At 40.3% G+C, this 422,928-nt stretch overlaps 3 protein-coding genes, 1 long non-coding RNA gene and 1 other non-coding gene across 15 annotated transcripts; 1 reads left to right on the forward strand and 4 right to left on the reverse strand.

Moving 5' to 3' along the window:
* Positions 1 to 19,724: 19,724 nt before the first annotated feature.
* On the forward strand, positions 19,725 to 257,389 carry AK5 (adenylate kinase 5). Of its 2 annotated transcripts, none has more exons than XM_072834127.1 (14): positions 19,725 to 19,891; positions 24,268 to 24,454; positions 29,740 to 29,907; positions 34,629 to 34,798; positions 34,899 to 35,012; positions 70,520 to 70,711; positions 143,887 to 143,977; positions 151,629 to 151,705; positions 195,716 to 195,758; positions 200,823 to 200,867; positions 226,674 to 226,837; positions 228,108 to 228,224; positions 238,377 to 238,565; positions 256,028 to 257,389. In XM_072834127.1, exons 1-14 carry the CDS (start codon positions 19,832 to 19,834, stop codon positions 256,094 to 256,096), a joined length of 1,686 nt encoding a protein of 561 aa, XP_072690228.1. In that variant the 5' UTR covers positions 19,725 to 19,831; the 3' UTR covers positions 256,097 to 257,389. The 2 variants fall into 2 exon arrangements, with proteins under 2 accessions (XP_072690228.1, XP_072690229.1); XM_072834128.1 differs by having other exon boundaries at positions 29,812 to 29,907.
* On the reverse strand, positions 182,133 to 189,744 carry LOC140637523 (uncharacterized). Its single transcript, XR_012034616.1, has 4 exons — positions 189,368 to 189,744; positions 188,659 to 188,826; positions 188,338 to 188,431; positions 182,133 to 183,034 (listed from the first exon to the last, which is right to left on the reverse strand). It is a non-coding gene; the product is annotated as an uncharacterized lncRNA (long non-coding RNA).
* On the reverse strand, positions 257,387 to 358,912 carry ZZZ3 (zinc finger ZZ-type containing 3). Of its 7 annotated transcripts, XM_072834121.1 has the most exons (15): positions 358,074 to 358,213; positions 322,689 to 322,823; positions 322,547 to 322,611; positions 320,944 to 321,098; positions 314,805 to 316,360; positions 280,335 to 280,473; positions 276,789 to 276,936; positions 276,589 to 276,704; positions 275,653 to 275,724; positions 274,337 to 274,438; positions 273,501 to 273,596; positions 270,609 to 270,761; positions 266,092 to 266,226; positions 263,227 to 263,327; positions 257,387 to 262,931 (listed from the first exon to the last, which is right to left on the reverse strand). In XM_072834121.1, exons 5-15 carry the CDS (start codon positions 316,307 to 316,309, stop codon positions 262,787 to 262,789), a joined length of 2,712 nt encoding a protein of 903 aa, XP_072690222.1. In that variant the 5' UTR covers positions 316,310 to 316,360; positions 320,944 to 321,098; positions 322,547 to 322,611; positions 322,689 to 322,823; positions 358,074 to 358,213; the 3' UTR covers positions 257,387 to 262,786. The 7 variants fall into 7 exon arrangements, with proteins under 7 accessions (XP_072690222.1, XP_072690223.1, XP_072690224.1 ...); XM_072834122.1 differs by lacking the exons at positions 322,547 to 322,611; positions 358,074 to 358,213 and adding an exon at positions 358,785 to 358,912; XM_072834123.1 differs by lacking the exon at positions 322,547 to 322,611 and having other exon boundaries at positions 276,589 to 276,701.
* LOC140639223 (U1 spliceosomal RNA) lies at positions 329,555 to 329,718 on the reverse strand. Its single transcript, XR_012036015.1, has one exon. It is a non-coding gene; the product is annotated as a U1 spliceosomal RNA (small nuclear RNA).
* An 8,986-nt stretch (positions 358,913 to 367,898) lies between the features above and the next one.
* On the reverse strand, positions 367,899 to 420,843 carry USP33 (ubiquitin specific peptidase 33). 4 transcript variants are annotated; one of them, XM_072834132.1, is made up of 24 exons: positions 420,687 to 420,843; positions 401,442 to 401,573; positions 401,198 to 401,251; positions 400,708 to 400,770; positions 397,125 to 397,277; positions 394,436 to 394,538; positions 393,746 to 393,815; positions 391,093 to 391,206; positions 389,841 to 389,919; positions 387,592 to 388,009; positions 385,667 to 385,807; positions 384,310 to 384,425; positions 383,054 to 383,226; positions 382,858 to 382,952; positions 381,989 to 382,022; positions 379,373 to 379,418; positions 378,734 to 378,914; positions 378,001 to 378,127; positions 377,214 to 377,383; positions 375,804 to 375,885; positions 374,949 to 375,057; positions 370,492 to 370,594; positions 369,401 to 369,469; positions 367,899 to 369,016 (listed from the first exon to the last, which is right to left on the reverse strand). In XM_072834132.1, the coding sequence occupies exons 2-24, from the start codon at positions 401,520 to 401,522 to the stop codon at positions 368,859 to 368,861; spliced, it is 2,739 nt and encodes a 912-aa protein (XP_072690233.1). In that variant the 5' UTR covers positions 401,523 to 401,573; positions 420,687 to 420,843; the 3' UTR covers positions 367,899 to 368,858. The 4 variants fall into 4 exon arrangements, with proteins under 4 accessions (XP_072690233.1, XP_072690230.1, XP_072690232.1 ...); XM_072834129.1 differs by having other exon boundaries at positions 382,858 to 382,928; positions 420,687 to 420,819; XM_072834131.1 differs by lacking the exon at positions 420,687 to 420,843 and adding an exon at positions 402,143 to 402,270 and having other exon boundaries at positions 382,858 to 382,928.
* Positions 420,844 to 422,928: the final 2,085 nt, after the last annotated feature.

Below are 422,928 nucleotides of genomic sequence, written 5' to 3' on the forward strand. Positions count from 1 at the left end.
ACTTTGTGGTTCAATTTCCTTATCTGTAAAATTAGGACGATGACAGGATCTCTCTGATAGGGTGGTTGTGAGATTTAAATTAATACACATAAAGTTCAACATGAGGCCACTATTATTTATTTCATAAATATTGATCAGTACTATGTACCAGGTACTGGAGATGCAAGAAAAAGAAGAACAAAATTATGTCGCATTCATGGAACATACTTTCTAATTGGAGAAAGACCATCAAATAGAAAATATGAAAAACTAACTGGTATATAGAAAAAAATAAGAGGAGAGAAGCAATAGAAAGTCATGTGGGAAAAAAAAAAAGAAAGTCATGTGGTATAGGGAACAGTAAGGGAAGGAGGTTTTAGAGTTCTAAATAAGATTGTCAGGAGATGCATGATTAAGAAGATGGTGGAGCAAAAGTATGAAAGAAGTGAGGGAACAATTCACATGGATAATTGAGGGAAGAGCCAGCCATCAGAAGTAGCATAAAGTCAAAGACCATGAGGAAAAACATATGTGGCAGGGTCTGGGAATCCAAAGGAGGCAGAATGAACAAGGCAGATCAGGGTGGGTATAGTAGAAGGAGTCATGAAGTCGGAGAAAAGGGTTGGAGGTGGTGTATATATATATATATATATATATATATATATATACAAAGGAAGATTTTGTAGAACAATTTAACCACTATAAAATTTTGGTTTTTTTTCTGAGTGTGATGGGAAGCCACTAGAGCAAGCAATGACATAATTCGACTTAATTTATAGTAGGATCGCTTTAGCTTCCGTGTTGGGAACAGAAGAGGGCCCCATGGCATGGAAGCAGAGACCATCAGCAGGCTACTGCAATAATGTGGGTGAGAAATGATGACACTTGGACCAGATTGGTTGTGATGAAAATGTAGAGAAGTGGTTGGATTCTCGATACATTGTAAAGCTACAGCAACAGGATGTAGGAGATGAAAGGAAGAGAAGAGTCAAGAGGGCCCCACGGTTTCTGACTTGAGCAACTAGGATTAAAATGGCCATGAACTGAAGTTGAGAGGACTCTGAGAGGGCAGGCCAAAGTGGAGGTGACCAGAAAGTTGGTTTTAGAATATCAAATTTGAGGTGTCAGTTAGAATTTAGAATGGAATCCATCAAATAGGCAATGGTAGGCAAGAATTCCTGTAATTCAAGGAACTATCTAGGCTGAGGATGTCAATTTGGGCAGACCAAGCTCACAGATGGCTTGGAAAACCACAAGACTGGATGAGCTTGGAAAGGGTCTGCAGAGAGAAGAAGGGTTCCAGCGCTGAATCCTCTCTGCAGTTCTCTGTAGATTGTACCCTCTACAATCCAGAGTTAGGAAGATAAAAGTGGAATCAATGGAAATAACAACAACAACAACAACAAAGAGTAGTTAATAAGGTAGGAGTTAAGCTGGGATGTGTTGTTCTGCTACCTCTGAGCTCAGGCTAATTTTAATATCAGACCTTTATATGATTCATATGTGGATAATATGAATCAACAACTAATTCTGGACTCCCATCTGATTGTTTTTCTGTCTGCCTTTAAGGGTTTGTAAAATCATCCTTTGCAAGGATGGCACAAAGATGAGGTGAGACAGCTGCCCAGAGGCAGGAGGTATTTTGGGGCTCATGGATCAGTGAGGGTGAGGGACCAATGGTACAGAATATTTGAATTTGCAAATATTCTTGCAATATTGCAAATATTGTCTCAGAACATCCGGGAGTAGTCCGACTGTTGTAGCTGTATCGTGCTGAAATAGAGTAGAGGGGAATTGTAATCACAGGGAGCAGAAACATGGGCACAATATTGAAATTGTGGTTATTGGGTTATTATAAGGCTTAGAAATGATACATGTAGAGTTCGATTATGATTGATTGTGAATTAATGATGATTCATCACAGAGATAAGAACAAAGGAATTCAGCCCAAAGCAAAAACATTTTATTTACAATAAAAGATACCGAGATTGTGAAAGTATCTGGATGCACTACCTCTTTTCTGTTTTCATCTCAATGGTTATAGTCATGTTATTACATACTCTGTGTCATTTTGAATTAGGTAGCTTGAGAGATGTTTTTGTTCCTGATTTGTTTTCAATGTACATTGTTAAACATCTTTTCAGCACACAGAAATGCTATGGATAAATAAGAAAAATACACAACCAGACAGAAAAGCTCGATACCTTTTGCCATTCAAGTATTTACAGAACAAGTAAACCATGCTGTTTTCTCCATACCTTCTTCATCATGACAGGTGACTATTTAGCTCTTTAAAGGGAATTAAAGTAATTTTTTGATATTTCGGGACAAAATGGTTCCTACCAGTTTGAAAGAGGAAGAACTCGTGGCCAAAAAACAGCCTACTTGGTTGCCTTTGAAGATCAAATAAAAATTTCTCAGCTCTCCATTTCCATTGTCTAAGAAACAAGTCTCAAGGGTTTCTTTCATTATCTTTTAACGTTAATTTTCACACTTTAGTTTCATTTTTTCCTAATTCATTGAGGAAATATATTTTAACCTAAGAGACTCTACCAAGTAATGTCAACAACAAATAGATTTTTATTTCCAGCGTGGTTTTTGGTAAACATAGGCTGACTGCAATATGTAGTTGGAGAATTGGCTATGGTGAAGGGATTTATTAAGCTTTATTCATCTGAAGAAACGAAGAAGGGCAGTGATTCTGACTTCCCTGTTCTAAAAAAAATAAAGTCACGACATACAGTAATCATATGAATGGTAAGCCCCAATGTTTTGCATCACTTGTATGCCAAAGACTGTATTTGAACTCTATATGTGTTATTCGTAAACCTTATAATAATCCAACAAGATAGCTACTATTTTATATTTTATAAAGATGGAGAAACTGAAGCAGGGAGATTAAGCAATGTGCCTAGGACACACCTAATAAGTGGCATAGCTGGGACATGAAGCTGTTCTAACTCATATCAAAATAGGTTTAATCAGGCTCCCTGCTGAGCAGGGAGCTTGCTTCTCCTTCTCCTGCTGCCCCTGCTTGTGTTCTCTCTCTCTCCCTGTCAAATAAATAAATGAAATCCTAAAATTTAAAAAAAAAAAAAAAGGTTTAAAAAAAACTTTGAACTAAACCTTGGTCATAGATTTTTTTTTCTGTATTACATTTCTTTTATGATACATTACTTTTACAAGAGAACCTAATTTTTTAGACTTTTGGTCATCCAATTATTTATTTAAGCCAATAATAGTATATAGGAGGGTCAGGAATCTAGACTTGAAAACTAAGATGTACAAAGTAAATGTTAATTCTTTATTTTGGCTAGTTATTTTAGCTTTTCCCTTGGCCCCCTCATCCACTAGTAAGTAGGAACAAAAGTCCAACATTTTTTATTTTATTTTTTTAAGATTCTATTTATTTACTCATGAGAGAGAGAGGCAGAGACACAGGCAGAGGGAGAAGCAGGCCCCATGCAGGGAGCCCGATGTGGGACTCCATCCCGGGACTCCAGGGTCATGCCTTGGGCTGAAGGCAGATGCTCAACCTCTGAGCCACCCAGGCGACCCAGTCCAACATATTTTAAAGCTTAGTATCACACAAACATTTTAGAAACCAATTTGGGAAGAATTCAGTATCTCTCTCTCTCTCTCTTTTTTTTTTTTTTTTTAAGATTTTATTTTTAAGTAAACTCTACACCCAGTGTAGGGCCTGCTTGAACTTACAACCCAGAGATGAAGAGTCCCATGCTCTACTGACTGAGCCAGCCGGGGAGCCCTTCAGTATCTCTTCTTAGATAAACATATATAGTATCTCAGAGAGCTTTTCCCTGCTTCTCTCCTAAAATGGCCTTCATGCGATGAGGACAGGGTGTGGCCTAGGTAGGGAGGGGCCAAGGAAGGGCTGGAGTCTTCAGACACCAGGTCCCTCTGCTTCCTCTGGTCCCTGGGTGATATCCTTTGTTCAGCTGCTGCTTGACTTTGAGCCGCTAGAACCCAAAGCCTTCTGAAGGTATAATCGTGATCCGAAACCTGTTGGCTTGGTCAGAGGCCAGTCCTTCTCCCTAAGCCTCATCTCAGGCAAGAGAGTCAGACAAATGTTTCCTTCTTTGACGACCCAGGGCTACTTGACTGATTTCCCCTTCCTCGGATGTGTAACCCTTCTTTCCTTTCAGGAAGACTTCCACCTTAGTGCGGCAGAGTGGTTGTCCCCTTGCTGTGGTTATCACCACTGATCTGACTTCCGATCCACTGTCTCAGTTTGGAATGACTGAGGGACACAGTGGACCTTCAATGAGAAACTCGATCCCTAGAACTCCCCTTGGACACTGGCCTATTCGTTGGAGGGGTCTATTAGTGTAGCATCCCGCCGCATCCCTTCTATGTGCGTGCCTCCTTGCCTCCTGCTAAAGCAGTCCCCAGCTAGCTCTGCCCCCTGCACGGACGCTCTGTGGCACAGGTGAGGCCCACCTACTCACAGGCACCTGCTGTATCTCTTGGAAAAGTTCCTGCTCCCAGGCCACCTGGCTCACTGTAGTCACATCACGTCTTCCCTGTATTCTCCTTCTTCCAATAGTCCCAGGGCGGGTCAGCAAGCCATGAATCAGCAGACAACCACAAGGCTTTGAGACGTCAGTCTGTCTACTAGCTATGCCACAAATTTTAGGGGGGATTCCCTTGAGCTTCCTTCCCTCAGCTTTGAGGAAAGAACTATCTGAGCACCTACCTCCCTTCCTTCCTCTGTGGGGAGAGGAGGAGATAACTCTGTCTCCCAACCTCCTCTTATCTGTCTCACTGGTAAAGTTTTTCCCTTTCACATGAAAACAAACCAGAAGTCTCCTGCCAAGAACCAGGCCTTTTTTAAACTCAGCATTAGACAAATGAGTAATTTAATCTCAAAAATATGTTATCTCTTTTGTAACCCCATGCACTATATGTAATCTTCTGGAGCCAGAAAAGATTTCCGTTACTACTTCACACTGCCTTGTTACTCATTCAAAAGGACGCCAAATATTTAGGATTAAAGACATTTCACGTATTTCACTCTAATTCTTAATGTAACTGTGTTTTTGTTTTGTGTTGTTTTTGTTGTTGTTGTTGTTGGTGGTGGTGGTGGTGGTGGTTAGCAAATTCCCTACTTTATTTCTCTCCATGTGGTGAGATTCCCATTATAGTCACAGAGGCTTTGAACACTTACCAAACGAACTCCTGGTAATCATTACTGGTATTATTATTTAATGGATGATATTGATCAGCTACTCTTTGTACATAATATATTTTCTCATTAAGCAAAAACAGAATCATAAAGTTCAGGCCTAAAAGGGATTTTAGACATTAACTCATATGAATCTCTTATTTTACAAACGAGAAAACTGGAACTCAGAATGGTTAAGTAATTTGGCTTGTGTTATATTGCTAGCTCATTAGCAGAGTTTTGTCAGGACTTGCTAGTCCTTTAAAGCACTTAAAAATATTGAAGTTGGAATTATCTGTGTAATTTTTTATAGTCTGACTTCTCTCAACCTCATCATACTAAATTAAGCTCTTTCAGAGCAGCAACTGTCTGCTTTATTCTCTTGCATTCCTAATGCTTAGCGCAAGCTAATGCACATAATAGGTACTCGACAAATATCCATTAAATAAAGGAATGAATGGATGGATGGATGGATTCAAAAGATATGTATACAGATTTTACTATGCTTGGTTTAGAAACTACAAAGATGAATAGGACAAGATCCAGAAAAGAGGCAGATACAGAAACCAAAGGCTATGGGAGTCCCAAGGAATAACTCACTGTAGGAAACTGTGTTTCTTCTTCTCCTGGATGGAGAAGGCAGCCCTGGGGAATATGGGCTGAGAGTCTCAGCCCTGGAGCCCTTCATTAGCTCCTGCAAGATCCAGGACATAGACCTGTACTCAAGAACTCGCACACTATTATGCTCCAGACAATTGCATATTACATTTTTGTTCTGTTTTATTCTAGAAGAGTGGCTCATAGTATGTTAAAAATACACCAGTGTGTCCATAATTTCAGCAGAACAGGTGACTCACAGTTCAAATCACATGAAGGGAAATGATTATAAGTCAGCTATGAACTTATTAGTTCCAGAATAACTCAGGGCAGTAGACTGCCTAGTTCAGTGAAGACACCGGTGGAATCTATTCTGTATGTGGTGCACAAATAGGTATAGAAATGATTTCCCAGTCTCTTTAGGATCCCTTGATGTTGCCATATACTGTTGCAGTCATAGAGAGGCTATGCAATTGTCAGATTGAATTCTTTTCTTTTCCATCAAGGAAAGTATCATGGGAGAAAGATGAGATTCCTTCTCCCAGTCCTCATGTTTAAATTTTCAGTCATGGGAAGGTCAGAGGCCATAAAAAAGGAAATGCATTTAGTTTATATAAACCACTCAACAAATTACTAGTGGCGTTTGTTCTCCTAACCACTAGTGAAAAGATGGTAAGTTCCACTAAAGAAGGCTGAACACTCTTCTAAGTAGCATTGGTTGTACCCTTCCATTACATCTACCTTCTCTCCTTCAAAAGGGTGTCCAGGCTGGAAGCTATACCAGATGGCCGAGGTAGAAGTGAGGATTCCACTGCTAGATGTAAATGGTTAAAAGAGAAGACAAACTTACATAATGATATCACCAGTCACCAACACTATCATGGATCAAATATTTCAAGATGAAATGTCTCATCTAGACATTCAGCAGTGGTCAGCGGCCATCAGTGGACCATTCATTAACCATGGGTCATCTGAATAATAGGACTTCCACATAGAGTAAAATAATTTGGAATTCTGGTTAAGTAAAGAGATCAGATAAACAACAACAACGACAAAAAAAAAACAGTCAAATCTTAAAGAACGTGAGAAACATGTAGCAGAGATATTCAATACGAAAATATTTGTTATTAACAAAGAAAAAAATTCTAGAGAACTTGGAAAGTAAAGAATAAAGTGTGTGGCAGCTTCAAGAAAACAGAAAGAGGGAATATTTATAGTATGCAGTCTTCAGCCCAGCTGACAGAGACAGATAAAATGATCAAGATTTTGAAACTTAATGTATAGAGATGCTAAATCAACAATATTTAAAAATTTCTAGCAACAGGGACGCCTGGGTGGCTCGGTGGTTGAGTGTCTGCCTTTGACTTAGGTCGTGATCCCAGCGTCCTGGGATTGAGTCCCATATCGGACTCCCTGTATGGAGCCTGCTTCTCCCTCTGCCTGTGTCTCTGCCTCTTTCTGTGTCTCTCATGAATAAATAAATAAAATCTTAAAAAAAATTTCTAGCAACAACCAAGGAAGAAACAATATAATGAAGCAAACAGAAAGAGCTCATTGGCTTCATTTCATGGAGTGTAAAAGTGTATCTGCAAATCAAGATTAATAGGGTAGAGTTGCTCACAGAGCTCTTTGAAGTCATTTGCACATATTCATACGTACATCATAATTCATACATATTCATAGTAATGGGAAAGTGAAGATGATGACCATTCCTGCAAAAGAAGGTACAACTGGCAGCATCGGGAGACTTCTAAAACTACCCAGGGTTGTTCCCTGGTTTGGTTCCAGCATCTTCTGGTCCTTGCCTGGTTGATGACTGCTACGAAAGTGGTGATAATTCACCTTCAAGTCATATGCACTTGTCAGAGAGGCTCAGAATTTGGTAAACATCCATGAACTTTACCAATATTTGCACAAACACAGAAGGTGAAGTCCCTTTGTCAAAGAAAAATTCATTATGGATTCTCAAACTTTAGAACAGCGGGTACCAAACTACTGCTATGGAAAATTTTTCTTACTTAAGAAGATTCAACATATTTATTGGTTGAGTGCTCCAATGGCATAGGAAGCAAATGAAATTATCAGTGGTGTCCATTCTTTCTTTCATAATTAAAACTTTGAAGCTCCAGAGATTCACATTTTTTCAAGCACTTTGGGAGACGGTTCAAGGAAAAATCAGCCAACAAACGCATATTTACCAAGAACCAGCATAACAACCAAAGCTTAAAAATGCTCACTTCAAAGTTGTTCATAAGGGTTTATATCAGCTGTTTTTTATGTTGGGTTCATTATCACTATCTCTATTTTACTCCAAGACATAGAAACAGGTTCCTGAAGACAGTAAGAAGAAAGTGAAACTTGTGGAGTGGGAAGAGGAAGGGCTGAAGGTTGGATATGGGGGAAAGTAGGCATCCTTGCCCCCCCCTTTTTTTTTAGATTTTATTTATTTAAGAGAGAGAGAGCACTGGCACAAGTGCACATGTGGGAGAGAGGAAAGCAGACTCCCCATGGAGTGGGGAGCCTGATGCAGGACTCGATCCCAGGACCCTGACATCATGACTTAAGCTGAAGTCTGATGTTTAACAGACAGAGCCACCTAGGTGCCCTGGGCATTCCTGTTCTAAAGTCCATTAGTTGCTTTTCATTTCAGAGTTAAGATTGTTCCACCAGCTTTTCCACGAGCTGCAATGACAAACTGTTGTCACAGTAACAACCTTTAAGTGCATGGGTATTAATTATCCTTCTCACCCCAGTACTTGATATGACTTGCCTTATAAAAGCATCATTGAAAAAGTTTGAACAAAATGCTGTACAATTTTTATGGCAAGCGGTTGTTTCATGCTGTGGGAACCTGGGAAAGCTTCATGAAAGAGATTGTATTGCATCAAGAGACCCTGAAGCAAGAAGCATTTAGATGTGCAGAATTAGAGGTATTCCAAGCAGAAAGAAGAACCCCAGCAAGGAGGGATCACACATTAAATGTATCCAAGGAACAAGAAGCAAATCAGTTTAATTTGCACTTACATTGTGAGAGAGAAAACAGTGGATAGTTAGGATCAGGGTCTCAAATAATAGAATGAAGAATTCAGTAAGCAATGAACTAGAATCTGGAGGCAAAGAATTAGGTTGTTTCAATTTTCCATTTACCAGCTCAGCTAACCCTCCCAATAACTCAGTGAGGTAAAGGTTAATATTCCCATTTGTATAAAAGAGAAAACTGAAGCTTAGACAGGTTAATACCTTGTGGATTCCAGACATCTGAGTAAGAAGGACCTAAGACTAGAAATCAGGACTCTTTCCCCTCTGCTATATTGTCCCCTGCTGCACTGCTATCTTTGGTTTAGCCTTTTCCTCTGCAGGGACCACGAGCATTTTGCCACACTGTCCATGTCTTTGTTTCCTAAAAACCCAGCACGGTGCTTGGCATATAATATGTGATCAATAGATGTCAGCTGAATGAAAGGATGAATATCTAGCAACTCGTTTTAGTGGCAGCACAGGAGAACGCCCCAGACTGGAGATATCTAGATATAGGAAGTCATCTGCTGAAGAGTTATTGCTGTAGCCATATGATATAGATGAGTTGAGGGGCACCTGGGTGGCTCAGTGGTTGAGCCTCTGCCTTTGGCTCAGGTCATGATCCCGGGGTCCTGGGATCCAGTCCCATGTCAGGCTCCCTGCAGGGAGCCCGCTTCTCCCTCTGCCTGTGTCTCTGCCTCTCTCCCTGTATCTCATGAATCAGTAAATAAAATCTTTAAAAAATGAGTTGAAGGTATTTATAATAAATTCAAAAACCATTTAATAAATACACTGACTTTAATAAATAGAGTGAGCATCAGAAGACTTTCTCTTTCCACTCTTATTCAAACTTGGTAGCTACCAAGTCCAAAGATATCAAGATGACTGTCTCTAAGAAGCCACCAATGCCATGTTTAAGAAACATCTTTTGCAAGCGGGTAGTCAGGATGACAGAGATAGACAAATACTTCCTCTGCTCCTTTCACAAAGGCAGTTCCAATGTTGGAGCTTCCAACACTTCATTAGCATGAAATTTTCACAAATCACACCTGCCAATTTCTGAAAATTACAAATGAGAATGCTGTGGAAGACAATTCAAAATTTCCTTAAAAAGAACATGCTGCGGTCTTCTGCGGTATTTTCTGGAGATGAGAAGAAGCGAGGACCTCTGGGAATCCATCTGGAGCTTATAATTTGTAAACAGATTAACTGATGTGACACTGCTTTGCTTTAAATAATGGAAGTGTAGCAATAACAACAGTTTTTTTAGAAAGGCACGAACAAGGTCATAGCAACCTCTTCCTGTCCTGTTGATTGTGATTCTGCAAAACTAAAGACCAGAGACAGCTGAATAAAAAGACACCTAGCACCAATTACCAGGGATTAGAAGGCACTCTCTTATTTGTTGGATTGATTTAAATTCCATCCTGTTTTCTAAACTACAGGCATGGGAGATAATAGCGAAAGTGATTGAAATGCTCAAGCACCAAATTACAGTCATAAGAAGAGAAACTTGGGTCTATAACTTGATTTAATTAGTCCCCTGCCCTCTGCATGCCCCCCCCCCCCATTTAGGCTAGTCCATGTCAATGGGTTTTGAAAATGATAATCCTAAAAAATAATAGAGCAAATAAATTTACAAATTCAAAGCATATCAAACAATGTGCCTGCAAACACTCACAAAGCAGAAGTAACATTTAAATTTATTATGAATTACTCAAATCATCATTTTAGAATATTCATTTTATACATGGCACAGTGATAAGCTGCACGGGGGTAGGTACAACTGTGAAGATATATTTTGGAGTCTGGAACAGATAGAAACAAATGTACATAAATAAGGTACAAGGTATGACAGAGATACAAGAACTATTTTAGAAAGCACAAAGGAAGAAATTACTTAAATCCATTAGGGCTGAATAGAGATGGCTTTTGTGAAGAAGGTGCGTCAAGCGAATCCTTACAAATAAGGGAATTTTTCAAGAAGTGAAAAAACAGAGAAAGCTCATTATGAGCTGAAAAAATCAAACAAGTAAGGGCTTAGAAATAAAAAAAGGATAGGGTTACATATGATCAGTAGAGTGGAAGATATAACTAGTAAGGTAAACTGGAATGAAATTACTGAGAGCATAGAACTCTATGCTAAAAAAAAAAAAACACACAGCAATTTATTCTCTATACCAGCACTTTCCACAGATTTTTATGTAATGATAGCAATGTTATATAGCTGCACACATGGCTATTTAGTACTTAAAATGTAGCAAGTTCAACTGAGAAACTGAAGTTTTAATTCTATTGTGTTCAGGTTAATATTAAACAATATATCAAATTTAAATAGCTCCTTGTGGCTAGTGTACCACACTGGACAGTGCAGACAATGTACCCACTAAAATTATTGTGCAAGAGAGTGACACGATTGGAGAAATGCTGCAGTGTTAGTTTTCTTTTGCACAATCCAAAATGTTAATTTATTTGGGGAAGGGACTTCTTTAAATTCATCGCTGCCCATGTAATCTCCGCTACATCTTTTGTTTTATGATTTCACCTAATTAGAAAAACAGTGTGAGTGTTCATTAATTCTGTTGCAGAAGAACAATTAATAGAGGAAACATGGGTAAAAGGAATAGATTAAAAAAAAAACACTAGCAGATGGTAAATTCTGGTAAGTTTTAAAAATTTCTAGCACACCAACATGAATGCCTTGTGACTGTGGAGAAATAACACATTTCATTCCTTGGGTGGAAAGATTATATCTTACTCATCCTAAGCTGATTAATGTATGTATTACTAATAGTTTGCTCATGAGACATATAGTAGAAACACAAGAATAAGCAATATAGACACTCATAAGGGCATACTGGTTCTGACACATATGTGCGATCAAGAAATTTTAGGCCTGTAGGCTCACAGAATTGCCATTTGTCTGTCAATAATGGTAAAAAAGAATAACAAAAACTCAGATGTGTTATCTGCATTCTGTGAGAACAAAAAAATTAATTGATGTCATATGTTTCTTTTTCTCTGGGACTTATACGAGACTTAAAAAAGTTTTTACTTCAAAAGCATATGTCAGAGTATTTATTTAAACCAAAACGAAAATACTTCTCTATGTATTTTAGCTATAGCTTTTAAATTTAGAAAACTTGGGAATTAAATTAAGAAAATTTAGAAATTAAATTTAGAAAAATAAGTCAGACTGAGAAAGACAAATACCATATGATTCCATTCATAAGTGGAATCTAAAAAAAGGAAAAAAAACAAAAATGAATAAACAAACAAAAAGCAGAATCAGAACTTTAAATACAGAAAACAAACTGATGTTTGCCAGAGGCAAGAGGGGAAGGAGAGTGGACAAAATTGGTGAAGGGGACTGGGAAATATTAACTTTCAGTTATGAAATAAATAAATCACGGGAATCAAAGGCATAGCATAAGGAATATAGTCAATAGTGGTATAACTGGACTAATGGTAGCTACACTCGTGGGGAAAATAACATAATGTGTAAATTTGTCAAATCACTAAGTGCTATGCCTGAAACAAATGTAACATGGTGTGTCAACTATACTCAAAAAAAATTAGAGTTTCCTTGGTATTCAAGGAACTTATTTATAGTTGTTGTAGCCAAGTTAGGTTGAGTGCTAAAGACGAGGTCTAATGGAATTACAGATTTCCTATTTGTAGGTAAAATATTTATGCAGATGAATGAACATTGAAATTCTAAAGCATTGAGTTCCAAGTACATCTCTGATATGAGTGGAAATCCCTCTCTTTTACTTGCACAAGAAGTTAACTTTGTGCAACATGCGTGTTACCGTAATGTGTAGGTCATCTTTGGAGCTAAGAAGGCCGTCATAGGCCAAAGGTACTGGGTGAAAACAGACAGGTGGTCAATAAGCAGTAGGGAGAAGTCACCCTATGCCAGACCCCTTCGCAGCCAGTCTGACTTCCTTTCTCTGTATTTGCTTTTGTACCTTAGTAAACTACTTGTGGCCAACTAGTTAATAGCCCCCTCCTCTCCTCCGGCCGGAAATCATGCAGTCATCCTTGATATTTTCTTTCTCTCACGCACCACAGTCAATCTGTCAAGAAATCCTGCTTGCTCTGTCTTCAAAATAGATCTAGAACCAGTCCTCATCGCCTTTACTGACTTCAGCTCTCATCTGAATCACATAGCCTCCCACTGTAGGCCCTGTTCCTGCCTTTGCTCCTTTCCACGTCATCAAAGAGAAGACGTTCCTTTTAAAATGTAAGGGGTGGGGGGGCCTGGGTGGCTCAGTCAGTTAAGCATCCGACTCCTGATTTCAGCTGGGGTCATGATTTCAGGGTCCTGAGACTGAGCCTCACATAGGGCTCTGCCCTCAGCAGAGAGTCTGCTTGAGGATTCTCTCTTCCCCTCCCTCTGCTCCCTCCATGCTCGCACTTGTTCTCTCTCTCTCTCTCTCTCTATCTCTCAAATAAAGTCTTTTAAAAAAAATACTATGTAGGTCAGATCACATTAGTCTTGGCTTAAAACCTTTCACGAATTTCCAGTTTCATTCAGAGAAAAAATCCAAGAACTTAACACAGTTTACAAGGTCCCATGTGTTTTGACCTCCTTCCCCTCTACCCCTCTTGTCCGTCACCCTGCTCCAGCCACACCAGCTCTCTTGCTGTTGCCAAACTTGTCAGGCATCCTCCCTCCCTAGGACATTTGAACTGGATGCTCCCCCAGAAATTGGCAGGGTTAATTCCTTCACTTTCTCAAATCTTTGCTGGAATGTCACCTTCTGCATGACACCTTTGTCGCTCTCTATTTAGAATTGTAACCAGCCTCTGGTCCTCCTTATTCTTCCCTACTTTTCTTTTCCCATGGCGTTTATCACCCTCTATTTTATTTATGACATATGTTGCTTATTGTTTCTCCCTCATCAATGTATGTTCCGTGCATTTGTTTTATTCATGTAAGTGCCTGATGGCAAAGCAGTGTCAGCAATGCCTGGCATATACTAGGTATGCAAGAAACAATTGACTGAATTATCATAAAAGAATATTTTCATTGTAATGTGTACAGCCTAATTGTATATTTATAAGCCATTATATTTCTAGATATTACAAAGACATTGCTTGAGCTTGATTTTCTCTGCACCTAAAGATACTCCCACGTGATAAGTGAGGAATCCCAAAAATGACATTAACTCTTTCAAGTCATCATGATGTAACTTTAAAAGGCTTCAACATGTTTGTTTTAAATATATATGTATTTAAATAATATATATTATATATTTCTAAAGTTTACTTTTTCCTGATAGGGTATCTTCTGAGATTTCTTTGGCTGAGTTTTATGCAATCTGTAGATATGGATATAGATGGTTCATCCCTGCATTCATGTATATCTATTTTAGGCCAGGCATTGTCCAAAGCACTGTGAAAATAAAGATTTCTAGGACATGGTCCCTGCTTATGAGGAGCCCAGAACTTCACAGTGGGAGAGACGAGGCTACAAATCATCACTTACAAACAACATAGAGTTTATAGCAGCAATTGGATTTGAATGCAATCTTAAAGGCCCAAGCAAAGGGCCATGGGTCACAAATTTACTTTTGATCTGCTATTATGTGACAAAATAGCATGGAACATTTAGAAAGGCATGGCATTTAAGAATGAGGTGATCTGGGATCTGAATCCCATACTTCATCATCTTACACTTTTTTAAATGTCTCTTTATTGAAGTTTAATATACATATAGGAAAGTGCATGTCTATTTGTGCAGGTGCATGAGTTTTCACAAGATGAGCATACCCACGTAAGCAAATCAAGGAGCAGCACATGAGCAAAATCCCCTGGGCCCTCGTTGAGCTCTCTCCCCTCTCACTTCACTCCCACCTGGGGAAGCACAGCCCTGGTTGCTAATGGCTAGGTTAGTTTTGTCTGTCTTTCTACTTTATATGAATAAAACCGTATAGTTTGTTATCTTCTCTGTCTGGTGCTTATTCAACATTCTGTTGGTGAGATCTGCCCATATTGTTACATGTTGCTATAGACTGTTGATTCTCATTGCTCATTGTATTCCATTTTGTGAATATAATTTATGTTTTACTGTTCATTAACAATGGAATAGTTTCCAGTTTGGGGCTATTTAGAATAATGCTTCTTGAAGATTCTAATACATAACTTTTGGTGAATGCACAAATACATATGTTCAGCTCTAGTAATTTTCTAACAATTTTCCGAATTTACATCTCTCCAACAGTGTGAGTTCACATTACCCTACAGCCTCATTACCGCTGATATTTACAGTCATTTTTTTTTCAATTTAACCATCCTTGTGGGTATATGATGATATCACATAGTTCAATTTGCATATAAGTATTTTTTAAGATTTTATTTAACTATTCATGAGAGACAGAGAGAGAGAGAGGCAGAGACACAGGCAGAGGGAGAAGCAGGCTCCACACAGGGAACCCAATGCAGAACTCGTTCCCCGGTCTCCAGGATCAGGCCCCGGGCTGAAGGCAGATGCTCCAATGAGCCACCCAGGCATCCCTAATTTGCGTATTTTTGATGACTAATGAAATTATTACTTTTCATATATTTATTGGTCATTTGAAGTTGGATTTGGAGAGCCTCTTTTGTGATATGTCTGCTCAAGTCTTCTGTCCATTTTTCTATTGGATTGTCTTTTTCTTGATTTGTAAAAGTTCTTTATATGTTTGAGTCCTTTACTGAATATATGCACGTAAATATATCTTCCTATTCAATAAAGTGCCTTTTGTTTTCATAATGGTGTCTTTGAGGAACAGACTTTCTTACTCTTGATGTAGTGTGATTCGTAATTCATTGTTTTAATAACATAAATTTTTTAACATAATTAACATAGGTTACTTATGTCAAAGATCCTCAACTCTTATAAAGCCATTTTAAAAGATCACTATATGGAGCATGGACATGTATCTAATTACAGTGATGACAATGCTTCCGAAAAGCTATGTATCTGGAAAAAATGGAAGAGAACACAGCTTAAAAACATTTTTTAAGAGTGGTGAAGAAACATTGAAAGAAAGCCTATTTTTAAAACTTTCTAAGTGCTTTTTACCAATACATGTTTCTATGAGTCATGTACCTTTGTGTCCCCATCATAACAATCTTCCTCCACATGTCTACTTCTATCACGTTGCTAAAACAAAGTATTACATTTATCTCTACTTAATTATTACCAGCCCATCTCTGTCTACTAGGACAGTGAACCCCCTGAATCTTGTTCTTTGTATTCCCAGCTCCAATCACAGGTCTGGAACATAAAAGGTTATTTTGTAATGTTTGACGCATGAATGCATTACTTGATGAATAGATAAATAAAAAGTATTTTTTCCCAAATCTTAGCTATTCTGTTTCTATATTTATATGCTTAAAATTTTCCTACTGCTTTCAGACATCATGGAAGAGTTTTTCAATCACTTACCTCTAACCTCCTCTAACTTGGGGGTTCCTAGCCACCTTCGAGATCCAGAATCCAAATGTCTAGCTCGGTTGCTGAGCCAGTGTAGGGAAAAGAAGTAGAGCATAGGGAAATTCTGCTTTGGCTAAAGAATTGTGTTACACACCATGACTTCAGCCTGCATTTACCCCAGATCTCCCAGATCAGTATGTATGAGCCACATTTACAAAAAAAGCAAAAGCCTCAGAAAGACCTTCTAAGAAGAATCCATGTAAACAAGAGGCACATTTCCTGGGACAATACACACACATATAGTAGGTCTTAAATATTTAGGGGATTTTTTTCTGGGTAAGTGAAATATTTACAAATGGCCCAGGATACACACATGGCCCAGATGCTTACTGTCCATCTGTACTTCTTACAGGCACTCTCCACTGGAATGGAAGTTCCTGGACAGCCGTAATCATGTCTGTCTTCTTCCCTGCTGTATCCGAAAATCTAGCACACTCTCCCACTGTGGGAACAGAAGAGATGCTATCTGGTGACACCAGGCATGCACTAATCATCTTGATTGGTAAGAGCTTGCAGGAATGCATCCCCAAGGAAACAAGGAGTAAAGAGCCATGAACCTTTCATATACTCATCCCTAGAATTTCATACCAGGCAATGACATGAAAGCTTTCCCATGGCAATCATGTATTTATTGATCCCTGTCCTTTCTCTTTCCCCCCTTCCAAACCATGAGCACTGTACTTCCCTCATACAGCCTTTCTCTACCTGGCCACAACTTCCTCTGCAAAAGTAATTCTGGATATCCTGCCTTTCATACATCTGAAACACTCTGAAAAGCACTGATTGCCAATGCATAAGTCTACTTGAAAACCTGCCATATTTCCAGTTATAGGCATACCTTGCTTTCTTGTGCTTTGCATATCTTGTGCTTTTTTACAAATTGAAAGTTTAATGACAACCCTGTGTCGAGCAAGTCTATTGGTGCCATTTTCCAACAGCACTTGCTCACTTCTTGTCTCTGTGTCATATTTTGGAAATTCTTGCAATATTTCAAGCTTTATTATTATTATATTTGTCATGGTGATCTGTGATCGGTGATTACAACTCACTGAAAGCTCAGATGATGGTTAGTATTTTTAGCAATAAAGTATTTTTTAATTAAGGTACATAGGTTATTTTTTAGACATCATGCTGTTGCACACCTTTTTTTTAGAGATTTTATTTATTTATTTATTCATGAGAGACAGAGAGTCAGAGACACAGGCAGAGGGAGAAGCAGACTCCCCGTGGAGAGCCTGATGAGGAACTGGATCCCAGGACCCCGGGATCATGGCCTGAGCCGAAGGCAGAGCCGAAGGCAGCCGCTCAACCGTTGAGCCACCCAGGTGCCCCCGTTGCACACTTTAATATGCATAAATATAACTTTAAATGCACTAGGAAAGCAAAAAGTTCATTTGACTTGCTTTATTGCAATATTCACTTTATTGAGTCAGTCTAGAACCAAACCAGCAATATCTCTGAGGTATGCCTGGACTAGGTTTTTCAGACTTTCTAGACTACTTAGTGCAATGTAGTCTTTCTTATCCACTCATCTTTGTGTAAGTTGCCACCCTTGCCTGGATACACTAAAGCGCATTTAGAATTACATATCCATTTAGGTTACATTCCTTTCCAGGAGAGAAGATGTGAGCTGTGCTCTGTCAGATTCTTGTCTGCTGTAAAGGGTGACCTTGAAAGGTCCTGCAGGAAGTGGCCTCTTGCTTCACTTCAGCTGTGCTTCCTCACAAAGCAGGCTTCACACCACAGAGACCCCGGCACTTTTCAACTATTGTTGCACAGGGAAGGGATAATGCTTAACTATGGCCATAACCTGCTCTCAAACAAGGTAAAGAATGTCAAAAGCTGCGATTTTAAGTTATATGGCATGTTTTGAAGGCAGAAATCAATTTCTATAGAACTGGAACACCTGCCTCATTTAATGCTACCATATGACACCTGGTTTCACAAGTGTTCAGAAAACTTTATTTACTTTACAAGACTCGATTAAATCTACAGTCCCCTCCCTTGGGTAATACAAAGCTGTAGCTATAGTTAGGGCTTCAGTAGCAGTTGCTTGTGTGACAAGAAATAGAATCAAGGAAAGATCTGGAAAGATGAACATGAGATGGACATTCAGACACTGGTTTTTGGGAAACCGTTGCAGTGCTGTTTCTCCCCTCGGCCGATGTCAGTGGCCATCAGGGCCACCTTTTCTCTCACACACCCTCCCACAGTGTCAGGCCTTGCACAGTTAGAGGTTATATTCTCAGGGTGGCATGGACCATCTTTCAAACAGGCAGGGAAAGACATCTTAATGGGGGAAATGAGTCATCTTGGGAGCCAGGAGGAGGATGGGTACACCTTGATGATGGCCTGCTTCACAGGAAGATTCTTTACTCTCAGGGCTGCCTTGGCGCACCATGCAGCCCCTGGGTGCTCCCATGGCTCAGGGCCCACTGACTGCACACCCTTTAGGTGGAATTAATGATGGCACCCACACCTCCTACCAAGCTCATTTCCAATACTCCGTCTCCTGCTCTCCACCACCACCCACTTGTCCCCTCCACCTTCCCTTTCCTCTCTGGGGGGTGGGGTGGGGGCAGCGGCTAGTTAACTAGTTGACTATTTACTAATCCTTCTATTAACGAAGATTTCAGTCTCCCTCTAAAGCCTTATCCTGAAATCCGTAGGGATCTGTGACCCTGACAAGGAAACAATTAGAAAGCAGCTAGCAAAAGTTTCCTGAAGGATAGACATACCCATACCCGAGATCTGAAAAATTCTCTTAAAAGGGTGGATTGCACACCGTGAATCCCCTTCCTTTTCTCCTTACCTCCAGCTCCCCGTGATGAAACATCGGTAACCTTAGGAATGAATGACAGATGCTGTAACATTTAGGTTTCTGCCCCCCGGGGGAGGGGGGGACGCGGGAGTAAGTCTGGGGTTGGGGGGAGGCGTGGAGGGAGGGGGCACGTTCCTAGAGCCCCCGACTCTCGCTCAGGGCACCTGCTGGCAGGTGGCCGCGCCCCCGGCGGTGGTGTGACCCGCAGGGTGTGACGGCGAGCCCCCCGCCCCCCCGACCCCCCCCCCCGCCCCCGCGCAGCGTGACTGGCCGCCGCCGCAGACCCGGCTCCGGGAGGCGCAGAGCGGGAGAGGCTCCGGGGCTGCTGCCTGGCGGCCGCCGCGCCTCCACCACCGCCTCCGCCGCCGCCGAGCCTCCACCTCCACCGCCGCCGCCGAGCCTCCACCGCCGCCGAGCCTCCACCTCCGCCGCCTCCGCCGCCTCCGCCGCCGCCGAGCCTCCACCGTCCCCGCTGCGCCGCCGCGCCGCCCGGGAGCCCCCCGGGAGCCCCCCGGGAGCCGCCGCTCCGAGCCCGCAGCTCCGCCAGGCGGGGGCGGCGGCAGCGCGGAGCGCACAGGCCCGGGAGCGGCGGAGGGGGCGGTGGCCTGGGCGCGCAGAGCCGCGCGGGGGAGCGTGTGCGCGTGAGCTCCGGCGCTGCACCGAGCTCGGCGGACCCCGCCAGCCGCAGCCCGGGGGCCGCAGCCCGGGAGCCTCCCCGCCGGGGCCCCGCGGCACGCGCGGCGCAGCCATGAACACCAACGATGCCAAGGAGTACCTGGCCCGGAGGGAAATCCCTCAGCTTTTCGAGGTAGGGGGCCGGGGCTGGCCGACGGCTGGGGGGGGGGGGAGGCACCCCGGGGCGCGGCGGGGCCCACCTCGGCGCCCCGGGCGCGGAGGCGGAGGCGCGTGCAGAAGCCCGCCCTGCCCGTTGGTGCGGGTCCCCGTCCGAAGGTGGGCTCCGAAGCCGCATCTCGCAGATCAAGTTTGAGCCTCCAGCAGGGCTCGGGCAGGAAGCAGGTTGCCCCCCGGCGAACCCCTCGCGCGTGGGGGCGGGGGGCTGCAGGCGGGCCAGGTGGGTGCGCGGGCGCTCAGGCCCCCCGGGGACTCGAAGCCCTGGGGTCGGGAGCCCGGGCCCCTCCGCGCGCCGAGGGTGAGGACCCCGCGGGGAGGGGACGTGGGGACGGAAGCAGCCGGAGCGGGGACAGCTCGGGGCACAGGGATGAGGGATGAAGATGCAAAAACCAAATCCAGACCCGTCGAGCGCAGCGGGTCGCCCGGGAGGGAGGTCCCCCGCGCCGCGCTGCGCTCTCGGTGAACCAACTCCTGAGCACGTTTCCCGTGGCCTTGGCAGGGACCGTCCTCCCTCGTCGCCCCCCGGCTGCAGCTTTGCCTGCCGCCCCCGACCCACCTGGACAGCGCGAGTCGGGGAGGGAGCGGCGAGGCGGGCGTGACTCCTGTTGCTCCGTCCTCGGATCCTCGGACCGCAGCGCGGCAGCGTCTACACCGGGGACCCGGGGGATGGGGAGCACTTCGGGGACGTGGGAGAGGCGGCTTGAGCCATGAACTGGGGGGAACCCTGTTCTAGACCAGAGCCGACGTCGCGGAGCCTTTTGCCTCTTTTCCTTCTCTTTCTATTTGAATTTCGAAAAATTACTGAATTCTATGTGCTTTGGGTTAGAAACAAAACAAAACAGGGAAGCGAGCCAAGCTTCATCGATGGAGCCCTGAAAGGTGAATTCCATTCACTGCAAACCTGCCCCCCCCCCCCCCCCGTTTCTGAAAGATAGTAGACTGTAGACTGATCCAGTAAAACCAGGGATCATGAATTGTTCTTTCTCGTGTTCTGCTAAAAGGAATTTTAAGACACCATCTGGGAAAAGAATTTGATGCCTCTTTTCCCAAATTATCTTTAAAATGGGCCATCATCATTGCAGATCTTCATTTTCTCTCACCTCTGTAAGCCACTGGTTTCGGGTTGGTCTGAAGCCAAGATTTCCAGGTAAACCACACTGAGCACAAGCCTGGTTTGTGAAACCCAAATCTAGCAAGTGTGTTACTCATGCTTGAAAAAAATGGGAGAGGTGTTGCATAAGGACAGGTCTTGGGATAGGTAGGATTCTTTTTTTTTTTTTTAATTTTTATTCATTTATGATAGTTACAGAGAGAGAGAGAGACAGAGACACAGGCAGGGGGAGAAGCAGGCTCCATGCACCAGGAGCCCGATGTGGGATTCAATCCCGGGTCTCCAGGATCGCGCCCTGGGCCAAAGGCAGGCGCCAAACCGCTGCGCCACCCAGGGATCCCGGATAGGTAGGATTCTTAAAGAGTTGTTTTTTTTTGTTTTTTTTTTTTTTTTTAATTTTCAAAAAGTGAATATGGAGCTGAAGAGCTGAAGGTTATGACATAAAAACTACTGCTGTGATCAATTTCATTTCTATACTTCTGGAAGAACAATTAGAAACATCTGCAGGAGTGTCACCTGATTACAAAGTGCTTCTTAATAGTATGACTGTTTTCTTTATAAATGTGGGCGCTGTTTTTCCTCCTTGGTAACCACAGAGATTTGTTTTTTAGTTTGTTCACGAAAATCTATACTGTGTATGCAAATAGATGATGGCAGGCATTGTTCAGGTAGTATGCATTTTGTTTTGTTTTGTTTTTCTGCATATGAATGGAACGTTTTAAAATAGTGGCACCCAGTAAAGGAAGTCCACTCCCTTAGGTAAAATGCAATAATACAATGTACTTAAATGCAATCCTGGACAATTAGAAGATGGAAAAAGACTGCTGGTGACCTCCAAAGGCTCCATCCTACCAGTGAGAATCTAGGCTTTATCCAGAACAAGACAGAAGTAAGACCTGCCAGTTCTCCATGGGATAAATATAGACAGTAAAACCAAATACTTTGCTTCCAAACTGAATTTCTTTCTGTCAAACCATAATAATGGTAGGCCAAGTTTCTAAGTATATGGAATTTATCAATCAGGTATCTATCAAACCAAAAATATTGTCCTCGCTGTAGATTTCAGACACCACGGTGGGCCAAGTAATTGATTATTGAATCTACATATTGTCAAACAACTAGATGTATCTAACTGACCTTTTCAGATTTTCTCCTGACTTGAGACATCATATGCATTAAATGGGATACCTCTGGTAGGTTCAAGTTTGAAACATGTTTCCATTTTTAGATTAAATGTTTAAAATAAAAACTACTTTCCCCTGATATTGTCAGGATTTCTTGACTCTAACCTCAGAGGGTATGTATTGATCTTACATTACTGTACCTTAGAGTAGAGATTTAGCAATTAATTTGAATTCTGGTGAAAGTCAAATTAGATTATTCAGGTTCTCAAAGGATTAACTCAGACTGAATAATAACATCAGCTGGTTGGCTATCTTGGATCCCTGATGGTGGCTGACTATTTGAAGGGTTAAAATTATCCATGAAGGAGTGGAACTCATTCCTTCTAAAATCAGTACACTTTGGGGAGCCAGATTTCTTTAAGGAAGCTGGAAATGTGTATTTTCCAGTTAAAAAAAAAATTCATTGAATATGATCACTCATTTTAGTTAATAATAGGAATTTAAAAAGAGAAAACTTGACTGATTCATATTGTAGTTGGATTATGTATGGGCACAGATAATCTGGCATTTTATTTTTATTCCATATCATACTTTTGCAAGATATGTAGAGAGGAATATGTGAGTTTTGGAATAAAAAAACATTGAGTTGAAATCCTGGGCCTCCAAGTTTCCAGCTCAATAACCTTGATCAACTCATTAACATCTCCGAGCCATGGTTTCCTAATCTATAAAATGGGGGTAATAATACTACATAGGACTGAAGAGTGCATTGGGTGAGCTAAGGCACAGAGTAAGCACTGCCACTGTTATTAATGTAGGAATGTGAGGAGTTAAACACAATGTGTGTGTGTGTCTGTGTGTGTATGTAACACAGGTCTTGACACACAAACTGAATGTGGATGCCCAGATTGGTTTTTTCCTCTCGCTCTGCTGTTGAACTCCTCTGAGCACTCCAGCCCACGCTATTTGGGATTTGAGAGAACAAATGCACCTAGAAAGAGCAAATTGCACAAGAATAATTTGAAAATAAAATACTGTATTTGACAAAGATGTCAGCCTTTAAAGGGTGTGTGTGTGTGTGTGTTGTACATTGATAATGTATGTTGGAGATAATAATCCTCTATGCTTTTTCCATGAAATACTGTAAAGGAAAATATTCTGCACATCACTCCAGTTCCCAGGAGTCACCATTTCCAAATTTGTAGCATTTTTAGAAATTAGTACATGTGACACATTGGACACCAGACTTTCCTCTGTAACCTCAATGGATATTGTGGACATTATATATCAAATAGCATTTTTTTTAAAGTCTCAGACTATGTTTTGAGTAAAAAATTTTTCCTAATTAGAAAATAGTCCAATATGCAACCTCCAATGTGCCAGGGACAATGTCAGGAGCTAGAGACTGAAAAATAAAAAAGACCCAAACTGTGTTGTTGAAGAGTTTACAGTTTAGAACATGAGGCCAATACATAAACTGATGGTTTCAGTTAAAATGACAGGCAAGATGGTTTTTTTCTGGGTAATGTGGAATGCAAAGGAAGAGGTCCACAAACCTACCTGGGAGCTTAGGGGAGGCCTCCTGATAATAATAATGTTACCAAAACCCACCAACATCTATTGCATATTTACTATGTGTCAGGCCCTCGATATGCACTTTACAAATATTACATTTTTAATCCTTAAAAAACTCTATGAGGAAGGTAAAACTTCATTTTGCCAATGAAGAAATTGAGGTATAGAGCCCATAAAAATGGGTGGGAATAAGATAAATAATGACTGGAGCATATTTACACGCTACACTTTATCCCACTTTGATAGGGCTCCTCCGTTTTAAGCTATGTAATCTGACTTGTTTAAAAGGCAGTGAGCTGGAAACTTATGGTCAAGAAGTCAGGGGTTATCTTAATTACTCAGCAGGTCATAATTTCAGTTGTTTATTTAAAAAACAAATGCAAAGAACAGAAACAACCCAGAATTTAAAGATAGGACATACAACCATTTTAACAAAGGTGGTTTTATTTATTTATTTTTTTTTTTTACAAAGGTGGTTTTAAAACCTATTTTATATGGGTGTATTTTGTTGTTGTATTTCAGAGCCTTTTGAATGGACTGATGTGTTCTAAGCCTGAAGACCCAGTGGAGTACTTGGAAAGTTGTTTACAGAAAGTCAAGGAATTAGGCGGCTGTGACAAGGTGAAATGGGACACATTTGTCAGCCAGGAAAAGAAGACCCTACCTCCACTCAATGGAGGGCAGTCGAGGAGATCCTTTCTAAGAAATGGTAATGTATATGTAGAATAATGGTTTATAGTTATAATGGTTTTCTTTAAAACACACCATGTAGACTATAGGCAGTTCTTTAATTTATTAGGTTTCCAAAAGCCTAGAAAGACATTGGCCCTGGAACATGATTAATCTCTCTGCTCTGAATTCTAATCACCTTTGTGATAAGACAAACAAAATCACATGCCGCTGTCCAGCATTTCCATAAAGGCTTAATGAAATTTTGTATTTCTGACTTCATTATTTTACAAAATGAATTGCATTAGCAAACTATGAATTTTTCTTAAAATTGCAAATAAGAATCTCCCAAATAAATGGATAGACCAAATAGCTGTTATGTAACAATTCACCATTTTTTTTATTAGCTGGGAAGAGTGTGGTATAATATATTTACAAACTCAAAGTCCATATTAATGCCTCTGCATAAATGCATGTAAAGTTTATACTAGCTTATCCAACGAGCATTTATTAATGCGGAATGCAACATATTAGATTGGGCGTTTAGATGCTATAGAAGTAGAAGACATGAACTTGTCTAGCAATTTTAAGAATAGTTTGGAACTAAGAATTAGAGTTCAGTAGAGGAGATTCGTGGTATATTCTGATAGCTTTCTGAATTACATGCTTATCCAAATTAGTGGTTCAACATCAGCCAAAGCCTTTTAGGCTCTGGTTGAAATTGACAAGAACAATAGTATGTGCAAAATGGAATCATTTTCAGTCAGGGGAAACTATATTTATTTTTTCCCAGTGGGCAAGATCATTATATTTTCAAAATTCACATCACTTTCAAAAATAGTACTATGAAAAGTTTTAGCTATACAGACAGAATTTGAAGTATTTATAATACAAGTATTACAAGTATTTGTACCAAATAAAGAGAGACATAAACTTCAGTTTAATTAGTATGCCCCACTTAGATTTTTTTTGAATGCAGCATGGAGAAAAGTCATGGTGTGTTAATTTTTAAGAAACACAAGCAGAAAGGATAAGCAGAACCAACATTTTCTCAGAAGCATCTCTGGAGAGTAGAATCCTTCCCTATCCATGTGGGAATCATCACTAGTTGATACAGGCCTGAATGCTCAAGTGCCAGTTACCTCTGAGACTCAGTCAATTTCTGCTTTGGTGAACCAAATGATGTCTTCATGGGCTTGAAGAGTTCATGTACCTTCCCCAAATGGCTAACTTACTTCCCTGGGTGTTGTCATACCGTTAGAATCTGGCTCGGGGTTAAATACAAATACCATGCCCTTGTTAAATCAAGTGAGATTAGTATGGGGAATACTTTCTAGACCTTAAGGCACTAACAAACCTTAGGTATTAATGAATCTCGTCTAAAATATTTTTACATTTTTAAGTTTAAATCTAAGAGGATATGATATTACCTTAGCCCAAAAGCTGCTGTCAGAGTGGGTATGAAAAGTGACTTTTGCAACAAAATAAAATCCAAATGCTTCCATTTCATACTATTACTTGGCTTGATTATACACAGAAGCCAGGCAGGCCAAGTATATAATAGACAACAGTGGGGACTGCGGTCAAATTAGAGAGAACAGTCATTGTCTAAAGGCAGTCATGTACAAATTTTAGAAACACACTGAGCTGAACAAAACACATCTCTGGGGCTATATTGGGCCTACAAATGACCAGTTTGGAACTCCTGATTTAGCAGGATAAGCTAAAACAGGAATGGAAAATGTAGGTCTAACTGTCATTAGAATTAAAACTGTTTGTTAATTTTAGAATCTCCATTCCATGTCTACTAATACTTTACCAGAATTCCTTCTCAGAGGTCTTCTAATTAATCTATGTACGAATAGAACCATTCAATATACAATGATGACTGTCTTATTACATGCTGAAAGATGGAAAATGGTTTTTAAATTGACTTTTCTGTAAAAATAACATTTTATGATATGCTTTACTTGTGCTTTGTAACTTTTAGCTATAATTTATGGAATAGATTATTAAATTAAAGAAAACTGATAACTTCCCAGTAACTTAAAGCATCATGATTATTTTTAGAAATAAAAAGTGATTCATACATATTTTGCTGAAATACTGGCATAGCTATGCTAATATGTAATTATCATGAAAAATTATTCTGTGAATTAAAACATTTTAATCATTTAGGCAAATCACTTTTATACATCATTTCATACATAAAAATATGATAAAAAGCAAGGATAAATTATTGACTGAAAGGATTTTACTATCAATGTGAGATAAGCATCCATATTTTTCTGTCATATGTATACAATTGAACAAATAGTTGCAGATAAGGGGTCTAATCCCATAGCTCCAAATGTCCATAAAGCTTCTGTTCTGTCATCGTATACTCAACATGTTTAAAAAGCAATCATAGCATATTTGCTTCAAAACCAGCACTCCTTTCTTTCCTTATTTTGATGAAGTCAGTCTATGAGTCAGTTGAGCATTATAATAACAATTTATTGAACACTGCTATTTGTCATTCTTTTAAGACTGAGGATATAGCCAGTGACAAAGAACAAACATGGTACCTGCCTTCATGGAGTGCTGTAGAGAATATTATGCTAAATAAAATAAGTCAGTTAGAGAAAGACAAATACTATATGATCTCATTCACATGTCGGATTTAAAACAAAGCAAATGAGCAAACAAACAAAAAACCAGAATCCTAAATACAGAAAATAAACTGAGGGTTGCCAGAGGGGAGATTGGGAGGGGGGAGGAACGAGTGAAGTAGACAAAGGAGATTAAGCATAACTTACCTTGATGGGCACTGAGAAGTGTATAGAATTATTGAGTCATTACATTGTACACCTGAAATTAATATAACACTATGTTAATTATACTTCAGTTAAAAATAAAATATTAAAAGAAATGCTTTGGAAATACTATAGGAGTGTAGAGAGTGGGCACCCTATACAGGTACAAAATATATGTATCATATATATATATATGATACATATATATACATAACAGTTTGGTATAGACTATAATGCTGAGGTTATTTTTAAAGAATTTGTGTAAGATGATGTTAATCAGGAATAATTGTTGAAACAAAAATAATGAAATTGGCAATCATTTTGATGATAGAATAAAAAACATTGGTCGTGAAAAAAAATATATATATATATAATTAAAAGCCCAGTCGGTGCTCTAGGAAATACCGTATGCTATAGGATCAACCATATAAACAGGGGAGTGGAACCAAGGTAGGCTGGGGTTCAAGGTAGGCTTCCTGGAAGAAGTGATATGCTAGTGCTTGGAGACAGAAAGCTAAGTGGGTGTTAGCTAGAGAAGGATGGAAGAGTTTGAGTATATACCAGGGAATAGAGAACAGGGGTTCCTGACGTTGAGGAAGAGGCTACGGTATAGATAGTAATAACAGAAGCCCACCATTTCTGGAGCAGAAGAGAGAAGGCAGGAAACTATATGAAATGCAGTGTGTTCCTTATTTATTTAAACTTGAAACCTGGTAATTGTTTTTGTAATGTCACCTCCTTTCATATCACAGATCCCAATCCTAACCGTGTTCTTCGTATCTCACCACTCATGTCCATTTCCTGTGCTACCCCTCTTAACTGAAGCCCTCATTTCTCACCTGTGCATTACAGTACCTGACTCCTAGCCGCTATTCTTTCTGCCCCCCCCATCTCCCAAATCAAATCCCTTCTAACCACCACCAGATTTATCTTCCTAAAAAACATATTTCATATTTAATTATGTTCCTACTTTACCCCTCTCCCCGCCAAAAAACTTCTCTGCTGACTTTCTACCAGGTTAATGCTAAACCCTTTACTCTGGTGGTTAAGTCCCTCCACCCTATAGCCACACCTGCCTACCCATCTTCTGGTTTTTCTCTATGGGAAACCATCTGTTCTCTGTTACCAATTCAACAAATATTTATTGGACACTACGTGCCAACCATAGTTCTAAATCCCAAGGATACAGTTCCAGATAAGTAAGGTCCCTGCTTCATGGAACTGAACATTCTAATGGGAGAGGACAGTGAATGGAGACCTTTCAAATTGTGAAGTAGTAGATGCTTTGTAGAGTGACTTAGAGTGATATCCTTGAAATTAGGTGACTACTCGAGATTAAAAAGTCAGTGAAGTCCCCTTATAGGAGGTTTCATGTGAGCTGAAGTGTGAAAGACAAGCAGAGTATTTCGGGCAGTGGATTGTGGGGACAAGATTGGAAGCAGGCAGATCAGTAAAGAGTCTGTTAAAGTTGTCCAGGTAAATGCTGGTGACTTGGGCAAGAGTAGTGATAGTGCAGTTGGAGAAAAGTTTGGGTATTTGGGATATGTTTTGGATATAAAATCTATGGCAATAAATGTGAAGACTAAGGGAAGAAAATAATTGAGGATAATGCCTTGAGTTTTGCCCTGTGTTAGGGGAAGCCATTTGATTTCAAGGCAGACCAGGATACTGTTGTCAGTGCCTTTCCTATCATAAACCCTTCCCATAGTTTTCTAAAGAATATCCACTATTATTGCAGACGACTCTACTCCTTTCTTGGAACTGAAGCGAGTCCAGTGGGTCAGTAGTTAATGAGCTCATCTATTGTGTCAACAGAGCATGAGAAGTTCTACCTATCAATATCCCAGAAAGAGATATGAGCACAATGACATGCTAAAATCCAGTAGTCCCCATAGCCAAGTCACTCATGGAAAGCCAAGTGGCCTCCTGTTTCTTTTATGCAGTGCCTGTTGGGTAGTTAGGGCTTCTCTTTGTCTCCTGGGATACTGACACATGGGTTGAGGACAGAAGGAGCCATGAACTACAAGAACCAAGGCTGAGCCTCGAACAACATGGGAATTAGCAGCTGTGTAAGGTTGGGAGAATTGTGAGGTTGTATATTATACAACTCCAGCGAGCACTGTTTGCAGAGATCAGGGTATATAAAAACTACCAAACAAGATTAAGCAGTACTTAAGCGGGTTCCTTCAGAACAGGGTTTGGCAAATTATAACCCACCTACTGAGTCTGGCTCCTTATCTGTTTTTATAAAGTTTTGTTAGAACACAAACTCATCCATTGTTTATATGTTGTCTCTGACCACTTTCCTGCTACATGACCAAGTTGGGTATGAGACTGTGCAAAGTTCAAAATACTAAATGGCCCATTAAGGAAAAGTTTGCAGATCACTTACAGGATGGAGTCTCCTTCCACTTGAAAAAAATCAAACTCATTTAGTTTGAAAAATTCCCTCCACTGATTGGCTAAGTACAAAAAATGTTTTATTATGCTTTTTTTTTTCCCGTTTCAAAGTTATCTTACTCTTTTGCAGTAATGCCTGAAAATTCCAACTTTCCATATCGGCGGTATGATCGGCTCCCTCCAATCCATCAATTCTCCATAGAAAGTGATACGGACCTCTCTGAGACTGCAGAGTTAATTGAGGAGTATGAGGTTTTTGATCCCACTAGACCTCGACCAAAAATCATTCTTGTCATAGGTATGAGGACAGAAAGCAAAATTCTTATAGTCTTGCTATCTTTGCTTGTATATTTACATTTCAAGAAATTATGTTAATTATGTGTATTTGCAAATACTAAGTTGGGTAAAGACAAACAATAGAAACAAAAGCTCAAGAGACAGTAGATATAAATATTTTAGCATAATTTTCAATAAAACAGAATTGTTATAATTATATAATGCCTATTGCACTTTTATAGAATCTCATTACAATGTCCTAGAAATTCTCTATCATGAATTGAAAGTATTAATTTCTTCAAGATTTATTGTCCTCTGGTTTTATCTGTTTAATTTTTAACATAGAAACTGAATCCATTAGAAGTTTTCTTTCTTTCTTTTTTTTTTTTTTAAGATTTTATTATTTATTTGACACAGAGAGAGAGAGCGTGCGAGACCAAGCAGGGGGAGCAGCAGGCAGAGGGAGAGGGAGCCTGATGTGTGTGGGGCTCTCTCCCAGGATTCTAGGATCATGACCTGAGCCAAAGGCAGATACTTAACCACTGAGCCACCCAGCTGCCTCCCATTTGAAGTTTTCTAAACATGATGTGTCTTTTTCCTTTCTAATTCAACAAAATGAATTTTTATTCACTATTAACTTTAGAGGGTAAGAATAATAATTATGATAATATGTTGGTAAAGACTCATAAATGAGTCTTCTGTATGGCAAACTGGCACTTAAAATAAAAAAGTTTGGTGTTTAAGACAAGCAAATCCCATAGAATAGTGTTTTATACATCACATAACATCTGAGTATTAGTCAAAATAAGAATAACAGTTGATCTTTAACATTGCTTACTATGAATGTGTATGGAAATACCAGTCTGATTTCAATTCACGAGGAATGGATATGGAAAATGTTGGAAGTCTTTTGGCAAAACGCATTGTTGACCATTCTCGCAACTTCCAACTTCCTCAAAATCTGTAAAAATCAATGAGGAGACCTGTGAACATGCAGTATGTTGTCATTGTCTCACGTTCCAGTTTGACTCAGCTTTCACAGAGATAACCAAAAGTGAAAATCGAGTGTGACGTGTTCAGGGCTCTTCTCGTCAGTAATGTTAACAGAGGGCAGATTGCATGCAGCCCCCATGCAAAGAAGTACTGTTTCTGGGAGATGCACTGATGACGGCAACTGGCAGAAAGGCAGGCAAATCAACACACCAAGCTGTAACAAGAATTTAAGTTCACCAGACTAGAAGAAGTGACATTGGTCCATCTCTCAGTGTAATGAAAATGAAATTGCAAAGATATTTGGCACTGAATTAAGGTAGTATCGTAGGTAGAAAATATAACAACTGGCTTTCTAAAAGTCATTATTCTTATGGCATATGGTAGCCACCATTATGCCGTAAATCTCTGTTCTTGAAAAGTGTGTGTGTGTGTGTGTGCACACTTAAAAGTTTGAGATTCGGGGCACCTGGGTGGCTCAGTGTTTGTGCATCTGCCTTCGGCTCAGGTCATGATCCCAGGGTCCTGGGATCAAATCCCGCATCAGGGTGCCCACAGGGAGCCTGCCTCTCCCTCTGCCTATGTCTGCCTCTCCCTCTGTGTCTCTTGTGAATAAACAAAATCTTAAAATGTTTTTAAAGTTAGAGATTATTACTTAGAAGATGAAGAAATGCTTTATTAAAACATAGAGCTACAGGTGAAGAAATTATTTCGCCGTTTTGGGATGAAATATTCTTTCATATTTCTGTTCTCAAATGTTGGTAATTATTAATAGGATGAACAAATGGAGGTGTGATTGTCCATGAAAAAGGCGGAATACCAAAATGCTCTTCTGTAAAACACATATATGAATTTTTTGTGCATTGTGAATTTTATATGAAAATGTCTAAAATATTTCAATAAACTAAGGTCTTTGGAGAAAATACAAATGCTTCAAAAAAGAACTCCACAGTTCTTTCTTACTCAGTAAAATCAATTGGCTTCCCAAGAGTGTGATTCTGGTTTTAGACTTACACACTATAAAATTGTATGTATTCCAAGAATAATGCAGAACCAATGAGTGTAAATAACTTTTAGATTTTAGAGCATTGAGATATGAGAAGAAAGGAAAAACCGAACCTTAGGTTATATGAGAGAATTGGGGCAATTTAATGACTTTTGAGGAATTATAATTGTACCCGAACCTTACAAATGTTTATTGGTATCAGGTAAAAAAGGAATGGAAGAGGTACAGATACCCACATGGTATTACATTCAAATAAAATTTCCTTTGTGGCGATGCAGAATTTTTTTAAAGCTAGACATCTTGTCACAGACATGAATATCTCTTATATTAATATAATTATAAAATCTAAGAGTTAGATGGATCCTAATATTTTTAAGTATTAGAGATAAATAAATGGAACCAAATTAAGCTCACTTTGGTTTCAGAGAGAAAATGTGAAACCAATTTGTTCATCAAACCCATGTAATAAATTAATACTATTCCTCCTTAATTGTGCTAATCATATGTTTGTGTTGTCTGCTATTTGCTTCTATTAGTTGACAAAAAAAATTTGTGTGCTATAACTTTCTTAGCATGCTTGATTTTTTTTTAATTCAGTGGGATTTATAATCTCTTATAAATGAAGTTTGATAGTTTGTGAGATAAAATGTGTCAATATAGTTTATGAAAGATAACTTTCATTCTTCAAGGATCAAATCTTCTTAAATTTGATGGGGATATTCATGTAATTTTTTACTTCAAGCCAACCCATGAACTGCATTATAGGTTAATAAGCCAGAAGCAGCTATTTAGAGCCAAAACTTACTTTTGATTTGCAAAGTAATGAATTTAATCAAGTAGTAGTTGATAATGTTAAATCTAATAGGGTAGGTTTAGAGTTTCTTAGAAAGAAAATGGTTAAAAATGTAAACAAATTCCTATCCTAAGTTTAATAAAGCAGTAAAAAAGGTGAAAGCCACATGTTATCAGGTTTATTATTTGGTATTGGGGTTAAGAAGTGATTCTCATTAGTTGATCTTAGAATTCTGAACTTTGAAATTTTTATATTTTATTTATTTTTTAAAGATTTGCTTATCTATTTAAGACACACAAGCACACACACACACACACAGCAGAGTGAGCAGAGGGAGAGGGAGAAGCAGACTCCTCGCTGAGCAGCGCGCCTGACATGGGACTTGATCGCAGGACCCTGAGATCATGACCTGAGTCAAAATCAACAGTCAGACACTTAACTGACTCAGCCACCCCAGCACCCCTGCGTTTGAACATTTTTAAAAAGGAAATAAGGCATGGCCAACTAAGTCTACCCATTCAGAACTCTTTTTAGAAAAAATAAGCAAAACACCTGTCTTTTTTACTTATATTATTTGCAAAAAATAATTGATAATTATATATAAAATGAATTGTACTCCCTCCCATATCTGATATATTGAAATAGTAGGGAGAACACCAACTCACTTTTCTATTGAATTTTTATTTTCAATATTGCTTAATAAATCATAAATATTTTCAGTGAATATTACCAAAACATTTCATTACTTATTAGACATCAACCTTTAAAAATATTTTGTCTACAGTCAATAATTTATGCTTAAGCATAAATTTCATCTTGGTAATTACTAAGAAGTCACAAATCAGGGCTCCTGGGTCTCTCAGTTGGTTAAGCATCTGACTTCAGCTTGAGTCATGAGCCTTGGGGTCCTGGGTTCGAGCCCTGAATCATTGGGTTCCCTGCCCTGCGGGGAGTCGGCTGGTCCCTCTCTCTCTCCCTCTGACCCTCCCCTTCCCCCTGCTCCTGCTCATGGTCTCTCTCATATGAATAGAGTCTTTAAAAAGAAAAAATAAGGAGTAACAAATCAAAATCAGACAGGGCTGATTGCTATTGCTTTATTTAGAAATTTGTTCAGACTTTAGATTCAAATTAGTCTAGGTTGTTTAGAAATATAAATTAAATCTAATATGATTGGAAATAAAATCTGAGGCATAGATTTTATAATTATTTTAGGACATAAGCTTCTAAAAAATAAATGGTAATTACCAACGATTAGTGTTGAGTAAGGTTGCGAAATGTTGATTACTTCATACGAATGTATCACAAAATTGAAATTATCTTGAGCTCTATGAATTTGTTCTGCTTTAAGCACCTATTCCATTCACTCTGTATTCGTGGCATAAAACTTCTTTGAAATTGAAAGGAGATGAGGCAAGTAGACCTGTGAACGGAGTTAAAAAAAAAAAAGATTTAAATAACCTGTGTCAATATTGATGTCCCTCTGAGTTTAAGAATAATTGTTGCATTTCACCAAATTGCACGGTAGCTCTTTGTTGGCATGGAACACATTTCTATTATTTTGATCATTGTCTCTTGTGGCCCATAGATTTTTCTTTGATCACAGGGAAAACGCAATTAGGTTTTACACAGAAGAACAAGACACAGTTTCTTTCAACTGCATTGTCCAATTTTCTTTTTTTTTTCTTCCAATTTTCTAAGTTAGTTATTTACTAAAATAGGTAAAGGAAAAAATGTCTCTTTCATCTAATAAAATTGATCGTAATTCTATCTTTTCCTTGGCTAAGTCTGTACTTGCTCTGCATTCAGAGGTAGAGCCGAGAATGGCACAGGTGTAAAGTTGGCTTCCCTGACAGTGGCGATCTAGACTGTATCTCAAGCTAGAGGTAGTAGCTGTGTAAAAAGGGGTTTCTTGTTGTTATCGGAAGGTCACAATTTTGCCTGTTTTAAATGACAGGTGGTCCAGGAAGTGGAAAGGGTACTCAAAGTTTGAAAATTGCAGAACGTTATGGATTCCAATACATTTCGGTGGGAGAATTATTAAGAAAGAAGATCCACAGTACCAGCAGCAATAGGAAATGGAGTCTTATTGCCAAAATAATTACAACTGGAGAATTGGCCCCACAGGTACTGCTGTGTTATTTGCTTCTAGTCTGCAAAAGATTCTTATGCCAATTGTGTCAGTCTAACTGTGGTTTCTCGACTTTCTTTTTTTTCTTTACAAAAGGAAACAACAATTACAGAGATAAAACAGAAATTGATGCAAATACCTGATGAAGAGGGCATTGTTATTGATGGCTTCCCAAGAGATGTTGCCCAGGCTCTATCTTTTGAGGACCAAGTAAGAATGTCTCTATATTTTAAATGACCTGTTTTTGCTTAAAACTTTGAGATTAAAAAAAAAAAAAAAGGTTTCTTGGAAGACTTACTGTTATTCTGAAAAAATTCTGGTCTGAAAGCAGGAAAGTACATCAGTATGGGTTGTCAAAAGGTCATTTCCTTGGCCTGTGTGCCTAAAAATTGGAGAATGTCTCTGTCAAAATAGAAAAAAAAAAGGACTAATAAGAGAATTTGTTATTTTTACTTAAAAAGGCAAACCTCTCTAAATTTTATTTCAAAACACTTTAAGATTATGTTTTTCATCTTTAATTACTTAAAACAAGCCTGCTCTATACTGCCCAGCCATAGAAAACATCACCCTGCACTTATATTGTAACCAAATTAGGAAGCCCCCTTAACTGGGGTGTAAAATACTAACAAACAAACCTATAACAAAGTAGGGTTCAGGTTGCCAAACTTCACTCAAATTTCAGTAGGCTCTGTATGCTCAGCACCTAATACATATATTTTTAAGGGAAAATGAATCAATTAAAATATTTTGTATATCTATTTAATCTTTGAAAATCAGGGTGAGTGGTTTTTCCTGTAAAAATTTTAATTACAAAAACAGCAATGTGGTCATAAAAATTTTAATCCAGTGTAAAAAATGAAAGTCTGCAAATACCCTTATTCCGTTCCACTGCCCTCTTCTTCTGAGAAACAGAAACACTGTTAAGCTTGTTATACATCCTTCTGGGCCATTTTCTATACATTGAACACACACACAGCCACGCATGCACACGTCTGCATGCTTATATGCAAGTGCCTTTTTAATTTTCATAGCTATTTCCAAATGGTCCCCCAGAAAGACTTGTCCAAGTTATAGTCCCATCAATACTGAATGAGTGTATTTATCCAGATTCTTTCCAAATGGATATAATTCATATTTAAGATTTTTGCCAAACTGAGCAGTAAAAAACAGTATTTCATCTCTTAAATGTGCATTTAACAAGAAACTAAGTTAGATATGCCTTCAGATACTTTGCTATTTGTATTTCTTTTTTTTTTTAATTTTTATTTATTTATGATAGTCACAGAGAGAGAGAGAGAGAGAGGCAGAGACACAAGCAGGCTCCATGCACCGGGAGCCCGATGTGGGATTCGATCCCGGGTCTCCAGGATCGCGCCCTGGGCCAAAGGCAGGCGCCAAACCGCTGCGCCAACCAGGGATCCCTGCTATTTGTATTTCTTATGTGAATTACCTGCTTTCCTTTGCTTATATTTCTATGGACCTGTTTATCTTTTTCTTATTTAAATAAGCTTTTAGCATATTACAGATATTATATCAGAGAGAACAAAGTCAAATAAGAGGTAAATTTATGTGTCGTGTAAAAGAAGTCTGGAGTTAGGCGGTTCAAGGCCAGAAGACGGCTTCTGAAAGCCTCTCTTTGTTCAGATTGACTCTCTGGGCGCACCTGTTGTGCTGGGGTGTCTGTCTCCTCCCCTCAGGTCTTCCTCTCCCACAGTAATCCAGAACCTCCGGTGCTTTCTCAGCTCGAGGGCTTGGTTCTAATTGCTCTGGCCTTGATGAGAGAAAAACTAGAAAAATCAATTTTTTGTTGTTGCTATTGTGTCATCTGGGTCGCTATTGAAAGTGGGTGCTATGGCAGCCGTGCTATGGGATTCTTGGCTATTGGCAGAAGCCTGATAGCCAGCGCAGGCATTCCCACTCAAACCCAGTCCACACTGTGTACTGAGTGACATGCATTTGGTGGGCGCACGCTGCATGAGCTTCTTGATTTTTTTCTCTGTTGCCTTTCCAACGTACTGTGAGTCTCCCTCTTCTCCCCTGAATAATAACTCAGGCAGATCTCATGGCTTTCCTGGTCACTTTAAAATATCAACAGCTAGGGGCGTCCAGTGTCTCGGTCACTTAAACATCTGGCTCTTGACCTGAGCTCAGGTCATGATCTCAGGGTCGTGGAATGGAGCCCCGTGTCATGCTCGGTGCTTAGCGGAGAGTCTGCTTGAGATTCTTTCTCTCTCCCTCTCCCACTTCCCCCCTCTCCAAAATAAGAAATAAACAAATCTTTAAAATATTAACAGATAGTCTCACTTCCCAGTATTAAAAGCTTAGTCCGCAATTGTATCTCAATAAAGCTGGGGGAAATTTTTTTAATTAAAAAAAAGTCCAATATAAAATAAAAACTTCAGTTTTTCATTCAGTTTCACATATAGTCTGCTTGGACCTGGTTCAGCCGCAGAAACCCGAAGTGATGTCTCAGACTCCTGAAATTCTTCTCAGCTGGCTTATGGTGGGGCGGGAAACGTATAACTCTCCAGCAACTCTCTGGATACCTGACCCATTTCCACCTTCTCTTATATAACCTGGACACGAGTGATGGGCCAAGGGTCATAATACCGGCTGGGGACACCTGTTAGCAAGTTCTGTATATGATGCTCTAGTATCTCTGTGTAGATTATGCAGTTATTTGCATTTTCTGTTCTTAGCCATTTTTCTGAGGCTAGAAAAGTCCTGGTTTAACATCTTAGGTTGGTATTGTAACAGCTTAGAGATTCTTGGCCACTTCGAGCAGAACAGTTGTGCTGAGGTTGATGCCACCATTGCCGAGCCACCAGAGGTCAGAGGGTGCAGAGGCACAGCTGAAGTGTCTATTTAAAGCAAAGTGGTAAGGTCAGCCCTGATAACTCCAGACCCTACGTAGGCTTATGCTCTCATGTATCTATTTTTCTGGTACCATTTCTGACACCAGATGCATGAGGGTTTTCCATTCCAGTTCTCTGATCCTCAATGCAAACAAGAAATCTGATCATTGAATTCAACTCTGACACTGAATAGCAAAGTTAGTATGGACCCTACAGGTTAAGGGCTCAGTCCCACAAGACCATCCCCACTTGAGCGGTCAGTCACGAGTTCCAGGGGCCCCTTATGCTTCTGTCCAATCACCCATAAATTCTAGGGTTCCCAAGACACCCTTATCAGTTTTGATAATTTGCTAGAATGACCCACAGAACTCAGGAAAATGCTTTACTTACATTTAGGGGATTATTACAAAGGTGCTACTCAGGGACAGCCAAATAGAGGAGATGTGTAAGGCATGGTGTGGGGGTGGGGATACAGAACTTCCATGTTCTCTCTGGGTGCACCACCCTCCCAGCACTTTGGCATGTTCACCGACCCAAAAGCTCCCCAAACTTCACTGCTGAGTTTTTCTTTCTTTTTTTTTTTTTTTTTTTTCTGCTGAGTTTTTCTAACTCAATCTGTAACCATCTACCATCTTCCTGCAGACCAGGGGGTAGGGCCAGAAGTTCCCACCTTCTAATCTCTCTCTGAGAGAGCAAATACAAACTCCCATCCTGACACTATTTGGGGCCCTGCATGAGTTATTTCATTAGCTTTGACTCAGATATGGTCAGAAGGTGTTCATTATGAACAACAAAAGACACTCCTATGACTCAGGAAATTCTGAAGGTTTTAGGAGCTCTGCGCCAGGAGTCAGAGACAATGACTAAATATATTTTTTCACTATACCACAACTCCTCAAGGTTTTTTCTTTAACCAGTCTTTTTGTGTGTCCTGTGGATACATATATACCTGCATGCAGAAATTTTCCCCAGGACGTCCACACAGGTCCAGGGTGTAAGAAGAGACGGATTTCTGCTATCGGCCATGTACTAGTGATGGTCTTGTCATTGTAACAAAAAGACCTAACAGTCAAGTGTCTTATAGGACAATGAAGTTGTTGTTGTTTTTTTTTTCTATTAGGGAATAGGATCAATGTGACCGGGGTGATTGATGAGACAGCTTTTCTCCCTGAGGTCATTTAGGGGCCCTGATTTTTTCCAGATTGTTGTTTTGCCATTTCCTGGGACACTCTCATCATCTGTATGGTTGAAGCAGAGCTTCCAACACGTATGTTTCCAGGTGGCATGTAAGGGAAACAGAACATGAACATCTGAAGGTCTGACGTCCCAGATCTGGATAGTGGCAGCTGTCATTTCTGCTCACATGGCATTGTTAAGGATTTTAGTCATGTCAAAATTGTGAGGCAGGCTGGGAAGTATAATCCAGCGAGGTGGCCACGTGCCTGCCTACAGTCCTGTTACTATGGAAGCATCAGAGAACTAACTCGCAGTTTCTACCCTAGTTTGCCTCCCTGGCCATCCAAATGTCGGCATGCTCCCTTCTTCCCTCACGGAGATTGTACTCATTCACTCCCCAAGGAAAACAACTGGAGTCCAGTCATCTAGATCAAAAGTCAAGAGTCTCTACTTGATGTATAATTAAATCCAGATTAGACTCTTCAGCCACCTACAAACTGAACATCAGGTTGTCTTCCCTCCCTGCCACCAATACACAGTGGAGGAACAAGACCCAGACAAGGGAAATTTATTTTTATCCCGAAAAAGGGAATTTGGGCAATGTATGTGGTGGTCACTGAACCATAACAAATAACAAATCCTTTTCCCAGCAATAGAGTGATTTCCTGGGTCAGTCCGTTCAACTCCTGGTTCTTTATTGTCTTCTGAAGCCCTTGACCTTCTGAAAAGTTCTTCTTGTCCATTATCCTGCATGACCACATCGAAGTGTTGTGTTGGAGACTATGCCTTCTTTGGGAGCTATTCTTAATTTGAAAAAAAAAACAAAAACAAAAACAAGCTTTTTCTGGCTGGGTTTTTGGTTACTTTGGTACTATTTCCACAAAAATTTGGTAAGCATCTGCTCTCTTTGCTTCCAGTTAGTTCCATGTGCCGGTAACTACACCCAAAGTTCTTTTCTAAATATAGTTATTAAGCTACTTTGTTTCTTTGTTTTCTCATTTTGATGGTAGTTACCTTGAAGCCATAGAAAACAGTAGGTAACATCCTTAATCTGGGTTTTGCCTCAGGGCCAAGTCCCTTTTTTTTTTTTTTAAAGCTGGGGAGGGTGTTAATTAACAGGAGTCCTTGGAGCAACAATAGCCTTGCCTTCTCTTTGGAGATATAGAGGCAATTGATTTTTCTGCTGGATAAGTCTAAAGTTACTGGACACTTCTTTTCTCTTTATCTGTTTGCAATTTGGCCAATTCTTCCAAAGGTTTATCTATTTCTTTTTGTATGTTACTCAAGGCAATAGAGAACAACATATGTGATCACTCTAGCCCTTTCTGGTCATTTCTTCTCTACCTGTGGGCCCCATGGGAACACAGTCTACATTCCAAGTTATCACAGGTAATAGCTGTACCAAATATTTTGCAATGGTATATCAAGTGTCATTAATTTTTCAGCCTAAAATTTCTTGCTTTTACTGCCCAAGCAAACCAATGCCACACACTTTACTGTTTGATATAGTAGTGCCCCACTTATATGACTATTGTCTGTATTATTTAGAGTAAATCCAGGATGCTGTGACATAACACAGGTTATTTCTCTCGTATGTAACAGCTGCACGGTGAATGAGAGCAGAGAACCTTCATCCCTCACCATCCTTCAGAGATACAGGTCATTGTTCCTCTAGCTCCTAGGGCAATGGTTCTCAAGTTTTTTTGGTCCCAAGACCCTTTTACACTTTTAAACATTATTAAAGACCTCAAAAAACTTTTATTACATGGGCTATATCTATTGATACTCATTGTATGAGAAATTGAAACAGAAATATAAAAATACTTATTAAGTCATAATAAAATAAAATAAAATAAAATAAAATAAAAACAATCAATCCATGCAGGTTAACATAACACAGTTTTGTGAAAAGTAACCATATTTTCCAGAACAATAACAACAGAAATGGTGGTAAGAGAAACATTACATTTTGCAAAGCCCCTTAATTTCTAACTTAGTAAAAAAACAGCTGGATTCTTATGTCTGTTCTTGCATTCCAGCTGCTGTGAGATCACACTTCATGTAGCCACTAGAAAACTCCATCGTGCACTTGTGAGAGGATGAGTGAATAAGGCATGCAATCTGTTAGTATAAAAATAGTTTTGACCTGCAGCCCCCCTGAAAGGGTCTCTGCAATCTCCAGGGGTCTCAAGAGCACAGTTGGAGAACCAAGCCCTGGGACATGTTTGACATTTGCACAGTGAAAGCGAGGTCAGCCATGCCGTGCCCTGTGGCCAGCTTCCAGCTGGTTGGAAAGGGACAAAAGTGCAGAAGGCACATGCTCACCTTTAGTCGCAGACCCCAAGGTGCACACATTAGTCTTCACAGTCCATTGATGAGAACTGAAGTCCCCTAGCTACATCCTAACTTCAAGGGCCATTGGACAATGGAGTCACGTGTTCAGGCATGGACCTGGCTACAGAACTGTTATTATTGAAGTTGGGAAAACAGATTTTGAGAGACAACCAGCACTTTCCACCAGGAGCAGCATGCTTTCTTTCCCGCCCTTACTTCTCAGCCTAACAGCTGAGCTCTCCCAGCCCTCCGCCTGCCATTGCCGGGGTCTCCTCCTTTGGTAGTAGTTCTTTACCATCCAAAAAATTTCTTCTCACCTTCCACCTGATTGTTGAAAAATAACAGATTAGTGAGGGCAAAGGAATCAAGATGGGTAAAACTGGGAAGTCTAAGATCTTTCCACCTCCAAGCAAATGTACTGCATGGCCAAGATTTTGCTAGATAGCCCAGAGTCGAAGGTGAAAACCTAAGCAAAGTGTTTTTTAAAGGTTGTAGAATTTCATAGGTCATGGGATGACCTCTGTACTAGATTTCTGTACTGAGGATTTATTGCAAACAGTAAAGTTGAAACCAGTAAGAACTCAAAGGTGCTATTTTTGAAAATGGAGAAGGAAAGTCTACACAAAATCTATTTAAATAAAAAATCTGACAGTAATTAACAGTATATTCAACTATCAGGCTCCAGCTAATTTTCCAATTTTGTGTATCTACCTCTGCATTCTACATGCTGGACTACTTCCTATTTCTCACAGTGACCTGCTCCAGCTATTTCCTCAGAGCTATTTATATCATCCCTTAAGTTGTTTTTTCTTTCCACTGTGCATTCTGTTTTTGAGCTCTGTGTTCATACAAATAAACTTAACTCATTCTTATAACTGCTTCATAATGTTACATTCTATAAATATAACATATTAGCAGGAGATCAAGTTGTTTTAAAATTTCTGTTTTAACTAACAATACTATGACTAACATCCTTGAACACATCTCCGGTTGCATATGTCAAGAAGATCTCTCAGGAATATTTCTAGAAATGAATTTTCTAACATGCAAGGAGTGTGTGTGTGTGTGTGTGTGTGTGTGTGTGTGTGTGTGGTTTTAAGTCTATATTTTAGATTTTTAAAAATATAATATTAAAAAGTGGTCCCATAAATTCATGATTACTTTTTTCCCATTTCTCCACAACTCACCAATATTTCTACTAATACTACTAAATCGATTTCAAATCTTTTTATTTTAGTTATCTGATGAATTAGAAATGTTTTGGCATTGCAATTTTATTTTATATTCTCTAAATCCCTAGTAAACTGAAATGTTTCTTAAATGTGTTTATTGGCTATTTGTATCTTCTTTTTTGAGAATTGCCAAATATAACCTTGGCACCTTTTTTTCTAGTGGATTGAGTTTTATTATTGATTTGGACATTCTAGGGATTAATTTTTTGCTATGTATTTTGATTATATTTATTTCCATTTATATTTTTCTAAATTAAGACAGAAATATACAGGATCATGTCCTGTCTTTTGTCTTACAGAAGTTTTAAATTTTAACATGGTAAATTATCAGTTGTTTTTTTTTTTACTTTTAGATCTTTTACTTACTTTTACTTAGATCTAAAGAAAATATTCCCTGCAGTCTCATGAAAATATTCTATATTTTTCTATGTATTTTTAATTTTATTTTGAGGGTTCAGTTATTTTTTTCTGTCTGCATTAATTGTTGTGCATACTATAAGATAGTGATAGAAATGTTATGGTATGTTTTAAGTGGAAATGAAAAATGTATCCAGTGGTCCAAAGATTATTTGTTGCCTAGTACATATGTTCCTCATTGAAATGCCTTATTCCTAAATAGACATGAGTCTGCTTTGTCTGTTTATATTTTTCTGCATCAATATCATGGTTCCAGTCAAAGAACTCTAAGTTCTATCCTGATGCCTGAAAAACAATCTCTTCTCCTTCTTCTTTTCTAAATTGGCTATGCCTATATATTTACTCTTCTTTATGAATTTTAGAATCAGTTTGTCAGACACATAAAAAAAACTGTTGAGATTTTATTTAAATTTCAATATAGATCATATTATATATAGATTAATCTTCAGAGAACTTACATCTTACCATCCATGAACATTGCCCTATCATTTCATTTACTCAGGTCCTGGTTTATTTTCTTCAGTAAGTCAAGGTTTATAGTTTTCCATGAAAAAGTCTTGTACGCTTTTGTTGGTTTTTTTTTTTTTTTTTTTTTTTTTATGATAGGCACACAGTGAGAGAGAGAGAGGCAAAGACACAGGCAGAGGGAGAAGCAGGCTCCATGCACCGGGAGCCCGACGTGGGATTCGATCCCGGGTCTCCAGGATCGCGCCCTGGGCCAAAGGCAGGCGCCAAACTGCTGCGCCACCCAGGGATCCCCTTTTGTTGGTTTTGATCCTGGGTTGCTGCTATTACAAATAAGCTACTTTTTTTCTAACCAATTCTCAAGTGATCTTTGTGGAATTTTTACTTGTGTTAGTAAGTGTGTCCGCCTGTTTCCCCCTCTAGAGGCTTCTGTTCTGTCCTTAGGGCAGAGCTGTCTGGCTCATGCTGTAAACGTACTTCCATTCTTGATACTTTCCCACCACCCCCACTCTCATGACCCCCGCACCTGCCCTGCCACCTTCACAGCATTCTTTACTACATTGGGTGCTAGTAAGAGTTTGTTGATTTGAAGTGGAAAACAAATATTAGCATCATGAATACCCAGAAAAGGGAAAGACTTAAAAGTGACTGCTTCAAAAGGGATCTTGAGTTCACTCTCTCAGATCCTCATCTAAATCAGTGGAGTTGGGATCCCTGGGTGGCGCAGCGGTTTGGCGCCTGCCTTTGGCCCAGGGCGCGATCCTGGAGACCCGGGATCGAATCCCACATCAGGCTCCCGATGCATGGAGCCTGCTTCTCCCTCTGCCTATGTCTCTGCCTCTCTCTCTCTCTGTGACTATCATAAATAAATAAAAATTAAAAAAAAAAAAAAGATTTAAAAAAAAAAAATAAATAAATCAGTGGAGTTGGTTATAATGTCAACACACCACAGTGGGGTTTGACTCTCACTTATTATGTGCTTTTGGCTGATTTACCAACCCTCTTGAGGCCTCAGTGTTTTCCTTTGAAGAATGAGGATAATAAGACCACACGGAATCACTGTGAAGATTAAATATGGTTATGTACCTATAGTTCTCAGCACCATGCGTGGCTCATAGTGACCGTTTAACGAAAGGAAGCGGTTATTATTTTTAGACTTGTTGAGGATAAATATTCCATAGATGTGTGGAGCGGAAGGGCCCTCACTAGCTCTCTTTTCCTGTTTGCCAGAAGCTCTGAAGGTAAAAGGACCCTCAAATTGATTGATAGAGCCCTCAGAGGCCACCTTGAGGGGTTAAGGCAGCCCAGAACAGCTCTCCTTTTATTTCCTGTTCTGAGGTTCCAGGTAAAACTCTGTTGAAAGAAATTTTTCTCCTGCTAAAAATGGCTAGAACCACTTTGGAAAGCTAGCTGTCAGCTAGAGTCCTGGGACGTTCACACTGTGGGGCAGAAGCACTGGGAAGTGCACTGATTAGTAGTGGTGTTCTCAGCACACATCTTGACTTCATGTGTTTCAGCAAAATTCCTCCCACGTGGGGAGTGATTTGTTGGGGACCCATGCAGCTGTGCAGAATTTCTTCGATGAAAGTGCTGGTTGGTTTTCTTCCAAGAATATATGCACAGGAGCATGTATATATGCTTCTGTGACCCAAATGTCCCAAAGATCGAGACATTTGCTTTCTATTGTATTTATTGATACCATTTGGTGTTCAGTCACCCTGATTTTTCCATTGTTCCTATATTTTTTATTTTGCTTTCGGTGCAAGCAAAGTATATTGTTCCTAGAAATGTGTACTTGAATATACATATTTTATAATTTATTTTTATAGTGTTATCCCTTTATTCCCCAACCTTAGCTGTTGTTATTTCCACTTTACACATTAGGAAACTGAAGCTCTGACAAGTTAAGTAACTTGCCTAAGGCCACCAGCAGGCAGACAGAGCTAGGATTCCCAAGGAGGAATACAGATATTCTAGATCACGAGCTCTCTGTAACCTTGAGGTCACAAACGCAAACTGACTGTGGGCATCAGACAATTTTTTTTAAGATTTTATTTATTTATTCATGAGAGACGCAGAGAGAGAGGCAGAGACACAGGCAGAGGGAGAAGCAAGTTCCATGCAGGAAACCCGATGTGGGACTCAATCCCAGAACCCTGGGATCACGCCCTCAGCTGAACACAGACGCTCAACTGCTAAGCCACCCAGGCATCCCCAGACAATTTTTTTTTAAATGTACTAAATTCTAAAATTAGGAGATTTCATGTGAAAAAAGCAAATTTCTGCCTTGTTTTCCAACAGTAGTGATTTAGCAGCTCCCAGTTCATGCAGACACACCTGAGTGGCACTGCTGCCATTAGACAGTGTAGGTGGTGACTGGTTCATGGCCATCCCCCACTCCCACCACTGCTGGTCTCTCACTGTCTCAGCACCAGCCTGGACCTTACCGGGTGCCGGAGTCCCTACTGTACAGTCCCACTTGTCCTCCCCTTGTCTCAGCCGTGTCTGATTTTAATTATTGGTTTATCACACAGACAAAAAAACCTCACAAAGATATGTACACCCTATCCTATAGGTGACATGACTGCCTGACACAGTAGGGCCACCCTGTCAGTCTAAATATTAACTATTGGGATCCCTGGGTGGCGCAGCGGTTTGGCGCCTGCCTTTGGCTCAGGGCGCGATCCTGGAGACCCGGGATCGAATCCCACATCGGGCTCCTGGTGCATGGAGCCTGCTTCTCCCTCTGCCTATGTCTCTGCCTCTCTCTCTCTCTCTCTCTCTCTCTCTCTCTGTGACTGTCATAAATAAATTAAAAAATTAAAAAAAAATTATTTATGAAGCTTGTTTCCCTTACTTCTCAAATTAAAAAAAAAAATTAAACAGAAGAGCTAGTATTTCTTCCTGCACTTCAGTACATCATCTTGAGCCATCCTGCTTGAGTGCCCACAGCCTACTAAAAGAATCATCCTTGAGGGGATGAAATATGTCTTGATTTGTAACACTCAGAGGTCATCTGGGGAGTAAGTTAAGTAATCGTTCAACGCAAATTTAAACTTGTTTAAATCAGCAGTCTACCATGGTTTGTTTTCTGGGGTGTGTTATTTGTGGTTTTGAAGTATGACCATCATGGTTGGTGTACTGATGCTTAGTGAGAGTGGGCACTAAGCATTTTTACTCAGGTTGTAGTAGAGTGGTCAGGTCGGGGAGGTAATGGAAAAGGGACTTTAAAATTCCCCCAATGCAAGGCACCTTACCATGCTTGGTAGTGTTTATTTTAAATGAAGCAATGGACCCAAGATTATCCCTTTAGTCACGCCACTCTTACTCATTTGCATTCCTTCAGGCTTTTAAAATTTTTTAAATTTTTAAAGAATTTATGTATTTATTCATGAAAGACACAGAGAGAGGCAGAGATCTGGGCAGAGGGAAAAGCAGGCTCCATGCAGGGAGCTCGATACAGGACTCAATCCCAGGACCTTGGGATCATGACCTGAGCCAAAGGCAGACGCTCAACCACTGAACCACCCAAGTACTCTGCTTCAGGCTTCTTGAGTGTGGGAATTTTGTGCTTCTGAGGGTTAGGGCCCATGAGTGCACACAGCCCTTTTGAAGTCATGCATTGTGAGATCAAAGAGAGTGAGACCTGCTGGAGCGCAGGTATATATAACTATTTGCATTTTTTTCTTTTCTGGTGGTGATTTCCTCTAGGATCTATAATTTAACCTCAACTTTGCCATCTAAAATGAGCCTAAAAATAGTTAAGTTCTGAGGTAGAATGAATGAAACTGGATATATGAAACATTCTCAACCAGATAAATAGAGGTTTAAAAAACAAAACAAAACACTTAGAGATAAAAGAAAACACATCCTCAGAGGACTGTCATCCTCCTTGCATAGTGAATTGATTTGACAGACATAATTTGATTTGCTGTTCCTAAGGGGGACAAATTTGATTTGCTCCTAAGGGGGAGTGATTTAATTTTAATTACACAAATTTTTTCTAAGCATTGGCACTTTTGTGCAAAATATTAAAGGAAATGTTGTTTTCCCCTGGAACTAATGACTTAGAAGTTTGCTTCTAATTATTTAATAATTAGATTTGAAATGGAGAATATATTACTAGATGATTACTTATTTTTATTTTGATGAGCGGTGACTACAAGACCCATCTAGATAAGAAGGCTGCTGAGGTTTTTATAACCACCCTCTATAAAGAGAAAAGACAAGTTCCAAATTTCACAGAAAGATAAAATCAGAGTCATCTTTGACTTTGCCCTGTAAACTAGATACTGTTGCTATATAACAAATCATCCAAAATGTACTTATTGGCTTAAAACAACAGTATTTTTAGTTTCATATGCTTTCCATGGATCGGGAAATCAAGAACTGCTCAGCTGGCTGGTTTTGACTCAAGATCGCTCATGACATTGTATTTAAATAGTGGTTGGAGGTAGACTTCTTTACTCACTTGTCCGATGCTTGGTTTGGGAAGATTCAAAAACAGCTGGGATGGGAACAGCTGGAGTTCCTCAGGCATCTCTTCCTGTGTCACCATCTGAAGGTCTCAGGGTGACTGGGTTTCCCAGCAGCTCAGAGCTCCATAGACACGTCACCCAAGAGAGCCAGAAGGAAACCCAATTGCCTTTTCTTTTCTTTTTTAAGATTTTATTTACTTATTCATAAGAGACACAGAGAGAGGCAGAGACACAGGCAGAGAGAGAAGCAGGCTCCCCTCAGAGAGCCCGATGTGGGACTTGATCCCAGGACCCCAGGATCACACCCTGAGCCAAAGGCAGACACTCAAGCACTGAGCCACCCAAGTGCCCCCTGATTGCCTTTTCTAATCCAGCTTCAAAACCCATACATCACTTCAACCACTTTCTGTTTTTTTATAGAAAATAGGAGAGGGGAATAAGAGTCCTGCTCATTCTTCGCTTTGTTCATATCTGTCTCTTCTCTTCATTTCCTTTCTTCCTAGCCTTTTCATGCCAGGTACTCATGTCCACTTATTTGGACTTTTAGAATCCACACTCTTCCACCTTCCTTGTCCTGATTCTCCCCACACCCAGTCTATCTTGTATCCTGTGGCCAGATTAACCTTCCTAAAAGACCACTGTCATTAATTTTTTCTTTGGGTTGAAAGTTTTTAATGCCAATTATTGTCCACAAGCATGTTTCTCCCTAGAAGATTTCTATCAGAGTCAGGTACATGCCTTGTTAAAAAAGTGTGGATTGGTCAGATCCCTTCACAGAATTACTGAATTAAAATTTCTTTTATGTAGGACCCAAGAATGCACAGTTTAACAAGTTAAAACCCTCTATCAAAGCTGATTCTTAAGCATACTAAAGTGCAAACTTCAACTTAGTGTTCAGTTGCACACAGCCAAGGCTCTCAGCCATAGCATGCTGCCATAGTTATGGAGCAAGCAGGCTGTTGCTAATATTAAGTACTGATGTTGGCGCACATCCACAGTTACCCTAATAATGTCATCTTCACTAGTCTTCACCCTTATTTTCTTGAGTGGGAGAGAAATTCCTCAGAATGGGAGCAGTTTCACATAAGATGTTTTCTCAATATTAACGTCATAAGGTTCTTGTGTCTTTGTTCAGATGTCCATGCAGTCTGATCTGAGCTGGACTTGGTTTGTGTTACCACCATCCCTTGAATACATTTTGTCCCTGTTCCCTTGCTATTTGTATCTCCTTGATGATAGTCGTTTTTTACTGCTCGTCAAATCTACCTTCTTCTGGACAATTTCCCTGAGGATCCCAAAGCCTTGGAGATTTCTCTTTACTCTCAGCTTGTTCAGCAAAATATGTAACTGTCTATAAGATTTATGTGGCACTTATCATATAGTACCTTAAATCGTTAATGGTTCATCAGATTGCTGCGTCGGTCAGATTCCAACAGGAAAGATGTGGCACATTCAGATAGGCTACCCAGAAGAGTGCTTGATAAAGGAACTACTGAAATGGTGTGCAAAGGACCTGGGACTACAAAGGATAGTTCAATATCATGAGGCTGGTAAAAGTGGGATCTGTTACCCTCCCTAGGCCTACAGATTCCAAAAAGGGGGAGCAGTTACTTGAACCCAAAAAAAGAAACAGATACATGAAAAAAGCTCCTTCCTAAGAGCCTTGACCTTCATTGAAGAGAGGTAGCCAGTCTCTGATGAGCCCCACAGGATGAGAGCTAGGGGAGTAAATATCCAGACTTTCCTCTCCTCCCTTCATCTGATCTTCTGCTGATGTTCACCATTGACCACAACCAACTGAAAGTTAGAGGGCAGAGGACCCCACTGACTTGTTCCAGAACAGCAACCATCCAGGGAACAGAGTTGGGGAGAGAATGGTGGAAGTTGGAGCTACAGAGGACTAAAGAAAATATACAGCACAGATAAAGATTTTTTGAGGTGGAGAGTCTTACAAACTACTTTTGTCTTTCTTACAGCCCTATGATGTGGTGCATATAGTAGTTAAGTAACTATGGCCTCCTTCTTTTTTGCCAGCATGCATTGGTTTCATTTCCCTGGAATGCTTGATAAGGATGAGTGACAAAAGGCTTTCCCAATGTTAACATTTTGCATTTTTTTGCACAGTGATTCACTCAAACATAAACTACTGTATTTCCTTCATTTCCAGGCCCAAGTCTCTTAATCTCTTTAATAGAAAAGGCCAGTTCCTTGAGAAAATGCAGATACAGTTATAATTTGAGTCTCCTAAGTAATTACCAAAAATATAAATTCAAATTAAGCTAGCTGTCATATATTTTGGAAGCCCAAGATACTATTCTCAGATCCTACCAATTTAGCCTCACTGACTATAAGCACATTACATTCTGTGAAGAGTAAATATGTGCACAAGGGTGCCCTGTGTTATGTGAAAATAATGTCAGAGATTCTGGATTTCTAAAATGAATAAACAGGATAATTATTTACACTGAAAAGGATTCCTACCTTTTCAGAAAGATTCAGCTGGGATTTCCATTATTTGGATAGAAACAAACATATTTTATTTTTATGAGAGATGCTTTCTAAAAATAATGACATAGGTTGAAAATAAAGAACAGATAAAGCTATACCATGCAAATACTGAACATAAGAAAGCTGAAGTTACTTGATTGTTATTACATAAAATAGACTTCAAGACAACAAATATTACCAAAGATAAATAAGAACATTTCCTAGTGATAAAAAAATCAATTCATCAGAATGACATAAAACTTTTGGATGTGTATATACCTAATAAATTTTCAAAATGCACAATTGACGTAATTAACAGAAATAAAGGGAGAAATAGACAAATCCATACTTATAATTGGAAATGTTAACAATCCTTTCCCTGTCTTTGATATAAAAACTAGACAAAATATCAGTAAGGACCTAGATTTGAGGAACAATAAGCATATCTAGAACATAGTATCCAAAAACTGCACAGTACACATTGTTTTCAAGTGCACTTGGAAATTTCATTAAGACAAACCATATATTAGGGCATAACGCAAGTCTTAATAAATTCTAAAAGCTTAAAATGTGATGGAGTTCGTTCTTTAACAACAATAGCCAAAAGGGTGTTTGACAACTGTCAACATCAATTCATTTAAAAAACTCAGCAAGTTGAGAATATAAAGGGAATTCTTTTAATCTGATATGAAAAACCTATAGCTAATATCATTCTTAAAGATTAATCATTGAGTGCTTTCTACCTAAGATTGGGAACTGCAAAGGTGTCTATTCTTATGACTTCTATTGAAAACTGTACTGGATGGTCTAAATAACATATTAAGATAAGAAAAGTAAATAAAAAGGCATAAATATGGCAAGGAAGAAGTAATGCTGTCTGTTCTTGTGGATATCATGATTATTTACAAAAAAAAAAAAAAATCCTGAGGACTCTACAAAATGACTACCCAAACTAATAAATCTAGCAGGGTCACAGAATATATGGTCAATGTTCAAATCAATTTTAGTCCTATATATTAGCAACAAATTTCTATGCATTATGAAAATATAGGGTGAGCCACCTCTGGCTTATTGTTTAATTTCACTTTCCATGATAATTCCTTATTAAAATATTGCCTTAGAAGGGTAGCATCTTTTAAAATAGCATTATTTGAATACATAGCCATTAGTACTTGTCTATATATGAGGATGGGATACATGGTAATGTGCTTATGTTTGCATCAGAAAAGTGGTAGTGACTAATGTTCTAATGTGATAAGTAGCCCCTGACTATTATTGTATTTAATCTGGTGTAGACCTCAGTTCTTTTTTTTTCTGCCATGAGTCATGACCAAAAAATAGCTTCCCATTCATGCTTGAAATAATGTCCTTCATGAGGACATAGATTCATAGAAGCACAAATTTGGGAGGGTACTTTATCCTAAATATCATAACTGATGGTCCCTGCCTTTGGGGTGGCTGAGTCATTACAGAGACAAATAAAACCAGGCAAAATTAGCATTTTCTCACTCAACTGACAGTGAAAGTACAGCTTTTACTATGTGGAAAATTTCTTAGGATTTGTTTTGAAAAACCTTTAAAAACAATCTTTGAATCAAAAAAGTTTGGTAGCTACTGATCTCAAAATGGAAGCCAGGGGAGGAGGTAAGTGACTGGCCGGATTTCACAAATCTAGTTAATGTGAGAGGAGGATTAAGTAACTCAAACCCCTGAGCTAGCATAAGCAGCCCATTATCCTGTGTCCAGTGCTCTTTCCACCCAACTGTATTGTCTTCCTGAGTACTAAAAATGGATGAATCTAGTCCCAAAGAACTGAGACGGACCATTTAAACAAATCTTTCTGTAGTTAGATCCAAAAGGCATTTGAACAGTAGACAGCATATAAAAATGAAATTTTAGTTTCCCAAATGGTCCATTTTTAAGAGAAAGCACATCTAGTTTTACAAGCTCTGATATGCTTACTTCAAATCACTGTTTGTCTTCATAACTGTTCTATAGGCACATCTAAGAATTTTATAAATAGTATACTATTTGGTTCTTCTCTACTGAGTAAATGTATTTGTATTTAAGAAAATAATTTTGGGGGCGCCTGGATGGCTCAGTCAGTTGAGTGTCCAACTGTTGGATTCAGCTCAGGTCATGACCTCAGGATTGTGAAATCAAACCCCACATTGGGCTCTATACTCAGCACACAGCCTGCTTGATCCTCTCTCTGTACCCCACCCCCTACTGGTACACTCACCCTCTTGCTCTGTCTCTCTCTCTAATAAATAAATAAAATCTTAAGAAAAAAGAAAATGATAATTTTGAGTTATATATGAGGAAAACCTCCTTAGAAGTGCCAACTGTTAAGCGTTAGAACAAATTATTAGAGCCAACCATTGATTTTTCTTGTCTAGAAATTTTTAGGAATTCTTAAAAAAAAAAAAAAGATTTTATTTATTAGAGAGAGAGAGTGAGAGAGAGAGAGGATGAGAGTTGGGGGAGGAGCAGAGAAAGAAGCAGAGTATCTGCTGAGTGGGGAGCCCACTGCGGGGCTTGTTCCCAGGACCCCAAAGTCGTGACTTGAGCTGAGGTTAGATACTTAACCCATTGAGCCACCCAGGTTTCCCAGGAATTCTTTTTTTTTTTTTTAATTTTTTTATTTATTTATGATAGTCACAGAGAGAGAGAGAGAGAGAGAGAGAGAGAGAGGCAGAGACACAGGCAGAGGGAGAAGCAGGCTCCATGCACCGGGAGCCCGATACGGGATTCGATCCCAGGTCTCCAGGATCACGCCCTGGGCCAAAGGCAGGCGCTAAACCGCTGCGCCACCCAGGGATCCCCCCAGGAATTCTTTAATATAATTTTTGTGTACATTAAACACTCAGTATTTTTTTTAAACAAATTTTTATTTATTTATGATAGTCACACACAGAGAGAGAGAGAGAGGCAAAGACACAGGCAGAGAGAGAAGCAGGCTCCATGCACCGAGAGCCCGATGTGGGATTCGATCCCGGGTCTCCAGGATCGCGCCCTGGGCCAAAGGCAGGCGCCAAACCGCTGCGCCACCCAGGGATCCCAAACACTCAGTATTTACTGAATGAATGAGGAAATAATAAAATGGATAATGTTTTGAAATCTCTGGTGAGCCTTTCCATATCCATGGTTCTTTGCTTTCTATAGAATTTAATAGTGAGGGCAGCCTGAGTGGGTCAGCGGGTTAGCACCGTCTTCAGCCCAGGGCGTGATCCTGGAGACCCAGGATCGAGTCCTATGTCGGGCTCCCTGCATGGAGCTTGCTTCTCCCTCTGCCTGCTTCTCCCTCTGCCTGTGTCTCTGCCTCTCTCTGTGTGTCTCATGAATAAATAAAATATATTTTTAAAATTTAACAATGAAAAAAATTTATAATGAACCTACTGAAAATTCATTCCAGTATGTTTTATTTGAGCTACCAAATATTCTAATAAATACTGTTTTTTAGGCAGTGCTTATGCATTTATGTATATGTATGTTACTATATACACAGTTATAGATAGGAAAACATAGAAAGAAATGCTTACACACATACATACACATACACATAGGAGAGAAATATTTGGAAAGGTTTTCCAGCTCAGATTTGTTTCTGCCCAAATCAGTCATACATTTCAAAGCACTAAATTAATAATCTAAAAATATCCTATTAGAATGATTATACTTCAGTGCTCTGGCTCCCTGTTCAAGCAGAAAGGCCAAGGTGAAGGCAGCTGATATTGTGGCCAAAGGAGACTCGAAAGTCTGGCTTCAACTCAATGGCACCAGCACAATTTGAAAAGACCCAATCTTACAATAGCTATTGTCTTCTACAGCGTTGGAAGATTACCCATTTACTAATTACCCATTTGACACTTAAAACACTGAGTAGAACTTTAAAAGTGGATGTCAGCAATTTTGGGAAGTAACTTCATTGGTTTTAATTTTTAAAAATCCCTCTTCTGTCCAACACTACTTACCACTGAAAATCCAGTTGAGTCTGTGTGTGTGTGTGCGTGTGTGTGTGTGTGTGTGTGTGTGTGTTATGGCTGTAGAATGAAACTGAAACTAAATTTTCTCATGACAAAAAGACTTCAATTGTGTATTTTATTCAAAGGTAATGACTCCCTGGCCTAGTATGTTGAAAGGGATTTTGGAGCTGAGTCCAGGGTCCTGTGACCCTTAGCAATGATGATTCTCTGTATATCCCCGATGGAAAGCCGCCAGGATGGGCCATACCTATGCACAGACTGAAGTCTTTAAGTCTTTGAATTCCGATTCAGGATTTTCTAGAACCCTGGATCTACCAAGCCATTTATTAGATCTTTACAGGAAAGAACCACAAAACCTTTACCCTCCTCATAGAAGTGGAGTTATATTTAAAGGAGCATGGCATGGGTGGAGTTACCCACAGAGATGGTCAGAAAAAGTCCAATTTCACATTTTCTGCTGACTACTTCATTAGATAGTCTCTGAACCTAATTTGCTACTCTGGATATGATGATGGCTATCAGGTGATCAACTTATAAAATGAACCTTGAATTCATCACATTGTTATACCTGAGTGCTTTGTAACTGGAGGCCAGATTATGAGCTACTTTTTTAAATACAACATGCAACTATTATGTTTCTGGTGCTTGGTAGCACTCACCTAAGTGAATGAGTGAGTGATAGAAGAATAATTTTATTATATTAAAATTAGAAATAATAGAAAAGATCCATTTTTGCCATAGATCCATTTTTGCTTACCAGACCATAGACTTGGACATAACTTCTTCATTCCTTCCTCTCCCTAAGTGCTTTTGCCAGTAGGAGCCCTGGAAAGTTTCAAGGGAAAGAAAACATCCCTTGTATTCATGGAGTATTCATTCACATGAGCCACACGTTTCCAGGACTTGAGGTTGTACCCTGCTGTGGCTTCCATTTTGGAAGTGTATTCCAATATGCTAGAATTTCCATACAATTTCACTGTGTTGAAATAACATTTTATGTGCCTACTTCCACTTTAGGTCAGGATATCCTTGTGGATAGGGACCATGTCTTGTCCATTTTACCTCTCTTTAGTATGGAAGTTGGCTCATAGTAGATGCTTAATTAATGTATGTTGAACTGGACACCTGTAAATGCACTTCCAGTATTTTTAGAACTCTGTTATTCAGAAAATTCTAAAAGAAGGAATGAAGAGTGACCTAGTTTAACCACCTGTAGGCACGTACTAACATAATAAATGCTTGTGAGAAGAATGAAGGGATGTTCCTTAGCGGTTCTTAGAATGTTCAAGAAAATCTTGAGAACAAAGTACTCTAAAGATATGTTCTCAAATTCTGGCTGGAATTTGTTTGGTTCTTACTTAGTTTCTCAAATGTCTGAGAATATGAGTTTAAAGTATTTTTCTTCATTATCAATGCGAATGAGAAGAGTTATTCTAAGATAAGCTAGGCAGAGAGATATAGTAATATCCAATGAATAAAGTGGATTACTATCTCTTCTCCAGCCATTAATAGCATAATAGTCTTTTCTGAATTTCCTTGGAGACAGTCTTTGTGTTTGAATGAATACTTAGCAATCAATGTAGATAAGTGTGAAATAGAACTGTATTAGGCATGTGTCTTCTTTTGAAGTGTTAGCTTCTTTGAGCCACACAAATCAAAATAACTTACACCTAAGAAAATGATATCAGTTTTTTTTTAGAATGACACTGAAGTTTTGGTAAAAAAGAATTTCCGTCTAAACTTCAAATGGAAATCTCAAATAATGGCATTTCATGGTGAATTATCAGCCTATTTTCCGTTCAGTAAGTCTGTGCATGGAGTATTAATGGAACTATTGGGTAATTTCTTGCCTATTTTATATTCTCATATACCAGTTAGCATTTAATATACCTTTGAATTTCATTTTCCTACAAGAAATGCTTTTAAAAGATTTGGAAATGTACTTCTTCCTATTAGAATTTCTAAACCGCTTTTCTAATACTTCCTTTGGTTGCTAAGCATAGCAGAAAATCAAGTTGTCTAAAATAGGTAGGTCAGGGAAAAACTGTACTGTTCTTGCTTTTTTAAGATATATCTTATCTTATTTGATGCAAATAGAAATATATATTATATTTAGCTTCAGTAATTTTTTCTAGAAAACTGATTGCTCTGCAGCAGATCAAATAGGGATTTGGACCGCATATTTAGCTCATCTCTATCTTCTTTGAATTCAGAACATGGTAGGCACTATGTCAGGTTTATGCCTGCATATCAATGACAGGATTTCATGGGTAACGCTTCCCATTCTCAATAATGAGGACTTAAATGTTAAATATTTGTGAAGAAGCAAGGTTCAGCGAGAGGACAGTTTGGAAGTTGGCTAACTCGTATGCTGAGATCTTTCACTTCTTCAACGTCTGTCCCTGTGATTTTCTTGGCTGGGTCTGGAAACATCACCTAATCATTTGCTTCTTAATAGACACTGTTTTCTGTGGTCTAGTCAGTCATGCATCACATGTACTAGTCATGAAGAGTCCAGAAACTGACCCTATGAATCAGGCAGGCTCATCCCCCAGGTGTGTAAATAGCTAATGTATTTTTGAACTCCATCCATTAAACTTCATCCCTCTCTCCCTTCCAATATCAAAGTCTTTTTGTTTTATTTCAGGCTATTTGCCTAATGCTGGCACTAATAGCTCCCCCTATTTTCTAAATGATCATTAATACTGAGCACATCAATAAAGAGAATGTTAAGAATAACAATCATGTTTTACATTATATTTATTTGACCTCTTTATTTGTAAGGGGCACTTCATTGTAGACAGTGCAGGATCATTAGCTCTTCCAGATGATCTAATTGCCTCCAGTCTCTCTCCCCATCCAGTCTGCCCCTGCACTACCATTGGCATTCATTCTAAGGCCTGAAATAAAATATAATATTTCTATGTTCATAAGATAAAACCCTAAGTGCTTAAGCATGGAAGACAATGCCAGCCCATCTAGTCTCAGCCTACCTTTCCAGAACTTCAACTTACGCTCGTGAAAGAATCTTAATACCTAGTAGATGAATGAATTAAACAAATGAAGAAGTAGATACCTACATAATAAAATTAGTGGCGTGGAAAAGACATCTTGGAAAGAATAGTGCTATAAATCTACATTCATTTCCATATTGTCAACCTGGTAGATATTAAATAAAACCGTAATCCTTTCCTCTTCATTAAATTCCTACATCTCAGCAACAAAATGTATCCCAATTGCTTTATCAAAATGAAGATTTGTACCATAAAAACCAAACCACTGAAAGGTATTTTTCATGAACTAATGATATCTTCTTAAAGCATTCATAATATACTCTGTTCAGCAGATGTGATTGATTTGGTTTGTGACAAGTTGGGGGAAAAAAGGGTAACCTAGATTACTACTTAATGAAAGTCATAGAAATGAACACATTGTGAGAGATGCCATAGGATCGTGGGAAAGGGTAGACTATAGCTTTTCTTTTCTTTTCTTTTCTTTTTTTTAAGACTATAGCTTTTCAACAAGACATGCCCAAACTGTAAAAAGTAAGATTTCCCATACTAGTTGTCTCCCTAAGTTAGTTTCTTTCTCTTTTGATTTAATCACATTAATTACTTCAGATTTTTATTTATATTTTAAAGACTCCTATAAGTTGAATAAGCTCCCATCCTGAGCATGCATTTCTAAATAGGGTTTCTTACAAAGCAGAGGTTAAACCACAGCTTCCAGGGTCCTGTGTCCAGAGATCCTGATTTAGTAGAACAGAGTGGAGCTCCTTGACTTGCATTTCTGGCAGCCTTCTAGAAGATGCCCTTGCAAGGACACCCAGTGCAAGGGTTGCTCTTTCAGTCCTCAGACTGTAAAGTCTCCATCACATTGTTATCAGAGTTTGCCTTGGTGAAATACATTTCATGTAACTCATGTAATTTCATGTCATTGTAACAACCTTGTGAAAAGGGATGGAATTTCTCTTGCAGAAAAGAGGACTAGGGAAAGTATGTTGACTCACATCAGCTCTTATAAGAATTGCCCAATGGAAGTGGCCCTCTTCTTTATTCTCATATTTGTTTAAACACCGTGCTAATCATATCGTGTTATAGTTCTCTCTTCACTCAACTATTAGACTACGAGCTCCTTAAGATCAGGAAAAATGTCTTACTCCTCTATCTGATCAGGGGCTAAAACTTACACTGATCATTGGAAATACGAGAGATTAAAATGATTTTTGGGGAGCAACAGACTGTCCCCAGTCTGTCAGTCCTCCAGCATGATCTCTAAATCAGAAACATCCAGGGACAGAAATTGACAGCAAGAAAAGAATTCTTTTATTATGAAATTTTGTCTCTAAATTCAGTGGGACCCAAGAGTACCATCCGAACTCCATGGAGAGTTCCTTGGGTGTCGGCTGCTGGTAGCCTAGTGCTCGGGACCAAAACAAGCCAGAACACCTCTTCCAACCCTGATTCCACTCCATCAGCCCCCAAGGCTCAGATTGTCCCATCACTGTCACAGAAATGTAAATCCAGAGAGGGACAGGAAGTAGAGCCAGAAAAGCATAAATTGGGCTGGCGCTTAGAGCAGCCCAATGCAGGCCTTCTGATAATTAAGTCCAGCAGGTCTCTCTAGCTACATAGAAAGAAGCAAGTTCAAAGAGAAAGGTGAACAGCAAAAAGAGAGATGGGTATTATTTCTCCAGCTTCTTGGAAATAAAAGAGAGGATCGTAGGTGAGAGAAACCACACCCCTACCTAGGACAACAGTATTAGGTACTGTACAGAAGGTACTATATAGTACCTAGTACTGTAGCTTAGTGAAAAGTCTTGATCTGACCAACTTTGGCCATACTTTTTCTCCTCAAAAGTGAAGAGAGGGGGATGGGAAAAAAATGGAAGAGGAGTCTTGAACTCACTTTTTTTTTTTAAGGTATTAACATTTTCCAATTTTTTTTTTTTTGTCCCTTTCTATAAACCCAAGGTTCTTAGTAGCTCAGGTCATAGAGTTTATAACCATAGAGCCATGCACAGCCCATGCATATTAGTTGGTAAAAGAGAGTGGACAAAACATGACAGAGCTCATCCGTTGCCAGGGTCCCACTTCATCTCTTCCAGTGTTTAGAATCTTCTATCTGTAAATGTTAAACTTAATTGGAGAAATTCCCAGCAAGACATTGGTTGCTTTCCCTCTCCTGGGGAAAAAATGCCTACCTGTTTAGGTGATCTTCTATGTAGGAAGATGATGTCTAAAAGATTCTCATCTTGTGAGCTGCAGACTTCGCATAAAATTTTGGTGTCACGTTCCTCTTAAGCCATGTGCCTGCTCCTCTCTGTGAATTTGTTGTCTTGGAAAGACCACTCTTCCTCTATTTTTCTCTGGTTATTCCTTCCTCATCTTCATGTCTTGGCTTAATTCTCATTTCCTCATAGGAGCCTTCCCTGACCTCCATGATAGGATTGGATTCCCCTAGTGTATGTCCTAATAGTAATAATGGTTCCACTTCTGTGTGGTGGTTATAGTCACAGTTTTATATTTGTTTGTGAGTTGTATTTTTTTATTATTATTACAATTTATCTCTGCCATTTGGCCACAAGCTCGATCAGGGCAAGAACATACCTGACTGTTGGTCCGTGGTGCATAGCATAGACTCTAGCATGGGGTAGATTCACAGAACATGAGTGTACTATTCTATGAGTTATCACAAACTTACTCCAGTTGTGTATGTTCTTGTTAATACTTGATATTGTTGGTCTTTTTTATTTTAGCCATTCTGGTGGATGTGTTGTTTCAATTTGCATTCTCTGGATTATTAAGATGTGGGCACCTCTTTACTTCATTTGTCATTTGGGTATCCTCTTTTGTAAAAATGACAATTTAAGTCTTTTACTCATTTTTAAATTTTTCTTATTGATTTGTAAGAATAATTTTTATATTTTCAAAACAAGCCCTTTGTGGATTGTATGTGTTGTAAATATCTTCTCCAACTGACATTTTCATTCTCCTCATAATGTATTTAATAAATAATTTTTTTATGTTAAACCCATTCAGTCATAAAACTTCTTTATGGTTAGGGAATTTTAGGTCCTATTTAAGAAATTCTTGTCGATCCTAAGGTCTAGAAGCTATTTTCTTATATGTTATCTCCTAAAATCTTTATCATTTTGCTTTTCACATTTAGATCTGAACATCCATATGAATGAGTTTTGCATATCATATCATATAGAGAGTCAAGAGTCATCGGTTTCTATAGTCCAATTGTCAAAGTTCCAATTGTCAAAGTTCCACTCGTTGAAAAGACTGCTTTTCCCACCGCATTGCAGAGCCACCTTTGTCATAAATCATATGCCCATATATTTGGGCGGTGGATCTGTTTCTGAGTCCTGTCTCTGTTGCGATGGTTCACTGGTCTTCCTTAAAACTCAGTACCTCACTGTCGTAATTACTGTGATTTGTAATGAATCATATTATCTGTCAATTAATTCTATCAATTTATTCTTTTTCTTTAAGATTTTCTTGAAGATTGCCTTGGCTATTCTTGGCCCTCTGCGTTTTTAAATAAATTTCAGTCCCCATGACATACAAAATTTTAGCAAAGCTGCTGATATTTAGAGAATACATTAAATCTGTAGATCAATTGGGAAGCATTGACTTATTTTAGGATATTAAGTGTTCCATTCATGAATATGCACATACTTCATTTTGTTTCTGCCAAGGTCTGTGTAGTATTCTTATATCATTTTTCATTAGATTTTTCCACTAGGTGATTAAATGAATCTTTGGTTCAGTAGTATTTTTATTTTTTTCAGTGAGATAGCATTTTAATTTTCATCATTTATATATAAACACAGACTAATAAAACACATAAAACAGTAAACTTTCATAGTTAATATTTATAGGTGCATAGTTTTTCATGCTCATATGTTTTTAAGTATTGTATATATTAACAAATTTCACAACATATCATTATTCTTAGAATCGTTAAAAGACACCTAGAAATCTCATAATGTATGAGAGTAAATCACAACTTCTCAACAACAGCAACAAAAAAATAATGCCCTTTGACCAACATCTCCTCGTTTCCCTCTCTGCGCCCCTGACAACCACAGTTCTACTCTTTGTTTTTGTGAGTTTGACTATTTTAGATTCCTCATATAAGTGAGATCATGCAGTATTTGTCTTTCTGTGTCTCGCTCATTACACTTAACATAATGGTCCTCCAGATTCATCCATGTTGTCACAATGGCAGGATCTCCCACTTTTAAAAGGCTAAATAATATCCCATTGTACCAATATTCCACATTTTCTTTATCCATTCTGCCGACAAACATTTAGGTTGTTTCCATATCTTGGCTGTTGAGAATAATGCTGCAATGATTACGGGAGTGTGGATATCTCCTTGAGATATTGATTTTGTTTCCTTTGACTATATACCTAGAAGTGATATTTCTGGATTAAAAGGAGTTCTATTTTTAATGTTTTTGAGGACTATCTATACCATATTCCATAGTGGCTGTACCAATTTATATTCCCACCAACAGTGCGCAAGTGTTCCCTTTTCTCCACATCCTTTCCAATGCTTGCTATCTTTTGTCTTTCGATAATAGCCACTCTAACAGGTGTGAGGTGGTATCTCTTGGTGGTTTTGATATGCATTTCCCTGATGATTAGTGATGCTAAATACCTTTTTATGTACCTACTGGCCATTTGTCTGTATTCTTTTAAGAAATATCTGTACATTTTGCCCATTTTTTTGGTAGAAAGTGGATTATTAGGAATTTATTTTCTCAGTGTTTAAAATTGAGATATAGGGATCCCTGGGTGGCGCAGCGGTTTGGCGCCTGCCTTTGGCCCAGGGCGCGATCCTGGAGATCCAGGATCGAATCCCACGTCAGGCTCCCGGTGCATGGAGCCTGCTTCTCCCTCTGCCTGTGTCTCTGCCTCTCTCTCTCTCTCTCTGTGACTATCATAAATAAATTAAAAAAAAAAAATTAAAATTGAGATATAATTGACATATCATTAGTTCGTTTCAGGTGTACAGCATAATGATTCCATATTTGCATATCCAAAATGATCACAAGAATTCCAGTTGATACCATCACCATACATAGTTACAAAAATTGTTTTTCTTATAATGAGAACTTTCAAAATCCACCCTTCTAGTTACTTTATTTTTTTCTCCTTAGCCCATCAAATATCAAACCAGGTCTGATATTCATGTAGTTTTATCACTTTTCTATTGGCTAATGTTTCCATTGTATATTTTTTCCATCTTTTTACTTTTAGCATTTCTCATCTTTCTATTTCAAGTGTACAGCTATATTAAGCACCTCTGGTGCCCTATCTTATATTCTCACAGCGCGCTATTTACTTGGCCATTGCTGCTGTGACTAGCTTCGTGCCATTGTAATGTGTGGCCACTCATTGGGTATATTTGGCTTCCTACCCAAGGAAATACCCATACACAGTGTGAAAGAATGGGGAATGAAATGTGTGGAGGTAACTCTTGACCAGTAGGGACAGGATCTGGTGGATGGAGGCTCCTTACATATGCCCCTCAGAATGTCCAGCAGCATGGAGGTACCAATCCCCAGTCACGGTGACCAGCTGGACACCACCTTTACATTGGCTTGCCTTCCCCCATTCCCCACCACCAGCTTTCTTGTTTATGGATGCTTTCATGCTACAAGACCATATGGCCTGAAAAGCCTAAACTATTTATCATCTGGCCCTTTACAGAAAAAAATTGCTGACTCCTGTTCTAGGGACGACAACATGCATCATTAACTTAATGTCTCATAGAATTCGGTATTTCTGCCACTTCCTGAACAAGTCCTTAAAACAGTTGAACTTCTCGCACTTGCCTCATGACTAATCTCTATTTTTAAATACCACAAAGTCCTTTTAGTGTTCTTTTATATGGTCAATATTCATTTAGGTTTACCCACATATTTACCATTTCATTGCTGTTCATTAGCTCCTCTGGGCCAATTTTCTATTTTGGATCATTTTTCTTCTACCTAAAGAATATTTTTTAATGTTTCCACTAGTGTAGAATTTCTGATGACAGATACTCTCAGTTTTTGTTTGTTTGAATACATCTGTATTTATTCTTAATTTTTGAAAGATATTTTTACTGCATATAGAAAACCTAGGTTGGCAATTATTTTTATTGGCCCTTTAAAGATACCATTTCATTGTTTTCTGGCTTTCATTGTCACTTTTGAAAATACAGCTATTTATTGTTGCTATTCTGAAAGTAATCTTTCATTTCTTTTCTTCTGGCAGCTTTAAAGATTTGTTTTGTTTTGGTCTTTTTGTCTGTCTAAACTTTTAGCAGTTTTATTATGATACACTTAGATCCGAGGTTTTCTGTTTATTCTTTTTGGTTTTTAGATTGCTTCTTGAATCTGAGACTTGATATTCTTTGTGAGTTTAGAAAATTCTTAGCTACTATATTGTCTAATACTGCTTCTTCATTTTCTGTCCTTTTTTCTAGAACTTTCTAAGCATTCTCTCATTGGTCTCTTTTGCTGTTTTCTGTAGTTTTCCTATCCCTGGCTCCTCCTTGTTTCATTCTGAATATTTTGTTCTGCTCTTTTAGTTCAGTAGTTCTCTTTTCAGATATTCCTGATTGGCTGTTAAATACATTTAATCACCTAACATAATGAGAATTTGGGGTGATTCTAAAGGGACTTAGTCCTGTGAGGTTGGTTCACATACTCTGATGGTGTGTAGCCTTGTAGCATCCAACCAAAAGGGGGCAGCAGTAGTAGTTTCTAGAGCTCCTTCTCCTAGTTTTTATCTCCTAGTCCCATAGCTGTTTAAAGTCTGCAATATTTTGTTATGTAACATATGTGCCAGTTGTAGGAAGAAATTATTTTAGCTAGATCACTAGTACTTGTACTCCATGCCTGAGTTGTACTATAAGCCATAAATGAGAAATCTCTTATTTTACTAGAATCTTCTGACACCAAATGACCTTCTCCTTTAAAAAAAAAATACACACAAAGATATTTGAGATCTTTCTGAATCTGCTTAAAATATATGGAAATTAAACTTCCAATGTTTTGCTTCATCAGCAAAACTTTAGAACCCATTAATAAATAACTACAGAAACTGAGCTCTATAAATCAAGACATTTGTCAAGTATAGCTGCTATTGCATGTCTGCCAGTGTCTGAATTAACTAAAAATTAAAGACAGTGGGGGGGGGGGGGGGGGGCGGAATTCTGCCCAGAAGTTATTCCATGTTAAATGATAGTAAAGTATAATTATCCTTTTTTTCCTTTTATGATCTAATCTAGCTTCTGTGGTAATGGTGTATGTTCAATAAATGTTTAATGGATGAAAGAAATAATTTAGTTTACATTTTCACTGTGGACAGAATAGGAAAGCAAATTTAAGCCCAATATTAGAAAGAACTTCCCAGTTATTAGAGTCTTCCAGTAACAAAAGGGGCCTGCTTTGTAAGTAATAGGTACCCATCCCAAGGAATGATTACCAGAACATTCAAGTTCATATGTTCAGCTTTAAAAATCACTTGTCAAGAGACTGTGGAGATAATTACAGGTTTGGCATTAATTTGGGTCAGATAACCTCTCAAGTTTTTTCCAGCCTTTAGTTTCTGGGATTTCAGTTTTTGTTCCAATTTAGTCTTCTTTCTCTCTTTGCTTCCTGGTTTCTGACAGTGTGATCTGAATTATGGAGTGTAGGCCTTGTGACACATCTTCATAAAGAATAGGCCAGTCAAAAATACTGACAGGAATAGGGAGTATTAAAACAAGCTCACTTGGCAGTCTGACATGGTGAATACGTCTTTGCTTATCAAAGGCAGTCATGGGTTCTTTCCAACAGAGTAATCATTCAGGTAAGAGACTTTAAGTCAATGGACACAGGAAGATTGACATGTCTGTATAATGACAGAAAAAAAATTGACATAGTTGAGTCATTAGGAGAAATGATATCAGCAGTTGAGACACTTACTTCCTTGTAGACAAAAGTGGTATCTAAAATTTGTTCTCATTTATGTTTTCACTCATTCATTGAATCAGCAAATATATTTTGAGAACCTAGAGTAAGAAAAGGTATGTCAAGGATCTACTTTGTTTGGTGATACTTCTCGACATTTCACAATTAATTTTCTGAAAACTTTCTAGGGACTTAATATCTTTTAGAATGGAATGGTGTCTGTTTCTATTTTGGGGGAAAAACATAAACAATTCAAATATTTTTTCTTTTAAAATGGAATACTGTTGGAGAAGATGAGGCCCTAAAGAGCAGACATATGTAGGGGCTACCAGAAATCAGACGAGCATACTAGTGGCTGTGAGCACTTTGCTGAACAGTCAGCCTGTTATCCCTAGCTGCCACAATCCTCACCTGTTCTGTATTTTAATCTTTTTTCTATTTCTAATTATATCGTGTGTAATTTATGCCAAAGAAAGATAGCAAGTTAATTACAATTATGAAATTAAATAACTTTTCAGATTCACTTACTTCAGAGTCATCTTTATGAAACCTAAAGTTGCACTCGATGATCAAAATTCTTAAATATTTCACTTAAGTTTTCTGTAAACCTAAAACTACTTTTTGTTTTGTTTTTGTTTGTTTTTAAAGATTTTATTTATTTATTCATGAGAGACACAGAGAGAGAGAGAGGCAGAGACGCAGGCAGAGGAAGAAGCAGGCTCCATGCAGGGAGTCTATGTGGGACTCGATCCGGGGTCTCTAGGATCAGGCCCTGGGCCGAAGGCGGCACTAAACCGCTGAACCACCCGGGCTCCCCCTAAAACTGCTTTTCTAAAGAGTCTTTTACATCTATTCTCGCTGGGAGATTTAGGAAAGTAGTGTTGGTACCATAAAATACCATAAAAGTAGAAAAAATTAAGCAAGAAAAGAATTTCACTTAGGGAAAAAGGTGTGGAGTTTGATTTTGGCCTTGCTAAGTCACAAGTAACATTAAGACTAACAGGTAGAGATGTTATATAAAGCATTTGAAAATACAGGACTTAGATTCTGTAGAAAGTTAGCGCTGAAAATGCAGATTTGAGATCTGTTGACTAAGGGTAGTGGTTGAAACCAGAACAGTAAAAAAACAATGAGAAGAGAATGAGAACCTGGAGAAATGACCTAAAAACAGTAACATGATCTAAGCCTAAAGGAAAGCCCCCACTTGTGAGCTTAAGGAGGAAAAAATGTGGGATCCCTGGGTGGCGCAGCGGTTTAGCGCCTGCCTTTGGCCCAGGGCGCAATCCTGGAGACCCGGGATCGAATCCCACGTCAGGCTCCCGGTGCATGGAGCCTGCTTCTCCCTCTGCCTGTGTCTCTGCCTCTCTCTCTCTCTCTCTCTCTGTGTGACTATCATAAATAAATTAAAAAAAAAAAAAAAATTTAAAAAAAAAAAAAAAAAAAAGGAGGAAAAAATGTGAGCCAAGAAAGTAAATAAATAAATAACATAAAGTTAAAGGAGGACCAAGACAATCTAGAATCATGAAAATCAAGAAATAATAAACATGACTAAAATTTTTTGAGCACTTACCTTGGATCAAATTTGTGCTATGTATTTCACATACATTAACTTATTTAATCTTTATAGTAACTCAAGTAGGTAGGTCTGTATATCTTTATTTATAGATGAAGGCACAAGGCTTTGCAAAATTAAGCCATATGCCTGTCACTCAGCTGGCAAGTCCTAGGGAAAAAACTGGAATGTATGTTCCAGGGTTCATTTTCCAACCATGGTCTCTAGAGTGTACAAGACAAACCGCTGTGGTATTGGAAGAATATGTTAAAATTGCAATTATTTTATCTCTTCCTTTTTATTTTCATTTTTAAAAGATTTTATTTATTTATTGATGAGAGACACAGAGAGGCAGAGACACAGACAGAGGGAGAAGCAGGTTCCATGCAGCGAGCCCAATGTGGGAATCGATCCTGGGACCCCAGGACTCAGGTTCGCACCCTGAGCCAAAGGCATATGCTCAACCACTGAGCCACCCAGGTGTCCCTCTCTTCTTCTTCTTCTTCTTCTTTTTTTTTTTATGATAGTCACAGAGAGAGAGAGAAAGAGAGGCAGAGACATAGGCAGAGGGAGAAGCAGGCTCCATGCACCGGGAGCCCGACGTGGGATTCAATCCCGGGTCTCCAGGATCGCACCCTGGGCCAAAGGCAGGCGCTAAACCACTGCGCCACCCAGGGATCCCCTTCTCTTCTTTTTTTAAATAGCATTTTTTGTGTATATTTTACAACATGCATCCTAATTACGTGCATATTTCCTAAATTAATAGGTACCTATTTATTGGGGTATATGCTCAAATAATTTACTAGCGTAAATTATTTTGGATGTAAAAAAATTGGGAATCATTTCTTTAAACTGCTATACAAAACTGCCTTTTTATCTTGTCCCATCTTCAACAAGAGACTACATTTACTTTCTATGACCATGATGTCTTTGAAATGCAGTATTAGTTCTAATTGAGCTAAGAAAGTTTATTTCATCTGTTCTTTTCAAGTCATTCCTTGTTATTTTCAGACATTTGTGAAAGCTTTTGGGTTAATTGGTTCTTTGTAATAGTAAAAGGAACACAGGCCTTAGACCAGACAGACCTAGGTTCTAATATCAGCTTTGATGTTTGACCATCCAACCTCAGACAAGTACCTCATTTCTCAGAGCCTCAGTTTATTCATCTGGAGATAATATGTACCTTGTAGAGTATTGCAAATTTTACCAATATCATAAGAAAATAACTTAGCACTGGGCCTGGCAAATAGTAGATACATTTATTTATTTATTTATTTATTTATTTATTTATTTATTTATTTACTTACTTACTTATTTACTTATTTATTTGAGAGAGAGAGGGTTTCATCTGGTGGGGGAAGGAAAGGAAGGGCAGTGAGAGAGGAAGAAAGAGCATCCTAAGCAGGCTCTGCACTACTCAGCCCCATGCAGGGCTCCATCTCATGACCCTGAGATCATGACCTGAGCCTAAATCAAGAGTTGAACACTTAGCGGACAGAACTATCCAGGTCCCCCTATAACTGACAGTTTTAAAAGGACAGCAAAAAGTAATAATAGGAGCAGTACTTGTTTACTGCAGAGATTAGTTATAGTCCGTTCATCAAGTCCTCTCTAAAATCTGGTCACATATAGCTTTGAAAAAGTTTTGTCTCTACTGTTCTTAATTCAACCTGGAAACTTGTTTGAACATGAACAAAAAGTATTTTCCAGAAATATAGAAGGCACTGCATGTAGCTGTGCAGGTTGGGGAATGCCATTTACATGAGCTACAGGCAGACCTCATAGATTTTGTGGTTCAGGTGCAATAGTGAATATCACGATAGAGTAAGTCAGATGAAGTTTTTGGTTTCCCGGTGCGTATAAAAGTTATGCTTATACTATACTGTAGTCTATTAAGTGTGCAATGGCATTACGCCTAAAAAACTCAGCATACATACCTTATTAGTTTAAAAATATTCTATTGTTAAAAAAAAAAAGGTCTAACCATCATCTGAGCTTTTAGAGAGGTTTAATCTTTTTGCTGGTGGAGGGTCTTGCCTTGATGTTGATGGCTGTTGACTGATCAGGGCGGTGGTTGCTGAAGCTTGGGGAGGCTGCAGCAATTTCTTAAAATAAGACAATGAAGTTTGCCCCCCTAGTCAACTCTCCTTTTCATAGATAATTTCTCTGTGCTGTCTGATAGCACTTTACCCACAGTAGAACTTCTTTCAGAATTGGAGTTAATCTTCTGAAGCTCTCCTGTGCTTTATCAACCAAGTTTATGTAACATTCTGAATCCTCTGTTTTCATTTCAACAATCTCCACAACATCTTCACCAGGAGCAGATTCCATCTCAAGAAACCACTTGCTTTGCTCATCCATAAGAAGCGACTACATAAAGTTTTATCACGAGATGCAGCAATTCAATCACATCTTCAGGCTCTACTTCCAATTCTCGTTCTCTTGCTAGTCCTCTCACATCCGCAGCTACTTCCTCCACTGAAGTTTTGAACCCCTTGAAGTCCCCCATAAGGGTTGGAATCAGCTTCCAAATTCCTATTAATTTTGATATTTTGAGCTCTTATCGTGAATCACAAACGTTCTTAATGGCAGCTAGAATGGTGAATCCTTTCCAAAAGGTTTCTCAGTTGACTTTGCCCAGATCCACTTAAGGAATCACTACCTATGGCAGCTATGTATTTCTTGAATAATATGTATTAACACAAAATGTGTTTCTTAAATAATAAGACTTGAAAGTTGAGATTACTCCCTGGTCCATGGGCTGCAGAACCAGTGTTGTTCTGTAGCAGGAATGAAAGCAATGTTAATATCACTGTACATTTCTATCCGAGCTCTTGGGTAATCAGGTGCATTGTTAATGAGCGATAATATTTTGAAAGCCATCTTTTTTTCTGAGCGATGGGTCTCAACAGTAGGCTTAAAATACTCCATAAACCATGTTTTAAACAGATGTGCCATCATCCAGGCTTTGTTGTTCCATTTATAGAACACAGACAGAGTAGATTTAGCATAATTCTCAAGGGCCCTAGAATTTTCAGTACAGTAAATGAGCATTGGCTTCAACTTAGAAGTCACCAGGTGCATTAGCTCCTAACAATAGAGTCAGCTTGTCCTTTGAAGCTTTGAAGCCAGGCCTTGATTTCCTCTGTAGCTAAGACCTACATGGCATCTTCTTCCAGGATAAGACTGAAAATCTGCTGTTCCGTGTGAGCAACCTGCATGAATTATCTTAGCTAAATAACTTGCTAGATAACTTGCTGTAGCTTCTCTCTCAGCACCTGCTACTTCACCTTGCATTTCTACAATATGGAGAAGGCTTCTTTCCTTAAGCCCCACGAACCCCTCTCTGCTAGCTTCAGGCTTTCCTTCTGCAGCTTCCTCACCTCACAGCCTTCACAGAATTGAAGAGAGTTAGGGCCTTGCTCTGGATTAGGCTTTGGCTTTAGCTTAAGGGAATGCTGTGCTCTTTTGATCTTCTATCCATGACTCTCTCCATATCAGCAATAAGCCTGTATCACTTCCACTTCCTTATCATTTCTGTGTTCACTGGAGTAGCACTTTTAATTTCTTTCAAGAACTTCAAGGTGTACCTTTATAATAGCAATGACTCCTCCTGTTCCTGTATGGAGCAATAGCCCTAGAAATGTGCTGGCAAAGACCCAGGGGGCCAAAGATATAGCATCCTCAACAGAACTAAAAGAGCTGAATGCCACTGCCCACACTTGCATTGGCTGGTGTGTTGAATGCTTGTCTACTTGTTTGGTGTTCTTCGCAGATCTGTACTCCCGACTTGGTGGTGTTCTTGGCTTGTGCCAATCAGAGGCTCAAAGAAAGATTACTGAAGCGCGCAGAGCAACAGGGGCGGCCTGATGACAATCTGAAAGCTACCCAAAGGAGACTAATGAACTTCAAGCAGAACGCTGCTCCATTGGTCAAATACTTCCAGGAGAAGGGGCTCATCATGACAGTAAGTTAGCTAGATTTTTACATGTCCGTTGTAAGAACCATCTTTTAGGTTTCTAATTAACCTGTTCGCATTTGGAAACCCTCTTTACCTTAAAAAAAAAAGTGGCTTTTCATGGGTTTTAGATACAATGGGAAAAAATGATAATTTTTACCTGCTTTGCCTTTATTAAGTCAGTATGATAAAAAATACTTTCACTTGAGTTTGATTTCACAAAAAAAGATAAATTTTAACCTTGGCTAGAATTCTGTAGCCCCCAAAGAAAAAAAAAGAAACGATGTTTAAATAATTATTTGGATGATTTAAAGTAGTATTTACCCAATTTCTCAACTCTTATGTCTTTGGAAACCTAATAATATTGATAGACTTAAAAACACATACTTGATATAGTGTTACTAGACTTAAGTTGTTAAGTCAGGTTTTATCACGATGTACCACATAAGAAAGTGAGATCCTGATGGCACAAAAAAGTCGCCTAAATGTTTGACTTGCTTTAAAGAAGTATTTCTATCTGAAAATGGAAGGCATTGATCTTTCTGTTCCATTAACGCAATGCTAATATTAATGTTTTTATAATTAGTTTGTTTTGTGGTTAATGATACTCAATGTACCAATGAAAGATGAGGCTAAATCATTATTTCATGCAGTTATTAGAATACGAGAAGTTAGAGGTGAAGATTCAGCTAAATTATGATCCCATAACATCAGAAATTCAAGTAGTAAAACAGAGGAGACAAAGGAATCATTGGCCATCTGAAGAAAACTTTTTATGGAAGAGGACCCTAACCTCAGGGCAGCTCCATGATAGTTGGATGGTGGCAGAGCTCAACAGAACCCTCCCCACAACCCTTGAGTTTTTCTTACCAGACCAGAGATTCTTGTCTAGGGAGATTACAATGCCTGGTAGACAATCTAATGAAAATAATGCATGCCTTTCTTAATAAAATGCATGTAAGGTTTTTTTGTTGTTGTTTTTTGTTTTTTGTTTTTTACAAATTTTAGGTAAATCTACTGAAGCTCATCCACAGGGCCCCTATGACCTAGCAATTACTGGATACAAAAATCTCATTAGACTAAGATGCCCTTAGATCTGAGACAGTCACAACACTTGAATAATAATCTCTTTGCAGTCTTTCTAGCACTATAAAGAAATATTTATTTGAGTCAAAGTTGTCATGTCAGGGAATTGTAAATCTGATCTGAAAATTGTTCACAGTGCTAGAGTTCACTTCATGGTCTTCAAGAGACATTGAAAATAGGAAAGATTCAAGAAAATCAGAGCGGATGTTTCTCTGGCTATTTTTGTTGAGATTGTTCTCTGTTTCTCTTGCAAATTACCAATGCTGACTTCGGCATTGTGTCATGAAAAAAGAAATTTACCCTCCAGACCAAACCCCCAACTGCAAGTGCAGAGCCAGAGTTTTAATTGATGTTTGCAAGGCTAAAAGGTATTACCAGAATGTCTCTGATTACTCCCTGCCTGTCACATTCGTCATCACAAGCAGAGCAGATTTCCCAAATGAATGCAGAGTGGAGATTGTTAATTTACTAATATTTTGCATGGAGGTGAAATGCCATTGCCTGTAATTGAGGGAGTCAATAACAATGTGGATGACAGCCTGTAACCTCACTGCTAAAACCAAATAAGCTTTAGGATAAATGCCTCTAATTACTGAGAGACTTGCCTTGGAAAGTCACCTTTGGAAAAGTGGTGAACACAAACACAGGCGAGGCTCTGGGGAATCGAATTAGAAAATTTTGTCTGTCAAAGGAGCAAGTACGGCATCCTGAGTCACATGTCCTCCTTCAGAACGTGGATCATAGTTTGGTTTTGGAATTAAAATATATTTCATAGCATTTCTGCTTTTAACAGTGAGTTAAGTAATAAAAAAAAGATCATCTTTATTAATCACAACCATATTAAGATTTTAATTTTAAAAACCGGGAGTTAATAGATCAAACCCAAATATTTCCTTTTCTCTGTAGTTTTTTTCTGTTGCTCCTCCCTGACCCTCTTAATTGATTCATTTATTCATTTAGTAAATATTTATTGAGAACCATGGGGTGCCAGACACTCTGCTAGGTGCTAGGGATGCAAAGCTAAATAAGCAAAAGGTAAGGATCTTTTTTTTTTATTCCCTGACGTACTGCAAATTCCTAGAACAGTACCACCTACCTGGTTCATAATGTGCTCTCAGTAAATGAACAAAGCGTACAATCTATGGGGAAAGAGATTACTAAACAATGAATTATTTAATGTGATGACTGTCGCAAAGGAAAGTGTACAAGGAAGGCATCCTCATGTGTGTCACGTACTGTGTTAGGAATTGAGTCCTACCCACAAGTCAGATTAATCATTGGTCTGGGTGTGAAGTTCTTAAAGGCCACGTCCCTCAGTCCATCTGAGAAACTTAATTTTGGTGCTTCTCTTCCCTTGTTCTTTGGTTTCTGAAACTCTCACTTGAAATCTTATGCTCCAATGCCATGTAATAAATTCATGATGCTCCAGGACTCGGTCTACATCCGTAAATTGGAGATGACATCACCCACCATGTAATGTTCTTTGGGTGAATCTCTACGACTCAGATGCCCGACCTGTGAAATGGGTATAATCATCCATCCTATCTCAGCGTAATTGTTAGGGAGTAAATGGATGGATATCAAGTGTTTAGAACTGCCTGGAACGTTGTAAGGACAGTTTAAGTGATTAATACTGTTCTGTTATTCTTGTGTTTCTTCCTCTCTCATCCTTCCCCTTCTCATCCCATCTTTCGGAACCTACAATTACCACTAACAATGCTCTGCTCTTTGAGGACCCTCTGTTGCCCTTTCTCCCATAGATAGTATTGAAGAAATCCAAAATAAAGAATCTAGGTTTTAAAATTTTCATGCCAAATTCATTTTTTTCCTTAAAAATATCTGTTATCAGTTTTTAAATTGTCCCAGTGTTTTTTTTTTAAACTTCTATATTGTCTGTCTAATCAAACCATATAATGGCTGTGTCTGAGTAGTGCAGTTGGGTTGTGGCAAGCATCAGCTCATTGCTTTTTCTTTTTTACTTCATCATTGACTATACCTATTGGCAGATTTGACTAAAAAACAAACCCAGTGTGACTGAAGAGAAAACCTAATCAAAACAGGAAAATATGCTGTTATCTGAGTACTGTATCTTATTGACAGGGTTCACATTACATGGGTCTTTTCATTTTTATTCTTTTTTAAAAAGACGTATTTATTTATGAAAGTGAGAGAAAGTGAGAGAGCGAGTGAGCCCTCAAGCAGGGAAGGGGCAGAGGGAGAAGCAGACCCTGCTGAGCAGGGAGCCCAATGTGGGGCTCAATCCCAGGACCCCGAGATCATGAACTGAGCCAAAGGCAGCTGCTAATCAACTGAGCCACCCGGGTACCCCAGTTTTTATTCTTTCGTTATACTTGCCCATATACAGCCACTGTGCTATGGAATCACAAGGCTCGGATATTCGGGACTTCATAGAATCTTCTCAAATTTATATGTTGCTTTTTAACTTACTGTAGAGTTGGATGTAATGCTCATCATGTCTTTTACAGCTTGATGCTTCTAAGTTAGGTGCCATGAGTTCCCCCAAGTGTGTTAAGAGTTTTGTTCTGAAGTCTGAGTATTACTGGGACCAAGAAAGCTGCATCTGTATTCTTACTGAGTAAGCTCTGTTTCACGACATTTAGAAGCATTTGGACTGGATGCAGCTATGTAACTCTTGAACAAAAATTTCCCTTCTTTAGGTTTTTCAGGTCTCAATAGCATGTATGTGTCATGATCATTTTTTTATCTTAATTTTTAAAGCTTAAAAGAACCCTAGTCTATTTTAATCATCCTCGCTAAGTTGGATGAAACTTATTGAAGAAATAGTATTAGTGAAGACAGGTCAAGTCTCTGTAAGTTTGATGAACTCTTTAAAAAATATCCACGGTTTCGTTCATTGTTTTAAGGGTCTTCTAAGATGGTTGAAAAATAATAGGGTAAGATGTAAACGTTTATGTTGTTTATTTTCCAGAAGGCACTGTGCTGTCCATATTCTTTGCAGCCAGGGAAAGAGTTACACACTTGTGTGTATTGTGTGTATTCCTTTTTTTTTTTTTTTTTTGATTGATGCTTTTATTTTCTTTTGGTAAATACCCAGTAGTGGAATTTTTGGGTCATATGGTATTTCTATTTTTCATCTTTTGGGGGAATCTCCACACTGTTTTCCATAATGGCTGTACCAATTTACATTTCCATCATTAGTGCATGAAGGTTCCTTTTTTCCACATCCTTACCAACACTTCTTATTTCTTGCCTTTTTTATTTTAGCTATCCTGATGGGTGGTACCTCATTGTGGTTTTGATTTGTATTTCCCTGATGATGAGCATCTTTTCATATGTCTGTTGGCCATCTGTATGTCTTCTTTGGAGAAATATCTGGGGGGGTTTTTTGTATATTTTTTATTGGAGTTCGATTTGCCAACATATAGTATAACACCCAGTGCTCTTCCCGCCAAGTGCCCCCCTCAGTGCCCATCACCCAGTCACCCCCACCCCCCACCCACCTCCCTTTCCACCACCCCTTGTTCATTTCCCAGAGTTAGGAGTCTCTCATGTTCTGTCTCCCTCACTGATATTTTCCACTCATTTTCTCTCCTTTCCCCTTTATCCCTTTCACTATTTTTTATATTCCCCAAATGAATGAGACCATATAGTGTTTGTCCTTCTCCGATTGACTTACTTCACTCAGTGTAATGCCCTCCAGTTCCATCCAGGTTGAAGCAAATGGTGGGTATTTGTCGTTTCTAATGGCTGAGGAATATTCCATTGTATACATAAACCACATCTTCTTTATCCATTCATCTGTCAAAGGATATTGTGGCTTCTTCCATAATTTGGCTATTGTGGACATTGCTGCTATAAACATCGGGGTGAAAAAAAAATAATAAAAAAATAAATAAATAAATAAATAAATAAATAAACATCGGGGTGCAGGTGTCCTGGCATTTCACTGCATCTGTATCTTTAGGGTAAATCTCCAACAGTGCAATTGCTGGGTCATAGGGCAGATCTATTTTTAACTCTTTGAGGAACCTCCACACAGTTTTCCGGAGTGGCTGCACCAGTTCACATTCCCACCAACAGTGCAAGAGGGTTCCCCTTTCTCCACATCCTCTCCAACATTTGTGGTTTCCTGTCTTGTTAATTTTCCCCATTCTCACTGGTGTGAGGTGGGATCTCATTGTGGTTTTGATTTGTATTTCCCTGACGGCAAGTGATGCGGAGCATTTTCTCATGTGGTGGTGGCCAAGTGTATGTCTTCCTTGGAGAAATGTCTGTTCATATCTCCTGCCCATTTCATGACAGGATTGTTTGTTTCTTGGGTGTTGAGTTTGATCAGTTCTTCATAGATCTTGGATCCTAGCTCTTTATCTGATAGGTCATTTGCAAATATCTTCTCCCATTCTGTAGGTTGTCTTTTAGTTTTGTTGACTGTTTCTTTTGCTGGGCAGAAGGTTTTTATCTTGATGAAGTCCCAATAGTTCATTTTTGTTTTTGTTTCCCTTGCCTTCATAGATGTATCTTGCAAGAAGTTGCTGTGGCCAAGTTCAAAAAGGGTGTTGCCTGTGTTCTCCTCTAGGATTTTGATGGAATCTTGTCTCACATTTAGATCTTTCATCCATTTTGAGTTTATCTTTGTGTCTGGTGTCAGAGAATGGTCTAGTTTCATTCTTCTGCACGTGGCTGTCCAATTTTCCCAGCACCATTTATTGAAGAGACCGTCCTTTTTCCAGTGGATATTCTTTCCTATTTTGTTGAATATTAGTTGACCATAGAGTTGAGGGCCCATTTCTGGGTTCTCTATTCTGTTCCATGGATCTATGTGTCTGTTTTTGTGCCAGTACCACACTCTCCTGATGATCACAGCTTTGTAGTACAACCTGAAATCCGGCATTGTGATGCCCCTGGTGCTGGTTTTCTTTTTCAATATTCCCCTAGCTATTCGGGGTCTTTTCTGATTCCACAGAAATCTTAAGATGATTTGTTTCAACTCTCTGAAGAAAGTCCATGGTATTTTGATACGGATTGCATTGAATGTGTAAATTGCCCTGGGTAACATTGACACTTTCACAGTACTGATTCTTCTAATCCATGAGCATGGAATATTTTTCCATCTCTTTGTGTCTTCCTCAATTTCTTTCAGAAGTGTTCTGTAGTTTTTAGGGTATAGATCCTTTACCTCTTTGGTTAGGTTTATTCCTAGGTGCTTTTGGGTGTAATTATAAATGGGATTGACTCCTTAATTTCCCTTTATTCAGTCTCATTGTTAGTGTATAGAAATGCCACTGACTTCTGGGCATTGATTTTGTATCCTGCCACACTGCCGAATTGCTTTTTGAGTTCTAGCAATCTTGGGGTGGAGTCTTTTGTTTTTTTTATGTACAGTATCATGTCATCTGCAAAGAGGGAGAGTTTGAATTCTTCTTTGCCAATTTGCATGCCTTTTATTACTTTTTGTTGCCTGATTGCTGAGGCTAGGACTTCTAGTACTGTGTTGAATAGCAGTGGTGAGAGTGGACATCCCTGTCGTGTTCCTGATCTTAGGGGAAAGGCTCTCAGTGTTTCCCCATTGAGAATGATATTTGCTGTGGGCTTTTCGTAGATGGCTTTTAAGATGCTGAGGAATGTTCCCTCTATCCTTATACTCTGAAGAGTTTTGATCAGGAATGGATGCTGTATTTTGTCAAATGCTTTCTCTGCATCTATTGAGAGGATCATATGGTTCTTATTTTTTCTCTTGTTGATATGATCAATCACATTGATTGTTTTACGAGTGTTGAACCAGCCTTGTGTCCCGGGGATAAATCCCACTTGGTCATGTTGAATAATCTTCTTAATGTACTATTGGATCCTATTGGCTAGTATCTTGTTGAGAATTTTTGCATCAGTGTTCATCAGGGATATTGGTCTAAATTCTCCTTTTTTGGTGGGGTCTTTGTCTGGTTTTGGAATTAAGGTGATGCTGGCCTCATAAAACAAGTTTGGAAGTATTCCATCCTTTCTATCTTTCAGAACAGCTTTAGTAGAATAGGTATTGTTTCTTCTTTAAATGTTTGATAAAAATCCCCTGGGAAGCCATCTGGCTCTGGACTTTTGTGTCTTGGGAGGTTTTGGATGACTGCTTCAATTTCCTCCCTGGTTATTGGCCTGTTCAGGTTTTCTAATTCTTCCTGTTCCAGTTTTGGTAGTTTGTGGTTTTCCAGAAATGTGTCCATTTCTTCTAGATTGCCTAATTTATTGGTGTATAGCTGCTCATAATATGTTTTTAAAATCGTTCGTATTTCCTTGGTATTGGTTGTGATCTCTCCTTTTTCATTCGTGATTAATTTGAGTCTTTTCTCTCTTCTTTTTAATAAGGCTGGCTAATGGTTTATCTATCTTATTAATTCTTTCAAAGAACCAACTCCTGATTTTGTTGATCTGTTCTACAGTTCTTCTGGTCTCTATTTCATTGAGTTATGCTCGAATCTTTATTATCTCTCTTCTTCTGTTTGGTGTAGGTTTTACTTGCTGTTCTTTCTCCAGTTCCTTTAGGTGCAAGGTTAGCTTGTGTATTTGAGTTTTTTTCCAATTTTTTGAGGGAGGCCTTTATTGCGATGTATTTCCCTCTTAGAACTGCTTTTGCTGTATCCCAAAGATTTTGAACGGTTGTATCTTCATTTTCATTAGTTTCCATTACTCTTTTTAATTCTTCTCTAGTTTCCTGGTTGACCCTTTCATCTTTTAGCAGGATGCTCTTTAACCTCCATGTGTTTGAATTTCTTCCAAATTTCTTCTTGTGATTGAGTTCAAGTTTCAAAGCATTATGGTCTGAAAATATGCAGGGGACAATTCCAGTCTTTTGGTATTGGTTGAGACCTGATTTGTGACCCAGTATGTGGTCTATTCTGGAGAAAGTTCCATGTGCACTTGAGAAGAATGTGTATTCAGTTGCGTTTGGATGGAAAGTTCTATATATATCTGTGAAATCCGTCTGGTCCAGTGTATCGTTTAAAGCCCTTGTTTCTTTGGTGATGTTGTGCTTAGAATATCTGTCATTTGCAGAAAGTGCTGTGTTGAAGTCTCTTACTATTAATTATTACTATCTAAGTATGTCTTTAGTTTGGTTATTAATTGATATACTTGGCAGCTCCCACATTAGGGGCATAAATATTCATGATTGTTAGGTCTTCTTGTTGGATAGATCTGTTAAGTATGATATAGTGCCCCTCTTCATCTGTTACTACAGTCTTTGGGATAAACTTTAATTTATCTGATATGAGAATTGCTACCCTAGCTTTCTTTTGAGGACTATTTGAATGGTAAATGGTTCTCCAACCTTTCATTTTCAGGCTGGAGGTGTCCTTAGGTCTAAAATGATTCTCTTGTAGACAGCAAATAGACGGGTCTTGCTTTTTTATCTGGTCTGAAACCCTGCACCTTTTGATGGGATAATTAAGCCCATTCATGTTCAGAGTTACTATTGAAAGATATGAATTTAGTGTCATCATAATACCTATTCAACCCCTGTTTTTGTGGATTATTTCTTTGGGCTTCCTCTTTCTTTTACAGGGTCCCCCTTAATATTTCTTGCAGAGCTGGTTTGGTGGTCACATATTCTTTCAGTTTCTGCCTATCTTGGAAGCTCTTTATCTCTCCTTCTATTCTGAATGAGAGCCTTGCTGGATAGAGTATTCTTGGCTGCATGTTCTTCTCATTTAGGACCCTGAATATATCCTGCCAGCCCTTTCTGGCCTGCCAGGTCTCTGTGGAGAGGTCTGCTGTTATCCTAATACTTCTCCCCATAAAAGTTAGGAATCTCTTGTCTCTTGCTGCTTTAAGGATTTTCTCTTTATCTTTGGAATTTGCAGTTTCAGTATTAAATGTAGAGGTGTTGAATGGTTTTTATTGATTTTAGGGGGACCTCTCTATCTCCTGGATCTGAATGCCTGTTTCCCTCTCCAAATTAGGGAAGTTCTCAGCTATGATTTTTTTCAACTATGCTTTCTGGTCCTCCGTCCCTGTCAGCATCCTCTGGAACTCCAATTATATGTAGATTTTTCCTTCTGAGGCTATTTATTTTCCTTAACCTTTCCTCGTGGTCTTTTCATTGTTTTTCTCTTTTTTCCTCAGTTTCCTTCCTTGCCATCAATTTGTCTTCTATGTCACTCAGTCTTTCTTCTACCTCCTTAACCCTCATCATTAGGACCTCCGGTTTGGATTGCATGTCATTTAATTGATTTTTAATTTCAGCCTGATTAGATCTAAATTCTGCAGGCATGAAGTCTCTTGAATCTTTTTTACTTTTTTCCAGAGCCACCAGTAGCTTTATAATTGTGCTTCTGAATTGGCTTTCTGACATCGATTTGTAATGCAAGTTCTGTAACTCTGTGGCAGAGAGTACTGTTTCTGATTCTTTCTTTTGTGGTGAGTTCTTTCTAGTCATTTTGCTCAGTGCAGAGTGGCTAAAAATGAGTTGTACTGGAAAAAGGAAGAAAGAAAAGAAAAAGGAGGGGTATCCCCTGGTTCTATATACTGTAGATCCCATGACTTCCCCTGGAGCTTTCCAGCGCTGCTTGGCCAAGAACTTGCTCTTCCCCTGTCCTTCCAGCTGGTCTTCTGGGGGAGGCGCTGATGTGCTCTCAGGTGTGTGCACCTGGGGGAACTACCCAGCCCCCTGCCAGGTGCACGGCTCAGCGGGAGCTTTTTACCCTTGAGGCCCCTGTGCCCTGGGGGCCCCACTCTGTCCCAGGCACAGGATGACACCAGGAAGACCAACCCCACTGGCGGTGGTCTGCTCTCCAGCCCCGGAGTCAGCTCCCCCGGTAACTACCGCAGTCTCCCAGTCCACGCTGGCCTGGATGCTCCAGGGGGTGGGGGCGCTGACCTGCACAGCACAGGGGCGCCCAGCAGCAGGAGTGTCCCCGCTGTCCTGGGCCCTCCCCGCCTCCTCCCCGACCCAGGGGCGCCCAGCAGCAGGAGAGTCCCTGCCAACTTGTGCCCTCCCCCCCACCCTCCCTCACTCCTCCTTACCCCCCACCTGGGGGCCCCACTGCCCCCCCCCAGTCCTGCCTGGTTTCCCTGCTGAGCGCCTTTCCCTCCAGGAAGAATCGGGTGGATCTTTAAGGTTCCTGCTTCTCCGGGGCTCTCCTGTCCTGGGGCTTCTGACCCCTTAGCCCGGCTCCTCGTGGGGACCCCCGCCCCCACTGGATTCTTTTTTATTTTATTTCTTTTCCGCCTTCCTACCTTGTCAGACGCGAAACCCTTCCCTCTGTAGCCTGCCAGCTATTCTCTTTTTAAATCTCAGGTCTAGTTCGCAGGTGTTCAGGATGGTTTCAAAGTTGTCCAGGTGAGCTGGTGGGGCCAGGTGACCCGGGGAGTGTGTATTCTGTGTGTATTCCGTCCTCCCCCTTCTCCGCAGCCCCCCCACCTGGCTGCTGGACACCGGTGAGCTTTCTGCTCGGGCTGTAGCGTTGCCATAATAATATCCCATTACCTGAAAATACCACAGTTTAGCCATTCGCCTGACCGGCATCATGGTTGCTTCCAAGTTTGGGGAATTATGAGTCGATTTACTATAAATACGTGCAGGGTTTTTTGTGGGCACAAGTTTTCAGTTTGGATCAATGCCAAGGAACATGATTGCCAGGTCGGATGGTAAGAGTATGTTTAGTTTTGCAAGAAACCGCCAAACTGTCTTCCAAAGTGGCTGCACTATTTCGCATTCCCACCAGCTATGACTTGGCCTTCTTGTTGCTCCACGTCTTCACCAGCATTTGCATTTAGTATCATCGGTGTCCCGGATTTGGGCCATTTTTATGGGTATGTGAGTGGTATCTTGTTTCAATTTGCATTTCCTGAGTAGCTTTTTTATTTTACAAGTGAGGACATTGTTGGGGGGAGTGGGGGGTGGGGGGAGGGAATATTATTACAGTTGTTTGAAAGGCATTTTTTGGGCACATGCACGACAAATCAGGAATCACGTGATTACAAATAAAGTCTCTAAATCCATTTGGCTTTAAGGAAAGCTCTCGAAATTTGCCTTGCTTTTCTCATTTTGCTATGGATTAGGGAATACTTCATCGCAAAGTGGGGAACCACTGGCGAAGAGAACACATGCTCATCAAAACCACACTGTTGGGACGCCTGGGGTGGCTCATTTGGTTAAGTGTTTGCCGTCAGCTCAGGTCTGATCCCAGGGCCCTGGGGTTGAGTACCAAGCATTGTGTCCAGCTCCCTACCCAGTAGGGAGTCTGCTTCTCCCTCTGCTCCTCCCCATTGCTTGTGATCTCTCTCTCTCTCAAATGAATAAATAAAATCTTAAAACGAAAAAATCCCACAGTGTTGTTTATTCACCAGATATTGTCCCTGAGCCCCCGGGTAACCCCATTTGCCCCCTATTACTATCTTCAAATTAGAGAATCCCTCTATATTTTAAATTCACCTTGACACTATGTAATTCCCATCCCACCAGACACTTGTAGCCAAAGGGAAAGTAAACAGGAATAGTAAAAGTTAATTTAGACAGAACTGCTGAATAATTATTTGTTAAGTAAATTAGTCTCCTAGGACTCAACACTAGCATTTAAACACACATGCACTTATATCCCTGACTGCCCGAGCATAGCCCTTGGTTAATTATCATCATCTCCACTAGCACTGCTGCACCGGGTGATAGAAAAGAAATCTGAACAGCACAACCCTCAGCAGATTCACCTAAATATGAGAAAGGCACTGAAGATACTTCATGACGGTTCTCCCAGACAAATCCGTTCTCCTAAAATCACTAAGAGGAAAATTCTATCACTGCTTTTCAATACTTGAGGTTGATGAATTTGTAAATAGGTAACCCAGTGAAGCTGTATTTCCTTCAAATACCAGCACTTACTGTATCCTGTTTAAATATTCATTGTCATATAACCAAAAGGCCCATTAATTCCTGTTTGGTGGGCTTAGCAACTAAGAATATGGTCAAGGAGAAGTTTTCAAAGGTTAATAAAGGCTATGAAGGTGTTTTGGCAAATACTTGGGTGACAGTGGTGTATATATGTGCTGGATACATGGCCTTCTGAATTGTTTTAATTTTTTTAAGATTTTATTTATTTATTTATGAGAGACGTGGAGAGAGACAGGCAGAGACACAGGCAGAAGGAGAAGCAGGCTCCATGCGGGGAGCCCAATGTGGGACTCGATCTCAGGATCCCCGGGTCACGACCTGAACCAAAGTCAGACGCTCAACCGCTAAGCCACCCAGGTGTCCCTCTCTGAATTGTTTTAAATTCAATTAAAAAAGAAAAAAAACTAAACAGAGCCGCCTGATACTGATAGAACCTCAGTGGAAAGAGCCCAGAGGAAACATGAGAAATTGAATAAAGGGCAGCGGGTGAGGAATCACACTGTGTGGGCATCGGGCACTTAGAGAAGCCTACTGTGTGCGGAAGCGGCAGGAGCGCTGCCCCGGAGAAAGTCCTGCTGCTTCCTTTCGGACAGTAGCATCGGTGGATTCACGGGACACGTGCCATTTACCTGTTAACATAGATATTTGTAATCCTGGGTTGAAACTACCCGAAACTAAATTAAAAAGTGAATCTGATTACTTGCATTATTATTTTTTTTAATGATTTATCTATTCATTTGGGAAGCGGGGGAGCCTAAGCGGTGGGGAAGGACAGAGGCCGAGGCCAGTCGCAGCCCCTCCCAGTGAGCGCAGAGATGACACGGGGCTCGGCCCCACGACCCTGAGATCATGACCTGAGCCGCTGTCACCAGTCGGACGCTTAACCTACTGAGCCACCCGGGCGCCCCCCGATTCCTTTCATTACTGCGGCCTCTCAAAACGAAAACACGTGCTGTGATTCCAGTTTCCTTCTCTGATCTTTGGCATAGAAAGGAAAATAGCAGCCCTGAGAGAGAAAACTATCTGCTCACGACGTGCAGGCCGCACGTAGCAAAGCAGCATCCGCCGTCCTGGGAGCAAATCAGGCTGCTTTGGGACTGGCCTCAGGATGCTGGGGGGGGGGGTGGGGGCAGGCGGCTCCGGATCTGCAGCGGCTTCTGGGGCTCCGGCCCCCCGACAGGCCAGCAGCAGCTCGGCCCTTCTCCGCTCCCGAAGCTTGCTCAGGGCCAGTGTCGTTCACACGCTGCACACAGAGAGCAGACCACAGGGGCTCAGTGGCCGCGTCTCCTCGCAAAGTGGGAAATGAGGCCAATTATGCGACAAGTCCAGTGTCAGCGCCTGGCGACAGGGAGTGCTCACACCGCTCCGGGCACTATGCTCGCTGTGCTGCTTCATGCGGGTGTTTACGGGGAAAATGAGGATGAACGTGCTTCCTCCTCCAAAAGAATATAAAATATTTTTCTGGTGAGTGTATTGCTTCAGACACCACGAAAGAGAGTCCAGAAACCCCCACTGCACGACTTTTAAATCATCTCAAGTAGGGCCTGACATGATAACCGGGAACTGAGTGATGCGGGCAAAATCGAGATAATAATCGAGGGAACACATCTGAAAGATTCACACGAAGAAAATTCCAATTCCAAGAACCACGATGGGCACATCTATCTAAGATTATTTTAGTTAAGGCTTGTGCTGCTTTTATGGGATGGGCTTTCACGACAGCTTTGTCATTTTTAAATTTAAAAAATTTTTAAATTTATTTTATTTATTTTTTAAACATTTTATTTATTTATTCATGAGAGACTCAGAGAGAGAGGAAGAGACACAGGCAGAGGGAGAAGCAGGCCACATGCAGGGAGCCCGATGTGGGACTCGATCCCAGAACCCCGGGATCACTCCCTGAGCCAAAGGCAGACACTCAACCGCTGAGCCACCCAGGCATCCCTTTGTCATTTTTTTAAAGTAAAATGAAACTAAGAGATAGTTGGTAGCTACATTCCGTGTCATACTAACAGCTTCCTATAAACTCTTGCTTTAACCCTATAGTTCATGACAGGAAAATATACAACACACACATACACATTTTCAGCTGGTCATGTTTCCAGGAGACACTGGGGTCAGAAAAATACTTTTGACAAGTGTCAGTGAACGTTCCACACTTCTAGAATTAGGTCTTAATTTACTTTAATATGTTATATTGAGACTTACTGGGACACTGGGTAAGAAAATCATGGTTTTGGTTAGGTTCTGGACTAAATTTTTTGTGTGTTTAAGACCATACTAGTTGGAATTGATCAATATCTTTAAAGAGAGATGGCAGTGTAGTTAAATTAAGTGACTGAAAAGGACGAAGAGGAAGAAGAAGGCAGAGGGAGGAGGAGGAGGAGGACGGAGGAGGGAGGAGGAGGGAGGAGAAGGAGGAGGAGGGAGGGAGGAGGAAGGCATGAGGAAGAGGAAGGAAGAGGAGGGGGAGAAAAGAGAAGGAGGGAAGGATGACAAAAGAGAAAGGACAGGTGTGAGAAACTTGCCGGTCAAGAAAATACAACAAGGGACGCCTGGGTGGTTCAGCGGTTGAGCGTCTGCCTTCAGCTCTGGGCGTGATCCCGGGGTCCTGGGATCAAGTCCCGCATTGGGCTCCCAGCATGGAGCCTGCTTCTCCCTCTGCCTATGTCTCTTCCTCTCTCTGGGTCTCTCATGAATAAATAAATAACATCTTTTAATAAAATACAAGAAAATACTATGAATAGATGGTGTCTTCAAAACTATGGCTAGTAATTGCTGAGTGCTAAGTATATGCTGGGTGCTCCTCAAAGTCCTTCACGTGTTTGAGGTCATTGATCTTCACTAAGCCCCCAGGAGGCAGGCACAGACCACCTGTTTTTATTGTGCTTCACAGCGCGTTTTCTACAAAGTGAAGGTGTGTGGCAGCCGTGCATCAGGCAAAGCTGTCGGGGCCGGTCTCCCAACAGCATTTGCTTACGTTGCGTCTCTGTGTCACATTTTGGGGATTCTCACAGTATCACAGGTGTTTTCTTTATTACTTACGATGGTGATGGGCGATCAGTGATCAGGACTCACTGAAAGCTTATATGATGCTTAAAATTTTTTAGCAAGAAAGTGTGTTCAATGAAGGTCTATAGCCTTTTTTAGACATAATGCTCTTGCCCACTTAATAGACTACTGTCAGTGTAAACATGACTATTATATGCACTGGGAAACCAAATAAACCCATCTGATGGACTTGATGTGCAACATTTGCTTTCTTGTGGCGGTCTGGAGTCAAACCTGCAGTATCTCCGAGCTATGCCTACGTTATTGTCACGTCCAGTTTGTAAATGAGAAAACAGAAACACATGAAAAGTGTCGCTGGCCCAGGATCCTGCAAGAGCAGTGCAGCTTTAGCCCAAAGCCAGGACAGCGGCCCCAGAGGAAGCATTTGGGATGACTGTCTTGTCCCTTCATTAAACCAGGACATGTGCATTCTAGATGCTGAAGACAAAGCCCGCTACTGCTTTCTCCAGGTATTTATTGTTTGATAAGCACCTCTATTCTGCTGTAATCTCTTCATTTCTGCTTCTCAGAAAAGAGTAAGAAAATGAACTCTGATGGTGCGTTACATGGAAAGGTTGTAAAAAAAAAACCTGTAATTTTACTAGGTAACAGATGTAAAATAATTAAGATAATTCATAAAAGTGATCCATCTGAGCACATATACAAAAGGAAGTTTTACCACGAACGGCCAGTTGTTGATGGTACTTTTGTTTTTCTCTCCACTACGCATCATCTTCTTAGATTGCTGAGAAGCTGCAAGATGAAATGTAAAGACATGGCTGCAGTTTTGCTGCAGGAAAACCCTGTCCTTATCTCCTTAGAGCCTTATTATTCATCTTATCCATTATGACCGTTCTTTTATAGTCATCCATTCAGACATTTCTGTCCGGGGCCTGTCGCATGCCAGACGTTAGCACTTTCCCAAGTATGAGGGCCCATGTAGCGCACTTTGGGGAATCCAAAGATGATGTGGAGATAAGTCTGCCTTCGTGGAGTTGGTTGTGCAGGCTGCGATGTAAACATAAATAACCTGATAACAGCCCAGGAAGGGGTAAGTGCCACTCACAGAGGTATAATAAGCTGGAAGGAGTCAGGGATGGGGGGTGATTTCCTCCTGGAAAGGTTAGGAAAAGCTTTACTAGAAACGTGGGCCCTTGAGGAGCGGGTGAGAGTTGGACCCCAGAAATAGGAAGGAAGGGCATTCTCAGCGGACAGATGTGCCCATGAGGCCTGTAGGGGATACAGTGGAGTTGTGAGAATTAGGAGGGTGGGGGACAGGTGTGCCAGGTCGAACTGAGGGACTGCAGTGCCAGGCTAAGGAGGACAGGCTGCTTGGTGGGCGGGCTGGGCTGTACAGGCCCCGAGCCCAGGAATGACCTAAGGAGAAATAGAAGCTGGCGGTTGTGTGCAAAACACTGAACAGAGGAAGCGTTCGGAAGGAATCCGACAAGGGCCTATGCAGGGATGGTGGCTGTGTGTGACCCAAGGGTTTACTCCTCCTTAGGGCAGGACCTACAAGCAACTGGAGCTGGCTGCAAACATCGGGGTAAGGGAAAAAGTGCTTGAAGAAAATGAGCACGCATCAACCACTGGCACACGAGGTGTAACTGTGTTGATCTCCCATTTGGGTAGCGTTCATGGCAGAAAGGAAATGGAATAGGGGAGGAAAGGTTGCATATTAACGGCTGTGATTTGCTAAAGGGCTGTGAAGCGACCTTAAAATCCAAGCAAAGAGACAACGAGGTCACTTGAATCACCAATTGGTCTTCCCACAAATAATTATTTCAACATAACTCACTGAGTGAATAAGTTAATGAATTAAATAAAAAGTTACAGGTATACCTGGAACCATTTATTTTCATGGCAGACAGCCCTACGGATCTCATAGATATGAGGACATAGTACCATTAAAGCGCTTCACAGTAATGGGTTATTATCAGAAATCAAAAGTTTAGGGATGGGGATGCCTGGGTGGCACAGTTGGTAGGTGTCCGACTCTTGGTTTCAGCTCAGGTCACGAGCTGAAAGGTAAGATCCAGCCCCGTGTTAGGCTCCCTGCTCGGTGCAGAGTCTGCTTGAGATTCTCACTCCTCTCCCTCTACTCCTCCCACTCATGCTCTCTCTCTTTCTCTCTCTCTCTCTCTCTAATGAATCTTTTTAAAGAAGTTTGAAGGCACCTGGGTGGCTCACTCGGTTAAACATCTGACTCTCGGTTATGGCTCAGGTCATGATCTCAGGGTTGTGAGATCCAGCTCCATATTGGGCTCCACACTCAGCAGGGAGTCGTCATAAGATTCTGTCCATTTTCCTTCTGTCCCTCCCCCCACCCACACACCCTCTCTCTAATACATAATTATATATATATATATATATATGTTATATGTATATATATATTTTTTAGAGTTTATGTCTGTTAAGGATGTGTGTGATTACAAGAACTGGAATGGGTGAATAGCTATGGCTTAAACAAACAGGTTTACTTGATATGTGTAAAAATAAGTAGAGAGGGATGATCCAGGGCCAGTACAGTGACTTAATGGTGTCACCAAGGAACCACACTTCTTCTGTCTTTCTGTTCCACCCTCTTTAATATATTTCCTCATTATGACAAAATGGCTGCTGCTGCTCTAGTCATCAAATCCATATTCCAAATAGGACCAAGGATTTAGAGCAAGAGCTGGCAACCTCACTCATCTGGTATACTTCTTTAGGAAAGAAAAGCTTTCCCATAAACCCCTCTCCCTCCCTCACTGACTTGCACTTAGGTGCCATGGCTCAGAACTCAGTCTGTTGCCCTCAAGGGAAGTTGAGGAATGAATCATTTAACTTCCCAGCCTCTGACATGGAGGAAAGCAAAGCAAAAAGGGATTTGAACAAAGACTGAGTGAGCCCACATACAATAACCACTACAAGGTAAAATAGTAAGAAGAATTCCATTTTCTCCGTTTAAAAAGATAAGGGAAGGGGCAGCCCGGGTGGCTCAGTGGTTTGGCACCACCTTCAGCTCAGGTCGTGACCTTGGAGACCCGGGATCGAGCCCCACGTCGGGCTCCCGGTGCATGGAGCCTGCTTCTCCCTCTGCCTGTGTCTCTGCCTCTCTCTATCTCTCTCTGTGTCTCTCATGAATAAATAAACAAAATTTTTAAAATTAAAAATAAAAAAATAAAATAAAAAGATAGGGGGACAGAGGAGAGTCTAAGTGTCCTTGCCCCAAATTTAAAAAGAAAAGAAAAAAAGAAGAAAAGGAAAGAAAGAAAAGAAAGAAAAGAAAAGGAAAGAAAAGAGAAAAGAAAGAAAAGAAAGGAAAAAAAAGGAAAAGAAAAGAAAAGAAAAAAGAAAAGAAAAGAAAAAAGAAAAGAAAAGAAAGAAGAGAAGAAAAGATACGGGGAAATACATTTGCTAGTGATTCTGTTCAAAATGGTTGAGGTAGCAGGTGTCCGTCTGGTGTCAGTGGTGTCCTCAGCAAGCTCTCTCACGTTCCAGGCCTCCATTCACTCCACGTCTAATCCTCACAACGGTCCTTAAAGTTTGACGAGGGACACAGCCCCAGAGAGGAACACCTGTAAGCGCCGGAGCCGCTGAATAAGGGGGTTTGAAATCGGTTGTGTGTCGCGGAGTCCCCTGGGTCAGGAGCAAGGTCTGAGCCACACTTAGCGCCTGGCGGGGAGTTAGGCGCCTCCCAGCACAGCCGTGAGGGCCCCGGGCAGTGCCGTCGGGGTGCGCCCCCCGGATGTTCTGGACCGAGAGGGGGACCGAGAGGGGGACCGAGAGGGGGACCGAGAAGCACAGGTAGGCCCCGGCTGGCCCGCCGCTCCGCGCTCGGCCGTGCTGGGGTCCGGGGGGCCTGCCACGGGCCGGCCGTCTCACCTAAACCGTCTCGCTCAGGGAGGGCCGGGGGTCCGCTGTCCTCTCACATAAAGCCTCGCCCCGCAGCCTGGCCTCCCGCTCTGCGTCCCAGGGCCACCGCCCCTCCTCTGTCCGCCCCCTTGCCCTTGGGGCCCGGTGCCCGCCGTGTGTCTCTCCCGCCTGTCGTCCTGCCCGCCACCCGCCGCCCTCCCAGGGCCCCCACCCGGGCCCGCCCCACGCTTGCTGCGTCCCGTCTACCCGGACCCAGCAGGTGCGGCGCGACGCTGACCTGCCCTGGTTGGAAGGAGGCCGCGTGCCGAGGGGAGGGAAGGCGACAAATGAGTAGCCTCCAGGTGCAAAGGGCGACAAGACGGAGCAAATTCCCTCGGCCTTCCCCGTGCTCAACGTGCGGGTCCGGGGAGGTCACTCGGCGCATCCAGAGGGGTCGCCCGCTGCTGGAGATTACCCAAGGGGGCCCTGAGCATCCCCGGCTTCGGGACTGGAAGCAGGAACAGGTGGGCAGGAAAGACGGAGTGGGAAGATACGGGAATGTTACTGCGGCCATCCTCACTTCTTGCTGAGCCCCGCCTCCCGAATTTAGAGCTTTCGTGGAGCGCAGAATAAAAGAAACTTGGGTGCACTTGCTCATCAGTTACCTTTTAGGCAACTATTTTGAGATTTCTAGCTAATACGAGGTACTTAAGGAACACATTGGTTTTTGGCTTTCCAATCTCCTACAGGAAGTAACAAAACAACCCTAAATGTCAAAGGATATCTGTAGAAGAGAAATCTGGATGTGTGTAAGTCGTAGCACCACGTAGGCTGTCTTCAGTAACAAACTTGGCGGGGACTGTGCAGCGAGAACAGTACCAGACCCATAGAGAATATTTTTTTAAAGATTTTATTTATTTATTCATCAGAGAGAGGCAGAGACACAGGCAGAAGGAGAAGCAAGCTCCCTGCGGCGGGGGGCCCGATGCGGGACTCGATCCCGGGACCCCAGGACGCCCTGAGCCAAAGGCAGATGCTCAACCGCTGAGCCACCCAGGTGCCCCGCCCCATAGAGAATATTTAAGAATATTTGTTTAATTAGGGGCTCCTGAGTGGCTCATTTGGTTAAACATCTGACTCTTGGTCTCAGCTCAGGTCTTGATCTCAAGGTCGTGAGTTCAAGCCCGGCATTGGGCATGGCGCCTACTTGAAAAATGTATTTATATATGTTTAATTAATGTATAGACCAATGAGTTGGACTATATGAATTAGTTGGACTAGAATGAATTAGTTCTAATAAGTTAAGCATGAATAAGACCTGGTTGAACTTCATTTATTTGGGTTGGATAGGTACTTTTCAGTAGTGTTTTAGACTCAGGCTTTCAAAAATTCATTCCTTCCCCCATGATCTGGCCTCTAACCATTGCCAACTCACAGGTTATTTGAAGGTGTCAACAACCATGAGAGATTTCTCAGAAAATACCACAGAGTGCACTTCAAACGGTTTCTACAATTGCTGTCAAATTTGGGACCAAGGAAGAAAAAAAGAAACAATGGAGATATATATATATATATATATATATTTTTAAAGAATCTTGTTTCTTACCTGAAATTTTTATCTGAAAATATCAAGACTGTTGTGCAATGTGAGATATGGTTTCTTCTCTATTCCTTAACTTCTGCTTAAAGATCTGAGTACTGACACCATCACTTGACATATACTTGATATGTTTATTTTTAGCTTTTCTTCCAAGGCTTTTGGAGTTCATGTGTTCATGACAAACTAATTCTGACAGAAGTCCAAACAGATGGCTTGGTTCCCACAACTGAATTCAGCAGGAACTCCAGTGAAACCCTGTCTATCTCAGAAGATCTTAAAGTCTCAGGTGAAACCCTTTTGGCTCCGTTAGCAGTGTTGGGTGACTGCGGCTAACTTTTGGGTGCCTGTCCATTTCATCAATTCTATCTGAATTCCTAAAACGCTGAAATCTGACATAGACAATATCAATTCATTAATGTCCTAAAACTGCATGGGCCGGCAATTCCATAATGGCACCGCTCTTCTCCATGGTCTGTACATTGATAGTTCTACTTTACAATTGGAAGAGAAGAAACTTGGGAAACTTCAACTGGCTCACATCATCTCCTATTACTTGTGTTGCTCACAGACAGCCTTCTCTTCAGCAAGGGGCTGTTGCCCAAAAATCCCCCCCCCAAAGTGTAATTAATGTACAATGTTATATTAGCTTCAGGTATACAATATAGTGACTCAGCAATTCTGTACATGACTCAGAGCTCATCATGTTAAGTATGCTCTTAATCCCCTTCACCTATTTTACTCATCTCCCCCACCCACCTCCCCTCTGGAAACTGTCAGTTCTCTAGAGTTAAGAGTCTGGGTTTTTTTGTTTGTCTCCTTTTTTCTTCATTTTTTAAAAATTTCATATATGAGTGAAATTATATGGCATTTATCTTTTTTTTTAATATTTTGTTTGTTTATTCCTGAGAGACACACAGAGAGAGAAGCAGAGACAGAGGCAGAGGGAGAAGCAGGCTCCATGCAAGGAGCCCAATGTGGGACTTGAACCCAGGAATCCAGGATCATGCCCTGAGCCAAAGGCAGGCACTAAACCACTGAGCCACCCAGGCATCCTGGCATTTATCTTCCTGACTGACTTATTTTACTTGCATTATACCTGCTTGATCCATCCATGTTGTTGCAAATGGCAAGATTTCATTCTTTTTATGGTTGAATAATATTCTTGTGTGTGTGTGTGTGTGTGTGTGTGTAATTTCTTCTTTATTTATCTATCGATAGACACCTGGGATGCTTCCTGTCTTGGCTATTATAAATAACACTGCAGTAAACATAGGGGTACATCTATCTTTTCAAATTCGTGTTTTCATTTTCTTTGGGTAAATACCCAGGAGTGATGTTAGTGCATCATATGGTAGTCCTATTATTAAATTTTTTGAGGAATCTCCAATACTGTTTTCCAGTGTGGCTGCACCAGTTTGCATTCCCACCAACAGGTCAAGGGGATTCCCTTTTCTCACATCTTTACCAACACTTGTTATTTCTTGTGTTTTTCATTCTAGCTGTCCTGACAGGTGTGAGGCAATAGCTCATTGCTGTTTTGGTTTGCACTTCCCTGATGATTAGCGATGCTGAGCATCTGTTCATGTGTCCGCTGGCCATCTATACATGTTCTTTGGAAAAACTGTTCATGTTGTCTGCCCATTTTTTATTTTATTTTATTTTATTTTTTTTCTGCCCATTTTTTAAATTGAATTATTTGCCTTTTTGGTGTTGAGTTGTATAAGGGTTTTCTTTTTTGTATATTTTCGATATTAACCTCTTTTTGGATATATTATTTGCAAATATCTTCTCCCATTCAGTAGGTTGCCTTTTTGTCTTTCTGATGATTTCCTTCACTATTAAAAAGCTTTTTATTTTGGTGTAGTTCTAATAGTTTAATTTTGCTTTTGATTCTCTTGCCAGAGGAGATTTATCTAGAAAAATGTTGCTACAGCTGATGTCAGAGAAATTACTGTCTTTGTTTTCTTCTAGAAATTTTATGGCTTCGGGTCTGATATTTAGATCTTTAATCTATTTTCAGTTTATTTTTGTATATGGTGTAGGAAAGTGGTCTGGTTTCATTCTTTTGCATGTAGCTGTCCAGTTTTCCTAACACCAATTGTTGAAGACACTGTCTTTTTTCCTTGCATATTCTTGCCTCCTTTGTCATAGATTAATTGGCCTTATTATCATGGGTTTACTTCTGGGCTCTATATTCTGTTCCATTGATCCATGTGTCTATTTTGGTGCCAGTACCATACTGTTTTGATTACTAAAGCTTTGTAGTGTATCTTGAAATCTGAGATTGTGACACTTCTAGTTCTAGTCCTCTTTTTCAAGATTTATTTGGCTATTTGGAGTCTCTTGTGGTTCCAAACAAATTTTAGAATTATTTGTTCTAGTTCTGTGAAAAATGCTGTTGGTAGCTTGATAGGGGTTGCAGTAAATCTGTAGATTGCTTTGGGTAGAATGGAGGTTTTAACAATATTGATTCCTTCAGTACATAAGTGTGGAATACCTTTCCATTTGTGTCGTCTTCAATCTCTTTCATCAGTGTTTTGTAGTTTTCGGAGAATAGATCTTTTACTTCCTTGATTAGGTTCATCCTGAGGTATTTTATTCTTCTTGGTGCAATGGTAAATGGGACTGTTTTCTTAATTTCCCTTTCTGCTATTTCATCATTAGGGTATAGAAATGCAATGGATTTCTGTATGTTAATTTTGTATCCTGCAACTTTACTAAATTTATTTATAAGCTCTAGTAGGTTTTCAGTGCAGTCTTTAGGATTTCTATATATAGTATCACATCATCTGTAAATAGTGAAAGCTTTCCTTTTCCTTACCAATTTGGATGCCTTTTATTTCTTTTCTTTGGTTGCTGCAGGTAGGATTTCTATTGTGATATTGAGTAAAGATAATGAGAATGAACATCCTTGTCTTGTTCCTGATCTTAGAGAAAGAGCTCTCAGTTCTCCCCTATTGAGTATGATGTTAATATGGGTTTTACATATGTGTTGAGGTATGTTCACGCTAAACTTACTTTGTTGAGGATTTTTACCATGAATGGATGTCATACTTTGTCAAATTTTTTTTCTGCATATACTGAGATGATCATATATTTTTTATCCTTTCTCCTGTTAATTTGTTAATTTCATGTATCACATTGATTGATTTGTGAATGTTGAACCACGCGTGCAACCCAGAAATAAATCCCACTTGACTGTCTTGAATGATTTTTTAAATGTATTATGGGATTCAGTTTGCTAATATTTTGTTGAGGACTTTTGCATCTACGTTCATCAAAGATAATGGACTGTAGTGTTCTTTTTTTGTAGTGTCTTTATCTGGTTTTGATTTCAGGGTAACGGTGGCCTCAGAGAATGAACTTGGAAGTTTTCCTTCCTTTTCTATTTTTTGGAATAGTTTGAGAAGGTTAAGTATTAACTCTTCTTTAAATGTTTGGTTGAATTCACCTGTAAAGCCATCTGGTCCTCGACTTTTGTCTGTTGGGAGTTTTTTGATTCATTTCCATTGCTGGTAATCAGTCTGTTTAAATTTTCTGTGCCTTCCAGATACAGTTTTGGAAGATTATATGTTTCTAGGAACTTATCCATTTTTTTCTAGATTGTCCAATTTGTTGGCATATAATTTTTCATAATATTTTCTTATAATCCTTTGTAGTTCCTTGGTGTCAGTTGTTATTTCTCTTCTTTCTGATTTTGTTTATTTGAGCCCTTTCCTTTTTTTTTTTTTTTTAATGAGTCTGGCTAAAGGTTTACCAACTTTATGGATCTTCTCAAAGAACCAGCTCTTGGTTTCAGTGATCTGTTCTATTGGATTGTGTTGTTGTTGTTGTTGTTTGGTAGTTTCTGTTTTGTTTATTTCTGTTCGGATCTTTATGATTTCCTTCCTTCTATTTTGGGTTTTGTTTGTATTTTCTTCTAGCTCCTGTAAGTGTAAGTTTAGGTTGTTTGTTTGAAACTTTTCTTGCTTCTTGAATTAGGCCTGTATTGATGTAAACTTTCCTCTTAGAATAGCTTTTGCTGCATCCCAAAAGTTTAGGACTCTTGTGTTTTCATTTTCATTTGTCTCTATGTATTTTTTATTTCCACTTTATTTTCTTGCTTGACCCATTCATTGTTTAGTAGCATGTTATTTAACCTCCATGTATTTGTGTTCTTTCCAGGTTTTTTTTTTATGTGGTTGACTTCTGAGTTCATAGTATTGCGGTCAGAAAAGATGCATGAGATGACTTCCATCTTTTTGAGTTTGTTGAAATGCTTTGTTTTCCTTTTAAATGTTAGATTTCTGTTTAAGTTATAAAACTAAACATCAAATTTTTATTCTCTTTCCACACTTTCATAAGGCAAATCAATATTCTTCAAAGAATGGAAATTTCAGAAATAATGTGCATCTTATTGAAGCAAAAAACTCTGTGGAAGAAAGTATTTTACTGATATCTTTACTACTGTCTCCCAAACTCTCAAAACACTGTCTGGCATATAGTAGGTGCTCAGTAAATATTTACTTAAAGAAACATAGATTTAAACCAACACCCTAATCACATCCTGGATTTGGAGACTTAAAGAGGAAGTTACATGGCCAGATAATTGAAAGCAGCACTATTTATCAAAGGAGAAAAACAGGGCCAGTATTTAAAAACTAAGCAAGGTAAAAAATAAAAATAAAAAAAAACCTAAGTGAGGCAAACTGACCATGGATTAGCTCTTGACCTTGCACAAGTTACTGAAACTCTCAGGGCCTACCTATGACATTTGAAAACTAAATCTCCTAATACCTACCTCTTAGATAGGTTGTGGAAATAGAATGAGAAAAGGAAACTGAGACATTGAACAAAATGCCCAGAACAGAGGAAGTACTACTCAGACAACACTATTGTTATTATTATTTTGATGATGTTGCCTTCTGAACTGACCAGAAGTATTATTAGTCCTAATGCAACCATATGTGCCATGCTACTTTCTCATCCTGATTCTTTTATTATATTGGATTTGTGACAGGAGAGAAATCCCTATATTCCTGTGGTGTGTTTAAAGTCTCAGGAATGTGGCTGCAGCAGTTCTTGTGAAATGATGAACAAAAAATTGAACACAGTTTAACAGTCTAAATGAAGCCTTGCCAAACCTGTCACCAGCTATAAAAGGCCTTCAGAAGCTATTTTATAGGTTCTTGGTGTTGAATTTTCTCTCTTCTCTTTTGATCTTCCAATTTCGCTTTCATTGTCTTCATTGATTTCTCCCCCTTTCCCCTCTCTGAGGATAGTCTCAGTAGACACCAAGAACATTGGGTGGGGCTGCCACTATCATACATTTGTTCACATCTGTGTCATTGAGTTTCTAAATATATTTAAAGATACCCCATGCTAGGGAAGAGATGCAAGGGACTCAATGATAAATAAAACATCAAGCAAAACATAGTGTGGTGTGGTGGGTCAAAGGCTGGCTTTGAAGTCACAAAGACCAGGGTTTGAATCCTGGCAAGTTTCTTAACCTCTCTAAGCCAAAGTATCTTCATTTATAAAATGTGGATGGGATTAACGGACTTGTAAGATTAATTAGGGATGAGAAATAAAATGAATAAAGCCCTCTTATCACATGGCTGGTTAAATAAGTATAGTCATTAATATAATCTATAGTCCTTGTCCCAAAACCCTTAGAGACATATCTAGCCAAAATATGTGCTAAGTAATAATAATGAATCATAGCTTACATTTGTTGAGCATTTCATTATGCCGAACATCATGCAAATATTTGGAAGATGATGTGTGCCCAGTGATGACTTCTCTTATATCACATGCTCAATCATGTCTAAGGTATACTCATTCAAAGTGATGGGTTCCATGGGAAAGCTAAAATCCACTTCTGAAAGCTACTCATTACTTTTCAAAATGACTAAACTAGGAGACAACACCAACAGCTACTTATCTTAATGGAGACATTTTTTCAGAAGAAATGTCAACCACAAATCTGTCTTGGCAGATGCATGCTGTGTTATTTTCTATCATTTTACTTCTCAACATTGGCGAGCAGAGCTGTCTGAAGGATGGGCCGCTTTTAAGTTTTATCAAGAGGAAGAGAAATGGAGTCTATTTACTTTTGTTTTTCATTCTTTTTATGTAAAAATCTTATGCTTCCTTTTTGAAACAAGTAATATTTATGGAGAGATTATGTGTACGTATCTGTGTGTGTGTGTTTGCATGCGCCCCTAGGCGTGGGTGAGTGTTGGGGTGAGGGATGCAAACAACTATAAGAAGAAAATAAAAGTCATCCATTATTCTGAAACCCAGAAATAACCACTATTAACATTTTGGGTCTTTTCCATGTAGTGTATTTCTATGATATTTTGACAGTGTGCTAGCTAAAATCATATTGCAGCCTGCTTTTAAAATGTTTTTAACTTGAAATTATATCATAAGCATGTTTGCAAGACATTTGTTGAGCAGTTTACCCTCTCAGAACCTACTAGTAACGACCTAGTGTTTCTACTTTACAGAATTGACATGAAGCTCAAATTAGAAAAGATGTGAGTGTCCTTTGTAAGTTACTTCTAGAGCACACAAGTGAAATTATTTGTTTAGCTAGCTAAACAAATCTAGCTACTGAGGAGTCAAAAGGCACATTTTTAGTAAAATCTACAGAGCACCTTGTAGATCACTATGAGGATCCAGAAAAGACCCAAGACAACTCCTGATCTTGGATAGTTTATATTCTGTTCTCAGAGATGAAGCAAAACCATGCTTTTAGAGAAAAGCAGAGAGGGAAACTCTCCTTTTGACTAAAAGTGGAACTTTGTCTTAATTATTTAAAAAGGGTTCTCAGATCTTGAATATCTTCTATCCTTGGCTCTTTCCATTTTAAAATGAGTCATGCTTCAGAGAATTATTTTTTCTTACCTCAGACATAATTATAATTTTACTCATAATAATGTAATTTGCCAGTTGAATAGTAAATTTGCAACCCCCCTTAAAAAAATAAAGGAGAGAAAAAGCCTATTTTTATAAACTCAGATCATTTATAATGATTGGTTTAAATTAAAACCATTATTTTTATGGAAGAAGAAAATACCCTGGACTCAAGAAAAGAAAGTTTAAAAGGAAGAATCATAAAATCAGAGGGCTCCTAAAGATTCTGTTAATTTATGTTATAGAAAAAAATTTAAACTATTTCTTTTGCCACAAGCATAGAAGGGATATTTTTTGCATAATTATCATGTTGCCATGGAAAATTCGTATGTGTTTGGTTATGTCTGAAAGGTGGAATTAAATAATTTTTAACTATTTTTCTCTTTTACTACAAATTTCCCTACTATAATGTATACTCTGTCGATAACCAAAAAAATTATTAAAAACTTCATATGCTTGATGATTTAAAATAACAGTAAGTCAGCAAGTTCAAATAAATAAGAAGTGGGAGAAATCAGCTAAAATAAACAAAACGGCAACAGGATACTTACAGGAAACCAATGAAATATTTTCCATTGGAAAAGTACATACTGAGCTTACTTGAACTCTGTGTAAAACCTCCCCAGATGATCCACTAGCTTCGCTTCACATTATTTATTTGGTTTCATAGTATGTCAAACAACTGTCAAATATAGTGGCAGTGTTTTTTTCTCCCTCCATGAAGTCTGCCGGGAATTAATGGATCAAAAGTTGTCCAAACTAAATAGCCTTCAGAACCAGGAATTGAATTAACTGACCACGGGGTGGATCTTGGGTTAGCTAAGGTTCAGGGAGAAATTGGTAATGGGACCAAGTGCAGAGTGTAGCCAGATTTAGAGGAAGATGCAAGAATAGCATTGGAAAAGGGTCCAGTGAAGATGCAAGAAATGAATTTTCTTAGGGCCCAGCTCCTGGGAGCTCCTTGTCCGGCCCAGTGTCCGGCCCAGCTCCTTGTCCGGTCACTAATTTAGAAAGTATACATTGCCACCGGTGAATAGATTGTGATTGAATAATACTGCGTGAAGAGCAGTAGAGTCGAGTAAGAACAACATCTTAAAGCTGGTAGAGGACAATGAAGCAGGGGAGGGAAGGCAAAGTTGCCAAAGGTGTGGGTTAAAGGGGAATCGGGTGTCACAGATGCTAAAGTAATAGTGCTCCAGGGAGAGAGGAGCCAACTGTCCAATGTGGCTTCTATGAGAAGTCAAGCAAGATGGGGACTGGAAAAGGACTGTTTGTTGTAACAGTCGAAGGTATTCATGAATGGCACCGTCTGTTGCTGGTTAGGTGGATTGACAGAGAGGGAGAGACACCAGATTGGCAGAGGCGTTCGTGGGAGGTGAAAAAGTGGAGCTGGGTGGGCGGGTGTTGAAAACTCAAGACATTTGACTGTGAAGGAAAGAAAAAAAAGGAACAGAGAAAGCAAGTAGGTGAGGAAGGAATTTTTGGTTTGTTTGTGTGTTTGCTGGCCTCTGGTTTTATGTCACACCGCTTTTGTTTTAGGGAGGGGAGACGAGCGTGCTCCCGTGCCCGTGGAAGGGACGCACTTGAAAGCAAGACAGGCTCTGAATCTGGGTAGAAAGAGCCTGATCTAGAAGTCTAGAATGGATCGAAACCAGCAATTCAACTGATTTCTACAAGGATATGTTAAGTCCTTAGAGGCCAGAGATTGAAAATGAGCAAGATAAATTCTCTTTTGAGTTTGATAGAAACTCACTCAGAGGAAGAGTGTTCAGGGCAAGAAACAGGAGGCCGTGTAATTACTGTCAAAACAAAGTCCAGAAGAAAATTAGCAGAAAAGTAAGGAAGAGCCATGTGAGCCCACAAGCCAGCAGAACTCTCTGGTAGCCCGGGCTCCTCCTTCATGGTCCCGGACGTTCCATTCCAGCTCACCCCTCCAGCTCTGCTCCTCATGCTGACCCTGCCCTGCGTCTTCCAGTCTTCCTTCCAGGTCCTCCCTGTTGTCCATCATCAGCTCACCTCTTTCCCCACACTATCCCACCTGTATCCCTCTCCTCTGTTTCTGAATTCCTTCGCTCCTAAAACCCAACACTTGTACCACACGTTTCCCCTCTCAACTCTTTCCCAGGGGGAGGTGATGCGGTGGGAGGGGAAGGAAACGACTTCGGTTTCAAAGGGACCTGGGTCAGATCCCATGTCTGTCACTTCCCGTAGGACCTGAGCAAGTCCTGGATCTTGTTTGGCCCTCTCCAGAAATACATCTGCCTCTGAAGGTTGCTATCGAGAGCAAGTGAAGTAATGTGTGTAAAGAAACTGAGACCGAGTTTTGGGCTGTTGATCCAGACCCTATGTTTGACTCTGGGTTTGGCTGTACCATCGGGGCAGAGTTACTTACCCTATCTGTGGAGCAGGCTCCTCTTCTAGAGAAAGTTGCCCCTAACTGGTACGTGCTTCTCAGGGAAAGCGTTAAAACAGCACCAGGCATGTAGTAAGTACTGTGTAAATGTTTATCATTACTATTATTTTCTTTGCTGTCGTGTATTATTAGAGTAAAAAAAATAGTTTGCCTAAACTGTTGGCTATGTACCCTCTAGCAATTCAACAATATTTCTGGTTTGCAGATAATTCTCCTTCAGCGAGCACAGCGTTTTAATTTTTTGAAACTTCTTTTGCATTGTTTTGATTTTTTTTTTCATTACGTGTTCTTAAAAATGGATGGAATTCTGTATGCTTCCCCCTTTGTAGTTCAATACTTTAAATATTTAAAGCTGCTAAAAGCTCTGGATCCGATTCCAACATGCAGGGAGTGGGACGGGAGTTTCCCACAGCGATAGGCAGTGCTCTGATACCAGCTGGGTGTCCTATAATTCAACTCAATTTTGACACTGTCTACCCGGAGGTAGCATCAGATTCCTCAGATTAGGGGTTCAGCCTCACAAGACTGTTCATTGAACCCTCCACTTCAGACGCTAGTCCCAAACCCACCTGTGCTGCTGTTTTTTTAAAAAGATTTTTTGTTTTTGTTTTTGTTTTCGTTTTTGACAGAGAGAGACAGAGAAAGCACAAGCAGGGGGAGGGGGCAGGCAGAGGGAGAGGAAGAAGCAGGGTCCCCGCCTAGCAGGGAGCCTGATGTGGGATCATGACCTGGTAGCCAAAGGCAGAGGCTTTAACCCAATGAGCCCCACGGGCACACCCACCTGTGATTCTAACCCACTGGCTCAAATTGGAGGTTTCAACGTCCTCCACCTTCAGTTTGATTAATTTGCTAGAAAGGGTCACAGAACTCAGAGAAACATTTTACCCACTAGACTCCTGGCTTCTTATAAAAGGATATAACTCAGGAACAGCCAGATGGAAGAAATGCGAGAGCCAAGGTATGGGCAAAGGATGCAGTGCCTCAGTGCCCTCTCTGAGCTCACCATTCTCCCCAAATCTCCATGTATTCACCAAACTAGAAGCTTTCCAAACCTTCTCCTTTTGGGTTTTGATGAAGGCTTCGTAACCTAGGTATAATTGATTAAATCATTGGCCATTGATGATTGAACTTAATATCCAGCCCCTCTCCCCTCCCTGTCCCCCTCCCTGGAGGTTGGTGGGTGGGAATGGAAGTTCCAATCCTCTGGCCACATGGTTGGTTCCCCTGGTGGTCCAGGAGCCACCTCATTGACATACCATATCCTTCCCATCACTTAGGAAATTCCAAGGGTTTTAGGAGCGCTCTTCCAGAACAGATGACAACCACATGTGTATTTCTTTTTCTTTTTCTTTTTCTTTTTCTTTTTCAGTAGATTCCATGAGCCATACTCAGGGCTTGACCTCAAAACCCTGAGATCAAGACCTGAGTGAGATCAGGAGTGGGAATGCTTAACCAACTGAGCCACCCAGGCGCCCCCACATATGTATTTCTTATCATAAGTTATAATACCACAGGTGCCAAAAACTGCCCCTGCATATAAAATGACCTAGAATATCACAGCTCATGAGTTGCTGAAAGATCACTATGGCATCAATCTGATTCCTCCTCTTAGCTTGTACTTCTTTATCTTATACATTACAAAAAGGATGATAAATGATTGAAATAATAAAACTGTAAATTATGAAAATTATGAATTTTCTTAAAAGCACTCCAACAGAAAACTTATGTAGGCGGGTTGTTACCAGCCAATGCACAGGGGAAAAAAAAATCATCCGCAAACGCATTATAAAACGTTTTTACTTCATTAGTTATCAGAAAAATCCAATCAATACTAAGAGTCCATTTTTATATGTCAAATTAAAAGAGATTATTTAATGTGTAATATTCAGTGTTGGCTGGTATATAAATTGTTGCCACTTTGAAAAGCAATTTGGCAATATGTATTGAGAGCCTTGGCAATGTGCGTGCCTTCTGACCCAATACTTTACTCCTAGAAATCTTTCCTGATGAAAAGAGCATAGATAAGGATAAGTGTTTATGAATAAGAATATTCATCAAAGATATATACACTTCCTTGGTGATGTCATCCAGCCTCATGTCTATAAATTCTCTGTGCACTGATGACTCCCAGATTTATATCTCCAAATTCAACCTCTTCCTTGAACTCTGGACTCCAAAACCTGACTGCCCACTTGACATCTCCATTTGGGTGTCTGAAAGGCATCTCAGATTTAACGTGTACAGGCTCCTGCTTCCTGATTCTGCACCACGAACACATCCTCAACCTTGCTCTACGCCAGCCTTCTCCATTTCGGCTGATGGCGCCTCTATCTCTCCATAGTAGTCCAAGTCAGAAACTTTGCGATCTTTGACTCCTCTCGAGTCTCGCACTGCACACCCAGCCTGACAACAAATCCTATTGGCTCTTCCTTCAAAATATATCAAAAGCCTCCTGCTTCTCAGAACCTCTGCCACCCTAGTTCAAGCCACATCATCTCTCTCCTGGATGATCACAGTAGCCTCCTAACTGGCCCCCTTGTTTCCAAACTTGTCCCCTACAGACAAATCACAGAGCAACACAAGGAATATTTGTTTTTGTTTTTGTTTTTAAGATTTATTTATTTATTTTAGAGAGAGAGAGAGAAAATGAGTGAGTGGAGAGAGGGGCAGAGGGAGAGGGAGAAGCAGACTCTCTGCTGAGCATGGGGCCTGAAGCAGGTCTTGATCTCATGACCCTGAGATCATGACCTGGGCTTAACCACCAACTGAACCATCCAGATGCCCCCAAGGAAACATTTTTAAAAGTTAATAGATTAGGTCGTTCCCTGTTCGTCATTCAATAATATCTCCCAGAGTCTTCACCTTGCCCCACAAGCCCTGTGTCTGCTGTGGTGTCCTGTCATCTCTCTGCCCTCATCCCTCCTCCACGCACAGCTCCTACCACAGGGCCTTGCTTTGGCCATTCCTGGCATGCGCCTCCCTGATAACCACATGCTTTGCTTCTTGTCCCCTTCGAGTCTTTGCTCAGATGTTACCTTCTCTTTCTCTCTTTTTTAAAAAATATTTTGTTTATGGGGGATCCCTGGGTGGCGCAGCGGTTTGGCGCCTGCCTTTGGCCCAGGGCGCGATCCTGGAGACCCGGGATCGAATCCCACATCGGGCTCCCGGTGCATGGAGCCTGCTTCTCCCTCTGCCTGTGTCTCTGCCTCTCTCTCTCTCACTGTGTGCCTATCATAAATAAATAAAAAAAAAAAATTAAAAAAAATATTTTGTTTATTTATTCATGAGAGACACAGAGAGAGAGAGGCAGAGACATAAGACAGAGGGAGAAGCAGGCTCCATGCAGGGAGCCCGATATGGGACTTGATCCCAATACCCGGGGATCAGGCCCTGAGCCGAAGTCAGACGCTCAACCGCTGAGCCCCCTTGGCATCCCCAGATGTTACCTTCTCATTGAGATCTTACTTGACCCACTGTTCAAAATTGCAACTCCCTTTCACTGCACCCTCTCTCCCTTTTACCTGTGTTGCTTTTCTCCAGGACCTTTTACATGTATTACCTTTTACTATACCACTTAGTTTATTTTTAAATTCTTATTTATAATTTATTAAATTATTTTATCATTGTCTACTTCTCCCCATTAGATAGTAAGCTCCATGAAGACAGGGATGGATTTTTTTGTTTTTTTGGTCTGTTTTGTTCATATGCCTAATCCCAACGCCTGGAATGGTACATGGTAAGCATTCAGTAAATATTTGTGAAATATGAGTGAATCAATAAACTCACAAGAGCAAAAAAAAACAAAAAACAAAAAAAAAAGAAAAAGAAAGTCTCACAATAGGAAAACTATTAACTACATTATGTAAATTTAAACAGTGAGATGTTTATAAACATTGAGTTATGATTTAATACTAGACACATGTTCAAAATTAAAACCTATCATAACTTTAACTTTATTTTTAATCTGGAAGGAAATATAGCAAAATCTTAATTCTGGTTATTTCTAGGTGATAATAGTACAAGATATTTCTTTCATCTTTTACGTCACTCTCTTTTATTGCCAAATATTGCGTAGAAACATTACTTTTATAAAGTCTTCTACGAAAACCATGTAATGGAAATATGATCACTACCATCATAGCTACTATTCTTCAAGGGTGTCAGAGGCTATATGTACAGGTGCTGAGTCTTTTCTCTTTGGAAGGAGACCACATAACCCAGTTTTGGAGTCAGACAGGCTCAGATCCTACTTAGTCTCCTTTTGTTTCCCCATAAACTAGGGTGACAATATCTCCAGAGAATTTTTCTACAGATTAAATGTATGTAAAACACATGGCCCAGTACCTAGACCAGTGTAAGCCCTCAATAATTTGAAGATACTACGGCTATTTTTGTTTTGGTTGTCATTATTTTCCCTCATCTGTTTGACAACCTCTAACTGCAATATGGATAAGATAAGACAAATTACCTTAATAGAGGGTAGGAGTTTGCCCAAGTTCACGTAGCAAGTGAATGGCGGAGCCAAAATTCCCGCTCTGTCTCCCTGTCTGCAAAGCCCATGCTCTTTCTCCCCCCTAATTCTACCTCTACCCCAGAAAGATTACCAACTTCTATTTTCACTGCGAGTGCCCAAAAGCATGGTATCACGTAATCTGTACTCAGCTGCTTTGTTTTTGACGCTGTTCCGGATGAATGTGTGAACATAAACAATACGTATTAGAGTTAAATTATCGAGGAAGAATGTGTGGTTTTAAGTTGTGGACAATTTTGGGTTTAAAATCTCTCTACTCTAGGGATCCCTGGGTGGCGCAGCGGTTTGGCGCCTGCCTTTGGCCCAGGGCGCGATCCTGGAGACCCGGGATCGAATCCCACATCAGGCTCCCTGCATGGAGCCCGCTTCTCTCTCTGCCTGTGTCTCTGCCTCTCTCTCTCTCTCTCTCTCTCTCTCTGTGACTATCATGAATAAATAAATAAAATCTTTAAAAAAAAAAAAAAAAAAAAAAAAAATCTCTCTACTCTAAATAAATAAATAAATAAATAAATAAATAAATAAACTAAACAAAACAAAACAAAACAAAATAAAATAAAATAAAATCTCTCTACTCTTCAGTGAGGTCAAGTCATAATGACAAGGAACTGTCACTGGACTAAAACACTGGTAAATTACTCAGTGATTTAAAATTGGCTTTTAGCTTATATATTCTCTCACCAGAAAACGTGGTGTTCTTTAAAACTTCTTGAATAATTGTAACCAATGCATGTTAATCTTTACCATCATTGTTAAATGTCAATGATCTGTCTATGAGCAGCATCATAAGAAATGCCAAGACTCTGCGGTTACTTTTTGTTGGCCCGTAGTTCCAAAATTAATGATTCTCAAGAGAACTTGTGAGGTATATTGTAGAGGGCTCTTTTTTCTTCCAACTGAATTGTGATAATAGCTGAATAGTTGTACTGAGTCAAAGACAAATATATGTAATCTTAATTTCACAATTCAGTTCCATTTAATAATCAAAAGTGTCCTGCTTCACTCCATCAACCTATCTATTTCCTGTCATATCAGAGTACCAAATGTTTGTTTTTTTAAAGTAATCGCTCTGGGGACACCTGGGTGGCTCAGTGGTTGAGCATCTGTCTTTGGCTCAAGGCGTGATCCCAGGGTCCCAGGGTGGAGTCCTGCATCGGGCTCCCTGCAAGGAGCCTGCTTCTGCCTCTGCCTGTGTCTCTGCCTCACTCTCTGTGTGTCTCTCATGAATAAATAAAATCCTAAAAAAAATCAATAAAGTACTCTCTCTGCCCAATGTGGGGCCTGAACTCACAACCCCAAGATCAAGAGTCACATGCTCCGACTGAGCCAGCCAGATGCCCCTATTTGTTTCATTGAAGTGATGCCCATATTCATCCTTATCCAAAGGTGGTCCTGTTATCCAACTTACAGATGAGAAAGCGGAGGCTCAGTTAAATAGCCTTTCTCAAATCACATCTGTACATAATAAAACTGGATTTCAAACCAAGATCTAATTCTAAAACATGTTTTGCTGGTACACAGCTCTAGATTTATTCAAAATATGCATTTTAGCCAGATCTATTTTAAAAAAGCAATCTAAATTTTGGAGTGAGTATTTTATTAGCATACTGTTTTTTTTTTCAATGAAAACAGATGCTACTTTCATTTTCTGTAATTTTCTTCTTCAAATAAGTAATATATATACATCTCTCCTTTAGTGTCATAGACTTTTTCAAAGTATTGAAGTTAATGCGATCTACCGTTATTATCTGAGTCAGTGGCCCCACATATCATCATCGTATCTCCTGTATCAGTTAAACTGGAGAATCAAAAAGAGAGAGAGAGAGGATCATATCAGTTTTTCTCCATCTATATGATCTGAGGACAAAATGGCACCACACTGCCTTTCGTATACTATGCAGTATATGAAAATAGTAAATGTGGGCAGCCCTGGTGGCCCAGCGGTTTAGTGCCGCCTTCAGCCCAGGGCCTGATCCTGGAGACCCGGGATCGAGTCCCACGTAGGGCTCCGTGCATGGAGCCTGCTTCTCCCTCAGCCTGTGTCTCTGCCTCTGTGTGTGTGTGTGTGTGTGTGTGTGTGTGTGTCTGTCATGAATAAATAAATAAAATCTTTTTAAAAAAAGAAAATAGTAAATGTGAATTGGTTAAAATAAGAATCTATAATATCAGAATTACTCGTACAGCAAGAAAATAATACTTCACTTCAGAAGTAATCGTTACTTGCAGAAAGTCCTTAACATTTAAGTAGCATTCAGGATAAATTCAGCAATAATTATTGCAGGAAAAGAGACAGGTTTTGGAGTTTAGAGTACAGCCATGCTGTCCCAAAGACGAGAGCAGAGCCAGCCCTTAAAGCCACGGCCAGCCCATGCCATTCGCAGCGCGCTATTTACTGTCGCTGCCAGATAGCGGTTCTATCTGCTGCGATAGGCCACATGCCCCCCCACTTTCCTTGTCTTCCCAAACCGCATCCCATACCCGGGGGGGCGGGGGGGGCTTCCCCGCCTTGGCCCTCCCAGGCTGAGGCTGGCGAGCGGGGCCGCGGGCTCTGGTCCCACCTGCGGTCCTCACCTGCTCGCCCCCGTCCCCAGCGCCGGGTCCCCCGCTCTCGCCTCCACGCCTCGCCTCAGCCCTGCGGAGAATTCCAGCAGGGAGCTTGGCTGCTGACCCTTGCCCCAGGAGACCCTGAGAGTGCTTAGGCCCCAAATCTCAAAGCCGAAAGGAAGCAGATGGTCCCCACTCGTCTCTCACACGCCCCCTGCTGCCTCGCGCCCCGCAGGCTCGGCCGCACTCGCTGTCACACCACGCGGAGGAAATCGCGGACAGACCACGTGGGGGGTTTGGATGACAATGTATGTTCCCTGTAAATAGTCGAGTATGTCTTAGCGGTTGGGATTTTAAAACCTCAGTGATGGATCGAGATTGGCAGGAGGGACGACAGAACGGGGTACCGGGCGACGGTCCTCCTCCTGGCCATCCTCCCGTTGAGGGTCGTTTCCTGTGCCAAGTGGCGTGGGCCGTTGGGGGACAGGTGGAGGGACAGGAGCCTTTCACCACCCCCCCTTGTGCGAGGGGTGAGACACCGGACTCCAGCCCCGGCCCGTGGGCCGCTGCAGCAGGTGGGCCGCTCTGGGCCCCAGGCCTTTCCCTCCCAGCTGGGCACTGCTGGGGAGCAGCCCAGTGCCCCCCCAACCCCGCCCGTGCTCTGGGGGTCATTCGGCTGTCAGCCACTGGCCCACAGGTAACAGCGACTGCTGCACTTTGTTCTATGACTCCTTTCTCAAGTCTTCCTTTGTCAGTTCTGCTTTGTATCCTTTCTTTTCCGTAGTCACCTCTGTGTGGCTGGATGTCACTTTGCGCGCTAATTTCCATCCTGCGCTCAGCAAGAGGGGGTGCAGGCATGGAGAGGTCAGACACATCTGCACGCTCTCCCATTCACATGTCTTCACACAGTCGCGTGGCTTCCCTCTTGCTGTCGGAATACTGCTTACGCTCTGATTTGTGATCGTGGGCTTTTACTCCTAACTATAGTTCTCATGACCCAGAGCCCTTCTTGGCATTATTTAGAACCTTCCAAGAACATCTTTACATGACTTACCTTGAAGGAACGGTCTTTGTTAACCAGGAGCTGGCTCTCTAGTCTGTCTAGATAGGCGAGATGGAGCAGGGGCCCAACCTCGTGGTAATCCCTGAACCCAGAGACCTCTAGATGGAAAGAATATTTTAGAGCCCTGGAGTGGTATTTGGAAAGGGGATTTCAAAGGAGGTAGCATGAGCAGTAAGTTTGGGAGACCTGGGATCGAGTCCCATGTAGGGCACTTTTAGGCCTGCTAGTAAGTCCCTCGCTGCCTGGGGTCCCCTGATCTGGTTTATTTTTATTCCCACTGTTGCCTATCCTTCAAGCATTTAAGAATCTACTCTGACGCTTGGGTGCAAAGAATATGGGCCTCTACGCCAGGCAGTGCTGTGTTCTGATGGTGGCTCTGTCCCACTCACATGACATTGGAGCACCTCGTTTTCCTTTGGGGTCAGTTTGCTTTTCTATGAAATAGAAATAATAACTCTTCCACAGGGTTGTTAGGAAGATTTTAAAAGATACCTAGTGTAAGGAGCGCTGCGTTTAATAAATGTTCACTACGTGAAAGCCCCCGTTATTTCACTGCTCTATAGTTAGTGTACAAAGTAGAGGATAATGGAAGGAAAGGAGAAAATTTCTTAGTTATCAAGTTCTGATACTTATTAGACGCTTTGGGGAGATCTATCCTAGGAGAAGGAAGAGGGACCAAAGTGACAGGTGACTGGATTAGTCACATCCAGGCTGCTTGACCCTCTCAGAAAGGACCTGGGGGAGGGACACATGCACTCCTCCAAGAAAGCATGCCCTCATCTGAACCTTTGGGTCTCTCGCATCTGCTTTCGATGTATTTTATTGTTCCTATTCCTAATCCTTACCAGTGCAGCATGCACTGTTAGCATTTGCTTGTCTTTGATAAATCACAAATAATAACCCACTCTCTTCATACATTTTTAGCAACTGACACTTACCAGATCTTGAATTCTACCAGTAGATTTAAAAAAAAAAAAAAAGATGTTTCCTTTGAAATTGTGCAGTGAAATTTAGAAAAGTGCTTTCAAAAATTCTAAGAACAAAAATGGCACAACGCAGAGAGAAATGTATGCCATTTCCTCCTTCGCAGTAATGGTGGTGAAAATGCAGGGACTTAGCCCGATCAAGCACAGAAATGCTTCTGTTAGGAGCACTTGAACACCAGAATTTAACTGAAAATAAAATAAAAACATAGGGATGTGTGGTTGCCTTGGTGGTTTAGCACCTGCCTTCGGCCCAGAGCATGATCCTGGAGACCCAGAATCGAGTCCCACATCGGGCTCCCTGCATGGAGCCTGCTTCTCCCTCCGCCTGTGTCTCTGCCTCTCTCTGTGTGTGTTTCTCATGAATAAATAAATAAAATCTTTTTAAAAATAAATAAATAAATAAATAAATAAAAACATAAAATTAAACACCAAAACGTAGACATCGAAGGACTTCTTCTTTTCTCCTATCTTCTTCATGGAAAAAAAAAATTGTTAAATTTCAGCACACTGGGGAATAAAGATAAAAGGGAATCTTTAGCAAAACTGGGCTTGTGATAAACTCTCTACACTTAATATTCTAAAACAGAAGTATGACATCCTTAGTACATTTAACTTACGGATGTCAAAACCCCAATGTTTTAGAATGAGTTTCTGAACCCCATTCTCTCTCTGATTAAAAAGAAAAAAAAAAGATGTATCTACCAAATCTCTTTGGATATATAAGGAATCAGATTTACTAACGCAAGAAGGGTAGAAGGAACGTTGGGAAGGCTCCTTGCCACCAGAATGCCACCTACATAAAAATCCTTGGCCTGAGTTTTTAAACATGCTTACATTCTTTTTTGTAAATAAAATGTAAGTAGTTAAATATAGTGTGTGTATACCTTCAAGATGAAAGCATTTATATATGATTGCCCAATTTTCATTCTTAGAACTTCAGCGTGAGCACCTACCAATTGAAAATGCCACATAAATACTATTTTAAGGTTGCCTTGTCCTCTATTATAGAGATATAATTTGCTGCCGTTTTTTTAATTCTTTGATTTTAGATTTCTACGTTTTTACCTTCATAAAGATATAACAAGCCCTTTTTTTTTACTCATGCCCACACCTTTAATTATTTTTTCAGAATTGATTCCAAGAAGTAAAATTTCTGGTTCTTCCTTCAGAAGACTTCTATTTTACTGGTCAGTTATGATGTCCACCTAACGTACAGTGACAGATAATATTTGTTGAGTTAAAAAGTAAATGAATAAACATACGATTTGATTAGACATCTCTTAGATCATTATTCATGATTTGTATACTCTTTGAAGTAAACCAAATGCTTTTAGTGAAGCAAATATATTCTTTATTTTAAAAGTAACTTCCAGGGACACCTGGGTGGCTCAGTGGTTGAGCATCCGCCTTTGGCTCAGATCGTGATCCTGGGGTCCTGGGATCGAGTCCCGCATCAGGCTCTTCCCTCTCTGCCTATGTCTCTTTCTGCCTCTCTCTCTGTGTCTCCAATGAATAAATAAATAAATCTTTAAAAGTAATTTGTGGATCTTAAACATTATACATTATACTATAATGGGGAAATCAGAAAAGTCTATTTAAAAATATTATTCTAAATAACATCAATAATTGCCAAAGTGGGGCACCTGAGTGGTGCAGTTGATTAAGTGTCTGAGTCTTGGTTTCAGCTCAGGTCATGATCACAGTCAGGGTTGTGAGATCGAGTCCTGAGTTGGAGTCTGCTTCACATTCTCTCTCTTTTTCCTTCTGCCCCTCGTGCTTGTGTGCACACACTCTCTCTCTCTAAAATAAATAAAATCTTTTTAAAAATTGCCCAAGAAAAAATATGTGTCTCAGACCATTAAAAACATATATTGGGTAAATGTGTCATTCCTGAGATTTCCATTGAGAACACTGTCATTTTCCAACTGAATGAATTCTAACTTAGAGTCTGTAAACACCCGCAATTAGATTGGTATTTCAGTTTCTTTATCAAAGCAGGAGACTAAAATATGGAATTTAGTTTAAGCCTCTTGTCTGTCTACCATTCTCAGTACTATTTCATAATAATTCAAAGTGGGTATGCAAATTATGCAAATCTCTTTTAAAACCCAGACCACTCCAGGAAAGCTGTGGGAGCTTGTCCTTGCACAGCTCCCAGCTTTGTTTTCCGAGCCAAACAGAATGGCTTTTGGCTTACTTTTATTCTTTCTCTTTCTCTTTGCTTGATAATAAAGTGAGCCAATCAATTCTCCAAGTAGTTACCATAAAATCCTCCCAAATAAGAATTTTCTTTTGGGTTAAAGCTTTCTGTCACATTTCAGTTCAGTTCCTTTATGCCAGTTAAGGCAGTGTATTTGTGTGTGTTTAAGAATCGAGTGAAGGAAGCCCAAAGGTCAGTTTTAGCAATATCCCTTCCACATATATTTATTCCTGAGACTCATTTTCCATAAGGGCAGCTTTGTTTTAAGGAGCTGATATATAACCAATACCTAAAAGCTATCATTGAAAAAGCAGTTAAGATATTATTTTAATGTTCAGTAAATTTATCTGATTCCTCAGTTTTATATTAGCAAATGCATCCTTCTCAAACTCAAAAATCAGTGACTCTTCCTCTTGACATGGTTCTTCTATATCAGTAACAAGGTCACTACTTACTCTGTGCTTATCGTGTGCCAAGCAGTGAGCTAAGGGACTCCTACTTATTATCTCATTTAGTCCTCCCAGTCACACTGTACTTTGAGGTATTGTTAGCCTCATTTCACAGATGAGGAAACCAAGGCTATAGAAACTTGAAAGTCCATGGCCAAGGTCATGCAGCTAAAGAGCAAGGGCAGCGTGCTTCAAGCCAGGTCAGAACCGTGTGCTTGTGGTGCTGCAATGGAGCACAGCAGTTAAGATCATCGACCTCAAGTAGGAATGCCAACAGATTTCATCTGCCATGTGAAACTTGATCAGTAGTCAACCTAAATGCTGTGCCAAGGCAGGAGAGCAGTTTGAGCTCTATCAGAAAGAGTAGAGGTGTTTTTTTTTTTTTTTTAAAGATTTTGTTTATTAATGAGAGAGTGAGAGAGCAGGGAGAGGAAGAGAAACAAGCAGATTCCACGCTGAGTGTGCAGCCCAATGTGGGACTCAATCTCAGGACCCTGAGATCATGACCTGAGCCGAAATAGAGAGTTGGACGCTTAACCCACTGAGCCACTCAGGCGCCCCCAGAAAGAGTGTTTTGGTCAACTGCTAATGTCTGTGTCGATGCAGGAAAGAGAGGTGACAGCTTGCATGCTGGGGATCTGCCATCTGAGACCTAAAAGAAATAATAGAGGAACAAGTGGAAATAGGAGCTAACAGCATTAGAGCTGTACTTCCCTGGAGTGTTGGTGCTCTATGCTCCATCCACATTCTCCTCACGTTTTGTTCAATGTGAGAAGTTTTTTTTTTCCTACAATCTCTGTGGGTCCCAGTATTTTTGATGGACTGAATTTTCAGCTGTTCTTTAGGGCTGCTTCTTGGGTTTCTGTCTGGGGGTATCATGCAGCGTATCATCTATACAGCTGGTAGACTGGGTCCCACTGGGTCATCTTACTGCTGCACTAGCCACTTTTTCCCCCTGCCCACACGCTAGAACACAACTATTTAGTGAGGCTGCAGTAATTAAACAGATCCAAAGTGTTGGTTCCATAAGGGAAATGGTGTCATGTAAGAAAAAGATCACAGTTAGGAATTTGCAATCCTGGGATTGACTCTCACTCTGCCACTTGCTGCATGTGTGACCTAATGTCTTAGCTTTTGCACCTCTGATTTCTCATCTTTGGAAATAGAGAAATCATTCATACCCATTTCACTAGTTTGCTGTGATGCTCCAATGAGAGAACATAGCACAAATGTAAACACCTAAGAGCTGTGTGTTTTAGTTATCACAGGCATGTATAATAGCTAATGGTCCATTTTATTAAATGTTTCACAGTTTCTTATTAAAAAAACAGCAGTAAAGGTCATGCTTCAGTGTTGAATGCATTCACTGTGGCCTCAGATTTCTGATGCTGCATAAAAACTCAAAGAGAGCACCACTGCTTTATGTCACTTGAGACTCCAGTTACTAAACAATAATTAGGGAACATGGCAATAATTTGATTTAGAGTCTATAGGCACATGGTTCAGGCTCCATCCTTCTCTCTTCATACTCAGCACAAATCAAGAGGGAGGGCAAAGGAGTAGTTGGAGGCAGGCTCTGATGGTGCTCATTTACTAGTGACTGGGGGAGCCTACGGCGTCTACAACCAATGCAAAACCAATATAAAACGTGGAAACTTCAGAACATTCAATGCCAGAAAAAATCTTGTCTTTTTTTTTTATTATTATTATTACTCACTTGATCAGTGGTGCATGTAGCTATTTCTATGGGTTTTCTCTTTGATTTTTTTTTTTTCTCTTTGATTTTCAGAAAGAACCATTGGCATTTTGGTGTTGTAGTTGCTGGAGAGGTTGTACAGTAAAAGGGATATGGATAAAATGAGAAATACACAGAAGTTTCACTTTCATTAAGTGACACATTAAAGAATGTTGTTCTGTAGTAAAGATGAAATAAACAATTACATCTCTCAACTTGAGCGTTCAGGGTAATGTGACAATCACTTGCTCCAAAAGTATGAAGGATGTCCTCTCCTCATCTTTTGTGGGCTCTGTTTCTCCTCTCAGATTTTGTGTTGTCATTCTTGGTTTCTCTCTTCACCCACCTCTCTTCTCATACTCTCTGTGGGAGCTCAAAATCGATAAATCAGACTCTCTGAGAGTGGGATCCTTTCTACTCGGGTGTCCCACAGACAGTTGAACACAACCTGTCCAAGACTGAATTCACAATTTCTACCCTTTCTTAAACCTCATTAAAGATTCCTCACCTCACTAAATGGCACACCACCTCTAAGGAGCTCAGTGTCAAAAACCTCAGTTATTCTTGACCAACCTCTCTGCATACCCTCATGTCCAATCAGGGCTCAAGTTCTTGTCTTCCTAACTTTTAGAGATCTCCTCAGGTTGGGCCCTCCTGCTGCTACAATTTTCACCTAACCTGTCTGCCCTGCCATTTCTTTACTGGCATTGCTACGATAACTCACTGCTTTCCTTTCCTCCAGTCTAGTTCCTTCCAGAAATATCTGCATCCTTCATGGGTAAGATGTGTGAGCACATCACTCAAATGCTTAAAGTCCTTCGTTGCTTCCCTGTTACCTCTTGAATAATGTGAGAATTTCTTAGCATAAACGTAGGGTTATTCTACATATTTTTTTCTGACTCTACTGAAATACCAGTGGTAGTTAAGTGAGAGATACAGACACAGAGTGATTTCATACCTTTGTTCTTTGGTAAAGATGTTACTTTGCATACCTTTTGCCCTTGGCAGCTTTTAAGACTTAACTTGAATGTCACAATGTTTATGAAATCTTCCTCCTTGTGTTCCTATAGCAACTTGTAAATACCTCCTTGATAGCATTTACCATGCTGTTTTATGATGTTCTTTTTCTAAAAATCATGAAATAGTTTTATTCAACACCACCAAAGAATCAGAGAATTTCAAGACAGGTCAATAGAAATGACTCAAACTGAGGCACTTGGCTGGTTCAGCCAGAAGAACATGAGATTCTTGATTTTGGGGTCATGAATTTTACCCCCATGTTGAGCGTAGAGATTACTTATAAATAAACAAATAAACCTTTTTTTTTTTAAGTGCCCAAGCTGAAACATGGGGGCAGGGATGGGGGAATGAAATAGAAAAATATATATATATTGAGCATGCTAAATGATCTAACATACATGTTATTTAAATCCTGGAATGGTACTGGATGACGGGCACTGAGGGGGGCACTTGATGGGATGAACACTGGGTGTTATGCTATATGTTGGCAAGTTGAACTCCAATTTAAAAAAATATGTAAATTAATTAATTAATTAATTAATTAATTTTAAAAAATAACTAAATCCTGGAATGGAAGGAGAGAGAAAATGGCAGAAGAATTTAATTTAAATTTAAATTTAAATTTAAATTTAAGAAACAATTTCCAAAAATTAATGATGGACACCGAACCTCAGATATAAGAAGCTCAGAGAATACCAAAGAGTAAGTTCAAAAACAAACAAAACATGTAAGCATTATAATAACCAAGCTTCAAAAAAAAAAAAATAACCAAGCTTCTACAAATGGGAGACAAAGAAAAAAATCTTGAAGTCAGAGGGGAAACAAACACATTATATGCAGAGGAAGAAAGATAAGAATCATAGAACACTTCTCATCCGAAGACTCGCAAGCCAGAAGACAGTAAGGTGCGGACATGAAGAGAGTCAACAAGGAATCTTGCACCCCAAGAAAATGCCTTTCAAAAACGAAGAAATCAAGACTTCCTCAGACAGATAAAAACCAAGAAAATTCAGTGCCAGCAGACCTACAATTCAAGAAATATTAAAGAAAAACTCATTTTGGGGGCTACTGGGTGGCTAGTGGTTGAGTGTCTGCCTTTGGCTCAGATCATGATCCCAGGTCCTGGGATGGAGTCCCACATCAGGTTCCCTGCAGGGAGCTTGCATCTCCCTCTGCCTATGTCTCTGCCTCTCTCTGTGTCTCTCATGAGTAAATAAATAGAATCTTTAAAAAAAAAAAAAAAAAGAAAAGAAAACTTATTTTTTCTTATTTTTAATTGCTCAAAAAGAAAACTGTCTAAAGGAGACTGTGGGTGGCTCAGTTGGTTAAGCATCTGCCTTTGGCTCAGGTCGTGATCTACAGGTCCTGGGATCAAGCCCCTTGTCAGATTCCCTGTTTGTTGGGGAGTCTGCTTCTCCTGCTTCCTCTACGTCCCCCAAATACCTCTCCCTCTGCTCATGCTCTCTTTCTCTCTCTCAAATAAATAAAACCTTCAAAAAGAATTAATTACTTTTTTAAAAAGAAAGAAAACTGTCTAAAGCACAATCAATAGGCAAGTATTTTGTGTTTATAGCATATGTAAAAGTAAAATGTATGACAATATAAACTGTAAAATTTTTTAAAATATACAGTGCAAAAAAAATAAAAAATAAAAATAATAAAAATAAATAAATAAAATAAAATAAAATAAAATATACAGTGCATGAGCACAAAGGAAGAGAGGCACGATGTGGGAACATACCGTTGTGAGGTCCTTACCCCACAGGAGAAGGAGTGTACTGTTTGAAGGGAGAGCCGGATTAGTTGAAGACATATTGATGCAGCTGGAGAGAATTCCTCGCTTGAACTGCACGGAGGGTGGTGGAAAAAGCCTAGAAATCCGAGGAAGCTCTCCAGGGAAAGTGGTGGCATTATGGAGGCAACATGGATGAGGGTTGATGCAATTGAAGTGTAAGAAGTGAGTGGAATCTGTAGGCTGAGGCGAGTTCAGGCGCCCTGCGACAGCACACTGCCATAGATTTGAACAGAGAAGAGGTACAGTAAACGGTATTAGAGGTGCATTATTGTTCTAGATGCTCTGAAAGGACGTGCTTTCCCAGTCTTGGGAGGTCTGGCCAAGAACACAGCCCAGCAGGCAGAGGAGAGAATATACCATGTTCCTACTTTGCAGAAACCGTGTTTCTTACTTTTACTCTCCAATCCCAGCCACCAGGGCACCATTACCCCCAAGTCTTGTGTTCTGAATGTATCACGTGCCCCTTGAACTTGACCTGTCTAGGATGATCCAGGAGGAGAAGGACTAGTGATCAAATAGGTAAGAATAGTATGTTGCAGAGATCCCTAGCTCTGGGCGAGCCCTTGCAGAAAGCTCCAGATGGCTACCTACCTCCAACACGGATAAGGGCCCCCTTGCTATGGATGCAGTTGGCATCTTCAACGCCCCTTCTGGACACTTGACCATTGTGGTTTGCAGAGGGCCTTAATCGTCCTTATTATCACAAGCCCCCAAATGGTGAGGCTCCAGGTTTCTTGCTTCCTTTCTCTGCTGACAACAGGTGACAGCAGAATTATTTGTTTGTATTTAGGGGCCTTAAAGATTAGCATCAGAGAGTCCCCCAAGGGACATAGACTCAAAGGACCACCGAGTGTCACATTTAGGTCCTTTGTTCCTAGTGATCCAAGTAATCTTTGTGATGGCAGTAGGAGACCCTAAAAATGTAGTGTACTTGAGGATGGAGGAGTGTGTTCTGTGTCATGAATTTATTATTTGATTAATGCCTTTTAATTAAACTAAGATTTTGGGGTTTAAACGGGACATATCTCTCTGAATGTGCAAGGTGCATAGACAAGGTGTCCATGTTGAAATTTGAAAACAAAATAACTGTGGAAGATAGAAACAAAAAATACAAGTCGACCTTCTTAGAGCTGTTTGATCTCCGGGTTTGCATTGCATGACATTTCTCAGATTGTAATTTGTATACGTCATGCACCTAAAAACCATGAATAACTGATCTGGGTCAGTGGTTAAAGTATGCATTTCACACAGGCCTTGAAAGCCAATGGAGGCTCAAACTTTTTTTTTTTTTTTTTTTTTGAGGCTCAAACATTTTTGACTATTCCTGTGGGAAGACTGGGTTTTTCCTCTCTGTTTCTGTAGCATGTCAACAGCTTGCAGGGTTCCAAGGAACTAATAATTATTGATGACAGCATCCTGAAGTTTCCTATTGAGCCCACAGAGTAAAGAGTGTTTGAGACTGCTGAGAAAGGCGCACACTGCACAAGCCAGCTGAACCGTGATGGCTGCAGGTACGGCCCCTGTTTGGCACCCTCCCTCTCAGGGCTGGGATGGCCGAGAGGGGGCTGCTCAGTACACCACCCCGCAGCCCTGGAGGCAGGAAGGCGAGTGCAGTAACAGGCACAACCGAAGCCTCGCACGCTCAGTGCTTCACTTTGTGATAATAAGAGCTCACATTTAAAAGCACTTGCAGGCCACTTGGGTGGCTCAGTGGTTGAGCATCTGCCTTTGGCTCAGGTCCTGATCCTGGGGTCCCAGGATCGAATTCCACATCGGGCTCCCTGCAGGGAGCTTGCATCTCCCTCTGCCTATGTCTCTGCCTCTCTCTCTGGGTCTCTCATGAATAAATAAGTAAAATATCTTTTTAAAATAATAAAAAATAAAAACACTTGCAGAGAAGTAGAAATCATGCCAAACACTTTCTAGCCAGCTCTCCCAAGCCACCGTGTCACTGTTGGCACTACTGCTATCCCGTTTTTACAGACTAGATGTGGGGGGGATGGGGGTACATTACCTACTCAAGGTTACACAACCAGTAGGTGGTAGAGCCAGGGCTGGAGATCAGTGACCGGCTCTGGAGCCTGCATTTCCAGCCCGTTGTACTGTGCCACCTCCCATATGCCTATATCTGGAGGATGTTCCTCAGCTCTTCATGTATTTGCTATGCACAAAACATGGTGGGAAGCCCCAGTGGAAAATTGTGAGTGTACTTCTTCACTTGGTGTCAGCAACAAGCATTTCCTGAGCACCTCCCCTGTACCAGGCATGATGCTGAGTACATGGGCACGAACATGGTTAAGACCACCTTCAAGGGGTCCCTGGGGGGCTCAGTCAGTTAAGCGTCTGCCTTCAGCTCAGGTCATGGTCTCAGGGTTCTGGGATCGAGCCCTGTGTCAGGCTTCCTGCTCCCTGGGGAGCCTGCTTCTCCCTCTCCCTCTGCCTATCCCCCTACCTGTGCTTGTGCATTCTCTGTCTCCCCCACCCCAATAAATAAATTAAATCTTTTTTTTAAAAAAGATCACCTTCAAGAAAAGTACCCACTGGTGGTGTGGATGAAAAGATAACAGTACCAAGCACCCAGTGCTGTCAAGGTAGAGGTGTGCTGCAGAGAGAGTCTCATCGAAGTAGGTCAGGGAAAGTCTCCAGGAGCAGGTGGCCTTGAATCAAGTTATAAAGGAAAAACAGGAATTAGCTGGAGGAAGTGTGGAGACCAAGAGGCTCTAGCCAGAGAGAGCATGGAGGTAAAAACTTGGCATGGCCAGGAAACAACAGATTTATCATGGCTGGTGTTTAGACTGAGGAAGGGACATGGAAGAGATGAGACTTATAAACCTTAACTCCACTTTTTGACTGAGTCCTGTTAATGCTTTAAGGTTCTCTCAAGAACATTAATAAAAGAAGCTCTCTGTGTCTTAAGCAAAAGATGCAGGTTAGCCTAGACTCCAGTCATCCATTCATTTCTTCAACAAGTATTTAATTCTGAGCAACTTTGTAGAAGACGCCATGCTTGGCACCAAAGGTTGTGAGGAGCAAACCTTTGGACTCTGCTTTCAAAGAAGTCATGCACGGGAGGCTGAGACAGATGCTCACACAGGCAGTTACTAAATGGGTCTCTCTGGAGAAGCTGACGGGCCCCAGCGAAGTACATTCTGACATTTGAGAGGTCTCCTGGCAAAATGGCCTCATTCATAAATATGCCCGGTTGGCCAAAAAGACTTTTAAGGGAAGCTTTCAGCATGAAAGAGGATACAGTACAAACAACAGAAAACAATGAACCTGAAATAAATGGAGATGAGAGAAAACATTAATACCATTCTAGTTACATCTTCTGAGCAGTAGGAGAAAACAGTGGCAGCAGAGAACAGGGGCAAGATGCGAAAGAGCATTAATTATTTAACAGAAAATTGTGGTATCATATTATTGGCGGATCATAGCAATAGGAGGTAGAAGGGGGTGTAAGTGATAGATTCTAAAATTGGGAGCTGAAGAAATAGCAGTGAAAGTATATCATTTATAATCAGAATAACTTCCAGAAGAAACAGCTCACATAAAAATGTGTTTTGCCTGCAAGAGAAAGACTTATTTTTCTTTCTTTTTTTTTTTTAGACTGTTATTTTTCATTAAGCCTTTCAATAACATACTCTTTTTTCTTTCCAACTCTGTGGTTGTATTGCTTTGATTTAATTATTTTTGGATTTAAAAAAAAGACTTGGAATAGTCATAACCTTGCTTAAAGTAATAGCTGTGCTCCTGGCAATATGCTTAGATTAAGTATTATAAATCAATCAATATTAATTATCTCTGAGCCCTTTTAGTAAGCTCAATAATTATTTTAAGCTCTGTGAAGGAATATAAAGAATTGCAAGACGGTCCATCCCTTCCATGAGTCTATAGTTTATTTGGGAAAACGGTGTTATAAGGCAGCGTATTCCAAGTCCTAGTAAGGGCAACCTCCTGGGATGTCTCAGGACTTCAGAGAGGTGATGATGTGACATGGGTTTCAGTTCGCAGAGAAGAGATATTGCACATTGAGAAGAAGTGCGTGGTTAAGTGGAGGGCTGGAGAAGACTTTCCCGCAGAGATAGCAGGAAGCACAAGGGAGCAAAGGTAAGCAGCTCAGACGTGATTACAAGACGGATAGTATATTAATTTGCTCGGGCTGCCAAAACAAACTAACACAGACTGGGAAGCTTAAACAGAAATATATTTTCTCACAATTCTGGAGGCCAGAAGTCCAACATCACGATGTCAGCAGGTTTGGTTTCTCCTGAGACCTCTCTCTCTCTCTCTCAGCTTGCAGATGGCCACCTTCTTCCTTTGCTCTCACATGGTCTTCCCTCTGCCTGTCTTGTCAGTGTTTTAATCTCCTTTCTTATAAGGACATCAGTTATTTTGGATTAGAGCCTGCCCTCATGACCCCATTTTTGCTTAATAACCTCTTGAAAGGCCCTATCTCCCCATATAGTCCCATTCTAAGGTATTGGGTGCTAGGGCTTGAACAAATGAATTGCAGGTGGGGGGGTGGAGAGGAGACACAATTCAGCCCTTACCAGGTAGTAAACCATCTTCTGCAGCAGCAGATTTACATTGAAAATGGTGGGGTGGAGTGGAAATAATTACAAAACGGCAGTCTAGAGGGGCCATGCCAGTGTGGACTTTATCTCATAGGAAATAACAATCCCTGCACATTTTCGACTAAGACATAGACAAGATCAGCCTGGTGGAAGGTAGTATGTGGGATGTTGCGATCGGGAGACCAGGCCAGGGGTTGGCAAAGAGTCAAGCAGTTACCGCAATATTCCAGCCGGGAGAGGAGAATGATTCTAACTGTAACAATGGCAGTGGCAATGCAGAGGAAGGATATGAGAACATTACAGATGGGAAAACTCCGGACTCACAATATTTTCACCGCCAAGGAACTTAAAAAATTATTTTATCCTAATTGTCATTGGAAATTTCTGGAATCAGAACCTTTGATTAGCATGAGCTAATCACTGTTACTGTATCAAGTGGACAAAGGCAAGCACTCAGGTGCTGGTTGGTTTTCAGAGCATCCTTGTGACTAAAAGTACAATTTCCATTAAGCATTCTGAAACTCACAATACTTAGAAAAGACTTATGGATGCTTATCACCGCTTTCTGAAATCCCAGGGAGACTCCCAAGCTGGAAACCACTAACTGAACCCAGAAAGTCTCCATTTATAGGTGAAGAAACTTAGACACATCCCAAATCGCTTTTTGGGCTTCCTGCACCTTGTTCAAACTTCGTTTTGTTCTGCTGAGAATTAACAGGACCTGCTGTCTGACTAGTAGCACTTTGAGGGAAAAACTAAGTCACTTAAAAAGCAAATAATGATCCCCTCATTTATCTTGTGCATAGGACTGGATTTTCCATTATTAAAGGCTTGCTGAAAGCAAGATAAGCCATTATTTCTGGGTTAAAATTGGCTGGTAAAAGCACCACCTGGATACTTTTTCTAACATTGATTTCTCAGGGCCTTAATTGCCTGTTATCCTGCCATTTTAAACACGAGCAAGTTTACTGTTTCTTGATACACTCTGACATAATGGCACATTAACAATCACATTGTTTAAAAGTTCCATTGTCATATACACAAATAAATGGGGCCTTAACTCAAGGCTTGAATTCCACTTATTCCACTCCATGACATCATTTTTTTTCTCCCATAACTCTGCAAACAGAATATCACAAGTGTTGGGCATGTTAATTGGTTACTCAGACCAACCACAAGAGTCTCCATAGTGATATCCATACTGAATGGTGTAAGTCAAGTTGCAGATGGTTGTCGTTCGAGGGAAGGAAAAGTAAAACAGCAGTCACAGTTCTGCCCCTGTTAATGCGACATGGAGGGAGCAAATTAATCTTCGTATTCTCTTCTGAATTATCACTCCAGTCATGCATGCCCTGTCAGTAAGCTGTTCTCAGCATTCAGGTAGAGCCTCTCCTGCCAAATCTTTAGCATCTCAGTAACCCAAAATCCATGTAAAATATTCTGGATCTTATCTTTCCTTTTTCACATTAAGCATTCCTCGTGTATGGGAAACGAGGATAATTGAGAATGAAATGTGGGAGAAATACTTTTAAAATCTTGTCAGCTGCATGAAACCTGACAGTGAAGAGAACTGTTATGCACTACTGAAAACAAAGTGTGGGAAGGATGAGATCTATTTAGAAAAAAAGAAGAAGAAGAAGATTGATTACAACCCAGAACTTTCTCCCCTTGGCCACAAGGAGAATGTAAAGTGAAGAGGCCTTTTTGGCAGGGCAGCTCTTAGGAACTGCTATTCCAGTGGGCCGGCTGTCACAGACCACAAATTAAGGAAGCAAATACAGAATATCAGGGACTATTTAAAAAAAAAAAAAAGAATATCAGGGACTGAGGGAGAACTAGAAGAGACGAGCTGGAAGCTGGATGGAAGATGAGCTTGCTCATGGAATGAGAACTATCCCATCTAGAAAATAGGAGGCTTAGGGATAACCAAATAGCATAAATAAGGATCTATTTGGAGGCCCTGAAATATTCAAACTAGATAGCCCACAGTCGATTTTCTGATGTTCCCAGAAGGACATTGTGGAATTACTTTGAAGTGAAACACCATTGGTGAAAGTCAAGACCGCATCTGCCTGAGAGAAGAAAACTTGGAGAGGGAAGTGTAGCATTCACTTCTACAACATATAGAAAAGACCTTCACAAATTCTGGTTCCGAATGCCAGGAAAGAAAGTGGATGAATCTTTGGCTACCACAGGAAGAGTTTCTGGGCCCCGTTGGTAGGAAAGAAGAAAGGAGAAAAGTGGTGTTGTCCGGGGGCACAAAGGTGGCCTAGCACAGCCGAATTGCTGAATTACTTAAGTACAGAAAGGTGACAGGACAAAGTCCTGCAAAGGGAGAAGACTGCAGAACAAAAGATAGACAAAGTGAATACAGTTTTAGCTCTTTAAAGAAGATGACAGCTGATTACTAAGGAATTTGTGGAACTGGGGAGGTAAAATAATCACAAATTATTACTATTTAAACAAATTGTATTATTACTTTGCAACCACAGTTTTCTAAAATTCTTTTTTAAAAGAGTGTGGCCCACATGGCAGGTGGACCTCAACCCTTGGTCTTTGTGAATTCAGGAGTGAGAAGAGGGCCTCAGCTGGACGAGTGAGGTCCAATTTAATCCTGTGATTCTGTGGTTTAGGGAAAGATCACAGCAATGAAGGATAATTAGCCATCTGATAGGTCACACAGAGTATTAAGAAGTTCCTTCTGGGGGCACCTGGGTGGCTCAGTGGTTGAGCATCTGCCTTTGGCTCAGGGCCGAAGGTCCTGATCCCGGGGTTCTGGGATCAAGCCCCATATCGGGCTCCCCATGAGGAGCCTGCTTCTCCTTCTGCCTGTGTCTCTGCCTCTCTCTGTGTCTCTCATGAACAAATAAATAAATCTTAAAAAAGAAGTTCATTCTGTTTTTGTCAGACTATCATACTCAGTTATAGTTATGCTTAGTTTCATTTAAAAAGCTACGTTGACGTAGCATGAGCTCTAATGGCGTGAAATGCCTATACCAAACACTCATCAGTAACTATTCATAATTGCATTATTTGTCATGGTTTATGAAACAAATATGTGAGGTTTTGCCCGAGAAGATATTTTCATTACGTGAACCCTCTATTATGCTAGATTGCTGTCTTGGATGGGCTCATTACCAGTATCAGAAAATGGTTGATGAAAATGTAATACTGGGCACTCAGGTGCAGGTGTAGAAACCCATTTCAGCTCCGTGTGTGAAACCAACAGCCTACTGCTATTCAGAATGACAAACCCAGACCACTTTTAATGTGTAAAGGAAAAAAAAGCAAGAAACACAGGGCCAGGGAGATGATCAAAATCACCAATCCATCCAAAAACGAAGGTTCTTATTTCAGTTTTGAAAGAACATAGAAACTAAAAATAAATCCCAAAAGGGCTTTTTAAAGTTCTTAAATAAGATTTCTGTTCTACTTACTTTACATCCATTATGTAGCATGATTTCTTAGCTTTAGAGGTGAGGAAATTCTAAAGAAACAGGATAATAAACTCCAGAGTGAAGTCTTAATAAGAACATTTTAAAAGTATACGTTTAATCACTTTAGAAAAACAATAGACTATTTTTATTTATGTATTCTGTATGTTAGAGAAATTTGTGATTAGTTATTATTATTGATGTATTTACTTGAAAGCTACGTTAACATTTTTACCGGAACGATTCATGGGCACATTTTGTCTTGGGTTGGATTCTGTAGCAACAGAGCCTCCAAGGGCTCGTTGAAGGAGCGCTCTCAGAGACACCTGTCATTGAGTAAGGGGAGCAGAAGAGAGCAGGGAAAGGAAGCAGAAACAAATAAATGGTTTCAAGAGCAGTCAAGCCTCAGCCTCCCCTCATCAGCAGCTCTGGAGGGTGAATTGCGTAGAGACAGCCCAGGGGAGCGGCTCTCACCAGAGCATTCCAGGAATGTCCTGTTAGCCCCCAACACTCACAACACGGATGGGTGTACCAACACGGCACGTAGGTATGTAGGTATTTTCTCCCTCAGTCCCTTCTTCGTGTAAAAACAACCTCAGGCTATTGACGTTGCAGTGTCTGTGCATAGCAGGTGTTCAGTTAATAGCTCATGGTTGAATAAACAAATGGATAAATGCTACAGAAAAGATACTGGGGAACTAGGTCATAAGACAGCAATAATAATAATAATAATAACAACTAGCAATTATAAAACATTTGCCATGTGTCAAATCTATGCATGGATTATTTTTATCAGGCAGGAATTTTTATTACCCCTGTTTTTATACCTGCAGAAACTGAAATGGATGTGTTTTCCAGGGCCACATAGCTGGTGTGATATGAGAGCCCACACTCTTAAACTCATTCTACCAAATGCTCAGAAATGAGAAAAGTGAAATAAATAAATACTGAAAACCTCTGGGGTCATCTGTAGCTTTCTGGAGGGGTTTTTCCTCCCTTTTTTAAAAAAAATGGAATTAATAGCTTCATCTCTCTCCTTCTAAAAGGCCAGGAATGTTGACTTCAAGGTAATCCTAGAATAAAAATCAGAAATTCTAGAATCCTTGGATCATGCAGAGTGGTTGAAATACCTGCAAGATTCTCAGTCTTTTTGTCTCTGCTGAGTGATAGGTTAACCATTGAATGTGCACATATATCATTATGCTTTTAAATTTGGTTATTTATATGTAGACCTGGCTGTAGTTCAAAATATGCTACAAATATTATTGGAAGGCATGAGATTAAAATGGATGTTAATTATTTTTCACCATTCCCCCAAGGCGCAAGTTTTCAGACTCAAAATCTCATGAATCTTTTGGGGAAAAGCCTTTAACACATGTAGGGCCTTTCTAACGAGTTGCTTCGCTCCTCGGTGTGATTATTGGTTTGCTCTGTGCCACATATGAGATGAGGGACTTAAAGTTTAAGCCATTTCCCTCTGTAATTCGCTTGATATATTAGAGGGAAAAAAATTACAATAACACATTTTAAATGAATACTAATATTTCCATAAAACGAGGTAAGCATCTGGCTACTTGCAAATCTTTTAAAATTATGCATCTGAATTTTAAAAAGAGAGCCTACATGGGTTTCTTTTCCATGTGCGCTCATGAGATTATGCTTAACCCCCTCGCCCATCTCCCAGCTGTGTTCCTTGTGACCGAGCATATGCAGAACCAGAATCTGCACATTTATAATAGAAATCCTGCCTCCCCTGACAAGACAGCTAAGTAGGTCATGATTTTATGCCAAAAGGAAATGGCCTTTTGGTGGCCAAAGGACTGTTTTTTTTTTTTTTTTTTAATACTCCTTGGAAACCTGTTATGGTGATCTAGTATTAGCGTCATCACTGTCGTTTCTCCTGCCAGGTTCTTCACTTTGCCCACCATCTCCCAACCTGCCTTTCCAGCCAGGAAATTGTGGTGGGATTTCTTTTTAAATATTTTAAAGTTCAGGAAGGCATTTTATGATACCACAGTTATGACCAGCTTTCAGGGTAAGCACAGAAATCTAGCTTACTTCTTAGAGCATGAATTTTGTAATACCTTATGCTTGTTTTTGAGACAGAACCGTTGAAGTGATTCATTTATTTATCCATTTAGTCACTTGCAGAGCACCTCCTCTAGGTTAGCAACAGTGCTTGGTACAAATGAGATTGCAGGAAGGTAAGGGTGAGGCAAAATTGGAGTGATTTGTTGCTGTTGTGCCTTATATTTCCTCTATCAACTTATGATGGTATTTATAAGATAATTTAAACCAGGGGTTTGTTTTTTTTTTTAAAGCAGAAGCAATGATAAGACCTACAAAGTTGTCAGATATGTAAATCACTTTGGACTTGAAAGAATTTATTCCACTTTTTTTTTAGGATTTTTATTTATTTATTTGACGGGGGCGGGGAGAGAGCAAGCAAGCACAAGCAGGGGGAGAAGGAGAGGGAGAGGGAGAGGCAGGCTCCCCACTTAGCAGAGAGCCCCATGTGGGGCTCGGTCCTAGGACCTTGGGATCATGACCTGAGCTGAAGGCAGATGCTTAACCAACTGGGCCACCCAGGCACCCCAATTTAACCCACTTTAAATGCTTCCAGAAAATGTGATTCTATCAGACAACCATTTGCCACTCCCCTAATACAGGAACACTGGACACTTTTTTGAGATCTGTGTGCCAAGCTCTACGATAATAATGGATTGTCTTACTTAACCTTTCGGTGATCCACAACCACGTGGCAGAGGCACAATGCTTATCACCTTTTTATGGATGAGGAAAGAGGCTTGGAGGATCAGTAACTCCTCCACAATTACACAATGAATAATGGTACCGCTAGCATGTGAATCCAGATGGTCTAGCCTGAAAGTCTCTATACCTTATCACTTCCCTTGTTATCTGCAGTCAAAGCAAAACAATGAATTATTATTGACATTATTGAGAAACTTAATTCTCTAATCAGACAAAAAAAATGCAGATCCGGCTGTGTGTTTTCTGATTCATAACTTGTTGTCAGATAAAGGAGACTATTTTCATTAGACCTGATGGGGCAGCCATAAATCCAGACAAGGACATTTATGGGTCCTGAATATTTGAGGGTCAAATGCCCTCTCTCCTATGATCCTTAATTCCACCCATGCTACACACCCTTCTTAACGCCCCTTCTCTCTCTGAGACCAATTAATTCTCCTTTCCCCTCTGATCTCCCACTGCACATTTCCGTATAGGTTTGTGACAGCCCCTACTCTGTATGAATGTTAGGGTTCAAGTGAATGCCTCCTCACTAGACTGTGAACTCGTGAGGTGTCCTACTTACTGAACACCGAACCTCCAGTTCATGGCAATTAGGTGCACAGTAAGTGGGGTTTTTTAAATGAATGCATTATTAAAGGTTTCCACAAATTCAATAGTGTCGCTTTTTCATGTACCTTTAATGGAGAGGACATTCATAGGCGCTGAAAACAGAATCCTCTCTATTCTGTTTGACACAAGGAGCCAAAGATCTTTGCATTCTATACCCACAACAAACATTAGGTACTCAATAAATATTTGTTGAGTAAATGAAAACCAACCATAAGAACTTTCCAGTGAACTTGCAAGGGGCCCTGTGGGATGTGATAAATTTTCCAGATGTCCCACAAAGTCACTTTGTCATTTTATAAAAGTTGACCTACTGCTTTTGCTTTTGTGTAATCAAAGCTGCCTCATCCTGTGAGCCTGGAGGTTGCATTTGAAATTGCCATTAATTTTTTTTTCTTAGGCTCAGCTTTGTACCCTGAGACTCCTAACAGATTCTCATTGGCTTTGGTATCCACTGACATGTCCCATGTGTACCAAGTGGAAAGTTGTCTATAAAACCTTGAAGGAGCCTGTTACACTGCAAATACTATGCACCCTTTATACCTTATGTGAGGTTACCAATCCCAAACCCCCTTAGGAGGAAATTCACCATGTCTAGGAGGTAGAGATAAAAATAAAAAGAAGCAGACTCAGCTTGAGGCAGCATGCAGGTTGATTGGCTTTTCAGATGCTGTATTTACTTTGTCTTTGAATGAAGTCAGTCTTTGTAGAACAGAATCTCTCATTGCTGGTGTCTTTGGGAATCTAAGAAGGATTTCCTCTTGGGTCTCAGGCATGTTTGAAAAGAAAATGATAGAGGAATAGTTAAATAAAAATACCCTTAACAGACAAAACAAAACAGTGATGAAGAAGGTAGAGCTGGGATGGGATGAGATAGAGCCATATTCTATAGCCGTACCCTTGACTTATTCATCTTCCTCCCCTCTAACTTCTTCATCAACTACTTCCTGAAGGACCTAAATACCACATTTACTCAACAGAATCAACCCAGCACTACCCAGGAATCGAATTTGCTGAGTGCACAGTTGGTTGAGCGGTATGTGACCAATAGAATTCTTTTTCTAGATGATCCACTTCAAAATTCAACTAATAAAATCTAGATATTGCTTATGACATGCAATCTTTTTTTTCTACAGATTGCTTCTAGTCAGGAGTTAATCATTTTAGCAGAGAAATAAGAGTAACTGTCCTTTTAGTTGAGTCAGCTAAATGCACATAAGGTCTTAGCATCAGTAGCATCTATAGGGATGTTTTATCCATTGGCATATTAATTTTCCTCCTCTGTCCGTGGACCTAAATATAAATCCCATTATTACAAATCTGATTTCCATTCTCATAATTTTCTTTTTCTCTCTTGCCTGATTTACTTTTTTTTCCCTAAAACTTGGAGCAAAACTGCTGAATTATCCAAAGGGTCCAATGGCTATTAAGTTGTTAAACAACCCTCCATTTGTTTCCCCTCTTTAGTTACTTTTTATTATCAAGACTGTCCCAGCCATCTTGCTAATAAGTTAATTATTCTGAAACAAAGACCAGTTTGAGGTTTTTTTGGGAACTTGGTACACACAATATTATCACAAAGTAGTAGACCGGGGGTTAGTGAGTAAAGGGAAAAATGAGAGTTGTTTAAATGGCTCTGAATTTGGAAATGACCTTAAAGCTAAAAATAGGACAAAAGAAACGAGAGTGGGATAACTAAGAACGTAGAGTTTGTTCTTCCCAGAGCCAAAATAGCTTAGTTTTTAAGGGCACAGGCATTGTGGTTAAGACTGACCTGAGATCATGCCTCAGTCCTGGTCTTCACCAGTTATATGGCCATAAGTAAGTACTTGCCTTTCCCAGCAGCTCTTTCCTTGGGAGAGTGATCCCCAGGGTAGCTCGGGGGGTTAATTGAGATGTTTGCAAAGTGCTTTGCCTGTTGTGTAGCAGAGAGCAAGGGCTCAATAGATGGTAAGGACTGTCCTGAACATGAGCTCAGCCATCACGTTCCTGGGTACACAGCACCCCACACACTTACCACATGTCCATGTCCAGGGATTTCTGGTCGAGGAAACAGCTACCAGACCCCAGAACACAAGAGGGCCTCCAAATAACTTCAGGAAACAAAAAAGAAACCCTCTCAGAAGGTGCATCCCAAGATCTCAAGACTGATGTCACCCTCATTTTCTTCAAAGAAATTATGCCTTTAATCCTTTTCCACTGCTGTTCCCTGTCCTTGGAATGCCATTCCCTTCCTCTCTTCATTTTACCTAGGCTCACCTGTTCAGACCTTGACTCCTGACTCAGGCTCCTCAACCCCCACACTGCCCACTTGCCCAGGGCACCCTGCGTGCGCCCCCATCACAGCCCTTCCCAAATGGAACTGTCATTAATTATTTACTTATCATATTCTCAATGTAGACCTTGCTCTCCATGAGGGCAGAGACTGCCATATTTGACTGAATTTAATTATTTTCCCCAAGTCACACTTACTTCATGCGCACATCTCCAGCAAGGGGTAATGTTAGCAGGATTCTTCTAAGAGCTATGTGATGGTTCACGATGACTGTTGACTATTCCCCCAAAATATGTTTCTGTAAATGTTAAGTGTAATTCCAAAGAAATTTGTAAAGAGAAAGACAGTCTCTCCATATTGGTAACATAGAACATGTGTTACCACATGTTTATATCAAAAGAACTTGATATAAAATTTTAACTTCTTTCCTACTTGTAAGCGATGTGTTTCATCATAATGTCCTGTGCTTATGACACAAGATGCATTTCCCTCCGCTTTTCATTTTCTAAGCTGAACCAATTTGATGCCATTTGGCCTCCTCCTGTGTGTCCCACACCATTATGAACTGATCATATTTGGCCTTGGAAGTTAAGGTCAACACTACTAGAGAGAAAATTTGGAAAAATAAAAGAACGAAGAATCTCAAGAAGAAGAAAGGAAGGAAAGAAAAATAAGTAAATATAAGAAATCAGAGTGAGTCTGATCTTCCCAGGGCCCAAATTAGCTCCTAGTCACACATCTGGCGCTCAGGCATGAGCACAGTGGTTTTTTCAGGCTCCCAGGGTACCACTTAGGACTCGGTAGCAGGAGACACTTGAGCTCTGGGGAGAATGGAGTCTGTAATTAGGAAAGGTACCAAATGTTACAGGAGGCTGAAACTTGACTTCTGAGACTCCTAACCGGCTTCTTTAGTTTGGAAGCTTTCTTGGCAGAGGTTTAAATCTCTATCCCACCACCTTGTAGTTTGATAAAATCTCGGATTGCTGGAATGTTGGGAGGAGAGAGAAAGAAGAGAGAACAGGAAGGGAAAGGGTATTTTAATCATTGAATTTTCTGGATAATTCAGTTTGACGAGTATTTGCTGCCTAACTGCCGGGCTCAGAGCCTCGCAAGGCGCAGTGGAGAAAAATTAGCAGCTGCACGATAGGAGTCTGGTCTACAATGAGTGTGTCTTGTCTATTTTCCATTGTATTCATCTTTCTATAACAGGTTTTTCTCATAGGATTTTGCTCCTTATTGGTGCCTTAATAATTACAGGAAAGCTAACATGATCTATTTTTTCCCTCCATGCATCTTCAGTGCCCAGCACATACCTGGCACGAAGTAGGTACTCAATAGATCTTTATTGAATTGAATTACATCATGTGTGCAGTGTAAGAGATTGGACAGGATCCCTATTCATTCCAATATATGCTCTAAAGCTTTGCTTATGTGACAAAATCCCTTAAATCAACCTATTTTCGGGGCTGTAGATCTGTATCTTAGGTTTTGAGTGAGAAACAATGTTTTATTGTATATACAGCAAACAATATATTTGCACCAATAAGGAGCAAAATCCTATGAGAAAAACCTGTTGTAGAAAGATGAATACAATGGAAAATAGACAAGACACACTCATTGTAGACCAGACTCATATCGTGCAGCTATGTGCAGTAGACAAAGAGGACTGTGGAGCAGGAGCCGGTTTCTTTGTGAACAAACAATGGATTTGTTGTATATAGCTGTTATGTGCTTTCGTCAGCAACTCAATTTTATTTTACTTTTTTTTCTAGCTTGAGCTGTCATTGACATATAACATTGTGTAAGTTTCAAGAATATAATGTGATGATTTGATACATGTGTATGTTGTGAAATAATTTCCACGATCAGATTAGTTAACACATCCATCATTTCACATAATTACCATCTGTGCATGTGTGTGTAGTGAGAACGCCAAAGATCTACTCTTAACAACTTTCATGTATATAATACAGTATTGTTAACTGTGATCACCATCCTGAATATTAGATCCCCAGAACTCATTCATCTTCTACCTGGGAGTCTGTACCCTTTGACTGACATCCCCCCATTGCCCCTGCCCCTCAGGCCCTGGCAACCACAATTCTCCTCTCTGTTTCTATGAGTTCGGCTTTTTTTTTTTTTTTTTAGATGCCACATGCAGCAACTTAATTTTAAAAGTGTCCCATCATAGTATGTATAGGTCAATGAGGAGGATCTTGGCATTTGTTATCTATTTATGATTTGGACATTGGTCAGTCTGCTCTGAGTTCTATCTGAGCCTACAAAATTTAATAATTAGCTACTACAGCCACACACCCTTTAGCTCAAAAATTGTTCCAGACCCAGTTCCCACCACTGACTTGGATTCCTCATGCTTGGGCGTCCTCTCTCATCAGCAACCTCCTGCATGACTGAAGGCTTAGCCTCTCCCCTCTTATTATGAGTGATATGGACTTGTCCATCATCCCCTGATAAGACAGCCAGAGCAAGGAGCTCTAGGAAAGTAGTCTGGAAAGCTGCCTGTCAGTCAGAGGCAGAGCTGAAGCCCTGGACGGGATGTGGGGAGGAGGGGCTGAGCCAGGCCAGGCCCGGGGTACTGGTCAATGGAGCCCTGGAGCAGAAGTAGAGTGTCTTCTCCCAACACACCAGACCAGACATGGACCCATGTCAGAAATCTCTCCAACCCCAAAGAGGCTCTTAGAAGAAGGGTAGGCATACTCTTTAGGGAGGACTTGATTTGGGATGAAAAGAGACACAGAATACATGCTAGATGAGTTAAGGCAGGGCTGTTTGCAGAAAGACATTTTAGAAGGCTGCTATAGGGATCCCTGGGTGGCGCAGTGGTTTGGCGCCTGCCTTTGGCCCAGGGCGCGATCCTGGAGACCCGGGATCGAATCCCACATCGGGCTCTCGGTGCATGGAGCCTGCTTCTCTCTCTGCCTGTATCTCTGCCTCTCTCTCTCTCTCTCTCTCTCTGTGACTATCATAAATAAATAAAAAAATTAAAAAAAATTTTTTTAGAAGGCTGCTATAGAGGATGCAGTTGGAGTCAACAGTAGACAAAGAGGACTGTGGAGCAGTAGCCGGTTTCTCTGTGAAATTGTTAGGTGGAAGTTAAGGGTCCCCCAGGAGAGCTCTTTTAGGAGCTGGATAGGCATCTATCTGTTGCAGTCAACTCTGGCTGTCCTTGCTCCTTCCAGTGCTCCTGGCCAGCCTGCATGTCCTCCTGCCAACAGCTACAGCCACCTGGTAGGGTAGACCCATCATTCAGACAAGTAAAACCACCAAGAATGGTCTGAAAATAGGGAATAAGATCAAGAATGCTTGAGTATATTGGCTCTGGACCTGGCTTGGCTTGGCTTCTGCAGATTCCTAGAGGCCTGTCCTAAGAATCCCTCTAAAGGCTTTGATTTGTTCTGCAAATGCCCAGCTAAGGTTAAGTCTGCCCACGGAGCAGAGAGCTGATCCTCACAGCCTTGGTGTGTGGTGGGGCTCATAGTTTGATATAGACAGATGTGGATTCAGAGCCTGGCTCTACCACCTGCGTGACCTTGGACAAGTTGTTTAATCTCCCTGAGACCTAGTTTTCGAATATGGAGATAATGATACCCCTTTAGGTAACTGGGTGATGGACATTAAGGAGGCCACATGATATAATGAGCGCTGGGTATTATGGAAGACTGATGAGGGGGGGCACCTGGGTGGCTCAGTGGTTGAGCATCCGCCCTCGGCTCAGGGCGTGATCCCATGGTCCTGGGATCAAGTCCCGCATCAAGCTCCCCGGTGGGAGCCTGCTTCTCCCTCTGCCTATGTCTCTGACTCTGTGTGTCTCTCACGAATAAATAAATAAAATCTTTCAAAAAAAAAAAAAAAGACTGATGAATCACTGACCTCTCCCTCTGAAACTAATCATATACTGCATGTTCATTAATTGAATATAAATAAAAAATGATAGCCCTTTTATAATAATACTGTAGGGACTGAATGACAAACATGTACTTAAAAAGCTCTAACAGTGAATGGCACATAGTAAATGCTCAAAAAATGGTAACTGTACCTGGGCCTTTGTAGATTGGTTGTTGAGTGCTGATGCAGATTCTAAAAATAATCCCTGAGCTTCAAGTGTAATAAGAGTAATCAAAATTCTTAGTCTCCTTTTCTAAGTCTCTATTATAGCAGGACAAGTCAGTCATTATTTCATTAAGATTTCAAGTTTGGGAAGAAGCTTCTTTTTAAAACACTTCATAAATATTGCAACAGTCTTCTCTGGAATCTCTTTATTGTGTTGACTTATTCCCATCAAAATTTTCCAGATGCTGCCTATGATCTGAATATCCAGTGAATTGAAGATTCTATACAAAAAGCTGAGAAGAGTCTTTTTCTCAGATATCCACAGCTTTCCAGTATTCTACACTCATCACTTTGCATACCAATCATGTCCGTTTTTAGATCTATCTTCTCACGTTTCCCCCCTTATTTCATTCTGTTAAGAAATAGGTTCTACACATCCCGGTTCAGCAGGGCCATACCACCGAGTTCTTTCTGGTCATCAAAATGGGACTGATCTGGCTTTCTCAGACAGAATATTGTCCTACCCGCACCCCCCCACCCCCACACAATGTAGGGTACTTTCTTTCAGATTCTGTGATTAATTATGAAGCTTTAGCAACACAGTTCTGCAGAGTAATATAAACTGTCATCACTCCATCACTGATAACTACAGATTTCACTCCAGTTACCACAGGTCTTTAAATTATTATTATTTTAATGCAATATCCCATTTTTGTTGGAGAAAAACACAATCACTGTGAGGAGGACGCCACCCAATCAATCATGTAGAAGGAAGTCTCAAAACACAATACAAGAGAAGATGTGAAGGGCCAGTTATCTGCATGTTGGGGGATCTCCAGCAGCAAATGACAAAAACCATTGGTGAAGACCATGCTTAATTGAAATCCCTTGCAGGAAACCAAGGAGAAGTGAATAATTCGGGAAGCCAGCTTGATGCACAGAGAATGACACTTATGAGATATATAAAACCGAGATAATACTAATAACAGACCCCATTTATTTCCTCCTCAAACTTAAGCAGAGAAAGAGTAGGAGATGGATCTAAACTTAATAAAGGTGCAACTGGGAAAGAGAAATTGAGCTGGTGTTCTCCCGTTGAGTCCATTTAGAGACATTTTGTAAACATAACATTCCTACCTAGCAGAGCGGAGAAATGAGGAAGGCCCTGTCTCCATGGAGAAGATTTGGGCAGCCCGTTGCAGCCTGGAAATCAGAGCCCAAAGGAAACAAAACCAAAAACTCACGTCTGCCATCAAAAGGGCAAACCATCACTGCCACTTTCTCCTCACACGGCACTGCTTCTCCTTCCCCTGCCATAACTTCCTCTCCTAATTCGGCTAGGTTTTATACAATTTTCTTTCTTTTTTTTTTTTAAGATTTTATTTATTTATTTATGAGAGACACAGAGAGAGAGAGAGAGGCAGAGACACAGGCAGAGGGAAAAGCAGGCTCCATGCAGGGAGCCTGATGTGAGACTCGATCCCAGGTCTCCAGGATCAGGCCCTGAGCTGACGGCAGCGCTAAACCGCTGAGCCACCCAGGCTGCCCTTTTTTTTTTTTTTAATACTTTATTTATTTATTTATGAGAGGTTTTGCACAATTTTCAAAGTGGTTCCAACAGTCGTTATTCAAATTAAAACATGCGTTGCGAGTGAACTGGGCAATTTGGTAAGCATTTCATTTTGAAGCCTCCAGTTGACCTTCCCAGCCCTCTGACATTAAGTGACCTTAAACAGATGATGCAGACCATGTCCCGGGTAAGTCCTTTCCCTCAGATTAAGAACAGAGTTTTGTTAAGATTGCCAGACCGGGTATCAGTCACAGGAAAGATAAAGTTGCCCATCTCATCACAGACTTGCAGAGCCAGGAGCAACCTTGGACAGCACCTGCTCTAGAGCTGCGTGACTCCGGCTGCCCAGGGATGCTTGTGTCTGACCTGGGGGATGGAAATGAACTTTCCTTCCTAGAGCTTCCATCGCCCTCTCACTACTGCCCCTGCAGCATCGTCACTTCTGCTATGCTTTGCATTTTGAAGTTAACAGCCCGGGTTCTTGCAGCTCAAAACCTTTTTCCTTAAAAAGGAGGGGAAAAAAAAAAAAAAAGAAAAATCATCACTACCTGAGTTTCAGAATACTTGTTTAGAAACCCAAAAGCTGAGAATAGCCAGGTGAAGTTATGGTTTCTCAGCTTTGGCACTACCGACATTCGGACTGGATAGTGCTGTGTTGGGAAGGGGCTGTCCTGGCCTCCCTGGCCAGCTGTGTCTCCCCTGCCTGTTGCGACAACCAAAAACATCTCCCAACGTTGCCTCTTGTTGGGGTGGGGGACGGAGGGGATGGGACAAAATTTCTTCTGGTTGAGAACCATTAATGTCTGTGCAAAATCAAGTAAGTAAAAGATTTGATGATTTAAAAGTCGGCTCTCCTCTTCCCACACCCACAACCTCTCCAACACTGACTGTTACCATTTTGCAGAAATCTTGGCCAATTAGGTTGGATTGTTCTGATGGGACCAAATCACAATGCCCTCCAAGGTCTTTATGCTGCATTGTTGGCTCAAAGAATGTAGAGGCGGGTCTCAGGCTGGTCCGGGCATCGTACAAGTGCGGGGTTACAGAAAATAAAGCAGTCTGGGTTCAATTTTGTGATGCTAATGCAGGAGTAAATGGGCTTCAGCAGCATCTGCAAAATCCAGAGCAGAGCTGGTTATGCGGGTGTCATCTTCCTTCCTCACTCACGGTCCGTGTTCATCATCCAAACCCTTAGCAGATGGGGTCCGCCCAGCGTGTCGTATTTACTCAGCAAGTATTTGTTGAATGTTTTTGTGAGTGGTGTTTTACGTTTTGCAGTTTGCCTTCTGGCTTGGACAATCAGGTCCTTTAAGTCTGTGCTAGAACCAAACATACCTTGTTCAAATCAGACAATAGAGTATCTCCTAGAAAGCCTCAAAATCTCTTGTATTCCTTATTCCACAATCCCCAAGTTAAAAAAAAAAGCATGTGTCTGTGTATGTGTGTGTGTCTCCAAAATACAGAAGCAATCAAAGATCTAGGAGTTATACTCCCTCAGACCTAGGTAGTCACAGAGGGAGAAAAAAGAAGGACTGTACTTTATGCTGGGCTCTGTGCTGTGTGTTAAATATATACCATCTCCTCAGTCCGTGCAGCAATCGTGTTGTGTAGGTGCTAAGACGGGGGGAATAAGTTGCTCAAAGCCAGACAGCGACTACACAGGGAAGCAGAAGCTCAAACCAAGTTCCAGTGGCGTTTTAAGCTGAGCCCAGTTTTAAGCCTCCTGGACTCATATATGTGCCAGGCCTTGGCTGCTTATCAAACAGAGAGCCCTGTCCACCACTGCCCTGGAGGTCCAACATTGCTGACAGCCGAGCAGCCCCTTCAGGGCTGAAGGCTGGGCTTCATCATCCCCACCACAGTGGAGGTCTTCACAGAGACAGCACCCAGGCCCAACCAGACCAGGCCTACAGCTGCTCTGGCTCCTTTCAGCACTTCTAGATTCAGATACTGTGCTGCTCCCCATGGTAGGGGGGATGAGGAGGGTGAGGGGGTGCTTAGGCTTCTCCATGTCCTCTCCAAGGGCTAGACAGCACAACCCAGAATTAGAGGGTATTTAACTCCTCCAAGGTAAAGCCTGGGCCAGTGAAAGACAGGAAGCAGCCTGGGTGGCTCAGTAGGTTAAACATCTGCCTTTAGCTCAGGTCATGACCCCAGGGCCCTGGAATCAAGCCCCAAGTCCGGCTCCACGCTCAGCAGAGAGTCGGCTTCTCCCTCTGCCTCGTCCCCTCCCCCTTCTCATGCTCCTACATTCTCGTTTGCACTCTCTCTCTCTAAGAAAGAAAGGAAAGAAGGAAGGAAGGAAGGAAGGAAGGAAGGAAGGAAGGAAGGAAGGAAGGAAGGAAGGAAGGAAGGAAGGAAGGAAGGAAAGAAGGAAACTGAAAGGAACCGGAATATAAATACCTCTCCTGTCCTCCCCCATCAGACTGTTCTGAGATGTAGAGTGTCCATTTAGTCTTTCTTTTTTTTTTTTAAGATTTTATTTATTTATTCATGAGAGACACAGAGAGAGAGAGAGAGAGGCAGAGACACAGGCAGAGGGAGAAGCAGGCTCCATGCAGGGAGCCCGATGTGGGTCTCAATCCCGGGTCTCCAGGGTCATGCCCTGGGCCAAAGGCAGCACTAAACTGCTGAGCCACCCGGGCTGCCCATATTTAGCCTTTCTAGAGACCAAGCTACCAGCTGTATTTTCTTGTGACACTGCAGCCAATCCAGGAATTACTACCTTGCATTTGTTTTTCTTTATTCTTTGCCTTTTCTTTTTTCCTCACATTTACTGCCCTGGGATTACACACACACACACACACACACACACACACACACTCCAGTAAACTGCTAACCTATGCTTTTGCCTCAGGCTCTGTTTTCTAGGGATCCCAAGCTAAAACATACACTTGTGCTCTTTTATTTATGAAATGACAGGGCTGCCACCCATATCCCAAAGTGCAAGAAAAAAATGAAGATGACAGCTAATAAATATTTTGAGAGAAAAAAAGCCCAGCCACAGTATACGTGGGTGTGAGGAACAGCGCACCGAGATGACTCCGTGGCCTTCTTGGTCTCCTTGTAGCGGCCCTAAGTCTCGTCTTGCTTTTAGATGCAAAGGGCTGTGTTTACACCCATTTGAGCAGAAGGGCTATATTGGTCTTACTGTGATGGTATCTGCAGGATGCAAAGTGTCAGTCACCCTAAGTTCAAATCCCAGCGCTGCTTACTAGCTGTTTGACTCGAGAAAGTCATGACATCGCTAAGTAGATCCTTCCTCACCTGTGAAATAGAAGAAAACTGTCTGCCTCACCTTTCCTTCCCATGGGCCGGTGACACGGTGAAAGCACTTTGAAGCACAGTTCAGATGTGCTTTAGCGCTAAGAGGAGCTAAAGAAATAACTTTCTAATTTAGGCTTCCACGATTTCCCTCACCAAGAAGGGTGAAATGCTTCAGTAGGAGAATATGAAGGAATAAATCGTGTAAATCTTCTTAAATACCTTCAAGATAGTAATTAAGATTCAAAGCTAAAGAATTGAGACTTCTGACCCAGATGGAATAAAGGAGACTGGATTTTCTTCCCCTCCCATGGGAAACAAACAAAAGAAAAAGAAAAGAGACATATTTTTAAAGATTTTATTTATTTATTTGAAAGAGAGACAAAGAGAGTGTGAGAGAGAGATCATAAGCAGAGAGGAGGTGCAGGGGGAGAAGCAGGCTCCCCCCTTGAGCAGGAAGCCCAATGCAGGGGCGGGATCATGACCTGAGCCGAAGGCAGATGCTTAACCCACTGGGCCACCCAAGTGCCCCCCAAAGAAAATATTTTAAAAAACAATTTTCCAGACACCTTCCCTCAAGCAATAAGGTGATTCCCTAAGAAACAAATGCAGCGTGCCTGGGGAGTTCCCAGGTATGGAGCAAAAAGAAGGAAGCCTCGTGGAAATTTGGGGACCCCCTGGGTTGAGCAGACACAGCTGAGAGTCTAAGATCCCAAGGTGACTGGAGGGCAGAGGACAGAGCAGAGATGTGGGCTCCCCTCCAGTAGTCAGCCCGGTGCTAAGCAATGCATGCATGTAAGCAAACTACCCAAATCTGAGAGGAAACCACCCGAAAAGATTAGCTAGTGCTACACCAGGCTTGAAATAGTGCTTTTTTTTTTTCTACCAACCGAACTAGAAAACTACTTAATTCACCAGGTACTAGGTACAGTACTTTGAAGAGTCTTGCCTCCACTGTGGGGAATGATTGGCTGTATACTTAACAATGCTCTGGTCCAACTCAACAAGTCTTTTTTTTTTTTTTTTCAATTTTTTAATTTAAATTCCAGTTAGTTAACGTACAGTGCAACACTAGTTCAGGTGGAGAATTTAGTGACTCATCACTCACATACATCACTCGGTTCTCATCACAACAAGCGTGCACTCCATTAAGGAGCGCACCTGTCCCTTATCTCCCCCATCCCCCTCCCCCTCCCCTCTGGTAATCATCAGTTTGTTCTCTATAGTTAAGAGTCTGATTCTTTTTATCCCACCCCCCACGTGTTCATTTGTTTTGTTTCTTAAATTCCTCAGAGGAGTGAAATCAAGTGGTATTTGTCTCTTACTGACTTACTCCACTTGGCATGATACCCTCTAGTTCTAACCATGCCGTTGCAAATGGCAAGATTGCATTCTTTTTTATGGCTGAGTAATATTCCATTATATATATAAATATATATACATATATATGTGTGTGTGTGTGTCTATATACGCACACCACGTCTTTTTTTAAAGATTTTATTTATTTGAGAGAGAGAGAGAATATGAGCAAGGAGAGGAGCAGAGGAAGAGGGAGAAGCAGGGAGCCCCAATGCGGGGCTCAATCCTTTGAGATCATGACCTGAGCTGAAGGCAGATGTTTAACTGACTGAGCCACCCAAGCACCCCAGTACCACATCTTTGTTATCCATTCATCAGTTGATGGACACTTGGGCTCTTTCCATAACTTGGCTATTGTTGATAATGCTGCTATAAACATTGAGGTGCATATACCCCTTCAAATCTGTATTTTTGTATCTTTCAGCTGAATAGCTAGTAGTACAATTGCTGGATCATAGGGTAGATCTATTTTTAACTTTTTTGAGGACCCTCCATACTGTTCTCCAAAGGGGCTGCACCAGTTTGCATTGCCACCAACAGTGTAATAGGATTCCTCTTTCTCCGCATCCTTGCCAACACCTGTGGCCTTCTGTGTTGTTAATTTTAGTCATTCTGACTGGTGTAATATCTCACTGTAGTTTTGATTTCTATTTCCCTGATGATGAGTGATGATGAGCATCTTTGAGTAGGTCTGTTAGTCATCTGAATGTCCTTGGAAAAAATGTCTATTCATCTCTTCTTCCCAATTCTTAACTGGATTATTTGTTTTGTGGGTATTGAGTTTGATGTTCTTTATATATTTGGGGTGCTAATCCTATATCATATATGTCATTTGTAAATATCTTCTCCCATTCTGTAGGTTGCCTTTTAGTTGTATTGATTGCTTCCCTCACTGTGCAGAAGTTTTTACTTTGATGAAGTCCCAATAGTTTATTTTTGCTTTTGTTCTCCTTGCCTCCGGAGACCCATCTAGTAAGAAGTTGCTACAGTTGATGTCAAAGAGGTTACTGCCTGTGTTGCCCCCTAGGATTTTGATGGTTTCGTCTCACATTTAGGTCTTTCATACATTTTGAATTTATTCTTATTAATGGTGTAAGAAAGTGGTCCAGTTTTATTCTTCTGCATGTCACTCAACAATTTTCCCAACACCATTTGTTGAAGAGGCTTTTATCCATTAGATACTCTTTCCTACTTTGTTGAAGATTAATTACCCATATACTTGTGGGTTCATTTCTGGATTTCCTATTCTATTCCATTGATCTATGTGTCTGTATTTGTGCCAGTACCATTACCATCTTGGTCACTATGGCTTTGTAATAGTGAACTCTGGAATCATGATGCCTCCAACTTTGCTTTGCTTTTTTCAAGATTGCTTTGGCTATTCAGAGTCTTTTGTGGTTCCATACAAACTTTAGGATTATTCTAGCTCTGTGAAAAATGCTGATATTTTGATAGGGATTGCATTAAATTTATTGAGTGCTTTGGATAATATAAACATTTTAATAATATTTGTTCTTCCAATCCATGAGCATGGAATGTTTTTTTCACTTCTTTGTGTCATCTCTAATGATGACATTTCTTTCATCAGTATTTTACAGTTTTCAGAGTACAGATCTTTTACCTATTTGGTTAGGTTTATTCCTAGGTATCTTGTGATTCTTTATGCAGTTGTAAATGGGATTGATTCCTTGATTTTTCTTCCTTGATGTATAGAAATTGCAACAGATGTATATTGATGTATAGAAATGCAACAGATTTCTGCATGTTTATTTTGCATCCTGCAACTTTACTAAATTTGTGTATCAGTTTTAGCAATTTTTTGGTCAGCCCAACAAGTCTTAAAACCAAAATCTGAAAGGATCGAGTTGTTTCCAAGTAACTGAACTGCATTCTAGAACAAAGCACAAGAATATTTATAGGGCTACAAAAATATCTAACACCCAACACAGTCAAAATGATGATGCCTGGCATCCAATAAAAACTACCGAACATGCAAAGAAACACCAGATGTTAGAATTAGCAAAGGACATTAAAAGTTATAATTGTATTTCAGATATTCAAAACCTTAAATAGAGACATAGATTTTTTTAAAGACTCAAATCAGACATCTAGAGATGAAAATTATAATGTCTGAGCTGAAAGACAGACATTATAAACTCAGGATGAATTTAACAGTATATGCATACAGGAGAATACTACTCAGCAATGAAAAGGGATGAATGATGGATACAACATTGATGACTCTCAGAATAACTGAGCTGGGTGAAAGAATCCAGACTAAAAAATTTAATGCTATATAAATCCTTGCATCTGAAATTCTAGAGAATGCAAAATAATCTATAGTTAGAGAAATGTAGGATCAATGGTTACCAGGTAAAGGGGCAGGAGAAAGGGATTCATTCTCAGGGGCACAAGGAAACCTTTGAGGGTGATAGTTACGTTCACTATTTTGATTTTTATGATGGTTTCACGAGTATACAGATGAAGACGTCAAAACGTACCAACTTGTACACTTTAAGTATATACAATTTATTATATGTTTATTATAATTCAGCAAAGCTCTTTTTAAAAACTAAAGAGATAAACATGTATTTTTTAAAAACCACCGCACAACCTGGGACATACAGGACTTACAAATATAACCACTTTGTTTAATATTTAAATTTTTGTAAATTTTAAAGAATGGTAAAATGTTTAAATCTATAATTTACATCAAGTCTAATGTCTACAGACTACATCTATCATATAGTATTTATAGTATCTAGTGAAGCAACTAAAATTTGGTTTGGGGGCTCCTTCTCTTTTTAACAGTACATTAGAAAATCCCCTCCTATTGTTTAGAACTATGTATTTTCATGGTTCTTTTAATTAAAAACAAAACTCTAAGAGCCAGAAGGCACAAGGTAAATTTCAATTATCATTTTTTTCTAAAGCTTGCTTTATAAAGTAAGAGAATTCTACCCATTTTTCTTAAGCATAAGTGATTGACTGTACACTTATTCCCCAATATCCTTCTCTGATATGTGATCTAGGCTGAAAAACTCTCTAAGTGTCTGTTGAAGATTCAAGGGCTTTAATTCCTGTTGACCTGCTTCATTAGCAATACAATGGTGTGATGCATGCTCTTTATATTTGGGAATGAACTAATTTCTGTCTTCTCTTGTTCCCAACTTGTTTGTCCTGATTTCGCCCAGTTTGACGCTGACCGAGACGAAGATGAGGTGTTCTATGACATCAGCATGGCAGTTGACAGCAAGTTATTCCCAAACAAAGAAGCTGCAGCAGGTAAGTCACTGTGTCCTTCAGGCAACAGTATGGCCTGACCACCTGCCAAGTGTCTGGAGCTTGACTGTCTGCTATAAGGTTTTAAGGATGACACCGTCCGAGCTTTACACTTTCTGGTTTACAAATAAAGATACAAAACAGAAAAGAAAGAATATCCATCTGGCCTTTAGAGTTAATGCTTTTCTTCCAGTCCCTGCACAAGTAGATTAGCAGGCGTCAATGTCGCACAGGACCTATGTTACTATAATTGAAAAAATCTAATCTAGCTCATTCTTTGTGCAGCAATGAAAAGTTACAGTCCCCCCAGGACCCCCAACTCATACTTGTCTTTGCTGCACCCCATTGGAAAAGTCTCCCCTTCTGCCTGGTAGCTACTCCCATCCCAACCCACAGCTCCCGTTTTGTCTTTGTGCCTTCCCTTCCTAAGAACTCACACCTAGAAATTTGATGCTGGGGAGCAGCGCAGGGCCATCACACTCCCTATCTAGGCGGTCCCTGATCCTTCTCTCACTCTCTTTTGCTTTCTGACTCTGATCAACCCATTGTCCCTCACGGTCTCATCTCTCCATTCCAATGTGGATGACTCTCTTTCTCTTTTTTTTTTTTTTTTTTTTAAGATTTATTTACTTATTCATGAGAGACACACAGAGAGGCAGAGACACAGGCAGAGAGAAAAGCAGGCTCCCTGCAGGGAGCCCGATGTGGGACTCTGTCCCGGATCCCAGGATCAGACCCTGAGCCAAAGGCAGACGCTCAACCTCTGAGCCTCTCAGGTGTCCAATGACTCTCAAATCTTTGTCCCAGTCCTGTCCTTTCTTCTTGGTAATGACCTCAGTGGATAAAGGCAAAAAAAAAAAAGAAAAGAAAAGAAAAGGCTAAACACTTAAAACACTTGACCATATTTGATTTGAAGCACCTTAAGGGTAGCTTCAAAGAAAGGCAGAATGAAAAGAAAGGCAAAGCAGTGGTCTCTCTGGGCAGCTCCACCGAGCACGGGGAACAATGTAACCCCACCTGGCTGGTTTTCCAACCACAGCTACAATAAGGTGGCCTATTGCAGGGAAAGATGGGACACTGAGAAGCATGTAGGAGCATATAGACCAGTGTGTGCTGCTCTGGAAACTGCTGTGTTATCTGTGCTTTAAGTCCATCTTTTATTTAGAACATTTACTTAGATCTCTAACAACAAATATCTAACTGCTCAGTATCCTCGGTTTGCTAAGACAGTGGAGTGAAGGAGCTGATTTTTTTTTAATTTATTTATTTTAATTTTAGTTCCAGTATAGTTAAGATACAGTGTTATATTAGCATCAGTGTATGATAGAGTGATTCAACAGTTCTGTACCCTACTCAGTGCGGATCACGGTGGGTGTACTCTCCCCATCCTTCACCTCTTTCATCCATTTCCCCACCCACTCCCCCTCTGGTAACCATGAGCTTATTATAGCTAAGACCCTATTTTTTGTTTCTTAAATTCCACATGTGAGTGAAATTGTATGTTTGTCTTTCCTCTGACTGATTTCAGGTAGCATTTTACTCTTTAGACCCACCCATGTTGTTGCAAATGGCAAGATTTCATTCTTTTTTGTGGCTGCATAATGTTCCATGGCACATATATACCATGTCTTCTTTATTCATTCGTCTCTCAGTGGGCCCGGGGCTGCTTACCTAATTTGGTTATTGTACATAATGCTGCAATAAACACAGGGGTGCATATGACTTTTAAAATGAGCATTTTTGTATTCTTTGGGTAAATACCCAGTAAGAGAATTACTGGATGATATAGTAGGTCCCTTTTCTTAATTTTTTGAGGAACTTCCATGCTGTTTTCCACAGTGGCTGCACCACTTTGCTTTCCCACCAATAATGTGAGTGTTTCTTTTTCTCCACGTCCTCTAAGCTGCCTTCTTTAGAATACCTGACACTTTGTGGCTCTCTAGGGGCATTTCTCCAAAGTGGCCTCAGCCTGTAGGGCTGAGCTGTGCCAGCTTCCGTGCTAGCAGTAAACAGCCTGAGAGCAGGTGCTGTGTCCTCAGAGTGCACAGCACCTGCCCCATAGCAGAAGTTTCCAGGGACCTCATCTTTCCTCTCTATATTCCAAGACTTCTGAACAGAGGAGTCTGCTCACAGCCTCAACTCCCACAAGTTCCCCTACAAGCTGAGTCCTCTCCAGCCTTAAAATAAGCCTGTTCTATGTATAGCAGCCCTTGGTGATGCAGTGAGCGAGGGGGGGATGTGGTAAACTGGAAACTCACGATGTCTCCCCTACAGGAGGCAGCCACTCCGAAGCCTTATGGTATGGTTGCCATTAAGGAATGGGCCCGTTGTTGATGGGTGTTTCTCTCTTTCAAGAGAAAACAGAAGCCTGCATCTGTAGGGGAACTCTCCAGGCTTGTAAATGCTGCTGACTCACCCAGTTAAATGGGCCATGTCTATGGCCACTGCTCCGTGGATTGTCAGCCCCTGGGGCTTTGTCCCTCTAGTCTTCCCTTCTCTTCTCTCTGGACACTGTCTTTGCAGAATCTCAGCTGCCCCACAGCTCCCATATCACTTCCATGGGAATGGCTTTCTATTAAGTTTTTTAAATAAAATTTCCATATATCTAAGAGGTGCACCATGGTGACTTGGCATGCACGTACATGGAGAAATGACTACTGACTGGCATCTCTTCTCATAGTCACCATTTTTCTGTGTGTGATGAGAGCCCCCGGAATCTATGCTTTCAGCAACTTTCCAGTACTTAATACGGTGTTATTAACTATCATCACCAGGCTGTGTATTGCATCCCTAGACTTATTCATCCTACGGGACCGTAACCTTGCACCGTTTGGCCAACAGCTCCCCATTTTCCCCATCCACATGCCATGGCAACCACCGCCCTACTCTCTGCTTCAGTGTACTTGTTTTAGATTCCACATATGAGTGAGATCATGCAGCTTCTCTCTATGAAGAAGGGAGTCAGGCAAAGAAATGTCCCACGGTCTCACAGCCCACACCAATCATCATTCCTCAGGGACACCTTGGGAGTCCTGTTCTTTATCCCCGCTGCACCTGCCAGGGCTCTGTCATTCTTTGCCAGCCTCTTCCTTCCCCCCTGGCCTCTCCCATCTGCTCAATCCTGTTGCTGCGGTGGGGAACCTCACCAAATGCAGCTCTGACCACCCTGCCTCCCCAGCAAAATACAACCAGGCATCCCCTCGACAGTCTCACCCCCAACCCCTCCTTCACTGGATCCCATTTTGTATCTCAGTTTGAATGTGATTTGCCCCAGGAGGCGTGCGCAGCCCCCAGCCCAGAAGAGATCAGACCCCAGCAGAGTCCCCTGTACTTTTCCTCCGGGTGTGGATCACAGTTGTGATGATATCACCAGGTAGAGGGCTGTTTGTTAAAAATCTCTGGCCTTTATTAGCATGCAGGACTTCACGAGGATGGAGGGTATGTGTGGGTGTTTGAGACACAGTGTGAATCTCGTAGGAGACACCGCCGAAGCCCTCTCCACCCAGCTGGTCACCTCAACTGGGCCACTTGTCTGAGCACGTGGCCTCACAGCCTCTCCTCCTCTCTTCCTCTCTCTTTGCCTTCTCTCTTTTCCTTCCTGCCCCTGCCCTGCCATGGAGTAACTGCAAAATCACTCCTGCTCATCTCTCCCAGAACTGTCCCAACACCAGCTCCCTTAAGGAGCTCACCTTCTAGGCCCAACTACCGTCCAGATATTTTCCCGAAGAAACACAATGCTCTTTCCAAAGGAATTCCAATGCAGACTGTTACTAAGACTTTCCCTGCCTCCCGGAATGGGAGCGGGGTTCTCTGCGCCTCACAGCAGAGGCACTTAGGAGGGATGTGATGTTTGCGAAGAGAATGGAGAAGGTCAAGATGTGCAAAAGCAAAATGTCAATGTCCCTTTAATGCGTCTTTCAGTTATTCAGCATATGTGTAGCAAATGGATTAAACTTCTAAGCTTTGCTCTTGTATGTAGAGATGAAATACAATATGCCACCTAAAGCTGCTCACAGTTTAGCAGAAGGGACAGGACGAGGGAGAGACTGCTTTCCTCAGGGGGGCAGGTGATGCCTTAGAGGAGCTTTATCTGCAGACCCTTCCCTGCCCAGGAAGCCCTGCCTTGCAGGTGTGCTTCTTTATCTGGGACTCGAAGTGCAAGGAGGACCTTCCTAAACCTTCCGATTGAAGAGCCACTAGGAGGACAAAAGTCTGTAACGTTGTCCCAGAAGGCAACATGGTTAGCCTCCCAGTACCTCGAGAGTGAATTTGTACCATCTTCCCACTTAGACTTTTTTTTTAAAGATTTTATTTATTTATTCATGAGAGACACTGAGAGAGAGGCAGAGACACAGGCAGAGAGAGAAGCAGGCCCCATGCAGGGAGCCCGACGTGGGTCAATCCTGGGTCTCTAGGATCACGCCCTGGGCTGAAGGCAGACGCTCAACCACTGAGCCACCCAGGCGTCCCATCTTCCCACTTAAACTTGAGGAGACAACCTGAAAATAATCTTTCTGAAGACCATTCTACATCTGAAACTGGTGACACTGAGTGCTCCCTGGGGGATTCTATTTCAGCTCTGTATCTATAGAAGGAATATTTTTAAATCTGAAAGAAATTGAGAAATTCAAAATAGGGGGAAGTGAAAGCCATACTATCACTTTTCCAGAATGCCCTAAATTTGCTGTCCTTTTTGAGTAAAGAGATCATCCCAGGTGTTTTATGTGTTAAATTGTTCAATGAAAGAAGGCAAAAATGTGTACATATATCTATATTTACCTCCCTCTTTTGTATGTCAAACCTTAGATGGTTATTAACGGCCCCATTTTCAGCAAACCAAGCAACCGATGCTAAAAGAAAATGAAAGCCATTCAATCACTCTCTGAGCTGATAATGATATCCATTGTCTGTGGCTTCCTCTGATTTATTAGTACTGTTGCCAAGAGCAACAACGTGTCAAGAAATTCCATCCTTTAATGATACAATAAAATTTCTGTTAAAAGTTTTTTATTAGGAAAGCCAGTCTCTTCTTCTCTGTAAGCAGGAGTTGTTTTTTTTAAGAGGTCTTTTTTTTTCTTCTTCCTTAAACAAAGATCTCTTATTTCTACCATTGCTGATAGATAGTTTTCTAGCCATCTTGCTCCAGTTTCAAATATTAATGCATAATATCTGTTAACCAGGTTGAGAGCCCTTCAAAATTTGTACTTTTTTAAAAATGGTTTCTAATTGAACAAAGTAAGTAGGACACAGGAACTATAAAAGTGGCCGTAGGTTTAATAAGCATTTGTGTTCAGATCACATTGCTCATTCCACATGAATCACTCCAAGCACAGCTGTATCGTTTGAATCCAGGTACCTGTCACCATTTTTACAAGTCAGTGGTGGGTAATATCCATATTAGGGAAATAATGAAAGCTCAATAAAATTTGCATTACCTTTACTGATGCTGTCAATAGCAACCACCCAGAAAGGAGCATCGATTGACCCTCCTTGATTCCACATCTGGTTCTTCCATTCCCGCAGCCACCTGGTGACACGCCTCATCATCCACTGTTACTCACTTTCTCAGAATGTGGACGAGATGGCAAATTCCTCCAACTCCTGTCCTGTAGGGTATTGTAATGAACGATCATATTCATAAAGCTGTTTGGGTTGCTCTCGTTTCGAATTTGGAGTGGGCAGGATTAGGATGTGTTGGGAGAAATGGGAGTTATGACTTCTGTCTTTGATCTCACTTACTTCCTGTAGGATCTAGCCCAGGTTGTTTGACTTCTGCAAAACTCATTTTCTTCTTTTCTAAAATGAGGAGGCGGTATTCTGTGAAATACGGGTTCTAAAACCTCCATGGGCCTATAATGGAAAAATACACGTTTACTTCTGACATCTGGACTGCCCTAAGTGCAAACTGATCCCAAAATGAGCTTCAAGACAATCAAATATTTTGGCCCTCCCATAAACCTTATACAATTTCTTATTTGAAAAACAGAAAAAGCACAAAGATAGAAAAATTGCATATGGTGCCACTACTTTTTTAAATTATATATAAAATTTAAGTTTGCAAGTGACCCCTCTAGTCTCACCTTGTTGATAGCATGTGGTGCACTGTCTTCCCCACTGCTTTCTGCCAACTACCTTATTGACAATGGACTTGGCAAGCGCTGCTGCTCTCGTGACATGATGGCATCACCCAGTTGTGCTCTGCACACCTATGCAACCATATGTGGCAACTGCACAGTTAGTTACTTTTTCAAGTTTCTTTGATGGGTCAAGTGTCTCCATTCTGAAAAATTTTATCACCCTTTACAAAAATTATAAAGATACACAAAAACAAGGGTGTCACTGCTTAGTACTTAGTATGACAGTGGGCTAGTCCTTAGTTGATTTGATATACAGTAGGGGTAATGATGAGTAGAAAAAAAAAGAAGAGAAGAGATGAGAAAAGACTGTGTGAGGACACACCTTGAATCTCTCTTTGAAAGAAAGTCTGAAAGCAGCCTCTCTGGGGGAGGTCTGTATCTGAGAAGCATGTGAGATGCTTGACATTTTTGTAAAAATCTGCCTTCAGTGGGACACCTGGGTGGCTCAGTGGTTGAGCATCTGCCTTTGGCTCAGGGCATGATCCCAGGGTCCTGGGATTGAGTCCCACATCAGGCTCCCCACAGGGAGCCTGCTTCTCCCTCCGCCTATGTCTCTGCCTCTCTCTCTGTCTCTCTCATGAATAAATAAAATCTTTTTTAAAAAATCCGCCTTCATTAAACATTACTCATTGTGTCTTCTGACCAAGAATTCTTTGGCAGAGACAAGTCTACGTACAATGAAACGCCGAGTGGTTTGTTTCTTCACAGGGATGTATGGCATTTTATGAGCAGCACTGAATTGTCTTTCTGGCTAGTTAGGCGGTATGTATTTCCCAGGAGGAAAGAGTCATTAAACAAGGGTGATACATCAGGTGTGCTGCAGGAGCCCCATTATGAAAATTACCGGTTTAAGTTTGAGCCTGGAGGATTAATGGATAAGCAAATTAATGTAACCTGTAGTACGAGGTGGGGGGGTTGGGGGGGTGAGCTCTCTATTAATACATTAAGTTAACCAGATTCTTCATATCATCAGGGACTAAAGTGGCCCAAAGGCTGGAGGAAAAAATTGTCAGTTTTCATGGAGTGAGCAAACTCGGCCCCACTTATTTCTGGAACTTCCTTGCTCCTCTCCTACTACTCCATACTTAGCTCACAGTGTTCCTTCTATCTCATTTACTACTACACCCCTAAACCACTGCTCCTCCTGGACCATCCATCCTTACTCACCCTCAAACTCAGGCTCATCGATGCATCCCTTGTGCTTAATTCTTAATGCCATCATCACTCCCACTACTAGTCAGAATTAGTAGCTCTTTATTTTGGTTTCTGAAACTTGCTGTTGACAAATCAGTCTCCTCCACAAGGCTGTCTTCTTCTTAAGGCCGGACACTGTCTAGAGTATCTGTGTTTTCTATCTGGGAGCCCAAACATGGTGCCCAGCAGAAGAGAAGAATCTAAAGACATTTGTGAATTAAATGTAACCCTCAGAACAATACGGGAATCTAATGGGAGGTAGTTTGCTTTAGAAACATATACACACCACCTTCCCCAGGTAATCTTTTCTTTTCTAATCTTAGGTTCCAGTGACCTTGATCCTTCAATGATGTTGGATACTGGAGAGACCATTGATACAGGCTCTGATTATGAAGATCAGGTAACTAAAATCTAGAAATGTCTCTCTATTTAAATGCTTTTCATTTTAGCCTTTGTAAATGTTGTATGAAAATTAGAATTATAAATCATTTTTGAGGCATTTACAGGTAACAGCATATTCCCTGATAGATCACACTGGCCTATAGCCTTTATTCACTGACTTTTGCCCTTCAGCCCCATCTTCCCCACAGTTCCAAAACAGCAATTAATTAAAGAAAGGTTTGTGGTTTAAGTTACATGAGAAGGAAATGGAGTAATATGAGGTTCTCTTGTCCAAGAATTTGCCTGCGTCTCTCTATCCCTTTCTGAAAATGAATCAACAGTATTTACAGAGTACCAGTTACAGATCCAGAATTCTGCTTTTCTATTTCTGAAAAGGACTAATGGCCAATGACAACACAGTCAAGAAGTCAAATATATTTTCTATTTTAATAAAACTAGGGAAATTTATCTAGGCCATTTTCCTGTCAGAAGAACTCTCCCTCCTGCTGTATTTTAATAATCCAAAGTAGTTGGCAAATGATCCAACTTCTAATTAGGCTTTTTGTCGAAAAAGAGGATAATGTCTGAAACTTCCTTCTACTGCTCATCAGTGCTCCTCTGTGAGTGCTGAAAGCCAAGTCAGCGTGTTCTTGAGGGTTTTGTCCCCCCATCTTCAACTAACATATGCCACAAATAAAGCCGAGAGATCTAACCAATGTCCAAATGTAATGGCTGGCTATCCATTTCATAGTCATATTCAGAAGCTATTTTCCAGGGGTACCTGGATGGCTCAGTCGGTTAAGCGTCTGCCTTGGGCTCAGGTCATGATCCCAGGATCCTGGGATCGAGCTCCAAGTGGGGCTCTGCACCCAGTGAGGAACCTGCTTCTCCCTCCCCCTCTGCCCCTCCACACTGCTGATGCTCTCTTACATGCAAGCTCTCTCATGCTCTCTCTCTCAAATAAATAAATAAATAAAATCGTGTAAAACAATAAGGAAGCTATTTTCCTGAGCATTAAGTTTCTTCTTTTATATTAAAAAACAAGCCTGTGTGGTTCAGTGGTTGGGCATCTGCCTTGGGCTCAGGATGTGTCGATCCTGGGGTCCCGGAATCGAGTCCCGCATCAGGCTCCCCATGGGGAGCCTGCTTCTCCCTCTGCCTGTGTCTCTGTCTCTCTCCCTGTGTCTCTCATGAATAAATAAATAAAATCTTTAAAAAAAAATTTTTTTAAAAAGCAAGGAGAAAATATTGACAAGTGATATAATAGGTCCTATGTATTTATAATATTTTTAGCATTTATTAACACTTAATACATACTGAACATTGTGCCAAGTTCCTTAGTTTTATTCTCTCGCTAATTCCTTACAACATCTCTAGGAAATAAGAATTGTGATCTTTATTTTATAGATAAGAATATAAAGACACAAAGAGTAATTTGCCCACAGTTGCAAAAATAAGTTCACAGTGGGGAGGAGAACTTAAGGCACATTTCCTCACATCTGCACCATACTGCCTCCTAACTCAGCCTCCAAAGACGGGCCATTCAGTGATACATTTTAGGAGCCTTTTCAGTTGCTAACTCCCAAGACCCTAGAAAAGGCAAATTCCAAACACTTTCAGTTGAAGGGGAGCTCATGATCCAAAATTACAGACTGCATGAAGAAATGAACCATTACTAGATATCCAGCTAATTTAAAAATGGAAGGTTTCACACCCCAAGAACTAGAGAGAACAGGAAAGCCTGAAAGAAATTTCAGTATAGGAATACTTAAAATATTCAAGAAGATAAAGTGAAGATAAGAAGAAACCATGAAACAAGCACAGGAAAGAATGGGAAGGAAGAGGCAGGAAGGAAAAGGAAAGACATAGAAATTCTAGGCACAAAAAATATTGTCATTGAAATAGAAATTCCATTAACAGTTTGAACAGTAGGCTAGACACAGCTGAAAAGAGACTAAAATGACAGAGCTGAGGAAATTGCCTTAGAATAAACCAGAAAGCTTAAACAGTTGTCAAATGTAAGAAATAACTCGGGAGTCACTGAGGATAGGTTGACTGGGCTGACATATTCAAAAAAATTCAAAAAAGAGTTCCGGGAGAGGGGCACCTGGGTGGCTCAGCAGTTGAGCATCTGCCTTTGGCTCAGGTCATGATCCCAAGGTCCTGGGATCGAGTCCCACATCGGGCTCCTAACAGGGAGCTCCTTCTCCCTCTGCCTGTGTGTCTCTGCCTCTCTCTGTGTGTGTCTCATGAATAAATAAATAAAATCTTAAAAAAAAAAAAAAGTTCCGGGAGAAAATAGGGGGATAGAGCAGAGGCTCCCTTTGATTTATTACTTGATTTATTTTATTATTTCAACAGATAATAGTTGAGAATTTTACAGAGATGAGAAATAACACAAATCCCCCATTGGAAGGAGCACATCCAGTCCTGAGCAGGATAAAAACAACAACAAAAACAAAATTCTTCACTTATTCTTTTTTTTTCATTTAGTCATTCAGCAACTACTAATTGAGCCCCTACTGTATGCCAGGTACTGTTTAGGTACTGAAAATATGTTAAAAAAAAAAAAAAGTAGCCAAGAAGCTTACATTCTAGTAGAGAAGATAGACACTAAACAATCAACATAGTAAATTAATGAATTCTCTAGATGTGAGAGATGGTAAGTTCTATGAGAAAAGGAAAAGTAGAATAAGGTGAGAGGGTTAGAGTGCTGGGGTTGGAAACAGGTTTGTGTCTGTCTCTGGCAGAGATTTGGCACATAATGTAAAACATCAGAGCACGGAAGGCAAAAATATTAAAAGTAAAAAGGCACTACCCATAAAGGAACAATAATTTTGGGGACAGCAGATTAGATGCCGCAGGAGCTTGCATTTATTGAGCACCTGTTATAAACCAGACACTGTGTTTTATGGTTTACGTGCATTATTGCTAATCCTTACAGAAACTTAAGAAGGTAGCTCCGTTTACCCCAGTTGACAGCAGACGACATTGAAGCTCATGGAAGTTAAGACACTTCCCAAGACTGCACTGCTAGCAAGCTGCGGAGTCAGGAAAAAACACTTTGATGAGCCTGGCAACCAAAATCTAGTTTCTAATTTACCATTCCAAAAAAAGCCATTATCCAGGTCACTGGGGATCTATTGCCAATTCCAGTTAACACTTTTTAGTTATCCTTCTTGACCTCTGTGCATTTTATTCAACACATTTTTACTATAAAGGGTCATGTGGTGACTACCTCAGGCTCTGTGAGCCATATGGTCTCTGTGACAATTGTTGTGCAAAAGCAGCCATAACAATACACGAACAAATGAGTCTGGCTGTGTTCCAGTGCAGCTTTATTTATTGATCCTGAAACTGAATTCTGTATAATTCTCATGTGATTTAGTTCAACTATTTAAAAATCTAGAACCCCTCTTAAACTGAAAAGCTGTCCACAAACAGCAGTGCGGTTTGCTGTCTGTAGGCTGCAGCTGTAGTTGGCTGACTCCAGCTATAAACTATCCTCCCATTCTTAACATTCTCCTCTCCCATAGAGTCTAACATTTCTAAATTATTTATTCTGTCCTAAATACTTCACACTTGTTTCCTCATTTTACCTTCAATTATATGAGATAGATATTATTAACACATTATTGTTATATTTTATTAAAATATCTTTTACTTAACATATTTTATTGCTATTTATTCTATTATTATGTATATTATTATTATTATTATTATTATTATATTATTCCAATAAGGAAACTGAAGTACGGAGAAATTAAGCAATTCATTCAAGGTTACACAGCTAGCAAGAGCTGTAGATAAAATTCAAACACAGCCATCTGACTCCAGAGCCAGGGTCAAGAAAAGTGGGCGAGGCTCTGCTGTAGTAACAAATAAAACTCAAAATCGGAGTGCTTTCCTTCCAGAGGTTTCTTTTACATGCAACCTCCAAAGGGGTCATAAATGGGAAGGCAAAGAACCTGAGGAAGATGGACTGGCTCTTAAAGATGGACTTGCACGTTACCTCCTCCCGCATTCATTTGGCAGCCCTGGTCACTGGTCTGTCCTCCCCTCCCCCTCCCCCCCCCCACCACCATGCAGAAAGGCTGGGAAATGGAGCTTGCTCATGCATCCAGGAATGCGGGGGGATGAGTTTGGTGACCACTGAGCCAGCCTTAGCCACAGATCTCTTGGCCTGCTCTGTGTTCACTCCCTTGGTGCTCCTCCTACTTATCATTCCACTCGTTCTTGGGGTCCTGGCTGAGCTGCTCTCTGTTGGTTCCTTATTCAAATGTGAATGTTTCGGAGCTTCTGTGGCTTCTTCAATCCTCACTGCACACATTCCCCTTAAAAAACTCATCCACAGCCATGACTTCCGCTTTGCTCAGAGCTCCCAGGTGAGCTCCTGTTACATATGTCTGCCTGCCCAATAGTGCTGGTTGGATTTCCCATATGCATCTCAAACTCAACACGTCCAGAACCAAAATCACCATCTTCCCCCACAAAATCTGCTCGTCCTTCTGTTTTCCCTATTTCTGTTAATGATACCTCCAGCCTGCCAGCTGCCCAAGCCAGAGACGAGACATCTTCATAGCCTCCTTCCTTTCTGTCCCTCCTTACATCAGTTTGGTTCAAGAAGCCAGTCGGTTGTCCTGTGCAGAAATTGCTCCTTCTCACTCTGGTTCCACAGCCACAGCCCTGGTTGGCACCCTCTGTCTTCCTCCCTGGGATCACAGAGACAGTCTCCTAACCAGGCTCCCTGCCCTAGCCTCCTTTCCTATCGTAATTATCTTGTTGAAAAGCAAAGCCAGTCGTGGCATTCTCATTGATATCAGAATGGAACAGGAACCTCTTCTTATAATATGTGCAAAACCTTCAAATCAGAATCTGACCCCCTACCTCCCGCCCAAACTCATCCCTTGCCAATCACCAAAGAATACTCCATGCTCCAGCTGTACCAAACTATTTCAATTCCATTTCAATTCAATTCAGTTTCAAGTGGCTTGTGATTTGCACAGTCCCTTCCCTCTATATGGAAGCTTCCACAAACCTGTCATGCTCATCCCAGATAACCCTACTCCTGTGCCATCAGGACCACGCTTCTTCTCAAGGAAGCCTTTGTATTGTTACATGTTCAGTTCACCTTCTCGGGGGTGGCCCAGGAGACCCTAAGTTGTAATATCCTGGCATTGCAGGGATTGTGTTCTGTTCTAGTTGAACTCAATGTCTGCCACACAGCCTGGCGTGCAGCATAGGCTCAATAAAAGCCCACTTTTGAAAGCCCATAAAATGACTTCAGTTCTTCTTCAAATGTAATTTTCCATAATTTGTTAACTCTTGCTAACTCTTTTGGCTTGGGTTTCCTCTTCTAAAAAATGATGATGATAACCTCACTGGAAGTACTGTTGGGAGAGGTACACAGTGCAGGGATCACTGTCCAGAACAAACACTCTGTGAATGTAAACCCTTCTCTTCCCTCCCCCAGACCCAACTTAGACTGAACTTTTCAGAAATCGCTGCCTGTCTCTATCTGACAGAGGCCCCCATTTCCTCAGCTAAGGGGATGCTAATTGAGCGCTTCTGGGTTTCAGTCTGGAATGTAGGAGCTTCTTTGTAACCAGTGTTTCCTAACACAAGTAAGAAGCTGAACGAACTGAAATTCAGCAGTTCTCATTTCTCTCAGAGAAGTGAGGTCACAGGGCAAACCACTGCACCAAAATTGGGGGGGGGGGGGCAAATTCAAAAAATCAGAGTTTACCAGAGTAGAAACCCACAAGTAAGAACCTCACCAGGAACCAGTCAGGGTAGGAAAACCTAGATGGTAACTGGCAAATCGCAGGAGGCTCAGTAGGGCAAGCATGAGAGTTAAAAGCTCTAGGGGGAGCCAGTCCAAGGGGTCCCCAAACTTTTGTGAGTTTTAACTCCAGGAGTTCTATCGGGTCCTCACAGTGAATATCAGAGAAAAATCATTTAGTGCTTCTGGCGAGGGGGAGGAGAAAAGGAACCATTTTGACATATATACACCACAGTCTTCTGTTTTTGACAAGGCCCACTCTCAGGAGAAACTATTTTATCAGAACCTAACTTGCTGGGATTTTATCAGAGCCTACCCTACGTGGGAGAATGGAAATACCCAACTCCAGCCCTCCCACTGCCCCTGCCCAGCTATCCTGTCCCACCTAAAAGGGGAGGGGGGCTAAGATACACTGCTGAAGTTCACAGTCCAGGGGCTAACCAGAAGACTAAGATGTAATCATAGGATTATATGTGTTTCATAGAATGCTTCCTTACCACTACATTACTAAAAGTTTATTTATCACAGTTCTTTTACCTAGTACATCGTGTCCACTTTTCAACAAAAAATTATAAGGCATACTAAAAGGCAAAAACACATTTGAAAAGCATGAAAATAAGAGTAATACATATAAGGCAGGATTACTGGACTTAACAGAACAGGATTTTTTTTTTAAGATTTTATTTATTTATTCATGAGAGACAGAGAGAGAGAGACAGAGAGAGAGGCAAAGACACAGGAAGAGGGAGAAGCAGGTTCTTTGCAGGGAGCCCGATGCGGGATTTGATCCCTGGTCTCCAGGGTCATGCCCTGGGTGGAAGGCAGGTGCTAAACCGCTGAGCCATCCAGGGATCCCCCAGAACAGGATTTTATTTTTTTTATTTTTTTTTTCAGAACAGGATTTTAAAAATATATATATATGATTAATATGTTAAGAGCTTAAGTAGACAACATGCAAAAACAGATAACATGCATAGTAATATAAGCAGAGAGATGGAAATCCTAAGAAAAAACAAAAAGAAATCCCAGAGATCAAAAATACTATAACAGAAATGAAGAATGCCCTTGATAGGTAAGCTATTAGTAAACTGGACATGGCTGAGGACAAAATATCTGATCTTGAGAATATGACAACAAGAACTTCCAAAACTGAAAGGCAAAGAGATAGAAGACAGAAAACAAAACAAAAACAAAAACAAAAAGAGAACATTCCAGATCTATGAGATGATTACAAAAGATGAAATATGCAAATATGTTCAAACTGCAAAAAATTTTGAAAAGAGCATGAGAAAAAATATGCCTTACTTATAGAAAAGCAAAGATAAGAAAGACATTCAACTTCTCAAAAAACACACAAGCAAAAAGAGAGTGGAGTGAAATACCTAATGGGTGAAGGAAAACATATTTTTAACCTGGAATTCTGTATCCTACAAAATTATGCTTCAAAAATGAAGGAGCAAAAGACTTTCTCAAACAAAAGTTGAGGGAATGTGTTGCCAATAGGCCTGCCTTGCAAGAAATGTTGAAAGGAGTTCTCTAAAAAGAAGGGAAGTGATAGATTAGGAATTGGTATCTACGTAATATAGAAAGGAAGACTAATAGAGAATGAATAAATGAAGGTAAAATGAAAAATTTTATTTTTCTTAATTTTAATTGATCTAACAGATAATCATTTGTTCAAAACAATAGCAATGATGTATTCAATTATGCAGGCATATGTGTAAGTGAAATGAGTGACAGCAATGATACAAGAGATGGGAGGAAAAATTAGGAATATTTTGTTATTATAAGCCATTCTCACTGCCCACTTACTTGAAAATAGACTTGGATTCTTTTCAATATATATTGCAAACTCTAGAGCAGCCACTAAAAAAAAAAAAAGTTTAAAAAGAAGTATAATTGATATGCTGAAAAAAGGAGAAAAAATAGAATCATTTAAAACCTCCATTAAATGATTTAAAACTCAGTTAAAACCATGCAGGCATAAAAAGGGTTGGAAGCCAAAAATAGGAACAAAGAAAATGGGCAACAAATAGGAAACAGTAATAAATATAGTAGATATTAATCCAACTGTATCAACAAACACTTTAAATGTCAGTGATCTGGGGGCGCCTGACTGGCTCAGTTAGAAGAGCATGCAACTCTTGATCATCTTGGTCATGAGCTCGAGCCCCACGTTGAGTGTAGAGATTACTAAAAAAATAAATGAACAAACAAAAAAAAATGTCAGCAATCTAAATATATCAAGTGAAAGACAGGGATTTTCAGAGTGGAATCAAAAAGCAAGACCCAAATATATGTTGTCTATGAGAAACCTACTTTAAATACAAAGACACATGTAAATTAATGTAACCGGGTGGAGAAAGATATACTGTGCTACCACTAACCAAAAGAAAACAAGAGCAGCTCTGTTAACTTCAGACAGAGTAAACTTAAGAGCAAAGAAATTTATCAGGGATGAAGAAGGGCATTACATAATGATAATATTATGTCGATATTCCAAGAAAAATATCACAACCCTTATTGGATATGTACCTAACAACAGAGTGGGTCCAGGCTCACTGTCCACCCCACGTCCTTGATCCCACCCCTTTCCTCTCCTTAGGACCTTGTTCCATTAACTGGTGTTGCTTCACCCTTCTCAAGGCTCTCATCCTCAAAGTGGCTTTCTTTTTCTCTAACAACCCAACATCCCGACTTTGAAGAACATGGTCAGCAGCACCAAGTGTCCCAGGAAGGCCAAGTGGGATATTGTCTTCTCCCCTTCCTTTCAACACCAAATTTGGTGAAAGAGGAGTCAGCTCCCCAGCTTCCATGACTTCACCTCCCAGTCTCCCCCATAAACCAGCCTCTGCCTTACCTGGTTTCTCTAAGAGACTACTAAAAACCATCTCATACCTGCCAAGTCAGGAAGACATTTCCAATGTATGGGGTCCAGCACACTGATCACACTTTCTGCTCCCTTAGAGCTCTTGGGTCCTTGGCTTATGCCACCTCTATGGCCTCATTTCTTTATCTCCTCCGCCCCCCCACCCCCACCCCGCATTATGGTCTGTGATATGAGAGGAGCCTGGAGAGCGTGCTTTGTAGAGCAGGTTTGGTGTTTTAACTTTATTCTAAGAGCAGTGGGAAGCCTTAAAGAGTTGTGTTTTGTTTATGGCATGAGTATATGAAGGGGCAGGACATAACAGTTATATTTATGTTTAAAAAAAAGATTGCTCTTGCTGCAGTGTGGAGAACACATTCGAGGAAGGCAAGAATGGGTGTAGAGAGACTTCAGTGGTCCTGAAAAGAGATGACGGATGATGGTACCTAGCGCTGGAGTGATGAAGGAGGTGGACAGAAAGGGATATATTTAAGAGGTACTTGTGAGGCAAAGTCAATAGGACTTCATGTTAAAATGGATATGAGAACCAAAGGGGAGTGAACTTTGGAAAAACAAATGCTTGGGTTTTTAACTTGTACAGCTGGGTAGATGGTAGTGGCATTCACTGAGAAAGAACACTAAGAAAACACCAGTTCTGAAAGGAAAAGAGCATGAGTGTAATTTTAGACCTGTGAGTTCAAAATGCCTTACTGTATCCAAGTAGAGAATTCAAGTGAACAATTGAATATACAAATCTGGTGCTCAGAGGAAAAATCTGGGCTGGAAATAGATATTTGTGAGCTTCTGAATATAGGTAGAACATGAAGCTGCGTGTGGAGATGATACTTAAAGAGAACAGATTTGAGAAGAGTCTGCCACTGAGCAATGAGGAAATAAATTTAAAGACCAGGGAGAGGAAGATAGCGCAGGAAAAAAGATGCAGAAGGAGCCGTTAGAGAGACAGGAGGGAAATGAGCAGAATGTGACGTCCCAGAAACCAAAGAAAACAGTATTTCGAGAAGCAGAGAGGGTCAAATGCTGACGAGAAGATGAAGAGGGAGAACGGAAATTGGCCACCGTGTATAGAAACACGGAGGAAATTGTTGACCTTACAAAGGGCTACTGGGGAAGTGGTTTGATTAGTTTGTAATGGAAGACAATTGAGCATGTTTAAAAACTCACAGGAAGGATCCACTCATTAGGAAGAAGGAGAGTATACAAGACAGAGGAAGGTTCCTCTGAATGCAGGAGGCCTGGGTTCTAAGGTCAGGTGTGCAATGTGGGAAGTTAATATGTTTCCGTCAGATGACTTCCAGGGGCAGAGCCATCTGTTGAGAGTCTGAGATTTGAAGCAGGTACAGGACTGATTTGTGGATCCGGGGGGGGGCGGGGGGAGAGAGAACTAAGGAGACCCAGGAGGACTGGCAGGCAGTCAGGGAGTCCATTTGATGTTAATGTCTAGAAATTTATTTTGACCAATCTATCCATCTCCTTTTTGTTTTTTTTCCATTCAATTAGCAAATGTTTTATTGGCTACCTCATAGGTGCCAGACACTCTTCTAGACAGTAATGACACAGAGTGCTGTGGAATTTCCCATGGGGCACAGAGACGGTTGGTAGTTCCCTTCACGCAGTGATGGAGTTTGATCAATACAAGGTGCAAACAGAGCAGAGCGTCAGCAGAGTGAGTGATGGTGGGCCCAGAACAGGAAGGAAAGTGGACAGAGGACAGTTAGGGGGAAAGTCGAGCAGAGCCAGAAGCACATTTGACTTCTTTAAAAATAGAACTCTGTGTCACAAATATGAGCTCTAACTCTTTATTAAAAAGAATATTTGATCCTGCAGTCCCGGCAATCCTGCAAGGATCTCAAATCCTCCTTCTTCTTCCTTGAGATCTTCTCTAATGATCAGAGTAAACATTCATTTCTTTCCTGCCCCACTGAACACGCAGAACCCTTGAGGTTTATACCCTGAGGTTTAGCACTTGATTATATTTAATCTTGTAGTTCATTATATACTGACTCCTATCACTGCATCATTGTCTCCTACACGTATCCATCATGAAAAAGGGCATAGACTGTGGAGCCAGAGAGACTTATTTGATTTAGAGCTGGTGTCACGCTTATGAGTTCCAAGTTACTGCACCTCTGCAAGGCTGAGTTTCTTCACCTGTAAAAATGGATGTAATTCCTTGCTCCTTGCAAGGACAGGGGGCACCTGGTTGGCTTAGTTGGCTAAGGGTCCGACTCTTTTTTTTTTTAACATTTTTATTTATTTATTCATGAGAGACACAGAGAGAGAGAGAGAGAGGCAGAGACACGGGCAGAGGGCTCCATGCAGGGAGCCCGACATGGGACTCGATCCCGGGTCTCCAGGATCACGCCCTGGGCTGAAGGCGGCGTTAAACTGCTGAGCTACCCAGGCTGCCCTAAGGGTCCAACTCTTGATTTCAGCTCAGGTCACCATCTCCCTATAATGGTCAAGGGATGGAGCCCCGTGTCAGGCTTCACTCTCTGCTTAGAATTCTTTCCCCTTCCCTCTTCCTCCCTCTGTGCTCTTTTCCCCACTCTTGTGCTCTCTCCCTAAAATAAATAAAATCTTAAAAAAAAAAAAAACACAGATTAACTGAGTATCTATGTAAAGGTGTCTGCCACGTAGACCATCCAGTAAATATTTCCTCTTCATTCTTTGTTTCTCAGAAAAGAGGACCCTATGATGTACTTGTTTGGCGTCCACTACACCGGGACAGGGGACACCGTCACAATTCGAATAGACTTAATAAATAAAATCATAATGCCACATGCCTTTGCCAGAGCAGATAACAGAGTTTACGTGTGTGTGTGTTAACTGAATTTCCGTAGTGATATTTACCTTCCAAATCAAGAAAAACTACATCTAGCCAAAGCATGTGTTGGGTTGTATTTGTAAGGCTGACTCAAACACGGCCATTCCCAAAGCAGTATATTTGAGTAACACGGCACTGATCATAATTTGGGCACTTACTGACTTGTAGCCCACATGCTGCGTCCTGCTCTAATGGGCAAATGGGGTTTCTCTGGCAGGTCCCACAAGGCCTAGCTGAGGCTGGGAAAATAGGATGGCCAGGTTTACCTCTCAGCTCTGCAGGAAGCGCTCCTTCTTGGTAGTGAAAACTGTTGGTGGCCCAATGGAATGATAAAAGCAGGGACATTGGAGAGGGACCAAAATCCGAGAAACTTGTAAATCAAGCTTTTCCCAAACACTGACGCAAAAACACCTGCTGCGGGTTGAGGCGGCCAGCTCTCCCTGGCTGGCTTCATCGGCCGTGGGGAGTTGGAACTAAGTGGTGCTGTAAGAAGGAAAACAAGTCCCATTTTTAAATGTCAGAAGTTAATCAGGGTGTATTTCCACTATTCTTGCCTGCAAAGTCAGGGACGTCCTTCGTGTTTTAAGGATAGATATTAAATATTAAACAGCAATGTTAGATCACTGAGGTTGCCGGTTTGGGGCAGAGTTCAGTATATTTCCACACTCTGAATATGTAAAATGCCTCATCGCTATGCACGTCTAACAAGCTCCAGCACAGGAATATAGGACAAATCTCTGCGGAAGGTAAATGAGAAGGAATAGAATTCTTCATTTCCGAGCGGTGGGATAGACTCCAGGGGTAAAAACCCATGAAGGGCCGATCAGTAGAGACCGGTTGTTTTCCTCCTTTCAAAAACCCTATTATTCTTGTCAGACGGGTTCTGTAATTAATCTCATGGGCTCCTGCGCCATCCTATTAACTAGCGTGATCTTGAATGCCTTGTCACTTTGAAGGCAAAATGAAAATATGTGTGATAACACAATAGTATCACTGCCTAATAGAGGGAAGGAAATAGAACTACGTGTGACCTGTCACCTGATGTGCCTCGGAGCCTCAAAAACAGGAAACTGTTGTTAATGGGAAACCAAATAAGCTTCTGGGATTGTGATGTATTTACAGAAGTGAGGGTGGGGAGAGAGTGCGAAACGCTGAGAGCCTGATCTAAAAGCAAACAGAGGCTTGCCCAGACCTCAGGGTGAGCAGCAGGGGAGGGATGTGATGACGGTGCCCTTTGCTCTTTGGCGTTGGTTACCAAGGAGCAGCATTACTATCATCCACCTGCTGACGATCTTCCTCTTCCTGTGGGATGTCGGGTCACAGTGTATATCCTCATTTCAATTTTCCTATGGAATCCATATTTTTATGAGGGATAGCGGTTGTGGCTACAGCCAGGGAGGACCCCAGGCCTACTTACTGTCCTGAATGGCTCTGAATTCTGGTTCTGCCATTTCCTGGCTTTGTGATGTTGGCACATCCACTTAACTGCTCCGAGCCTGTTTCCAGACCTATAAAATAAAGAAAATCATGTAAAGATGAAAGAGCCGGATTCTATCGAGCCATCCTGCCAAATGTAAGACGCTATCTACACAGTTCGACAGACATAGAGTCTTAACATGATTATTTCCTCTAAGTTTCTCATGTCCTCTTTCGAATGTGGATAGAAAACATGTTAGGGAACAGTCGTTTTAACCACTTAGAATTTTTAAAGGACCCCAAGAAAATAATAAAATAGTGAAAACAAAGAATTTACTCGGAACTCCAGTATCCATCCTAGAAGTTTCAGGCGGACTTTCCTAACTTGGACCAGCGCTCGTTCCTATTTGTAGCATAGCCCTTGTCACACGGAATGTGGCTATTTGTATACATGTCTTTCTCCTCCAGTAGACTATACCCAGGGCACAATGTCTACTTTACTATAATGTCTTAATTCTTTGCGTAACTCTTGACACAACATAGGAGGGCAATTCAGAAATATTTTCTCCATAAGCAGAAAGAAGAATTTCAAAGGGAAGTGTGAGGAGGAAACCTGACATTCTTACACTGTGAACAGAGAGACCAGGGGACCAGGGAGTCAAACAAATGCACGATGATGCGATGCAATTGCAAATGGTGATGATGAAAACATTGTTTTAATTTGTATTTTTGAAGGAGGGTAGCAAGGATGTTGAGAGGTCCAAAAACTATCATGCAAGAAGCGGTTGGAAGCTCTGGAAATATCTAAGTGAAGAATTACCTCCTCCTAAAAGCACGATGGCTGAGCAAGCTCTTGCTGGCCTGTTCAATCCATGGTGGGCAGGGTTTGTGGTCTTGTTCACATCTCTGTCCCTGAAGCCTTGCACCGCACCTGAGTGATGCTCAATAACTAACTGTCCAGTGAAGAAATTCCATTATCTATAAGAGACTATGTCATTTTAGAAGAGGGAGTTAGACTTTACCTTATGAGAGAGAACTGAGCCCTAGAAATAGAAACGACAAAGAGGTGGAATTCAGATCAGTGTAGGAGTTTTCTAACTAGTGTTCGGGGCCAGTTGGCTATCTCATTGAAGATATTCAAATTCTAGATGACCATTCCTCATGGACCTTTTTTCAAAAATGATCTGTATTAGTGATGGGGAGGGGGATTGCGTGCCTCCTAGGGTCCTTTTCATCTCTGAGTCTATTTGTATACAAACAAGCCAGTGTGTGTGTGTTTGTGTGTGTGTGTGTGTTCACACACGTGCATCCCAGAAATATCTAAATATTGTCCCCACTAGCCTGCTTCAATGCCTGAAGTCCCATCACCAGGGAGTTTAAGGGAGAGGAGAAACTTGATACTTTGCCACTAGAAGGTCTCACTCAATTTTCCATCATGAACTTATTTAATCAAATGTAACCAGCCGCACCGAATAAAATTGTCATCATTTTAGAACATTGTCAATTGTGCGATCCCTTTCAGCTTTAAATTCAGACCAGTAAAAGTCATGGTATTCTCAAATATCAAAGATCATAGGAGTGTTCTCTAGAAAGGCAACCCTGTTAGGAGTAGAAGCATATGAAGCCACTGTCAGTCACGGACCCTGAAGTGGGGATGAATTCCTCACGTTAACCAGAGGTGGTGCGGTCCAGTGTTACAACCAGTGATGCGCAGTGCTTACAAGCATAGGCTGAGGGGTCAGACTGCCTGGCTTTGAGTTCTGTTTCTGCCAATTACTAACCATGTGGCCTTGAACTTCTTTATGTAAAGTTTCCTCACTTGCAGAGATAATATAACAATGCACCCAGAACAATAACAGGGGCACCTAGAGGCTCAGTGGTTGAGCATCTGTGTTCAGCTCAGGGCGTGATCCCGGGGTCCTGGGATCGAGTCTCACATCAGGCTCCCCATAGGCAGGCTTCTCGCTCTGCCTGTGTCTCTGCCTCTCTCTCTCTCTCTCTCTCTCTCTCTCTCTCTCTCTCTCTCTGTGTGTCTCTCCTGAATAAATAAATAAAATCTTTAATAAAAACCAATAATAATACCTAAAACGTAGTAAGTACCTACTCCGAATCAGACATAATGCTAAGCATTATTCAGTTACCTTAACAACCCTCCATCTGGCCCCAAGTTTCAGTCAAGACAGAGGTGTTACGTCACCTAGCCCAGGTCATCCAGCTAGAGAGTGGGAGAGCTGCAACGCAGCCCCACTCTATCCAGGGCCAAAACCTGTGCCCCTGACCTCCTCAGCCTCCTTGCTGAAAATGTTGCTTTCTAGCCTTGCATTTGTGAGGGGTTTTCAGGGTAAGAACCTAGAGGAAGAGTAATAATAATAATAAAAATAATAATAGCTAAAATTTCTGGAGTGCTTTCTATGTTTCAGGCACTATGCAAAGCACTTCACATACAGTAAGCCTCATCACAGCCTTACAAAGTTCTGTAATTATTGCCATTTTACAGATCTAGAACTGAGGACCAGAGAGGTTAAGTAACATGGCAAAAATTCACCCAGACAGTCGGCCGTCACTGAGACTAAGTCTTAACCACCACACTATGATTCTGCTTTAGGATAGCCCTCAGCGGGGCGGGGCAGGGGACTTGGGGACACCAGGAAACCATAGCAGCTCCATGATCCAAAAGAAGACAGCTGTTGAGGTGAAAAAGAGACAGAGACAGTTGGAACCCATTTACCTTTTTGGTGATTTTGCTAGAGCTTCCCCCAACGTTGGGAATGGGAATGGGCCCAGAGACAAACAGATGGGATGGACTTTTGAGGCACACCATGTGGTGGTAGGTATGGGGCTTTTGGTTTGCTTGTCTTTAATTTAGAAGCTTGATGACTCAGGAGGAACACACTTGGATAAATGCAACAACACCCTTCTTAGTAGTCCATCGCCTTAACCACTCGGCCACCTCGTCACCTAACAACACCCTTTTTAAAATCACTTTGCTTTTTAATTAATCTTATTTAGGGGAAACCGCAGAGAACCCAACATGAAACTTCCAGGTTTTTTTTTTTTACTGCATATATTCATAACCTTGAAGAAAATTCAGAGCCAGCAGCTTTTATTAAGTGCCTGCCCACTGCCAAGAGCTCTGGAGATTGGTTTAATCCTCACTCAACCCTGGGAAGAAGGTATCATTATCCCCAAGGTCACAAAACTAATAATGTCTCCACTCCAGGTTCATCTCTTCTCAGTAAGCAGTGCTGCTGCCCTAGAATCTATAATAATGACCCCAGCAGCAACTGTCTTCCAAAAAAAAACCCACAAAAACAAACAATCAAAAACCTAGCTTGTATTTTATCCCAGTATTTACAGTCATAGGAGTTCATCTCTTCACAGGCTTATAAAATGAGCAAGCCATATAAGCAGATGTTTAAGCTTCTAAGAAATGTCAAGTCTGTGATTGCTTCTCTTTCGATGCATAATAATCTCTCATTTCCTTATCATTTACTTAAATTTAATAACTTCTCATTTATAAAAGCAAAACTAAATGCTGCAGAAATTTTGGAAAACTATGATAAGTATGAAAAAGAAAGCTAACATTAACATCTTGGAGTATTTTAATAGATATACAGATATATAATAGATTAATAGATATACAGATTAATAGATACAAAGATTAATTGATATATAGACAGATTGGTTAATAGATATACAGATATATAATAAAGTTATGATCAATGTTTTCATTTAATAATATAGCATTTCTCATGTCATCAAATAACTTCTGTAAACACTTCCTCAATGACAGTGTAAAATATAATTTTGCACGTATACTAGATTTATTTTCATCATTCCCTTACTCCAGGCATTTATTTTTCATCTTTTCCCTATTATAAATAATGCTGCCCTGGATGTCATTGCACATAAACTTTGCCCACATTTCTGATTATTACCTAGGAAAGATTCCTAATAATGAGATTATTAGCCCGCAGGGTCCAAAACGTAGTATTGCTATATTTCTACTTCTTTCTAATCGGGTATACTTCAGTGATAAAGTGAGGATTCTTGACGGGACATAAGGATTCTAAAAAGGAAGATTTTTAGATAAAAAATTATCACCTAAATCTAAATTTCGTTCATCTAAATTATTTGAAATAGGAGCTGTCAAATTGGGTCCAATTTCATTCATCGGAGCTAAATTAATTATTTGAAATAGGAGCTGTCAAATTGGGTCCGATTTAGTCCCACATGACTCTGGATGCAGGAGTGCACATTAAATGTTGAAAATATCTGCAGTCCATTGATCAATAAGGTAGTCACCCATGATGCCTGTCACCCAGGGGGCCAGGCTAGCTTAGGACTCTGGGACTTGAGGCAGAGCCACTTGAGACGTTCTTTTCCTTGGAAACAAGCTAAATCCAGTCCTTTATTTCAGCAGGCAGCTACCGAGCTTCCTTGGGCCCAGCTGTGTGCTGGTGCTTCCATGCCTTCTCCCTTTCCCTGGAAACAGTACCCTTCAAAACAGCCAAGAGTTCCTGCTCTTTCCAAACTCACAGGATCCCTTAAATACTTGCAGCTAGTTCCCAGAACATCTCCATGAATTTCCTTATGTCTCATTTGACCTTCCTGTTACCTACGGAGGAAAACGTGTTTCTACAGGAAGAAAAGACATTTGTAGAGGCAAAACCAGAAAACAAAAAGTAAATCGATTCTCCTAAGAAATATCACACAGACTAGAAGCCATAGAGAATGATACGACGAACACCCTTTATCCACTTCCCAGCTTAAGAAATGAAACATTGCAAATAATTGAAGCCCTCTGTGCACCACCTCCCCGTCACCTTCCCCTGGCCCTCCCCACAGGTGTCCACGGCTCTGCATTCAGTGTTTATCATCCCAACGTCTTTCTTTTTATTTCTACTCTATGTGTGGCTGTGTCACTAGAATGTAGGTTCTGGGAAAGCAGGCACTTTGTTTCACTGCTACATCGTGGCACCTCGGACAGCGTCTGACATACGGTAGTCAGTAAGCAGCTATTGTAGGGAATATAGATAATGTATTCCTAAGCAGAGTAGGAGTTTTTCATGTTTTTAACCCCTAATAAACTGTCCCATAATGTACACATCCTTCTAAGTCCGTGCTGGTAATTCAACCCTGCCTCGCTCATTTTTACTGCCGTGTAGCATTCCCAGAAAAGACTACAGCACAATTTTGTCATCTGTTCTTCTAGCAATCAGCATTTAGGTTGTTTCCAATTTTTAATATTGTAAATTTGGCACAGTGAACATCTGGGAACGACCTCCGTTTCAATTACATGGGGTTTGTCTATAACAAAGAGCAGGGGAGAAGGTGCACAGGGTCTGGCCCTTGGCTCTGCTATCTCTCACCCTCTTCTAAATCTCCACTAGGGTGAATGGGAAGTCGAGAAATCAGTTCAGCCCTCTGGCCATCAGCTTCTTCACAAGTAAAATGAGGCCAGTTGGCCACGCAGTCTCTCACTGGGTTTGGGTATCTTCAGCTTAATTACGCATTTCCAAATTGCTCTCGATGAACTGATCCTAAATGTTTAAACGTAATAATTGTATACCCAAGGTAATTGGATTTATGCAGCCTTATCACTTCATGCAATTCCAGAACTTTACACAATTCCATCAGTAAAAACATGTAGAAGTACAGTCATACTATATTTGAAATATGTGTCAACTCCAAATTAGAAACATTTAGAACAACCTTACAGTAGTTAGGTAAGGACTACAGACTGCCTCCATGTAACACTACTATGTTTTTCTAAATCAGCTTGCTTCCAACACCCTATCCTTGTAGGCAATGGAAGTTCCATTCTCAGTTACGGCATAGGGAGCCCCTTCTTCTGCTCCTCTGGAGTCTTACTAGAGTCTGGGAAGACTTACCCGGTCCAAAAAGTTTGAAGAAGGGGTTTCTGGTCTTCAAATATTTATAGTCACCATGAGGTTCATATTGTTTGAGGCTTTGTGATCCACTCAAAAGTGGGCTGCTCCACGCATAGAATCCATGCTGCTGGGTCAGCTGGGACCACAAGGCAGTGGAGACCCAGCCATCCACCTACCAAACTCTCCCACAGGCCTCGGAGTTTCCTAGAACTACTGGCATGAGAGTGGCTCAGCTCTCGTCCATCCACACACTACCAAGCCCCTCTCTGTGCTGGGTAATCCCAATCCCCTGGTTGGGGAAGGCAGTATTGGTCCACTCTCCTCTCTTCAGATCACCTTGTGCAGCATTGCTCCATCTGCCCTAAGAGGCTAGACATTTGCATTCTCTCTCTCTCTTTATCACTGTGTGTGTGTGTGTGTGTGTGTGTGTGTGTGTGTGTGTGAAAGGAACCAACAGCAGAAAATAAGATGTGGTTACTTTTTCATCACATATCCGGCTAGCTTTATTTCTAGAAATTTTAATCACTTTTATTTTTATCAGCTTTTATTTACTCTGAAGATGACTGCATTCAAATAATGTATTTAAATTCTGAAGACCAGACAGTAGCTATCTTGTTGACTTTATGTTTTCCAAAGGGATTTAACAGATTTGCTAAAAGCAAAAATTAATATTTATCACCAAGAAAAAAAAATCATTGTCAGGCAAAGTCAAGTTGAATGAATAGCAGTTGTACCTGCAGCTCTTCACTGGGGCAAGTTTTAACTAATTCAATCTGGCACACAACTAATTGAACAACATTAATTTTACACACTTGCTTGAGTAGGTCTAGGCTACTATTTAAATGGAGATGTTCTTTCTCAAGCTTTTTTTTTTCCTTTTGAGGAATTTAATTTACAGACTACAATCTTTACGAAGGGTTAAGATCTCAAGTTTCATCTTTTCTCTGGACAAAGATCTTGAACAAGTTGGTTAATCATGTCCTTTCTTTAGCTCTTCGGTAGAAAGCTTTTTCTACTGTCCAAGCAGTGATGACCAGCTCCCTCTTGCTGAGCGCTCAGTAGGAGTCAGGCTTTAAGTTAAGTGTTTTGCATATTTTATCCATACCTTAACCCCATCTGGTCAGCATTATCAAGCCCACTTCAGAGATAGGAAACCAAGACTGAGTGTTACATGACTGTTACGTGACTTTGCAAGGTAAAATACCTAGTGTGTTGCTGGAGTAGGACTTGAACCAAGCCTCTTTGATCCCAAACCAGTGCTCTGAATCCAGTAGCCATTGCCCTTGCTGGACGTTAGAATCACCTGGTGAGTTGGTAAATCTGCCCCAGCCCCAAAGATTCTGATTTTTTTTTTTAATCTGGGAGAGAAACCTGGGCAAAACTATGTTTTAAAAACTCTTGGGTTTGGGGAATCCCTGGGTGGCTCAGTGGTTTAGTGCCTGCCTTTGGCCCAGGGTGTGATCCTGGAGTCCTGGGATCAAGTCCCACATCAGGCTTCCTACATGGAGCCTGCTTCTTCTTCTGCCTATGTCTTTGCCTCTCTCTCTCTCTCTCTCTCTCTCTCTCTATCTGTGACTCTCATGAATAAATAAATAAAATCTTTTAAAAAATTATGTAACTATTAAAAAAAAAACTCGGGTATTTCCCTGATGGCAAGTGTTGCGGAGCATTTTCTCATGTGCTTGTAGGGGGGCACTTGATGGGATGAGCACTGGGTGTTATTCTATATGTTGGCAAATTGAACACCAATAAAAAATAAATTTATTTAAAAATAATAATAAATAAATAAATAAATAAATAAATAAAATAAAAACTCTCAGGTGATTCTAATGTGCAGCTGGCCTGAGAGCCACTGCCCTTAGCTAAGAAGGCTGATGGCTAAAAGGGATCAAGTGTGCAAAAACTAGGAGAGCAGATCAAAAGCACTAGATGTAAGAAAACAGGATCTTCTCAGATTAGCTTAAATCTGAAGAAAACATGCCAATCCATGATGGTGACCCTAAGTCAGAGTAAATGTAACTGAGGTGCCTGGGATTTTTCAAGTTCCAGATTGTTCTTTCCCCACAGTGGCAGGATTTGTCAGGTGGAGACAAGCACCAGGGGAAGACCCCAACTCAGCAAAGAATTCCTCAGTGAGTGAGGAAGGAAGTGTGAGATTGAACAGTTCTTTAGAGAACAGTGAAGAGAAGACTCTCCCCTCTGATCTTGCAGGAAAATAGAAGTAGCCCCCCCCCCCACAACCATGCAGGGAGGGGTCTCATTCAGCATTGGCTCCAACAGAGACTCCTTTTTTTTTTTAAGATTTTATTTATTTATTCATAGAGACACAGCTAGAGAGAGAGAGAGGCAGAGACACAGGCAGAGGGAGGAGCAGGCCCCATGCAGGGAGCCTGATGTGGGATTCGATCCTGGGTCTCCAGGATCACGCCCTGAGCTGCAGGTGGCGCTAAACCGCTGCGCCACCGGGGCTGCCCAACAGAGACTCCTAAAGAGGTTAAAAGACCGCATTCTGGTGCCAGAGAAGAGAGCCACCTGGACATGGGTGTACTTCTCCATCTCCAAACTGAAACCGGGGCTTGGAGGGCGAGGAGCAGGTGACCGAGTAGGGAACGTGTGTGTCAGAAAGAGAACAAGGCAAAGGCACCGACATGAAGGAGCACGCAGCAGCCACCGTGCCAAGTAGGATGACCAAGTGTCCCGGCTGGCCTAGAGCTGTCCTGCTTTTAAAGCCCAAAGACCCGCATGCTGGAGGCCCCTAAGTTCTGGGCCAGCAGAGATGGATCGTTGGCACCTGGTCCCAAGAGCTGCTTGGCCCCTGCCCTGGGCCGCGTTCCCGAAGGCCAGTCGGCTGCCTCCGTATCTTCCTCTCAATGTATCACTTCCTTTTGCTAGAGCACATCCTGGAGTAGTGTCCTAAAAAATAGTCGGTGGAAGAGAAATATTTTTAAGTCTTCCTTTACTGAATGGTGTTATTCTTTCCTCATTTTCTGATGGGTTAACACAAGGATTTACCTAAGGGCGGTGAGCAGTTTTCCTCGAAATCTGGAAGGCACCCCTTCCGAGCACACTGCCTTCTACTTTGCCATATTGCAGTCTGCTGTCATTCTGATTTTTCATCCTCTCTTATTGTGACACGTGCCCTCCCCGCAGTGCTCAGATCCCTGGAAAATTTTTAAGGATCCTCCATTTATGCCTCATTTTCTGAAGTGTCACTGTGATGTGCCTTGGTGTGAATCTTCGTGTCCTTCCCAGAGCTGAGCATTTGGTGTGTGACCTTCCAATACGGCGACTCAGGCCCTCCAACCCTGGGACAGTTTCTATTATTTGTTTTCCTTTACTCTTTTTCTACCCTCTGCTATTTGTTTCTGCTTTTTAGATTCAGCTGTTAGATTTCCTAAATTGAACTTCTCATTCTTTTCTCTCATTTTCTGCCTCTTAGCTTTTCTAGTATGTTCTGCTTTCTGAGAAATTCCTTAACGTCACCTTCCAACTGTTCTACTGATTGATTTCAGCTCTCATGTTTCTAATTTTCAGGAGCTTTTTCGTTTTCTCTACCGTTCCTTTCTTACTTTTATGGTCGTAATATCATCTCATAGCGTTCTATAACATTTAGATTGGTGTCTGAATTCTCTTTGCTTCTTACATTATTTTTATTTCCTTTGGATGTATTTGTTTGTACCTCTTTCTTTCATATTTAAAAGTTTCCTCCTAAGTTTTGATATCCTTGGCATTGATTTCTATGAAAATGAGGCCGGTGGTGCCGGGGTGGCTCAATGAGCTGAGCATCTGACTCTCAATTTCAGCTCAGGTCATGAACTCAGGGTCAGGAGATTGAGCCCAGTGGGTGGCCTTGCACTCCATGCTCAGCGGGGAGTCAGCTCAAGATTCTCTCTCTCTCTCTCTCTCTCTCTCTGTCCCTCTCCCCCACCCAACACTACACACACATGCACACACACATGCTCTGTCTCTAAAACAAATAAATAAATCTAAAAAAAAAAAAGCATGAGGCAGGCTAGCATAATGAGGCAATGTATTAGTTTCCTGTTGCTGCTGTAAAAAATTACTACAAACTTAGTTAAAACAGCACAAACTTATCATCTTAAGTTCTAGAGGTTAAAAGTCCTTAAGACATCAGCAGAGCTGCCTTCCTTCTCTGGGAGAGGCTCTAGGGGAGAATCTGTTTCCTTGCCTTTTCTGGCTTCTAGAAGCTGCCCACATTCCTTAGCTTGTGGTCCCTTCACGCATCCTCAAGGCCAGGAGCTGGCCTCTTCCTGGCCATCCAGTCCCCTGTGTCCTCCCTCGCTCTGACTACTGCTTTTTGTGCCTCGCATTCTGACTCTGACCTCCAACCTCTAAGAATTCTTGTGATTACAAGGCCCCACCCTCACCTGTTCATCAGGAAAATCTCCCTATCCCGAGATGTCTAAACGTAATCACCTCTGCAAAATCCCGTTTACCATGGGTGGGATCTGAGGATTAGGACATGGGTTGATTTGGGGTAGGAGTTTGGAACATTACCTATTAGAGGCAGGGACTGGGCATTTTCCTGTGGACCTCCAATGCCAGAATATGGAAATTTTGCTATCGTTTTCCAAACAAGTAACTACTGGTGTCTTGCCAGGGAACAGGATCCTGGCTGTTAGTTTACTCACTGAGAGGGGACTTAGTAGTCCAGATGTCCCATCTCATTTTCAGCCTCTGGCCTCTTTTCTGGGTCCCAGGACCTAGGTCCTTTGTCTTTAACACTTACCCTATCTCTTTTCTCCAAAGAACCCAAGTCATCTTATCAAAACTGATCTAATTTTATCACTGTCCTTAAAAACTTCTTAATGCATCTCACTATTCTCAAGATTAATTTCGAACTCCTTTCATGGATGGCAAGTTCATAAATGGTTAGACTTCTGCTTGCTTCTCTAGCCAGTAAAAGTTCTCCAAGTATCCTATCCTTGCCCTGTCACGGCAAGTTTGGGAGTATGTCATTGCCTATTGATTCCTCTGAGTGGCCCCCACCACCCCAGGAGCCTGGATGAGCCACAGAGACAGACACCGAAACTGTCTCTCTTCATTGATTTGACCAAATGGCTCTCACACTTTAAGGAGAATGAGAATCATCTGGAGCACTAGTTAAAACACAGTTGCCATGCCCCACTCCTACAGTTTCTGATTTAGTAGGTCTGAGGGAAAGTCTGAGAATCTGCATTTCTTACAAGTTCCCAGGTAATGGTGATGCTTCTGGTCCAGCGACCACACTTGGAGAACTACAGATTTAAAGGCTACCTGTTGAGCATTGTCTTGTTCACCTCTACATCCCCACAAGCTAGCATAGTATTTGGCATAAGGTAGGGCCTTAATAAGTGGTAGCTATTGTTATTATCATTACTGATGGAAGCAATTGGAAAAGGAAATTTATCTCGAGTATCTTGAACTAGGACTAGAACAATTATTTAATTATTATTAAATATCTGTGACTTCTGAATCATTAAAATACATTTTATACTATTTTAAAGACATAGAGCTTGGGGATCCCTGGATGGCTCAGTGGTTTAGCGTCTGACTTTGGCCCAGGGTGTGATCCTGGAGTCCCGGGATCGAGTCCCACGTCGGGCTCCTGACATGGAGCCTGCTTCTCCCTCCTCCTATGTCTCTGCCTCTCTCTCTCTCTATGTCTATCATAAATAAATAAGTCTTTAAAAATAAATAAATAAAGACATAGAACTTAACAATCTTTCATCTGGTCCAAGTACCAAGAGAACACTGACATTTAAAGAAATCCGTGCAGGCTCTAAATTTTATGTGCTTACTATCAGCAGAGTGATCACTTTAGGCTTAAGGGACATCTCATATCTCAGAATTATGACAGAATTCTAGATCTTGACCAAGAATATAAATTTCATTAGTAAAAGAATCATTAAGACAAAAACGAAGAACATTTTCAAATGTAGTGACTGTGTCCAATGCATGCTGATAAACTGATTAACCCTGATTTTTAAAAAAGACCTTATAGAATGGGTCACTGTACAGACAAAATAACCAAAGGTGTAGGCAAGGGATTATATCATTGCTAGTTACATTTCAAAAGAGGAATCCAATGAGAAGCATTTAAAAATAGTAGCAAATGTCACAAGAAATATACAAAGCAAGTCAAAGAATGAATATTTGTATACATAGACCCACTCTGCCCTTTCAACACGGATTTGTTGCCAAACTCAGATAAAGATTAGAATTTGTTGGGCAGCCCCGGTGGCCCAGTGGTTTAGCACCGCCTTCAGCCCAGGGCATGATCCTGGAGTCCCGGGATCGAGTCCCACATCAGGCTCCCTGCATGGAGCCTGCTTCTCCCTCTGCCTGTATCTCTGCTTCTCTCAGTGTGTCTCTCATGAATAAAATCTTAGAAAAGAAAGAAAGAAAGAAAGAAAGAAAGAAAGAAAGAAAGAAAGAAAGAAAGAAAGAAAGAAAGAAAGAAAGAAAGAAAATACCCAGTGTTATCTGTAAATTAAATTGCCCATCTTAAAATTGCTCTACATTTCAGCTTGGTTTAAAATGATCCAGAGAGGCCATCAAAATATTCTAGAAACATTATTTGATTAATAGAAAGTTTTCTTTATAGGAGGACAAACAGTAGTCTTTGGAAAAGCATTTCTAACTCTCTACTTTCTAAGACTATTTTCTGCTTTTCCAAGGCCCACAAGCTCTTATGCTATTCATAAGGACAAGAAAGCGGATGGTCTGTATGACCCACATCATAAACTTTACCATTACAGCTTTAGCACAAGAAAATGAACAAGCCAAGGATCCCTTTCACTACCTTGGTCTGGCCCATTGTAGGTGCTTAACAAATAATTGCTGAATAACTGGATGGGTGGATGGACAGATGGACAGACAGACAAATGAATGGATGAGTTATATATGAGTCCTGAAGTTTCTGTTTAAAAAAATTCTTGAGCAATACTTGTTTATTTCATAGAAGTTATAAAATATAGATATTTAAAAGGAAAAGCACCTGTAAACATACATTCAAATTTAAGGTGTTTAACATGTTAATACTTTAATTTTTATTATAAATTTTTGCATGAACATATATACATATTTATGAAAACAGGGATCACAGTATACCTACTATTTAGTTACCTATTAACAATAATGTGTTGTTAGTTTCTTTCAATATTAATAAATATGCTTCCTCACCATATTTTAAATAGCTGCAGAAAAGCAGAAAAAGCACAATAATTTGGGAATTTTGCAGATTTGACTAGGCTGAATTTCAGAATCATATTCAATAAATAAGTGGCATTTTTCTCTATGCCTTAAAATAATAAAACTGGGTTTGTTGAAAGTATTCTTCAGATAGGCTAGGAAGATTATTATTGATAACCTGAACTCTGTTTTAATGGAGAAAAGTAATTTGTATCAATTTTCAGCAAACTAAAAGCTCTGCAATGCTTAAGGTTATCTTAAAAAATGTATTATTTTGACTAATCTAATCGTGGTCCTGCTGTCTTACTTGCAGTTTAGTATCAAATCTTGTTTCTATGGCACGCAAAGAATTCAGATCCTAATAGGATTGTGATAAATATGGATTAGTTGGGTATGGATTAGTGAAGCATTTCAAATAAGTTATAGGAGAATATTGGAGGGAGGAACCTTCTTTGCTCCTGATGTGTAAAGACTACCTGTTTAAAGACTACCTGTTGAGCATTGAGGGGGCCCAATAACTAGCACTCCCCCTTTCTACCTAACTTTTAAATAATAATTGAGAAGTCCCCAAACAGTCCCCTTTTTCCTCTGGACAGTAAGGGAACAGAGCTCAACACAGCGAGTCTGATAATAATAAGTGAGGTTCACATTGGTTTAGTGCTTTTGGAGTTTCATCCATCATCTCCTCTGAGGCAAGAAAATGTCAATATGTCAATTCAACAACTACATATTGAATAACTGTGTACTAAATGTCAGGCAAGATGCCAGATTCTGGGGTGACAAAACTTAATTAAGATTCACTTAGTGCTTGCCTTCAGAGATCTCAGTCTCTTGGGAAAGACAAGCATGTTACAAAAACAAAGCCTCACTGTGTGTCTTACTTAAAGATTGTGTGGTTGCAAGTCACAGGAACCTGTTTAATCTAGCTTCCACGAAAAGGGAAATTGCTTCTTAAACTTTGGGGACCTCTCACAAATCCAAGGAAGAATGTACCTGACCATTAGGAACACTGCAGAACTAGGAGCTGATAGAGTATTAGGAATCTCCTGGGGGGCTCAGCAGTCGAGCGTCTGCCTTCAGCCAAGGGTGTGATCCTGGAGTCCCAGGATCAAGTCCTACATCGGGCTCCCTGCAGGGAGCCCGCTTCTCCCTCTGCCTGTGTCTCTGCCTCTCTCTCAATATGTGTCTCTTATTAATAGATAAATAAAATCTTTTTAGAAATTTAAATTTAAATTAAAAAAATAAATAAATAAAGGAATCTCGGGCAGCCTGGGTGGCACAGTGGTTTAGCGCCGCCTTCAGCCCAGGGCCTGATCCTGGAGACCTGGGATCGAGTCCCATGTCGGGCTCCCTGCATGGAGCCTGCCTGTGTCTCTGCCTCTCTCTCTCTCTCTGTGTCTTTCATGAAAAAATAAATAAAATCTTTAAAAAAAAATTTTTTTTTAAAAGAAGCTCCCTTCATTTTATGTCTGTACCCCTGTCTGCATCTTCTGCTGGTCTCCTTTACATGGCGGTAGAGTGTTCACCAACTGGGCCAGCCAACAGAGAGGCCACTGTTCCTCAGCGTACATTCCCAGTAAAGGATACTGATTGTCGGAGCTCCGTGTAGGTGCAGTCCTGATCCGATCCCCTTTGGCCACCAGTACATTCTAGGGGCGGGATGGGTGCTGGGTAGTGAGTGCAACAGATGCTGACTATGTTGAGAAATTCTCCAAGTGTTACGGGTTGGTGAGGCGGGCGTCACCTGCTGCGTCTCCTAGGCTGCAAGCACGGTGGAAGATGAAGAGATGAACACGATCCACCACCAACTGGAGCACAGGCCGGAGTGTGAAGCGGTGGGCACCACCAGAGACCCAGCGTGCAGTGAGCACACTGCAGAGGGAGAGGATTCTGGGTGCGGGGGGTGGGAGGGAGACCCTTGAGTCCTACCTTAAAACAGGTCTTTTAATAAGAGGAGTCTAGGGAGCTAAAGCAGGTCGCTGAAGGAAAGATTATGGGCTGAATATAGAGGCTGGGAAAGGCAGTGCACATGGGGGGCCACCCTGGGGGGGCTTGTGGGAACAGGCGGGAACGCTGGAGGGCTGGCCTTGGCCAGGAGGGGGCTTTTTCAGGGCTGCAGTGGTCCAAACTCCTTGTCATCCTTGGACCAGGAAGACACACCATCAGATCTGCATTTTAGAAATATTCTATGGACTGAGAGGAAATAGGGACTAAGTGGAGAGACTGTTTGCAGACAGGCTATTAGGAGGTTGTTTTAATAATTCAGGCAAAGAGAGATGAGGGGCTGGGGTCAGAGCAGAAGCAAAGGGAATGAGATCTAGGTCGAGGGAGGGAGGATCTGCAGGACCTTTCATCCAATTCTGGGTCTCAGCTGTGAAAATTGGGCCTGGGAGCTCTTTGCCAAGAAGTGGGGACGCTTGTTTTGCAGTGTGCTCCTGGAAAGAGGGAGCCGCCTCTTCTGTTTGCCCCCCCCTCACTCTACACACACCGTGATGATCGATGTTTGAGGGTTGACTGGGCTGGCAAGCCTGAATTCGCGTGAAATTTCTAAATCCTCCCTCCCCATGACATAGTTTTCTCATTCATGAAAGCGAAGAGGCTCCCACTCCAGGTCCTGTGGAGAGAGAATACTGATAGCAGGCCAGGAAGAAAGAGCGACAGCTCCACATTACCTTTTTTTATTTTTTTTAAAGCTCGCTGCAACTTTCAGTAGATGAAAAATGTGTATCTGCAATTCATTGAAGGCAATGAGTAGTCTGTTCTTGAGTTGCCATGGCAACTGCTCAATTAAGGGGAGAAAAAAGAAAAAAACCAATGTACTGTAGTTGCTCTTGAGCTCAGCATTCTTTAAAAAAAAAAGGAAAAAAAAGAAAGTAATATGTGTGGTATTATTTTCCCCAAGGCTTTCCTAAGACTGCATTTTTTGCTTTGCCTTCCCACCAGCACGTCCTGTTCACCCCTCCACGCCAAGCTAGATGCCAGGCTTGCTGTCATCCGTGGTTAGCAACACATGAGCCTCAGATTTCACCTCTGGATGTTCTGTGGTGACATTTGCTCACATCCAGCTTCCACCAAAGGCCGCTGGGATAGATTTCTGTTTTTAAGGGTCATAGAGTAGGGCCTATATTGGAAGAGTAGGTGGGAATCATGGGTGGGTTCTAGCACCAGGTCTGAACCCAGATTTATTTTATGGCCTTACGTAAGAGATGGGACTTTTCTGAAGACATGAAAAATTACCCTTGCTTTGATAATACTAAGAAACAAAGAATACAATAATTATAACATCTAACACACACCAACTGGCTGTTGATGAAATACTTTCAACAGTCTCATTCTCTCTTGGCCCCCGCTCTCGGGGGGCCACCGTTCTTCCCTCTTGGGACAGAGTGATCTTTATAAAAAATGCTGAAGTAATCTTGTCACTTTCCAGTGTACAGCTTTCAATGCCTTTCCTCTCCTTGCTCACGAGATAAAACCTGAACTCTCTCTGGGACTCCCTGGGGCCTTGCCACCAGCCCCCCTGGCTGTCTTCACCCAGCCTCACTGGCTGGGGCACAGGCTGCTCCCCCTTTGGGCCTTTGCATCAGCTGAGGGCTCTTCCTGAGACAGGTTCTCTCTCCCCACCTCCATTCCCCTCCCTTCCCCCATTTGGCCAACTTAGGGCCCATTCTCCAACCCTGATCCACAACAGAGCTCCCGGAATCTTGTATTTTATATACATTCATATTTAATATACATTTACTTATGTGATTATTCAATTAATATCGGTCTTTCCAAGTAGACGCAAATCTCAGGAGCTCAGGGACCATGTCTAATTCTTTAATTTTAGGGCAGCCCGGGTGGCTCAGTGGTTTAGCGCCGCCTTCAGTCCAGGGTCTGATCCTGGAGACCAGGGATTGAGGCCCACGTTGGGCTCCCTGTGTGGAGCCTGCTTCTCCCTCTGCCTGTGTCTCTGCCTCTCTCTCTCTCTCTCTCTCTCTCTCTCGCGCGCACGCGCGCGCGCGAATAAATAAAGTATTTTTAAAAAATTCTTTAATTTTAGTACATATGCAGGAAAGACATGACGAGCCATTGAAGAAAGGGATTTATTCCAGCATTTAGAGCATTCCCATTATCGTTTCAAGGTTTATGTCTTACAACTTCAGGGAAGGAGACCGCTCTGAGCTCCTAAGATGTGTCCAAGGAGACCGGTCCTGTCCCTCTCCCAAGGTAAAGTGGATTCATAAACAGAAAGCACACTCCGTATTTATACCCTGCCTTTGGGGATCCCTGGGTGGCGCAGCGGTTTAGCGCCTGCCTTTGGCCTGGGGCGTGATCCTGGAGACCCGGGATCGAATCCCACATTGGGCTCCCGGTGCATGGAGCCTGCTTCTCCTTCTGCCTGTGCCTCTGCCCCTCTCTCTCTCTCTCTCTCTCTGACTATCATAAATAAATAAGAATTAAAAAAAAAAATACCCTGCCTTTTCTCTTCAGACCTCATCCATTTCTCCAAACGGCAGCATTGTGAAAGAGGAAGGGAGTGGTGGTTCCTGGGATTGTGTCAGTGGGGCTGGAGGACCAGGCCAAGGCCAAGTTGGCGCAACAAGTGCCAGACTTAGAAGCAGAGTGTATGTTGACTTGGATGAGTAGCTCGGGGGGAGGAGCTGAGGGAAATCGGATTGCTAGCATGGAAGGTGGCATTTGCAAGAACCACAAAACTCTCATTTCCTTTTCCCCCTGTAACTCTGTCTTTTTTTTTTCTATTCTGAATATGTAATGGAGAAAAAAATGATCAAGCTTCCCCTCAAGGCAAGCAACTACTAGCCCATGGATGGCCTTTGTGCAAATAGAAAAAAAAGAGCCTCCTCTAGGCACACACATCCTTAGGGACACACAGGTTGGTGAGTAGATTCAGTTTCTACTCAGCTCCCCAACCAAGACGATTTGCACAGTGCACAACTGCACAACTGTGCGTGAAGCCATGCCTCAGAGGCAGGCTGCCTCCAGATTCCAGCAGCAGGGAAAGGGCTCCTTCTCTCAGAAGCAGGAGTCCAGCCCTCCATCGAGAATGTCCCAGCTTTTAAGAGTTCACTTCTCATCTAGGTTCGTCTTTCCTGAGCTTCTTTTATTTCTGCTTTTGGCAGTCGTTCCTCTTTTTCTGCATGGCATTCTGTATGGAGACTTTGAGGAGTAGAAAAGAGCAGGCTGGTTTCCTTGGTTGCTGCATCTGTGTGTTTCTTGGTAGTGGGTTGAATGTGTGTCTTTCCCATATGATGTCATCGTGCCTTTTAAATATTCCCCAAATATTCTTTGCCAAAGGCTCTTCAAAAGATAGTAAAGTAATTCTCTTCTACCTCCCGGGGAACGTTGTCCTAAGATTTTAAAACAAAGAGGAGATTAAAAAAAGAAAAGAGAAAGGCTGGCCTTTGAGTACAACGTATTGCAGGAGGCACACAGCTAGGTCATGCTAGGAAACAGCCCGTTAGCTAAGACAGCATGGTCTTGGCAAAATTATAGGAGACAGCCAAGAGGGAAAGGGCAGTCCCTGGGGGAAAGGATTTTCAAATATTGTTTCAGGATAAGAGGTGCTGGGTATCAGGTAACTATTGCAGCAAAACTGTGTAGAACTCAGTGGCTTAAGGGGCGCCTGGGGGTGCTCAGTGGTTGAGTATCTGGCTTTGGCTCAGGGCGTGATCCTGGGGTCCTGGGATCGAGCCCCCAGTGGGGCTCCCTGCAGGGAGCCTGCTTCACCCTCTGCTGTGTCTCTGCCTCTCTCTGTGTCTCTCATGAATAAATAAATAAAATCTTTAAAAAAAAAAAAAAAAGAACTTAGTGGCTTAGAACCACATCGACTTATTATTTCTCTTGAGATCCTGGGCTTGGCTAAGCAGGTCCACTGAGAGAAGCTGGGCTCACTCACACCCCCACAGGCTAACGTCCCTTTTGCGTATTACCTTGGCTACGCTATGGGTCCCAGTTAATTTAAACCAATCCTGGTGTTGCTGTGAAAGTATATTGTAGATAATAGGGTTAACATCCACAGTCAGTTGCCCTCAGGTCAAGGAGAATATCTTTTTAAATTTTATTTATTTTTTTTTAAGATTTGATTTCTTTATTCATGAAACACACAGAGAGAGGCAGAGACACAGGCAGAGGGAGAAGCAGGCTCCCTGCAGGAGCCCGACGTGGGGCTCAATCTCGGAATTCCGGGGCCACATCCAGGGCAAAGGCGGATGCTCAACCACAGAGCCACCCAGGTGTCCCAAAAATATCTTTTTTTTTTTTTATTGAGAGATGATTGACATGTAACTCTGTACTCATTGGAGGTGTACAAAATAACAGTTCAATATGTGTATATATTGCAGAATGATCACCACAATAAGTCTAGCTGACATCTATCCCCACACAGTTACAGATACTACATGTGCCTGATAACTTTTAAGATTTTCTCTCTCAGCCTCTGGTAAAGATACAATTCAGTATTGTTGACTATAGTTACCATGCCCTACATCACATCCCTAGGACTTATTTATCTTAGAACTGGAAGTGTGTACCCTTGGCTGCCTTCACCCCCTGTGCCCGGCCCCCACCCCCTGCCTCTGTCAACCACCAATCTGCTCTCTGTATCTATGTGTTTGGATTTTTTAAAATTTTAGATTCCACATATAAGTGATGTCATATAGTATTTATGTTTCTCCGTCTGATTTATTTCGCTTAGCATAAAGCCCTGAAGGTCCACCCATGTTATTGCAAATAGCAGGAGTTCCTCCCTTTTTTTAAAGATTTTATTTATTTATTCATGAGAGACACAGAGAGAGGCAGAGACACAGGAGGAGGGAGAAGCAGGCTCCATGCAGGGAGCCCGATGTGGGACTCGATCCCAGGACCTGAGCTGAAGGCAGACGCTTAACCACACTGAGCCACCCAGGCGTCCCAGGGTTTCCCTTTCTTATGGTGAGATAATATTCCAGTGTGCCTGTGTGTGACATTTTCTTTACCCATTCATCTGTCAGTGGACACTTAGGTCTCTCCACACCTGGGCTATCGTGAACATCCTGCAGTGAATGTGGGAGTGCGGGTATCTTCGTGAGACCGTAGTTCCTTTTGCTCTGCAGGAGTACCCCTAAGTGGAATTGCTAGGCCATAGAAGAGTTCTATTTTTAATTTTTTTGAAAACCTCTACACCGCTTTTTCTATAGTGGTTGCACCAGTTTACATTCCCACCAACAGTGAGATAATCCTGGATAACACGGAGGGACTCATCCAATCAGCTCAAGGGCCTGGAGAACAAAACTGAGGTTTCCCTGAGGAAGAAGAAATCCTGCCTGTGGTCTGCAGTGTTACCTCCGGTCCTAGGGTTTCTAGCCTGCCAGCCTACCTTATGGATTTCGGACTTGCCCAAGCAGCCCCCACGCTCGTGTAAGCCAATTCCTTGCAATGAATCTCTCCTAGAGATAGAGATATGTAGATAGAGGTAGATCTTTCTGGTTCTGTTTCTTTGGCCCAACTCTGCCTGGGTCTGACTCAGCTGCTGAGTCGGCCAGAGCCTGGTCAGTGTAGGAAGGCCTCGCAGGGATGAGTGGAACTCTGCTCCACATGGTGTCTCATCCTTAAGCGGCTGGCCTGGGTTTGTCCTCATGGCAGTAGCAGGGGACCAAGGGAGGCCATGGCAGCTTGCAAGCTCCTTGAAGCATAACCTGAGAGCTGACATCCCGTTTCCTCCTCCTCATTCCCATGGCTAAAGCAAGCCATGAAACTGACCCAGCTTCAAAGGTGGGAGAAAAGCCACCTCTTGATGAAGACATCTATAAAGTGACCTTGCAAGAGGCATGAATGCAAAGAAGAGTGAAAATTTCAGGCCAGAGTCGCCATTAATCTCTTACAGACTATTTGAGACAATAGTGCAGAAAAGGACAAACATCAAGCCTTTTTTTCTAACCACCAGTGTGCCTTCCCCCCCAGCCCCCCCCTTTCCAGCAGGTAAAACCATAAAACATTCAGAGCTCTTCATATTCTTATAAGCGGGCGACTATAAAACCTCCCTCCTGGAGTTTGCATGAGAATAATGAGATGTCTGTGAAAGCAGTGGTTGTAGTGCTTGGAAGGAGCTCAGCAAATGATCCTTCCCTCTGCCAGCAACCCTTGAGCACCAGCTGCATACAAGAGAAAGAAGGCAACGCATATTTGAAGCACAGGACTGGAAATTTAATTCAACTCTTTTTGTAGGGTCAATGCGCATAGGCAAAAATTATTCTCAACACAAAATAATTACTTGACAAATGTCTTAGTCCCTATGTGGTAATTCAAAAATGGTTCTTGGGTTTGCAGCAGCAAGAACCACCTCGTGGATACAAACACAATCCAATCCCCATAACTTCTCATGATTTTGAATTTTCGTATTTAATGGCAGATTTTCAAGCTATGTTTTTTTTAAGTCGATGCTCAGGTTTTGGAATCAAACAGACCTGAATTCGAATCCCAGCTCGCACACATTCTTTAGCTCCGATACTCAGGCAGATTTCCATAATCCCTAACACAGAGCCTTAAATACGTGTAATGGGGATGATAGCATCTCCTTCAGTAGGCTGCTAGTGAACAAATTAAGTGAGATGATACCCAATAAATGTAGTTGTTATTGTGATGGCCAATATAATAAGTGATAGAAATAGTTTCAGGGCTTAGAATGACCTGAAATGCCTTTTTTTTAATTCTCTCAGCTGCCTGCTTACTTCACCTGTTAACACTTTCCCCCCCCCAACCCCCAAAAATGACTAGGACAGCGCCAACCCTCATTGCACCAGCTCAGTGGGGTGTGGAGAGACTTACCTTCTGACGCTGGAGTGGCCCAGAGGCTCCTCTGTGAACTGTCAAACTTGTACATCTAATAGTCTATCCCCAGAGACCGTCAGTGCAAATAAGTATCACCACACAGGCGAGCATTAAGTGAAATAACCACAGCAAATTAAATCAGTAATAATGAAGATAAAGTGATCATAGTTTATAATGAAAAATAAGAACAGCAAGAAAGCATCCTTCCTGAAAACTCTTAGGATTGCCAGTTTTAGCACGTGCCACACTCTGTGGGAGCACCATTCCAGGGCCCTTGTACAGCAGCCAGATTCTTAGAAAACTCAACTCTAGTCCTCCGAGAGCTCTCACAACACACTGATTTTAGGTTTGGATTCCAAATACTCTTAACCTTTAATAATTCATTTGCTGGAATACTAGTAAGTGCCTTCAAGTATGAGCTAAAAAAATATGAAATTCTATATACTGGAGCCATTATTTATTCAAGAAAGGGTTTTGCAACTGTGGTAGGATTCAGTGAGTTGCTTGCACCGGCTAGTAACCTAACTGAAACTGGTTTTAACAATTTAGAATGTTGTTTTCTCCCTTCACCTCAGCCTAGAGGTGGATAATTCCAGGGTTGGACCAGCAGTAGTCACATGGGGCCAGGCTGTTCCCCCTTCCCCATCTGCCCTTCCTGGTGTGTGAGCATTGCCTCCTTTCAAGTCTCAAGGTGGCAAGGGCCGCTCCAAACATCTTGTCCTCACATTACCGTTTGCAAAAATAGAATGGATGAGTGAGGCTGATCCCCATGTTGGTCCCTCTCTCTTTTTAGTAGGGAGGAAATCTGTCCTTTCCTTGTCTTTCACATCCTGTTAGCCCAGATTTGGTCACAGGCCTATGCCTATAATGCAGAGTGGAAAAGCAAGGGTCTGGCATCTTCAGCCACCTCCAAGACGGAGGTGGCTCTGCCTGCAGGAAGGTGGGCTGTTGAGTAGGCACCTAAGAGTGTCTGCCAGTGAGGGTTAGGGAGGAGGGCAGGGGGCTGGCCCTGGAAAGGTTCTGGAATCACCTATTCCATCTCCACCCACAGGAGCTCCATTCTTCTCTGTTGGCAATATTGGGCTTCCATATGAGATTTTGTCTGAATGAAAGCTTCCATGATAAAAATCATTTACAACCTTGTGTTTTAGCACATGCTCAAATACTTCATACACTCCGTGAGTCAAAACTGTTTGCTCACTGTTACGTTCCCAGCATCCAGAACCATTCCTAGCATATAGTAAGAGCTTGTGTTAATTCCCTGTTGCTGCTCTAACAGATGACCACAAATATGGTGGATAAAAATGCCACGAATTGATGATCTCACAGTTCTGGAGGTCAGAAATCCAAAATGGATTTCACTCAACTCAAATCAGTGTTCCGGCAAGATCTCATTCCCCATCGACTCAGGTCTACACATTGTTTCTAGTGGGAAGAACACGTTTTTTGACCTGCCTCTGATTCACAGCTCCAACCTGGATGTCGTCGTTCGTTCCTCCTTGCTGTATGTCCCACAGTCACCAGCTAACCCTTTTCCACTCCCCATCCAGTTTGTACCTTCTAGAACCTCAGGGAGTTGGACACGGACATTCAGTTTGGGGAATCAAGAAAATGAAAGATGTAGGGCAAGGTTGGAGCTAGACTTTAGATTTAGGGGTGGTCCTTGGGAAGCCGTTTGTTGCATCTGTCATGGCGATAATCAAGAAGTGCTTCAGAATGCAGAGAAGGAAAAAAAAAGAATGCAGAGAAGGTATTGGGGGTTCTCCAGTGATAGGCGAAGAGCTCAGAAGGCAGAGGGATCAGGGAGGAGTTGTCAAGGAGTCCTTTGAACCCTCCACTTACTCACTTCATCCCACCTGCCTCCTCCTAGTCTTCCTTCCTTTTTAAAGAAAGATGGTGGGAGGGACAAAGGATGACTCCTCTGGACAACATTTTTCTCCCTGGAAAACACATGAACACATATATAATAGGTGTAATTCTAATAGTTAACCTGATTTTCCATTTTGCTGAGAGTAACTCATAAGGCGAGTTCTCAAAAGCACCTAACAGAGGGCTCGAGACAAGCCAACGTGCTTTGGGTTCCCAGCAGCTGAAGCTAAGCTTTGCCATTTCACCTCCATTTTTATAAAGAATAAGAAAGCAAAGAGGTAAAGGCCAAATAACTCACCTCGGTATGGCTCGAGTCAGATGTGACTTATGGCCAACATTAACTTTGAATGAGAGGAAATCAGAATGGGAACTTTGCTCCTCCCTTATAGCCTGACCAAGCCCTGCTTGACAACGGTGCTCCATTTGGCATGTGAAGACACGATCCAAGTGTGCCCTACACGGTCTTCTAGCAGTGAGGTGAAAACAGGAAGTTGTCAGAAAGCCTTTTCCCTTAAAATTTTTATTAGAGACACCGACATTTCAACTTATACATAAAAGAAGAAAAAACACCATTCCTCCTAGAGAATAGATCTGTAAACCACTATTTAAAGTAGTTCATGTAGAGAACCAGCAATTTAATAAGACTGGAAAAAAGGTTAGCCTAGCATCCCCTATATTTTTTTTTATCCCTGTTTACTCAATTATACAAGTACTTCCACAGCAAGCAGACCTCTAATTGTGTATACTTCGGTGAAAGAGAAATGAGACTCGCCGTAAAATAAATTCTTGGGTGTAACTAAATTACACACCACTTCCCATACTTTTTTTTTTCCTCCCAAATTGCCCATTACTTTAAATGAAAACATGCTTTAGAAAAGAACTGTAAACACTCCAAACATTGCTAAAGGACCAGTCTCCCTTCTTCCTGCTGATAAAATGCAGCTATGGGTCTATTCGCCAATATTCCCGGGCCAAGGAGTCCAAGGAATTTTGAAAACGTCACTCACGGCTGCCCAGGGAAGTAGACAATGTCACTTTCAAATCCCTTGGTGAGCACGATCCAGCTTCAGTCCCTCCTTTAGCAGATGAATCCCTCCTCCTTCCTACTCGGGTGCCACCACGAGGGCTCCCGTCCCCCGTGTCGTGTCACTCCGTGCTCCTGCACTTTGTGCGCGGCCGGGGCACCACGCTCCCTGGGGGCAGCAGGACAGGCTCGAGAACCAGGAAACCCCACTCGCGGGGCAGCCCTCGCAGTCACAGATGCTCGCTGAGCCTGAATTCCCTCATCTGAACCCTGGGAGCTTTCAGACGTGCCCACCTCCTGGTGTTTTTCTGAGAATCCATGAGATCACGCACATTAAGAACACTGCAGATACTACCAAGGAGCAGGATCTACACTGCAGATACTACCAAGGAGCAGGATCTACACTGCAGATACTACCAAGGAGCAGGATCTACACTGCAGATACTACCAAGGAGCAAGTCCAATAACCGTTCTTAAAATGGTTTTCTCACGAGGTGTTTTTGTTTTTGTCTTCTAACAAGAAAGATTCCAAATTTTTTTCATTTCCAGGTTGCAAGTCAGGGAAATAGCCTGGTATTGTTTGGGTTGTTCTTGTTTTAATTATTATTTCTTCCTGTTAAGAGTCTGCTTCTCAGTGAAGATGAGCCCTTCTGCGAACTGCAGAACATTTTGTGCCTCAACCCCATCCCCACCTTCCTGCTGGTGTCTCTTGGAATCAGTGGTGGAGGCCTTAGATCAGTTTAAAAAGAAACCTAGGAAAATCCTAATATTGCTGGTGTTTCCTGGTCCATGAGTCTTCCAGAATTTGGGTCATCTGCTTAATACTAGTTGAAGTAAGAAAAAATTAGAAAAGACTGCTCCCTGCATTTGTTTCAGAAACTAGAGGATCTCTTCAAAATCTGTTTTTTTGAGTCTTGAAGTTGATATTTGTGCACAGTGTCAGAGGAAGAAAAGAGTCTTTGCTTTGCAGCTTTTGTGAATTTTAGGGCAAGAAATTCATCGTAGCTGTGACATTCTGTTGTTGTTAAATAAAGCCTCTCTCTCATAATCCCATTTGAAGCTATATACATTTTTATACCATGAAACACACACACACACACACACACACACTATTTAATACAAACGAGAACTAGGAAGATAACCCCAAAATGACCTACTACTTCTCCTTCCTTCCCTGGAGAGCTTTAATTTCATGATCCCTACAAGGATTTTTTTTTAAAGAGTTTATTTATTTAAGAGAAAGAGAGAGAGAGAGAAAGAATGAACAGGTGAGGGGCAGAGGCTGAAGCAGACTCCCCGCTGAGTGGGGAGCCCCATGTGGGGCTCAGTCCCAGGACCTCAAGACCACGACCCAAACCGAAGTCAGATGCTTAACCAACTGAGCCATCCAGGCGCACCCCCCAAAAGGATTTTTCAACATCAACACTATCGACCTAAAGAGGGGCTGTAAGAATATCTGACTATGTGATCTCCCGTCTGACACCAGACAGAGGATGCTGATAAGGAAACCCCGGCTGGTGTCAGGGCACTGAGGGAGGAGTGGAGGCTCAAGCACATCCCCATCCAGGGCACACAGAACCTCAGTTACATCATGCCTCACGCACGGGGTCGCAGCAAGGATCCGGCGAGATGGTATCTGCAGAAACCCTTCCAGAGCTGGAAGGCCCTCTTTCAGTGTCAGCTTCCTGGTATGACCTGATCTGCTTGTGACAATGCCCCCCAGAACTGGTCCTGCACCCAGGAGCACGCAGCGTGCTGCGATCAAAGCAGACTGAAGGATGTAATTTGTTAGGACAGGTGACCCCACTTGGGAGGCTGTGTTGCTCTATTGAGGGTGACAGACATCCGTATCCCGAGGCGGTGATAATAGGAGCTCTGACCCTAAAGGAAAACACATACACACACCAACTAGCTGCTCTTCCAACCAATAATCCCAGGACCTTAGGCTTGCAAAAGGGGCTCCTTACCTACACATCCACGCAGGGAAATTAAGTTGAATGCAAATCGCTTTGGGGCTTGAGTGGAGAATGAGAGATCTAGACCAAAACGAATCCATAGTCCAAACTCAGTTTCCCATAAAGCCACAGATCCTGTCTTGAGAGGTCCTAGCTGTGTGCCTCCAACAGGTGCTTGACTTCTCCCCTTCAGTTAGCAAGGTGCTATCATAGATACAGCACTAGAAGAGGTGGCGACCTGAACTTTTCTTTCCTTCTTTTTTTTAGATTTTATTTTTTTATGAGAGGGGGTGGGGGGCAGAAACACAGGCAGAGGGAGAAACAGGCTCCATGCAGGGAGCCCGATGCAGGACTCGATCTCGGGACTCCAGGATCACGGCCTGAGCCCAAGGCAGACGCTCAGCCGCAGAGCCCCCCAGGCACCCCTGAACTTGTTTCCGCGAGTGAGTGGTTCTGCTGCAGCTCTCCCCATCTTCCCCAACAGTAATCGCATCATCGCAAGGCTGCGTCTTGGCTCCACGGGTGTGAGTCATAATTGACACTTACATAAAAATCTGTGCCAAGATTAGCACTATTTCTGTCCATTTGTTCAGATTTGGCATTCCGCGCTGTGCGCCCCAAAACTTAGTGTAATACTGGGAGAGTCACCTTTGTACCCACAAAGCCCAGCCTCCCCATTCAGACCCGCAGGTGACAGGAGGAGGCCTAGACGGAGTGCACACGGCGAGAGGCTTGTGTAACAGAAGGAAGCGTGTGGGCCCCGGGCCGGAGCTTGGTAGTTAACGGGGTGTGTGTCTCCAGGTGTGCCTCCCCCAAGAGGCGGCTCCAGTGCCCGGGCAGAGAAGCACCTTACAGGTATTTCTCAAATAAGCTTATAGAGCATTTTGCTTCTTATAGAACTGACATCCTGAAGCAATGCCTTTCAAGCAGAACACACCTAGGATTTTGAAAAGAAAGAGAAGACGTAGGGCCTCCAGGGTCTGTGTGGCATCTTTTTCACCAAAACCAGAAGTGTTTGCCTTTCATTAGCGGTTGGTGTTGTGTGTGTGTGTGTGTGTGTGTGTGTGTGTGTGCACGTTTAAGATGCCAGATGAAGTTTATTTGCAAAACAGTCACATAGGAGGGGCGCCTGGGTGGCTAAGTGGCTGAGCATCTGCCTTCAGCTCAGGTCATGATCCCAGGGTCCCGGGATCTAGTCCGGCATTGGGCTCCCTGTATGGAGCCTGCTTCTCCCTCTGCCTGTGACTCTCTCTGTTTCTCTCTGTCTCTCATGAATAAACAAATAAACTCTTTAAAAAAAAAAAAAGAGTCACAGAGGAATCGTGAGGTTTATGGAACATCACTGGAAGATAACACGCCCCAGTCAAACCTCCCATTTACCTGGGCTATCATGCCAGTGAATGCAGTGTGCCCCATTCCTGGCTGCACTCGGCTCCAAAAATCTGTTCACTATCAGTGTTTTCATAGCAAGAATCTGGGGCTCATTTGAAGCATTTGGACAAATAGACTAGACGTAGGCTATAAATAAGAATTGGGGTAAGAAGAAGTCAGACTCAAGAAGCCAAATAGAGGTAAGATAGGCCCCTTTATAACACGGTGTGTTGTTCTATGAATTCAGATTACTCTTCATCAGTCTCCTAAATCATGACAGCCAAATATAAGAAGTATCTGATGGGGCAGCCCCGGTGGCTCAGGGGTTCAGCGCTGCTTTCAGCCTAGGGTGTGATCCTAGAGACCCGGGATCGAGTCCCACGTCAGGCTCTCTCCATGGAGCCTGCGTCTCCCTGTGTCTGTGCCTCTCTCTCTGTGTGTGTCTCTCATGAATGAATGAATGAATGAATAAATAAATAAAAAAAAAATAAGCATCTGATGCAGTTTAGCCTGCAAGACGGGTCTAAGTCTGATAATTCAATAGTAATATTAAAAATCGAGGGAGAGAACTGCCTAACGCTACCTGGATATGTTCCGTGGCTCTTTGACAAGCAACAAGCAGAATCTGATTCCAACAGTGCTTTTCCCGCAAAGGCTACTGAGCCTCTATGTAGCTGCATCTTAGGCAAACATATAACTGCTTCACAAGATCCCTGTCCCAGGTGGGCTTCCCTAGAAGCAAAACCTGAAAGAGGGGCTCTCTGCAAGTGGGGTATTAGGGAGTGCTCTTAGGAGAGGGGGAGAGATGCAGGGTAGGGCACAGGGGTCCTTGTGAGCAAGGGTGGGATCCCAGCTGGATATTTGCTTCAGGCTAATCTCGAGGGGAATACTAGGGCACAACTTGACAAAGAGTCCTCCCACTTTGAGGGCAGAGCCAGACTTCCGTGAGCCCTTAGCAACGGCGGAGGGATGGGTGCACCAGCCAGGTAGTGGTGGCCGCTGAGCTGAATGGGAGTAAAGCTCTAGGAGCCATGCTGTGTGGTAGGAGATGCAGTTCTCATCCTAACTCTGACTTCACTAAAGACATGATGACATGGCCACGGGCCCCTCAAATGACCTCTGTGACCATCAATTTCCTCATCCGTAAAATGGGAGAGGGGGATGGCAGGGTTGGATAAGATGCTCTCTATAACTCCCAGCTCCGAAATGCAGTTAGGCCAAAAACAGAAGTAAGGGTAGGCTCACTGAGGCATAATTGACATTTTTCCTATTCATGGAAGGAAGTTAATTAATGTAAATGTGTCCCTGAATGACCACTCCATTAAAAACTCTTCTCTCACCTGGAATAGCTCTGGATACACAGGCAAATCTAAGAAGACAAGCAGTAAGGTTGCCCTGAAGGCGTATGTTCTGAAAAGGGATGGCAAGGCTCTGCTTTCAAACAACTCCTCTCACAACAGTTACCTCAAGGGAACATTAATGCAGCCTGGCAACCTCATTTGACGGACTCCTACATCAAAGCAAATCAGAAGCAAGAGGCTGGAGTGAAGCGTGAGCCACAGGCTGTCCCCACAAAATGGCACAACCTCCACCGAGAGCAGTTGGGCAAAATCTATCAGTCATAAATACATTTCCTCCAAGACCACACGACACAGCCCCTTCTCCGGGAATTTATCCTGCAGGTGTATGTGTATGAAATGACCTTTCCCCGAGCTTAATCGCTCTGCTACCTTTTCCAAAATAATCCAAGATTGGAAACAACTCAGCGGTCTGTCAATAAAAGATGAGTTAAAAACAACTGTGGAACCTTCCCTACGATAGAATACTGTACAACCGAGAACATTCTGCATTCTGTATGGGTCGTGGGAAGTCCTCCAGGGTACATCGATAAGTGAAAAAGCAAGAGGAAGAACAATATCATTACAGATCACTATGAGTATTATGAGCACACGTGCGCATGTAATAGAAGTGCGCTTCTTTCTGTGCATGAAATGGAGGTAACAAGATTAAATATTTATATTCAGATGTATCCAGAGGTATCTGTAAGTTGCTTTTTGTGTATCTGGGAAAAGATGCGAAGAAAACTTCTATGACTGGTTACCCATAAGGAATGAGGGAGTGGGAAAATGAGATGGATGGAGACCTAAGTAGAAAGTAGAACTCTCACCAGATGTCTTTTTATACATTTTCATCCTAGATTCCCCCCCCCCCAAAAAAAACTACCACTGGTTCTTCTGTAAGGAAAATGCCGCAACTGCTTGATTAAAAAAATAAAATAAAAAGAATTTAAATGCAGGCATCAGCCAAAGCTGGTCATTCCGACTTCCCTTGTTCCATACTTTAGTTCTCGGGATTGGCCAGTGATTAACCATGGGACTCCCAATGCTGCAAATACTTCCTATCTGGCCCTCTACAGAAAGGGTGCCACATCCAGCTTTAAACCCTGGAGTTGTTGGTAAAACCGCTGTGACTACACCCATCAGTGAGCTTTGGGTATGGAAGAGTGTTGTCTTCTTCAGATCCGCCTTTCTGATCACAGAGAGGTCATGCACCAGGAAGTCGAGGTGCAATATGGTACCAAGTGGTACAGCAACAACAGCAGGATCTGAGCTTTGTCCCTCACCGCTACGTGATCTTGGGCAACTTCTCAAACTCTCAGTTTCTTCATCTCCCTTTTTTTTTTAAGGTTTTATTTATTTATTCATGATAGAAATAGAGAGAGAGAGAGGCAGAGACACAGGCAGAGGGAGAAGCAGGCTTCATGCCAGGAGCCTGACGCGGGACTGGATCCCGGGACTCCAGGATCACGCCCTGGGCCAAAGGCAGGCGCCAAACCACTGAGCAACCCAGGGATCCCCAATTTCTTCATCTCTTAATGGCGGATAGTAATAGTGCTTCCTTCAGAGGGTTGTTAGGCAGGTTAGGTATGTCAATGTACGTTGGCGAGAAACTTAGCACAATACCTGTTGGTCCTGTTATCTAATATTTTGATTTTTTATGTACAGGGTGATGACCAGTTAAATGTATTTGGAGAGGACACCATGGGAGGTGAGTTTCCTTTACTGATCAGACCAAAGTTGTGTTTTAGTACCTTCGAGCATGTCTTTTTTATTAAACACCAACTGAAGAGACATAAACTCCCGATAGCATGCACTTTTCCCTTAGCCAGGCTACATGGTTCAGCTGGAGCTCTTTGGGTCTTTCCCACCCTTGGTCCACACAAAGAACCAAAGGAACACTTTACTTAGAGATACCTATCCTGACTACCCAGAGAACATGACCCTCGATGTGCTCAGCGAAAATAGAATGTTCTGGTAAAATAAGTTTGAGGAACACTGAACACCCAATCCCCTTTGGAAGAGGCACACGTAACAGCATAGCAAGACTCCCACCAGTCCTGCAGGACAGGCAGCTGGCTAACTTTAACATTCTTCAAATTTATCGGAATTCAAAAATCTGTTACCTGTATAGTAGTTCCTAATCTGCCGCGTGCTGTTGGGCTGCAACCTAAGAAACACCCAAATTATCCTGCTTTGTAACTGTTGTCATGTTAAAAGCCTTGCAACAACTAAAACATCCAGCCTTAACTAGCTACACGTAGAACTGAAAATAGATAAAATTATGTGAATTTGAGATGGCCCAAAAGAGATAAGGTTCATGATTGCCCAAGTAAAGTACCTTCTAACGTTTCCACTCGGTAATAAATGTTGCTGTAATTATGGTTCATGAAAATATGTTCGTATTGACTGTGAGCACATACACGTAAGTGATCTGGCTTTCCAAATAACCCTCTAATCCTACGCTGATCCATGAGCCTGAGGTGATAGATAAAGTGCCATCTGATGATAATGGCTATAGCAGTATATGAAAATCTCAGTCGCCAAATGACATCATGGTGATTCATGGGGAAAGGCACATAAACATGAGCCAAGTGCAAATAATCAACCCGGTCCCAACTGGGTAGGGATTGACTGATTGCCTAATAAAGTTTCCCTCTTTCCTGGTTATAAGATTAACATGTGTTCATTGTGGAAATTTTTTTGAGGTAGGAAATAAGAGCCATCTAAAACCTTACGACCTCTAAATAATCATGGTTAACATTCTAGGGTATTTTATTTCATGTGTTTGCTATATACCTATTTTTACACAGTTGAGAATACGTGTGTATATGTAAATATTATCTCCATTCTTTATGTGTACCGTAACACAAGCACGTTGCCATGTCATTACAAACTCTCTATAACCTTAGCTTACACCCTATAAATGTTTCATCGTAGGTACAACAGTACCTAATAATAACCACAGACACTTTCCTAGATTGCAAATACATTAAAAGTTGCTCAGCTCCATATAGAATTCTTGAGTCACTACATGGTACACCTGAAACTGACATATGGGAAACAAACTAGTATATGGGAATTAAAAAAAAAAAAAAATCATTGCTCAGCTTCAAAAAAGGAAGCTGGAAGTCTACAGAACATGAAATGGCCATCTGGTCCACAAGTAATAAGCACCAATGTATATGCTTTTAATAGAAAGTTCCAGATAACATAGGATTTTTCCAGTCACTCTGGGCTATTCCATAAAGAGACTGCAGCATCTCTTTGATTAGAAAGAACAAAAGATGTCATTCCTCATTCTGAAAACCAGATGTTTCCAAAAACCCCAAATTCAAATCTTTCCTCTGATTGTAGCTTCCCTGTCTCCTTCCCTTCTTGCTCCCAATCCAATTCCTCATGCCCCATTCTCTCTCTGGAATTGGGTCTTTCCCTCAGCTAAGAGTGGATTCCCGGCAAGAAGGTGGCATTGTGTGTATCAATGAGGCATCCCAATTCTACTGAAAAGCAAGTGTGATTACTGTCAGAGGAGTGAGCTAGCTTCCAAAAGTACTTACCATCTACATAAAACATGAAGTGGAAGTCAGAGTCCTAGCAGTTCTTTTTAAGTATAAAAACTGCAATTTTGTCACCAAGATGGGAAATAAAAACCTTGTACTATCTCTCCCGGTAAATCGCGTTCCATCTGTCATTTTAGTCAACTCACACCCATAGGATGAGCAAAAGCAGCTGCTTCCAGAACCAGGAAAAGAGCCCAGAGCTCCAGCTAGCCTGAGAACTCAGGGCTGGCTCCATCCAGTCTGCCCCCCTCCGGCCCCAGGTCTCACCACTAAGGGGGCTGCTCCACAGCCCAGGGGTGGAAATGCTCAGGGGCCCAGGGGCCTAACAAAAGCACCAAACACCTTCAAACTCTAGAATCTTTACTTTAAAACCTCATGCATATTTTCTTGAAGTGAAAAGTCCTGGTATCCCACATCCTAATACATTATTGTCCATTCAGTGTATATTGCAGTTTGAGAAGCATGTCCCTTAGCATGGGGGTTAGCAAGAATAATACAGCATTCAAAATTATCTTCAGTTACTCCATCTGCAGTCAGATCCGTCCAGATGCGGGAAGCATCTAGTCTCAGATCTATTTTGTTGGTCCCCGTACAGTGCTCTAAAAACTTGACTTCAAGTGTTAGTTCTTGTTAGCCACAGTTCACAGCGCTGCAGGCCCATCCACCTCCCCTGGTTGAAACTCTTTGCCTGGCCTTTGCCTAAGCACATCAGAAAAACTCTCCTGAAGTTCTTTGTGGACTCAGCCCACCACCCCCATCCCTACCCCCACCTCTGTGGGTATTAAACTGAGCTTCTCAGAAATTAGCCAGTCCAAGGATGGACTTGAACCTGGGGACATCCTCTGAGCCTCCCAGAGCCTGCTGCTTCAGTTTTTCACCATTTGCTCGGGATGGCCTCTAGGTTACTGGCTTGTGCAGATTCCCTCTAGGAACTTGAGAGCATCCTGAACTAACCTACTCCTGTGCTGGTGGCCTGCCCCCAAACTCTGTGACCCTGCCCTGGCACAGCTGCATAGGTAGCCTAATGTCCTCAACTAAAGCCCTGTGGCCTTAAAGCCAGGGAGAATTTTTGTTCCTGCTCTTCTCTGAAACATTCTTGGGTAGGACTGCTGTTTCTTCTGTCCTCTCAGGCCCTCACTCTAACCACTTTTTTTATTTTAGTTTGAGGATCCCCTGCTTCCAGGCTCAAGCAGTAACCATGGGCACTTTCTGAGGCCAGAGACCCTGGGCTCACAGAGTCATTCCCAATACAAGCTTGAGGCGTGGTCATCTTCTCAAGTAAACTTCCTCTTACCCAAGGTCTCTTAGAATTTTGGTTTTTAGAGATCTTAAACATGGAGGGCACCTGGGTGGCTCAGTCGATTAAATGTTGGACTCTTGATTTCCGCCTAGGTCATGATCTCTGGGCTGTGAGATGGAGCCCACTGTTGGGCTCCACACTGGGAGTGGAGCTTGCTTAAGATTCTCTCACTCCCTCTCTCTCTCTGCCCTTCCCCACTCTCTTAAAAGAAAAAAAAAAGCCTTAAACATGCAACAATAATTGCATCATAATTTTGGTCAAGAGACAAATGGGACTATTTCCTCCTGTGGTCCATTCATTTGCAGGAACCACAAAATCACAGGTATTTGAATCAAAAGAGACAATAAGGTCACTGGGTCCAACACCTTTACGGATGGAGAAACTGAACCCCAAGAAGAGAAACTCACTGGCCTAGGTCTAATCAGTGAGAACAGGACCAAAAGTATAGCTATTGTCTACCCATCCTTCATGGCCACCTACTACCCATGACAATAGGAAATCTTTCAGAGCTCCATAAACTCTGGAGGGTTTTGCACTTTGCCAAAAATTCCTAATCATTCCCTCGCTTTGAAATAGTAGTTCCCCCTCTTACACTGCTGGTGGTAATGCAAACTGGTGCAGCACTCTGGAAAATAGTAAGGAGGTTCATCAGAAACTTAAAAATAGAGCTACCCTATGACCCAGCAATTGCACTACTAGATATTTACCCAAAGGATACAGAAATACAAATTCAAAGGGCTACATGCACCCCAATGTTTATAGCAGCATTATCAACTATAGCCAGATTATGGAAAAAACTCAAATGTCCAGTGACTGGTGAATGGATTGAGGAAGATACACACACACACACACACACACACACACACACACACACACACAATGGAATATTCCTCAGCCATCAAAAAGAATGAAATCTTGCCATTTGCAATGACATGGATGGAGCTAGAGAGTATAATGCTAAATGAAATAAGTCAGAGAAAGACAAATACCAAATGACTTCACTCATATGTGGAATTTAAGAAACAAAACAAACATGGGGGGATAGAAAAAGAGAGACACACCCAGAAACAGACTCTTCACTATAGAGAACAAACTGATGGCTACCAGAAGGGAGGTGGGGGGAGATGAGTGAAACGGGTGATGGGGATTAAGGAGGCCACTTATTAGATGATGAGCACGGGACATTGTATGTAAGTGATGAATCACTAAATTCTACACCTGAAACGAATATTACACTGCATGTTAACTAACTGGAATTTAAATTAAAAACTTGAGAAAATAAAAAATAAAGTAGCGGTTCCCAAAATCCAGTCCTCACTCTCACCATCTTTGTGATGTTTGCTTCATCTCTATACATATACAACCTATACTAGGTATTATTAATATTTTTCTCTACATTGGCTCACTGTTATTATTTACATATACATTTATTTTAGAAGGAACTTTATATCACTACCTTAAGTGGAAAATAGTATTATTTTCTGTAAATAGGAACTGTATTTAAAATTTTGTCTTCCAGACTCCCCATTTGTGCTTTAACCCCTCTTTAGTAAGAGATCACCAAATGTTAAGGGAAAACAAAATGTAAAGTAATGCAAAACCAAGATACTTAAGAACATTTTAAAATAATTTTAAAAATTATCTTTCTTTGTAATCCATGCTGGTTAATGGCTTCATCAGTTTTACCACCTAAAATTGATCATTTGCGTTAAAATGAAAATATGTTACCTGGGTCTGGAAATAAGGGTGAAATGGTCATTGGTGCCTATTAATTATGACCTATTATCACATTTACTCAACTTGAGCTTGTTCCCAAATAAAACTACAAGATTTTGGTTTTTATACAACATGAGTAATTATCAGGGTTTTAAAACAGTTTTCCTTGCCAGTAACTTAAATTATTCTTACTTTAAAGGTTTCATGGAAGATTTGAGAAAGTGTAAAATTATTTTCATGATTGGTGAGTAACAGCCCTCAAGTTTTCTAATGCAACTGCTAATAATAAACAACTTGGTAGTGAAAAAAGACAGTTCATTTCTCCCTTTGCTTTGAGGTCTTGTCCCCTTTATTGGTTAGGATAATACCCCCAAGGCTTCTGGATTGTTGCCTTTGTTTATGCAGTTTTATATGTCTTTGTATCCGTACAGCATAGACAAAGTAGGCCTCTAAGGAGTGTCAGACGCCTCAGGTTAGCTCTACCATAATAAAATACATTATAATCCCATGAGTATGACGACCTCGGACATCAGAATCTAGCACACATTTTCTGTTTGAGCAATGAGCCCCTGCTCCCTACACTAAATGCATCAGCAACCACATATGCAAATGTACTTCGGTAACCATACCCTGCATTCCTTTTAGCTAATGACAAAAACAATTTCCCTTATTTGATGCCTCCTACTATGAGAGTCACTGGTAAAGTATGGGATGAAGTTCACTTGGAGTTCACCAGCATTTTCTTAGCACCTACTGTGTTTCAGATCATCTCATTTAATCCTTCCACGATCCTATAGGTTGGTGATTTATCCCTATTACATATCTATTACACAGATAAGGAAACTGAGACTCAAGAAGGTTGAGGAACTGGTCCAGGGTCACATAGCTAATGAGTGTGAGAGCCGGATGGCCAGTTTTCCCTATGGAAACCAGCGGAACTATTTGAGCAACAGTTATCATTGCACAGAATAGCACAAAATATTGCCAGAGCATCTCCCAAAACTTAATACTTTTCCCTCTAATTATTCAAGTCTGTAGAAAAGCTAATACACCTACCTGTGCGCTTTTCGAAAAATGTCAGGAATAATGAAAAGGCACACACATCCTCAATGAGTAGGAAAAAAAGAAGGGTTATCAGCACCCAGGAAATATAATTGGATAAACTGAGAATCTGTACCCTAAAGTCGGGATGTTGCCTTGGAAATGTCTCACTAAATTTCCCTCGTCCGATGAGGAAACTGAGCCCCAGAGAATTTAAGAGGTGTGATGAAGGTCATTCATCCAAGTGGTGGCAGAGAGCAGACCAGGGCTGCACTTCCCCACCCCAGGGCTCTCTCCACTGCACCACCCCGTTGTGGGGGTAGTTTCCCCCAGACTGTTTCCCACACTCAGTCATCCACCAGTACCTGCTGAGTACTGGACCCATGCTGGGCCATGAGCAGGGAACACAGAGCTTCCGTCCTCGGTGGAAAGAAGAAATCATCGAATTATTATCACACATTTAGGAAGGAAACAAAGAGCTAAAACAGAACAACTCCCTACAGAAGTGATGTTTAGACAGAGAAGTGACAGAGGGGGACGGAGGTGGGGGGTGCTGGGGCACCAGAGGGATTAACAGAGGGGAGAGGAGGAAGGGTTCCCACCAAAGACAACAGGGAGAGTTCTGGAGCCCAACCCGAGTCTTGCTTCTGACCTGCTTGCCTCTTGTTGACCTTAACTATGGAAATGACTGAAGTCTTGCGCTACTTTCTACATTCTTTTTAGAAAGTTAAATAAGTTATTTCTACTCCTTAACTGAAAAGAAAATCCTCGCCGAAATAGCAAAGGAAAGTCCCCTTTCCACATGAACTTGAATCACTCTCCTTGGCATCCGGGCCACGCGCAATGGATTACGCTTTCTGTTCAGCTTTTATCTCAGGGGCCAAATTAGGAAGAGGAGAGACTTTTTAAACCTGAGGTTCAGGATCCAAAGAATGAGCCTTTATTATCGTATGGAAATCTGTGTTTTTAATAATGTGATTCCAAAACAAAAAAGCTTCTAAAAATAGTACAGCATGTTTTGTGGCAGTTATTTTCTCTAACAATAATATTATTTCAGATTTAGCCGTTTAGCGCTCACAGTTAAATTTTGAAATGTGGTTTCAAATATCACTTCTGTCTCCGTAAAACTGAAGACCTTGGCTCGCCGGTGACTAAAACCTGTGCCCTTCACAAAGTCAAATAACATGATATAAAATCTTTGGCATCAGACAAAGCTTGAGACCCCCCACTCCCCGCAAAGGTCCACACACTACACTCCAAGAAGCTCCCAATAAAGATTTTTCTTATATTAACCAAACTCTCCTGTATTTTAACTTATTGGCCAGTAACTATTCTAGTAAAGATCTCCGCTTACTGTTTGGGCAGTAGAAGGTACAAAACCAGTGCGATATGAGGAAAAAGGATTGTTCTTCTAGGGTGCTTACTGGACTCTGCTTGAATATTAAGGCCTTAGTTCTAAACACTTCCTTGACAGATGGCAGAGGGGTATTTGGGGGCTGTATTATTGCAGGTCAATTTGAAGCTCGTAAAAATACTTGGCGTGTCATAGACACACCCACAGCAGTTTTGATGAGTCCTAATAAACAGGAGCCCATTGATTTCAGTGGAACAAGTGTGATGTTGCCTGTATAAGATGATGGTTGAACTTTTCACTTTTCAAATTACTGTCTTGACCTCTACCAAGGCACATGGCGTTGTGGCATCCGCCAGAAACCAGGTTGCCATCCTTGGTCGTGAGCCTGAAGCTAAAAATCAATATTCCTAAAGCACTGTCCGTGTGCTTTAAAGTATCCGAGTTCCATTTTGTCTGCACAAAGTTGCAAAGCCCTTAGACCAACCCTCAAAGGGTTCTCCCCACTGGCCTCCATGGGCCTTCCCATTTCCCACTCCGGCCCCACCTGCATTGTCATTATCTCTTGAATTCCCCTCACTTTCACCAGTCCTGTCACTTGAAATGTCTTCCCCTCTGGTTAATGAGGCCCCCAGGTCAGGTGGAAGGTCTAGCTCCCCGTGAGTCTTCTCTAATCGCTAGCCTTCTCCTGTGTGCTCCTCCATCGCTGGTGTCTGCATCACCCACTTAGATACCCCATTATGACTTAGAAAAACAAATATTTGTTGGGATAATGAATTCTTTAGGAAGCAGTGTGGTCAGTTTCCATAACAACCGAAATAGCAAGTGGAATCCTTGGACTGGAACTGACAGGCAGGTTGCTGCTGCTTCTAGCTGCTTCTGGCAGGACTGTTTCCAGATTAATTATGAGCCTAATCACAGCCTCCCGACTCCATTGTCGCTGCTCCCCTCGCCCCAAGAACAGCAACACCAGCTTACCCCACTCCCCCAAAGCCAGTGCAATTTCTTGCTCATTGGCAAGGTAGTCTTAATTCGCGGTTAATAGCACTGACCACCATCTGAGTGGAAAACATGTTCCAGGAAGTGTAGTGTCTGGACCGAAAGGAAAAGTGGCAAGGATGGATCTCGTTAGCCCTTTGGATGTGGTGTGAATATTACCTCGTTCATGAATAAGGCAGCTCAGTAGCTGTTCATAGAGAAATACTTTCCACGGCATAGATATGGGACAGAGAAGGGATCTCACAGGATCGGGCCAGGGATCAAAAGGATTGAAAAGGGTTCTCTGGCCTTTGGTAGTTCACACACCAGATATAAGGACTGTGCTAATATCCAAGACTGGGGCTCACTCATTGCGAAAATGGAAAATTATTTGGATAGTGTAAAAATGTCCTTTAAAGAGCCTCATTATGTCCCACTAACAGGCTCCTACAGTTTTCACAACCTTTTCTGGTACATTTCTTTCCCTTCTCTCTCTCTCTCTCTCTCCTCTCTCTTTTAAATCTCTTGATCGTTATCTTGCTATTACCCAACCTATTTTGGCTTCTTTTTCCCTTCTGTGCTTTTCATAGCCTGCCTATGCCCAAAGTGCGGCATAACCTGAATTCCCATTAATTCCTATCCAGAGCCTTGATAGAAGTGCTTCAATTTGGAAAATCATCTGACTTTACAGATGAGGTGTGATACTAATGGCATTATGGTCAGGACATCATTCTGTGACTGTAACTTTCAGGATGTCAGGGACACAGATGGCTTTGTATATCTCAGCATTAGTACTGATAAACTGCTTTTAAGTAGTAAGCTTCGGGAGGCACATTTACAATATTCTGTGTTATTCTGTGTATTTTTAACCCAGTGCAAACTAGTCCTTAATTTATTTCCTTGGAGAAAACTGTAGAAATAAGAATTTTTGCTTAAAGCTCAAGATTTTTTTTTAAAGATTTTATTTATCTGAGAGAGAGAGCACAATAAGGAGGAGGGGCACAGGGAGAGACAGAGGGAGAAACAGACTCCTCACTGACCCAGGAGTGTGACATGGAGCCCTATACCGGGACCCTGGGATCAAGACCTGAGCCCAAGGCAGACTCTTAATTGACTGAGCCACCCAGGTGCCCCTAAAACTCAGTATTTTAATGCCTGCTATTGTTTCACTATAGCCTTGATGTCATTTCATTGCTGCCCTGTTATCAAAGAACTATGAATTAATTTGATTTTAGGGAATATTTACTTGGGGCCCAGATTAAACATTTTTCACTGATGCACATACTTGATTAAAAATGAAAAACAAAGATGGCTGTTTTAATTTGAGGTAGTTGTAATAGAAACCAGCATTCATTGAGCACGTAACACACACTAAACACTGCATAAATAATGTTATTTTATTTAATGCTTGTATCCACCTTCTGCGGTAAGGACCATCCCCATCCTGACTTTTCAAGTCAGATGTTAGAGAGTTAAACAATTTGCTAATAGGTGATGGATCTGGGGCTTGAAAGCTTGGATTTTATCACTGGCAACAAATGCTGCCAGTTGTCTTTGAAGTGATGGGCTTACTTTATTTCTTTTTTAAGAAAATGCTAGATATTCAAGTCTGAAAATCCATAGTTTATCTGTTAGTCCATCTTTCAGAAGGTACAAATGGTGTTAGGTAGAAAAAGCAACTGTTAAGCAACTCAAACAATCACATAGCATTTTTCCTCGAGAAAACCATTAACCTAGGTGTGCTAAAGCTCCTTGTGCATACTTCACACAAAAATTTTAAAATGACGTATGCTTCAGGGCTGAAATTAAATAAAATTAATCTTTTATACTGCTTCAGCAAGGGCATTCATAAGTAACACTGCCATTTTTCTTCTTTTTGTTTTACTATGACTTCATGGTGATGAATACATCGAGTAGAATTGGATGCAGCTGTCTTTATTCACACTGTGGTTTTATGACAATTGCTTCTGTACTATTAGTGAAAGGCAATAACCTCTAAGTGTTGTAATGAAAATAGGGGCCTGCCCAAAAATACAAAAACACAGGGCACCCAAGTGACACAGTTGGTTGAGCACCTGCCTCTTGGTTTCAGTTCAGGTCGTGATCTTGGGGTCTTGAGATCAAGCCTCTCACTTTGGGATCCATACTCAGCACTAAGTCTGCTTGAGATTCTCTTTCTCTGCCTTCCCCACTCCTTCTCTCTCTCTTTCTTTCTCAAAAAAATAAATCATTTTTTGTTGTTAAAGATTTTATTTATTTATTCATGAGAGACACACAGAGAGAGAGGCAGAGACATAGGCAGAGGGAGAAGCAGGCTCCATGCAGGAAGCCCCATGCGGGACTCAATCCCAGAACTCCGGGATCACGCCAAGAACCAAAGGCGGATCAAAGTGTTGAAAGATTTATTTAGGGACCAACTTCTGGGCCCAACTTCTGGGCCACCCAGAGGTCCCTAAATAAATCTTTCAACACTAAGTCAAAGAGTTACGTGCACCCCTATGTTTATTACAGCATTATGTATAGTGGCCAAATTATGGAAGCAGCCCAAGTCTCCATCAATAGATGAATGGATAAAGAAGATGTAGTGTGTATATATACACATTTACACACACACACACACACCATAGAATATTATTCAGCCACACAAAAGAATGAGATCTTGCCATTTACTACAACATGAATGGAGCTAGAGAGTATCATGCTGAGCAATATAAGTCAGAGAAAAACAAATGCCATATGATTTCACTCATGTGTGGAATTTAAGAAACAAAACAAACTATCAAAGGGGAAAAAAAGAGACAGGCAAACCAGGAAACAGACTCTTTAACTATAGAGAACAAACTGATAGTTACCAGAGGGTCATCCACCCTCTGGATGAACTAGGTGATGGCGATTAAAGAGGGTACTTGCTGTGATGAGCCCTGGGTGATGTATGGAAGCGTTGAATCACTATATTGTTCACCTGAAACTAATATAACATGGTATGCTAACTATTCTGGAATTAAATTTTTTTAAGAAGAAAGAAAAAGATAGAGGAACCCACCCCATCTCCAGTGTCTGTGGGCCACACGTTGAGAACCACCACTCTAGGATTAATTGAGGTAGGGGTATGTTAAGCAAGTGTATAAAACCCTATACTTAGCATTTGGGAAATCTTGGATAAAATAGTCCCCTGTGCCTTATTTTCACTTGTCCTTTCAAAAGCAAATAGCCTTGGGCAGCCCTGGTGGCTCAGCAGTTTAGCGCCAGCCTTCAGTCCAGGGTATGATCCTGGAGATGCAGGATCGAGTCCCACGTTGGGTTCCCTGCATGGAGCCTGCTTCTTCCTCGCCTCTCTCTTTCTGTGTGTGTGTGTGCGTCTCATGAATAAATTTTAAAAAAGAAAGCAAATAGCCTCACAAATGTGAGCAAGGTATCAGGGCTAAAGAGTGCATTTTTCTGGGCTGCTGTAGGCCTGGAAAAGTTCTGAATGTTTCTTGTACTCACTGGCAAGAGGGAAGCCTGAAAGGAAAGCCTGGGTACCAGTTAGAGGTGGGCAAAGAGAACTGCATCAGGAGGACCCACAGGAGATGGAGGGAGTGGGGGCAGTGGTGGGGGGCTAGATGGAGGTGGAGGGGACAGACCTCAGGGATGAATAGCGCTGGAAAAACCAGGACTGGAGGAAGGGTGAAGAAAACCATCCAGGTGGGAGCATAGCCCTGTCGTGGAGACTGAACTTTGAGCTTGAATTAGTCCCATCAGGCTGCTATAACAAAATGCCATAGCCTGGGTGGCTTATAAACAGCAAAAACTCATTTCTCACCGTTCTGGAGGCTGGGAAGTCCAAGATCAAGACACTGGAGGGTTTGATGGCTGAGGGAGACCTACCACCTGATTCAGAGACAGCTATCTTTTCCCTGTAACCTTACGTGGTGGAAGGGATGAAAGAGCTCTCTGAGGCCTCTTTTAAAAAGCTCTTTGAGGCCTCCTAATCATTAATCACTGGGCTCCACACTCATGACCTAATCACCTTCCAAAGCCCCACACCCTAATACCATCACATTGGGCTTTTGGAGTTAACATATGGATTTGGAGGAGGTGCCAAAATTTAGTTTATAGCAGAAAATGGACTATCATGGTTATCAGAAATTATTGGATTAGACTAAGAAAACTCAGACTAGACTTGACTGAGTTTCTACTCTAAAATGAAAACCAGTAGCTCATCAGCTAGACTGGGTTCACATAAAGGAATGTGTTTCCATCTTACTGCCAAACCTGTGGCCTGCCCTACCTGAAACATCACCTCTGCCCTGGACACAGACACACGACTGCCTCTGCTCCTTCTCCATGAAGGCAGACAGTTATGAAGGACCCTCTTGGCACTCTCCCAGCCCGACATCTGTATTTTCAAAGTCGAAGCCATTCAGGATGGGAGAGTAAAGGAAGAGAGACATTGGCTCACTTTCCATGAGAGCTTCAAATGCATTTACCCACCACCAGGACATCTTTCTAATGTTGGGGAAATGCAGGCATTGTGTGCTGACACTGAACCTACTTAATTTACATAAACCTTTTCGGTGCAAAAAGGCTCAAGTCACATCGAACTAGAACAAAACGCTTTCTCCATTTATCAGACCAAATTAATAAAATGTTATCAAGGGCTTACTATGCTTAGAGAACTCTGAGGTTCGAAAAGACATTAAATAGTCCTTGGAACACTGCATGATTTGGCAGAAGCACAGGGTTTTTTCCATATTTTTTTTAAGTTATTTCCTCAAGAAAGGAAGGTTGCTGAGTCAATTGAGTCATCCAGGAGGGCAAACCACTGCTAAAAAGTAAAGCACACAAGTGAATGAGTTTAACCAAGTTAAAGGGTTTGGGGACCTCACGCCATCATACTCATTGTCCCCCTGTTCATGTCTTAAAATCTTTTTGGAAGCACCATTAACTTACCAAGAGAGTCACCTGGTGAAGATTTAGTTAGTCTGTTCACTCAGCCAAGGCCACGTCTCTGAAAGCTTCTTTAGCTTGTTCTGAGACCCATTAAGAATGATCAACCTCCAGAAGGACCCAGCACTGAAAATAAGAGAACACTCAAAATCTTATGTTTATATCTAACCTCTGTGTGTCCTTCGGCCAATCCCTTAGCCTCTCTGGATTTCTTTTAAAATGGCAAAATAATATTTGTTTTCTGTCCACTCCAAATTTGGGCAGCCAATGAGTTGACACAGTGCTAACTATTGTCTTAATCGGAAACATGGGCAACACAGACACAGCCCCAAGGAAGTAAAATGTAAAGGCAATTGAATAAGTCAAAGTCCTCATCTTCTGCCTCCCAAGTATTTATTTTAATTACCTAATAATACTATTAAAACTAACATATGCCGATGACTTATGTTCTAGATACTGTGCTCCCCTTTTACATATTATCTTATTTATCTCTCACACCAATCATCAGTACTGATGTTCTTTCCCACTTTACAGATGAAGAAATACAGGCTCAGGTTAAGGAGCTTTCCCAAGGTTCTATAGTTAATAAGTGACAGAACTGGGACTTATATCCCACCTTCCCAGACTTCAAAGCCATGCTTTAAAACTGTCTATAGATATGTTGTAAGGAGAGATTATGGGATGAAGTGAGTGGGCGAAGAGTTTGCTGTAACTATGTGAATAAATAACCCAATTTTCTATTTGACTTTATTCCTATATCCCTAGCTATTGATGTCTGAAAGCAAAGACAAAATAATAAGACAACAAATGAATATAAGTGAAATAGACCTCTGCCTCAGCCACGTTTTTGCCAATTCTTTGGAATTCCATAATAACTTCAGAAAACAATTTGAAGCCATAAATGAATCTGAACTGTCCCAAACCCCACCCCACCATACCCCCAACCCACTCAAAACTCATTGATTTTGGAATACACATTCTGCATCTATTAGTAGGAAGGCATATCACAGGTATCTTTTTTTAAAAAAATACCTAAAGTATTTCAAAGAGCCAAGGGCAACAATGAGCAAGTGTTTGAGAATGTGATGCTGGGTACATCTGAAGGAACCTGGCGCTTCTGAGATTTTCTTTGTGGGTTGGATAGGGTACTTTGACCACATATTGATTTCAAACAATGGCTTAGTTTCGAGGTGGACGGAAAAAAATAGCCTAGGCCAGGGGATATACAGACTTCAGGCGGGCTGTGTAACTCCCTAAGGATAAAAATATTTTCTCGCTGCTGTTAAATTCTCCCTGTATGTTCCTTTGGGTGACTTTCATCAATTCATTTGATACATTTCTTGAATTTCTACCATGTATCAGCAAAGTGATAGGCCTAATCTTACAAAGATGAAAGGGCTCAAGGAGCTCATGGTGTAGGGAGAGAGCAAATAACTCACACAGCTTGGCACATTTAATGGCAGTGGCGTGGGTAATAGAAAGACTGAAGTGGGCATGCGGGGGTGGAGGGGGGAGTCAGCTGAGGCCTGAGAAAGAAAAGGAATTGGTCGTGTTTTAAGTGGGAAGAAAGTTGGCGTGGGTCCATGGGAAGGAGAGGGAACAAGCATGTGAGAGCCTCGCGGGTGAGGGGGTGGGAAGTGGTGAGAGGCAAAGCTGGAGACAGACGCAGGGTCCAGGGCATGAAAGGCTGAGAACACCAGGCTAACAAATATACACTTCAGCCTGCAGCAACGGGGAGCTGCCAAGGCTTTTACTCTGTCACGTGTCGCCAGATTTGGGTTTCAGAAAGCGGACTCTGGAAGCAGTGAGAGGGAGCCTAGGCTGCAGCAGGAGGCCAGCCAGGAAGTCAGATGGTTGGACGGTCATACAGGTGAGGAACAAGAAGGCAATTGAAGTGGAAAAGGGGAAACGGATCCAAAAGATTTCAGGAATCAATAGGACATAAAGATCCACTGTGTTTGGGTGAATGAGAGGAATGAGCATGACTCACAAGTGGCCAGTTTGGATGACCAGGTGAACAGAGATGTCATTCGAGGAGATAAGGCATGTGGCGAAAAAATGGGTTTTGAGAGAGTGATGAAGAGTTTAGTTTTATTTTTTTAAGATGCTATTTATTTATTTATGAGAGAGAGAGAGAGGCAGAGACACAGGCAGAGGGAGAAGCAGGCTCCATGCAGGAAGCCCGACGTGGGACTCCATCCTGGGACCCCAGGATCATGCCCTGGGCTGAAGGCTGGTGCTAAACTGCTGAGCCACCCAGGGATTCCCCCCGAGTTTAGTTTTCAGCATTTAAAGACTGAGATGTTTGTGGGACATCCATCAGGTAATATCCACTAAACAAGAGGTTTTTGAAATCCAGGATCCAGAATAACAAGTCCTGGCTGTAGTCACGGACACGGAATTCACCAGGATATCAATGGCGGTGAAACCCCACGTGTGCGGGGGTCACCCAGGGAGCTTAGGGACAGTGGGCTGGAGGAAGCCTGAGACCTAGAGTCTAGGAAACACCCATGCCAGAGCCCGAGGAGAAGACCGAGAGGAAAGCAGAATATCAAGAGCAAATGGTGTCCTCAAAGGCCAGGGAGGAGAGAGTTTCCATGTGGGCAAGGTTAAATAAAACATAATGAGAATTGTCTGTTGGGTTTGGCAACCGCAGAATTACTGATGCCTTTGGTGAGAGTAGTACCAGTGGGACAGAAAGGAGTAGAGCCAGCTGGCTGAGGGGCGCTTGGTAGGAAAGGAAATGAGGATGCGTACAGACTACACTCGGCTCTGGGAGAGGCCGACTTAGGGGCAGGATCTAAAGGGAAAGAAGGTCAAAAGTGGAAATGAGAGTCAAGCACATTTGTACAAAGAGAGAGGTAGTGCAGGGGCAGCTGGGTGGCTCAGTCAGTTATTCATCCAACTCTTGATTTCGGCTCAGGTCATGATCTCAGAGCGGTGGGATCCAGCCCCACATCGTGCTCCTCGTTGCGCATGGAGCCTGCTTGAGATTCTCTCTCACCAGCTCCCTCTGCCTCTATCCCTACCCCCTGTGCTCTCTCAATCTCTCTCTCTCTCTCTAAAATAAATAATCTTAAAAAAAAAATGAGAGAGAGAGAGAGAGAAGAAGCACGAAATCTAGTTAAGAGCATGACCTACTTGAGTTCACATGCCAGCTCTCCTCTGTCCTGGCCAGTTGACCTTGGGCAACATCCTTATACCCACTCTTCCTCATTTTTCTCACCTGTAATGATTTTATCTGGGTCATAGCGTTGATATGAAGATGAAATGAGATAACACATGTCACAGCGCTCCCAATATATATTCAAAACCATTAACTATTATTACAACTATTATATGGTGAGTGAAGGGGGACAGCCAATGAGAAGAAGAGGATCCTGAGAAAGGGGAGGATAGGACGAGATCGGGAGTGAATTGGAAAGAGGTAAGGACACCTACAGGATGGGGGAGCCCTGACAGGTTAAAAGGTTGGGTAAGTTCATCTGTTTCTGGTGTCATTTGTGAAAAGTAAGTACTCTGTATGGGACTGATCTGTTCCATGGTGTTTTACCTGGAGCATCTGGGGTCCCTGGGATCATGGAAGTTGAAGTGGGAAAGTATCTTCTTAAGCCCTGGGTTTATACCTGCCTTTTGGCTGCCATTTCCCCCTCGTAGACACATTACTGCAGTTGTTTACAACACGACACAGATTTTATTGTAGGAGGCCGTGTTTAGCCTTGAGGACTAAAGCAGAGTAACAAGCCAGTGATTAAGGGGCCACTAACTATTTTGGCCTCCCCAAATGTAACATTCCCAAAGTATTTCCCTCTCATTTTGCTCCAGACTCCAGAACCAAGAGTCTCAGAGCATCTTTTTAATTGTAAATGAAACATATTTAAACCAACCCTCAGGTAGTCAAGGCAATGAAAGACTCTCTCCTCTTGTGAGTGCAGTTATTTTGTGTTAACAGGACATAGTCCTGTGACCCAGTTGATTTATTTTGCCATATTGTCTGGGGCACTGACTCTGAAGGTTGTGTTCCTCGTGGTTCTACGATGCTTTGAGGAAAGTGGATCACCGTGTCAGTACCACACACCTGCCCATCCACAGCAGCCAAATGACCTCAATTTAAAGTGGAAGGAACTTCTTTGGTCCCTTACTTATTTTCCTGCACACACTAACTCTTATAGTAAGTGCGTGGAGAGTTGGCACGGACAGAGCAGCAAGCAGAACACAGTCTTATTTTTCTTGGAAGTCCTCAACTTGGTCTGGGTGGAGCTGCTGAGACAGGCTCTGAGATGGCCCCTCATTCCAACATTTGTTGAGAAAGGAGAATATTAAGTAGTGACAAACCTGGCTGGGCCCAACCTAGACTCTACTCTGGGAGCCTCCTTCCACTGACTGCTTGCTTGAAGGCAATGATGGCCATTGATTAGAGAGTGGTTTTTACTAAATCTCCTAGAAAACAAAGACCATACTCTTTCTTTTTCTTTTCCCCCATCCTTTCGGCAGCATGTATCAGGATATCTGCCACTTAGTAGGCATTTAATACATATCTTTACAAATAATGAATTAAAATGGAATGGAAGATATAAAGACTTCATTGACAGAAGTAAATATATTAATTTGTTTTCTATCGATAACCTTCTCAGAGTCAGTCATAATGACACGAGCAGAGGTCTCAAGTAAAACTACAGGGGTTGGTCATTCTTAAGAACCAACCGTAACTAAGACTTTTCCTCTGGATGGGATCCGAAAGATCAATATGGAATCTTTATAATGTCTTCCTGGCCCCTTCCCAGAGAAAATCAAAAAGTTCATGCCTTTGGTGAATTTTGCCGAGTGAAGTTGCATGTGGTTTCTTTAACGGAATCAAGTTCCCATCCAGCACTATGTAACTGGCATAGATGCCAGGAAGCAAAATACAGAACAAATATCTGCAAAATATTGACCTTGATGGTACTGATTCCATCATTCAAAGAAGGGAATGTAGACTAGAGTTGATATAATGTTAAACTGTCATTGAAGATAGGAGAGCAAGAAAAGGAGAATTTTTTTTTAATTTTTTGAAAGATTTGATTTACTTATTTGGTAGAGAGGGAGAGAGAGCACAAGCAGGGAGAGTGGCAGAGGGAGAGGGAGAAGCAGGCTCTCCCCTGAGCAGGGAGCCTGACGTGGGGCTCGTTACCTGAGGCTGAAGGCAGACACTTAACTGACTGAGCCACCTAGGCTCTCCTAATTGTTTTTAATGTTCCCATCCCTCAAGGAGCTTATAATCTATTTGATGAAGCAAGAATGGATGTTTATGAAAACTTTAGAACTAGGGGATCCCTAGGTGACTCAGCGGTTTGGCGCCTGCCTTCGGCCCAGGGCCTGATCCTAGAGTCCTGGGATCGAGTCCCAGGATCAAGTCCCGCGTCGGGCTCCCTGCGTGGAGCCTGCTTCTCCCTCTGCCTGTTTCTCATTCTCTCTCTCTCTCTCTCTCTCTCTCTCTGTGTCTCTCATGAGTAGATGAATAAAATCTTAAAAAGGAAAAAAAACTTTAGAACTAATACAGGACAGTGTAGAGTTAACTAACAGAAACTATTTAGTGAGCATTAGCAGGGATGGGAACAAAGAAAGCACAGTGGCTCCATGGTTGGGAGCCCCTTCCTGGGGAGGCTGAGAGCCAAAAGGGGAGCCTCAGAGAATGGAAAGGATCCCCTACACTTGAGAGATGGCTGAGGAGAAAAGACTTCCCAAAAAGGGAGATTTTAAGTAAGGAACAAATTAGAGGAATAGGAATATGCCCTTCATGGCCCAGGAACAGGAGATGGACCAAATCATGGAAACCCTGGATGCTGAGAAATAATGTGATGTTGATCAAGGGTGAGTCCAGGGCTGGTGAACAGGCAAGGAAGCACCAGAACGGAAAAACTGCCCTTGATGAATTTGCTCTACTTTTATCATTTCCCATTCCCTCATTTCTCTTTAGACATGTGTCCAAATGCAGCCAAAGTCTCTCCTAAAACAGACTATAAGATTCTTTTTTTAATTTAAGGACGTTTTTCTTTTTAAAAATAATACATCTTTATCCTAGAAAACAGGTACCAGCAATAACAAATCACCCAAAATCCCAAAGCTTAGAGATGAATACTATTAAGATCTTGATTTATAGCTCTCTTAATTTTTCTATGTATATATTTTTAAATATACATTTTTCCTCAAAATGAGATCATGCAACTTTAAATCCCACTTATTATACTTAACAAAATATCTTAGAGGCCTTTCCAAGATTGTAACCCTGAATATACTATGTCATATCTTTGAGGTTTTCTTGCAATTAAACTGAAATAGAAAAACAGAAAAACACTCAAATCATGAGTGTTTAGCTTGATAAATTTTCCTTAACCGGACACATTCATCTTACCAACATGCAGATCAAGAAATTGAACATGACCAACATCCCAGAAGGTTCCTTGTGCCCCCTCCTATTCACTCCTCCCAGCAAGGAATACCATTGATATTTTTTAACTTTATATAAATGGAATCATACTATATGTATTTGTTGGCATCTGTTCTCTTTCAATATGTCATTTTAATGACTGCACACTATTTCTTTGAATTGCTATATTTTATTCAGTTTATTCCTATTGTCATGCATTTTTCACCAATTTTTTGCTTTCATTAAAAAATCTGTAATGAATATCTATGTAACTAAACAGTGATTTTTTTCCTTATGATAAATCCACTGACATAAAAAAAACTTTTAAGACTTTTGACATGTACCAGAGTGCCCTTCTGAAAGATTGTACCAATTTTATATTCCCATCATAGCATATAAGACTTCTAATTTCTGTGGTATGACCCAAAATTGAACACAAAACCCCAGATGTAATCCAACTAACATCCACCACAAATGTCCCTACCGGTCTTAAATATCCTCACTTCCTTTTACAGTACATAAATAGACTGCAAGTACAAATATTCTCTAAGTTCTCTGACAAAGACAAAAATATAGAGTTGGTAGTGCTGGAAATGACCTTGAAATTTATCTAGTCCGACAAGCTTATTTTCAGACAAGAATACATAAGCCCAAAGAGGATAAATGTCAGCACAGATTCCCAGTGAAAACCAAACCAGACCATGTGTTAAAAAAAAGTTGCAAAGAAGTAAAACAAAATGTATTTCTGGCAATTACCTTTGGGAAGTAGGATTATGGGAAGTTTTTCTTCTGTTTACTTTTCTGATTTACTTAAGTCTTCAGTAAGGAGCATATATTTCTTTGACACTCGAGAGAAAACTATTTTCTTTACAAGAAGGAAAACATAGAAAGGAGAGGCTAAGTTTGTAAATTATCTACTATATTTATTTAATGCACACCTAAGATCATAATATAAAGTGGGCTACAAAATAAGAAAAAAGGTGGCTTGATAAGATGAATTTGGAAGAGGTAGAAAACTCTAGAATAATGAATTATGATTTAGGATGGAGATGGGGCTAGCAGGGAGATGGGGCTGAAATGGAAATGGGATATGATGGAAGATAGATGGGGCTGAGATGAGATGGAGATGGGGTGGGATGGAAGAGGGATGGGAGAGAGGTGGGGCTGAGATGGAGATGGGACTAGCATTGAGATGGAGATGGGATGAGACAGATATGGGGTAGAATGAGGGTGGGATGGAATGGAGATGGGGTCAGAAAAGAGATGGATTTGGGTTTGGTTTAGAGATGGATATGGGATGGAGATTTTTTTTTTAAGGATTTTATTTATTTATCTATTCATGAGAGACACAGAGAGAGAAAGAGAGAGACAGAGACATAGAGGCAGAGACACAGGCAGAGAGAGAAGCCGGCTCCATGCAGGGAGCCCAACGTGGGACTCAGTCCTGGGTCTCCAGGATCAGGCCCTGGGCTGAAGGCAGCGCTAAACCACTGAGCCACCCAGGCTGCCCTTGGAGATGGGATTAGATGGGGATATGGTTGGGATGGAGATGGGATTGGAATGGAAGTGGATTTAGGATGGAGAGTAGTTTGTACTGAGAGCTATAGGAGTTCACAGCATCATGTGGTAGAAACGTTTAGGAATCACTGCCTTGGTGCATGACATTTCCTCTCACCCAAGACCTGAACCTTCTTTGTCTGGTCTCTGTGTCAGAGCTGAAGTCATGGAATCCAATTCCAGAGTCTTGTCTTAATTAGACGTTTCACATGTCTTTCTGTGCCCATGATAGATTCTGTAAATGGCAGAAATCATTGTCACAACAGAGATGGAATCATGTCCCTAAAGTCCCCAGGTTAGGATGCAGTGGGGCCGATAGGGTTGCTAGTGTTAACAAATAAAAATGCAAGACAGCTAGTTAAATTCAAATTTCAGATAAACAGTGATGGGGTTTAGTGTAAGCGTTATTAATTAATTGGATGTCAACTGGCAGCCCTAGGAGGCCATCATGAAAGCCTGGCTTCTGGTTGATTGACGGCTGTGCAGTGCATTTCTGAATGGCACGTATACCTAATTTCCAGAATGGCCTTACTGTGGGAGCCTAAAGAGCTCAGCAGTTACCAGGGCATAGGTGGCCCTTGGACACAGATCTTTAACCTGCACAGTAGGGTTCCAAATAGCACTTACTTTATTTAAATAGTTACTGTAAGGATTAAATGGCTCTAGCTCTTGCATAGAGATAAGACCAGGAAGGTTCAGGTCTTGAGTGAAAGGACATGACAATGCACCAAGGCAGTGATCCATTAAAAAAAAAAAAAAAAACCTGATAAAACGGAAACTTAATTAAATCAAATATCAAGCCAAAGCACTCTGAACCAGACACCTTTATCTGAAAGGCTTGAAATGACTTCCCAAACATGTCTGTCTCTGAACCATTTCATTGGTACCAAATAGGCCACAGTCCCCCTTCTATTCTCTCAGGCTTGATGCTGAGAAAACAAAAAGGCCTCCTCATCTGCAAGAGAGAGGGTAGCCCTGCTATTGATACGGATGAGGATTTTTTGTTAACGATTAAAACAAGTATTCATTCACAATAGAACCATTATCTCAGCATTATTATACCATAAATATTAAAGGAAAGATCAACAGAGACTCCCTGCAGTGAACACTGGGGAGTTCACAGCACATTGCATTCTTTAAAATTATCTCATCTAGAAGTTCCAAATTGGGTTAATTATCAGAATCATCTGGGGAATTTTTTTAAAGATCATCTGATCGTCTTTTTTTATTATGAAAATATTTCAAGCATTCAGCAAAGCTGAAAGAATTTTACAGTGAACACTTGAAAGCCATCACCTAATTTCTACCATTAACATTTTGCTAAAACTTGTCTTACCACATCTGTCCTTCTATCCATCCCTTTATCCAGCCATCAATAATTCTTTTTTTTTTTCCTTACACATGTCAAAGCAAAATGCAGATATCTGTATACTTTCCCTAGGGAGCTCTCTAAACCTGTACTTTGCCAGGCTTCAACCCCAGTGGTTCACAGATCTACTGATTCAGGAATGTTTTCAATACCCTAGGTGATTCTGCTACACAGTCACGTTGGGGAAAGTATCGGTCAGAAGAAGCTAGGTTATGCTGTAGTAACAAACTCACCTAAAAATCTCTGTAGTGTAAAACAACAAAGATGTTTCTTCTTCTTTCTCCTCTTCCTTTTTTTGTTCTTGTTCTGGACTAATGCTACATGTTCATCAACAGTTGACTAGGCTTCATGCTGGTAACCATGCTGATGGAGCCCCTACTATCTGAAACATTGCTAGTTTCATGGTGAAGGGACAAGAGACATTCGTTATAAAAACCTCTGCCTAAATGTGACACACATCCACTTCTGCCCACATTTTATTGACCAAAGCTCTTGGGAACTCTTAAGTTAAAAAAAAAAAAAATAGGGACAAATAATCCTTCCTCAGGGAGGAGCTGTATGGAAGGGAAGCTCGAATATTTAGGAAGAGTAATAAAACACACACACATAAACACAGAGAGAGAGAAGGAGAAAGAGAAAACCACTAATTCAATCCAGATTCTTCAATTCACAGACAAGGAAGGCAAAATCTCTTTTGAGATTGTCCAAGCTCTCCCAGGATCACTCAGCTACTTCAATGCAGGAATGGCCTAGAACCAAAGTCTGCTAACTTGCAATGTCAGGTACCGGGCTACCTCCCTCTCTCTGAAGCTCCCGGTTGTTTACCATCCATTTATTCATTCATTCACTGATCTAACAACTATTGAGTGCCCCAGACACTGATACATAAGGCACAGAGCCTGCCATCAAAGTTCATGGTCACATGTGAAGTTTTTCCACATAAGCTGCAGCTGACCCTGCCACTGGCATATTTTACCCTGTTCACCAAATAACCTGAAGCAGCAGTGCATGTCAGAACTAATAGAGATGTCTTTGAGGATAAAGATCTATTTTTCTTAGTTGTTTCCGGTCAGACAGTCAGTTCTCAGCAACAGCTTCTGAAACTCAGCATGGTGCTATAGCTCATCCCAGATACAGAATGTTGAAAATGACTCACAGGCCTACAGTGGTTGGGGATCATTCCTAGGGCATGGTCAGTTCATGATCTGATGGAATAATAGCTTTTCTCTGAAAGGAATCATTCAGACACAGAAACCTAAACCCAACCTTAGAGCACATTTTCATTTAGGGAGAAAAAAATATTTCAAGAGGTAGAAATCGAATAGATTTTTAAACAACTCTGATGGCTTTATAAAAATAAGATAGTGTGATTTCCAAAAGATATTTGGTACCTCCACAAGCTGTAACTGTGAAGACTAGCCATCTTTAATGATGTTAAAATAGTATCACAATATAAAAGTGCTGTTCCCTAATTTGTAATTAAAGAGATTGAAGCTCAAAGAGGATAAGTGGCTTGACCAGAGTCCTCTAACTAGATATAGGTTATGGAACTTGAGTCCTTTGGTCCAATGTTCCTCTGACATGAAAGGAAAGAGTTGTCAGTGTTGTGGGGCCACAAGATTCCTAGACATTGACCCTATTTAACAGTTGCCTGTGACACCATGCAAGGTTCTGTGGGGATAACAACACAAGTAAAGCAGCTTCTACTCTCCGTGAGCTTCAGCCTGCCAAAAGAAGGAAGAGAATGTGGGCAAATTATGTGTCCAGGGGAAGAGAGAACTCCAAGATGTTCATCGATGGTTGTTAAATGCCACTAAAAGGTCAAAAATGGTAAAGACTGGAAGAAGATCATTAAATTAGATGACAATTACGCAATCACTCTTCAACTAGAAAAGATCAGCCTCAGAGAGTGATGAGAGGACAGGCTGGCAAGGCGACAGGGACTCAATAAAAGAGAGGGAAATGGAAACAAGACAGTTTGAGGGTACTGAAAAAATAGGAAAGACTATAAGAATAACTAGAGGATGAAGACAATGGTAGAGATATTTTCTTTTGAGTTAGGAAGAAACCGGCCTATTGTTACACAGAAGAGCGATGAGATGGTGCCAGCTGAGGGGAGTACATGTAATGTGGACAAGAAAGCAGAGCACGTTTTTTTGGCAGGAAGGAGGAGAGGATCCCTTCGTCATTAGGAATTTATTCTTGGGGAGGATGGTGGGATAGGTGATGGGGACTAAGGAGTGCTCTTATAGTGACAAGCACTGGGTCCTGTGTGGAAGTGTTGAGTCACTATATTGTACACCTGAAACCAACATAACACTCTGTGCTAATTACACTGGAATCAAAATAATAAAGTAAAAATAATTTATTTCAGCTACGATTATGAAGTGACTGTGTGTTTCAGGTGCGTGTGGGCACCAGAGGGAGCAAAGCACACCCATAGCCTTTGCTCATGAACCACAGAGTCTAATGTGGAAGACAGACCTTAAGTAGATAGTAGAGAGACAAGGGAGAGAGGGTCATTGTACTGTGAAAAGTGCTGTCAAGGAAAATGCCACGGTGCTAAAGTGAGCGCCAAAGCAGAGAAATTAGCCTTCAGCTGAAGAGTTGTATAAAATAGTCTGGCAAACTAAAGAAAGGAAGGATGGAAGACAAAAGATGAAGACCCGTGTGATTTGAAAATGTTGAGGAAAAAAGAGAATCTTCACCTTCCTAATGAAGAGGAGGATTAAAAATACTTGTAAGAGTAAGAATATGTTTGAATGTGTTGGAAGAATATGTTGGAAGATTTGAGGACAATGAGGAAACATTAGAATCCATCCATGGACATCCAATTTGGTAACAGCAAAAGAGGAATATATTTACCCAGAAGCATTAAAAGCTATTATGAAGTTAGATAGCATGACCCCAGGGATGCCTGGGGGGCTCAGAGGTTGAGCCTCTGCCTTTGGCTCAGGGCCTGATCCCGGAGTCCTGGGATCAAGTCCCACATCGGGCTCCCCGTGGGGAGCCTGCTTCTCCCTCTGTTTATGTCCCTGCCTCTCTTTGTGTCACTCATGAATAAATAAGTAAAATCTTAAAAAAAAAAAAAAAAAAAAAAAGATAGCATGACCCAGTTGGCTTGGTTTTCTGACTTCCTCAAGGAATCCTTAGCAACCCAGAGTGGATGCGCATAAAGTAAATAGGCTGGGCAGAGAGCAGTCGGTGGTTCTCATGGCAGCCACAACAGGATGCAAAGGGAGCAAAGGATTCACAGTTATTGGAAAGGGCCTGGTGTGCAGCTGGCTAGGGAGGTAAGTGGTCCAAAGGGAATGGATCAACTCAAGGAGGTCACCAAGAGCACAGAGAAGAAGTTGAGAAGTGAGGTCAGGGGATGGGAAAAAGGGGGAGAAAAACACGAGCAGAGTGCAAGGATAGACCCACACCTTAAGGAACTCTCAGTTGCTGCTGGATCAGTAGGGAGCTAAAAGTGGGTCAGTGGTACAGGTCGTTGGTGCTGAAGAGGCTTAAGGAATGCCGAGGCTGGGGTGGGATGGGAATGCAGGCCTGGAAAACTCTGCCCGTGACAATTAGAACCCAGAGAATGCTGTCCCCTCTGCTGTGCCTCGCAGAAAATAAACTTCATGAGTTTTCTAAATCAGATATGGGGGGAGGTGGGGGCAGAGAGATGGGACAAGGGAAGGTTTTAATGAGATTTGGGAAAAAGGGACAGATTTCAGAGACTTTTCAAACATAGACTCTTTGCAAAGCTGCTCAACAACCGGTCAGGTGTGGGAGACAAGGAGGAGGGCGAGTCCCAGGTGGAATGAGGCGGACAGTTGGTTCTCATGTCTCCTCATTTTACAGATGGGGAAACTAAGGCTCAGAGAAATGTGCCCTCCCCTGTGGCCACACGACTCAGAAACGACAGAGCCGGGTCTCATTGCCACGTCCACCTGCCCTGCACCCGTCCTGCCCTCCTCCCCTTCCTGCCATGCTCGCTCCCACTCAAAGCACCCTACTAAAGACACCAGGCTCACCCTTAATGCTCTCCTTTCCCACACTTCCCTGGTCGGTGAAGGCCAGGGTGCTGCCTCACGAAATCCCCCCCGTGTTGGTGGAATCGTGCTTACAGACCCAGCTCGCTCGCCTGCCTCGCTGCTGCAATGCTGGGCTCACCTGCCGGCCCCCCATGACCTGTGAACCCCCTATGGGGAGGACCAGGCCTCCGAGTCCTTTTATTCTCCGTGCTTAGCAGCCATCGGAGCTCAACGAGGGGCCCAGCAGACGGGCCCAGCAGACGTTAGTCAGGTGGGGAGCTGGATTAATAGGCTTAATTCCAGGTGGCACCCTCCAGGGAACAAGGCACAGGAAGATGTGGACAAAGGCCATCATAACCCGCCCCGTGCCATTACTGTTTGAAATATTTAAACATGAGAAGGTGCTAGAAATTTAACATACTTGTATTTGTTTGGATTGGGGGTTCAGCTCCTTAGGTACCTGACAGGGTGCCTTGTTTGGTCTCTTCTTTCTGAGCATGGGAGGCGCCCCACCCAGCTTTGCCACCCGTCCTGACGCCAGGCCCCCCAGCAACAGTGGCTTTGGGGGCAGGTCTTCCCTTGCAGGCCCGGCCCGTGAATCCAGGAGCGGCCTCCTGGGAGAGCATGCCCTGAGAAATAAAGAACATGCTGGAAGAGGAGGTCCAGGCGGGCATGTGGAGGCCCCGCAGCTGATTTCGTTTCCACCTCAAAGAACAACTCCCACCCCCCACCCCCCCATGACCAGTCCTGCAGGGCCTCCCTCCGTAGGGCAGACAAGGCCTGGGCTGTGAAGGGAGAGTTCCCAGCACTTCCACTTGCACAATATCACACCTGAGGCTTCACATGGAAGGGTTTTTAAATCGTATTGAAGGTTGAGAATAAAGCTTTCTCAACTCTTTTTTTCTCTTTTCTTTAATTTTCAATTTTTTATTATTATTTTTTTGACGTTCGATTTGCCAACATATAGTGTAACACCCAGTGCTCATCGCATCAAGTTCAGCTCTTTTTTTCTTTTGAATTGTCGACGACCCCTTCGAGGTGGAATCTCGCATTGCACACTCCCCGTGAAGGGCCCCACGCGCTTTTGTGGATAGGTTGGACCCGGGGGTTGGAGCCTTGAGGGATGATCTACCAACAAGTCGGTGGGATGACAGCAAATGTTACAGCTCCTCGTCTGCTATGATCATCCTGTCACCAGGGAACACAGCCCACTCACTCCGACATGCGGCACCTCAAAAGATTGTTTTTTTCTGTTACAACAAATTATCCCGGAGGGGTATTAGGGCCCCGTTGTTTTTTGTTTTTTGTTTTTTGTTTTTTGTTTTTTGTTTTTTGTTTTTTTATGTAAAAGTCATAAGGCCTCAAAGACATGCAGGTGACATTATATGAAAATTCATTATCTCTACTAGCAGTTTTTGTGCCTTCACGGCAGTGATAAAAATCGTTTTGTTCTCCAGTTTGGAGCCTTGGGAAGAATCAAGGCATTGTGTAGATTACTTAAAATTCCACTGTGCCTGCACCATTTGGCCAAAGAATGCTGAGAATTTGCAGCTGTTGCTCTGCAAAAGGTTCCTAACTGGGGCACTGGCTGCCGTTGAACACGCAGCTGTTGTTAATTTGAGCTGAGGCTTTCTAATTGCTTTTGTGTCAAAATTTATTAAATAACATTTTGGAGGAACAAAAACTGTAATAGTCGTATTAGTGGGATGCTGAAGGAAGAAAGTCACTGGAACGCAGCGGTTTTGCGTTGTAAGCCGAGTCTGAAAATACCTTTTCCACATGACTGGCTGCCAGCCACCCCAAGAAGAGGGTTTCCAGGTAAATCCGGCCATGGGAGCCCTGGAGGCTCCTGCAGGAGCTCAGCCCCTTGTTGTCCTTGCTCTTCTTATCTGGAAGCACTTCTTGCCTGAGTGGCCTTCTCTCGCTCCCATACTTTCCATCCGTTTCTGTCATCTTAGGGGATGAGTCCCTCAGAGCAAGTGCAGCCCCCTGAGTGCTCTGCATTCTTCCTGTGAGCCTCTGTAATTGGGTTTTCCTGTTACATCTCACCCATCCGTGACAATACCCTGAGGTGTCAGCAGCCGTGGGGGTGAGAAGTGAGAAACCGTGGACCTTTCCTTTATTCTCTGCCAAGGCAAAGGACAGCGAAGGCAAGACCCTTCTGCTAACAAGGAACAGCAGCTACGTTTCCCTCAAGAAGAAGTTGCTAGTTCTCCTGAGAAAGGGGTTTTGGATATGCAGAGAGGCAAACCAGTGCAATTGCAGGATTTGTCATCAATCCTCACTACCATGTTGACATCTCAATCACGTTTTGCATTTTTTTTTTAAGATTTCATTTATGTATTCATGAGGGACACAGAGAGAGAGAGATTGAGAGTCAGAGACACAGGCAGAGGGAGAAGCAGGCTCCATCCAGGGAGCCCGATGTGGGACTCGATCCCGGGTCTCCAGGATTAGGCCCTGGGTCGAAGGCAGGCGCTAAACCACTGAGCCACCCAGGGATTCCACGTTTTGCATTTTAATCTTTAATATTCCCTCTAGGGATCCCTGGGTGGCTCAGCGGTTTGGCGCCTGCCTTTGGCCCAGGGCGCGATCCTGGAGACCCGGGATCGAATCCCACGTCGGGCTCCCGGTGCATGGAGCCTGCTTCTCCCTCTGCCTGTGTCTCTGCCTCTCTCTCTCTCTCTCTCTCTCTGTGACTATCATAAATAAATAAAAATTTTAAAAAAATTTAATATTCCCTCTAACAGGAAAAACTTCGGTTCATCAGGCACTTATGGAGCACCTCCTGTATGCAGGGTGCTATACTAGTGAGGGACCTGGAGGCCAAGGGGTAGACAGGCCGCGGGCGCCCACGTGCTGTTGAAACCACTCACTCCCACAGACGTGAGGGTGAGAGGTCTGATCCCTGGTGGAGGGCCAAGCATTTGCTGGAGGCCTAGGAGATGAAGAAAGAGCCTCCCAGGGTGAGGAAGACCTGGGGGAGGTAAAGCACAGTGGCCTGGAGAAGTATGCCGTGCGGCAGGGATGATAGGTGGCCAGACGTGACAGTGTTGGACGAGGATAAGAAACAGACAGAAAAGGTTAAACCAGATTCTGGAAGGTTGAAGTGCCACTCCGAGGAGTTTGGATCTTATCCTGTGGGGAGCGGGAAGCCGCTGAAGGCTGTGGAGCTTGGAAGTGTCAGTGCTTTTCAGGCAGATCATCCTGCTAGCAGAGCTGCTGGACCCCAAAGCCTGGTCCCCTGGCTCCTGCAGAGGCAGAGTGACGGCCACAGGCCAAGGGCAGGAGGACCTGCTCCTACTACAGGGGCACCTGGCTAGCAGGGAAGTGACGAGGAAATGCATCTGAGAGCCACAGCCCAGGCTTCACAACCTTGGCCTGCTTCCCACTAGCCATGCAGCCATGGCAAGTGAGGTCATCCTGCTTCCCCATCTGTAACATGGGGGTAATAGGGCCTGCCTCTTAAGGTTATTTAAACATTTTTTTAAGATTTTATTTATTTATTCATGAGAGAGACAGAGAGAGAGAGAGAGGCAGAAACACAGGCAGAGGGAGAAGCAGGCTCCTTGCAGGGAGCCCAATGTGGGACTCGATCCTGGGACTCCAGGATTAAGACCTGAGCCGAAGGCAGATGCTCAACCGCTGGGTACCCAGGTGTCCCGATTATTTTAAATTAATACATATATAATGTTTACAACAGTGAGTGGTAGAATAAGCTCCCGACAAAGGTTAGCTGTTGTTTTCAGATGCAAAATCTTACAGTTTAGCAACTGGTTGAACTTAGGGTGGAGGGAAGGCAAGGGAAAGAGTCAAAGACCATGACGGGGACAAAACCCCTTGAAATCTGAGTGGGTCCTGAAGATGTAATTATGTAGAAGGATACACGTGGCTCCTTGTCTGGAGGCCATAAAACCGAAGTGCTCTGTAGTGACGAGACCCGGAGTTGACAACTTATTCCCAGATGTTTCAGAAAGTTCTTTATTCTGTCCTGGTAACTCTTGTGTACATTTGGGGCTGTTTGAAAATGAAAACAACGTACCTTAAAAATTAACAGCTAGCATTTGTTGGGCACCCACTGTGCACCAGGCACTGTGGTCAGTTGCTTTGCACAGGAGTGTGTTCAATTCCCCAGGAAACTTGTCTTTCGTCTCTGCCCTGTGCCCCTGCAGCAGTGTGAACTCTCCCCACTAGTTACCTACAGTCACTGCCCACCCCGCTCCCCCGCAGGCTCTTTGAGGGCAAGGACTGTACCCCCTTCTCCACTCTATCCACAGCTCCTAACAGAGCTCCCTGTAAAGGATGAGTACTTAATCAGTCCGTGCTTGGTGAATGAAGTGCTTAGGCTTGCTCACTGCAGCGACTTGGGACAGGTGTCTGATACGTGACTTCTTTTCTAGGTGGCCCGGGCTCCGGCAAAGGCACACAGTGTGAAAAGCTGGTGGAAAAATATGGATTTACACACCTTTCAACTGGCGAGCTCCTGCGTAATGAGCTGTCATCAGAATCTGAAAGAAGCAAGTTGATCAGAGACATCATGGACCGTGGAGACCCAGTGCCCTCAGTAAGCAACAGCGGGTGGAAGATGGTGGGGGGAAGATGGTTGGGAGTGTTGCATTAATCTAAGCTACTGGGAAAAAAAATAAGAAGCCCCCAAAGACAATAGCTGCATATATGTCATATATTCCAGTGGCTTCGAATGAAATCCAGAGTCCTTCCCGTGGCTCTGGACGCCAGCCACCTCTCCAACACCATTTACACCTGCCACTGGCCTAGTCGTCCCATAGGCCCGGCTGTTCCTGCTTAGGGCCTTTGCACTTGCTGTTTCCGCAGCCTGAGTGCTCTTCCTTCATATATTCACGTAGTTTGCTCCTTTACTTCATCCAGATATCTACTTAAATATCACAGTTTATCAAAGAGGCCCTCCCTGGCCACCTTATCTAAATAGCACCTCCAGAATTCTCTCTTTGTCTTGCTTGAATGTTGTCCCTAGCAATTCTCTCTAGCTGATTATTTATTCTTTATTTCATTGTTCGCATACTATCTATCTTTCTCACGAGAGCATAAACTTCACGAGGAGTGAATTCACTATTTATCTGGGCATAATTTCTTACCCGCCCTGGTGATGGCTGTATTCCCCAAGCCCATGCCAAAAATTAGAGGATGCCAGAGGGTCAGAGAACAAACAGGGCGATTCCTCCCATTCTGGCAGCTGGTTGCACTTTTCCTACATCCACTCCCAAGATCCCATGTATCTCTTCTCTCCTATTTCTCATAAGCACAGGTTAAATCAAAATGTTTAGCAGAGAGAGTGACATTGCTAGAAAAATGCTACTTCATATTTACGGAGAGTCTTCTCAAGTCAGTGGATGTCAAATTTGATAAAATATTTCCTGGAAAAAAAAAATCAACAGAGAAGCACATTTTAGACCATGCATTGCCTGCTTTTAAGCTACCATTATGCCTAATTTATGGAGTGTTACCATATGAAATACAGCCTCTGTATTTCATCTATTCTAAGATGCTATTTTCAGACACCCCAGTAAAATATCACTGATAAACTAGCCCATATGTCACGATAGCAGCACAAACAAAAACACTGTTAAACTATGATTGATCGCAAAATACTTGACCAGTTTCGCAGCTGATAAAACGTGGGGGAAGGTGAGAGTATGAATGGATGAAATATGACATATTGCTGTGGGCTGTTAATCTCACCCAAACCTTTCTTGCTCCCACAATGGGACGTCTAGAGGAGACGGGGGATGTGCTAGTGCTGTCCTATGAAGAGCTCAGCACAGGAGGATCCTGACCACTCCCTCTCTCTGCTCCAGGGCATCATTCTGGAGCTGCTGAAGGAGGCCATGGGGGCCAGCCTCAGTGACACCAAGGGCTTCCTGATTGACGGCTATCCCCAGGAAGTGAAGCAAGGGGAAGAGTTCGGCCGCAGGGTGAGCTGTTGTCAAGGGGATCTCCCCAGAAGGAAAATGAGGGACATTGTTGAGTTTGGGGGATAAATTCAAATTCTATCCCTTTCCTAAAGACATGAATCAGACTGTCAGTCACAAATAGCAAGAACTCAACACAAACTGACCCAAAAAAAAGAGGAGGATGGGTCGGTGATGGTGGTGGATTTATTGGCTCAAGTAACTAAAATGTCCAGGAGGGGTTTGCACTCGGTTGGATCCATGTATTCAAATTTGTTCACCAGTTGTGCTACTTTCTCCATCTCTTGGATTCCAGGCTTATATTTCACCATGTAAGTGATCTCACAGAAAGGGTTTCTCTTTTCCAACGGGGATAGCAGAAGACCCAGGGTTGTGTTTCGTTACCCTGGATTAGGTCGTGAGCGCACCGCTGAACCAATCAGTGTGGCCAAGGGGAAGATGGGAGGGCGTTTAATGGCATATCCAGGAAGACCAGGCTGGAGATGAGGAGGCAGGAGGGAGCACCGTACCGGATGCACACAGGCCGAGGAAGGGAAGGGAAATGACCCAAGAAAGAATAGGGGAGCTCTTGGAAGCCGGCAAGGGAACTGATGCTGGACAGGCAGAGGCAAATGTGCGCCCAGCTCCAACCTCCCACCGTCCCGCCTCCCCGAGGCCCTGGTCTCCCAGTGAAGCAGGTGGGGCAGGGCCACTCCCAGGGGAACTGTGGTAAGTAAAATGCCTCAGAACTGTCCTTTTTTTTTTTTTTAAGATTTTATTTATTTATTCATAAGAGACACAGAAAGAGAGAGAGTCAGAGTCAGAGACACAGGCAGAGGGAGAAGCAGGCTCCATGCAGGGAGCCCGACGTGGGACTCGATCCCGGGTCTCCAGGATCACACCCTGGGCCAAAGGCGGCGCTAAACCGCTACGCCACCCGGGCTGCCCCAGAACTGTCCTTGATCGAACCTGCTCTGGGCTCACTCCTGCCTGGGCTACACGATGTACACGCATTTATCTCCCAAGTCCAAGCAAGCGGGAGACGACTGTCCCCACTTACTAAACAAAGACTCCAGAGCTTACAAGAATTAAAATTTACCTAGCTGTCTCTTTAGTTCTAAAACATTTTTGTATTTCATTTCATATATATTTAATAACCTTTTTTAGACAGAGAGAGGAGGTATTTTCTTCCTCCTGTTAGAGCCGGTGGATTCAGCCCACAGAGATTACATGACTTGCCCACAGTCGCGGGGCTGGAAAGTGACAACTGCTGGTAGGACGAAGATTTGGGGTCCCGACTCCATCCGACTCTAACACGGCAGTGTTGATCAAAGTGAGTGGGACTTGTGTGTCTCCTGGGGGTTAGTCTGACCTTCAGAGCCTGTTCGACTGAACTTCCTTAAGCTAGTACCTGACCACCCAAAGGCCGATTGCTCACCTTCCCCTGCATTTCCCACTAGCAACCAGAGTCAGAGAAAAGAAAGCCTGGCCTAGTTGGCAAGAGTGGGATGAGCCCACGGGGCGCTTCCTCAGCCCCAGAGCCTCCATCAGCAAGGTGGGAGGGGCAGAGCCTGTGACTGGTGGTTCCAGGCAGTTCTGGGTGGGGGGCACGCACAGCCAGTATTCTAATGAGCTTTCTCCCACAAAACAAACCACTTTAAGAGCTCAGACTTGAGTTTGATATAAATCAACGACTGTTTTCAGAAAATGGAATTGGGAAGATTGTTACACTTTTTTGAAAAAAATATCATGATAAATAAAATACATGTAACATAAAAGCTAACATCTTAACCACTTTTAAGTGCTCAGTTCAAGAGGGTTAAGTGTGTTCACATTGTGGTGCAACCAGTCTGAAGAAGTCTTCTTCCTGCAAAACTGAAACTCGACTCCCGTTAAACAACTCCCTGTCTCTCTCTCCCCTCGGCCCTCGGCCCTCGGCCCTCAGCAAACACCATTCTACTTTATGTCCCTTTGAGTTTGACTACTCTAGGCACCTCTTATATGTGGATTTAGATGGATTTGTCCTTTTGTGGCTGGCCTACTCCACTTAGCATCATGTCCTCAAGGATCATTCGTGTTGTAGCATGTGTTACAATTTCCTTCCCTTTTGAGGTTAAATAATATTTTGTTTATCCATTCATCCATGAACACTTACTTGGGTTGCTTCCACTCTTCGGCTATTGTAAATAATGCTGTGAACGTGGTTGTACAAATATCTCCTCAGGACTCTGCTTTCGACTCCTTCGGGCGTATGTACAGACGTGAAATTCCTGGAGCATCTGGTAATTCTATCACACACCACCTACCATAGCCACTGCGCCATTGTACATTCCCACCAGCAGTGCACAAGGGTTCCAGTTTCTCTACATCTTCACCTGCTATTTGGGGGGGGAGGGGTTGACAGTAACCACCCTAATGGGCATGAGGTGACTTTTCATGGTGGTTTTGGTTTGCATTCTCCCAAAGATAAATGATGTGGAGCAACTGTTGTTGGGCATTTATATATCTTCTTTTAAGAAGAGATGTCTATTCACATCCCTTGCCCATTTTTGAATGAGGTTGTTTGGTTTCCTGTTGAGCTGTAGAAGTTATTTATATATTCTGGATATTAAACCCTTATCAGATATATGATTTGCTAATATTTTCTCCCTTTCTATATGTTGCCTTCTCATTCTGTCGATTGTGTCCTTTGATGCAGAGAATTTTTTTTACGATTTTATTTTTTAGGGATGCCTGGGTGGCTCAGTGGTTGAGCGTCTGCCTTTGGCTCAGGGTGTGATCCTGGGGTCCTGGGACCGAGTCTCACATCGGGCTCCCTGCATGGAGCCCACTTCTCCCTCTGCCTGTGTCTCTGCCTCTCCCTCTCTGTGTCTCTTGTGAATAAATAAATAAAATCTTTAAAAAATAAAAAAAAATTTTTTTTAAGATCTTTTAAATAAAAGATCTTAAATGCCCTCCCATCTTCCCCTCGGCCACAGTGATTGGTTCAGCGGTGGGCTCATGACCTAATCCAGGATAATGAAACACAACCCTGGGTCTTTTGCTAACCCTGTTGGAAAAGAGAAACACTTTCTGTGAGATCACTTACATGGTGAAGTATAAGCCTGGAATCCAAGAGATGGAGAAAGTCACACAACCGGTGAACAAATTTGAATACATGGATCCAACCTAGTGCAATCTTTTGTCTAAAAGATCTTTTTTAAGGTCTTTTAAATAAAAAGATTTTATTTTTTAGTGATCTCCACACTCACCATAGGGCTTGAACTCATACCGTGAAATCAAGAGTCGCATGCTCCACCGACTGAGCCAGACAGGCACTCCGATGCACAGAAGTTTTTTATTGTGATATAGTCTGATTTATCTGTTTTTGCTTTTGTTCCCTGTGTTTTAACATCATGTCCAAAAAGCCATTGCCAAATCCAATATCGTGAAGCTTTTCTCGTACGTTTTCTTTAAGGATTTTATCGTTTTAGTTCTTACATTTATGTCTTTAATTCATCTTGGCCAATTTTTGCATATGGTGCAAAGTTAGGGTCCAGTTTCATCCTTTTGCATGTGGATATCTGGTTTTCCCAACACCCATTTGTTGAAAAGATGTTTTTTCCCAGTTGTATGGTCTTCACATCCTTGTCAAAAATCATTTGACTACATATATGAGTTTATTTCGGGCTCTGTATTCTATTCCGTTGGTCTGTATGTCTGTCTTTATGCCAGTACCACACTGTTTCTATCACTGCGACTTTGTAATAAGTTTTTAAATGAGGAAGTGTGAGACCTCTGACTTTGTTTTACCTCTTCAGGATCTTTGAGATTCCATGTGAAATTCAGGAAGGGCATCTCTATTTCTGTGACCTTGGAGGATGCTAATGTCCCTTACTTAGGCCTTATGCAAGGAAACACATCTCACCTTCCAAAGCAAGCACTTGCTTTAAAACTGACCAGAAGAACAAAGATGCTACAAGTACACAGAATGAGCCACTCTTGATTCATTTATGCCCCTGCAGGGACCCCATCGTTTGTAGAGCCCCTTCCAAATTACAGGCGAGTAATTAATTTCAAATTTGGCCAAGACAAATACAGACATCCGATTTTCTCCAGAGATGTAGAGCCACCAGCCAGGTTGGAAGCATAGCGAGTATTTCTCGTACACTAATCAGGCCCACAACTGTTTGAAGCCCATTCAGGCCTGAGAATGGTTTTAACCGGCCTTTCTGTGTCACAGAGACCAAAGTGCCTGAGGCACGGGACCATCTGCTGCAGAAAAACTCAGTTCAGTTCCTGAGGCTGACTTTCCTGCATACCTCTGGTTGAGTCCTCTGAGATGCAGGGTCTGTAAGGATTTGCTTGACTCCTGTGCATGACGTCACCAAAGACCACACTCAAACTAGTGTCCACAGCTTAAGAGTATGTCTGTGTGCAATTTCTCCGTTGCCATCCTATCTTCTATTCCCAGTGCTGGTTTAGGCCTCATAGAATTCATGATCTGTGCCTTCAAATCCAACGTGGTATATTGGGAGGATGGAAGGGTGTGTGTGTCTGTGTGTATGCACGCACGCTCGTGTGTTGGTGTGTGGAATATGAAGATGCAGTTGGAGTTTCTTTTTTTGTTAAGATTTTATTTATTTATTCATGAGAGACACAGGGAGGCAGAGACATAGGCAGAGGGAGAAGCAGGCTCCCTGAGGGGAGCCCGATGGGGGACTTGATGCTGGGACTCCGGGATCGTGGCCTCAGCCAAAGGCAGATGCTCAACCACTGAGCCCCTCAGGTGCCCCTGAGTTGAGGATTCTGACCATCATCTCCATTTCTCACTCCAGATGTGAACCACTGGGCACAGTGACTGGGTGTTAGCAGGCCTGTAGTCAAAGCTCTGCTGCACAACTCACTGGCAAGTCATTTAACTTTACATATGTCAGCTTCTTCCTCTACAAAACCGAGATTGAAAATGTCTACAGCAGTGCCTCTTGGGAAGACTGGATGGGGTCCTTGAAGAGAACCTGACACATTTACAAGCCTATATATATATATATATGATGTTCAATAAATTGTTACAGTCTTTTCCAAAATTATTCCTTTATTCTGACTATAGAAATAAAAATTATATAGCTATGAGACAATACAGAAAAGTATAGGGGCACCTGGGTGACTCAGTGGTTGAGCGTCTGCCATTGGCTCAGGGCGTGATCCTCATGGCCCCAGGATCAAGTCTTGCATCGGGCTCCCTGCATGGAGCCTGCTTCTCCCTCTGCCTGTATCTCTGCCTCTCTCTGTCTTTCATAAATAAATAAATAAAATCTTTTTAAAAAAATACAGGAAAGTATAAAACAAAGACTAATCACCCGGAGGTAGCCCGTATTAACATTGTGCTGTATATCCTTCCAGTCTTTGCTCCACCCTCTTTTATACAGATAATATCATACGGAATACATAAGTAACAGAATAATCACTGTTATTTTTTGAGCCCTTAAAATATGCCGGGAGTTGAACTCGATGCCTTACCTATGTCATTTTATTAATCTTCATAATCCTATTCAGTAGGTACTGTTGTTTCCCTTTCGTAGGGTTATCATCATCTCCAGGAGGGCTGCGTGCCCAGCCTCGCTCTCTAGTGTGAAACTGAAGTGCTTTCCTGTTTTAACCCAACCTTTTGCTCCCACAACAGCCAAACTAAACAGATATTAACAGAAACAAAATGCATGCGCTTGCTCTTGGCTTTGCCCTCTCAGGAGGCTCTTAGCTGAAATTGTGCCCTTAGCCTGATTATGCAGATAATTTTCCTGGCCGTGTGAATGGTGCCATTCCGTCCCTCGGCCTACTCTTACCTACCTCGCAACACCTCCATCTACAGAATAAGTGATTCTGATTTTTCAGAATGAGCTCTTAGCAAAAAAAAAAATAATAATAAGTTATGAATCTGACCAGAGGACTTCCTCGTGGGTGTGATCCAGTTGCCTGGAATCGTGAGGAGCCTTGGGGACCACCTTGGGATTCTCCTCTTGACATCTTCTGCCCTCTTCATCTGACATCCAGTTTGTTGTAGAGCTTCGAGCCGTGTCATGTCAGCATAGGGGCAAAAGTTACGGTGGCAGCGGGGTGGTCATAGTATGATTAGGGCTGTATGTTCAAGAATGCGGGGATGACCCCGATACCCCTCCTCTAGTGAGGTGCCCTGAGGGGATATATCTCCAGGGTGAGAGCAAATGGGAACTAGGCAAGCCTCTGTATTGTCGACCAGGACCCCTTAGCTCCCAGTGCAGGGGAACCAGGAAACAGCTGGAGCGTGTGTCCTAGGCTAAAAGCCTGGGTGGGGCCTCTGGCTCTTCCTAAACCCCAATCTGACCAACAGAGGCTTTTACAATTCAAAGGGATGAGCAGATTGCCAGGCTCACATCTATGTAGTGCTTAAAAGGGGCCAGGCACTTGACATCTATTAACTCATTTTATCCTGGCAATCGTCCTATTGAGGTAGAAACTATTGTTAGCCTCATTTTGAAATGAGGGGAATGAGGCACGCAGGAAGAACAAGACAGCTCTTCTTCTCAACAAAAGAGAGTTTCTGGGTGGCATGCCCCTGCCCACTGGTAAACAGGGCCTAACCGGTCTTAACCAGAAGAAAACTAAGGTGGAGGTCAGAGGTGAGCAGGGCAAGCTCCTCCTCCCGCTCCACCTGCTAAAACCACTAAGCAGAGCCCTTACCACATTCCCTCTCCGCTGGGCTGAGTGCTCCTCCCAGTTAGAGCCCAACAGGTGGTGTTGGGCTGAGTGCTCCTCCCAGTTAGAGCCCAACAGGTGGTGTTGGGCTGAGTGTTCCTCCCAGTTAGAGCCCAACAGGTGGCGTTGGGCTGAGTGCTCCTCCCAGTTAGAGCCCAACAGGTGGCGTTGGGCTGAGTGCTCCTCCCAGTTAGAGCCCAACAGGTGGTGTTGGGCTGAGTGCTCCTCCCAGTTAGAGCCCAACAGGTGGCGCTGGGCTGAGTGTTCCTCCCAGTTAGAGCCCAACAGGTGGTGTTGGGCTGAGTGCTCCTCCCAGTTAGAGCCCAACAGGTGGTGTTGGGCTGAGTGCTCCTCCCAGTTAGAGCCCAACAGGTGGTGTTGGGCTGAGTGTTCCTCCCAGTTAGAGCCCAACAGGTGGCGCTGGGCTGAGTGTTCCTCCCAGTTAGAGCCCAACAGGTGGTGTTGGGCTGAGTGCTCCTCCCAGTTAGAGCCCAACAGGTGGCAAGGGCCAGCCTCCTCGAAATGCAATGGCCTCTGACCCCACCCATGGTCTTGCCCTCCCCTCCTGGCCCCGTTTGGCCCAGCAGGCATCTGGCCTGAGCCCCATTCTGAGGGAGAAGTCCACGAGGGTGAAGTCACCGGGCTTTGGAGCCACACACAGCTGGCTCAGGACTGTCATTAACTAGTCCTCCGTGGCTTTGGGCGGGTTAACCTCCCTGAGCCTCCACTTCCTCCTACCCAGAGGAGACTTAATACCCCACCCCCGCAGAGGGCTCAAAGGGTTAAAGGGGTGGCCTCCTGAAATGTTGTTTGCTTGCGGAACCAGCCACCCCTACGGGGCCCTTGTGCCCGAAGGCTATGAAGACCCCAGCTCCCAGTGGGAGAATGCCAGGGACACCGGCAGGGTGATGCTGGGGGCAAGGGGTGGCGCCCAGGTCTCTGATTCACTCAGATGAGGGCAGGGTGCCCTTCGGGTCACGTGGTGTTGAAGGTTAACCACAGTCTAACGAAAAAGCGGCAGAGCTGGCACGGAGAGCCACTCCTAGGACTTCCTATTTTCTTTTCTTTTCTTTTTTTTAAGATTTTTTATTTATTTACTTAAGGGAGAGACAGCACAAGCAGGCAGAGGGACAGAGGGAGAAGGCGGGTCTCCCTGGGCCAGGAGCCCCGTGTGGGGCTCGATCCCAGGACCCGGAGGTCATGACCTGAGTCGAAGGCAGCCCCAGGGCGCCCCTCCAGAGGACTTCCTAAGGCCGGAAATCTAGACCAAGGTGTTTCTGGAAAACGATCAAATAGTATTTCATTCAGAGAGCTCAAAGAATCTTGGGGACTAGGAGCACGGTGCAGGCCACTTCCGGCGGGACTGCCTGGCGGCTGGTCACAGTTTAGGCGCGAGGGAGCGGGCGAGGCAGGAGGCCAAACCCCCTCGTGTGGGAAGTGGCTGCACAGAGCAGCTGTTCAAACTCTGAGCCCGTGAATAAGTGCCCGGGGGGCTTCTTCCGGGCGGGCCAGGCCCGGGCCTGAAGCGGCCTTCGGCACCTCTGGGCACCTCAGCCTCCGGAGGCGCCGGGCCTGCCCTTACGTCGGGCCGGGGCTCCTGACCTGCTCCTGCTCGGGACCGTCCCCTCCGTCTGTACCTGAAGGCGTCCCTTCAGGCCCCCACAGTGGCCTCAGGACTCCCGGGAGGAGGGAGGTGGCTGGAGTCGCGGCGCAGGCCCGCTCCCCGGAGCCAGCCGCTCCCGAGCCCGCCCTCTGCTGGCGGGCGCCGGTCAGCCTCCTCCAGACCCGGCCTGCCGGGAGCCTTCTGACTCCAGAGGTTTAGCTCACGCTAACAGATTTTGGAGAATCTTCTCTTTTTCTTTTTTTAAGATTTTATTCATCTATTCATGAGAGACACAGAGAGAGAGAGAGAGAGAGGGAGGCAGAGACACAGGCAGAGGGAGAAGCAGGCTCCATGCAGGGAGCCTGAGGAGGGACTCGATCCGGGGACCCCGGGGTCACGCCCTGGGCCGAAGGGAGGCGCTCAACCACTGAGCCACCCGGGCGTCCCTGGGGAATTGTTTCCACCGTGTGCCTTCAAGTACATCCCGTAAAGGGGGTAGATGGATGTTTGATCCACACTTCCTAGCAACTTACTGTCCTGTGTGGCCTACTACATGCAAGACTTGGGGCCAGGAATCCTGTACCCCCCGAACCCTGCACGAATTGCAGCCTCCTAGGAGAAATAGGCCTAGGAGTTAATACCGACTGAGTACCATGTGCCGAGCAACGTCCTTACATTGTTTTATTTCATTTTATTTAATCCTTACAGCGATCTGTGATCATCCTCATTGTACAAATGAGAAAATTAGGGACACCTGACTGGCTCAGCTGGTAGAGCATGAGACACAGCCTCAGGGGTGTGAGCTCAAGCCCCACATTGGGCACGAAGACTACTTTAAAAAAAAAAAAAGAAAGAAAATTGGGCTGCAGAGAAATTGAGTGATACTTTCCGTTAATGGTGGCGTCAGGTAGCTTAAAATTACAATTTGTTATTTTCTCTGATAAGGCTCTGGGGTCTGATGGGCTTGGCTGGCTGGTTCTCGCTTGAAGTCCGTTGTATAGTTGCCTTTATACAGTCAGAGAGTGGCTCAGGCTAGTGCACGTATCCAGAGCCCGGGGTTGGGGTGTCTAAAACAGTCAAGAGCTGGCCCGGCATCTCTGTTTGCGAGGCCTCTCCGCGTGGCTTGGGCTTCTTCCTCTTGGCTCCATGGTCAGAAGAGTCGGACATCTTCGATGACAGTCGACCAGGCCCAAACTGCAAAATTTCTTACGATCTTGCTTCTAAAAGCATACGGCGTCGTTTCCATTATATTCTTTGTACCCAAGTGGTTACAGGTCAGCTCAGGTTCCAGGAGGTGGAGCTATGGGCCCTGTGTCTCAGCGGGGCAAGACCTTGAAGTCCACCAAGGGCAGGAATTGATGGAGACCACCTTAGAGAGAAGTCACCACACCTTAAGCAGCCTGACTCCGAGCCCTGAGCATTCAACCCTTATGCTTCACTGACCCCACATCACACAGACACGGTCACCCCGGGCTCCTAGTGGTTGTGCAGGATAGAACCGGTACAAAGAAGGAAGTGATCAGCTCTGCCTCAGTAGGTAGGGGAGGTTTCCCAGAGGAGACACACCTACGCGTACACACAGCTATGTCCCCTTAGTATGGAGGACAGATTGTGACTGCCCTGGGTAGCATACTCTGTGATCCCTACACATTGTGAGGTGACCAAAGCTGAGGCAGCACGTGGAAAGCCACTGATGTGGAAAACAGGAGCCGTGAAATCCAGTCTCGACCCTGCCACAGTGTAGTTTGAGGACCTTGAGAGGAACCAGAAGGCCAGGAAAGGAGAGAACTAGGGGTCCCAGGTTTCTCCAGACCATCATGGGGTGGAATTTCTGACCATATTGTACTCCTCCGCACCCCTAGATTGGAGACCCGCACTTGGTGATCTGTATGGACTGCTCAGCAGACACCATGACCAACCGCCTTCTCCAGAGGAGCCAGGGCAGCCCTTCTGTGGAAGACACCACCACCATCGCCAAGCGCCTTGAAACCTACTACCGAGCGTCCATCCCTGTGATTGCCTATTACGAGACGAAAACACAGCTACATAAGGTGAAACTTTTCATTTCCCTCCTCCAAAATGAGACAGTTACCCTTTTATTTTCCCAGAAAAGAGGGAGGGAAAAATGGGAATTTTGGGTCAAGGGATCTGGGAATTAGAGCTGCATACAGCTGCACAGTTTCACCTTTGTATAAATCAAAATTAAATACCCGTCATCATATAGACCATAGAAAGTTGGTCACAGAATTTTCACAGAGTCTGATATAGTTGCTTAAAACAATTCCTTTTGCCAAAATAGAGACGGCGGGGGGCGGGGGGAGGGAAAGAGGGAGGCACGGATAAGGCTGAAGTTCTGCCTTCTAGGCCTTTGCTGAACAGGATGACTCAGAAGCCCCTGCTAGATTTGAGGTTCAGTGACTTGAACTTCTAGATTTTTTACGTAGTTCGTAACGGGCACTTGGATTTCTGACAGTAACTGTTAGTGGGAAGAGCAGCACGCAGGGCCAGGAGCGCAGGTTGGTCGGTGCAGCAGTGAAGAGGCTGTGGGGAAACAGGCGGCGTCAACCTAAGGATCACCCGTGAGATTCCCTGATGAATCACCATTAATTTCATGGATTTGGGGAGCCCATGTCCCAGTCCCGCCCAACCATTCATCTAATCAACATGAATGAAGCCCCTCCGGTGGGCCATCCCCTGCCCTAGTAGTGTAGATGCGGATCCTAGATGCGGTTCTTGCCTCCTGGAACTTCAGGTTTGGGGCGGGGAGGTAGACAAAGCTCTGATGGCTGTGTGGGGTCCAAGCAAGCAGAGAGTGAGCTCCAGGGGCCCTTTAGCCAGTCTGAGGTGGGGAGGAAAAGCATTGGGAAGGCCACTGGTCGACAACCAAGCTGAGCCTCAGAGGGAATTGATGGAAAGAGTCAGGAGGAACAAGGAACTCAGCTCGGCTAGGACGCCAGGTGCCCAGGAAAAGAGGGACAAGGGCTGGGGATGGAGGGGGAGGCACAGACCAGATCGAGATGGACCTGATGCAGAAGCAAGGTTGATGGGCGGGAGGGGAGAGGGGCAGGCAGTCAGGGGTGAAGGAGGAGTGCTCAGGCCATCAGCCTTTGGGGAATGGACCCCAGAAGGCTAGGCTGGGAGAGCACTCCCTGGGGACTGGGCCCCAAAGCGCAGGGGAGAGCATTAGCCCCTCCTGTCTGCGGGTCCCAGGCAGTGGAGACGAGGCCTCGATCAGTACATAACAAACTTGTCTCCGGGCAGCTACATCATCCATTCCTTGGCAGAGGCCACGGATGATGAATGCTCTGCTTCTACACCTGTTAGTGGTCCATTTTCCCAGAATCCCAAGAACTTAGCCCTGGGAGTTGGAGTCTGAAAGGTGCCCCTTGACTTAACGCAGGGCCATCAAGGTCATGGCCCGAGAGCCACAGTCTCCCTGCCCAGGGCAGGCGTCACGGATCCGCTCTGTCCTGCGGCCTCTGAGCAAATGACAGGACTTGGCCTGCAAGAGGAAACCCATGTGCTGCACCTTGTGTCACGTATGGTTGCCACATAAAACAAAAACTTACATTCAAGACAAGGCAAAAAAAAGAAAGAAAGAAAAAAGAAAAAAGGACATGATGTAAGAGCAGGGTCTTAAGACTCCAGGGCAGCAAAAGCCTGTATAAGATTAGCGATTTCCACCCTCTGTGCAGCCCGGACCGCATAGGAAAACCACCCGGCTAGGAGGGATCCCTTCCACTTTCGACTCCTAGAGGTGAAAAAGTCCCTGAGTAATTCAGAGTTTAACCACTTGGAGAGTCAGAAAAATCCCTTTCCTCTCCGTCAGGTGTCATTCCAGCCGAAGTTCCCCATACTCATGTGGACACAGGACTGATGGAGTCCTCAGATCAATCTGAGTTCTGGAATCCTCCTTAGAGATTCCTGAATGAGTGGAAGATGAAGTTTCCAGTTCCATTCGACTCCTCTTGTCAGCTCTCCCTGCGTGTCGGAGATGCTGGCAGCTGGGTCCGTGTGAGGGAGTATTTAGGATCTGCTGAGCAAGTATGCAAGAGGGCCCTGGCCCTGACTCTGGAGCAGGGTGGCTCCAGCCCCCAGGACTCCCAGGGGGAAGTGCCTCTGCCCCTACAGGATGGACGGGATGGACGAGCTCCCTCCCCAGCCCTGCTGCAGACAGCAAGGGCCCTCTGAGGACTGGGTGCAGGGCGGTGAGACCCGCTTGCAGGTGCCCGGCAGGGTTTGCCAGCAGCTGGGCTACAGAGGTGGGGACTGCAGGAGGAGCAGGGGAAGGCGACAGGTTGGGTTTTTTCCACTGGGGAAGGGGAAAGGCTCTGTCCCTATCCGCTCCCTGGCCTCTGGGCTCCTGTCCCATCTTCCTGCAACAGCTTAATCTCCCCCCTGGATTCTAAGTGACAGTCTGTGGCTTGTCCCTGCGATGCTTTTTGGGTTGTTAGCACCTCCTCCCCGTCTGGTTGGCTTACTGAGCCCACGGCAGGCCTGTGTGCCATCCAGGTGGGCCCCTGGAGCGTTCAAGGAGTTTTCTTACAACGAGGTCGGGGTGGTGAGTGCACTCCCAAGATGCAAGCAAGACAAATCCATAGCTCAGCAAGATTTAGGTAGGAGTTAGAGCCACATCATGGCCCAGCCCAGAAGAGAGCACCCTGCACAAGCGCTTCCTTCAGGCCTCAGGGCTGCCCAGTCAGCTAACACCCCTGCCTAGTGACAGGCAGCCCTTCTGGCCGCCAGCTAGCCAAAACTGTGCAATGAAACTTCAAACAAGGTAACAGAAGAGCAAAGCGGAACGGATACAGCCCCCACCTTAATCTTTGTGCCCTAATTATGCCATCATTATACAAAACAGAACCTCTTATAAACCATGGGAGAGAGGCGTATGTGATACAAATGGATCCCCTGACTTTCCTACTGTCTTCCCTCCCTCATAAAGGCAGCTTTGCTCTGCATCTGAGAAAGCGCTAGGACAGAACTCTTCTTCATTCCACTCTCTTCCCGCCCTGTGCTCAGGGCAGACATCATTAATCAACCGTGGCCCTGCTCTCCTACCCCGTCTGGACAGCTGCCTCGGAAACTTTCCCAACGTGGCAGTGTGATACCCATACCCAGCTCACTACCATCCACCCCTAGAAGGAAGCTTTTTTGCATCTTGAGTGAGAGAATTCTTTTTTTTTTTTTTTTTTTTTTACTGAAATGTAGTGTTTCAGGGTAAAAAGCATAGTAACTGGCCAAAGACCCCTGGCAGAGAAAACACTGTCGTGGGGACCAGGACACCTGAGGCATAGTGGTGTGAAGGAGCTTTATGAATCTGGGTGGGTGACTTCACTGTGTGACCTCTCCCTTCATCATCCTAAACCAAGATGGGTGGACAAAGATCTCCTGGAATCCTCCAGGTCATCGCTATGATTGTTTGTTTTTTGTTTTTTTTTTTTACAGATTTTATTTATTTGAGAGACAGAGAACATGAGCAGGGAGGAGGGGCAGAGGGAGGGGGAGAAGTAGACACTCCGCTGAGCAGGGAGTCTGATGCGGGGGGCTCTGTCCCAGGACCCCAGAATCGTGAGCTGAGCCCAAGGTAGATGCTTAACTGACTGAGCCACCCAGGTGCCCCATGTAACTATGATTCTTGGGGAAAAAAAAAATGTATATTATTTTCTAATCATAAAAGTAACATTATTTTAGAAAATACAGAAAGCTAGGCTCTTATGAGGTCTCATTACCACTCAGAGACACACGTTCTGGGGTATTTCCTCCAGAGCCCTAATCAATATAGGTAAGAGGCATCAACTCCAGCTGACCTAACGCGAAACACAAAACCTAATTATACGGCTGTGCGACCCACAGCAGGCCCAGGAAGGCCAGCAGGCCCACCAGGTCCCTCTTGCTTTGCACACATGCCTTCTTTTCTCATCCAGAATTTTCTTTCTCTGGCCCAGAAGCCAGAAGATGGCCACTTTGCAAATTCCACATCCACATGGAATTTAGAACAGCTCCAAATTCCAGACAGAAATGTTCTGACTGGCCTTGCTTTTTGCTCAGGATCTTGTCGCTGGTTCTGTCAACTCTGGCGGGGCACGTGGGGTCCCATGGGACTTTTTCATTTGTTCCGTGGGAGAAACCCCAGAAATAGCTACCTCAAGTGGTGTATAGAGAATTGTATAAATTAATAATTCAAGCTTCACTCTTTGCCAGGTATAAAAGTAAAGAAAAAGACACAAACTAGAAAATTTATGAGTATAAAGATAAGAATCTTCCACCCAAATTACTAATGAACGTCTTTGTTATATTTTCTTACGTTTGTTTTTTCCACCTGTCATACACTTCTTTATTCATGGTGTAATCAGCCCAGAAATGCCCCAGGCCATAGATGAAGGGGGCCTGGTGACAGATGGTAAACTCTCCCTGGGTTATTTATTAGTCTTAATTAATTTAAGAGAGAGAGAGAGAGGCCATTGACTCAGTAAACTCGCATTTCACAGATGCAGGAAGTCAAGTTCTGGGGCAACTCTGTTTGCTGTTGCAGAGGAGAAGGCGGTTTTGTTCGGCCATTCTTCCGCTGCAGTGTCCCAACTTCATAAATAGTTTAGCCATTTTTAGTAAGTTCTGAAATAGAGCAACACTCATTGTTGTTCTGGGTAGTCATCCAACCTGGCAGGAGACTTCCTGTGAACTGAGGGCGAAGGAAGGAGAAAGGCAGCCGCGGGCACTGCCAGGAAGGGAGTGGAAGCAGAAGGCCCCAGAGGGACAGACCTCACCCCTTGACCCCCCTTGGTGGGCTGGAGTCTAACACAAGTGAGGGAGAAGCTCAGATTGCCGTTATACCTTGAATGATCCATTCTGGATTCTTGACTTTGACTCTTCTTTCAGTTGACTAAAATAACTCCAACTAACTTTTAGTTGGGTTCTTCTGTGAGTTTCTGAAAATGCTGCTATCGTTGCTTTACACGCAAGTGACAGCTTCACTGGGTATCACATTTAGGTCATAACGGTTTTCGATCAGCATTCAGAAGACATTGCTCCGCTGCTTTGAAACATTTAGTGTTGGAAAAGACAGAGACACATTGGGAAGCCCACTTTTTTCAGCTGGTATCTTTAAAGATTTGGGGTTTGTTTTTGGTTTTTTGGTTGTTTTTTTTCCCCCCAATGTTTTCATGTCCTTCAAAACTTGTGTCCAGGTATTAGTCTGCTTTCACTGACTTGCACCTTTTTTTTTTTTTATTTTTTTAACTCAGGAGCGTTTTCTGTAATTGTTCTTTGATTGTTTTTTTAAGTACTTCTCTTCCTGTTTCTCTTCAGAATTCCTCAAAAAACATAAAATTCTTAGATCTCACTCTGTTCCTTGTTTTTTTTATTTTTAAGATTTTATTTATTTGAGAGAGAGAGAGAGAGCACAAGCAGGGGGAAGGAGCAGAGGGAGAGGGAGAAGCAGGCTCCCCACTGAGCAGGGAGCCCAGCCAACCAGGGCTCGATCCCAGGACCCCGAGATCGTGACCTGAGCCAAAGGCTTATGCGTAACTGACTAAGCCACCCAGGCTCCCCTCACCCTGTTCCTTCTATACTGCCTCTGTACAGAAGAGATATAAATGCAACCCAATATGTAATTTTAAGTTTTCTAGTAGCCACATTTTTAAAAAGTCGAAAGAAATGGGTAACACTGATTTTCCCAAGTCTTTGAAATCCGGGGCATTTTTCATGCCAACAGCACATCTCAGCTCAAGAGCAACATGTGGCAGCGAGGTCTGCACTGGAGGGCACAGTTCTGTATCTGTCACCCACTCCATGATTTTCACTTCTGTGCTCTTGACTTTCTAGGAAAAATCCCCAAATTTGCTCCTTTCTGGTTCAGTCTTTACACTGTTGCTCCTGCTCCCTAGCTACCAGCACCGATCTTGAACTCTCCTGTGTATTTTCTGTTGGCCCCAGTTCATTCTTTCCTTCGCACGCTGTTGCCTTTTTAGCAGGCCTGCTCTCATGTCATGACTGCCTGTTCTTGCTTCACAGCAACCACGTCTTCTTACATACGTACGGCTTAAACTAGCCATAGCAGACATTAGTCGTCCCTCCCGTGTGCTTTTAGAGCACCGTTTCATTCTCCATCTTTCTATTTGTCGTGCTTTATTAAAATGACTTCTGCACATTTCTGTGGCTACCAAGAGAAGGAAATTCTTTTTTGTTGTTGTTTTAAGATTTTTTATTTATTTACTCATGAAAGACACAGAGAGAGGCAGAGACTTAGGCAGGGGGAGAAGCAGGCTCCCTAGGGGAGCCCAACCTGAGCCACCCCGGCATCCCTGGGAAAGTGAATTCTGTAGTGGAAAGAATTATGTCCGTCTTGTTCACAGCCCATCCCCAGCATGTAACACAATGCCTGGCACAAGAAAAAAAAAAGTGCTCAATAAATATTTTTTGTTGAGTAGTCAAAAAATTATATTTAAAATTTTTCTAGTTTCTGTGTGGTATGAGCATCAGAGATCTTCTTGCCTTCTGAATCCCTGTGGCGGTGCCCTGCCCTTTGCCTGTTTCTGTAGTTGTGTTTTCCCCAGAAGCCTGTTCTCTTAAGTTGACGCATCCTCTGTTCTGGTTGCCTACTGCTGTGTGACGAACTCCTCCAACACTTAGTGGCATAAATCGACAGCTGTGACTTGGTGGTCGTGGCTCCTGTGCTCCAGGGGCTTGGAGAGATCATGGTGGGGTTGGAGGATCTGGGGCCTCTGCTGGCGTGACTCAGAGCGCCGGGGTCACCCGGCCAGGGCCGCGGTGTCCACAGAGGCGGTCCCCAGCCACACGTCTGGTGCCTGAGCCGGGCTGGCTTGGCTGCACCTCCCAAGCAGAGCACCCAGGGCAGCCTCTCCAGGTTGGCCTGCGCCTTCTCCTGCTTAGTTCCTGGGTTCAGAGGTAGTGCCCCAACGGGAGCCTCCAGGGAGCCACTGTTCCCGGTCACCAGGGCAGGCGCCCCAAGGCGTCTTCTGGCGGAGCCAGGAAACCACAGGGCATCCCTCCTGTCACCTGCTGCTGGGGCCACAACTGTCCCTCGGGCAGCCCAGGGTCAAGGAGAAGGAGAGTGTATTTCGCCTCTTGATGCGTGAGTAGCAAGGCCATATTCAGAAGAGGATGTGGGGTGGGAGATGCTGCTTCATCTCTCTTTGGAAACTGTAACCTGCTACATCCTTGGATTTAGGGTGGAGTGGAAGGGAATCCGCCGACCCCCAGGACGGGCAGGTGATCTTTATCCCCACTTTGTGTGCTCGAGCACTGGTGGCGCCCAGGACTGGGCCTTTTCTGGCGCTGGAAGGCCTGCTGGGGTGCATCTGGGAGGCTCCTGCCCAATGTGGGGGCTCAGGACTGAGGCGAGCTGAGCAGGGACCCCTGAGAGGCACTTGCTCCCGTGGCTTTTTCTGCTTCCCCTCCTGTGCCAGGATCAGTCCTTCCAGGTTGGGATGTGTTGCTCCCCCGCCCCCCACCTCCCAAGTCGTTCATTTGGTATAAGGTCTTTACTTAGAGTTAGAAAAGGATGGCCTAGTGGGGCTTAGAGACGAGCCAGCAGGATCGCTGCTAGCTTTCCTGGTTCTTTTCCTTTCTTTTCTTTTCTTTTCTTTTCTTTTCTTTTCTTTTCTTTTTTCTTTTCTTTCTTTTTTAAGATTTTATTTATTTATTCATGAGAAACAGAGAGAGGTAGAGACACACAGGAGGAGGGAGAAGCAGGATCCTTGCAGGGAGCCCGATGCGGGAGTCAATCCTGGGTCTCAGGATCACACCCTGAGCCAAAGGCAGATGCCCAACCACTGAGCCCCCTCGGGCTGCCCTTCCTGGTCCTTTTCTAAATCAGGAGTAGATTATGGAATCTAATCCCCCTGCCAATAGGTAGCAATCCAATTTTTCAGAATTCCTGTGACCATTCACCTTTTTCTGGGTCTCCATGGGTATTTTGGTGGGAGGCTGGGTGAGACCTTATGAAGGGACCTCATATCCTGGCCAGGTCCCAGCCCCAGGGGGCAGGGGCGGCAGGGGGGACAGTGTCTCTCCAGATGCTCTGGAGATCAGATGGGCAAAGGAGTAAAATGCATTAGTGGGTGATTCCGTGATCCTAGCTGTGTAAAAACTGTCAAGTGGTCATGTTGGTGGCTGGGATTAGATTTATTTCAAAGTTTTTTTTTTTTTGTTAGTAATGTGCCCATTCTAATAAGCAAAGAGTAAATGTATCTATATGTATGTGTGTGTATAAAACTATTAGCAGTGCTCACCTCCAGCCTCGCTTCCCTCCAATAACCAGTGTGAACAGTTTATTGTGTATCTTTCTACCTCCTCCCCCCACCCTCTTCCCTCTCCTGTCTCTTCCCCTCCTTTCTCGCACCTTCTCTTGCTCTCGCTCTTCCTCTTGACCAGTCCACCCTGTATAAACACACACAGAAGGAAGGTTCTGACTCCATGAAGATCCTACTATCCTATACACAGTTCTCTGGCCGTCAGTACACATCACAGTGATGCTTTCCTTTTCCCTTTCTCTTTATTTAAAAAAATATATTTTATTTATTTACTAATGAGAGACACAGAGAGAGAGAGAGAGAGGCAGAGACACAGGCAGAAGGAGAAGCAGGCCTCTCACAAGGAGCCTGATGTGGGATTCGATCCCAGGACTCGGGGTCACGCCCTGGGCCGAAGCCAGCCGCTCAACCACTGAGCCACCCAGGCGCCCAGAAGTCTTTCAAATTCAGAAGAGCTCGGGGATTTCCCAGTTCCTGGCTGCTGGGCCTCGCCTGTCACTGCCCCTCGCCGGCGGGTCTCGCTCCTCAGTGGGCGGGTGAAGCCTCCCCAGACTCAGCCCGAGCTGCCTGGGCCTGGAGGGGCCTGGAGGGGCCAGGAGGGACCTGGAGGGGCCTGGAGGGGCCTGGAGGGGCCTGGAGGGGACCTGGAGGGACCTGGAGGGGCCTGGAGGGGACTGGAGGGGCCAGGAGGGACCTGGAGGGGCCTGAAGGGACCTGGAGGTGACTGGAGGTGACTGGAGTTGCCTGGAGGGGCCAGGAGGGACCTGGAGGGGACTGGAGGGGCCTGGAGGGGACTGGAGGGACCTGGAGGGGCCTGGAGGGGCCTGGAGGGACCTGGAGGGACCTAGAGTCCGTCCTCCCCGCTGCAGCCCAGGAAGAAGCAAGGTGCCTGAAGGGGCAGGGCACATAAGGCGCCCTCGGCTTTGGGCCTCTCACTTGACAAATGAGGGGTGAGTCTTCCATCTGCCTCGGAGAGGCTTCAAGGACCCCCTTCTTTATGCCTCGCGCGAGGGGTCTTGCCGCCAGCACCGCGCCCTTCCTGGCGGTCAGGCCTGCCCCCAGATTCCCGCCAGGAGCTCCAGATCGCGGAGGACAGTCTTGCTCCCCCGTGGGCCTGTCGCGAGGAGTCGAGCTCACTGCGGGGGTGCTGTCCCAGAGCAGCAGGCCGGGAGGACTCGGGCCCTGGGGCTGGTCCTAGCGGCTGCTCTGGCTGCTCTGCTCCCGCCCGGGTCGCCCCTGCGCCGCTCAGGGCCCCAGGGCTTCCCTGCGCCTCACTCACCGCGGGGACCTGGCGGCAACAAAGTGGCGCTCTGTCCGCTGAGGCCCTCGACGCGGCAGATTTATGGGGCACCTGTAAGGTCCAAGCATGGTGCTTTCTTTTTTTTTTTTTTTTTTTAAGGTTTTATTTATTTATTCATGAGAGACACAGAGGGAGGCAGAGACACAGGCAGAGGGAGAAGCAGGCTCCACGCAGGGAGCCCGATGTGGGACTCGATCCCAGGACCCCGGGATCACGCCCTGAGCCAAAGGCAGATGCTCAACCGCTGAGCCGCTCAGGCATCCCAGCGTGGTGCTTTCAATGGCAGGAACCCCAAGAGGCGGGAGACCCATGGACTGCAGCACGCAAGGCGGTAAACACAGTAGTAAACACACAGACTGTTCTGGCCTCCCGGAGCCGGGGCCCTGGAAAGGGAGGTAAAGACTTCAGAGAAAAAGAGGGTATTGGAGCGGGTCCTAAAGGGGGGGGGGTATGGTTCATGGCAGGTGGAAGAGAGGGGGACAAGGGCATGACATGTGGAAGCGCCCAGTCACGTAACACACGGTGCCAAGCCGCGGCTAGAGCGGAGAGCAAGGTGGAGGCAAGACTGCAGGACCGAGTCCGCTCGTTCATCCCTCCCCCCATCAGCAAACCTGCTGGAGCAGCGTGTTCCGACAGAAATGGAACGTGGGCCACGCACATATAATTAAATATGTCCTAGGAGTTGCATTAACAAGAAAAAAGCAAAAAGAAACAAATGAATTTAATACTATATTTTCTTGAACCCAATGTGTCCTAAGTGTTAGGATGTCAACATGTCATCAATATAAAAATCATGAGATACTTGGAAGTATATTTTTGATATGTCTTCAATATCTGGTACATAAGCCTAACTCAATTCAGATGGTAAATTTTCATCAGAAATAGGACATTGGGGACGTCTGGGTGGCTCAGTGTTGAGCATCTGCCTTTGGCTCAGGGCATGACCCCGGGGTCCCAGGATCGAGTCCTGCGTCGGGCTCCCTGCATGGAGCCTGCTTCTCCCTCTGCCTGGGTGTCTCTGCCTCTCTCTGTGTGTTTATCATGAATAAACAAAATCTTTAAAAGGAAATAAGCGATTGTATTTAGTAAAATTTCTGGTTAAAACGTAGATTTCACAGACCCAGGTTGTTCCGTTCTATTTTTCAATTTTCCAATAACTGAGTCAAGTACCTGTTTTAAAAGTTGGATTGATTTTAATTACATAACTTTAAAGATTCAGTTCCTCAGTGCTAGCCACTTTTCAGGTGTTCGGAAGGCCCCTGTGGCTCCTGCACTGGATGAAACAGTTCTCGACTATCCTAGAAAGTTCCAAGTAAACAAGGAAAATGATCAGATGTGTCTTAGAATTTTTTTGATACCTAGAAAAGCTGTCTGATGTTACACTTCAGACGAAATTTGGAGGAAGAGAAAAAAGGAGTAAAGACTTTATCATTTTTTATTTTATTTTATTTTTAAGATTTTGTTTATTCATGAGAGACACAGAGAGAGGAGGAGGCAGAGACACAGGCAGAGGGAGAAGCAGGCTCCTCGCAGGGAGCCCGATGCGGAATTCGATCCCAGGACCCTAGGATCACACCCCGAGCTGAAGGCAGAGGCTCAACCACACTGAGCCACCCAGGTGTCCCAATTTTATCATTTTTTAAAAGATTGTATTTATTCATTTGAGAGGCAGCAGTGGGAGGGGCAGAGGGAGAAGCAGACTCCCCAGTGAGCACAGAGCCCGATGCGGGACTTGATCCCAGGACCCTGAGACCACGAATCTGAGCCCAAGGCAGACGCCGAACCCACCGGGCCACCCAGGTGTCCCCAGAAGGCAAAGTTTTATTTTTTTATTTTTTTAAAGACTTATTTATTTATTTATTTATTTATTTATTTATTTATTTATTTATGATAGAGAGAGAGGGAGGCAGAGACACAGGCAGAGTGAGGAGCAGGCTCCATGCAGGGAGCCCGACGTGGAACTCGATCCCGGGTCCCCAGGATCACACCCTGGGGCAAAGGCAGGCGCCAAACCACTGAGGAAGGCAAAGTTTTCAATGTGACTTTGTAAATAGACAGTCTGCACTTTGGAAAATTCTGCGTGCAGGGAGGTGGTCAACATGCAGATGGTGCCTCACCCTAAAATTGTCGCCACGGCAGCGGGTCTTTAAAGCTGTACAGGGTAAAGGGGGGCCTGGCCCCTGCCCCCCGCGGCCTTGACAGAGAGGAGGACTCTGTGGCCTGAGCGGAGGGCTCCCCGGAGGCATCGTTTGCATGACCCTGACTTCTGAGGACAGCGGCCCGCAGGTGCCACAGGTGCCGCAGGTTCTGCAGGTGAGGGCAGTGGCGCGGCCCGGCAGGGAGACTCTGCGGGGCCCTCAGAGGAAGGGGCGGCCCTGCCTCCCCCGCCCCGTGGCCGCTCAGGGGGAGTCGCAGGAGCCCCAGGACGTGGAGCCCGAGAGACTGAACTAAGTCAAGCCGGTTTCTCACGGCGGGGGGCGCAGGAGGAACAGCCCCGCGGGCATCGGGGAACACGATGCCCCGCTTAGGTCTGCAGATCCGCAGAAGCCAGAGGAGGAACAGACGCGGCGCGCACTTCCCAGGGCAGGGCGAGCACCGCCCTGATGCAGCGTGTGACCCGCCGGCTGCCCTCCCCTGAGACGCAGGTGCAAACCCGAGATTCAGTGGTATTTCCTGTTCACTTGCCCTTAGCTTTTTGAGGGGAAAAAAAAGATATTTTTCTATATGGATCACTTACTGCAAGATTTTAGATCAAGTCTCAGACCAAAAAAAGATAGGTTTTTTTTTTTTTTTTTGAGATTTTACTCATTTATTCATGAGAGACACAGAGAGAGAGGAAGAGACCCAGGCAGAGGGAGAAGCAGGCTCCCGGTAGGGAGCCTGATGTGGGACTCGATCTTGGGACCCCAGGACTCCAGGGTCCCATCCTGGGCCGAAGGCAGGCGCCAAACTGCTCAGCCCCCCAGGGATCCCCGAAAGATAGGCTCGTAAAGTCAGAAGCAAACCCACTGAGCTAGCTTTCAGTTAAATGCACTAAGATGACCTGGTCCCTTCCGACTTGGCTGGCCCAGGGCTGGCGGCGCTGGGGGAGGGACAGCGGGGAGCTTGTGCCAACCGCCCCGGGCACGGAGAGTGCACGAGCGCTGCCCACGGAGCGAAAGCTCGAGGACGTCTGATTCCAGGCTTTGCACGACCACCGAGGAAGTCCCCCTCACGCAGGACAAGCGGCCCCCGGGCCCGGCCCGGTTCCCTAGGATCGGGTCCCTAGGGGGTCAACGCCAGCGCCCTGTTGCTGCTCTGTGCGCCCGCGTGGTCCGCGGCTCCAGAGGCACTCGGCAAGTTGGCTCTTCCCCATGTCCTCTGAGTCACGCACTGATACACGAAAATACAAAAGTCACTCAACGTTCCCTTAAAATATTCTCCGTGTGGGAATGTGCCGAGCACGGGGGACCCGAGACCTGCGTGTCCGCCACTGCCGAGGTCAAGGACAGTGTGAACGGCAGCGGAGCAGCCGAGCGGCCGTGATCTCTTACCTTCTCCCTCCCTCGCCCCCAGCCGGGGAGGGAACCGGGGCCGAGGTAGGGACCTGCGTTAAACACCCTTTCCCTCCTTCCAGGGTTTGATCACCAAGGGCAAGGGCAGGTTCCGCGGGGCAGAGGGCAGAGGGCAGAGGGCAGTGGCAGGCTTGCTGAAAAGGGGTGGAAGGGAGGGCGGGCATGCCCTCCAAGGGTCATCTTGGACGCTCAGGTTCAAAGTCACGAGTCACCCTGGGCCACAAAGGCGAAGGGAGGAGGTACAGGACCCACTAAACCATGGGCGAGCCTGGAAAATACAGTGCTTGGGGTGGGGGGGAGGCACCAAAAACTACCTTTACTGTGCGATCCCATTTATGGGAGATGCCCGCGGCAGGCCGACCCCAGCCCGCCTGGTTTCCAGCCCCGGGCCTCCTTCCGCAGCCCGAGCAGCACGTGCTCCCCAAGCGGCGTCCCGGACAACCCCGCCTGCTTTCCCATCTCGCCCTTTGCACACGCGGGTCTCTCCCCAGAGAGGCTCTCGGGCCTCAGGATCCGCAGCCCCCCGCTGGCCTGGCGACACCGGAGCTGCCCCATGCCCCTGCCCCTGGCGGGCACCGCATCCCCACGGGACGTGCCGGCTCTGGGAAGGCAGAGAGCGCGGGAGCTCGAGCCCGGTCATGGCCCGCGTGACATCAGCCCCTTTATAGAGGGGGAAACTGAGGCCCCCAGGGGACGAATGAAGCTCCCCCCGAGGTGGCACCAGGTAGCGTGGCTCGTCACACAGTGCTCTTTGCCTTACCTTCACCCCCCTGGCAGTTGTCTGATCAACGACTTTGACTTTTACGTCACCTGGGGTTGGAGCCCTACTTTAAAGACCCTTAGGTGGGGCTCCCCGGGGGCTTTAGCTCAGGGCGTGATCCCGGGGTCCGCATCGGGCGCCCCCCGCAGGAGCCTGCTTCTCCCTCTGTCTCTCTCATGAATAAATAAAATCTTAAAAAAAAAAATAAAGAACACCCCCTAGGTAATCCCCGGTTATCGTCACTAACAGCCTCTCCACGATCCACAAGGGCTCAGCATTTGCGGCCTCACCCTGGGGACGGAATGTCACGTCGTGGGCAAGTGCGGGGACCGCGGGGTCAGGGAGCTGGGTTCTGGGCAGCCCCGGGCACTCAGCCGGGCGACCCTGGGAATCCAACTGCTCCCGCGGGGCCTCCGTTAGCCGCAGGAAAGGGGGATGGCAGCAGGGGGCTCCGAGGGCGGCGTCAGTTACCTGCTGGTTCACAGGCACTGATGCTGGGGTTGGGGGAGCAGGTGTCCGGGAGGGGCTGGAGGCCTTGGGGACAGGATGGGAGAGAAGAAGGGGCCAGCAAGCAAAGGCCCATGGGAAGCCAGGGCAGGCCTGAAAACGTTTCATTAAAGATACATTTATTAATTGAAAAATAATTATTTTTCTCTGGGTGGCTCAGCGGGTTAGCACCGTCTTTGGCCCAGGGCCTGATCCTGGCGTCCCGGGATCGAGTCCCACGTCGGGCTCCCTGCATGGACCCTGCTTCTCCCTCTGCCTGTGTCTCTGCCTTTCTCTCTATCATGAATAAATAAATATTTTAAAAAATAATTTAAAATAAATAAAAGCACGCTTCATGAGTGGTAAAGTCTGTCATGTTAGATGGTGGTGATGACGCCGACGAGGAGTTTCCTGGGGAAGCTTCCCCGCCCTCCCGACGTGGGGAAGGTGCTCCTGTACTTCCCGCAGGCCAGCGCGGATGCCCGTTCATTCTGCGTCTCCCCCGTCGTCGCGGGGCTGGAGCTCCCGAGATGGGGTGCCTTCGTCCTGTTCAGCTTGCTGTCCCCAGCACACGAGGCGCTGTTAGCAGCCCGGAGAGGTTTGTTGATTGAAAGGAAAAGGAAGGAGAGGGCCACCTCGGGGGCTCAGGGCGTGACCCCGGGGTCCCGCGTCGGGCTCCCTGCTTCTCCCTCTGCCTGGGTCTCTGCCTCTCTGTCTCTCATGAACAAATAAAATCTTAAAAAAAAAAAGTGGAGGGGGCGGGGAGAGGAGAGGTAAATAGAGCAAGGTGCTGTGAGGGACCCACGCACCACAAAGCCTCCAGATGGGGAGCCTGACTCTCCCGGAGGGACCGGATGCCACCCATTCACGGGGGAAGGGCCACTTAAATCCTTTTCCATTTCGGGGTTTTCCGTGTCGCGAGGTAGGTCACACACAGGGATGCAGGAGCAGTGTGCACAGTTTGGAGAACTCTAAAACGAACACCGTGTGACCACCCCCCAGGCCAGAAGCAGGAGAGGTGGACAGAAGCTTCCAGGCTCTCACCTCTTCCCTCCTCCCTCCAAGTGGCCACTATCTTGACGTTTATGATAATCTTCTCACTTCTCCTTAGAGTTTACCATTCGTGTCTGCATCCCTAACCGACGGTTTAGCTTTGCGCATTCTTGGATTTTGTAGGACGTGAATCACCCTGGGTGTGTGTCCTTTGGAGACTTGCTTCCTCCCCCCACCCCCAGCTTTGGGACATGAACCCTCGTTGCTGAGTGTTTCTCCCATGATGCGACGAGGCCACCAATTTACTCATCCATCTACTGCTGATGGACTTTAGTGAGTTTTCCAGTTTGGGGCTGTTACAAACAAAATGCTTCTAGAAACATTGTTGCTCTGCCTTGTGGGATGTTTAAATGTGGTGGGTTTGGAGGCCTGGGCAGCCAGGTGGAGGGAGGTTGAGAATCATTCTGCCTTCAGGGTCTGTGAAGTCCCTAGTGTTGTGAAATCGAAACTAGTTTGCACGGAGGTAGCCGAGAGTGGAAGAAATCCGTGTTTTTCCGAGTGTGGCCCCAAATCACCTGGACAGCGTGTGAAAGATGCAGGTTAGAAGGCCCAGCTGGACTCTAGCAAAGGAGAGCGTGGAGATGACGCCTGAACAGGTTGCAGCCGGCTGGCTGGCGGCCCACCCCTCCCAGGAGTCCTGGGGCTGTCTGTCCCAGGGGTGGTGGGACACACCTCGAAAGCCAGTAAAACGTTAGGATATTTTGAGAGGACTGGGGTAGGGTGCCTTTGTCCCCAGGAGGCCCACCCCCTCCCTTCCGGCCGCCTCTGCTGTGGGGGGGCCCTACTGACGCTTGCTTCTCTACAGTCCACCCCCTGGGCCCTATTCCTGTCCTGCTCCAAATGCTCCAGAACACTCAGAAGTCTCCTTTGAACTGTATCGTCTTTCCACGAGCCTCAGCTTTACCTCAACAAGGCACCTAGTTTTTGTTTTTTTAAGAGATCTAAAAATTCACAGAATTGAACATAAAGTAGAATTCTCATGCCCTTATCCCCACACTCAACGTCCCACACGAGCACAGTTCATCACAGTCGATGAACCTACATCAACACATCGTTCTCACCACAAGTCCAGTTAGATTAGGGTTCACTCGGTGTCCACACTCGATGGATTTTGACAAATACGTGACATGTAGGCACCATTTTCACTACCATAAAAATCCTTTTCGTCACCCATTCATTCTGCTCTCCCCTCCTCAACTCTTGTCTTTTTATGGTCTCCATAGTTTTGCTTTTTCCATCGTGTCATGTGGTATGTAGCCTTCTCAGATGGGCTTCTTTCACTTAGTAATATGAATTTGAAGTTTCCCCTCAAGTCTTTTCATGGCTTCGTAACTCATTTCCTTTGAGTGGTAAGTAATATTCCATTGTCTGGACACCACAGTTCATCCACTCACGTAATGAAATCTTAGTTGCTCCTAAGTTTGGCGATGATGAATAAAGCCCCTATAAACACCCGTGTGCAAGTGTTTGCGTGGACATAAACCAAGACGTGCAACTCCTGGACTATATGGCTGAGAATGTTTAATTTTGTAAGAAGGTGCCAAACTGTCTTCCAAAGTGGCTGTATTCCCGTCAGCAAAAAATGAGCACTCCCTCTGCATCACAACTTCACCAGCATTCGGTGGCATGTTTTGGATTCTGGCCATTCTAAAAGATGTGTAGCGGTATCTCATTGAGGTTGTAATTTAGGCAAACAAACAACTACTCACTTTTTTCTCTGTGGTTTTGGGGTCTCATATTTTAAAAATTTGCACAGCAAGTTATGAGGCAGGTGATTTTTTTTTTTTAAATTAGTCTTATTTACAAATACTTACAAACATTTCTTAAGACTAATTTTGTAGGGGCACCTGGGGTGGCTCAGTTGGTTAAAGGCTCTGACTCTTGATTTCAGCTCAGGTCATGATCTCAGGGTCGTGGGATCAAGGCCAGGGTAGGGCTCTGTGCTCAGCGCAGAGTTGGTTTCAGATTCCCTCTTCCTCTCCCTCGCCTCCCTATGCTAGGGATCACTCTCTAAATAAATAGATATCTTAAAAAAAAAAAAAAAAAAAAAAAAGGCTAACTTTTTTTTCCCCCCTCTTAAATATAGGTAAATGCAGAGGGGACGCCAGAGGAAGTTTTTCTTCAACTCTGCACAGCTATTGACTCTATTTTCTGAAGACAAAAAAGCATGTACGTTAAGGAGAGTGGAGACAGGAAAAAATACGAAAAGGTTCATCCCTTAACACAATATGTTTCAAGTTAACCCTTTTGTGTCGTTTCTGCGCCCCCTCCCCCTCCCCAAGGCCCAATCCTGACGTTGCTGTTTGCTTCCCAACTTGACCTGAGAGGTGTCTGGAAACCATGCATGAATATTTGGTATTCTCCAACCTTTTCTCCCTAATTCAGACAGCTGTCCGCCCCCAGCACGCACACTTATCTATCCTATAGGTTGCGCCTCAGAGCTGCTAGTATGTGAACAGCAGTGCAGTGCCAGTCTGTGTCAGCTGTGACCGCAGGACTTGGGAGTCTGACCGTTTGGTTTCTAGCAAACAGGGGGTGAGCACCCAATTCCCCATCACATTCTCCTTTCTCACCCCGAGATTTACATGCTGTTGCCTGAAGGGCCTTAATAGGAGGGGCAGGCCTGGGCATCGCAACTAGTGGCTATGTCCTCAAGTCTCATCCACTAGCAGTAGCTCGGAGCCAGAGACTGGGTTGAGAACTGTTGATAAACTTGCTTAAATGTGAAAACTTGGTAAGAAATAATACAATGTGAAGTTGTATAGCTTTTTCCAAGACAGTAAAACTCAGACTAGTCGCCAATGACACTTGTCCATTCATTTTTAGGAAGCTGGCTACTTGGAATACTGTCATAATGGCTAAGAAAACAAATTGGATAAACTGTCTAACCTAATCCCTTCAGTACCTGGTGGTGCATTTCAGCAACTGCACTTGAACACTAAGGACCAAAAGTAACTGAAAGCATGAGGTGATTTCTTACTGCATCCACCAGACTAATGTCAACTTAGTTTTGATTTGACATGATCACCCATTTACTTATTATTACTGTCGAGCAAGTAAGACATAAAGCAACAGTAACCGAACTAATGAGGGTAGGAGAGGCAGGTCAGTCCCTGGCGTTGAACAGATCCCAGGCCTTTAATGGGGTCGTGCAAACCTTGTCTGTATGTAAAACTGTATTTTCCTTGCTTCAAACCAGTGAAGTCTGGGTTCTCTTTTGTGCTATCAGTTGCCAAAACAGAGCTTCTTATATATTCTACTGGAATAACTGCATCTTCCATTCAGTCACTACAAAAGCCCATAGTTTCAGTTTGCATGACTTTCTCCCCCCCCCCCCCTTCAATGGTTGTGTTGATAAGGATCCAATTCTGGGACAGAATTGTTATTTTTAAAGTCATTTTTTTTTGAAATGGATATGTACAAATAAAATAAATGGAACACAACATAACTCTTTTTCTATTTATTTGTAACTCACATCATTCTGGAAAGCACTTGAAGCCTTATTCCAAACAGAATTAGAAGCAAACACAGTAATAGTTGAGATTTAGGATATGCTCATATGGTTTTAATCTTGGCCAGAGATCAGTTTTGAGCTATTACAGAGAGAATTCTCAGTGTACTCATGATACATGGTAATTTTTGTATTTCCTTTTGCTCTAGCAGTCATTCTTAAACAGAAATGTCAGTGTTTGCTAAAGAAGAAATTAAACTTCTTTGGTTACAATTATGCCTCTAGTACCAAAAAGGGGCATGTTCCTACAACTCACACAGTTGTCAAAATACTTCATTACCACCCCAGTTGTCACACTCTCTATGTGGGGCGGGGGAGGGACAAGGAGCATTTCAGCAAATTAAAGAGACTTAGAAGATGAAAATTACCAGTTATGCCAAAAACACAAAATGACTCTTTGTAGGGATTAACATTCTTTAAACACATACCACATATTGGCAAACACAGTCCAGGCCTACCACAGCTCTAACAGCTTGAGTAAGGGAAATGAGATAGTAGGGCAGCCCACAGGGGAAGGAAAAAAAGAAAAAGAAAAACCAGCTGGGAGTAGATGGCTTTGCCCCTAAAGAGTATCCAGAGATGCAACAGACTGCTAAAACTCGTTACTGATGTGGGTAGCGTGAAATGACATCGCTACCTTAAAAGTCACAAGATTTTAAAACCAGGAAAGGATCTTAGAGGGATCTGCCTAACAAAAGCCCTTGTGTGAATGTAAATAAGACATCAGAACAGGATCTAAACTCCTTCACAATGGTCCACATTCACCTGCTCTGGCCCCGCACCCCGTATCACCCCATCAACTACACTCTCCTCTTGCTCATTTGGCTCAAGCTACACTGGCCTCTTACTGCTGCCTAAACAAGCCACGCTCTTCACTTGCTCTCCTTTTGCCTCTTCCTCCAGGTTATTCACAAGCTGATTCCTTCATTCTGTCCAGGTCTCTGTTCAAATTTACACTTGTCATCAAGACATTCTTTTATTATTCCATCTGAAATGACAGACAGGTCCCCACTCCTCTATCATTTTTCTTCAGGCGCTATTTCTTCATGGCATTTATCTCTGCCTAACTTTACAACATATTTTATATGTACTTGTTCACGGCTATTCTTCTACATTAGACGATAAGCTCTATAAGGCCAAAGCGTTATATCCTCAGTTCCACACATGGCATTATTATTGAGAGCTAACGTTTAAATCCTCTGAACCTTAGTTACTTCACCTGTACGGTAGAGATCACCATAATAAGCACCCTCATAGAGGTGTGGTGAGAATTAAATCAGTTAATAATACATCTGAATCATTAACTAGTTCCTAAAGTTCGATAAAACGTGGTTTTTAGTCAACATTTATTTACTGAGTGCCTCACTGACAATTGGGACTGGGACCCAGAATTTCTACTCTAGTGCCCTTTCACTCTAAAAACATGGCAGAGAACCAAGATACATGGCCTAGCTGGGGACCCAGAGAGAAGCCTAATCTTCTCAGCCACCCAGGGTTGAACTACATCTTCCAGATAAAATAGGATGAATTCTTCAGTCCTCTCAGGGCCCTGGAAAGATCTGAGGCAGGCCTCTAAGGGCCCCCATAGGCACTTACAGACACATTCAGACATTAAGTGGTGTCTCCTACTTTCCTGGAGAAAAAAATATAACTCATCAAAACATGGATCATACTACCAATAAATATCTACTGAAAATCTACTAAGAGCCAAGCAGGCCATAGGGATACAGGTCGACATGGATGGTCTCTGTCCTCATGGTGCTAAATGTGATACTACTCTCAAAAATCCATTTAATCGGCTACATGAAAAGTTAAAAAAAAAAAAAGTCATATTTTGGGGGAGGGATCGTATCAACAGAAGTGTATTTTCATAAGGTTAGGAAATAAAAACATTTCATAGCCTAAAAAAGACAATACCTCCATAATCGTCGTGAGAAAAAAAAAACCTACTTGTTATTTGGGGACTTCCAATTCTATCCACTACACCTAGAACAACAGCTTTCAAACTGTTATTCACATTAAGAAATAGTTTATATAGCATGCCACAGTTACAACTAAAAAGGGAATTTCACAAAAGAGTATTTATCCTTACTACCTGTGAAATACTATTTTCTTTAAAAAAGAAAAAAAAGTTCTTCATATCTCAGTATATAATTGTGTTCTGTAATGTAATTTAAACAAAAGGGAAAAAGGGAGAAGACTGGATAAGGCATACTGTTAAGTGAGAGGCACCAAGCAAGCAAGGAAACTCTGTCTCAGGCAGGAGGCTTTGCCTAAAGCCTCATGATTACATGTCAAATCAAATTAGAATATGTAAATTCTATGCACTTGTGGTTTTGTAACTCCCGAGGCAGACTATTTCCCCATCTGCAGATCTGCCTCTATATTCTGTGCTGTGAACCCGGGCCTGTACGAAGGTTTGTAACTCCAGGAACCACACCACACCAGAAAAACAAGACTGAAAAGCAACCCTGCACACTTCCGCCTCCACCACCTTAGTGACGCCTGACACAAAGGGGAATATTCTTGCTCCAGAAAGTGAGTAGTGACTCTGGAGCAGTCTGTCTAGGTTAAACTTTACTAACTCTATGACCTTATTAAGCAAGTCATTTAACCTGTCTGGCTAGATCTCCTCATATGAAAACAGGATAATCAACGCACCTTTCTCCTAAGGCTGGGAGAATTAAATCTGCTACTATATGCTTGCTTGGCACATAGTAAGCACTTAATTAGTATTTGCTATTATTATTAGTGCACATGACACCAATCAAAACTTCCTCTGCCTAAACCTTAGAGCAGTGGTTTTAGGTGTCATTCAAAGTTCCTTCAGTTCTTAGCAAATAACTTGAACACATCTCAGGAAATACAGTTGACCTACTGAATACCACTCAATACACAATGCTTTAACAAGTCTGTCTGTGTTGTCTCTTAAAGCCAATACTTCTTTGTAGGAGATGCAAGGACTACTTGCAAAAGACAGCCTTGCCCCTTCCTGCAGTCTGCAAATTAGAATGACAACACGTTACTACTACTACTACTATTACTACTACTACTACTATTACTAACTCTAGAGCCTTTTAAAGCCAAGACTATATGCTTGGAGCTGAAAAATGCAAAATAAACACATCTTTACTCAAGCAGAAAATAATCTTCTTTGCCACTTAAGTTTCTCAAAATCTCTGCCCTTGAAAAATATATTTAAGTGGATTTATTTAGTGTATTGTTTACATCAGAATTGTATCACACACAGTCCTCTTCCAAAGCTTCCAAGCTTCCAAAGCTTATTATACTTTATGGGATTTTTTTAATGGACCTGAACGGTTCTCCAAAACTAATCATAGTATTATCTCTGTCTTGCTCATAGTAGCTGTCCTGCTACAAGTTGAAGGTAGATTTCCTGGCATAGTCACTTAACATTTAATATCAAAATGCCCAAATGTTAATGATTCCCTCTTCTCCCAACTAATTAATTCCAGGGTGAGAGGTTAAGCTCAAGTCCATTTCCTGTTATTCCTGATGTAATATATTTTATCAACATCATCAGTAATCTTTAATCAATATATTACTTTAAAATCTTCATATTTCTATATTTAAAATTATATTACTTTTTTCAATTAAAAAAATTCAAGGTATGATTTTAGTACCTCACAACATACTGAAGAACTAGTAAATAATGTTCCCTTGATTTAAAATTGGAAAAAACTCTAAAAATTAGCTGAGTATTAATATTAATCTTAGAATATTTATATCATCTCTTTCAACAGTTAATGATTGCCAGTGAATACAGTGATCTTCAAAAACCATCTGCTTAATTAACACGTGGAGGGGGGCTTACTTTCATCAAAAAAGAATAAGAGTAAAAAAAAAAAAAAAAAAAAAAAGAGTAAGAGTAAGAGTAAAATTTTTCAACCTTAAGTTTTCCCATCCGGACATTAACAGTGGCCTCTTTAACCATGGTGTGTGTTCTTCTTGTAATCTAACTTAATTTAGTGTCTCAGCACACACTGAGTAAAAATATAACCATCTTTTCAGAGAGCTTCTCACGTTCAACCCATTTCCATAATACTAGTCCTTACTCTTTTTAAAGGACAGAAAGGTAAAGCAACCCCTTAAAAAAAAATTTTTTTTTGGTTTTAACACTAGTAAAAAAAATCCAAAATCTAACCAAAAGGAAGTCACAACAAGCATTCTATAATATAAACAGACAGTATCCACATAGTTTATTTCTCACAGTTCTCCTGACAAATGAACATTATTCAAGAACATACTGTATACACAGATAAGAAGAAACATACAAAATGTTTTAAATGATGCACAACAAAATCCAGCAGTATAAAAGAATGCATGTGAACTCTTGCTCACTGCGCAGACTAAATTTAATCACTTGTTTAAATAGTAATAAAAATACAATCTTTTATGGATCTTGTGCAGACTACAAAAGAGGGAAATTATTACCATATATATGATTTTTATATTAGGCAGTTTTCTTTGATGAGTTGCACTGACAACTCCAAATACAGAGGCAGAAGGCTGTGTATTTTAAAGGAATTAATGTTGTGAATTAGAGACTTTACACAGTTACTACCACTGGCACTTTTCACCATAGTTTGTACACATCACATGATCATCTTATATAACATTACATTTAAAAAATATATCTGAGTGACAATTTTATAACATTCACACACCATGAGCTGGTTAAGGAAGCAATGCCACAGTTGCCTCCTGTAGTGCTTCGCTGTTGGTAATAAGGACAGTTCATTGTGGTTAAAAGAAATTAGACATCAATATGGTTAAGCAGCTCCGATTTACTAAAGGCCATCAGCGGCCACCACTGGGACAGTGAGTTCTTTTAAAGTGTATATCCTAGAAGCAAATACCATCATTGGTTAAAACTTTGTCTAAGAAGTCAGCTTCTGTGCCGAAAACTATTTTCACAAAACTGAAAGCTACTAAACTGTTTTAATATAAATACTTTGTCTTCTCATTATCCTATTTATGACCGAGTTCTTTGAAACCTTTGGAATTTACTCTCTCTTTAATGTGTGCTCTCGTTTCCATCTCACCCATTTAAGATCACCACCTGAAAGGCTTTAGGGTGGTGATGAGAAATTCACCAGGGAAACCCTTTGCTCACCAGGAATGTTCAGCTGCTGAACAGTGATCTAGAGTCACAACGGTGCAGAGCTGGACTTGACGAGAACACTCAGGAAGCTGTCATGCTGTGAGTGTCATTCAGGGAAAGCAGAGAATCTTTCCAAACTGTGCACATAATTCACAATGATACCATTGCTATGTGTTGAAGAGGACTAGTATATGATGTTCTCTTCCATGTCATCTGTTTGCTGGAAAGTAGTTTGGGTCAAGGTAATTATAACTGGTGCCCTGGGACACACAGTAGTCTCTGTCTAAGAATGTCTCTGACCTATAAACAGGTTCTAATTGGTGATCTTCCTTGTGAATATCTGTTTCATGTAGGCTGCAGAGAAAACACACACACACATCATTACATGACACTGGATGCATTTTTGTCTAGACATTACAAAACTTCCTCATAGCTCTACCTATTTAAATCCATTAATCTAGCAAAATCTCTAATGGAAAGTTATTCAAGATGTGATATAATTAAAGAAAATTTCTTAATTGCCTCGAACAACACAGTTTAATCCACCAAACGTGATCCTTTTCTAAGTAGTTTAGAAATCAAATTCACCAGTGGCTGAGAAGCTCTTTACTGGTTAAAATGTGGCACCTACAGTGAAGAAAACACTTACCAGTCTGAACAAGAATCACAGAAATCCAAAGACATTTCTGGAGGACAATCCTGGCAGTGCCACCGAACGCCCTGGATAGGTTCTATGCCACAGTTATCACACTATGGAAGTTTCAGAGAGAAAAAATATTAAACAACATTGTTACAAAACCTTTTTTTCCTGCTGGGAAACACAAACACAAAATGTGCACAGAAACATCCTCTCCTCCCTCCCCATGCACTAGACAGCAGAACATAAAAACTTGTCAGTTAAACACAATTTCTAGCAACCTAGCAGAAATTCCATCCATTCAAGATACAAGTACAGGTGGGTGAGAGAGACATTCTAATAACTGAGGGATAACCTTCAATATGCTTTAATTTATTTTTTAAATTCTTAAAGTTTAAAATTTTTTTTTAAATTCTTAAAGTTTTTATTTTAATTCCAGTACAGTTAACACACACTATTCTATTAGTTTCAGACATATAATATAGTGATGCAACAATTCTATACATGACTCAGTGCTCATCCTGAGAGGTATACTTTTTTTTAAGTTGATTATTTTTTTAAAGACTATTTATTTATTTATTTATTTATTTATTTATTTATTTGAGACACAGAGATGTAGGCAGAGGGAGAAGCAGGCTCCCTACAAGAAGCCCACTGTGGGACTCGATCCCAGATCCTGGGATCACGCCCTGAGCAAGGCAGAGGCTCAACCGTCGAGCCACCCAGGGGTCCCTGAGAAGCATACTCTTTACTTTTTAAAATTTTAAGTAAATCCCCTGCAAATCTGGATTGATTATTAATAACTGTTTACTTTAAACGGACTTCAGACCAGGGTATAATGACTGTGACTGAAAGCCATAGTTAAAACTACACAAATACATTACAGAACTACTGAACAAGCTATTGTTAGTGAACCCAGGTAAACACAAAGTCCTCTCTAAACTTTTATCAAATTACTCTTCAAAGCCTGAAGAACCCTAATACCAATGCCTATCACACAAAGAAAAGGCAGATCTAGCTCCTTCCCAGTGTGGTGGCATCGTGGTAGCCCGTAGCCTCTCCTGGGCAATTCTGAAAATCAATCTCATTTCTAGTTGCTTTGATCATCAGGCCGACCAGAGTGGCTGACAGATGAGTAAACAAGCCACAGCTGGGTTTTACAACAAAATTTTGAGAAGTGGAGAGTTTCCTCTTGAAAGGCCAGAGATACCAATTAGGAAAATTTCTATCGGAGAAGCAGGGTTATGGAAAGACCAAGAGGAAAAAAAAATCATTTAATATAGTCTAACTAATGGCCATATAAGAGGTTCAGCGGTATAATAATTTTAAGTTTCCGTGTATCGGTTACAGCACATATCAGTATGTTTATATGTATACCGCTACCAGCAACTCTTACATAGTTCCTGGTCTCATTTTTACTTCCTCCAATCTCACCAAGTACAGTCAATTCTAAAGGCCCAAGTATTCTCAAACGTGTCAATCTGATCTCTCAATTTCCACAGCCACCAATCAAGCCCAGGGCATTCTTAACTTTTGTCTAAATTACCAAAAGAATGTCTAACCAGTCTTCCTGCCTCCAGCCCCACCTTCTTATTCATTCTCCATACTAAGTCCAGAATGATCTTTTCCTTCACTTAATTTTTTTCAGTTACATACATAATACATGAATACATTACTGTTTACAAAATTTAACAATATAGTAGTGAGAGATTATCCACTCTAAACTCAAAGACTATTAATACTAATAGTTTAGGTATTAGGAATGATTTTTATGAAATGCAAATTTCATGTTACTCTCTGATTAAACTTCTTCTTTGGTTCTTCAACACTTCAAGGAAAGTTTAAACTCCTCAGCAAATCTCCAAGGCATCTGAATAGCCTTACTACTCTCCAGTTCTCTAGTCATACTCAGCTATTTTACTAATTTAACTTCTCTAAATTCCTTATGAGATGAAAACAGAATAAGGACAGAAACTAAGTCCATCTTGCTTACTAGTGAATCTTTAGCACTTAAGCAAAGTGCCTGGAACATAATAATGGGTATTTCAAAATTTTGTGAAATGAATGGATATACTTCTACTAGCCTGGAAGGGGAAAAGAAATTTCTGATCTATGAACAGCAACAAAGAGAGAAATAGGTCCAATGGATGAAAGGATAAAATAAAAAAGTCATGCACACAATGAAGTATTATTCAGCCACAAAAGAGAAAGAAATCCTGCCATTTGTGACAACATGGATGAGAAAGTAGAGGACATTATGTGGAGTAAAATAAACAACAGAAAGGAACAAGTGCTATACGATTTCACTTATATATGAAAACAAAAAACTCAAACTCATAGAAGCAGAGAGTAGAGTGGTGGTTGCCAGGGGTTGACAGGTGGGAGAAATGGGAAGAGGTCAGTCAAATGATACAAATTTTCAATTATAAAACAAGTAAGTTCTGGAGATCTAATGTACAGCCTGGGATTAGTAATATAGTACGGTAGACTTGGAATTTGCTGAAAAAGTACCTAAGTGTTCTCACCACACACATACAAAAAACCTAACTATGTGAAGTGCTGTTTTTGCACCTGAAAATTTTGTACACCTTAAATATATATAATTTTTGTCAGTTATATATCCGTAAAGATGGGAGTAAGAAAAGGAAATAGACAAAAAAATCTCATATTTTACCTCAAAATATCTGTATGTTTGTATTCTTTCCACTGAATCATAAACCTATTAACATAGTATCTACAGCACACTACAGTTAAATGAACAGTACTAGAGCTAAACTTACTTTTATCTGTGTGCTGGAAGTCTGGATTTTAAAGCTTCAGAAACTACCTTAAATCTTTTATCACCCTTTCAAAAACTGAATAAATGATAGAATTTACCTTGAAGCCCACATGTTGTACAAATCCACTTTCAGCTTGCATCTGCTGGAGTTTCTGCTTCTTTAACTTTTTAAACTGTAATAGTTCCTTATATTCAGGTAAATTCCTATACATGATAGGAATACTTTCTTCGTCCTAATAAAAAAGAGAAAACGAAAATGTTTGATAATTAAAATGAACTAAGTATAAGAAATACTGACAGAATATTTTCCTATTAACAAAATATTTTTCTCTTGTAAGATACCTCACCTTATAGGGCTCATAGAAAATAAGTGCTGCTTTTACGAATATTTTAGACTAATACTTTTGGAGGGCTTCTGCTTTTTTTTTTTTTTAAGATGTACGTATGTATGTATGTATGTATGTATGTATGTATTTGAGGAGGTAGAGGGGCACAGAGAGAGGGAAAGACAGTCTCAAGCAGACTGCACACAGCACAGAGGCTGCCGCGGGGCTCGATCTCACAAACCTGAGATCACGACCTGAGCTGAAACCAAGAGTTGGCCACTTAGTTGACTGTGCCACCAATGCACCCTGGAGGACTTCTGAATTCAGTAGTAATACTGAGTTACAGTAGACCATCTAACAAAGTACCAGGGGATGACTCCCACCTCTGCTGTACATGAATGCAGGCTCAACCCCATCCCAACACATTCATGGCTACTTGAGATACTCTTTACAATCTATTTCTACTGATCTGCAGGAAGCTTCTCTTCTCTGAAAGATTTTTATACTTCCTCAAGTAAATATAACATTTTCTTAACCATGAGCAAACCCCAACCTCTGCTCTGTAGTCTCAATGACCAAGGCAGTACATTCCTGTCTTACCCAAGAGGATAAAGTAAATCACAATTATTTAGAAGAGAGTACAAAAAATGAATACTAAAAACTACATAAATATATGAAATTGCTACATAAATCACTAACTGCCTCAGACTTATTCTCCCAATTTATTTGTGCTCTGCCATCATTGATCTATTTCTTCCCTTAGCTACCTCATGACTGATCCCATGGTCACTAATTTCCAGTGTTCCTAAAAGCATCTACAATTCATGGACCCCATCCACATTCTATCAATTACGGTGCAGACAATTCCTTCCATTCCTCCTGTTCCTCATGTTAGGTACTATTAACTACAATGTTGCTTTTATGTCAAGGAAACTGCTGTTTACAGATATTGTAACATTTACCCAAGGTCTCACAATTAGTTGCAAAGTCCTGATTTGAACCCAGAGTTTTCTAAATATTTAACTCCTTACACACTCAGCAACCTAAGGCCTAAATTTAAGAGTTTTTCATAATTTTTCACTATCTTATATCTAATCCAACCAAATCTGTCAGTATTTAATACTTTCTAAAATCGTTCGAATCAGTCCTCTCTATAGTATCCACTCCTTCCTCAGGCCCCCACCAGGACTTAAAATCTCCAAATGGCTTCTTGACTGTCTACAGAGTGAAGTTCAAAGTCTTCAACTAACAAAAGTGTCCTTACAATCTCATACTTCACCTACCTTATCTCACACTCTCTTTCACCCATTTCTAATTCTTGTCAACTAGAAATGTTAAATTATAGCCATTGCCTTCCTATGTTAGCACGGAGGATGATAATGTAAGTAATGTAGTAAATATGTTAACACTAATAAATATGTGACCTAAATAATGGAGTAAGAAATTTTATGATGAAATTTATTTAGTTCAGATTTTTAAGCAAATACAGAGTAAAAACTCTGCCAAACCTTTTAATTTTCATTTTAGGGCTAAGGATACTACTAACTTTGGTCAATAAGACTTAAGAAAAGTTAAATCACCTCAACCATCATGATGGCTACTATCAAAAGAGAAAACAAACAAACAAAATAACGAGTCTTGGCAAGGATACAGAGAAACTGAAACCCTTGTGCACTGTTGGTAAATATGTTAAATGTTGTGCACACTACAGAAAATAGTATGGTGTTTCCTCAAAACTTAAACGTGAAATTAACACATGGACCCAGCAATTCCACTTCTGGGTTTATACCCAAAAGAACTGAATGCAGGGACTCGAAGAGATGCTTGTACACCTATGTTCATGGCATTATTCACAACAACCAAGTGTCCACTGACAGATGAACGAATAAACAAAAAGTAGTATATACCTACCATGAAATATCATTCAGCCTTAAAAAGGAAGGAAATAGTGACACATGTTACAAGATGGATGAAACCTGAATACGTTAAGTGCTAGAAGTCAGTCAAGAAAGGACAAAACCTTCATGATTCTACTTATATGAGGTACAGGAGTAGCCAAATTCACAAAGTTAAACTGGTAGTTGCCAGGGGCTGGAAGGAGGAGGCAATGGGGAGATGCTGTTAAATGGTTCTGAGTTTGTTTCCCAAGAAGTAAAGAGTTCTGGAGACTGGCTGCACAAAAATGTGAATACACTTAACACTACTGAACTATACACTTAAAACTAATTAAAATGGTAAACTTTATGTATTTATCACAATTAAAAATTTTTACAAAACACCCATAAACAGAGTTACTTGTTATAATCATTTTTTTAAGTTTAAAGGGGAAATACTATGACTAATTTCGAAAGAGACTAAAATGGTGTACAGATTTTAAAACTGTATGGAAGTACATACATGAAGTCATATTCTCTCTAGATATTGCTCTTTTGAAAAGAGAAATTGAAATCTATACATTTTACCACTAGTGGCTTCATAAATATACATTTGAATAACTATTTTAAAATAATCAGAATGATTTAAACTGGTGCTCATTTAAAAATAAATCAACCAAACCAAAAGTTAAATTCAATCTACTACATATATTCATCTACTTCTCATCTGGCTAAATTTTGTTCATCCTTCAATTGCCAACTCGACTACCACTTCTTTAGAGTTCTTCCACTTAAACTCCAAATCAAAATACAGTACGTCTTCTTTTTAAGTAGGCACCACACTGGGCCTACATGGGACTTGAACTCACAACCCTGAGCTTACAACCTGAGCTAAGATCAAGAGTCTGATGCTTAATCAACTGCATCACCAAGGTGCCCCCCAATCATTTAAAAAATAAGAAAAATCAGGGTGCCTGGGTTGCTGAGTTGGGTGTCTACCTTCGGCTTCGGTCATGGTCCCAGAACCGGTTCTCAGATCAAGCCCTGCATCAGGCTCCCTGCTTAGCAGAGAATCTGCCTCACTGTCTCCCTCTAAGGATGCTTGCCCCCCTGCTTGTGCTCTCTCTCTCTCAAATAAATAAAATCTTAAAACAAAAAAACAAAAAAAACGAACAATTAAGCAGTTATACTGCCTTTTTCATATATACCTTAGGGTAATCAAACAGTTGAAGGAGAGGGGGTTATTTTACAGAATAGTCTATCAAATAAATTTAAAAAATGAAAAAAATCACTATTTTGTAACATCTAATGAATTAATGAATCCCAGTAACAATCAACGGCTACTATGTCAAAAAAAAACAAAACAAAAAAAACCCAAAAAAACAAAAAACTACCCAACCAACAAAAAAAGGACAATCACACTGATATATAAGTACACATGAACTAGACCTGCCCACCCTAACAAACAAATCTGGGTGGTGCAGTCCGTCAAGTGTCTGACTCTTGGTTTTGGCTCAGGTCGTGATCTCAGGGTTGTAAGACTGAGCCCTAAAGTCAGGCTCCATGCCCAGGGTGGAGTCTGCTTAAGACTCGCTCTCATTCCCCCTCTGTCCCTATACCCTGTGTTGCACTCTCTCTCAAATAAATAAATCTTAAAAAAAAAAACAAAACAAAACAGAAATAAGTATGAATCTGGTCAATTATCTAGACCTCTTATCAATTTACAGAAAATTCAGGGAACAGAAAGATAGAATAATTGACATTAAATTCTAATCCAGTTTTTCAACAAAAAAGTTCTAAGAGGAGAAAAGGGGGTGGAGAGGGAAGGAGGAAATATATTTCAATTCTTGACTGGGGGAATGTGAACTGAGTGCATATTTGCATAGAGAATTATCTTTTTGTAACATGATAATAATACTCTGTAATGTCTGGGACTTGCTCCAAAATAATCCAGGATGGAGCTGAGGTGGGTAAGAAGTACAGGTGAAAATAAGATTGCAACAAGCTGATAATTACTGAAGTTGGGTGATAGGTACCTGTGGGTTCATTATACCACTCTATTTTTGCATGTTTTAAAATTTTATTTTATTAATATAGTATCTATAGAATGCATTATACTATTCTATTTTTGCATGTTTTAAAATTTCTTTTTTACATGTTAATGTACATAATGATATATATTATGAATATACAAAAATTTTTTTGAATAAACAACAATTTAACAATATATTGTTTTTGCTTTAACAATATATTGTTTTTAAAAAGCCCATAAATTTGACTGGTTAATTAAGAGAAACCAACATTCTCTGAAGAGAATAATATAAAACTTCTGATGCTCTCATTCTGTATCCTGATCTGTATAATACATAGATAAATATATAGGTATATACATTTTTATATAAATAGATAACTTACTGATGCCTCTTCAATAGCAGTGTTCATGTGGCTATGAAAACAGGATCGGTCATCATCTTCATCCATATATACTGGTGGTTCATGGGAAGTCATGAAAGTGGAAGGTTTAAAGAGATGCTTATTAAGGGGATGCTGTCGTCTGCTTGTTGAAGACTAAGTGAGAAAACAAATTTTTAATTGGGACAATGGAAAACCATTAAAAGAATCAAAGATAATCAAATATAACAATTGTTTCCTCTAGCTCTATCTATTAAAAGGATTTCGGCTCTACCCTTCAGCATAGTCTTATGTGTTTGTTTTTTCTAGATTATCTAGATTTTTAAAGCACAACTAGATTAAAAAAAAAATGTAGGGGGAATACCCCAACACCAGTACCATGGATCACACGCTATCTAGATTGTATTTGGATCCCCCACAATGACCACACTCTTTTCAAATGCTAAACACTCCTCTTACAGTCCTCTCATAGAAGTTCATCAGGGAGGATGAAGTAGCGTAAGCCAGATATAAACCAAGTAAAAACAAACAAAACAAACTTCCACAACATGATGAATGTCTAAAAATACTATCTAACACTGGTGGACTGCTTACTGTATGTCAGTGTCATTTAATTCCTACAACATTCCTACAAAGTAGTTACTATCACTTCTCATTTAAAGATGGAGGTTAAGTTTCTTGTTCAGGGTGCTGCAGCTAGATAGTGGTAAGACCAAGATTACACACTAAGCCTGTGTGGGACTAAAGCCTTAACTCTCAAACCACCTGTAGAGATCGCCTCTCTTCATAGACAGTAGAGCCACAAAGGATAATCTCAGCTACAAGCAGAACCATCATTTCATCTGTTTTAAGATTCAAGGCAACGGGGGATCCCTGGGTGGCTCAGCGGTTTGGTGCCTGCCTTTGGTCCAGGGCGCGATCCTGGAGTCCTGGGGTCGAGTCCCGCATCAGGCTCCCAGCATGGAGCCTGCTTCTCCCTCGGCCTGTGTCTCTGCCTCTCTCTCTCTCTCCCTCTCTCTCTCATGAATAAATAAATAAAATCTTTAAAAAAAAAAAAAGATTCAAGGTAACAGTGGCAAGGAATCAGTCTGTATCTGTGGCTAGGCTACATCTCTAGAGTCAAAATGCTAACTTAAAATTCAGTGCACATAAAGGAGGGAACACATTTAGGTTTCTTTAGGATTCCTGTTATCATTACTAGTCTTAACTATGAAAATATAAGGTACCCAATACACCTAAAGTTAACTTGGAAATTAACCATGAAAATTAGATATAAGGTACCCAATACACCTAAAGTTAACTTGGAAATTAACCATGAAAATTAGAGCTGTTAAATTAAGTATCAAGGTACCAACATTCCAAAGTTATAGGATGAACTCCATATATTTGATATAAGTAATGCTATATTTAGGAGTAGGGGTGGAGGATATTCAAAATATTCAAATCAACTGACAAAACAAGCTTCCAAAGCATGGTAAAATGACTAAAAATAAAACTTGTAAGACATAGAGCTTTACAAATAATATATTTTTTAAAGATTTTATTTATTTATTCATGAGAGACACAGAGAGAGAGAGAGAGGCAGAGACACAAGCAGACGGAGAGGCAGGCTCCACGCAGGGAGCCCGATGTGGGACTCGATCCTGGGACTCCAGGATCATGCCCCCTGGCCAAAGGTAGGCACTAAACCATTGAGCCACCCAGGGATCCCCAAATAATATTCTTAATGTAAAATTATGTAAAACAATAAGGAAGCTTCAATAAGGAAGGGTAACAGCATCAGATACATACTCTTAGCTTCTTATCTGAAGAATGGCAGTGATGGTGGAGAGGAAATGTCAGGATGATTTACAAAGGAAATGAAAGAGGCCAATTTTGTGCTTTATTTTTTGCAATTAAAGCAAAAAAATGGCTACAATATGATGCAGTGGTTTATATAGGAAAGAGGTAACAGCTTTTTCACTGTAGAGAGCAGCAAAGAACAGTCGAAAAGGCTTGGGATTAGAATCAAGAGGTCAATGGTTCTCAGACTTATGACGGGACAACTGACTCCATTTACCTTAAGGCTTAGCTTTTTATTTTTAAGACTGTATTTTTAAGTAATCTCTACACTAACATGGGGCTCCAACTCACAATCCTGAGATCAAGTCACATGCTCTATCTACTAAACCAGTCAGGTCTCCCAAGGCCTAGTTTTCTCATCTATAAAAAATGCTGCAGGGACGCCTGGGTGGCTCAGTCAGTTAAGTGTCCGACTCTTGCTTTCAGCTCAGGTCGTGATCTCAGGGTCGTGGGATCGAGCCCTGTATTGGGCTCTGTTCCAGGCATAGAGCCTGCTTGGGATCCTCTCTCCCTCTGCCCTACCCACTCTTTATCCCTCTCTGCCTGAACAAAAAAAGGCTGCATTGATCTAGAGCATTTAATAAGAAGAATAAAAGTTAGCTATCAATATTATTACCAGTAAAGTAAAAATGATAATACTAAACTACACTTCTAGAATTGTGGTGAGGCTTAAATAATATATTTTAATAAACATTCCTATTTTCGGGTTTATGTAGCATATCTAAAAACAGAAACTGATTGTGTCTATTGAAGACTCACTCTAAAACTTTTAATATCACAAAGGCCTTTCTGATGTACATTCAATCTAAATCTTTCAAGTAGCACCCATTCACAGAAGCTAACCTTCTCCTAAGAAAATAGCAAACATAAGGATCATTCAATTTCACTGAATAGCAACAACGGAATCCTATCGTTATAACAAAATGCTTATAGTAAGTTGGATTTTAAAAATAAGACAATTTTGTTCCGATAAATGTATGCATTTTTACATATACAAATTCTGACTTTGATAAGTTTAAGATCTAAAGTTTACTTTCTCCATTTTCTTTTTACCTTTTTGGAGTATATATATAAGTTTGGTGTTCTTCCTGGGACTGGAATGCCAGCTTTAGTTAGTTTTATGAAATATTTCTGCACTCGGCTGGCAACCTAAGGAAACACAAAAGCCATTTAACGTTATTACAAGACATGCAATACTTGAATGGTTTTTTTATTTTTTGAATGGTTTTTTAAAAATTAAAATATACCTGTGTATCTTAACGGATGCTAACAATTTAAAATTTATCAGAAAACCTAGAAGCAATTTTAAACTGCCAACAAGCACACTTATATTTTAAAACCTGGAAAAATAAAAATAAAAATAAAAAATAAAAAAATAAAACCTGGACAAAAAAAAAATTGTTAAAATAAAGGAAATGTGTTTGACTCCAAAGCTAAACACATATTTTCAACTAGTGAATGCTCATGCTTATAGCATTAAAAACATATCTATTAATATCAACGATAATCTGAAGAAGAAAACTGCTAGTTTTTTTTTTTAATAAAAAAAGACAACCAGAGAATACTTAAGTAGGTCACAAATCTATTAGCATAGTCTAACCGAAAAGTACACAACTTGGCGCACTCACTAGACATTCAAAAAGACACCAAAATAAATACATTACATCCTTATTTTTTAGTAATGATCTGAAGCAGAATTAATTATGTCAAGTCGTTTCTGAACTCAACATAAAATATACTATGTTAAAAACAAAACAAAAACCCACATACTATAGCACTGCGTAGGTAAATATGATGTAACAGATTTGCTGATGTCAGCTGCCATTATCTTTCATTAAAAAACTATTAAAAAAAACATGCCAGCAATACAGGGCTGTCTCCTCAATCACCTGTTTTGCTGTCCTATTGCCCAATTCATCTGCTATCTTCTGCCAGCGTCGAGATTCTACTTCTTCAGGAGGGTATTTCAGGAGTAGCTGTTCAAGCTTTTTCTAAGACAAACCGAAAACCAAATTTAAAAAAGTTTAATATTGACTTTCATAAACAGATGCACTTACATAAATGAATAAATACATTTGCACCTCCTTTTAAACTATAATATTCCCTTCCAACTTTGGAGGTTAGGTCACTAACAATCCTCATGGTAGGAAAAATTCTCCTAAGGAACTCAAGACTTTACAGGAAAAACGAGATTAGAGAATAAACCTATGGAAAACCTTATAAAGATTTTCTATTCACTTAAGTAAAAATACAGCACCAAAAATTTTTTAATTAATTAATTATGCTTTACACATCTTAATGATTTCCACTGACCATTTTTTCTTGGTAGACTATGGTTGGGTTTGCCCCTATAGATTTGACAAAAATGTCATTTGGATTCAGATAGAATACATAAAAGAGACTTTTCCTTTCTTTGGGTGGTCTTCCAAATTCTTATCTATACCCTAAAACTGTCCCACAGTTTTTTTTTGTTTTGTTTTGTTTTTTAAGATTTATTTATTCATGAGGGACATAGAGAGAGAGGCAGAGTCATAGGCAGAAAGAGGAGCAGGCTACCCGTGGGGAGCCCAATGTGGGATAATCCCAGATCCCAGGATCATGTCCTGACCTGAAGGCAGACACTCAACCACTGAGCCATCCAGGTGTCCCTGTCTCACAGTAAAGATGCAGAATAATCTGGATGCTGGAAATGAAGATTTCCTAAAGCTTTTCATTATAGCTATGGGGTTAATTCTCATATCAAATAGAGATTTGTCTCAAAACTTACCTAAGAACAATCCTAGCCATATGCCAAATCGTAACAGAATACTCTGGCATGGCTTTGTCAGCTCCCCTCCGTAACAAAAACAAGAATTCACTTTGAGGCACTGCTTTACTTGGCCCTAGGTTTTTCTCTCCCAAAGCTGCATTACAAACACTTTATTCCACCCATTTCACTACCTTTTTCAATCCCCTTCCCATAACCCAGATTCCTTCTCTAAAAATCATCCCCAAACTAGATTTCATATATTCTCAAAATCCAAAATTCTTAAGAGTGCAAAAAGAAGTATACAGAAATAAGTTAGTATTTTAAATTCGTGGTTAAGAGGGATCATATACAACAATATACATTTTATATTGTATAAATGATACATAATTAATAGAGACTGTCTAATACTGACTCTAATCTGAGCCTTTTTTTTAACACACAATTTAGAAATATTACCTGTTCTTCCACAGTCCACAGCTGATTGAATGTTTCAGGTTTGGTATCATCACAAAGGCGTCCTCTTATCATCTGCATATAAAACAGTGCTTTTGTCAAAAATAATAAAGACTACCATTTGATATAGCTAAGTAATATACATATTGTGGAATTTTTTATTAATTTCAAAATATTGAAGTAAACTTATTTAATGTATAATTTTATTGTTCACAACAAGTTTTCACATTCCTTTATTCCATTTGGTTTTATACTCCTAGCAACCCTGTAATACAGATGACAGCAACCTCATTTGAAAGAAAAGGAAATGTTACTTTTCCATTCTGAACCCACATGTCTATTAAGGTTCATCTAACTACTACTGGCAAGGCCAAGAGTCAAATCCTGGTTAAATTACACTGCACGAATCTGGTATTTTTAGAATAAAGGGTACATGTCATACACAGTACTGGACATGTTACATGTACTACTCATTTAATCCTCACACAACTCTACAACACAGGTAATATTAATATTTCATATAAAAGGAAACTTCAGCTCGGAGGCTTTTTTTTAAAGACTTTATTTATTTATTCATGAGAGACACACAGAGAGAGAGACAGAAACATAGGCAGAGGGAGAGATAAGCTCCCTACAGGGAGCCTGATGCAGGACTCGATCCCTGGACCCCAGGATCACAACCTGAGCCAAAGGCAGACGCTCAATCACTGAGCCACCCAGGCTTCCCTTGGAGGCTTTAATATAAATGACACCTGACATTCCACAGCTAGTAAGCGACAGAGCTGGGATTCCAATCCAGGTTTCTCTTAACTCTAAAGTTCATGTCCCCCACTATCATCAGTAAAATACTGCTTAAATTTTAAGAATACAAACCAGGAAATGTTAAAATATTTTGTCTACAGTTCAAATTTTCCTGCTCCAAAGCTTTATATTGTTTACCTGAGGACGACTGTTTGAGCCTTCAGGACCATCACTCAAAGGCAACATAGAATATGAAAGGGACTCTCCATCCTTCTTAGGATCTAAAGGACTTTTTGGTCTAGCAGGTAAACCTACTAAAAAGAAGACCATGTATAGGATTATTAAAGCAAGACTGCCAGATACTTCTCTATTTAAATTTTTACCATCTAATTTCTTACCTTTATCGAAAACTAACTTAACTCTCCTAGTATGTCTTTTACGATTTTTAAATTCTCTTTCAAAGTTCCCAAGGCTATTAGTATATTGGTCCCATACAATCTCGGGTAACTGAACAACTCTCTGTGGATACGGAAGTCCTATATCAGCCTAAGAGAAAATAAAACAAAGTGACAGTCTAAATTTAATTCAAAAAATTATCTACTAAGCCAAATTTTCAGAGGACTCCAAAACCAAGTTATCATCAAATGGACATTTCTAATCACTGTTTGAATCCAACAGCCAATAAACTTAAGATAATACAGTCTAAACATTAAGTAGTAAAGTGATAGCAAAGTAGAGGAAGAATGAATTTAATAAGACAAGCATTATTTTTAGATAGAACTCTAAAGCTGAGCTTTATCACTAATACACTTTAAATATAAATAGCAAAGAAAGGTTTCTATCTTTAACAACAGTGTATGAAAGGTGTTCGATTGCAAAAGATGAGGCTTGACACATAGAATTCATTTTAAGTGTACCCCCATGTTCATGACTTACTCATAAAACAATGAATTATTTTCACAATATAATTTTTAGCACATACGCAAAAAATTATGACACCCTGAGAATCAAAACCACATGTTTAATCTACTTGGAATTCAGTTACTTAACCAACCCCTTTTAGAGAAGTCATTAGTTGTTATAATTATTAAAACCAGATCATTATAATCAATATCTTTTGATAGGGATTTGGGTTACAGAGGTGTATGTTTTTTGTCAGAACTCACAGAATGGTACAAATAGAACGTGTAAATTTCACTGTATGGGAAATCTCACCTTAAAAATGTTTTAAAAAAGAATTTTAGTTAGTAATATGCATTCTGAAGTGTTCTGGTGTAATGTGTTCATGTCTGCAACTTTAAAATTCATTCTTGAAATAAGATGGAATGATGAAGGATTGATTCACACATGATAAAGCAAATATAGCAAAATTTTAATTGTAGAATCTAAGAAGGAATATGAGTGTGTTAACTATACAATACTTCCAATTCTTCTGTGTACTTGACATTTTCCATAGTAAAATGTTGAGAAAAACATCAGGTCATAAACTGTCAAACTGGCAAGCAAAATCCAGTTTGACTGTTTACAGAGAATTCTTAATTTTTATTTTGCTTATGATATATTACATTATCACCATCATCATCATAATACAAATTAATCTAAGGCTCATTTTCACATAGAGTGTCTTTAAAAATAATGACAGTAATATCAAAGGAAGCTTACAAGCCATAAATGTTCCTTGCATTCTATATACCAATATATACCACAAGTTTCCTTAATTTCAATTGGGAGTTTTTAAATATCCACTAAAACAGATCACAAGTTAACAACTTAACTAGTACAGTAAACCTAAAGAAATAGGTAAATTAAGTACAGATGGCACCCAATTTACAACTATTCAACTTCAAATTTTGAATTTTTCCCAAGGCAGTGATATGTAATCCAATATCATGCTGCTGGGCAATAGCAGCGAACCATATAGGTCCCAGTTAGCCATGGGATCACAAGGCTAAAAAATCTATACACTGACTGCTATTCTGTACCCATACAACCAACCCCTTTTAACTTTCAATGTCATATTTAGTAAATTACATGAGATATCCAATACTTTATTATAAAATAGGCTTTGTGTTAGATGATTTTGCCCAACTGTAGGCTAATGTAAGTGTTCTGAGAACCTTTATGAAACCTCAGATTAGGTTAAGCTATGATGTTCAGTAGGTTAGGTATGTTAAATAAATTTTGACTTATGATATTTTCAACTTAAAATGCGTTTATCAGAACACAACTCCATCGCTAAGTCAAAATATCTGTATACATAACACACACATACACATACACACACACACACACACAGACACCACACAGAAAACTCAAACTTCTAAATTAAATCCAGGAGAAAAATTTCTTTCCAAGGAATGTAAATCTTTCATGATTACTAAGTATCTGGATTTAATGTAATTTTGTGCATTTTGATTAAAAATTGTTAAGATGGTCAATATCACATCTCTATTACTGAGATAAAGTGAAAAGAAATTCAGTTCTAAACTAAACCTGGAAATGGAAAACTGGCAAATAACCAACTACATACAAATCTAGTAAATAAGCCTCACTGCATCTTTCTGACTACTAGGGAACATGAATAAAGCAAGATCAAGGTTAATAATTTTTTTTACTAATATTTACTTTTCTATAGCCATCTGTTTTAGTTGAATCAGTTCTAAGTAACTACTATAAGTACTATATCTTTTTGCAATAGAAATGTTTAATAAGGGGAGGTGGGCCGGGGGGATGGGGTGACTGGGTGACAGGCACTGAGGGGGCACTTGACGGGATGAGCACTGGGTGTTATTCTACATGCTGGCAAATCAAACTCCAATAAAAAAATATACAAAAAAATGAGAAATGATTAATAATGGCAATGCAGAATCAATAAACACCTACGTGAACTCACTGTACAAAGAATAGGATCCATAAAGTTTAGGAGTTTTAAAAAATTAATATATAAGTTCTATATTCATTATGATATTCAATGTTCTAAAGCATGGAGAGAAAAGTAATAACTGCCAAGTAAATAATATGGCTAGAAAAACCCAAATAATAATACAACTAAATGAAAAAAGTCTGCAGGGCTGTTCACTCAACGTTGGTAGAACACTTTTGTGACTCATTAAAAACTGGTAACTAATAACTATACTAAAGTTGGTATACTCTACAAGCTAATTTTTTGGTTTTTTTTTAAGGTGAATAAGAAGATCCTTTTTTCATAGTTTTTCAGTGTTAATGTTTTCACACAATGCTAATTAATATTGTGCCTCTCAAATTTATTAAACAATTACTGAGTCCCTGGTTCAAGATATATACAATATAAATGCACATATAGATTATCCAACTTACATACAAGAAAGTTATAAAAATGTGAATGAATTTCAAATCATTAATTGTTAAATATGCAAGTTCTGCTTTAAGGAAAAGAGAAAATCAAAAGGAGTTTTTACACCAAAGTAAAGGTCATTACAAAATTAAGTAAAATTTATACTTCCTCCTCATGGACTTGGCAACCATAGCCTTAAAGACATTTAAAACAGTTTGTTTTTATCACCAATACTTTTTATCGCACTATGTGGAGAGTTACAAAAGTACCTCAAAACTAAACTAGTTAATAAATCCTGAAGTACTTTTTCTTTTTTGCTTTACTAATCCTGAACTTGTCAAAGAAGGAAAACCCTCTTTTCCTTTTAACCTAAGATGGAAAGGTAACAGGAAAAGATCCTAAAAATGGCTAGTGAATAGAACATCAAATTCCTAAAATAAATATACAATTAGAGCTCCCACCTATTTTCATTGGAGTATATTTTGTGTGTTGAGGTGGGGGTAGGGGCATGATAGTTGTAGAAGTGGAAAAAAATTAAAGACTTAAAAAAGTATATATCCATATTAAAAGAATAAATCAAGTTATTACCAAATATTATCTCAATAAATCTTAAAAAGTACTCAATATATACCTTCTTCTGGAGTTTCTCCACAAATCCAATGGGATTTTTTAGTGCTTCTTTCTGGTGTTTGCCTAAACTTTCAAGGTCCTGGACTGCTTGAGAACGTTGAGCCTCGAGTACAGCAATCGTCTGTAACAGTCTCTGATAACTACAGAGACAAAGAAAAATACCTCACTAAAATTTTCTAGTAACAACAATAAATAAAAACTGAGTTCAAGCCATGATCTACTATTAAGCCACACAGTCTTTATAAAGTTACCTGAAAGAGTTTAGTAAAACATATTACTGGGAATAAATGAGGTCTTCCTGAGTTACGAAGTACCTAGTCAGAAAATATCAGTTAGAGAAAGCAAAGCCTTATTTCCCCATCTTAAGTTTTTAATTCTTGAACCTGAACAAGTACAGAAAATAAGAAGGCATCTTGACTTTCCAACAAAGTCATTAAGAAACTGCTAAATAAAAAAATAAAACAAAATTGTAAGGTTTTAGCACTAGGAGGGATCAGCAAATTCAGTCCCTCTGTTGTATTCTGTTGGAATAAGGAATCCGAGGTACATTTTCTTGCTCAGAGTTACAGCAAACTGTCAAATAATTAAGACATGATTTTAGGTGTCATGGTTCTCATTCTCTATTATACTTCCATTCTACAGGAAGCTTACTTTCCAAGCAATTCTTAAGTATTGAACATCCTTAAAGAAGAAAGGCCATACTTACTCCCTACCTGCAAAGGTCTGTTTAGCACAACATAATACTTTTACCCACACAAACCTACTATCTGTCATTATCCTGAAATCTCACTAGGGTACATGTATACTAGTTAATTCTCTTCCTATCTCTTCTCTCTTTTTTGTTCAGATTGTCCTGCCTAATGTCTATTTTCAAATACCAATACACATATGAGAATATGTTAGCTCCAAAGTCCTGACTGTTCAAATACACTTTGCAAAAAGAGTAAAAAACAACTCATTCCAAGTTGGCTTCAAAATAAGTGGTTAGGTCGTATAAGTAAAACAAAATTTTTTCTTTATGGCTTCAAATAAATTTCACTCCATTTCCAATTAGACTGTAAACGCCATAAAGGCAAACACAAACACATCATTGTTTTGTTCATCCCGTGTGCAGCACACTTCCCAGAATAGAGATGATCAATAAATATTTCTGAATGAACAAATGAATAGATCGATGTCTTGCACAATCAAAAAGTATAGTGAATCTTTTAAGTTCAAAAGTCAGCAAACCAGCAGAAATCTCAAAGGTAAGACAACGCAATTTTGAGGTTCACAGCCATGGCATAATTGCAACGCAGCATTCTTTATCAGGATACTTCTCTAGCCCCCTGCCTAAAACATACTTACTCTTGTTCTTGAAATGTTTATGATAAACATTAAAGTAAGAACTAATAACACTGAAGGGGGTAAGACTCCTCTCAAGCTAGAGATACTTCATTTCAAAGTCAGAACTGAATCGGAAAGCAAGAACCAAACTAAGTCACTCCTGGATTAAGTTACAGAGGTTAAGTCTAAACTCACTTCCGTGAGGCCCCCATTTGCTGTTAAGTGTATGGAGCGTACAAACCCTGCCCATACTGGCTGTTTTCGTGAGGCAGGCTACCCGAGGCTCAGCCTTAGTGTGATGGTAGTGAGCCGAGTACTAGAACCTATCCAAACTCTCTACAGTACTCTTAACTGCCATACTTTACCTCCAGAACCTCTTCCCCACTAGTGAATAACCAAAGACTTGTCATGGTGTCTCCATACTATGACTGATCTCTGTTTTAAGCAAGAGTTAAATACTTCTGTATCATCAATATAAAATGACTATGAGTCTATTAAACTTTCAGCAAAGTGCTGAAAGCACAGTAACAACGAACAAGAACAGAGTTTTGGAAAAAGTAAACACAAGCTTGAAAAAAGTGCTATAGTCAATTACTGACGCTGGGAAGAAGGGCCTCTCTCTGAAACCAATACCTTGTAACAATTTTTACAATTTGTACTTAAATTATTCCAACAGAGATGACAAAGTATAACTCTTCAAACTCTATTTGCTTCTCTTTAATCAAAATAAAATGATTACTAAATTAAAGTCCTAAAATAAATACTAGTAAAACTAGTAAGTCCAGAATAAGTGAAAACACTATAAGAAAATAGTAAACTCAAGTCTTCTCGACTAGCTAATTTGAATTATTTTCTAGAGTACTCAGAGATTTTACCAGTTAGATTACCACATATATTCCTATGCAGAAATGGAAGGAATAATAAAAAACTAGGTGACACCTAAAAAAAAGCAGTACAATACAAACATCTATTTTCGATCCTACCTACCCATCCACTTCACCTCCAAAAGCAAACTACTAGAAACTGATCCAAACATCAGTCAAGGCAAGATTCATTTGTTCATTAATTTGGTAACTGTTTTACAAGAGAACAAGGTATGATCCTAAAAGCTCTAATAATTACCAAAGCCAATCAGGCATGGACCTTATGTATAACAGGGGAGTTACAATTACACCAGAGAAGGAGAAAACTGTATGGAAGCAAATGGACAGGATTGGCCATGTTACTGGGGATAGAGATTAAGTATGTGAGGTCCATCATAGCAGTGTGTCTACTTTTTTGTATGTTTGAAATTCTCCACGATGAATTAAAAAAAGAAAATTTCAACTTTAATTCAAATTAATGGAGGAAATAACAACTCTACTCTTCCTAGGCTGGTCAGATCACACCTGCTACTGTGTTCAGCTCTGCTTTGAGAGAGACAAACGGGTTCATGAAGAGATAAGGCGGACGACAAAGTATGTAAGCAGAAATAACAATAGTATCTAATATTTACTGAATGTATACTATAAGCCAGACATTGTATTTTAAGTATAACAACACATAAATTTACAAGATAGGTACCATTATCACTATTTTACAAATAAGGAAACCAAGGCACAGATTAAGTAATTTGTCAAGATCATACCAGCCATTTACTGTAGAGATATGATGTGAGGAATGATTAAGACTCTGAGAATATTTACCCAAGAAATTAAAACCTCCAATAGGATATTGTCTCAATTTTTATTTAATATACAAGCTATACAGAAAAGGAAATAGACTTTTACAGGCTATAAAGGGTCAAACCAGAATCGTGGTAAAGGCACAATATGAAAAAATAGCGGTCTCAGGCAAACCAATAAAAGATGGCAGTACAGCACCCAATCACCACAGATGTTCATACAGATATTTAAGGAAATTCAAGCACTAAAAATACTGCAACTCTTTAATTCCAGCAAAACATGCTACTTTCACACTTTTGCTACTCACTCAACCAAGTAATCTGTAGAATGATTTTCTTAAATGTATATAATTTTATGTGGATGCAAGTATATTTACAGCATTCCCACAAGGACAACTCTGTATTAAATCTATCAAAAATTATTTGTTATCTATTTCTAATGTTAAATCTATGGCTACAAATAGTAGGCTTACCTGTGGCAAAGAATTGTTAATTTCATGGTCTCATGTCTTCAACCATAAGACTCGTTTAGATTTATATTATGAAATCATATTTGACTAAGATATAAATACTCTTCAATTCTACATCTAAGTTATTTTCACAACCTTTCATTGTCTAAGACCTCTTGAATTCTTTGTTCACATCTGTGAATGTAAAATATTCCTATAGGGGCTTCTGGGTGGCCAGTCAATTAAGCATCTAACTCTTGATTTCAGCTCAGGTCATGATCTCTGGGTCGTGAGATTATGCCCTATGCTGTGCAGAGTCTGTTTAAGACTCTCTCCCTCTTTCCCTCTGCCCCTACCTCCTGCTCTCTTTCTCTAAAATAAATCAATCAATCTTAAAACAAAAACACAACTATTCTAGCAGCACCCAGGTGGCCCAGTTGGTTGAGCATCCAACTCCATCTCAGCTAAGGTCTTGATCTGGGGAGTCATGGGTTCAGGACCCACCATGGGCTCCACACTGGGCCTACTAAAAAATAAAAATTAAAAAACAGAACAAACTATTCTAGATCGAAGGTCTAACAACCTTTAGTCAGTTTCTATAAAGAAAGTGGTTTTTGTTTCTTGATTTTTTTTGAGATGGAAGTGAGGAAGAAGGAAAGAATCTTAAGCAGGCTCCACACCCAGTGTGGAGCTCAATTTCACAACTCTGAGACCATGACATGAGCCAAAATCAAAAGTCAGCAGACACAACTAACTTGAGCCACCCAGGCACTCCTCTATAAATAAAGCGTTATTAGAACATAGCTGTACCCATCTATTTACATAATGTCTATGGCTGCTTTCTAACTACAATGACAAAGTGGAGTAGTTGCAAAGTGCAGCTGATTCCCCCAAGCTGAAAATATTTACCATCTGATCCCTTAAGAAAAAAACTGTTAGACCTTGCTCTAGATTAAAGATACAGAGACATGACAACCAAGCATAACATATAATCATGAATTAGGTCCCACGGGGGAGAAATGAACATTTTGGGGGACATTTCTGGGTATAGATGGAAAAATGTAAATACAGATTGTGGATTACACCATTTTACTGTATCAATGCTAGACTACTGGGATATAATAAAGGTACTGAAGGTTATGCAAGAGAATATTCTTGTTTTTAAGAGACATATATTGGGGATCCCTGGGTGGCTCAGTGGTTTAGCGCCTGCCTTTGGCCCAGGGCATGATCCTGGAGTCCTGGGATCGAGTCCCACGTCAGGCTCCCAGCATGGAGCCTGCTTCTCCCTCCTCCTGTGTCTCTGCCTCTCTCTCTCTCTCTCTCATAAATAAATAAATCTTAAAAAATAAAATAAGAGACATATACTAAAGTATACGGGCGATGTCTTTAATATACAATATACTTTTAAATGTCTCAGCAAAAAGAAAAACGTATATGGGATGGGAAAGATGAGGGCAAAGGGAGAGAGGGAGAATATTATGAAATGTTAACAAATGATGAATTTAGCTGAAGGGGATACAGAAGTTTACCACACTATTCTTCTAGCTTTTTTAACTTTTATAATTTCCTAAATAAAAACTGAGTAATGAAAAAGCAATGCATTACACTTTGCTACTGAAAAAGAATAGCTTGATTATCCCCATGAACCCTGAATTTAAACAATGCTGAAAAAAACTACAGGAAGTAAGGTGACACAAAAATGTACTGGGGGGGCACCTGGTGGATCACTCAGGTAAGCATCCATTCTTGATTTGGCTCAGGTCATGATCGCAGGGTCATGAGATTGAGCCCTGTGTCACGCTCCATGCTCAGCATGGATCCTCCCTTTTCCTTTCTCTGTGCCTCTCCTCCCACTCTTCTTCCTCTCTCAAATAAATAAATAAATAAATTAAAAATAAACAAAAAGATTTAAAAATAAAAAAACAGATGTATCCATTTAATATTCTGTAAAAAGAAAAGGGAAAGGAGTATGGGAAAACCTATATGCTAACCAATACGTTTTCACATGTGTGCACACATGTACAAATGCACACATGCATGCACTGGAGAGCAGGAGTAAGAAAAAAGAGCAAGACATATGTTGGGTATCATTTTCAACATGATAATTATATAAAGTGAATCAGTTCTCAGGAGTAACAATAAGGCAATTACAAACAAAAATCCCATCCTAACAATTTACCGTGTAAAACACTTTGGGGGAAAATGCTTCAATTTACTCTATACCATCATTTCAATTATGTATGGTATTTCTACTCTTCTGTAAAATATTGAGCTCAATATATACATGATTGAACAGAAATTACTTTGATGAGCAAACATACATATTTTTAAATTATCAATTTAGTAAAACAAAAGCAGTATGATATTTTTTCTTCCGTCATGACTCAGGGTTTCAAACACTGAAACTATAGAACAGCAAAACTTCAGTAATTCATAAATGACCTCTCACTTACTATGAAAATCTAAAAGTCATTAGAAGATTATCAAAAAGCCTTTTATGATATTCTGTGTTAAGACAGAAACTAGTACCTCAGCTTCTGATAATATATCTTTCCAGGTATATCAATCCTGTATTGAAAATAACTAAGAATATTGAACCAAGGCAAGTTAAGAAAAAATCATGGAAAAACTGGTAAGATACTGAGACTTTTTATTAATAGGATAAAATCTAAGTGAAGTCATAAACTGTGAGAGTCAAATGGAGCACAAAACTGCTTTTGCCTTGATGGCAGGTACTGGACCAAGTCAGTCTGGGCTCAATTTTCTGTACTTCCCTTGGAAACAGAAGAGAAAGCCACTGAAGTATGTAGTCAAACAGGAGATGCTCTTTCCTTACACTTCTCTACCTTTCCCCCTCCTATCCCATAGAAGAGTTGCTGTGGGACTAAGAAAAAGAGCAGATAAAAATTTCAACTATAAAAAGCTGTTAACACAAGACAGTCCAAATCATGTTATCTGGGTAGCCTTAAAGAACCAAAACCATGGCTACAGTTTAAAGCAGTGCTTCTGGACTGATGCACCCACACCTATTCCCCAAGTTACCAACAAAAGCAAATGCAATTTTCTCTGAAAGAATACATATTCATCCTAGGCCTCAAAGATAACCCATAAAGAATTCTCCAAAAAAAGTAAAGAGCTCACATTTAAAACTTACCAAGCACACAAGAAAGCAAGACATAGAATAAAAGACAAGCTTGAAAACAGCTACAGGGAAGAGAAACTACAATAAATGATTAAGCTGCTTCAAAAAGTAAGCAAATTCAAAAATTTTAAATAATTAAAGCTAAAGCTCTATGGGGACAAATTTCCTCTTTCAGAAAATGCAGACTGGGCAAATTCAGAAGAAACCTCTTCATTGAAGACAAACTGGAAAAAATAATATTTAAAAGCTCTTAAGAGTCACAAAGAGCTAACAGAATCATGAGGTGGTACCAATTAAGATCCATGAGACAAAAACTAGAAAGTCAAAACCTGTCTGGGGGCACTTTTGCCCTGGAGCCATTTATTGATCCAGAAGAGGAAGCTGAGCAGTGTTCCTGATAGCTTAAAATGATATAAGATCAAAATTGGGAGTCTAAGCCTACTGAAGGTAGAGGCTCTGGGAAACAAGCCTTAAGCTTTGGTCTTGGATCCTGAAGGGCTACATCCTAGGAGTAAGGGTGAAAAGGAAGTAGAGAGCCCTCTTAGAACCGACTAGTATATCTCAGCAGTTCATAATTAACTAGTAAGGCTGAAGGTGCACAAACCCCAAGACCCAGACATCCCATAGGCAGGTATGTAACCACAAGAAACTTGAATGTACACAGGGGTAACTTCTTATAACAGACTTACTTATGATAATCCAAAACCATCTAAGCAAAATAGATAACTATGGTGTGTGTGTGTGTGTGTATACACACACACACACACACACACACACACACACACACACACACCATGGAATATTACACAGCAATGAAAATGAACAAAGTACATCTATGTGTACCAACACAGATGAATCACAAATATAATATATCACAAAAGAGGATATGCACTGTGGTTCCAAAACTAAACTTTATTATTTAGGGACACACACATAAGTGGTAAAACTTTTTAAAATGGCAAAGAAGGGCGGCCCGAGTGGCTCAGCAGTTTAGCACCACCTTCAGTCTAGGGCCTGATCCTGGAGACCCGGGATTGAGTCCCACGTCAGGCTCCCTGCATGGAGCCTGCTTCTCCCTCTGCCTGTGTCTCTGCCTCTCTGTCTCTCTCTCTCTCTGTGTGTCTCTCATGAATAAATGAATACAATTTTCTTTAAATGGCAAAGAAGGGATCCCTGGGTGGTGCAGCGGTTTGGCGCCTGCCTTTGGCCCAGGGCGCGATCCGGGAGACCCGGGATCGAATCCCACATCGGGCTCCCGGTGCATGGAGCCTGCTTCTCCCTCTGCCTGTGTCTCTGCCTCTCTCTCTCTCTGTGTGTGACTATCATAAATAAATAAAAATTTTTTTTAAAATGGCAAATTTTTCACAAAAATTAGATAGTGGTTATCTCCAAGAAAAATAAGGGACTGTAACTAAGGAACTATTTACAGAGGACTTCTGGAGTACTATCCATGATGTATATCTTAACCTGGATTGTGGTTAAACAATTACTGCCTTTTTGATTTCATAGTGACTACATATCTGCATGTAAATATTTCATTACTACTATATGCATGAGATACTGCACATTTTTTTAAAAAGGGAAAAGTTTCCTAGGAAGAAAATGTTACAGAGAGAACACTTCTAATTTTAGAACTGTATTTAAGATTCACAGAGGAGTCCTGGTTCAAGTCCCAGCTCTATCAGCAATGACGTGTGGGACCTTATTCAAGTCATTAAACCTTGGGCCTGGGCTCCCTCAGCTACAAAATGAGAAGAATGGACCACGTAAGTAATTGCAAAAGCTTTTTTCAAAAGAAACATTCTAGAATTAGAAGACATTTGTTCAATTTTGGCCTCTCACTGTATAATGCTGAGTGAAATAAGTCAGTCAGAGAAAGACAAATACCATATGATTTCAATCATGTGGAATTTAAGAAACAAAACAAACGAGCAAAGGAATAAAAAGAGACAGACAAACCAAGAAACAGACTCATAATTATAGAGAATGAACTGATGGTTACCAGAGGGGAGGTGGGTGGTGGGTAGATGCATGAAATAGGGATTAAGGAGGGCACTTGTGATGAGCACAGAATAATGTACAGAATTGTTGAATCACCTGAAACTAATATAACACTTTATGTTAACTACACTGGAATTAAAATAAAATAAAAATACAAAAATAAATTCTGGTCACTCATTATTTCACATTCTTTCTGAGTTAGAAATGGACTCACTTACTATTATATACATAATATAATTCATTGTTTTCTTCATAGAGAATCCTGAGACCTGGGTTTATCAGCTCTGCCCATAGCAACAAGTATGCAAAGTGCTCTCAGAGAAGAAGGTTATTTAAAAAGATCTAAGAGATAAGTTCTCCGTACCTCACAACATCTACTCATGATACATTAATGGCTTTTCCCTCACAGATGTTACTTCCAAAATGAAATTCCGTGAAATATAATAGCTATGGTTTATGAAGAAACTGGCCGTTCTGGCTGTAGGTCAGAATAAATAGTGTATTTCCTGAAGGCAAGAATTCTTAGGTGCACCTATACTTCTAGTTTTTAAGTATACCTTATCTCATTTATTATATTGTGAGATCCTTGAGAGGAAGGCCATTTTTCTATTTCTTGTACTGTCCCATAGCATATTAAGATTCAAGAGACACAGAAAGTGCTCATAAAGATGAAAAAAAAACACAAAAGAAAATATGAATAACTGAATAATTATTTGGATGACTTTTCAGCAATTAAACAACTGTATAAAAACAATGCTATAATAGTATGTGTGTTCTTGTGAGTTTTTTAGGTATGCTAAAGATACATACAGCCTTGGTGCTTTTCCACACGTAAAGACTTAGAGGGACAGATGAAAGGCATACTTATCAAGTTTGTGGATGACATGAAGTTGAGAAGGATAGCAAATACTGTAGATGAAAAAAATCAGGGTAAAAAATAACAAGCAAGCTAGAATACCAGACAAGATGAAATTTAACCACATAAACAAAAAATATGGTATTAAACTATGAAACAGCCAAATAAGTACAGGATAGCATGAACTTGCCTTAACAGGCAGAAAATTGTGAGCCTCCCAACCGATCCTAAGGTTCAGTTATGATGTTGTGTGAAGCGGCTGCTCAAAAATATGCAATATTAGCTTAAACTTGTAGGAATTCATTCAAACACTTACCAAGTATGCTCACTGTATATATAGCACTATGTCAGCCATTCTGAAGGATACAAGTAAAATCAACGTGCAATCCTACATCTTGATCATTACAATTTAAGTAATACAGTGTGCATGTGTATATTGGTAGTTGCTTAAATACTGAAAAACAAGAAAGCTTATAAGATTCCAAGCTAATTCCTAAACTTGACAAAAATTATAATGATTAATATACAAGAGAAAAACATACGTTAAATTTGACCAACCATGATAAATGCCTAAGTATGTTATAAACAAAATGATCATTCCCAGGAGACTCAAACTATATTTGATAGAAGATGTAAAAATCAAGTAAACACTGAAAATTTGTGTATTTCAATAGAAAAAAAGATTAAAATATTCCAGATAGAATAAACAGTGCAATGAAAAGCACAAAGGCAGGTTAAGTGTGACGCACGTCAAGATAACAGTGATAATCTAGAGAAAATATACAAGGGCAAATTGAGAACACAAAATAAAAATTTTTAAATGTGGGGATCCCTGGGTGGCTCAGCGGTTTGGCACCTGCCTTCGGCCCAGGGCGTGATCCTAGAGTCCCGGGATTGAGTCCTGCATCGGGCTCCCGGCATGGAGCCTGCTTCTCCCTCTGCCTGTGTCTCTGCCTCTCTCTCTCTCTCTCTCTCTCTGTCTCTCATGAATAAATAAAATTAAATTTAAAAATTTTTAAATGAAAGAACTGTAGATCCAACTAAGGGCTAAGAAATATGGGTTCTAGTCCTGTTCAGACAAGCTGTGACCAAGATCAAACAGATTAGCCTATTAGGCCTTTAATCTCCTCTTCTACAAAACAGAGTCTCTAAAATCACTTTCCGTTTCCAGAATTCCTGGGAGATACAGCTTGATGATCTATATTTAAAAACAAAACTACACAGATAATTCTGAAACATGCCTTCGTAAAGAAATACTACTCTAATGCAATAGGGAGCAGCTGCAAGTTTTGAATAATGATATAAGGAAACCTTTGCATTTGGAAGGCTAATATGGCTGCAATGTGTAAGATAAACTTGAGAAAATGGCAAAAGAAACCACAGAGAAAGCTGATGTACAAGATTACATTCTGAACACTGAAGTATACTCAGAAATTGTTAACCAGCTAGGGTTCTGAAAAGCAGGAAAGTTAAAGAAATGTAGATGATCCAAGAGAACACATTAAAACTGTCTTCATCCTATTTAGAAAAGGGAAGAGACGAATTTCAAAGTCAAACTCACATCACTGATCAGAAGTTCTAGGGAAGAATCTAAGCCTCAATACAAGCAAAGACTTCATAAAGTAGTGAGTTCTTGGTCACTAGTTAAGTTCAGATAGCTACTGAATAACCACCATCAAAGGATACTGTAGAGGTATTATACAGGTGGAAATCTGAATGAGACTTCCATCAAGGTCATTCCAAGACAAAGTTTCTATGGATACTAGAAAAGAGTGTTTAATAATTAAATCTCTTCAGTCTGAAGAGGCTATATATTATGATCCCAATTATATGACATTTTTTAAAAGATAAAACTATAAAGGCAGTAAAAAGATCAGAAGTTCGGGGGAAGGGAGGAGGGTTGAACATGACACAAAGGTGATTTTTTTATACCAATGAAATTATTCTTTATGATCCCGTAATCTTGGATCCATACATTATTCATGTCTCAAAACCCGTAAAATTTTAAAGGACAAAAAGTGATCTTTAAGGTATGTAAACTTTAAAAAATCATTTAAAAGGTCAGAGGATCCTAGTAAGGAACACAAACACAAGATCTAACTGTATTATAAATCTCACTGAGGGGTAAGAAGGAAAAGGTCTCAACCTAGGTAACTTTGGAAGTGAGTGGCATCTCTTAAGATTAAAGGCAAAAGGAATTGCACAGAAGCACTATATTCTAATTGATGTAGCTATTTCCCATGGAGGTGAGAGTTAACAAGTCTAATACTGTTATATATTTATATTGGAATTAAACAATTAAATAAATGGGTGACGGATGGCCAAGTTTGCCAGTGCTGGACTGGGAATTTACAGATAAGCAAGGGGAGGAACTCGAATGATCCAGTGGTAATATAAGGGATTAGAGGTAGAGTCAAAATATGAATTCATGTTTAGCTTAGTAAAGGTGCAGATGATTATACATAGAAATATTACTTATGGATACGTGTATATACACAGGTTAGTATACACGTATATATTTTCTTATTCTATCAGCTGAGACAGTCAAATAAAAGCATTAACACACCCCAGCAGCAACGAATACACATGGCACCTACCTACTGATGGTTTCTAACGGCATTCTCCAGTAATAATTCTAGGACTGAGGTAGGAAATATGTAAGAAGAGTCTGCAATATTTTGAAGTACCAGAAAGTAAAGAAAGTGCTCAAACACAAACATACACATGGCGCACACACATACACACACCTTCCTCCTCAAAATATACCGCCTTGATGGGACGTAGGAGCCAAAAGAAAGGTTCCCAAAGGCCAAAGCTAGAACAATTTGAGCAACAAAATAAAGTAGTACTAAATTATAACCCAAAGTATAAAAATATTTGAGTCCATACTGATAAAAATAATTGATGATGAAAGAAAAATCGCCCAAGTAGAATTCAAAATTATTTATGTAGATACTTTGCCCTCAAGGAGAGAGAACCTAACTCCCACACTCCTTTAATTTTGTGCTATGCAGAGGGACTTCAAAAAAACAGTACGGAAAGGATGAGGAAAAAGAATACAGTGGAGAAACCTGACAAATACTACCTCAGCCAAGTGATCTCATCAACATCAATAGCACTAAATCATATTAATAGGATATACCTGTGGTATGATGTGATAAAAATGACATTTTACCTCTGTGTGTGTCTTCCCCAAACCTTCAACCCCAGCCTAATTATGAGGAAAACATCAGACAAATTCCAATAAAGAAAAATCTATTAATGTGTGACCAGTACCGCTCAAAACTGCCCAGGTCATCAACAAGGAAAGTCTGAGAAACTGCCATAGGCAAGAGAAGCCTAAGACGACATGAAAATTAAATCTAATTGGTATGCTAGATGGGATTTCAGGACAGAAAAAAAGACACTGGGTAAAAACTAAAGTGTAGATTTTAGATAATAATAATGTATTGATTCATTAATTGTAATAAATATATCATAATATATTAAAAACAGGGGAAATGGGGTAGGGGGTATAAGGAAATTCTGCAACATATTCTTGATTTTTCTGTAAATCTAAAACTGTTCTTTAAAATATTATTTTCTAAAAAAAAAAAATTATCCATGAAACAGAGAGAGAGGCAGAGACACAGGCAGAGACAGAAGTAGGCTCCCCTTGGGGAGCCCCATGTGGGACTCGATTCCAAGACCCCAGGATCACAACCTGTGCCAAAGGCAGACACTCAACCACTGAGCCACCCAGGTGCCCCACGACTTTGAGAGAGAGAGCTTGTACCTGTGAATGAGCAGGTGTGGTGGGAGGGGGGAAAAGGACAGTGGTTAAAGAATCGGCTCCACAAGCTCCATCTCAGGATCCTGAGATGATGACCTGAACCAAAATCAAGGGTCTAAAATAAAATAAAAATTAAAATAAGTCTTTCAGGGGTACCAGGATGGCATGCACAGTCGGGTAAGTGTCTGACTCTTGGTTTTGGCTCTGGTGGTGATCTCAGGGTCATGAGATCAAACCCTGCATTTTGATCCACGCTGGTCTTCTTGAGGCACTCTTTCCCTCTCTCCCTCTGCTCCTCCTGCCCCTTCAGGCTCTCTCCCCGTCCCCTACCTATTTAAAATAAATAAATAAAATTTTAAATTAATCAATCAATCTTGCAATCTTCCCTGTAGCCACTATTGCTTTCCCGTCTTGGAGTAGCAAAAGGGAAAGTAGCTGAGGTATGTATGTAAGTTGAAATATAAGAATTAAGAGATCCCATCTAATTACATTAAAAAAAAATTTTACGTTAGCAAAGTTACTGTCATTTACTCTTGGCTAAACTTTATCACATTGAACAATCACTCTAATGGTTCTAGAACTCACTGATTTATAAATAATTCTCAGCTGCTACCTCTGTTCAATATGAACATCTGTTCAAAATATCTTTTTAGATATTACCTCTATTCTGCTTAAAAATGGTAACTGCCAGAGCATTTCAAATGTAAAATCTTTGTCAAATAAATGTAATTCTCCAGACCTACTATGGTTACCCATCTTAAGTCATTAAGTAAGCACAATTCTAGTCTTTTAACTTTACTGCTTCAGCATGGAAGTAACATTAAAATACATACCATTATGCCTGGCATAGCTATATACTCCCCCCCAAAATATATTCTGAGGAGGAGGCTGGGGGAGGAAAAGGTTAAGGACAGTAGTTCCTTCAGCATGTGTGTGTTCTCTCTCTCTCTCTCTCTCCCCCTCCCTCTCTCTCTGTATCTGTCATGAATAAATAAAATCTTAAAAAAAAAAAAAAAAAACTTTTACCACTTATTTAAGTACAATGTGCTGTAAATACTTTGGTCTAATAAATATTGTTATATAATTGTTAAAGTAATTTTGTGTGTGTGTGTGTGTGTGTGTGTGTGTGTGTGTGTGAGAGAGAGGGGGGGGGGGCAGAGACACAGGCAGAGGGAGAAGCAGGCTCCATGCAGGGAGCCCGACGTGGGACTCGATCCTGGGTCTCCAGGATCACACCCCTGGCTGAAGGCGGTGCTAAACTGCTGGGCCACCGGGGCTGCCCGTAAAAGTTGTTTTTTAGGTGTATAAGCATCTGCTAACAATTGGATTTATAGACAATTTTAAAATCTAGAATAAAAATATTTGTACTTCTTATATTAACAGTACTACCTTATAATCTCATTATACTTGTATTTCTATTGACTTGAGTCTTTGTACAGCTATTGTTACCTTGTTACTCTTTCTACAAATATTTAGAGTATAAATTATGTTCACAAATATGATTATATTTATTCTTGATCAAAAACCCTCTGAAATAGTGGTATTAGTACCACATTATAGATGACATAATCAAAACTTGGAAAGGTGAAGTACTGGTAGATTCTTGCCATATTTCCTTCCATAATAGTTCATTTACATATCCTAATTTATGTATAACATTGAGCTTAGACTGTACATACTGGGAAAATTAGCCTGTATCTAAAATTCAGAAATGACCCAAAACTTAACTGAAGCCTTAATTTCTTGCCTTATTTTTAAATAGCAGAAGAGTAATAAAATTAGCCTATTTAACAACTCTTCCTATTCACCTACTAGTACAAATACAAATTCAGCAACAGAATGTAACAGAAGAGAAAAAAAATTTTTTTCTTGAATGAACCATAAACAGAGTATACAATATTTTAACTAAAATATGTATCATTCATATTTAAAAGGAATTCTGATAGCCTCAAACAATTGTACAAAAACATCTGCCCCTTTCCAAAAAGTCTTCACTGTGTATTTTCTCAATGTATATTTAACCTCCTGAAAGTGCAATTTCTTTTTTTTTCCCCAAGATTTTATCTATTTATTTGAGAGAGAAAGCACGAAAGGGGGGAGGGAGGGGCAAAGGGAGAGAGAGAAGCAGACCTCCCATGGAGCAGGGAGCCTAACACGGGGCTTGATCCCAGGACCCCAGGATCATACAGCCTGAGCTGAAGGCAGATGCTTAACCAACTAAGCTACCCTGGCACCCCAAAGTGTAATTTCTAATGTGTTCTAAAGGGTATTTTCTTTTGCATAATGGTTTAACCAATAATCCTGAAAATACAGTCAGGCTTCTATAACAGAAATTACCAGTTTTCTCTTTTCAGAGTCTATTCAGGTACCTGGAGCCTGGCAACTTATTCAAAAAGTTTAGCTATGAAGGGGAGAAAGTAAATAGAACAACAGTTGAAAAAAGTATAGGGTATGAGAAGATGGCTTTTAAATCAGTAAAGAATGAAACATGTTTAAATGTTGATGGGAAAGGACCCACTAGACAGGTTGATTCTGAAAAATAAGAGTAATAACAAATAGAGCAAGGTTCCTAAAAGAAAGTTAAGAGGGGATGGGGCTCAACTCAGTGGTGGAAGGCTTAGCCTCAGGTAGGAAAAAGAGATCCCTCCATTTCGGATTGTTTATCACCATCACCATCATCATTTTGAATAGAAAATTTGCTACTTATATTATGCTAAGCTCTTTTTAACTGGTAGCAGACTATAAATATTATTCTCTTTTTATAAATGAGGAAACAAAACTTCGAGGAGGTTAAGTAACCTTGCCCAAGGTTTCAAGTGGTAAATCTAAACCCAACTAAGCCTCTCTAAGTCCCAAGAGCATAATCATAGGCTACACTTCCACTTACACAGTAGGAGTATGGATGCAGATAAATATGTGGGGCAAGAAGTTGACAGAGGTAGTTCTCCTTAACTGCCTTTTATTTTCTTGTGCAGCAGAAAGCAAGGTCATACCTGAGGAGTGAGGGCTTGGTGGTTTAATGAGAGTTAAAAAGATTTTAAATAGTCACAAAGAAAAACTGATTAGGGAAATATTGCAGGTACAGGCCACTTGAGAGGCCCCACTCTCTAACTAGAAATCATGAATTTATAGTAGTACCAATATGCAGAAGTATGTGATTTCTCTTCAGTAGGAACAAAGGAAAAGCAATGGGAGAGCTGGCATTAAAAAATGCTGGCAAGAAAGCTACGCCCTTAAAGATCAGGGAATCTAAGCCAGATAAGAAAAGGAGACAGTGGCACAGTTGGCTGGGAGGTCAACTCTTGGTTTCAGCTCAGGTTTTGAGCTCCGGGTTGTGAGACTGTACCCCATGTCAGTGTGGAATCTGCTTGGGACTCTTTCTTCCTCTCCTGCTCATACACACAAGCTCTCTCTCCTTCTCTAAAATAAATAAGTCTTTAAAAAAAAAAGGAGACAAGGAGAGATGAGGGCAAACATAGAAAAATTAGAGCTGTTAAGGGAATAAAACACTGTGCATTCTTTTGTGTATTTATTTTCTAATTACCAATTGCCTATCTATTCTGTACCAACTACTAGGGCAGGAAACAAAAGGAAAGATGCAAAAACACTGTAACCACATCAAGTTTTACAGAAAAATAACAGCTTTATAAACGTCCTCAAGATATTAAATAAATGAGACACTGTAGACATAAGAAAAAAGTCTGATGCTGAAAAGGAGCAAAATAGTTCAGAGAACCCAAAGCAAGACTTGTATAACTAAAATACAAACAGGGATGGAAATGGAATAGTAGTTTAAAATGTGTTTCCCTGAATACCCCAGGGAAAGGCACCAAACCAAATCTTACTCATCTCTATAATATATGGTGTCTAAGATTAGGCCAAGCTTATAATAAGTATTCAATAGATGTTTGCTGAACTGAATTAAGTCAGAGCAAAGGAACAGGAGCCCAGACTGCAAGTCGGCTGATTAAAATTATTTTAAAGGATCATCATTAGTACTGAAGCACCAGCTTTAAGCAAAGGTAACTACTTTAGCACTAAAATACTTAGGAACCCTAAATTACTGTGCCAGTGACCAACTAGAATTTCACCTACCCTAAAGAACACTTAACAAGACACCAGCAGGGAGCAGCAGCCCCTTCTGCCGATGGGTCCTGTCCCTTGCTTTAATGAAACCATTTCGCACCAAAACAAAACAAAAAAACCTTAGTAAGTTGAAATAGATGCAGGTCTTACACATCATTATTTTCTTTACATGATTACGAGCATGATTAACAAGCTATTGTAATTTTTTCACTCTATCTTTAAGGTAGTTTTATTTTATTTTATTTTATTTTAAAGATTTTATTTATTTATTCATGATAGTCACAGAGAGAAAGAGAGAGAGAGAGGCAGAGACACAGGCAGAGGGAGAAGCAGGCTCCATGCACCAGTAGCCCGACGTGGGATTCGATCCCGGGTCTCCAGGATCGCGCCCTGGGCCAAAGGCAGGCGCCAAACCGCTGCGCCACCCAGGGATCCCTTTAAGGTAGTTTTAAATTACTTAGTTAAACCTGGGACTCTGAACATAGGTACAAATTACTGCAGGAAGCCCGATGTGGAAATCGATCCTGGGACTCAAGGATCACGCCCTGGGCCAAAGGCAGGCGCTAAACCACTGAGCCACCCAGGGATCCCCATAAATAAAATCTTAATAAAACTGCAAAAACACCTATAAAATATCTGAACAAAATGTAAACTATCCAAGATTTTCAAAAAGAACCAGTCATGGGACGCCTGGGTGGCTCGGCAGTTAAGCTTCTGCCTTTGGCCCAGGTCGTGATCCTGGAGTCCGGGGACTGAGTCTCACATTGGGTTCCCTGCATGGAGTCTGCTTCTCCCTCTGCCTATGTCTCTGCCTCTCTCTTCCTCTCTGTCTCGGTCTCTAATGAATAAATAAATAAAATCTTAAAAAAATAAAACAGTCATTTACATTTTTAGCCTCCTGTTATAGTTTACACTATGGAGGCAGAATATTGAGTCTATAATAAACTACAAAACATAAAAAGCTTTAAAGGATCACATTCAAAACTAATGAAAATTTATTCATCAATAAAGTATCTGACACTGTAAATTGTTTTTCTCAAAACTCTCACAATGAATTTAACCAAAATGCTAGTTTATATAAGATTTGAGACTTTTGTTTTTCCATTAGACTCTGAATGGGGGAGAGGGGGGGTCAGTGACAAACGATGACACACAACCTTGATGATCGTGGTAAACACTTTTTCTTACCAGCTTAATTAATATTTCATAAGTGTTTATCACTTATCATTTCACTTTTACCTTCAAGTGGTAATGACAACTAACATTTCATATTTCTCTCTTCTGGCAAAAGGAAATCTTCTAGAAAAATAAATAAATCTGAGAATATTGGACACAAAAAAAATCGATGACTTTGCAATAATTACATATATCACACCACATTTAAAGTAGGTGACCTATCTGTTCATATATCTCCAGCAACCAGCATTCCACTAGCATGAAAGACTCAACAGACACTTGCTAAATTAATAAACATCAACTCACACAAATCTCAAAGATGAATTAGATCACTTAAAATTCTTAGAAACAGTTTTTTAAAAAATGTTTTAACTGATTCTAAACTAAGAATTATTCTACATGTTATCTTTAATAAAGTTAAAAATCATTAATCAAAAAACTTAAATTGCTATTACGAAATGTATTTGTTAGCTTTCACTAAAGATTTACATATATGAAGAAAACTGTTATCTGATTATTTCCAAATCCTTATTATTCTTCAAAATATGTGACCAAATTAATAAAAATATGATTAAAGTACAATGTATTTCTATAAAACCACTTCTCACATCTGCTATTTGAATTCGCCCTTTAAAATTTTGGGTCATCAGGGCAGCCCGGGTGGCTCAGTGGTTTGGTGCCGCCTTCAACTCAGGGCGTGAACCTGGAGACTGGGGATCGAGTCCCACGTCGGGCTGCCTGCATGGAGCCTGCTTCTCCCTCTCCCTCTGCCTGTGTCTCTGCCTCTCTTACTCTCTGGTCTCTCATGAATAAATAAATAAAATCTTAAAAATAAATAAAAGTAAATTAAAATTAAAAATAAATAAAATAAAAAATTAAATTAAATTAAAAAATAAATAAAATAAAAAATAAATAAAACTAAATTAAAATTAAAAATAAATAAAATAAAATTTTGGGTCATCTGAGGGGCCTGGGTGGCTCAGTGGTTGAGCATCTGCCTTTGGCTCAGGGCGTGATCCTGGGGTCTCAGGATGGAGTCCCGCATCAGGCTCCCTGCAGGGAGCCTGCTTCTCCCTCTTTCTCTGTCTCTGCCTATCTCTGTGTGTCTCTCATGAATAAATAAAATCTTTAAAAAATATATTAAAAAATAAGGGGATCCCTGGGTGGCGCAGCGGTTTGGCGCCTGCCTTTGGCCCAGGGCGCGATCCTGGAGACCCGGGATCGAATCCCACATCGGGCTCCCGGTGCATGGAGCCTGCTTCTCCCTCTGCCTGTGTCTCTGCCTCTCTCTCACTGTGTGCCTATCATAAATAAAAAAAATAATAAAATAAAAAAATAAAAAATAAAAAATATATTAAAAAATAAAATAAATAAAACAAAAGTCTGGGCCATCTAATGGCCTATAAACAATATAAGCATCTTTTATTATTGCTATAGATTTATAATGGGAGTTCTGCTTACTAATCAGAATACAGGCTATCAGATTTCAAATTAAGGATTAGTGCTCACTTTAAAGAGGCAGAAAGAGAAAGTTAAGAAGTTTTTCCCTAATTAGTTTATTACAAAAATGTTTTAACGAAAACCAATCTGAAATTTCCTTTAAGTGGAATCATTTAAAAAAAATTTAGTCTTAGCATTAGATAGATGCTTTGGATGCATTCTAAAAAACTATTCTATATACAGTAATGGTTTCCAAACCTGACTGAATATTAAAATAACTTAGGTTTAAAATAGAGATAGATAAATGAGGCTCCACAGACTATTTAAATCAGAATCTCTAGGGGAAAGCTAGGCATTCATATATTTTTAAAACATTCTAAGTGATTCTGAAGCGCAGTCACATTTGAGAATCATTATGCTATATCAATCCTACAAGGAACTAAAAGATTCACTAGGAATTACCAATATTAGAAAAGAAATTGCTACTCACAGTTAAGCTGAATGAAATTAACTATTAACTGAGGGGCAAAAATAATGTATAACTGCAATACAATTCAAAAAAATTGCGAGCTGAATGTTTAAATCTTCATAAATCAAGAGAACAAACAGTATGCCCCATGTACCAGAAGTAATATTTCTAGTAAAGTTATGTGAGAACAGGCAACTCAACATCCTCTTATGTTCTACACCCCTTCCCTGGATCACTAACTTTGCTGACTATCTGTTTGCTTTTGAATGTAAATGCTCTGAGGTCTAGGAACATCTCAAAAAATTTCGGTGAGTATTTGATAGTATGAGCCCTTACTCTCTTCAAACGTAAACACATCCCTATGTTGTTTTCTGGTTTAAAAAAAAAAATTAACAATGTCTTTGCCTCTGTTTAAATTGTATACACAATTTATTTGAACTATAAACTTTAAGAGAGAAATTTTTACTTACATGGCTTTGACTGAAAAAATTCTAAAGGCAAAGTACAATCTGGTTAGAAAAAATTAGCTTGCATATTAAAAATAGAAACATCATTTATTTTTCATAGCTAAGAGAAAAATTTTCCCTGCCAAGAAAATCAGTATTTACAGACTGTGCCCTTATATAAACTATTTAAAGTGTTTGATGATCTTTAATTTTATCACTTCTTTAGGTTATAACTGGCACATTTTGCCTTCAGTAAATCATTAAAACATCATCTAGCTATTGTTAGCTTACTGGACTTTAGTACTAAACACAAAATCCCTAACATAATAGCATGGAGAAATAACTCTTCCATCTCCAGAGAAATGTTGGTATAACTGACATCTCTCTTAAACTAGAAGCTCATTTTCACTTGCATTTAGAGTAGTTATACTTTTTTTAAAAATAGATTTGATTTATTTGAGAGACAGAGCACAAGCACGGGGAGCAGCAGGCAGAGGGAGAGGGAGAAGCAGACTCCCCACTGAGCAGAGAGCCTAACATGGGGCTCAATCCCAGGATCCCGGGACCACAACATGAGCTAAAGGCAGATGCTTAACCAACTGAACCACCCAGGAGCCCCTAGAGGAGTATACTTTCAAATAGCAACCACAGAATGAATTTGTGACAACCAAATCTTAACTAATATAATAAATACTTAAATTTTATTAGAATCAAGAGAAATAAAACTTATTCTCCACTCCTATTCTACACCTTTAAAAAGAAAAAAAAAAACCAGATACCTATCTTTAAATCCTGCTTCTCAGCTATGTAGAATTACTTTTTCTTAGTATATATATGAGTGGGCTGAGATTGAGGAACCACTGTGGTTTATCTCTAGTGTTACTGTTCAGTATGAAGAGAGAATAGTAAAGAGACTTTTAAAAAAGTCTCTGCAGTGTTCTCTCTAATGTACAGATTGCATGATGCTTTTGCTCTTCCCTCCTTAGCACAACAGAAAATGAAGATTTGGAGGTGGGGAGGTTCTTTTTAAATTCCTTAATGTGGAGGTGGGGAGGTTTTTAAATCCCTTAATTTATCTTTATAAGAATAAATTTCATATGTTTGACTTTTTAATATTTTCTAGTTATATAACAGAAAATATAAATCATGAAAAAAATGAAGTCCCTGTAATTCTAACATCAAAAAAATAGTTATCACTTTTTTTAATCTTTTAGGTCAAATAAATTTTAATAAGGTGTATTATATACTGTAACTAAAAAAAGCAGGTGAATAGATTACTGAGAAATTTCTTATTCCATGATAAAACACCTCACTATTCTTCTAATGAAAGCTTCACTTCTGAAAGAGCTTTGAAAAGATCTATAAAAAGGGAATTAATTATGCAAAAAATCTTTGTTTTAATAATTATCAACATTATCCTTAAGAAACCTTTTAAAAGTCAAAACTTTTAAAATTATTTCACTTACATTTACATTCATCAAAAAGGTCTCTGCTTATGTATGCATTAAAAATACAGCAGGGCCAGCCACCACACTCCAATTAGATGGGTTAAAATCCAAAACCCTGGCAATACCAAATTCTGCTGAGGATAGATACAGAGCAACAGAACTCTCATTCATTACTAATGGGAATACGAAATGGTACAGCTACTCTGGAAGACAGTTTAGCAGTTTCTCAGAAGACTAAACATACTCTTACCATAAGATCTAGCAAGTACAAATCTAGGTACATTCCAAACTGATTTGAAAACCTATGTCCAGGGGACGTCCTGGGTGGCTCAGCGGTTTAGCGCCTGCCTTCAGCCCAGGGCATGATCCTGTAGTCCTGGGATTGGGTCCCACACTGGGCTTCTGAATGGAGCCTGCTTCTCTCTCAGCCTATGTCTCTGCCTCTCTCTCTGTCTCATGAATAAATAAAATCTTTAAAAGAAAAAAAAAAAAGGGCAGCCCCAGTGGCTCAGCTGTTTAGCACTGCCTTTGGCCCAGGGCCTGATCCTGGAGACCCCGGAACGAGTCCCACATCAGGCTCCCTGCATGGAGCCTGCTTCTCCCTCTGCCTATGTCTCTGCTTCTCTCATGAATAAATAAATAAAATCTTAAAAAAATAAAAATAAAACCTATGTCCACACAAAACCTGCACGCAAATGTTTGTAGCAATCTTATTCATAATCACCAAAATCTGGAAACAATCAAGATGTCCTTCAATAGATAAACAAACGATGACACATCCATAAAATGGAATACTACGCAGAAATTAAATATCATGGATGATTAGTATAATAGTTGTGCCACTTCTATTCATTTTATAGAAAATTGGTCAAGAATACAATTGTACCTGAAACACCAAATGGTCTATGATGATCATCTTCTGACAGCCTATACATTACCCAATAACATCTTTTCTGAAAGATTTCCTTCCAGAAAGCATAGGCCAAGGCAGACTTTGTTTCCCCACCGCCAACCATTAACTCTACCCTGGACCAATGATAATTTGCCAGGAATGAAAACCTGACCCAGAGAAGTCAATCTACTGTACAGTCAATAACCTTTTGTTACAGAATGTGAAGAGGATCTGAGAAGAAAGGTCAAGTAGAAAGTTGGGACCAGGGCAAGCATGGTGAAAAGTCATTGCTGTTTGCAAACCAAAATTATGCAGGGAAAGTGAGCAAAAAGCATCAGTGAAAAGAGAAAAACGAGTCTGTACTGCACAAAGAGAAGCATAGGTAAGAGAGTATCATCTTAAATACCAAAAGGTTACAATTACATGAGGCCTAGCCAGGCTCTATTTCCTGACCTTGAATATTCATAAGACTGCCTACTATTTAAAATAAACCTTTTTTTATATTTGATATACTTTTGAGTGGGTTTTCAGAGTTCTGCAATCAACCAGCTGTTACTAAAACCAGCTCTAATTACCTTGACTTTGTTTGTTCCCCTTGCCAGTTAAAAATAACCTACAGCTCCTTACTACTTACTAGATTTTAACAACCTTGCATTCAAATTGAATACTATTTGAAGTACCACACAAAAGTTTTTGCAGGGAACTGTTTAAAAGAGTATGTCAGTATTTTTTAAGTCCACATATTTATAGCCTTCAAAAAATTGTGGGCTCCCCCCGCCCAAAGACTCTAGGTTTCTTGTGGTAAGGAACCCTGAAAGAGGTCTTTTCAACTGGTTCCTAGGACGTGTTTTTCTACATCTTTTCAATAAAATTATTAAATTTCTGGCAACCATTTTGGGTCCCTTCCCTCTTCGGGAGCTTGCTACTATCACTTTACTATCACTCAATGAACTATGCTCTGCTGCCCATTAAATAAATAAGAAAATCCTCAGTTTTCTCAAGAATTCAGGAAACTGAATGCAACTAGCTGTATTGTGGTCAATATTATAGAAGCTGCATAATCATCTAGAAAAAAATCCTGACCACCAGTCACATCCAGATTTACACATTTCCCCTAGAGTTTTAGATCACCCATTCTACTCTGGAATTGCAAATACATAATAATTTCACATAATAGAGACAAGCTAGTAATCACTAGTTATAAACTCATAGTCGGCCAGACAACATACCTCAAATATAGCCCAACTACGTATCTCTCTCTTTTTTAAAGATTTTGTTTATTTATTCATGAGAGACACACAGAGAGAGGCAGAGACATAGGCAGAGGAAGAAGCAGGCTCCCCTCCCCGAAAGCAGCCTGATGTGGGACTCGATCCCAGATCCCAGGATCATGCCCTGGGCCAAAGGCAGATGCTCAGCCACTGAGCCCCCCAGGCGTCCCCAAACTATGTATCTCTTAAGCCATCTGTATGCAGTCATTTTACAATAACTTCAAAGACACAGGATGTATCTTGTATTTTTAATTATTTCTAGCTTCTGCTCAAAATTACGAGGTTATACAGAGAAAGCTGAGTGACATCCTCTACTGAAAATCTTTAACTAGGACAGACACATAAATTAGACAGGGACACACACTTTCTTTCAAGTCCTTCAATTCAATAAAGATAACCCCAACCAAATTCTTATCATTCTGTATTGCTTTCTAAAGCCTCCTGGCAAAACTTTAGGTTGTAAATATATATCTCAAACTATACAAAACATTCTGATCATACCAAACTTGTAAGTTTGTTTTATAATTCAAACTTGAATTTGGGGTCTGGTATTAACAACCGAGCTTACATTTTTCATACAGTCATATAAGAACATATACTCACACCTGATAATGTGTTCAGACAACCAAACTAATCATGAGACACACCCTTCTTTTCCACATCTCCCACCATCCCAATTATCTCTTTACAATTCCTGAGTTAACGATGTGAATGATTACATAGCTTATTTCTTTCAAAAACTTATGATCTAGACTTTAAGTAAAAAAAGGAAATCATTACCAGTAATAAATTTCATAAATCCAGAGTATTAGAAGTCAAACTAATGGCATAAAAAAAAAAATCTCTACTATGCAAAGCATAATAATTCTTTTCTGACATTTTCAAAGCAGGATAAGCTTGACATTTCTCCAGTGATATATCAACCAACTAGAAAGACATAGCTCCTTCAAAGAGCTTGAGGTCTAGTGTACATGTTGCTATCGCAGAGCACACAAGGCGCAATTAGTCAATCTTGGGAAGACAGTCATTCTTGGGGAGATAGGAAATGTAAACATCCAACATCTTTCTCCCTTTGCAGACAGAGAAAGGAAGATAATCAGGGAGATGGGGGTAAGGGTGGGCTAGAATAAGCACTCAGGCATATGTGAAAGCCTCAAGTAAAAGGACGTAATAATCAAAGAATTAAAGGTTTAATCTGTTTAGAATACAGAGAAGCAAACAGTAAAAGAATGTCTAAAAATCATGCAATAATTGATTTTAAAGAGTAGATTTTATTCTAAAAACATTTACTCCAGCTACAGTCCATTGAAGAAATAATATACTAGCACTGCAGAAAGCAATTAAGGAAGCATTTCCAGTAATCAAGAAGAGATGAAAGTGACCTAAATTTAAAAAGTGGCAACTCAGGGCACCTGGGTGGCTCAGTATGTTAAGCACGTGACTACTGATTTCAGATCAGGTCCTGATCTCAGGGTAGTGGGTTCAGGCCCTACACTAGAGTCTACTTAAAAAAAAAAAAAAGTGGCACTGAGAATAAAGAAAGTTGAATCAATAACACTGGTGGGAGAGGAACTATGGTGAAGGAGTAATTGAGATTTACTTCCATTCTTCTAGACTGGGCAAGTGAAAGACACTACCAATTTAGTGAAAAGACAGTGTTGAATATTGGATGTACGTGAAGGACGCACTGGTTAAATGTGTATATGTTCCATTGAGAACATGTCTAAAATTGAAAGGCAAATGGATATATCTTGTAAGCAGTTTGAAGCTCAAGAATAATCTGACTAGAGATATATACATCTGGAAATCCATCAATATAGAGACGGTAACTTCAGCCACAGCAGTGTGTGAAAATATCAAAAGAGAGCATACAAAATAAGAAGTCAATAACGAAAGCCTAAGCAGTACCAAAAGCAAGGGGAAGGGTAGAGAAAGATATATCTATTAATTTGAACTACAGAAATCAAATCATGCAAATCATGACAATCACAGAAATTACAGACATTTACCCAGCAGAATACTGCCAGTTAAAAATTGTAATAGAAGGGGATTGGGAGTGCTCCTCAAACCTAGTCCAACTTTTTTAAAGTAATTTACAAATAAAACTTTTAAAAATATTAAGATTCTAGATTTAAATGGGATAGCATTTTTTTTTTTAAAGATTGTATTTATTCATGAGAGACACACAGAGAGGCAGACACGGGTAGAGGGAGAAGCAGGATTCATGTAGGAAACCTGATGCGGGACTCAATCCTGGTACCCCAGAATCACAACCTGAGCCAAAAGCAGATGCTCAACCACTGAGCCACCAGGTACCCAATGGGATATCATTTTAAAAATAAAAACATTATCTAGTCATGACTGGTGCCTTAAAAAAAGGTACTTTAAAATATTACACTTGGTTCATTTAACTTCACTCTTTATATTCATACATGTATTTTGAAATGTTTATTAAGGATATACTTTAGGTGTTAACTAGTGTTCAATGGCACTTTCTACGCTCATTGCCAATAAATTATTAGCATGACCCTTTCTCTCCAACTAAAAGTTTAAACATAATGAAATAATTTCACGCTTTTATATTCTGAGGACCATTAAAATATGAAAAATACATTTAAAATTAAGAGGAAGGAGGGGATCCCTGGGTGGCGCAGCGGTTTGGCGCCTGCCTTTGGCCCAGGGCGCGATCCTGGAGACCCGGGATCGAATCCCACGTTGGGCTCCCGGTGCATGGAGCCTGCTTCTCCCTCTGCCTGTGTCTCTGCCTCTCTCTCTCTCTGTGACTATCATGAATAAATAAATAAAATCTTTAAAAAAATAAAATAAAATAAAATAAAATAAAATTAAGAGGAAGGATAATTTAGGATAAGTAAAAAGACACAACAACAAAAGCTGAAAGAGTTCTCCAACTTAACATAAATGGTAAAAATATTATCAGAGAAAATAAAACTTCTGCAAAATACTCAACATTTATAAGGAACTAGATTAAACTGACAGGCATAAAAAGGGCACATTCACCCTAGCTTTCTGAAATACAGTACGTCAAATATAGCCTACCCAAAAAACCTGAAGGGTCTAAGAAAATAACTAAAACCTAGCTACCTTACTCCTTTATCTCTTATGGCTACCACTTTAAACCTAGTAGACGTTGTTTCGTATCTTCTTGTGTGCCACTTTCTCTTTTACCGATCCTCATGAACTGTATCTGAACCAGTAACCCAATTTTTACTTCTGCTCAAACCATAGCAACACTTCATCAACACAACTAAAACAATGTCAAGTCTCTTTTACCCTCATACTTCAATTCAAATTGGTATTATTCCAATTTCTCTGACTTCAGCTTCTTAGAAATTGCTTAAACTAATTTTTAAGGTATAAGTAAAAACTAGGCCTCACTGTCACAGGAATGTCACAAAAATAAATAAATAACTTCCAAATGGTCAAACTTTAGGCTGGGAGTGTCATAAGAAGAAAACATACCTAGTGCATACTGAAATTAAGTCAGATAAAGTTCCACATTCAGTAATGACAGAGTAACTAACACTGGATATCCATCCTTCTGCCATCCACAACTACACAAATGGAGAAAATACAGAAACAATTATTGCTGGACAACAGACACATGCAGTACAGGACTCTCATCTGTGAGAGAGAACAAACAAATGAAATCCGGCACACTATGATCATCCTTTATGTGGAGTACCATCAGTAGTGTGGAACAGGAAGCAGTCTTGCTGAGCAGAGAGAGAGAAAACAGAGTTTGGGGAAGTGAGGCAGCTGGAATTTGTGGGACAGAGCACTGAAGAGGAAGAAGCAAAACAGAAAAAGGAAACACCGAGTATCTGCACAGGAGTCTCTTTAAGTCTTACACATACAAAGCTGCATGTGTAAAACATGAGATTCCACAGGACCAAGCAAAAAACAACTATCAAGGAGTTGTACCGAGAACAATTATCAATGTTTCCATGAGGCTCGAGTCTTTCAGGTTTCAACCAGCTAAAGACCTTTTTAAACGACACCAGGAAGGCCATGCCAAGGACTAAGGCTAAACTAAATCTAGAATACAGGCTACTCTGGATTTCCCCCTAACAGAGCTAAAACATAAAGCTTAATAGAATCAAGCTTATTATCAAGTAAATCAACTGCCTGTCAGAACAAATTTCAATACTTTTTAAAGAAAAGAGAACAAAATCCAGACCCTCAACACATTTCAAATGTCTACCATACAAATATTACTAGGTAAGTGAAAATTAAATCATAACATACTATAGAGAATCCTAAGAGTGTCCTAAACTGCTCAGTCTCTTCTCACCACTTCACAAATTTCTGTAAGTTAAAATCTATACGTTAAAGAGAAATGATAACGTAAAGGAAATAGTAGTACACAGACCTCACTGAAGATACGAAATCACTGAAGAGAAGCAGAAAAGTCACAAAACAGATTTTCTCATTTATTACTAAACATTATAATCTGATGGCATGAGTCATCACAGAAATATTTAAATAGGAGCCTGCTTACCAATATGTAAAAACATTTTAAAGCCTACAAAAAAACTGCTAAAGCTCCTACAACAAAGGCTAAGCCTCAATTAGTCTCAAATAAATAATAATTGTTTTAAATAGGTTTTACTATTTACTATTTGCTAATGAGTATTTATTGCCATATATAAAGAAACAACTGTTATTTCTCTACATCTGGTAACTTATGTAAGACACAGCCTCCAAACCAGAAAGCAAGCACACAAAAAAACATACAATTAAAACAAACATCTCCTTGCACACTAAAGCTTATCTGTGCATTCAAAAGAGAGATTCTTCAGTGCATCACTCAAGAATCCTAACACATAATTCTAACAAGCCTGGTTATTCTGACTTCCAAGTGTAAAGAGAACTAAAAGCACTCAGAAGGGAAGGCTGAATTATCAGAGGAAGGTAGCATGATAGCATTAGTGACAATAAAATGAAAGTCAACAAAACTGAAGAAAATTCTAAGAAGTCACAGAACTTCTAAAAGAATATAGAAAAGAAGCTAAATTATAAGAACATAAAAAAGCTGAGAAGCCCAAATCATTTAGCATAAGCAAAAGCAGAGATACTCTGGTGGTGATGGCAGAAAAATTTCACTACATAACCTCTGTTTGCAAAAACGACTCTAAATGCAGAAGAAAAAGTTAAATTATACTTGGGTATAAATATACTGGGATTACAATAGAGAACTACTTTTCGAAACTATTCACATCACTTGAAATAAAAGATGGGGACATTCAAAGGAAAAAAACAAGAGTTCACTGTGCACTGATTATTTTGATTAGTCAATGGCACACTCCTCTTACAACCAAAAACTTCATACTAAGGACAGTTATTTCCCTCCTCTCATTAAAATTTGTGCCAAACTACTAGGGCCAATCTGGCTGTTATATTCCATGGTCTTTTCCAATTAGTTGAGAAAGTACACCATGCATGAGTTTTCCCTAATAACCTCTGACTTTAATTCAATTCATTGTAAACATCCCCCAAAGTATTTTTTGCAAATTATCCAAATTATCTATTTAAAGCCAAGCTGTAGCCATAGTTTTATATCCTCCATTCGTACAGGGCAATTATTCTTCACAGACACACTAATAGAATGTTCTTTAAAAACGATGAACATGAAAGCATTTCATTCAATAAACAGGTTACTACTTACCTATAATGCGGATTCTCTGACAGATAAAACCAGATAATCATAATTAAAATTACAGAGCTTAAACTCGGACTAAAGAATTTTGAAAACTGAGTAACTAGTATCTGCTCCTTATGAGTTTTAAACCTAGAAACCTGAAAATCCATGGAATAAGTCTTTATTGGATGAGATAACCAGGAGTAATTCAGACTAGGAGTTAGAATATGGGAGTTCTAATCCTATATCTACCAGTAGTTCATCATACTTTCAATAAATAACATTAAAACATTAATTATGAGTTAGGAAATGAGGACTGTGTAACACCACCTATGCTACTTCTGAATTATAGGGAGTGTCAAATGAGAAACTAGAGGAAATCACTTTGCACCTTATGAAGCACAGTACAAATGTAACATTATTTTATCTAGGGCAGGATGACTCCTCTATTACTTTCTAAGCAAAATCCATCTCTAGTCTTGGAGTCTTCTGGTCCCTTGAAAGAAACTTAAACAATGAAAGTAGTCTCATGGGAAGTGAATCTACAAGACCTGATGAGGATTTTCTCTATGTAGCCTCTGAAACTGATGAAGATATCAAATGATTCACATAAGCATAGTGTAAAAGAATGTATCATAAATTATTTAAAGTACATTATTTTCAGAGAACCAAGTTTAAAAATACACTTCCTATAAATATCCTTTAATATGGCTTAAAAACTTCTTACCTAGAGACTACATGAGCAATACTCTTTGATAAGCAACCAGCTTACTCTTATACTTCATTATCTAGAAACTTGATAATTTGGTATAAACATTAATGATCTTATCAATGAGTTAACCCATCAGAAGAACTCAAGAATCCACAAAGTCTTAATCGGACTTTTCATCCTCTGCTTGTTCATGAAGTTATAAGATCTTTAAATGAAGTTATCCAAGTCCCTTCAAATAATTTACTTAAGTAGTCATACAATGAGAATTCAGAGAAGATTGACCAAATCACATTTTCTTTTTGAGTATCTATTTTCCAGTCATTGCCCTGTGAATTGGGAAAAAAGCTCCGAATATTAAAACTCAGGATCAGGGACTCCTGGGTAAGTCAGCAGTTGAGCATCTGCCTTGGGCTCAGGGTGTGATGGCGGAGTCCTGGGATCGAGTCCCACATTGAGCTCCCTGCATAGAGCCTGCTTCTCCCTCTGCCTATGTCTCTGACTCTCCGTGTCTCTCATGAATAAATAAATAAAATCTTTTAAAAATAAATAAATAAATAAAAACCCAGGACCTAAAAACTTCCATACCTGCTCTCCCTAGAGCCAGAACTTCAAATCTAGAGATCTGATTCGATGCTTCCCATTCAAAATCCACAAAAGGTCAATTCCCAAAGAGAAAGGCAAATGTTAAGTACGTGATCTCAGTCTGGCTATTTAGGCCAAAAAGGGAGTCATTAGGTATCATCTACCACTTTAACAGAATCTTTCATCTTAAAGACCAGAGTTTTGAAATAAAATATACTTCTTCTGATTCCCCACTCACTACTCTTTGAGAAATCACATCTAGTGAAATAATCCACACCTGGAATCTTGCCAGAAAAAAAAAATCTTCAGTCTCCCCTGTGCCTAGGAGAGTTCTCCATTTGGAAAAATACATACATAAAAGCACACTGTGGGTTTATGTGAATAAGAGGGATGGCATTTAGAGAGGAAACAGGGTTAAGTATCCCGAATGCTCACAAATTCATTTCTCTGGCCTATGGTCTAATTACCATGAAACAGATCTAAGGCTAGGTTTCTATAGCATAGTATCTTTTCAAACATTTACAAGTCATTAGATGACCCTATATGTAACACCCCTGCAAACAAGACAGATAAATTATCGGCTAAATGGTAGGATATACAGCTGCTAATTAAATAATGTTAGTTTAGAAAAGAGCTGCAACTGGAATAAAGAAGAGCTATGTTCTCCTGGCCCTGGACAAAGAACAATGCCATACTCAGTGTTTTCTATCAGTAACGTATTTTTTAATCTGGCCATCAGGATGTACTCTACTCATTCCCTACTGGTAAAGATATTCATGCGTAATCTGGGTAATGCCCAATTCCCAGTTTCACAATTATCTGGAGAAATTTACTAGCATGAAGTGAATAAGAAAGAAAAAAATATACTTGATGGGGTACATGTGTACATCTGTGTGTACAGGAGAATAACATTCCAACTACCCATTTATCTTTTTTTTTCTTTACCCCAAGTGCATTTTCAAACAGCCAGAAAATAACTTGAGACTTCAAAGACAAGTATCAGGATGCTATTTTTTGCAATGACAATTTGGGTAAAAAAAGCCAACATTATATCCAACCATCTCTTGGCTCTAAACAAAAAGCAAAGGAATAAGAACTTTAAAGAGATTACATCTAACTTGATCAAGCATCTTCTCTCAATTTTCTTTAAATTATCTCTAACGAAGATACTCTCACTCCCCATTTCCCTCCTCCCAATATGCTTCCTTTGGGGGATAAAAAGTTAAAAGTGGAAGTGTCAAAAAGTATTACCTTCAAAGCAAGAAGGAGAGATTTCTTTTGCCCAAAGTCACCAAATGAGACATTAATTTGAAAATACTATCCTATAAAAAGCAACTACTATCCAAATTCCAAAGGACTTTGTATATCCTGAGGAACCTAATAGCTCTCATTTTCAAAGGCTTAGGGATATAAAACATCACTCTTTACTTTAGACAATTGTTTTATAGGTTTATCATCCTTGAGAATTATCACCAAGAGCTCTAACAAAAAAGTAACATAATGAATAGAAAAATATTTTCCATCAACATACCAGCTAAGCCTTAAGAGAGAATCTCTTTGCCAAAGAAACAATAAAAAGGAAGAGAAATAATGAGTATCATATTATAAAAATGCACACTTCTTGAGTTCTTGGCTTTTCTATTACATAATACTCTGCTTCCTATGCCTGCAGATAAACAACTGTTTTTAAAAACTGATGCATAATACTAATGATAAGAACTCTATCTGAAATTGAAAAAAGCTTCACTTACTCACTTCTTGAGTTTTCTACCTCAAATTGGACTTCAAATATTTCAAACACACAAAAATGCTAACCATTCTACAAAATAAATAAAATGCTCAGATAAAAGGACTTCTACTAAACTAAACATTAAAATACTACTTATAAAAAAAAAAAGGAAAATTTTCAGAAAAGAAACATACGCTAAAAGGCCTCCATATTATCATATACAAATGTGAACTATCTGTAATATATGGCAAAAAATGATTACGGTCCACAAGTATTTAATACTTTGATCTGATACATACCACAATCTGGCAATTGTCACCATAAGAACATCACAAAGTTTCCTCAAATCAGTGTTTTTACACAGCCTATAAAATCTGTGCTAGTAATTCAAAAGCTTACTTTGTAGGAGTAAAGGTGATTAACTTATATATGTCCTTTACTGTTGTTGATCATGGTATTTATAAGCACTGTTCACCGTTCATTAACATTCCTTTCAGGATTATTCAGAGTTAACTCCAATTCATTTGTGTTACTACTCAGAATACTTTAAAGCAAATCTAAGCAAAATTGTGATAAACTTGGACACTCAATTCTTTATTTTAGAAAGTGCCTTCATTACAAAGGTTAAAAAAATGATCGTATTTTAAGATAGTCTCTCTTATAATTTAGAATCAGGAGAAAGTTGTCTCAAATGCTTTATGTAAACTATACAACAGACTAATTTTCTAATTAATGCTAATTATAATATACAATTACCCATCACAATATTAGCAGTAATATCTACCTCTGCAAATCACAAGTCAAAGATAATGCATAAAGTACATTTTTTTAAATCAAAAGTTTTCATTGGAAATTAGATAGAAGTAACTAAGATAAAAGTAGATTTATAGCCTGCAGGATTTACCTTATCTGTAAGTCTAAGCACTCATTAATTGTTCTATACTGTCTGGAAGGCATAGATACTTCAAGATAAAGCTCCACAACTATAAATCAGAATGTATTATGATAACTAAAGATGTTTCCATTTTACAAATTAACTGAAATGGTATAAAACATTAGTAAACAAAAATATCAACCATGTTTCCACATGTCTTTCCTAATTGAGATGTGTGAAATATCAAAACTAGAAAACCATACTGCCATTGAGAAGAGTAATAGTTGAATTTTAAAGTCTTTCTTTTTTTGGAGTTTAAGAGTTGAGATAACCATTACATCAAACCTAAAATTTCAGCTAAAGCATTAATTTTAGCTATAATAAAAATGCTATGAACAGACATTTATGAATAGATACTGAAAACGTGGGGAATAATAAACAAAGCAGAATTCATGGTTACCATATTTACACATACTCTTTGTTGTGTTTCAGTGCCACATGATCTGATTCAAAGTAATAAACATCAGGATCATCATCTTCTTCTTCTGTATTGTGCGGATTGGCACTCTCTTTGGCAGATGGCAAATGTCCAATATTAAGTCTTGCCTCTGAGGGTGGCTTACTTAGTCCTTCACTCCCATAATTTTCAGAGTCACAAAATATTCCTTTTTCATTCTGAGAAATCTCATCAGGATTTGTGGGAGATTCACTTATGTTATCACTAACAGTTGCATTTGTTTCATTGGGACTAAGATTATTCTCCTCAAATTGTCCATTTTCTCTGCAAGGAGAACTGCTTTTAGTGGGACTACCTCTGGTGGGGGCCGCCCTTCGTGGTGACGTTCTCAGAGTATATCGATGTTCTTGAGGTTCTGATAAAGACATCATTTGAGCTGAAACACAGTCTAGAACAGATGATGATTCTGGTTCTCCAGAGACTGGCATACTCTCAAGACTTGTGTCCAGGGCGTTATTGGTGTTTTCATTACACTGCTCTTTTGAGGCACTGCTATCTCCCACCACATCTACTTCCTCCTCAGAATCCCTTAAGGATGACTGAATTTCAGAAAAGGGGCCTGTAGCTGGCTCAGTAGTCAGCTGATTAACATGTTCCACAGGCAGGCAGGCAGTTACTACTTTGTGGTCCTCCAACTTGACCTGCACTTCTGAATTGGTGCAAGGCACGTTATGGTCTATATAACTGTCCTCCTTCCTACTATCAAGGAACATTGAAGTGTGGGTATCCGAATCCCCATTTTCAGCTACTGACTTTTCCTGCAACACATATGAACCAGTGCTATTTTGTTTAGTGTTCCCATCAGGCTGACAGTCATCACAGTTTATAACAGCTGAATCACTGTCATCAACACCATTGACAGCCAAATAGCCTGTGATTTCTTCAACTACTGCAGAATTAAGTGGCCCTTCCTCACTGACATTCACCTTTTTAATTTCCCTTTTCTCACAATCATCCAGTATAAGACATCGACAAGCTCGTTTAGTCCCTTGAAAATCTGCATCATTGTCCACTACTGTATTCCTCTGTTCTACTGACTCCTTGTCTGATTTTATAGGTGAATCTTCTTCTGAACTGTTTGGTGCTTCAGATCTAAGGCAACGCTTAATTCTTTTTAAAACTGGTGAAACAGGTTCTGTTTGCCTTCTCTCACAATTTTCTACAGCCTGCCTTTCTATGTTATCTTTTTCTGAAGAAGAAAGTCCTCTTTTCCTAGGGCTTACCCATGATTCTCGAGTATTTTGCTGTTTTAAATCAGTAGTTCTTCCATTATTATTTCCTTTCTGAATCTGCACAGGCTCTGGTCTCTTCTTTGGTGATCTTGATCGTACTTGAGAATGAGAAGAGATTTCTTCAGGGTGAGCAATGCTACGATTCCTTAAAGTTCTACCACAAAAAGATTCATCCAAGCCGTTTAACCCCACTGTTGATCTTGTAACACGAGTAGATCGGGAAGCAGCCATACTATGGCAAGTCCCTACAATACGGTCATCATGATCCACTCATTGGGAAACCTTCAAAAATGTAAACAAAATAATGAGAAAAGGTAATAGTTAATACACCTAAAACAAAAGCATAAAGCTATTAACTTTAAAATCCAAGTATAGCCTATATTAATAAAGTGATATAATTTATTTTATTAACAGTTCCAAAAATGATACCAGTAATAGCTAACAATTACATGGCACTTAATATGTTCCAGGAATTGTCCTATATGCTTTACGTACATTAACTCACTTAAGTCACAACAATTAAGAAAGGTGCTATTATCATCCATACTTTACAAATGAAAAGGGTGAGTATGTGTATCATTTAAGTAATCTGTCCAAAGCCACACACTTAAGTGGCAGGGCAGGGCTCTAGAGACCATGCCTTTAACTCGCCTTGCTGTGTATCTGCCATTCAGATCACAGGCACAAAAGGCCCAGAAAAGATTTCCCTGAAAGACAGGATTTCATCTTGGTTATTAAAATAATACCCTTGAATTTATATAGCAGCTATCAGAAAACTATCCCAATCATTTCTTATGTTTTCTCAAAACATTCCTGGGAGGTAAAGTGGTAGGCTCTGCTCTTCTTAATTCACTTTTAATAAAATGAGTTTTAGATCAAATCCTTCGATAACAAACTATGTGACATCCGAAATATTTCAGTTGCGGTAGGATTTTTCTAATCAAGCAGATGAACAGATTTCACAACCTTGGCTTACAATAGCTAAAAGCAAAACAGAGAGCAAAGCCAAATCTCCCTAGTCTCTAGAAGTAGAGCTATAAATTATAGCAAGTGAAAGCAAGTATGCTGAAGAGGACAGAAGAAAAAGGAAAAGCAGTCCCCAAAGCAAATATTACATCTAAGAAATCAGGATCACATAAATAACCCCATCCTCTCCTTTGAACTCCTGTATATATGTATAAGCCACAGTTTTAATGCATTTTGGGAGATGAGCTGGTTTTCTGATGTAGATGTTTGGTGTTTCTAAGACAGAAATGCAAGGGAAATTGAAAAACGCCCTGACTGATCCATCTGGATAAACTGTGAGTGGTTATTTTTTTCCAAAGGTTCTCTCATAAAGCAGAATAAAGGAGCTATTAACATTTCAAGCATCCATTCTTCTGCTCCTCTTCTGTTTAGCTTTCGCAAGATAATTTTCCATTTCACTGCTTAACTTCCAAATGGGGTATAGGATGGATAGAGAAAGAGGCCAATGACTGTAGTAGGTAGTTTCATAGCACCCTCCCACCCCCCTCTTTGGTCATGCTTCCCATAGTCTCCTTCTCCTACCTTTCAAATGCCATTCTAACCCTCCCCCTGCAAATCAACTATCATCTCTCCTTTGCCTCAACCAAAAGTGTCTAACAATAGAAAGGCTATGAAGAACTACAGAAGCAATAGCAATATGTTACCACATACAAGAAAAAAAAAACTAAAGGGAATTGTCTTCCTGTTTCTGCTTGTTGACAAATGAATTTAAGTTTCCTAAAACATATATAAGTTGATTTGGTTTTATTTCAGAGTGAGGCATACTTTTTCAATTTTTAATTAACAATTTTTGAAGATCTTAAAAGACTGACAAAACAAGCCCTGGGATCAGAGTATGATAATTTGTTCTATAGAATTCTATAGCCATCTCATGAACAAGAACTATAGGACACCAATCAGAACTTAGAAATACATTTCACACAGTAAACTTTTACTATTTTGGGTTCATTAGAGGGACATGACATGCAATTCTCTTTTGCTTAAATCTTGTCATGAAGATTACAGTCTATTTTAAATCACAGATAATACTGAATGTCCCATAAATATCCACTTTTAATTACCAAAAATTTCAGTTAAATTTCAAATGATGTTTCAACAAAGCACAAACTAAATAATATGAAAGCCAATTTATTTATTTCAAATACCCAGATCTGGAGCTCTCAAATTTGAAGGTTACTGACAACTATTAATTACCTATGTAAATACACAAGGGAAATGTAATTTAATTTTTATTAAGAATCTCTTAATCTTTACTTTTTAAAATGTGATGCCAATTAAGGGCATATAAACCTCAAACGACTCCAGTAACAGACATTCCTAGCTCTTCTTTTCTTTCCATATCAATCTAAATGAAAGCAAAAATCTCTGCCTTGTCATTATTAATAAAATAAACCTATTCTTAATATTACTCAGAGTTACTTATAAGGAACATATATATATTACATAGTACTAAGATTATATATGTATATATCATATATACTTATAAAACACCATCTATAATAAGGGCCTATTTCTTCACTATACCAGTGATCAAAACAGATTACTATGAAAGATTAAATCTCTTTTTTTCTTCTGATTCCTAAAAAGCATTTTTATCCCATTCATCAACCACAATAAAGTCCGTTTTAGTTACAGTTCTCAAATCCCTATGCTATTGCACCGCATTTAAAGTGAACCTGTTTTATACAAGGACGCTTCTGATACCTCAAACTCTCGCAACTGTGTCCTGAGAACCAGCATCATGGCATCTCTTGGAAGCCTGCTGGAAATGCGGAATTATCAGGCCCTGCCCCAGACCTACCAATTAATCCGATTCCCAGGTGATTTTCATCAGGTTCAAACTAAATTAGACCCATTTATCATATATTCTTTAATTCCTTATTTGACTCTAGTAATAAAAATGTATAAATAAAGCCATGATTACTTTGGCTAAAGAAATACCATATAGAGGACCCAATCTCTTGCCTGACATTAACATATTGCATGTACCTAAGGTAATAAATTATTAAAAATTCTGAAAATTAAATGAAATTTGAACACTCTTCACGCTGATTTTTTTTCTTCTGTTCTAACCTTTTTCTTCATCTTCTCTATTTTAAATAGTAAAGGCACATACTTTCTGTAGTTATCTAATAAACTGAACACAAACTTCAATTACCAAAAGGGACTAAAACTGTCCTGATTATCTCAACCAAGTCTCAACATTGTTTTGCCATGTTTAGCAAAGCATTATAGACTAAAGTAGATTTCCTCATTTTAGCTGCATAATACAATGACTAAAGAAATTCAGTGAAGAGCACAAAATTATATTCCTGCCAAAAATTAAACTACTAAGGGAACAGAAAGGAACTTATTTACAAACTACCTCAGAAAATACTCTTGTTAGTTAACTAAATAGGAGGCATATGATGAAAACCTTAGCCAGCACCCAACTAGAACTAGAAATGCAATCATTCTAGTTTCAAAATTAAGGGAAACTGTTAACATATTCATATGGCAAAATGCAGTCTAGAAACTAGAATGAAGTTTTTCCTATATGTTATCTACCAACTAATGAATATGGCACTTCCTAGAACAGAAGAGAATATGATCGATCACTAGAATTAAATAGATTCCCTTTCTTCCTCACCCTCATAAGCTTCATCCTATTGGAGAGTACATTAAGGACCGTCAACCAAATTTCAGCCTTTCTATTCATATTAAACCCCACATACCACCTGTAAGTCTAACATCTCACCCATTTATTTGCTGTTGAACTACCCTCCCCCAAATCTGAATCTACTTTTACCTCAAATCTAACTCTAGGATTCTGAAACACTATCAGCTGTATTTCAGATCATAAATATCCAGCCTTTGTGATCACATCTGTAGAACTACATCAATATAAACTAAAAAAGAATAATAAGCATTAAACTAAAAATGGTCCATCTAATGAATAACTACTCTTAGCTATCACCTCAAAAATCAGAAAGATTTTTCAAAGATAATGCCTATAACTTTTTGCTCCACTATAATTACCAAAGGAGTATGGTTTATTTTGGGAATTGAGAGACTGGCAATCCTCCATTAACATCAACATTCTAGTTGATATTTATTATCATAATATTTAGTTTTATTAATTGAACAATTTTTAGGAAACTGGTCATGATACCATATCAAACCAAAGTAAAAGGCAAAAAAAAGAGCAAGAGCAACTGAAAGTGTTACCAATATGTTTCTTCTGTCTAGAACATAAACATGAGTTGCTTAGTAATGGTTCAGACTATCCTTGTCACACAATCCTTTTAAGACAAATTTCCTCAGTTGAGCAATTACCACTATAAGGTTAAAAGTAGGAGAGTGAAACATGGGGACCCACTTATGCAATTCTTAATATTTGTGTTTTGACGCTAAATTCTAATACATACTGCCTTAAAGGGATCTCTTCTTTCTTCCCCATTAAGAGAAACAGATATATGATAGATTAACATAGATACAAAGACAGAAAGCTGAATGAATACATACTTAAAAAAAAAAAACAAAACTGAGGAGAAACAAAAGTCGAGGAATTTCATAATGCCCCCTTCAATCAAAAATACCTAAAATGTCAAAGATAGGTATAATGCTCTAGAGATTCCAACATACTTAATCATTAATCATTTCATTTATACCCCTGTTGGGAAGAGTGGGAAAATATATCATTGCTAACCCATTCCCTATTGCTCCATACTCATATGAATTGCCAGGCAGACTGCACAATATACCATGCAGAATAAAGAATATAAATACAAGTTACCCCCCACCCACAAAAAAATATCAAACTACAGTTGTCTTCACTACTGCAAAACTAAATAACTTACCTGTACAACCAAAGATCTATCATTGTGGAAATATTATCTCTTTTCCTTATATCCTGAAGGAGTTGGAGCTATGATCTAGAATAGAGCTTAAGCATCAGGGTTTCAGACTCTCAGCTTCAGCCACGGAGAATACTAGAACCTCCCAAAATTCCTTTCTTTAAAATAAAATAATAAAAAAAAATTAAAGAAACAAATTAACTTATGCTAATAGACTTACCCCTTCTATAAGAGGAAACAGCAGATAACAGAATATCTATTCATAGTAACATCTTTGATATTTCTTAGCAACTCTGTAGCCTCAGAGATACCAAGAAACTGGAAACAGATTTTTAAAAACCAACAAAAACAAAGCAAAAAGAGCTTGAAATATACTGAATCCTCATAACAACTCATTATTAGTTTGCATCCAAATGTCACTCCATTCTTCTCTAGAGTCTGTGGGCAATATTCTTTTGCGGTGACCCAAAGACTGCCTTTAATAAAATTTCTCATATAGAATTTATTATCTCTTACTCTTATATTCTAGAGCCCTACCCAAACTTTGGCCTTCAAGTATTCAAAACTAGGGACTGACCAACAAAAATAATTTAAGTCATGCACACCAAAGAATCAACTAAGTCTTCAAATATCTATATGATAACTTTGATGACTACTAGCATTAAGATTTTATTACAAAGAGAAATTTCTATTATTTTTGGTGTATGGATTTTCAACTAGGACAAAAGGAATAAGGATTTTTAGCTTTAAGACTCAGTTGGCCAGGTATTTTAATTAATCTAATTATACTCCCATTTCTTGGACAGTCTGGTTAATTAAGAGTTTTATTTTATAACAATGCATTATGATATCCTTTTCAGAGAATCTGGCTAAATGGTTATTATGACTGCCCATTTGGAAACAAGGAGGAACACCAGAAAAAGACGAGTGATGTGTTTATATGATGCATATTGTCACTTTACTATAAAAATGAAAGAAGGTATTTTAAAAGTGACACTATTGTCACAGTGAAGGATTACAATTTTAAAAATGATACAGTTAACAAACCTTGTAAACTAGAGTTACTGCCTAGTAAAAGTAAACAGATTACAGTTTTAGTCAGCTAGGAGATCAGTACTAATATCTAGTATCTACAGATGCAACCTCTCCCAAATATGGCCTGTAAACTCTTGAAAACCACAAGGTAGGAAAATTGTCTAAATAAAATCATTTAATACATTAAGAAATATTCTAAATTAACATGAGGAGTGTGTACAGTGAAAACATGATCCTATAAAAAGTAACCCTTAACTTGAAAATGCACTCCTCTTACAACAAAAACTCCAACAAGTGCCAACTCCTCTATACCCAACCTTGAAAGCCTTTCATGGCAAAACATTACATTCCACAGTGTGTGGTGGGAGTGGCAAACATCAGAGGCAGAGGATCTACAGTTTAAGATATGTCTCTGAGTATACATGGACATTCCATTCTAGCACTTAATTCCAGTTCCAGTCCACCTTCTACCCATTGTGGATTGGGTTTACTATAGGAACCTCACTCATTATGATAGTTACAAGGCAAGTCTATCTGCAACTGTCATTTTCACAGAAGAACTGATACTTACAGCTGAGTTCTACCAGTATTAAGAAAGACAGGATCACCCAGATGTTTCTTAAAAAGCCTGATACACTGAAAAAGAAACTTTAGTCAATTACTTCTACTAACTAAAGCCCGCTTGGCCTTAATTAAGATTACATTTTTCTTACCTTTTTAAAAGTGTTTTTCGCCTAGTATTTGATTCCCAAGCGTCTGTATTTATCTGTCATCACTGTTAATGTCCATGTTACATTGAGACTTCAGGTATTAATTATTTATATGGATGTACTAGCACAACTTGATATCTGTGAAGGGAAACCACAATATAGTCACTATAGATGTGTTACTGTTTACAGACTTGTGGACAAAAGTGCTATTTCTAAACACTTTGATAACACACTGTATTTTTTTTTCACACTGTATTTTCTAAACTGTACAAATAATTCCTTATATTAGGCTGCAAAATAAGTGCAATCTTCAATAGACTAAGATAATTTGCTAACACTCTTACAAATGCTTCTCAGAGTATCCACATATTTTAATGTTTCATTCTAAATTAAGATTCTTACAAATTTGACAGCTCCTTAGATACGTTTTCTGACTACCAATGTAGATATAACTCATTTTCCAGAAGCCTATAATTACTCATGCATTAATAGAAAAGTATTTTGTGTGTGTTTTACAATACTAGGGAATAAATCTATAATGGTTAAAAATGCAGTAAAACAGATCACAACTTTCTCCTTAAATGTGACTTTAAAATATGCCAGGTCTTTTAAAGTAATAATTTTGTCTTGTTTAGATTATCCCTCTAGAATAATTTGTGAATATTATTTTGGAAGTAAATAGAAAATAAATGTGATGTAATAAATCAAGAGATAGTTATCCAAATGTTCCCTAAAAGTAAGGTGAAAAAGGGATCCCTGGGTGGCGCAGCGGTTTGGCGCCTGCCTTTGGCCCAGGGCGCGATCCTGGAGACCCGGGATCGAATCCCATGTCGGGCTACCGGTGCATGGAGCCTGCTTCTCCCTCTGCCTATGTCTCTGCCTCTCTCTCTCTCTGTGTGACTATCATAAATAAAAAAAATTAATAAAAAAAAAAAAAAAAAAAAAAAGTAAGGTGAAAAAACATGATGTGGTTATAAATTACAACTCTGAGAAACATCAATGTGCTTAATATCATGACAAAAAAGCACATGATCTAAAACTTTTAAGTAATTTCAACCAACTTACTAGAAAACCATGAGCTACAAAAAACCTCATTCATCTGTATCACAGAAAGCTACGAATGGCATTTTAAAATGATTTATCACTGCATGCCATTCCAAATTCCTACATAATAAAAAGAAAAGGCAAAAATCTACACAGAAAATGCAGATAGCCAGTTCGCCTGGGTGGCTCAGCTGGTTAGGTGTCCAACTCTTGATTTTGGATCGGGTCATGACCTTAGAGTCATGAGATCAAGTCCCAAACTGGGACTCAAGCTGGGCATGGAGCCTGCTTGGGATTCTTCTTCTCCTCTCCCCCTATTTGCACTGTCTCTTGAAAGAAATGAAGGAAGGAAAGAAGGAAGAAGGAAGGTAAGAAGGAAGGTAAAAAGAATATTGATTGCCTTACACCTGTTTGTGTATAAAATTTGATACTGGGGTTGTCAACCTGCCAGATCTAACTAGTGAAAAGTTTTATTATTAATAGAGTAGAAACTAATATAATGTTATGTCAATTATGTTTCAATTAAAAAAAAGAGTAAATAGTGTTTAAGAAACACTGATCTCTACCATCAAGCACTTAAGTCTATTCATTGGTTTTACAAATGTTAAACAATGCCATAAAACTTAACACTAAGCATTAGTGATAATACAAACACCTTAAGTATTTCTAAATTTAGAAGTTGCTATAAATTCTCTTGTAACAAGCAAATTAAAGTAGCCAAAATTCTTATATTCTCTAAATTTCATTCTGTTCCTTCACTATACATTTCAAATGGAGCAGATAGACTGATTTGTGACAGCTACAGTAATTTTTTTATTTAACTATAGTAACCTCTAGAAATTTAAAAAACTTAGCTATTTTGTCTTTTAAAAGCATACAAAAAAGGAAAACAAACCATTTAAATCCTATTCCTAAGGCCTCTGTATTTATTTCTTGCTATAAAGCTTTGCTTGTTTTCACATACTAATAAAATCAACGGACTATTCAAGAATTCCAAAGGCAAATCCAAAACCAATCTTGACTGAAAAGAATTACTTTTCCTACTATTTGCAGCTAACACTGGTGCTACTGTGCTAAACAGATTACAGGATCTAAGATTCATGGCACATATGAAATCACTTCAAAAGACTACAGAAAATCCCACTAGAAAATATTACCATTTCTACTGATAAAACAAAGTTATAAGCTACAAGCTACATAACTTATTAAAGTAAAACTGAAGTCTAAACTAAATACAACCTAAATTATAAGACACTAAATCTTTTCAGTTTTATAGAACCTTGGAAAAATTCAAAACAAAAATTATACTATAGATTCATTAGTACCCACTTCAGTTGTGTAAATGAAAATACTGAATTGTGCACTATACCATGTTTTTAAATTATTTTAAAAGAAAAAGACAAGGACACTCAACGGCAGCTGTAAAAAGTATTAAGATAATGCAGAGACAAACACCTTTGCTAGACACTAAGACTTATTACACTCACTTGCTATTGAGAGCTAAACTGAATATTTGGTGCAAAAGTATAACCAAAGAAGAGCACAGTTTCCTGGCGCCCTAAGTTGTTTGGAACCACAGTTTCAGTGTCTTATGATGCTTTCATAAGATTTTAGAGATAAGCCTATCTCACAGTCAACAGAAAGGTAGCAGAAGTATTAGGTTTGATAGAAGAAATATTCTCTACTATCAAAAATAACTAACCACTGTCTGACCCTGGGTAAGCCACTTTGCTCTTTTATGCTTCATTTCCCCAGGGTTACTCTGAAGAGTTCAGAAGAGATTATGTCTGCAAAGTACTTTAGCTTATTGGTTTTCAAACACTAGTATGCCTTCAAACACTAGTGTTCAGGAATTCCTGAACTCAACCACCCCAGAAATTCAGATTCAGTAGTTCTGGATATGCATGCATAAATCTACAACTTTCATTAGGTACTTCAGGTCATTCCAATGTAGGGGCTGCCCAAATATATGGATCATACTTTGAAAAAAGTTAAAGCTGTTTCTTCTGAAGCTTAAGGGTTCATAAGCATTACCCTAAGTACCTGTTTAAAATGCAAACTTCTAGGAATGCTTGATTAGCTCAATCAGTGGAGCAAGTGACTCTCAATCTTGGAGTGGTGGGTTCAAGCCCCCACACTGGGTGTAGAGACTACTTAAAAATAAAATATTGAAGGGCATTGGGTAACTTTGGCGGTTAAGCATCCAGCTCTCAATTTACAGCTCAGGTCATAATCTCAAGGCTGTGGAGGTGAGCCCTATGTCAAGTTCTGTACTCAGCAGGGAGTCTAGAGATTTTCTCTCTCCTTTCTCTCCCTCCCCACTGCACACACACATGTGCTCTCTCTCTCTAAAACAAATAAATGTCTGATTTAAAAAATAAAATCTTAAAAAAAAATAAAATGCAAATTTCTAAGCCTCATCCTTAGAAATTCAGATTCAATGAACTTGGAGCAGGACACAGAATCTTCATTTTATCAAATACCACAAGTGATTAGATGCAAATAGCTCTTTATCCATCCTTTTAGAAACCCTGCACTAGATTCTTTCTCCTACATATTTCCCATATTGTACCCCACCTCTGCAATCAACAACCAAAACCAACCTTAGGTTTTCATCATTCACTTAAACTAACTCATTTGTCTTGTAATCAGTGTTTCTACTTTAAGTCTTTTCCCTTATAAGTGTATATTCTACAGAGCGATCTAAAATACACACCCATGTCCCTCTCCTACCTAAAATGCTTCCAAGGGACTTCCACTTTTAGTCAAGACAAAGTAACAGGAATGAGATTTTTTTTTTTAAAGATTTTATTTATTCATCCATGAGACACAGAGAGAGAGACAGGCAGAGACACAGGCAGAGGGAGAAGCAGGCTCCATGTGGGGGAGCCCGATGTGGGACTCGATTCCAGGACTCTAGGATCACGCCCTGAGCCGAAGGCAGATGCTCAACCACTGAGCCACCCAGGCGTCCCAGGAAGGAGATTTATGCTGCCACCAAACCAACTAAATCTCTGGAAAACGTTTTTGTTTTTGTTTTCCAGACACTGGAAATCAGACAATGTAATAAAGGACAATGATCAAAGAGAAGAAACAAATGAGGCAAAGCTTTTAATTGCCCAGCTTACTGATGGGAGTTTCCAGCCTACAGAGAGTGGAGGGGGATTGATCCCAGGCAAAGTTTAACAGTCTCCCTGAGTTAAAAAGTTGAACTGAGTAGTGTGGGGAGGCCTAAGTAACTAGTGTCCCCAGATCATCAGAAGATATACAAAAATCCCCCTCAAGTCTTGAGCTGAGTACTGATCAGTGTGCATGTCCAAGGCCTGGAACACCATCTATAAGGAGTAGAGAGAATGATATCCATAGTCAGGAGTATGCTGGAAAATGTATAACAACCAGGGGCCATCAGTGTTTTGTAGTTCCTGGTTTATAGGGTTACCAATGGGTATGTATATTCCTACCCACAGACAATTTCAAGCTATTAACCATCACTGAGTGCTATGTTAGAGATACATAGTACCACAGCAAACATTATATAGTATTTCTCCCATAGAGATACAATAGGTGTAAATTACCACCTGTGTACAAAAATCAGAATATATAATAATATAATAAAAGGTAATAAGATTTGAGGAATCACCTTTGCTCTTAATATAACTGATTTAATCATAAGCTTATACAATTTAATTCTATTAAGAATTAAACCAATTCAGGAGCTCCTGGCTGGCTCAGTCAGTGAAACATGTGACTCTTGATCTTGGTGTTCTGGGTTTGGCCCCAAGTTGGATGTAGAGATAGCTTTAAAAAAAATCTTAAAAAAAAAAAAAAAAAAGAATTAAACCAGCTGAAAAACTTCCTAGCATTTTAACAAATAGCTCTCACAAGCTCCAGCACACCACTGCCCATGGCTCACACTGTCCACAGTTCGCCCAAAGTCAGCAATAGGCTGTACACCTTCCAGCCAGAGTAGAAAAGCTTCTAATTCACGGGACATCAAATACAATGCTCAGAGGGGCAACACCTTAGTAGTGAGACAAAATGAGCTCTAAAAACTACTCTAATTCCACCTAGCAGACTAAAACCATGCCTTTAAAAAATAAAATAAAATTAAATTAAATTAAATTAAATAAAGCCATTTCCAAGGAACTTAATTGCATCCCAAACAAAGCTCAAGAACATTCATAATAATACAAAAAGTTCAGTACCAAACAAGGTAAAAGTGACAATGCCTGGCATCCAATCAAATATTAACAGACATGGAAAAGAGGAAAATACCACTCAGAATGAGAAAAATAAACAGAAATTGATCTATACATGATAGGTCTACTAGATAAGAACATTAAATCAGTTATTATAAATGTAGCTCATATGCTCAAAAAGGTAGATGGAAAGATTAAGCATATTAGGTAGAGATTTGAAAGACTTTTTAAATTTTTGATGTTTTAATAATAAAAACCGGTGGTTGGGATTAATAGGAGATAAAAGCCACTAACAAAAGGTCACATATTGTATGATCTCATTGATATAAAAGGTCTAGAACAAATTCATAGGGACAAAAAATTAGTGGTTGCAGAGACTGGAGAGAAGTGGGGAGGAGATGGTTGAAAATGACTGCTAATGGATATGAGGGTTTCCTTTTAAGAATGATGAAAGTATTCTGCAACTAGGTACTGGTGAAGGTTGTATGACTTTGTGAATATATTAAAAATCATTAAATTGTATACTTTAAAAGGGTGGATTCTAATCTATCTCAATTTTTATACTATATCTAAATTTTTAAAAGATAAATTATTATAAATCATTTCAGGTGAATAAAGTAAATAAGTCAGATGAAATAGACAAATTCCTTGAAAGATCGAAAATTTCCAAAGCTCACCCAAGGAGAAATGGACACATCAAACATACCTAAAGAAATTGTAGTACTGACAAGTAGACTCCAGGCCTTGAAGGCTTCCCTGGTGAATTCTGACTACACTATATATTACACATTTAAAGAAAGATCTACTCAAACTCTTTAAGAAAACCAGAAGAGCAATACTTTCTCGACTCATTCAATGAGGCCAGCATTACTCTGATACCAAAACTAGACACAGATATTGTATGAAAACAAAACTACAAACCCATATTCTTCATGAACATACATGCAAAATTGTAAACAACTTTTTTTTTTTAATTTTTTTTTTTTAATTTTTATTTATTTATGATAGTCACAGAGAGAGAGAGAGAGGCAGAGACACAGGCAGAGGGAGAAGCAGGCTCCATGCACTGGGAGCCCGACGTGGGATTCGATCCCGGGTCTCCAGGATCGCGCCCTGGGCCAAAGGCAGGCGCCAAACCGCTGCGCCACCCAGGGATCCCTGTAAACAACTTTTTAACTGATTCCAACAATATAAAGGCATATTTCATATAATTATACTTTACTTCACAAATTGAAGGTGTATAGCAACCCTGCCTCAAGCAAATCTATTGGTGCCATTTTTCCAACAGCATTTGCTCACTTTCTGTCTCTGTGTCATATTTTGGTAATTCTAATATTTCAAACTTTTTCATTATTATTCTATTTGTTATGATCTGTAATAAGTGATTATAACTTGGTGAAAGCAAGGTGATGGGCAGCTTTTAGCAATAATGCATTTTTTTTTAAAGATTTTATTTATTCATGATAGACACAGACAGAAGCAGAGACACAGGCAGAGGGAGAAGCAAGCTCCCTAAAGGGAGCCCAATGCGGAACTCGATCCCAGGATCATGACCTGAGCCGAAGGCAGACGCTCAACTGCTGAGCCACCCAGGCGTCCCAACAATTGTGCTTTTTTTTTTTTTTTTAGGGGAAAGCACAAATGCAGTCCCTCACTACCACAAATTATGCAGTCGAGTTTCCCACATCTGGGGAAATCGCAGGGGTCAGCACATCCGGAGTGCAATGGATAAGCCTCGCCCTGGGAAAACCACCTTCGTGATCATGGTATCTCCCCTGCCAGGTAAGTATCAATTGTGCATTTTTAAATTAAGATACATACATACATTGTTTTTGTAGACTTCATGCTTTTGCACATTTAATTAATTACACATTTAATTAATTAATTAATTACATTAATATATTAATGTAAATATAACTTTTATATGCACTAGGAAACAAAAAAAAACTCACTTGACTAGCTTTATTGAGATATTTGCTTTATTATAGTGTTCTGGAACCAAATCAGCAATATCGCCAAGGTATGCCTGTATAAACACCAAATGATGTTTACTCCCAAAATGTAAAAGTGATTTACATGTATGTAAGTTGGGTCAATATAATTCATTCTATATTAACAGACTGAAAAAGAAAACCATGAGATCTTCTATGCAAATACAGAAAAGACATTTGATAACAATCCATATCCCTATCTATACTGATGGATCAGTGGTTGCCAGGGTACAGTAAGGGAGGAAAAGGAGAAACAACAGGAAGAGATTACAAATTACAAAAGGGCATGAAGAAACTTTGAGTGGTGATGGCTATGTTTATTACCTTGACTGTAGTAACAGCTGTACAGTGTATACATGTATGAAAACATATCAAATTGCCTATTTTAAATTATTGTGCAGCAAATTATTCTTCAATAAAGCTATTCCAAAATAAGTCCCCAAAGTAAAACACCTTTCCAGGAACACAGGTTAAAATCTTAGTTTCTTAATGGAGATGCAAATTGTATCTGGATTATTCCATCCCTACCTAACTCTACTCTAAAACTTCCCTAATTGCCAACCTGATCTAAGTTGCAATCTCTGGTCACAAAGGTTTCCAACCATGGTTAGGAAACAAAATCATCTGTGGCACTTAAGAAAAAAAAGGAGTTTCTGATTCTGTAGGTCTGAAATTCAGTCCAGTTATAATCTATTTTTTGGTAATTTTTAAAAAGTTTATTTTTACTATTTTTAACTTTTCTATTGAAATACCATACACACACAGAGGAAGGGCACAAATTATAAATGTACAGCTTGAAAAATTACTACAAAGCTTAAAGGTATATATTTTTAAAGTTTATTTTTAAGTAGTCTCTACACCCACCATGAGGTTCAAGACCCCAAGATCAAGAGTCACATGCTCCTCCACCTAAGCCAGTTACATCCCAAGAGGTATATACTTTTTTAAGAATTCCAAGGATGGGGGGATCCCTGGGTGGCTCAGTGGTTTGGCGCCTGCCTTCGGCCCAGGGTGTGATCCTGGAGTCCCGGGATCGAGTCCCACGTTGGGCTCCCTGCATGGAGCCTGCTTCTCCCTCTGCCTGTGTCTCTCATAAATAAATAAAATCTTAAAAAAAAAAAAAAAAAAAAAAGAGTTCCAAGGATTATCTTGATGAACAGCAAAGGATTAAAACTACTACCTCTACCTCAAGCATCTTTTTATCTTCCTTTTTGTTCAATTAACATTTATCTGGTCCTTCAAGTCACAGATCAAATGCAACCAACTCCTCCCTTCAAGAAGCTATGTGTTCTCAGGGAACCCTGTACAAAGCTCATACCACTGAACATATGGGATATTTTCCAAAGTTTTTTTTTTTTAAGATTTTATTTATTTATTCATGAGAGACACAGAGAGAGAGGCAGAGACATAGGCAGGGGGAGAAGCAGGCTCCTCACAGGGAACTCGATGTGAGACTCGATCCCAGAACTCCAGGATCACGCCTTGAGCCACCCAGGCATCCCACTATCCAAAGTTTTTTAAGGCAAGAACTCTTAAGTTATATGCTAGAGAAAAAGAACAAAGTAAAACTACTCTAGTTAAAAGCAAGTAAATTGATAGAATAGAAAGCTTGTCTACCCCCCTTTGAACTATCCCCCTAGATTAAAAATTACAGTTTGTTACACCCATCTACTTTGTTCTGTTTCATTCACCCAAACTATTTTACAGCAAGGAAGGCCTCTCTTATTCTCCATTTCTCTGGTACCCAAAAAACTTTCATTTAACATTATTATTGGGACATTATTCAAACAGAGTAAATATGGAGGCTAAGTCAAGAAAGGGGGAAAAAGGTTTGAGGAAAGGGGAACTGCACCTATAGCAGCACTGAAATAGAAAAAGACTAGGCATATCAGAGGAATTAGAATGAGGCCAATGAGGCTGGACCCTAGTTGGCTAGTAAGCATCATGAAATAAGCTTTAAAGCAGACAGCACTAGACTGTGAAGGGCTTTGGAAGCCATAGTAGAGATTTGATCCTTTTTTTTTTTTTTTTTACTTTTTAAATTTTATTTTTAATTTAATTTGGATTATTTACCCTATTGAAAATTTTTAAAGAGGGGACTGACATAATCTGATGTACATTTTTAAAAGATCATCCTGGCTGCTGAGTGAATGTGAACTTAAGAGCATAATGGAAACGGACCAGGAGTATAACAATAAATGTGATCAAAGGGAATAAAAGAATAAATCAAAGTTTAAGTAGAAAAGTGACAACATCAAATGCTGTCACTAATTTTCATTCATTCAACAAACATTGAGACCAACTGTAGTCCTAGTTCTGGACACTGGGGATGTAAAGGAGAGTACCAGCTTTCACAGTTTATATTTTGTATCAACAGGTCAACAGATAAATTGTTTCAGGTGACAAAACTACAAAAAAAAAAAAAAAAAAAAAAGGCAAAAAAAAAAGCAAGGTAAGACAGTGAAAAATGATGTGGAGTGGTCAGGAAAGAATTGTCTAATGACCTAACATTTAAATACCAATCATGTAGGTAGTAGGGCCTGGTAGGCCACAGTTAAGAACTTTGAATTTTATTCTGAATAAGATGAAAGCCACTGGAGAATTTTGATCAAGGGAGGAACATGATCTGACTTTTATTTAAAAGGATCGTTTGAAGAGCTATGTCAGAACAAACTATAGACAGCAAGAGTAGAAACATAGAGGATGGTTTGGGAGACTATTACTGCTATTAGAGGAATAATGGTGCAGTTATCAGTCAAAGTGTTAAGAATTTATCTACTTCAATACAGCTTTTGAAGGCAGGTCCAACAGAATTCTTTAATACAATAGATGTGCAGCGTCAAGAAAAAGTCAAAGAATCTTAAACTGTTATTCCTCTGCTCAGGGAGTACTCCTGAAAATGTTGTCCCAGTCCCTCTTTTGTTACTGCCTTCTTTCATCCTTCCATAGTAACTTCATTAATGCTGATAACTCTTAAATTTGTACGGCAGCTTCTGCATTTCCCTTCAGAGGTTCAGTTCCATATATCCAACTGCCCGCTAGACTCTACAAAAACCTCAAATTCTACTTGTTCAAAACTGACTTCATCATCTTTCTCCCAGCCCCAATACCAATACCTGGTTCCTCCATCAGAATTACTTACTCAGTGAATGACACTACAAAATATACTGACCCAACTGAAACCCTAGGAGTAACCTTTTAAATTCCCATTTCCTCTAATCATCCAATCTACACCTACCCATATGCATTACTCAATCATTCATCATATGGGGGGAGGGGGGCTGGACAGGATGTGATTTTAATGATGTCACAGCACAAGGGTAAGGAATTTAAATTTGCTTTCTCTGACAGAATTTAGCAGATTTGTAAATGCTCTAATATTTGTTCAAAAATAATCTAAGGGAATAAAAATCATCAGCCAAAGACTGTATTCTTTCTAGAAGGAAAACAAAACCTTAAGCTTTCTCAGAACGTGAAAAGTCCACAGAAGCACAATTTATAAATCACATCTGAAGTTGTGAAAGAAACATAAGTCAACAAAGGCAGGTAAAAATAGGAGAGGTTTTCAGACAAAAGCTCAGAAGGCAACAATGTCCATGTGTCCGGGTATAAAAGAAGAGATAATTTAAGAAACTTACAAACCATCAGAGAGATAAGACAAAAACCTGAAAAGAGTAACAAAGAATCAAACTCTATGTTTGTGTCCCTAAGTACCAAAAACTTCTCTTCAATGAAATGAGTAAAATAGAGAAAACATACCTCATTTTCTATTAAAGCCAGATCTACTCAATTTAAAGAATTCCTTTATTCTGAATCTATGCCACTCTACCTTTTTGGTGTGAAAGGACTCTTCTGTAAATTATCTAATGTCATTTTTTAACAAAATTAAAAGTTGGTCACCCCACATTGATCCCAAAAGATTTTCTGGAAATTATACTGTACTGGTCTATAAATTTTTTAAATTTTTGTTAATTAAATACAATAACTTGGAATCACTGAGGCTGTAATTACATTGATATTATATCATATAAAAGGTAAATATTAAAAAGAATTATCCATTTCTAAATATTAATCAATGATCCTATTTATATTAGATTAAAAGAGTACTAAATAAAGTAAAAATATAAAAACAAGTGAATCCAAGGAGAAAAACAGGAATTCTAAAGACCCACTCAGAAAAGTTTTTTAAATAAGTAAAAATAAAAACCCAATCAGAAACAATTTTCCTATAAGCTACAGACTCATTAACCATGAGAGTATTTCCCACTTTTTTCCCCTATGAATCTCAGTGTCATATGCTGATTTATATGTGATAATTCAGTTTATTCCACACTTCTCAAAATATATTATTTATTCCTATGCTAGTAATTTCAGGCAGTTAAAAAAAAACTTTTATTTTATTAAGGTACTGTTTATTTTAAGGAATATTAGGAAAAAAGGCAAGACATCAATGATTTTATTAAATATTTTAATTGAGGCTAGGCAAAAGTTAAGTCAAAGAGAAGTCTAAAGAATTATATGGATTATATCCAGATACAACAAATACAATAAAGTTAGAAGCATTCAAGTTTGAAAGACAGTATTATAAACTATAAACATATAAATTATTTTTCATATATGTCTAACTCCATATAGAAGATAAATTCCAAAGGGTTGATAAAATTCATAAATGCTATCTTATTTTCCCATTGACTTATAAATTAAACTTCACAGATGAACTGTCAATAGAAAATCTTTTGGCCCCAAATGTTTCCATGAAAACGGTCTTTTAAAAATGGATTTTAAATAAATATATAGCAATAAGAGAGAGAGTTCATTTCAATGGTGCCCATTTTACAATAAAGTGAACTATGAAAGGAGATCATATAAGAGTTATTTTGACTAAGAACACTTTAAAGGTCTCTACTAATTTTTCCAAATTCAAATGGACTTCATTTTAAAAAAAAAGAAAAAAAAAAAAAAGAAAAGAAAACCTCAAAATAGATCTCCAAATTTCCTTTGAATATAAAGACTATTTCTTATTTGCCCAGACTCAGCGTCAAGAAATTTCACCCAGGGACACCTGGGTGGCTCAGGTCATGATCACAGAGTACTCCCTCAATGGGGGTTTGGGGGCCTGCTTCTCCTTCTGCCCCTTCCCCTGCTCATGCTCTCTCATTCTCTCTAATAAGTAAAATCTTAAAACAAAACAAAGCTTCACTCAGAAATACTTAAGCGAGGGGGAATCCCTGGGTGGCTCAGCGGTTTAGCGCCTGCCTTTGGCCCAGGGTGTGATCCTGGAGTCCCGGGATCGAGTCCCGCATCGGGCTCCCGGCACGGAGCCTGCTTCTCCCTCTATGTCTCTGCCTCCTCTCTCTCTCTGTCTATCATGAATGAATAAATAAATAAAATCTTTAAAAAAAAAAAAAAAGTAATACTTAAGCGAGGTACTTGTTCATTTCTGGATCTTCTGATCTTTTTCCCTTGGCTATAAAGTCATTAGAGTTTTGCACTTCACCTTGAAAAGCTTCTTACAAATAAAGAATAAATTCAGAGTACTTTTCCCTTTCGAGAGGTGAAATCTAAAGTCACTCTGTAATAGCTAACTGAGCCACTCAAGAGTCTAGTGGTTTGTAAACAAACCATTAACTGTTCTTAATTATATATCCACAAAGCATGTTTATTTCTGTAGTAGAAGTTCTGGCCTATTGAGTAAATTAAAGAAACCTAGGAAGACTGGAATAGAAGATATTTGAAAACAGTGGATATCTACAAAACAGTCTTGGAAAAATTCTGCAAACACGAATCAAAGGTGATTTGTCTGTCTATAGTGTTGACATACCTATAGCATATATGTGAAACACATCTGAGTATACTGGGGGAAAAAACAAGTTTTACATTTTCATCCAAACTAAACTTAATAATTATGTGACCTTGAGTGAATAACCTCTGAATCTCAGTCCTCTTCTGTGAAATGGGGGAAAAAGTGTTCCAACTTGTCCTGAGAATTAAATAATTTATACAAAGTATCCCTAATATATAGTGCATCATCAACAGATGTATAGAATTATGAATGTTAACATTAATTATGTCCATTTTGCCAGGCACTATACTTTATTTGCATTATCTCACTTAAAACTCTCAAAATCCTGGGATGCCTGATTAAACATCAGACTCTTGATTTCGGCTCAGGTCATGATCTCAAGGTCCTGGGATTGAGTCTTGAATTGGGCTCCATGCTCACCAAAGAAACTGCTTTCTCCCTCCCTCTCCCACCCCCACCCCCAAAATAAATCCTAAGAACTCTCAAAATCCTATGGAGGTAGGTACTATTATCATTCCCATTTTACAGACAAGAAAACTGAGGCTTAAAAAAGTTAAATACCAAACATCACAAAGCTAAGTGGCAGGACATAGAGTCTAAACCACTTTATTGATACTCTGTGAACTTTCTCATTATACCTTCATAAAAACCTCAAAGATAGACAGGCTAGGCATCATCTTCATTTCTATATATGACAACAAATTCAAGGAATACATATGATCACACAATTAATGGAGTCAGAACTTGAACCTAGATCTTACTGCCTAAACTAGGATTCAATCCATGAGACTGTAGCTCTCTGCATTATGATAATAATTCTACAAAACTGTGAATAAAAAACTTTTTCCAGGAGAAAACAGGGTTATGTCTAAAAAAACAGGTAACATGATCTTAAGCTAATACTTCGAATAGCAGTCAACAGTCATGTTTTCCAGAAGATAAAGATTTACCTGAAAATATCCATAACAAACAAAAAAAAGAAGATATCCATAACAACTTTATAATACTTATACAAAATCTGTGAGAATAGCCCACTACTGATCAAAAGCAGAAGATATTTTGACAGGTCTATTAATTGTTTTCTGTAGTATGTTTCTTGTTGAACGAATGACATCTAACACAGAGTTTAATATTTCTTTGTAAATCATTCAATCTCTCCTACGAAGTCATTCCCTCTCTGTATTCATTTAGAGGAAAAGGATATTCATCTATGGAGAGGTGTGAGGCCTAAACCCAAGGCAGTGCAAAAAGTCTGATACTGAAAGTACTCATCATTGTATTTATTTTTGACTTATCTCCTAGAAAACTTAAGAAAAGCAAGTCATTTAAATAGTTATTAAATAATATGGATACAATGTAAGCAAAGCATTTTAAAGATCAAAATTAGAAAATTACCTTTGAGTTTTAGTCATCACAATATTTTTTAATGTTTAAAAGGAACAAGTCCATTCTTTTTTAACCAACAGAAGTATGAACAAATACAGTAATTTGATTTAAGACAAAGCTAAAATACAGTACAGTGGGAAAAGAAAGGTTTCTTTAATAGATTATACTGAGTCAACTGGATATCCATATGGAATAAAATGTTTTGACTATTACCTCATGTCACACACCAAAAAATCAACTTACATAGGCAAAGGATCTAAATGTGAAGTGTAAAGAATTACTTTTTAGAGACAAGAGAACATCTTCATAATTTTGGAGTAGGCAAAAATTTTCTTAAACCATTCACAAACATTACTCGAAAAAAAAATGGATCAACTGGATATTAAAATTTAGAACCTTGTTCAGCAACACCATTAAGAGAATATGAAGGTAACCTGGAATGATAAAAAAATATTTGCAATGCATATTCTGATCAAAGAAAGGACTCATGACCAAAATATATTCTAAAAATTCTTATATACCAGTAAGAACTAGACAACTTAGTATTTTTTAAATGGTAATGACCAGACACACTTCACACACAAAAAAAGATTAAATTAGCCAATCAACATGAAATAATGCGGGGATCCCTGGGTGGCTCAGCGGTTTAGCGCCTGCCTTTGGCCCAGGGCGCGATCCTGGAGTCCCGGGATCGAGTCCCACATCGGGCTCCCAGCATGGAGCCTGCTTCTCCCTCCTCTTGTGTCTCTGCCTCTCTCTCTCTCTCTCTCTCTATGTCTATCATAAATAAATAAATAAATATTTTAAAAAAAAACACATGAAATGATGCTCTCTTTTATTGCTCATCAGGGAAGGAAACAGAAATCAAAATCAAAGTGACTAAGACTTTTTTAAAAAAAGATAAGACCAGGGGATCCCTGGGTGGCTCAGTGGTTTAGCGCCTGCCTTTGGCCCAGGGCGTGATCCTGGAGTCCCGGGATCGAGTCCCACATTGGGCTCCCTGCATGGAGCCTGCTTCTCCCTAGCCTGCGTCTCTGCCTCTCTCTTTCTCTGTGTCTCTCATGAATAAATGAATAAAATCTTTAAAAAAAAATAAAAATAAAACCAAGTATTGACAAGAATGTGAACAACCAGAACTCTGATACACTATTATAAATTAATACAACCACCTTGGGAAAGTATTTGTCAATATCTACAGTTTAATAGAAACATACTGTCCAACCCAACCATTTCAATCCAAGGTATATACTCAATAGAAATATATACACATGTGGAAAAAAAATCCATGCATAGGTACATCTAAAGACATGTACAAGGATGTTCATAGCAGTACCGATTGTGACTACCCAAATGTTCATCAATAGATAGTCTGTATATACACAGCCATGAAATAAACAAGCTGAAAGTTCATGCCACAGTATAAAGCCTACAAGCATACTGTTTCGCCAAAGAGACACAAAGCAATGCATACTGTATCACCTTTATTTTTTTTTAAGATTTTATTTATTTATTCCTGAGAGACATAGAGAGAGAGAGAGGCAGAGACACAGGCAGAGGGAGAAGCGGGCTCCATGCAGGGAGCCCAACGTGGGACTCGATCCCAGGTCTCCAGGATCCCACCCCGGCACTAAACTGCTGAGCCACCGGGGCTGCCCTGTATCACCTTTAGATGCAACTTGAGAATGATGGAATAAATTTGTGATGATGCAGTTAATTTAAGCACGGCTGAGGCCACCTACGTGTACACACATCATACCCATAGTGTATGACATAAGCAGCAACAATCAAGCTCCTCCATAAGATCTGGTCTATGGCTAATGAGCAGACAGCCAAACCCAAATTTCAGCAAAATTTAAGGCTGAAATCTCAGTGGCCAAGCAACAGAAGGTAACAGTAGCCCTAAAAAGACATCATTGAAATACTCTGATTTAATTCTGCCTGAAGCCAGAGAATAACAACCTGAACTTTTTAATTTTACGAGTCAAAAAAAAAATTCCTTTTGTTGACTGATGACTTAGAAGCAATGAGATGAGAAAAGTATCTATATATCATTCTGAGGTGCCAAGGAGCCTGGTTATTCTTAGAATTGAAAGCTTGGCAATGAGCCTTAGACCAGAAGGGCTGATTCATTTCAATATACATTAACTGCGCACATGTTATATAGTATGCACTTACCATTATTAAGACACAGTCTCATCTCTGCAAGATCATTCATCTTTAATGGACATTTGTAATCTAAGTATGTATTAATAATTCAGCAAGGCCTATGTGAAATATCTGATGTAAAGATCCCTCTATTATCTTCATTTTTTTAAGACTTTGAGAGTGAGTGAGTGAGTGAGATAAAGTACAAGTGAGTACACATGAGCAGGGAGAGAGGCAGAGGGAAAAAGAGAAGCAGACTGCTGAGCAGGGAGCCCGACTCGGCTCAGTCCCAGGACCCTGGGATCATGCCCCAAGCCAAAGGCAGATGCCTAACCAACTAAGCTACCCAGCTGCCCCTATTATCTTCAACTTTTATAAATGTTTCATTTTACCAACTTGTAGTTTTCCTCACTAAAGCTACCTTTCATAGCTGATTATATATAACATTTTGGAAATGTGCATAAATAATTATGATTAAGTGCTTGCTTTAAAATATTAAAGACAAGTCTTGCATTTATTATAATAATTTTTTTAAAGATTTTATTTATTTGAGAGAGAGAGAAAGAGAGAGCCAGAGAGAGCTCAAGTGGAGGGGAGGAGCAGAAGCAGTAGCAGACTCTCTACTAACCAGGGAGCCTGACATAGGCCTTGATCCCAGGACCCTGGGATCATGACCTGAGCTGAAGGTAGATGTTTAACTGACTGAGCCACCTAAGTGTACCACAATTATAATAATTTTAAATTCAAATTTTGCAATGCTGTATTTAGAGTGGTTATAAGTTTGTCAATTAGTTAAATTTAGAGGAATAACCTAAATTCCCATTCGTTTTATTCAATGATTTTTATCTTTAAGGATGTTTAACTTAATATCAGTTCAATTTAATGTCAGTTTCTTTAAAACCCAGTCACAGGTGATAAATTATCACATAACCCTCTCTAAAAGCCATGCTCCACCTGTCCTAAGAATTCTCAATGGTCTTGGTCAACAACAACAACCACCAAAAAAAAAAAAAAAAAAAAGATCAAGAAAAATGGACTAGTAAGTCTCAAGAGAAAATTATCAAGATGAGACAAACCAAGGTAAAGATTCAAGATGACTCAGGACATTTTACCTTCAGCCCAGGTCATGATCCCAGGGTCCTGGGACGGAGCCCCACGTCAGGCTCCCTGCTCAGCGGGGAGTCTGCTTCTCCCTCTCCCTCTGCACCCCCTCAGACTATCTTGCTCTTTCTCAAATAAAGTCTTTAAAAAAAAAAAAAAAAAGGAGAAGCAATCTATAGAGAAGATTAGTAGGAGTTCCCAGCTAGTCTCAGTATTTCAAATATCTTTAACTGGCATAACAAATCTCTTATACAGTAGTTGCTTCTTGATATTCACAGTAGTTATGTTCTATAAAGTTGCCACAAATGCTGAATTAGCCAATACTGAACCATTTCTCCTTAAGAGTTAAGTTCCTGTAAGTTAAGTTAACTTAAGAGTTAAGTTCCTGTAAGCCTCTGGTCACATTTTTATCAACCAATCAATACGTAATCATGTTTTACCTGTGTTTTGGTTTAAAGACACCTTATTTAATATATATTGTTAATTCATTAACACTGAATTCACTGCCAACAGTAATGTACTTCATACTTGAATAAAGCTTATCTAACACATGTATTTTCTCCATAAGATTCATCACATTACTGCACTTGGGAAAACCAGACAGCACTTCCAGTACTACCCTTGGAGGTCATTTTATGTAAACTCTGTGCCCAACATGCAGCTTGAATTCACAACTCCAAGATCAAGAGTCATATGCTCTACTGACTGAGCCAGCCAGTAGCCCTGTAGGTCTTTTTTTTTTTTTAAGATTTTATTTATTCATAGAGTCAGAGAGAGAGAGAGAGAGAGGCAGAGACACAGGCAGAGGGAGAAGCAGGCATCATACCGAGAGCCTGATGTGGGACCCGATCCAGGGTCTCCAGGATCACGCCCTGGGCTGCAGGCGGCGCTAAACCGCTGCACCACCGGGGCTGCCCCTTGTAGGTCATTTTAAACAGCAAAATCACATCCCCCCCACCCCCCAAAAAACACACACAAAAATGTGAAAGATACGGCACTAAATAGAGCGTGCGAAAAAAATTTATAGTATGAAAAGTAAAAGAAGACAACATAACTCTGTTCAATCTCAGTTGGGAATGTGTGCTCCCTGGATGACTCTTTTCATCACTCTGAACATGTCTGTGAATGACTGACCATAAAAGGTCCAATAATATTCACCGGAGTAACAAATACATTTTAGAAAGTGGGTGAGTTCATAAATATGGAATCAACAAGTAATGAGGGAACCCTGGGTGGGCATGTTAGTTATTTCAGTTAGTAGGAGACCATCAGGTTGCTTTTAAAATAAAGCTGTATTTGAGGCACCTGAGTGCCTCAGTTGGCTAAGCATCCGACTCTTGATTTCGGCTCAGGTCATGATCTCAGGGTTGTGAGATCATGCCCCATGCCCCAGCACTGAGTCAGCCTGTCACTCTCCCTCTACTCCTCCTCCCCTTACCACCCCCCCCTCAAATAAATAAATAAAATCTTTATTTTTTTTATTTTATTTATTTATGATAGTCACATAGAGAGAGAGAGAGAGAGGCAGAGACATAGGCAGAGGGAGAAGCAGGCTCCATGCACCGGGAGCCTGACGTGGGATTCGATCCGGGGTCTCCAGGATCGAGCCCTGGGCCAAAGGCAGGCGCCAAACCGCTGCGCCACCCAGGGATCCCAAATAAAATCTTTAAAAATAAGCTAGACCTTAAAAAAAATTAAACCTGAAGACAGTAAGTCATAAATCATTAATATAGCAGAAATCAATAAAGGTTAAAAGGGACATTTTCTAGAAACTCTAACAACGTAAATTTAGATATTCCGCTCAAGGCTATAGAAGGGTTATAAATGCGGATTCTCCGATATTTCAATTTATCTAAGGAAAAAAATTCCACCTAAGGAAAATTTTTGTATCAAAAAAAGTGTAATTTTATATTTGACGTAGTAATCAGAGAAATACACAGATGCCAAATTCCAAAACCTGATTATACAGAGAAATACACAGATGCCAAATTTATTTGCAGAGAAATACACAGATGCCAAATTCCAAAACCTGATTATAAGAACTTCAGATTAAACATCTCTCTTAGGAAACATTGCCAAAAATGCCACTTCATTCCACTGTTTTAAGTGCATGGCCCAACTTTCCATGGTAAGAAAACTCATAGTGGAAAACATTATTTACCAAGGAACACAGGACATAAAAAGATGCTAAGTGTCATCAAGCCTCCCTACTGTAAGAGTTCTTTGTTCTCTTCCCTTATCAGGGAAAGAGATTTTTTTTTTTTTTTTTAATTTTATTCATGAGAGAGAGGCAGAGACACAGGCAGAAGGAGAAGCAGGCTCCATGCAGGGAGCCCCATGTGAGACTCAATCCCAGGACTCCAGGATCACACCCTGGGCCGAAGGCGGCGCTAAACTGCTGAGCCACCCGGGCTGCCCTGGTTTTAATACCAAATACCACTAGAGTCCTTTCTCTCATTAGATCTTTCATTCTACGAGACCCCTTTTCCCAATCAGTATATTCATCAGAAAATAAAAACACCAAAATCTTATAGAAGATATGTAAATTGGATATTCTAAATTAAATCCTTTCTAAGACACTTTTGATTTTTTAAAATTTTTTCACTAAAAAAGGTTTTATTCTTTTCCAGAATAAATATAATTTCAGTTCAGTTTTTTTAAGTATATGTGCTACCAAAGTGAGCACTGAATTAATGTAATTTCTGCATCAATTTCTTCATACAGAGCTATGGAACTTTCTACAAATCAATGAAAAAGTCAGTACAGACTCACATATTAAAATAATCACACAAGCAAGATGATCTAAATTTTGATGATAAAAATTTTAGGACTCTATAATTTCATAATAGTAAAAATATTAAGGTTTAAAATCTCTCAATAATTAACACATGACCATTTCCATAAAGTTTGAAGTCAAAGAAACTATGCTGTCAAAAATCAGGATGAAGATCACCCTAGGGTGAGGAGTAGAAAGTGAAGAAGGTGCTGCTCATGTTCTTTCTTGCTCTTGATGCTGGCTACCTGGGGAGCGTTCAAGGTTCTGAAAACTCACTGGGCTATACATTTAATAATGATAATGGTTTACATATGTACGTGTTATAGGTCAACAAAAAAGTTTTTAAAAGTTAATTACATTCTGAAACTAAGAGTAGTACAAGCAAGAAGCCAGAAAACTACATTTACAGCAGAGGTACACCAATCGAGACCAATCAACACAGCTGGTATTCCTTTGTTTTTTTTTTTTCTTCAAAAAGCAACAAACCATTGATCTCTGAGATCATACAAAATCCAACTCCTCTAAAAGTCTCTACCAAATCCAACTAGTTATTCCCCCAACACAAAAGTTTGGGGGAAAGTCCCTATACCATTTAAATCCCTTCGAAGCTTTTAACCAAGTCATCACTTCCCTCCTTACTTTGGATCTCCCATCTTTGACTTCCATTTTCCTCTAGTTTTCCTCCTATCTCTGAGATTAATTTTCCAAGTTTTCTCCCCTCCATTTCCACAGGCATTGTGACTCCTCTGCACTCCCCAAAATGTGGATATCCGTTTTTTTAGCCCCTCTCCACAGGTAAAGTCATTAAAATAATTTGAGTTATAATAACCTATAAACTTTTATATCTCTAGACCCAATCTCCACCCCAAACTTCAATCTACCATTTCCTGTGCTCCCAATCTAGAGGTTCCAAAAGTACCCTTTGTTCAAAAAGTACAAATCTTCAATCGTTTTCTTCCTACCCCCAAAATATTATCTCCTCTCTAACTCAAGAATCTCAATAAAAAATATCTAATCACTGAAGCCAAAAAGCTTTCAGACATTTTAACTCTTTTCTTTCCCCAACAATATATGATCAACAAATTATTCTTCTAAAATGTCTTGAAAAGAACTAACTTTTCTTTCTGTCCCATTGTTACTGCTCCAGTTCAGGTCATTGTCACCCTATCTTAATAACAGTCTAATTAGTCTGTGATTACAATCTATTCTTTTTTTTTTTAATTTCAAGATTTATTTATTTATTTATTTATTTAGAGAGAGCACAAGCAGAGGGAGCAGCAGGTAGAGGGAGAGGAAGAAGAAGAAGCAGGCTCCCTGCTGAGCAGGGTGGTTGGGGACAGGACCCTTGGATCATGACCAGAGCCAAAGGCAAATGCCTGACTGAGCCACCCAGGTGCCCCTACATCTATCCTTTTATCTGTTCACAATATAACTGTTTTAATAAACCCAGCCCTCATTCTGATTTTTTCAGTCTCCCAATTAAAAAAACTTTAAAAGATAATGATTTCCCCCCATCTTCAATGGAAAACTCTTCCTCAAAGCCCAATTCATGACCCATCAGAATTAACTAACTTCTTTTTTGCTCCTGTAAGGCTTAATTCTTCTAGCACAGAATTTATAATGCAGTTTTGTATGTCTATATTCCCTACTTGATTATAGGCTCCTTAAAGAAGCAGTGCAATTCATTTTTTATTCTCGTGGTACAGTGCCTTAAAATTGGTGAACTGAAGAGAGAATTCTGCTTATACAATTTTTTAAAATCTGAATTCCGTATTTTTTTGCAAATTCTTCACTTTTAAGCAACTTACACCGGAAGTTCCTGCCTGTAGTTTCAGGCAAAATTTTTAAAGTTGCTTTAGTTATATCTATCCTTGTCAGTGAGTTGTTCTGAAATTTTATAACACAACTGCGTATTTATCCAAAGCATAAAATATTAAAAAGAACAAGAACAGAAAGTCTTTTTCTTAGATATATCTCTAAATTTGACACTGATCCCTTTTTAACACATTTAAAGGTTTTTTGGTTATTGTTGTTGTTTTTTTAAGCAATCTCCACATCGAATGTGGGGCTTGGATTTACAACCTCAAGATCATGCCACATGCTCACCAACGAGCCAGTCAGGCGCTCCCCTTTTTGAGAAAGGTTATTTTATGCCTCTTAATGTAGTATTCCTGAGGCTGATAAGCCTCTATCTTTCTACCTCACCTCCAAGGATGGAAAGTGATTTGTAAAACCACTATTTTCTTGTTCTTTTACAAGATTTATTTAGAGAGAGAGAGAGAGTGCACGCACTTATCCACACACAGCAGGGAGGGGCAGAGGAAGAGTCTCAAGCGGACTCTGTAGAACTTGGAGCCCTAGGTGGGGCTCAATCTCAGGTCCCTGAAAATCAGGACCTGAGCCAAAACCAAGAGTTGGATCCCCACCAGGCGTCCCACCACTATTTTCTTTTGTAAAAATAAGATCTTAAGTCTGTTTCTAGTCTTGTCACATACTTTGAGTCACCACAAATTAACAAAAGCTATCACCACCTCTCAGTTCCTTTGTGTCACTTAGATCATCTAAAATCTATGCAGCATCAGCCAGATAGGTAGAAGATTCTTGGAATCTAATCAAGTGGTGAAGCAACGTGGATGGGGTTTACAGAACTTGTTCAGGCAATGCAGTTAAAAGCAGTCACAAAAAAATTTACAGAAGGCCTTAACCTTAGAATTCAGAAGAAATCAAAAGGGCACTGTCTTGGAGTGCCTCAGTTATCACTGGGACGAGTGTTAAAGGTTCCATATACCCCTCTGTGGCTTAAGAAAAACCACCTGGACAAAGGCAGCTCCACAGGCCAATGCAGGGCTGATTATTAGCCTGTCAAGAGATGGTAACTGATCTGTGGTCATACACTGTGTCACAGAAATTTCAACTTGCTTGAGACAACAAAACTGTTTCCCTAAATGACTATCCAACCTCCAAGATGAACTAGAACTAAATATTGAAATTAAGTATGTCAATCCCACGATATTAATGTCTGTTAGGTTTTAAAGCTATCCTACATATTTTTTGACATTTTTGTAATGTTTAAGGAATTTTAACCCTATAGAATCTGATAGCCTTATGATTCTAAATTTAAAATGGTAACTGACAGGGGGCACCTAGATAGCTCAGTGGTTGAGCGTCTGCCCTGGTCTCAGGTCAGGATCCTGGAGTCCTGGGATCAAGTCCTTCATCAGACTCCCCACAGGGAGCCTGCTTCTCCCTCTGCCTGTGTCTCTCTCTGTGTCTCTCATGAAAAATAAATTTTTTTCAAAAATGGTAACTGACTAGGGCACCTGAGTGGCTAATTAATCATCGGCTTTTGGTTTCAGCTCAGTCATGATCTCAGGGTTGTGAGATCGAGCCCCAAGTCGGGCTCTGTGCTCAGCTGGTCTGAGATTTTCTCTCCCTCTCCCTTTGGCCCTCCCCAGACTCACACACTCTCTCTCTCTCTCTCCTGCTCCCTAAAACATATAAATAAAATGGTAACTAACAAATTTAAAGGTGTGAGTATATTTGGTTTGGTTAATAAGCAATACTGGAATGTTTTAAGAGAACCTGTGACTCACTATATTTACAAGTTGTATTCATTAACTTTAAAAGTTTCAGGTATTTGAGAAAGTCCTGCTTGTTGAAATTTTATAGTAATCCATAAGGCATATGAAGTGCTAAAACATAAAATCCAGTATGTTAAACATGTGAAGAATATAATGAAGCAGCAGTAGTACTAACAGATAAAATTCAGAGTACTTTTTTTCAAAGAACATTCTCCTAGTGCCCAACATTGTTCCAAGTACTTTACAGTATAAATTCATTCATTCAACAGTCACGTGAGCATACACCATGAACAAGGCATCATTCCAGACTCTGAGAACTAAACCAGTGAACATAATTCCAATCTTCATGGATCTTATATTTTAATAAGAAATATCAGTTATGATAATTACTATAAAGAAAAATAAAACCAGGGAATTTGTAGGCAAGAGGTGCTATGTTATACGGCATAATGAAGGTAACATCAGCACCATCCACACAAGACTATGTAAATGATACCTCTTGGAAACTCCCTCTTCAGAAAAAACCCTCTACACCAGATGACATGTGATTCTAAGTATGGGAGCAAGCCACGCAAATATATGAGAAAAGTATTACAGGAAAAGAGATTTAATCTATTCAGTTAGAAATACTATTTCTATTTAAATAGAAAAAATTTATTTATTTATTAAATAAATATTTAATATTTTATTTTTGGGGGGGTTCTTAAAAGTTAAAAAAGAAAGGCTTATGCATTAGGGTTTATAAGCAGGTTTGTTGGGTTTTTTTTAAGATTTTATTTATTTATTTATTCAAGAGAGACAGAGAGGGAGAGGCAGAGACACAGGCAGAGGGAGAAGCAGGCTCCATGCAGGGAGTCTGACGTGGGACTCGATCCCAGATGTCCAGGATCAGGCCCTGGACCGAAGGTGGCGCTAAACCTCTGAGCCACCTGGGCTGCCCCTATAAGCAGGTTTTTACTACCATGCTGTAGTTTGGTATTATAATGAAGGACTGCTAAAATATACCAGCTGGGGATGCCTGGGTGGCTCAGCGGTTTAGCACCTGCCTTCACCCCAGAGTGTGATCCTGGAGGCCTGGGATCGAGTCCCACATCAGGCTCCCTGCACGAAGCCTGCTTCTGTCTCTGCCTCTCTGCACGCCCCCCGCCCCTCTTTCTTGGTCTCTCATGAATAATAAAAAAATTTTTAAAAAACACTTAAAAATAAAATATACCAGCTGATTTTTAAAAAAATCTATAATAGGCTAAAGGTGAGAATGACTTAAAATAGGCAAAATAAATCTTTTGAAGAAAATATCCTATAACTGGACTATGGAGTTAATTGCAAACCACTGTAAATTTACTAAAAGTTACTGAACCGTACACTCAAAACAATGACTCAGAAATCCTCTATAATTTATAAGAAGACCAGCATGTTCCTTATACTACCTTGAAATTAACACCACCATTTAGATGTATTCTGCAAATCTTCATTTCTTACTTGAAATTGAACTAAAAAGTTCAATTTTAACACAATGGGGCCTCTAGGTTCTGAAATACATTGTGGTCCTCTTTAATAAATACGGTTGTTGAATGTAGGACACTTGTCACTGTGCAAAATTTCACCTGACACACAAACCACTAAAAACTGCCTTATTATGAGCAGCTTCGGTGGCTCAGAGGTTTAGCACCACCTTCGGTCCCAGGGCGTGATCCTGGAAGCCTGGGATCGAATCCCAAGTCAGGCTCCCTGCATGGAGCCTGCTTCTCCCTCTGCCTCTGTCTCTCATGAATAAAATAATCTTTAAAAAATTTTTTTAAAAAGCTGCCTTATTAAAAGTATACGTAAGGACAAAATGTATAAGGGGACAATTTGGATAAATAACACCCTGGTGAATAAATTTAAGAGACTTGTATTTTTAGGGGCACCTGGGTGGCTCAGTCGCTTAAGTGGCTGCCTTCAGCTCAGATCATGATCCCAGAATCCTGGGATCGAGCCCCATGCCCCTGCTTACAGGGAGCCTGCTTCTCCCTCTCCACCCTGGCCATGTGCTCTCTTGCACGCACTCTTTCTCTCTCTTTCTCAAATAAATAAAATAATACATACTGTGATACTGGATCAAGGAAAGAAAACATAAACCCACATAAATGGTCCTATAACACTTCACTCCAAAAGCAGAATTTGAATGCTCAGGTTCTTATCACGGCATCCGGCATCCTGTGGCAGTCAAGATATATAGCCTCTACTTCAACCTGCTCATTGTGGATTGAGGGTAACAGAAACTATCCTTATCAGGTGGTTGAAAAGACTAAATAATAGTGAATACAGAATATTAATGTATCTAGCACACAGAAAATGTTCAGTAACTCTTAACCTATATTACTTTTTTTTTTTGAAAGTAAGCTCTATGCCCAAGGTGGGCCTTGAACTTAACAACCCTGAGATCTACATTTGAGCCAGCCAGGCACCCCAACTATTTTTTAACTGGGCTCTATGGGGAGCACAAGGTGGGGCTTGAACTCGGGATCCACAACCCTAAGACTAAGACCCGCCTGGGTGGCTCAGTCAGTTAAGCACGTGCCTGCCTTCTGCTCAGGTCATGGTCCTGGGATCGAGCCCTACGTCAGGCTCTCTGCTCAGCTAGGGAGCCTGCTTCTCGCTCTCCCTCTGCCTGCCACTCCCCCTTCTTGTGCTCTATCAAATAAATAAAATCTTTAAAAAGAAAGAAAAGTATCTACCTATATATGTGGCTTAAGTCAAACTGGAAAATGTCCTGACTCCTTTGCCAAGTAAGAACAGCATTTATTCAAATTTAGTGGTAACTCTTTAACAGTTATAAAAGTCAGTTACTCTCTCCTTCATTCTTCATGAGATAATGTTTTCCTGTTATCATGATGTTCCCTTGAAGTCAGGCATTTTAAATCTCAGGGCAAAAAAGATAACTTAAGAAATTAGGCTAAAACTTTGTGTAACACTTAATTTCTACAAAAGCTCAACAAATAAAAAAAAATCACTGGAGTCAAAAATATAGGTGCATGTTATTCTTATTCTTGAACAATATATGGACGGGCAGCCCCGGTGGCGCAGCGGTTAAGCGCCGCCTGCAGTCCAGGGTGTGATCCTGGAGACCTGGGATCGAGTCCCACGTCAGGCTCCCTGCATGAAGCCTGCTTCTCCCTCTAACTGTGTCTCTGCGTCTCTCTCTCTAGCTGTGTCTCTATGAATAAATAAAATAAAAAAAATAAAATGAACAATATATGGAAAGAAAAATTATGTGAAGGACCACAACAATAAATCTTTCATTACGCCTTTCTTTAAAAGTAAAAGAGTAAATGGAGGGGTAGAGAATAGAAGGGGTGAATTTGCTCAGCGGTTTAGCGCCGCCTTCAGCCCAGGGCCTGATCCTGGAGACCCGGGATAGAGTTCCACATCAGGCTCCCTGCATGGAGCCTGCTTCTCCTTCTGCCTGTGTCTCTGCCTCTCTCTCTTTCTCTGTGTCTCTCATGAATAAATAAATTTTTAAAATATCTTAAAAAAAAAAAAAAAAAAAGAAAGTTGCACTCATTTGAAGCCAGCCTGAAAGGGTATATAAACTAGGTAAGGCTTTTACCTGATTTTCCATTGTTTTGTAGCCTGTAACTTGATTTTATAAAATGCACACCACAATGTTACACTGTTCATAAATATAAAATAAACACCTTAAAAGTAAAATGGTTTCAACAAACTGGGACTTTTTCCTTGAGGTAGGAATGCTCACAATATTCTTTAAAATAACAGAGGAGGATACCACAGGGTTTCTGTCATAAAAATTAGAATAGGAATCACTGCTTGAAAGGAATTCAAAGAATGAAAAGAAAGCTGCCAAGTCATAGGATAAAAGTCCAAAAAGCCATTAGCTGGTCAGGAATGCTGTACCAAAGTGTACAAAACAAAATTATTAAGTGTGTGTGGGGGAGGGGGGGGAGGCTGAAGTACTGTTGTAGGCCAATCAATGATAGAAATTAAAAGTATCCCATTTGACCAAAAAACACTAAAACACAGAGTCTACCACACAATTTCTTTGATGTCCCCTTCCAAGAGTTCTCAAAATCATGAATGCAATGGGAAAAATGTCTAAGTCAAAGTGCTAAAATCTCCAGGTATAAATTACATTGAGTTCTAGGATTTCTAAAGCAGGATAAAAATGCAGTAATGCTGATAAACAAAACTAAGGTTCAAAAGCAGACAAAATTATTCTATGGTACTAGACATCAAAACAGTGGTTTCCCATGGGATGGGGGGTAATGTTAATGGCAACAGGACACAAGAACAGTTTCTGAGATTTTGATACTTTTCTCCTTCTTAGTAATGATTACACAGGTATATTTACATCGCAAAATTCACTGAATTGTACACTTATGAGAACTTCCTGTATTATACTGTAATCATATTTGCTTTTTTTTTAAAGCAGGGAGCAATTAAGGGACATTTCTCCCTCAGAAAATGAAACATTAGTGTAAAAACAAACATTAAAAATTTATATTTAGTGTAGACAGCTCAAATTAAGAATTACAGGTTTGGTGTGAGTACAGTTAAGATATAGAAGTATTGCAAAGTTCCTCAAGGGCTATCAGTAGATATATCTCACAAACACACACACCTTTCTCAGGAGAAAAAAATCTTGGCACCGCCCTCTATAAAACTGCCAAGCTAACAAATTAAAAAAAAGGACTATTTCACCTTATTTCTGAAACACAATAGATCTGCTTTCTAATGGGGACATGTATAAGAACTGCAGGATGTTTTCCTTAAGCTTTTGATCAATTTTAAAAAAGAAAAAAACTAGTAAGAAAGGCATAAATAACTGCCAGAATACAATTAGCAATTATGATCTCCTGGACCACTTCATGCCATTTTCCAAGATCAACTCATCCCTCAGGAAGTAAGCAGAATTCCAGTAGTGATAAAAGGTATAAATTTTGTTCCAATCCTTTAAATCTCATTCTAATCCAAGGTAGAAAGAAATCCATCCCATCAAGCTCTTCACCTGCAATTCTCTTTATGTGATCCCCAAGCACAGACACACATTTTTTTCAAATATTTATTATGATTTCACAGTCACAAAGTTAATCTGGTTTTTCTTCCTAGCATTAATGTAATCATACACATCTGTAAACAACAGAACATGTTAGTCATTATTTAGCAAATACCTCTGGGACTTTCACAGTTTTAAACTGTAAATAAGTAAAAATACGGTTTTTTAAAAATTATTTTAAGATCTTCAATAATTATTTCGCAAAGAAGAAAAACACTCCCATAAACAATACCAACTTCTGATATTAAAAATGCTCTTGGCATGGATGGCCTCACTAATGCTCACCTGGAATTCCTTCAATTATTCATCATTAAATGTCAGTACATGCACGACGCTACTGTTCTTAACAGCTGAAGAAAGATATTGTGATTCTGTAAGTAGAGTCTTAGCACTGCCAATCAGCACTTCTTCATTAAATAGATTAGAGAGATATGATGTTAAACTATACATCACTATTTAATAAACGAAACACCATCCTAACCTGTTGATCCTGGCAGTTTGTTTCTAATAACACAAAAATCTACTGAAGTAGTTTTTCTCTTTAAGTAGCCTCTAATACTGTACTCTATTTTGTCCACTCAGGAAAGGAGAGGGGGACCTGGCTGGCTCAGTCTAAGGAGCATGCAACTCTTGATGTCAGGGTTGAGAGTTCAAGCCCCACACTGGATGTGGAGATTGCTTAAAAATAAAATCTTGAAAAAAAAGAAAGGAGAAATTACTTCATTTAATCCTACTAAATTCTGTGGTATGGGAAAAGAATTTAGAATTTTGGCTGACAAGAAAACAAATTATAAAACAGTGTTTTGTACAGAATGAGCTTTATTATCCTCAATTTGTAGTGTTCTTAAAAATCAATACCAAAACAAGTATCACAATAAAAAGACACCAGGTCAAAAGACAGATGTGCTGCAGGGAATAATCGAAAAAAAACAATACTAATATTATTTTAAAGATTGTAATAAAAATAAAGTAAAAAGTATTTAAAATATAAAAATGAAACACAAAACAATGAGAAAATAAAAGATTACTTAACATAGTTGAGACAATTACCAATTTGGAGGAAAACATTCATATTCTCACTTCACACCAATACCAGATGAGGTAAACAGTTAAATTTATTTAGGTCTAATTTAGAAAAACTAAAGGAGACAGTATTAAATCAGTATTGTTTATTCATTACATTTCCAGAGGAGGAATTTCAGAAGTTCAATAGAACAAAATTAGGTCAAAAGATTTGATTACATTAATTTCAAAATTGTTTATCTAAATTCACAAACAAAATACATCTATTAAACATAATGTTTCACCTCAGGAGTAATCTAAAAAAAAGAAGTGGCATAAGTTATACCCTATGAAGTTTTTATAAATAATACTTACTAAAGAGATATAGAGCAACAGCCACTTCAACATGAACATAAATTGATCCTTTTGGTAAATAGTGTGACAAATATGTTCTAAAAGCCTTTAAAAACACACCTAAGAATTTGTGGTGTTGGCAATATATGAGAAGATAATACTATATGCAAGATAATATCTTATGTATAAAAACATTCTTCATGCTGTTATTTATATATGCAAAAAATTAGCAAGGGGAATGATATATCTACACATAAGCATCACACAACCATTTGTTATTTTGGTTATGAAGACTTATTGTGAGAATGGAAAAATGTTACCTTAGGTTAGAAAGTAGAACATGGTATTAAATGTTTTATTTGCAAGTATATAAAAGGTGTATCTTTTAAATAATGTAAGAAATATATCAAAATGTTAATATGGTTATAGTAATTCCTAGATTTAAAATCCTCAAGCCAGCCGTTAAAGTCATTAAAACACACACAACATAGTTTATACTTAAATCAAATACTATCTACCATTACTCTACCAGGAATAGAAAAAATGGCTTAAATTAACATATTAAAAGACAAAAAGCAAGCAAAGCAATAAAGAAAATTCACTACAATATGAAACATTTCTCACCTCAGGACACTCATCAGTGCTAAAGATGGAGACTCATTATGGAATTACACAAACAGGTCATTGACTAATTCTAACGATTTGCTTGAAAATTCCTTTATTAATAAAGGTGCTAGTCTTTACACAACTGCTTATCACTGGTATCAAATATTAAATATAACAGAGCCTTATTTGGGAGGTAATCCCTTGAATAATAAATAAGGAAATTGAGAAAAGCAATAAAATTAAACAAAGGAAATGCCATACACAATAGCATCATTTTTATTTGGTATTACGAGATGAGTTCTGTAAGTCAATTTTCCAGAAAACTGAAAAGCATTAATTTACAAAGCTTTGAAAACATTTACTCATAGCAATCTTTTAAAAAGACAGCAATCTTTTAAAAAGACACCAATTCCTTACTTCCTTAAACACAGTACATAGAATAAAAGTCTATTTGTGATTAAGGTCATCGTGAAACACACCGTGTACCATACTGCTCTGCAATATTGTGATTCCCTCAGAAGTTAATAATAGGACTGTATGTCTCTATGCAATGGCCTTAAAACACAATTCTTCTATAGTTCCATCTATTTTTAAAAAGCTTTTCTTCCTTTCCCCTTGAAATAAAAATGACACTTCAGCCGTCAGTGTGCCTAACTTCAATGGCCAATCCTGTGGATTATCATCTGTGAGCTAAAAAAATCAGATAACTAACCCTGTTGGCACTGCAAAATGCATTTACTCCACTTAGGAGTTTCTGAAGAAAGAGCATAGGCTTATGGTACTTGATTACAGTTATTGTGAAGGCTCAGATTTCCTGCTGTTTCAAATGGCTGAGATCATTTACACTCAAAAAATATCCGTTGAATTACCGAATATAACTTATAATGGAGCTCCTAATAATATTATAAATAATAGTAACTGAATAGTGTGATAATCTCCTCAGGGAAAGTTACTGAACTCAATTGTCTCTGACAAGACAAAAATTACCTACCTAAATGAGAACAGCTGAAAAGAAAAAAAAACAAAGAGGTGAGAAAGACAAGTTAAAATAGCAAAGTCTATACTTCTACGGTGTTAGAAGTCAACACTTACAGGCTGTAGGAAATACTGATCAGTGTTTTTAAAGTATAATTACAGTGGTTATCAGAGTATTAGCTACAGAAATTTGTACCACAATGTATACCACATTTATATTAAATACTACTTTAAAAATCAAAAAGTCTTCCAGCAAATATTCCTTGCAGTTAAATAGACTGAATTTTCACATGAAATTAGATCTTTTTAAAACGCACCTGCAACATATTTTCACTGATATTTTAAGTCAAGTAATTTCCTGTAATCTCTCTTGGACACTGATTCAAAAGGTGAGAAACAAAATTTATATTCTTGATATCACTAACATGTAACATAAGTATCACACCATATACTTTACAAAATTATAGGACTGGAAATTAGCTTTGTGTCAGATCCCAAGAAAAAATCCAAGTGAGAACAGATCAGTACTGTAATTATCACTGTTATTTTCCTCTGATCACTGAAGTTCATCGGCTCTCACAGATCACTTTTTTTTTTAATTTTTTATTTATTTATGATAGTCACACAGAGAGAGAGAGAGAGAGAGAGAGAGAAGCAGGCTCCATGCATCGGGAGCCTGACGTGGGATTCGATCCTGGATCTCCAGGATCGCGCCCTGGGCCAAAGGCAGAAGCTAAACCGCTGCGCCACCCAGGGATCCCCTCACAGATCACTTTTACGACAGTTAATAATTGAGAAAAGGGAAAATAAAATTTCTTGGTTATTTAAGTTCTACTCAAGCAAATTCAAATCATGTTAAGATACATGCCTCTTCTTAGATTTTTCTCAGTACATTTCCATCCAGCACCTCAAGATAAGTACCAATCTCTAAAAAACTGGTAATCCCCAAAATCCACTACCAAAAACAGACTATAAAACAAAGGTGCAAGAAACTATCACAGGGATCAGATGCACATGGAAACTACCTAAGGCCTAACTACCAAGTAAAACTTGGTAGATACCTTTGCAAAGGCCATTATAGAACTGTGACCTTTGAGTCCATTGTCATTTTCACAATTTCCAACTTCTAAAATTAATAAAATGTCCTCAACATTACTTAACAAGAGAGCATTACCTAAAGAAGTCACAAAATTTCAATTAAATTCAGCTGCTGACTTTTTATGACAAGTGATATTAACCAATTGCTGAGATTAACTAAAAACCTTTTAAAAAGCTTTTTAAGAGGAAAAAATTGCCTGAAATTACAGATTCCAAATCCTGGTCAACTCAGTTGGCCCTCCAACCATCATGAACCTGTCTAGACCTGGCTCTGTCAAACTTCCACCATCCTGTCTTTTCTGTGCAACCTCTCCAATTCCATCTCCATATCCAACTACAAAGCCCCATGTCTCCTCCTCTTTCCCACATCACACCCTTCTCAACACTCACTTTCATTTCTCAACTTTCCTACTTGAACTGTTACAGCAGAAAACCACACTGTCCAAGAAGAGTGGAGTCACTCTGATGGGACTGATAAATAATACTGCTGGTAAGTTTTGGGGAAAAAAAATACAAAAAACAATCACAAAGTGCTGCTTAGCAACTTCCGAGGGTATGTACGTTTGTTTGTATTAACTACTGATCTACCTAGCACTCTCCTTCTGAGCTCATTACATTGCAGTCAGAACAATTCTGATAACTTTCAAAACTTCTGAAAAACTCCTACACACATATTTGGGTGAGAACTCAGGATATGTAATTATCGCAAAACATAAGCATCAATACAAGGAAGCTCAAATATATAACACAGGATACTAAACATAAAAATATAAAGCTCAACCGATAACATATTTCTTTTTAAATCCTATTTTACATGGATTTCATTTTGGTGCAAAATCACCAGCACACTGAATCTCTAAGACGGAAATAATGCTATCCCTCAAGATATTTTCACAAAACCGAACCACCAAAAAAAAAAAAAAAAAAGTGGGCAAATTTTTTTAAAACCAAATATGAAAAAAATAATAAGTTAAATAAATAAAAGCAAATATGCAGATATTTGTCAAGACAATACGCATATTATCACTAAATGAAAATTTAGCTGGGTAGAAAATTTTGGTTACTAATGTTGTGACAGCATTACTTAAAACACCACTCCGTTTCTTCGTCTTCCTTAAAAAAAAAAAACAAAAAAAAAAACAAAAAAAAAAAACCCACAAAACACATGGAATAATACACAGCTATTGCTAAGAATGGTCACAGAGATTTAAGACGGAGTAAGGCAACTTGGCAGATGACAGGGAGCTTTTTATTCTGAATATACACTTCTCTGTGGTAGTGTGAAGACAAATAAACACTTCTGTAGTTGGAGAGAAATTAATGAGTGGACGACCCAATTATCTGATGCCTTTTGTTAAGATACTGAAGGTTGGAGAAAAATTAATTTTATGTCAAACTCATTTAAAGGAAAAACCAAGAGCAAACTTTCGGTGAAGTTTACGAAGAGAAGCTTGGTTCCCACCAAAATTTCGGCTTGAGACATTCCACGATCACCCTAAACCCCGCGACCCCAAGCCCCCGGCCTCTGGGCATCAAAGATGGCAACCCCCTAACCGGGGCCGCGACCGGGACCCGATCGATGAGGATCAGGAGTCAGCAGCCACGCGCAGAAAGAGGAGAAAAGAACGGTGTCAGTTCTGACGTCAGGGGCTGTCAGAGGCAGCAGGGCTCCTTCCAAATACTGTCAAAAGTGACCGTAAATACAGAGGAAGAGTCAAGAGAAAGTTCTCGGGGATCAAGGAAGCGGGAGCGAACGATGCCCGGAGAGCGGGGGAGGAAAAAACCAAACAAACAAACAAACAACAACAAAAAAAACCAGAAGGCAAAGCTGCTGAGTTTTCGAGCGTCGGGGAAGGGCCCGCGGAGAAAGGCGCTGCGGCGGCAGCAAGCGACAGAACGGCTAACAGGTCTGGAATTCTTTGCAAAAAATGGCAACAAGAGGGGAAAAACTGACATGAACGTTTCAAAGTGGGAGCCGCGGGATCCCAGGGAGTCGTCCCGACCGCGCGACGACGGCCCCGGGCTTCCCGGGAGCGGGACGGAGGCGGAACCACCACCGCGCGCGGCGGGGGGCGGGGGGGCCGGGGGGGCCGGGGGGGCCGGGGCTGGGGGCGCAGACGCTTCGGCAGGTGGCGGAGCGCCCGCAGGGGGATGGGGAGGACGGCGCTGCCCCCACCGGGGCCCCGGTCCTCCCTTCAGGACTCAGGGGGGCTGACCTAGCGCGTCTCCCGGCACCAAGAGGCACTCGCCCCCGGCCCCTCCCTGACAACTTGCCTTGCAGAAAGAGTTGCGGGTCCCAGGCCCCCGGAACCCAGGGCTTCGCCATCCAGGACAACTGCTCTGCCAACGAGGTCCCGCGAGAATCGACAGATCTCGCGATACAAACCCACTAGCCTCTCGCGAGTTCCCTCTAGAACCAACATGGCGGGACGAGGAAATCGGCATTTCGGAACCTGGAAAAGGGCTTCGTCAGCGGACTGGAGAACGTGTAGAACAGGGCAAATGCCAGAAAGCCTTTTCCGCCTTTTGTGTGTCCTCCTTACACCCCCGAGCAGAGGAGGAGAGCGGTAGCGGAGCCCTAACGCCTCCACTGACTACGGTTGGGCCACACAGACACGACCACACGCCGCCGCCTCGACCTGCCTCCCGGCCGGTCACGTGCACGCGGCCCCCGGCGTGCGCGTCACGTGGGCCGCCGCTGGCCGAGCGCGCGCCGGTCGTCCTCCCGAGAGCCCTCCCCGCCCCCCTATCGCCCGCGCACACGTGCGCGCGCACCCCCGCCCCACGTGGGGGCTTTGCCGCCGCCGCCGCCGCCGCCGCCGCCGCCAGCCCACCCCCTCCCGGCGCTCGGCGGCCGATCCGGGTCCCGGAGCCGAGGGCGCCCGGGGCTCCGTCCTCCTGCGCCCTCCCTTCCCCGCGTCCGCCCCCCCCGCCCCGCGCCGCCGCCGCCGCCGCCGCCGCCACGTGCCCCGAGCGCCTGCTCACCTTCCGCGCGGGGCCGGGCGCCGCGGGCCGCTCGCAGAGGCGCCGCCGCCGCCGCCACGGCCGTCGCTCGGGGGCCGCCGCAGGAAGCTCGGCCGCGGCGCCGCGGCGCTTCCAGGTGGGTCCCCGCCTCCCGCTCCTGCCACTTCCCGCAGCCGCGGCGGCTCCTTCCGGTCCCCTCCTCTCTCCGCGCTGGGGCCGGCGGGCGGCGAAGGCGGGCGGGCGCGCTCACTGCACCGCCTGCTGGCGGCCGCGGCCCGTGCAGCGCGCGGCGGGGGCGGCGGGGGCGGCGGGGGCGGCGGCGCCGGGGCCGGGGGGGCGGGGGCGCACACGCCCGCAGGTGCGCGGGGCCGGCCGCTGCCCCCCGCCGGCCCCCGCCCTGTCCTTGCGGCTGCTCCCGCGGCGCCCGGGCTCGTCCGTCCACGCGCGCTGCTGCGTCTGCCCGAGGGCTCCTGCGGCTCCGAGTCGCCGCTGCTCGGGCCGGACCGGAGGGCGCGGGGCTGCGGCTCCGCGGACACCGTGCCCGGGAGGGCGCGCTCGCAGCCCCGCCCTCCCCGGCTCCCGCGGCCGTGGCCCCCGGGCTGGCCCTGGCGGTGCCCCCCCCACGCCCGCCCGCCCCGCCGCCAGGAACGGGGGCTCCGTCCACGCGGGGACTCCGTGGCTCCTGCTCGTTGCTGCGGCCCCGGGCCCGTGTCAGGCACCCAGCGGGGCGGCCCGAGGGGTCCAGTGTCTACCGCAGGCCGGCGGCGGCCCCGGGGACCCGGGATGCGGGATCGAGCCCCGCGTCGGCCCTCGGCCTGGGTCTCTGCCTCTCTCGCTGCATGTGGGTCTCTCAAGAATCAATGAATAAGGGACCCCTGGGTGGCGCAGCGGGTTGGCGCCTGCCTTTGGCCCAGGGCGCGATCCTGGAGACCCGGGATCGAACCCACGTCGGGCTCCCGGTGCATGGAGCCTGCTTCTCCCTCTGCCTCTCTCTCTCTCTCTCTCTCTCTCTGTGACTATCATAAATAAATAAAAAATTTTAAAAATGTTTAAAAGAAAAGAATAAATAAATAAAATATTCGATGAAATAAAATAAAACAGGCCGGCAGGGGCTTGTGGCTGGCCCGAGTCGGAAGAGCAGGCAACTCTTGGTACTGCGGTTGAGGTGGAGTATAAGCCCGGGTTGGCGTATAGACGTGACTTGGATAAATAAACTTTTAAAAATTAAATTAGTAATAAAACACGTTCAACGGGGCAGCCCGGGTGGCGCAGCGGTTTAGCGCCGCCTTCAGCCCCGGGCGTGACCCTGGGGTCTGGGATCGAGTCCCCCACCGGGCTCCCTGCGTGGAGCCTGCTGCTCCCTCTGCCTGTCTCTGCCGCTCTCTCTCTCTCTCTCTCTCTCTCTCTCTCTCTCTGTGTGTGTCTCTCGTGAATAAATAAAAAGTCTTTTTCAAAAAAAGCAAACATGTCAACAAACTATTAGGCATGCTGGAGAATTAAAGCCCAATAAACACTGATGGACATAGGTACCTCCTTTGGGTTGGCGGTTACACCGACAGTCTCCCCATTTATGAGCGGTGGAAAAGGTGCGCTAGATCTCCTTCCCTGCCCAAAATTAGAAAATTATCTAGAATTATCTAGAAAATTATCTTCCAAAAGTACAGAATCCACTGATAGAAGGCATCTCAACTGGAGCTCTTCTGCCTATGTCAAGTACTGCTCCACTGCTTTTGTTTCCTTGTCTTTGGATTATTTGTTTATTTATTTTTGGCAAGTGGATATATGTGTGCCTCCTTTTCTTTTTCATGTTAAGTTATTAAATGTTTGCATTGACTTTTTGTTTTAGTTGAGAGTTCAACTCAAAATAACATCTGCTTCTAGACAAAAAGTGACAGGTATATTGTTGTGTTGATATTAACACATCAACAAGCCTTCACTGATGGGCTCCAGGCCCTGTTCTAGGACTAGAGTCACAGAAATAAATAAGGTTTCCCTATCTTGCTCTTACAAGACACTTACAGAGCCACGTTCTATGTGTAATAACCCCAACAGTCCTCTCTTCTGGAGTCCTATGTGGCAGGCAATATGCTATGTACTTTTTACCACTTCTGTTTTAAATCTTCCAACAATCCTGAGATGGTGTTAATGTTGGGCACGAAAAGGTACTTGCCAGATAACCTTCAGAAATGAAGGACTTACCATCCCAGCAGCCAGGAGTGTTGCCCACAGACAGCCATGAGCTGTCAGCCTCCTGGTGGTGTTCAGTGTCACACCTTTTCCTGAGGAGGCTACATCCAACGACTGATCAGTGTAAGGCCACTCGTGGTATCAGGATTGTCGGGAGGACTAGCCCTCTCACCTCAACTTGGGACACTTCTGGTGCATCATCCTAGCTACAGAACAACTTGCATCAGCTGATGCATCCCATTAAGACTACATTGCAGCCTGACTTCTTCCTCTGCCCTGTTCTTCCCTAACCTCATAAATGATGATCCTAAGAGTATTTCCTAATTAATCTGCACACTATTCATGCAAGTGCTTCCTGGAGAACCCAACCTGTGACTTTCTTCACATTTTCCTGATGAGAAAATAGGCTTAGAGAGGTTATGTAATTTGCCCAAATTTGAACTGCAGGGGTTCTATGTAAAGATATAAATATTGTGGGAACAGAGGAGGTTTGGGAAAGGCTTTTTACAAGGGTTGGCATTCGAGTTACAGCATGAGTTTGCAAAGCAGAGAAAAAAGACTTGTCAACTGAGGGAACTGTGTGAATGAGATTGCAAAGGGATGTGAGAGGGAAACTACAAGTAGCCCCAAGAGCCTGGGTTTTGGGGTCTTTGGAACACGCACTGAAGAGGTAAGGGGGAAAGACCACTTCATTGTGGCCTTTAAGGGCACTGCCTCAAAACATGCTTAGAAAACCATTGATGTAGTTCATTCTTTTTCTTTTCTTTTTTAATAAACATGCTAGGAGCCATACAAGGTGCCAGAGAAACAGTACTAAACAAAGCAAGCATAGACTCTACTCTTACAGATCCTATAGTCTAGGGAGAGAGGTTGACATTCGAGAAATAATCACACAACTACTGTACATAAGTTCAAACTGGTAAGCAGCATGAATGAAAAGTACAGGTCACTATGAGAATATGTCCATATACCCCAAAGTACATGTTCTAAGGTCTTTAGGTAGAAGAAAAAGGGAGGACTTCCTGAGGAAGTAACATTTAGGCTGAATGAACCTAAAGTAAGAATGTGCATTAGGAATTAGGCAGACAGAGGGTAGGAAAAACAGTACACAGAGGAGAGATGATGCAAAGGCCCTTATGAAAATGGAACTTACCACTACTTGTTTACTACCAATACTACTACTACCACCAAATATAAGCTGCTTTTTCTACGGATATATATATGAAGTCTGATATGAAATAATGTATCCTAATTGCTTTCGTTAGATCGTGTTTTCCATGTCATATTGTTCAGATACCCCAAGAGATGATTATGTAATTTATTTAACCATTTTTCTCTTTGGGGGTATTCAAGCTATCCTACTTTTATGCTATCATAAATGACTGGTTTGATGAATGCCCTTATATTCAAATATGTATCTAGATATTTGGGGGGCTAAATCTCCCAAGATTTGGGTAGCTGATTGAATGTGTTGGTATGTTAAAAAGCAAGCCTAGGATTCCTGGGTTGTGTGACTAGGGAGATGGCAACGTCATTGAGGCCCATAGGAAATACTATGAAGTAGGAGCAGGTTTAGGGGAGGAAATGATGTCTGCCATTAGGGACAATGGAATGCTGAATTTGGAGTAGCTCATACAGCCAAATGAAGGCCCAGGAGTCAGCAGAATTTATGTGTCCGGGATGCAAGCCATAGGTCAGAACTGGAAGTATAGATTTGTGAGACTTTAACCTACAAATAGTAACTGGAACCTTGGTTTAGATGAGGTTATCCAGGGAGAGCACAAAGAGTGAGAAGAATCGAAAATGTAGAACAAAATCTAGAGAAATTCAAGTATTCGGAAGCACTGAAAAAAAAAAAAAAGAGACAACTATAGAAGAGAAACAAGGGATCAGAACAGTTAAAGAAAAACTGGGATAGAATGGTCCCCCCCCAAACCGGGGAGGAGGTAATTTGAAAAAGAGTCGTCAACATTAATTTATTAGAGAAATTTACCAACCACCTATTTTGTGCCACACACTGGTAAGCACTGGGAGTGAACAAGACAAATCCTTTTGATGCTTACTGTCTATTGGGGAAGATGTTGTACACCACCCAAAAGACCAATATATTTGGCATATTTTTAAAAATAATACCTTATTTCTAAAAAGACTTATGTGGCTTACAAAAAAACTAATGCAATAAGCAAAATAAAATTTAAAACAATTAAAATGGAAAAATTTGGGCAACGAGAAAACAGAAGAATAATGCACAAAAATACATATTCTAGGGTCTTGAACACTTGCTTTAATTCTGGTAGACGTTATAACAAGGAAAAACAAGATCAATTATGATAGTCTCAGTATCCCTAGGATAATAAACCTATTGCTCAGGAGTACTATTCCCAGTACTAAGACCAAAGATAAATTTGTCCCACAATTTCTCAAAACAATACTGTGTCATATAGTGAACTGCATCTTCAACAGCATCTTTATAGTAAATCCAACAACTAATTTTATGGGGCTCTTTATGACATCTCTCCACCTAGACTGAAGGCTATTCTATAAACTTGGAAGAGGTAAACAGCATAGCCCAGGATGAAACTCTTTGTTTAGCACAAGGAAAGATTTGAAAATATTTAAAAGGATGATGAATGAATTATTGAGTCTTCAGATGATCCTCCATTTATCCTCCATCAATAATACAGTCCATAGATAGTATGGGATCCCAACTAACCCCAGGAGCACCAAGTTTTTACTGGTTTCAACGTTCGTTACATCACAGATCCTGAACCACTTTCCTTCCTTTTTCTACGATTCGCTTACAGAGTGAAGATTTTGGGGAAAGTCCCTCAAAAGGAATCCAAGAATGAGAAAATCGTCATTTTGCAACTTGTAATGAAACCATGGATTGAGGTATAGTACTCATCAGTAGATAAAACTACTAGTGGAAAAATTGATCAGTAACTTTATAATGGAAGAAGTTTATAATGGAACCATCTGAACCCAGCTCAATCCTTGTAATCATTAAAAGTGAAACAACCAAATACTGTGTGGCCCGCTCCTGCTTCCTTCCCCTTGCTTTACCAAGCTGATGAAATGTATTAGATGGTTATATTGGTGTCTCCCAATAAACTGCCTCCTGGTATTCAGGCCCTCACATAGTTCTCTCCCAACAGAGATAGCAGAAATGACACTGGAATGTCAGTTCCAGTCCTAACCTTTTAGAAGCCTGCAGCATTTTCTTTCACCCTTTTGGAATCCACTGCCATCAAATAGTGGATCAAGGAAAGTAGGTTAAAGTCTCATCAAGGAAAATCCGGCCATCCTAGGGAGAAGCCACATGCAGAGGTCCTCAAGGACAAGGTCCTATAGAGAGGCCTTGATGGACATAAATGTTGTGGCTCAGCCGACAGTCAGCACCGAGGCCCCAGTTATGTTCAGGACCTTTGGGACCGTCCAGCAGCATATCTGCCAACTCAATGAGAGACTCCAGACAACCCACAGAGTCACGAAAAATAATATACCCTTGTTTTAAGCAAGTTTGGGGGGCTTTGTTATCCTACAAAAGATAGCCTTCAACCTGAGTAGCATCAGAACTACTGCTAGAGAACTACACGTGCTGCTATATTCATGAACAGTGCCCCCTTCATTGTCCACAGGTCCCGCAGCAGCAGTTCACATAGCGGAGAAAGAAAATTGAATGAACTTAAACCCAAAGGACCTATCTGATAAATCTACACCTAAATAGTTGCTATCCAAATTATGCCTTCATAATTTTGCCAAATGTACACACTTCAAGCATGAGTTACTGAAGTCATTATCCACTTAGCGATTAAAGCCACGTAGGGGGGTGGACTGGGATCCTGGACTTTCTGCCATTGGGGACAGGTAAAAAGCCCTGTGGACTGTGCTGTCAGCCACACTACGTGCCCCCAAAATTGGGGAGGGACATTTACTATGTACTTTGTATGTTTTAAAGCATTTTGTTTCACAACAACCAAAGAAGGCAGATAACTGCCTTGCAGAGGAGGAGACCAAGGTCAGGGAACTTGTCAAGGTTATACAGCGAGTAAGTGGCAGAGTGGTATTCAAACGTGAGCAACTTAACTACAGTAGATTGCATTAGTAGCTTTAATTGTTCGTATCTCTCTGCATCCACACCCTTTGCCAAGTGACTTTGCAGTTCCTCTCACTAAAAGTAGATTTTAGGGACGCCTGAGTGGCTCAGCGGTTGAGCATCGGCCTTGGCTCAGGGTGTGATCCCAGAGTCCCGGGATCAAGCCCCGCATCGGGCTCCCTGCGAGGAGCCTGCTTCTCTCTGCCCATGTCTCTGCCTCTCTCCCTCTCATGAATAAACAAAAATTTTTTTAAAAAGTAGATTTTATTCCAGCCTCCCTTGTTTCTAGGTTGCACCATATAACTTGGTTTGGCCAATGAGATATTAGTAGGTAGGACACAGAGGCTTGAAAACAACTTGTTCCTCTGCTATGACCAAGAGAACATGCCTGGGTTAGCCTGGTGAAGGACACAAGAAACAGCCCAACAATGATTGATGGAGATAAATGTGGCTCAGCCAACAGTCAGTCAAATACATTTGATCACTCAAATGAGTGAGCTCAGCCAAAGTCACAAGACCTGCCTAGCCAACTCCCAACTGACTGCAAATACATGAGTGAGCTCAGCCAAGATTACCCAAGGCCTGAGTGGCTGAACTCCACAAACTTGGAAAATAAATGTTTTTGTATACCACTGAGTTTTTGTGGTTGTTACATAGCATTATTGCAGCAAAAGTAACCAATACACTGGGCTCTGGATTAATAGCTATACTGCTCTTCCAAATTGTTGAGTTTCAGGTGACTGACATGAGCAGATATATTTGGCATGGAGTTAGAAATTTGGGACTAGAGGGTTTTGGGTCTAATTTAAATTCAATTAATTAACATATAATGTATTAGTTTCAGAGGTAGAGAGCAGTGATTCATCAGTATTATATAATACCCAGTGCTCATTACATCAAAGTGCTCTCCTTAATGTGGGACTAGAGTTTAGAAGAGATATTAAGTAGTGAAACAAACTTGAGAATCATTTTTACAGATGACAGCTAGGGGCACTTGGGTGGCTCAGTCAGTTAAGCATCTGCCTTCCACTCAGGTCATGATCCCAGGGTCCAGGGATCGCTTGCTTTCTCCTTCTCAAATAAATAAATAAAATCTTTAAAAAAAAAAAAAAAGTGACAGCTGAGGGGCACCGGGCTGGCTCAGTCAGTGGAGCATGTGACTTTTGATCTTGGGGTTTTAAGTTCGAGCCCCACATTGTATCTAAAGATTACTTTTAAAATAAAGTGATATCTAGAAGCAAGGGAGTGAATGAACTCCCTAAACAAGCAGATATGCAGAGGGAAAAAAATGGATAAAATAGTACCATACAAGTTTAAGGAGGGAAGTTTTGGGCAGCCCTGGTGGCTCAGCGGTTTAGCGCTGCCTTCAGCCCAGGGTGCGATCCTGGAGACCCAGGATCGATTCCCACGTCGGGCTCCCTGCATGGACCCTGCTTCTGCCTGTCTCTGCCTTTCTCTCTCATGAATAAATAAATAAAATCTTAAAAAAAAATAAAGAGGGAAGTTTCTGGTACAGCAGTCACTGAGAAACAGTAATTGGATTTTTTAAAGGTTTTATTCATTTATTCATGAGAGACACAGAGAGAGAGAGAGAGAGGCAGAGACACAGGCAAAGGGAGAAGCAGGCTCCACACAGGGAGCCCGACATGGGACTCGATCCCAGGTCTCCAGGACCAGGACCAGGCCCTGGGCTCAGTGCTAAACTGCTGAGCCACCTGGGCTGCCCAGTAATTGGATTTTCTAATTGGAAATTTACTTGTGACTTCTGAGAGAAGCACAGATTTTGGAATCAGACACATCTGAGTTTGAATTCTGACACTTAGTTTTGTGTGCTTGGGCATATGAATCTATAAATATGGTTAGCCTAGTGCCTAACATTTGCTAAGAATTCAGCATTAGTGATTAGTAGTAGTTGTGTTATTAAAATAGTCTTGAATAGCCTGAGTTTTTTTCCCCTAAAGAAATAGTTTTTTACCTAATCCCCCTCACCTGCAACCCTTCAAAATGGTAACAAGTATACTCAAACTTCTCAGAGAGGGGAATAGCTTCAAAATACAGGGAAATTGCCTCTTTCTGATCCAGTTAACCACACATAATATTCCAAAGTTTGTTCTAATAGTAATGCTGCTACCAAATATGACTAATCCTATAATCTGTTTCAAAAGAATTCATTGGGAGACATTATATAATGGTGATTAATTAATAGCGCTGGTATGAAGTTACATTGACTCTAGTTGCTATTTCTTTGCTGTGTGATTTGGGGCAAGCCACTTGGCCTAACATAAGGTTGTAATAAGGATTAAATATAAGTAAAGCACTTTAGTAGGGTGACTGAAACATCATAAATATCCAATAAATGGCAAGGAGTATTAAAAACAAACTTTTAAAAAATAAAATAAAATAAAATAAATAAAATAAAATAAAATATAAAAATAAATAAAAAATAAAAACAAACTTTTGAATATCTCCTAATGCCAAAATTACAGTAAACGCTGGTGATTCAGAAATAGATCAGGAATATCACTCAATCCATGAAGAGGAGCATACTGTAATTGTGAGGCAGAAGAAAACTAAAAACTATATATATTTTTTAAAAATTGAAACACATCTTAATGGCTGATTAAGCTCATCATTTCATTAAACATCAAAACTTGAAATACTATGCCAAGTGACTTAGTTTGCATGCCTCTAATTAAGAAATAACAGGAAGATATTATAATATTAACAGACTTTATACCTTTCGCCCTTAATATCCATCAAATAAATTCAACATCCAAGTTATACATTTAAAATCATTTTTATTGAATTACTATTAACAACACTGTTTTAGCTGGTGGCAGCTGCCCCACACCAAAACAAACCCATTGTGAATGCTAGTGAACATCCTCAAAGTAATCCAGTTTGTTTTTTTTTTGTACTTGGAATATAGTTAAACTTTTGACATCACATAATCAAGCAAACAGCGGTGCATACTATATTATCCAAAAAGACTTTATGCATTTCATTAAAAAAATCATTTTGCAAGTGGCTTCAGTTTTATCAACAATCTCATCAACACATTCCATACTTCATGCTCCCAAAATAAAAAGTGCCCTAAAACTAACTCTAAGTTTTTTACTGATATTAATGAATACTATCCAGGATTATAGGAATTAAAGTTTAACATTTTACAATATAAGAGGCAATAAGTTACGGATATCTGCTGACACAAATTCCACTCAAACTAAATACATCCTTGATACATTCAAAAAGACATATTGTAAATATTAATATGCTAGTTTATATGCTGCAGTGCAAAAGAAGTGACACCCTAATGTTTCCTGAGCTTTAGGAAATTAACATTTTTCTGACTACAACTCTCAATTTAAAATAGGCTCTTTATTATATGAAGCCATGTCAAAACTATACAATTAAATTAGGTTTTTGGAGAACTGAAAAGATTGGTCACAGTTATGGTGTTTTAAGGTAATGAAAAAGTTTCCAAAGCAAAAGTATTTACAAAACTACAAAGGAGATTATGGATGTGCATGTAGTATAAAGATCAAAGATAACCTACTGATTACCAAATGATCACTATTATCCCTTCTCTTTCAAAAATATTACACTGAAAGACTTTATGGTAAGTTATCTAGCATTAAATATACCAACCTGTAGTATATGACACATTTTAACACATTCTTCCATAATGCCCAGTAAGAAGGAATAAAATATTAAAAATCAAGAAAATAAACATGCTTTTAGGAATGTTTTTGCATGTGTATATGAGAGGAAATAAAAATGATTTCTCATTAGAACTCTCTACACCCCCAAAATTACAAAGACCGAGTTTCTACTTCAATTTTTTCTTCTGACTGTAGTATATCAGGGTCAACATGAACAACTGGAGGTCGAAAGATAACTTCAGGCCCTCCACCATATATAGACTGTAGAAAATTCCATGTTTCTTCAGAAATCTGACCAGAATCTGCTCCTAGAATTAAGTGCAAATAGAAAGAATAATATTTACAAACCTACATATTCATATTGCAAAACCTTCATTACATAGCCCCTGCCCCAGCATGAATCCTCCAGGGATAACCGAGAACTTTGGGAACATGTATTTCCAAACTAACAGCCCATATTGTTATAATGCAACATTATGCAACATTATAGTGTTTCTTAAGAAGTACTTTTTCCTAGCTCCTATCAACAGCTTTAAAACCTTTCCTCAGATAACAAACACTGGCAGCTTTTCGACTATTTGTCTGACTTCATGAATGAATTTTACCACTGAGCTGGGTAAAAAACTAGCAATGATGGCTAATAAAGATGTATTATTAACAGGGTCAAATGGCTTAAATATCAGTCAACTTACCTTGCCTGAGTATCACACTGCCACATTTAGTGACTGCAATTTTAGTGTTATCAATAGGACCTGGAGGATCTAAGTCAAAAGGAAAAACAAATGACTAAAATGCATACTTTTCAAAGAAATGCACCAAAGAAATGTATTTCTGTGCCTAAAATAATTGAGAGATGTAACAATATAATCAAATTGATTTTTTTTGTCAGATTATTATAGTCAATTTTTAACTATCTTCTGAGTGTCTTTCTTTTTGGGTCTTAGTTCCCCCCAAAACAGAACCAAGAAAGAAGGGAGAAAGGCTCTCACTACCATCCAAATTCTCACTCTTAATTATCCATTTAAAGATCACAGGTTAAGATGCACTTTTAATGCTATAAAAGAACAATTCTTTTATAATTTAAAAAAGAAATTATGTAATTGTTCATTTATTTCCAATTGTCATTAAACTGAAGACAATAAAGCATAAAATGAAATGTTAAAATACATCCCTTTTTTAAGAAAAAAAAAAAAAAACCTGCTTCCCCTTGAATACAAAAGTACAGTGCATGTTCATTATCAAAAGCTGTAAAAAAAAAAAAAAAAAAGCTGCAAAAAAAAAGGCATAAGAAAGAAAAATATTGTCATCCCATTACAGAAAGATAAGCAATTTCAGTATCTTTGTGGTCTTTTTCTTTTGCATATGTTTCCCATTTTTTTAAACATAAAAAATTGAAACTATGAATGCAGTATTGCAAACTTTTTCAACATATCAACATCTCTGTAATTATTACACACTGTCACAAAAATTATTTTTAAAGTCCACATAGTATGTCACAGTAACAATTAAACCATTATGTAACCAATCTTACTGTTGGGTGGATTTTTTTGACTTTTCAATATTAAAATTACAGACTAATTTTGTTCAGTTCCTTTAGTCCTGCTATGAATATGCTGTAAGTCATGAAATAGGTTTAAAACAACAAACTAGAATACAAGCCCTGCCCTCAGGGATCTTTTTCTCTTTTTTTCACTGGTACAATCCCAAGTGCATATAGATATTCAAAAAATATTTGTCAAATAAAAAATCAGCAAAGAATTTCATTTTTCAGTTAACTACTTACCTCCATCTTTACCCTTTACAAAGCTTTCCCATTCTCTAAACCACTGCATACTGATACAATAAAAAGTAGCTGGAGAATCCTCCTCTTGGAATGCTCTGTTGAGCTACAAGGGGGAAAAAAATCAGTCACCTAATATGTAGAACTTATAGCAGAACAATACAACCATTCTACTTTAGCATTTGCTAAGGCCAATTCCTCCTAAAGAATGAGATGTACACTGATGCTAAGTTATCTTAGTACCACTGTAATACATATTAATGAACAAGTAAGTCTAGGTTATGTCTCAAAACAAGCACACACAAAAGAAGAATAAGACACTTGGGATCCCTGGGTGGCGCAGCGGTTTGGCGCCTGCCTTTGGCCCAGGGCGCGATCCTGGAGACCCGGGATCGAATCCCACATCGGGCTCCCGGTGCATGGAGCCTGCTTCTCCCTCTGCCTATGTCTCTGCCTCTCTCTCTCTCTCTGTGACTATCATAAATAAATAAAAATTAAAAAAAAAAAAAAAAAAAAGACACTGGATAAGTCGAAATGGGTCAAGGCAAGTCTTCAAAACAATAAATACTCCACATACTTATTAACAATCAAATGTGTAAATTTTATTTAAATATACCATATCCACGGTCTACCCTTTACTTCTGTTCACTGAAGATACTGGTGGACATGTTGCTATCACAAACACAATGCTGCAATGAATAATCTTGTACATGTTGTTTCACAAGCAATATACATATATGTACAGGACAAATTCTTAATGTGGCGAGACTAAGGCCCCTAAAGATGTTCCACTTCCTCTTCTAAGGCCTAAAGAAATGGGTATGTGACTCAACGAGGCAATACTCTACCAGAAATGGAAATATTCAGGAGTGATCTAATGGTGAGAATGAAGTCACTCCAATGTCAACTTTGTTAGCTACATACCCAGGGCCAGCGTGGTTCCTGAAATTCTGGAGAACTGGTTATTCAGTTTTTCCTTTTGATAAATTTCTTTTTTGCTTAAGTTAGCCAATGTGGTTTCTACTGCTTTCGATTAAAGAAGCCCAAAGGATAGAATAACTGATACAGAAAGAAAGGTGGAGCCTAAGGAAAATGAAGGGTATCTGAAATCTACCTCACTGTACTAATGTGGAAAGACAGTGAGACTCCTAAAAATATTTCATTATGGGGCTAACTAAATGCCTATAATACATATTATCTGAGGACAAAGACAACCAAGTTCAGATCATGTCTCTCTTATAATCAAATTTTATAAAACCCTGCCGTTGTCACCAAAGATCCTCATAATAGCACAGAAGTACCTCCATGATCTGGCTCCATGATTTGACTTCATCTTCTAAGACTTTCCTCATTTATTCACTCACGGTCATACAGACCTGTTATTCCCAGAACCAAGCAGTTACTTTCCTACCTCTTAAAGCTTTTGCATGACTATCCTTTCCTTTCACACATCTAAATAGTTCCCTTGCCTCCTTCAAGTCTTTACTTAAATGTCACCTTCTCACTAAGGCCTATCTTGACCACCCTATTTAAAAATACACCTGATACCTCTCTTTATCACTGTACTCGTCATCCCTCTTTTGTTTTTCTTTCCTTTTCCAAAGAACTCATTACCTTTTAATATATATTATTTATTTATTAAATGTAAGTTATTTGAGGGCAAGGATACTTCTGGGATACACAGTAGTTGCTTCCGTAGAACAATGAAAGGCAATGAAAAATGCTGTGGCTGTTTGATGGTTAACACAGAAATCAAAGCATGTATGTCTCAAAATAGAGAATTAAGAGTTAGGACTTTCCATGATGCACAACTTATCCCTAGAAAACTGAGATTTTTGAAATGTAGTGTCAGACTGATCCTACCAGACGAATCCATTTAATTTATAGCATTACCAGGTTTGGACATTTTTAGGACTTCATCTCTGACATCAGGATATTTCCTAAGTGTCTAGGTGGGGCTTTTTAAATATTTAGTTAACTACAATCCCCCTCATCAATTTAAAGATACATGTTTTTCCCTAGCTCTGGGAAATTTCTCTACACCGGTTTCCTAAAAGTTGTGCCCCTTCCCCTCCCCTGCCATTCTCTTCTAAAATACCTATTAGGAAAACACTGGATTCTAGGTCTACCCAATATTCAAAACTTTCCATCTGTTTTCTTTGTGCTTCATTTTAGGAAATGTACTTCATTTTCATTTGCGCTCCAACAATATTTATGTTGCTTTCCAATCAATCCATCTATGGAGTTCTGTTTTGTTTTTATGGTGTAATATCCTTATGTATTTCCCTGAGGATTAATTTATGTATTTTAAAGCATAATTTAAGATATTACAATTCTCTGTATTAGGAGCTAAGATAATTCCTTCTTCAACTGACCTAAGTCTCCATATTTACTGCTCTATCCAAGCAGAAACCTTTACGCTTGCTGCCTTGTTCAGTGCAAAGGGCAGAATGCTGAGGCTATTATTGGTATTTGCCACTTTCAAGCTTGAAACCTGTGAGGTCATTTCCTGTGGCCTTTGGTTTGTTTCTTCAGTCTGATCCTATCTACTTTTTCAATTTTTCAGAAACTCTACCTAAGTCCCGGTCTACCAAGGGCACCTATATTTGTACTCCAGTGTTAAGTTTTATAACTAACACATTGTTTTGTTGTTAAAGGGGGAGAGGGGGGTAAATTTATAGTCTTGCAACTACCACCACAAGCCAGCTTAGAATACTTCTGACACCCCAGATTGTTCCCCTGCACCACTCTACAGTTTCTGTGGTCCCATCTCTTGCTCTTAGCCCCAGGAAACCACTGATTTACATTGCCTTCATTGTTTCCTATTTTTCAGATGTTTCACATAAATGGAATTTGACATCACATAGCCTCTTCACATCTGTCTTCTTTCACTTGGCATAATGTTTCTGAGGTTCAACGTTGCTGCACGCATCAATAGTCTCATCTTTTTTATTGCCAGTACTTTTCCATTACAGAGCTATCATATTTTGTTCATCTATTTGCCAGCTGATAACATTTCAATTGTTTCCAGTTTTGATCAGTTATAAGCAATACTGCTATGAACATCTGTGTGTAAGGTTTTTTTCTCGTTTACTTTTTTTTTTTTTTAAAGTAAGCTTTATGCCCAACATGGGGCTTGAACTCATGACCCCAAGATCAAGAGTCAAATGTTCTACTTACTGAGCCAGCCAGGTGCCCCCTGTGTACAGGTTTTATAAATGTAAGTTTTCATTTCTCTGGAGTAAACACTCAGGATTGGGGATCCCTGGGTGGCGCAGCGGTTTAGTGCCTGCCTTTGGCCCAGGGCGCGATCCTGGAGACCCGGGATCGAATCCCACGTCGGGCTCCCTGCATGGAGCCTGCTTCTCCCTATGCCTGTGTCTCTGCCTCTCTCTCTGTGTGTCTCTCATGAATAAATAAATAAAATATTTAAAAAAAAAACACATCAGAGCCTAACACCGTCAAATAGTTCTGAGCCCAAAGAAAAACCACGAATTTGTATATATGGAAGGTCATTTGGTCAACATATACACATTTAAATGATTCTGAGTAGAACTGGCACACAATATTATATCATAGCTTCAAGCGTAGGACACAGTAATTCTGTGAATTTATACATCATTCTGTGTTCACCTCAAGTGTGGCTGCCATCTGTCTTGATCCATCACTATTACAGTATCATTGTCTATATTCCTTATGCTGTGCCTCTCATTCTTGCGAATTACTCATTCCATAACCAGAGCCTGTATCTCCTACTCCCCCACATTTAAATGATTTTTAATTTACTTGCATGTTGATCCTCTTCAAAAAGTAGATAATCTGATGTATTTTAAAGCTGTCAAAGGCTAATTCTGTTGTATTGGTAACTAATGTGATAACTGCAGAGATATAATTTACCCTTCCTTAAAAAGATCAAATAGATTTATTTCTAAAAAAAAAAAAAAAAAAAGAAAAAAACAACAAAAAAACAGCAAAGAAACAAGAAAAGCCTAGTTGTTTATTAGCTCTTCCTATTGACTGTGTGACCACTTTCAGCCTATTGCTTGCAATCAAGGAATGCAAGATACTCATTTTGAGGGGTATATTTGTAAGTATAGACAGTCTCACAAAACAGTATTATATTTCACAAAAAGATGGAAGTACAGAATGCAGTCTGGGTAGATGCTTTAAGAAAAACACTAACTAAAGGAAACCTATACTTTACCATTTCAATAGGAGATTTCTTTCCAGTGCCAATCCATAAAACAAAATTTATTACCAACCATGAAAATAAAACCCCACAAAAGGAGAACTTAACTCACTAGAATTTGTGACCTGTTATACATCCAGAACACTTAAAAAATCTATTACAACTCTTTCATCTAACCAGTTCCTTAATAGAGTTAACATAATAATAGTTCTGCTAATTGTAAGTTCTTTATCCTAGATCATATTTACAATTCAAAAAGCATCACTTTTACCCGAATAAAAATTTCCAATTCAGTTTTTCTTCTTTTTTCAATTTTCTCCGCCTCAATTTGGCAAGTGTGACAAATGTACAGATGGTTGACAGCTGGTCCTCCTCCATACCTAAAGCATGAAGAATTTAATAATTATGATAATGTTGAAGAAAGCTGATGTTCTAGGAAATTTGTCTCCAACTTTTAGTCAATGTCTAAATAGCTAGTAAATAATAAATCCCCACAAAAAAATCTGTCATAATTAAACTAATGTAAAAAAATCGCAGGATTATAACTTGATTTATGTTTATCAGAGTCAATGACTCAATTTATTGACTAACTTGCTTTATATTTAAACTTTCCCTTACAGCTATTTCTGCTACTAAATATGTTAAAGGCAACAACACAAAGTAAAGGAAGTGGCTTTCAAAAAGTACAGTACAACATATAAATCTTAGTTCAGTGGAGCCATAGTCATTATAAGTTTTAATCAGAAAGAGGCTTTCCCTGGCCTCTCAAGAATTCATGGAATGAATTATTTTCAATATTTAACTAAGAAAACAGAGTAATTATAAATGAAATTATAAATGAAATGTTTTAAAATAAAATTTAAAACTATAAAATTTCAGAGTTAAATATCACCATATGCTTTTCCAGATACAGATAACTGAAACATAAAAGTTAGAATTACATTATCCAAACTAGAGCCACATTAACTACAAAGTCTTCCTCTTCAAATTTCACGATGGAAAACAGGATTTTCTACATAAGCAACATAAAGCACAAGGAACATATATAAAATGATACAATTCCTTTTTAACGAGTTTCACCAACTGATTTTCACAATACCACATTGTCTAATTTAAAAAAACAAACCTGCTATATAGGTTATCCCAAATGTTCTGAGGCAGCATCAAAACCAGATCTTCAATATAACCAGCTTTTCGTGGAGGAACACCTAAAAAAGTTCAGATGGGTGTGTCTCAGTCTTAAACTGCCTTATACAACTTTCAAAGGTTCAACTCATTTTTAAACTAATTAATCACTGGCATTTTTAAATCATTAGTCTTAAAAATTAAGTATTAGCATTTCTGGTGATTACATTCTTTTTTTTTTTTTTTAAAGATTTTATATATTCATTCATGAGACACAGAGACAGGGAGAGAGAGGCAGAGACACAGGCAGAGGGAGAAGCAGGCTCCATGCAGAGAGCCCGATGTGGGACTCGATCCTGGGACTCCAGGATCACAGCCTGAGCTGAAGGCAGATGCCCAACCGCTGAGCCACCCAGGCATCCCTGGTGATTACATTACTAAAAATGAACATATTTCTTGAAACAGAGAAAAATCACCTAACCAAGATCTTCAAATAACTTATGTAAATCTTTACTAAAGTTTGACTATGTAGTGAGAGAAATCAAAGAAAAATAAGAGAATCTTTCCTTCATGAAGCTTGAGCTAGCAAAAGAAATAAGGCACTTATATACCTACCAATAATAAAAGGCAGTCAAGATAAATACCATTAAAAGTTCATGGGGAGATTCAGAACTGGAAGAGCCTTATTTTAGTAGTTCAAGTGGGCAAACAGAGAAATTCACTTACAGAAACATTTCAAGGTTTAGGTTTCTCTACTACAGGATATTCCTACTATTTATATGGTTTCACTACAAAAATAGTTCATTATAAGAATACTGAGTATTCAATCATGAAATTTAATCAAGGTGTTACACTAAGGTGTTATTTATCATGTGTACAAACATGGACATAGCTGATCACCAAAGGCTTAAGTTAAATATAGCAAGTAACTCTATGAGGCTTTTTTTTGTTAAATTCCAAGTATATTTACTTACTTAGGGAAAGCGCCACCTATTAATTTAGACAAACGGATAAGAATCATGGATATAGTTGGCAGCTGAATGCCTCTCAGCCAAGAAAAATAATCCATTATAGAAGTGCTCACTGTACCATAACTGGCTGTGTATATATCTGTCTTACTATGAAATTAAGAGTTAAGAGAACAGAAATAGTATCTTTGGTATTTTTGGGGCCTAGCACAGGGTTTGGAATAAGTACTCAACGAATATCTCTTCTATGAAGAGGCTACAGACTGCCTATAAATCAAAACAAAGCCAATTTCTGGAACTATAAAATTAAACACATTTAGTTAGACTGTTGTAGATGAAGAAAAGAGAAATAAGGGGAAGAGAAAAACTCTGGGCTCTTCCTAATGTGGAAGTTATTTTAACAGCAAACCCCTACCACTACTTTCCATTACAAAATTTCTTACCTCCATGAATACAGAGAAAATCATTATTTGAAATAGGGCCAGGTTCAGCAAAGGTCTTAAATTTATTTAGCCACTGTCGAGAAATATAAAACTGAAGGAGACTTGGTTCCATTATGTTCAATAAATTGGATATCCTTCGTCTCTCTTTTTGTGCCTCTTCACTGCTTTTCCTGTTAAGGACAACAATTCATTAAGCTTAATATGCATTTTACTCCATCAGACTATGTAACATTATGAATCTTATTAGGCCTGGGAATTATTTAAGAGAAATAAATGCTGTATCACCCCTTAATTACATTATATACCCCTAAAGAGCAACCGTGTATGGTAACTACTGGTATCCACCTAACTACGGGTACACAGTAGGCACTCAAATATTTGCTAGTAAGATCTAAATAATGTTTTCTTCTTTCAGTAGCTAGTATTTAATCTTTTACAAGATACTGAAAAATATCAAACATCCATTTGTATAGTAATACCTTCTTTATTAGCTATTTTAGGAGAAAATCTGGCACTTTACTCCTACTGCCAGCACCTAATTTATCAAAACCAATCTTTTTTCTAAAGCAAGATCTATTCCTTTGCCCTTCAACTCAATGATTTAACATTTTCCTAAGAAAAGATCATTCTGCATGCAACCTTGCACTTTACTCACAAAATAAAATGAGAGTAAAACAGTTTCTAATCTTTACTCAGCAATACATTTTTAAGTCTTAAAAGTTATAACCCCGAAACTGAGATGTTCTTCCGTATTTGTCAAACTAGCCTGTGAGAATTACTTCCTTACCTATAAAAAAGAACATAAGCTTCTGCATTTTGTACAGTAGATTCTGAAACTTCAGTAACACTTTGATCATCGAATTCATACCAGAGATTATTTAAATTATTTCGGCAGTAGGCAATATAGTGTCCACCTGAATTTGAATTGAAAAAATTTAAATAATTTCAGTAACACAAAGTTAAACACAAGAATTAGAGTACTTCTTTATTTTTAAAGATTTTATTTATTTATTTATTTGGGAGAGAGGGTGGAGAGAAAGAGCACAAGCAGAGAAGGGGCAGAGTTCCCACTGAGTGGGGAGCCTGACAAGGGGCTCGATCTCAGGACCCTGAGATCATGACCTGAGCCAAAGTCAGATGCCTAAACGAATAAGCCACCCAGGTGCTCCAAGAATTAAAGTACTTTTTGAATCCTCAGTTCCTAGCAGAGAACTATGCTCATATTTTTTTCCAGTGTATATCCTCACCACCACTTGAAATGAAAATAAGGACAAAAATATAATTTTTTAAAAGTGCAAAAAATGTGTTAAAATCCTTATTAAATTTTATACAAAATATAATTTCCAATATTTCAACTTTGTAGCAAAATTACTCAATTTCCCGAAATTTTCTGTTTTTAACAACCAAAATTAAATATGTCTATTTTTATATTTTTATTTAATCAAATTTTATTTAAGAAATCAATTCAGATAGTTACTTTTTTTTTTTCATCTAGACATATGTGAGACCTATATACTTACTACTTGCAGTTCCATGATGACAAATGACTGACAGAAGGTCATAAGTAACAATTTGAGCTGGACTATCTTTAGCAAGAAATGGCTGAAGATCCAGACCTTCCAGCGGAAATGAAACATGGGTACTGATTTTGGTGGAAAACATCAGTTCATGTCTGAATCTTTTAAGATGTATGCATAAAATCTAAAAGAGAATTTAAAATTCTGTTGTTTTGTATGCTAGATAAAGGAGTCTATTAAATCTAGATATTGAATTAAGTGTCAAGGTTAAACATTCCATGCAATTATTATAACCTGATTCCAGAGACATTAAAGTGTAGAAACGGTAAAACCTGATTCTTCCTACGTTCACAACTCCTAGCTTTTCTAATTTTATATTTTATACCTTCAAGATCCTACAATGTCTGATTAAACTGTGTTCAACAGTTTTACAGATAAGTGTACCTAGTTGGTATGTAACCTAGTATCTTAAAAATGGATAATTCTAATAGGGTATAAACACAGACCCTGGTCAATGGAATCACTCCATTCTTCAACTATGCTAACAAGAAAAAAAAAAAAAAACTATGCTAACAAGGTATTATGTTACTGTTTCCTGTTCCTACAACACAAAATAAACCCAATTAATAATAAAGTCCATACCTCAGGAAATTTTTGTACTTTACAAAACTTTACTCCATTCCTTAACCTGAGGAGAAAGAGAAAAAACAAATTTAAGTAAACCCGTTTCCCATATGAATCCACAAAGGTTTTAGTTTAGTTTAGTTTTTTCTTTTTTAAGTAGGCTCCATGCCCAGTGTGGAGCCCCACGCAGGACTTGAACTCATGACCCTGACCTCAAGATCCAGATGCTCAACCGACTTGAGACACCCAGGCACCCCTGGTATTTTTAAGTATGTAGCAGAATCTTCTAGAAAACACAAGGACAAAAAATGCTCACTGCTAAATGATATGCTACCATTTAAAAATATATACTAATGAAACAGTGGAACCCCTTACTTTAAAAAAGATATATTTAAACTAAGATATCAGTAATAAAAATTTAGGGAGTTGTTAATTATTTGATAAAAATTATTTTTTTTTTTAATCTTTTTTTTAAACAAATATGCTGGGACACCTGGGTGGCTCAGCGGTTGGGCATCAGCCTTTGGCTCAGGGCGTGATCCCAGGATCCGGGATTGGATCTCACATCAGGATCCTTGCATGGAGGCTGCTTCTCCCTCTGCCTGTGTCTCTGCCTCTTTCTGTGTCTCTCATGAATAAATAAATAAAATCTTAAAAAAAAATGCTGTTATGGTCTGACTGTGTCTTTATAACATTCAGATATCAAGTAAAACTGGGTAAAATAAAATCTCAATTTTATAAATTGTTTGGTCAGGTCAGTGTATTATTATTATATTTTTTAAAGATTTTATTTATGTATGAAAGACACAGAGAGAGAGACACAGGCAGAGACACAGGCAGAGGGAGAAGCAGGCTCCATGTAGGGAGCCCAATGTGGGACTCGATCCTGGATCTCAAGGATCAGGCCCTGGGCTAAAGGCAGTGTTAAACCACTGAGCCACGTGGGCCGTCCTGGTCAGTGTATTATAACATTTATTCTTTTCTTTTTCTTTTTTTTTAGATTTTGTTGTTGTTGTTGTTTTTATGTAATCTCTATACCCAGCATGGGGCTGAATTCACAACCTCAAGGTCAAGAGTTGCATGCTCCACCAACTGAGCCAGCGGAGTGCCCCTGTAACTTTTATTCTTTTTAAAAAATATATAACCTTTATTCTTTAAATTTTAGTATTATTTTTAATTGAGGTATAATTAACATGTAACACTGTATTACTTTCAAGTGTACAATAGGATTCAGTATTTGTATACATTGTAAAATGATCACTACAATAATTTTAGTTATCACCACCATACATAGCCACAAATTTTTTTTCTTATAATGAATGAAAACTTTTAAGATCTACCCTCTTAAAAATTTTCAAATATGAAATACAGTATTATTAACTATAGTCACTATGGTGCACATTACATCTCCATGACTTAGATTGTAACTGAAATCTGTACCCTTTTTTTTTTTTTTTTTAGAAACTGTTTATTTTCCATCAACCTTAGAAATCTGTACCTTTTGACCCTCTTCACCCCTTCCGCCCTCTCCTCACTCCCACTCTGGCAAAATAACCCTTATTCTTGTATGTGGAAACACGTAACTTGAGTTCAAGAATGGCTATTTTTAATGATCAGTATTAATGTACAGTTGACAGATATATACTGTGGATTTGGGGCAGATGCAAGGTTCTTTTCCATCTTCACTATTATCTTTTTCCTAGTTAATATTGCTTTTCAAGGAAAGTTCCCCCTCCAGGCCAACTCCCTCTTCAGCTATTAGCTACAGCTCTCAGGACAAATAAATACTTCTCAATTTATTAGAGGTGTTTTTTTCTTGTACAAAATAACTTTTCATCCTCATGGACCAAACAATATACCATTCCTCTTTGTTATGAGAACCAATAGTTACAGATCAACCTTTCCTGGAGTTATTGCTAACCAGACAGATGTTTGTTATTATGAAGGTTCTAGTTATTAGGACACCATTATTTTTCTACTAGAGAGATTCAGAAAAATTTCCCAGTTCACACAAACATATCTGCCTTCAATTCTCCAGCTATTTTTCTTTTCTAACTTACCACCAAGAGGCCTTAAAAGCTTGAATTTATTATAAGACATTTAAAAGGCATCTAGCAGATGCAAAGAAATAATACTATCCTCTTCTTAACCTATTCTCCCATCATACAACAGGTAACATCAAAGTTGCTATAACCTTTCTGAATTTTATACAGAGTTGAAACTATGTACCTTTATGGTCACTTTGACTTCCTGGTCTAGTCTGTTAACACGGTAATTCAGAAGAGAACACTACCTTATATGATGGCAAAACTTATATAATGAAAATATATGTTATACACCCTAGTATATCTTTTATACCATATTTAGAAAATGTTTATGTAGAATTACAGTTATTTTATATCTCAAAATACATATATAAACTTTCACTTCTTAGATAAGCCTGTTAAATTTGTCAAACTTTTACCTAAAATTTGTTTTATACGACGACCTATTTTTACTAGGGACAAAGTTTACTAGCCTTCATTTTTTTAAATAAGGTGCAAAATTAGCTTCACATACCCAATTCAAACAACCGAGAAAAATACCATTTATGATACAAAATGTATGATTCAAAACATGGTCAATGACACTTACTTTTTGCATTTTTCACAACTGTACATATTGTCACCTGGAAATAGAACAGACCCAGTCATTCCTCTCAAGTAAAAGTAAGTTATTTTCTTTTGGTTCTGCAATTCTTGGGGTTTGCCACATGCTGATTTTGCAGCACAGTAATACAAGGCTCACATTTTTAGTTTCTGCTCAAGAGTCAGCTCGTGATGTTTACCTTGCCTAAAATATCCTCACCTCTTTCTCTTTTCAGTCTTGAAGGCCTATCTCAAATTCCATCCTTTTTTTTTTTTTTAAGATTTTATTTATTTATTCATGATAGAGAGAGAGAGAGAGGCAGAGATACAGGCAGAGAGAGATGCAGGCTCCATGCCGGGAACCCGACGCGGACCTCGATCCCGGGTCTCCAGGATCGCGCCCTGGGCCAAAGGCAGGTGCCAAACCGCTGAGCCACCCAGGGATCCCCTCAAATTCCATCCTTTGCATTTATTCACTCAACAAACTTTACTGACTGTTATATATCCTAGCAAGATGATGAACACACAAAAACACTGGCATATCTTAAATATTATAGAGGAATGCAGAGTACTCCACATATACAATTCTTTTATAAGGGTCGAATTTTCCCTTCTTTGAATCCCAGAGCAGTTTTAAGGCACCTCACTTACCATATTGTCTTATACTCCAGAAATCTGTATAAACTATTTCAGGATATGATTTATGTTCCTTACGTTACCATGGGAGATACTGGTAACTATGCTGTTACGGGCAGGTACTGTGTAAGCCACCTTAAACCTTGGCTTTTATAAATACGTCTTCTATTTAGTCCCACTAGTATTTTAGATCACTCACAAGAATTTAGCCATAGATGAAAACTGTTTCATATTTCTTACCTTTTAGTTCATCTCTGGCGAAGAAGGCAGCAAGACAATCTTGCAAGGTTACTATTGGACCCCAAAACCAGCTAGGAACACATGAGACAACAAACCTGAAACATTATTGACAGAAAAAAAAAAAGCAAGTGTTCTGCCAGTAGAGCAGAAACAGCAGTTTTAACAATTGATTAATACAAAGAAAATGCATACGTACCTCTTCACATATTCCATGAAAAAAGCTATCCACCCTTGGGGAGCATATGCTTCGCCACATGATCCTGCTTTGACTATAGAAGTTGGGTGACTGGATGAATGCAGCTTAGCAAGGTCTTCCTTGCCAGGAATCGGCAAGGACAGATCTTGAAAGGTCTCGAGGGTTACAGATACCTAAAATTGTTTCATATTTAAAGTGGAATGAAAATACTTCAACACAAACATTTATGAGAACAAATCTTAGACTGTGCAAAGCAATTCATAGGCAAAAAATGAAAAACTCATTAACATAGTAATGGCAATAGCAAAAGTACTTGCTCTGTACCAGGTGCTGTTCTAAATTTAATCTTTGCAGAAGCCTTATGAGGTGACTACCAACATCCCCATCAGTCAAGGACACTGTGGCATAGAGATATATATCCAGACACTATAGACTCAGTATCAGACTCTTAAGCACTACTACTGCATTTATTTTTGGAAATGATCTCTCATGATAGTTTTTAAAATTTTTTCAAAAAAGATGTAAAACCTATCATGTAATTTTTAAATAGCTGAAAACATTTTAGGATGATCCCATTTAAATATTTGGTACCCAAAGAGCGTACATGAAAGTGATCCTATTGAAAGCCCTGTGATTCGACTTAAGAACCTAATACAATAATTGAAAACTTGTTTTTGAGGGTTTTTTTGAGAGAAGTCATTGTATATTCCTTAATTCTGAGATTTAGAGATATGATAAAAGAACTCATGTTTTAATTTATGCTCATGTGTATGAATCTGACATTACCTTCATTATCTGAGCACTAATCTTAACATAAGAAAATATTTATAAGCCATACCACCAAATGTAGAAGATACATTCACAGCCTTATGGCTGTGAATAGCAACAGTTTCCCAGCATATTAATTTTGCCAGCCTTGAGAGAATATGCATGTGTTATCACTTACTGTTGCTGAGCAACACATCACCTTTATATCTGACCAGAGATGAAGAACTGAGTTATTTCTTGCTGTAGATGCATGCCTGTCTAATGACAGGCCAAGATCCATCCTTTCAAAATGATATTGCCTATTGCCTCCAAAAAAACAAATTTTACTCCTAGAATTAATTTATACTAATGTAAACACAAGAAATACATGTATAACCATCAGCAGCAAGGAGAAAATATTAAACTTTTCATTCCATTCGTCAGGTTTTTTTGTTTTAAAAGATTATTTGACAGAAATTCCCTATGTATTATAACTCCCTCATACTCACCCTGTCACAAGTCAGACACTGCACTGAACTAATAATTGTTCCATCAAAAATGTCTGAAATAACACTTCGGTATTTCTTATGCTGTTTTTTTCTCTTTGGAGATGATGCAGATTGAGCTAGGATTGAAAAACAAGTGTAAAACATTTTTTTCAAATATCAAGGTAGTTCCTTTAGCATTTTTCTCTGGAATCCTTAACAATATAATTTACTATGCTAATGAAAATTTGTCCAAGTACCATTCCAGAGAATTACTTTAAAAAAAAAAAATCCCTAAGAGAAACCAAGATGAAATAGGTGTGTTCAGTCTTGTTAGCTTGACTTAAATCTGATTAATTTTGCTTTTACTTGTTTTTGGATCCAAGTAAGGTTTTATTTGAAGAATGGATTCTATAATTAAGTTTTGAGAGTTTTTTATATATTCTAGATATAAATCCTTTGTCAGATATGCGATTTACAAGTATTTTCTCCCAATCTTGTCTTTTCAATCTCTTAATAGTATCTTTTGCCAAAGAAATTAATTTTCTCTTTTAAGAATATTGCTTTTACTGTCTTTAAAAAACTTTCTAACACAAGGTCAGCAACACATTTCCTCCTTCCTATGTTTTTTTCCTAAGAGTTTTAGAGTTTTACATTTTATAATACTGGAATTCTCATTCACAGCCAAGTGGGAATGCGAAATTATGTAGCTATTCTGGAAAACAATTCCATAACTTTAAACATAAACCAATGTAAAACCCAATAACCCCATTTTTAGGTGTTTACTCTAGACAAACTTATATTCACACAGAAACCTGTACAAAAATGTTTATGGCAGCATTATTCATAATTGCCAAAAACTAGAAACAATTCAAATGTTCTTCAGAGTGAATGAATAAACAGTAGTCATATAATAAAATACTACTACGTAATAATAAGGAACTATTCAGATGTGCAACATGACTATACCTTAAATGCATCACACTAAGTGAAAAAGGCCTGTTTCCAAAAGACTATATAATTTCATTTATATGACATTCTAGAAAAGGCAAAACAATAGTAATAGAGAACAGATCAAAAGGGTTAATTAAGGTTTAGGGAGAGGTTACAAAAGGGTAATATAAGGGAATTCTTGGGATGTTAAAAACTGTTCTATATTCTGTTTGTGGTGGTGGTAACAATAGTCTATGCATGTATTAAAATTCAGAACTCTACACCAAAAGAGTGAATTCTACTGTATGTAAATTTGTGCAACACACACAAAAATTTCAAATCATGGTTGTATAAAATGATGTTGTCAATTTTAAAGTACTAAATAATATTTCATAATTAACACTTTAAATTATCAAAGCAAAGGAACCTGAGTAACTGAAACTTCTACCTTTTTTGTGTGTGGATGCCAATCCTGGCCACAAATTGCCTGATTTAGGAGGGCTTGCTGATAATCGTGGATTAACACCTTCATTTGATGGTAAGATCTGTGATGTAGACAGGTCATTCAAATGGACATCAGTAATATATTCTGTAATATTTAAAATTCGTATTATTATCTTAAATATTAAAATGATCCCATTTATCAAATAATATTAATTTAAAGGTTTTTTTCATTTGAGATTTCGAACACAATTCACATTAATAACTGTCAAGTGAAATATCTGATAGACAAAGTCCTTGCTAAGCAAAATAACAGTGATTTTTCCACCTAGGAATCTGAATAATGCTGTAACACATTACTGCCCTAGGCAATTCAGGAAGTGAGCCATGGAAAACATAAAACCAAAGAGGATTGTTTTTGTTCTATTTTAGTATTTTTTAATATTTATAATAGTTTTTTAAAAAACTTTAAAACCATGTAGGAGAAAATAAAAGGTTATTCTCTCAAACTAACATTATAATCAAAATCTAAGAAGTAATTTAGGCATAAAGTAATCACAAATTATTTTATTCTTACTGTGATAAAAGGAAATACAGTTCTTTATCAGGAAAGGACCTTTTTAAGAAGGTAATTATGAATCAGGAAAATAAAAGCTTCATGACAGCTATCTTGAGAGTTTGCTGTTAGAGTCCTAGGATATAAGAGATTCCAGAGCAAGGGACTGTGATTTTAAGTTTTTTATGCCATAGATGGTCTTGGTCACACTTTTAAATCAGGTCTTTGTAACATGTAAAAGCTTAGATCCCTGATCTAGGTCATCACTTAGTCACTATGTATAAAAACAAGCCTGCTTTGGAAAAATAAAGAACTATGTCCCTTAATCAGGCTTTTGACAAGCAAGGCCTGAACAGCAGTCTACAGCAGCTGAGGCTGATGCTTTCAATACTGACATTTCATATACTTATTGACTAACCAAGTTCTAAACACATCTAAACTTCTAAACATAAGGCTACCATAATTAAGGAATCTAACATGTTTTCCTGATTAGAACTCATTTATGCACTGTACACAGGTGAACCACTAGTATTCCCATACTCAAGGAAATATCTTTTCCTCAAGGATTTTTGGTTTATTAAATACCTAAATAAATTGTTTAGTTGTTTCATTCTTTAGAAATTACAGAAGATAAATTTTTTTGTTACTTGTCTGCCACTTACTTTAAGATCAGATAATTTAAACTTCTGGCATTTTTTTTTTATGTGCTTTAGAAAACTAGATATCATATTAAGCCAGATAAATTAAGTCTTGAAGAAATGAAAGTAAAATGCAAAGCAATCTAACTCAATTATCTTTAATCTGGCCACTTGCTCTTTTCAAAACACTGACTAGTATTATGGTATAATCTATCAACACAGTTCATTATAGTTAAATTCCTACATCAAAACATATGCCAAATATTTCTTAGCTGGTATCATTCCAATGACAGCAATCTAAATCGAAAAGTATGTAAGATTACAAAATTGCAATTTGAGTTATTTTCCTTTTTCCCCAGGATCTCAAGAGACATCTGCATAAAATGACATTAATACTCACATGCAAATATTGCTAACTCTACTAGCTTGAAGCCCAAAAGTGACAACTATTTAATTCCTTCTTTCTTCAAAAGCGATTTATATGTGACATACTGCACACAAAATATTAAGCTAAAGTTATTCATTAGTCTATTTTGTTTTTATTATGCTAATTACAGATTGTGAACATTAACATGTAAATTAGAAATGTGTTCTATTTTACTCATATGCCATGCTAATTTTCCCCCAAAAAAATCAGAAAATGTGAAATTACAAATATAATCTTAAAGACAATTATGCTAACTTGCACACATTGTCTACGGATGAAACGCTACCATTTTCAAGGTATTAAATTGTCACCTGAAGCTCTGCTGTGTATCTGTACTTTGACAGTTTCCTGGTTGTTCAAGTCGACTGCTTCAGACAAAGAGTCTCTATCTTTATCTAATTCTCCTTCAGAATTTACTTTATTAATTTTATTGCACATCTTCTCTTTTTGCCAATCTTTTGACATTTCGGAATTGTTCTCATCATCCTGAATCAACATTGTTGTTTCGTTATTATCTTCAGAAAAGGTTCTAGAGCCATTTTCATTTTCTGCTTTATCACTGCTGCTACAAGATTCACAGGATTGAAAATCTACATCTGACTGGCTCTTGTCTTCTTCCATGGTTTCCTCAGTTGTTATAGTTTGAGGATCTTCCTCAACTTCCATGACCTGTTCTTTTAATTCTTCATGAAGCAGATCCATTAAACATCGAAGGAATTCTTGAGCATCCTAATACATAAGCAACATAGGTATTACCATTTCATTAAAAATATATGCTTGTAGAAACTTAAGAAAAAATATACAAAATGTGCTTATCAACTGATTTCTAAATGTGTAGCATTAAAACACCAGGCATTGGGGATCCCTGGGTGGCGCAGCGGTTTGGCGCCTGCCTTTGGCCCAGGGCGCGATCCTGGAGACCCGGGATCGAATCCCACATCGGGCTCCCGGTGCATGGAGCCTGCTTCTCCCTCTGCCTCTCTCTCTCTCTCTGTGACTATCATAAATAAATTAAAAAAAAAAATTAAAAAAAAAAAAAAAAAAAAAAAACACCAGGCATTGAAGGGATGGGAAGCAGTGAGTTCTAAAAAATTATGTAAATAAAACAGAAATAATTTAAAAACTGAAGATGATCTAGAGGTCAGCTTTTGGTATTGCTATTTTTAGAAAATGGAGAAAGCATAAAGAAAACATGGATTTGCCTCATAGGACAATCAGAATTCAGAGACGTCCTAAATTCAAATAATTTATAATTCTGGCTTAAAATAAAGTTTCATCCAATCTTGTACTATATCTAAAAGAAAAATTCTTGATCAACTTTGCTTCTTAAAAATACAAATTTGTGGGTACAGGGATAGGCAAATTGGGTGAGGAGGAGTGGAAGGTATAGGCTTCCATTTATGTAATGGATAAATCATAGGGATAAAATGTACAGCACAGGGAATATAGTCAATGGCATCATAACAGTGCTGTAGGGTGATAAATGGTAGCTGTATTGGTGATGGATGAGCATATTACGACAAGTAAAACTGTCGAATCACTATGCTGTACACCTAAAACAAATGCAACATTGTGTGTTAACTATACTTCAATTTAAAAAAAAGAAAAATACAAATTTGTAGACCCAACTTGCATCTACTAAATCAATGTCTGGTGATCCAGGAATGAGCACCAGAAAAAAAAAAAAAAAAAAAAAAGTGCACCAGAACAGGTATTGTTTTGAAAAGGAAAAATATGTGAGAGCCAGGTGTTAACATTAAAGGAAAATATATAAAGTTACAATAATTGAAGCTGCCATTGGTACTACTCCAAAAAAAAACACAAGTCAATGAAATGAATTAGAAAGCCCAGAAATAGGGAAGCCCCGGTGGCTCAGCGGTTTAGCGCCACCTTCAGCCCAGGGTGTGATCCTGGAGACCCGGAATCCAGTCCCACGTCAGGCTCCCCGCATGGAGCCTGCTTCTCCCTCTGCCTGTGTCTCTGCCTCTCTCTGATGAATAAATAAATAAAATCTTAAAAAAAAAAAAAGAAAGAAAGCCCAGAAATAGACACCATAAAATATTAATGTAAGCATAAAAACTAATAAAGAAGAAATTTTAAAAATCATATAAGAAAATTCTTAAATTTATAGTTTGGTACAATTAGCTAGCTGTTTGTGAAAAATGAAATTTAGATTGTAAAACAAAACAAATGACAGATGTAGAGAATTAAATATTTTGAAAATAAAACAGGTGAAAATTTATCTTTAGATGTGTAACTTTTTTGAAGCTAAAAGCACTAGAAGAGAAATATTTATTCACCACAAAACTTAATAATTTCAAGAAAAATATAAAATTACATGGTGGAAAAATATAAACTAAAAATATGATAATAGGTCATTATTCTTGGTAAATACACAAGAAGTGATATCCTAAAACAATGGAGAAATAAACTATAAATGAAAAAATGCAAATGATTACACAAAAACAACAATGCATAATAGCAATTTGCAAACTATAATAATATAATATAATAATAGATAATGTTATGAATGAGAAAGAATAAAAGAATGAAGACTTACCTGCTGAGAATAGCCCCTAAATGTTGGATTTACTGTTTTAATTCCTTGAAACAGAGTAGTAGGCACAACAGATCCTGGCCTGAGTAAAAAAATTTTTAATAAGAAATTTGTGATTTTTACTTTTTATTTTAGAAATCAGCAATCAAGAATTCAAGCTGTCAAATTAAAAGTATTTAAAAAAAATCATTAAAAATTGCCCAGTATTATGTTTTATAGGCTCATCAGAACAGCTTACTAATGATACTCAAGATATATTTAATTGCTCTCCACCCTAATGCTCTATTTTTTTTTCAAAAATATTTATAATTACTTAAAACAAAATTTTAATTATGTAAAATTCCTAGGATAATTAAGATAAATGTACCTAGTACATTATTATACATTAAATAAGATTTTTCCGAATTATATTTTTTTGAGTATAGTTGATGTAAGATTTTAGAACCAGGCATCACGTAACGATGAAAACAAAAAATGAAAAGCCAACCAAATAATGAGATTTAACCACTTTTAGAATTCCATACTGACACTTCTGAAGTTTGGTAAATTTTCAGGAATACCTTAATGAAAGTCAACCAAATAATGAGATTTAACCACTTTTAGAATTCCATACTGACACTTCTGAAGTTTGGTAAATTTTCAGGAATACCTTAATGATTCAGCAAAAGAAGCTTAAAGCACACAGTTAAGGGGTAGTTCTAGCTATGCAGAAAGGAACTTAGAAACAGTCGAGGCTGTAGAAGCACTGCATAACACCCAATGGGGATAAATGACAATGGAAAATCCTGGCTCTTCAACATTAGAGAGATAAATGACATCTACTTCATATCTCAAAAGAACTCATTAAAATCATCCTCTATTTTTTACAAAAAAATAAACTCAAAATGGATTAAAGACCTAAATGTGAGACCTGAATCCATGAAACACCTAAAACAAAACAGCCAATAATCTCTTAGACATTGCCCTTAGCAATGTATTTAGGGATATGACTCCTCAGGCAAAGGAAACCAAAGCAGAAATAAACTACTGAATACCCAAAAATAAAAAGCTTGCACACAGCAAGGGAAACCATCAGCAAAACAAAAAAGCAACCTAGTAAATGTGAGAAGATATTGCAAATGATATCTCAAATAAGGGGTTAATATACAAAATATATAAAGAATTTCTACAACTCAACTATATATGTGTACCTGCATCCTTTTAGTATTTGATATTTAAAAACATAATAAAGAGAATCAATACATTAAGCACACACCTGCTTTTATGCCATAGTTCTGTCATCAGTTTGAGATAACTTTTACAAATGGCTGGTTTCTTATCTGTTCGAGCTAGTCCTCCACAATCAAGAAAAAACTGTGTCAAAGGTGGGCTAATTTTAAAAAAGAAAGAAAAATGTTAAAATGGACTCAAAGCTCAATACTGACTTGCAGGCAGTCAACAAACCGGCAGCACACAGAGCCCCATATCTATTAGTATTCTGCTTCCTTTTATAGCTTCAACTCACTTCTTCATATATCTTGTTCAACCCATTCAAATCAAATCTGACCCCACCGTCTCCGACTCCTCCATGCTGCCAGGTCCAGGCAACACCTCTCACTTCCTCCTTAGCAGCAGTTATTACAGGTAACCCACTCCTCATTCTTGAGCAACCCTTCTCTTGAACGATGAACTTTTCTACTTTTCTTCATCTCTGGCAACTGTTTTCCATCTTTATTGTTCTTTCTGCTCTTACCAGACACATAAATATTAAGGTTCCTCAGCACTTGATCCTATGACTTTTCCTATCTTCTCTATATACTCTTTTCCTGAGATGATCTTAAATTTTCATGCTCATGTCAGTCAAATTTATGAAAGTCAAATGTCTCATCTAAACTCCAGATTTGTATCAAATACCCAAACTGATGGCTGTCATGAGCATCTCAAATTTAACATGATAAAAATTTAACTTTCGAATGAATCTATTCTTCCTCCAAGCTTCTACATCTCTGTAAGTGATACTACTATCCATCTGGTGGCTCAAGTTAGCAATTTAAAAGGCAATACTGTCTTTTATGAGCATGTTTACCTGGAAGGAACCTCAGTGAATCTATTCAAACTGTTACAGGAAATGGACTGGACAAAGGACCAAGCCCTGACCTGCAACAAACTAGCTATCCTAAAAAGATACTCCACGTGAGTGGAGATGAAGAGAACGGGTAGCTATACTTATATTACACTAAGCAGACTTTAACTCAAAAAACTGTAACAAGATATAAAGAAGAGCATTATACAATGATAAAGGGATCAATTCATCAAGAGGATAACATTTTTAAATATTTATGCACCCAACACAGGGGCAGCTAAATATATATAGCAAGTATTAACAGATCTGAAGGGAGAAATAAACACCAATACAGGAACAGTAGGGGACTTCAATACCGATCTTCAATCATGGATAGATCTTCCAGACAGAAAATCAAGAAACACTGGACTTAAACTACATGTTAGACCAAATGGACTTAACAGATGTCTACAGAGCATTCCATGCTGCCCCTACCTACTTTATAAAACTATGATTAGGAAAAAAGAAAATCTGGCGCACTTGGGTGGCTTAGTAGGTTAAGCTTGATTTCCACTCAGGTCACCATTTCAAGGCCCTGAGATTGAGCCCTGTGTCCAGGTTCTGCTGGGGCATGGAGCTGCTTGAGATTCTCTCTCTCCCCCTCAGCCACTCCCCCACCTTAACCCCACTCCCACTTGGGTGCTCTCTCGTTTTTTTTTTTTTTTTATGATAGTCATACAGAGAGAGAGAGAGAGGCAGAGACACAGGCAGAGGGAGAAGCAGGCTCCATGCACCGGGAGCCCGACGTGGGATTTGATCCTGGGTCTCCAGGATCGCGCCCTGGGCCAAAGGCAGGCACCAAACCGCTGCGCCACCCAGGGATCCCTCTCTCGTTCTTTCTGAAAAAAAGAGGGGCACCTCGGTTGGCTCAGTTAAGTGTCTGCTTTCAGCTCAGGTCATGATCTCCAGGTCCTAGGACTGAGTCCCACATCAGGCTTCCTGCTCAGCAGGGAGTCTGCTTCACTCTCTCCCTCTTTCTCCCCTCTGCCCCTCCCTATCACTCGTTCTCTCTCTCAAATAAATGAAATCTTAAAAAAAAAAAAAAAGTAAAAAAGAAAATCTGAATACTTTATTACAGACTCTTCCACCTACAGAAAAGCATATTTTCATAGCATCTCTAAACAAAAAGTGATTCAAGAAACTAGTACAAGTTCATTTTTTAGATATAAAAACAAATAACTTGCTCAAAGACATACAACTACCTAGGGTCTAAGCCAGAACCAGTGGTCTCAGGAAACTACAGGCATGAACAGAGTAACCCCACTCGGACAACAATAGATTATGTCCCAATCCAGATTCCTGCCTACTCTACTTTGAGGATTACTTAATAAGAAAGAAAAAATAACTTTTTCAGGACATTTACACAACTTTAGTTAATCCACATAATTTTCTAAATGGGATCATTTCAGAAAGTAAGAGGGAAGGAGAGGAATGCATTAAGTAGGGTGAAGGAGTAAGTACAGCCAAGGATTTATGGGATCCTGTTGGCTAGGGAAATCAAAGAGAATTGCTAACTCTTTTTCATATTTATATTAATGTATATTTCTTTCTTTTCTCCTCTGACTCATCTTTTTTTTTTTTTTTTTTTTTTAAGCACACTATAGCCACATGGTTTCCTCCCATTCAAGTACTAACCAGGCCCAAACTGCTTTAGCTTCTGAGATCAGATGAGGTCAGGCACATTCAGGATGGTACGGCCAACTACTAGCAGCATGGTCATCTGCTAAGAGTGACTTCCTTTTTTTTTTTCCTCAAAAAGTGACTTTACAAAGCTATACAAAACAAAATTAATTTCTCTAATACTTACCAGTTAGAAAGAGCCTGCAAAGCTGCATTCATATAACAAGTATTTCCAATATTTTTCAAACCTGTAAGGCCTATTAAGAAAAATCATAAATTATGTCATCATTCAATAATCCAATGACCTAATTTTATAAACATTTACTGAATATATGGTACTTATTATGGTTCCCAAACTATGTTAAGAAAATACAAAATAGTGCCTGGCTGGCTTAATCAGTAGAATGTGCAACTCTTGATCTTGGGGTTGTGAGTTTGATCCCCAAAATGGATGTAGAGATTACTCAAAAATTTTTTTAAAAACATTATGGAAATACAAAATAACAACTCAGAGGTCAGGCTTATACTGCACTGTTAATTTTCAGGTAATTATTTAAATATACATTTAAAACATTAAAATTCCCTTGTATCAATTACAAAACACAAAATTTCTACTATATTATATACAGATAGTTTATACAAAGAATTGCGGTGTCAGAAAAGTGATGTCAGAAAAACCAAGCATCAAAGCTGTCCATCTGCTTTCCTTGCAAATACAATTTTATTAGGCCAAATTTTAGATTTTTCTTTTTTTGGTCATCAACATCTATAGGGTCCCTTTAAAATTTTCTCGAGTTTAAAATTTTCACATTATACAGTTTCCTAAAGAAATGGGCAGTGCCATACAAAGAAGCCTTACACAGGAGAATTATTTTACCTCTTGCCTTAAGTTCATCTTCTTCTTCTACTTCTATGTCCAAATCATCAAATACAGCAACCAGAGGAGTTTTTAATGTTGTATTACTAGGTATTTTAAAATCCTTGATAACAGAAAAGACAGCAGACTTGAAAAAAAATCCTTTACATTAAAAAAAGTTTTTTTATGTATCTCCTATATATCTACAGTCTAAAAATTAAGAGATGTTATTTTAAAACTATTAAGAACAAACTCTGATATCACAAATCTGAATAAAATTTAATTATATCTTGAAAATAATAAGGATCTATACTAGGTAAGACCATGTCACTCTATATTAAAATACATACTTGAATAACAAAGCCACTTGTGACTTTTCTGAATTTAAACACAATTAACTCAATTCAGTGAATTCTAATCCAATTCAGTGAGATCACATTACAGCTAAAAAAATCTCAGTGCACATATTTTACACTGTCTTTTCAGATTTTTCTAACTTTTCACAGGAAAAAAAATACTAAACACATCGACTTATCTGTAGACTTCTACAATCCTCCTGATACTTATTACCATACTTACTTTGCATCCTTTTGTGCATATGATAGAGCTGACTTGTTTGAAATAGTAATAAATTATTCCAAAATTAATTTCTAAGTATTGGCTTAACTCAAAGTTTACAACTGGTAATCTGTTGGTCAAATGCTAGACCATACTTAAAAAAAAAAAAAAGACAAAACCTAACAAAAGAAAAACTTTGATGTAATATTTTTAAAATTGGGAGAGCTCATGTAAAACTCAGATTATGCAAGTTCTCTTGTAACAGAAGATAGAACTACAGTGAACTCATTTAGCAACAATCAGTTAAAGGAGGAAACTACATAGCAGCATGCACTTAGCACGTGCTCTGGTTCTCCAACTTATTACAGCCTTATTCCACCTCTACAATGCATGCACATGCAGTTTTATACCAACGCACCTTATACATTTATTTTACTTTCCTGGTATCTGTAGATACTGAACATTTGAGTTAGCCCCATATTCTCAGTTACATTTAAGTATAAAGAAACTTTAAAAAATCATTTAAAATTTTACCTCCCAGAAAAAATTTCTATTTAAAAATCTTATTAATGACGTTTGAATGGTTTCCAATATTCTTATTTTTATAATTAATGTTCAAATGAATTGGGTTCAAATAGCATATAAATTTTATACTAAAAATACCTGTATAAATAACTTTTTTTCTTCTGAGTAATTTCTTCAACAATGGGATCAGGAAGTTGCATGAAATTAAATTCATTCCTTCTATGTGCTATAAATATATAACTCACTAGAAAAGTCTATTTATAAGCCATCAGAAAAATACCAGTATATTTATTCAGCCAGATTCAGCATTCATTAAGAATATGAAATCTGGAGGTGCCTGGGTGGCACAGTAGGTTGACCTTCCAACTCTTGGTTTCAGCTCAGGTCATGATCTCATCATGGTCATGAGACTGCGCCCCAAGTCAGACTCTGCAGTCAGCACAGAATCTGCTTCAGATTCTCTTTCCCTCTCTCTGAGATAAAAAAAGAAATCTTTTTAAAAAATGCAATCTGACAGAAATGGCAACAGACAACTGTTTTAACTAACTTTTCTTTAGTCAGTGATGATTATTTTGTCAACGTATTTTAATTTATATTTCTTTTTTGTGAACTATCTGCGCTTATTCTTTCAACCATCTTTGAGTATTACCCTTATAAATTGTTAGCAGCTCCTTATGTGATTAAACTTTACCAGATTTCTGTTAATAATGCAAATGTTCACAAAAATCTACTTTCAAACTATGAAGGCATTCAAAAAAGACAAAAATTTCTGAATGATAAATAAATATCAATGAGATAAACAGTAATGGTAATGTGATTTACTCACGAGAGCCATTCAACAGTGAAACTAGAAATGCACGAAGTTACACCTGATCTAAAACATAGTTTAGTTACATCATGTATATGGCAAGCAAATTTATTAGCTTAAAACGTGATACGAACACAAAAGAAAAATAGAAGAGTTGGTATCAAGGAAAAGTATAGAAATACAATGTGATTTTTATGACACACGAGGAAAAAGATCACTAATGTATTAATTAAACCATACAGAGGAAATGAGTAGGGGAAGTTAGAAATTGGTTCTAATTTTTTCATTTCCTTTTTCCTATTTCTTATGACTGGAAAATTCTCAAAATTAAATGATCAATTTTTGCAACCCCAGACATATTTTGGAACCAAAGATTAATGCTAAGCTTTAATATATCCTATTTGGTTTTTGATAAATTAGTAAAATGTTCTTAGTAATAGAAATCCGAGTGGAGAGGGGAGAGAAATGGAAGAAAAAGGGGCTGATTTAGTATCTGTGATACCCTATCAAAGAAGGCCTGCCACTTCTCCTAGAATTAGAAAGCTAAAGATATACTTTTTAAACCCGTTTTTTATGTTTTAAAAACACAACAGGTGCTTTTCCAGGTTCAGACAAGTGGGCTTCAATCTTACCACAACCTATCAATCTACAAAAGAACAATGGCCAGCCTCAGTGTTTCAACCAAGAAAAAAAGGGTACATTATAGAAATTATTAAAAGTACAAAGTAGGTACGTATGTTTTAAATTTCAACTAGACAGCAAATTCTGAAATCACTACTTGAAAATGTATCTTTTAATTAAATAAAGTTAGATTATTACCTGGACACTGTTTTCTTGTGTTTGGTGAAGTGGTCTTACATGAGGCAAAGGTGGCTGAGTTCCTAATTTCCTATCCAAAAATACTTCTTTGCTGCAAGCGTAACACCATACTCGGAGAGTAGTAAGGTTCACAGTTAGATAATGCTTTGTCTCCTATATAATTTCACAGGATGGGGAGAAGAGGAACCAAAATTAGATATAGTTGAAAACATTTTGAAAGATCATATATGGGGGCACCTAACTGGCTCAGTTGGAAGAGCACGGGACTCTTGATCTTGGGGTCATGAGTTCAACCCCCAAGTTGAGTGTAGAGATTATTTTTTAAAAAATAAATCAATTTTTAAAAATCACGTAAGAGGGGTGCCTGGGTAGCTCAGTTGGTTAAGCTTCCAACTCTTGATTTCAGCTCAGGTCATGATTTCGGGGTCATGAGATCAAGCCCCAAATGGGGCTCTATGCTAAGTGGAATCTGCTTCTCTCCCTCTCTGTCTGCCCCTCCTCTCTCTCTTGAGTGCTAATAAATAAATAAATCTTTTTAAAAACTCAAATAAGGGGGCGCCTGGGTAGCTCAGTAGGTTGGGTCATGATCCCAGGGTCATAAGACTGAGCCCTGCATCGGGCTCCCTACTCAGCAAGGAGCCTGCTTCTTCCTCTTTCTGCCACTCCTCCTGCTTATGTTCTCTGTTATAAATAAAATCTTTAAAAATTTTTTTAAAAAATAATGTAAGATAGACATGGCCAACATGCACATGAGAAAATCCTCTGCATCACTTGCCATCAGGGAAATACAAATCAAAACCACAATGAGATACCACCTCACACCAGTGAGAATGGGGAAAATTAACAAGGCAGGAAACCACAAATGTTGGAGAGGATGTGGAGAAAAGGGAACCCTCTTGCACTGTTGGTGGGAATGTGAAATGGTGCAGCCACTCTGGAAAACTGTGTGGAGGTTCCTCAAAGAGTTAAAAATAGACCTGCCCTACGACCCAGCAATTGCACTGTTGGGGATTTACCCCAAAGATACAGATGCAATGAAACGCCGGGACACCTGCACCCTGATGTTTAGAGCAGCAATGTCCACAATAGCCAAACTGTGGAAGGAGCCTCGGTGTCCATCGAAAGATGAATGGATAAAGAAGATGTGGTTTATGTATACAATGGAATATTACTCAGCCATTAGAAATGACAAATACCCACCATTTGCTTTGACGTGGATGGAACTGGAGGGTATTATGCTGAGTGAAGGAAGTCAATCGGAGAAGGACAAACAGTGTATGTTCTCATTCATTTGGGGAATATAAATAATAGTGAAAGGGAATATAAGGGAAGGGAGAAGAAATGTGTGGGAAATATCAGAAAGGGAGACAGAACATAAAGACTCCTAACTCTGGGGAACGAACTAGGGGTGGTAGAAGGGGAGGAGGGCGGGGGGTGGAGGTGAATGGGTGACAGGCACTGAGGGAGACACTTGACGGGATGAGCACTGGGTGTTATTCTGTATGTTGGTAAATTGAACACCAATAAAAAATAAATTTATTAAAAAAAAACTTTAAAAGAAAAAAATATATATACAGTCTGGGAGCACCTGGTTACTCAGTAGGTGGAATGTGCGACTCTTGACCTTGGGTTGTAGGTTCAAGCCCTATGCTGGGTGTAGAGATTATTCAAAGTCTTTAAAAATACAAACAAAATATAAACCTAAGCAATCTGGAAGGAAATGGAGTGACAATAATAAAGTGCTGATAAAAAAAAATGTAAGACAAGACGCTGGCCTTTGAATAACAATATACTCAAAAGAGAAGAGTTAAAACTGGAACACTAAAAACACATTCTTCAGATAAACTGCTAAAATACAATGAATAGTAACAATATCTAAAACTAACCTAGAAATTATTCTATTGTCATTTTCTTACCACTGTTCAGCATGAAGAGAAACACGAGGTAAGACTCTACTTTGAAGTTAGCAAATAAATATAAGAAAATAATTGACAAAGGCACAGTAACTACTCTAGAAGATCAGAGTGGCAGAGCAATGAGCCCAATCAATCACATGAATCAAAGCGAAATACAGCTTAAGTAATAGTGAATGTATGATCTTGGATATGTAAAACTCCAACCTTTCTCAACTAGGGTTCTTTCAGATCATTTATGGCCTACAGAAAATTATTTTATTAACTATTTTCTCAATTCCCCTAAAAAATGGTACATAGCATCGCCTTTTAGATGCACAAAAGACAAGTAAATTATGCACAATGATACCTGGGGGCCTTGGGGATATTCAGGCTTAATTAATTCCCTTGAGGAACCCTGACTGAGAACAACTGATGCTAGAGAAGTATCAATGTGAAAAAGACAGTTCATTCTCAAGAAACTTAGTTTAGAATGGGAGTTCTAACTAATACTATAAAAGAACCATGCCAGAAGTACACACATGCACCAAACAATGAAAGTAAAGTAGGCGAAGTCTGGTTAAGAGAATGTGCAGAAGGTATTACGGGTTGAGACCTGAAGTTAGCCAGGCCCTATCATAAGCAGAGGCATCCACTCTTAACTTCAATCTTCACATCTCCTAAAATTCCGGCTATCATCTGCATAAATCAGGAGGCACACTTTTTTTTTTTTTTAAAGATTTATTTATTTATTTATTCATGATAGACATAGAGAGCGAGAGAGAGGCAGAGACACAGGAGGAGGGAGAAGCAGGCTCCATGCACCGGGAGCCTGACGTGGAACTCAATCCCGGGACTCCAGGATCGCACCCCGGGCCAAAGGCAGGCGCTAAACCGCTGAGCCACCCAGGGATCCCCGTGGAGGCACACTTCTTATATCATTACTCTGTTAATTACAACCCCAATCTAATAATTGATTTTAGCAATTCCCCTCCCGACCTTCTAGAAAGTATAAGCTAAGATGTAACTCCTCTTATATGAAAAAGGGCAAAATTTTGAATTAAAACTTGAATTAATAATGTCGTATTTGCTTTCCCCTTCCTTCAGACTCTCTTTAAAAAATATACTGCATGGGGGCAGCCCCGGTGGCGCAGCAGTTTGGCGCCGTCTGCAGCCTGGGGTGTGATCCTGGAGACCCGGGATCAAGTCCCGCATCGAGCTCCCTGCATGGAGCCTTCTCCCTCTCCCTGTGTCTCTGCCTCTCTCTCTCTGTGTCTATGAATAAATAAATAAATAAAAAATCTTAAAAAAAAAATATACTGCATGAACGGACACCTGGGTGGCACAGCGGTTGAGCGTCTGCCTTTGGCTCAGGGCGTGATCCCAGGGTCCTGGGATGGAGTCTCACATCAGACTACCTGCAGGGAGCCTGCTTCTCCCTCTGCCTATGTCTCTGCCTCTCTCTCTCTGTCTCTCATGAATAAAGAAATAAAATCTTTAGATATATATATATATATTTATTGCATGAAAATTTTCTGCACGCTGGGTGATATATGGAATTGTTGAATCACTATACTATACACCTGAAACTAATATAACACTGTATGTTAACTAACTGGAATTAAAATAAAAACTCAAAAAAGCAAGCAAGGAAATAAATACATAAATAGAAAAAAATTTCAATATCATACCTGAGAGTGTATAGTGCTGTGATCTACTTGTGACTCACCACAACCAACATATGAACATCTATTCTATAAAGAATTATACAAAAAGAAAAATAAGGCGAAGGCATTTATAATATGTGTAAATGTACAATAACATTGCAATTACATTTATAATTAAGTTCTGATCACACATTTTAACTTAATGACTGATTATCCATAGTCTGTTATCTTAACCAAAAGGTTAAAACAGAAGAATAATGAGAATATTTCAAAGCTATAAGTTATGTCACCTCTAATAAAAGGAAAGCATAAAATATTTTAAGAAACTAAAACTCTGCAAAAGCACTGCAAGTTAGAAATCAAAGTTTACAATTTAATTTGTGTTATCAGTAATGATCTTTTTCAAGTATATTCATTTGTAAAATCCTTTAAGTGTAAAAAAAATCTTAGATTTACCCTTATTCAGGTATAAATTTTTATAATACTAAACTTTTGAAAAGAAAGATATACATACTTCGAGGCATGCCCAAAGATTTGGTCCTCTGACTTTACAATCCTGACAAGTACCCTATGAAACAAAAATCACATATAGATAACATTATCATTATATTGACACAGCCAAACACATACAACTGACTAGTAATATTATATTAAAAAACTGGAGCTCATGAACAGACTATCAGAGTAATTTATTTAAAAATACATATTTGGGAGAAAAATGAATAATTCTTTAAGGAAGGAAAAACTCTGTATCTTACATGAGATTTTTGTATTAAGTCTTCTTTCGTTATTTCACCAACTGAATCCAAATGTGGACAATGATTTCGAAAAGCTGACATTCTGTTTAAAATTTTTTCCTGTCTCCCAAGTATTTCCAAATGAGGTAGTACCTACAGGACAAATAACCAAAAATGTTAATTAAAAAATGCTAACTTTTTAGGTGCCTGGGTGGCTCAGTTGGTTAACTCTCTGCCTTCCGCTCAGGTCATGATCTTGAGGTCCTGGGATTGAGTCCTGCAATGGGCTCCCCTCTGCGCCCCACCACTTGTGTGCACACTCTAATAAATAAAATCTTAAAAAATAAAATAAAGGCTAAAAGAAAAAGCATATGCATTTACAAGTCTATCTTAGTAGAATGTTATTCAAATATACCTAGATTACTTTAATAATTTAATATTCACTTTGACAATTTCTCTACAAAATTAACATTTCATTAAAATTGACACTTAAGGGATCCCTGGGTGGCTCAACAGTTTAGCGCCTGCCTTTGGCCCGGGGTGTGATCCTGGGGTCCTGGGATCGAGTCCCACATCGGGCTCCCTGCATGGAGCCTGCTCCTCCCTCTGCCTGTGTCTCTGCCTATCTGTGTCCCTCCTGCATAAATAAATACAACTTAAAAAAAATAAAATAAAATAAAATTGACACCTATAGGGGATCCCTGGGTAGCTTTGGCACCTGCCTTTGTCTCAGGGCATGATCCTGGAGTCCCGGGATCGAGTCCCAAGTTGGGGTCCCAGCATGGAGTCTGCTTCTCCCTCCTCCTGTGTCTCTGTCTCTGTCTCTGTCTCTCTCTCTCTCTCTCTGTGTCTATCATAAATAATAAATAAATAAATCTTTACAAAATAAAATAAAATTGACATCTATATATCAACATAAATTTGTTTCTGTATTATTTGCTATCTTTCCCCTTTCACGTTTTAGAATATAAATAAAATGAAAATTTTAAGTTATTCAATTTAAGTACTTTTATCCTTTTTTTTTTTTTTTAAGATTAACCCATAGGCTGGAATAGCAATGAAAAGGAAAGAATAGTCAAATGGAAACATTTTTTCACACTAGCAGCAGTCCCTAGTGATGATATATAAATGAAATGGTCTTGTATATTAATATCAAGACGGTCACAGATCAGAATTTCTCAACGTTGGCACCACTGACACTTTGAGGCCAGATTTTTGTTGTGGGGGTTTGTCCTGTGCATTGTAAGGTGATTAGTAACATTCTTGCTTCTACCCATTAGATGCCAGAACACCCTCACCGTTCTGAACTTTAACAACTACAGTTTAAAATTATGTCCTAAAAGGGACAAAATCATCCCAGGTTGAAAACCACATTATCACAAGATCCTTTCAACAACCCTGAGGCAGAGCACCATTATTAGCTTCATTGCATATAAAGTTAAAAGAGGCAAGTCTGACTGACTTCCTATTATTAGCATTTGGCAGAATGAGGATTTCAATCTACCTACAATAAGAGCAAGATTCTGAAGTCACACAGAATTAAGGATACCTATAAGAGCAGAATGGCCTAACTAACTTATGGGACTATTTTAAGGATTAAATGAGGTAGTACATGTCAAGTGTGTACATGCACACATAAAATACTACACATACACATGCATATAAAATTTTATTAGCACTCTGCAGCATCCAATAAATATGTATATATATATTTATATATGTACTTAAATATATAATTATATATATTATATAAAAATTATACATAATATATATATATAATTTTTTACATGACCAGTAAGGTTTCATACCTCTCTGCTCCCTGTGAGATCACAAGTTTAGGACTCAGGTAGTTTCCCATATCAATTACAATTTTCCTAATATTCTTCAGGACTTTCCTCAATTCCATTAAAATAAACAGAAGGTAAAGTGTTTTGCAATCCCAATACACTTAACTTCCTCCAAAATATCACAATATTATAAATATAATTTATGAGAAAAAGAATGATAGGAATACTATAATGTCACTAAATTTTATTTATCTCCATTGCAAATCTTATGATAGCACTAACTGATATACAGCATTCAATGCATAGAAATCTTACAATAGGTTCAAGTAAAATGAGTGATTTCCAAGTAAAAATCTTAAGTATAATTCAGTACTTCTAGATTTTCTTTGGATGTACATCCTTAATAACAAGATTTTCATGCCCTTAGTTTATTTTTGGGGTTTGAGAACACTATTTGGGGAAAAAAATTAAGAAACTCACTAAGAAAAAATAAATACTTATAAATGTGCTAAAATATTAACACATTAGTAAAAACATTAAATAAAAAGTTTCAGTGAATTCAAAGGAGTCCAATATTATCTTGCAACCTACAAAATCCAATGGAAATCACCCTGGGGATTAATAGTGAATAAATAGTAATTCCTAAACATTACCTATTAACATAATATTAGGGACGCCTGGGTGGCACAGTCATAAGTGACCAACACTTGATTTCAGCTAAGGTCATGATCTCAGGGTTATAAGATTGAGCCCTGGGATCCCTGGGTGGCGCAGTGGTTTAGCGCCTGCCTTTGGCCCAGGGCGCGATCCTGGAGACCCGGGATCGAATCCCACGTCAGGCTCCCGGTGCATGGAGCCTGCTTCTCCCTCTGCCTGTGTCTCTGCCTCTCTCTCTCTCTCTCTGTGACTATCATAAATAAATAAAAATTTTAAAAAAAAAAAAAAAAAAAAAGATTGAGCCCTGCTTTGGGCTCTGCACTCAAAAGGAAGTCAGCTTGAGATTCTTTCCCTCCATCCCTCCCTGTGCTTGTGTATGTACACATGTGCTCTCTCTCCCTCTAAAATAATAAATATATTGTTAAACATTACATTATTACATAAGATTAAACAGCCATGTTCCAGACTTTCAGATGCATGAAATTAAGCTTAAAGTAACTGTTACTATTTTCCATTTCTCATTTATGTATTAGGAAGAGTCTAGCAATTTTTCCCACCTCTGACTTCCCTTTGTGCTTAGATATTTCTTCCCTCTCATCCAATTACCTCTACTGCCAGCCATGATGGAGAAACAGGAAGCAGATTTATCCTCTCATTTTATATAAATAAAAAGCCAGACAAAAAATATAAAACAATGGTTATCAGACATCGGACAATAGGCAATAACTACCTACCTCACTACCTAGAAAGAACTTTTAGGCCATAGTATACTTGGGAGAAAACCCAAACAGAGTCTAGCAGTCTCCTTGGGTTGAAGATGTAGAACTGAAAATGCAGAGAGGCTAGGGTGGCTATAATTCACAAGGCAGAGTAACAGAGAGGAAAGAATTAAACACAGGGCAAATAAACTCATGAGATTTGTAGAGCTCTACCATTCGGTTTTCAGCCAAGTACTGATGAGCATGTGCATATGATTACCCTAAGCAAGGGAAAAAACTACTGGAAAGGAGTAGGTAAATAATCCTCACAGCCAACACAGGTCTGTGTTCCCATCAGCAAGAGTTTAAAGCCTTCGTAATACGGAGTGAATAAAGTACTCAGAGGGTATAGCCTCAGTAGTAGGAAGAAAAGTATTCCTAGAGTGAAAACTACTTTTGTTCTACGTTTAAAAAGCTCAAAACAAGTATTACAGAGCCAAACTATTCCCAAGGCACTTAACTGTGTCCCAAAACAAAGCTAAAGATATTTAATGAAAAAAAAAAAAAAAAAAAAAAGCACCAAAAAAGATCTTTTAAATGGCAATGCCTGGCATCCAATCCAAAATTACAAGACATATACAAAGAAGAAAAATCAGATCCACAGCAAGGGAAAAAAAGAGATCCAGAGATAACACAGTTGGCAAAATAAAGGATATACATTTTGTTATTTATTATTTGTTTTAAGTGGGCTCCACGCTGGACCTGGAGCCCAACACAGGGCTTGAACTCACAACCCTGAGATCAAGACCTGAGCTGAGATCAGGAGTCAACACTCAACCGACTGAGCCACTCAGACACTCCCAAACATATACATTTTATTTAATTTTTTTAAAGACTTTATTCATTCATTTATTAGAGACAGAGAGAGGGGCAGAGACATAGGCAGAGAGAGAAGCAGGCTCCTAGCAGGGAGCCCGATGTAGGACTCAATCCTGGGACCCCGGGATCATGCCCTGAGCCAAAGACACACAACCTCCTGAGCCACCCAGGTGTCCCAAGTATACACATTTTAAAGATAAACATGAAAGATAGAGGAAAGAGACCTAAATCAAGTTTGTAAATGTCTTTTTTTTTTTTTTTTTATGATAGTCACACACAGAGAGAGAGAAAGAGAGGCAGAGACACAGGCAGAGAGAGAAGCAGGCTCCATGCACCGGGAGCCTGACATGGGATTCGATCCTGGGTCTCCAGGATCGCGCCCTGGGCCAAAGGCAGGCGCCAAACCACTGCGCCACCCAGGGATCCCTGTAAATGTCTTAAAAAAAAAAAAAAAACAGAGGTGAAAATACAGTGTATGAGCTGAATAGCAGATTAGACAATTCTAAAGAATAATGAACTTAAAGATGTAGTAAAAGAAACTATCCAAATTGAAATACAAAAAAAAAAAAAAATTGAGAAAATTAGAGTTATCACTTAGCTAGGTGAAAAGTCCAAATTTGATGAAAACTAAAATCCTACAAATTAAAGCAACACAATGAACTCAAAGCAAAAAAGAAAAAAAAGAAAAAAAAAAGAAAGAAAGAAAGAAAGAAAGAAAGAAAGAAAGAAAGAAAGAAAGAAAGAAAAAAAAAACATATGAACAAATTACACCATGGCACATGAAAAACAAGTTGCTTAATGGGTTCAGTGCAGGCCCCTCGTTTCCCTACCATGCTCTCCATAGGGCTGCCTTGCAGGTTAGGCATGGCTAAAACAAATAAACAAGTTGCTTAAAAACAGTAATAAAGAGAACACCTTAGCCAAGAAAGGTGAATAATGTATACCGAAAACAATGCAAGCCAGAAGAGAGTGGAGCAACAACTGTAGAGTACTGAAAGATCACTGTCAACCTAGAATTCCATACCTAGGAAAACAGCTTTCAAAACAAAGGCAAATTAAACATCTCTTATAAAAACACTGAAAGAATTTATTACCAGCATACCTGTACTATAAAATCTATATATATGCTTCAATACTTTTTTCAGGCTCATATAATCAAACATAGAAATAGAGATTTAGGGCAGCCCTGGTGGCTCAGCGGTTTAGCGCCACCTGCAGCCCAGGGCATGATCCTGGAGACCCTGGATCAAGTCCGTCAGGCTCTCTGCATGGAGCCTGCTTCTCCCTCTGCCTGTGTCTCTGCCTCTCATTCTCTCTCTGTGTTTCTATGAATAAATAAATAAAATCTTTAAAAAAAAAAAAAAGAGGGATCCCTGGGTGGCGCAGCGGTTTGGCGCCTGCCTTTGGCCCAGGGCACGATCCTGGAGTCCCGGGATCGAATCCCACATCGGGCTCCCAGTGCATGGAGCCTGCTTCTCCCTCTGCCTGTGTCTCTGCCTCTCTCTCTCTCTCTCTCTCTGTGACTATCATAAATAAATAAAAATTAAAAAATAAAAAAAAAATAAAAAAAAAAAAAGAAATAGAAATTTATATGGCCTTTCTTGCCCAACAATACAGATACCTCTCTCTCTCAACTTTTTCTTGCATACACATATGTCATGATCATACACTGCATATTCAATTAGTTCTTCTATTGATGAATATTCACTTTGTTTCCATATTCTGCCATTAAAAATATCCAAATAATCTTGGGATGCTTGGCTGGCTCAGTCAGCAAAGGGTTTGACTCTTGATCCTGGCTGTGAGTTCGAGCCCTAACCTAGATGTAAAGATTACTTTTAAAAAAATAAATCTTTAAAAAAGAATCCATACAATCTTACTATGGGCCGGTATGTAAAAACAGATTTTGAGAGGTACCTGGGCAGTGGTTGAGCATCTGCCTTTGGCTCAGATCATGATACCAGGGGCCTGGGCTTGAGTCCTGCATCCGGCTGGAGCCTGCTTTTCCCTCTCTCATGAATAAATAAATAAAATCTTTAAAAAACAGATTTTGCAAGATCACAATCCAAAAATTATACAACTTACATTTCAACAGTCTAAGGAAATACACTATTTTCTGCACAGCAATACCATTTTCTCTATTAGCAATAAACATCACTTTTTTTTTTACTTTTACCATTTAATAGGCACATTGTTTTTTTTTAATCTTTACCTTTTTTAAAATTTTATTTATTTATTCCTGATAGAGAGAGAGAGAGAGAGAGAGAGGCAGAGACACAGGCAGAGGGAGAAGCAGGCTCCATGCAGGGAGCCCGACGTGGGATTCGATCCCGGGTCTCCAGGATCACGTCCTGGGCTGAATGTGGTGCTAAATCGCTGAGCCACCTGGGCTGCCCACGTTGTTATATTTCAATAGTACTTTAATTTGTATTACTTGACAACCAGTGAGTTTGTCTTTTCATTAGCTTTACAGCCTTCTAGATTTGCTCTTTTAACTGCTTCTTTACATCTTTTGTCTTTTTTTTTTTTAACTACTAGAACCATAATCTCTCTTGTAAAATTAATCCTGTCTTCTGGATTCAAATAGAACTCCTATACAGCAAATATTTTTTCAAACTATTTGTTTATTAAATTTTTAATTTTGGTGAAATACACATAAATTTATCATCTTAGCCATTTCTAAGTATATAGCTCAGCAACATTATGTACATTCACATTGTTGTGCAACCAATCTCCCAAATTCTTTTCATCTTGCAAAACTGAAACCCCACAGCCATTCAATAGGAGCTCTCCGTTCATCCTCCCACCAGCCAGCCCCTGGAAACCACCATTCTACTTTATCTCTATGAACCTGACTAGTCTGGGGGTCCAAAGAGGTTTTCAGTGGAATTATAAAGTATGTCTTTGATGGCATTATTTCATTTAGCATATTATCCTAAAGATTCATCCATTTTGTAAGCATGTCAGAATTTCCTTCCTTTTCCAGGCTGAGTAACATTCAGTTGTGTGTATATATCATATTTTGTTAATCCATCACTGGACACTTGGGTTGCTTCCATTTTTTGGCTATTGTGAATAATGCTGCCATGAATACAGCTGTACAACTATCTCTTCAAGTCCTTGTTTTTACTTCTTTTGGGTATATATCCAAAAGTGAAATTGCTGTATCAGGGGTGCCTGGCTGGCTCAGTTAGTAGAGCATGCAACTCGATCTTGGGGTTGTAAGTTTGAGCCCCATGTTCGGTGCAGTTATTTAAATAAATAACTAAACGGGGGGAGGGGGGAGAAATTGCTAGATCATATGGTGATCCTATTTTTAAGTTCCTGAGGAATCACCATGCTATTCTTACACATACATATAACACCAGCCATAGTGGCTATACCATTTTACATTCCCAGTTGCATGCCCAAGGGTTCCAATTTCTCCACATCCACACCAACACTTACTTTTCTGGGGGGTTTTCCCCCTGGTTTTTTGATAGTAGCTATCCTAATGGGTATGAGGTGATCTCACTGTGGTTTTGATTTGCATTTCCCTAGTGATTAGTAATTTTGAACATCTTTTCATGTATTCATTAGTCATTTATTTATATATCTTTTTTAGAGAAATGTCTATTCAATTGCTGTTTTTTAATTGGGTTGTTCACTTCTTTTTGTTGAGTTGTAGGAGTCCTTTGCATATTTTGGGCATTTACCCCCTTATCAGACATATGATTTGCAATATATTTATAACCATTCCATAGGTTGCCTTTTCACTCTCTTGACTGTGCCCTCTGATGCACAGCTTTTAATGTGAAATTGTCAAATTTATCTATTTACCTTTTTTGTCTATACTTGTGTCATATTCAAAGAATTACTGCCAAATCCAATGTCACAAACATTTTCTTCTAAGAGTTTTAGTTCTTATGCTTAGGCCTTTCACCCATTCAAGTCAATTTTTCTATGTGACATAAGCATCCAACTGCATAGGTTTGCAAGTGAGTATATAATTTGCCCAATTTCTTCATTGAAAAGACTTTTTTCCCCTTTGAACAGTCTTGACACTCTTGTCAAAAAACATCTGATCACATATACGAAGGTTATTTACGGGCTCTACATATTCTACTAGTTATGTCTGTCTTAATATAGTTACTGGTAACTTACTCATGGTTTCCTTTATCATTAAAAGCTTTAATTTTTATAGAACCAAACATGTCTCTTATAATAGCTTCTGAGTTTCTAATCTTAAAATTCCCTCACCCTAGTCTATATAGCTAAAGCTGTAAAATAACCTTAAATATTTTTTTAAACAAGGCTTTAATCCATCTGGGGTTTATTTTAAGACAAGAACCCAATTTTATTTTCTTTCAGACAGGCAGACAGTTGTACCAGCACCACTTACTACACAATCTACCCATTACCCACTGAACTGTAATACTATCTTTATTACACTTGCACATATTTCTGGATCCTCCATTTTGTTCCAATAAGCTACTTATGCCAATACCATATTAATGTATTTATTCATTTATATATTTTTAAAGATTTTATCTATTTATTCATGAGAGACACAGAGAGGCAGAGACAGAGACAGAGGGAGAAGCAGGATCCATGCAAGGAGCCCAATGTGGGACTCAATCCCAGAACTCCAGGATCAGGTCCTGAACTGAAGGCAGCCACTGAGCCACCCAGGCATCCCCCAATACCATATATAATCTGAATACACAGAATGTAGAATTTTGATAGCTCTAAGACATTCCTCCTTCACTATTCCTTTTCAGTTTCTCTGACTATTCCCTGAATATACTGGAAAACATGATAGTTTTACCTCATTCTCCAAAATTAAAACTAATAACTTTACTGTTTTAATGCATTTACTAGAATCTCTAAGGCAATCTTAAATATGTTTAAAAAAAGTGGTTTTAAGCATCCATGTCTGGGTCCTAATGGGTTAGCCACTTAGGATATTGCTAGAATTTACTCCTATTCTTAATTTACTTTGATTTTTTAAATTAGAATTTTTTTTTTAAAGCTCTAAGCCCAACATAGGACTTGGGCCCACAACCTTGAGATCAAGAGTCATATGCTCTAGTGACTGAGCCAGTAAGGAGCCCCTAATTAGAAACAGACTTAATGAACTTTATTAAATGTCTTCTTAGCAGCTATTGATGATTTACGATATTCCTTACTTCAAACATTGATATAATCAATTAACAGATTTGATACAAATGATCCTTGCGTTGATATACTCTATGGGTCTAAATGTAGTATTAGTCTGTTGCTTTGTATCTAGATCCTTTTTTTTTTAAGATTTTATTTATTTATTCATGAGAGATACAGAGAGGGAGAGAGAAGCAGAGACACAGGCAGAGGGAGAAGCAGGCTCCAAGCAGGGAGCCCAATGTGGGACTTGACCCCGGGACTCCAGGATCACGTCCTGGGCCAAAGGCAGGCACTAAACCGCTGAGCCACCCAGGGATCCCCTATATCTAGATTCTATTGGCTAATATTGCATTTAGAAATTTTGCAAGTGAAATTAACTTTTGGGTAACGTTTTTATCAGGGATAAAAGTACATGTGCTTCAGCAAAGGAAACAACCAACAAAACTAAAAGACAATCTACAGAATGGGAGCAGATATTCACAAATAACCTATCAGATAAAGGGCTAGTATCCAAGACTTATTAAGAACTTATCAAACTCGGGATGCCTGGGTGGCTCAGCGATTGAGCATCTGCCTTTGGCTCAGGGCATGATCCTGGATTCCCAGCATTGAGTCCCACATCAGGCTCCCTGCATGGAGCCTGCTTCTCCTCCCTCTGCCTGTGTCTCTGCCTCTTTCTGTGTCTCTCATGAATAAATAAATAAAAATCTTAAAAAAAAAAAAAAAAAGAACTTATCAAACTCAACACCCAAGAAACAAACAATCCAGTCATGAAATGGGCAGAAGACATGAACAAACATTTCTCCAAAGAAGACATACACATGGCCAACAAGCACATGAGAAAATGATGCTCCACATCACTTGCCATCAGGGAAATACAAATCAAAACCACAATGAGCTACCACCTCACACCAGTGAGAATGGCTAAAATTAACAAGACAGGAAACAACAAATGTTGGAGAGGATGTGGAGAAAGGGGAACCCTCCTGCACTGTTGGTAGGAATGCAAACTGGTACAGCCACTCCGGAAAACAGTGTGGAGGGTCCTCAAGAAGTTAAAAATAGAGCCACCCTATGACCCAGCAATTGCACTACTGGGTATTTACCCCAAAGATATAGATGTAGTGAAATGACAGGACACCTACACCCCAATGCCCATAGCAGCAACATCCATAATAGCCAAACCACAGAAGAAGCCACAGATGAATGGATAAAAGAAGACATGGTGCATGTGTGTATATATATACATAATAGAATATTTCTTGGCCATCAGGATGAATATCTATCATTCGCTTCGACATGGATGGAACTGGAGGATATTATGCTGAGTGAAATAAGTCAATCAGAGAAAGATAATCATCATATGGTTTCACTCATATGTGGAATAGAAGAAATAGTGAAAGGGATTATAAGGGAAAGGAGGGGAACTGAGTGGGGAAAAATTAGAGAGGAAGACAAACCATGAGAGACTCCGGACTCTGGGAAACAAAGGGTAGTAGAAGGGGAAGAAAGTGGGGGGATGGGGTGACTGGGTGATGGGCACTAAGGAGGGCACTTGACGGAATGAGCACTGGGTGTTGTATGTTGGCAAACTGAATTTAAATTTAAAAAAAATTTTAGGGCAGCCCTGGTGGCGCAGCAGTTTAGTGCCACCTGCAGCCTGGGGCATGGTCCTGGAGACCCGGGATCGAGTCCCACATCAGGCTCCCTGCATGGAGCCTGCTTCTCCCTCTGCCTGTGTCTCTGTCTCAGTCTCTCTCTCCCACTCCGTGTGTGTCTCACATTAATAAATAAAAGCTAAAAAAAATTTTTTTTTAAATTTTAAAGTACATGTGCTTCACAGAATCCATTCAGTAACTCTGCATCTTCTATACCGTAGAAAAGGTTTTATTATTATCATTATTATTATTGTATACTCTTTATAAATTAAATGAAACTCAGCTATGAAACTATCTGCTATGCTGCCTCTTTGCAGGACATATCTTCAATCATCTTTTGACCCTTTAGTGGGAATGGGACAATTAAAGTTTTTCACTTCTTAGATCAAATTTACTAATTTATATTTTGCTATTAAATCATGCATGCCCCGTCAATTTTCAATTTTGCATCACAGCATGCATATAGTAATCTCAAGAAAATTTGCATAACATTCCATTATCTCTCCTATATTTTTTCCTTTTTCATTCCTAATCTTGTGCATCTCTACTTTTTTTAATTTTTCTTTAATTTTTTTCTTCTATAACAGCTTTATCTAGTTCATTGGTCTTTGCAAAGAACCAGTTCAGCAATTTATCATTTCTACTATTTTTGTTCTGTTTTTTTCAATTCCATTAATTACAGTTTTATCTTTAATTTCCATGTCCTACTTGGTTTGAGTTTTATTTTCTTAATCCTTAAATATGAGTACTAACTTCTCTTTTTTATTTAATAAAAATATTTAATTAGTATGCATTTTCCTCTAAATACCAATGTTTGGGGGCAGCCTGGGTGGCGCAGCGGTTTAGCGCCGCCTGCAGCCCAGGGCGTGATCCTGGAGATCTGGGATCGAGTCCCACGTCAGGCTCCCGGCATGGAGCCTGCTTCTCCCTCTGCCTGTGTCTCTGCCTCTCTCTCTCCTGCTCTGTATCTCTCATGATTAAATAAAATAAAATCTTTAAAAAAAAAAAAATAAATAAATACCAATGTTTGCCAATTAAATGAAAATATTCTCATTGCTTTCTAGATAGTCTTAATCTCACTTTTGATTTTACAATATTTTATGTTCATTAGAAGAATGAATACATAAAAGGTACATTCATACTGAATGCTACGTAACAGTTTAACCAATTGAAACAGAAGGATAAGTTTATCAACAGGGATAGATCTAAAGTACATAATGTTGGATTGGGAAAAAGGAAGATACAGAATGATACATACTGTACGAAACCACCAAAGTAAAAATTTTAAACCTGCATTACAGCACACTATACCTGGATGTAGACATCCTATAAAAATATATAGTTATTGAAGGTTATGTGTTCTTTTGCTCAGAGCGAACAAATGGGGACTGGGGAAGATTAAGTACTCTTCATTCTGGTTTCCGGTATTAATTTTTTGGTAACTAAACAATTAGTGAGAACTAGTGCATGTAAACAAAAGCTAATAATTTCTACCAAGACAATTTAGTATTCCTTACAATTAATCATAACAAAATAATCATCTGCCAAAATAGAAGGCCCTTAATATTCTAGTTATCTAGTTTTATTTAATTCACTGTGGTAACAAAATCATTCTTTTATTCCTTCTTTTGATAATGATTTACTGAGAGTAAGATATTTAGATACAAGAGGGTAAGACAACATGCATTCTAAGCTACTTCAGTCTCTTTTCCAGTGTATACCCCCCCCCCCCAAAAGAAGGATTGTATGCTTTCACTCTGGTCTGACAGTTTGTCCAGGGAAGAAAGTCACTAGGCATTAGAAAAGATACATAACATGAAGAAGGAAAATAAATGTATATGAAAATGCCATTTGTTCAGATATAGATGTAGATCCCACAAAACTCTGAGATTCCTCTAGAAGCTTGTGATTCACAGGATGGCAATCTCTAAGGAGCACAAGAAAATCCAAATTCTGCATGGAAATTCAGGCTTTCAACAACTGACCTCAGTTTATCCTTACCTTTGCGATCTTACATCTTTTCCTCTATCTACCCTAGCAAGACAATTTGAAATTTTCTGAGTTTTTTTTTTTAAGATTTTATTACAGAGAGAGAGGGAGAGCACAGAAGCAGAGTGAGAGGGAGAAGTAGACTCCCCACTGACCAGAGAACCTGTCACAGGGCTTGACTTCAGGACCCCGAGATCATGAGCTGAAGGCTCAGGACCCTTCAACCTGAGCTGAAGGCAGATGCTTAACTGACTGAGCCACCCAGGAGCCCCAAATTTTCTGATAGCAATAACCTTCTGGCAATAACCCCAAATGAAAAATATTCCTGGTTGAATTCATGCTCTATGATGTACAGCTCAATTGTCCATCTGAAGATTCAAAATGGTTTCTGAAGAAACTTTTAACCAGGGAGAAAGAAGGAATACTTTTATGTTTCATACCCAAAATTCTAGCCTCACCATCCAAATAACAGAAGAGCACATATACAAATTTTTGGAAAAGCATAAGGACCCGTATTATTAATATTTGTTATACACTACAATATAGTGACCTAATAAGAACCTTTTAATATTGAGAAACTGTCTGCATTAACATTGTCTAGTCTATTTCAAAAGGTAAAGCTATTTATAGAGTCAGATTCAAGCAACTATGAGGGAAAAAAATCTATGTCAGGGAAACTGGTAAATAATTTAACAGTTATAGAGAAGACTGATATGAATACAGAAAGTCTTTTCTAGCAGGTGGCAGAACTGTTCGTATTTTTAACAAAAATCTGGATAAAGGCACAGAAGGCAGGCTTGTGAAATCTAGTTATAAAATTATAAAAAGTTAAGTTTTTTTAGGGGTGCCTGGCTGGTTCAGTCAGTAGAGTGTGCGACTCCTGACTTCAGGGTTTGAGACCCACATTGGGCAGTTTACTTAAAAAAAAAAAAAAAGATAAAACTTAAAAAATAAATTTAAAAATTTATATGTAACTTGTACATATGTTTTTTACAGGTGACAGAGATTAAAGTGTTTGCTGTATAGAAGTGTTGAATCGCTACATTGTACACCCAAAACTACTATACCATTGTATGTTAACTATACTGAAATTAAAATTTAAAACTTAATAAAAATAAATTAAACTGAAAATAATAGTCTTTAAAGAAAAAACAAACTATTCAGAAAAATGAGCTAAAATTGACAAAGATGGTCATGGTCATGCCATATTCTATATGAGGGTTCAAAGAACCTGTCTAACATGACACTAAAAAAGAGGGTTTCAAGTATTTAGAATCTAGACTCTAGGAGATGCATGCAACAATAGTGCAATTCTTACTCAATTCTTACTCAATTTATCAATACGTTTCAGAATAAAAAGAGTAATTGGTTTTATCATGTTCATAAGCTAGATTACGCGTGGAATATTTTACTTATAAAGAAAGAGTACTAAAAGCTACAGAATAAGAATACTTTCCATAAAAAAAAAAAAAAAAAAGAATACTTTCCATAGAAATCCTTAGAAATACATATTTTGAAAACTATTTATAAGACAACATTGTGGCTAAGAGTAGTTTCTGGATGGCACCTGGGTGACTCAGTTGGTTAAGTGTCTGCTTTCAGCTCAGGTCATGATCCCAGAGTTCCAGGGTCAGGCCTCGCATAAGGCTCCCTGCTAAATGGGAAGTCTGCTTCTCCCTCTGGTCCTTAACCCCACTCGTGCTCGTGCTCATGCTCTTTCTCTCTCTCTTGCTTGCTCTTTCATATAAGTAAATAAAATCTTAAAAAAAAAAAAAAAAAAAAAAAAAAGGATAGTTTCTGGAGCAAGGTTACTTGGGTTCAAATACAAGTTCCATTATGTCCTAGGTTTGTGAACAAGGTTATTTCTCTGTGCCTCAATTCTGTCATCTATAAAACTCAGATAAATAACCATAAATATGTACCTCATGGAGTTCTGGCGTATATATAAAGTACATATAAAGTGCTGGGGCCCCTGGGTGGTGCAGTCAGTTAAGCACCTGACTGTTGGTTTCGTCTCAGGTCATAATCTCATAGGTCATAAGATCTAGCCACCTTGGGCTCTGCACTCAGCAGGAAATCTGCTTGAAGATTCTCTCCCTCTTCCCCTCCTCTCCACACATGGTTGTGCACACACTCTTTCAAATCCATCTTTTAAAAAAAAATACATATAAAGTGCTTTGAAGGGATCCCTGGGTGGCGCAGCGGTTTGGCGCCTGCCTTTGGCCCAGGGTGCGATCCTGGAGACCCGGGATCGAATCCCACATCAGGCTCCCGGTGCATGGAGCCTGCTTCTCCCTCTGCCTGTGTCTCTGCCTCTCTCTCTCTCTCTGTGTGACTATCATAAATAAAAAAAATAAATAAATAAAAAAAATAAAGTGCTTTGAACAGAGTGAGATAGTAAACAATACATAAATACTAACTACTATGGAAACAATTCAAAGTATGAATGTTTAGACAGAAGACAAAGGTTGAGGACTTGATATATGTGTTCCCAATTATTTGGACATAAAGATCCTTTCTTTTAAATATGACAGTTCCTTTCTTTTTTTATGTAATGGAGAAAGAAATACTAAACCCAATCAATGATGAAGATTTTCAATGATTTGAGCTATTAGAGATCCAGAAGCAGGTGGAAAAACTCAACTTCCCTTCATTTGATAGGACAATTCTGAGGCAGTTCTACAAAAATCTCCACAGAATTAAACCGCCCCCCAACCAGATGTCCATCCGTTGGCTTTTTTTCCCTTCCCTAACTCTTTACCCGCTCCCTTACTGCTGCTTTCAGAATCTCATCTGCACCCATGTCCTTTTGGGGTTTCTTTTTAATTTATGTAAGCTCTACTGCCCAACATGGGGCTCAAATTTATGACTCCAAGATCAAGATTCACATGTTCTACCCACTGAGCCAGCCAGGCGCCCCTGCACCCATGTTTTTATCTCGAGGCCTGCTTTCAAGATAGCACTTCTGAGAAACCACAAGGAGCACAAAAGTAGTGCTATGGACGTCTAGCTTAACCTAAAGCTGCCCAAGGAATCTCCTGGTCTGTCTTCTCCCAATTACAGCTCATTCTTCATTCACGTGGAATACATACCTCTTCTGATCAAACACCTTTTTTTTTTTTTTAATCAAACACCTTTATTTTTTTTTTTTTTATCAAACACCTTTAAAGAAGTCTTTCATATTTCGTATTTTTCCTCTCCTATATTCACTTACATAACCCAGGCTTACTATCAGCCAAATTGTTCTGAACGATCCTTTTTTAATTATAACTTGTACCTTTCCAGGAACCCAACTATCTTTTTATTTTAGAAATGTCCTACAATAGCCTCATGTTGAAAACCTTCCAAACCTCACTCATTTCACACACCATCTCTACCATGACACAATCACAAGTAATGTCTCCCTTATCTAAATTCCTGATTATAATACTCATAAGGCACTTACAGTAGTGAAAAAAAAACTATTCTACTTGACTAGAAGTTTGACTGTAAGTTCTTTGAAAGCAGAAACCATGTTTCATTCTTTTTATTTTGCAATTCGTTTTCCCTGGTAAACTCACAGATATTTACTTACTTACCTTCTAAAATAACTTTATTTTGATACATGCACAATTTTTTAAAATATGAGTTCTCCAGTAGCACATACAACTCAATCTCAGAGCCAGGAGTTCAAGCCCCCTGATGGGTACAGAGCTCACTTTAAAAATATAATAATAAAGTTCTCTTAACATATACACTATACCGGTAGCCTGGGTAGCTCAGCGGTTTAGTTTAGCGCCACCTTCAGCCCAGGGCATGATCCTGGAGACCAGGGATCAAGTCCCACATTGGGCTCCCTGCATGGAGCCTGGTTCTTCTCCCCGTGCCTGTGTCTCTGCCTCTCTCTCTGTGTCTCTCATGAATAAATAAAATCTTTAAAAATATACATATATATATATATATACACACTATACATATATATGCATTATTCAAAATTCATCTTTTATAGATGACTATTCTGCTGTATTTATCTTGGACTCTTTGGCGCTGTCTTATTTATCAAAATGCTCTTGCCATCACAGGCAGATGTGAAAAAAAAAGTGTAAAAACTATACTAAAGAAGGAGCTGTTACTGGGGCGCCAGGCTGGCCCAGTTGGAGTGTACTGGGTCAGTCTTGATCTGGGGGTTGAGTTCAAGCCCCACGTTGGGTGTACAGATTATTTAAATAATTAAAACTTAAAAAAAAAAAGCAGTTACTCCTTTCTTTTTAAAAGACTTTTTTGTTGTTGTTTTTTAAAGATTCTATTTATTTATTCATGAGTGACAGAGAGAGAGAGAGAGAGAGAGGCAGAGACACAGGCAGAGGGAGAAGCAGGCTCCATGTAGGGAGCCTGACATTGGACTCGATCCCTGGACTCCAGGATCATGCCCTGGGCTGAAAGTGGCGCTAAACTGCTGAGCCACCCAGGCTGCCCTTAAAAGATGTTTATATTTCACATTTCTCACCAAAAATCTTTCACCATTTATGTACTTCATTTTCTAGCAGAGTCCACAGTTTATCATATTTTATAATTCACAGCGCCCTAATATCTATCCAAATTCTAATTTTTATCAAAGGTTATTTCAGTAAGATTATTTCAGGCTTTAAGGAAATTCTGATCCTTACACAATCTTCAAATGCTTCTGTCATGGGAAAAGACTTCACTTCTTGGCATTCCTAACTTAGAGACCCGACATGAGGTTCAACTAAGATTGCACATGTAAAAGGTCACTGAAAATTCTAACAGCAATACACAAAAATTAAAAATTATCTCCTTAACTCAGAATTTCAAATATTTAAAATGAACTTACTGCAATCTAATGCCATTAAACTACATTGTTACTTGGTTATTGGTAGTTCATGAAAGACAAAAAAGTGAAAGTTGGCAATAAATGAGATCAAAAATAAGATGCAATTTTAAGTAGACTAAACCCTCTTGCATTCAGCAGGTCAAATATTTTATTCCTGGAATATTTTTTGTATGGTCTTTTTCTTCCAACCCCGCCAAAGTAAATGAAACAACACAAACCCAGCAGCCTAATGTAACTATCACCCTCTTTTAAAATTAGCATTGTTTGTCAATAAGATTCCTACTGTTCCCCTTATTTATATTAGCAGCATGAATTCATTAACAACAGTTGTATTAGGTTCAAGTCAGAAAGCATATTATCTAATTTGGTCAGACCTTCCCAAATAGTAAAATAGCCTCAACTAGAAATGGTTCAAAGACAGGCTCGTTATTTTTTTAAACAGGTTTTTTCCTTAAAGAAAAAAATAATCTAATTAAACCTTAAAAATTACATAATTCTACACATCTATTAAGCAAAATGAGTCTAGAGATCCTTGTGGTAAAATCCATCCTCTATTTAGAGCCTATGCATGCTCCTGCTAGGATTTTACCCTCTGGCCCAATTTTCCAGGCCTAACACTAATTACATGAAAACGTAAACCCTAAAAATGTTTACGTTGAGTGCAAAACACCTAACAGATGCTCAAACGATAGCCCAACATGCACCCTGTGACCATTTAAATGAAGAACATTTTGTACCCGGTAAGTATATCTGAGTACAGGTCTGGGAAACCACACACTATGGAAATCCGACACAAACAAAAGCTGCAAAAAGGACAGACGGGCTGGTACGGGATAACCTCTCCAGCAGTACGGACCCCATACAGGCCGAAGAAATATCCCTGGGACGAGGACACCCTAGGATTTTCCCGTTAGTAACAATGAATAACGGGGCTTTGGGGCTGCACGAAGAGGTTCCATCACCTCAACGGCGCTGCAGGGCGAAGCCAGGAGCCAGGAGCCAGGAGCCGGCGCGCCGCGGGGCTTCCAAGCGCTGCGCCCACCGCGGGGGGCGGGCAACCCCGAGGGGACTCGGGGAGGGGGGGGAGGGGAGGCTGGCAACCCCGAGGGGACTGGGGGAGGGGGACGAGGGAGAGGGGACCAGGGGAGAGGGGACTAGGGGAGAGGAGGGAGGAGGGGAAAGGGAGAGACAGCACTCGCGGGAGGGGGCAGGGGGAGGGCGGAGGGGGAGAAGAGGCGAGCGTGGCTGGCAGCCCGGAGGGGGCTCGGGGGAGGGGGAAGGGGAGAGGGGCGGGGGGCTGGCATCCCGGAGGGGACCCCGCGCGTGTCAGCGATCCGCCCCACCCCCCGGCCTGTGGCTTCCCCGGGGAGCGCCCCCGGGGCCCGTGCCTCAAGCCCCCGACTGGCTCGCGCCCTCGGGATCCGCGCCGGGGCGGCCAGCGGGTGTCCCCGTAAGGCCGGGCGCAGACCTAGGCCTCGGCTCGCCCGCGCGCCCCCCGCCCCCGCCCCCGCCCCCAGGCCAGCGCGCCCGCGGGAACCGCGCCCGGCCCCGCGCCCGGCCCCGCACCCCGCGCCCCGCACCCCGCGCCCCGCGCCCCGCACCCCGCCCCGGGGCGCCGCGCTCACCTCCACGGCCCGCCGGGGGCCCGCGGCCGCCCCGCCGCCCAGCGCTCTCTCCCTCCCCGGGGCTCCGAGAGGGCGGGCGCCGCGTCCGGGGGGCCGGGAAGCCGCTCCGCAGCGCTGCCCGCGGGGTCCCCGCCTCCCGCCCCGGCCACTTCCCGCAGCGGCTGCAGCTCCTTCCGGTGTCTCGGCGGAGCCGCGGGCGGGCGGGCGGGGAGGGGGCGGGGCCGCGGGGCGGGGGGCGGGGCCGAGGGCCGCGGGGGCGGGGCCGCGGGCGGGCGGGGGCGGGGGCGGGGCCGCCGCGGCCCCAGGTGCGCAGACCCCGGCCCGCCCTCGGCGCGGGGACTTAGAGACCCGCTCCCGCTCCGGCGCCCGGCGCTTGCGCAGCGCTTTTAGGCGTGAGGCTCGCGTCGTTTCTACACGAGTTCCGCCCCTCTTGTACACTCACACTCCGCGACCTCTAGCAGGTCTCGTCTCAGCGCATCAGAGAACTTGCATTCAGGCTGGACCCTGAAGGGCCTCGCGTTTCTAACCTTATATGCAAAGAAATAATAGACCATTTAATTTACTCCTCTCTCTTCTTTGTTCTCCCAACTTCTTAGGGCTTAGAGTCTCTGAAAGTAATTGCGTTTCCTTTTCCACATCTGCAAGGGAGAAATTCATCTCTGCCGTTTTCCCCTAGGCCAAAATCAAGATCAAATGAAATATTTATTGAAACCTTAGTATCTGCTTAGTGCCTAGAGCACTAAAAGAGACCGGCCTTCTCTAACGTATGCAACTTAAAATTCGTTCAGATAATTGCTACGCAAACAATAAAAAAAAGCAATTCAGTTAATGAAAATTATTGTTAAAATGGCCAGTTTCAATCTATCTGATTATCTCTAACTCTGCAGTCTCCAAAATGGGAGCATGTAGCCAAGGACTATGCAAGGTGCTCAATCTCCATCAGAACCAAGTAGAATATATGGGAGCTTCTACTTCTATTTTTATGATAAAAGTGGGGGGGGGGGCAATGAACCTTTGCTAGCTGTATAGAGATTAACACCAATGCCTCAGTTTGCATCACAAATGGTCACCTACCGGGGTTCACCGAGAGAGAATGGAAGTTACAATTTGGAGGATGCCCATGGCACTATCACTCCTCCCTTTGTTTTTTCCAACATATTTCAATATTGCAGCTTACATACTACAGGATGTCAGCAATGTGGTTAATTTTATTTTAAAAAATCAAATATCTAAATGTTTTAAATATTACCTCTTTGTTAAGAGATAAGAGTGATCGTGAAAAACATTTGCTCTCAGATGTCTTGTTCTCTGATACCGGAGGTAAAGGAGAGTTGCATAGATCTATTTGAAAAAAAGACAGTGTTTTAAATTTTCTAACAGTGTTGTGGTAGCAAGAGGTTCTCATCAATATGCCACTTGCAAAAAAATTTTTAAGTGTACATTTAATATTTAATCAAAGTAAAAATGGTAGGGAAAAAAATGAAAAGAAGAAAGAGGAAAAGAAATAGGGATAGGAAGACAATTGAATAGTCGCATCAAAACAATTACCATCTTGGGACGCCTGGGTGGCTCAAGGGTTGAGCATCTGCCTTTGGCTCAGGGCGTGATCCTGGAGTCCAGGGATTGAGTCCCACGATGGGCTCCCTGCGTGGAGCCTGTGACTCCCTCTGCCTGTGTCTTTGCTTCTCTCTCTGTGTGTGTCTCTCATGAATAAATAAATAAAATCTTAAAAAAAAAACAATTGCCTTCTTATTTTTGCGATTAAGTAATGGCGAGTGAAAATGGCACAAAACATATATTTGATGTTCATATACCTGGGACTGAATAAGCTTTTGCAAATGCTATTTCTCTAATCAGATACACTTACACTAGATATTCCAAACTTCTTCATTCATCTGGCTAACTCTATCCCCGAAATTCCTTGCTTAAAGATTTTATTATTTTTTTTAGAGAGAGTGATAAAAATAGAGGTGTGAGCAGAGAGAGGGAGAGAGAGAGAATCTCAAGCAGCTTCTGGTCTGAACACAGAGCCCAACATGGGGCCAGGTCTCACAACCCCAAGATCACATCCTAAGCCAAAATCAAGGAGTCAGAGGCTTAACTGACTGAGCTAAGCTACCCAGGCATCCTTGGATATTCCTTGTTTAAAGCAGCACTCTTTACCCTGTTATTCCTCATTTCTGCATCCTTTGTTTCCTTCAGAGAATTTATTATAAATTTTAATTATGTTAAGATTTTTGTG

Source organism: Canis lupus, chromosome 8, assembly GCF_048164855.1.
Source record: "Canis lupus baileyi chromosome 8, mCanLup2.hap1, whole genome shotgun sequence".
NCBI classification, from domain to species: Eukaryota; Metazoa; Chordata; class Mammalia; order Carnivora; family Canidae; genus Canis; species Canis lupus.

What these genes read in the sequence shown, in the direction of transcription:
- ZZZ3 (XM_072834122.1), bottom strand. Translation starts at nt 316,309, where the DNA reads ATGGCTGCTTCCCGATCTACTCGTGTTACAAGATCAACAGTGGGGTTA. An exon ending in GCTCAAACAGTCGTCCTCAG is followed by an intron (nt 275,725 to 276,588) that starts GTAAACAATATA and finishes TTTTATATGCAG; the next exon opens with ATGATAAGAGGACGCCTTTG. An exon ending in TGTGATTCTTGTTCAGACTG is followed by an intron (nt 262,932 to 263,226) that starts GTAAGTGTTTTC and finishes TTTTCTCTGCAG; the next exon opens with CCTACATGAAACAGATATTC.
- AK5 (XM_072834127.1), top strand. Translation starts at nt 19,832, where the DNA reads ATGAACACCAACGATGCCAAGGAGTACCTGGCCCGGAGGGAAATCCCT. An exon ending in GTGGAGACCCAGTGCCCTCA is followed by an intron (nt 226,838 to 228,107) that starts GTAAGCAACAGC and finishes TCTCTGCTCCAG; the next exon opens with GGCATCATTCTGGAGCTGCT. An exon ending in GGGAAGAGTTCGGCCGCAGG is followed by an intron (nt 228,225 to 238,376) that starts GTGAGCTGTTGT and finishes CCGCACCCCTAG; the next exon opens with ATTGGAGACCCGCACTTGGT.
- USP33 (XM_072834132.1), bottom strand. Translation starts at nt 401,522, where the DNA reads ATGTCAGCTTTTCGAAATCATTGTCCACATTTGGATTCAGTTGGTGAA. An exon ending in CACAAGAAAACAGTGTCCAG is followed by an intron (nt 394,539 to 397,124) that starts GTAATAATCTAA and finishes TCTGTTATCAAG; the next exon opens with GATTTTAAAATACCTAGTAA. An exon ending in TTGCAGGCTCTTTCTAACTG is followed by an intron (nt 391,207 to 393,745) that starts GTAAGTATTAGA and finishes TTTTAAAATTAG; the next exon opens with CCCACCTTTGACACAGTTTT.